A 537,069-nucleotide genomic window follows, 5' to 3' on the forward strand; every position below is an offset into this window, starting at 1 on the left:
TGCCATGGGTGCTCCAGCTTGCAGGGAGGATGGGTACTCCAGGCTGGAGGAGGTGGATTTGCCTCTCCACGTACCCAACTCGCACACAGCAGCCACAGAATCTCTCCCAAAATCTTCACGTGGGATAAATAACACACAACCTGTGGAGGGGAAGGCAGAAGGATGACACTCCCTCTCTTTTTACTTATCCAAAACATTCCCAGGCAGTCAGGGAAGGCAACAGCTGCAGTGATGCAAAGCAACACCACAACTGTCTCCTATAGCAGGAAACAGGACTTGGCTCAAAGCTTTTGTTAGGGAGAAGAGGGTCCTTTCATAATACAGCCCTTTGTTCTGCTGGAGGAATTCAAATGCTATAAATTCATCCCCCTGGTAAATGCAGCAGTTATCAGGCATTTTACCACAGGATTCCTGGTCTCCTAGTGAAGTTAAATGCAGTGCCATTACAGCAGCACTTTAACGTGTAAATATTACATTCCCGGTTCTTTAGGAGATGTTCATTTAGTGAAATAAAATCCTGCTAGTAAAACACCTGATCAAACCCTTCAGCTGAACTGGCCCAGTAATTGCTCTAGGACTGGAGGGAGTCCAATGACTGGTTGCAATTTATGACCACTTTAGGAAAAAAATCTACCTTGAAGCATCCGCTAAGGACTGAGTTGTAGATGAGATCATGGAGTACATTTACATCGAAGCTTTCTATAGCATTAAGTGGCCACTAATTCGTGCTGAATTCCTTTGCAATTCTGATGGAATCACATCTGACAATCACATAAATAGCAAAAAATTCCTCAGGAATAATGTTACTACAACAAGGAGTAAAAGGCAAAGGAATGATTCATCTTTCATGGTGAGACATGCCCTTTTCTATCATCTCTACTCACCCAAAATAATTTGCCCAGCCCAAATTTCACAGCCAGGGCTGACAGACACCGAGTTGTAAAGGGGTCACTCTCCTGAGCCACACAACTGAGCCACAGTTACAGTTTGAGGGAAATACAGTTAAAATCTGAAGCTGTGAGAAAGCTTAAAGACAATTAAGCAACAAGATGAGCTGCCTGAGGGAGGAGGCAGCAAAACCTTGATGAAGATTTTGCTGCAGGCAGGGGGCTGCACTAAATGACCATCACCTCCACTGCTGTTAAAAATCCAGGGGTCGTGGTAGGAGCTGGGCAGAGAGAAGGGATTCAAAACACAACCATTTTAACCCTTTCCATTCAGCAGAGAGAATCAGGGTTAGGAAAGGGTGGAACAAAAAAACCAGAATGCAGGAAAAAGCAGAGTCGTAAATGTAGCAGAAGACTGAGATCCAGCTGGAGAGCTGTAAAATGGCAGAGCAGAGTCAGAATCCTGTCAAAGACACAGAGGAGAGGGATCATTACAGATTTTAAGGAGTTTGGTGTTTTCTCCTTCCTACAGTGAGGGTAAATCCTCTCCATATTCCGGAACCAAGGAGAAAAGGAGGGTTGAGGCTTTCTGCACCCCCCAGCACCAGAAAGCAAACACTGGTTCTGCCCTGGAAGAGAAGTGATTTTATCACCCTCAATCCTTCTGCAAAAGGGCTGTGTTAGAAAAGCCACAATCCTTTGGCACTTGAATAACACTGAAATCAAAACACCAGCTCAACTCCTGCCTCCATGTCCTCCCTAGGAGAAAAAAACACCTGGGAAAACCATCAGGACATCTCTTCCTCCTGCTCCATGGACCTGAGAAACCTGGAGATGAACCAAAAAAAGGGATATTTTGACTGTCTCAATTAACCAAATAGCTAAAAACTTTGTTATTTGCCTGGCACCAGTAGAAGCAGGGTCCATATGCTGAACTAGAACTTGCTCGAGGAATTGCTGCCTGCACCATGAGATGCCAGAAGCCAGATGGGGGATTTATAATAGCACAAGGCTGGCTCAATGGGCAGGGGCTGCTCCAGCACAGTGTGTTCCTGGAAGAAAGCAACAATCACCAAAGTTAGGGGAAAGGGTTAAAAATAAAAGTGAGCAACTTTCTTATCATGCACTCCTTGCCTTCCACTGAATTAACATCAGAATCAGAAATCAGATGATGCTCCAGGCTGCCTGAAAATTGTTTTTACACTTTCAGTATGCCCATGGCCAAAACCTAGACAATATATGTTCATGTGAGGTGATTATTTAATGAATTAAGGGTGCAGATAGATTAGGAGGAGATGATGCTCCTCTGTGCTGTTCTCCTGCACAAAGACTTCAGGACCAGCTCCACAAAACAGCAACAGCATCCCTGGAAAGGTGACTGGCTGATGCTTCAACTCTTTTGGACAGCAAACACATTCCCCATCTCTTGTGGAAGGGCCTGGGTGTGATGTGAGGCAGAGGGATGCACAACATGAAGTTACAGTTTTAGCTTCCCATTGGGTGCAATAATTACAGGTAGGGAGTAACAGCAGCATCTCTCCATAAGGCTGTTAATAAAGTTCACCTTCACTAGCTAAACCCATTCCTCTTTCCTAAAGACTGGAAGAGATTTTATAGCAGATTCATCACCTCCACCCTTTAATTCTATTTTTGGAGTCTATTGAACTTTTGCATATGTTGAAATGAAAAGAGTCTATATTAACACAACCACTTTTTTGTTACTGTAATGAGAGCCTTGAAACCACCACAAAGAGAAACATGCCTTTTAGCAGCTGAAACAAATTATTACAGCAACTGAGTCTTAAAAGGAATTTCAAGTAAAAATATAGTATTGCATGAAGTTGTTATGGCAACTGATGTTGTAGAGTAACTGCACTGGGGCAAGTTTTCCTCCTTCATCCTGCTCAGCAAAGTCTGGGAAAAACTTTATGATAAAATTGTGCCTTAATTAGTCAAATAAGTCATAAATATAGCTTATCCCAAAATCCTTAACATTCCAGCCTCATGCAGTCTGTGTGCAGTTACTCTACTAATGAGAAAATATATCTACTAAAGCCCCACTTACCATTAAAAATCCTATCCAATATTTTTCTAATACAATTTATCAATTTAAACACATTGCACAATGTAATATTCCACAGCATTCCATTAAAATGATAAATAGCTATGGAAAAAAACAAGGGATTAAACATACTGTAATGTAATCTAACAGTATTTAAACATAAATAAAAAAAAAAAACTTAAATATGGATGGGAAATATACTGTACTTGTGAGCAAAAAGAGCCCAAGTCACTCCCTGGGTTGGAGTATTAATAGGCCAGAGGAAGCAGAGCAATGAGAAATGACAGTCAACTTCAGAGGATATAAAATGTCCATTAGGCTTTGTTATAAGATTACATCAAAGCAGTTCATATGTTTTAATCTGGGGAAAGAGAAAGCAGCTACTTGGGGTCTGTGCCTGGGGGCTGCCTCTGTGTACTGAACCAGACAGTTTGCATAATGAACAATTTTTATTCAATCAGGATTTCAGCACAGATAGTTCCCACTCAATGGGCTCTAGCACAAATGGGGTTGGATATTGATGCTATTCTTCAAGCTCCACCTGCTGGCTCTGGAAGAAGTGCTGGTGGCTTTCTGAAGGGCCAGTTTGTGGAGGGACATCAAGTTATTGGGATAAAAATCCAAGCCTAAGCTCCGTTCTCCTTGCCTTTCTCAGTTTCAAAAAACAAAACAAAACAAAACCAAAGAACAAAAACAATCAACCAAAAAAAATCACCCCAGAACCCTCCCCAAAAAATAAAATCAAAACAAAATAAAAAAAATCCTCCAGACTTCAGAGTTTTCCTTGGGTTGCACCAATGATTTGGCTGATTTGCTTAGGCAGATGTTGAGCTGCAGACAAGCTCCCGCAGCAAAAGTGCACAGGCTGCCAAAACCTGCCTGGCTGAACCCACCTGACTACCAAGGGAGTTGCCTTGTGCTCAGAGTGCAGCCAAAAGGGCAGAGCAGCCAGGGAAATCATTCCATTTAGCGTGTGCCTTCTGCACAATAATTACTTATTTAAATTTTACTCTGCTGCTCGAGCCATTAGAAAAACGCACTATAAACAAAGGTGATTTTATGCAGACAATAGCTGAGGCAGTCATTTTTTAAAGACAGGCACACCATGACTTATTTCCCAGGACGAGCAGCTCTTATGAGATAGCTGAAACAAGGTTTATAGCCTAAACCCTATTTCCAAGGGTTATTCCAGTGGCTGCACTGCTGGATCACCTTCAGCTTTAGCAGCACATGGAGCTCCCTCACCCCACAAAAGCAAGCCAGGGTCACCAACAGCTTTAAGGAGAGGAAGAGCCCAGGCAACACTTTGCTGCACAGAAGTGCTTGCTAAATCCTGGGATGATCATTTAAAGGTTTCACATATACAGCTGATAATTCAGAGTTAATTAGTGTGAGCATATTAGGGATGTATCCTGCCTGCACCTCTGGATTCTGCCTATTGATCAGCTGCTCCCAGCTCAGGCAGGAACTGTTGCAGTGAATTTTCCTTCCTGCCTCATTCGGGTAGGCTTTGCTTCTGACTGCCACCAAATCCCTTCTTCCTATTTCCAGAAGAAAAATAGCTCCCTTTTAATCTAGACCTTCCAAAGCTCCTGCCATGGCTGTGACGTCCTGAATGCAGAATTATGGCTTTCCCTGGTTTCTGCTCATTTGTCTGGAAGCCTGTAGGTTGTTGTATCTCACCCCCAGTACTTTTTTGGCTCTGTCCAGAAATACTCTTTTATCAATTCACCTGACAGTGATCCAGCAGGAAGGGTGTGTTGGAAGATGATGCTAATCCAGAGAGACCATTCTTCAGCTGGAGCATTCATGAAGTCTAATGAACTATTGGCAGGAAGGGACTTCTGTGGCGCAATTAAAACTCGCTTCTGCGAGACACAAAATATTGCAACTAAAAGTTAACAGTGCCAGGCAGGGGAGGTGGATTAGCTCAGGGAACATAAATTGGTGAGAAGAAGCCACTTCTTTCTCCCCCCCCCACCCATCCCCAAGCCTTATGCATTAGGCAAAGCTGAAATAATGAATATGTATTGCAAGGTGTTTGCTACAAGCCTACTTATAAAGTGCACAGCCAGGAACTCCTGGAAGGGGGGATTTATGGGAGCAGTCACACACAGCTGGCACACCGTGTTCTGCAGGCTTCAATTGGGATGAATGCCCCCCCTGTAAGCACTTAGCACCCACCACAATAAACTAAGGTGTATAAGCAGAGTCTAAAGTTTATTTCAGGAGCATCCCTTGAGGGGGAATGCTAAATCAACCACCTCAGGTTGGGTAAATTCAACAAGAAGCCTGAGCTGGGAGAGGGGACGTGGCTCATCTCCTGCTCTGAGATACCCAATGTCCTCAAAATGCTGAAGGAAGAGGAGGCAAAGCAGGGGAATAGGTTGCTGCTTGAGGAGTGGACCAGTCATTAACACCAGATGATATCTCATTAATCAGAGGAAATGACACTAACAGGACCATTACAGTGCTGTGATCTTTCACCAGCTTTGTTAACTGAGGGGGGAAAAAAACCAACCCATCAGACACTAAGTTTTAATTTCAAAAAGAAATTCACCTTCAAATTGATTTGTCTTTTTGCAATTGTTTCCAAGCACGGTAATTAAAATTTTATATCAAAATACAACTACTCTTTTCCTTCAATCTCACTCAGCAATGAGCACACTCTCCCAAAATCCGATACAAGGCCTGAGTATAATGAGAGCAAGTCAAGCAAAGCTTTCTACAAGGTGAAGGCAGCTCCTGGAGCTTTAGCATCAGCCAGGAGCTGTGGTGACACAGGCTCTGACTGCAAAGGCTGGCTTAAGGGCTGATGCTAAAGACCATGTCCACTGATAGGTGGGATATTAATGCCACTCCTTTCTTCAAACCCTCTGAGTCTGCACTGCTGCCTGGGAGAGGTTTGAAGACTAAAGATACATTTTTTTGAATTATTAATCTCTTTGCAGAAGCTATACACTTGGAGACAGCACGGAAAATAGGTTAAGGCTCACAATAAGCTGAATGAGTTAAATCAGAATCAGGCAAGTGTGCTGACAGCCAGCTCCTGTGACTCTTAAGCTTATGGGCCAAGGTATGAGTATGAAGGGAACAGCAGGATCAAGTCAGATAAAATTAACATGTTGGGTTTGACTAGTCTATAAGGAAGGGTCAAAGAGTGGCTTGCTGGTGGGACCTATAGCCAACATGGAATGACTGACTGAAGCAAAGAAGGACTGACATTACTTCTCCAAATTATAAATTCTGCTTCCCAATCTATCTGAATGGATTAACCTCAAAACACGAGATCCGGAATTTAAAGATTCAGAATTCAGAAGCTATTATGAGTCAAGAGCAGGAATTAGCATTTGAGTTATAAATATGCTCTAACAAACTGACAGGAGTCGGCTTGCTGTTCCTTCCCTTTTTGAAGATGGTGGCATCATACTCGCAATATTTAGAGACATAAACCTAGAAGTGATTTTCACATCCCAGCTGGATGTTAACAACGTGGCTTGTTGGGAGAACACTGCTCCTCATCTGAGCAGTGCTGCCATGCAGGAAGCTGTTACAACAAGGCAGGGTCTGGGTTTCCAGCACAGATGGGAGCTGTCCAAGGAAAAAGTGCTGTCCCAGGACACAAAGCTGTGCCATGGCAGCCTGATCTTCTACAGGTTCTATCTTACCTCAAAGGCTGTCAAGAGAGAGAGGCAGACACGAGCACACTCTGAATAAACAGGAGCCACTAATATCAGAGAAAGTCTCCAGGCAGTAAGTAATGAAGGCACTAAATAACTGTACCCGCTATTCGGATTTTCTGCCAAACATTAGCCAATTTAAAAGGCAGCAAGAGGCCTTTTACACAGGGAGAATTTCTTTGAGCACCGACTTAAAAGCTGAAGTTTGGCAGGGAAGTGTCTGAGAAGGATGGGGGAGAGGTAAAAGCCAATTTCACCTGGTAATCTGCTACACTATTTGTGTCCTACCCAGACCACACTTCATGCATTAAGAACACACTGCAGCTCTCCCCCGCGCTGGGGGAGCGGGGAGCTAATGGTTTCTATTACAGGCGTGTGTGGAGGGTGGCTGTGGCATGCACATCTGTCTGCAAAATAGATGTTAGCTCTGCAAAGTGCCTCAACACCTCCTTTCCCCAGCAGAAGTGAGGATTTTTGGGCTCCCTCCCGGCGTGAGAGGCGGGGGTGATTGACAGGGCTCGGAGCCCGAAGCCTGCACGTGCTCCCACTGTAAATAGTAAAGCTTAAAAGCCTCAGCCCTAACTGACTATTTCACACACTTCAACTCAGTTACTCTTAATGAGGATTTCCACACACATGCACAGAGGGGAAAAAAAAAAAAAAAAAAAAAAAAAGGAAAAAAAATGTCTACACGTTCTCGGTGCAAGGGGAAGGGAAAAAAAAAAAAGCAAAAAATCAACAAGCAAACAGCAAAATAAACAGCTGGTGAAGTGAAATACGAGGTTAGAGCCCTCTCTGATTCAAGAGAAGATTATTAAAACAGCTATAAAGATGGTGTTGGCATCTCTTGAAATGAGTTTGTTACATTCAGAAGAGGCAGTTACACATGACAAACCATTTTCTGTTTAATTAGAGGGCTCTGTGTGGAACACTTCCAGGCGGAGGAGGGGAGCAGATTGCCACCCAGCATCTCAATTATGGGACAGAGCCTTAACGAGTCGACATGCAAATGGTTTTGACTGACCACACAGGGACAAAAAAAAAGAGGGGATTTTAAAAAAAAATTTAAAAAGCTGTTCAGGAGGTTAAAGAACAAGAGTTTTGTCCTATCCTTCAGCAATCTGAGCTTTCTTGTCACACACATTAGTGCTTAAGGTTTCTTTCTGCCCAAAGAATGGCTTCTACTTGCTGGTTGGGAGGTAAAAAAAAAAATAAAATCTATAGGGAAAGCCACAGAGATACCTTCTGTCCAATCCTGGTTAAAAGATTTCTATTCTTCCAACCAGGTAAAATAATTCATGGTTGAGGAATAGAGCAGGACCTTGGTATTTGCACCAAAGCTCTGAAAGTAAGCAAGCAGAGAAAGGAAATTCTAGCTAATACAAGTTAAATATAGGTTATGTTAGCTGCATTTTACAAGCACTAAGAATGTTTTTGGAGAAAGCTGTCATTTTTAATGACAGCACAAGCTCCAATTACCACATAGCTGATACACTTGGGATTTGGAAGTTTTTTTTTAAATCACTTGAAATCTAAAAAAACCTTCATTATCAGCTTCTGAGCTGGATGTAAATAACTTCACCTGGTGCTAAGAAGTTTAACATTTCACAGGGGCACACGAACAACTTAAAGCCATTTATAAATGCAGCTTCAGCTTCCTGGCAATCTAAATGCAGTCTCTGGCAACTTGAGCAGCAGCAAAGAACACAAGGCTGGGCTGCAAGGGGAGAAGGAGAAAGGCTGAAGGAGATGTGTGAGCATCACCAAGCCCTGGCATCAGGCAAGAACACACCTCAGGCTGCAGATACCTGTCAGCTCAGGGGGAAGATTAATCTTGCTGCTAGGCTTAGGAAAGGCCACTTAAGCTGAGAGCAAAACCATGAAAAGCAGAGTGTTTGCCCCACAAGATGCTTTGAGAGCAAAAATGCAGCTATGCTGTCCAATGCAACCCTCCAAGCTGTCCCTTGGCTCCCTCCTCATCACTAACCAAGGTTAACAAACCCAAAAGCAAGTAAAAAAAAACCCCCCAAATTCGTTTACAAAAAAAGCAGGAAAAGTCTGCAAAACCCAGCACTGTGCACAGGGCAGCTCCAGCCCCAAAAACACAGGAGGCAGAGAAGCTGGAGGCTGAAAATTCTCCTTCCCCACAGCTAATGTGAAAGCCTTGCAGTCAGCAAGGAGAAGGGCAGCCTTCTAGCTTGTGGCAAGCACAAAGTGGGATTGAATCATTACTTGAAGAACGTGTTTCAGTGTCTATAAATAAAAACCTGCAAGGCTCCTTGCCAAAGAAGCCCAAGTCAATATTGCTTTTCTATATGCGCTGTCAAACTTTACTTTTAGACAGTATATTAATTACCCAGTCAATAATCGTGGGTTTCATTAGTGTATTAAATACCCCAATCAATAATATTTATCCTTTTCAGAGCTGGTCTTCACCAAAAACAAAGGCAGGAGTATTTTTTGATCCTGCAGTTCAAAAAGTCAGTGCAGCATAGCAGCAAGGCTTTAATGGAAAACATAAAACACTAGAAACAGACAAAAATCGGATTATTACTCTTATTTTTCAGCCTTTTGTACAATAAGCCATGAGGGAATTCCGAGAGCTAAACTGATGGCAAAAAAAATTAGATTTCTTCCTCTTAATTGCTCAGTGGTGATGTCAGAGTGGACATGACAAATGTTCACATCTTTCATTTCTCCATCAGATAAACTAGCAGCCAGCTCTGCCCTGCCAACTTTCCTGAGGATAAACTCTCACAGCAAAGAGCCCATTTCTGGTGCATCCTCTGCAGTGCAGCTTCCAAGTGCCTTTATCCCAGCCTGGGCAATCCCTGGGAATCACATCCCTATGAGAGGCAACATCCTCATATGGGACCCTAAAGAAAATTTCATCAGGCAACACAAAAGAAGCTCAGGAGAGTGATTTTTTCTTTTTCTTTTTTTTTTTTTTTTTTTTTTTTTTTTTTTTTTTTGGTTTTGTTGATTTTTTAATTTTGTGTTGTCATTGTTGTTTAAAATCCCCCTTTAAAGGGCAAAATGTTTGGGACAAATTAAAAAAAAAAAAAAAAAAGAAAAAAAAGCCTTTGCAAGTGTCCAGTCTACTTTAAATAACTTACAAGGATGGGATAAAAGAAAAGCACAACAAACAGCTGAGGAACACTCCCAAAGGCACGCTTTTGGCATGGCACAGAGGCTGAATTTAACAACAAATCAATGCAATATAAACAGGAAAAAAAACTAAAAACAAACAACACCCTACCCCCCAAACACAGACACCTAAATATCCAAATAAAATACACAGAAAAATGCATAACAGGCCTCATGAAAAATCCATCTGGCAATCCAAACTACTTTTTTTTTTTTTTTTTTAAATATGCATATGATTGAAATGCAAAAATGTAAACATGAAAAGCAGACTTTAAAAACTGCAAGAAGGTCTGTGGGCCTCTTGCATCCTCACAGATAATATATTAAAGAGAATTTCCACTCCCTCTAATAAGATTACTGATATTTACTGCACTACTCCAGTATTTATAATGCCTAATATGCTGCAGACCACTCCTTTCCATGAACACAGGCTTTGGAAGCAGGCAGCCCACTCCATTTCATGTTTTTTCTAAGCCTTTTATATCAAAGTGATGTGAATTTTCCCTTTTTTTTCCCATCTGAGCCTCCCTAGAGCTGCCTGAGGGCTGAAGGAGAAGCCCTGTGGGGTGACCACTCTTCTCCAAAGTGGTCACTTGTTCAAGGGCTGGAAAACAAGGAGGTTGAAGGAAAGATGGAAAAACAAAAAAGGACCCAAAAAGAAAGTTACTATTCCCTCCTCAAGATGTTATGGTGCCCCTTGGGCAGCTGTGCTGGTTTTGTATTAAAGTTACATGAAGAGAAGGGTATAAAGAGCACAGAAACACACACAGGGTTTTTTTTTTAATTTGCAAATTTTCCCAGGAAGATGTAAATTGTGGAAGTGTAGACACAAGAAAACTTTATTTTACTTTTGGAAAAGACCCTATAGGCAAAACAAGAAGAAATTTCTCTCTCTAAAGTGAACTGAAATAATTAAGTGAAAGGCTAACTGAAGTGTGTCTGTATGTTGTTGTTAAGAAATATGGAAGATGAGGGGAGGAGTGATCTGGAAATATTCTGAATTTCTTATTTTCTCTGTGTTATTAATAAATTTCTTCTTTATACCCTTTTAAGTTTTAGGCCTGCCTTGTTTATATTCCTAAATCCTATCTCAAAGAAAAATTGAGTATATGAAAATCAGCCAACTTAAATTAAACCAAGACAGCAGCAAATGTAAATATCACCAGGAATTAAGAATCAAAACATCAGACTCAGCAGATTCCACTGTCACACCCGTGGCACTAAAAGGACAATCCTGTGGTGCTGGAACACAGAGCCCACACACACAAACTCATCCCAGGCAGGGCACACACTGTCACTCCTGATCCATCTGAACCACCATTTATTCCTTACAACAGCTCTGACAATGGATTACTCCTCAAAGCTTCACAAACAAAAAACCCAAAAAAAAAAACAAACCACCTGATGCATCTTAAAAACTCGGTCTGGCTCTAACAGAATCTGCCCTCCAGGGACTAGTAAAGGGTCACTAACAGCTCATTTTGAATTCAAACTCAGTGAAAACACAGTTCAATCCCACCAGAGGGAATTCAGACAAACAGCAAACTACCTGAACATGGCCCTGCAGAGCACGCTCCAGATCTTCCCTGGCCATGCAGAACTTGATGTTCTTGTGTAATTGCCTTGGCACCTGCCTGATTCCAAACCAGCAGCCTCCCAATTTCACCTCTGCTGTGTACATTTAATTTAAAGCAGAACACGGGCAGCCACAGGAATCCTCACCTCGTGGAGATCTAGTCACGAACAATTCCAGAATTCTTTCAATTCAGCAAATATTCAAGTCCAGGTAGTGGCTGAAGCCATCCAGAATAACCTGGATGGCAGCAGGGGAGATTTATGATGAGTGGAAGGGAGGCACAGGTTAGTTTGCCAATAATCCAAATTAGCATTGTGAGTCCACTTAATTAGCACAGTGAGAGAGCCCAGAGCCTTTGTGAAGTTTTCCATGGCTTGTGCCAGTGGCTGCAGGGATCTACCAGGGTTTGGATGGCAATGGTCAGCTGGCAGTGAGCTGGGAGGAGAATGGAAACTCCTCCACAGTTGCCTTGCCCTCACTCCTCAGCTGGATACCTCACTTTCCTGGGATTAACAAACAATTTATTAACCAGTTACCTTCAGCAGTTCTAGCCTATGATCAGGAGAAGGAAGGCAGGATAGATAGAGGCATTTATCTTTTATATAAGTGGGAAATCATATGCCCCTCTCAGGATTCATTCTGCTATATTAGCTCTTCTAGGCCCCTCCTAAAAAAGATCCTCATTCTCCTACTCAGCAGTGTAGTCCTCCTCTGTACTCGCCCCAGCTGAGTTTCTTTTTTGCCTCTCCACATTGCAGGCCAGAGCTGTACATAGCATTCGAGATGAGATCTCACAGCAGAGGCTTATATAATGCTGTGGCACTTGTATAGCTACACTAGAAATACCTTGCCTCACATAGCTTGATGTTTTTATCATATACTAGCTGATTAAAGCATGATTAAAACCCTCCAACTCTTCAGTCACTAATGAGCATCCACTTTAGAGCAGAAGGTTGTTTTTTATTAGTCCTCAAATAAATGGCTTTTCACACAAACTGCTTTAAGTTGATTTTCTGTTCTAGTTCTCAAGGTCATTCAGCTGATCCTGTAAGATATCTTAATGCTCTTGAGTATTGATACCCTCCATCTCTAGTGCTCTGGCTGATGGCACAGTAAACCCAGCAATATGGATGTGCAGCAATTCCCCTCAGGAGAAGGAGCTGCCCCAACAGAGGCAGGTGTGCAACACCCAGAGCAGCAAACACCTGCCAAAAACAACACCCATAAAAACTTCCTGGTGTATATGGATGGGCCCAGGGATTGGAAACCAGCCTCAAGGAACATTGTGCACTACAACTTGCTCCCAGTTTCCTAAAATTGGGTAGGAGGGATAGGAAGGGAGCAGTACTAAAAAGACTGGTTAGCAGAGTGGAAAGATGGATTATCACCACTAACCTACCATTTGTCAATCCAGAACTGTGCTGAAGACTGTAATTTTCTAGTCAATGCTCTATAAGCAAGGTCAGAGGGAACAAATACTTCAATAAAAAAATGCAAGACATCAGCAGAAGAACCCAGTCATGATCCTCAGAATCCAAAAAAGAAGAGGTTGTGTTTGCAATTAATGGGCCCAGAATAATGTGCTTCATGTCCATCAATGGAAATGACATTTACAGCACTTAAACACCAAGACTTGAGATGACAAACAGGAAATCACAGGGAATAAAGGGCACCAACTGAATACATGAAGAAACTCTGCTCCACGGAGCAAAATAAATAAATAACTCTCACTTCTGCTACCAGAGACCCACTGCAGCACTGCCTGGATGCTTGGAGCTGTGCAGCAAATGCCAAGCTGTGAGCTGCAGCCAGGGAACACATAATTAATGTGATTAGGAGCACACAGAGCTAGCATGCTCTGCTGACTGAAAAGCCCAGTAGCATAATTACTGTTTTCTGTACTAGCTCTATGTCTGAACAAATCTCAAAGCCTGGTTAGTTTTAGACTGCTGTGTAAACGTCAATAAAAATCCCAGAAGTGCCAGCTCATCAGCATTCTCAGGCACAGAAATGGTGAAAATATCACTGCATTTCCATGCTGTTAACATCAGGAAAAGAAGTCTCCATTCTTCAGTCTAACCTTAGAGTTTGTAATAAGGTAACATCTCCCCCAAGTGAATGCTTATTATGAAAGCTAATTAATTGCTTTCCAGTAATGAGAAGTCTTTGGTGTTCAAAGAAAGCAAAATTCACTACACAGGAATTAAACAGTGTTTATTGAAACAAAGCTCCCCCCATTTAAAGACATATCTTTCTGATTAATATCATTACAAATAAAACCAAAGAAACTCAACATACAAACATACAAAACATGTATAGGCAGGAACTATGAGCCAAAAAAAGTCAGTCAGAAATCCATAGTACTAATTGAAGAGAAAACTAAAGCAATGCTTTGTAGTTGCCTGGATTTCCCTGGGGGATGGAGAGTCAATGCTTATCTGCCTTCCTCAGAAGAGACAATTTTGATTAATATCAGACCCATCTGACTCAGTCTATTAAACCCTGAAGGAAGGATATTCTTCAGATATAAGAGATATGTCTTTGATTAATAATTCTACCATATTGCCATTCCAAGCATTAACAACTGCATGGCACCTGTGGAAAGTGAAAGCCTTTGAATTCTATGGAAGGGAACTAACTTGTACTAATAGACCTGCTCTCTTTTGTCCAGATCTGAAAGCTCTATGACACTGTGCCTCCTAACCCTCTGCTGAACAAGTCAAAGTGTCAAGGTTGTCACTACTTCCTTGCAAAGAAGACAAAATGGTTCTATAATTCAGCTTTACATACAGGAAGAGAGCAAAGTTATTTCAGACATTCTGAGTGGTTTGTCTAAAGACCTTGGCAATCTGTCTAGAGTTTCCCCTTCAGCTCTGTCAGAGTTTAACAGACCACAACAGGCTAAAAGAGTGGCCATCAGAGTGCACTCTTACCTCCCAGGGCACATCTCCAGAGAAATGCATCAAATCTCTCAGCCCACTCTGCTGGGCTGCCATGCACGAATTGTCACACACAGGGTGGGAAAAAAGTCAATGTAACATTATCTATTGAGCTTTTCCTGGAAGTTCTAGGCTCAAGCAGGCAGCACTGGCCTCCTCACCCCAGCTGAGCATTTCTCCTGATGTTGGCAATCAACCTCTTGCTGTATTCTCTGTAGTTCACGGGTTTGACTTCCATTGCCGTGGCCTTAATACGAGATTCATCCTGCAAAAGAGAAATTTTAGTGTGTAAAAGAACATGAAACACTCCAGGCATTTGGTTCCAACCTCCTTCTGCCCCAGTAATTTACTGCTCATGGTATCTGGGTTAGCTGGGAGTGCCAACACGACTCCCAGAGCTGATATGTTGTTTTCATGTGAAATCAGCCACTCTTGATGAGCCTGAGAGGGAGCAGCAAGGATCCCTCCTTCAGTGCTCAAGATTGACAGTGTTTGTGTGATCTTTGGAATCTTCTGTTCTCTGTGAGCAAGGGAAACCTCTCCCCACAAACATAAGAGGAGGAAGTCACCTCCTACCGAGACAAGTTGAACTACAAAAGCCACAAGTTACATTATTTGCCTTCTGGGCAACACTTACGTTGTAAGTCTCCAGTTTCACCCGGATCCTGAACTCGTAGGTGTTGAAGTTTGCATTTTGGAACACTTCTTCAAAAGCCTGCTCGTTCTGAGGGAAGGACAAAGACAGGGATCAGCTGCAGACACTCCAGGCTCTCAGCAGTGCCATGAACTTTGAGAACAACTCAGCTTTTGGGGAGGTTGGCAAAACACTGGAACTACCTGAACCACACAGGCAGAGCCGAGTCTTCCATCATCATATTTTAGATGCCAAACCCATAACTCAAAAGTTTTAAAATTAAAAAGGTGATTACTTTTTAGCTGTTTAAACAAAGGAACATACAATTGCACTGAATCTGCAGCCAGGTACAAGGAACAAAAATACTACAAATCTCCAGGAGCTGCCAAACTGGCTAATTCTGATGTTGTGCTGTGATCACAAACACTGACAGAGTTAACTATTTCCTTATTAATTGCCTTATTAGGCATTCTGGTTTTCTGCTTATCCATCAAAGCTGCATGTATCTTTCCCATCCTGACACAGGCCTATTTAAGAGAATGTTCTATTAAAAAAAAGCAGATCCATGCTTTGAACGTGCTTTAATAACCATGAGAAGACTGTGTCATATTTATAACATAAGCAGCTTCTAATTACCATATGAACACTAAACATCATCATCATCATTTATAACAGACAATTTGTCAAAACAGTAGAAAAGGAGCAGGCAAGTCGTGGAGACTGTGAAAAAAAAAAAAGTTTATTTTTATAAAAATATGAGTCGTAAAAACCTTTGCTGACATTAAAAAAAAATCCTGCATCTCCCTGATGATACTGACAAGTAATTATTAATGCATTTATCTACCAGATGCACTTGACTTGATCAGTCACTCCAGCAGCAGACAGAGCATCTGATCTGGAATTGAATCCACCCCAGTTCCACTCACATTCCAAGTGTTACATCTGCTGTTTTTCACTGTGTGCAGCACTATTTTACACTACACAGTGATTCTCCTAGGGTTTAGAAAAGCACAACAAATGGAGGTGAACAGGAGCAGCTAGGTTCACAGATTACAGAATTTAGGCATATCCCTCCTGAATATTAAAACTCCTTCCTTTGGCCATCTTATGGATTAGAGGATAAGAAAACATGCTTAATAAAGCATTTAGCTCCTCTCTGCAGCTCTGTCACAAACTGTGCTAACCATTAGTGAGTTGAAAATGCCCTCAGCATAGCAGTCACTGCTACCCCACATTACCTCCTTTGGTATCTAACAAGCACAGGCAAGAGGCAGATGAAAAACCTTGCACATGTATCTCTGCTTAGCGTGGTCACAGGCTGTACATGAACTCCATCCATACTGTGAGCAGTGAAAAGACTCCCACCAGCTTCACAAGACACTGCATCAGCTCTATCAGAGAAAAACCACTAAGAAAAGCTTACTGCAAATGCATCGAGTACCATTTTTAAAGGCTCATAAAAGTGTCAAATCAAAACCAATTTCTCCTGGAACACAAAGCATTCCTGCTCAAGGGCTCACTCCATATTATGTTCCATTTTCTATCCTCAGCCATTTCCATTAGGCAGCTCTTCAAAAGACATTACATGTTTGTACTGGTACATAGGATCTGCTGTCTCTCCTTCCCCACCCAGCTCTCTTCAGCATTAAAAGCGACTAAGAAATTTTGTTTAAACTCTAGAAGAGATTAAGCATAGCTGAAGTAAGAAAATATTGACAAGTTAAGAATGGCTGAAAATGGAAATGCAAAAGTGCAAGCATGTCTAATTAAAATCCCCCCAGTTCTTCCTACAGAACAGAGGTTTCCAGCCTTTGTAATACCACAAAAACTCAGCATCCCAGACCACAACCTTTGTACCCTTCACCTCTGGCAGCCAGAGTGCAGAAAATTTCTAAAAATCATTCCATATTATAGAAAAAATAGCCTTGCTTTGCAGAAACAGAGGTCTACAACAGTGTCTCAAGACAACAGCCTCAACAATCCCTCCTGTTTCATTTTCTTTCCCCAGTCAAGCAATGGGTTAACCAACAACTGGGATATCTGTGGAGCCCTGGAATCAACCAGCCTTAGCCTGGGAGCACAGCAAGGCTCATATGCAATTCAAGAAGTTATCATGCATTCCACATCATCATTTAAAAACAAAACAAAGCCACACAGTTTTTATACAGTACACAAGTTAAAAAAAAAATCAGGAAAATATTATTTTGGTTGGAAGAAAGACAAATGCAGCAGAAAGGCAGAGTGACAAAGGGAAGATAATACTGCCTGTTAGTGTCTAATGACTTACAACCTTAAAAATGGTTCTAATCTGTCACAGAATGATCACTTCAGCATCTCTGCCAATGACCCGTTTCACGAATTGTGATTTTCACGAGACCCACAAAATTCTGATAATATTTAGAGGGGGAAAAAAGAGCCTTCAAAAGTAGGCTCACACACATTAGTTCAAAAAGCTTCCTGCCTACTTAACAAAGATACATACAAAGTGTTCTAGAACTTTTTGGTTTTGTAAACAAATTTTTGGAACACATTAGGGATAATGTTGTCAGCATTCGTTGCTAAATTAGTTGGGGGGTTTTTTTTGTTGTTTTTTTTGCAGATTCTTCCAATCTAGGTACAATGATAAAACAGGCTGTCTTTTCTACTGGAGGCAAGAGTCAGTGCCCCAAAGGCTGTGGCACAACCCTGGAGTGATCAGCTGCCTCTCCAGGCCCAGGTGATGAGGACAGGCTGATCTCCAGCTTTCAGCAGCCAAAAGAGCTCAGGGGTAGACAGACTGACTGTGGGAGCAAACTATGGGGGAAAGCAGCAAATCTCTGTTCTTCAGGCAGATGGCCTGTGGAAAATAATCCTGAGGAGAGTAAACAAGTCCCTGCCAAGAACTTTGGGCTAAGGAGAAGCAGTGATTTGTGAACTTGTAAAAGACACTGAAGGCCAACATCTGGAGGACAGCCTTGGGCTGGGCTGACCTGGCCTATCACCCAAAGAAAGGGCAAATCAAATCCTTGACAAATAAACAGAACATCCCTTTCATATGGCATTATTTTATGTATTTAAAATGCTGTTAATTCCCACAGCAAGTACATGAGCATTCCCCAATGCCTTTGCCACATTTGCTGTACATTCACACACAAATATGTCTCTGTTCCCTGGTGGATCAGCACTGATGTTCCATACAAACCTTACATCTTTGTCAGAACTGCCTTCAAAACATTACAAGAATATTTCCTTACCAGAAGGATCAAAAAAAATCCCCAAGAAATCTGAGGGAAGCCCAATACAAGATGAGTGAAACACAGTTCAACTTCAAGGCAAACAGTAAAAGTACAATAAGCTAATTGACTGACCTTTTCCTTCAGTTCTCCCAGGAAAGCTGCATTTTGCCCAAGAATGAATTCTGCTGAGTCTTGAAAACAAGTCACCCACTGATATTCCAGACAGTCTGCAATGGTCACCTAGAAGACAACAACAAAGCCCAAAAGGTTATTTCACCTGGTTGCCTTTTCCTCAAGAAAGACAGAAGACAACACAAAAGAAAAAAATATCTCAGAGCTAAAGAGAGTTTAAAATTTCCAGTAACTCTCAGAGCCTGACCTGTATGTCCTTTCAAACACTGAGGGTGGAAAGCAGTGACTTCCTACCTTTTATAAGCTTCACAGAATGTCCATAACTTAACACAAGTTAATATTGGCAGTAGATTGAAGCACAGGAAAAGGCCAGCAGGATCATAGCAGGACAACACTGATGGATGCTCAGCTGTGTCCTGCTGCCACTGATGAGATGTGAGCAGGAACAGGTATCCCAGAACAACAACTACCAAGGGGGACAGCAGCAACTCTGCAAACTGAATTTACTTTGCACATCCCTGAGTACTTGAACATAAATTCATGTTATGAGGAAACTATCAAAGGACCAGATAGTTAAAAGATCAATTTCCAGCCTCACATGCATTTCCTGGCTGCTTTGACAATTAGGAATGAGGAAATGGAAGTGCTTTGAAGGCCTTGAGTGTATCATCAGCATCCCCTTTATATTCTACAATATGCTATGTAAAGCAGTTCATGTGTTCCTAGAAGTTAGCTGATAAAAATTATTCAGCAGCAGTTTGTGTTCTAGAGAGGCTGCAGGGCTAGTTCCCTTCTCTCTGCATGCCCACCTGGCAGAGCACTTCTAAGGAGCAGATACAATTGCAATTTATAATGTAAAACAGAAGAAGGTTCAATGCCTATGGTGTAAGTGGGCATCACAATAATAATCCCCAGACAACTTTCTGAAGCAGGCTCCATTAAAGCACGAGGCAGAACAATACCTACCAAAAAAAACCTGTACTAAATATAGGTAGCAGCTGTAAAAGTGCAATTACTGCTCTCCAGAAATGCCATTTTACTTCAGTTTATCTTCACTACTGAAGAGGCGGAGGCCATCTGTACTCTGCACTGCATAGTACACTTGGAAACCAGAAATCAACTGAGCTAGCAGCAACTTTTTGGCAAAGAGAAAAGCTTTTAATTGGAGCACTAGGAAAACAAACTGCTAACCAGCTCAATGAAACATCCCTCACTCAGGTACAGCACACTAACCAGCTCAATAGCCTCTAACTCCCAGTCAGCACAAACTGCACCGACTCAAGAGTTCCTTCAACAGATTTTGTGTTGGGCTGTGCTGGGAAGGGGGCAGGAAACGCCCTGAAATCTGATCCAGGTACTCACCAGGAGCATCAGGCGGTATTTGAAGCGACTCAAGAGTTCCTTCAACAGATTTTGTGTTTTGGGCTGTGTTGGGAAAGTGGGAAACGCCCTGAAATCTGATCCGGGTACTCACCAGGAGCATCAGGCGGTATTTGAAGTTGGGGAATTCTCGGTCACACTTCTCACAGCGGTAAAGTCCATTTTGCTGGTCTATCACTTTCTTGTTGCAATCCTGGGAGGGACATGCCTGGTACATGCAGTTCTCTTTGCGCAGATGTACAATGGTGCCCACACAGCTAAAATAATCTGCCTGGGAGAGTGAGTGTGCAACATTAGCCTCAAAATACTCAATGTTTTCCCCATTCTGAATTAACTACAAAAGCAAGGCACCCATACTTGGATATTTAGGATTAGAAAGCTTAACAGCTATGGATTACTGGGAAGCTGTAAATCAACCCCTCAGTTGCAATAATTTTTAGGCTTCCATTATGTTAATAAAGCCCCTACAGCAAGATTATTTTGTGTTTCCATTGCAGGAAACTCCAATTGCTAGGTCTTCTTTAGATAAAGCATATTTGATTCTCCATTGTGTCTGTTCAAATCTGCACTTTTTCACAGGATTAAGATTCTGCACTTTCCTACGCTTCTTTTGGGAACCAATACAAAAAACAGAAAGCCTATTGTGTAGTGTTACAGATAAGCATTTGATTAAACTATAGCCTACAGAAGAAAATACCCACTCACCACACTAAAATAATCATCATAATGGCTTAAGACCACGGTCAAGTCTTTCAGGAGAAAAATAGAGGTTGCTTAAGAAGCATGGGCAAAAATTGTCACAGAAAATAGCTGAATTACAGGTGAAGTGAAAGTGTTCAGGGCCAGGTTGGATGAGACCCTGAGCAACCTTACCTAAGGGGTGACACCCCTGCCCATGATAAGGGGTTTGGAAAGAGGTGATCTTTAAGGTCCCCTCCAACCCAAACCATTCTATGATTTTAAAGGTTTTTTCCCATGGATAGAAGCTTTTGAATATCCCAAAAAGCTTAGCACTTAGGTCTGAGACAAAAAAAAATTAAAAAGAAAAAGCAGTATAAGCTTAGAGAGGTTTCTGGAATGAAAAGCCAAAGACTTGGGTTTATTACCAGCTTTTCTATTGACCAAGTGTGCACCCTTGAAAACCACTTCCTCCTAATGCACCTGTTTCTCCTGGAACACTTTGTGCTGCTTATTTGAACATCTTTGGGGTAAAAACATCTCCCCTTCACAGACACGAGGCTTAGAATTCTCTTGCAAACAAAGTATCACGTTGCAACATCAGCAACAAGCTTGGATTTATTTGAAAAACAATAATATTAATTAACAGCAGAAATTCCAAGACAGTAAACACATATTGCTCAACACTTGGACTACTTCAATAAGAAGAATACTTGCACAAAACCCTTGCTTTTTATTTTCTCCCCAATACACAAAGCTTGTACTGAGTGGCCATGCCTTACCTTATCTCCTTGTCCCAAGTTCTCAGATTTGGCTTCAAACAAAGTTTTCCAGTTGGTATTTGCTCCAGCTCCTGGCCCACCCCTCACATCAGAGATGGAGGTACATTCCAGAAGCTGCCCCTCGGAGTCAAACCTGCAACCACAGAGATGCACTTCTATTTTTGGAGAGCAGACCATACAGACTTATCAAAAGCTCTTGTTTATTTTCATGTGCTCGATACATGAGGGATTTTTTATCAATGATTGCAAAGGAAACAATTACAGTAATATGTGTATATTGCAAACAAAAATAGCATTTCAGAATAAGTTAATAGTCTGACTTAATTAGCACAGTATTTTATAAACCCACAAAAGGAGGACAGCTTTGTTCTATATAACTGCAATTTGTTTGCCAGCTAGTGGTCAAACCATGCACTGCACACTTCTTAGAGGCAGGCAGATAACAAGATTTAAGGGCATCAAGATATTTCCATAATTAAAATTAAATTACATGGTACCATTATCTTCGCAGTAGCTTCGATAGAAAAAGCAAATAGCATTGAAAAGATTATGCTTCCTCTGTTAAAATAAGAAAGCACAGCTCTTCAGCAAAAGGTTGCACTGCATTCCTGTTGTGATGGGCTTTATGATTTCACAAACACACCAACGAGCCTCAAAGATTGAGCTTAATTAAAGCGTGACAGTAATAGCTCAGACCCACAATCAATTTTATCTTCAACAAGCCTCTGAAGTATGGGAGAGCCACAGCTCAATGACAAATGGAGGATGCCATTTATTTCATCCACATTTGGGTGATGTAACTGGAATCTGAAGACTCGGGATTCACAAGTCTGATGCTGTTGGCACTTAACCCTCTTCACACACACACACCACATCTCACCACATTCATACTAACAACAGACAATTTAACAACTACTTACAGGAGAAGCAACAATGAAATCGCTTTGTTTTCCTGACAATACAAGAGTTATTTTGCTATCTGAAAAATATCTGGCAAGAACTAGACACTGAGAGATGTCAAACAGTCCCTCCACACTAACTGAGTGCATATCAGATTCCACACAATGGAAAAGCCTGTGGAAAAAAATACTGTTCTCTCAGATCAAGCCTCAGAAAGTAGAGCTGGTCAAGCCTGATTTCATGCTGCCTTCCAAGGCTTTGGGTCAGCATGCACTACCCCGATTTCAATTTTTCAAGGTCTGTCATGGAATTAAAAGTTTTTTGAATTGAACAACTTAAGAAGAACAGCCTTCCTGGCTCTAGGGCTTGCAAGCCAGAGAAGTTTCTACAGCCCTGGAAGCCATACCCTTTGCCACCTTCCCTACACACACAGCTCAAGTACAGAGAAAAAAAAAAATAAAACAAATACTCTGCAGGAGGTTGAAACAAAGCAACATAAACACACTCATACCATCCTCGGAGCTTGAAAGCCTCTGGGCTATCAGGGTTGATGACAACTGTGCTGGAGGACAGGACAGACAGGCTTCTGCCTCCAAAGTCAGAGACACGGGCTCCTTTGATGGCAACCACAGGTTGTCTGGAACCATCAAACTGTTCAGCCTGCATGTGTGAAAAACCAGAGAGCAGCAGCAGCACAGTTACAGGAAAGGTACTGAACTTGTGGTCATAATTCACAGGTCATGACAAGAGACCAAACTTGAATCAAACTGCCCCTCTGTATCTAAAAGGTAAGGTTTGAATGGTGTCATTAGGAGTTTAAGCAAAGGTAGGTGACAATTTTCTGTGCAATCCTAACACCCTGTTTCCTGGGGAACCAGAGAATCCTTAAGTCACACCATGGGTTTGTTAGAAAGAACTGCTCCCCTGTGTCAGCAGCTTTCCACCAGGATTTTAGGAAGGGAGATGTGTTATGGGAATGGAAACAAAATTAATTGTTCCTATCAGACTCCTCAGGAGATGAAACAACTCACTCAGCTTCACTGAGCCAATCATGTCCATCTTACTACCACTTACACAGAAGTGCTGCTATGCTGACCAAACATTTTTACTCAACTTCCCATCTTCTGTTTTTTATCTCATAAAGCTGCTCTAATGCTGTTCAACTGCCATCACCAGAGTAGTCTGACACTAACAAAGAACCTCATGGCATGAGAGAGGGTTTGAAAGGTATAGATTTTATGGACCCCAGAACTTTCAGCAAGCAAGGGGAGGATCATGTGCTTAAAGACAACAAATGAGCTGGAGTTGCACTAGCACTCACTGTATCCATAGATGCAAAAATAACAGAAAAAACACATCCCAGCAGTCATGACAGTGACTGTTGTAAAGGACATACAGATTCTAACCCTAATTGTGTCAGCTGCAAGCCATACACCACTCCCCCCAATGCTTATTTCTATAAGCAAGCAAACAGATATAACTTTGCAAAATGCACACCCTAAACTCTGTTGGAAGACTTATGTCAGGGATTGTATACCAGTAGTCTCTCCTATTATAACCTAGTTCAATCTTAAGGGTTTGAGATACTGAACTTCAGTTTCCCTCATTTGTATCAGCAGATGGTTAATGGTGTTTAGGCACCTACAGTATCAGTGCACTTGATCATTTAGCCATAAAGCATCACTGTCAAGCTGGCAGGATCACTCCCACTTTATAGACTGGCACATAAATCCCTAAGTATCTATAACAACAGTAGAAAACAAAGTAGCCTGTTAAAAAGATAAGGAAGCAGTTTACTGCAACTGTTCAAACTTTCACTTCCATGGCTCTGATGCTTTCAACTCCTAGTCTGAGACAGAGCCTCTCAACCTGCTCATTAGAGGTAACATGTATCCCACTCTACAAATAAAATTCATCTCATTTGAGACAGCCACAGCCACCAGGCTTTTCCATAATCAAACTGCAGTTCACACCCTCTCCTAAACCAGGAGCCTGTTACCCTCAGTATTTTGGCTTGAGACATAATGTCTGCAGTTGTTCAGAACACATTAGTCAGATCATGTCAGCAGTTTGTCAGGGAAAGGTTAAGAACATCACACCTGAATGCAACCAGACAGTCTTTCACCTCCTCTCGGCCCCGGGTCCTCGAACACCCAGGACTGTGTCAGTGCTGTGCCCATCTCAGGTGACAACAGCACCTCCTCACCCTACACCAAGGAAGCTCTGTTAGGAACAGGTAAGAGAGCACATACCTCATTTCCCCACAGTGTAGCTGTCACCAGTTTCCCTGATGTATCCATCAGATGCACGTTCCTCTTTGAAACCTCCCTATTGTTAGCTTTCACTGTAATTTTAGTGACATCTTCGTAGCTTTTGCAAATTCCAATTACATCTGAGAAACAGTTACAATTTAGTGTTACTCAAGGGTCACAATTGGGGAATACAAGATCACAAGAGAAGAATTCAAACCTACCTTGTATCCTAGCTCTCTATTGAAATGAAATCTGATATGGAAATTAAGTGTATTATGGTAGGAATGTTCCACTACAGAACTCTTCAGTGCTTTAATTTTGTTGACGCAGTCATTAAGATATTCATGAATGCAAGCCTCACCACATTAGAGAGATCAAGGCATTGTACTATCTTTCCCCATCACAATCTGTCAAAGGACTTCAGTCCTGATCATGTAACACACACTTGCTGTTAAAGCACAAGCAAGAGCCTTCAAAGTGACTGTAACACAATGAAACAACTGGCTCGTGCCTCCACATAACTCTGCAACCACAAGTTGTAACTTTAACAAGTCTGCATGTTCAGGTGGTTAAGAGCTAAAGCAATCCCCAAAAATACACCACTTTTAATATTACCCATCTACCTTTAAAATCCCCAGCTGAATGTCTCTGAATCACAGGCATCTTGTGCCTCTGAAACCTGAGAACCCTCGCCCCCACCCAAGCCTCTGATTTTTCCGGAGTACTCTGCCCAGCGAATTACAGAAAAACAAACCTCCAATACTTCACAAAGCAAGCCAAAACAGTCATGCAACTTGGACTTGGATGCAATGAATTATGCCAAAATCACTACAGAGATAATTAGATAGTGAAAGAAAGCAAGACCACAGAAGGTATGAAATGCACACGTGCTGAGCAAGGGCATTTTTTCCTTCAGCCTTTTTCTGTGGAAAACAGTGATCACAGTATAATAAACAACTATCACCTACTGTCTTTAGTTTGAAGCAGAAGTTGGAAGAATAATTGTTAGAAAACAGGGCAAAATCATCTTAACAGGAAAATTGCCTGAGGTATTTTTAATGGCAACCATCACTGGATAACTTCAATTAAGAGACCACAACATTCAAAGCATCCTATGCTCACTTCTGCCCAGAATTCAGGACACAAAAATCAAACTTCAAAGGTTTAGAATTTGCAATTTTTCTACTTTGAACTGACCAACAATTGAGTCTTTGGGCTTGTTCTCCAAGTCAGAGATGGATACAAAATCAAACTGAACAGATGGAAGATGCTGGGCATCATCACAGGGCACAACTGAAGTCTCATTAGTGAATGTAATCTCATAGTCATTCTTAACAGCTGTATATTGCTTGTTAGCAGTCTTCAAATTGCCTTTGGTAAAATAATATACCTACAGGAAAAAGCAATGAAACAGGGGATATTATCAGTAGTCAGGGAAAATAGATTGTGTTCACCTTTAAAAATCCTTGCTAGGCTCAAGTTCCTCTTTTCCAGCTCCTGTCAGTCTAAGAAAGCACAAAGCTACCATACCTTGTTCAATTCAATGAGTGGAAAAAACTTGTCTGCTTGATCGTTGAATGCAGTAGCTCTAATCTCACCCTGCAGGAAAATAGGGGAGCTGGTCAGAAGTGAAATTTAGCACGGGAAAAGATTAAAAAAAAAAAAGAAATCTTTGCAATGTTAAGTGGCAGCAGTCCTGCAGAGACAGTGGGGTCTGCCAGGGTAGCTCCAGGCGTGTGAGAAACAAACAACGTTCTCTTCACATCTGTAGTTAGAGCTAAAATGACATATTCTACACCTGACAATCAAACCACATATTCAAGTCTCATTAGTACATCTACAGCTTCAGAATAAAAAGCATAAGAACTACATCCATCATAGAGACACCTCTGGAAATGCCAGCAAAACTGGCAGTGATGAAATAAAATTCAAACAGACCCCGCAGCTCCACAAGTTAGCACACAGTATATTGTGATGGCTCCCACTCAGATATGTCTATAAGTAAGAATTAATAACAATTATATCCTCACTAGATATAAACACTGTTTTTTTTAAAAAAAAGAATATAGACATTATGCAGAGAAAACAAATGCCTGGTGACAACATGTTACATTATTAACCTTACATTTTACACTCAATATAATCTAGTAGAATCTTGTTTGTTTTCACGACACAAGGCTGTAATTTGATAAGAGGTTTGACAAACTGCAAGTTCAGTTAGATTAACCAGATACCATTCCCCAAACAAATCACAGAGGAAATTTCTCAGTGTTACAATAATTTGTACTCCAATTTCCTTATGAAAATTGAAAGCTTGTAACTTGGAGGTAATGCTCCTCTCACTCCCTGTTTTGTAAGGTGTAGCTCAGCCAGGAAGAGATGTCACTCTCAATCTACAGGAAACCACCACAACCCTCAGTATTAGGTTGTCAGTTTGCATAAACAACTCTATTTTGAAGCTGCAAAAATCCAGTCACACACTATAGACTTTGATGAAAAATAATCAGCAATGCTGCACATTTAAGACTTCATTCTGGATAAAAACTGGCACGTTGATGTGCAACTTAATGAATGCAGGGATACAAGTTTCAGTTGTAATAAAAAAAATCATTTCCGAAAAATGCACTTTATTTCCTCTATTCTGCCTTTATGAAGGGTTCATCAGCATCTGGCATACATTATCTTTGTCTCAACACATGACACTTACACTTTCATCAACCAGCTCTATGGAAAAGAGCTTTCCTTCACCACGGGAGTTGCTCCACGTGCGGATCTGACCTTTTTGGGTGACACGAGCACAAATGGTCCACCTGAAATCATGCAAGAAAAATCACTGTGCTGCATCTCTCTGCATCTTTTTAAAGAAGAGATTGACTTGACAAACCTTTGGAACTGGAATGTGACTATTTAAAAGCCAGAATCTTCCCACTGCACCTCGGCAACTCTTTCCACTGCTTTCTGTTTTAATGGCCTAGACCATTAAAGACAGAAAGTTGTAGAGAAGGCAACAAAGCAGCCATAAAGCATCCAGTATGATAATAATAGTGAACAATCCTTCTGCACAGAAGCAGGCCTCAAATCTTTTACTCTTCTAGGGTACATTTCTCACACAGCAGTTTGCCTGCTCTGAAAAGCCACGCCAGAACTCAAGAGCTCAATTATAGGATTCGCATTTAACTTGGGTAATCAAATCAGTTTGCATAACTTAAAAATGTCATTCACTAAATAATTACATCCTCATGCTTTTCAACAGCTCAGTAGCAGAAGTGAATAGCTTACTGAGCTGTTTTGTCATTAAGTTACCAAAAAGAAGGTTGCTTTAGGAAAAAAAAAAAGCCCAGACAAGTCAATCGATTTTCAACTAAAATATTAAAAACCTATCAAGCTCAGCAGGGCAGCTGCACCAAGACAATGGCAAGGCAAATCTCAGATTGTTAAAGAGTGTTGATGCAATTTAAAAAGATGAAAAGAAGAACAAAAGAGAACACCCTTTCCCACAGAACAAAAAAGCAAAAACCAAAACCCCAAACAAAAACTCAAACAACAAAACAAAACAACCCTCCCCCCAAAAAAAAAAAAAACCAACAAAAAACAAAGCCCATCAGTGTTTCTATGGAAGGTTTTTTGCTTGTTTCTCTGGGTGGTTTTGTGGTTGTTGTTGGGTTGGTTTGCTTGAACTTAACCAATGAAGTCCAAAGAACTCAATGAATTATTTGACAGAGACTCACACACAGAAAAACAAACCAAAGCTGTTGTTCCTTCATGCCTGTGACATGAACAAGGTCTGGCAAACCATGAGAACTCACTTGGACTGGTATGGATTCAAGCTGGCAATGGGCACCACCTTGGCCTGAGACCCCCCAGGTGTCTTCAGGGCACTGGGAGCACTGGCTTTTCCAAACTGGTTGGAGGGAGCGTGGTACTTGGGAGCAGCAGGACCTTCCAAAAACCACAACAGAGCAGAGATTTCAGCTTTGCACACAAAAATAAGGTTAAAATCAACTCAGGGTGCAGAACTTTCCCACCAAGCCATGGGGAGCCACACAGGCAAAGTTCCAGGGGACACTGGGGCTCCCTGTGCCATATGGGCACCACTTTGGGGGGGTTGAAGTTTGTTGCATTGTTTCTGCTCTTGGTCACAAGTGTTTTCTAGGCTGCAAAAGAGACACTTTCAGACCTTTTAGAGTGCTTGCACTGAAGTGGAGATGTGTCCAGAGTCAACCACTCGAACACAGTTTAAGTGGCAAACAACTGTTTAGCAGTAAATTCTCTAAAATGACAGAATCACAGGGTGGTTTGGGCTGGAAGGGACTCATTCCAACCCCCTGCCAAGGACAGGGACACCTTCCACAAACAACCTCACCCAGAACCCCTCCAACCCAGCCTTGAACATTTCCAGGGATGGGAAGTGTTAGATCAAGACACCACTCGGGGGAACAACTAAGGAAAAATATCCCACAAATAGTTTTTTGACAAAGTGATACTGTTAATTCTAAACTCAGTCTTGTCAATGTATATGCAAAAAACTCTTGTGATCAGCTTTGAGCAAAGAAGGAGAAGCTTGTTTTCTGCTGCAAGTTTCTAAGCAAATGTCAAAATTTTACTATTTAAAAATCCTTCCTAAACACAGGGGTAAAGAATGCAGACAAGTTAAAGCAGCACCAAGAATTAGGATTGACAACTTTTTAGCTCAAAAAAAAAAAAGTCTACAGGCTGACATTTAAGTTGACTGGATCTTTCAGTATCTCACTGAAATCTTGATCAAAAAAAACACGTTTCTAGATGTACTATCATATAATTTCAGTCTTGTACTGCCTAAAATGTTTGGCCTCTATCTCAGCATTGGTAACACACACATTTGGTGGCCAGCTCCAAACTGCAGCCTAATTTGGGTTTCCACAGAGCACTGATTCAAGAATGCAGTGTAAACTGAATAAAATTTGGTTTTTTGAGCTTTTTTTTTTCCCTTGGAGAAGAAAAAGGACAATTTTTCTCCTCCTGTATAATCAAATACAAAGTTCTCTTGAGAGAATTCACCTTGTCAAGCTATGGGTTACTCCTCAATGGAGAGTTTCTTGTGCAACACCACTAATAAAAGGATTTTATTTAAACTGAAGCAGTAACTTCTCACTGATCCCATATCAGAATTCCTGCCCAGGATGACTCTTACCTGCTCCAGACAAATTGCCATTTTGCTGCTGAGGTTTGCTGGGTGCTGGGTTTCCTGCTGGAGCTGCAGAACGTTGTCCTTGTCCTGGTAATTAAAATGGAGAGACCATAGAGTAGGGAGCACAGTAATTAGAAGTACCCTTTTAGGAAATAAAATTTCATACAAAAAAAACTGAAAAAAAAGCCCAAACTAAAACCACAGACGACATGCTAAAATCCAGGTATTTAAGACACTGGAGCAGCAAACTATCTGTTGAACATTACTATGAAGGAATTCCAGTCAGATTTTTTTCCTTAAGCAACTGCTTTCTACTTGGAAAGAACTCAGAGCTGATGGTGATTTAAAAGGACAGCCCTGAAGTAATCTTGACAACTTTTCAGTGTTTATCAGCTGCTATTGCTCTGACAGGTAGTTTCTGCTCCTACCTAACAGCTAAGATAAAAAAAACTGTAGAGAATTCTGTCTCATCACTCAAAAAGGGCCAAAAATCCACTGGGTAAAGTCAAATTTGAATTTAACCCAAGACAAAGAAAACACCTGCTGCATTTTATTTCTTAAATATGAAGATGTTTAATGTGGGGGTGATGGAGTCATCACTTCAGAATTCACCAGAGCCCTCTTGGCACACAGCAGTAAATTGCTTAGGGAGCAAGGTGATGCCACTCTAAGAATATAGTGCCCATTTTTTTAGATTTCAGGACTTTTTACTTGCTTAAAATTAATGATAAATTACCAGGGAAAGAGCAGACAGGCATATCTAAAGTAAAAGTCCATTAAAAGACTAATTTACCACTCAAAAATTTGAATTCCTTTACAATATAATTTACCTCTAGATGAGAAAATATCCAACATTTTTGTCCTTTTGGACACAACTAATCCTTAAGGTCTTGCTTTGCAGGGAGACCTAGGCCTGAGCAGGCAGATTTGGGATGTGAGGAGGAAGATGGTCAGAAAAAAGTGGAAAAGAAAGTCAGACCAAGATTGTAGAACACGACAAGGAACAAAAGCAGAGAATCCCAGGACAGAGGGATGACACCAAACTATGGGAAAGGAGCAGAAGCAACACAAAGAGAGCTCAGAGTGGTGTTGCCTGATGTGGTGAAGCCCCCAGAGGTAACCCTCTGGTTATTTTTAACCCAAATTCCAGGCCCTTGCACAAACCCCATCGTGCTCCTCTAAGTTGCCGCAGTAGAGTCACATCGGTGAACTGGTGACAGTCTCCCTGGCAACAGCCTGACGTCAAACAGCAAAATGTGCATTTACTGCAGGTTCCACTAGATGGAGGAGCCAGGTCTCCCCCTTGCTCAGTGGCCTCAGGTGCTCAGAGGGTCAGCACTCCACACCCAAATTCATTTTGTGCAAGGGAAAGTGGAAAAAAACCCAACAGGGCGCATTAAGAGAAAAATATGTTTGGTCAGGGGAGGAATATTCAAGAGGAACAGAATGTGGGTATGAAGCAGCAAGAGGTTTCCTCATTACTTTTGTTCCAAATATGTTTTTTTTCTGTAGGAATCTGTGATTAAAAAAAAAAACAAAAAACTCACTGCAAACCCAACCAAAGACCACCGCATCCATCGGAACACGTGTGCGTTATGAAACACAAATTCACATTTTAATGGCTGCCTACCCACAGCCGAGTGTTTCTCAACAGAGTAAGAATAAATTCACACATCTGTGCATGTGTTCAAATACAGAAGTAGCAGAAATATCTCTCCAATTTTCTTGCTTGGAGAGCCTAGGGACTCCTAAACTGTGATTTTTGGTGGCTGGTGGCCTACAGATCACTTAAAGTGCTCAGAAAACCGAGGAGGCTGCCTGGTTTTTGCTGTTAGTTTTTATTAGCAGGAGGTGAAAAAAAACCAACTGAAATACCTGCTCACATTTCTTTTGTATATGGTGGGTTAGCCAAACCTGAGACCTTTGCCTGCAGCTGCCCCACAGCCCACTCAAAGGCAGTAACTGCATAACAAGAACCCTCAGCCCCCAGTAATTTGTCACCAAGAGGTTTTGTCACAGTATCATGACACAAGACCTGCCCCAAAACTGAGCAGCAGGGAAGGGAGAGAAGGGAAAAAAAAATCCACACTTTAAAACACACCTAAATCACAGCAGTGGGAAGGGCAAGAATAAGGAGTTCAAGTGACTGTGTAAGTACATAAACATTTCAACATGGAAAGATTAATGACAGAAGTTAAACATAAGTAGCAAGTCATTGTCATAGTGAAAAGAAAGTCCAGCACCAGAGTAATTTGAATGAGATTAATGACAGTAATGACACAACCAGTCTTCAACAAGAACTAAACTGCTCAGTCTTAATTTTCAATACTATTATGAGAGGCTGCCTGAAAAGTTTTTATGATTTGTAATAAGAAGATTGTGTCTCCAGCTTCCTTGTTAGGCAGATTAACCACCTACTGCTCCCATGTAAAGTGGCCAAAAGCCAGCTTCTCACCCCCCTGGGTCCCACTGTGCTATTACAGTCTGAGAAAGAATATTCTTTAATCCTAGGTCTGGCAGTCTGAGATCTGTATTTCAAGAAAAAGCAAAAGTAGGGCTAAAAAATACATTTTTTAAAATACCAGAAGTTGGGTTTTTTTTTAATGGAAAACACAAAGTACATTTAAGATGCTCATTTTGCACTAGCTGAGTGTCCCTCAAAAATACAATTTCTTAATATATACATGAACTTAGAGAATATACAACTTGAAATAAACACTTCTGCCATTTCATCAAGGCCTTCATGACAAATCTTTCAGCCTGCAGAGCAGCAAGGCTGGGTTAAACTTACCTAATCTAAACTATTACCATCTTCTGTATCAAAAACCTTATTTAGCATCAAATGAAAGGGTATGAAGTTGTCAAAATAAGATCAGTGTTAAAATGAAATACACATCACATCCTATTTGGCATCTTTTATCTTGTGCAAGCCCACACATATGATGACCACAGACCTGTAACATCTCCAAAAGAGTTTAGATTTGAAACCTTCACCACAGAGTATTTTTGTAAGTCCAAATGAAGAACACAACTTTGATCAAAGTAATGGTAATTTTACCAGAATTTATAGTTTAAAGGTATATTTTCAGCTCAGTTCTGTCAGATACCACGTTCTCAGTGGTTTCTAAGCAACAACATAACTGAAAAACACTATAGTTCACAAGCTCTTGTATCACATAAGCAGGGAAATGGGAGAAAGGCACAAAACAGTCTGCTCAGTAGCTATTCTGAAAGTCTTGGTCTCTACAGCAACTGTGGGATTAAACCATAAAATCTGAGATGTCAACACATTTTTTAAACAGCAATTAGCTAAGTAACTATCAAAGGAACAAAGGATTCTTTAGGCTCATTTAACAAACGCCCCTCTTAATTCCCTTGGAAAAAGTTAATGAAGAAAGATGTCTTTGCCTTTGTAAGAGAATAGATTTTTAACCAGAAGAGCAATGTACCTACCACCACTGTTTGTCCAAACTATTCTACAGAAAACTCTTGCCACTAATGTGAGGTCCCTTAGTAATAAAAATACATTAGTTCACTTCTCTCAGGATAAAAAACAATCTTCAGGAAGAGCTGTTTGCTGTTAAATTCCAGCCATTATCTGTGTATACATCACTGACAGAGCTGTTCAAATATTTTCTTTAAGTGCTTATTATTCTCTCTCCTTTTTAAAAGACCAGAATTGGAAGAGCAGAACAGACTTTTGAACATTCTCAGAGGGAAAAATGTTTTAATTTAAAAGACTATTTGCATGAGAACTGCTAGCTCAGCACACAAAAGTGAAGAACACAGTTATTTATGCAACATAACAGTTCCAAAGAGATTCATGGCAGGTCAGATCAAGGTCCACCCAGTGCCTCAGTCTTTTTTCAGCTGGGCATGGTAGGAATGGGTGCTTAGGGAATTCTGTGCTCTCCTTATTTTCATACCAGTCTCTGTCTATGTACTTGGAACAATCTAAGTTTTAGTGCTTCCTGTACCTAACATTCATGCAGAGGATGTATTGTTATGTTTAACAGCCTTTAATGGATTTCTCTTTCACATCTAATTGCTTTTTGAACCTGTGCCAATTTTTGGCACCTACCTCCACAGGTTTCATAATTTAACTATGCAGTTTAGGGGTGTGGTGCAGCCTTTGTTTTACAACCACTGCCTGACAACATGAGAGCTAAAGAGCATCAAATGAACATAGAAAAGAGAGAGAGAGATTCATCATTCTTTATTCATCCCCTCCACGCCATCTTAGACTTTTACAGATCATTATTCCATCTTCCTCCTCCTGTTTTCTTTCCAGACAGGAGAAATTTACAACCTATTTGATTATTCATTATGAGGAGACATAAAATAGCTTCCGTTTACTTACTGGAACTCAAAGTAGAGACCACTCACTACAATAAAATCCTGTCAAGGTTATAAGGTAGGGGTGCTCCAAATACTATGGAGAGACTCAAGTTTCACCCATGGTGCAGAGTTTATTAAAATAGGAACAAACCCCAGTTTGTGTGACACAAACTAAAAGGATTTTCAAGATCTGCACATCACTATTCCAGGCTTAAAAAACCTGAATGTGTCTGACTGCTTTTTTCAAGTGGGAGAGAGAAGCTGAAAGGCTCTCTGAGCTGACAGAAAATTATTTGCTTACAGATACTCACCTTCATTGTATGGCTGGGGATTGCCAATAGGCCCACCAACCTGATCAGCAGTTTGCAGGACATTTACATCCATCAGGATAACCACTCTCCTACAACACAGAACAGACAGCAAATAAAGACTTTCACTCCCTCTGCAGCTCCCACCTGTGAATATCCTTTGCAGCAGGTGAGAAAACTAAGCATTAAGAGGCTGATTCTTTGGATGAAGGATCTGGGAGACAAAAACTCTCCACTGTCAACTAAGGCCTTTCTTGAAGGACAAGTAAGCTTGAAACAATATCACACTGCATCAAGGACAGGTGATGGCAGGCTGAACAGGCACCAAAATTAGCTTGGGAAACCACTGTGTTTTAAAAGTAGGAAAACCATACCAGGTTTTTATTCCCTGCCTCAGAAGTTGTTGTCTTCTCCCCAGAAAAAACACTGAATAAAAAGAATACAATCCTCAGTTCATATCCTGCATTACACATACATAGTTTTTCAGTAATAGTTTCATCTGGATCCCTTCTCATTTTGCAGTATCCCATCCCCTCAAATTTTCCTCCTATCCTATTTCCTCAAATTTTAATAAAAGACCAGATTCCACAACACCTAAGTAACAAGGTATCTTTATTGTTTCTTTTTAACAGCAGATTATTTTAAGGAAGTTTTCTACAAGTATTTGTAGTATTCCAGCTGGAGCTGGAGTACTTCAACTGGAAGCTTTATATTACTAAATCACTGTACCAGATACATCTGATCCCACTAAAGTAACATCCTGCAATTTATTTATTCTGTTACTGGTGCTGTGGACTTTCCCTCTCGCACCCTAAAGCCTGACTATTTTTAGATAATCCCAACCAAAAGCACTGGGCTTCTGCTTAGCCACAAAGCACAGAGCCCCCACTAGTGCAGCTGCCTTTCTGTAGGGCTGTACTTAAAGATTAACACCAATACCTTCCATCTTTCAGGCTGTTGACAATGAATCTGTTAACCTGGCAGACACACCAGGCTGACAAACGTTCCTCTTCCACCAGGGAGTTCAGCTGTGTTGCCAACATGAATGCTGCAGGAGCAGAAGGAAAATACTGAAACAACATTAAATTTAAAAATGGGCTGCCATGGCTAGCCACAGATTTTCCAGTCAGCCAAGTCTACAACTTGTCAAAGAAAACAGTGCAACTGCTAAGAAGTCACCAAAACCAGCTATAAACTATGCTGCATTTATTGCCCACACTTCAGAGTGCAGTGATACCTGGAATGATTGTGTATCAAAGAACTGAGAGGAAGATTTAGCTAAATAACTTTAAAATCAATGTTACATGTAGAGGTTTCTGTATTTTCATTAAATCTTTCAGCAAGTTGATTGCTTATATTTTACAAAGTTCCAAAAGTCAAAGATTTCACCTAAATGACAAAATGCAGTTGCACACTTCAGAGTCTGTAGCCCAGTGAAAAACCACACTCTCTTTTAATATTTACTTCAGCACTCTGCATCCAGTTGTCAGACCAGGAACTTTATCACCTTTAGCATCTCCACACTTAGAAAACCCTCACTGCAGCTTGTCTTACTCACAGGAAAGGGTGTTCACCCCATCACTCATCAGCACCCGGTAACGTGGGGGCCCCGTTCCTGTGGCAATAGCCCGTGTATTCTGCAGGGAAAAAAAAAACCAAAAACAAGCTATCAGTTGACATTTGTACAGAAATTTTTCCAAAGCAGAAAGTCGCATCAACAAGTGACTTATATATTCGGCTTTTTTGAATGCAATATCAACAGAAAAGGCCAAGTGATGTAAAACAAAATTAAAAGAGCTAAAAGTAGAGCAGCCTTGTTCAGCTTCTCTGCAGGGCTCACTCAGGAGCCCATATAGGGGCTGGCACAGGAGAAGAGGGACAATACTCACTATGACTTGCAGCACGGGCTTGGACACCTCCTCCCCTTGCATTATGGCCTGGAGAAATGAAAGAGACGCTCAGAAATGTGCCACCGCCTCGCTCGGGAGCCCCTAGCCACCCACAGTGACAGAACCACAGAATCAATGAGCGGGGACGCCTGAAACCATCGGGCCCGAGCTGTGAAGGGCTGTAGCCAAGGAGTGTGGGAGGATCTGCCGTGGAAGAGCCAAGGACGCGGGCGCGGCCTCACCGCCGGACCCGGGCACCGACCGGGACCAGGCCCCGCTCCGGGCCTGCTTCTCCCCTGGGGACCGGGCCGGACCCGGTGCCAAGGCCCCGATGTCACCTCCCGCTCTGACCAGGGGCAGGTGCATCCCAGCCCCGCCCCGAGCCGCTCACCGCGATGGCCCCCTCGCTCAGCCGCCCGCTCATGATGCCGCCTTCGCCGCTGCCGCCAAATCCTCCCGCCGCTGCCGCCAAATCCTCCCGCCGCCACGGCCGCCACCGCCTTCTTCCGGCGCCGCCTTACGTCACGCCGAGTGTCACCAGCCAGCACGGCGCTTCTATTGGCTGCCCGGCGCCGTACGGCGGAAGTGTCCGTGTGCTCCTCACAGGGACGCTGCTGGGCGCCGCCATAGCGGTGGTGGCGCTGCCGGCGGCGCGGTGATGGCGATGGCGCTGCCCGTGGCGGAGTGGCAGGGCCGCACCGTCCGGCTCTGGGCCGCGCTGGAGCCGGCGCTGAGGGAGCGGCTGGCGGCGGCTTCGCTTCACGACGCGGTGCGGTTGGGTTGCGAGCTGCTCCGGTGAGGCGCGGGCGGGGCACGGCACAGGGCGGTGAGGGGGAGTGGGGGACTGGAGCATCTCTTAATGCGTATCAATAAAAGGAGGTGTCAAAGGATGGACTGGGCTCTGCAATAGGACACGGGCAGAAAGTGATATCGGGGAGATTCCATCCGGATAAAATTCCACATTTCTACCTGACAGGGGATTGGAGGTGGGCCTCGTCTCCCAGGTTAGCGGCGATAGGATCAGAAGACATTAGGCTTAAACTTCACTTGGGAAGATTTAGGTTGACCACTAGTGAGAATTTGTTCCGAGAAAGGGTGATTAGACGCTGAGGGAGGTGGTGAAGTCGCTGAAGGTGTCTAAAGGAAAGATTGGATATGGCATTCAGTGCCGTGGTCTGGCTGACAAACTGGGATCTGCCACAGGCTGGACCCGATTACCTCAGAGATCTTTTCCAACTTAATTAATCCCGTGATTCTGTGAATATGAGGAAAAACTTCTTCCCTGTGCAGTGACCATGCACAGATTGAGATTGTGGAGTCTCCCTGACTGTGTCCAGAACCCTCCGGACACATTCCTGTGCCCCAGGGATCATTGCTGAGCAGGGAGGCTGCACCACACCATTCCAAACTGATTTTTGGGCGCTGACCCCGGGTCCCACAGGACTGAGGAGGAAGAGGAGGCAGCCCTGGTGCAGTTGTGCCTGCAGACACCCACGGACAAGAACCCAGAGGCTGCGAGCTGGTACCGGGAGCAGGGAAACCGGGAATTCAAACGGGGGCGGTACCAGGCTGCCCTGAGGCTCTACTCCAAGGTAGGTGTGGAAGGAGAGGATCCCAGGGAGGGATCCCACAGCACATCCCAGCGTCCTGCAGCCCCTCATGGCTGGAGGAGCAGCTCCCATGAGGGGATCCCCAAAGAGGAGATCCTGCAGGTGCTGCTGAGAGGCTCCTGTGAGGGATCCCCCGAGGCTGCAGCAGGTCTCTGCTCTCTGCAGGCAGCGTCCCACCAGCTCCCTGGCAGTCCCGAGGTGTCCGTGTGCTTTGCCAATCGCTCGGCTGCCCTCCTGCACCTGGGGCACTTTGAGGTGAGTGGAGCCAGGGCAGCACCCACCCCACAAGGTCCTGGCTGCCCCTGAGGTGTTTGATTGCTAGGACAAGAGACAGCAGATCAGATGTGCTTTCCAATCTGTGCTTGAAGCATCTATAATTCAACTTTCAGAAGGGCTTCTACTTTGTTTCCATGTCAGGATGCTTTGTTTGGAATTATTATTATTATTATTATTATGCACATAGAATTTGCTGATTAGCACACAGAATTCGTCCATGAAACTGTCATAGGTGGAATGAAAGAGCACAAGCTGGTTTTCAAGCCCACTTAAAAGACTTTGTCTTTGTTTCTAGGCTTGTTTGGAAGATATTGCCAGGGCTGAAAGGCATGGCTATCCAGACAGGCTGCTGCCCAAGGTCCTGCTGCGGAAAGCTGAGTGTCTGCTGTGCCTGGAGAGGTTGCAGGATGCACAGGATATCCTCAGAGTGCTGGAGAGTAAAATTGCTCTGGATGGGGTCATGACTGCACACCTGACACGGCTGAAAAAGTTAAGTCAGATGAAGGTTAAATTAGGTGAGAAAGAGAGGTGTCCAGAGCCTGCACTGGAAGCACGTGGTGGCATTCAAGAGGAGCCAGAGATCTGGGAAGAGAACAGCAGCATTTCAGGTGCATCTTCATCTCTGAGCTTGAGTTTTGATGCAGAGAGAGGACGTCACTTGGTGGCCTCCCAGGACATCGTGCCAGGACAGAGCCTGGTGAAAGAGGAGGCCTTTGTGAGTGTGCTGTGCCCTGGGGAGAGCCTTCCTCTGCAGGATGGTGGCACAGCATGGGACACTCGAGCCACCAACGCAGATCTTTACTGCCACCACTGTCTGAGGCAGCTCCTGGCCTCAGTGCCTTGCCAGGGCTGCAGTTATGCCAAGTACTGCAGCCAGGGCTGTGCAGACATGGCATGGCAGCAGTACCACAGGACAGAGTGTTCACTGGGAGCACTGCTCCTCACCCTGGGGGTCTTCTGCCATGTGGCCTTGAGGACTGTGCTGCTGGCAGGATTTGCAGAGGTCAGCAGGCTGGTGGCATGGTCCCACCATGAGGACAAGAACTTTCAGAGCCCTGAGGCAAGATCCAAACCTCTCAGTGAGGCAGCAGCTGCAGGAGCTGGTAGCAGGGATATCCCTGGGTGTGGCAGCAATGGTCAGTACCAGAGTTCTTACCAAGCTCTGTTCCACCTTTTGCCCCACACTGAGCAGCACAGCCCTGAGCACAAGTTCCTCTGCACACTCAGTGTGGTAGCTATATGCAAACAGCTGCAAGCAGCTGGCCTGGAGGCTGCTGTGTTGAATCAGGAATCACCTCAGCAGAGGTCCAAACCAAAGGCATGTGGAAAAACCTCAGATGAATTGTCCCCAGAGCTGAAGACTGTGGCAGAAGCAATGCTGAGGCACGTGTTGCAGCTGCAGTGTAATGCACAAGCAATCACTGTAATGCAGGAACTGGGTAAGATTAAAAAAAAATTTAAACCTTACTGTGTTGTCACAGAATGGTTGGGGTTGGAAGGGACCTCTGAAGATGATTCAGTCCAAATCCCCTGCCCAGGCAGGGTCACCTGGAGCAGGTGACACAGGAACATGTCCAGGTGGGTTTGGAATATCTCCAGACCTCCCTGGCCAACCTGTTCCAGTGCTCTGCCACCCTCAGAGGAAAGAAGTTTTTCCTCATGTTGAGATGGAACTTCTTGTTAAATTTGTGGTCGTTACTCCTCATCCTGGCACCACAGAAAAGAGTCCATCACCATTCTCTGACACCTGTATTTGTGTATGCATTGATGAGATCCCTTCTCAGTCTTCTCCAGATTAACCAAGCCCAGCTTCCTCAGTCTCTCCTCATAAGAGAGATGCTCCAGACCCCTCATCATCTCTGTGGCCTCCACTGGGCTCTCTCCAGTAGCTCCTCTTTCCTGTCCTGAGGGGCCCAGGCCTGTCCTCTCCTTGCCCATCTTTCTTGTGTGAAGTGAAGAGATTGAATTCTCAGCTGTAAAAAGCTACCACTGCAGATGGAAATTACTTGTTTAAAATGTAATGGCCTGTTCCATGCTGGCCTGTTCCTTGGTGCACATGCAGAGTGTGTTTAGCTATTATTTATTGCAGCAATATACCAGGAACCTTTCTGCCATTGGTCACGGTGCTCATTGCAGAAATTGTGTGGGTTTGTGAGCATTCAATCTCAACCTGCTTGATTTTCCTTTGTCTTCAGGGCCTGGAGATGGGGCTGTTGTAGATAAGAAGCCTGTGAGGCTGGCAACAGCCTTCTTCCCTGTCCTCAGCCTCCTGAACCACTCCTGCTGCCCCAATACCAGCGTGTCATTCTGTGGGACAGCTGCCACTGTCAGGGCATCACAGCCAATCTCAAGTGGCCAAGAGGTTTTGCATTGCTATGGTAAGCCCTGATTCTGTGTTTATCTCAAGGTACAGACATCTTTCACCTCTCCTCATCATGCTGATGCCTATTTATATCATAATTCTCATATAATTCTCATCTAATGTTGGCAGAGCCTTTGTTTAGCAGCCTTGATCAATATCTCATCTCTTAAGCCCACTGTTAGATTTTCAGTCTCCAGTTGTATCCTCCCCAAAATACACCTAATCTCAGTTGTAACAAAAATCCATTTACTCTGACATTGAGAGCTGTACCTTTGAGAGATCTCTACCCTTGCCATCCTTGCAGGGCCCCACTGGTGTAGGATGAGGGTTGCTGAGAGGCAGCAGCTTCTCAGTCAGTATTTCTTCGAGTGTCGCTGCAGGGTGTGCCTAGAGGAGTTAGAGTCTGGTGTCAAGAGTGTGGTGTCCATCAGAAATTCATTCTGCTGTCCCAAATGCCAGGCTCAAATGCAGGTAATTCTCCATAGTTATAACTGTGCAACTTACTGGGGTGTGTAAGGTTTGGGTCTGGGAAGGCCAAGAGGTGAAGACTTCACTTTGATCCCTGCTCAGAAGCCAAAAGCCCCTCTTGAGTCAAGACAACATCTCACTGTTTCTTATAAAATCAAATAAGATGATAACAATTTATTCAAAAATCACTTTGTTTAAGGAATACAACTGAGAAACAATTTAGCATCTCTATAACCCAGAGCTAATGCAGATGGAGAGTAAACTTTGAGCTGAATCTAAGCAGGAATAATCACAAGGATGATTTCCACAGGGGGAAGAAGACACACTTTGCTGTTCAAATGAAGCTTGTGCAACCTCAGCCAGCAGAAATCACCTGTCTGGCCGTTTACAGGACCTTCAGCAGCAAATCAAGAAATCTTTAGACCTGCTGAGAGTTGGGAAGGCTGGTAAGGCTCAGCTTTGTGCCCTGAGGTCAGGAGCTGAGGAGCCCAGGTTGGGACAGGAACCATGAGATGGCACTGTTGCTCCTGCCACTGAGGTGCTGTCACATGTGGCCTGGTGTCCCTGGGGACTTCAGCTTTAGATTTTTTATAACCCCTGATCTGGGTGTTAATCTAAGTCACATATTGTTCCATAGTAAAGTAATTAAATAAAAAGAAATCAGTGTAACATTGGAGTTGGGCATTTCCAGGCCTTGTTTTCCTGGAGGGAGTTGGGCCAAGGCTGGGGTAGAATTAGCAGAGGTGCAGATGAAGTCAGTGTTGAATCCTAACCAAACCCCAATCAGCTGTGTAACATGCAAAGATGAGATTGGATTGATTTTATTTCATGGATCATGGAAACCTAGAGGCTGGCCACAGGGTGAATTTTATAACTTTTTTTTTTTTTTTTTAATAGATCAGGCTATCAAAATGCTCCTGAAGTGTCAGATGGATGCTGGAACTCTCTTGTCTCCAGAGCATTTGCTGATGGGAGAGATGGAGGATCATCTGGCTCAGGTCTATGCTACTCTTGGTATGGCATTGTCCTCTCACTATCCCATGTTTCCTGAACTTTGAATTTAACATGACTAGCTTTTTCTTGGACTGGCCCTCTCATTTTTTCCCTAGTTTTGTCAGCAGGGCTCTCAGAAAGACCAAACCTGTGTTCCCTCTCTGCTCACATGTTCTTTTAGATTCCCTGTCCTGGTTCTGTGGACAGAGCTCACCACATTTTGATTAATTCTCTCAGATTCTTTGGGTGGCAGTAGCTCTAGGAAGTATTTATTCATTTCTCATTGTTTTGTTTTCCTTTGTTTTTCCATCAGGGAAGTGGCAGGAAGCAGCTAGACACTTGAAGAAGAGTATTGAGATTGTGGAAATGCACCATGGGCCATCAAGTGTAGAAACAGGCCATGAACTTTTCAAGCTGGCACAAATCCTCTTCAATGGGTGAGTTTGTTTTCATCCTCTGTCCCTGCCCTGCACCACTACTGTGTGTCTAACACAATATCAAGGCACCTTGAGAGTGTCTCACAGGACACAGGGCAGTCTAGCACTGGTGCTGTCTTAGGAATCTGTTCCTCTCCTTTGTGCCTGTCTATCTTTTTCTTTTCCCTGGTTCAGTTTATTCCCTGTCCAATTGTTTTATTCTGTCAACTCATCACACTTGGTGTTTATACTTCAGTTGTATAATGTTGCTGACATCTCCTCAAAGGAGGGAATGAAATCCTCTTGCTTTATTGGCAAGGAAATCCCCTGACTGCTTCTGAAAATCTCCTCACAACAACTCCCTTTAACCAAATTAATTTTAGCAGGAGCTGCAGTGATGAAGTAGTGGGTTCCTATATACTTAAAGATAATGTATTCAGGTTTTGTCCATCTCCTTACCTTTCTACCCCCCTCATCCTCCCTTTGCAGCTGAAGCAGACACAATTTTCCTGCTGCTGGAACACAGGGGAGGGTGGGATCTGTAGCCATGAACAGGTTTAAGTTTTTGTTAGGGAGGGCTTAAAGGTTGTGTAAGTCAAGAAGCTGAATGAAGTATTTTCTATGCTGTGTTCTTATTATCTTCCTATTTCAGATTTGCAGTTTCTGAAGCTCTGAGCACGATTCAAAGAGCAGAGGGGATTTTGTCAGTGCACTTTGGTCCTCAGAGTGCTCAGATCCAGGAACTACAAGAGATGAAGGCCTGCTTGTCACAGCTTCCCAGAAACATCCTTCAGAGGACTTAATTTCCCTGTCAAAGGAAGCTGCAATGTGATCTTTCATCAAAGCTAAGTGTCATGTGGTAAGCTAGTCATGTAGTACAAGCTGGAAAATCATGTGTAACAGCAACTTGAATGAAGTCTTGAAATGCTCTTTGGTGAGCCTGTTGTAAATAAAATGACCAATTCTAACGTGAGAGGTGTGTGTGTGGTATGGTGGGAACAGAGGCTGTTGTGTAAGTTCTGTGTGTGGGTTGGAAGCAAATGTTTGAGTTGCTTTTGTGTGAGATGTGACTCTCCCCTGTGTGGTGCCCTGAGCATTATGAACATACAGTCATCCAGAGCACGTTGCCTTCTATTTTTAATACTGTGAGGCACTTTCCTTCTTGCCAGTGTAAAGTGGAAGGGGTGAGGCAACAGCCTGAGAAGTGTAAACTTACAGTCTGTAAAAGGGGGTATTGCAGAACTTGGAGGGCTCCAGCACAGGTCTGTCAGTGATGAGGGATTCAGAATCAACAAGTGGTGTCAGGTTGGAAAACAGGATGGGGAACAATGCAGCATACACTAGATAATGTTTGCTTTCAGGACACAGAACTGCATTCCTCTGGGGAAGCTGGGAGTGTAGGCAGACAACCTTTCAAGGGAGAATACTTGGGCTTGCTGAGATTAATAGCAAAAGCTCTTTTATTGCAGCATGAAGGCATAAGATTTGCAAGTTGTGTCTTTGTGCAGCAGAGCAGGGAACCAGTATCCCTCCCAATATCACCCTTTCCATTTGGGCCCTACCATTGCAGATTATTGGGAAGGGATCTAAACACCCCTGGGATCCAGGATCTTGGCAATGAAGAGGAGGGTTCCTGTGGTATCATCCCTCAGTACAAGAAGGAAAGGTCTGTCCACGTGGTATTCTATGGGGAAGGTCAGGCGAGCAGCATTGGCCCCAGGGTTTGGTGTGGATCTTTCCCCATCCTCACTGAGCTCCAGCATTGCCTTGTGTTGCACATGAGATAATCTCAGAGGTTTGGCAGAAATCTTGGAGAAATCAGGTGATGTGAATAGTGATTGGAGCCCTGGAGAAAAAAAGAGAAAGTTCCATTAGCTGAAGGCATGGATTGCAGAAGGGGGAGCAGCACTAAGGTGTGATCCACGAGGGCAGGGAGCTGCTTGGGCAGAGGTTTTTGGGGGAACAATGAGAACAATCTCAGCAGCACTGTATGAGCTTGGTGGAGGGATGTGATAAAAAGCTGAGAAGTCCTGGATGAAGGTGATTTGGAAATCTCCACAACCATAACTAACAAGCCACCAGCTTCATATTCTGAGAGCAGGAAGCAACTTGACCAGTGCTTTGAGCCCTGGCAGCCTGCAAAGGGGGTGTGATGCACATACTTGTCTCCTTTAGTGTGTTGCCAAGTGCCTCTTCATGGTTCAGCTTTAGTTTGGGCAGGCTTAGCTCAGCATGGACTGTCTTCAGCTCCTTGTCCACATCGTGGACAAACTCAGAAGTGAGGCTTTCCTCAATCAGAGTCATATTCTGGGTCACCTTCGTGGGCAGGAAGAACATGGCACTGATTCCCTCTGTCAGGGGCAGCTGGGCAATCTTCAAGGCCAGAAATGAGAGAGATAAAAAAGGATCACATCAATAATCACAGTTTTACCATCCTGTTCCAGGCAGAGGCCTGATTCTCAGGTTGGAATCTCAGCCTTTTCAGTGAACATTTGATCTTTTTCCCTGTTTGCTTTTATCTGACACGATGCTTCCTGACACTTCTGGCTTTTTCCCCAGGCTTTCATCCACCCTTGCTGCTGTGGAAGTGCTCTCTCACCTGCTGAATCCTGCAGCATTGGTTTGGGGAATTCTCACTGGAACACCTTTGTGCTCATGCTCCAGGGAAAGATTGGTTGAAAGAGGTGGAGATGGAAAAGTTTTGAAAGGTGTGCCCTGCCCTTCTTGCCCAACTTTAAGCCAAGCAATACAGGCTGGTAGGACCTGAGCATAATTTAAATTTTTGATTGCTTGTGACATAGCCTGGGTAGAAGCTGGATATCCTAAGAGTCAACACACCACCTTTCAAAACAGGGATTGCAAAAGTAGCTGATGGGAGGAGCAAGGCTGGAATGGGTTAACAGGTAGGTGTAGCTGAACCTGCTTTTCAGTAGGTTTAGAAGATCTTAGGCAATATTTGCTGTCTGACCTTGCAGTTGAGTTCTGAGTCAAAACCATATCTCAGGATGGCTTTGGGGTCTGACATCATGGACACCTTCACAGTTCTGTCCTCATCCAGGTGGAAGTCATTCAGGGCAGTCTTCTTGGTGTCAAACTTGGTTTTCCATGTCCCTGTTTTTTAAGAGGGAAAATGGAGGATTTTCTGAAATAATAGCATATGAAACCAGACTTATGCCTGGGGCTGAATAATCTTGTGCTTTCATGTACAGTATTTGTACATTAAAGAGTTGAGGCATAACAGGGATAGAAATAGACTGATTGGAGCTACTGATTTACTGTCATCCTTGGCCCCTCCTTTTCATCTGAGAATTGGTTAAATGGCAAATAAATAATCAAGCCAGTGTGTGGGTGGAGTAGCCATTGGGAAGTTGATGTCTACTTATGTAATTACAAAACTATTTTAAAGGGTAACAGTTGTGTCAATGGATATAAAGTGCTTCTTTCCCCACCCTTTATTTTGCTCCTTGTCTCTAAGCAATAATTCACCAGGACACTGGCTTACAGAGAGTTGAAGAACAGCTCTCTAGTATCAAACTGTTCCTTTTACAGTGGTAAGAGGGCTCAGAACATTCTAAGCTGTTCCTTCCCTAAATGGTAATATCCCATCTCTGAATGGAATTTTGTGAGCTTAAACTTCCTTCTCTGATTCTTACTGCAAACAGGTCAAGATTCAGCTTCCCAAGAGTAATAATTCCTCCTTCAGGACTAGTTTTGTTAAGGTAGTGTGCTTTTTTTCTTCTTCTTCACTAAACATTCTCAAACACTTTCTTCTCACACTCTCACTTTGACAACCTGTTTGCTTTATTGGAAGTGAGAGCATTCCTTCATTTCTAACACATGCTTAATGGACTTTTTCTGTGTCCAAGCACACAGCATTCTTACCCTTGAAGAAAGCAGCTCCAGCAAGGAGAATGCTGACATCTGTGGGCATGTCCTTCATGAATCTCATAATCCTTCCCTTTGTCTGCTGTCTGACCCAGGTGTTGATTTCTTGGAGGTCCAGCTGGCTGTTGCCACTCAGTGCCCTCGGTCTCATCTTGTAGGACTTCTCGAGCTGGCTGTGGAATCCAGGCCTTGCCCTGAGTCCTGGGGAATAAAAACATGGATATTGCAGCTAGCTCCCTTATCCAAACAATCTCAAGGCAGCAGGTGGCAATCCAAAGCCCAGCAGCAGGTCTCTCATAAAATATCTGTGCCTGTTTGTCTACAGAAACCTGCTTTGAAGAGGAATATCTGAAAGCACATTAAGGAAACTGATCCAAATCCTACAGCCACCCATGCTGGAGCATGGGATAACTTTCTTCTGAAAACTGAAAAAAGGAGATAAGAACTGAAGGCTTGGACACAGCCATTCCTACATCAGCCTTTCTTCTTTCCCCAGCCTGCTTTCTGAGTACAGCTTACTCAACCTATTGGATTCTTGGAACCAGCAGGTTCCAAAAGATAGCTCTTAGCATTCTCAGCAGATGTTTATTGCATGCCAGGAGCAGACATTTCAAATAGCTCTGCAAGGAATTAAACAAAGGAATATGGCTGAGTGTTATCACAAATAGAAAATATGATCTGTGGTTCCTGGAAGCCAGCAACACCTGCCAGACAGCCTGGAGTGAAGGCAAAATTATCAGCAAGTTTCTTTTAGGTCTTCTGTGAGTTAACTGTTCTGTCCCCAATGTCTTTGTGTGCATGTCTGGTCCTTTATTTAAATGCACACAAACTTTCCAGGCTTTTTCTGGAGCAGTAGGAACATTCCATGCCCTGTCTGCATCCTGGCTCAGCAGTATGTCAGACCCAGAGTTGCTAGTGCTGTGTTACTCAGTATGTTTTTATGTATAAATATATTACACACACCCCAAAATAACTACTGCTGACAGCTTTTTAGGTAAAATTTTATAGAGGGGAAGAAAAACTTTTACTTTTCTCCAAGATGATCCTGGAGGCACTTTTCATGCTCTTCTCTGGCCCAGTCACACTGCTCAGCAGGTCCTTGTAGGTGTCGTGCACCTCAGCCTTGTTGAGCAGATCGTAGAAGAGAGCGCGAGAAATCACATTTTCAGTTCGTTCTCCAGCCCCTGCCAACGACCAGGAAAACATGAGGGGAGGGCTGCCAAGGCACAAGGGTGAGTGTGGAAATGGAGAAAAGAACTCACCAAGTGAGAGACCAGAAAGTGCAGTAGCCAGGCTGAAGGGAGACAGCAGCACGTTGGCCGTGGCTGTCCGGCTGGACTGCTGGCGGTACAGGTCGTAGCCAAAGTTGGAGACTGCAGCTGCCAGCTTGTTCACAGGGCTCTTGTAAAATGGATCTTCCTCTTCCTCACCAGCATTGCCTCCATCAGCTGTGGCAGAGTTCTGGCAGGTCCAGGGAGTGCTTTGGTTAGATTTGCAGGTGTGGTAAACACTTCGTAGGCAAACAGCTACAGATATTCTTCTATGATCTACAGAAATACTGACTTCATCTTATAGAGAGTGTAGGAACAGTTACTTTAATGCCAAAGGCAGCACTGAGTTTAAAATTCTGCCTCCTGGTCATCCCCTGATGTAACTACTGTGGTATTACCCAGGTAAAGCAGGAGTTAGTCTCATTATGTTGCTAAATAAAATCCCAGTAATTTAGGAAGGTAGTACTTAATCGTTCAGTAAGAAAGTCTAAAATTAAATTACCTGCTCCACACCTCTCCCCCTCACTCTGCTTATTGTCTTCTACTCACCTGCTCAGTAGCTGAGTTCTGGGTTCTGCTTGGGACAGCTAAGAGACCCAGGAAAAGGAGAACCACTGGGATCTGCATGCCTGGACCTACAGAGTGAGAATATGACAGAGAGAGTTTGAGCATTCAGGAAAATACATCTCTACCACATCTATTCACTGTACCTGGCTGTGACAGGAACTGCAGTGACAGATGCTGCTGCTTGTCCTTCCAGTTGTGAAAAACACACCTGATCTGAGCCAGATTTCCTTCTCTAGTTGGAAATATTCAGTCAGACTGGCCCCAGTGACTTTAAAATTGGGCAAGCACACGGTGTGGGTGTGCCTGAGCACAAAAGCAGATGTGTGTGGCCCCAACCACACTGCTGCTGGCAGTCACTGAGTGCCAAGGTCCAGAAAAGCACCAAATCACTATTTCTGAGTCTTAGGCTTTATTTATAAAAGATACCAAATCCATATTGTTAATGGGGCAGAAGGCAACACTGACTGGTTACTGCTTTGATATACAAATTACCTGCCTCAGGCAGTAGTTTGCTGTTTCTTGTGTCTACATGTACCTGTGTCCATCCTTTGCTTCTTATTTGCAATCTGATGAAGTAAAATAGAAGAGCTTTCTTAAAAGAAAATAAGGAAACCTAGAGAAGTGAAAGGCAGAGCTCGGCTTATTCTACACTTTTAATGGAGGTGGGAGTAAAGCACCAAACTCCCCAAAGCTGTTCTTTCTGTGGAATCCACTTTTCATCACTGCAGTAGTGGGATGAGAGGCTCTTCCAGACTGTCTGGTCCATAGGGCACTGAGTAACCCAGGGCTTTGCTGTGGGTAAACCAGAGCTGCTGCAGAGTCCTGCCCTCCAGAACAGACGCCACTGAGGCTGCTCTGAAGCAATGTTTAGATAGATTCCCAGAAATTAAAGGAAGAGGGTTGTATTTAACTAACCCATGTCATCCAGGCAACTAGAGAAATCAGAGGAAGAACATGTGTTTCAGATTAACTTCAGCTACAAAGAAAACATGCCTGCTGCTAGAAATACACATGGCAACAACAGCCCCAGCTCAAGACCCTGTTCAGGCACAGTGAGAGGCAGTTTGCTGTTTCCCTCCCCTGGAGGCAGCTCTCCCTTGGAGAAAAAAGCATCACAGGGGAGGTTTTAAGCTTTCATCTGTGTTCAGCCAGTATAACACAGAAGTGGTACCCTCTTTCCCCCTCTTTCCCCTATGAACTTGCATCCTGCAACCTGCTGCAGAATAGGTGAGGTTTCTGCTGCAGAAGATGTGCATCAAGAGGATTTACTATCTGGTGTGTCTGGTGGTGTGATAGTGGATATGATGCTGGGATTGCTCCTATCATTCCAGAGGTTTACAATGAACAGGCAGCACACTGGAAGAGAGATGCCAGAAGTCCTGCATGAGTCTAAGTCAGCCAGGCCTTAGCAAGGGCTCTGTGAGGATGCCTGTACCAAACTGCACTCCTGCATGCTGAGAGGAAGAGGTTTGGCCCAGTCTAGCTTAGAGCTGAAACTTTTCCATGGAGCATAACCTTTTCTCTGAAGAAAAAGAAAATAATCTCAATGCAACCTCTGCTTCCAGCTACACTGAGCTCCTGGGAGCATGGGAAGCAGAGATTGGTTTTGCAGATTGTATTGTTTTTGCCAGTACTGTCACCAGCTTCATATTTCTCAGACTTTGCCAAAAAGCAATTTCCATTTTAAAAAGACAAAGCCTTTTGAGTTTGAATTGGCCTGAACATCTGGATTCTATTTGTATTTCTCTTAGCACACAGCCAGAACTGCAGAGAAAAGAATTTGGTTGGATTGGAGGTGGGATGGTTTCAGGCATGATATTAAAATCTGTGGCTGCCTTGAAGGAGAAGAGAAGGAGCAACAGTGAGTGATGGCACAGTCAAAAGGTACAGGAAGAAAACCTTGAGAAATGAGCTGAGAAGGAACTTGTGTCTGGGACTTGTCGATTTGTGAAGGCCTGCAGGTGCAAAGGAAATATTTTACTTCCCACATACAGTGGTACAAATCTCTCACATCATTTATAAACACTTCTGACTTTAGAGGTGCTGTGAAACAAGACACATGGATTCAGACTGCTCCTTTTGCTTGTTCCACAGCACCAGCTCCTGGAGCATCCTGCAGCCACCAGCTCCAGAGGATTTGCCTGGCACACCATCACAGACAAAAACGTGTTCCCAGCTGCAAGGCAGATGTTTGAAAGGCAGAAACCCACCCCAGCTCCCGAGCACAGCTCAGCCCCGGGGGCAAAGCTGATGCTGGTGGCTCCAGATCCTAGGTGAGGTCTCTAGGTGGGAATCCCACCTGCAGGAGAACCATTCTCCCCATTTCCCAGGTGCTCTGAGAGCTGCCCAGCCTCAGCCCCTGCCCTGTGCTGCCCTGGCCCAGGTGAGCTGTCCCTTACCTGGGGCTCTCTCTGCCGCTGCTGTCCGGCTCCCAGCGGCTGCGAGGCGAGGGCAGTGTGGCTTTGGTGCAGCCACATCTGCTTTTTGCTGCTTCCCCCAGCCCAGCCTTCAGCAGGCTTCAGGTTACAGCTTCCCAGGGCTCTCTTAAAGTGCTCTGCTCCCATTTTCTGTTCTTGCCACCCCTGCCCTGAATTGCACTAATTTTTCAACTCTTTTTTTCCCCCCACCCCAAAACAAATCCCCGTGCTAAGGGCAGCCTGGTGGGCAAAGCACAGGTAGGAAAGGCAAACACTCCCTGCCTTGTTTGAGCAGGACTTTTATCCCAGCAGTTCTGCATGGGTCACATCAGGGAATTCCTTCTGTCTCAGAGGTATGGTTAATGCAATAGTGTTTAATGGATTTATAGATTTATGTCCAAGATTTAATGGAGAGACTGTGGAAACAAGATTCTGGTTTTGGAGGCAGTTAAGATCCTGGGAACTGCTTGTATCCAGTGATAGTTACTAGTTAACAAGAAATCATTAACTGACTTAAAGTTTTTGGCTGAAAAGAGAGAGGCTAGAAAGCCAAGGACTTGTTAAAAAAGAAGATGAATTAAGAGAATCTTGTAGAAGCTTTCAGAATTATAAATGTTATGGAGAAAGGAAAGGGACAGAGGAGTTCCATTATTACTTTCCACAGAAGGCTCAAGGGGAGCACCCACCTGTGCACATTTAAATCAAGGGAGTGTATTTTTAAACAAGTATTAAATTGTAAAACTAATGAGTTTTATCTATATGAGTTATTTCTATAGCTAGATCTTGCAGAAGATTAAAGATAAATAGATTTGAGGGTAAAAAACCCAAATCAAATTAGTGGAAGAAAGGTCTCCTGCAAGCTGCCAATGGCCAGCTGGGCAATACAGCCAGAGAACAGTGGGTTTTCCTTGTCCCTTGTCATTCTTTTTTTTTTTCCCTCAGCTATGGTTACTGGAAGGACCAGCACACTGGGCTAACTGGACACATAGCTAAGCAGATCCAGCTGTTTTTGTGTTTGGAAATACTGGAAAGGCAGTAATGTCAGGGCCCCCAGTCTGGGACATGGCTTTGGGCTCTCTGCCAGCAGGTAATGAGGAGCTCCTCCCCTGTGAGCACTGAGCTCATCCAGTCCCTCAGCAAAGGGGAAAGGATGGGCTCAGAAATGCATTAGCTGCTGGTTTTGTGAGCCAGGAAAGCAGATCAGGTGTGCCCTGTGATTAGTCAGTACTTCAAAGGCCACCCCTCCTCACAAGAGGGGTAGCAGCTCTGCTTTCAGCTGCTTCTCAGCTTGCTCTGTGCAAAATCATCTGCAGAGAAAAAAATTGTACTTGTTATTGTTCCATTCTCAGCCCAGGAATGGGGGTGTTGGCTGTGGAGATGTTTCCTGGTGGTTTTCATCTACTTTGTGGTACCTTCTTTGTGGTGTTAAAATGCCCTTTATGGAAGGACCACTGGAGAAGTTTTTATGTCTTGTCTCTCTCTTCAAATGAAAAGCCATCAGTTTAAATACAGGTTTGGTTTTAAAACCATTTAAATCAGAGTGGTAGTTTCATAGAATGTTATTACAGACCAAAACTGGCTTTATCCCTGTAGGTGAAGGGCATCCCTGAAATGGTGCATTAAAGTCATCTAACAAAATCAGTTTTGTTAAATCAATACAAACATTCCCCTGTTGTTCTGGTTTGGTTTCAGTATGCTCTCTGACAGGGTTCACCTCTACTGTGGAAGTAGTGGTGATTTGAATTTGCTCTAGGTAAAGAAAAAAAAAAATACATCTAATATTAAAGAAACTGGGACTTATTTGATATTCTGAGCCAGTGGTGCAGATGGATAGAGCAGACACCCTGTGCTAGTCATGTCTTTTCAGAATACAGCTCCGTCAAAATGAAAGCTTTAGCAATGCAAAGTGGAAACTCCTGAGCAGAAACATTAATATTACTTTGCATTTTACAAACTGCCTCTTCTGGAAAGTCAGTGGAGTGAAAAAGAGTCTTATGGTTGGTGTAACTGATAATTTGTTGAGCGAAGCACAGTCATGGAGGGCTGCTGTACTGTCAAATAAGATGAAATTAATAGTTTGACAAGAATAGCTTGGAGGAGGAGTGATGGCAGCAAGACAGAAAATAGGAAATAAGAACCAAGCTGTTCAGGAAACTAAGAACAAGGGAAAGAACTTTATAAAAGCAAGAGCTGGAGGGCAGAGGCGTGAAAAGGAAAACTTGAGCTTCAAATTTTGCAGCTGTTGCAGTGCAACAGGGTGGCATTCAGAGAGGTTACAGTAGCCAAAGACTTACCTAAGGCATGGAATGGTATTTCTGAATGCTAGGAATGAATCTGTATAAATAAATAGGCTAAAATGTTCCCTGTGGGCTAGAGCTGTGCCCTCTAGTAAGGAAGGCTGAATTCTTGTGGGTTTACTTGTTAAAATTGCAGGGCCCTGTAATTACAGCCTCTTTCTGAAGGGTTTGTGTCATTATGTTGGTTAGAGGGGTAGGCATTATCTTCAGCCATTCTTCTCCTTTTAGACTGGAAGAAATGTATAATTGGAGGTTAGAGCCAGGACTTTTTATTCCCCAAAGTCTCCTGCATCCCTGAAATTCATGGTTAGTGAGTCAGTCCTGCTCTTATGCCAGCAGATGGTGCAGACTATTCAGGGACGGAGGCTCCCAGAAGCATTCTGCTCCTTCCTTTGAGGGAAGGCAGCCTTCCCAAGTGAGGAAAACACTGCCAGAAGGGTGGCCCTTGGGCTCTCTAACTGCTGCTCTGCAAGAACAGAGCACCATCCTTTCCACCCAGCAGCTGAGGGGGTTTGGAAGCAGAAATTACTACAGAAAGGAGTTGTTCTGTACAGAAGCACTCATGAGTTATGCCTGTATTTTTAAGTGGTAGGATGGCTTGGTTGGGTGGAGGGACCCTGAAATTCCTTGATAGAATCATAAAATGGTTTAGTTTGGAAGGAACCTTAAAGATTATCTTGTTCCAACCCCCCTGCCGTGGGCAGGGACACTTTTCACTATCCCAGGTTGCTCCAAGCCTTGTCCAAGCTGTCCTTGCACATTTCCAGAGATGGGACAGCCACAGGTGCTCTGGACAATCTGTGCCACAGCCTCATGGGCTTTTAGGGCACTGCTGCACTGGAACAAGAACCCATCTCAGGGGCTGTGATGGGCTCTGCCCCCCTCAACCAAAGGGAACCTATAACAGGACATTGTCTTTTGCCAAAACAAAAGCAGTGACATTCAGCTACAGGTGTCAAAATCTTTCCTCCTTTCCCTGGAAGCTGTCCCAGCCATCCACAGCATGGATACTGTGGAGCCAGGAACCAGTGAAGAGCAAATCACAGCTAACAGATGCCAGATCAGCACCTTTGACCCTCTGAGCAGATCCCAGCATTTGTCAGGTTTTACCCAAGAGAAGGTTTAAGGGCTGCTACATCCTTGCTTATCCCTGCATTGCTGCTCAGAGGTCAAACACCCTCTGACCCTGTGCCACTGAGCTCCTGCCCTGATTCAGGGGATTCTGCCATCTCACATCTCTGACCCAGACAGCATCCATCCCCTGCACACTTGGCAGGGGAGATACCCAAAACTCAGTCCTTGGAGAGTCTTTACAGATTTGCCATTTCACCTCACAGCCCCTGATGTTCCCTGTGGCAAGGTGTAGCAAAAAGCACATCCTTTGCCAGAGCCCCTCTTTTCTTCTGTCATCCCCAGCTTTTTTTCCTCCCAATCTTTGCAATTACTACATTTCTGTGCCTTTTTCCTTTCTCTGTCGGGTCCTTCAACACAACACCTTCAGCAAATACATTCTGCTTTATTCTTTATTATTCTGCCAACATAAAAATTACTAAAAAATACTTTATAAAACATGCCTTGAAAAATCTACCAATACCCAGCCTCTAGAGGAAGGGCTGGAGGGAAGGATCCAAAGGGAGGGGTTTCCTACTGCAGAGCCTCCTACATCAGATCCAAATAGCCAAGGAGTGGGAAAAGGGAATCTTTGAAAAGAGCCCATGCCTGGAAGTGGCTGTGACTCATCCTAGAGAACTGGTTTCTGGTCCAGTTGCTCTGGAGGTCGTTGTCTAGGTGGGCACAGATGGTTTTCAGAGGAACACTGAGGGATTCGTGTTCCCAGGAACTGCGGAAGGAAGCGCCACGTTCCTACAGCCCTGGCTGATGTCCAAGCTGCCAGATGCTAATGATGATTCCAGGCTACAGGGGACTCTAATAAGATCTTAATGAAGACTCTAATAACAGTCTGGGGACAAGAAAGTCTCCCTTCCATGACTGAGAGCCCTGGAAGGGAAATCCAGGCAGAACAAGCTTGTCAGGTTCAACAGAGGGGAGCCTCAGCCTGGAAAAGCTCGTCAGGGCTGGAATGGGCTATCCCAGGACTGGTCTCTAGGGATCTGTAAAGGAAAACAGCAAGAAATTGCCCCCTGTGGCCTCAGAGGGGCAGGAGGCCTCTCTCAGCTGGTGCAGAGGGTCAGGCAGGAGTCCCAGAACACTCAGGCTCTGCCCTGTGTTATTTGGGCACACGGTGCTCGTTGGCAGCCGTGGCTTCACGTGAGTCCTGTGGCTCTCGGGTCTGGGGAGCAGCATCAGGGCTGGGGTTCTGGACACTGCCAATAAAGAGTGGGATCCCTGTTTCATCCTCAAAGATGATGAAGATAAAGGGCCTGTCGAGGCTGAAGGCAGAGAATGAGCGTGACAGCACCACACTGGTGGCAGCAGATGCTTCCACCCCATCTTCTTTAAGCTCCAGGGTGGCCTGGTGCTGTACACTGGACACAAAGAGAGGCTGCTCCATGATCTTCTGGAGATTTGGGCTCGTGAACAGCTCCTGGAGGCCTGCAGAGAAATGAGACCAAGTTGGTGCCATGAGTTCTGAGTTTTCTCAAAGCTGTCTGAAGAAAGCAGTTCCCTGATCTGTTGCTCCGTGTGCTGCCCATCATGAAGGACTGGAGAGCTGACAGCCAAGAGAAACCAAAATTCCACCTCTTTAAGAATAGTAGTGTAAGAACTTGAAATCATCCATAAAAAGCAGCAGCAAGTCTGAAGACTCTTTCTAGCTAGGCTGGAAGCACTTCTACAGAGATTATATTTTTCTTTGCAAAACAAAATGAACTCTTAAATTATTCTCATCTGGAAAGGCAGCACCCGATATTTTATTTCAGCTCCAGGTTTTGTGATCTGCATTTTCTCTGTTGGCAGTTTTCATGCCCTGGACACTGAATTAAATGACAAAGAGACTGAGATTGATGCACAGGGGAAGTTGGTCTTGGCTACAATAGGAAGAACTCGTAAAGACTGTGAGAAGCTGTGAGTGCTGCCTTCTCTGTAGTATCATCTTGGAGCAAAACATTTGGTGCCAGGCAAGCAAGGAGTAAGGAGGAGGAGAGGAAGAAGAGCTGGGAGAGTTTGGAGTTCTGGAGCAAGCTGTGAAGCACAGCTTTAGAAACAAGGGTGGCAGTGAACAGATTGATCAGCTCCTCTTGTTCTGTGCAAACCCTGCTAGAGGCCTTACCCATTTGGCTGAGAACCTGGTTGAGTTCCAGCTTGTAGTCCAACTTTATTTTGGGGATCCTCACTGTGGTGGGCACCTCTCTGGGGAAAAGCCTGCACAGCTGTTTGTAAGGGAAGTTCTCCAGCACGTGAGCAGTGTTCTGGGTGTTCTGGTTTGGTACAATGGCCACAAAGCTCACGTTACTCTTAAAGGGAAACTTGGCCACCTGGAAATAAAACCAACCAGAGAAGAATTTAGGGAATAGGAAGTCTAGAAAGTGATGCTTTTAATTTACTTTTTTTTTTTAATCGGTCTGCAGAGCCACTCTTGCTCTTGGATGAAAACAGCCTGGTGAAAATGAGGGATCTGATTTCTCCAGAGGAGAATTTGTTGGAATAACAGCTTTGGACTGTAGTTTAGCCACTGGCTGGTAAAGATTGAGCACATGGCAAAGTGAGAACCCACATGCACAAGCTTGTCCCACTCTGGATTCTGAAAATCTCCAACAGCACATAGTCCAAGGGAATTCCTTTCCATATTTCCTCATTTAATTCAGGGCTTTAAAACTCTATTAACTCCCTGTTAGAATATCTCTTTGTGTTTTTTCCTAGAGATTAAAAGTGAAGATTCAACATTCTTGCTGGAAGCAAGGACAAAGAATGATTATTAAATTTTTGTGTGCTATGCCTGTTTAAAAAAAAAATCTGGTTTATTTTGAGAGAATGCTTGCAGTTAGTAAAATACCACAGCAAGAGGAAATTCCAATGAAAATTTGCAGTGCTCCTGAGAGATCCTTACCTGAATATCCTGGGAGTCCAGTGTAAACCAGCTCAGGGGGTACTCATCAGCTTTCATCATCTCAACTGGGACCACAAACTTATTGTCAAGGTGGAATACATCTGGCCTAGTGAAGCTTGCATTAAACTTATTCCTCCAAAACCCTGTAAAAATAAAAGTTTTGAAAGTGATGAAGTTAAATTTGGATAAAAACTGCTGAGCAGACACTCCTCCTATCTTGAGTTCTCTAACAAGGCCAGTAGTGACCAGGGAAGTGAAAATACAGCAAAGAGAAGTCAGTACCAAGGCTGGAAGAGCCCTAACAGCAGGAAACTCTTATCATCCAGAGAGAAACTATGGAATAACAAAAAGAACACGGATGAATCCTCATGCCTCAGCGTGGGAGACTACTGAAGGCTATGGAGATAAAAGAAACTATGTTTGTGCTTTGAAAAATGGGGAGTATTGCCTCTGTGCTGCAGAGGGGAAACACTGCTCCAAGACCAAGGTAAAACATTTGTAGATTTACACTGGAAGTGTTTGGTCTGTGCACAGCCCTCAGGGAATTCAAAAAGGAAGATGTGGCCAACCACTGTGCTGCACTCAGAGAGAAATCCACAGAAGCTGCCTCTGAGCTCTGTGGTGGGTGTGCAGTGAGCTGCAAATGACCTGGCTCATCATTTAGGTTAGAAAAGACCTTTAAGATCACTGAGTACATGAGCAGGGATGTGCCACTGCCTGGGATCCTGAACCAGGAGTCAAAGATACTGCAGGTCTCACCTGCTGTGTCCTGGCTCTGCTGTCAAGTAACATTTTTAGCACATGTGAAGCAGTTTGGAATCATTACTGTAAAGAGATCTAAGCAAGAGGAACAGCAGATGCACAAGAACAAGCAGATTGCCTAGCAGGAAGCGAGGAGAGGAGATGCTGTTCAGCTTGCAGAAAACTGGAGCTCTGACTATTTCCTCTTGAAAAAATAAGGCAGGCCTGTGGAGCTCACCGTGGAAATAGATGGCATTGAGCAGGAGCATCACTGTGTCTTCAGGGAGCTGCTGGAGAAAGGAGGGGATTTGCCCATGAGTGGCTTCCTTTACCCAGTTGTTTATGGCCACCAGGTCATCCTGATTGATCCCAGAAAGGGTCATGGGCTTTGCTCCATAGAATTTCTCTGAATCCTCCAGGAACTTCTCCTTCACCTCCAAGCCTGGCAAAGGGGAGGAATGATGGGAAAGGTTTGCCCAGCGTGGTGTGACACTCCCCAAGAGGAGAAAATGGGGTAATGGATGTCTCCAGAGTGGTTCCATCACTCTCTGTGACTGGGAGGTTTATCCTAGAGCAGGCCAGCCCTCACCTTTCTGCAGGTACAGACGTGACCCCAGGCTCAGGGTGGACTCTGTGAGCCTCCTGCGAAGGGTGCCCAGCATCTGGTGGAGGCAGGGCACAGACTCCAGGTGCATCACCTCCAGCAAATGCTTCTCTGTCTCATTTGCTGCTCCTAAAAATCAAATTCCTGTTAGGTCTCATGCCCACAGAGTGGAAAACAGGGATGTTACTCTGGCTGCCTCTTGTTAGAAACACGCTGTGCCTCACAAAAGAGCCTGCAGAAATCTGAGAGTCGGAGCCTCAGAGGGCAGCTTCAATTGTAATCATGCCTAATTAAAGCTGCAGGAGCAGGGATAAGTGGAAGGAGCTGTATTTCATTTGCATCTGGCACACTGGCTGCTCATGCCTCTGGAGAAGAAACGGGGAAGGGCAGGGAATGGTGGTTTGGCCACTAAGAGTTACCCAGTGCCAGGTGAGACAAGGCCAGGGCGATGCTGAGCGGGGACAGGATCACGTTGGCTCTGTTGGACTCCAGCTGCACCTCTCTCAGGAGATCAATGCTGAATCTCATCAAGCCATCTGCCAGCCTCTGGCTGTTCTTCCAAGTCATCTTACAGCTTTTATCTCCAGCCTCTCCTTCCTCTTCAGAAGTGGCATTTTCCCCAGGTGATTTCTTCTCACGACAATCCCCAGCCATGGCTTCATCTTCTGAGTTCCAGTCATCACTCATGTCTGGCAGGGTGTTGGTGGATGCTGACACGGGTCCATTGTTCTCCTGGAAGCTGTCATAAGTAAATTCTACCAGCTTTCCCTTTGGCAGTGTTGGGATGGTTCCCAGCACATCTGACTGTGCAATTCCAACACTTTTCAGATCCTGGGGAGAAACAAGGATTAGCACTGGGAAAGCAAGAGCACAGTGACACCCTCATGGCTTTCATTGCACATCTAAATGGGCTGAGAAAACCTGACAGAGCTGGACTCCTCTGCTCTGGTGGTGGTTTGGCTTCAGTTTCCCTTTAACCCTGAGGATAATGATTTGAGGGAATGGCTTGGAAAAAGAGTTCTGAAAATGGACCCAGTGAGGCTCTGGCAGTGGTTCCTTCTACACTTGCTCTCAGGAAAGCTTGAGGGCAAGACCCACCACCAGCTCAGCATGTGTCCTGTGCCTTCAGCATTTACAGATCCTCAGCCTTGATTTCATCTCCCCTCAGCAGTGCTCACCTGCCTCTCACTGGTCAGCCCCTTCTGCTGCTGTCACAGCCCTGATCCAGTTTGGCTCAATTCCTCCTCCAGGCATCTGTGTTTTCTTGACCTGTGTGTTCTATTCCATCTTTTTTCTCTCTAAATTTCCTCATTTTGCACTCTTCTAAGCTTTAGCCTTTAGCACTGCCACTACTCTCCTCACATTTGCATGGTATTAAACATCCCAGGTTCTGTGGGTAGGATCAGCTCAGGGTCTTTCTCCCTGTCATCCTCACAGCTGGTGGTTTCCCTCACCTTTCCTTATCAATCAGAAATCAAATCATCCACCTGCCAGCCCCTCTACACACCAGCACTGATGTTAACTCCACACTCTGCTCAGTCATTTAGGATGAAGCTTACAGCTTGAAGGAGCACAGCACTGGCAGCAGCTGGGAGTAAAGGCTACAGAAGGATGGACTTTCTCATGGCACTGGAACTGCCTGGGCTCATCCTTTCTCAGGAAAAACTGTAAATTCCACAGCACAACTTCAGCCCCCTTGGGTGTAACCCTTCAGTGCTTACCCTCAGCTTCCCATCCTTGTCCAGGAAGAGACGCTGCTGGTCAATGGCATCTGCCAGCTGTGGGGGAAAAAATCAAGAAAGAAACAAAGTCAGGTCCCTCTGAATTTCCAGGGTTTGTCTTCCCTGCTCCCAGTGCAGTCCTGGCTGTCCCAGTCCCCACAAGGCAACAGCACAGGCAGGATTTTGGGCTGCAGAGCCAGGGCAGTGGGGTCAGACATGGGGAGGTGGAACTGAGAGCAGCTGGGAGACACTGCAAACACTGGGCTGGTTTAGGAAGGGGTCAGGCCAGTCTGGCACAAAATAACTTTTCAGAGTGAGCTGTGGGGTTTTGCAATCTCAGTTCTGACAGGAATCCAGATTTAAAAGTGAGGGGGGGAGGAAAAACCTGCTTTTCCAAAACCTCCTGAAGGTCATAGTCACTAAATACAGTTAAGGTCAAGTTCCAATAGAAAAGTTTCTACAGAAATATGAATAATAAGAATATCCACAACTATTTTAGCTGGATAAAAGATTAGAAAACTTGTTGGTAAACCCCCCAGCAGCGTCCTTCACCTGTCTGCCTTGCAGGGCTTCTCTGGGTGTTATTTTACCCCATGGTCTGGCTCAGGGAGCCACCACACTTCCCTTGCTCTTTGCTGGAATAGCAACTTACCCTTGGGAGGCTGTGCAGAGCAGCCAGGCAGAGCAGCCCCCAGAGGAATCCCATTTTCCTGGAACAGAAGGACCAGCCGAGAGAGGAGTTATTTCCAGCTGCAAGCTCAGCCTATTCAGCTCTACAGGGAGAAAATTATCAACCTGGCCAAACAGGTTGGCACAGGAGCTCGTGTAAAGCAATAGGGAGATGAACAATGCTGCAAAGAAACAACAGAGAGCTCCTGGGTCTGGTGCCAAGGCAGGGAAATCACAGAGGAGCAGGGGCCCACAGCAGAGCTGCAGCCACAGCCAGGCTCCATCCTGCCTGTCTGACCCTGCTGCCCCCGTTTCTCTGGATTGCAAATGGTATTCCCCTAATCAGTGCTGCACACACTGTGCCTCTGGAAGGAGACAAGAGCCTTTCTGCTCCTTTCCCATGGAAACCAGCAAGATACAGGCACAGCATCCTCAGCTGTGCCCCCAGCTCTTGGGAGAAGGGCTACTGACCTGCAGGTGCTCAGCCAGTGCTGTCCAGGAGGGGATTTGCAGGTAGAAGTGCAATATCAGAGCAGTTGCCCAACATTATGTCCTGGAAGGGGGAGACCTCCCCTTCCCAGCACTCATCTTCCCCCTTTGCTGGCAAACCCCGCCTCTCACCCCTCCGTGCCCCAGTTCCAGAGTGGGACAGTGGGAGCAGGGCTTCAGGGTCACAGGCACAGCCCCACCCATTCCCTGGCCAATGCTTCTCCCAGCCACTTTCCATTTTCAGACAGAAGAAAATATCTTCTCCTTCTCATAAAACCTCCATGCCAAAGCCCAGCCCCCTGCATGGCGTCCACACTGAATTCCTGGGGCTGCTTTCCACTCTCCAAGCAGTCCTTACTTCACCCAGAAATGCTGGGCTGAGATCCCAGTGGCAGAAGATATCTTGAGGCTATTTCACTGCTCCCCTTCCTTCACCCCAAATCCTGCAGTCACACACAACCCCAAATACCCCTTTTCTTCCCTGGTGGTGCCCATCCTCTAACCCTCTGCCAAATTCACCCCTCTCTCCTAAAGGGCCATTGAAGGAGCCCTCATTTCCATCAAATCCTTTGATTTGTCCCTTACCTGAGGCTGTTCATGTCCACGTTGGAGCTGGCACCTGCTTCAGCCTGTCCTGCAGCTCTGCATGGGGCACACACAGCCCTTGTCCAGCCCCCCTCCCAGCAGCGACCTTCAGCACCACCCCCTGTTTGAGAATTTGGCAGGCAAATATTGACCTACAGCATCCGGTTAAACATTTGTTTGGGGGAGAAGAGTGAATTTGTGGTGCATTTGGAAATGGGGATGCACTTCTGAGCTGCTGTACTTTCAAGACAACCTTAACACCGAGTTTACCAGATCCAAAATTGCCACCAGCAGAAGTAATTTGCAAGTGGCTCCATTTTGCATACACTCCCCACGCTAGGAATATTCTCTTTTATTCATAAACTTCAGTGAAAACACAGGACTCAGTGTTTATTGCCACAGGGCTCTCTGGTTTAGGAATTTTCTTTGCTGAAGCCCCCAGCTCTTCCCTCCTGGAGTCCCAGCTGCTGCTGCAGCAGGGGGCAGGTACCCAGGGCCCCTGGCTGCACACAGCAGGCTCTGGTGGCCAGGCTGGGCTGAACCAAGAGCAGCTGGTCCCTCCCCTGGGGCACAGCATGCTCCAGAGCTCTCCCAGGGCAGCTGGTCCCAGTGTCCAGGGCATGTACACACTGCTGGGGCAAGTCTTGGGGATGGCAGAACTCCAGCACACCTGCCCTGGGTGGATTTGTGCCAGAAGCAGAAGTGATGGTGATCCTTCCTGCCTCAGCCTATGTCCTCAGTGGGAGAGGAGTCATTGAGCACCAACAGCATCTTCTACTCATCCATTCTTTCCAGGAACTCTTGGTTCTCAAACTCACTTCAGACAGTGGGTGACAAATCTGAGCTCTGCAACCACATTTGGGATGTGCTGCTGCAACACAGGGAGCTACTTCCCCTTGCAAAGCAAATCCTGTGTAGCAGAGTCCCATCCTACATCCAGGGCTCCCCCAGAACACAAGAGGAGCCTGAAGGAAGAGGTGTCACTTGGGTGAGCAGGAGAGCTGCAGCCAGCACACCCAGCCCCTCCAGCACAGAGCTTCCACACACACATCCAGCTCTGCAGCTCTTTCAAAGAGTTTATTAGAAGTAAATATTTACATCTATTGCAAATGGTTAATAGGCAACACGGGACTGAGAGCTCCCCTTGGGTAGGGAAGGACAGCACTGGCCAACCACTCACCTCCCCAGCTGCAGGATGGAAGCCCTTTCCCCACCCAGGACAACCCACAGCTGGCTCCTCCTCTGCCCAAGGTAAGAGCTTCCTGCTCCCTGATACTGGCTCTGGCTAGACTGAAGGATGGGTGGGAAAAGGGCTGCAATAGAAGGGAAGAGACTGCTCCTACTGGTGGGGCAAAGAGCACTCTCTGTGCCTTTGGGGTGGGAATAGACAGTGCTGTCCCAAAGGAAAGGTCAAAGAGAGACCATGCTGGATTCTTGCCTCCTGCTTCTCACCCCACAAGGGCAGGAGGGCACAAAACTGAGCACCTTTTTACTGTCCTGTCTTCCCCAGGAGCCTGAGCAGCACGAAGGAGAGGATTAGAAGGATTTATTGAGGATCACTGCCAGTATAGCACACATGGCATTCCTCACCCCTTACATCATCATGGGATGCTGGGGCAGAAACCAACAACAGCCCTACCCCACTGCTCCAGAAGCCAAAATTCCCATGGAAGCATCTAGTTCTGGCCTCCTTAGAATCACATTTCCACCCCAATCTGCCCCTGTGCAGCAGCCCATTCCTACAGAACTGGCAGAGCAGATGGGGTTTGTGCCTTGGCTGGCTTCCATTCCAGTCTTTGCCCTGGAACCAGCATGGCAGCAGAAGGGCTCTGGTGAACCTTCTCCTCCTCCCATGCAGGCTTCAACTCAGCTGGCAGAACCTAAAGTTCACAGAGCACCTCCTCTGGGCTTTGAGCAGAGGCCAGAGGAGGAGGGGATGCAGCTCCAAAGGCAGCAGCTCCCAGGCCCAGCTCCTGCCATCCCAGTGGGGCTGTTCAGGAGTTCAGGAGAGGAAGGGGAAGTGCAGGTGGCAGTAGCTAAAGGGTTGTGATTTGTCAAGGGGCACCTCCCACCCCTTAACTGAAGGGGGGAGGGTACCTGTGGTCCCTGTGGTGTGGAGGGCAGCTCACAGTCCCCTGGGGATCAGGCACACACGGTAAGGAAAGCTCCAGGCCTCTCTGCAGGGGTGACAGTGACCTACAACGCCCAATATCTCTCCCAGCAGCAGTGGAGGTTTCTCAGTTATGGCTTTTTTCTTTTTCAAGATACAGAAAGAGGTTAGAGACGTAACAAGGACACGTGCCCCTGCATCCTCTGCTCAGGAACATCTGACTGCCTCCTCCAAAAGCCACACTGCTGGCTTCCAGCTCCAGCACAGCCTGTGGGACAGGCACAGGCTGCCAGGCTGGGCTCACTACGCCAGGAGCCGGATGATGCCGTTGTCCGAGCCCAGCAGGAGGTGGCACTTTGTGGGCAGCACTGCCAGGCTGGTCAGGGTACCCCGAAAGTTCTCTGAGCTCAGCTTGGTGGTGCTGGTGGGCAGGGCTGAGGACTCCAGCATGGAGTAGACCCCAATCTTGTTGGCCACAGTGCCAGTGACCACCTCGTTACCGTAGAGGTCGAAGGCATGGATGGGCTCGGAGGCAGATTTGTAGTGGTGCAAAGGTTTCTGCTCCAGCTCCTTCCAGACAGTCAGGGAATGATCTGAAGAGGAGCTGATCAGCACGTTGCCCTCTGCAGCCTGCAGGAGAGGTAAGGCCAGTGATCAGACATTTTGTAAAATCTCACAATCTGGTGCTGCACATGAGAGCAGCAGGTGGCTGCCAGGGATCCAGTGGTCACAGTGCAATCCCTCAGGACAGTCCGAGCCACTTCCAAGCAGCTGATGGTGCTGAGCATGATAGCAAGGCCTTGGGTGGACACTGCAAGCTAAAGGATGCTCTGGTAGCAATCTTGTCCAAGAGATGGGCTGGGCCTCTTCTCAACAACACCCTGACACCCAACACAACTCATTCCTGATCTGTTACCAGTGCAGTGAGCACAGGGATTACCATGCAGTCTCCCTCCCCACTAAATCACCTGCCAAACTATTTTCCTTCTCAGTAGAAGGAATTGGAAGGCTCTCTCAGTTGAAAATACTGCTGAGGGTAGGAGAAGCCTGGAGCTTGTTATTAGCAGAGCTAGTGAGAGGGTAAACAACCCACACTGCTGAACTTTGTTTAACCCACGTTTGGGTCGAGGACACTGGAGACCCTGCACTGCTCCCTGGGGTGGGTAAATATGGACAAGAGTTACTCATTAGAACAACACTCTCCCAGGGAAACTGAGAGCCCCGTGGAGAAAGCAGCACATTTACTCCTTCACAGGAGCCATGACTCCTCCCTGCCCCTGCTGCAGACCTGCCTGGCAGGGATTGAAACCCAGGAGGGCTGAACTCTGGCAGTACAAGCTGGACCAAGAACAGCTGGCAGCAGCACAAACCATGGGGCAGGAGAGCTTGGGCAGCCTCTTAGGGACACTGCAAGGATGGAGCTCACCAGCCCTGAAGGAAGGATGCTCCACACAGCCTCAGAGCATCACCGAGGCCCCTCCCTGACCCCAGCTGAGCCTCTCACCTTGATCTGCAGGATGTCTCCCTCATGGGCAGGCCAGCCCCGCATGATGAGCCCCGTCCTGGTGTCCAGCAGCACAATGAAGCCCGAGGAGAAGCCGGCCATGAGGCTGCGGCCGCTGGGGCTCACGGCCAGGCAGCGGATCAGCCCTGCGCTCACGCCACTGGCCAGGCGGAACTCGTGCTGCAAGACACACACTCCAGCTGGGCCAGGAAGATCAGGGCAGCTGCCATTTAAGGGACAAGCTGCTTTCCATGGAGCCATCACAGGGATTTGGGCTTTTAGCCAGCTGTGATCCCATCATCAAGCACAGGGCTGCAGGAAGGTGACCCACAGGGCACCACATCCCTACCTGTAGTCCCGGCTTCCTGTGGTCGATGAACCTCAGCACAGAGTCTGCACTGGCCACAGAGATGCTGTGATAGGGAGGTGGCATGGTGGTCACAGCTGTGATGGGGACTTTGCTGTCCAACTCATCAAAAGTCCGCAGAAGTTTGCCTGTGAAAAGGTGGCAGATATTATGGCGGGACGAGCCACACAGCAAATCTCCAGTTCTGTGCTGGTTTTTAACAGGAGCCATCCGAACTCAGCACAACCCCTGCCTGTAAGCGCTGCACCAGTTGACTCCAGCTCCTCACCCTTTCCCTTCTTACCCGTGAACTGGTCCCAGATGTGCACGGTGCCATCACAGCTCACCACGTGCTGCGGTGCCTCCAGCTGGCTCACGTAGAACACGGACTTCTTGTGCTGGGCGTAGGTGAAGCGCGGGGGCACCTCGCTGGTGCCGTCCCCGCGGTTGTACAGCGGCCAGAGCCGCACCGTCTTGTCCTTGCTGCCGCTCAGGAAGAAATCCTCGCTGCCCAGCGGCGCCACGCACTTGATGGCCCCGCAGTGCCCCGAGAAACTCTGCAGCTTGATCTGGTGGAAGTGGAAGCGGGGGTCGTGCTGGCTCACCCCGATCTCGTACTGCCAGTAGGCCAGCCAGTTCCCACACAGCATGTGGGAGCTGCGGGGCAGCTCCTGCTTCAGGGCGCTGTCCTCGCTGCAGGAGCTGGCAGAGAATCCATCGGTGCCAGCACTGAGGTGGAGCAAGCCCAGACCCTCCCGCTGCGTGTCCACGGGCACCTGGATGCGGTTCCCCACCAGGACACTGCCAAAAGTGCCCGAGTGAGTGTCCTCCTGGGGGCTGGAGAAGGGCTCTGCCCCTCGAGGGTCTTGGTCTGAGCTCGGTGTTTGTTCCAGGCCAACGACCTGCAGGTTCTGGGGGTTCACACTCTCCAGGTGGAGGCTGGCCAGCTTCTCAACCAGAGAGTGGTTGGGCACAACCGTCCGGATAACGTCACCTGAGGGGACAGAGACACTGTGGCTGCAAGGGAAGCAGTGTCCTCCCCATCATCAGCATCCCCCTCAATACACAGGCAGGTGAACACAGATCCCCCAGGTCAGCTACATCCACTCCCAGCTGAAGCAGCCTAAAGCCCAGTGGGCCCCCAACCCAAGAATCAGCCCAAGGCATGCTGTAGAAGCTTTCCCCCAGCAGCCCTGTGAGCTGTGATTGCCCTGCAGCTCAGGCTCAGCACGCATGCCCAGAGCACAGAGCTCCCTCACAGACCCCTGGAGCTGGTGGCCAAGGCATACCCAACAGGCAGGAGAAAGGGATGTAGGTGATGTAGGCCATCTCTGGGTTGAACACTTTCTGTAACTCCACCAGCACAGATGGATCCACAGACAGCAGCTTCCCATCTGAAAGGGGCACCTCCATCACTGGCACCTCACAGCTGCTCAGTGACTCTGCTGTCAACCCCTGGACAACAGAAACAAGGTCAGATAAACCCCAAGATCAGATATTCTTTACACACAAATACAGCCAGGTATGCCCACCACATTGCCACATCTGGGGAAGTGCAGGGGGACCTCTCCCACACCACTGACCTGGTCCTGCAGCTCCTGCAGCAGTGAGAATGCCCCAAAGAAGTTTCTCACTGTGTCACTCAGGTGCTGCTGCACCATCTCCTGCCCGATCCGCAGGCAGATCAAGGCAATGAGGCTGATTGTCTTCACACACAGGACAACACGGGCCTGGGCTCCACTGGGGAAACTGAAGAGGACATCCATGAGCAGCCTGCCCTCCACATATCCCTTTTTTCCATCCTCTGCCTCTTCTGTGTTATCAGTGCAAGAAGATGCTCATCAGAGCAGAAACACCCCCCAGCCTCCACAGAACCATTCCCCAATCCCTGATTTTGTGCCAATCCTGCAGCTTACCCAACAGCTGGTGAAGTGAGGAAGCCCAGCACTGGCAGCAGCACCTCCTGACTGATCTTGGGGAGGATGTCCATCAGTGTGGTGTCAGACAGACACACCACAATCTTCTGTGTCAGTGTCACAGCAGCCAGGAGCCCGGCCTCCTTCCGACTGTTCAGCCGGACACCGCCGGAGCCACCGCCGGGTGCAACCTGTGGAAGGGACTCAGTGCCAGGGCCACAGCCTGTGGAAGGGACTCCCTCAGTGCCAGGGTCCCCAGCAGGACACAGCAAAGGTGACCCCAAGGTCACCTGAGCCCAGCCTCAAACCCAGCAAGCACTGCTGGTCACAGCTCCTGGAAAAGGAACCCGAGTCTCAACAGCAAAATGTGCCTGGCACTCAAGGGATGAGTCCAAAAATTGACAGGCACCTATCAGCACAAGGGATCAGCCTGGAGAAAATGAGGAATGACATCCCTAAACTCACAGACTTCCTCTGCAGAGTACAACATCCCCACAAGTGGGAAGTTCAATAGCAACACCAACAACCCCACACTGGCCAAAACCACCCTGGACACCCCAGAACATCATTTGCCAGCACAGAGAGAGGGGAAACTTTTACATACATACAATTTAAAAGCAAAAATCATTGTCTTCATCCCACAGTCTGCAGAGGAACAATCCTTGCATGAAATATCCAAGCACAAATTATGGGCAAACCTGCTGCTGACTTCTAAAAAACCAGCTGCTAAACAATTTCATGAGGCAGAACTGCACATCCTTTTTCTGCTGACAATGTACTGCTGCTGTTATGGCAGTGCCAAAGAGTTAATAACATCAGCAGCAACACTAAAATATTTCTTTCTAGATTGTCCTATTTCCTAACTCCTAGACAAATCAAACACCCAAGAAAAGAGAGCCAGTAACAAAACCCACAGACAATTCCCAGTTCCTGCTATATTTCTTGTACACCTGCCATCTTCCAGCTCATCACAGAGGCTCTTCCTCTCACAAAATAGCCACCCTGCCAAATCCTGCAAGAAGGATTGACTTTATCCCATTTGTGACCTGCAAGTTCCATGGCTCCAGTATCAGGTTGCCAAATGCTGTTTCACAGGGGTATTAATCCCCTCTGTGCCCCCAAGCAATGAGCTTAGCAAAGCAAAGCAGAACAGCTGGAGCTATGATTGCAACTGGGTGGAGAATGATTTTTGCTGAAAAATGGGATTTTTTCCCCTGAAAAATATCCCCTTCAACACTGGAAAAACTGACAATGCCTTTTTGTTTTCTTTAAATGAACAGCTGTGGCCTCTTTTCCTCTATGTTTAAATTATCAGAAAGCTACTGAAGTTTTCCATTTAAACGAGAATCCATAACCAAAGTGTTTACAACCACTAAAAAGGGAGCAGTATGAAAAATAAGCCTGTTTAAAACATTCAAAACCTTTTTCTTTTTAATGAAAAATTAAGTTTTTCAACCAGCTGCATTATACATTTACTTCTTGCTATGAACTACAAGCTGAGAAGTTGGTGAGCCTTGCCAGTGTTTTTTATTCAGTTGAAAACCCGTTGGTCTTCACCCCTATCTACCCACACAGACCTCTGTGAACACTCACTCCAGCAATCTCACAGCAGCACAAGCTGCTCCTCCTGCCTGTTATCACAATCCCACCCTTGTGCCAGCTCTGTTTGGGCACAGAAAAGCAGAAGAAATGCTTTTTCTCTGCTTTCCCAAGGTCTGGCAGGGAAAGAGGGGTATGGACATGGCTCTGTGTGTTGCTGGGAGCAGTCTGGAGCCTGTGGCAGGAGGTAAAAGTGCCTCTCCTGCCCTTTTCAGCCAACACTGGCCCAGACAGAGCCCAGCCAAACTCAGTTTTTATACAAGAGGCTCCTGGTGAGGCTGGACTATTTTTTTTCCATCCTCCCTTTGTGCCTGGACACAGCTCTCGCTCCAACAGAGTGGAGAAAAAGGCAATACTGACCAGGTAGCTGATGTAGGGCAGGTACTGGTAGGTGAGGACAGGCTCTCCATACAAATATGCCACATGCACGAGGCAGGCCAGCACTGGCCTGGACACCTGATCTCCCAGCACCGGCCGCTTCTGGTAGATATTTCCTGCGCTCAGGGGACTGTTCTCATCACTGCTGGGTACAAACTGCTGCCTGGTCGGGCCTGCCCAGGGAACAACACATGTGAGCTGAAGCAGCAGCCACACCCAAGCCTGCAGCAGACAGACTGGGGGCACAGCCCACCCTGGGAGCCAGGGGAGGTGTTACCGATGTAGCAGGAGGTGAGCAGCCGGAGCAGGTTCCTGGCGATGAAACGGGATGTGACGGTCGGGCCCAGCTTGGCTGAGAGCCACCTCACCATCTTACAGGCTGTGTCTGCAAAATAACAGCAGTCACAAGGACAGCACCCTGCATGGCACAGATTAGCTACCAGCCCCTGCTGCCCCACCCTTGACTCTCAGAGCCACGGGCAGTTCTGGCCTCTTACCCTGTTTCATCACTGTCCCCAAGCTGGGATCACAAACACCCCCAAATCTGGGCCCGCTTCTCCCCTGCAGGGTCTTACCCAGCAGTATGGTCTGCTCTTTGTCATCAGAGTGATCTGGCAGCTCCTCTCCCTCCCCATCCTCTGGCTCGCTGCTGTCATCAGCCAGGGTGACATCCACCGAGGCCCCAGCAGCATCCACGACCACCGTCAGCTCCGCGTCGACCGCCGCGTCCTCGTGCTCCTCTTCCTCGTGCTCCTCTTCCTCCTCCTCTGACTCCTCGCTCTGCTTCAGGTCCTGGCTGCTGTCCATGGACTTCAAGCTGCTTTTGTCCTTCTGGGAGTCCCCATCTGCAGGTCTGTCCTCTCCCAGGGACACCTCGCTGGCGCTGCTCTTGTCACTCAGCCGGCCGAGGCTGAGCGATTCCTGCTCCTGGGGCTGCAGGGATTCCCCGACGTAGAGCCCACTCTGGAAATCCTCACCCTCAGGCAGGTAGGCCTGGTCGTGGAAGCTGACCCCAGAGGTGTAGTCCAGGAGGTCGAGTGCAGCAGAGCTGTGCTCCACATCCATCTTGATCTCCTCCCCAAACACACAGGACACCGGGCTCTCCCCTCCGCTCTCATCGTCCTCGGCGGTGCCCAGGAAGGATTTGCTCTCCTCCCGTGAGCTCTCGATGCCCACGAGGATCTGCAGGATGTGGGGCAGCAGGTTCAGGAGGAAGGGCTGCAGCCCCAGGCGCACGATCAGCTGGGCCACAAAGCAGTCTGTGTACAGGTAGAACCTGCCGTGGCGGGAGCAGGGCGTCTCGTAGGCTCCGATCAGGGGCTTCAGCAGGTATTTATTGGCATTCTTGGGCCCGAGGGATTTAGCTATGGGCTCAAAGAGGTACCACGCTGCGTAGACAGCGGTGTTCTCCTCGGACATCAGAGATAATATGAAAGGCAGAAGAATCTCCAGGCCCTCAGGAGTGATTTCAGAAAGGATCCCCTCCAGCTGCTGCCACAGCTGGAAAACAAGCTCCCGACCTTGCCCTTCATCCTCGATCTTCTTTGCCTGGTAGGTGAAAATGAACTTGTGCAGAGCTGGGAAATATGTGGGGAAGGGGACAATGGAGCTGAAGGGGCTGAGGAGCTGTGTGGGACAGGGTGGGGGCAGGCCCTGGGAGATGGGTTTGTATTCAAACAACTGCACTGCGCCCTTGCCCGGCCCGCTCTTCAGCAGCTTCTCCACGGGCACGCTCAGCTGCAGCAGGACGTGCAGCACGTGCTGCAGCGGGGCCGGGATCTCCTTGGGGTGGTAACGGCAGAGGTTCCTCACCATCAGGAACCGCTCCCACAGCGACGCGTCGGGCTTCGAAGGACGAAGCCTCGGTGCAAATATAATCTCAGCCACCAGGATGCCCAGAGCCTGCATGTCCCTCTGGAAGAGGTCTGAGAGACTCAAGGGTGGCTCTTCCCACGGCTGCTCCACCAGCTGCATCTCGCTGCTTAAGCCTTTAACCAAGAAATTGTCCAGTTTCTCCAGTTCCTCCAGGGCCTGGAGCGGATTGAAGCCCTCGGGGAGTGTGATCTTCATGTCCAGCTGATCCACAGCCCCTGCCTTGCTCCGACGGAGCGGTCGGGCCCCCGAGGATTTGCTGTCGGTGCCGTAAGCAGGGAGGGTGGAGGGCTGTGCTGGAGGCACAGTGGCACAGGGCTGCTCAGGAGCTCTCCCAGGAGCAGAAATGGAATCCAGGGCTTCCGTGCCTTGCTCCAAATCATCCTCACCAGCGATGGGTTTCTCCCCAGACCAGGTGGTTTCACTGGGAGTAGCCTCCAGCACCAGCCCGTTGACTGCATCTGTCACCTGGCCTTGGATGTCCTCCAAAACCACAGTCTCCCGGATGTTCTGGAGCAGGGGCCGGGCAATGGCTGGAGCTTCAGCAGGAGTGTAGGCAGGTCCCACCATGCGCCTGGGATGGGGCTGGTCGAAGAGCTGCACCACCCCGTAGGTCGTCAGGTGCGTGTGGTTGTCAACCAAGTGGAGGCAGACGTTCTTCTCCTTGACTGCATCCTTCCCCAGCAGCTTGTAGCCAAAGGTGAGGTCGATCCAGTGGTGCAGGTCCTGGGAGACCTCACGGCTCTCCAGCAGCATGCGGTGAACTTGGATGAACTCCTCGTAGGAGCTGCACCACGAGGGCACGTCCAGGTCGGGCATGTCGGGGTGGATGGAGCGGAAGATGGAGGGGTCAGTGTAAAACTCGGGGATGCACTCATCCGGCGTCCAGCTCTGCATGCGCTCCATGCTGGCTGGGTACTCGTTGGGCTCCCACTGGGACCTCACGTGGCAGCACAGCACTGCCTTGGGTGTCCTGCGGGCCGTGTACACGTAGTAGGTGATGTCTGAGAGCACGTCTGAGATGTGATGGGGGACGTGGAGCTGCTCCCCACTCGACCCCCCCGCAACAAACGCCTGCTTGGTCATCTCGTAGGTGAAGTCCAGCTGCTTGTCCCCCTTGTTGAGGCGGAACTTGGATTTCCTTAGGTCCCTGAACTTGCCGTTTTTGGTGGTGAAGTCCACCACCCATGGAAGAACTGGGTGGTAATTGGGGTCTCCCATTCTCCTCCCAGCCAAGCTGTTCAGACGCATCAGGTAGTCAAAGTTGCTGACCTGCCCATGCACCCACTGCAACACCAGGTCTCGGAGGTCCTTCTGGCAGGCACTGCATGTCACCTCCTGCCTTTGCACACAGCTTTGCTTGCTCTCTTGTTCCAGACCACCCTCCAGATTCTCCTCCTCCTCCTCCCCTGGTCCCTCGTACCCTCTGAAGTTCACACGCAGCTGGCTGCACAGCTTCTCATCCACAGCCACATCCCGAAGGGAGAAATCTCCACAAGCCAGACCCACCTGGTGACAAGCCTTCATGGCCTGCAGCACGTGGAAGAGGAGGAAGAGGATTTTGGCGTGGCTGTTGGTGAGCTTGGCCGGGCTGAAGGTCACAATGTCGTGCAGGCAGTACTGCACATAGGGATAGACGATGTACAGCATGTCGGCCGACTCCAGCAGCGCCTCAGCCTGCAGCACGTTGGGGCACGAGGGCACCCCTTTGGCCACGCTCTCCTTGGCAGGGGAGGTGCCAGGCACGTTCCTGCCCACCTGCAGGACGGGGCAGCCGTAGGCTCTGTGCAGGGCAGCCCTGAGCGCGTCCAGCGCCGGCACCGTGGGCGGCGCGTCCGGGCGCCGGTAGGGCCGGGCGTACAGCCGGTGAGCCCGGCCCCACAGGTTGTGGTAGTTCTGGGTGGCCACGCTCTGCATGAAGCCGTGCAGGGTGTCCCCGCTGCCGCCGCCGCGCTGCTCGGGGGGCTGTGCCCGCAGCGGGTAGCGCAGCCGGGCCTTCCGCAGCCCGTGGATCTCCACCCGTGTCCAGCCCGCCGGCAGCTTCTGCACCGAGTGCTGCAGGAACGTCCTGAGCTCCACCTCGCTCAGCCCCTCGGGCCGCGGGCAGGCTGCCGGCAGCACCCGGCGCTCCCGGAGGCTCTGCAGCCATTTCAGCGGCACCAAGGCGCTGACGTGCGTCCTCTCGGGGGCCAGCTGCCGGCGGTCGATGCTCAGGTCCTTCTCCACGCTCTGCAGGAAGCCTTCCATGCTGGATTCTGCCGGGAGAAAGGTGGCTCAGACAGGCTGTGAGCGAGCAGAGCAGTGCAGAACCACCCTGCCCTCCCCAGCGAGCCCCAAGTCTCACTTCCCCATTGGCACTAGGGGAAAAAAAAAAAGCTGGTTTGAGGAGCGTGGTCACTGTGCCTGTGTGTGGGGGGTGAGAAGGGACCAGCCCTGGCTGTGCAGCCAGGCAGGGTGACACGGTGGAGCTTCCACAACCTCTGGCAGGGGGACACGATGGGGATTTCCACATCCAAGTGCTGGGGGAAGGGACATGATAGAACCTCTGCAGGCCGAGGGTTGGAGGGGGGACACGCAATGGAACATCCACAGCCAGGGAGTGGGATGTGATGGCATCTCGTCAGCCCCAGGCTTGAGGGACACAGTGGGACATTCGCAGCCCCACGAACTCGAAAGGAACATGATGGGATGTGGAGGGGGACATCTGCAGCCCCAGGGTTGGTGGTGGGGACACAATGGCACCTCCGCAGGTGGACGGGGTACACGATGGGATCTCTGCAGGGGACACAAAGAAACCTCTGCAGTGCCAGGGCCCCGGAGAGGGGCACAGAGGATGCCCAGAGCAAGGCGCACGGACCCAGCACCGAGTCACGGCCCCGGCCGGTCAGGCGGCCCCGGCCCCTCAGGGCCCGCGCTACGGGCGGGGGGACGGCAGAGCCGGGCTGAGCCCCGCGGGCCCGAGGCCGCTCCGGGGAGCCCTCACCCCCCCGTGCGGTCCCTCAGCGCCCCGGCGGCCCCGCGTTACCTGGCGGCGGCGGCTCAGCCGCGGCGGGCGGCGGCGGGGGCGGCCCCGGCCATGTTGGTCAGGTGACGGCGGTCACATGCGGCCGCCGCGCCGCCATGTGCGCGGGGGGGCCGGGCCGCGCTGCCCGCCGGGCCCCGCGGGGCCGGGCCCGGGCTCCGTGCGGCGGCCGCGGGGCGGGGGGGCCGGGGCGGTGTGCGCGGGGCCGGGGCCGTGCATGGGCAGCGGCGGGGCGGGACGCGCCGGCGGGGCGGGACGTCACCGTGACGTCAGAGGCGCCCCGGGCTGTCAGCTGGAGCCGGGGGAGCCGCGCTGACGAGGCAGCCGGTCTTAAAGGGGTCCCCGCCCGCAGCGGGCGGACCCCACCGGCGGCAGGTGAGTGCCCGGGGGAGCCGGCGCGGGGCGGCGGGGCCAGTGCAGCCCCGCCACCCCGGGACCCTGCCGTCCTCTGCCCCGCGAGGCACCGCACGCTACGGGAGCTGTCTGGCCCCGGTGCTCGTAAACCGAGCCGGGTCCTCCCGCCGCCGCTCGGGCGGTGCCGGGCCTCCGGGACCGGCGGGTGCGGCGGTACCCACGGGGCACACGGTCACAACAGCCATGGGCGGCCCCTTTAAGGGTGCCGGGGGCTCCCGCCGGGCAGCGCCGCATGGCGCGGCGGCGCGTGGGAGTCACGTGGGTGGGACGTGGCGGCCGCCGATTGGCCCCGCGGCCCTGGCCCGCTGCAATCAGCTGTTACTGGGACGAAGGGCAGGAAACGGCCTTAAAGGGGCACCGCAGTTTCCCTTAAAGGGGCAGCGCTGGGAGTGTTGGCGGGGCAGTGGGTGAGCGCTTCTGGTCGGGCCGGGCCAGGCCGCCGCTGCCCTGCGCTCTGCCCCGCCGGCATCCGCGGCGGGCGCGGCCCCTTTAAAGAAGTTGTCCAGTCATCGCGCGGTGCTGCCAAGTCATCGGGGTCAGCCGAGTTCTCGCGGCCACGCCCCCCGCGCCTTGCCATTGGTGCCAGCGGCCAGTGCTCACTTGTGATTGGTCGAGGACTTAGAGCAACTTCTCGGAATCGGGGCCGTGTCACCAGCCCCAGCACAGGGAGGCACCGCCCGAGGGCGGGCGGGGGAGGCCGGGCCGTGCCCGCGGCAGCGCCACGCCCCGTCCGAGGCCCGCGGCAGGGTCGAGCCCTTTGGAGCCGCCCTGCCCCCGCCGCCCCTTCACCCGCTTGAAAATGCCAACTCACAGCACGCGGGGCACGCCGGGAGCGCCGCGCCGCACTACAACTCCCGGCGTGCCCCTCGGCGGGGTTCCCACGGCAACCGCCACCCGGCCGGGAGGGAGCCGAACTCTCCCCGGGCGGGGCGGGCGGGGCAGAGCGCTCGGCTCGCTTTCCCATTGGCTGAGCCGCTGGTCGCGCCGGGCCGCCATTGGCGGGAGCGGGCGGCAATCGCGGCGCTGGGGCGGGCGCGGCGCGCGCCGGCGGTGCCGGCCGGCGATTGGCTCGGGGGCGTGGCCGGGGGGCGTGGCCGGGGGGCGGCTGCGTCATGACTCCGCCAGCTGATCCGGGACGGAGCCGGCGCGCGGCGGGGGGAGGCGGCGGTACCGGCACCGGGCACGGCCGGGGCGGCACCGGCGGGGCGGCGGTGCCGGCGCGGGGCCGAGTCGGGCCCCGCCGAGCCGCGCAGGTGGGTCCGCCGGTTCCGCGCTGGGACGGGCGGTAAGGGTGGCGGAGCCCCGTAGGGCGCCCTCGGTGCTCCGGGGGTTAGGGGCCCCCGCCGTGCCCCGTTAGGGAAGGTCACCTTTCCCCGGGGCAGGGCGGCCATGGGGGTGCGGCGCGGCGCGTCCTTGGCCGGGCTCCGCGGCGTCGCCTGGGCCGGGCGGCCTCGCCCCCGGTGTCGGTGGGGCGGGGAAGGGGGGGCCGGGGCCGGGGCCCGTGCGCGGCTCCCGCGCCGGGGGGTCCCGGTGGGGCGGGCGGGGCTGCGGCCGCGGCCTCCCCGCCACGGGCGGTGGCCGCCCCGGGGGTGACCTTCACTCCGGGACCGGACTGGGCAGACTTTGACCCGCGGGCGCTCCCCGCCGTGGGCACGGAGCGGAGCATCCCAGGCAGCGGAGGGCCGGGAGGGCGGCGGGGTGTCCCGGGGGTCGTGGAGGGAGCGGCTTTGCCGTGGAGCGGCGGGGGGGGAGTGCTGCCTCCGTTAGGGGGGAGGAGGGAGTTGGTTTTACCGAGAGGAGAGACACTGGGGGAGGGGGGGTGACCCGGTTATACCGGGAGAGGGGTACCAGCTGGGGGCACAGCCTGTTTTATTAGCGGGGTGAGCTCCCACCGGGGCCCTTCCCAGAGCCGCTGGGGTCTGTCGGTGCTCAGAAGGGCTGGGTGGGAACCCTATTACCGGCACAGCCCCCCCGGTCGCCCCCCGGTGCTGGCGGGGCCCCCGGTGCCGGCGGGGCCGGTGGCTTCAGCGGCGGGTGCTGATTCACGGGCCGGCGGGGGTGGAGCAGGGCCGGGACCAGCTCGCTGGAATCCGGACCAGATGTACCCGGCACGCCAGGAATGCTCGGCATCCCCGCCGGGCCCCGCCGCCGCCGCTGCGCCCCGGCCGCCGGCCCCGCACCGAGCGCCCCGCAGCCCCCGCCGCAGCACCCACCGGCTCCGGCCTCCCCCGCTGCCCGCCCGGGCCTGCGGCCAGCCCGGCTCCCCGGTGCCTTTGGGGTGACGCTGGTGGGAGGATGCTGTGGTGACCCCCTCGGGGATTTCCCATGTTTCCTGTTGCCATCTGTCCCCCACCATGCCCGGTTTCCCGGGAGGTTCCCAAAACTTGATCTCCAGCAGGCAAAGCGCTGGGTGTTGTAGAAAAGGGATTTTTCCCGGGCCAAGGAGGAAGCACTGGGGTCCCACACCAGCGCTGGGGTTGGCGTTCTCACCCTCCAACAAAACCTTTCAGAAAGGGGCTGAGCTGCCCGAAATTCCCCTGCCGGTGTCTTGGCAGCAGCTGCCTGACAAAGTGTCTTTCCCGTCAGGAAGCAGCTGGCTCCCGTCCAGGTGGGACCTGCCAGCGCTGCTGGATGCCCGAGGTGAGCCCTGGGAACGCTGGAACCCCTACCTGCAGTGGCCTCCCTGCTGCAGCCACCCAGCCCTGCCCGAGCAGGTTGCCTTATCTCTTATTTTGCAGCAGAAATGGCCTTGGGTTTCCCTGCCTCTCGCTTGTGGTTTACAGCTTGCTGCAGGTGCTGGAGCTTGTTCACTACCTGCTTTAGGAGAGGGGAGGGATGGGGAGAGTTGGGGTTGAGGCTGTCTCTGGATTTCCTTCGATGGGGGATGTCCCTGGGGAGAGGACAGAGCGATAGATCAGTGTTGGGATGAGGGAGAGAAGCTGCTGTTGGTGACAGCTCAACTCGGCACAGTTCAATCCTGGCTCTGAAATGTGTGTTTCCTTTCCCAGGTAATGCTGTGCCACCCTGCTCCTGGCTAACCAGCACCAGTTCTTCAGTGGCAAGCTTTATGTCCTTCTCCAGTAGCTAAAGCTGCCAGTTGAAGAACTGTTGAATGTAGCCACTCTCTTCTCGTCACTGGGATCTTGGATGCCAGCCAGAGCCGTGCCCTGAGTGATGGGATGAGCCACTCCACAGCGTCCTGAGGATTGGAGGGATGAGGATGAGTCCAACCAGGATGAAGAAAGTCTTGAAGGCTCCAGACAGAGCCTTGGCTGGAGGATTGCCAGGCAGCTGTGCCAGCAGGGCTGTCAGACTGTGTCCCCCCCTTAGTGGGGTGGCACTGAGCTGGGAGGTCACTAGAGGAGACTGAGAGAAGCATTAAACGTTGTTTTGCTCAACTGCTCAGTTTTAGGAAGTTTGTTACCTGTGGGTTGCCTGGATCAGGTGGGAAGATGGTGGGAGCTGCATACCCTGGGGTGGCCACAGCACCAGAGCTGTGCCCCCAGCTGATGCCACTCTGGGGTCTGCCAGTGGAGGGTTGATCCTTTGGTTACTTTGGGCTTGTCCTGAGCCAAAGGCTGGGCGTAGCCCACAGGTCTGACCTGCTGCTGAGCTCAGGATTAATCCCACAACATGCCAGGCAGTGGGATGGAGCCTGGGGAGAGGGCTGGCTCCACACCCACGCTGCCCTGGTGCTGGGGCCGGGCTGACTCAGGGCCGAGTCACGCGCGGCTCTGGACGGCTGTTCCCGGAGCCTCTGTCCCTGGGAGGCCATGCAGCACTGCCAGGGCTCCAGGTATTTGGAGCCAGCAGCACTCAGAGGGACTGTGGTGAACTTTATTTGGTTCTTCCACAGTCCAGGCTCTGGCTCGTTGGTGAACAGAAGCAGAAGACTGCCCTGGAAGGAATGTGGAAGCTGCTCTCCAGGGCTGGAGAAGCCCCTGCCCTGCACTGAGCCCAGGGAGCCTCTGCACCCCAGGTTTCCCTCAGGACTGCTGAGCCCACCAGCTCCCAGCTGCCTGGTGAATGGGAACCAGGGGAGTGTCCAGGCATTGCTGCTCAGGGCCTGCCAGGAGGAGCACAGCTCATCCCAGCTCCGAGGGCGGGCAGGGAGGAACAGCCCTGTGCTGAAATGTCTGCACAATCTCAACTTAATCTGCCTACCCAGCCTCCAGCTGCCCAAGGCAGGGCTGCTCCTAAACTTTGGCACCCAGCAAAGCACAGAAAGTGGCCTGGTGTCCATTAAGTGGTAGAAGTAGAATAAGTCTGCTGTCCTTGGGTCTTTCCTTCTTACATAAAGCTGCTGTGCTTGGTGTGTTCTTGCTGCTGGTTACAAGAAGCTGAGTTTCTTTGGGGTGGTTGTCACCCAGAGGGAGTGGGACTGCTGAATGCCCTTGGATCAATTCCTCCAGCTTGAGGCAGAGCCTGTCTCTTCCACCACAGCTGCCCTGCTGCAAGTCCATGCAAAACAGCTGGCACCTGCTCAGTGCCCAACACATCCTGGAGTGCATCAAGGGGCAGAAAGCCATGGTGGGAGGGTGGAGTGTGCCAGAGGGCAGGGAGGAGCAGCTGCTGGGCCATGCTTCCCCTCTTCTGCAGCACAGATTGATCTGTATGAGAGCTGTGTGCTCTATGTGCCTCACAAATCCAAGTGTTCCCTGTCATGAAGGAGCAACCTGTGCTGCTGGCTTGGGTAAAATGTGGCTCTCTCTGAGCAAAGAGTTGCCCTGGACAGAAGTACCAAACCTATGGGGTCAGGAAATGCAAAACATTGGAGTTCAGGTCAAAGTCATGTGTGAGGTGCCAGATGCTAAGTTTGGGTGTTTAGCACCAAAGCAGCACTGCAGTATCTCACCTGCTGAGCAGAGGGCTCTGGCTATCCCACACTTCATGTCAAACCACAGGGGATTTGGGCTGTCAGTGAGTGTCCCTATGGGAACTTGCCCAGATCCTGGGACTTACCCTTCCTCCAGCACAGCCCCATGTGACTGGTGAGTAAGTGCAAGGTTTCCTGTAGAAAGCACAGCCTTGCTTGCTGTTGCCTTGCAAAAATCTAGTAACTCTTTCCTCTAGCATCTGGCCACCTCCTCCAAGCATCCAGCATGCAGGGACGCAGCAGGAAAGGCTGGATCTGGGATTTCTCTGCCAGAGGCTGGCTGCTGGCTGTGGCAGCTAATGCAATATTCAAGATAGCAGTGACACTGCCAGCAGGTGCTGCTGGCTCAGAGGTCAGGTGGCATCCCTCTGTCCTTAGGGGCAGGGTATTCTGTGCAAGTTCCTGCTCACAGCCCACCTCATTCCCTGCTGGGAGAGCAGCTTGTCTCGGTCACAGCTCCCCTTGCTGGGAAAATGTGTTTTTGCAAAGGAGAAGGTCAGCGTGACCGGTGTGCTAAATGAGAGCTCTCTGCCCACAGGGAAGGAACAGGAGGAGCTGGTGGATCTCTGGCTGGTGCATCTGTGCATTTGTGGTGGCTGCTGCCAGCTCAGACCCTCAGCTGAGCCCCAGGCCATGGGCATCCTCCTCTCATCCAGCACAGCAGAACACCAGCTCTGCTGAGCTTTGCCCAGCACAAGTGGACAGCACAGGGCTGTCTGCAAGCACAAAATGAAGGTGGTGGGTTCAGCTTTGCTGATGGTTTTATTGTTCCAGAGTGGGAGGATGTGGAGCTATTAACACTTGGTTGTGAACCCCTCACAAGGGGCACACACCAAGCTTAGCTTTGTGCCAGTGAGGGGATGTTACCAATGTCACAGGCCCTGGAAACAAGAGAGAGGTTGGGGATTTACAGTGACTCCTCTTGGTTTTGTGTCTCTCAGTGGGCTCTGCTGACATGGGGAACAGCTCAGACAGGATATCACTTACTCTGCTTCTTCTTTGGAGATTTGTTTCCCCAAGTACAAAACTTCTGCAATCAGAGACACCATGGGGTCGCAGTTCAGGCTGGCAGCTGCAGTCACATGGCCATCCCTGAAACAGAAAGAGGAACAGTGTGGATCTTCTCAGTGCACATAGCTCAGCACAGCAGCATCCCATGGCACAGTGGCCAGGGAGCAGCTGTATTTCAGAGGGCTCAGGGCAGGGTGGCAGATTGCCTGGCACTGCTGGGAGCTGGGCACTGAGCCTGGGAGCAGTGGGGCAGAGGGAGAGATGTGTCCCAGGCTCTCTGCCCAGCTGGTGTCATCATTTCAGTTCATTCTCTTCTTCCCTGCCCTGCTTTGCTTTTCTCTGGTTCAGCACCCAGCAGCTGCCTTTAGTGCCCAGCCAGGAGATGTGGAGCCTCTGTGGGATCTCTGCAGGCTGTAAGGAAAGGACTGTGCCCTGTTTCCAGGGCATGGACTGGCCATGGATTCACTTACCTGATGTAAAAGATCAGGAATTTCTGTTGCTCCAGGCTGCCCTTCAAAACTGTGTCCGTGTATCCCTTCCCACAGCCTGTGAGAGAGAACCTGCTCAGGGAGCCCTGGCACCCATCCCACCTCAGAGCCAGAGTGGGGAGGGACAGAGGGGACAGTGACTGGGGTTGGAACAGGGCTGGGAGCAGACATGAAGGCAGAACAAGCAGAACTGACTTTGAGCCTCTCCTTGCTTTGGAGAGGAAAGTTCTTCCTCTGTGACCTCTAAGCCACAGGAGATCAGCAAAGAACAAGAGCTTTGGGGTCACCTCCAGGCCAAACTCACCATGGCAGCCAGTCCAGAGCTTGAGCTGCTTCAGGTGAACTCTGCAACCATGGTGTGTTTACAAGCCCCAGACCCCACTGGTGGGAAGAATTTCTTCTGTTTCCCCCTCCCTGCCCCTTCCTACCTGCATAGCGGATGCTTTTCCCAAGCAATGTGGTCCAGAAGTAAGGAACAGTGTGCAACTCCTTCCCTCTCTTCAGCATGTTTAACGCAGCACAGTGACCTGTGATGGACCAACACAGAAAATATTTTTCTTGCAGATTGTTCCCTGTGTCCTGCTGTCCCTTCTGTCCCATTCCCATCCCTAAGGGAGCCTCACCGTGGGCCTCAGCCACTTGCTGGTGGCGGATGCTGGAGCTGTCCCCACCCAGCAGTGCCACCGGGAAGGTGACAACATCCCCCGCAGCAAAAACATTCGGGATGTTCGTTTGCATGTGCTAATGGGACAACAAAAGGCAATTAGTGCAGTGATGAGAGGGAAAGGATGGGGTGTGAGCTGGGATACTCAGCTGGCACTCACCAGATTCACCAGGATGGCACCTTTGTCATCTCTGGCAATGGAGGTGCCCTTCAGAAACACTGAATTAGGGGTTGATCCTGTGGGGAGAGGAGCAGGGATGAAATGCAGCAAAACTCTGGAGGGACAGGGAGGAAATTTGGCCTCACAGCTCCTGTTCCTGCTTGGAGCAGTGACCTGTGCTTGGGCTGGTGCTGAGCCAGTGCAGGGGCAATAAAACCAGGGCCCAGGACACAGCATGCTCTGGTAACACAGCAGGGACCTGTGGAGCTCAGCAAGAGCCAAAGGATCAGTGAGAGTGTAACCAGCTCCTTTTCTCCTGCCAAGTGTGTGCTCATGGGCTGCTGACTTTTCCAGGTGTTTGGGGCCAAGAGGAAGGGCTGGATGATAACAGAGTGAGAAAGAAACTGCAGGGAATGGTGTGCTGGAAATGACTGTGATGCCCTGGGCTTGCTGGATTTTGTCCCCATTCCCAAAGCTGTTTCCCTCTCCCACTGGGGTCTCTTACCTATTCCCACCACTACCACATCTGCAGGGAGACTCGCCCCGTTGGCAAGAACAGCCTCTGTGACCTAGGAAAGAAGGAAGGATCATTCATAAAGAGTTAAAACCTCTGCCCTAATTCCCACAGCCTCCCTGCTGCTTTGCTCTTTGTTGTTGTCTTTTTTTCTTCCCCAGGTTTGGATCACCTTGTCCAAATAATGTGTGTTGCTGGGAATGTAAAAGAAAATCATGCTGTTGTCCCTGGGATAGGAACACTTACTGGTGTCCTTTGAGCCCAGAGCAGTGCTCAGTGAAAAGGAAGGGAGGGTCTAGACATGAGAGAGGAAAGCCTGATGTAGGGCTGGGTTATATCTCAACTTAGGCTTTTTTCCCCTAAAATTAGCAGTTCAGGGATCACAAAGGCATGACTGACCTTTCCATCCTTTCCTTTCAGCTCACAGGGTTCTGTTTTCATGTGGAACTTCACCCCTTTATTTTGCAGCATCTGAAAAAGACTGGTTTGAGTATTCATTAGGAAATTCCAGGCTATAAAAACAGCTGTACCCAGCCAAAAACCAGGCAGGCAGCTCTGCTGCTGCTCCAGGCTGCAGGGAGGTTCCATTTGTGTCCCTGGCTGCTGCAGGCAGCTTGGCAGCCTGGTTTTTGTCTGCAATCCTGGTCAGGACTGGTGTGTGAGGTGGGTTTGGGATGAAGAATTGTAGGGGGGAAGACTGGGAGCAGCTGTGTGTGCAGAGCTCCTGGGTGAGGACAGAGGCTGGGCATGCAGAGTTATGACTCAGCACAGGGGTGAGGTTTCCTGGGCTGATTGTGGATCCCTGGACTGCTTGGATATCCTGTGCTCTCCATCCCAGAAATCAGCCCCAGGTTTTCCTAACCTTCATGGCAACACCTCCAACCTGAGGACCCAGGGCATGCTGGTAAGGGAACTCTTCTCTTTCCACCACTGAGATGGTTCCAGCCTTGTCTGAGAGGAAAGCAGCCACCTCCATTCCTGCAAGGAAGAGGCATGCCCAAGGTAAGCCTGCTGCAAGCATGAACCTGCACCCTTGGAGCCTTCTCCCCTTCCAGGAGAACAAATCTGATGTGCTGCCAGCGCTGAACTGCTTTGCTATGCATTTCTGGGCTCAGGTATTTAGCTCCCCCCGTTCTTTGTTCTTGTGCACACAGACCTAGATATTAGGAGATGCAAAGAATAGCTCCTGGTTATGTACAAAATAACTCCCTTGCTGTTCCTTAGCTCCTTGCTTTCCCAATGCTTCTGGGGAATCCAGCTCCTCTGGAGGACAGTGACCTTTTCAAAAGGCACATTTCCCTCTGCCCATGTGTAGCAATTGTTTATAGCTCTCAAAGTTTCTGGCTATCAGAGGAAAGAATGAGTGTGTGCTGTGTAATACACACCCCCAGCAGCTCCAGGGAGGATCCCAGCTGGGTAGGAAAGGAACATCCCTTCCCTGAGGGCCTCTGGTTAATGTGAACACGAAACAGAAAGGGGTTTGAAGGCTCTCACTGATGGTGTGACACCCACTCCAGCCTGGTACCTATGAATGAAGCTCCTACAATCACCAGATTCTTCCCAGTTGCCAACTCCAAGATCTTCCTGGACTCTTCTGGAGTTTGGAGTGTATATATGTTCTGCAGCTCTGCACCTGGGACTTTGAGGAAACCAGAGCTGAAAGAGAAAGAATCCAGATGCATTTCATGATATGAATTAAACAGAAAGAATGAGAAGGGAGCACAAACCCTGTGTGATTCCATTCTGCCCTTTCATCTCATCTCCTACCTCCACCTCTACATCCCAGTGCTGTCCTGACTAAAATCCTGTGTGTGACAAACACCTGGTGCACTCACTGGCTGCCTGTTGCAATGAGCAGCTGGTGGTACTTCTGAGAGGACCCATCCATGAAGTGAACCTTCTGCTTCTGGAAATCCACTGACACTGCCTGCAGGAGAGAGGGGACACAGATCAGACAGGTACCTCTGATCCACTCTCTGTGTCTCAAGGCCTGTGTGCCTTGTTTCTGGGCACTGAGGTGAGATGAGGGGTGCTGGGATCCTCTCTCCCCTTCCCACAGGTCCATCCATGGATGTTCAGAGCAGTGTTACACCCTCCCCATGGCAGGAACAGGATCACCCACTGAGGACTGAGCTCAGCTGCTCTGGTACCTCTTTCTCTGTCCAGAACTCTATGCCCCGAGCCTCAAGGAATTCAGGTTTCCTCAGGTAGATGTCCTCAGCTTTCAAATTCATCTCCTGGAAATACAACAAAAATATGAAATGAAGCAATTTAGAGGCAGCAATTCTCCTGAAGTGTTTCTTGTGGAGTCAGTTTGTAAGAGAGCTGAATTTTTCATTAGTGAATCACAGCTCCCCACACTGCCCCACCCCTATCACCTTGTACCCACCTCAGAAAAATCATCAAACTTTAGTGGGAAGAACTCAATAAAAGGAGATAAAAACATCAGTTTATGTTGACTCTGATCAAAGGGAGAAAAAAGATGTTTTCCTGGAAATAACAGCCCTATTCCTTTTGGATGCCTCAGCACTCCTGCTTTGCTCACTCCATTGCTCCTGGCCCTGAGTGTGGCACAGGGCACACGTGGTGCCCAGGCACAGTCCTGCCCTTGTCACACACAGACCTTGCTCAGTTTGGACTTGTCATAGGGAACGTGCTTCTCATTGGTGGCCATGATGATCCTGCCAGTGAATCCCTCCTGGCGAAGAGTCTCTGCACACACCAGGGCAGCCACACCTACAAGAGATGCTCATCTCAGCCCTCTGACACGGCACTGAGGAGGAGGAGGAGGAGGAGGAGCAGGTCAGTCCTCCCTGGAGAGGAGAGTGGCAGCTCCCAGCTGAGAGGGCAGAGCTCAGATCCCTTCACTGACCTCCCCCCAGCAGCAGCATCGTGTTCCTGTTGAGGAGGCACCTCCTGCTTGTGTCCTTCACCCTCAGACTGCTTTCCAGGTCCTGCAACAAAATGCAAAATGCTCAAGTCACACACAACCCAGGGCACTGCCTGTGCTCAGTGACAGCAGGTAAGGTCTGTACCTTCTTTTTTGCTGTGATAAACACCCTTCCATCTTCCACTGTTACCTGAAGGAGAGAAAGGAAATGTTTTTTAAATGCTGCATCCCTGAGACTGTGGTAGGAGCTCTCCTGGAAGATCCTGGTCCAGTGATCTGTCTCTGATCTCGGATATCACGTGGTGCTGAGGAGCTCATGAGCTTTTCTCCTCATCCTAAGAGCACTGAGGAAGAGCTGTAAATCCTCTTTTTCTTTCCAAAAGCACTTGTGCTGGCTCTGAGGAATACCAGGATCTATGGCATCACCTTTGATTAAAAGGAGCTTTAGGGCAGGGAGTTACATAATCCCAAAAAATCATCCCAAGAATCATCCCTTGTGCTGGAGCTCTGAGTGACAGAGCTGTGGTCAGGGCAGGGGGCTTGTGACAGAGAGTGAAAGTGAGAGGCAAATAGATGGGAGGACAAGAAGTCACCTTAAAGCAGGAGATACAGTCCAGAGCAGGGTATTCCTCAATGTCTCCAGTCCTGATGTTAAAGCAGGCCCCGTGCCAGGGGCAGCGCAGCCTCTCCCCTCTCAAAACCCCTGCAAGAGAACCCCCCAAGCTGGGCAGTGACAACCAACCTCCCCAAAATGGGCTTTTCCCCTTCCCCAAGCTGGGGTTACCTTTGCTCAGCGGGGCACCATAGTGGGGACATTTGCTGCCAAGAGCACGGAATTCCTTCCTGTTCCTCACCAGCAGCACTGGGTACCCGGCCACCATCACCTCCAGGAGCCTGGGGAGAGGGGCAGAGTTGGGCACAGAACCACCCAAATCCCCACCATCACCTCCAGGAGCCTGGGGAGAGGTGCAGAGGTGGAACAGAACCACCCAAATCCTCACCATCACCCCCAGGAGCCTGGGGAGAGGTGCAGAGGTGGAACAGAACCACCCAAATCCCCACCATCACCTCCAGGAGCCTGGGGAGAGGTGCAGAGGTGGAACAGAACCACCCAAATCCCCACCATCACCTCCAGGAGCCTGGGGAGAGGTGAGCACAGAACCACCCAAATCTCCACCATCACCCCCAGGAGCCTGGGGAGAGGTGCAGAGGTGGAAGAGAACCACCCAAATCTCCACCATCACCCCCAGGAGCCTGGGGAGAGGGGCAGAGTTGGGCACAGAACCACCCAAATCCCCACCATCACCTCCAGGAGCCTGGGGAGAGGTGAGCACAGAACCACCCAAATCCTCACCATCACCCCCAGGCACTCACTGTCCATCCCCAACGTCATCCTCCCTGCAGACCTCTTCAGTGATGGTGTCTTCACTGTCCATGCTGGGAGCTGATCAATGCCAGGCACTCAAAGGATCCCAAATTTTTGATGAAGCAGCAAAATGACCTTCAGCTGATGGAAAACACTCATTTTTTTAAGTTTGTGTCCAAACACAACACCCATTCCTCTGCCCTTTTCTCCTCTGAATGAACCCACTTCTCCTTTCCAGCCCTGTGTCCCACTGAACTCAGCTGCAGCTCAGGGTGAGTGAGTAGATGTGATTAGTGGCTCTTGTAAACAAATACAATTATTTATGGGGAGGTGCTGCTGCCACAGCCCATGTCTCCCTCAAATTGGGTCTAAAGAGATGCTTCAGCCTCTCCAAAGCCTCTCCAACATTTGTGCAGAGATGTTATTAGTGATAATTGCCCTGAAAGCACTAATCCCCACCCAAAATGCCTCCTGGGCTAGAAAACAGCCAACCCCCATGGTCCTTAGTCTCTTCCTGCCTTAGCAGTCATTGAGAGGCTGATTAGGAATCTCCCTCTCTATTTTGGAGGGGAAAAAGCAAGAAATGGAGCAGGGAAAGGCAGGTTTTGGTGCAGGGTGGTGACTTCTTCCTGCAAATCATCCTTGCACCACTTCCCCAATCCCAGGTTCTTTAGGAGAAGCATTGGTGGGTACTCACCTGGTCCTGCCAGGGGGGTTCAGGCACCTATCCTCCAGGTCAGAGAGCCACCACTGCTTCTGTCTGTGACTTTCTCCTGTGAGGTGACACCCTGGTGTCTCACCACAGGTGCCCTCCCTGCTGCCAGCCCACGGCTGGTGATGCTCTTCCCAAGTTGCACAACGTTCCCATCCATCAAGAGATGCAGCTCCTAGAAGCTGAGCCTGCCAGGGAGTTTTATCTGATTTCTGCAACTGACCTGGACCTAATTAATGGTATTTTGCTGGCGTTTAGGGTTGCAAAAGAATTGAGGGCACATAGGAATTATGGCACAGGTGTGGTGCCATATAGGTGTGCTGCGTTGCAGGCAGTGTGACCAGAAACTCAACAGGATTCAGTGATATCCCATGGTCCCTTCCCACTGCCCCTTTTCGTGGTGGAAAACCCTCCAGCTCAACACAAGGTATTTTTACAGCACTTTGGAATGACATTGCTACTTTTTATATATTTTAGCAATGCTCAAAATTCTTTAATTTGATTTTTTAGTAGGATTTTTCTCCATTGGTTTTAAGGAACATGAAGTTTTCAGCAGCTCTGCATGTGCCTCACATCCCAGCTCTGCCCCTGGTTCAGTCACTGATGTCCAGGCACATGATCTCATCATCCCTTGGCCCGTGAAGGATGCCATGGAGCATGGTGCTGCTTGCTGGGCTATTTTTACAACAAAGTGGGGGTTGCAAAAAACCGGGAGTAACACCTACACTGTTTGTGTCTCCTCTTGTTCTTATCGCTATTTCACAGTCAATATGTTTCACAACTTAAAATATGCTTCAAAAATTAAGGGGGGGGGAAAAGTTCCCAACAGCCTGCTTCCATCATCTCCCTTGCAGAACAGGAGATCAGCTCCCTGCCAGCAGCACATTCCCAAATCCAGCAGCAAGGGGGATAAAAATCCTCTGGTGGGTATCACCTGGAGAGGAAGGCACATGCAGAATGCTGGATGAGTACAGGTTGGATTATTTAGGAAGCAGTTCTATTCATGGGACCCCCCAAGGCATGAGCACCCCTTCCTTCAGAGCAGGACACTGCTGGGTCTGGACAATCCTGGCCCACGGGCTCTGCACACCCACGATGGGCACAGGAATGAGGGATTTTCTCACAGCACCAATGAGCAGCTTCTGGGCTCTGCCCTCCTGGCCAGGAGCCGGAATGTGAAGCAATTTGGCTGCCAAACGTCCGTATTTAAACTCTCTGTAATTATTCCCCAGAAGCGCGTTCCCACGTGGAGGAGCAGCAGCCCTCCCCGAGCGTTCTCTGACTCAGCAGAAATCGCTGGAAAATGTTTGCTCAGGGATGGAAACCTGCAGGGAGCAGGCAAAGGGGCAGGCACAGAGGTGTGCAGCTTTGGGATGAGGCAGGTGGAGCTTGATGCTGTGCAGGGACATTTGCAGTGCAGGGCTGAGCAGCAGATTCGGCTGATGGATGCTGGTGGAGGCAGCCGAGCACCCAGGAAAGGACAAAACAAAATGCCTGACAGAGGCAAAGACGATAGAATGGGTATTAAAAAGCTGATAGACAAAGGATACAAAGTGGGAAAGGACACTGGATGTCAGAGAGAAGATTGCTGCAGGGATGTCAGTGTGTGTCAGGAACACACAACGTGCCCTTGAGGGACTGGGATGGGATTAGAGGCATATTTTCAGGATGATGCTCTGTAAACATCTTCTGGCCCTTTTTAGGTAAACTAGAGGTGGTTAATCAGAGGGTTTTAGACCTTTGCTTGTAGCACAAATCAGGATTAAACATAGGGAGGAAGAGAGGAAAAGGAAGTGGTGCCCTCAACCACAAATGAGCCCAGGTGGGCATCAGACATCTCTGAGCAGATCTGCCACCCACGTTGGTGCTGACTCACACGAGCTGCTGAGCTGACCTTGGATTTTATTAGATACCTTCACTTCTGCTGTGTCTCCCCGGTGCTGCTGGCCCTCCAGAAAACTTGAGTTTAGAGGCAAGGATTTAAGGGATGTAACTTTCTTGCCTTCAAGTCCCTACCACCATCAGCTGGAGTAGCACATTTTTTCAAGCATGGTTATGTGGATTCATCTTTTTCCCACCTTTTTCTCAGCTCGCCCAGCTCAGGGCCCTTCCCTGCTCTACCAGACCCACTGATTTTAACAAGCAGCACCCACGGAGTCAAATCATAGGAAAACTGCTCAGCTGCAGGAAGAGGAAGTGAGGTGAAACCTGCAGCAGAGCTGAAGTGATTAATGGGGCACTGCTCTCAGAACAGCTTGGTTTGTGATATTAATAACGAGAGAATTCAGGAGGGAACCTAACCTGTTCCAAGCTGCAGAGCCAGCAGCAGCAGGAGATGCAGTGGGGAAGCTCCTGTGCTTGTATTTGTAAAACAAGAGGAATTGAGTGGGCTGAGAGGATGTGATGCTGAACTGGCTGTAGGGGATGGGATGTGCTTCCACCTTGGAGAATTCATTTTTAACCTGTCTGAAATGCAAAAAACCCCCATGTAGTCACAAATGCATCGTGATGTCAACATAAAGCACATGCATATTCATCCAAAATTACTTAAGCTTGAGACTGGTGAATTAAACAGGGAAAAAAAAAAAATGTTTATCCCACAAGGGAAGAAGACGAGGAAAAGGAAATATTTAGTGGGAATGAATTTGCTTACAGGGTAAGAATAATTATATGTGGCATTTCACATTTTCTTCCTAAGCATTCATGTCTGGTGATGGTGAGAGATGGGATGCAAGCCTGGCAGACACCTGGCACCACTTCACAGTGAACACTGGGAAAGGAAAGAAGGAACCTGAAACCTTACAAATAGCAGGACATCAACAGTTCAGAAAGTCAAAACATTTGGGGCATGGCAGCTGCTGAAAGCAGAGGAGACCTGCCCATGCTGCTGTGCTTGAAAGGGATTTGCCAGTCAATGGAATTTTTTTTATCCCATGGCTTACCTGTGCAGCTGGAGTGAGGAGAGAGCACATCCTTCATGCCACTGGTTTATGACAGATGGTCCAGCCCAAGCCCTGGAGCAACAGCTGACCCTGCAGCATCCTTAGGGACACTCTGCAGTCAACACAGGTTTTTCCAATAAATCTCTTGTGCCAAGTCCTGAGGGGAAAAAATATCCTTCCAGTCCTGGGAAAAAGGAAAAAGGCCAAAAGAAGAGCATCCAGATCAACCTGCCCCGAGGTCATTTATGATGTGGGCAAAGCAGGCTCTGCCTGGGTGGTTTGGGAACATTGCCACATGCCAGGCAGCTGCTGTGCCCAGTCTGCAACTGGTATCTGGCACCAAAACATGCTGGTTCTAGGAAGCTCCTAGGAGATACTGTATTCCAGGAATGATCTCAGGAAGGATGAGCAGCCTGGGCAGCAGAACACCTGCAGGGCTGGTCAAAACACTGTGGGGTGGAAGGAAAATCCCTCCCTCAGGAGTGAGAGCTTGCTGACCTGGCCAAGGTAAATGGGCAGGCTGTGGTGCAAGTGCATCTGGCTCATCCTCTGCCAGACAAGTTCAAGTTTTGAGGTCAGTGGTAAAGTGCTGCACGTTTTGGCTTTTCTTGCCTTAAATTCTGGAGCTGCTCACCACACTCACAGAGACTGAAATCCCTTTCTCCCCTGTCCACAGCAAGTTCTACCTGGAGAATATCCAGCTTCCACATCAGGAAGGTGTTCCTGGCTGGAAGGGGTGGATGTTCAAGTTTGAATTGATTTCAACTCTCTCCACAGCTGCCTCTGCAATGTCTGGGCATGCTTTGCCATGCAGAACCTGCATTTTGCACAGTAGATCCTTTCATAAGTGTGGAGTTCCAGACTTCCTGAATGGAGATGTGGATATATAAAGCATTCCTACATCATCTGACTTCTTATGGCCTAAGCAGACAGAGCGGTGACACAGTTTAGAGAAGGATGGAGACATCAGCTAATTAAAGTTTGGAAGCCAAGCTGCTTGATTTGTTTTGAGCCCTTGGACTCCTCAGATTACTTCAGGTGTGAGCCAGGTCTGGCATTAGGTGAGCAGATGGGTTTTATGACTCCCTGGATGCAAAGAGGCAGATTAAGGGAGGGAAGCTTTGCAAAAACAGGAGCATGACTTGTGCCTGGCTGCCACATCTGTTGGCTCCAGTGAATCCTCTGTGGCATTTGGGAGCAGAGTGGGCTCCTCCTTAAATAAGGGATGGTGAAAGTGAAAAAGCACACACAAACCCCCACCCAGGAGTAGTTGGGGAGCACCTGGAGGGGGACACAGTTCATCTGGCAGAATTCCTGTGATGGATAGCCAGATTTTTATTGTGGAAAATGGGTTATATCCCTCAGATCTGCTGCAGAGAAACTCCAGCCCGGGAAAGGGAGACAAAAACAATTGTCTAGCTATTGAATAATTCTGTACCCTCGATTTACACCCCGGCCGCTGCTGGAAAGTCCCCACTATGGGATTTGCTGTGGCATTATGGGATGGACCTGGGCATGTCCTTGCTCTGGTATCTGCAAGGAGTCCCCTGCCCTGCTGGGAGCAGGCACCGGCAGCCGCCCAGCACCAGGCTGAGCTGCCTCTCCGCAGAAAATGAGGTCGTTTTGGGACAGTCGGAAAACTTCTGGAAATCTGGGTGAAAAAGGCAGTATCTCCAAATAAGGTGGGAATGAGGAATCCCATCGGATCGCGCTTCCAGCTCTCCAGCGGGCGTGCAGGGACCTCTTGTGGCAGCAGCGCCCGAGAGCTCCTGTCCCCGCTCTTCCTTTCGGGTTCTTTTGGGACAAGCCTGGCCCCCGAGCCTGCGGCGTGTGGTTGAATATTTGGCCTGATCTGGTGTCAAGGGACTTGTTTGTAACTGGGCTTGGGAGTCTCCAGTTCCAAAATCGCCCCCGGTTAATGCCATTGCTGCAGAGGAAGGAAGACAAGGAGAAAAGGCTGGAATTAGGGTTTTAAGAAATTACGTCTCAATGGGAAGGCTTGGTTAAATTAAATGAAATCTGGGCTAAAATGACCCAAAAAGTAGTTTATATGTAACTGTTGGTAGTGCTGTAGCAATGGGATCAAAGTCCTTGAACCAGAGGCTCAATTAATCACGGCTTAAATTCCTCCCAGGCAGAAGTGGAAGGTAAAAGCTCTCCAGCCTCCAGAAATATTTTAACTATTCCTGTCCTCCAGCCTGGCTGAATGTTCATCTTTAGGATAAACACAAATGGAGGAGCCCCCGGGAAACTGGGCTGGACTTGCAGACATTCCACGGTCTGAGATTTTCCCTGCAGGCAGGTGAAGGGCAGAATTGTCACTAGGGAACGGGGTAGTCAAGATTTTTTGAGGCTAAAACACCACAGATGACTTCTCATTCGGAAACCGGCTCTGTGCAATTTTATACTCAATTAATTGTTAAATGATTTTTCTCCTCAGTGCCCTGAGCAGCCCAGCACGTCTCCAAGGCATGTCTCTCTTTCCTCAGCACATCTTATGCCGAACAAAAATGTCTTTGCATTTGGTCTTCTCAGTAACAGATTAGCCTGAGTGATCCTTTCAGTCCTAATACACGAGATTATTTTAAATCCCCTGAGCACTCAGGGCTGCCTATTACTTCAGGCAGTGTCTCCCTGCCACGTAACTGTTATGAAAGTACATTGTCTTGCCTGGCTTTTAAGCAAATTTGTGCAGCATGAACAGATGCTTTTTTACCAGTTGGGACTATCACAGAAACACAGAACCGTTTAGGTTGGAAAAGAACCTCGCCCATATCCCAATTTGATTTAATCGCTCGGCATCCCTTCCATCAGCGTGTATTTGATGTTTTTGTGTCCATCACCCCAAAGCCAGGACAGCAATTAACAGCTCAAGGCTCCACACGCCTCTGTTTCAGCGAAGAGGAAGTCGAAGATTTCATCCAAAATTAATACCTCAAAGGAGAGGTGGAGTTTGACATTAATCGGTGTGTACACGGTGACTCAGCCCGGCGGCAGAAGGGGAAGCGAGGGCTGTGCAGCAGCTTCTGCTGGAGACATCAAAAAGCAACAAGGGAGCGATCAAATTACGGGAAGCTGGAAAAGCAGCGTAGTTGAAGGGTAGAACTAAAATTGTGGCTACGGGGTTGTGAATTTCCACAACCTCCAGACAGCAGAACTGGGGTATCGCAGACATCGGGGAGCTTCTCTAGGGACCAGACACGGGACAGGGGGGTGAGGGATAACAGTGCTGTGGGCAGAGCAGTTTTAATGGAGGCAATCAGATGATTTTCCGTCCTTGAGTGGGATCAGCCCCGGTGGTGCGGTCTGGGGTGTCCTGACCCGGGGTGAGCGGCGGCTTGGAGAGCTCCTGCCCAAGGAAACAACTACGGTGACGGGCACCACCTGCCGGGGATGCTTTGGGGTGAAGGACCACCGGCCGCAGCACTGATGGGAGAGGCGTTCGGCCAGCCGGTGCCACCTCCGGGGAACGAGGGAAGCGCCCCAGTCCCGTCCCCGCTCCGTGCCGCGCTCTCAGCCGGCTGCGGGCTGGCGCCGCTTGTGCCGTGCGATGCCGGGGAGGGCGGATACATCCCCGGGGATCAATTCCCGGTCTCCCGCTCCCCGTGTCCCACGCCCCGACGCGGAGCGCTGCCGCTGCGTGTCCGCACCCCCTTGGCCCTTCCCCTCGGGGGTGATGCTCGCTGTGCCCCCGGCCGGGCGATGCGCCCCGCGGGCGGGGCAGGGCGGTGCCGGCGGGGCGGTGCCGGTGCCCGGGGCGGTGCCGGTGCCCAGGGCGGGCCCCGGGGTTGGGCGAGGCGGAGCCCGTCGGGTCCCATGGGAGCCCGGCGGGCCGGTGGATGCCCATGGCTTTCAGCCCGGGGCTGCTGGTGGTGGCCGGTTCCTTCGCCGCTTTCCGCCTGCTGAACCGGGGGCTGGAGCGGCTCGTGCCGCCGCCGCCCTCGGCCCGGCACAAGCGCTGGAAGTGGCGCAACATCTGGACATCGCTGGCGCACAGCGTGCTCAGCGGCGGCGGGGCGCTGGCCGGGTGAGCGGCACCGCGGGATGCAGCGGGGACCGGGACACTGGGAGGGAATGGGGACGTCGAGGGAACCCGACGGGAACGGGCAGCCAAGGGGGCGCTAAAGGAAATGGGGGTGTCGGGGACCCTGGGGAGTGTGAGGACCTGCAGACTGGGGGGCACTGAGAGAAGGAGGAAGGTCCGAGGGACAGGGAGGCACCAGGGGATGGGGAGACTCCAGGGAAAACAGGAGGAGAGGGGTGGCTGTAGGTGGAGCAGGGCAACAGGAGATCTTCGGGGAGGGTGGGCAGCACCAGGTGGGTACTGAGGACACCGGGAGGGAACTGGGGAACAGGAGGCACTGCCCGGCACTCACAGCCTCTCTCCCTGCAGGTTCTACCTCCACCCCGAGCTGTCACACGACCTGGTGAGCAAACACCCGCCCGGGGCGCACAGCCTGGTCGCCGTGTCTGTAGGTGAGGTGTGGCCATGGACTGTCCCCTGTTCTGTCCCCCGAGGGGTCTTCACGGGCTCGTCGGTGCCTGACACCGGCCCTCGAGCCATGTCGCGATGTCTCAGGCACCTCAAACAATCGCCCTATTCTTGGCAAAGGACAGTGGCTCCTTTCTGTCCCACGCACCCGCAGCCAGGAGGTACTGGGCACCGGGCTGCCCTCCACCGCCCTCGGGGGGAGCCGGGCCCGAGGAGTCCCAAAAGTGCCCACATGGGGCTGGTGCAGTTAATTGGTGCCTCTGCCTGGGAGCACGTCCTGCAGAGTGGTTGCAAAAGGGACCCAAACCACACCAATTTCCTTCTGCTGTATGTGACTCCCCACCCACACAGTTGTGACCATCACTTCCCTGGGGGGGCTGCCCAGCTCAGTCAGGTGCAGAGCCCACTGGGGCAGGGGGGATTCGTTGGCACAACCATTCCTGACCTTTTTGTTCATGGACTCCTCAATCCCAGGCTATTTCCTCGAAGACTTTGTGGATATGTTGTGCAATCAGAAACTTCATCAGTCCTGGGAGCTGCTCTTTCATCACTCTGTGGTGAGTGCACCAGCACTAGTACCACCAGGGAGGCTGGGGATGGGGGACACCAGTGGGGCTCCTGCTGTTGTTTGTGTGGGTGTTTGCTGCCTGCTACAAAGTCTGATTTTATTTCCTGGGGAGACAAGCACAGACAGCAGGGCCAGGAGCTCCTCTTGGTCCTGCAGGACTCTACTCTTAGAGGGTCTGCAGAAAGGCACCCAAAGATGAGGTAAGAAAAAAAACATGTACACAGAGTATGGGGGCAGAGGGCTGATCCACAACAGTGTCACTGTCAGCACTGACCCAGCTGTCCCCTCTGGCACGGTGAGCATCTCACCTCCTGTGGCTCTTGCCCTCTTGAGCACTTGCCAGGAAGGGCTGCACACCCCTCCCATCCACCTCCTGCTCCCCAGGTGCTTTCCTCTCACCTGGGGCTGGTGTGGCTGGAGCAGCTGTGGTGCAGGATCCCCACTCCAGTGCCTTTTGCCTGTCTTGCTGTGCCCTGTGTGGGTTTCTCTGACCTCCTCTGATGTCCAAGTGCTGGAGTGTTTTACCCAACCAAATCGATTTTGTAATGCTGAGACTGTGGGTGCTGCAGGGCAGGGGTGTGGCACAGTCTGAAGCTGACAGAGATGCTGCAGGGTTCAGGGGAGGCTCAGGGGTGTGCAGGGCCTGGGGAGGGGGACAGTGCTGGCACTCACCTGGGATGAGACAGGGTAGTCAGACCTGCTCTGTCAGTGAGCCCTGGGGCTCTGCTGGCTGCTGCTGGTGAGCCAAAAGTTCATCTCCACAATAGAGCTAATTCAAGCCAAGACAGTGACTTAACAAGCAGGGAGCAGATAATCTCATTACAGAGCCCATACAGAGAACAGTATTAATGGCATAAACCAAAGAAAGGACTGAGTGTGCTGAAGCGTGGGCAGGCAGAGCCTGTCCCCCTGCCTGGCAGGGAGGGTGTGGGGCAGGAACCCTGTCCCAAACAGCCCCATCCTCTGCTGCAGCAGCAGCCCCAGAGTGCTTCAGGGGGCTCTCTGATACACCAAAGCCACCTAATCCCTGCAGGGTGCCTGCTGGGGAGAATCCCTGAGCCAGCAGCAGCCGTAGCCCTGGGCTACAGTCTCCCTTCCTGTCCATTCACTGTGTGTGGAAAAACTTGCTGGGCCACAGCCGGCTGCATTCCCCAGGCCTCAGCAGCAGGGTTAGGTCAGGCTGCTTTGTCTCCTCAGCCAGAGAGTTGTTTCCTTCTCTTCCCACTGAACAAAAAAACCCACTCAGGTTTCATGCAATGGTGAGGAGGTGCCAGAGGCTGCAATGCTGCAGGGATGACCGGTGTTTTGGCACTGCTCTGATGATCCTTTCCACCTCTGCTCCATGCTGTGCCCAAGTGTGGAGGGTTTTAGCTCACAGCAGCTGAGAGCCCCTGGGCTCAGCCTCTCTTCTCCCTCCTTCCCAGGTGATCATCTGCTTTGGTATTGCTGTGCTGCTCCACCAGTACGTGGGCTTCGCCCTCGTGGCTTTACTGGTGGAGATCAATTCCATCTTCCTGCACCTGCGGCAGATCCTGCTCATGGCCAACCTGGTGCACACCACCTGCTACCGCCTCAACAGCCTCATCAACCTGGGCACCTACGTGGTGTTCCGCATGGCCACGCTGGCCTGGATGTCGCGCTGGCTCTTCCTCAATCGCCACAACGTGCCCCCCGCCGCCCACGCCGTGGGCACGCTGGGCATGGCAATCATGACCCCCATGAACATCGTCCTCCTCTACCGCCTGCTGCGGAGTGACTTCCTCAAATCCAGAGGGGACGTGCGGCGGGAGGAGGAATAGCTCCCTCCCCTGGGAGGGGGGTAGTTCCAAGCCCATGGAGCGAGTGGAGGGTGAACGTGGCTGTTTCAGTACCTTGCGAGGAGGGGCTGCACTAACAGAGCATCCAGGCTTTTCTTGTGGCTCAAGATCCTGGGCCCTGCACAGCAGAGGAGGTGCTCGTGGACCAGGCACTGTGGCTTTGCTCCCCAAACACTTTTGGATGATGTGGTTGGACGATTGGGAACTGCTCCCTGAGGCACCACTGAGATGAGAAGGGGGCAGAGCAGCACAGTTTCCCCACTGTTCTTCCAGATATCCCGACATCACGGGGTGTTTCCAGCCCCTTTGGTGCTGCAGCCCCCAGAGTCCCATCAGCCCCGGGACACTGAGTTCTCTGTGGCATCTCCTATGGGAACACCACCAGCAAGACAGCTCCAAGGCTTTGCCTTCGAGGTGATGGTCAGTAAAACCAAACCCTGCACTGATGAGCCCTGCCTGAGGAGATTGTCCCAGGCTGAGACCTGGCTGGGGGCAGCTGCCCACTGTGGGGTGCAGGTCAGGGGCAGCCCCAACCTCTCCTGACAACTGGAGCTTTTCCCGTGTTTTTTTTGTCCCCAGATCATTTAAGTGCCCATAAATGAGCGTGGGAGAGCACGAGTGGCTGGCAGGAGGATGCTGTGTGATGGTCACTTCCCACAGATGTGGGGTTTTCAGGCACCTTTTAGGATTCAGACACCTGCTAGGAAAGCCAGGTTGTGCTGCAGAGCCCAGTGTAATGCTCTCACCCAGCAGCAAAGGCTCTTACTAACACGAGCTTTTAATAAATGGCTGCAAATGAAGTGGCTTGAGGGGGAAGGACTGAGAGGGGACAAAAGGACTCAGCATCCCAGCCCACTCTGGGGGTGCCACTGCTTAGCACAGTCCTTACCCTGTGTCCCCTTGCCATGGAGTGAAAATACACTGCACACTGGCACACTGTTACCTCTCTTCTTGTTTTTTTTTTTCCTCACCCCTCTCCTTTCTGTGGAAGAAGATGGTTTATAAATGTTTTTCTACTCCACGTTTCCTTTTCCTCACTGATTCTCACACACTGGACTGTTTCCCAGCAGCCCAGCACTGTGTATGTAACAGGATCATCCCACTTGCAGTTACGTGACCCAGTCTGGAGAAATCCACTGGGTCAGTCACGTTCCCTTTGTGTGGCAAATACGCTTTAACACAAAATCTCTCCCTTAGTTTGACCAGCTCAGGGACAGGCTGGAGCAAGGCACTGCTCAGAGAGGGTAGCATGTGTTTTGTGGATGGAGACACATTTCTGCTGGGCAGGGAAAATTGAATGATGTGAGGCTGGAGACAATGTGTAGCCAAAGCTGCTTAGGTTTCTATTTGTGGAGAGCAGGGAAGCTTCCAGGTGCTGGGCACAACTACTCCAGGTTTGGGTATGTCACCTCAAGCAGTGTTCAAGTGCCTGTGTGCCCCTCACATCTCCCAGCTGGAGCAGAACTGTCACCCAGGGCTTTCTCTTTGGACTGATCTATGCATTCCAAATTTTGCAGGAGCTGCTCCACTGATCCTTGCCCTTAGCACAGCCTCTGCATCCTCCAAAAACGCTGCCTCTGCTCTGCAGCCTCTGCCCACAGCCGGGAGGTTGCTCAAGGCCTGGATTGTGTTCCCACATTCCTGCTGTCACGTGGATGTCCTGTACCCTGGGCACGTGGGGCTGGGGCCAGGGGAGCCTGGTTTGGGTGCCTCTTAATCTGCTGTGATTTTCCCACAGGGCTAAGGTGGGATAAGCTGTGGCTTTGCAGGTCACTGAGGTCGGAGGTGAGGATGCCCCGTGCTTGTCCATCCCAATGGAAAGTGCCACAGCCTTGGTATGAAAGGTTTTGGGAAGGACTCATCTCTCTATTCCCACCATATGAGGGACCACAGGGCTGGAAGGAGCATCTCCATCAGGGAATTAATTGCTGGGGAGCAATGCCCCAGCCTGCCACCCTATCACCCTCACTCCAGCCCCATCCAAAATCCCTCCAGAACAAACCCCTCTCCCCATGGGAGCCCCTACCCTGGCAAAACCCTAAGGCAAGAGCCTGCCTGGCTGCTGACAACACATTGAACTCACCTACAGCGAGCTGGACTTCACGTTTCCACAGATGCTGGGCAAGCACTGAGGGTTGGGGGGCACCTGTTGGAGTCAGTGAGTCAGGTCTAAGAACCCCACACGCACCTATGCTCCTGGAGAGAGGCAGGAAGGGGGCAATGAGGTGGGCGGCTACTTGCTGGAGGATTAGGGGCCACAGTGTGGGGCCATAGGGGGAGTGCTGAGGGTGAGGCATCACTGGGGAGCAGCATCCCCCTGCCAGCCTGGGGCACGGGATGAGATGGCTCAGCCCCACTGAGGGGATGCCCAGGCTCTGTGGGTGATGTCCCCGCTCTGCTCCACAGAGAGAGAGGGGACATCAGTGTGATGAGTCCGGGATAAGTCCATTATGTCCCCCTGAGGGGCCCCCCAGCCGTACCACCCTTCGGGACGGGGGGGGGGGGGACAACCGGCCCGGGGCGCCCCCTACAGCCGCGAGGAGTGAGCTGCGCCGGGCTCTGTCCAATCAGAGGCGGCGCCGCGCTGTCACCGCCGCCCTTCTCCGCCAATGGGAAGCAGCGGAGGGCGGGACCGGGGAAAGCGGGACACCACCCGGAAAGTGCACCAGACACAACTTCCTTCCCTCTTCCGCCCCCAGCACCTCCTCCGCACGGATAGGACGCGCCTGCTGTCTGTCAGATTGCTGAGAGCTGATTGGACAGCTCCTGCTGCCAGTCCCACCTACATCCGGGTCTCGCGGGCGCCGTAGCGGCAGCGCGCGGCCGCCATTGTGGTGGGGAGCGCGGGGGTCGCGGCTGCCGGTGAGGGCGAGCGGGGAGCGGCGGGTCCGGGGTGGGTGTGGGGCAGGCAGGAGTGACGGCGGAGCGACCGGCGGCGGCTTTGTCGTGGTGCCGTACCTCGCCCTGAGCCCCTCTCCATCCTCTCCGCAGCTGCGTCGCCATGGCCGCCGTGTTCCCGTACCGCGGCGGCTGCGCCCCGGTGCCCAACCCGCTGGCGCCGCTGCCCGACTACATGTCCGAAGAGAAGCTGCAGGAGAAAGGTGGGTACGGCCCCGGCACCCCGGATTCTCGGCGGGGAGCAAGGCCTGACCCGCCGCCTCTGTGTCCCCGCAGCCCGCAAGTGGCAGCAGCTGCAGGCCAAGCGCTATGCCGAGAAGAGGAAATTCGGCTTCGTGGACGCGCAGAAGGAGGACATGCCCCCCGAGCATGTCCGCAAAATCATCCGCGACCACGGTGACATGACCAATAGGAAGTTCCGACACGACAAGCGCGTCTACCTGGGGTAAGGGATCCCGGTGTGTGACAGACAGGAACCACAGGGCATCAGTTGCTTCTACCTTGATTATTGTTAAAGGGAGAGATTTTTCTCCAAAAACCTTTTTCTGTCTCTTATAGCTTGGTGAGGATGCCCTGAGGTATCAGTGCAGAGGAGGATCAGCAAAAGGAGTTGTTGCTTTGAATTTATGAGGAAAAACATTAGCCTGGATAATGCATCATTGAAGGGCTTTCAGTGTCAGTTGTAGCTCAGACTGTTGCTGTGAGGTGTCAGTGCAAAAGAGCATCAGCAAAGGGAATTGCTGCTTTGAATTTATGAGAAAAAACATTATCCATAATAGCATAGTGACTTAGAAGAAGTTGGGGAGAGAATGAAATGTTTTTTGAAAGCTTGGAAAGCATCCTGAATGTTTCTTAGCTGTTTGCGTGTGGAGAGCTGTCTAGTGCACGCCATGGTCTGCTGCAGTAACTTACCCTTACCCATAATAACTCCAGAAACTCACTTTAAAACTTCAGTTTTTTGTTTGCAGCATTCTTGAAAACCAAATTACTAAAAAACCTTCTGGTAGTACAGAGGTAGAGTGGGAATTAATGGATTTGCTTTTTGAATGGGTCAGATGAGCAGCTCACAGGAGGGAGGACTGGGAGGTTGTTGGGCTTGTGGCAGATGGTTGGCTGTCCTTGAGATGCACTCCAGCGTGGTTTTCTGTGGTTTTCTGTGGTTTGTGGTTGCAGAGCTCTGAAGTACATGCCCCATGCTGTGCTGAAGCTCCTGGAGAACATGCCCATGCCCTGGGAGCAGATCCGAGACGTTCCTGTCCTGTACCACATCACCGGCGCCATCTCCTTCGTCAACGAGATCCCCTGGGTCATTGAGCCTGTCTACATTGCCCAGTGGGGGTAGGTGCCTTCTGCTTCACCTTTCAGAAAGGCAAACCTTTCTGCATCCACAAAATCCCCCTGATTTTAACCTTGCCCTGATTTCCTGCAGCTCCATGTGGATTATGATGAGGCGGGAGAAGAGGGACAGGCGTCACTTCAAGAGGATGAGATTCCCCCCATTTGATGATGAAGAGCCCCCTCTGGATTATGCTGATAACATCCTGGATGTGGAGCCCCTGGAAGCCATTCAGCTGGAGCTGGACCCAGAGGAGGATGCCCCTGTGCTGGACTGGTTCTATGATCACCAGCCTCTGAAGGACAACAGGAAGTATGTGCCTGTGGTAGCACAATTCACTAGGAGAGGGGAAAAACAAACAATGCATTTCCTGTATGTCTGTGTAACCTTTGTGTGATGTTGGTGGGGAGAGAAGAACCTTCCTTCAAGATTGGGAGGGAAAACCTGAGTGTTGGAAAGCTGCATCTTTTGCTTGCAGGTTGCTCAGAGAAACTGAGGCTGCCCCATCCCTAGAAGTGATCAAAGCCAGGTTGGATGAGCTCTGAGCAACCTGGGATAGTGGAAGGTGGAAGGGTTGGAACAAGATGAGCTTTAAGGTTCCTTCCAACTCAAACCATTCTGGGATTGTGTGATTCAACATTCATCAAGGCCTCCCTATCCAGGAGGCCTGTTACCCACTTACCTGCTAAAGCTGATGTTTCTGACCATGCTGTAAAGCTGACAGCCTGCATTATCTAGCTGGAATTTGAAACTGATATTGGCTAAAGGTGCACAGATGTTCTGTGTCAGTTTGGACACAGAGAAGGAGAGGAACTGGAGAAGCCAGCATTTTTTGGGCAGGAGAAGTCCAGAGTGGTCTTTAACAGTGCTACAGCCTTTTCTTCAGCCTAGACCCATGTGTTACCAGTCCTTGATAAATGATGGGTGACAAAAGGTGTTTGGTTACTCTGGTGCTTTGTGTTCTGTGGCTCTGTCTGAGTGTCCATGCTCTGCTTTCCCAGGTATGTCAATGGCTCCACGTACCAGCGCTGGCAGTTCACCCTCCCCATGATGTCCACCCTGTACCGCCTGGCCAACCAGCTGCTCACTGACCTGGTGGATGACAACTACTTCTACCTGTTTGACCTGAAAGCATTCTTCACCTCCAAGGCACTGAACATGGCCATTCCTGGAGGTCCCAAGTTTGAGCCCCTTGTCAGAGACATCAATCTTCAGTAAGTGTTTGGTTTAGGAGAGAGATGAGTGGTTATGTAGGAAAAGGCTGATGGCTTGTTTCAGTCACAGATGTACTGAATGCCTGCATAACAACTTCTTGTCTGGTTTTAAGGGATGAAGACTGGAATGAATTTAATGACATCAACAAAATCATCATCAGGCAGCCCATCAGGACAGAGTACAAAATTGCTTTCCCGTACCTGTACAACAACCTGCCACACCATGTCCATCTCACCTGGTAAGTGCAGCAGCCCCCAGAGCCAGGAGAGGAAAGAAAGGCTGTTAGAGGCTCTAATGCACATTTTTTGTTGTAGGTATCATACTCCAAACGTTGTTTTCATTAAAACAGAAGATCCTGACCTCCCAGCTTTTTACTTTGATCCCTTGATCAATCCCATTTCACACAGACATTCTGTCAAGGTGAGTCACTGAATTTCCTGTGATAAACTCTTTGTGTGGAAGTAGGGAACTTTAGTATTTTGCTTCTGACAGAAGGACACAAACATAGATAGTTCAGGAGAAGGCACCAACCCTTTGACAAAAAAAGCCACAGTTGTTATTTTAGTTTTCTTCTACTTCTGGAGTTGCACAAAGTTGTCACCTTTGGATTCTGTAGGATAAAGCCCAATGTCTAATTATTAGTGTTGGAGTCTTCTGACAGTTTATTTATCTTTCTGGTTGCCCCTGGTGTATTCATGGAATTGACATCTCCCTGAAGTTACCTCCAAAACACCTAACTCAGGGTCTGATAGCTACAGTTTGCCTTGTTGAGTGCTTTTTGCTTCTCTCATGCTCAATACAGCCACATACTTTCCATGAGAGCAAAGAGGTGGATTTTTAACTTGCTTAACTCAGAAACTGAGCTGAGCAACCAGTAGTAAACACTTGTGCTGTGCTTCTGTATTTCAGAGCCAGGAACCACTGCCTGATGATGATGAAGAGTTTGAGTTGCCAGAGTTTGTAGAGCCTTTCCTGAAGGATACCCCTCTCTACACTGATAACACAGCCAATGGCATTGCCCTGCTGTGGGCCCCACGACCCTTCAACTTGAGGTCAGGCAGGACCCGGAGAGCTCTTGACATCCCACTGGTCAAGAACTGGTGAGTTCTGTCCTTGGGGAAGGGCTGATGCAGTAATAATGACTTGTTACAACAAAAATGAAATAAAGTCATTATGGTGACTGATGTATAGAGATTTTAGGAGAGTTTCTGGAGACTTTCCTCTAAGGAATGTGAGTTAGCTGAAGTGTGATTTATCCATAGGTACCGTGAGCACTGCCCAGCAGGACAGCCAGTCAAGGTGAGAGTCTCCTACCAGAAGCTCCTGAAATACTATGTCCTGAATGCACTCAAACACAGACCTCCCAAGGCCCAGAAGAAGAGGTGAGTGAGCTCTGTTCAGTGGGGAGCTGCTGATCTGTGTAGGGGATTGAGCTGATTGTGGTCTCTGCTCTCTCCAGGTACCTGTTCCGCTCCTTCAAGGCTACCAAGTTTTTCCAGTCGACCAAGCTGGACTGGGTGGAAGTTGGCCTGCAAGTGTGTCGCCAGGGCTACAACATGCTGAACTTGCTGATCCACAGAAAGAACCTGAATTACCTTCACTTGGATTACAACTTCAACCTGAAGCCTGTGAAGACCCTCACCACAAAGGTATCATCAGTCCATGTGCTGTTGTACACAAGAGCAGAATTTACATGTAGGCTGTTGTGTATCCAGTGGGGAAAGAGAGGCCACAGTGCCTCAGCTGCTCAGTTGTTGACCCAAATGGGAGTTGTATCACTCTTTGTGACATTGTTACATAAATTCTGAATATTTTGTCTTACCTAGGAAAGAAAAAAGTCCCGTTTTGGGAATGCTTTCCATCTGTGCCGAGAGGTCCTGCGGCTGACTAAGCTGGTGGTGGACAGCCACGTCCAGTACAGACTGGGAAATGTGGATGCATTTCAGGTAGGCTTTTGGTTTTTTGTTTTTAAATGTGTTGAGAGGAGAATTGGAATATTTTATATGGGAAATAGCCTCTATGGGATGCACAAAGTGGCTGGATGTTACAGTGTTACAGAGAAGAGAGGAAACAATGACAGCATTGTTTGAAATTCTGCTTTTATATTAATTTATAAAAATTGATCATTGTCTGAGCCAGCATTAGGAGCTTTATATGGCCTGATACACTCTGTCCAATAAACCTGGCTGCTGGAGGTGATGTCTGAAGTGTTGATTGTTATCCCTGACTGTGTTCCATGTCTCAGCTGGCAGATGGCCTGCAGTACATCTTTGCCCACGTGGGTCAGCTCACGGGGATGTACCGGTACAAGTACAAACTGATGAGGCAAATTCGGATGTGCAAGGACCTGAAACATCTCATCTACTACAGGTTTAACACAGTAAGTTCCACCTTTCCACATGATAATGACCCCATTTAAATGAGGAACAAGGGAGGGATTCAGGAATGCCAATAAATAACCTGCTCTTACCATGTCTCTGTTCTTCCAGGGGCCTGTGGGCAAAGGTCCTGGCTGTGGTTTCTGGGCTCCAGGCTGGAGAGTGTGGCTGTTCTTCATGAGGGGCATCACCCCCCTGCTGGAACGCTGGCTGGGGAATCTGCTGGCCAGGCAGTTTGAAGGTCAGCACCCTGTAAATGCTGCATGTGGGAGGAGTGTGTGGTAAAGATTAATATGTTTGCTTGCCAGCCAGTTTTCTGTTCAAACTGGTGGTCTTTATCTATGCTCCACTGACCAGTTGAGATCTCCTTCAAGATCTGCACCCCCAGAACAGATTCTAAACGAAAGTGGGATTTCCTGCTCCACAGCCACTTAATCATCTACTCCAGGCTGCTGGCAGTGTAATTTCTCCAGACATCCTGCACCTCCATGCAGTCCTGAATGAGGAGGGAGAACCACTGCCTGGTGGTGTCAGAATTCCTGAAGGATTTTGCTTTCTGCAGGCCGTCACTCGAAGGGCGTCGCAAAGACTGTCACCAAGCAGCGTGTGGAGTCTCACTTTGACCTGGAGCTCAGGGCAGCTGTGATGCATGACATCCTGGACATGATGCCAGAAGGGATCAAGCAGAACAAAGCCAGAACCATCCTGCAGCACCTGAGCGAGGCTTGGCGGTGCTGGAAGGCCAACATTCCCTGGAAGGTAAATCTCTGCCTTGGCCTTTGGGTTCAGTTCTGACATCACCCAAGTGCAGCTGCTCTTGGAAGGCTCCCACTCCTGCTTCCCTCAAGTTCCTGTCCCTCCCCAGGTGCCAGGGCTGCCAACTCCTATTGAGAACATGATCCTGAGGTATGTGAAGGCCAAAGCTGACTGGTGGACAAACACAGCTCACTACAACCGGGAGCGGATCCGCCGCGGAGCCACGGTCGACAAAACCGTGTGTAAGAAGAACCTGGGCAGGCTGACCAGACTCTACCTGAAAGCTGAGCAGGAACGGCAGCATAATTACCTGAAGGTACTTTTATCCTCCCTGAAATTGGCCAATTAATGCTGTTTTCATAGGGAAACTTTCACTGATTAATTGTGGTGTGGTTCTGCAGGATGGGCCGTACATCACTGCAGAAGAGGCTGTTGCTGTGTACACAACCACAGTGCACTGGCTGGAGAGCAGGAGGTTCTCCCCTATTCCCTTCCCCCCACTGTCCTACAAGCATGACACCAAGTTGCTGATCTTAGCCCTGGAGAGGCTGAAGGAAGCTTACAGGTAAACAGTGGGAAATAAATAATCTTGATCTAAAGGGACACTGGGAAAGGTTTCTGTTTTGTTATCCATTATTCCTGTGGTGAAGTATGGTGTAAAATTTACCCTGGTGGACTGATAAAGTTGTTGGTTTTGATACTGTCAATTTATCTGGGAGTTCTTAATGATTCTGTCACTTGGGCAAAACCATTTCCATGCTTTTTAAGTTCAGGGATGTGGTTGGTGAAGAGTTACAGATTGAACGTTATCATTCATTAGTTAATTGCAGTGGCCATTAGGCTGTTCTTGTGCAGGTGCTGAGCTGTTCTCCCTTGTTTTCAGTGTGAAATCACGTCTGAATCAGTCACAGAGAGAGGAGCTGGGCTTGATTGAGCAGGCTTATGATAATCCCCACGAAGCTCTGTCCAGAATCAAGCGACATCTGTTGACTCAGAGAGCCTTCAAAGAGGTGAGTGGAAGCCTGGTGCAAGCCCAGCCATGTTATGCTGCATTCAGAAGCTGAATAGCACATAAAATTTGTCTTTTCTCTCAACTATCAGCCTCAGTTTTCCCCCTCTTCTTTGTTTTTTTAAGGTGGGAATTGAGTTCATGGATCTCTACAGCCACTTGGTCCCTGTTTATGATGTTGAGCCCCTGGAGAAGATCACAGATGCTTATCTGGATCAGTACTTGTGGTATGAGGCTGATAAGCGAAGGCTCTTCCCTCCTTGGATCAAACCTGCTGACACTGAGCCACCCCCACTGCTGGTGTATAAGTGGTGCCAAGGTCAGTGGGCTCTTGGATTCCATGCAAAAATGAGGTTTCCTGTGGGAGAACTTGTGTCCTATGAGTCCCCTTAGGAGCTGAATTTTTGTTTTGCAATTTGCAGTCAATAATTACAATCAGAGGTGTATTTTGTAGGTTGTTACGTGTGTGTATACTGGAGGAGGACAACTTGCACAGCATTTATGGTTGATTACATAGCTTTCCTCCCATTTCTGCATAGACTGGAAGATCCAGAGTCTGAAAAATCAGGCATTGCAGGACTTATATTGAGTTCCTATGCCCAGTGACTGTCTCTATGCTCTGATGTGTCAGATAACACAACACTGTTTGTTCCCTCAGGCATTAATAACCTGCAGGATGTTTGGGAAACGAGTGAAGGGGAATGTAACGTGATGCTGGAGTCTCGCTTTGAGAAGATGTATGAGAAGATTGACCTGACCTTGCTCAACAGGCTGCTGCGTCTCATCGTTGATCACAACATTGCTGACTACATGACAGCCAAGAACAACGTGGTGATCAACTACAAGGTGATGGTTGTTGTCAGGAAAGGGGGTTTGTGGTAAAAGGAACCCACATAGGAGGAGGTTTTGAACCCCTGGCAAAGAAGGAACGTGAGACCTGTCAAAGAAAAGGGATGAGGGAGTAAAAAAAGCCATTCTGGGTCCTGCTGGAAAAGAGCTGCTCAGGTGAAAGGGTCTCATGTGTTGGGATGTGTTTTCTCACAATTCCCCTTCACCTCCTCAGGATATGAATCACACCAACTCCTATGGGATTATTCGTGGGCTGCAGTTTGCTTCCTTCATTGTCCAGTACTATGGGCTTGTGATGGACCTGCTGGTGCTGGGCCTGCACCGGGCCAGTGAGATGGCTGGGCCTCCCCAGATGCCAAATGACTTCCTCAGCTTCCAGGACATTGCCACAGAGGTGGCCCATCCCATTCGCCTCTTCTGCAGATACATTGACAGGATTCACATCTTCTTCAGGTGAGATCTCTGGGGTCCTGCTTTCCTCAGGTCAGCACAAAGGCAAGGGAGATTCAGTATGATCCTGCTCCTGGATTTTGTTCCCTTTGCTGTTGAAAATCAGGAATATTTGAACTGACAAATTTCCCTGGATAACTGGATGCTCACATCCTCTTGCTTTCTCATTTGCTTTTCTGCAGCTTCACTGAACCAATAGAAACACAACAATGTCAAGAAACACAAATGACCAATAGAAATGCAAAAATGCTCAATTGTTAGGGATTTGGTAAAAGAAGCCTTTTCTGTCTCTTCATGGAAAGATAACCCAAACCCTGAGTTGCTCTGTGCTAATGAAATTCCCCTATTCATTGGGAGGACACAAAACCAGGATAGTTAAGCTGACAAACAGCTTTTCCTAATAAAATCCATATACTTCTGGGCAGGCTGATGTTGATAAGTTAACCATGTAATTCCAGATCCTTTTCTGTGCATTTCCAGGTTTACAGCTGATGAGGCAAGAGACCTGATCCAGAGGTACCTGACAGAGCACCCAGACCCCAACAACGAGAACATTGTGGGCTACAACAACAAGAAGTGCTGGCCCCGGGACGCTCGCATGCGCCTCATGAAGCACGACGTGAACCTGTGAGTGGGAGAGAAGGGGTAGCAGGAAGGGGAAAAATAGTGATAAATAACTGTTGGACACTGATAGGTGCTCAGGATGAGATGTGAGAAGTGATGGGTCTGTGCTGAAATCCTGAAAAGTTAAAGCTCTGAGAAGTTTCCTCGTTGTTATTTGGGCAAATTACGGTGTGTCACTGTGCACGTGGTGTTTTGCAGTGGCCGTGCTGTGTTCTGGGACATCAAGAACCGTCTGCCCCGCTCGGTGACCACGGTGCAGTGGGAGAACAGCTTCGTGTCCGTGTACAGCAAGGACAACCCCAACCTGCTGTTCAACATGTGCGGCTTCGAGTGCCGCATCCTGCCCAAGTGCCGCACCAGCTACGAGGAGTTCACCCACAAGGATGGTGTCTGGAACCTGCAGAATGAGGTGGGCAGAGCAGTTCCTGGGTGGGATTTGTGTGTGTGGGAGAGCTGATTCCACGTGGAGGGAGCTGATGGGTGTGTGCTCTCTAGGTCACCAAGGAGCGCACGGCTCAGTGCTTCCTGCGGGTGGACGATGAGTCTATGCAGAGGTTTCACAACAGAGTGAGGCAGATCCTCATGGCCTCTGGCTCCACAACCTTCACTAAGGTAAGGGGAGAGGGAGATCTGTGACAGCTTTCTGCAGGTTCTTGAGGAATGAACTAGGACCTGATCCTTTCCTTTCCTTCCTAGATTGTCAATAAGTGGAACACAGCTCTGATTGGCTTGATGACCTATTTCCGAGAAGCTGTTGTAAATACTCAGGAGCTGCTTGATTTGCTGGTGAAGTGTGAGAACAAAATCCAGACTCGTATCAAGATCGGCCTGAATTCCAAAATGCCCAGCCGTTTTCCTCCTGTGGTGTTCTACACCCCTAAGGAGCTGGGGGGCCTGGGCATGCTCTCCATGGGCCACGTTCTCATCCCTCAGTCCGACCTGAGGTGGGTTGTGCTGTTCTAATTCCTGCATGACTTGAGTGTTCTTAGATGCTCTTCCCCCTAAAAATATTCCAAGCGTGCTAAACCATGCCTTGCTACAGAGCTCTGTTGTCTTTACAGTGTCTCATGGCAGTGGTCAGGGAAGTCCCAGTTCCTCCTCCCTCACTGTTGTCTCTTTGCTCCAGGTGGTCCAAGCAGACAGATGTTGGCATCACTCACTTCCGCTCGGGAATGAGTCACGAGGAGGACCAGCTCATCCCAAATCTGTATCGTTACATCCAGCCCTGGGAGAGTGAATTCATTGACTCTCAGAGGGTGTGGGCAGAGTATGCCCTGAAACGACAGGAGGCTATAGCCCAGAACAGGTGTGTGTCCTTGTGTGGGAGGACATGTGGGAAATTTTGTGCTGTCTGGGGATTTTGGAGACCTTGCTGGCCCTGTGCTACCTGCAGTGCTGTTTCCTTACCTCTGGAGGAGGTTTGGCATTTAATGTCCCCTGCAGAGCTCTGAGCTCTGTGTCATATCTGTGATCTCATCAGCTGAACTACTCATTAATGCATTGCTGTAAATGGAGAGGTAACAAAGTGTGGGGAATTTTTTTTTTCTTCAGGCGTCTGACACTGGAGGATCTGGAGGACTCGTGGGACAGGGGAATTCCTCGGATTAACACCCTTTTCCAGAAGGACCGGCATACTCTGGCTTATGATAAAGGATGGAGAGTCAGGACTGACTTCAAACAGTATCAGGTACTGACAGGGGATTTCTCTTCACCTGAAGTTCAGACACCTGCTCCACACAAAGTCCTTTTACCTTGCATTATTGCAGATACACTTCTGTCTCTCTGCTGCAGAAAGAATTTACAGCCTTCTGTTGGGACTGATAGAGGCTGTTTGGAGCCAAATGCTCCAGAATTTGTAGCTATTCCCTTTTGAAATATTTGGATGGATTGTAGTGTATTGGAGAAAACCACAATAAACACAACTACATATTACAGAATCATTTCTGGAGAGGAGAAAAATAATGATTCCAAAAGAAACATTCCAAAATATTAAGTATTAGTAACAATGAAACAATTTGCTATTTAAAGCTTTTAATGACAGCGTATCACCTGAGTTCCACCCAGTGTGAATTGTGCAGCAGCACTGACACAACTTGTAGATGAGCTTTGTCCTCCAGCACCAAGGCCATGAGGATTTTTACCTGACCATCATCATGATGCTGGTTCCACAGTCAGTGCAGCCAGGTGAGTGATCTGGGGTCTCACTGCTGTCTGCAGGTGCTGAAGCAGAACCCGTTCTGGTGGACGCACCAGCGGCACGACGGCAAACTCTGGAACCTGAACAATTACCGCACCGACATGATCCAGGCCCTGGGCGGGGTGGAGGGTATCCTGGAGCACACACTCTTCAAGGGCACCTACTTCCCCACGTGGGAGGGTCTCTTCTGGTAAGAGGAGCTTTGATCTGGGCTCAGGCTGTGCTGATTCTGTTGAGTTTCTGCTGGTTTTTAGTGGTTGCTTGAGAACATCGTGTAGTTCAGTTGTGAGAGCACCTGGGAGGGGGTTACAGCTGAACTTGTTGCAAATCCATGGAAATTTCTTGGTTGATCCCTGTCTCTGTTACAAGTGACACATGGCAGTAGAGGTGTGGAACATTTCATGCAATTGAATCTAATGCAGTTGATGGTCTGCCCTTTCTAGGGAGAAGGCCAGTGGCTTTGAGGAGTCCATGAAGTGGAAGAAGCTGACAAATGCCCAGAGATCGGGTTTGAACCAAATTCCAAACAGAAGATTCACTCTCTGGTGGTCTCCTACCATTAACAGAGCCAATGTAAGTACCTGGTGTTTGTCCCTCAGAGCAGACACCACTTTTCCACTGAAATGAGAGCACTTAATTGATCCAATTAATTCTCAGAACATCTCTTACAGAGCTACTAAACCTCCTTAACAGGAGATGCTCAGTATTAAAAATTTCAATTGTGTTGTTCTGTGTTCTCACAGCTGCTTTTCCTTTGCAGGTGTATGTTGGGTTCCAGGTGCAGCTGGATTTGACAGGGATCTTCATGCATGGCAAGATTCCCACGCTGAAGATTTCCCTCATCCAGATTTTCCGAGCTCACTTGTGGCAGAAGATCCACGAGAGCATTGTCATGGATTTGTGTCAGGTGAGCAGTGTTGACTTGGTTTGTTTCTGTGCCCTTTTGGAGCAGGACCAGTCTTCCTCCAGCAATTTGGCAGAGAAAGGGAAAAATGGAAAATGGGGTTTTCCTGACTGCCTTGGTGCTTAGGATAGATTCTTTATTTGAGTTGCTTGAGCACATCTGATCTTTGACTGCCTTTTCCCCAGGTGTTTGATCAAGAGCTGGATGCTCTGGAGATTGAGACAGTGCAGAAAGAGACAATCCATCCCAGGAAGTCCTACAAGATGAATTCCTCATGTGCAGATATCCTTCTCTTTGCTTCCTACAAGTGGAATGTGTCACGTCCGTCCTTGCTGGCAGATTCCAAGTGAGTTTCCCTTTTCCCTCTCCTCAGTCTCCCTGCAGAGCAGAGCTGCTGAACCTGTCATCCAGAGCCTCTGTGTCTCTTGGGCATGTGGGGACACTGGATACTGTGTCCAGCAAAGCACAGGGCTTTTGGATAGGTGGTTGCACCTCCTGGCACTGCCTTCTGCAGAACACCAGCACTGCCTTTGCTCTTCTTCTCTCCTCTGGGTGAACTTTGCCCTGAGCCGTTGGAGGTTCTGGAAACCCCAGAAAGCTGAGCTGGCCCAGGGCCAGAATCTGGAGTGAATTCTCTGAATCCTCACCAGACAGTCCCTGGGGGAGATGACCCTTGTGACTACACAGCAGTGGGCTCACTGCTGCTTTGTTTAAACCTTTCAGCAGCCTCTGCATTCACTGTTCTGCGATGAGAACAGCAGATCCCTTTCCAGGGTGGAATGTGGATACGAGCTGGCTGCAGTGTCCCTGCTGACAATTACTACAGGAGGATTTTGTGCAAGATGAACTTGTTGTGGGTTGTTTTCTCCTCAGGGATGTGATGGACAGCACCACCACCCAGAAGTACTGGATTGACATCCAGCTGCGCTGGGGCGACTACGACTCGCACGACATCGAGCGCTACGCAAGGGCCAAGTTCCTGGACTACACCACAGACAACATGAGCATCTACCCCTCTCCCACTGGGGTGCTCATTGCCATTGATCTGGCCTACAACTTGCACAGGTGAGAGCTGCACCTTCTGTGGTTTCAGTTCTACCCTTGGAGTTGGTAGTTTGTGGGTATTGCCTCAGTGCATCTCCACTCTGGGATGTATTCCAGGCAGGAGGATGAGGGGAGAAGGCAGAAGCTGGAGATGTGCAGTGAGTGGGATAAGGCATCTCAGGTTGCCCAGTCTTGCTCAATAGTGGTGCAGTTCCCCTAGTTCATTAATAATTTATTTCTTAGGATATTTCTATCAGATTGTTGTTAGAGCTAAAGGACAGGCCTTGTTTCAAAGCCCCTACAAGTGGGGATGGTTATTTCTCACTGGAAACTAGGGGGAAAGTCAGAAATCAGTTCTCCAGTGTATTTGTTTGCAGCTTTTTTTGGGACTCCTGCATGTGTGTGCTGTGGCTGCCCACTGAGGGGCTGTAGGTAAAAGCCTTAAGTGACCAACCAACTCCCAGGGACATTCCAGAAGTCACACTGCAGTACAAAGTTGAAAAGGGGCCTGGCTGCTGCATGGAAAGATTTGAGTGGGGCTGTTGCCTTTTCAGGTCTAATGGTAACAACTTCTGTTTGTTTCCTTCTTCAGTGCTTATGGGAACTGGTTCCCTGGGAGCAAACCTCTGATCCAGCAGGCCATGGCCAAAATCATGAAAGCAAACCCTGCCCTGTATGTGTTGAGGGAACGAATCCGCAAAGGGCTGCAGCTCTACTCCTCAGAGCCCACTGAGCCCTACCTGTCCTCCCAGAACTATGGGGAGCTCTTCTCCAACCAGATCATCTGGTTTGTGGATGACACCAATGTGTACAGAGTCACCATCCACAAGGTGAGGCCAGAGGGGTGTCTCAGGGAAAGGACTGGTTGGGGTGGAGGTTTCTATGCATGATGGAAAACTGGGAGTCACCACATGGACCCAGATTTTGCCAGTGTGCACAGAGCAGCTCCTGCTCAAAGCACACAGAGTTGGCTCTTGTGTAAAGATTTGAGTGAGCTCCATTTATCTCCCTGCACTTCTCACTCTCACTTGTTTCCTCAGACTTTTGAAGGGAATCTGACCACAAAACCCATCAATGGAGCCATTTTCATCTTCAATCCCAGAACTGGACAGCTCTTCCTGAAGATCATCCACACATCTGTGTGGGCAGGACAGAAACGTCTGGGACAGGTAAGGCCTGGCTGTGTCTTGGGGTGGGCTCTGACTGCTTGGGACACTCCCTTGAGCAGAAAACATCACAAAGATCTTCATCTTCCTGCCTCTTAATGAGTTTGGAGCTCCAAAGTCCAAGGTCAGGCAGGAGGATGGGATATTAAAGTGGAAGAATTCAGGCATTGCTGCTGTAAGGAATTTGAGGCTCTGAGGTGTAAAGACCTCACATCATCAAGCAGAGCTTGAATAACACTGCTGTGCTCCTTGTTCCACAAATCCCTCTGCACTTGGCTGTACATCCAGTGCAGTGAGAGTTCAGGTGGCAAATCCAGGGAGGTGGAGGAGCCAGCTGGTTTTTTGTGAGCCACTCAGGAGTAACTGAGCTCCAGGAATGGGAACTGCCCTCTGTGATCAGTAAGGAGGAAATTCTGGGCCTTGTCACTGATCTGGAACAAGCCAGAAATTCCAGTTGTATTTTTAGAATTTGGTTTGCATCTCCCTGGTTCCCAGAGAGGTGGAGACACTGCTGGGGAGCAGGGGATATTTCTCTAACCCTACTGTCTGTCTGTAGCTGGCCAAGTGGAAGACTGCTGAAGAGGTGGCAGCTTTGATCCGATCCCTCCCCGTGGAGGAGCAGCCAAAGCAGATCATAGTGACACGGAAGGGCATGCTGGACCCACTTGAGGTAAGGATGAGCTCTGTGAGGATGTGTAAAATCTGTGAGGTAGCAGGACAGTTCTGTGTCCTGTGATGTTTTCAGTAGCTGTGAGCTAATTCCTCTTGATACACTCCAGGTGCACTTGCTGGATTTCCCCAATATTGTGATCAAAGGCTCGGAGTTGCAGCTCCCCTTCCAGGCCTGTCTGAAAGTGGAGAAGTTTGGTGATCTCATCCTCAAGGCCACTGAACCCCAGATGGTTCTCTTCAATCTCTATGATGACTGGCTGAAAACCATCTCTTCCTACACAGTAAGCACAGATGTGTCTGCTTTGCATTTTGCTGCTGATAAATGAGGCAGGAACCAAGGCCTCAGATATCCCTGATGATTTATTTGGGAGCACTTGGCTCTGAATCTGCCTGGATTTTCCTTTAGATGGATTTCACTGGCAGTTCCCATGTGCTCTGTTTGAGCATTTGTACATTTAATTTTCTTCTTTCTAACTCCATCTTCTTTTCATCTCCAAGGCATTCTCCCGTCTGATCCTGATTCTCCGGGCACTGCACGTGAATAATGATCGAGCCAAAGTTATCCTGAAGCCAGACAAGACAACCATCACTGAGCCTCACCACATCTGGCCAACCCTGACAGATGAGGAGTGGATCAAGGTGGAGGTGCAGCTGAAGGATCTCATCCTTGCTGACTATGGCAAGAAGAACAAGTAAGCCACTGTGCAGCTGCCATGCTCCTGTCAGCCTTTCCTTCCTGCCCTAAAGGCTGTGGCCAAGGGCCTTTGCCAGTGCACTCTCAGCTTTGTAGGGAATCTGGTTATTATTAATAACTTTCTAGCAAGGCAGATAAAAATGTCTGCACCGAGTCTTTGATCTGAGCATCATGTGATCATGGCCCCTCTTTTGTTTAAAATTTAATTTTTCCATAGTGCCCAGAGTGGATGTTCAGAGCTTGTGCCTGAAGGTGAGAAGGCTCCAGAATGTATTTTGAAATGCTTGACTTGTGTGAACTTTCTCTTCCAGTGTGAACGTTGCATCCCTGACCCAGTCAGAGATCCGAGACATCATCCTGGGCATGGAGATCTCTGCCCCATCCCAGCAGAGGCAGCAGATTGCAGAAATTGAGAAGCAAACCAAGGAGCAGTCACAGCTGACAGCCACACAGACCCGCACGGTGAACAAACACGGGGATGAAATCATCACCTCCACCACCAGCAACTATGAAACACAGACCTTCTCCTCCAAGACCGAGTGGAGAGTCAGGTAGGAGGGCAGGCAGGGGTGGTGGGAAGGGTTGGAATGCTCAGTGAAGATGTGCCCCCTCTGATCATGGTCTCCTCCTCACAGAGCAATTTCTGCTGCCAACCTCCACCTGCGGACAAACCACATCTATGTCTCATCAGATGACATAAAGGAGACAGGTTACACCTACATTCTTCCCAAAAATGTGTTGAAGAAGTTCATCTGCATCTCAGACCTGCGGGCCCAGGTGAGTGCAGGGGGTTTGTTACAGCTGAGCCCCACTCAGACACACCAGGGGGGAACTCCTGGTGAAGGGCTGGAACCTGCTGTGGCTTGTCCATGTGAATCCCTCCAATGCTCTCCTCAGGAATTAAGGAGTTCCCACTTTCACAGTTACACAGAGATCTCTTCTGGCTTTCTAAGGCAGGTGTGTGTTTTAGATTGCAGGTTACCTGTATGGAGTGAGCCCTCCAGACAACCCCCAGGTGAAGGAGATCCGGTGCATTGTGATGGTGCCCCAGTGGGGGACACACCAGACCGTGCACCTGCCAGGGCAGCTGCCACAGCATGAGTATCTCAAGGTGAGATGGGTTCAGCTTTCAGGGTGGGTGGAAGGTTGGTAACAAGGCCCTAAGGTGATGGAGCAGCTTCCCTTGGTCTTCTGTAGTTGTAGGATTGAAAGGGCTCAGTCTGAAGCTAAATCTGATTGAGATCAAGTGAGGGGGAAGCCTGTGATCCATTTTTGCCAGGCTTGAAGTGGTCTCATTCTAAACCGTTTTGATTTTTCTCTAAATCACTCTCTTTTTGTAAGGAAATGGAACCTCTGGGATGGATTCACACCCAACCCAACGAGTCCCCTCAGCTGTCACCACAGGATGTCACCACCCATGCCAAGGTCATGGCTGACAACCCCTCTTGGGATGGGGAGAAGACCATCATCATCACCTGCAGGTGAGGGGCAGGGAGGCTTCTGGTACCCCTCTCAGGGGCTCAGTGTTGCTGCAGAGCTGGGGAACTCAAAGTAAAATTTTGAAATGTCTCATCTCTCCTTTCCAGTTTCACCCCTGGCTCCTGCACACTGACAGCCTACAAGCTGACCCCCAGTGGGTACGAGTGGGGCCGGCAGAACACGGACAAAGGCAACAATCCCAAGGGTTACCTCCCCTCCCACTACGAGAGGGTGCAGATGCTGCTGTCCGATCGCTTCCTCGGCTTCTTCATGGTCCCTGCACAGGGCTCCTGGAACTACAACTTCATGGGTGAGCTGCCCTGGGGAGGGCAGGGGAAAGGAGCTTGTGAGGAGCTTGGGGAGGAGGGAATAGCTGCTTACCCACTCCAAAACTTCTTCAGAGCAGCTGGCAAGGATACCAGCACTGTGCCCTGAACTTTCCTTGGTACCAGCACTGAGATGTCTGTTCAATGATGTTTTGGTGGCTAGAGAGGGAAAATAGATCCCATGTCTCCGTGGATTGTAGTGCATGATCTGTCACCGCTGAATAATTAATCCCTGTCAGGCAGAAGAGATAATGGAAAATGCAAGAGAGAAGCTGTTCCCAGTAGGGAGGTCCTGGTATCATGAACACCAGCTGGAGAAGGGGTCAGGAAATGAGAGTGCAGAACACTACTGGCATAAAAGGACTAAATCACGAAGAGGGGAGGAACCCAAAGAGGGATGGTTGTGTGGGTTTAGAGCTCTCTCTCCTGGCATGGAAATGGTCGTGGAAGGATGGAGGAGGCAGAAGGAGTGCTCAGGTGGGTGACGCTCCCTCTTTTCCAGGTGTTCGCCACGACCCCAACATGAAGTACGAGCTGCAGCTCGCCAACCCCAAGGAGTTTTACCACGAGGTCCATCGCCCCTCTCACTTCCTCAACTTCGCGCTGCTGCAGGAGGGGGAGGTTTACTCTGCCGACCGCGAGGATCTCTACGCCTAACCCTGCCCGCGCCCCTTTTAGTACTGTTGATATTCAACAGCGTGTTCGTGTTCCCCCCCTTCCATCTCTCCCGCTCGCCCCTCACCCCCCGCGTTGTTGTTTCTCCCCCACGGTTTACCGCTCAATAAATTTTGTACGAACGGGCTCGCGGTCGGTCGGTCGGTCCCGCCCCGGGGCGGCCCCGGACGGGGCGGAGCTGCGCGGGCACGGGCGCGGGGCGATGGCGGAGGCGCTGTGGCGAACGCCGCCGGGCCGGCTGGCCCCGCCGCACGTCTACCGCATGGCGGGCGCGCTGGGCGCCGAGCTGCGCCGCCTGTCCGCCCGCTACGGGCCCGACGCCGTGGCCGGGCTGGTGCCGCCCGTGGTGCGGCTGCTGGAGCTGCTCGAGGCGCTGGTGGCACCGGCGGCTGCCGAGGGGGAGGCGGCGGCGGCGCTCGGGCCGCAGGAGGCGGAGGTGAGCGGGGAGCGAGCGGGGACCTGCGCCGGTGACAGCAGGTCACGCGTGTCCCCGCCGGAGTGGCCCTGGGGACGGCGCCCAGCCACGCGTGTCCCCGCCGGAGTGGCCCTGGGGACGGCGCTGAGCCGCCTGTTGGCTTTTCCCCGGGGATTGTGCTGATGCGGGTGTCCTACATTTTGAGACGGCTCTTACCCGGCTGCTCCCGTTCCCCTTTGGGACAGCTGCGACCCCGCTGTTCCCTTTTCCCAGGGGATTGCTCTGACCCTCATCCCCTGGGACAGCTCTGATGTGGCTGTGCCGTTCTCCCGGGGGATGGCTGTCCTGTCCCTGCTGTCCCCCACCCCCTGGGATAGTTCGCACCTGTCTGGCCCAGCTGTCCCTCTTTCCGGGGTGGTGGCACTGACCCCGCTGTCCCCCATCCCTCGGGAACCTGTGCCCTGGCTGTCGCCGGCCCCTGGCGCAGCGCTGACCTGGCTGTCCCTGCCCCCGGGGTGGCTCTGACCCGGCTGTCCCCGTCCCCAGGACCCGGAGCAGCGGCTGTGGGAGGCGGAGCGCCGGGAGCGAGCCCTGCACGGCCGCCTGGCCTGCCTGGAGGAGCAGAACCGCCAGCTCCTGGGGCAGCTTGCAGAGAGCCAGTCCCAGGAAGGTGGGTGTCCCAGGGGGTGTCCCAGGGGGTTTGGGGTCCCCTGATGGCACAGGGTGTCCCTTTGGAATGACAGGCTGGGTGCAGGGCTGAACCTGTTCTGCTGGAGCCTGGAATGCTGCTCTCCTTTCCCTCACCTTGCAGACCTGTCCCAGCAGGGAGCATAAGGCATTACCTTGTTCTGCAAATCACAGGGATCCCAAACCTCCAGAGCGCCTCTGAAGCCCGCAGGAGGGTGGTGGAGGCAGGCACAGAGTATGGGCTGCTGTGCCAACACAAGCATGTGTCAGGAGTGCTGTAAAACTCTCAGTTCCCTTCTTCCCACCGTTCCCACTGTGGGATTACCAGGAACAAGTCAGTTTGCAGAAGCAGTGAGGAGCTCGGTGGCGCTGTGGGTTTGGGGAGCCGCTGGGGCCCCTCACTGGGCTGTGCTCTGCCCTCAGACAGCGCGGCTCGGAAGGAGCGGGAGGTGATGCTGCGGCTGAAGGAGGTGGTGGACAGGCAGAGGGACGAGCTGCGTGCCCAGGCCCACGAGATCGTCTGCAAGAGCCGCGACACGGAGGCGGTGAGGGCGGGAGCTCAGGGTGTGGCGTGCCCAGGGAGCTGCTTTAGTGTCACATCATCCCCTGGGGCAGCTGGCACCGATGTCCCCAGCTGGGGACACTGCCTCACCTTTGGCCCTCCAGCTGCAGGAACAGCTGCATCGCTTCATGGCCATGAACGAGGAGCTGCGGCACAAGGTGGCCGTGGTGCAGGCCCAGCTCAAGAGTGCTCTGGAGCACAAGTCAGACCTGGAGGCTGCCATGCTGCAGAGCCAGAGGGAGACGAGCAGGAGGAGCAGGACAGGCCTGGAGAGCCGGCGGCCACAGCCTGGCCTGGTGAGTCTGGGCATCACCAGCACTGACCCCCCACTCCAGCCTGGTGTGGGGCTTTTGGCACACCCTGACATGGCTACTGAAGGAAAACCCACGGCTGCAAACTGAGCAGTGTGGTGTCTGCAGTGCCAGCAGCACCTTCTCTGTGAAAGCTGCTGTGGGTGGAGCAAGATGAGGTGACAGGAGTTAGAAGTTGGATGAGGGGGGTTTGCCACATGTGGTGATGGCCTGAGATAGGGACATTCCTGGGACTTTTCCACATTTGCCTGCGTGTTCACCCAGCCTTTGAGAAGGGTTTTTGAAGTCTCTGCTTGCCTGCTGACTCTCCAGGAGGGAGCCCTGTCACCCTCAGAGGAGCCACAGCACCAGGATGGGGACAGGAGCCCTGCTCACTGCTGCTTCTCCAAAGAAGAGCTGCAGCAGATCCTGCAAGAGAGGAATGAGCTCAAGACCAACCTGTTCTTGGTGCAGGAGGAGCTGGCCTATTATCAGAGGTGAGTTCTGTCCCTGCAGCCACCCCTGGCCCAGCAGAAGCTGCTCCCACCACAGTCAGAATCTTCCCCAGGCTCTTGGTTAACCAGCTGGCTGCTTTTTGCCAGGGAGCTGCTGAACGAGGAGAGAATTCCCAGCTTCTTCTTGGATGCAATGAAGTCAAATATCAGAAAACAGAGGAAAAAAATCAGAGCCAAAATGCTGGGAACAACAGAGGAGTCAGCAAGCAGGTGAGTCAGGCTGGGTGCTGGGATCCTCCCGTGCAGGGTGGGTGCTGGCTCACCTGCTCCAGTATTTCCATCTCTGATGCCCTGGATTGGAGCTTCCTCAATCCCAGAGCTGCCTCCTCCCTCCAGAGATCAAAGGTTTGATGTCTGCAGTTGATGTGCTGCTCTGGCATAGCTGTGCCACAGGGGTTGGGCTTTGTGCTGTAACTCCTGTGTCCCTGTCACCAGTCAGGCCTGGCCTGGCCAAATGCCACTTGTCCCTGTGTGCGTGTGACAAAAGGGAGGTGAGGTGGTGGCACTGGGAGCTCTGGACTAACTCCAGAGTGGCTCCAGCACTTGCTGCTGTGGCTCAGTGCAGGTTTGGCCCCATTTCTTTGTGCTGCAGTGAAGAAGAGGAGGGCTCCTGGCTCCCAGATCATGGCACAGACTGTGTGGATGTTCAGCCTGCAGAATCCAAAATTAGGAGCTTGTAAGTTTTCTTCAGGGCTGGTAGGGATGGGAGGCTCTGCCAGGGGAGAGGTTTGGGGCTTGGCTGGGACCTGGCACTTGTAGATCTTGGATATGATGGGAGCAGAGTCAGTAGCTGGTGCAGGGCTGGCAGGGATGCTGCCAAAGCAGGGGCTGCTGCTTTAGTGGGACCTGCCCTGTCCCGAATGCCACGTGCTCCCAGGGCCTGCAGCCAGGCTGTGTCCTGCTGCCCCCACCACAGAGGGAGGTCGGGCAGAGGGAGGTTTTTCTCCCCAACAGCCCTTGTCTGCTCTCTCTGCAGTTTTGGGCTGTGGTATCAGGGCAGCAGCAAAGACCCCCCCACATCCAGCTGCTCCGGAACCTGGGAAATCATCGACTCACTGGACACACAGCTGGAGCCAGAGGGAGAGAGCAGGGCAGGCTCCAGCTCCCCTGACAGAGCCATGGCACCACTCTGACCCAACAGGAGCAGGAGCAGGATCTGTCCCTGCAGCAGAACTTCTGGATCCTCTTCCAGTGGCTTCAAGGGCTGCCCTGGCAGTTCCCCATGCCGTGGTGGTGGCAAAGCCACAGCGTGGGCAGATCCCTGCAAACCCACTGGGACACTTGGATGTGAGCTGCCAGCCTGGCATGGGACAGCTCAGCACCTCTGGGCATCTCTGCCCACCAGCCACCCTTTCACTGTGCCCACAGCTTAACTGCAGAGGGGTCCTCACAGTGTGCCCCCTCCCCACAGCCCCCTGCTTGCAGCTCAGCATGGTGGGGCTCTGCACCCTCTTCTGCCCCACACCCCAGAAGGGATCTTCCCATCCCCTCTTTGCAAACCCCTCTGCTCACAGCCCAGGGTTCCATTGCCCCATGCTGCTCTGTGGGGATGTTTTACCTCACCCCTTTCTGTCTGTAGCTCCCCAATCCCTGCAATGTGAAGGTCCAGTTGGGGTCACCACAGGGCTGGGAGGGGCTGAGCACACTGCACTGGGTGTCCAGGTGCTCCTGTGGCTGGGAGCAATCAGGATCAGCACCAGCAGGGCCACTCCTGCACTTCTCAGGCATGGGGTCAGTCAGTTTTGTACTGGGACCTCTTCCTGCCACCTCTGGGACCTGGCAGACTGAAACAATCCTTGTGTTCATGGGGATGGGTTGGTTTCCTCAGATCAGGTACTTTCTACCTTTAATTAGGAAATAAATCAGTCTCTTGTTTCTCCTCTAAGGTTCTGGCTGCAGCCTCTGCTCTCTGCTTGTGATGCTCCCAGGTTTCCCTCACCCTCCTCCTAATGCCTGTGTGCCCTGAGCCCCTTCTGGTGGGTCAGCTGTGATGGGGAGGGGGCTCCAGGGGGGTCATCCCACTGTGCTGGGCATGGAAGAGTTAATTCCTGCATGGCCAAGGGGAGCACTGTGCTTCCAACCCGGAGCCCCCCCGGCTGAGGCAGCCTTGGGTAGGAAAAAGGTGTTTCCTGTGCATCTGCTGACACAAAGCTCCTGGGGACACACGAGGTGGGACAGTGGCCAGCAGCCCTTCAAAGGCCAGCACAGGTCAGGCTGTGTTGCCATGGGGACATGGGGACCCCTCCTCTGAGCCCCTGCCCGGGGCTGGCAGTGCCATGGGGTGGCACATGGGGGTTGGGGCAGGGGGTGGCATTTGTTTGGGGTGGGGGGATGTTGGCTGAAGCAGCTTTGGAGGGTGGCCCGGGGGGAGTGGGGTGGCACAGGTGAGATGTTGAGGAGGTACCAGCCCCTGTGTGGCTGTGTTGAGCCCCTGGATGCCCCTTTCTGTGGTAGGGTGGCAGCCAGGGCCAAAAATAGCCCAGGCAGCAGCAGCAGCAGCATTCCCTGCTCCCTCTCTGCCGCACCCCTGACGTCTGGATCGGGCGCCTCCTCCCGCGTTTCCTCAGGAAGAAACCCAAGGCTGGAGGGAGGAAGAGGCTGCAGCACGGGCGGGACAGAGGGACAGAGGGACAGAGGGACACCAGCGTGGGGCTGGGGAGCCACCAGGACTGGGGCCCTGGTGCCCTGCTGGGATGGAGAGTGCCCGGCCCATCCTCTGCCTCCAGCTGTGGCTGTGGGTGCAGAGCTCTGCCCAGGAGCTCGACCCCGAGGGCAGGAACGTCTGCAGGTAGGTGCCACGGGGTCCCCACTTGTGCCACTCCATCTCCTGGGGCCTCTCAGCAGCCCCAGGGGTTGTTGTCCATCCCCTTTTCCATGGACAGGGGTGTGCAGCCTGGCACGGGGTGGGTGCAGAGATTGGGGTGATGCTGGGGAGTGTGGTTTGGGCATGTCTGGGCTTTTGGGGCATCAGATCCCTTCTCCAGGGTTTATTTCTCATTCACCCTCCAAGCACAAGGCAATGGGGCAATATGGGACCCTTGGCAAAACTCACAGTGGGGAAAGATCTGCGTGGCAAACTCCAATGAGATTTGGGAGCTGAATTTGTCACCACGATTCCTCTCCCGTTGTCTCCCATCAGCAGTGACACCTTTCACAGCTTCACTTCGGTGCCTCATTTCTGCCCTGCTGGTGAAGCTCTGAGCCTCTCCCGGGGCACGGGATACCCGGCAAGGCTCCATGGGGACATTCCCAGCACTTGGGGCAGCCCAGCCCCGCCGCCCACCCGGGCTGCAGCCTCCTAAATTTCCTTCTATTTTTCTGGTTTCCTTCCGGAGCGTTGCCCTGGGGGCCGCGCCGCCTTCTCAGCACTGGGGCAAGGATCGCTGTGCCTTGGCCGAGGCCATGAGGCCACCCTGGCCCCCCGGCCCTGGCTGACACCCCCCGGTCTGTCCCGCAGGTTCCCGGCCGGCCCCGGCTGCTGTCCCGGCTGGAAGCAGGACGGGAGGGCGTGCACGGTCGGTGAGTGATGGATGGGATGAATCCCAAAGCGTGGTCCCCAGGCTCATGCAGGGGATCCTGTGAGTGTTGGGGGAAGCCATGCAGCTCTGTTCCAGCGGGGTCCTGCTCCATGGGGACCCCCAACTCCTGCTGGTGCTGCAGCAGAGCCGGAGGGATGGAGCGGGAAAGCGGGATGGTGGTTCCCCTGGGAATGCTGTCCCGATGAGAGGGTGGCAGGTGTGGTGTGAGCCCAGTTTGGGGAGTGCAGAGGATGCTGAGTGCCTTTCCTACCACAACAGCCATATGCGAGGGGGAGGACGCCTGCAGGGAGGGCGAGGTGTGCGTGAAACCCGGGCTGTGCCGCTGCCCACCCGGCTTCTTCGGAGCGGACTGCAGCTCCCGTGAGTGCCTCAGCCCCGCCATCCCCCTTCAAAGCCGGCCTGATGCTCGGGGGGCTGCCGGCATTCTCCCCATCCTGTCCGTGTCCTTTCTCCTCGCAGGCTGTCCCGAGCAGTACTGGGGCCACGACTGCAAGCGGAGCTGCCCGTGCCACCCCAACGGGCGCTGCGACCCCGTGAGCGGCCACTGCACCTGCGACCCCAACCACTGGGGAGGGCTGTGCCAGTTCCCCTGCCAGTGCGGCCCCCACGGCCGCTGTGACCCCCAGACCGGCGCCTGCCACTGCGAGCCGGGCTGGTGGGCGCCCAGCTGCAGGAAACAGTGCCAGTGCAGCCCCTCCACCTCGCACTGCGACCCCCTGAGCGGGCTGTGCCGCTGCCTGCCCGGCTGGTGGGGCAGGAGGTGCAGCTTCAAGTGCTCCTGCAACGTCTCGCCCTGCGCGCAGGAGACGGGCAAGTGCGAGTGCCTGGCTGGCTACTGGGGACCGGCGTGCCAGCGGCGCTGCGACTGCGGGCGCGGCTCCTGCAGTCCCGTCACTGGCCACTGCACCTGCCAGCCGGGCTACCAGGGCAGGAGCTGCCGGGAGCCCTGTCCGGCGGGGAAATACGGATCTCAGTGCGTGCACAGGTGAGATAGGGAAGCAGGGGGGGTCCAGCAGTCAGCTTTTGGGGAAGGCACTGTGCCTGTGTCTGTCCCTTTGGCTGGGCAGGCAGACCCATCCTGGGGGTTTGAGCATCCCAGCTTGGATGCAGCATCAGTGTTGTTCCCAAAGAAACACCTTGTTAATGCCAGCAGAAAGTGTCACCCTAAAATGTGGTCCTTAGTCCCACTCCCTGATAAAGCAGCAGCTCTCAACTCAGAATATTCTACTTCTGCTTCCCTCTATAGAATAGAATAGAATAGAATAGAATAGAATAGAATAGAATAGAATAGAATAGAATAGAATAGAATAGAATAGAATAGAATAGAATAGAATAGAATAGAAGTAGAGTAGAAATCTTTCTCTCTGTATAATATCCTGATTCTGCTTCCCTCCCACCTTCTTGCTACCACAGACCATTAGGCATCCCTGTATTTCTCTCCTTGGTCCAAAATGATGCTTAATGATTTTCTGGGATGAAGCCTCCTTTTTTGTGGGGTGAAAGCTGCATTTTGTGGGGTGAAAGCTGCTTTTTAGGGGTACAAGGGTGGGCGCTGAGATCTCGGTGCCTCTCTGCCCACGCAGCTGTGGGAGCTGCAAGCGCAGCCAGCCCTGCTCGCCCGTGGATGGTTTCTGCCTGGCCTGCCAGCCTGGCTGGAACGGGACCCTCTGCAAGGATCCCTGTGCTCCTGGATTCCATGGTGAGGGCTGCCTGCAGCTGTGTCCCCGCTGCCAGCACGGGGAGCCCTGTGACCCCCAGACTGGGTTCTGCCAGCGCTGTGACCCCGGCTGGACGGGGCCCAGGTAAGGCCAGGGTGAGGCTGCTGCTCCCTGGGGTGTCCCTGCTCTGGGGTGCATTGCTGATGCTTTGCTCTCTTTTGGCAGCTGCAACAGCTCCTGCCCTGTGGGTACCTTTGGTGATGGCTGCCAGTTCCTCTGCCCTGAGTGTGTTTCAGGGAGTTGTGACCCCGTGACAGGAGTTTGTATCTGCCAGGCAGGCTTCTGGGGAAACAGGTAATGCCAGGAAATGCTGGGATAATGCTGGGAGTGGGGCTGGGCTGCAGCCTTGCTCTCTCTGGGGGCATTTCCCACCTTTCCTCTCTCTTCCAGCTGCAATGACACCTGTCCTGAGGGGTATTTTGGAGTGAATTGTTCCTCGCCCTGCCAGTGCTCCCGGGGGACCTGCGATCCTGTGCAGGGTGACTGTGTGCTGAGTAAGACTAACCTCACATTTACTCCTTGGCACTGGGAAAGGGACAGTCACATCTCACTGGGGAAGGTGCTGGAGGGCTGGGATGCATCCTGGTGCCTCCTGGCCCCACCAGGAGTTGTCAGCTCCTGCTCTCTTCATGCAGGGCTGTTCTGTAGGTGTCACAGCCCCAGGACATGCCAGACTCAACTCATCTCCTCACACAGGTTTGAAGGACCATGGAGCCCTTGCAGCTGCCATCCTTGTCCCTCTCCTGCTGCTGCTGCTCTGTGTTGCCTGCTGCTGCTGTGGTGCTGGCTCAGCAGATGCCAGAGACAGGTATTTTTTCACATTTTTCAACCTTTGACACAAAACCTCATCTCCCTTGTCCCTTGATGCCCACCTCTGCTCTGCAGGGCAGCTGTGCCTGACGATGATGTGGTGGCCAGGATGAAGCACCACGTGCAGGGTGTGCTGGCCAACCTCAGTGCTCTCGTGCCCTGCTTTAACCTGGGTGCCTCAAAACTTCCCAAAGTCACAGGTGAGCAAAGCAGAGCTGCTGACAGCACTTCCAGAGCTGCTGCAATCTCTGCACTTTGGGGGGAAGCCTGGAACCCCTCTCCTCTGAGCACCCTGGGGTGCTCGAGTTCAGCTGGGTGTCTTCTCCTCCCCAGTTTCTCATCACGACATGGAAATCCCCTACAACCCCAGCTTCATCGAGCCACCGTCTTCTGCGTGGGTTTCAGACAGCTCCTTCTCCTCCTTCGACACCGACAACGAGGGACCCGAGTACTCCGTCCCTCCCAGAGAAGGTGACGCCCATGGCTGCTCCTCCTCCTCCTCTCTGATCACCTCCGGCCCATCGGGGTCAATCCTGGCCGTCCCAGGGAGCTGTGCTTGGCACAGACGATGTTTATTTCCTTGCTTTCCTTGTTTTCCTGTCTGCAGGGCTGTGTTTGGCCGTGTGCGATGGGACGTGCCCAGTGGGGCAGCCCCATTTCACAACCTCCTCCCTGGGAAACGATCCCAGGGACAATCCTGTTGCATCAGCTCCTGGCCCAGTGTCCTCATTTATGTCCCCGGGCTGGGTGGCAGCTGTAACACGTGTCACCTTGTCCCACAGGCATCCCGCTGCTGGGCGGGGCTGAGCTGCAGGATGGAGCATCCCGCCCCGGCGAGGCGCTCCCGGACCCGTCCGCCTTCGACTCCGAGGATGTCTCGCAGCCCTTCGCCATCCCCCGCACCTCCAGCATCGCCAAGGCCAAGCGACCCTCCGTGTCCTTCGCCGAGGGGACAAAATTCGGGGCGGCCGAGACCCCCAGCCCCAGCAGGAAGCCCAAGGCGCCGTGGGGCCCGTCCAGGCTGACCCCACCGCCGGGGGATGCGGCGGGCGAGCCCCCCAGAGAGCGCCCGGCCAGCGATTGCTACGAGAACCCCGAGCCCCTCAGCAAAGGGGACGAAAGCCACCGGCCATCGCCTCGGGCCACCCCGGGGGGACGGCGCAGGGTGGTGTCCAGCACCAGGCATGTGGCCCAGAGAGTGGAGGCGCTGGAAGCAGCTGCGAAATCCGGCAGCTGGGAGGCGAAGGGGAAGGAACCCGATGTCACAACCATCTACATGGTGGTGGGAACGGCCGGGGAGGACACCAAGAGGGAGGGGACTGGCGAGGGACCGGTGCAGGCTGTGCTGAAGCGTCTGGGCAGCTTGCAGAAGGGCAAGTGGGCTGCGAAGGAGGAGCCCAAGGTGAGGAGGAGCATGGAGGCCATCCAGAAACCTCCTCGGAGGGCCCTGGCACAGCGCAGGGACTCGGAGAACAGCTGCAAGCAGAGGGAGAGTGTGCCCGGAGCTCCTGCCGAGCCAGCCCCTGGCAAGCCCCAGCATCCCGCTGCAAAGAGACTGTCCCTCCTCCTCGCGTCCCTCTCGTCAAAAAGCACCGGTGCCCAGGACGGGGCCAGCGAAACCGTAGGTGCCACAGAGAAGGGCAAAAGCTCGGAGTTAGTTGGTAGCCTCGAAAGGAAGGGACAGGCTGCGGTGGAGGAAGAGCCGAAATACGAGAACGTGGCCAGCGGCGGGGCTGATTCGCCCTCCGGCCCCGGCAAAGAGCTGCTGGCCACCCCTCCGGCCACCTGAGCCACCCCGGGCCGGGCCGGGCCGGGCAGCCCCGGGGCTGCTCCAGCCCCAGCCGGGGGAAGCGCGGCCAGCTCCGAGCTGGGACCTGGGGAAGCGCCGAGCCCTCCTGGGGACCCCCTCCCTTTCCTCCGAGCCCTGCGGCTGTTCTGGGGCCACAGCAGGGACAGCCTGTGGGGCTGTGGTGCTCGAGGGTTTTTTCCTGCTCCTCCCTGCCCTACCAGCCCCATTTGTGTCTGCACAGCCCAGGGGACAGCGATGCTCTGGACACTGTGGTGGCACTCTCGAGTCCCTGTCACCACTAGGGACATAGCCAATGCAGGGCTGCTGAGTGCTCAGCTGGGAAACGTGTGCACAAAATCCAGTCTCACCCCATCGTTTTTCACCTTTCCCTGTCCCAGTTCCAGTGATGCAGCCTGGAGCCTCTTGCTGTAAAAGTGCTTCTCGCTGAAGGGGATTATTTTGTGGAGCTGGGCTGAGATGATGGGCTGTCACAAGCAGCTTCAGAGAAAATTAATTTTAGCTGCTTATCTCAAAGGGTATCTGGGTCTGTGGGGATTTATCTGTGTGGCTCTGGCTTCTGTGGCAAGCCCTGGCTGCCTTTGCTTCCATGTGGAAAAGCTCATGGCAGGACACAGGGTGTAGTGAAAGCCTTTTAAACTCCACACAGTTCCAAGCTGCAGTTGTGCAAACGTGGCAGCTGGGCAGTGACCATCAACCTGTGTACCTGGCGCCGTGCTGATAAGGGTGGAAGTTGCCTGAAAATGGGATTTCCATGGGTGCCCTAAGCTCCTGGACCTCCCACACCTCACTCCTGCTGTAAAGGTGGTTGAGATGCCAAAGAGGATTTGCAGAGTGATCTGGGTTTAGATGTATCTACGTAGTAAAAGGTTTTTGTGTATTTTTTTCTGTTATTCCACGTGGTGTGAAATCCTTGGAATGATAATTAAATGCCCTTTAGGAGATGGGTTTCCCAGCCAGTCTTTGAGTCAAAGATACAACCAGAAATATTCTCCAGAGTGTGGAAACTGTCAGCAGCCTTAGGCTTTCTGTTTGGGTTTTTAAAAAATTTTCTGTCTCTGTTAAATTCTGAATTCTCACTCACTGAGCTGAGCCCTGTGCAGAGCCCAAGACTGGAGTGCAGGAGGAATGTGGGTGGGCTGTGAGTGTCCAGAGCCCCTCTGCTGCAGCCTGCACATCACACATCATGTGCAGAGCTCCACATGAATCCTTCTAATCTGGGATTCAGGGTTTGGGGTGTTTCAGAAAACACAGTGGGTTTTGCTTTTTCCCTTTTGCTTTTCACAAGTGCTTCTCCACAGCATAAGACTAAATCCCCACAGTCTGACGTGGCTGAAGGTTCCAGTTTTGCAGCCAGCACAAAGCACCCTTTCCTGCAGTGGAATCATCTGCTTCTGTGATTATAACACCCAATATTCTGGCATCCAAATAAAACTGCTCATCCTGGCAGGACTGGAGCAGCAGCCTGTTCTGCACAGGCTTGCTTTTGTTTTGACACCGTTTTATGACAGCAGCAGGGACAGTCCCACATTTGATTTATAAGCAGCCATTTTTTCCCTAATGGGATGGATATTTTGAGCCTGTGAGCTGAGCAGTGCAGTGCCAGAAGTGAACATCACATGAGCCGGTTCACTCTGGGTGCAGTATGTAAATAGCTGACAACAAGCTGACAGCCTTCGTTCTCCACTCAAACCAGCGCCTGGTTTGAGAAAACGCTGCTGCTGGGAGAACCTTCTGTGTCCATACAGCCAGGATGTTTCCCCTGCTTGAAGATGAAGCATCTTGGCCGTGTCTGGGCAGTGAAAGGGAAAGGAGCTGCAGATCTCCAGCGTGGCTGCCCATGCACACTCCTGCAGCGAGGCTGCGCTGGTGTCTGCTGGCTGGGATGTGCCGGGGTTTAGCTCTGGCTGTGGGAGGTCTGCAAGGCAGAGCTGGCGGGTGAGGGAGGGGCAATCTCTTCCCGTGCTGGATCTCTGACTTTCCAAAGCTGCTGCAGTGTTTGGAAGGCAGGCAGTGGGAAGGGATCCGTGTGCAGGTGCTGTCTGCAGGCAGAGGTGTCTGTGTGCTCGGCTGGGACAGGAACAGAGCCTGGAGCTGTTCCTGGGGTCTGTCCTGTGGTGGTCTGTCCTTCTCATCCTGTCAGCCTTGTCATCTCCTTTCCCAAACTGCCCAAACATTTGGAAAGCACCACGCTGTTTACCCCAGTGGCTGTGCCAGAGCAGGAGCTGTCACCTCTCTTCCAGCCTAAACTCATTCTTGGCCAGTTTCTAAAAACATGTCTCTGTGTCAGTGCTGTTCTTCGGCTTCACTTTATTTTTTTTCTCCCCATGCTGTTTACTCAATCCCTGGGGTATTTATAGCTGGCCATGGATGACCTGATAGCTGGTTTTCTCCTTCTAGGATAGGAAAACTGAGCCACTCTTGCTGTGGCAAAGGGTGCCTGTGACCCCAAACAGCCCCTGAACCTCCTCCTGCTCCTCCCTGTCACAGTTTGTGTTTCTTGGACCCAGCAGCCAGGTCTGGGTGCTGAGGTCTCCTGGGTCTTGTGCTGTCTCAGCCTTCCTCTCCCTCTGTTAAACACCTGGCTCTGATCCAAGCTGCCTTGTTTTCTTTGGGCTTTTTGTTTGTTTGTTTGCATTGGCTTGAATCCACCTTCCAGCTGTTGAAACGTTTGATCCCTGTGGCACAGCCAAGGCCGAGGAGTTTCCTCTTCCCGCCCGCCGCAAGGATGGAGTGGTGGGGACACGTCCGTTTGTCTGGGGCCCTCTGCTTCCTCTGGGGTGTTTACCTGCCACAAATGCTGTTCTCATCTCCTTTGGCTGAGCAAATATCCCCTATAAACATTCATGGCCATGTCTTCTGACGCAGGACCTCCCTAATGAGGGAGGATGGGATTCATGGAAGGTCTAGAAATACCTCAGAGGAATGCTCTGAAAAATAATTTAACAGAAAAAAGAGGGCAGAGCTCTGGTGCAGTCAGATGTGAAACTGGCTTTTAATTATATTACTTTTATTTCATGAAACTGGGCTGCATCCCCAGCAGTGTGATCACAGGTTTAGCGAGGGGATTTTCCCCCTTTACTCTGCTCACCTGAAACCCTACCTGGAGTACTGAGTCCAGCTGTGAGGATTCCAACATAAAAAGGACAGGGATGTGTTGGAGTCCAGAGGAAGCCACGATGATGATCAGAGGCTGGAGCAGCTCTGCTGTGGACAGGCTGAGAGATCCGGGGGTATTCAGCCTGGAGAAGGGTGAAGGAAGACTTGACAGCACTTCCAGTGTCTAAAAGGAATCCAAGAGAGCTGGAGAAGGACTTTGGACAAGGGATAGAGTGACAGCACAAGGGGGAATGGCTGACAGGGGGCAGGGTTAGATGGGATAATGGGGAGAAATTCTTCATGGTGGGGCCCTGGCACAGAGAAGCTGTGGCTGCCCCACACTGGGAAGTGTCCAAGGCCAGGTTGGATGGGGCTTGGAGCCACCTGAGCTGGTGGAAGGTGTCCCTGCCCATGGCAGGGGGTGGGATAAGATGATCTTTTAGGTTCCTTCCAACACAAACCTTTCTGTGACTCTTTGAATGAGCTGTGTCATGGGCTGGGATGTCTCCAGGGCTCATTGCCTCCGTCCAGCTGTGCCATGAGGGTGGTCAGCCCGGGGATACACTGGATGCCAGCTCCCAAAAAGCCTTTTAATGGTGCGGAGCAGCTTCTCTGCTGTCTCTCCTTGAGCGGGACAGGCAGATTCGCGGGACAGACCCGGTGCCCGTACCCACAGCAGGTGCGCAAAGCCGGGGCGCTGTTCCCGCACGGCTCACGGCGGTGCGGCTCCCGCGGCCGCCGCCCGGGGCCGGCGGAGAGCGGCGGAGAGCGGCAGCGAGCCCCGGGGCGTTCCGCGCCGTGCCGGGCGGGGGAGCCGCATCACCTCCTGCCGCCGGCCCCGGCTTTTGTCGCTTTTCCCTGGAAGGCGGCGAGCCCGAGCCGCGCTCGGGTGCCGCTGTGCCCGCAGAGGGTCCGTGTGCGTGTTTGTAGGTGTGTGTTTACCGCAGAATACCGGGGGAATCCCCGAGGAGAAAAATACCAGGGGATGGCTGGGCGTGGGAGGTACTTGTGGGAGATATCTGGGGATACCGGGGAGTAGATATCGGGGGTTACCGGGAGAAGATATCGGGGAGTAGCGGTGGGAGAAAGCGGGGGGTACCGTGGGATCCCAGGGGAAGATACCGGAGGGTCCTGTGGGGAGATATCGTGGGTCCCGTGAGGGGATCCCGTGGGAATATGGGGGGGTCCCCTGAGAAGGTCCCGGTGGGGTCCTGTAGGGATTTGAGGGAGTTCCGTGAAAGATTCCCGAGGGGATCCCATGGGGATTTGAGGGGGTCCCATGAGGGGATCCCGTGGGGATTTGAGGGGGTCCCGTGAGGGGATCCCGTGGGGATTTGAGGGGGTCCCGGTGGGATCCCGTAGGGATATGGGGAGGTCCCGGTGAGATCCCGTAGGGATATGGGGAGGTCCCGTGAGTGGGTTCCGGTGCGATCCTGTGGGGATTTGAGGGGGTCCCGGGGGGTCCCGTGAGGGGGGGGGGGGGGCGCGAACCGGCACGTGCCCCAGCGGCAGCGGCGCGCGCGGCCATTGGCTGAGGCAGCGACCAATCAGCGCGCGCGCCTGTTTTGCCTCGGAGGGCGGATAAAAAGCCCGGGTGGGACCGCGGCGGAGCGGAGCGGGCGGGGTACTGGCGGTGAGCGGGGCATGGCGGGGGGCGCCGAACCGGCATTGCGGGGGCTGGCGGAGCGCCGTGGGGTTTGCACGGCACGGGGACAATGCGGAGGGAGCGGGGACACCGGGGGATCCGCGCGTGGGAGTGGCAGGCGGCGGAGGGAGAGGGGATGGAGAGGGGCAGCGTGGGTGGGGGGCCGGATGGCGGGGAGGGAGGGGGATGCTGCGGGGATTTTGGGGGGTGGGATGCGGCGGGGGTGATGTGGGGAGCGGGGACAGCGGGCTGCAGCTCTTGTCGCAGAGTGGATCGCTGCCGGGGCTGGGGAGGGGGCTGCGGGCGCAGGGATGAGGAAGAGGAGGAGGAGGCGATGGAGGAAATGCGTTGTGGGCTGTGCTGGGGCAGCGGGCCTGCGCTGTGAGTGGAGGGTTTGGGGGGGCTGCAGGCTGGCTTGCGGGGCGGGGGGCTCTGAACCGGCTGCTGTGGCTGGAAGGGGGGCTCTGACCTCCCGGTATCACTGCAGGGAGCTGGGTGAGACCCCCTCCTGCCAAGGCACCCGTGCTGGGGTCCCTCCGAGAAGGGCACTGTCCTGTGTGGCCAGCACAGCCTGAGGGGTGCTGGGCTGGGAAAAGCCTCAGCTTGGCTCCAAGGGCTACCTGCCTTGTGACACCCCAGGGGTGCCTCTTGGACTGGTGTGTTCCCAAATTTGCTCGCTCCCGTGGGCCCCAGGGACTGGGATAAGTGGAGCTGGACACAGTTAATGCAGCTGCAGCATCTGGGGCAGCCTGGAGGTGCCACTGAGCTGCGGTGTCTCCTAGCTGGCTGTTCTCTCAGGCAGCAGAAAGTGCATTTGTAGAACCCTCATGCACCTTCCAGAGCAGGTCTGTGCTTTTGCATGGGGCAGAGCAGACCTGGTGGGTCACTGAATCCTCCTCTGGTTGTGTGGGGCTGTGTCCCCCATCCCAGCCCCTGCCTGATGGCACTGGGGACATCATAGTGCTGGCTACAGCCCCGTGCCCTGCCATTTATCCCCCAGTTCATCACCCCTGGATAGGGACAGGGGCAGTGGGCTCCAGGCTGTTTGCTGCATTTTCATACCTGTTGCTCAGGCAAGTGGAACAGAGTCCTTGAGCAGAGCCCTGTGTGTCACTCCGAGCACCCCAGGGGCTCTTCCAAGGGCACCTGTGCCTCTCCAATCCCTCCAGGTCACCTGGCAAGCCGGCACCTGCCACAACCAGTTCTGCACCTGGGAGATCTCAAACCACGGGGTTTTTTTTCATGCTTTTAGAGCAGCGTGTGCTGTGTGGACTGACTGTGTGTTTGTCCCTGCAGGCTGAGGCTCTGAAGGAGGCCACCCCCGCAGGCAGCCATGGCCCCCACGCTGGCCACAGCGCACCGGCGGCGCTGGTGGATGGCGTTCACCGCCATCATTGAGAACCTGCTCTTCTCCGCCGTGCTGCTGGGCTGGGGCTCCCTGCTCATCATGCTCAAGGCAGAAGGGTTCTACTCCTACCTGTGCTATGGATTAGGTAAGGATACTCCAGGCTCCTGTGTGGATAAGTTGCTGCTGAGGTTTGCTGGTGTGGTGTGCTCTGTTTGAGGTTGGAGGTCCCAGGAGAGAAGGAAGGGATTTGTGCTCCTTCCTAAAGTCAGTGTGCCTGTAGGTGCTGTTGCTTTGTTGGGTGATTGGAAAAAGGAGCTTTAATCATCATTAAAGATGAGCTTTTTCTGCTTGGCCATGAGTTCTTCCTCATCAAGGGAAGGCTGAATGGGTTCTGGAGGATGATGATTTTTGGGGAAGTGTGTCCTGAGTTTATAAGAAGACCTTTGTCCTTAGTGGTGAGAAAACAAGGAGCATGGATGGCAATAATATCAGAGCAGTCCAATGCTGCTGTTGAGAATTTGCAGAATTAAATACTACAGATCATTCCTTTCCTCCCTGAAGCACCCAGGATATGCTGAAACCAGGCTGTGTTTCTGTGGGGGTTTGAGATTTACCCTCTGCCCCAGCCAGAAGTGAATGTCCCTGTTGCAGGCACAGCCTGGAAAGGGGAGACAGAATTTTATGGTGTGGGAATGATAATCCTGGGAAAACAGCCTGGAGGTGGATGTGTATCCCCAGCCTGGGCATGGAGAGAACTGTGCATCCCACAGTGTGCTTGGGTGGTCAGTGGGGTTAAAAGGAACCCGTGGGTAAAGGTGTGGTGTGGGTTTGGAAAGCTGCTGTGGTGACTGAGGGTTTACATGTGCTCAGAGGAGGGAAGGGCAGAGTGAAGAGAGGCAGTTTGGGCTCTGTCCAGAGATGTGTGCTGGAGGCTGAGACTGGCTGGTGGAGGAAGCAGTTTGTGAAAAGAGTTGGAAATCAGTTCATGGACCCTCAGTGAGTAATGGCCGAGAACAGTAGGGGAACAAAGTCCAGACAAAGGTACCTGTGAATAGCAGTGATGATACTTTAGGTTTTGCTCATTCATCATCTGCTTATCTCCCCTGCTTTGTGTATCAGGGCTGGGGTTGATGCACCTGGCAAACTTGCACGTGTTTGAGTATTTTATCAGCTGCAGTTTGGCATCTCCATCTGTGCTCTGCTCGGGGCAGTGCTGGGTCACTCGGGTCCCCAGGAGCATTTCTGTGTGTGAGGGAGTCCCAGTGCCTGGGGACTTTGCAGGGCTCCTGTTCAGGGCTGCTGTGTTCTCTGCACATCCTGGAGACTTTGTCACCGGCCTGTGAGAGTGATCCCATTAAACCCATCAGGTGGAGACTTTCTGCCACCCAGATAAAGCACACAGGAGCTGATAAGCAAATGCTGACTGTCTCTGTGAGCAGGCATTTGCCTGTCTGCTTCCTGAGATGTGATCTGCTGACAACAACCTCACTTGGGGCCCACCTCTTTGTGCTCTTTGCCTTGGCTGCTTTCAGTTTGTCTGATTTCTTTCAGTTTGTCTAATTACTTTCAGTTTGTCTGATTGTTTCCAGTTTGTCCCAAATCAGTGAGGTTCACCTTGGTTTCTCACTCCTGTTCACCAATCTGTGGCTTTTCTGGCTCTGCCCATGGGAGTGCCCATGCCCACAGACCACAGGGAAGATCCAAATGTTTGGACTGCTGTGGAATTGCTGCCCTGGGGGCAGCTGCTCCCTCCCAGTGGCCAACATGTGCCCTGAGGCAAGAAGGCTTAAACCCTGAGAAGAAATTCGGGTAGTCAAATGTTCTCATTGTGCTCAAATATCTGGTCATCACTTCTGGACTTGCTGATGGCTTGTGATGAGCCTGGGGATGTTCAACCATGCTGACTCACTTTCCTTTCTCTGGTTTTGTCCTTGCTGTAAGAGTTTTGTGGGGAGGACTCCTGGCTCCAAGTGTGTGGAGACTCTCAGTGAACAGCCCCAAACTGAGTTTTTTTCCTTTGCTGGCATTAGGGTTGACCCAATGGTTGCCTTTTTCAGTGTAACCTATTGAATCCTGCAGCCAACTTGGCTGGAAGCTTGGTGCAAACAAATCATGACTAGTAGCCTTTGGGCACTTGTTGTTCCCTAATGCTGTTGTGGGTATGTAAGTATTGCAAAGGGAAAAAAAAAATAGAATTTTCCTAATGAGCCAAAGGTTCTTGGCAGGGCTTTCAGTTTGTCAGCAAAAGCTCTTGCACTTTGTGATGCTTTCCAATGAAAGGCAAAACTAGACCTTGTCCCTTCTGCAGCCTCTTCTCTGGAGGTAACAGCAGCTGCCCAGAAAGTGCTGCAGTTCATGAAGGACTCCTTGCCTCCCTGTTGAATCCCTCACTTTCCTTGCTTGCCCTTGGCTCCTCATTGTGGATTTTACTCAGCCATTGTGGGCTCCAATGGACTCTTAGCTCAAGAACATAAAGGTGGAGATGGACACTTAAGGGGGAAAAAAATCCAAAAGAACAAAATATTTTTTGAGCAGTTGTGCAACAGGGCTGGAGTGGGGGGTTGTACCCGTTGGGCCACCTCCTGAGAGGTATGTTTGAAATTCGCTGACAAGGAGCCTGGTAGTAGCACTTTGTTCCCATTTTAATTTTACTACACTACTACTTGGCCTTTAACCAACTGAAGCAGCATCTTTTATTCTGTGCAAGCGCTGACTCCACAGTCTTTATCATGGTTCTGGGCCTTATCAGCTCTTGGGGAATTTGATCAGTCCAGGGCCTTGCTTGGCTATGATGTTTCTGGGATTGGGAAGCTGAATGCTTGGGTCTGAAACATGGTTAAAAAAAAAAAAGTCCTGAACTTGATAATCTGCTTGCAGAGAACAGAGATAAGGGGCACAGAGGGCTTTCCTCTGAGACAGGGCTGCAGAGTACCAAAGGGATGATAAGCTAATTCACTTACAGCCAGTTAAGGAGCCCTGACTGGTCATAGGGGGAAGGTGCTGCCTTGCAGCTCTTTTCCCTTGTTTATCTGAGCTCTGGGGTGGGGAGTTTGCAGTCTGAAGGTCCCTGACAATCTGGGGAGGTGTGACGACAACGGTTTGTGGAAGGGCTGCACACGTGAGGCTGCAATATAATAAAGGTGGTAAATACTCATTTTGTGCAGGAAACACACTGTGCTGATCAGCAGCTGTTGTGGGAAGGTGCTGCCTGAGAACTGCAAAATGAAACCACAGCTGGGGAGAGAAGGGGAGTTTAACTCAGACTGTGCCTTGGTCATATGAAGCTTTCAAGCACTCAGAGAGGGGGTCCTGGATGTGCAAGTGGAAGGGCAGGGAAACCCGAATAAATTGCTTTTGCACTGGTACAAAGCAAGAACATCTCCTCCCAGTTCCCAGAAGTATGACACCATCCTGAAAAGAGAAAACATGTTCTTATGTGGGCAGACTGCAGAATCAGTTGTTTGCACATGCCTTCAGTGTGCTATTTTTTTTTTTAAACCAATACTCCTAGTTCGTTGCCCTTGATTTCTTTCTTTTCCCTCCTTTTTTTTTTTTTTTTTTTTTTAATTTATTTATTCTATAAAAAGGAGAGGAGTAAGATGAGGGTGTGCAGGCTGTGACAGAGCTATTGTCAGGGTGGCTGGGGGTGTCTTGCCTGTTTGACTCAGTCTGATCCATGAAATAAGATGAAAGGCAAGCTGCTCTCTGCCATCTGAGATGGCAGTCACTCCTGGAAAAGCCAGACTCGTTCCTCTGGTAATGTGTGTGTGTCTGGGATTTGAAGAGGTCAGTAAAGAGCAGTTAATGATTGACCCTTGCATGGAACCTGCAGCACTTAATTTGGGAGAAAGGATGGCTTTGAATGTTCCAGCCTGAACAAATCCCAGCGATGTTCTTGACATAAATGATTACCCAGGCAGCCTTCTCCTCACCTAAGCTGTCATTCTTTAAATAGTAACTTGAACTACTAATTGGGCAGTAGAAATCCTGCTGCTTGTGTGGGGAGTGCTGTAAAAATAGGCAGCAATGTTCTTGTAATTGCTGGTAAAGACTTGTAGCTTCTGCTGGCTCCTCAGTGGGAGCTGAGCACAGCTCTGTGCTGCTGCCCTGCCTGGGTGTCACACCTCTGTGTGCAGGTGGACTTGGCAAGAGGGTTTTGGGAGGGCACCTCAGCGGGCACAAAGCCAGAGCAGTTTTCCAGATGGAGCCAGGCACGTAGGAGATTTTCCTGGGAGAGTGGCATGCACTGATCTGGAATGGGATCTGAGCTGTGAGTGAGGGGAAGCTGCTGTTTGCTGTAACCAGGTGCTTTGGGTAGGTGAGTAGTTAGGCAGGTTCTCTGCCCATTAAACCCCTCCTAGCTGCATGTCCTGTGCTGCCACTCTCTGCCCTGTGCCAACGAGCTGCTGGCACCCAAATCCATGCTCACAGATGAGGTGGCTCTTGGCTGGACCTTGTGCCTGCTGCACACACCTGCAGCCCCTCCAAAATGTTCTATTTATGGAGGAGGCTCAAAGGATCAGGGGATGTCAGGGTGCCAAGGGCTGCTGGAATCATTTCCATTACGCCTCAGTGGATCTTCTCTTGTTGCTCAGGGGCTGCTTCTATTTTCACAAACAATTTGTATTTCCACATAGCTGCCTGGCCCCTCCTTGGAGCTGGCACAGAGCAGCTGTAAACAAGGTGGTTGGTACAGGCAGGGAGTGAAGCTTGGTGTCCCATTGCCAGCTTTGCAGTGTTCAGAGGGGCAGATTTCCTTGTATTTCCTTGCTGTGTCCTCCTGCACACTAATCATGGGAGGGCCAGCAGGTGTGAGCTCCTTGGGGACATGCAGCAGCTGAGCACATCAAAACATGGACAGGAATTTGTATTCTCCAGCTTTAAAGGCTGAGTATTTCTGTTTGGAGAGCTCTTTGTGGGGAGGGTTACTGAGGCTTTAACACGTGCAGCACAAGTTATAAGGTCAGTGCACTGTTTGTGTCCCTCCACCCTCCTTCCACTCATCAGCTGAGCTATCTCTGGAGAGTGCTGACACAGGGAAACTGCCACTACTTTGTCAATCCCCCCCCTCCTCTCCTTGTTTTCCCGAGTTTCACCTCTCACCCACATCTGTTTCCTATGAATTTATCTTTGTGGAGAGCCTAAAAGCCTTGATGCTGTGGGTGAAAATGGCAAAGAGCCTCCCAAAGTCTGTCCAGGACCGATTTCTAAGGGTGTGACTCAGGCTGCAGTGCTGCCCTCCCTGCAGAGGAGGTGCTGCTGGTGTCACTTGTGACATTTTGGGGATATTTGTTGCTTGTTCTGGCTATCCATGACTAACAGGACAAGAGAAGGGGCAGATTAAGTTATCAATTAGGAGCACGTGGTGGTGGAAAGGAACACAGGCAGTTTGAAACCATCTTAGCAAAGATATTGGTGGGAGCAATGTAAATGGGGAGAAACACCCCACCCCTGCTTTTCCTGGAGTGCTGGGAGGGACAGAGGCAGCTCCAAGGCCTTGGGTATCAGTGCCTGCATTCCTGCTGAGACCTGATGGCAGGAAGGTGGAGCAAGGTTTGTTTGCAGTGGACACAAAGCTGGGAGGGTGGTTTGGGGCAGCTGGGACAGACAGGGTGAAACCAGTAACTGTACAGGGGCTGAGGTGTGGGCAGGAGGGAGGGAAGTGCAAGGTGAGGCTGAGATAACACAGAGCAGCCATGGGGATCTCCCCCAGCAGCCACAGCAGGCAGTGAATGGGAAGCCACTTGCACATGAGGGATTCCTGCTAATTAACTAAAGCAACCAGGGCTCGCTGGGAATCTCCAGCCTCACTTCATGCTGCTGGTTATGTCGGTGACTTCTCTTTCTGTTCCTCCTTCAGTATTGAACTTTGTCAGATCAATTATTAAATAAGAAGGAGAGTGTTTTATATCACTGGCTTGAGCAGCAAGAGAGCAAGTGCTTTGTCATAGCAGCAAAGGCTCCAGATAAGTGTTGGGAGGAGGAGAGCTGGAGTGCACTGGAGCTGGCAGTTAATGGAAGTCTGAAGGCACACAGCTCACTCGAGGAGTTGTAAGCAGCCTTGGGGATAAGCATGTAACAGGAGAAGGGTTGACATGAGGCAGTAAAAGGGAACTTCTTTCCTTTCTTCTATTTTTTTTCTTTTTTTTTGAACTGTCCTGTTTCTGTCTCAGTTACACAACGTGGGCTCTGTTCAGCGTGGGAGTTTGCATGCAGAGTTCCTCATGTAAGGGCAAGAACAGAAAGCTGGGGATATAATTGATCTGTGTGACAAAACCCATTTTGAAAGAATAGAAAATGCTAATTATGGGGCAGGAGTTAAAGATGCATCAATCCTTTAAAAAAAACCAGAGAAAGCAGGTGAGCTGCCAGCCCCCCTGGGAACAGGGTAGTTAAATCCAGGAAGGATTTTTCAGAGCCAGGACGGTCAAAGCAGGGTGGATACTGCAAAGCCATTCTTCATCCTGATGCCTGCAGTGAGGGTAGGAAGCTTTTCATTTGAGCAGGCTGTTGCTCAGTGCCAGGTCTTGTCAGCCTGGTGTCTGGAACCAAAATAACTGATTTGGCTGTAGCTGTCGTTAGTTTTGTTAGGGAAAAGATCTCTGAGAACATGACAGCTGTAGATTAGGAGGACCTTATTTTTGTATCCCTTTGGATTTGGCTGGGTTTAGTCTCCTGTAATTGCCAGGCTCTTGCTGTATAGTTGTTTTAATGAGTTAATGAATCTCCATCCTTGGGTCTTTACCCTGCTGCTGCATGGGATACCTGTCTCCTGGGTGCTTTTTTCTGCTCAAAGCAGAGCTCGTCAGGTTTCCCTCATCCTTCTGCTGCTCTGCTTCTCCATTTCCCACTGATTAGAGTAAAATCTGGACTGTGGAGGGCAGATGCCCAGCAGGGCTCTTCCCCTCCCTCCTTCCTGCAGCACTTCAAGCCTCATCCTGACACACTGTCCTCTCTCCCCCATGCAGAGACCACCACCAACAGCTCTGAGCTGGACAACAGCACAGCTTCAGAGCACAAATGGCCTTCCTGCAACGCCCAGGACGAAATGCTGAACTTGGCCTTCACCATTGGCTCCTTCCTGCTCAGTGCCATCACGCTGCCCTTGGGAATTGTCATGGACAAGTACGGCCCACGCAAGCTGAGGCTGCTGGGCAGGTGGGTGCAGGCTCCAGGCTGGGCTCAGGCTGCTGGGCAGGTGGGTGCAGGCTCCAGGCTGGGCTCAGGCTGCTGGGCAGGTGGGTGCAGGGCCATAGGCTGGGCTCAGGCTGCTGGGCAGGTGGGTGCAGGCTCCAGGCTGGGCTCAGGCTGCTGGGCAGGTGGGTGCAGGCCCTAGGCTGGGCTCAGGCTGCTGGGCAGGTGGGTGCAGAGCCCTAGGCTGGGCTCAGGCTGCTGGGCAGGTGGGTGCAGAGCCCTAGGCTGGGCTCAGGCTGCTGGGCAGGTGGGTGCAGAGCCCTAGGCTGGGCTCAGGCTGCTGGGCAGGTGGGTGCAGGGCCCTAGGCTGGGCTCAGGCTGCTGGGCAGGTGGGTGCAGGGCCCTAGGCTGGGCTCAGGCTGCTGGGCTCAGGCTGCTGGGCAGGTGGGTGTGCAGGGCCCTAGGCTGGGCTCAGGCTGCTGGGCAGGTGGGTGCAGGCTCCAGGCTGGGCTCAGGCTGCTGGGCAGGTGGGTGCAGGGCCCTAGGCTGGGCTCAGGCTGCTGGGCAGGTGGGTGTGCAGGGCCCTAGGCTGGGCTCAGGCTGCTGGGCAGGTGGGTGTGCAGGGCCCTAGGCTGGGCTCAGGCTGCTGGGCAGGTGGGTGTGCAGGGCCCTAGGCTGGGCTCAGGCTGCTGGGCAGGGCCTTAGGCTGGGCTCAGGCTGCTGGGCAGGTGGGTGTGCAGGGCCCAGGCTGGGCTCAGGGCTCAGCTCCCACCCTGTCTGCCTTGGGAAGCATCTGAGGGATGGGGTTGGGATCTGCACAGGGCAGCAGAGCAGCTCTGGGGTGATTTCAGCCAGCACAGTGAATTGCTCCATAAGGGAAGGGCCTGGAACTCCATGTCCACACTTCAGCTCTTCAGTGCTCTCTGTGATCCCTGTCCAGATGGAGCCTGGAGGAAGAGCAGAGTCATTTGTGAGTCAGGGAGGGTAGCTTTCTCCTTGGGCTGGGAGCTGTGTCCTGAGAGGCACAAAACCAAGATGTTACATCATTGTTTGCAGGCTGGGGAGTTAACTCAGGGATAAACATGTCCTGTTGCCTTTCCCAGGGCCCTTCTCTTCCATGTGGCGTGTGTTGCTTTCTGCCTCAAACAGCGAGGTTGTCAACTGCTTCTGTCATGGCTCGTAGGGATTAGTGACTTTTGGGATCAGTGGGCCTCAGCACTGCTTTAACTGTCACAATTTTAATGCAGTGAACTTGATTAGAAACCAAACTGGCCTGTGGGCAGAGTGGGAAAAACAGGGCAAGTCTCTGAGTCAGACTTCACCACAGAGATGTTGAGTGCTGGGGCTCATGACAAAGGCTGCTGCTGCTGCCTTTGGTCACCCTGAGGTGAGGGCTGGGAAAGCTCAGTGCTGGAAAACCAGTGGGAATTTGGGTCCAGACAGAGCTGTGTCAGTGCTGGGAGGAAAGGTTCCTGCCCAGCCCTTGTGCAAGGCTTGCCTGTAATACTTGTTTGCCTGTGATATTTGGGTATTTCCCTGGATTTTTCTTTCCAAGCTGCCAGCTTCCCTCCCTCTTAGAGATTGCCCTGTGAGGTGCTGAGGAGGTGGAAGCAGCTGTAGTTTGCTGTGGTGAGGCTGTTTGTGAGAAACTCATGGCTCTGGTTCCCTTTCAGTGCCTGCTTTGCCGTGTCCTGCGTGCTGATCGCGTACGGTGCCAGTAACCCAGACTGTAAGTTGGCATCTTCCTGCTGGGCTGGGCTGTGGTTTGGGGCTTTTGGGGAAGCAAAGTTCATGCTGTCACCCCCCCAGTGCTGTACTGGGGTCTTGCTGGGGACACAAGGCCAGCAATGTGCCAGCCTGAGGGAGCTGAGTTGCTCTGGGAAGGGCTGGGGTTTCACAACACCGAGTGGAGAGTGTAGCAAGGGCCAAATGTCTGAGATACCCAGGTCTCTTAGTTTTGTGTTTGGGCAGGGCCAGATCCTGTTAAGGAGCAGTTCCAAATGAGTTCATGGCTTTTTTTAGGGTTGGGAAATGGGTGATAGCACACAATGTGTGATTGGCTTCTTTGCCAGAGGTAGACAGAGCTTGCTGCTCAAGAGCAGATAGTGAGATGACACTTTGGGTTGTTGGTTCAAGTACATCTTGCTTTTGCCACCCATCAGACAGGCTGCATCAGCAAGTCTGTGCATTAAAGAAAAGGAGCCTGTTCATCCCATCCTGAGCTCTGTCTTGGAGGAGAGCCCTGTCCCTCCCAGTCTGTGTGCTGGGAGATGTGTGCTGGCTCAGGAGCAGAGTGTCACGTCCTGAGGGTGTTGATCCACTGAGGCTTTCACATGTCAGACCAAAGCCCTCAGGGCTCTGTCTCCTTTCCCTCTGCACCCCAGTGGGAGCTGAGGGCAGGTTTTTTATTGTTGCAGCTCTGTCTGTGCTGATATTCATTGCCCTGGCCCTGAATGGCTTTGGTGGGATGTGCATGACCTTCACATCACTCACGGTAAGTGAAGAGTTACTACCTGGCTGCTGTATCCCTCACTGTGGCTGCAAGCTGGGCTGCCAGGCAGGAGCAAAGTGGATCTTCTGCCTGTGGCTTGAATAGCACGTGTTTGTGTTTGGTACAAAGGGTCAGTCACCCTTGGGAGTGAGTCCTTGCTTGTTATTCTAAAGCTTGTTTTCCCCAATCCCTTTTCTGTTTTTTTTTTTTTTTTCACCTGCCCTTTATATCTCAGGTGAAGGTGGGGAGAAAAAAAAGGAAGTGTTTTTGTCTAGGGCTCATAATGTGCTTGTACATGCAGTGCTCAGCTGCTTGGCACAGGCTGGATATGTGTTTGCACTGGATTTAGCATTGACATAGTGCAGGAAGAATCAGCAGGGCACAAACCTTTGCAGCTGGGTATGACCAGCTTTCTGCAAGCACAGTTTCTTCATCACAAAAGGTTTTGCTTTTCAGAAGGGTGAGGGTCCCTCACAGGCTTCCTTAGGAGTGCTGTGTTGTTGGGTGTGCACATCCCACTTGGATATGTCCAGGATTGTGTGGAAAGCTTTGGGTCAACAACTGTCAGCTGGATCTCTGCGTTTTGGGGTTCTTTCTGCCTGGAGGCACAAGCAGTATCATTCTCCAAATAACTGCTTTATTTTCTGCCTCATTACCCTGATTGTTGTCAGTGTGGCTCAAACAGGGCTGGGTGGAAAGTCGCCCAGAAAACAAGCCTGGGAAGCACCGAATTCTTTTTTTTTTTTTTTTCTTCCCCTGAACTGTGGTTGAAAACTTTCAGATTTGGACTGCACTATCTTGAACTTGCTGTTCAAGTAAAACTTCCTGTTAAGTTACCTTTAATTTAACAGGGCTTAGACACTGGCTGAAGTCCTGAGACCTCACTTTGGCAGAGTTTGGCTTTAGAGAGCACTCTGTGTACTGTGGTTTTGCTGCTGCTGTTTCAGATACTGAAAGCTTTCAGAACTCTGTGCAGATGTTGTTCTCTCCTTCATATGTGGTGTTCTTCACTGGAAACCTTGGCTGTGACCCCAAGGAAATGTGAGGCAAATGCCATGCTGTTTCAGACAAAAGCAAGGAAGAGAGGAGTGCTGTGGGAGAGGAGGGGATTCCCATCCTGCTGCTGCCAGCATTGATTATTGTCTCTCTGGGTGATTATTAAGGGGTCACAGATTATTTTAGAACCACTGGTGATGATAAGAGTGAGGGCAGGAATAGATTGGGTGTGTTGTGTGCTGTGGCTTTTAGCAGCAGGAGTAAGCAAAGCCACTTATTAGTGCCCTCATTAATGAGCCAGTTCTGCAGTGCCAAGGAGCAGCAGCAGCAGGAACAAGGTCAGACCTTCCAAGAGCAGCTCCAAGCCTGGAGGAGCTCTGAAGGAGGCAGGGATGCTGTGAGGTCACACAGATGCCTCAGGTGGAGCCTGTCCCCTCTGTGTGTTCTGCAGAGAGCTGGGGTGGCTTCAGGCCTCCTGCACAGGCAGGTGCAGCTGCACAGAGGCATTGGGGTACCTGGGGCGTGTGAATGTGATTAAAAATAGCCTGAATTGGGAAGGAAGCACCACTTCACCTGCACCACAGCCTAGCTGTGCTGCTGCCTGTTAGACACAGCTGTATTTTGGCTGCTGGCAGCTTACAGCTTTACCATTCTGCTTGCAAGCTGCACTTGGTGTGTCAAGAGCCATCTTCTGCTGTCACAGGGTGATGCCTGGTGCCTTCCTTCCAGCTGTGGCCCCTGGAGACAGGCAGGGGAGGGACACAGGGACAAGCCCGTGGCTTGTGGGCTCTGGGTGACGTGGCCTGAACACGCTGTGCTCTGCCTTGTGCCTGGCAATGCTGAAAGGGGACACTCAAAAGAGCTCTGGGACATTCAAAAGAGCTTTGTGAGGATGTTCATTAGTGAGGAGATGAGCTCTGCTGGTCCTGGGGAGCTCAGCCTGGTTGCCACAGGCACACACAGTGCACACAAGTCACAGCAAGGTGACTCCCTGTCCCTGCTGCTGCAGGTGACCCGAGGTGCTCCAGGAAATGGGTCACACCCTCTGCTGCAATGGCTCTTGGCCACCCCAGGCAGGTTTTGGTTGCTGCTTGGTGGCAGGGTGTCCCTAAAGCCCAGCTTGTGTGGCTTCAGGTGTTGGCACCTGCCAGGACATGGTGTGATCTGGTGGCAGGGACCCTGAGACAGGGATAAAGGGGATCTCTGAGGATTAGAGACTGGGACAGTGCTCCACAAAGCTTTGCCTCTTGAGTTTAAAGCCTTTTTTCAGCAACAAGTCCCCAGGGTATCATGAAAGCACATGGCAAGCTGTGGAGCCAAAACAAGCTGCTGTTCCTGGGTGCCTGGGCTGTGGCTTGGGGAGGAGGGGGCAGCCAGCAAACAGATCCCAGTTCTGGGAACAAGGTCAGGCTGTGCCTGTTGTTAAAATGCAGAGGGGAGATTTCTGCCTCGTGACTTGCTCCTGGCCAATATAAGTGAAGATTGGAAATGGAAACAGATCTGTGCTGGTGGCTCTGACAGCAACACAGGAATCTGGCACTGGTTCTGCTCTGAAGCTATTTCATGCAAAGAAATAAACATGTGTGATAAATTACCACAAAGAGCCTTTTATAGATTGTTCTCTGTCCTGTTTTCCTTTCAAAGAATTACAGCTGCTTTGCTCTGATTTTCTGCTGCAAACAGCCCCCTTTAATTGGGGGGGGTTATCTCTGTGTAGGGAATCTTTGCTTGGAAATATTAGGAAAACTTAGGGCTCTGTGAGGTTTTGTTTGTTGGAGAATGGGAACAGGAGTTTCCATATGCTTTGGGCAAAGGGGCAGTTTGAGGTTTTCCTGCAGAATGTATTTTTAGTGGCTGTGTAATTCCAAATACAGCCCCAATAGGGAAAACAAAGTTTAATTGAACAAAAATACCATTTTTCAGTAGTCTAGTTTTCAATGCCTTGATTTTCTTTATTTTTCCTACTGTTCTTTCAAACAGTCCTTGCAAGAGGAGGGAAACAGAGTTTGGTAGAAATGCTGTTCTATCTTCTGTATATGGAATGTCTCCAGGGAAAAGCTGGAAAACAATATAAATTATTATAAACTCACTGTAGGGCAGATGAGGAAAAAAATTTGCAAGAGGAAATGATTTATCAGTTTAGGATTACAGACCTGCAATAAAGGACTCCAGTAAAAAACAGTTACGTGTGGCAAGATTCACTGAGTGTCTTTGTGACAGGGCATAAAGTTAATGGTACATTGAGTATTAGTGACCTTTAAACAAAAGGCTTAAGAGTTTCTGTCGTCATAGGTCTTGCAGAATTGGAGCTGTCATACCAGAATGGGCAGAAGTTAGTGGAGGAGTCACTTCTGGCCTGAGGGGATGAGATCAGAATGAGGATTAGATCCTTTTTGGTGGCAGAAAAACAGAGCTCACTTGCTCCCTGGCTTGTGTTTTTTGTTGGGTGTTTTTTTTTCTTTTTCCTTATCCTCTCTGTGGTTCATTTTTTCCAATGCTTGCTACTATAAAGACAGCATGAAAAATGACTTGGTAAATATTGCATGTTATTTTTGTAGCTGGTCTTCAGATGAGACCTGCACTGCCACAGTCTGAGAGGTTTTCTGGCCTTGAAGGGACTTTTCCCCCTTCATCTCCCCTCTGCCCCTCCAGTTAGTCCCACATTTCTCTCCCTTCCAAGTGCTCAGTGTTTGCAGTTTCTGCTTTGATTGGGCTGGATAAGACATTAAATCTCTTCTGTCCAATTTTTTTTTTAATCTGGCTGCTTGGTTGGTGCCAAATTGGATTTTAGGAAGTCTTTAGCCTTTCTAGGACTTCTGTCCCCATCAAGGCAGAAGCAGCTTTGGGTTCTCCTGGTCGTGGCTGCCTCTTCTGTGTCTCCAGTAGCCCTCAGAGCAAGAGGAACCACCTGCAAGTTCCTTGCCTGCAGTATAAAAACAGCTTTTTGTGAACTCTGGATCTCTGGGGGAAAACAGCCCAAGCCAAGAAGCAGCTGTGTTTGTGCAGCTCTTGCCCTGCCCTGAGCTCCCCAGCAGGAACAGCAGTTTTGCTGGGATTTCTGCACATTATTTTAGGTTTGGGGTGTTGATGGAGCAAATCCCCATCCTGGTGACAGCACCCACCCTTTTTTTTGCAACCCTCAGATACTCCACTCTGCAGATGCTGCTTTCTGTGAGTGTGCAGATTGAGGCCAGTGCTTCCAGGAGGAGATTTTTCAGTGCCTGGTAACAGACCTTTGGATGCTGGAGCAGTTTCCTGCCTGCAGCTCCCAGGAGCAGCCTGCTGGCAGCTCTCCCACATGCAGGATGGGTGTGGGGATGCTCTGCAGAGCCTCCTCCTCCTCCTCCTCTGGGGCTCAGGGCAGCATCAGGCTCAGCACATCATTGCTGCTGCCCAGCCCGGGGTTATGTGAGGACCTGGAGGCTGCAGTGCATAGGAAGCTCTGCAGTGGGATGATAAACAGCCAGATGGGTCCTGCACAGGAATATTGCCTTGTAAACATGCTGTGACACAAGCCAGATTTGCTTGCCTTAGATGCTGCTCCTGGGAAAGATGGGTTTGTTTTTCAGTGCAAGGGGAGTGTGATGGCAGCACTTGCTTGTTTTCTGAATTGTTTTGTTCAGCAGGCTCTCTGCACAGAAGAAGGGCTGCTTGTGCTTGCAGTCCTAGAAGGCATCTGCAGTGTCCTGCTTTGAGGCCCTCTGAGGCTGACGTGGTAGTGATGCTCAAGTGAATTTGGGGAGTAAGTGACCCAAAAAGAAAAGGAGCTGGGAGGGAAATCTGCCAGCCTGCAGCAGAATCTCAGCCCATTGACCAGCTTCAGGAGGAATCAGCCCAGCTCTCCAGAGCCTGACAATCTCCCTGTAATTTCCAGCTTCCAGGCCAGCTTTAGTGAGGGATGGAAACTTGTGCATTCCTGGTTGCTTAGGAAAACAGGGAGCTCTTCCTTTCCCAGGAGAGTAAGAATGTCTCCCAGCTGTTTCTGTCTCTGGAGGGTCTGGTGAGCCACCCTGGCAGTGATTTTACTGTTCAGGAGGCAGAAGTGTTTGCTGTGAACTGCTGCTGGCTGTCCTTACTGGGAGCTTTGCTTTCCCAACAGATCCTTGCAGAACCAGCCTGGTCTGCTCTCAGCAGTGCCAGCACACCTGATGGAGCCCAGGCACTGAAGAGAAGTGGGTGGCAGGAGTAGCAGTGTCAGGTGCTGCTTGCTGCAGAGCTCAGTAGCTGTGCTGAGCAGTAAATCCTTGGATATCTGGTGTTTGTGATTCCTTCCCTGCACCTAGCTCTGGGATAGTGTGCTGAGGCATCTGAGCCATCCCAGTGATGCAGAAGTGATCAGCAGAGAGAGCCTGCTGCCACCGAAGGAGATGGCTAGAAATGGAAATGCAAACAGCAGTGCAGTTTGTGCCTGTCTCTCTTCCTTCTTGTTATAACAGGAACTTTCTGGTCTGCTGCAAAGGATTTGGGTGCTGACCCAAGGTGCATAAACAAAGCTGGCAGTTCAAGGTGTTGCAGGGAGTGTTAAAGATTTTAGTCAAGGGTTTTTAGACACAGGCTGCAAAGGTGATAAACAGAGAATTTGTGGGAGAGGAGAAGTGGTGGCTACAAGTTTGGGGTAAGGAACTCTTAAAGAAAGCAGGAGAGCATTTGCTAAAGGTGAATGATGCAAAATATGCTGTCAGTCTGGAAAGCAGCAGAGTCAGCAAGCACATAAATCTTGGATTGCAGACATTCCCTGTCTCTGGAGACACCAGTGCAGCCTGCAGAGTAATACCTTGAAGAGCTAAGTCATGCCTGAGTAAAACTGACTGCCTCACATTCTGGTATCCAGGAGAATTAATCCCAAATGCCAATATCTTCTGGAGAAAGCCTTGTTCCCTTGGCAGCAGCCTGGTTCAACTGATTTTTTTTCTCTCCCCAGCTGCCCAACATGTTTGGAGACCTTCGTTCCACGTTCATTGCTCTGATGATTGGCTCCTATGCTTCCTCTGCTGTGACTTTTCCAGGAATCAAGGTGAGGCTGTGGGATCAAGGCTTGTGACTGCTGGGTTTGTGCTGGTGTCTCACCTCATTTGGCAATAATGTGGCAAGAAAGAGGGACTTTTTGCTAAAGCACTTTTTTTAGGGATGTGCATTTGTAAGATTCAGTTCCTGTCTGTATTAGAGATTTCCCAAGTGGCTGCCTCAAGAATGCAGCAGATAAAAAATTGTAGAAGTGAAATACTAAAGATTTTTTTTAAAAAGGTTTCTTTGTTAATCTCAAGTTGTGTATATGTATATACATATAAATTTTTTCTTTAATGTACATATGTATATTTTATCTGTGTGATTGTCCCCAGTGGTTGGCTTTGAACATCATTTATTTCAGGCAAATAGCACTGAAGGGATATGGGGGGGTCACCTGGGCTGCCTGATAGATCACCTGGTTCTGAACCAGGCATGTTTCATTGCAGCAGGGAAATTCCTGCTGGTTTTGCAACAGGCTCCTTGTCACAAAATTGTGACAAGTGGTATTTTTTTTTTTTGTTACCACTTGAGTTTAACCCATTTTTAGTGGATCAAGATTTTTGTTTTTCCCCATTCCTCTCAGACTTCGTTCCAAGAATATTGAAGCATCTTTTTGCCCCTGTAGTCAAAACAATAATTCCCTTGTGATTTCCAGGTTATATATGACTTTGGGGTCTCCTTCATCCTTATTCTGCTTGTCTGGGCAAGCTGTGCAGGACTTGTTTTCCTCAACTGCTTCTTCAACTGGCCCCTGGAGCCTTTCCCAGGACCAGAAGACATGGACTACTCGTAAGTCTGCAGGGCTAATCCCATTCCTAATCCTGTAGGAAGAGCTGGCACAAAGGGTTTAGGGGAGTAGACAGGGAACCCCTTGCATGTTGTTTATTGCTGCCACCTCTCAGGATGAGGATTTCTGCCTGCCACTAGCATGTGAATACCTGTGGGAAGTAGAACTTTCCAAGCTGGGAATTATGAAGGAAAAATGGTCTGTTCCTGGTCGTAAGTGTTTTTATATTGATTTATGCCAAGTTGGCCCAGGGAAGGTATCTCAGTGTGTTCTGGGTTGAAACCATTGGTGGGTCTGTAATGGAAACCAGTGCCTTAAATCCACAACCAGCCTTTGACTCCTGCAGCATTGCTGCCTGACTCCTCACCCTGTGCTGCAGCTCTCACTCTTTGCACCCCAACAGGGTGAAGATAAAGTTCAGCTGGCTGGGATTTGACCACAAAATCACTGGGAAGCAGTTCTACAAGCAGGTGACGACCGTGGGGCGCCGCCTCAGTGTGGGCAGCTCCATGAAGGGCCCCAAGGAGCCTGCAGCTCTGCAGGAGAACAACAAGCTCTGCCTGTCTACAGTGGACCTGGAAGTGAAGTGCCAGCCTGACAGTGCAGGTGTGGTTCTGGGTGCTGTTGGCCTCCCTGCTCTGCTCCAGAGCTGTCTGGAAGGGAGCAATAGGTGATCCAGGTGTTGGCAGAGCTGGAACATCAGTTGAGTTATATAAAGAATCCTTGTGTCCTTTCCTGAACACAAATGGTGTAGCCAGTGGTGGGGACAGCACATGGGAGCTGGTGTGGCTGCAGGGGGACAGGGCAGATGGTCACTGCTGGCTCTTGGGTGGATTGTTGCCATCATGACCAAGCCTTTACTCAGGGGCATCATAGAATGGTTTGACCTGGAAGGGACTTTAAAGATCACTTCATTCCACCCCTTCCACCAGAACAGGTTGCTCAAAGCCCTGTCCAGCCTGGCCTTGATGGTGAAAACAAAAGGTTTGAGGCTTCTTTTTGTCCTAATCCACCAAATCAGGCAAACTTCTTTCCTGATCCCTTGCCCCAGCCACTGGTAGCCAAACTCCCAAGCATCTGCAGCTGTTGATTTTGGGAGTTTGTAAAGCATCAGGAACTCCTTGCAGCTGCCTCTGGCACTTCTAGCCAGGAGAGGACCTGTATATTGTATATTTGCCAGGATGTGCTGCCTCCTTCAGAGACTGTTATTCCTTCTGCAGCTGCTCCCTCCTTCATGAAGAGTGTCTTCAGTCCCATCCTCTTGCTCAGCCTCATCACCATGTGTGTCACCCAGCTGAGGCTCATCTTCTACATGGGAGCCATGAACACCATCCTTGAGTTTCTGTCTGGAGATGAAAGTCAAGGTAGGGGAACCTCTGCAGACCTTTACCTGCTCCCTTGGGGTTGGGAGCTGACCCAGGCTTGGTCAGGGGAGGCAGAGCAGCTGATTACTCAGCAGATACCCTGTGTAGGGCAATCCATGGTGTCCAAGTGCACTGACAGCTGCTGGAAGGGCTGGAAGCAGCCCAGCACAGAGGGGCAGTGAGGCAGACACTTGAATGTCAAGCTAATTTTAGCCCTGTGTCTGTCAAATACTGCCCCATGTTATTCCCCCACACAGGCTGTTGGAAGTAACCTCTGGGGGGTGAACTGTGATAATTTTTATTTTAACTGGAAAAGCTATTTCACCAGGTATTTGCTTAACTTATCCCAAGCAAGCAGGGAATGCAGAGCAGCTGACTCTCATGAGTAATGGTTGGACTCTGCCTCAGCCCAGCACCCAGGGGTGGGAGGAGTGAGCTCAGAGCTGGCTTTTTGTGCAGCTTGGTGGGTGCTGGGGAGGCTCAGGGATGCTCCCTGTGCATTTATAGTTCTGGTGAAGTTCATGGAGCAAACAGGAAAGAGTACATTAGTTTACTGTCAAAAATACCCAGGATTGCAAAACAGGACTTATCTTTTTTTTTGGTTTTGTTTTTGTCCTTTGTAGTAAGATCCAGTTTGAATCCAGTTAAATCTGGATTGCATGGAGCTGATAAATCAAGAGGCTCCTCTGAAAACAGGAGTGAGCTCTGGGGGAGGGAGGGAAACTCGGGAAACTCCAAGTGCCCTGGCATTCCCTGAATTGCTTTGTTTCTTGAGCCTCTGACATCCTGCAGCACTCAGCTCTTTATCTCCTGGCACAGGAGCCAGCTTAGACATTAAACAGCAAAACAGGACAAACTTCACACTCCCTACCTTTCCCAACACTGCTTCTTTTTCTGCTTACCTTGTAACTCTGACACTGCTCTTTTAAAAATTATTTATTTTTACCCTGGCTTGCTGTACTAATTTAATTATTTTTTTCTTCTCATCCCCTCCTTGGAATTTCAGAATCAATATTAACTTCATAAGCTGCCAATTCTCCTTAGCTCAAGCTCCTTGCTGAAACAGGGGTTGTGCCCCTTGAGTATGCTGCAATTTTTCTGTGCCACCTTTAAGATTTCTGCCTGTTCTTCCCTTCCTCCCCCTGAATGTAGCCTGGGCTCATTGCAGTGCAGTTGCTGTCTTGGTGTTTCCATGGCATCAGCAAAACAGTGGTATTGTCTGGTCTCAGCAGTGTCAGGCTCTGTGTAAGAGCAGTTCCAAGGCACGTGCAGCTCTCTAGAAATGTAATCTGTGTGAGCATCAGTTGAGGATGGGATGCTGCTCCCTCACATTCCTCCTTCTCCCTGCATTTCTTCCCTTGGGTGGGGTTTGCTCAGAGAGCTCCCTCCACCTGCAGCTGCCCTTGGGAGCACTGAGTGAAACCCTGCAAGTGTTGTGGTCAAGGAAAAGCTAAATATTCCTGGCATTGCAACAGGAGAGGAGGATGTGAGGGAAATCATGCTAATTGCAGTGAGGCATAGTGTCCTTGAAAGTTCTTTCTGTGCAGGTTATGGTGACTTAGACCTATCAGGAAATCAAAAGGTGGAGAGAGCAGTCAGCCTGTGGCTGCTTACCTGCTGAAACCCCCCAAAAGGATGAGGAAGAGGCTTAAGGGTTCATTCTGTAAATGACTATGTAAATGTGTTGTAGGAAGGCAGGGGAGAGTAGACCTGTTAATGCCTAAAACGTGAAAACTGTCTGTATCTTTCATAAATTGTCACCTTGCTCTCAAATGTGGTGATACTGAGGAACCTTGGGGAGACTCTCAGGGCTGGAGAACTCAGCTCTGTAAGGTGCTCCCTCAGTTTTGAGGGAAAAGCATCTGAAACAGGGAATGTAAAGGCTTGTGCCCATATTTGCTTCCTTTGCTAGGTATTCTTGCTTTCTCTCCTTGGAGAAGAATGTTTGTGAAGATGACAGATAAGCTGAGGGGTTCTTGTTTTGCAGCAGCTACTGTCTTTCCTCCCCTTCTCTTGCTGATCCCATAAATTTCACTCCCTAATTCAAGCTGGCCTCTGCCCTTGCTGCTTAGAGCCCAAGATTAAGTGTTCAGGGTAGCATAAAGAGTCAAAACATGAGACAGCATGGCTTGCTCCTTACCCTCTATTAAAAAATAACCAGACAACAGTAAATCAGCTCCTGCAGTGTTCATAGAGAGTGATGCCACCTGTTTCTCTTGGCTGCAGCAGTTGCTATAATGAGAGGGGATGTGGGGTCACTTCAGGGCTTGCCTTTGTGGGAGGAACGGGGCCATGAATGTGAGTTTGGAGGTTGGAAGTTCCTCTCAGCTCCTTTGCCAGCAGCTGGAGCCAGGAAAAGATCAGCAGGTGCCATGCTTGGGCACAGCAGAGCAGCCATGCTGGGGTTTGCTGCAGCTGTCTGGGACACAGAGCCTTGGTGGAAACTTTCTCTCCATTACCAAGTGGATTTTGGTGGAAATCCTGGCTGGACTGCTTTGGCCAGACTTAAAAATGAGAGGGATAAATTAAAATGTGAGCTGTTTTGCTTACAGGGCTGTAAGTTGTGCTCTGTGCTGAGCCAGGCAGTTTCAGAGCTACATCCTTATTTTGGAGCTGTGGCACACCATGACTCACCAGCCCTTCTGTGTGGTGCCTCAACCATCATGTGGGCTGCTGAGAGGGAAGTGGAAAAAAGCCTTGCAGGGTGGGGGAACTGCTCAGTAACAGGAGGGGACAATTTCTTCTGAGTCTGCTGGCTCAGCTTTCCCTTAGCAGGCCATGGAGACACTTCTCTCATTGTTAGCACGAAATTTTCATCACTTTGAGCTTTTTAACAATTGCTGGGAAATGCTGTGATTTTTTTTCATGTGGATCTTCTGTCCCCTTTCTTCCAAACTTGTCCATTCAGCACAAACTGGGTTAGTCCTCACCTTCCCAGCCTGATTGTCCTCACTGGAGCATCCCAGCTGGAGATGCTGTAGCTGCAGCTCCCAACAAGGCAGGAGGGGAGATAACTAAAGCAGGTCTGGCTGTGCAGCACACAAAGCTCATAAAAACCTGTCCTGCCCAGAATAAACCTCACTGGTGCTAAGTGGGTGCTGTGTCCCCATTTTTGGAGCCCTACCTGCTGCTGCCCAGAGAATTCCAGTGCAGGATCAGAATGACTGAAGGAAATGTGCCCATTCTGATGTTTGGAAGGTTGATGAGTGGCTGGGTTTTTAATAAGAGAGGTGATCAGTGGGAAGGTTTTTGTTATATTTATCGGTCCAAGCAATAGAAAAAAATTTTAATTTTATTTTTTCTCCCTGCAGTTGCTCTCTACACTTCCATTTTTGGGGTCCTGCAGCTGCTGTGCCTGCTGACAGCGCCTGTGATCGGCTGCATCATGGACTGGAGAATGAAAGAGTGTGATGATGGCTCAGAAGAGAATGAGGAGAGCAGCGCTGAGCAGTGCGTAGTGTGCCCCACACGGGACATGCAGCCACCTGGCAGGCCCCCCCTGCTCTGCCCAGTGTGCTGTGGGGTGAAAGACTGGAAACAATATTGGCTCTTCAGTATAGAAAAGAAAGCCTGAAGGAAGACTTGATAATTGCAGAGGAGAGGAGCAGACTATCTTCCATGTCCACTAAGATCAGTCAAGAAGAGCAAATTTAAGTTGTAGCAGGAGAGGCTCAGACTTCCCTCCTAGCCTGAGAGTAAGAGTAACAGCACTGAAATAATCACCCAGATGTTCCTCAGCTTCCACTGGTGGAGATCCCAGCACCTCCATAGGCAGATCTGTAGCCAAACTGGTGTAGATAGAGCTGGTGTGATGTGTGCAGAGTCTTGCTATGAGTTCCAGCAGCTGCTGGAATGTGTTTGTAACACAGGTTTTGCTGTCCTTCCAGAGGTGACAAGAAAAAGAAAAAGCGTGACCGTCAGATCCAGAAAATCACCAATGCCACCAACGCCTTTGTATTCACCAACTTCCTGCTGGTTGGATTTGGAATCACCTGTCTTATTCCTAACCTACCCTTACAGGTGAGGAGGTGAAATGGGTGGGGAGCTGGCAGAGTGGCAGAACAGTGCCAGGAGAACCTGCTGGTGGTGGGACTGGCACTGCTAGGAAACTTCCATCCTGCTTTGTAAGCCCCACTTTTAGAGCTGAAACAAAGAACACTGTGCAGTTTACATCTCTTGGGAAAACCTGAACAAGCAGCTGTAGTTAAAATGCCAGTCAATTCACAATTTATTTGCACTTAAAAGTTTCTGCAGCTGGCCTGTGTGACAACAAATTCTTGCCCACCAAGATCCTCTCAGCAGTGCCTGTACAACATTTAAACTGGGCTTGATTTAAGCTGCTGAAGGTTGGAAAAACTTACTGCAAGCAGCATAACATGGTGATGTGTACAGCAGGTGATTCCTGCGTCAAATGCTGTGCCCAATGGTACCTGTGGGATTATAAACCTATTAAAATATTTATTCTGTGGCACCACCTATTTTTGGCAGAGCAGTTTAGTGATTTTATGCTATACTTAAACACGCCTCGATGATGTAGGCAAGCAGCTGAACTTTGCTCATGGCTGCATGTTGTCTGCAATAACTTGTGAAAAGTTAACTAAATTGGTGGCCATGGAAAAGCATTGTGATTCTGGCCATGGGTTGCTGCTGTTGTAGGTCCTTGCAGCACCTACAAATGTGTGTGTGCAGAGTGAGGAAAAGCAGTGCCTGGAGACAAGTACAAATTTCATCCTTCATGCTGATGTTTCAGGTTTTGGGGCTGGATTTCCCAATCCTGCCTAAAAAGAGCTTTTAGGAATGGCTGGTGTTGGGGTCTGGCACACCTGAGTGGCTCTCTAGGATGTGACATTTTTCTGCTTCTTTTTTCAGATTCTGTCCTTCATTTTGCACACAATTGTGAGAGGATTCATCCACTCAGCTGTGGGAGGCCTCTATGCAGCTGTGTAAGTCTCTGGTTCTCTATAAAATGGATAAACAGGTTTGGCATGATGGGCTGTCCAGGAGAGAGGGAGATCAGGAATGAGGTCTTCATGGTCAGAGGGGAAAAAATGATGCAACTTGTTTCCTCAGTTACCTCTAGACATGACAATAGCTAGACTGAAATCCCAGTGTTTTCCTTGTTTAGCAATAGAGATAGGCACAGCTCTGTGTGGGCCTCACGTGAGACTAAACTATTGACACTCAGGTTATATAGTAAAAACTCAAGGCTTTTTTTTTGTCCTGCAGTGAGCAGGTGTTTGCATGTGCCCAGGTAAAACATTAACATGACTGAAAACACGGCTGCTGCTCTCCTCTGAAGTTGACATTGATAAAACAATTGCTCAAGATACCATTAGTGATGCCTCCTCCCTTTCCCAGGACAGATCACCCATCCTGTTGCCAACTTAGCAAGTTATCAATAGCTGCATCTAAATACTCTCTTCCTCATTAAGCAATGTTTTTGGCCTTGAAAACAGATCTGTCCATCAGTGCTGAGAGGTTGGACAGAGGAACAAAGAGGAGCTGTTCTCTGTCAGGCAATCAGAGACCTGTTGGGGTGGGAAGGGACCTCTCAAGACCAAGGTCAGCTAGTGCAGGTTGTCCAGGAGTGCAGATGATTGTGTTTTGAGTATCTCTGGCTAGAGACTCCACAGACCCTTTCTGTCAAAGGTTTAGATCCCTCTGTCTGGGGAATCCAGACTAGAAGCACATCCAAGACTCTGCTTCAGAAATGTATAAACTTTTGGTTCCCTGGCAGACAGAAGCAAAATATTTTTGTCTTGGGTAAGGTAAATAAATGCATGTTGCAGTATGTATCACCTTACTTTTAAACTAATCCTATTTGACCATTGCAACTCTGGAACTTCCTGCAGTTGAGGTATTTTTGCTTAGAATATAACTTTTTTGAATATTTGAAGGTTTTGATTTGCATCTTTCTTTCTAAGTTTAGTTTAACCTGACCCTTTTTAAAAACTGCCCAGTCATGGAAAGAGATGTTAGATGATTCCTGAAATTTATTTTTCCATTAATATTATCTGATACCACACTTGCCAGTCAACAGTGTTTAGTTTGACATAGGATCAGACTTGTCCTCCAAAAAGGAAAACACTAACCTGTTGTGCAGGTTTCACTCACTTCCAAAGGGAGCAAATTGTTATGACCAGATGATAATGATTGCTCAGACACATGTGTTGTCATCTGGATAAAGAGGCCCTGCTTTTAACTTGTAAATATCAATACACTGCTCCCTGTGCAATAGGAGCAGGAGCTGTATAAGCACTTCCACCTGCCCACAGAGCTGCAGAACAAAACAAGTGCTGGATCTGATATTAAAGTGCAGGAGGGAGTTCTGCACATTATGCCTGTCTTGGGATGGTGCTCTCACATTGGTCTGTGTTGTTACTGGGCTGGGAATGCAATCTGACCTGGATGATGTGAACAGTCAAGGTGACACATAATAATGCTGTTGCTTTCTTTGTTGACAGATACCCCTCAACTCAGTTTGGCAGCTTGACAGGGCTGCAGTCGTTGATCAGTGCCCTCTTTGCCCTTCTGCAGCAGCCTCTCTTCATGGCACTGACAGGACCTTTGAAAGGAGACCCCCTCTGGGCAAGTTCTTCTCAGTTTGATGTGAAAACTTGGGGGTTAAGATGATTTTTGGCTCATTTCTTGGGAACCAAAAAAAGACTCCTGTGCATGGACCAAGGTTAAAAACAGCTGTAATTTTGCATGTCCCTCAGTCTGCTGTTACCTTGGTGCTGTGCAGGAGACCTTTCCCTGTGTGAGTAATGACTCCCTGGGCAGGAAAGGCAGTAACCCTTTTGGTGAATGGAAAGGGAGGAAGGGAATGCTTTCCACTAACAGTTAATGTGGTGAGTCAGAATCTGTCAGGTTAAAATGGGTGAGTGTGAGCAAACCTCAAAATGCAGGAAAAACACTCTGACACTTAAGAGCTATGAGCTACAATTAGCAGTAAATTTTGGATTGCTGATTCTAATGTCCAAAAAGCCAAATGGCTGTTGAGGGCAGGGCTAATGTGCTGTCTTGCTGAGAGTCTGGGCAGCTCAATAAAACCATGACATAGGTGGTCTTGGGGAGAATTCTGGTCTATAGGCTACATGTGCCCACGCCTGTTGCTCTTCAAACTTGGTGTGAAACACCTGCAGCTCAAACAGCCCTGCCTGTTGTGTTGAACAAGACTCCCACTGCCATAATCCAGAGTGACAAACTCTTGCAGCATTTAGCTTGTACACACAAGCTGCTCTGGGCATGTAAATATGAAAACAGTGGAGGATGTTGCCAGCACACGGAGCAGGGCGTCTCCTGGTTTGCCCACAGCTGGGTGATGTGGGCTGGGCTCTGACACTGCTGCATGCATGACTGGGTTGTTGTCTTTTCCTAACCAGTCTAACTTTTGGTTTGCTTTCCTCCTGCAGGTGAATGTTGGTTTGCTTGGCCTGAGCCTCCTGGGTTTCTGCCTCCCAATCTACCTGGTCTGCTACAGGCGCAGGCTAGAGAGAGAAAAGAAGCAGAAGCTGGAAGATGCCAAACTTTTCTTCAAAATCAATGGCACTCCCACTGAGGAAGCCTTTGTTTAAACTGGTGCTTCATGTACAACCTCCCCTGTACAAGTTCCTACCACATCTGTGGGTTCTACCTGTGGTGTAAGCCAGGACTTTTCTCCCCTGGCTGTGCCAGTCTTTGCTCCTCACTGGAGTGAGGGCTGGACATCATGACTGAGATTTCCTCAGATATATGGCAGGAGGAGACTTCCCACTCCTTACTCCAAAACATGGGACACTTTTCCTTTTTATAAAGGCCACACAGATATTGTGTCTTAAATTATCCCCTGATCATACTCTCCAGCAGCAGAGAGTTTGCATAGGAATCTGGGGAGAGAAGGAATAGAGGGATGGGGGAAGAGGGAAGACAGACCATAATTTGAGTTTGCAAATGTCACACACACTGCAGTCTCTTCTTCCCCTCTTCCCCCAAACTTGGCTGACAGTCTCGGATGCAAGCTGCACTCTCCCTCCCCAAGGCTTCATAGTGGTCTCTGCTAGATGTGTACCTGGACCCAGTTTTACTGTCTCTCCAGATATATCCCTGTTTCTGAGGCAGGGAAGGGGTTTTTGTTCCTATGTGTATGAGCACAGCTTCAGTGTATTGCTAAATGTTGGCTGCTAGCACTGACAGCTCCCAAACCTTTTATTACTGCAAATGACACAGACTGTGAGCAATGGATCTGCCTTCCACACTGAAATGAAGAGCCTATAGTGGACTGCTGGTCCTAGACCAAGCCTTGTGGGGCCTGGAATTCCTCTTCTTCCCAGTTCACAAACTCACCTGTACGTGTTTTAAACTGTCTGCAGTCCTGGAGCCTCTGAGATAAGAACTGGATCTTCTTTACCGATGAAGTGCTTTGAGACTTGTTGCCTTTTGCCTCTTCCCCCCTGACATGACCCTGGAAGGGGAGCAGCAATGTGTGTTCAGTAAAGTGGAGAAGCTTCTTGAAGCTGAGTTCTGAGGCTTCAGCAACCTTGGTGTTCACATGCTGTGAGCTGAGCTGCTGGTGAAAAGAACCAAGAGTGCAGAACACTCCTTTGAGTCCAGTAACTGGATCCTGTGGATGTGTGGCAGGGTGATGTGATGTCATTTTTCCTTTAGCTTGTTTACCTTGCTATGATAATGGTCACCAAGCTGCTGAACACCAGGTTACTGTGACTGACCAAAATGCTGCCAGTTTGGCTGTTCTAGGAGCCTTCTACAATGTTGATGCTCTGTCTGGACAGAGCACCTGGTGATTGATTGTATGGTGAAGCTGACTGTCAGAGCAATACATGTGGGTAAAGGTGTCCCAGGCCTATTCATGCCAGGGAGGGAATACAAAGGGAATTTTTAACCTGCTTATTTTTATAGAGGTTTTCCTTGTGTCAAGCAGACTTTTCTGCCCTGAACCTTCTTGTTGAGGTCGGTAGCTCAGGCTCTGCAGCCCTGTGTTAAGCACTGCACTGAGTGGAGCTGGTGGGAGCAGGACTGTGCAGGGGTGAGGATGAGCACCCCTGGCTGGTGGCTGCGGGAAGGTTGGGGCAGAAATAAAACAATTACAGAGACCTAGTGGTGGTGTTTTACTGCAAAGCCTGGCAGGGGGCTCAGACATTCAGCTTGTCTATGGTTGGAAAACTACAAAGAACAACATTGCTGCAACCTTCCTGGGAGAAATGACCTGGCAGCTGGGGGTTGGCTCCTTCACTGGGGTTTGAAGGAGACAGAGCCTCAGCCTGGGCAGAGTTTCAGCTTTCCTGGAGAGCCCAGAGCCCTGCAGGCCCCTGGCTGGTGGCAGTGCCAGTGCTCTGTGGGGCAGCAGCGCCATCTCCAGTCACTGCTGTTCTCTCCGTGGTACCTTTCACTCTTTGGTCACTTGGTGCAGAAGGGCTCACCACATCGTGATTTTTTTTTTTTTTTTAAAATGTGTTGCCTTTATTAAATGTGTTTGTTTCAAGGCAGCCTTACTGCCTGCTGTCAACACTGTATTCTGGACGTTTTTGTCTTTTGGTGGTGATTTAGTGAGCTTTCCATCTTTTCTTTGAGCAATAATTAAGAAGGCAGAATTTTGATTAATTTTCATGGTTACCTGTCTTGTCTGAAGTACATGTTCAGAGACACACCAGCAGTGGTACAGCCTGCCTAGACTGCCAGAGGGCTTTGCAGATTTCTGCATTTTATATTACAATACTTAAAAATATTTTGAGAAGAGTCCTGCTCAGAGATCCTTGTGACATGACAATGACAGATTAAGTATGGGGTGTGTGAGCCTCCATCCATAGTCTCAGTGTCCTTGAGCAGAGTTTTGTGTGCTAGCCCAGTATTACTTCCACCTCAGTTTCAGAATTGAATGTGATTTCTTCCACTCTTATGTCACTTAAATGCCTGTTACAAATGTCTCAGCAAAGTAGTGGAATAGAGTGGCATATTTTTAATGAAGTCTTAGTGGAGATGCTGCTGCCTTGTTATTTAGCTGCACATGCTTCAAAGAACACACTTTTATTTCTGCCATCTACCTCCCTATCACAGTTCCCAGACCCTGCCCTTTATTAGGGATATCTTCAAATCCAGTTTCATCTGATAAACTGGTGAATGTGTGTATTTAATGTCTCTGCTGATGTGCCATGCTGGTCAGAAGCTGCTGGTCAGCTGTGAGGAGTAGAGCTCATGTCCTGGTGGGTACAGAGGGAGCTTTTAGCTGTTCAGGGTTGAACAGACAAATTGGATCATATTCTGGGGCCATGCAAAGTCAAACTGTGAAATTCTTTGCTGCAGAATCTTGTGGGGAACAGAAGAAGCATTTTTTTTAAAAAAGGCTGGTTAAACAATGGTCTGATGCATCCACTAACTCAGGGAGATTTTAAGTTGCTGTAAATAAGAAAGTTATGCCAAGGAAAGATACTTCTCTGCATGTTCTGTCTTGTAAGAATTGGTCAAAGCTGGAGGAAACACACTGGGCCAAAGTGAAACACTGGTCTGAACTAATGGGGTGGATTTTATTTTGACAGTCGTGAACCAAACTGATTTCAAGAGCAGGCTCAAATTTATCTATCAAAAACCTGCATCTGCATGCAAGATGTACAAACACTACTGATTGTGGCATAACTGCTTCAGAGCTGCACCTCCTGCAGCTGTGGGGTCAGTGGAGGGCAAGATTCTGCCTTCAGCTTCTTCTACACATTGTCTGGCACAGTGCAGAAACACAGCTGGGGTGGTTGAGCAGGGGCAGTTTGCCTTGTCCCTTGATGTTTGGGGAAATAGAATTATTGGTTAGAATACTTGCTTCCCAGCTGAGTGTTTCCAGGACCAAGAATATTCTTGATGCACTCTCTGTGTGCATGAGCCACCTTGTGGGTAAAAATAAATGGGCTACCCAAGACTAGAGCGTTACAGCAGTTAGCATCAAAAATGCATTTATCTGTATAACTCAAATATAGGTCAGTGTGTTTAACTGCTCTCATAGTTCCTGAATGATGAATTTGTAGGACTTGGGGGTTTTTATGTCTTTTGTACTTCCTTACCCTGATCCATATGGGAAGTGCAAGGAGGGTGGCCATGGGAAAGATCTCTGTGGAAGCAACCCCAGCTGAATGTAAGGAAGCAGAAACCTGACCTGTGAGTACCTGAGAGTCAAAGGTGTTGCTGTGCAAAGTGATTGCACCTTCTGGAGACACTGCTCCCAGCCTCTCACATGCATTTAATATGCATTTGTACTAAAAAAGAATGGAATTCACAGAGTGGGGAATGGAGGGTGACAGCTTTTTGCTTTCACTAATCTGTCAGAACCTAAGCCCTGTTGACACAGCCTTTGTAGCAATAATGCAGTGACACCATGTCAGAAGGAGCAGAGAAAATCTGTGCTGTTCTGCTGAGTAGGACACTTACACTCTGACAGTCACTGAGTAAAGCTATATCTGGATCCTTGAGATCAAACTGGACACAGATGTCTGGGAAGAAAAAAGAGGGTAAATCTTGCTGAGACACCAACTTAACTGCAATGCTGCCACAGCAACTGAAATGTTCAACTCCCACAGCAAAGCCTGGCCTCTCCATGCTCTGTCTGCAAAGGAAAATTGCAGGATAATGAGAGTTTAACTAAGTCTGTAAATCACTACAATGTTTTCAAGTAGGAGATTTCCCTTTTGTCAGGCTGATGAATTTGGAAAACATGCTACAAAATTTAAAGCAGATACTGTAGGGTAAAATGAATTATTTCTTTAAATTACACATACTTGCTACTCTTTTTTTTCCCCCCCTTTGATTTTTTCTGCATCTGCAGAGCTTTTTGGTATTCCCCTACACCCAGTTTAGAAATGCAAAGTGCTCATAATGGAAAATGGTATTATAGTAGGATTCCTGATGGGAACAGACTTGTTTGGGGTTTTGTTTTATTTTTTAAATTAAAAACAAAAAGGCCACTTCTGATTTATAATCCACAATGTTATGTTCTCTGGACTAGCTGAAACAATGATGTGTTATGTAGCTGCAGATGTTAATTATAAAGCCCACAGGTCCCTGTTTTCCTCCATGTGCTGCCAGCCTGTCTTTGCACAATCTGTTTTTACCAGGTGTCCTGTGCTCCACACTGTCATCCTACTGCTGTTTGTCACTTCCTTGTGCCTGACCCTCTGTCACCTGCTTTTTATTCTGGAGACAATCCCCTCTTTCAGAAAACTCTTTAACCTGCCAGCATAACCTCTCCCACCTTTTCCTGTCCACAGAATTTTTTGTAGTGTTTGTTTGAAGTGGAATTGTAAACTCCTCGGGGCAGGCCCGTGTCATCTTCTCTGTGTTTGTAAGGTGATGTGCACTCTTGCAGTACTATCTCAAAATAAAGTGATAATAAGTTAATAATTAGTTCTCCTTTTGAGGGTGAACATAATAAAAGCATTGGTTGCTTCCTAATGAGATTATGGAACCCTGAATGCTTTATAGGGTGGCATCTGCCAAAGGACAGGACCCAGGTTGAATATTTCCTTGACTCTTTTCTAGGTTAGGAGCTAATAGCCACTGGCAATTCATTTTTTTTTTCTCCACCTGAGTTTAATCTCAGAGAAAAAAAACCTCAAACCCTGTAGGTGGCAGGTTGAGAATGAGATTGAGCTCAGCTATGGTGTGAATTGCCGTCAAATAGTGAAAAATGAACAGTGTGGCTTTAGAAGGAAATGCAGGTGCCAACAGCAAAGCTGCACATCTCAGTTATCCACACCTTAGCGTGCTGATGCTGAACCTGTGGTGGTTCACTTTTCCAATCCAATAATGACAATCACTGAAAATGCCATAAATCGTGACCCAGTGGCAAGGTGAAGCCCATGACCTGAAGCCACTCACCCTGACTGTAGCACTGAGTTATCCCCTGGTTATTTGCTTTAATATCCTGGTCACTCTTCATTCCCCGTCCCCACCCTCCCAAAAGAGGGAGGCCACAAAGTTGACAAAAATACTGGTGCGTGTCCTATTGAGAGAGGCTGAGAAATTTGGGTCAGCTCAGCCTGTAGAAGAGAAGGTTTTGTGGAGAAAACAGCACCTACCAGAATCTGAAGGAGCTACAGGGCAGCCAGAAAGGGACTCTTCATCTGTCGCTGCAGTGATAGGTTAAGGAGTAACGGGCTCACGCTGGAAGAAGGGAAATTTAAGTTAAATATTGGGAAAAATTTCTTTTTTATGAGGTTGTGAGAGCCCTGGCATGGGTTGCTCAGAGAAGCTGTGGCTGCCCCATCCCTGAAGGTGTCCAAGGCCAGGCTGGACAGGGCCTGGAGCAAACCTGGGACAGTGGAAGGTGTCGCTGCCGATGGCAGGGGTGGGACAAGATGGTCCTTGGGGTCTCTCCCAAGCCAAACCCGCAGATTTAAGGAGAACCTGCTGGTGGCAGGAGGGAGACTTCTCGGGAGCCCCAGTCTCGGGCTGAAACAAGTAACAACCACGCAGTTTACACCTCTTGGGAGAACCTAAAGAAGCAGCTATCATTTGAAAGGAGTTGATCCAGAACAACCTGAGGGCTTGCCAGGAGACCCTGCCAGCGGAACTGCTGGGAAGACTGCGGCACTGCTCTGGCAAGCCCAGCCTTAAAGCTGAAACAGCACCGCGCGGTTTACACCCCATGAAAAAACCGAAAAAACAAAAAAAAACACCCCAAACGCAGCGATTTAGCTTAAAGCGTCAGCGCGCCGAGGGCGCGAGCCCGTGAGGGAGGCGCGCGCCCGCTGAGGGGGCGGGCACAGGCGCGGCCCCGCCCCGCCCGCGCGCGGCGCGGAGGTGACGCAGCCGTTGCCGCAGAGACGAACCGCCCCGGCCCCCGCCGGCCCGGCCCCCCGGTCCCGGTGCGGCGCGCTTCGGCTCCGCTCGGCTCCGCTCGGCTCCGCTCGGTCCATCCCGCGCAGCGACCCCGCGACGCGCCTCCTGTCACCTTCAGCGGCGCTGGCCCGGGCGGGAGGCGCGCGGCGGCGCCGCCATGGTGCTCATCAAGGAATAGTGAGTGCGGGCAGCTCCCTCATGCCGGCCCCCTTGAGCCCCTCGGTTCCGCGGCCTGGCGCGGTGACGGCGGCGGGTGGGCGGCCCGGCCTTGCCCCGCAGTGCGGGCGCGGGGAGGGGAGGGAGGGAGCGGGGAGCGCCGTGAGGGCCGCGGCGGCGGTGGGTTCGGCAGTGAAGGTCACGGCGGGGCGGGGGCCGCGGTGCCGGCGGGCAGCGGCTCCGCCGGGCCCCGCCGCTGCCCTCACGGCCCCGGCGGGTGTTGCCGGTGCCCGGGTGCCCAGCGAGCAGTCCCGGCGGCGTCTGTGGGAGGTCTGAGGGAGGCAGAAGCGTCTTGCCCCCTGCTCGTTGTAACAGAGCCAAGCCCGGTTTGGATCCCCTCCCGCCTCTGGCTGTGTAATCTCCAAGGAGGGATTCCCAAAATGAGTTAGCTCCAAAATGTTTTTTACGTGTGGAAACCTCACCTTGGAGTTCTTCACTGACCCTGAGGCTGCTGCGGTTGTCCTGCCCCGTGATGGGGATGAAGGGGTGGAAAACTGGCTGGGCATGAGGGTGTGTAGCTCTTAGTCACACGTTGCTTGTCACAGTCCTTGCTTCAGCAGCTTTGTGCTTGCTAATGTGGAATATACTCTTGCACCGGTGCACTTTGGCTGGGTGTCTTCAGAGCTGTACTCTGTACATTGTTCTTTCCTCAGTTGTTAAGGTTAACTCAAGTGCATTCCCAAGTTAAGTGCATCTCCCATCGTTTTAAACTTCTTTTGGCTGATGGAAGAGGTTTCTGTTTATTGTCTCTTTCTCCCCTTATAAAAGATACCTGTGATCCCAGTGATAAAGTGGGTTTTCAGGTCTTCTCTTAGACACATTTACCTACATGACTGTGTCCTCCTTACAGGAATTACTTTGTAAGATTATGAGCCATGGTGCAGATTTAAATATTAAAACCGTGTTGAGGGTTGTACTGATCCTTGTGATTGCCTTTAAACTTGATTAACTTTTTTTTTTTTTTTCCCCAGTTCTTAAACCCCTGCTATTTTTATCCAAACAATAGGAGTGTAGAATTCAGGAGCAGCTCTTTGTAACACAAAAACACCATTACCTTCTGTAGTGTTAAACTGGATAGCAGGCAGAAACCTGGGCTAAATGCTTAGTTTCAGGTGCATGAAAAGATAATTAACTCCTTATACAACATCTCTTTTGTTGGTATTTTCCTATGAATTTACTACTTTCCCTCTTTCAGCACCTTGGCTGAGTTATTGTCTATCTTTTTCATGCTTCTGCTCACAATCCCTTGCCCTGTACCACACTAAAATTCATTATCAGTGAGCTGTGCTGTAAGGGTGAAAACATACATATTTTAAATTTTCAGATTTCTGACAGTGTGAGCAGTTCATTTTCGTGACTGTCACTTCCAAAAGTTGTTTGACTCAACATTATTTACCTCACCATATCAGCATGCCTACTGGTCTTTCACACTGCCTGTTTCAGAAACAAGGTGTGAAGTGTAAACGTTAAGAGTAAAGGTTAAGAGATCAGAATTGCTGCATGGGTTTCCTTTTTCAGGTTTCTATTTGTATTTTCAAAAGGAACACTAAACCTTTTTAGTGTTGCCATTATACTGTTTCTTTTCTTCCCTTTGTTTTGCCCTTAGTAAGACACATGTGGCTCTGAAGGACAGTCAAGGTTGCTACTGGACTTCCCAAATGAACATTTATTTTTGATTTTTTGGGATTCCTAGCCACCTCTGACAGTTGCACATTCTGAGTTGTGTCGTTGTGTTGGCTCGGATTTAAATATTCTTGACGTTGTATGTTGTTGCCCAATTTACATCCCATTTGAGATGGCTTTTGATGAAATCTCATATTCCAGGAAGCAGCTGTTTGAGTCATGTTGAAACCACTTGTTTTGGTGTGATCTGGCTGTTTGAAATGCTTTGCTGTTACTTTTGTTAATTCTAGTTACATGCAGGTCATTGCTGCCTTCCTACTGGAGGTGGTAAAAATCTAAATCATCTGTGACTTCATCTCATCTGAGCAGATTATTCTTCCATCTCTGTGACCCCTTGTCACACTCTCCCTAGTAAATCAAGTGGGTTTTATTATGTGCCCTGTAAGTATTTTAGGAGCTGGTACAGAAATAGAGCAATATAACAAAAACCTGATGTCACATTTTATTATCAGACAAGTCTGCATCATCATTTCTCTACAGTTTCTTGTCCTGATGGTTATGCAGTGATGACTTGAACACTTTCATTTGAAGTCCTTTCAGACTAATCTTACATTTCTATCCATCCATGCTGCAGATAAACTGTATGGATTTCATTCATTTGTTTGCATTTTTTTGGTGTCAGGGTTTGTAAATGCTGGCTGGAGTCTTGCTTGCTGTCTTTATTTGGATTTTAAACTGCTTTGGAAGACCTTGAGGAGAATCAGAGTGTGGAGACTCACTTCCCTTTCCTGTGCAGTGATGATAATGCCACTGACCTTCCCTGCAGCTGTGCTTCCCTTTGCTGGCATTTCAGGCAGATTTTAATCTAACAGGGATCTTAAATGTTCCTCACAATTTGCAGGTCAACCACATCATAGGATTTCTCATAAATTGAGCAAGTTCTGTCCTAAAGTTTGTTCCCATTGCTGCTCCTGCAAAGCTTTTCCTCAAGATCCTCTTCCCTCCTCCTTTATCACTTGACTACCTGTAAGTGGTTTTTACTCCCACTTTCTTGGTTTGCTAGGCTGAACAAACTGTAAACCACTGATCTTGTTTGTGTTTCTGTTTCTCCCTTGAGCTCTAAGATAATAATGCAGATTAAGTGTCTTCCAGTTTCCTAAATGGAATTTCATTCACTTACAGCAATGTTTTACACACAGGTTTTTTGAAGAAAAATGTTTTAACTCCATTCCAAAGAAATTGTTTGTTCCCTGTTTCTTGGTCTTTCACTTTAATTTATCATCCTGCCCCTCTTTTTATTTTTACTGCACTTTTATCCAGTTAACTAACACACCATTCTTGATGGCAAAGTCTGCTTGTGAAAATTCCTTTCCTTTTTTCATCCTCCTTTACACCATACTGCTGTTGGTCCTCTTGCCTTTCAGCAGGAAACAATTTTCAGAAAACAATATGTAACAGTGTGTAAAACAATTATAGTTCTGTGTATCCTACCAGTAAGTGGCACATGGATTTCCATGAATTGATCAAATCCTGTTTAAAAATTGCTTTTACTTCCTATGTTTGGCAAGGAATGCCATGTCTTCAGTAGATGTGATGTAAAGAAGCACATGTGATTTAGGCTAAAATTTGTTGCCTAATGATTGTCCTGTTCTAAAACATTCTAAAACTCTTCCATATCTGAGTCTTTTAGCTGGTTTTTCTCCCAAGGTAAAAGGCCAAGTCTTAACTACTTTCTTCTCACACAGAAGCTTTTCCCATCTCCAGTCATCTTTTTAAAATTTTCTTCACTTGTTCTGTGTCCTCTTTGAGAAAAGGTGACCAGGACTATGTACAATATTCAAGATGTTGATACATGGCAGATTCTAGTGACATAATTGTCTTTTATGTGTGTGTGAGTCTGTGTGCTGTTCCAGTTTCTAATATTGGATTTACTTTTGAGCTGCCACTGAGCTGATTTTTCCTGCTGCTTTTCCATAAGGGCACAAGGTATTGGCAATAACTGACTTAGGGCTCATTAACCCCATGTGTTTGGTGAAAACAAGTGTCTATAGTGCATAATTCTTTTTTTTTTTTTTTTAATTGACACTGAACTTCATTTGCAGTTCTCAGTAGTTCTTTCTGCAGTACTTTGCAGTCAGCATAAAGTGTTGCTGTCACAAATAATCTTGCATAATCTGTAATCTTTTGCCCTTATTGCAGTTTGTTCTTCTGGTAAAGTGTAAAAAAAAAATCTGTTTTCACCACCATTGCTTTTTCAGAATCTGTTTATTAATACAGAGGGCTTTTTTTCTCTGGTTGTGTCCTAGTTTCTTTGAGACTAATTCCTAAAGAATTGGGAATTCTTCTGCCCATGGTAGCCATATCCATTTCCTGTCTGTCCCTTGTTCAGCATCACCCTTGCTGAAAGCAGAAGTCAAACACAAATCCAGTTTTGGAGAAGCCTTAACAAGCATGTATTTCTGTCAGCTTTAAATTGATTCTTTCCCAAAAAATCTGTGTGACTTCAGGCAGTTTTTGCTGTGTTGGCCAGTCAGTTGATTCTCAGAAGCATTCAGGAAACCACAATTTAAAAAAAAAAAAAGACTCATTTAAAGCAGTGGCAGCACCTTCCTTTGCTCTGAGCTCTGAGCCAACCTTTCCTCTGCTGTTCCTGCTTTGGGACATGTGAGCAAACTGTGCAGTGCCTTGTGGCTATTGCAGATCTCTGCAGAATTGCTGAGGCCCACAGGAACTCCCCAGCAGCTTGGTGAGGAATAAGGTGGAATTGCTGAAAGGATGGAGTCAGAGGGATCACCACTGTGCTGCTGCTGTGTAGGTTTGTAGGCCAGGGAGGTACCACCAGTTGAATTAGAGTTTTAGGAGAGGTTTGCAATTATTCTCTATCATGTATTGGTTCTTTATGAGATTGTTCTATAAATAGTCTTTGGCCTGAGGAGTGCTGGGTGGATGCTGCAATTTTTGGAGGGAGAGGAGAGCTGTGCAGCCATTGCTGTGAGGAATGTGGGAATTTTGGGGCTGCAGGGATATTTGCTAATTTCTGTCTCTGTGTTCCCTTCCAGCCGTGTTATCCTGCCCGTGTCTGTGGAGGAGGTGAGTTCTTTGCTTCTTTGCTTTAGGACTGTAAATAAACCTGTGATCAAAGCATGAACCAAAACTGGAAAATGCAAGCTGTCTTCAGGAGCCCCTGTGAGCTGTTACTAATTCACCATCATTTTGACCAAATAATTGTATTAAGTCTCAGAGTGCCAATCATCTCTTATAAAATACTTTCAGATATGCTGATTATAAATCTTGAGTTGTCAGGCTGTTTTCAAGTGCAGTTTCCTTTTGATTAGAACTATTGTTCTTTTATATTTTTTTAACATGAAGGGGAAGCTTTAGTACAATTTAAGTCACCTTTTAAACTGTGTTTTGCTGGAACTCTTTTGTTTTAAACTCTTAGGCAAAGATCAAGAATTACTTGTGACTTAGGAGGCTCATGTAGCAGAAGGACTTAAGACCTCTGCTATTTAGCTCTTACATACAGAATATTTTCTTTTTGTTAGGTAAAGCTGAATTGAGAGAAGAAATGTAGTTTCTATTGGACAGGGTGATTTTCATCACCAAACCAACCATGGAATAGCTGTGCAGACTCAGTGACTGTTTCCCTCCTGTTTCCTCTGATTTGCAGCTTGCCTTTCCTTCCTCCCTCCTGCACTGAACACCACTCTTGCAGAGACTCTAACTATATAAATGTTTTGAATTTTTTAATCTTTACCCTAACAAGGTGGAAATTGAAAGGACTGAGTCTATAGCACTTCCATAGCAGATGCCTTCTTCTGGATGTGCTTTATTTTCCCTTGTGATCCTTGGCTGTAAGCCTTGTGTTTGTGAACTCTGATCAAGGCCTTGTTCTGACTCTTAGGGAGAGCTGTGATAACATCACTCTTGCTCATTTTTCTTTCCTCTGAATATAGCAGCTACTGTGGCATAGACAGTGGTGGGCTGGCTCATGGCAGCACTTTTTAAAGCACATCCCTTTTATAACTCTCACCCTTTTGACAGAACACATTTTAGAACTTCATGTAGTGCACTCCTGCAGCCATCAGACTGGCTAAGAGGAGTTTCTTGTTCCTGTGGCTCAGTCTGCTGTGACAGGTATCAGATGCTGACAGAAAGCCCAGAGCTCTGATCAGAGAGGGGGTTTAGTTATGTGTTCTATGTTAGTGCAAGAACAGAGCTGTTAATGCCACCAGCTCTGGCTGTTGCTTGCTCCCTACCTGTAGCTTTTATGCTTTCTGCATGAATCTGTTTCAAGCAGTTTTGACAGAAGGCAGACTGAAGTATTGGAGTAGGGACGTTTGGATCTTTCATGGTGTCTGAGTGCCATGACAAGAGCAAGTGCTCAACAAAGGAAGGAGTAACATGATCACCTTTATCAAGTAAGCAAAGGATGCAAACTTGCAGGTTAGAGAAAGCTGTGGGTAAATAGCAACTGGAACTCAATGGACAGAAAGGACCTTCCTGAATGCCAAGAACCCTGCCCTGTAGGGATATGGCTCCTTGGTATGAAGCTGTGTAAAAGAAAGGCAAAGCATCAGCATAGAGATTGTTTCTTTGAGTGGGTTGGACTGGATGGAGCCCAACCCGGGCTTTTCCTGAGTTCTCTGATACTGGGATTAGCCTTCATCCAGTTAAAGTGAGTCCCTGGCTGTTCAGAGCCTTGTGTGCAAACTGCCTGTGTGAAAACTGAAGGTTTGGGCTGTGATTAATCTGTCAGTCTCTGGCACTCTCCTTGTGTGAGGGTGCCCTGGGATTATCTGTTTCAGGAAGTGTATGGCTCTACTCTGGGTCCAGTGCTTGCCTTGTGGAGAAACCCCCAACCTGACCAAATCGAATTTCTTCCCAGTCTTGCACATTTTCACCATGTCCCATGAGTGATGTCCCTTTCCAAGGTCTGCTGTTTTTCCTGTGATGGGGCAGATTTCAGGAGCCAGTTCCCTGAGCAGAGAGGGTTCTAAAGTTCACTTGGTTTTGCCTATGTAGCTGGGTGTGCTTCAGAAGAAAGGTTATTTCCAGTGTTGACTCAGAGGATGACTGCTGCTCTGTTTATTGCCTCATCCCCCTTCCTGTGTGCAAAGATGCTGACACATCTGTGCATCACTTGGGCACTGCACTGCTGTTCTACAAACCAGCTGTTAAACCTTCATTGCTTTCAAGGATTTCCTTGTGTACAAAACTCTTAAGTAGGGCTCTGGAGAGTTATTACTGCTCTTGACTGTGTAGCTGCTCATGAAGCATCTCTGGCTAGCAGGAGGACTTCTGATTTCATTTTTATATGGTTGCTTTTTGTTCAAAAGGCTTAAGAGTTCACACCTGCATGCAAATTGTAGGCAAAAGGCTGATTCCAGTGTGTAAGATAGGGAATGAAATGAATTGTAAATGAGACATCATGAAAGGGTTTAGGGAGTCTTCTGTGAGGTTCTGTGATGTGCTGGGGATTCTGTGTTCAATCTCCACCCTTGGCAAATGGATCTTAACCAATTGTATGGAATTCAAGAGAAAAACAGAGATCAGGAAGGCATTAGGGAGCTGTGACTTAACACATAGCTCAGTGTTGCTTAGTTAGCCAAGATGAGAACCAAACAGTTCAAGAGAAGCCCTGGTGATGACTAAAACTCCAAAGCTGGCATGTAGGAGTTAGACTGTAGCAGTCTGTCTTCTACATGGAAACCCTGCCAAAACCTGGTCCTGCTCAAGTACAGGCTGCAGGCTGCACTGCTGTGTTGGTTTGTCCCTTGTCCCACTGTGGGGAGCAAAGGGAATCTCCTTAGTGAGTGCTGGGTGCCAGGATTTGCTCCCATTCCCTGACCAGCATCAGGTGCCAGCTTGGGGAGCCTGGACTCGTGTGGGTGTCTCTGCCAGCTGCCACTGAAGTGCTGGTATGGACTGGAGCTGTGTGTACACATTCTGTGCTGCCTCTTTGTTCCTTTCACATGGCAAGGAGCTTGCCAAACACACAGGAATCTTATTAATTGCTTTCAAAGCAGCTTTCAGGAAAACAACTGCTCTTGAAGATGGTTGTGTTGAGATCAGGCCTGCTGGAGGAAATTTGGTGCAATGAAGATGTTCTCTCAGCTGTGTAAGAGGTGTTTGGCACAGAGCAAGAGGGATGACTTCTTGCAGAAAAGGAGAGGAGTTTTTTGGAGCTCTCGGGTCTGTCTGGAGTCCAGATTCATAGAGCCAAAATCTGTTTCTCTGTTTACCTTTGCTGGGAGAATGATGTGGGGTTTGCTCATTTGGACAGTTCTATTTGGGCCTTTTCCTCTCTTATCAGTGGGATTAAAGGCTCAGAAATAACAGGGAAGTTTAAATGGAGAAGATGTTAAACCAAAGGGTTTATCTTCTTAGTGTCTGAGCTTTGACCCAAGTATTTGAAAGGGAGAAGGAATGAATAAGAGGCTGTTACTAAGAGGAATTAGTTTGTGCTCCTGGAGCTCTGTCCTGGGACTTGCTGCAAAGCAGTCAAAGCCATTCAGTCCTCCCTTGTAATCCTGTAGTTACCAAACTCATAATAAACTCTGTTCTATGAGTATTTGTGTGGCTCTTACTCTGCTAAAGCACCTTTGCTTCTAAGGTTTCACAATCTCATGTTTTGCTCTTCTGAAGGGAGGTGAGTGTTCTGCTGTGTGGGTCATATGTAGGGAGTCATAAGGAAAGCAGTGTGGTGTCTGAAATGTCAGAAGTCAGAGACTTGTATTGCAGCCCAAAATCCAGACTGAAACTCAAGCTGCTGTGACAGTGCAGGAACTGTCCAGCCAAGAGAGGGCTGCTCATGGAACCTGGGCCAGGAGCTTCTGGACAGATCCAGCAGAGCTGCTGCTCTTAGCTTGAAAATGGGCTGATTTTTGTTCTGCCCCACATGAGCTGAGGCCAGACACCCAGCCTTGTTGCTCTGCTTTCCTTCTATTCTCCCAGCAGGAATAAATATTCCCTTGGCCTTTGTTGGCACCAGATGGCACAAAGTACCAGAGAGCTTTGGGTACTGTTGTTATTTTGGATGCTCTGACAACAAAATTTAACGAGTGTAGAAATCTTCCTTCATTGCAGAAGATGTTCCAGCCCAGTGAGGTATTTCTGGGTTCTCAGCTCTGAGCAGTATTCCACTTTTCCAGGCTGGCTTTCAGAAGTGTTATTCCTGTTTCTGATGCACAGCCTTATGCTGTGGAACTGAACAGTGTTGCATTGCTTTGTAGTTATGTTATGGAACTTTGGGGGGGTTCTGGTGGTTGGTTTTTGTTGTTTTTTTTTTAATCACTGCACTTCTGGTGCCAAACACTTTGTGGTTTACCCTTTCAGATTGTGTCCCTCTACTGTTGCCTTTGGCAACAGTTGCTGTTTTGCTCATTTAAGAGTTCTGGAGACTTAACTCTGCTAAGTTAGAACTCTTCCTTTTTATTCAGTTAAGTTTTATTAAGTTAAAGCTTAACTTCTTCATCCTCAAACTTTGCTCATCTAACTTTGCCTCAGAGACACTTGTGTGAATTTTCTTCATTTGATCATGTTTCTTTTGAGCTCTGCATCCTCTTTTTCAGCTTATTGTATTAATCTTTACATCTTCTGCAGAGGAGAATGTTCACTTTTGTTCATTTTCTTGATTTTTTTCCTCTGCTCTGCCCTGAGAAACATTTGTGAATGCCTCTTATGAAAGAAATTGTGTAGTATCAAATCAGTGATTTCTGAGAAATTATGCTGCCAAGTGAGTGTCTGTAAGAGTCTGAGAAGTGATTTTAGGGTAAGAATTTTACTGTATGTTGAAATTCTGTGCTCTCCCTGGTAATGGTTTAAGCTTGTGGCTAAGAGGAAGTGTGATACAGAGGAAAAACAACACAACCCAAACCAAAGATAATAGGAAAAATAATAGTGGGAGCAGTGACAACATAGATTTACTGGTCATTTGGGACACTGACTCAGTTATTGCATTAGATAAAGTTTTCAGAATAAAAATACCCTCTTTACTTCAGGCTTCATACTCTGTTATTTGAATTGCATATGGGGAATGCTCACCTTTGACCCTCAGAGCTCCTAAGCTGTGCACATTTAACAAGTTTGTCTTTTGGAGCACCTAAATCAGGTGGTGCAAGTGCCTTTATCTTCTGTCTCCCTTATGGAGATTTTCACTCCTTTCCCCTGCATTTTGTAAAAAAACCTTGATGTGAATTTCCTTGGGACTCTTCTGGATGCAGCAGGTGTTTATTGATTCAGGATTCTCAATTTTTTGGGAGACACCTGTGTGGAGGAAAAAAAAAAAAAAGAAACCAAGTGGATTTTGCTGTAGTCTGGCTGGGCTCATCTGTGTTTTCTTTCTTTCTGATGCTCCTTTAATCTTTTCTGCTTTTTCCTGGTTCTGTGTTGGTTTGGAGCTTGAGATTGAAGGGTTAAAGGTAACTCTTGTTGGTAGTGCTTTCCTCCTAACTACCACTCAATCTTTCTATCTCAAATGAAATTAAATGAGCTTCTTATCTGCCCGTACAAGTGGATGTCCTTTTCTCTGCCCTCTCCCCGGGTAATAAATTTGTCCTTGGCTTCTTCAGACTAAGTTATTACTTCAGCTAAATGATAGCCATGGTAATAATGTATCTTTCACTTCTCCAGTATCAAGTGGGCCAGCTGTATTCAGTGGCAGAAGCCAGTAAAAATGAAACTGGTGGAGGTGAAGGAGTGGAAGTCCTGGTGAACGAACCCTACGAGAGAGATGGGGAGCGTGGGCAGTACACACACAAGATCTACCACTTACAGAGGTATGGAGCCATTTCATTCCCAGGCTTGGGCAAGAAGAGCCAGAGGAAGATGCAATAGGGTTGTAGCAACTGTAAATCACAGATTATGTAAAGGCTGAAAGATGCAGAGGTGAGGCAGCAGTATAACAGCACCTGGCAGTGAGCATCACTGGGACACCCACCCACCCCTGGAAATGTGCCTGTTGTCCCAAGAAAATCTGGCTTTGAGCTTTTTCAAAGCAAGTCTGATCCTGCCACCCAGTATTTTCATATTTGAATTTGGCTAAAGAACAAAACACCTCCCGGATTTAAACTTTCCTTCAGTCTCTTTCATTGTTTTTCCCTTTTGTTTCAGCTTTCACTATGTAAAGAAGACTTTCATTAACATGTCTGATTTAGCATCTCTGGAAAACATCATAATGGGGTTGGGGAGAGGCCTAACAATTCCAGAACTGTGCAAATCTCTAGTGTTTGCATTCCAGTGGTGTCCTAGCTCATTCCATGTATTCCTTATCAATGCCTTTCTATTTCCAATCCTGCAGCAAAGTGCCAACATTTGTGAGAATGCTGGCCCCTGAAGGAGCTCTGAATATACATGAAAAAGCATGGAATGCCTATCCCTACTGCAGAACTGGTGAGTGCCTGAGGAAGGAATCTGGATTCTCCCTTTATGTTTTCTGGGGGCAGGGGGAAAAGATAGGAAGGGTATAAGGAAAGATGCAACCAGTAGAGAAGCTGTTTCAGCTCTTAAAGCTTGAATTTCTGTTCTCTAAGCCCTTTGTGTGGTCAGGAAAAGCAAAATACAGTGCTGAGGAGTTAAAAGAACTGCCCTTGCCTGATGTGCTGCTAATGAGGGACCTTCTATAAGAATAACTGTCATTCTTCCTGAAGGAATGGCTGTGTTACACTGATGGAATAGAAACATGAGGGGTGATTTGATGTGCTCAAGTGCAGCATAGCCAGGTGGGAACAAGTGGAAAATGCAAGAGGGGAACAGGGCAGATCTCAGCTGCCTCTTGCTCAGTGCAGGTGAAGGGAACAAGTGTTAAGTGATGGGTATTTGCTCACTTGCAGGATCTGAGGTCAGTGAGGGTTGGACAGAATGCTGCAGTTGAAGTGAACCCATCTGTAAAGGCAGGGCTGAGGCTCTGGGAGCTGTGTAAAGTGCTGAAATCATGTCAGACCTATTTTCTACAGGAGTGGTTAGTATTTACTTACTGAAGTTACCAGCCATGGTGTTTAACCACTACAGCTTCTCTGGTCTTCACTGCTGTAAACTGAACATTTGACTTTGCCTCCAAACTTATGTAGTGTTTTGGCAGCATTTTGTGCTGTTTGGATCTCTGAAAAATACGTTTTCTGCTGGTTGGTAATGGTACAGTTGCTATGGGAATGAGACACTTAAAAATTCCAACTGTTCTTGAAACTCAACATATAAAAAAACCCCTTTTTTGACAATTAAGTGAATTTTAAATGAAGGAAAAAGCTCTGCAGTGGGAGAGGATGGTGTTACTTCAGTCTGTGAAATTACAGTCTAGTGGAATATCAAATACAAAATTCAAATACTGCCATCAACTTTAGAATAAATTTTTAATGTCTCACGGAAGATATGGAAACAAAGTTGTTTGCAACCTTTCTAAGTTTTATGCAGTTTTCTTGCTGGATGTTACTTAAATTAGTTAGTAAATGTCTAGTTTATTTCCATGCCAAGCCCACTGAGCTGATTTAAATGCCTGGCTGTATCCTCCACCTCTTCTTTTCCTTCTCCACCAGTTTCTGAAACAAAGGTGTGGAGTTACTTATTTTGATATTCTTAAGTTGCTTATCCTTCAGTTACACACTAATAAAATTCTACTGAAGTGGAAAACGTGGAATACTAAAATCGACTACAAGACTTTTCAACACAATCAAAGAAATTTCTGGTTTTGATATGCTAGCAATGATAACAAAACCAAAAAAAAAAAAAAAAAAACCCTCAACTGTAATAAACAGCAACAAAATATGAGATAAAAAGTGCTTTGTTGTGGGGGTTGGAACAGAAGGCAGTTTTGATGCGGAGGCTGATAAATCTGTTTAGAGAATCTGCCAGCCTGACATGAAGCAAGAGGAGCTTGGAAAAGTTGCTGAAACCTTTCCTTGGCTGGGATTGGGCAGGAGGAGAGAGCACATGGATGTGAGATGGAGCCCTTGGATGTGTTGTGGGGCTGTGTTGGGTGTTAGGATTTTCCTTTGGATGCACTCAGGTGTTTTGGTTGGATGTGAGGAGATGTGGATGCCCTGCTGTGAATTTTGGGCTGCAGAAAATGCTGTGCTGGCTAAGAGCAGCCAGGCTTCCAGCCCTTCACTAGAATCTGGAATTTAAAATCCAGGGGCCCAGCAGGAACTAAACCTGAGTGTAGGAGTTGCTGGTGCTTCTGCCTGTGCCCTCCCTGAGGCACTGCTTGCTTGTACATCAGCTGTTCACAGAGCCTTCTAAACAGGAATAAAGCAGTGCTTTCACTTAATTGTGCCTCATGGTATTTTTTTTTTAATTATATGAGTTCATCCTTCTCACATTTCCCTAGATCTCCTCTGAGAAGCTCAATTTATATGCATATTATGGGCCATTATCAAAGTAGTACTAGGGATTGAGGGAATTTAAATGCCTAGCTTATAACTTTCTGCAGTTCTGCACACTTGTTTGTGCTGTAATATGTTGTTTTTATGTACTTGCAATGGAAGCCTTGCTTAGCTCCTTTGAGAGTATAAACTGTAAGTGAGGTTGTTGTTATTGTATGGTTTCACAACTTCTGCAGTAAAAATAAAGTGAGGATTGTCTGATAGTTGTACCTGTGGGCTGGTGCCAAGGGGAACAGTGTTCTCTGCAGTCTGACTTAAATATTAATGTTGCTTAAATGTTTTTAGAAAAGCAGTTTGATGTGTGTTCCACTCTGAGTGTAACCATGGCCTGTGGCCAAGTGTCAAGAAACTGAGAAGTCACAACTGCAGTTGAAACGTGTAGGAGTTGCTGCTGTAATGCCTCAAGAACCAAGTCTTAATTTGTAGCAAGCTGAGCATTGAAGTTTGAGTGGACATTTCTGAAGAGATTAATTTGTTTCTTTACAAATGAGGACTCTTCCCCACAGGGAAGAAGTTAAGGAGGTGAAGGAACCTGTTTTGAGGCAGCTGCATAGTCACAGCACACAGTCACAGCAAAGTGGGAAGGCCTTGGTTTATAATTATAATTATTGCTGGTTTATTCAATATTTTGTTGGGAAAGCAGGAAAAAGACCCCACTTCCTTCTTGCAGAAATAATGAAATGTTCTGAGATGAGAATAATGAGATGAAGTTCAGCCTTTGAAAAATTAGCCTCAGCTCTGCCTTCTTGTTCTCTCCCTCCAGCCCAACATGTCAGTCTAAATAATTGGCTTTCTGTAAAATTGCTGTAAAAAGCAATTTTCACATGCTAGGGCTTCAGAACAGTCCAAGCCCAGCAGTGGGTAATTAAGGCAGCTGGATGTGCTTGATAGGTGATTGGAATAGTAACTGTCTCCAGGATGCTGGCTTGGAAACTCAAAAATTGTTATAATACCATTAAAACCAAATTGCTCCTTAATCAAGCCCTGATGTTAGCCTTCAGAACAGACCAGACAACTTCACCTCCAGCTTCAGACTTCCTTCTGCTTGAGTAGAATTGCTCAGGTAGAGCAGATGCTGACTGTTACAGGATCTTTAATTGCTTTTCTGTGTTGAATAATTGAGCCTGGGTGTCCAGGGAGTTCAGTTACCAGGAGCAGCAGAGATGCAGAGGGTCTGGTTACTCCAGGCTGGGCTGCACTGGCCTGAAATCCAGCATGGGTTTCCTTTGGAAGCACAGAGAGCCTCCTTATCTGCAAGCTGAGAAAGGATTGGTAAAATGCTGTCAGCTGAACATACTTATTCCATCTTCTCATCCAGCTGGCTGCAGGCCAGGAGCACAAGTGGCAGTGCATAATTAATTGCTGCTCCTCTGGGTTTCTCCAACTCTGAGAATTTCCAGAGGAGAAGGGGGTGAAGTTAGCTGGGTTTTATCAACTTCCATGGGTTTTCCCTCAGAGGGACCTGGAAGCTGGAGCTGTCCCTGTTTGGCTGAGGGTGGGAGGAGGGTAGTGGCTCTGTACAGTCTTTGCTCACTAAAGTACTGTGTCTCTTTCTTTCCATGTGTTGATTTCTTGGAGCAGTTATTACAGTAAGTATTGCTTTTACTGATAATCTGTGGAGTGATATCTAAAATGAAGTGTTCTGGGTAGTAGAAGCTCTTTAACCTGAGCTAAATGCACTTTGGCTTTTATCATTGTCAGATCCCATAGATTACCTGCCCTTACCAGGTGTGGTGTGTCCATGGTCAGAGATCTGTCTGTGCTCAGCAAAGCTCAGCTTTACAAATGGGAACATGCCCTTGCCTGGGTAAACTGAGTAAAAGTCAGATAGCTCCTGCCATGCTGTCCCTTTGATTAATCCCTTCTGAATTTGATGTTTCCTTTCTACATGCTGAGTGTTTCACTGGCTTGTGCTTTTGTTTCTGCTCCCCTGAGGGAGGATAGGGTTACCTTTGGGAGTCCTTTGCTACTCACAGTAATAGTGAGAAATGGAAAGTTTTTTGCTTACTTGGCAGAACTGTGCTACTTGTCCCTTCCCTTTCAGTGTCAAAAGCTCTCAGCACATCAGTTTAATGTTGTTATTAATTTGAAGAGTTGCATCAAAATATGTACTCAGTGCTAGATCAATAATCTCTGTGGGAAGACAGTTTCTGCCTAGCTAACTTATGTTACCCCTTCTAAACTCTAAATAGAATGGCAGATATTGTCCTTTAAAGAAAAATCTGTTTATAAACTCCAAATGTTTCACTAAAACAATAGATCTTACGGTTTGGGTTTTTTTTTGTGAACAGCTTGTGGTTTATTTAATCTTAAGTAATTAATGATCAATCAATTTTGCTGAAAGCAATGAACTGGTTACAAATAATTCTGAAATTCCCTAAGTCAGACCCCAGTCAAATGGAGAGTCCATTCTTTGAATTATTCAGTTCTTTGAATTGACTCTGCTAATCTAATCCTAATTATCTGTGTAATAAGAAGACAAATTATATATCCTAGAATAACAAGAAGCTTTATTTTGATGACAGAATGAGTATATGAAGGATGACTTCCTGATCAAAATTGAAACCTGGCATAAATCAGATCTTGGAACACAAGAGAATGTGAGTACTTGTGTCATGTGTTTTACTCATCTCTTGAATGTCACAGTGCTGCTTTCTCTGCTGGGTTAGAGAAATGCTGTGTGGAGCTGTCTATTCACTGTGTTCCTGCATTTCAAATATTTGTCTCACTACCAAGGCAGACTCTCTTCTCTTGGCTTCTCACATAAAGTGAATAAAATTGACCCCCAAACACTTGTTCTGTGTGAACACCTTTGCTTCTTTAGAAACTCTCCCATTGTGTATTTACCACTCTGTAGGTGGGAAGGGGAGCACTGGATGTCTGCATTTCCATCTGGCTTTATATTTTTTTAGACAAGGAGTGTTCTGTCACTGAAGCAGCTCCTTGAGTGTTGTTGTTTCCCTGCAGGTCCATAAACTGGAGCCAGAGGTATGGAAGAATGTAGAAGCCATTTATATAGACATTGCTGATCGGAGCCAAGTACTCCCCAAGGTATGGGGGGTGGGTAACAGCTCCCTGGGGGTAGGCCTGTGCTGAAAGAGGGGATCATGGACTAACTATGCTTCCAGGGAGGGTCACAGGCAGCAGGACAAGTGAGGGGATGGACAGAGGAGGAAAGGAGTTTCTTAAAACTGCTCATGCGAGCCAGAGGAAAAACTCTTTTAAAAACTCTGTCAGCACTGCCTGTGTAATGTGGTGCCTGTGCATGTAACAGTGTATTTCTACACTGAAGTGCCTGAATAGCAGGAAGTGGCACTCCCCTTTCCATACAGCATCTCTCCTAGACTTCCCCCTTTTTATACTGACCCATGGCTTCATAAGTGTGTCTGGAAATGATGTAGCCAACACTTGGTTCTAAGAATCACTCCAGTTACTGTGGGAAAGAAAGGGGTGTTTCTTTACTGGGAAGAAAAATCAACTGTATAAAAATGGAATGTTGGTTGAGCTTCCTGACTTTCACAGAGTATTTGATACCATTCTCTTGGTATGAGAGTCTTGGTACTGTGAGTCTGACTGTACTTTTCTTCTGTAGAGCACCATGTGAGCATCACACTGATACAGTGCTGTGAAAAATCCTAGATAGCACAGCTGCTTTCTGTAACAGCAGTGTTGAGCTCCCAAAGAACAACAGGAAACATCCTACAGACTTTCTGATAGCCTTACAAAGGTCATATCAGTTTGTTACCACTTCTTCATAGGTCTAGGACACAGCACAGGAGGGAGAAATATTTCCTTGAAGAGTGTATGACCTAATGGTAAGGTCTGAACACAGTAGCTCTTGAGAAGGCAGAGGTTAGTCTTGGCCCAGGAAAGTAAATCCTTAGTGTGAAACAAAGCTGGATAACAGTAGGATAACTTGTGTTTGATCTTTGTGTCTGTCCAATAGGATTACAAGGCAGAAGAAGATCCAGCAAGGTTTAAATCTGTCAAGACTGGCCGTGGACCTCTGGGTCCCAACTGGAAGGTTTGTATTGATGAGTTCAGGAACTGTATCAGGACAGATATTGGAGTTTGGAGCCAAAGATACATCTGGAAAACACTGGAATCCCTTCTGCAGAAGGAATTGCAGAACTCAGCACTGAATCTGTTCTGATTTTAAAAGAAATGAAAGAGCTTGGTACAAAGAGAATGAGTTCCAGGAAATCTCCAGAGCTGTCTGGTGCTCAGCCCAAGGGTTCACCCAAGAGAATTCAAATATGAGACAGCTGAGTAATGACCAGCAGTGTTTAACCTTTTACTGAAATTCTTGGAATCTAAAGACATTAAAAGTGCAGATATAATACCAGTCCTTAAAAGGGATCCTGAGTGGGATTTGGGGAGCTACTGGTGTGCAGGTCTGATTTATAGCAGGCAAACTTGGCAGAAACTGAGGTTGATATGATTCACTTGGGAAGGGTGGTTATGGCTCCTGTGGTAGGGAATAGGAAGCCTTATGGAGTTTTCTTTATAATATAGAGGCTTTGTAATCATGTATAATGTATAATCAATGATCTAGTCAGATGATATAATCTAATCCCAAAATGTTTTAGATAAAGATTTTATCAGGAGACTTTTGAGAAAGCAAAGTAGCCGTGGTAGAACAGTGAAGATACTGAAAGACATAATTTTAATGGAAGAAAAAGTGGACAACAGAGGAGAGGAAGGAATAGTCTGTTCTCAGAATGGAGGGAAAGCCACCTGTGAAGGAAACCAGGGTCTAGTTTCATCATGCCTTGAAAAAGAGTGAGCAAAGGTGTGACAAAACTTGTCAATAAAGTATAAGAAAGGTGTAAAGATGCAAGAGGATTGTGGGGAATTGGGGGAAGATTTCATAGTTAGGACTGAAGGAACTGCTTTCCTGGAGACACTTGGCTAGAGGCTTAATGTGAATATCTTTGTGTCTTTGCAGAAGGACCTGGGGAAGCAGTCAGATTGTCCATACATGTGTGCTTACAAGCTGGTAACAGTCAAGTTCAAATGGTGGGGTCTGCAAAATAAAGTGGAGAACTTTATACAGAAGGTGAGTTCTGTAATGGAAGAGATGGGAATGGGGCATGTTTCATCAGCCACCTGCTGTCCAGGCAATGCCTCTGCCTGAAATTCTGCAGTCAGCTCAAGCTGGGTTCAATTTGCTGCTAATGCAAGGGCAGGGCTGGCTGATTGTTCTGTGAATTGGCTATTGAACGTTTTCACTCTAATGTGTGAAGGTGAACTGGCTGTTTGTGTTTAATAGATCAGGATTGCAGTGACTTGGTTGCTGGTTTGTAAGTGATGAGATGATGCATTTATACTGGAATTACATTGTGTAAGGGCAAAACGTTTTTGTGGGGAGATGGCTCCAGCTCTTTGATCCTGATCAGCTGAGGATCTTCCTGACAGGTCCTGGAGCTCCAGTCACATTTTCCTCTCCTAGTCTGCTGCTTGAAAAACCTGTGTTAAAAAATAAGCAGATGGTAGGAAACTTTTTAAACTTAAAACATAAATGGTATTTTATAAACAGCTTTTTTGTGGCAGAGTCTATAACCCATGAGCTGCAGCAGGATGCTACACCTGGGAATGGTTGTGTATGGTTTTCCAGGCAGTGCTGTGTTCATAAAACTCCTGTGCCTTCAGATCACAGAGAATTCTCAGTGGTTAATATTGAAAAACCACAGAGCTGCTTCTGCAAAAGCAATTCTCTGGTGATGCAATCTAAAGACAGCTCCAAGAGGGAATGACCATGGTGCTGCAGGATTTCAAATACCTCAACAAAAGCCCTGAATAAAGCAGTGTCTTCAGTCTCTTTTTATTTATGAATGTCTGCAGGATTGCATCCAAGTATTCAAGCTGCTTTTGATGAGATATGAAACCATAATTGGTAAAACTGAAGTGTCCTTCTTTAATGAGGTCTTTCCAAGAGGCATTATGTATCCCTGTCTAATATAATGATTTTGCCTAGCTTATCTCTTATACAAAGGAAATAAATTGCTCCAAACCTGGAGTAGCTTGGCACATTAGTCACCTCTGCTGAAGGGTTTTCAGCTGTGAAAAACAAGTTTAGGCATTTTTTTAGGTCACTACAAAAAAACAAGATAAGTGCATGTCAGCCCTTTACACTTCATAACTTCTAGTTTTTAGCAAGTTAAGGATTTTGAAAATACCTGTTTCTTCTTTTTTCTGTGCTTCCAGGGCAACTTTCATGCTCTAAGTAAACCAAACTTGGAGCACTTTATTCAGTCAGAACAATACTGTCAAATCAAAGGAAAATCACTAATTCTTTCAGTGCAGACTGCTGTCTAGGTTTGGGAGGAAAAAAAAAAAGGCATTACTCTGGGGATTGAAGGCTCTAGATTAGATATTCTGATAAAAGAATAAAAATTAGCTATCTCCAGTTTCCAATTGTGGCAGCTAGATGGAAAGGTGGGCGAGGGAGCTGATTCTTCAGTGTACACATCTCTGAAAATTGTTACAATGCTGTGGGCTCCGTGGTAATTGCCCTGTGACTAAGCTTGGATTGTGTTTTATTCCTCCTTTTGCAGCAAGAAAAGCGACTCTTCACAAATTTCCACCGGCAGCTCTTTTGCTGGCTTGATAAGTGGGTTGATCTGACTATGGAGGACATCCGTAGGATGGAGGAGGAGACCAAGAGACAGCTGGATGAGGTCAGTGGCAAAGCAGGGCAGGTGTGGGTTGTGGGAGAAGCTGCTGCTCTCCAGCACAGCAGAGGAAATGCTGCTGCACTGTCAGGCCATGGTGTGAATTGTGTTATTTAGGTCATGCTGTGTGTGTGCTTTGAATGATTGGCCATGAGTCCATCGTGCTGGCATCTCCTCCTAATCATTATGGAATTCTCCTTCTGTTTGCTGTTGAGCCAGTAAATGTATTGAACCACAGGTAATGAGGGGATGAGTGGCAATGATTCATTTACTGCCTCAATATCTTCTGTTTGCTTTTACTCAAAGCTGAATGGTCGATTTTTGTCCTCATTAGTTGCCAGAAACCTGTTGAGTAAAAGGTTTTTGAGCTCTAAGTACCATAAGCAGGTAGTGGGGATATATAACAGGATTCTTTCTCTGAGAAACACAAGTTTGGTAATAAAGAGAACCTTGTTTCATGGCTTGTGTCCTGCCCTGCACCCTTCTCTCCCTTCATGCCTCAGGATATTTCATTATAGTTGCATGTACACTCTTGTGCTTTGGATAATGGTTCCAAATCTGTTGCCAACCCACAGCTTAACCAGAAATGATGCCTGCATGTGCATTTCACAATCACTGATTTGAGGTGCTGAGATATAATCGATGCCTTACACCCAGGAGGTGTTCCATACTGATCAATTCTGAGATAACACACGTGAGAATCACTACTTGAACACTTGTTTCCTTTTTCAGATGAGAGAAAAAGATCCAGTGAAAGGAATGTCGGCTGCAGATGACTAATATGACTCCTTCCTTGTGCACTGTAGGTATCAAGAGATTTGACAAAGCTTTGTGTTGCTCTGTTTGGTTTAAAACCCCCAACATTTGTGTGAGAAATGATCCTGTTCATAGTTTCTGACAGGCAAATCTGTGCTATTGATTGTTTTTATAGTGAACTCGTTCCACTGACAGGTTGATGAGTGAGGTTTACTGCCTCATTTCAGAACTATTCTAAAGAGAAGTCTGAGTGAAAAGTGTAAGAAAAATGTGTTAGAATATTCTGTGGTTTTACTGCTATTCTTATTTCTGTGGTGCATATGTTACTTTCCATGACTTGCAGAGAAACTTTTGTCAGTCTCAAAAAAAGTTAGACATGCAAATGCTTAGAATACAGTTGGAAATTGAGCATTCCAAGCATATTTTTTCCATTGCTTGTTAGCAGTATTTACTAATGGGCCAAGGCTTGGAGTGACACCTGGGCATTGCAGGAGAAGCAGCAATGACAGTTTTAAAGCTTTTGACTTGTTTCCTTTCTATTCTGTTAAGTATGTCATAAGTTTGAGGGCTGGTTTTGCCAGATTTTTCTAAGATGCCACAAAAATGTGGTATGGTATTAGAAAAGCAAGAAGGTAAGGAGAAGGAAGGGATTGTCCATTTATGTTGGGAAGAACAGGTTATTAAGGCAGTAAAATGCCATCTTAGTTCTCCTTGGAAGGAACAGGGTGGGGCAGAGCCACATCCTCCTGTACTGACTGTTGACCTCTGCTTGTCCTCTGTTATCTGCTGGTTGCTTGGTTTAAGTGAGGAACACGAAGTGAGGAAGTATCTGAAGGGCTGTTTTTGATAGAAATAATTTAATTTTTGAATGCATCTTCAACCACTTGATTTTCTTGTGTCCCATTTCCTCTGGATCAGCGCTGCAGTGTGACCCTGCATTGTCTGCCTGGCGACAGCATGACTCACATTTACTCTCTCAAGGTTGTCTGACACTTCCCTTGGCACTCTGCTTTTCCAAAGTCATCGTGAAACGTTTCCCTGTTGTCTCTTTGTTTCAGTTTGAAGACAGTCGTCAGGAAGGCCCAGGGAATCCACACCCTTGACTGAAGGACCATCTCTGGATCAAGCCTTTCTCTGTCACAGCGGCAGGCGATTTTAAACCTCCCATAGCTAATTCTAGATGCCCCTTAATATTGTGAGCAAATAGACAGTCTGGTACTAAGCACTCCAATGTTAGCACGTGCACCCCCAGGTTTCCTCCTGGGGGCCGTGTGACTTAGAGATCGCTGTATTTATGACTCCTCCCTCCTCTTTTTTTCATTGTGTTCAGACCAATTTCCATGTGGCCCTGTTTGATTTCCAAGTGACATTTTTAGCTCAAATAGTCTTGTGATGTGGTGACTTAGAATTTTTTTTGTTTTGTTTTGGTTTTGGTTTTTTTTTGGTTTTTTTCCAAGTGGGATAAACTGCCACCTTTGTTTCTGCCCAGCCCTTCACTGTTCTTTGAATGTCTGTTTGGAGAGGGAAATTGTCCATATTTAAGTGTAAAACTCTTCCAGGAAATGTTCTGCTCTCACCCTTGCTCCTGGAGGGAGATATTTAATGGCAGGTAACCTGAGTACAAAATGAGGAGCAGCCAGAGAGTTCTTGGTTTGTGATGAGTTGTGATTTGTGGCTTCTGCAGGGCATGACTTTGTTGTGTCTTTACAAACATGGATTAAAGGCTGCCCAGAAGCTGCACTCAGGCCCTGTTCTGGGGCTTTCAGCACTTACCTGTTGAGTTTCTATTTTAGGGATCTCTCTGGCCCATGTAGCTCTGTTGTCCTCCAGCTGTGCACGTCAGTCTTGCAAAATCTTTCTTGACATATGTTGCAACTTCCTGGTTCTCTATTTATTAAGACTTCCCATAACTTACAAAGCTGGAATGTTTTTGACTAATAATAACAATGTGATTCTCCCTGGACAAATTGGGATGTTGCAAAGGCTGGTATGCAAGTGAGGTCTTGGCATCTGGTTACATCCAGGTGCCTGGAGTGATGGTTCTGCTCAGCAATAATATTTTTCCCATTGCAAGACTGACTAAAATATCTCCTTTTGTGCTGTAAGAAAAGCAACTTAAAGACCTGCAGTTTTCTAGGATATCTGTTGGTTATTATAAATCATAGAGGATACTGTTAATGTAAAGAGCTCTTGTTATTTAATGAACTCAGATATTTACTGTAACTATCCTTATGTTGATATCAGCTTTAGACAATCAACTCAGCAGAACAGAATCAAGGAAATGCTGCTTTCTTCAATACATATGAGAAAAAAAAATCCTACTTCTTTGCTTATCCCTAAGGCCCAATGTTTAATTTTTTTCCTCCCCTAGTAGTAATAACTTTATTTTCCACTTCTGTGTTTGGCAGCACTAACATGAAATCTTGTATGCCAAACAGTCGTGGGTGTATCTCCACTTTTGAGGAGTCTTTTTAGCATTCTGTACTACACTGACTCCTCCAGCCCTTCCCACTCCTGCAAGCAGGAGATCCTGAAATGATCCCATGCCCTGCTGAACAAGGCTGTGCTGGGATCAGAGCTGTTTTCAGTGTGAGGGAAGATGGGAATGCTCTGGAGGGAGAGGATGGCTTTTGGTTTCTGGGAAGGGGGGCAGTTTATCCCTTTATTTTTAGTTTATTTTGCCTTACTCATGTCTAAGTGCAATAAGCTCTGAATTGTACCAGTAACTCTGGCAGGCTCTTCTCAGTGACCTCAGACGGTTCTGTGGGGTTGGGGTGGGGTTTGAGGGGTTTTAGCAATCTCACCAGGAAGAAGTAAAACAAGTTTATTGTAAAATAGGTAAAGAAACTAAATTTTAATCTTTGAGGCTATTTGGGACCAGGATGTCTCATGACATGTTGTATAGCTGTTCCAGAAGTATTCTAGGAGTGTAGGCCCCAGTTAGAGATTTCAGTTTGAAGTATTTTTAACAGAGAATTTATGCACTGACTTCTGTTCGTGTTCGTTGGTTACGTTTTGAGGGATTCTTACACTCGAGGGCGACCTGAGAATACACACAGCACACTTGTTCTTTCAGTTTGTGTTATCCAAGAGGCTTTCCATCTGATGACACTAATCGCCGTGGAAGCAGATTGTAACATTCCACCATTGCAATCCTTTTTTGATCCTCTGATTTCAGAGTAAGAGCTTTTACACAAAGCTTTCCTGATTAGTGGAAAAACTTGGAGGGAGGGAGGGGGGGGGGTGAACTCCAGCCTGAATACTCCCCCCTCTGCTCTCCCAGCCCTTTGTTTTCTGTCCTTCCAACGGCATCCTGAGTGAAAGCATCCCTCAGCCTTTGGATAGAATCCTGTAAAGACCCTTCAGTCTCGACGCTTGGTTCCTGCTAGTGAGCATAGCAAAGATCACGCAGCGTTCCCGTGCCGTATCTTCCATCAGCTTTGGCGAGACCCCCGGAGCTGGCGGCTCCCGGCGGGATCGCTCCCTGCCGAGGGGCGGGATGCGCCGGCACCGCCGCTCCCACCCCAGCCCGGCTGCTTTGGGGTTCCCTCTATCCCGCAGCCCTCTGGGTTCGTCCCGCTGGAACCCGCCGCGTCCCCACGGGTTCTCCCCGTGCTCTCTTTCCTTTGGCGACACACACACTTTGTAGGATGGGTTAGATTATCTCGTCGTTTTCTTTCAATGTGAGTTTGTGCCTTTTTTGTCTCCTAAATCTTCCAATACAGGCATATTGGAAAAGAAATCTAATAAAATACTAGACAGAGCCTCTTGCTTTCGCCTCCTTTGTTTTGGGGTTTTTTGGGGGGTTTTTTTAGGGGGTTTGGAGTTTTTTGTGGGTTTTTAATGGGTTTTTTGGGTTTTTTCTTGGTGGTTTTTTGTGGGTTTTTGGGGGGTTTATTGGGGTTTTTTGGGGGGGTTTTGGGGTATTTTGGGGGAATTTGTGTGTGAGTGGGTTTTTTTGTTTGTTTTTGTTTTGGGGGTTTTTGTTTTTTTGGTTTTTTTTTTGTTTAGTTTTTTTTTTTTTTTGTGGGGTTGGCTTTTTTGTTTGTTTGTTTTTTGGGGTTTTCTGAGGTTTTTTTGGGGTGTTTTTTTGTGCTTCAGGGGTTTTTGGGGTTTTATTGCCGAGAGGGTTTCTCGGCGCCGTGCTGGGGGTGCTGTGGGTCCTCCCGGCCGCCAGGGGGCGCTGTAGCGCGGGGCCGTGCCGCCGCCGTCACGCGCGGCGCGGGGCGCTGAGGGCGGCGCGGAGGCCGCGGCCGGGCCGGGCCGAGTGAGGGCAGCGCGGGGGGTCCGCGGCCATTCCCGCCCCTCGGGCAGCGCTTCCTGCGGGAACCCGGGCATGGAGACCGCGGGCCTTCCCTCCAAGGACTTCAGGTGAGTGCTGGGCTGAGGGCGGCTCCGAAAAGTAGCCCCGAGCTGTTACGTAAATCGGCGAGAATTAGCGCAACTTGTGTGTGTGTGTGTGCTCATTAACAGGGTTACGCTAATTGGCGGCGTTGCGTAGTGATATGAAATACAGAGAAAAGCTGATTTTCTGGTTTGGAAGGCCCGTACTGGACGGGTTCTGGGAGCTTATGGGGTATTTCTGGGTGTTTGAGACTTCCCGGAGCTTTGATAATGTGTAATGAGGCCACGAGCATCTGAACTTTTTAATGGACCCGTGTCTCGAACCTGTCATTTTTTAGGAGGAAGAAGAAGCTTGAGTAAACACTGAGCTTCTGCTTTTACGGTGTTTTTACAATCTGTGTTCACTCTGTGTCTGTGTCCTGTCTGGGCTCGATTCCCTACAGAAACCCTGCTTAGATGGGATTTGTGTAACAGCCTGTGACGGGAAAATTAAAAAAAAAACCAAACCAACAAGCTGTCAAGAGCTCAAATATCTCAAAAATCCTCTGAAGGCTTTATTATGGGCACTGTGACCCTGAGAAATTCTCCGCTATTGAGTCATTTGAGGATTAGCAGCGGTGATGCTGAATAATGACTTGAGTAGGTTGCTTCTATTTAGGACAGGGTTCGTTTCCACCACTGAAGTCTCTGTTTTTATCAGTGCTGTGATCATTGGGCACCTTGAGAAATTGAATTTCTGTCAGTAATGACTGATGGTTTCAACATTATTGCAGTTTTGTTTAATCTGGTAATTGTCTTACAAAATTAGTAACTGGAGAGTGTTCCCAAGTGATACATCTGCCGTGGCAGAGTTAGATCTGCAGCCTACCTACATTTTTTTTCCCCTAGAAATTTGTTTGGAGTAACTTTTGGGTGACTTCAGTGTAGTCTTACAAAGATACACTATTAGTGAAGGAAATTATGGATCATTTAAATTTGTTGTTAAGGTAATTTTCCAGCTTTTCTACATACATTGTGTGTCACCTTGAACAGACAGTTAATTGTGGGATAAAAACGCAGCCTTAATAATGAGTGTATTGGTGGGATTGACTAATTATCGGTGTTAATAAGGATATTGTAGAATCCTGAGATGGGTGGAAATGTAACAAAACTGACAGTAAAGTGAATCTCCTTCTAGAAGCTCTGGTACTGAAGTTACCATTTTGTAAAGTTACAACAGATAAATGCTGTGATGTGAATGTTGAGAGGAACAGAGGCTTTGCCTGGTTCTGCTCAGAACTTTGAATGTTTGGGAGCTGGAGATTACATTTCTCCTTGCCTACAGACAGGCACATGATCGATTCAAATCAACAATAAATTCTTTTAAACCTTGAGCTCGTCGAATTAACCACATTAAACCTATTATGAAAAAACCAATTCACTGTGTGTGGCAGAACGTGATCGCAGCTTTTGTAACAACCAGCGGGAACGCCACATAGTTGGTTTTTTTTCCCCCCCCAGCATTGCTGCACCTGCATTTATCCTTTTGTGTCGGGAGCAATGCCGAATTCCACAATCTCTTGATTTTAATGGGCCAGTCCTTCAGGGCGTAGCAGCGATTCGGAGCGGATGGCATCGCCGGGCGGCGAGGATGCCTTTCAGCAGTGCCAGGGGCTGTCGCTGAGCGATGTGGAGAGCCTGGGCAGCCTGCGCAGCCGCTCGGCCAGCATCGGCAGCGCCGGCTCCAGCGGCCGCCTGCAGCTCCGGCACAGGGTGGCCCAGCTCATGGCCTGCGTGGAGGACATCAGCTCGGATGATGAGATCCACGAAGAAGTGTCTCGCACTCTGGATGAGGCTTTCCTCATCTGGGAGAAGAAGATGAGGGATAAGTGGCAGGAATTCAGGTTGTGCTCCGTCCGCTTGGTTGTTTTCGGGGCTGGCGAATGGATTTCTGATTGATGGAAAGTGATAGTTTTTGTGTGGGAATAAGAATGTTCTTAGAGTTGGTTGCCTGTTCTCATTTCAATTTTAGCATTGGTTTTGTGTGGTTTCTGTTTGCTTTCAGACTACACTTAGTTACCTGGAATGTGGGCACAGCTTCCCCCCCTCCTGATGTCTCGAGTTTGCTTCAGCTCAACTCGCTGGGCCCGACCACGGATATGTACATTATAGGGTGAGTGATATGGCAGAACTGCCTCTGGGAGTTCATTGCAAAGCTCCTGGGTCTCAGCATGGTCTGTTTTGGGAGCACTGTGATGTGAATCACTGCCTGGGTGATAGTTTTACACTCCCAGAGGGTGAACACTAACATAGTCTAACTAGCAGCAGACTAACTTAGAACAGAGATGATTTATAGCAGTTAGCTGCTGCTATGTAGTGACAGAATACAGAATATCTTTTTTCTAAACACACAAAATGTTTGGGCTGCTCTTTTCTTTGTTAGCATGTTTATTTTGTTATTGAAAATTCAGAATGTTTTAAGGGAATTCCTGCAAGTTTGTTGGACACAATCTGCCTCTGTATTTTCCAAACCATGCTGAAATTTTGAAGTCCTGACAGTCAGGTTGTTTGTTATAACACATATTGAGTCTGGCATTGTATCTTCAGGTGCAAATAACCTCCTCAAGTTTGTTTTCCTCAGTATCAGGTGTGTTAGATCTGTGTGTGGGTTAAAATGCTTGAATGAGAAACTAAATAACAAGAAATTTCTGGGGTCTGTGTTCTGCAAAGTTCTTATGAATTCTGTCCAAACCAACTGGTGCAATGTGAATAATTGTGATGTATTCAGCTTACAGGAGGTGAATTCAAGAATCCCAAATTTTCTGTCTGACTTGGCATTTGATGATCCATGGAGCATTTTTTTCATGACTGTCTTGTCTCCCTTGGGATATATGAAGGTAATTATTAAATCTCTCTTAAGTGTCACAGCACTGAAGGAAAATGGCTTAAATTTTTTTTCCTCAGACACCCATAAAAGATCAGTTGATGGTGTTTTTGCAGTTCTGTCACTTCCATAGGTACATAGATGTGATTCTTCATCACACCTGTGTTTTCCTGTTTTTATGAGATGTTAACTCATACTGAACAGCATAGTTCCTGTGCCCACAATATCTTTATCTCTCCCTTATTTGTGGAGAAGTTTTTTGCTCTGTGCAATATTGGGAAGCTGTACTGTGATACTTCTAATGTATCTTGCTCTATAAATATCCCAAGCAATGGCAGTGATTTTTGTTAAGATTGGTAAGACTCCTATATCTTGGGTTTTTTTCCAATTTGTTTGCAGGTGAAAATAAGTTGCATATGTGCAAAACAGGATTTTAGTGGATATATATATTTAAATGAGAACTTAATTTTTGGTTGAAGATCTATAATATTATATGGGAATTTAAATGATAAGATTTTGGAATAGTATCAGGGACATAAGATCAGCTAAAGTACTGACTGTTTTAATAAAGCAAACATTAAATGTAGGAAGATATCCTGAATTTCTCTAGTAAAGAGAAACTAAAAGCCTTTTGTAGTGATTTTCTAAACCAAGCACTATTTTAGGCTGATTTTGCTGAGGTAATTGCATTATGTGCATGCTAATCAGACTCAGTAGTTGTGCTGTTCTATTAATTGTAATTAAACAAAACAAAGGACCCATTGGGAATTACAAAAAGGAAAAAACCCACATTGTTCACTCTGGCCTAAGTCATTGCTGATAAAAATTCAAAATCTGGCCGTGGGCTGACATTCAGGCCCTGTATACAGAGAGTTAAAAGAATTCCTGCTGGTATGCCTGGCTGATTTTGAATTCTAATTTATAAGTGAGGCAGTTTGGAGCACACTAATGAATGGATGCTGCCACCTAATGGCTTTCAGCAGGACTTGATTAGCTCTGATAACAAGGGGGAGCTGTCAGGCCGGGTCAAAATCAAACCAGGCAGCAAGGAAAGGTTATCCCAGGACTTAGGCAGGAATTTGGCTGGGCAGGAGAGGAGCAGTTACCCCTTGGCTGACCTGTGATGAGATTGGGTGTGGAGGGAGAGGTGCCATCCTTGGGACATTCTGTCCCCTCAGTGACAGGATCTGTTTTCAGAGTGTTCAATTGGTCACAGTCAATTCTTTCACCATGCACAGGATCATGTTCCCTCTGTGCAAGGGCTTTGCTTGATTTGGCTCTGAGGACTGGTAAGACTGGTGCTGGTTCCAGCAGGGGAGGGGTCAGTGCTTGTGGTGTTCAGGACCTGTAGTTGATCTTGAGAAATGTCTGGGGACTGGCCACAGCAGAGTGAAATAAAGCAAACAAATAACAAAGGGACTGGAAGATCTTGGTACCTCATGAATGTAATTATGGAAAGGAGAATGCTGACTACTAAAATATTTATGCATCATTAGTGATTGCAGTTCATTGTTTCAGTATTCTCTGTAGTATTTTGTTGGGTTCAAGGACAATGAAAACATTAAAATATATTCTGAAGTCGTTTAATTGTATGGATATGGAGGTCAAGAAAGGAGGAATTCTGTTTTAAATTTTGGGCTGAATTCTTGTTCTTTTCCAGCAGCTGTATAGTCAATTGTATCCTAATGTAGTCTGTTTCTAAACGAATCCAGCATAAAACTGAACTGCACTTAATGTATTTATTTCAATGTCTGTATTTTAAATGGAATCATTATAATTAAAACAAACACAATGAATTTTGTGTTTCATTGCAGGAACATTGTGAAGTCCATAAATGTTCAGTGAAGGACATCTTTATTATACTATTTCCACACAAACAACAACAAAAAAAACCCCAAACCACAAAACCCCCATGTCTTATGTGCTCTCTAAGTGTTTGCTAAATCAGTTTTTACAGGCACTGCAGGCAGGAGTTTCTGCTGTTTGCAGCTCATTGTTCTTGCAGATGCCTGGAATTGACTGCTGTGCTTTTGAGGCATTTAATGGCTTTTTAAATATTTAATGATCTGCTCAAGGGTGCTTCAGTATGAAAAACTTGCTGCTGTTGGAGGACTTGTAGGTGTGAGTTGTAAAGCTTTTGGGTGAAAAGTGAAGGATTTCGTCCTTCATGAACAGGATTCTTAAAGACAGAAACAAGAGGCTGGTGAGGCAGAAGAGAAGTCTTTAAAGAGGTTTGGACAGGTGCATGTTTTGAGGTCGACATCAGATTGAAATACAATGTTAGAAGCTGAGGAATTGATCAGATGTGATTATAAGGAATGTGTTTTTCACAGCACTGCAATGAGTCTGCATTTACTGTGTCACAGTATTGAGGCCAGGCTTGGTGAGACAGTTCCATGCTTTCTACTGTGGCCTTCTTCACCTGAAGGCTCCTGTGAAGCAAACCCAGGAGCTCCTGAAATGACCATTCCTCCTTTGTGCCTCCTGCAGCTCTCGGCAGTTCGCATGCAGGGGCTGCTGCTCCTGATCTTTGTGAAGCACGTGCACCTTCCCTTCATCCGCGGCGTCCACACCCACTACACCCGCACCGGCCTCTACGGCTACTGGGTAAGGACTGTGCTCCCCTGCCTTGGCTGCCTCTCCCTGGCTCCACGCTGCCACTGAGCAGATGTGGTTTCATTAAAAATTAATAACCTGACAAGCAGAAAAATCTGCTTATTTGAACCTCGTGTGCGGCACAGACCGTAATTTCAGATTTCGGTTGATTTGCTGATACGCAACAAGTTGCGTAGGAAGACATTGTACTGATTTAAATCTTAATTGCAAGATTTAAAAAGTCCTAGGTGCTGTTAGTTCCATTTGCAGGCACTGAGTGCAGTTTCAGGGGTTGTTGTTCTCCTTCCATGCCAGGGGAACAAAGGAGGTGTCAGCATCCGCCTGTCCCTCTTTGGGCACACGCTCTGTTTCATCAACTGCCACTTGCCAGCTCACATAGAGAACACAGAGCAGCGCCTGGATGACTTTGAGAAAATTCTGGAAATGCAGTTTGAAGGAGAGGATATTCCAAGTCCCTTGGACCATGAGTGAGTTGTTCACACAGTTATGATATTTTTATCCATTATAGGATGAACTCTTGCACTGGAAAATGGATTTTTCATCCATCATTTTTATTTTAAATGCCTCTTCAGCCTTGACCCTGAACCCTGGGAGGAGAAAATAACTTGAAAGACAAATGTCTGTTTTACAAGGCTGTTTTCTTCCAGTCTCTAATTACATTCATTTGTTAGCATACAGACTGTACATGTCATACAGGAGAGCTTTAGAAGCTAAAGCCTGTTTATACAAAAAATCTTTAGGCTGCTTTTAAATGTTCAGAGATGTAAGACTCAGAAGTTAATATTGAGGCGGTAAAAAGCAAGCAGCAAGGGACTTAATTTACTGGTAATTTACTCAATTTACTGTTTCAATTACTTCAGGTTTTTTTTTTGTTGTTTTGTTTTGTAGCAGGTTTTCCCTGTGTACCTTATCTATAACACTTAGTGTTTGTGTTTAAGCTGTTTGCATTAGGTAATAAAAGTGATTAGAGCACCTAATTAGTGTAATGGCTAATATTCTGTCAAATTCTTCCCTTGAATTTATAGATTCATATAAATCTTCCTTGTTTGATATATTTTGGTTTGGTTTTAAGGGTTCTCTTCTGGTTTGGAGATCTAAACTTCCGGATAGCAGATTATGGGATACACTTTGTCAGAGAATCAATCAATAGCAAACGTTTCAGTCTGCTCTGGGAAAAGGACCAGGTAGGTTGGATCAGTTTCTTTGGGGGTTTGGTTTTGGTTTTAAAGCACACAAACACAACGTGGTAGTTAAATTACACCTTGAGCTTCTAATTGCTGTTAAAGAACACAAACTCAGAGCAGTGATGAGCTGGAACATGAGGTGGTCATAAGCCCCAGTTAATTGCAAACTTTTTCTGCTTTTGTGCAGTTTCTGACTCATTTACAGTGCTCATGTTTAAATGGAGAAGAACTTCATGTCTTGTCAGTTCCTTACCTTTATCTCTCCTCTTCTCCCAAGAATTCTTTTTAAAAGAACCTTATTCTGGATTTTGTTTTGAGTAGAATTGCCTCTAAACTTTTGAATGGGTCATGTCAAGAGTTCTGACTATAACAAAGAAGCCTTTCTGAATTTACCTTTCCAGTGTTGTACTGACTGCAATGTTGAATTCTTGAAAGATACTTTCCCAATCATCATTTAAGCTCTTGATTTTTTAAACATAATCTTTAAAAGTTACTTTTTATTTCTGCAGTTAAATATGGCAAAAAAGAAGGAAAAATTTCTGGAAGAATTCAAGGAGGGTCCTCTTCAGTTTAAGCCTACCTACAAGTTTGACCTTCACTCAGAGGTCTATGACACAAGGTAAAAGATAAAGTTAATTTAGACATGGAATATGAGAGTGAATGTGGTGCTTGGTTAAATACCGCTTCAGTAATCAGCAAACCTGAATTTCCTGAGTGTACTGGGGCTGCTGAGCTGTTCTCTTAGGCTTGGATTGATCAAATCTGAATAAATGAATATTTTTGGCTGAAGGAGCTGGGGTCTGCTGGCTGTATGAGGGAAGTAATGAAACAGCCCAGCTGCCTTTTTGCAAAGACCAGATTACCAAAAAATGAGCAGTTGTTTAAGCAGCTTTTGTTTTGTTCTTTCCTACCAGAAGTGCTCGTTGGTTGTCAAAAAGGAGCAAAAGAATAATTGTCTGTCATTTTTGCTTCCCTTCTCTGTTTAAGCATTTCATTTGATATGCTGGTATTTGAAAATTACTGTATATTTGTCTTTATTGGTTATTTTAAGTTGGATTATCTTAATTTTCTAAAGTTTTTCTGTGATATTAAAGTCTGTTTGTTAAGTATTAGTCTTATGTTTCCACAGAAGGATAAGTTCCTGTCCAAACAGGGCTTTGTACTGATCTTTTTCTTTACTTCCAGAGAACAGAAGTCCCTGTTTTGGTTTAAGTAAGAAGAGAACTTTCTGAATTTTGTAGTTTTTTAAATATTTCAGAATCAAAACAAGGCTTCATCTGAGCTTTTGCTTTGGTTTTTGTGAAATATTTGAAAATCAGATGACAGCTGATTTTCTTTAGGGATTTTCTTAACCTGTCTGAAAGCTCCAGTGTTATCTGCTCTGCTGTTGCACTTAATATTGGAATTTTATTCATGTGGTCCCAAATACAATTTGCTTCCTAACTGAATATAAAGAGATGCAATGAAACCAGCAGTAAATCCATCTAAAAAAAATAATTAAAATAATCCAAACCTGGACATTTCACAAACAATTCATAGCCTGGTTGTATTGGCTGATTTAGAGAACAAAAAGTGTGGCTGCACACTGTGAGTGCATCCTGCTGCTGTTCAAGGCTTTGCTCAGATGGGGGTGACCAGCAGACCTCAAGGCAGGCACCTTGCAAAAGTTGCTTTTGCTGAAAACCACAGGATTTTATTTTTGATACTCCTTCACTGTCCATTCTGAGGGTTTGTTTCCAATCCTTTTGGTATTTTCCTGCACAGCAGAGCAGGCATCTGGCATCTCCTAAAGATTTCTGTCTGTTTAGAGAATTGCTGCACTAAGTGGGGTAAAGGCCCTTGGTCATTTCAAATCTTTCCACCTTGTTAAAGGTGGGAAGGAGTAAAACAAAAGGATGTTGAGTACTGAACTAAATGGCCTTAGTTTTGATATTTAAAATTATTAAACTGGCAATTTTCCTTATACATCCTGCTTTTAACTTCCATAATCCAATCCAGTCCATTCTAATTCCTCTTCCATAGGGTATGATCTTTTCTCCATTTCAGTTTAAAGTGATCCACCCATCCAGAGAGTTGCTGTTAAGCCTTCCTCCCACTACAGAGAGAACCACAGAGGGCTCATGTCTTCTGGTGTAATTGATATGGTATAAAAGGAAACTCTGCATTGTGATAACAGTTTGATGTGTAGCACAGTTGCAGGCACAACTTCCTTGATTATGGAATTTTGAAAGCCTGTTGTTATGAGACAGCAGTAGCTTGCAAACCTGAAATGCAGGCTGGTACAATTTAGAGGAACTTCTAAATAAAGCATTGCTATGGCACCTGTGATTACCATAAGCTACCCAAGTTTGTCCTGTTTTTTGTTGTTAAAAGAAACTTGTAGCATTGAATTTTAATTTTGAATCATTTCAAATGTTATTCAGACTCTTCCTACATACATGTTCCTTATATTTATGGCCTTATTTCTCAGAATATCTGTATATTTGGAGCCTGGGGCAGTTGCTGTGTTATCTCAGTGTTCATGCATGTTTTTACAGGGTTTTAGGAGAAAGTATCATTTCCTGTATGAAGCCAACTAACCCACTGAAACATCCTTCTCCCCTTCATTTTACTCCTCTTTCAGAAAGCCATGAAACTGATCTGTGCTGAGTGGAGTTCAAATTAAGGAGACATTGGTTGTAAAACACATTACACAGAGCTGTAAAATGAAGCTTGGATATGATTGCCTCCTTTTATTAATATGTATCTCACAGTCTTTGAGCTCTGAGTAGATTTTACACAGCTTTCTTAGCTTTTGGCAACTTGTTTCTCTGCTCATTTCACTTTTTACTTTACATTTTTGCAGTGAGAAGAAGAGAAAGCCAGCGTGGACTGATAGAATTCTATGGAAAGTGAAAAATCTCAGTGAGATTGCATCAAAAGAAGGAGAACTCCCTGAAGAAAAGCTGATTTCTGTTACTCTGGAAGACTATGTCAGTCACATGAGCTATGGCATCAGTGATCACAAACCTGTCACAGGAACTTTCAAGCTTGAGGTGGTGCCCTAGTTATGTTATTAAGAAAAAGTTTGTTTTACTCAGTGTTGCCTTACAGCAGCTGATTTCCTAAACCATAATCTCTGTTTCATTCTGGTCATAGTGAAGGCAGAAAATTGCTTTCAGGTTATTTGCAGTGAGTTAGAGACCCACAAGTGGCAAAGAATAACTTGGAAAGAATAACTTTGACTGAATTTAAACTCTGTTTTTTGTGTAGATGAAGCCTATTATCTCAGATCCCTTGATTGTGCTGAATCCTGAGGGTGAGTGGAGTGCAGATCATGATGTTGTCATCTGCTACTCTGCAGTGCCTGAATTCCCCAGCAGTGCTTGGGACTGGATTGGGCTCTTCCAGGTAATGCTGCCTCTCCATGGCTCTTCAGCAGAGCTGGGGAATGTGACTGCAGGAGGTGCTGGAGAGTTTCAGACCACTGATTCTTGCTAGTGCAGGACTCTGGGAAGCAGTTGTGTCCTTGGTTGCCATTAGTTCTGTGTGCTGACAGTTTAGCTCTACAGCATGTGAGTTCTTCCACACACTTTAAATTCTTTGCTGAAATAATCTGGGTGTTTATTGGAGTAAATTGTTGCAGAAGCTATGGAAAGGGGTTTATACAACAATAAGAAAGAACAAAAAGTCAGTGGAAGAGTGAGAGAACAGAGCAGTCCCACCTTGTCAGAAACAAAAGATGTGTGCATGCTCCCAAAGTCTTTTGATCCCAAGAGTGTTTTAAATACTTCAGTGAAACAGTAAACATCTCTCACAGCTTTGTTTTTCATGTAGTATGTTTTTTGTTTCCATCAGGAAGCTGATGGTTTGTATCTTTCTGTGCAGGTGACTTTCAGGCATATGAAGGATTATGTTACTTATGCTTGGGTGGAAGATGATGAAATTTCTTCCACCAGTAACAGCAAACAAGTAAGTCAGTTGTATTTCTTTCTAATGTAGTTCCTTATAGAGTAGCATTGGAGGTTTGTTCCATATCTCCTTCCCCTCAGGGGTTCTGTATCCTCTTCCCAGTTGAAGCTAATTGGGAACAACATTATTGTTAAAAATCCCTCTTCCTAATTCTTCCTCTTGAATGTTTTGATCCCTCTTTAAAAAGCTACAAAGCTTTCTAGTAGTGATTACCTAAATGATTTAAACCTAACAAATAAAACTTCTTTTGATGCAAATGATAAATATCCAGAGATCCTTATCTGAACAAATATAAATTGAGAACCGTGGCTCCTTGGGACAGGAGCAAACCAAGCTTGTGGATTGCTCTGTTGTTGCCACCAGGAGGCAGCTCCATCCCTCTGCTGCTCTGTATCTTTGTCCCTTCCCTTCTCACTGAACCAAGCCAGCTTGCTGACATGGTAAAGGATATTCCTTCTCCTCCCTGATTTAATTTTCAGATGGTTTCCTGAGTTATTTCTGTCCCCATCCGTTTTAGCTTACATTTTAAAACGTGCTTATAAATAGCAGATACTGATTTTGGTGGTGTCCTGAATGGCTTTTTTGTTAATTTCTTTTTCTGTGGAAATTGCTCATTGCCTGTTCTTATTCTTGCCAGGTTTACATGAGTGCTTCAGAAATACCTAGGATGGGAGGAGAGTTTTTGCTTTGTTATTATAGCAATAACTTGCAGTCAATAGTTGGTGTCAGTGAACCTTTTCAGGTAATACATTAGGAAGCACTGATTAATGTTGATGTGATTTTTTTAAAAAATGTATTATTACTTTTTTTGTTTTAAGATGCACCTGAACACAGCTGTGTTAATCCTTGGGAAGGAATTTTAAAAAGGATATGTCCTGGCTAAAATGGAGTTGCTGATGTGCTGAAAGACTCTTAGTAACTGTAACAGGATCACACAGCAGTGAAACAAGACAGGTTTCTCTCCCTCACTGTTCACTTTTGGAACTTCAGGCTCCCTGTTAGGTCCCCCATTTCTGTAAAGGTGACAAATCACATGCTGCCAAAATTCTGGCTGATTTTAAGTGAGCTCTTTGTGTTTCATTCTGTGATTTGCACCCAAGTGTTTCCTGTAAATTGTCAATTGAATTTGGGAAGGATGAGACAGCTGGACTCAAGTTATTTGATTAACAGGATTTGTTTAATTTCTACAAGGATGACTTAACCTGCTCAAACAAGATGAACTGACCAAGCATTGCTGTTTCTACACAAGCACTGTTTATTTCCAGAATAATTTTGTTTGTGAATAATTTTCCATGCTGTCATAGCTGTGCTCATGTGCTGGGGAATCACTGAAATAGGAATTCTGCATTGTTGATGATGAGAATGAAGGGGTTGTAGAAGACTCTGAAACCTCAGTGCCTTAGGGGATAAAATAATGAAAGTTCCTGGGCTGGCTTGTATCTCATTCCTGTTTTATACTATTGTATCTTTTTTTAGGTATTCTATTGCTATTTTTCTCTGTATGGGTGAGGAGCATGGCAGAGTGTAGTATTTGTGTTTTCTCTGAGCTCAGTATCTATCAGAGATTCTGCAGGATTGTTGCCTTTCTTCTTGCATGACATTTCATGTTTTGGTATCACTGTAGTGAATTTTTACTGGATTTTTTAATCTTCTCAATTTTTAGCAAGCATGACAGACTTCTTTATATAATAGTATGAATAATACAGAGCAACTCTGTGCTTTTGAATTGTTAATTTGGTTTTTATCCTGTTTTTCTCCTAGATTCAGCCTAGCCAAGCAACAACAGACAAGGATCTGCCAGAAGAAAGCAGTTGGCAGCAGAAAACTGAAAATCCAGAACTTGGTGATTCTGAAAAAAGAAAGGGCACATAATGGTCCTGGTTCAGCAGTCAGATGACTCTTTATGTCTTAGTGATTATAAGCTTTTGCTCTTAGAAGATGGAGTAAGACAGGTAGGATTGTTCAGAATCTTTGGAAGCTCGTAGAGGATAATTTATTGTGGAAATGGATATTTTTATTCTGGGGAGAGTAACTCTCTTGCACTGGATGAGAAGTGTAAAATAGCATTTAAGGAATGCTGTGTGTTTTAAGGTGATAGAAATTTCTAATGCAATGATTTAACCTAAGGAAGTTGCAATGTTTAATAGATTTTTAGGCTTGTTCCTTTTTTGTAGAGGATATTTTATTTAAGATGCAATATTTACTATACTGTAACCATTTAATAATTGATTTCCAAATTTTGAGTTTAAATGAAGTTATTTAAAAATTATTTATTAGATACAGCTAGTTAGCTTGTTTTGAAATTTTATTTGACTTTCAAATGTAAGCTAATTACCTTTTGGGAAACACCAGTGACAACAGGTCACATGAAAAACAAAATCTTTGGAGTGTGTAAAGTCTCCTTTGGTAGATCCTTCTCTTCATGCCTTACTGAGAACCCTTTGTAGGATTTTCCATTTCTGATTCTTCCAGATTGAAATACATTTATCAAAATGCACTATTCCTGATTTTTTAAATTCTTCTTTTATAAAACAGCTAAGCAATTTGCTTATTGCCTTTCTCCCCCTCATTAAAAAATGTAAAATAAATCCATTTTTATAACAGTCCCTGGCTTGGAGTGAGCCAGGATCCCACAACTTCTGAGGGAAATTGCAGAGAAATGCTTTAGCATAGATGAGCAGCCCATGGTTGATGACTTGGCATAATCTTTGAAAATTGTAAATCTCTCCAATTTATAGCAATCAATGCAAACTTTCTGTTTTTCTAGAGGTGCTCAGACCTTTCTGTATCCTGTGCACTTGAGGGTGGAGATGGAACAAGAAATTTCCTGTACCTTTAGGAACCTGAAAGGTAGTTAGCTTCTGAAAGAGTCTTGTTTCTTGGTGAGGAAATAGAGATCTTTGGAAAGGACAGGAAAGGGCACCAACATTCCACAGAATCTCAGGCTGCAGTGCTGGGACAGAGCACTTTGAGTCTGCCATGCTCTGCATCCACAGCTCCCTCCCAGGTGTGGTGAGCAGAGCTACTCACTCCTGACTGGCACAGGAGTAGAAAACAGCAGATTTGGATCAAGTGGAAGAGCAAGGAGTGTTGGGATGTTCATGCTGGAATTCTGCTTCAGAATTGAGTGGATTCCTTTTTGGTCTTTTTCTCAAAGCCTTATTTTTTTTTCAGGGTTGTTTTGAGATAGAAAGTTAACAACTTGATAGGATGTTGGTTTTGCTTTTATCATTCACTGTATAAAATCTTTTGAGGTCCAGGTGTCTTTGTCTGTTGAAGCTCTGATATAGGTTTCTGGTTAGGTAGTTGCATTGGGCTTTAGGAACACTTGGCCTCTGTAGGTTTTAGTTGTATCTCAGCTTGATGCTTGGTGTTAGGAACTGTTCCCAGTTGTGAGTAGTGAGGGCAGGTTCAGAGGATACTGTGTTCATTGCATGGATTAACACTGCCTTGAGGTTTACAGTTTGTACATTCCTGTTACACTTTGGAACCATATTAGAAACAATTTTCCCATTTATACTGGTCCCCTAAGGATTTGTTTTGCACTGAATCTTTCAGATGTGTGACTTCTCATGCATCAGACAAATCCCTGCTTTGAATTGCAGTACCTTCTACAGCTCCTGACTTGTGCTCTGTCTCTGGTTTCACTTGTGTAACTCTGACCATTCTCCATGCAAGGAGAGCCCAAAGAGCAGTGGGCTTTGAATTCCAGACCACAGCTGGTGATTTACTGTGGACCAAGATCCAGTTTCTTCTAAGCAGGGTGCCATGCAGCCTCTTTGCAGGGGCCAGACACTCGAGATCCTTTGTGTTGGTGGGAGCTGAGAACCCTCTGTCACTGGACACAGAAGCTGCATTTTGTAAACTGATCCTTTGAACCACGGGACTTCCCGGAAAATGCCCCAGCAGCTGGGATTGGAACTGCTTGTGTGTGAGGAGGATGCTGCACACAACTCTGCACTTCTTTCTTCAGTATTATGCACACAGAGGCACTTTTGTTTACTACTGTTACCTATGGTAGCTTTTCAAACTATTCCATGACCTGTAATGATGCAATTTCTGATGAAATTTATCTTTTCTTAAAACACCTTTAATTGGATGTTATAATCACTGGAAATGTTTTTATACTCATGTGTTTTTCTTTTCATGTACCTCTAAAATAAATCCTGGCAGTGAAGTGTTGTGCATGGCCTCTGTTAATTTGAGAAGGAACAGACTGGTTTGGGTGGGGAGGATTAATTTGTAACCTTTCTCCAGGGAGCTTGGTTTGGTCATGTTTAATGCACAGATAAAAGTATTTTAGAAGGAAATCAGTAACAATCTATGGCAGGACTTCGGCTGCAAAAGAAGGGCAAAGACAAATGCTGGTTTTCCTTTGAACAAAGCAGATTAATCTTATTTTTTCCCTATTTCAATTAATCCAGTATTAAATGTTCTTGTTCTTTTGCATTTTCTGTCCCTCTTCCCCACTGAGGAGGTTTCGACATTTTCCTTGTAAAAATGCCCAGACCACTTGACATTGTTTCTTAACTTTTGAGAACGGGTTCTTCTGCTTTCACTTTTTCACAGTGAAATTTTTTATGCTGTGATTTGAGGTGTCTCTTTTGCCTTTATGAAATAACCTGCTAAATTACGCTTCATATTTTAAATTTAGTGTATTTTAATATAAATTTGCACTTGATTTCCATCTAAGGATAACTTTTCATAACTCTCTGCTGTTGGAGAATTAATTTTCAAATGGCAGCTATATATCCCAAGGAATGTTGTCCAGTCTAGCCCCATTGAGCTCCCATATATTTCTGATTGCTGGCTAACCTCAGGATGTGCAGTGTATCATTGCACACAGATAGTACAGCTCTGTGTAAACAGGAAATATTTCTAAGATGTCTTGTGTGTTTGTGAGACCCTAAAAATACCTTCTGATAAAGACCATTGTTTCTACTACCACTGCTTCCTTCTCTGCTCTTGGACACTGAGTGACACTCAGATGAACTTGTCTGAATTAATATACTGCAGTGGAAAGGCCAGCTGAACAAAGCTGGAATTAGTTTTTCCTTGAGAGAGGAAATAATACCTTTTTTGAGAGCTCTATGTTGCTAACAGGAAGTTTCCTGTGGCCCTTTCTGTCCCTGGATGTTTGAACATGATTGACATGAAGCAATTTCTATTTAATCCACAGTTACTCTGGAAAATTATCAGCACAGGAACTGCCCTGAACTTGTTTAATTGCTTCAATTTGAGGAACATCATGGATCTGTGTGATGTACAGGATTTGTACATCCCACCTCCCTCTGTTGCAGTGGAATTGTCACCTTCCACTTACAGGGTCTCTGCAAATGAAAAGGAACATTGTGCAGAAAAATCTGTGTGGGAACAGCTGAACACAGGTTGGGAGAATTACTGGAGGTAAACAGTGAAGTGTGAGATCTGGGGATGCAAACTGGCCAGAGGAAATGCAGAGGTGCAGGAAAAATTCAGAAAATATGAATATAGGGACCACAAAAGGATGGAAGATAGAATAGCAAACATTTTAACCTGCTAACCATGATTTGAAACTGGGAGCTCTCAAGGACAGGCACCAGCTCTGGTAGGGAATGTTTCAGCATCATTTGTCCAGTTCCAATTGCACTGTCACTGTGTGGTTTTGAGCTCAGGCTCAAAAGAGAGACCACACTATGCTCCTCTGTGCCTTTTTAAAATTTTATTTCTTTCACATTTTTTCCAGATTCTTTATGCTCTCTTTACCCTTTTTCCATCTTACCACTCACTTGTAGCCCATTTTCATGTAGCTCATTCTCAGAAGGTTTTTTTGCACATAATTCTGGTATCTGCATCACAGGAGCCATTCCACTAACACAGCTTTGGTGTTCTGACCTTTGGGAATTCTCTCCATAGAAAGGGGAGATAAATCAGACTGGGTATTACTCCTTATTACTGAGAGTAGGGTGGGTTTGTTTGGGGAAGTGACAGTGTTGGGTTTTTAAATGTGATAAAATCTATTTTTTATTTTTTTTTTAGTAGAACTCCATATTGGGAAGTAAGTGCTCAAGGAAACAAATGGTTGGACTGGAACAATCTTGTGTGTAACAGCTAAGGAAGCATAATAATAATAATTCCAGATATGAAACACAGAACAGTCACAAGCCCTTTCTTTGCAGTTTTTGAACAGAACTGTGTTACCTGTATCTGCTCTGGAGTGGACAGTGCTTGTTAATCTTATTAATTAGTCTTGTTAATGCTTTCTTGGCAAGCATTATTAACTGCAGTTGGTTTGTAGTGGAGTTGAAAATTCAAATTTGGCTCTTCCAAGGAGATAGAAGGAATTATCTCCTCAGCAAATCTTAAAATACCTGAAATTTATACTGATTTTTTTTCCCTCAGTCACAGACAGGATATCTGGTATCTTTTTTGGAGGGTGATAGGTCTGGCCACTCCATTTAATGCATGGCATGATCATTGTAAAGCTCTGTAATTGCACTTAAACCAGCATTCACCAGATTATTTTTCTGCTATTTTGTAGGAATTTTCATGCTGTAACGTGCCAATTAATTTCCTTTGCCATGATTAGTTAGCTACTCAAGGACTCAATTAATAATGATTCCGTTCTGCAGCAGTTTGCAGAACTTCCTGTAGTTACCATGGGAGCAATCAGGGTTTTCTATTGCTTGCTCTTGGAGGCAAAGATGAAGGATTTTTTTTTCTGCACAAAATCTCTTGGTAGGTTTTTGAAGTCCACCAAGGGATTGTTTCGTGCCAACACCTCTGAAACAGCATCCGCAGCGACCTGACTTTCCTGAGCCTGGTGGGACAGAAATGGAACAGCAGCAAAGTTGGAGGCAATAAACACAAACATAAATTTAGGTTTCTTGGAACTGTCGTGGCACGTTGGAATGAGTGGAAGCCAGTCTTGAACTTCATTGTTTCAGCTCCCACCTAGCACTTGGTATAAATACAGAGGTTCATCTTTTCCTCTCACAACAGGGCTCCGAGTCAAAGGCTGCTCTCAGTCAAGGTTGGCTGCTGCACACTGAAACCAGAACTATCCATAAAGAATAGAGGGATTTACTGACTTTCCTTGGGAGAATGGAGCTGCAGATTGAACGTGTTCCTACAGGAGAAATCATCCGCGTGGTGGGGCGCAAGGCAGAGCGCAGGACTGTAAGCCTGGCTTTTGTTCTTCTCTGTCCCCTCTGGTTACACAATAACCACCTTAGATCTGAACTGAACAACCCCGGGGCACGGATGGGAGGGTTTGCAGGGCTGCTTGTTGGTCATTGGAGTGGCTGGGGCTGTGTTGTGAACAGTTTTGTCTCTCTGGGATGGAATGAGTAGTGGTGAGTGGGAGTTTAGAAAATCGTTAAACTTTGTTTCCAGAAATACTGCAGCGAGCAGAAGTTGGTGTTTGGCCTGGCTGTTAGGAATTCTGGCAGAATTCTGGGAGCACTTTCAGACTGCAGGGGAGTGGAAAGAGCTTTGAAACAGTTATTTTGTTCCTCTTGTGCTGATTGTGCTGTCATGAGGTTCATGTTCTGACTGTTGCAGGAAGGTTCACATCTGGTAAATTTAGTGGTACAGGCACATATTAACAAACTTAGAAATATCTTAAGGAACTGACTATTCTGTTGACATGGGGCTTTACTGACTCGTGTTCAGGGTTTGTAGGTAAGCAAATGGAAATCCATGAGCTGATATTTTCTGGTTTGACACACACAGTTGAGAAAGATGGTACTTTTCTAAGAATAATTTCAGTTTTCTTGGAATGAATGGCTGTTCTGTGGGTTTTGCTTAAGAATATTTTCTTATCTGCATTTGTATAATTTTTAATTAAAGGAGTCTAAAGAAAAGAAACTGTAAAATTTAAAATATTTGCAAGTACCTAAATGCAACTGTGAATATCTCTGTCATGACTATTTAAAACCTGTTTAACAGATCTTCAGCTCTGGCAGAGCCATCTTGTGCTGAAGTGCACATCTGTGCATGTTGCTGCTGTTTCCTAGCATTGTCTTTCTAGTGACTAATCTAATCACAATCTGAATATGAGCTGAGACATTTACTGTGTGGTTGCACAATTGTCAGGTAGAGTCATTTTATTTCAGAAAAATAAATAACAGCTCCCCCTGCCTTGCTGGGAGAGGAGACAGTGGCAATTCAGGTGTTCTTTAGTTTGCAGGGGTGTTACTGACTTATTTGTGGTGATAGTAGGCAGGACTGAATTGTTGTTCCCAGGGGGAAATGTTCTTTAGCATGCGCTGGGGTCCTGGGGAAGATATCAAAGAGAGAAAAGGTGTTGGTTCAACTTTCTAAAAAGTTTTAAATATTCAATGAACTTGCTGCTTTGAAAAATGTGTGTCAAGCAGTGTTGGTGCTGCAGGAATGGCCGGAGAGGGGTGGTTTTAGAGAAACTGTAAGATACTTTAAACTGCTGCAGGAGTGGCAAGAGCAGAGCTTTACTGCTTCAGCTCAGAGTGGTTCAGGCTGTTGGAGTTCAATGTGCAGAATTTCCTGTGCATCCTGACGAGACTGCCTCGGGTATTTCACACCTGTGTGGGATGAAGCTGCTGCTCTCAGCGGATGCTTCCCCCAGCTCGCTGCAATCACCCCAGAGCTGAACACGCATCCTGATGACTCCCGCAGCCAGGAGGGGCCGGTAGAATCACCAGCAGCGCTCCAGCTTTATCTCTACAGGTGCGTCTGCCCTTCGAGGCAGCACCGGGCAGGATGCGGCTGCTGCTGCGGACAGCGTGAGCGGCGCGGGGGGCGAGGCGGGGTCCGTGCAGGTGAGGAGGAGCGGCGGGGGCCCGGTGGGGTCCGTGCAGGTGAGGAGGAGCGGAGGGGTCCCGGTGGGGTCCGTGCAGGTGAGGAGGAGCGGAGGGGTCCCGGTGGGGTCCGTGCAGGTGAGGAGGAGCGGAGGGGTCCCGGTGGGGTCCGTGCAGGTGAGGGCGGAGCGGCGCGGTCCCGTCGCGGTCCCTGCGGGCCGGTGCAGGTGAGGCGGAGCGGCGCGGTCCCGTCGCGGTCCCGGCGGGCCGGTGCAGGTGAGGGCGGAGCGCGGCCCTCATGCAGCCCGCATGCCCGGCGCTCGGACATGCTCACTAGCGGCGCGGCGCGGGCTGCCGCGGGCACTGAGCGCCGAGCCGCTGGCGGAGCCGCCGCAGGGCCCCGAGCCGCGCGTCCCGGGGCACCGAGCGCAGGTGAGCGGGGCCGGGGGAACCGAGCGAGCGAGCGAGCGATCGGTGTGCGCGGCCGCCTCCTGCCCGGCCGGCAGCGCCGGCGCTCCGGCACACGGCTGCGGGGTCCGCGGGGGCAGCGCCCCGGGCGGCGCGGCTCGGCCGTTCTCCCGCAGCCGCCGAGCTTGCCGGAAACTCGAAACATTCTGCACGGAAGGAACGAAGGAGCGGGGTAGAGCAGGCGGCGTGGCCGCGGCTGCCCGAGCGTTCATCGCTCGCTGCCCGGCTCCGGTAACGCCTCGGTGCGCGCAGCCCGCCCGCCCTGCCCGGAGCGGGGCCGGGCTGCTGGCGGGCACCGGGCAGGCTGTGCCGGGGCTCGGACGTGGCCGTGACACGGCCGGGGCTGCAGGCGGCTCGGCTCGGCTCGCCCTTGTCAAGACAGGCTTCCTGTACATCCCGAACTTGCGTTACAGCTCCGAGCGCTGCTGGGTGTGATCCGCCCTGCTCTGCACAGCGCTGACGTTCGCGTTGCAGGAATTCTTCCTTCTCTGCCCGTTCTTGCACAGGTGCCTGAAAACTCGGTGTATTCACAGCTGGAGATGGTCAAACTCCTTAACTTCTCCAGTTTACACCACTGAGACTCAGGGGTCCCTATCTGTAGTGCTGCTTTCCATGCCAGTTCTTCCCAGGAGTTAATTGCTTTAAGTGACAGTGACTCACGGGAGGAATCTGACTCTGCCTGAATGAGCAACTCATTCTAGTAACTTGACTTTTCCAAGTAAAATGGCTTGAGCTGCATTCTTGTCGTTGGGAGGATTACAGAGAGTGATTCTGAGATACAATACAGAGATTATTCTGGTATTTAATCTCTCTCTGACAGTTGCTTGGGGCAGAAGGCTCCTCCAGAACTACTTGTGGATGGCAGCTGCTTAGTTTTTAAAAGTGACAAATGAGAAGATTTGCTTGGTTGGTGGGACAAGCCATGAAAACAGAACCACATCTTAGAGTACTTGGGAAGGAAGGCATTTTTCTTTCATCCCCTTTTGGAGCAATAGACAATTGCCAGTTGTCAGCACCTTTTCAAAAGTTTTAAAAACTGCCTAAGGCTTGTGGAACTGATGAGTTCTTAATTTTCGCAGTAGCCCTGATATAGCAACCACTGTCATAACACTTCAGGGGTTTCAGTTTTGATAATGTGTTTTAGGGAGGGGCAGTGTAAATATAAATTTTGTGTTCTGCCTGGCACGGATCAATGGAGTGCTACACTGAACACATGTTGTCCTAATTTATCATGGTACAAAGGATAGATTTATTTTTAAAGTGAAAAAAAAAAAAAGGGTGTGAATCATAACACACTAAGGAGTGAGAGATCCCCTGTGAGTCAGGATCCACAGTGTGTAATTTCTGTTCTCTTCTTCATAATTAATAGTGAAGAAACTTGTGATTTACAGTAAATTGTCAGGATTTATAATAACTGTAAGAGAACTTACATAGATCCTGACAAAATGAGTCAAGCCATTTTAATTTTTTTTTTATGTGATCTAAGCTCACTGGAGGAAGACCAGTAAAAAACTGGGGGCTGAGAATGCTTTATAAAATTAAATATAGTGGGTTTTTTTTCTATGAATAAGCTCAAACTCTATGGATGCCTTTATGCAAAGCTAAGATAGTGTTAGTCCTGTTCAGATATTTGGGGTTTTTCTGTTTGTAGTGTCATGTTGCTTATTACTGCATTGAGAACCACATGCTTTCTAGGAACTGGACAGATTCCTCCACCCTTGTCCAAGAGAACAGGCTGCTCCCAATGCAGGAAAAACAAACTGCAGCAGCTGCCACAGTCCCAGGGTTTATAAAATCCAACTCCCACTGCCCCTTCCCTTGGCTCTTACCTGGCAGGTGTGAATGGTTCCAGCATGGAAAATATTGAGGAGCACTGGGCTGCAGCTCTTTGCCTCCCAGTTCAAAGGACTGATGAGTGAGCAGTGTTCTCAGATAACCAGCAGTGCCTTCTGGAGGACAAGTGTGTGTTTGGGAAAAGCTGATGTGTTGCAGGTGGAGGAACTCAAAGTGCAGCAGATTTTCCTAGGGCTGGTCTGTCCCACAGCCCTTTGTAAGAGATGTGAGTGTAACTCAATCACCTGTCCTTTCACACAGGCTGAGGAGCTGTTTATAAAGGCTGATTTGTGTGCTGCTGAAGTGTTACCCTGGGGAAAACCATCTGTGTTGTGCTTTGGGTTACCTCTATCAGTGGCAGCCAGAGGTGGTTAACTTGGGAGAACTGATCCAAATCAGAAGTGAGCAGAACAAACAAACTGGTGATTTGTGAGGAGCAGCTTCCTAGCCCAGCTCTGTGTGTGAGCACAGCAACATCTGCACGGAGGCAGGAAAGGCTGGGATCAGCTTTGTGCTGCCATAAAGTGATTGCAGTTATGGCATCTGTGTGTCTCCTGTCAGGGCTTTTCCTGTGTTAAATGCTGCTTTACTGCTGTGGCACCAGCTCCTGAGTGATGTGGTTGGATCTGCCTAGGATTGCTATCCCTGGCTTCTCCAGAAACCATCCATCCAACCTGCTGTCAGCTCCAGTGGGTGAGGTTTGCATGCCTTGTCTTCCTCTCAGATTGTAGCACAGTTCTTTTCCTGCCCGGAGGGAGCCACTTGTGCTGTGCCTTTCTGTGCCTGGATTCAGGGATCTCTCTGCTGGAAAATATCCTGCTCTGTGTTTTGTGCCCTCCTCTGCATATTTCTTGTTGATGTATCAGTGGGGTGGGTGGCCAGCTCTTCCCAGAAAACATTAATAAAGATGTAAGCAGGCAGCACAAGTCAACGTGAAAGTCTAACAAAGCTTGTTATGGCAGAAGTGGTTTGGAGTGGACAAATCTCAATTTGTTGCAACTGAGTCATGTTCTGTGGGGGTGGAAGTGTTCCTTACAGCCCAGCCCTGCCTTATTTAAATATTTAAACATTTAAATACAGCAAGGAGCAGCAGGGCCAGTACCTTTTCTGTTGCTCCAGTGTAGTCTGGTCTATATTAAATTCCTGTACTGCAAGGCAGTAAAGGTTAGTATTTAGAACTCCTGTGGCATTCATGCATGCCTGGATAACTCTCCCTGGCAGTTTTTTTTCTTTAGGAAAGCATTTGGTCAGGTGCCAATGTCCAGCTTTCCTGGGACACTCTCAGACCTTTACCCAGCGTGGTGACCTTGGGCCAGCCTGGGCACCGCCCTTCCTGTGATTCAGTTCAGCAGCTGGTAATAAATGGAGGTAGAATTTGACATTTTGGCAGTGCCTGTGCAGTGCTGCAGTGTTTGCCTTCTGGGCAGAGAGGTGCAGCAGGCTGCAGTCACTGAAAGCTTTGTCACTTTGAAGGGGCAGTGTCATTGCTGGGGTGACCAATGTCGTGTCAAAATGTGTTGTGGTAGTTGCCAGGAAATGGAGAGTCTGTGGATGACTAAAAAGTGCTCTGTGACACAGCTGTGATGGCACTCAGCCTGCAGGCTGGGCTCTATAAGATAGAGCTGTGCCTTCAAATTTACTTTGGTAATTTCTTTTGAAGGCATTTTTCTAGTAAAATTTCACCACGGTTTGCCACGGAGATGATGAAAGATCTAGAGGGGAAGTCCTATAAAGAGCAGATAAGGCCACTTGGTTTGTTCAGCCTGGAGAAGAAGAGACTGAGGTCAGATCCCACTGGGGGCTGCAGCTTCCTCAGGAGGGGCAGCACCAACCCCTGCTCTGTGAAGAAGAGCAGGAGCTGTGCCAGGGGAGGTTAAGTTGGATTTTAGGGAAAGGTTCTTCCCCAGAGGGTGCTGGGCACTGAACAGGCTCTCCAGGAGAAGCCCCAAGGCTGCCAGAGTTCCAGAATTTGGGCAATGCTCTCAGGATGCACAGGGTGGGATTGTTGGGGTGTCTGTGCAGGGCCAGCAGTTGGAATGGATGATCCTTGTGGGTCCCTTCCAGCTCAGGATATTCTGTGACATTCTCTATATTTCCTTTTAGTGTTCTGGGTCTGAGCAGAGCTTTCCCCCTTACAAAAGGCAACACAGAAATGTCCTAACCTGGGGCAGGAAAACAGCCTCTGGAGGGGCTTTGAGGCTGCAGGAACCCTTGGTGCCTTAGCAGCTGAGTTTCATTAGGCAGAGTGATCCTGGTGCCTTCTGCCAGCTGACAATCACCAGGTGTATTTGGCCATTTTGCTAATGAAGACCAGGATTATGGAGGGAGCAGTAATTCAACTAGGGAGCAGTGTTTGTCAAGAGGATTTTATTGAGCTTGCCATTGCATTTTTCTTCATTACCATATACTCAATATTTTATGGCTGTCTTTATGTCTGTTTTCATTGCCACCTGCTGCCTGGTCTAGATGGGATATTCCTATCCAGGAAAGAATCAGCTTCAGCATTATAATGACAAACTGAGAACAGAAAAAAGGGTAAACTCAGCTTTCACACTGCACATATTGTTCATGGCTGAAGGGTCCAGTTAAGTCAATGTCCAATTATATAATGAAGAGATAGTGATCTGTTTAGCTTTTTAGAAAATTAAATTCCACTGAAACAATATAACTGGGACTATAGAAGTAGGAGGGAAACTATTTTCCATTCTGAAGCAGGTCTTTGTATAGAGTTGGGTTTTTTTAAACTCACTAACAGTAACTAATAACTTGTACATTATACAGCCCACACTGAGTCATTGTTTACTCAGGGAAATGACTTTCAACAGCCAGACTTGTTTGTGAGGTTTAATAACTAAAATATGCAGTTCTGTGCTTTACAAGGCTGCACACTACAACCAGCATTTTGAGAAAACAAAACCTGGTGCATATTTTCAACACCACCCAGCACTGCATTACAAATGGTGCATTACTGGAGCTCAGTTTTTGATCTGCAGTAAAAACTGGTGAGGTTTGGAGGGAGGGAAGATTATTGCACAAATTAGAGCTGGGCTTTTCTAGAGTTTTATTGAACCTTCCAAATTAGATAACTCTCAAGGAACCCTTGTTCTGTGTCCACACATCTTGTTGTTTGAAATAACAGGTTGTCTTCTGCTCTTAGGACTTTTGGAGTCTGTTTGAACCTCTTGTGCTTCTTGGGAGGGAGTGCCACACCTTTGCACCAGGAAGCCAGGAATTCTCTCTCTGACAGAATTGGAACTCAGACAGCAAAACAGATGTTTCTTTTGCTTGAGTGAGCACTGGAATTCAGTTGTGAGTTTTTCTGCCTCTTCCTGATTCATTATTTGCTGTTCTGTGTTAGCATGGGGTCCTCTCAGATATTACAGGAAACTTCCCTCCCCATCCAATACACTGTAAAGGTTTTAACAACAGCCAGGGTTTGTGTCCCTGCTTGGTTTTGGGGTTCTGAATAAACATCCATGAGCACCCATCACATTTCTCAAATAAACAGAGTGCTTAATTTTAAATAGTGTATTCAAAAAGTTTATTTTTGGTTTTTTTTTTCCCAAATCCCAAACTTTTTGGACACAATTTTGTTGGAAATTAGAAAGGAAAGCTTAGTCTCATGTGAAAATGAAGGAGAGTACAAAATATGTGATTTGCAAAATCCTCATTTTATTTCTGCATGGATTTGTTTGCTCTTAAAAGTGGGAGAAGGGATCAAAAGCAAGTTCTGCAGAAAGTACAGAGTGAGTTTTTGTGTATGCCTGACCATAGCACTCTGTGGAAACACAGATTATATTTAATTTTGCTGATCTTCTGTCCAGAAATCTGGTGGGATAGGAACAGCAGTTTATGGAGCCATCAGTAAAGCTTAGAGCATCAACTTTTGCCATCCCAAAAATTCTCATGTTTTACTTTTATACTTCCCTTAAAACAACTGTGCAGTGCAGTGATAATCCCAGCAGGACTGGAATTACTGAGAGAGTCCCCAGGTTTCCTTGGGCATAAACCCAAGGTGTCAGAATGGGCATGGGTTATTTCTGGTCAGCTGGGGTATAGAAAAAGTGTGGGTGGATATATCAAGGTAAAAGGTGGTTGTTTGGAAAGGGAATTTTAAAAATTCATAACCTTCAGGCTGAAGGGATAGAATCTGAGAGAAAACCAGAGGCTGAAAGCCCAGAAGGAAGAGTGGAGGCTGAGAAAGGGTGGGAGACAAGTAAGAGAAGCAGGAACTGAAAAGGAGTGAGAGGCTAAATTGGTGTGGGAGGTCAGCAAGGAAAGTTGAGGCCAAAAAGTGGAGGTTGGAAAAGTTTGATAGAGATCAAGGTGTGTGGCAGGCAGAAAAGGTGGTGAGGCCAAAATAAGCCCATATCAGAGATCTGATCAATCTCATTTTGCTCTGTTGGCCTCCACATCCTCCCAAAAAAGGGGACTCAGAGATTGTTAAATTAAAGAAAAGAAAATTAAAGCTCAGCTTCATGGAATAACTTGGGGACAAATGCCCATTGTCTTGGCTCTTGTATTGCTTCAGTTAGAGCTTAGTTTCAGCAATTAAAAGTTTGGTTTCCAGCAGAAAGCAGCTCTGTAAATTAAATCTTTATTGTAAAAGTAGTGCAGGTGAGCTGTAGTGCTGTCAGTTAAATATCTTAAAGTATTGTTCTTTAAGATCACCAGAGAGGTGTCTCCTCAGAAGAAACAGCACTCTCATGACTGCTTTTGCAGGGATTTGAGAAAGCTGGGAGGAATTTGGGATAATTTATGTACATTCAAGAAATATTTCCAAACCAGGTGTGTTAAAGTCCCTTAGAACTTTTAAGAGAAACAACATAATGAGGAAGCACAGTGTCTTTTCTCTTTGCCTGATAAAATTAAAGAATACAAGGGCTGATGGTTGTGAGCCTTTTACATATTAGGGTAAAGCTTTCTGACATTATTTTACTTAAATATAAACTAATCTGATTTCGAGGTATTTGTGCCTTGATACAAGGAAGTAGCAGAAAAGAGAGTAAAAATAAAAAAATAAAAAAGATGAGCTGCACTTCCTGGAGAGAGTAGCAAGGCATGGCTGGTGCTGGCAGCCTGGCAGGTAGTGAGTGCTGGGAGGGAGTGAGGACTTCCCTGCTGCTCTGGCAGCCTGGTCATGAGGTCTCTATTTGAAGAGGAAATGTTGCAAGAGATGTAGTGTTTCTGTGCACAAAAAAAAAAAACAAAAAAAACAAACCAACCTTGTGCAGGAGGCTGTTTGATCTGTCCCTCTCTACTCAAACTGAAACCTGGGCTCTTGCCAAGTGTCTGCTCTGAAGTTTCCGGATCTAGGTGGGGACAGGGGAGTTCCAGCTGTAACCTGAATGTGTTCAACTGGCAGCTGCTGGTGTCCAGAGCTCCTGCACTGGGGGGAAAATTCCACCAAGTGTAGGATGGGAATGTGAGCAATGTCCAGGCTCAGGGCCATGCAGCTCACAAGCTGCACTCCTGGGGATGGTGGCTTTTTTCTGGAGGCTTCAGTGGAGTTGGCTGTTTGTCACTGAGTGCCTCTGCTGGAATGCTGCTTGCATGCCATCAGAACAGAGAGCACCTGTGAAAGGATTGTGCTGTCACCTGAGAGGAAGGAAATCAGTGCTGCTGCAGGGTGAGTGTGCACAGCTGGGAAGAAATCTTTGTATGAGCCAGTTACTGCCTTCCAAGGAAGAATCAGGTTGTCACAAAAAGTTGCTGTCCAGAAATCTGGTGGGATAGGAACAGCAGTTTATGGAGCCATCAGCAAAGCTTAGAGCATCAACTTTTGCCATCCCAAAAATGCTCATGTTTTACTTTTATGCTTCCATTAAAACAACTGTGCAGTGCAGTGATAATCCCAGCAGGACTGGAATTACTGAGAGAGTCCCCAGGTTTCCTTGGGCATAAACCCAAGGTGTCAGAATGGGCATGGGTTATTTCTGGTCAGCTGGGGTATAGAAAAAGTGTGGGTGGACATATCAAGGTGAAAGGTGGTTGTTTGGAAAGGGAATTTTTTAAATTTCATAACCTTCAGGGGGTTTGAATATTCTGTGCTGGTTGAAGGGATGGGATCTGAGAGAAAAACAGAGGCTGAAAACCCAGAAGGAAGAGTGGAGGCTGAAAAAGAATTTACCTTTGGAAAGGTAAATTCTGGTGTAAAGGTCTAAAAGTTATCAGCTTGGTACCTGGCTGCCTCTTCTGAGCACTGAATTTCTCTGTGCTGAGCTCCTGAAAGTGCTTTTCAGGCCACACTTCCACTGGTCTCAAATTATCTTAATTGCAAACCACTTATCTGAACTGATGAGTAGTTAACACAAATGTGACACAGTGCTCGTTAGAGCGGAAAATCAATCAGTGTTGAGTGTGGGCTGGATTGACATTTCTGGATTGATAGGGGATGGGGAGGTTCATTTGGGTCAATAAATGACTCAGTGATGAGTGTGTGTGTGAGCTGCTCCTCTCCTGTGTGCTGGCAACCAAAACCCACCAGCATCAGCCCTCATTTCTAAGGCCAAGAAGTGTCAGGTTTTGCAATTTTGGGGGCAGCAGAGCAGTGCTGGGTTGGGTCCCCACGTGTCAGGTTGGGTGGTTTATGATGCTGCTTCCTGCTCCTGGAGCCCTGCAGCCCTGGTGGCATTCCTGGGCTTGTCCTTGCATCACTTCTCCAGGACTTCACCCACAAAATGCCTTTCTTTTGTATTTCCCCCAGTGTCTAAGATAAGTTTCTCCTGATATCAGTTGTGTTTGGAATCACAGAATGGTCTGGGTTGGAAGGGATCTTAATGATCATTTTGTTCCACCTTTAAACTAAACCAATTTAACTTAGTTTCACTTCAGTTTTCCACTCTCTGCCTCACCTTGTACTTGCATCCATCTGACCCTTTGATTAACCCTTTGAAACAAAGTTGGGAGGGCAGTGATGAAGAAAACAGCATTTTATATTTGTTTATATTTGTTTAGCTCCCTGAACTGTCTGGTCAGAGCTGAATGGAGCCCCCAGTGCAGAGGGGGAGAGGGCCAGGACAGGCACAGCTGGGACAGAGGATGTGTGACAGCTGACAGCAGCCTGGGACTGCCCTCTGGCACCTCAGAGGACACTTTCTGTGCCCTTTTCACCTTGGACAAGGGTCTGTAATCTAATGATGTGGGAATGGTGGCTTGTGTGGCTGTTCTATTCTTGCACTGCTGTGTTTTGATCCTTGAAGTCAGTGCTAGTGAGAAGTTTGTTTGCTAGAAGGTTCTGCAGTCACACTGGGGGACTTTTGTGCTCTGATGTGTGGGCTGATTGGCACTAAAACCTCCCAGCATGTGGATGTGGAGCTAGGCCAGCTGTTTGCAACATAAATGGTAATCAGTTGTTTTCTAAATGTTGGCTTTATCAAGGTTTACAAACAGAACAGGCCAACTCCAGTCCACTGCTCACAATGAGATTCCCCAGCTCCTGAGCAGTGCAGGAGCACCTGCCCTGCTGTGCCCTTTAATGTGCTCTCACATCAGCAAGAGAGAGGCACTGATAAATCCTGCCAGGCTGCACACGCTTGGACACGATCCAGGAAAAGCTGGTGTCTGTTCTGCTCTTGCCAAAGCATCCTTGGAGTGGCTGGGATCCAAAATGGGGATCAGAGCCCAGGGCACAGGGCTCCAGCTGGGCACTGCAATATTCTGCTCTCTTCCCCTTCTCACAGCATTGTTTTCCATGGATGGAGTTTGGCCCTGAGGGTCAGGATGGGGAACACCTTACCCAGGGCATTCCCAGGGATTCCCACTCTTGCCCTGCTTTTCACCAGGTGTAAGGATCCAAGGAACCTTTGAGCCCTGTGGGACTCTAACAAGGCATTTGTGGTGGGTTGTAGGACAAGTTTTACCGTGTTGTGGTGTCTGAGCATGATGTGAGTGACACAGAAAGGGTAAGGGAGAAGGAATTAATTCTGCTGCCAAAACCTTCCGTGCGAGAGGTCGGACCTGGCTCTGTGCCCACTCCGGGCAGACGGGCAGGTTCCTGCAATTTGTTCTGTCACCACCAGCAGTGGCACACAAGGAAACAGAATTTAAGAATGGCATCCTGCAACAGAGGCCTCCAGAGGCTATTTCTAGATGGAATTGATGCTGTGTGTGATTCAGTGCACTGTAGCCTCATTGTGAGGGTAGAAAACAACCAAGAGTGGTTTGCTCTGGAATTCTCTATGCTGTAGTGGGCAGCTAGATTAAAATGTTTTAGAGCATTGCTCTTTGTCACACTGTGTGTGAAGAGGTTTCACAACCAACAGGTGAGCTGGAGTGGGTTAGCACTTGGAAAAGTGAATTTTGGGCTAGTTTATTCCGAATTTAAATAGGGGGTTTAGCCCTGCAGCTCCTGCCGGGACTGTCAGCTGTTGAGGAGTTTGTCAGCTCACCAGACAAGTGTGTGCTGCCTGTCACACACCCAGGAATTCTGAGAATGCGAGGGACTCTGCCACTCCATTCCTGTTAGTGCTTCCCCTCCCGCTGTAGGGGCCGGTGGGAGCAGGACAGGAGCAGGACAGGAGCAGGACAGGAGCAGGACAGGAGCAGGACAGGAGCAAAAGGGCTCCAAAGGCGGAGTTGAATCCGTGGATGGAGGGAGGTAACGCCGCTGGCTGCCCCAGCCCTTCATCCACGCACAGCGGCAGATTCTCCTCATTCCAGCCTGCTGACTTCAAGGAGGACTTGCTCTGACAAGCTGGAAATGAGGGCTGGCAGCTTCGTCTGCAGCTCAAAGGCTTTATCTCTCTTAGACACTCTTGCTAACATTTCCCACAAACGCTGCCCTGCTGGCAGGAGCTGCTGCACACACAGGATCCATCAGGCGCTTATGAATAAAGCCTCACCTTGTGTAACTCTGCTCAGAACAGGCAAGGAACACTCCACCAAGCCCTTGGCACCTGGCCATGGCAGAGCTGGCTCTCCTTGTGCTTCAGCCTCATTATCTGGGGAGCAGCACAAGAGTCAGCTCAGCCTTTGATTCTCCTGTCCCTCTACCAAGCACTGCTGTTCTTTCCTCCACAAAATCCCTGCAGTCCAGCCTCCTTCTCCCACCGGGACTGCTCCCATCAGCTGCAAGCTGGCAGCTTTCCATCATCCCCAGCTTCCACAGCATGTTCTGATGGTTCTGCAGCTCAGCTTCTCGTTCCTCTCTGAGCTCCTGCTTCACTCCTGCTCCATGATGAACTCTCAGACTTCCAGGATTGTTCTGGCTCCATTTCCCTGCTGCTGCCCCCCAGCCCCATGAGGGATGCCAGCTGTTTCCACCTGTCAGGGTTGTTTTGCATGTTGCCTTTAAGGCAGCTGCTTCTGCTGCATTTACAGCCTTGAACCTGGAATATTCATATTCCTGGCCTATCTCAATCAATTGATGAACTCAGCCTCCACTAAAAGCTTTCCCAGGGTGGAATCTATTTGAGATGTAATAATGGTTCTAGAGAACCTGTGCAAGGTGGCCAAGCTGTTCTTTGATTGCTGTTTCTGTTTCAAAATCAGTATTGAAACAAGGGTACTTTTACAATTCCATATTTAACATATGGGATGAGATAACCTTAAGCGTGATGCAGTAAGGTGTGCACCCTCATATAAAAATTTATCATAAGTCAAATTTGAGTCATCATCATGGTTGTGACATGATTTCTGCTTAAAAGGGCATCTTTGATGTCATCACTATATTGCTTCAGAAGCAGCTTGCTGGTGTTATTTCAGGTTGGGGAGGGTGTGTACGTGTCTGTAGCTTTTGAAAACCATAAAGTCAGTGTCAAATGTCTGCCCAGTGCTTCACACAGTGCACAAGTGGCTGCTAGCAGACAAAACTCTTTATATTTTTGGTCTGATCCTTGAGGGACGGCTGTTACCACAGGGCTTTGACTTGTGGCCATGTATTGACATTTAACCAGCCCAGCTGAGCAGAAGGGGATCCCAATGCTCTCTGCTCCAAATGCTCTCTCCTGACCATGGGACTGTGCTTCCTGCACATTGTGTGAAATGAGACTTGTGAAACAAAAGCTCTCATTTCCCTTTGTGAAGCTTGATACAGAGCACACAGCTCTGGAGCAGCAGGATATGAGAATTAGAATTGTGGTTGCAGTGAGGATTTTGAACAAGGAGCAGGCATGAAGTACCCAAAGCATTTAACCTCAGTGTTTTATTCATCCTGGAGCAAGTGTAATTTAAAGTGGCACCTCTATAATTGATGAAGTATCTTTTTACCACTTGTTTAATTACCAGTTTCAGTGTCTAGAAAGCAACAGATCAATAATTTACAGTGATGAACTTCCCTGTGTCTCTCTTTTTCTACTTCAGCCGTGCAAACAACAGCTCCTGAAACAAACCCTCAAATATTGATGCTTTCCTTTAGGTGACACAAAAGAGCTTAACCTTTTTTCCTGCCCCAGGTGCACTCCAGCACTGCTGAAGCTAAGGGCAGAGCACTGACCTTGGCAAGGCAGGGTTAATTCAGGGCTTGCCCTGTGTGTTGTATCAGCTCTCAGCTTTTTACTCCTCTCATTGTTGGAGTGATGAAGGCTGAGCTCCTGTTGTTGCTGTACCAGCAGATGCTGCTGCCCTGGCTTTTGAGAGTTGCTAAAAGAGAAAATGTAAGCTAAGCTGGTGCCTGTGGTTTGTGTGGATTTCTTACATGATGGGGTTTGGTAACAAATGCTGAGTTTTCTGTGTGCAATAGCTGTTCTGGAGACTCTTGGATCTTTCTGTCAGGTTTGAGCTCACATTCCCTCATGGTCCTTGATCTGTCCAGGAGGAGCTACAGGATCTGTGCCTGTCAAATCAGAGGGAAAAAGGTGTTTCCTTCCCAGTGGATGGGCCTTCAGACAGTTCCTGGCTGCCATGGACTGTGGGGTTTCCCCAAACAGATTCCATGAGATCCCCAAATCCATGCCCTTCTAGCAGGATGATGAACTCTGCTTTCACACTCCCAGTCTCATACCTGTGACTCTTCTCACTTTTTAGAGCCAACACAAATATCTCATTTCTCCTGGGCTTGACTTTGAGCAAACAACTCAGTGCCTGCATCCTTGGAGCTGGTATGAAAACAAACAGGAATGCATCCCTTTCCTGTCTCTGACTCTGCCAGTCCTCATCTCCTAATGGAGAACAAGATGCTGTGGGACATTTGGCATTTCTGTTAATGTCACAAGTGTCAGTTCCTCCAGGATCTCCCCTTCCAGAGCTCCCAGCCCAGAAGAGGGTTTTGTGTACAAAGGAGGTGTAAAGGGTTGTGAGGAAGATTCCTGGGCCTGTTGTGTCAGCCTCAGCAGGGTTTGTGCAGTTTTGCAACCATCAAATGCAGGATTAGGAGTAAATCAGACAGAGAAAGAAAAAGGGTTTGGACCTAATGAATGTTTCCATTCTCTGCATAGACCCTGTTTATCCAGATGTGCAACATCCATTCCTGAAAACCACAAAGGGATGGACTCCTTCATTGTTCTTTAGTGTCTCTGTTTCTGATTAAACTGATGCCTCTGATAATGTAGGAAGTTTTGAAAATGCAGAGAGCAGTGCTGTGTAGTTCTCCTTAGGAAGGAGTTGAAACTGCTTACAATCCTTACAATCCAAATTGCAGGCCAATAATTTATTTGTTTTTTAACATTAATGTCATCACTGCTTCTTTTATGTTTAAAAAAACAAAATCTTGATTTAAGGTGGTTTGATCCAGTAGGATCCAGTAGGAATATTCTGAGTGGTTTGAGTGCAAGCTGATGCAGCTGATGTGGGATATCCTAATGAAATGATGGCTCTATTTTCCAGGAACACTAATGGGAGCTCATCATTCCCTGTGGATATTAAGTGATGCTAAATCTATTTTGGGACAGAAAAGATTCCCCAGCCTGTTCAGCACAGGCTCCTTGGGGCAGTCAGAGATGACCTCACACCATCCCCTTCATCTGGTGGCTTTTGCCCTGGTTTGCAGCAGGGCAGGGCAGGCAGGGGAAAGGGAAAAGGGAAGCAGCTCAGACATCAGCTGCAATATCATCTGCTGAGCCCAGTGCCAGACCCAGCCTGGCTCACTGCCTGCCCCTCTCTGTCTGCTTTGCAAACTGCTCAGGCCCTTCCTTTGAGCACAATCTGCAATTCCTGCAGCTCAGCCACTGCTCTTATTTTGGGTTCATGATCTAGTTGTTGGAACTCTTTCCTTAAACTTTTCTTAGGGGGCTTGTGCCATTGCAATCAGTGTAAAGTGCTCTTTGTTCCTTTACAAAGAAGGGCTTGAAAGAAGTTCAGTCTTGTGTGTCACTAATAGTTTTATTAGAACTTATAAATAACTTTTCACTGCCCCAAAATAACTGCCTGCCTTAGGCCAACAGAGTCAGTTTGGAACAGAAAGGACAAAAAAAAAAAAAAAAAAAAAGAAGTGGTGGAAGTACAAAATCATATCTGTAAACTCTTAACTTATAAATCATCAAATTAAAAACTGCTCCACTTGTTGGAATGTCCAAAACATCCAAAATACTCACAGAACTTCACTTGGGGATTTGGAGTTTGGTGCAGAATTGCTGGGTTTGCTTTAAAAGAGGGTCACACCCAGAAGGAAAATAAGAATTTGTTACTCCCAGGTGTCACCCAACACTTGCAGTTGCTGATTTGGCTTTTTTTCCTGTGGATATGCCATGGGACAAACCTGTGGCAATTGTACATTGCAAAATGTACAACTTTGTACTATTGCAATTGTACCAATGCAAAATGTTGTTCATAGCAACATATCCCCATATTTTGGGTACAAATGATACTGAGATCCCAGATATTACCCTGATATAAACATCTTTATCCTACTATAAACTGTCCTTACAAAGGGATTTTGCTGTTCCAGTTACAGTAGAGAGAAGTAGGGTTAGTTATTTATTGGGGCATCCCTCATGTACAAACTATTTTATTAAAAAATCCAAATTTAAGCAAATATGTTCCATATGTGAGCCTCTCCACTCTGCTTTTCAGGAAATTTTTAGTCATTTGACCTTTATTCTTCTGAACTTTGGAAGCTTGAATATACTCATAAAAATCTAGATATTACCTGTACTCCAGTCTCCACATAACAGAAAAGTTCATGGCTTTGAAAACAAATTAGGAATTCCACAATAGCTTTATTCAAGCTTTATGAAAAAGAAAAACTCCATGCTGCCTTAAAAGAAACAGTTTCATTTGGCTTTTTGGAGGGAGGTATTTCCTTTTTAAACTGTTTCTCACAGTACCAGTGATCTGATTTTGGGTGTGGTTTGTTTTAATGTAAAGCTGCATTGGTGAAAGTTGTCAATTAAAAGAGAAAAGGACAGGAGAGGTCAGGGAGGTTCAGTTGTTTCCTATAAAGCAGTCTGATATAGAAGATAAATTTGGTATTTGGATTTCTGTATGTTGGCACAGTTAAGAAGGATTTCTTTCAGGTAGCCTTCCTGAGGTTTCAGATTTAACCTACTAAAGAAAATAAAGCAACTTAAACTTTCTGTTTTCGTCTGGCAGTTCTAAACAGACAATTCCTGTATTTAGAGAAGAATTTTGCAATCTTTGGGGACACAGGGGAAGTTTGGGATCCTGTCAATACAACATTACTAGGGGTGGATGAACTCCCAGTCTCATACCTGTGACTCTTCTCACTTTTTAGAGCCAACACAAATATCTTATTTCTCCTGGGCTTGACTTTGAGCAAACAACTCAGTGCCTGCATCCTTGGAGCTGGTATAAAAATAAACAGGGCATACAGCAGTGTAAGGGTCCAGCCTTACAGCTGAGCCTTTGTACTGACTCAAATCCACAGGGAGCTCCTTCCCAAAAATGTTTTTATCCACATTTAACTTTCAGATACCACTGACCACAAGCCATACCATCCTGCTGAATTGCTTTATAATTGTTATGGAGCAAGTATTACATGGGAAAAGAGGCATAAGAGCATTTAAAATAAGAACTTTTCTGTAGCTGTTTCTCTCTGAGTCACAACCACTTGTGTTTCCCAGCTCTGAAAAAACCTCCCTGTTGCCTGCACTCCTTTTCCCCATTGCTGTGCAGCCAAGGATGTGAAGTATTTAACAGGACAAAAATTAAAGGTCAGTCTAAAAATCCTCAGAAATCAATAAAGCCCAGCATGAAACATCCTCTTGGCACAGAGCTGCTGCATGCCCTGCAAGGCTTTGGGCTCACACCCTCTCTGGCCAGGTGCTGTCAGCAGCTGCTGAGATCCTGGTGACACTGGAGGAATCCTTGGAACAGTGCAGGGGATTGGGAATAACTGGGAATCTCAGCCATGGGGTCTGGGAAGTCCTGATGCTGTGATGTAGAGAGAGATTTGTTGTCAAAATCTAATCTCTCATTAATGGCTCTCACAGGGGTTGCCTGGGTTGGTTTTTTTTTTGGTTGGTTTTTTTTTTTGGTTAGAGCTTTTTTCTTAAGAGTTTTTTTTTTTAATTTGTTGTGGCAAACTGAGCCCTGCAGCTCAAGGAGGTCTCACCTGACAGGAAAATATTGGCTGGGATTTGGCCCTGTCCTCCCCTGGAAGCTGTGTCATTCTGCAGAGAAAAGACATAGGATGTGGCAGGGCTACAGATACAGAATTGTTTGTACATTCTGTCACAAACATCTCTTGCTGTCAGAGAGGAAAAAAAAAAAAACAAAACAACAAAACACCAAAACTCTGGGTGATAAATCTGTCAAGCAATTTATATTGTGCTCATTTCCTGGCATTCTGGGGCTGTGTTTGCTCAGCAAACTGCCCTGCACTGGGAGCTCCTGCCTTTATCCAAAGGCAAAGCAGGGATGGAAAGATTCCCCTGGATGGGAATCACAGGGAAACCTTCCAGTTCTGTCACTTCACCCAGATGAGGCCTCTGTGAGCAGAGTTGTAGGAACTCCCTTCTATTTGTATAAAAAGGAGGAAAATCCATCCTTTACCTGGGCTGGCAGGTTTGGTGTCTGCTGAGGGGATGGTGGAAGGTGTGGGCTGGAGCTGCAGCTCACCAGCAATGCCTCTGGTGCCTGTAGCTGCTCAAACCCTTGGCCTAGGAGACATTAATTCCTGCAATTTTGTGTAAAATTATTGCTGTGAAAATGATCTTAAATGGTGCCCAATGGCTTTGCTGTTTAAACCAAGGTGAGTAAGAGAAGTGTCCAGTTCATAAACCATTTGTGTTCTGTGGGTCTGCAGCCCAGGAAGGGCAGGAAGGGGAACTCTCAGCCTGCCCATGTTGTGCTTTAGGACATGGTTGTGTTTTTTTTTCCCTGCCCTTTCCCAATTACAGACATGCTCAGCTTTGCTTTACAAGTGTTATTTTGTAGATTTGAAAGTCTATTCTATCTTTTTCCTGCCACAGAGAAAAGCAAGGGCATCACAGAAGGACAGAGCAGCTCTAATTTGCCCATTGAGGTGCTGTTTTTGTCTGTAGGACAGGACCCTGCTCAGAAGAGGAGTCACAGTTAAACTCTGTCCCTCTGTGGAGGGGAGCCCTGGGTGTGTGAGCAGCCCCAAACCTCCTCAGGATTCCTGTCCATCCTTCTCCTCCAGACTGCAAACAGTTTAGTGCTGATCTGGCCTTATATAGTCATTTCCTATTATTAGAAACATTTCCTTGGGATCTTGCTCAGGGAGTAGCAGAGGGAAATCCTGTTTCCTTCATCTAACTTGCAGGCAGAGCACCAGTGCTCACTCTTTCCTTATCTCGTGTGGATGGAACACAAAGTTTTTGTTGTCATCTGCTTTCCAGCCTTCAGCCCTTTCTACCACTGAAGCTCTTTTCAGAGATGCAGGAAAAGCAATGTGAAGGAGTAGGAACTGTCAGTCAGCAGTGAGAGCTGTGAAGTTTTGTCTGCAGCCTGTACATTTTTCATCGTGTTTTCCTCACTCAAATTTAGTCCTTCCTTTTGAAAACCAGCTCTGTTCAGTGCTGGATTGTGTGAAAAGTGTGCTAGGATATTTCACCTGAGAGTGCTAGGGATGGGCAGACAGTCAATGGCTGGGTTAAAAAAGAGGAACAACTTTAAATTAAGGAAGGAGAAGTTTTTTAGAATGTGTTTTTAAAGGCGAGACTCGTCACTGGCAGCACGGAGATATGCACAGGCTTTGAACATTTAATTTTTCCTGTGAAAACATTTTTTCCCCTTAAAAGGAAGATGTAGGTCCTGCCACTGGGAGTGACTGTTTGGAAAGTCAGTGGGGAGGAATGCACATCAGCTGAACTGAGTCAGGCTGTTTGTGTTCCCAGCTCCCTCCAAACCCCCTCCTGCCCCAGCCATGGTGTCAGAGCAATCACAGGAATTAACTGCTGCATTTCAACCCTGCTGCTGCAGTCAGGGCAGCAACTGCTGTTGGGATCTGAGTGTGTTTGGAAAATCAGGGAAACCCTGACAGGGCCGTGAGCAGGAGCAGCCACGGGCATGAGACAAACTGGCATCACTTTAAGGGCATCTGGTAATTATAAAGTGGGACTTTGTTCTGCTGGCCACTGTCAAAGCCAGCCAGCCATTTCTGTTTCACTGCTCCAGCAGAAAGCAACAACAAGGAAAATTTATCTTAATTTGTTAGGTTAACCCAGTTTCTGTTTTTGCTCACGTCATAGACCCAGAATTATTGTGTGTGTGCAGGAGCCATAACTAAATACAAACCCATCATATGTGCTTTTTAATCCATCACCAGGAGCATCAAAACAGGGAGCAGCACTGGCAGAGAAAGTGCAGGAATCCAAGGACACGTGTGCATCTCCATTTTTTTGTTATATTCTTTTTTTTTCGTATTTATTTGTGAAAGACTGAGCTGGGAAGAAAAGAAGTTTGGTGTTCTCACTGATGAAACTTTCTTGGAACAAACAGAACCAGTATTGACAGTTTTAGGCATTACAAAGCATAAATTAGAATCCAAAATAATGATCTAAATATTCTTTGTGTTCTGGTTTTTGAAGCCTTTTGGCCACACCTCAATATTTTTAAGATTTTGTCTGTAACCCTGCAAACACCTTCACACAGAATGGGGGAATTCAGTCAGCTTTGTGATGTCATGAAGTTTGCAGTAAAATGAAGGAGCTTTCATCATCCTGAGGCACCTTTTGAGTGAGTATAATGAGCTTTTGGTTTAACCTTTCTAGGTGTGCAGTCTCATAACTGAGCAGGAATGTTCTGTCTCCAGGGACAGTGTCCTGTGCTCAAACCTCTGTTCCTCAATTCTTGTTTGGAGCACTCATGAGAGGGAAAGAGAAGATGCTTTAATCCAAAAACTGGATTAAAAGAGGCAATTCTTAGCAGAATTAATAATATAGGGAGGAGGTTTTGCCTTTTTATCAAGCCTGTTACAATATTTAGCATTGGCTCTTTGGCAGGGTGTTGATTTATCCTTATCCTGCAGTCAGATGTTCATCCTCTGTTGGATGTTTTTCCTGAGCAGTGGGACAAATGTCCCTCAGAACCTTCAGTTTCTGCTATAGGGTGTTTTAGGAATGTGAGGCATTTTAATCAGTTTTAGATCAGGATGATCTGGACAGCAGGACAATGTGACAGGTTAAAGACATTTCTATTTTTTGATTAAGATGTTCCTCTGACCTGTGAGAGGAAGGGCTCTCAAATTCCTGGCCTGTTTAGGGTGGTTTCTTTCCCATGGTATTTTTGCCAAGTGATTTCTAATTATGGAATGTATCTTATTCTGTAGTTCTTTTGCAAGGCAGAAATAACAAATTTTATAAAAATCCAGAAAGAACTCACTCACTGTGAGATGAACTTGACACCTTTTGGAATAACACAGGTGTGATCCACGTTGATTTTTGAGCAGCATCAACCCAAGGCAGCATCTCACACCTCCAGATTTATATTTTGCAGTGGAATCTGGTGGTGTTTTCACGGGGCCAAACTTTTATTTTTCCAGCAGAGCCACAGCCTGGGTGTAGCAGAGCAGGGCTGACAGGAAAGGTTTCCAGTCCCCTTGCTTTGAATGTGAAATTGTATGCAGGGAATCAGCTGCTTATCTGCAACCAGCAGAGCAATCCCAGTGCTCTAATCCAGGGTTTAAATGAGTCACTTCTAACTGGTGAGGCCTGGAAAACTTGATTCATCCCTTGGCCTGTAGTTGCCTGTTGGAGTGAGCCAGCCCTTGCCAGCCATCCTCAGCAGAAATCACAGACAAGGGCTGGGCTCTGCTGCTGGAAAGGAAGAGTCTGGTTTTATCACCTTCATAATCCAGGATCAAGATCTTACAAAGTAAAATTATCTCTGCTTTCCAACTTCTTTTTTTTTTTTTTTTTTTTTTTTCTTTTCCCCTCCTAATTTAGGCTAAACCACATGCAGGAGTGTTTTCCTCACCAGCAGTAGTTTGGCTGCAGACAAAAAGCATTTTGAGTAAAGGTCTTTCCAGTGAATAAATAAATAAAAGACTTCTGCATGAAAAAAAAAAAAAAAAAAAAAAAAACACCAAGTGAAATCTGTAAAAAATGTGCTTCTAAGTGTTGTATATATTTTTTTTTTTTTTTTTGCATTTTCAGTGATGAGAAGTGTTAGGAGGTGTAAATTGGGGGAAGGGGAGGTCTGCTAATGCTCAGAATTGTAACAGGAGTTTTCCTGGATATGTTTGGTGACAATTGGGCTGGTTTGAGCAGTGCTGGTGGAGCACTGATTCTCCTGAAGGATTAGAGCTGCCAGGCCACAGCTTTAATTGTGTTTGGAAAACTCCTGGCTCAGAAACAGAAGCACTGTTGAGTTTCAGTAACAGCTGATGTGGCCTCAGTTTGGGCAATGGAGTTTATATCACCTCTGATTTTCCTGGGCACAGGAGAGGGGCTTGGAGTCCTGTCCATTTCCTTCAGTACCAAAAGCTAAAAAAGCCCAAAGCTGAACCCTCCTGTGAGCCACATCCTGAAGCTGCTGCTGTTAAAAATTCACCAGGTGAGATAATCTTCAGAGCTCAGCTTTACCATTCCTGTAGGAGAATTTGTGAAGGATAAATTTTGATAAGAAGGGGAAAAACAAAATTAAAAAAAAACCTTTAAGCAGAGCTGAGTGCAGATAGTGCCAGTCATGAAACATCAGCAGCTGAGCTTGGGAATCATTCATGGCTCTGCATGTTCAGTGACTGGAGAATCTGCTTGACAGCTCACAAAATGAATTGCCTGAAACACCTATCTAACAGATTTATATCTTTATTTGCACTACCTATAACTCCTTTTAGGATAGATGCACAGCTTAGCCCACTGAGGAAAAAAAATAATTAATACAATCATAGAATAATTTTAAATTGGAAAAAAACTTGTGGAGATCTCTGGTCCAACCTCACTTCCAGGCAGGACCAATTTAGTTTGCTCAGACATTGTCTGGTTGAGTTTTAAATATCTCCAAGGATGGAGTTTCACAACTTTCTGGGACCCCTGTTCCAGTATTTGACAGCACTCAGTGGGAAAAAATTTCCCAATAACTCACTGGAATTTCCCTTCTTCCAGCTTGTGCTCATTATCTCTTATTCTCTGACTTTCCCCTCGTGCTGGGGAAGGCTGTGCAGTATTTTTGTCAGAATCCCCTTCTCTCAGGCAGGTGGGTGGGACACCAGGTGGGGTTTTCACACTCTGGGTGTAGCTGTGGTCATAAATAATTCTGTGTGATGAGCTCAGAGGCAGCAAAATGTGCAAGTTGTGTTTGCAGGGGCTGGGGACTGAGGGCAGCAGTGCCTTCCCTGTGTGCTCTGGAGGGCTCTTTCTTGGTGCTGCAGGTGATTTTGGAACTTGGGAGTGGGTGTTTGAGTGCAGGATGGTTCCAGAGGAATCTGGAATAAACTAGTGCTGAGCCAGCTTGGACAGGGCTTGGTGGAACTGGAAATAGGTGAAATTTAAGGTTCCTTCCAACCCAAACCATTCTGTGATTCTAAATCCTTGTGAAGGCAAAATTCATCCAACCCTGGGCTCTTTTTGGGTCTCTGATTTTCTCAGGGGGTGATTCCAAGTGAATGCCAGTCCCAGGGCTGGGGTTGTGTGTTTGGGAGCAGGTTTGGGGAGCCCTGTCCATTCCAGGACAATAACTCAGTGTCCCAGAGCTCATCTCTTCCTGTCTGGTGGCTGTGCTCTGTGTGCTGGGCTCAGCCCCAGATTTTCCAGCACTGGGATTACTTTTCTTTCCGTTTTTCCCTGTCATTGGGCAGCAGGAACTCTGCAGGCAGAGTGCAGCTGATTTCCCTGGGACTGCCTCTGCTGGGCTGCTCCTCCTTGGGAGGAGAACTCTCCTTCTCCTTGGAAAACGCCCTCTCCAGATGCTCCAGTAGGAGCTGGTGGGAGGGAGGGAGTTCTGACTGCACTGAAAATGCCATAAAAAAAATAAAAAAAAAAATAAGGCAACTGACAGAAGAGAGAAGCTGTCCTGAGATTGCTGCTTTTTGCAAGGGCTGCAGGAGGCAGAGATGAAGTTCAGAGGAGGGGTAAGGTTATTTAACTCCTTTATTTAACTCCTTTGGTGGCTCTGCAGCTTTCAGAGGCTGGGTGAGGTTTATTTAACTCCTTTATTTAACTCCTTTGGTGGCTCTGCAGCTTTCAGAGGCTGGGTGAGGTTTATTTGACTCCTTTATTTAACTCCTTTGGTGGCTCTGCAGCTTTCAGAGGCTGGGTGAGGTTTATTTAACTCCTTTATTTAACTCCTTTGGTGGCTCTGCAGCTTTCAGATGCGTGGCTGGTGTCAGAAGAAGAGAGCAGAAGCATTTTCAGAGTTTCAGCAGGAAAGGGAAATGCTTTGAGAAGGATCCCTTCATGGGAAAGTTATGTGAAATTGGTTAAAACCCCAGGGAATGCCTGTTTGGAGGAAAAGCCAAGGTGGGAGTTGGGAAAGAGGGAAGAGAGGAGGAAAGCTGAGCTCTGCTTTAGGAGGGGAGAAAGGTGGAGCTTTCACTTGGCACAGGGATGTGGAGGGACCATCCTGGAGCTGGGCTTTGCTCAGTCCTTCCCAGGCTTGTGTCCCATTCCTGCCATCCTGGGGAATGGCAGCAGGTCAAGGATCCATCTCCACTCTCTTCCTCCAGGCTGTTGTAGTTTAGGAAAACTTGGTCCATGTTTTAGCAGCTGGCCCTGAGCTTGGGGAAAGGAATTGGTGACAAAGGATTGAGAGGACTGGGATTATTACCTGGAAAAAGAGATGAGGAGGAGAGGTGGAAAAAAGCCCAGAGAACATAGAGCTGCTTTTTGTGTGTTGTAGCACAGGAATAGGGACACTGAGTTAAGCTAGAAGTTGCCAAAGAGATGCAAAAATTGTTTTCATACGATGAATAATTGGGCAACAGAATTCACTGAGTCTGGAAGATGCTGAGGTCAAGAATGATGAGGGACTGTTATTTTAAAAGTGTGTGGGCTTTTGCCTGGATAAGAATGCTCAAGGCTTTAACTGGTAAAGTGACCAGATTTAGGAAGAGAAGGATTAAAAAGTCACTTCTGTGGATTTGAGCAATTCTGTTAAAGAAGAGCATAGGGCTGGTGTATCCCATCCAGACCCTTGCCTGTTCTCCCAAATATTCTGGTGCTGACACTGAGAAGGTGATGAAGGGAAGGGGGCAGATGTTTGGAGGAGCTGTGGAGGTGGCAGGGCTGCCCTGGGTGTTTGTGCACAGCTGAGAAGGGCTGGCAGGGCACAGTGACAGCCTGGGTGTGCCTGGTGCTTTTGGAGGGAGCTGAGTGTGTGGGAGTGCCCTGGGAATGCTCTGGAGTCCTCTTTGGAAAGTTTGAGTCTCCAGAGCCAAGCTGGGGGCAGGGGGGTGAGGAATGCATGGGGCATTGCCAGTGTGCAGGGAGTGGGGCACAGGGGGTGCACAGGCTCTGCCTCTTGTCTGAGCTCCTGCCACCCCTCACCTGCTCAGCTGAGCTGGAAATCTGCAGCAAAGCTCACTGGAAGGGGCAGCAAGATGACATTTCACCTATTTGTAATGCTTTTTAAAAATCTGTCTGTCCTCTGAAGCTGCTGTGGGATGCCCAGAGCTGTGGGCACATCTCTGCACCAGCAGCACCTTGTGCCATCTGTTCAGGAGCAAAAATGTCAGCTCCCTAAATATAGAAATTCTGGGTGTTTACTTTTCCAGCCCTGGTTTGCCTTGTTCATTTTTCTTAGTGCCCTTTTATATTTAGCCTGTTGATTGAAATATCATTACCCCTCTTAAGGGTAAACATTTTTCCTGTCCTTCAAATCAGTTCTTACAGCTGCCTTTTCCTTTTCACTGCTAATTGCTTATTTCCTTACTCATCCTCCACAAAGTAAAATCTGGGAGGTATTATTGTGTTATAAATATTGAACAAATAATACAACAAATATTTCAATTTATCCCTAATCAAAGTGTGGAAAATTTCAAAATAATTACTTTTCAAGAATTAGTCAAGGATATAGCATTTCTGTCTCTTTAATATAATTTTTTTGATCAGTGTTCTGGAGTTCCATCCTTCATCTGTTTAGGAAGGGAAGTATCAGTTCTGAGTTCCCTGACTCCAGACATTCCATTGCTGCTGATGTATTGCTCTAAAAGAAGAAAGAATAAAAAAGTAATTATAAGAAATGGTCCTGGAGTGGCAGCTGCAAGTTCAAGTTTTTCCCTTTAATTCTGCTGGTCTGGGTCACCAGAGTTGTCACCTGGGTTGAATCCCAGTCCACCTGACAGCTCTGATTGTCCCAAATTATCTTTTGGGAAATCACTTAATTGACCTTACATAATTAAAAGCAAAATATCAAACATTTCCTTTTGTTATTTAATTTTTAAACTAAACAAGCCAAATACATGTCTTATCAATTATCATCTCAGCTCAGGTGGCTTCAGAAAGGGCACACAAATCCACGTGGTGGCTGCAGGGGATTTTTTTGGGAGCCTCTCAGGGACCTTCCTTTCCCACCCAGCTGTTGGCAAACAGAGAATTGTGTCCCAAATGATTCTCAGTGGGGCAGGAGGATCCTGGTGGCTGCACCTCAGTCTGTCAGGGCTTTGCTGGCAGAATCCCTGATTCTGCCCCACTTCCATCATCCTCATGATTTCTTTCCCCATGCAGAAGGAAAGAGGAGCTTTCCCACTCTGCAGTTGGGAATTGAGCCTTGGACCCAACAGCTGATTTTTGTCTGCTCTGCTGTCTGGCCCACGTTGTGTCCCAGCCCTTTCCCAGGCTGTAGAATGAAATAGAAATCAAAGGAATTTTTTTTTTCTTTCCTGCAGCTTTGTCATGACAGTGAAGAATGTCCAACTATCCACGAGACAAATGTTTTTTAGCTGCCACCCCCTAGGAAAAGTTTGTTCTTGGTTCAGGCTTGCATTGTCTTCCAGAATCTAATCTGAATTTCCCTTCCCACTCACATTTGCTCCTGGCCTGTTGTTCCGTTCCCGGCTGTGGAACTATTTCTGGAGCCTGCAGATCAATCATCTTGCCCTTGATACCCAGATAAAGGTGCCTGCCACTTCCTGGGGCTGCTCCATGAAGTGGATAAAACCCAATCTGCAAAAATACATTGCCAGGAAAAAATACTGCAAGATGCATTTTGAGGTGTTGGAACAGAAATTCTCTTTATGTTGTGAGTTTTCTTTCTGAGTCAGTTGTGGGGTTTCCCTGCTCCATGCAGGAACATTCACTTTGAGAATTCCAGGTGTTTTCTCATGGAAAGAAGTGGAAATTACTGGTACTGCCTGTTCCCTCAGAGTGTCTGGAATTGAGTTTTAAACCATTCCCTCTGGGAAAACCAAGCCTGCTCCACGTTGGGTGTCCTTCCCTTCTTCCAGCCCAAATCCCCCCAAAGTGCTCAGCCTGGCTGACTCAAATCCTTTGGATTTTGCTGTGCAGAGCAAAAGGTCCTGTTTTTCATTTCTGAGGTGTATTAGTTCTCCATGTCCTAAGCAGAGGAAAAACTTTATCAGGCTTTGGCACTAAGCAGAGTTTAAAGGAAAAATATGTGTTTACACCTTCACAATCCCATGTCAGCGATTTCCCAGTTCAGTTTAGGAAACTCCTTGGTACAATCTTGAGTGGTTTTGTGCTCCCAGGAGCTTGGAGGTATTTTCTGGTCTTGTTGACTCTTGCATGAGCACAAAGAAAAGCTGGAACCCCAGCCAATGTAAACCTGGCTCTGCAGGCTGCATTCAGCAACCAATTTACACCAGTGGAAAGCCTTTCCCAAAATTGAGTCCCAGGGCAGAAAAAGCCATGTGGAAGCAGTGCTGTGGTGCTGATTGCACTGGCCAGGTCCCCACCATTCCAGAGGGACATTTCCCCTCCTGGCCTTGAGCCACTGTTGTGCTGACAGCTCTGGAGAAGGCATTAAAAGCCAAGAGTGGGTTAAAAGTGTGGGGATGAAGCCCTGGGAGCTGCACTGTGGGGTGGCTTTGGGAAATGTGGTGGCAGGAGTGACTTTGGGCACTGTGGAGGGCAGGGACCCTCAGGACAGGGGTCAGCAGGGTGGAAGGGGACACTGGGGGAGGCACAGGCACCAGGGGCAGCTGGAGCTCTCTCAGCTCTGTGCCATTCCCTGTGTGCAGCCTGTGCTGGGTGTGCCACTGGTGCCTCCATCCTACAGAGGTCAGGATGCTCTGCCAGCCCTCCCTTCCATCCCTGTAGGGATCTGTGAGGTGGATGTGGAGCTGCCCTGACTCAGTGTGCTCCCTTTTCTCCTTTCCCTGCCTCTCACCCTCTCCCAGTGCCACAGGGAGGTGATTTAGCTCAAAACCTGGAGACAAACCTACCAGATTCTTTTTTCCTGCTCTCTGCTTTGCTGGTTGAGTTGCACTGGTTTAGTTTGGAGCCTGCAGGAGGGATTTGATGCTGAGCTTTAGGTTAAACCCCACCTGCCTCTTAGGTGGAAGTTTCCCAATCATTTTTGCTGAATCCTCCTGAGCTGCAGTGCTTCCCCATTCCCTGTCCCTGGCTGCACGTGGCACCAGTGTGGGAAAATGACCTGGATTAAAACAACCAAAGACTCTGAGTGTGTTCTAATCCCTGTCAGATTTCCAGCCTGTTTATTGCCCAAGTCCTGGGCCAGTGCAAACCTTTGGGTTTATGCTCTTTTATGTTCTGCAAGCACAGTAATGGCACAAGCCATTAGTAAAGCAGAAAATAAAATAAAAAAAATATTTTCAAAATAATTTTCCAAATATCTGCATCAACAATCAGACCATAACAACCACTATCAGCAGTTTACAGCTTAAATCAGTTTTAGCAACTGAACTGAATAAATAGTTCATCACACCCTTTTAGCATGTGTCCTTTTCAGGTTTTTATGAAAAGGATTAAATATTTAATATATATCCAAGGTAAAGGATATCTAAGGATATCCTGTCTATATTCTATAGATATCTAAAGGATATCTATATCTAATATATATCTAAGGTAAAGGAGCATGCCATACTTCTCAAAACAGCTGTATCTTCATTATTAAACAAATCTTTTTTTAGGGTGCAGCTGCATAGAGATCCTTCCTCAGTGTCACAGCAGCTTCCAGAAAAACTGATTTCCATGAGGAAGGCTCTGATCAAACCCTCACTGCCTGTGTTCTCCCAGTTTTCTGGAATATTCTCCCTGCCACAGGGCTTTCCAAGCTCATCTCTTACCTGGAGCAGAGGATGCTGTAAATGTGTATCAGAGGTGGATTAGCACAAAGAAATTCATCCCCTGCTAAGGCAACAAGGGAATCAGTGTTGTCCATAGACAAACTGCTTTAATGGTTAATTAGCACCACTGTACCACATTTAAACCCCCAGACTGGGTTTTTTAGCATTAATTTACAGCCACCAGATCTGGTGTCTGCCTGCTAATGGAAAATCACCAACATTTTGGTTATTGTAATTTATTCAGTGCCTTACTGCCACATTCATCATTCTGTAGGAACATATGGTCATCACTGTGATTATTTTTTCTTAAGTAGTGTTTTCCCTCCCCACTTCCTTCCTTCTGCATGACTGTTCTGTTTCCATTTTGCAGAAAGGGTTTATTTTCACCTCCTTTTGTGGCCCATCTGCTGGTGTCAGTGGCAGTGAAACAGTTAACCCTGTTTGGAGCTGGTGGTAGACTTGGACATATGCAATAAAGCAAAATGCTGGCATGGAGCTGTGCCCATTGCTCAGCTCTGGATATATTTACACTGAACTCAGGCTTGGGAGGGTAAAAGACAGAGTAAAGTTTATATTCTGGAGGATCTGACTGCATCACATCCCCTGGGCACATTAAATTATCTCCCAAAAGCTGCTCTCAGTCCCTTGGTTTGGCTTTTGTCTGGGTTCAGGCTGGCTGCAGATTGGAGGGGGTTGTTTTGTTCTCACGGCGAGAGGCTGGAGTTGAATGAGGAGACAAAATCTGGAGGAAACCGAAAGTTCTTGGCCTTAAATGCCTGTCCCAGAGGAGGCAGGAGTGGAATTTTCTGTGCTGGGATGGATTGGCTCTTCCCTGCATCACACAGCTGGGATCACTTTGTCCTGCCTGCAGGGAGGGGCTGATGAAAGAGCTGCTCAAGTGACGTTTTCTGTGAAAATCTTCAGGATTCTATAAACTGGGATTAACTGGGTGAGGGTGGAAGTTTCCCCTCAGTCCTTGTTGAGGCAGCTGTGTTGTAAATTTACCCATTTGAAAATGAGTTATTTTCTTTTGGTTTTTGCCTTTGTTCTCATCACCTTGGCCAAAACCTGCTCTGGGATTGCACTGCTCTGATAGAAGGATTCCAGTTTCTGGGCAGAGTTTATTTCTGTGTGATTTATCTCTGTTTTCCTTTCCTTATCTCACCACCTTCCTTCTCCAAGGGTTATCCCTTTTCTCCTCACCTTGGCAAAAAGGGTAGAGACAACTGAGCATTTTGCTGGAGCTATGAAGGACTTGGCTTGGAAAATTTTGGCTGTTTTAGAACCATTACTTCATGACAGTATCTGCAGAATTCCTCCCAGGCTGGGTCTTTCCAAGCTTAGAACTCAGGCCTTCCAGACCATGAGACTAATTGGAAAAAATAAAACAGGAAATCAAATGATGTTTCTTTGTGGTGTTTGAGCCATTAGAGTGGGTCTGGATTTGAGATTTCCAGAAGGAACTGATTTTCCTATCTGAAAACTGCTGGGTTCAGGCAATCACTTCTGCCCTGGCTTACAGGGAGGTAGCCAATTAGAACTTGCAGAAATAGGCAAAACTGCATTTACTAATCATTCACCCAATCAAAAAAAACATTTACCAAGAAACTGGTGAGTCAAAACTGCAGACTGAGGGGATTTGCACCTGTTGTGACCCAAATTGATACTTCAGTGACTCTTGTTTTTATCACCTGAAGTTCAACAGAATTTCAGGTAAATGTTCTTCCTGTCCAAGGCTGGGTTTATTTTTCTCCCTGCACATCATCAGTCCTGTGGTTTGACCACTTTTACATCTCAGGAAGGTGCAGAAAGGAGCTCAGTAAAAGTCATCTGCATCATTGTGCAGGTCTGGCATTCCCAGTTTGGGGTGGGTGTCTGGGATTGTTGGTGCACGAGCCTGCTTGAGGAACAGACCCCTCTGGTGTTTGTGCAACATCCCAAAATATCTCTTAGTGCTTTAGGGAAATGGTTTAGGAGAAGGGTGCTGCTGTGAGCATTTGGCAAGGTAAGAAGGGTTGAAGAAGACAAGGAAATGCAGGCAGGGCTGGGGCAGAGGGTTCCACACATTGTTCCTCTGGCTCCTCTCATCTTCTCCATCTCTGTCCCCTGAGTAGAGATTTCCCCAGCCAGCAGCCACTGAGTCACCCTGGATGCAGATTTCCCCTCCCTGCTTTGCAGTGAGGTCAGGAGTGCTTTCCACAATGCTGTGTCTCACCCACTGGGGCTGAAAATGTCACTTTTAACAGGGGCAGGGGTGGGAGTCTCTGTGTGCACCTCGGTGTCAGGTCTAAAGTCAGAAATGCCCTTTTCTCATTTCTTCTCAGTTTTCTCAGGATTTTCCCATTGGGTGCCTTGCTGAAGCTTTTAAGTTGGTCAGCAGTGTGAAGCTGTTTGCTTCTGAGATGAATCATCATTAGTCAGAAAAGATTCCTTACCTGGAAGCAGCTTCCCGTTGTGAAACCAGAGAGCAGAGAACACATTTCAGTGTCCCTGGGAAAGGAAATGCAAGTTTTATTCTCTTCACCAAATGTTTGTTTCTTTGATTGATTTGAAGTTATTGGGACTTCAGCAGTGATTTTTCCCCAATGCTGATTTATCTTCCCTCAAAGCAATTAGAGCAGTGCTGTAATCACCGTTTTCAACAGCAGCAGCGGGATTGTTTTAATATCCCCCTTCAATATCTCATTTTAATATGGTTATCCAAAGGTAACTGTGGTTCTTGTGGGCTCGGGGAGCTGCCTGCAGACCCTGAGCCATGGCCATTTCCCTGTGTTTTGTCTGCAGGGGCTGGGAGCCAACGGCATCAGGCTGAGCATGGAGAGCGCCCTGACCGCCCGCGACAGGGTGGGCGTGCAGGACTTTGTGCTGCTGGAGAACTTCACCAGCGAGGCTGCATTCATTGAAAACCTGAGGAAACGCTTCAAGGAGAACCTCATCTATGTGAGTAGCACAGGGACAGTCACCAGTGTCCCTCAGAGACTGGGCTGTGCCTGCTGCAGGGGCTTTGGGGTGCTGCTGGCAGCTCACAGCCTGTGGGTGCTGCTCACGGGTGGCTGTGGGACTCACTGTTAGGACAAAAATGTGATTTTTACTGGCTGAACCCAGATGGGGCAGAATTAAACCTGCAAAGCCCTGCATTCAAACCTGCTCAGTTCACTCTGCCTGTGGTCATGGAAGGGCCTCTGTGCCCTTAGATGTGAATTTTGGGGCTCTCTGGAAAATCTTGGGACTGTGGTTCTGGTTTGAGTGTGCAGTGAGTACAGGATGATGACAATGCTGGTGGGTAGCACAAAGCACTGAGCAGATGTGCTCTAATTCCACTTAAATCACAGTGCAGCTGATTATTTCTTAGGCTTTCTTTCTCACAGCCCGTGGGTGCTGTCACTGGTGGCTGTGGGACTCACTGCACTGCTCCTGTGGGGTCTGGTGGCACTGACAGCACTGAAAATCCACCTCCCACCACATTCTTCCATCTCCTGCACTCACTCACTTCCACCAGCACCAGGCTTGAACTGGATCCTAAATGTTCATAGGAATAACCAGCATTGTGTCTTGCTGGAAGCCCTAAAAGCATTTGGGAGGCTTTTTGCCCAGCAAGGATAACATGGCTGGCACAGCTCCAGCAGTGCCCCTCTCCCACAGCTGAGTTCTCTTCCCAGCACCCTTGCTCTTGCTTTGCAGCATCCCCAGCCCAGCAGGGCAGGTATCCACCCCCAGGCACACCTGAGCTCTGCCTCCACACCTCCTGAAACCTCCCTGCTTTTTTTGTGTGTGTTTTTCAGACCTACATAGGCTCAGTGCTGGTGTCTGTGAACCCCTACAAGGAGCTGGAGATCTACACCAAGCAGAACATGGAGCGTTACCGCGGTGTCAGCTTCTACGAGGTGTCCCCTCACCTGTGAGTGGCTTTGTCACTGCCACCCAGCTGGGACACCTGAAAAGAGACAAACAGGGCTTTTCCCTGTCCCAGCTGCAGCCCTGGGTGCTCTGGAGGGTGTGGTGTGAGGCTCTTTCTATTCCTGTTCCTCTCTCCAAAGAGGATGAGTTGCCTTTGCAAGGAGCAGTATTTGGAAAGGGAGTTGGTTCCTTCCTGGCTGCAGGAACTGAGTTGCTTACCCAGCCCTGGCAGGACAGGAGTTCATTGTTCCAGGGTTATTTGGGGTCTCTGTGTCCAGGGCTGAGTAGGGGAAAGAGTTTCTGGTGTGTGGGGGTTTCTTTCCTACCTCTGCTGTTCCTGCCTGACCAATATTTATCTGGTATTTCCCTTGTTGCTAAGATACCATCAGCCTGTTGGAACAAGGAATGTATTTATTTACATGGTCTGGCTTGGGGAGCTTTCCCAATTTCCCATTAAAAAAAAAAAAATAGTTTGAGGTTTAAAGTTATTTTTGAAAGCGTTTGGATTTTTTTTTTTTTTTGTCAGGCTGAAAGATAAAAAAAAAGAGACCTGAGGCCACATGGCTTCAAAATTATTTTTTTTTTTAGGACTAAGGGCCAAATTCTGAGCACCTCTTGGAGGGTTTTTTTATGTTGTGTTGTGTTTTGCTGGGCTTTTTTTTTTTAAGAGATCTTGGAAGAGTAAATGATATTATTTATGAGCAAACTATCTGGGTTGTTTCTTATTGCTGGCACATAGCCCAGGAGAGTAAACAAACCAGAATGTGCTGCAAGCACAGAGAGAGGGAGAAACACAATTACTTGGGAAAGTCTGAGCACTCGAATTTGGGTTAGTTAGGACAAAAATGTGATTTTTACTGGCTGAACCCAGATGGGGCAGAATTAAACCTGCAAAGCCCTGCATTCAAACCTGCTCAGTTCACTCTGCCTGTGGTCATAGAAGGGCCTCTGTGCCCTTAGATGTGAATTTTGGGGCTCTCTGGAAAATCCTTGGGACTGTGGCTCTGGTTTGAGTGTGCAGTGAGTACAGGATGATGACAATGCTGGTGGGTAGCACAAAGCACTGAGCAGATGTGCTCTAATTCCACTTAAATCACAGTGCAGCTGATTATTTCTTAGGCTTTCTTTCTCCTTTTACCAAGTCCCTTCAGGAGCTGTAAAATGTGCAGCTCATAAGTGACCCCTGGGGAACTGGCTACTGCTGCTCCCACTGGGAAAATAGAATTTTGTTAACTGTTTTTGCTGTTCCATTGCATTATTTGATTATTTTATTCCAATATTTGATTATATATGCATTTAAAAATCCTCTGAGGAGCATCAAAATGCTGCATCTGCAGTGTAGTGCTCTGGGCTTCTTCAGGTGGGTTTTTTTTTTCCTCTTTCTCCTCTTCTAAAGTGCCTCTAGAAAGCCAAAACACTTCAAGATCTCTGTTCCAGTGTCAGGTTGTTCAAGTGTAGGTCTGAGCACTGGGTTTTCTGGGAAGTGCATCACACAGGAAATTTATCCCTGTGGGCTTGGAACCCAGCATATTCCAGAGATCTGGCACATCCTGTCCTGTTTCTGGCCTGCAAATGGGACCACAAACATCTTTATTTACAGTGATTCTGTGCCTGCCTGGAGCTCTGGGGGCCATAAACCACCCCACAACTGGCCAGAGGCACTTCTTCAAATCCAAATTAAACTTGCATTTATTCAGCTGTTTTCCAAAAGACCCCAGAGGCAGGATCTGGATGGGAAGAGAGGGACATGATGTATTTTGTGGGGTGAGTTGTGTTGCCAAGGGAGCTCATTGGTGTTGCCTTAGCACCAAGTATTAATAGACTTGAGAAGGCCATGGATGTTATTTTGGTGTGATTACTTCTAATTAATAGCACAGCAGGAGAGTTTAAAAAAAAAATTAAAAAGCTGAGCTACTAAAAGGTTGTCAGGTGTATGAAGATAGGATATCTGCTTGCTGACTACCTGTGAGAGATGAAAATGTTCTTAGGGAGCTTGTCTGATGTGAGTTGTCCTTTTCCTCTCCCCTGAGCAGTTGTCACCATTGTCACTCTCTGGTGTTGCAGGAGTGTGTGTGACTCTGGCTGTGAGATCTTTTCAGCTCAGAAATGAAAGAAGGGAGGGAGCAGAAGGGCAGGGCAGCCTCTCTCTGTGCAGGCAGGGAAGTGCCTGGTGTTTGGGGCAGGATGCTCTTTCATCTCTGGTGGCTTTTCCAGCTCTTCCCACCATCAGGAGGAGCTCTGGAGCCACCCAGACAGCAAAATTCTGTTGTGACCTTCTGAACGTGTCACCACTTAGAAGATAAAGCAAGAAAAAAGCACCAGTGGAGAGCAGGGTGTTTCCTGAGTGCAAAACCTTTCTGTCCCATGGGACCAGCGTTGGCACTTCATCTATATTTAGAAAAGTTGATCTGCACAGTTTAGTCAGAAAAAAAAAGAACAGTGTCAAAGACTCCAAGAATTTGATGATTTGTCAGATAGAAGGTTAAGGTGTGAACTGAGGTGTCAGGGTTGTCACCAGGAGCTGTGATCTCACCCAGCCCATGGCCTGGGGCAGTTTGGGGTGTCTGTGCTGGTCTCTCCCAGCCATAACCCAGGGCAGTTTGGGGGTGTCTGTGCTGGTCTCTCCCAGCCATAACCCAGGGCAGTTTGGGGGTGTCTGTGCCCCTCTCTCCCAGCCCATTCCCGGGGCAGTTTTGGGGTGTCTGTGCCGGGTTCCCCAGGCTCTCTTCCAGCCCATTCCCGGGCAGTTTTGGGGTGTCTGTGCTGGTCTCTCTCAGCCCATAACCCGGGGCAGTTTGGGGTGTCTGTGCTGGTCTCTCCCAGCCCATTCCCGGGGCAGTTTTGGGGTGTCTGTGCCCCTCTCTCCCAGCCCATTCCCGGGGCAGTTTGGGGTGTCTGTGCTGGTCTCTCCCAGCCCATTCCCGGGCAGTTTGGGGGTGTCTGTGCCCCTCTCTCCCAGCCCATGGCCCGGGGCAGTTTGGGGTGTCTGTGCCGGGTTCCCCAGGCTCTCTCCCAGCCCATTCCCGGGCAGTTTGGGGTTCCCCAGGCACACCTTCCCCTGTCCCGCAGCTATGCCATCGCAGACAACTCGTACCGCTCTCTGCGCACCGAGAGGCGGGACCAGTGCATCCTCATCTCGGGGGAGAGCGGCGCCGGCAAAACCGAGGCCACCAAGAAGATCCTGCAGTACTACGCTGTCACCTGCCCTGCCAGCCAGCAGGTCGAGACCGTCAAGGACCGCCTGCTGCAGTCCAACCCTGTGCTGGAGGTGATGCATGGAGTCCTGCCTGCCTGTCCTGGCAGTGCTGTGTGGGCACCTCAGGAATCCTGCTCTGATTCCTGGCCAAAGCAATGCTGGCCCTTTCCAGCCCGACAGGGGCAGCTGTGGATGGATGGGGTGGAGGGGAAGAGGGGATTTGGGGTGGGAGGAGCTCTGGGTCGCTGCAGGGCTCTGCCATGGGCACCTCGCAGTGGGCAGCTCAGTCAGGCTGGGTTTGTTTTCTGGTGCTGTGGTGTCCTCTAGTGTCCAGCCCCAGCTGTGTGCAGTGCCCTGAGAGAGATATTCCTGTGTCCTGAGATAGCCCTGTGCCCTGGATCCCTGAATCCCTGTGTCCTGTATCCCTGGATCCCTGTTTCCTGTATTCCTGGATTCATGGATCCCTGTATCCCCATGCCCTGTATCCCTGTGTTCTGTATCTCTGTGTCCCTGTATCCCATATCCCCGTATCCCATATACCTGTATCCCTATGTCCTGTATCACATATCCCTGTATCCTGTGCCCTGTATCCCATATCCCTGTGTCCCTGTATCCCTATGTCCTGTATCCCATATACCTGTATCCCATATCCCTGTGTCCCTGTATCCCATATCCCTGTGTCCCTGTATCCCATATCCCTGTATCCCTATGCCCTGTATCCCATATCCCTGTATCCCATATCCCTGTATCCCATATCCCTGTATCCCATATCCCTGTGTCCCTGTATCCCATATCCCTGTATCCCATATCCCTGTATCCCTGTGTCCCTGTATCCCATATCCCTGTGTTCCTATGCCCTGTATCCCATATCCCTGTATCCCTGTGTCCCTGTATCCCATATCCCTGTATCCCATATCCCTGTATCCCTATGCCCTGTATCCCATATCCCTGTATCCCATATCCCTGTATCCCATATCCCTATGCCCTGTATCCCATATCCCTGTATCCCTATGCCCTGTATCCCATATCCCTGTATCCCTATGCCCTGTATCCTGTATCCCTGTATCCCATATCCCTGTATCCCATATCCCATATCCCTGTATGCCGTGCCCTGGGTCCCAGGAGAGGTGAGCTCCCAGCAGCAGCAGCAGCAGAGCCCCTGTGGCAGGGAGCTGTGGTGCCAGGGGAGCAGGGAGAGGCTGTCAGATGTGGCATGTGCAGTCAGCAGTGCAGTGGCATTCACTGAGCCTGCAGGGGATGGGAGTGTTTGCCCAGGATCTTCCATCTGCCCTGCCTGCACGGGTGTGAAAGCACTGTCAGGATTCAGGGAGCAATCTGGTTCCTTCTGGGTTTCCAGGAAGGAAAATCCTAGGCTGTAAATTAGTAACTGGCAGCTTCACCCAAGTGTTCATAAATAATCTGATTTGGTACTCTTTTATTTTTCCCTGATTGTTTTAATTTCAGGCCTTTGGAAATGCAAAAACCCTTCGGAATGACAACTCCAGTCGGTTTGGGAAGTACATGGATGTGCAGTTTGATTACAGGGTAACTTGGACTCTGTTCTATATTTCAGGGCTGGTCCCAGTTACAGGAATTCTCTGGGTGTTCTTGGTTTGTTGTGTGTGTGTAGTGAGTGCTTTGCATTTCTTTGGTGACAGCATAAGCAGAGCCTGTGGTAGCAAAGTTTGGGTCCAGAGGGTTTTATGGCACTCACTGTCCTTCCATTCCTCCCTTATTTCTCTCTATAAGGGGACACTGAGATCAGGCCCTTTTATTTCCAGAGTATTTTATTTCTAGTGCTCTGTGCCAGTGGATACCCCCCAAGTAAATCCACAGCTGAGAGATCTGAAGATGATCCCTGTCCTGGGTAGCTTTCCACAGTGTTTGTGTCCACTCTGATCCCAGCAAGGTGGGCACAGTGCAGGAGCTGGGGAGCTCAGCACTGCCATCCTTCCAGGCCTTTAGGGATCCTTTAATCCCTCCACACTCAGTTTTGGTGTTCTCCCTTCATGGTGAATTCCTGGAAGGAATTTTAGCTCACTCAAATCACCCCCGTGCTGGAGCTGACACAGAGCTTGTGGCACACAATGGCAGATCATTTTCTGTGGGCTTTTCCTTCAGATCTTGTCTTTGAACAGACAACCAAGAAGCAGAAACATTTTCCCCTGTGCTGATGAACTCTTTCCACGTGTCTGGTTTGGTTTAGGGGGCTCCTGTTGGGGGCCACATCTTGAACTACCTCCTGGAGAAATCCCGAGTTGTGCACCAGAACCACGGCGAGAGGAACTTCCACATCTTCTACCAGCTGCTGGAAGGAGGGGAGGAGGATCTGCTGAGGAGGCTGGGCCTTGAGAAGAACCCACAGCAGTATCACTATTTAGTAAAGGTGAACATTAACTAGAATTCTTAAAATATTATATTACAGGACCAGGGTATCTCCAATTGTCTTTGTAATTTCTTTCCCTCACTTCAGAAACAACTCTGAGGTGACTGCTATAAAAAGAAACACAATGCATTGAGCATGGATAATGTGTCTTTGATGATTATTTACTTGTTTATATCAAACTGTGTCTTTTTAGGGTCACTGTGCAAGAGTCAGTTCCATAAATGACAAAAATGAGTGGAAGATCATGAGGAGAGCCCTGTCTGTCATCGGCTTCAATGACAGTGAGGTGGAGGTGAGGTTTAGCAGCACAGATTTTCCTACTTTCAAGGATTTTTTTCTTCTTTGATTTAGGATTTCTGATTGAAATCAGTGAATCAATTCAGAGTGAACGTATTCCCTACAAAAATCCTGAAAGAGATACAGAATGCTCTTCAGAAAAGTGAATTAACACAAAAACATGTGTGTTCATTCCATCATCCTGATTTTTGCCTGTTGCTTCTGTGGCAGGATTTGCTGAGCATTGTGGCCAGTGTCCTGCACCTGGGGAATGTCCAGTTTGCTGCTGATGAGCAGGGGAATGCTCAGGTCACTACAGAGAATCAGATTAAATACCTGGCCAGGGTGAGTATCACCAGTGAGGGAGGTATTGCAGGGAAGGTGAATTGTAGATTCCTTACTTTGAGATGGATATCATTATATAATTTTAGTCTGTGATTTAGAAGTTCTCATACATTTCACTTTTATTTCACCTAAATAAAATGCAAATATTATCATCAAACCCATTTAATTGACAACTTCTGTATTTCCCACCTCACCCACCACTGCCTTGAGGTTTCCACCTTTGGAATAGACTATGGAAATTTTTTCCTTTTGGTCACTTCCTTTCAGCCAATTGATTTGTTATCTCATACCCCTGCCAGAAAGGAGGGGAGGGAGGGATTGATGCTGCAGAGTTGTTCAGTGTGAGGAGGAAATGAAGGGTTGTTTCACTGGGCTGGCATTTTAGGAAAATGGAATGAATTGAATCTCCTGCTTGCAGCTGCTGGCAGTGGATGGCTCTGTGCTCCGGGATTCACTGATCCACAAGAAGATCATAGCAAAAGGGGAGGAGGTGAGAACATCCCTGTGGGTTTGGGAGGCAGAAGGGATGGAGTGAATCAGCTCTGGAGCAGCTCCCTGTCACCTCTCACAGGAGGGTGTCCCTGCAGGGATCCCTCTGGTGACTGCTCACCACGAGCAGGACACTTTTCAGTGTCTGTTGAGTGATGATGAAGCAGGAGAAGGGGATCCCTTGTTTTTTGGGGCTGCTGAGTGGTGTTTGTGCTCCTGCCTGCAGCTGGTGAGCCCCCTGAACCTGGAGCAGGCAGCCTACGCCAGGGACGCGCTGGCCAAGGCCGTCTACGGCCGCACCTTCTCCTGGCTGGTCAACAAGGTCAACAAATCCCTGGCTTACAAGGCAAGTGGACCTCCTGTCTGCTCATTTCCAGCCTGATGGAAAAGCAATTCCCAAATCTTTCAGCTGCAAAGAGAGTTACATGCTTTCAGTCATGTCTAAATTGTTTTCCAAATTGTGCAGTGAACGCTGTGATTAGATTATGGAGATCCAGCAATGGATCATAGCTGTGAGTAAATACCTACATTTGTTTTCTGCTCTGTTGCAGGAAGAGAAGTTTCCAGGCTGGAGAAGTACAACAGTTCTAGGACTGCTGGACATCTATGGGTTTGAGGTTTTCCAGCACAATAGGTTAGTATTGATAAATTCTGGATTACATTATTCAGTTATGGTGTTTTCTCATTTTATTCCATTTCTTAGTAGAAGAGGTGGCATTTAAATGTCAGGACATCAGGTGAAAACCTGACAATCACAGGGCTTCTAACACTTAGAATGCTAATAATTAGCATTTACAGCTATTAATAGTCCTGGTATTTTAAATAAATTGGGGTTTTGGGTGTATTCATGCCTTACCTTGAGCTGTGCCTTTGTCCAGCTCTCTCTGCTGGCTGTTCTGGCATCTTCTCATGGTGCTGATGAGCCTGGGGATGGGACTGGCAGGGTCTGGAACCTCCCTGGCAGGCAGCACTGAACCAAGACTCTCAAATTTGCAGTGTTACTGGGCCTCCATGTTCTATTCTTCATGTCCATTTTCCCCTCCTTCTGGAATTCTTTGAGTTCCCTTAAATAATAAACTTACTAAATACATACAGTCATTAAATAAACACCTCACAAAAATCTGTTTATCTTGATTTACTGTATCCCTGCACTGTTTGTACCTCCTCCTGCACAAACAGTGACTATTTTTCTGATTTTTCTTTGCAGCTTTGAGCAGTTTTGTATTAATTACTGCAATGAGAAGTTGCAGCAGCTCTTCATAGAGCTCACCCTGAAGTCAGAGCAGGAGGAGTACGAGTCCGAGGGCATCGCGGTAAGAGCCCAGAAACCCTTCCCTCTTCTCCAGAGGTCCTGGCACCATCTCCCACTCAGGGAATTAAAGAACTTCCCCTTTTCCCTTCTTTTTGAAACCCTGGTAACTGTGTGAGACAGCTGGAAGTGAGTAATGCCATCCCAAGCTCTTACCCTGGTTTTAATAAAGGCAGCGTTAGGAAAACAAATGTGATGAGTGAAAAAGATTTGACAGAAAGATGAAGTCAGGTGCTCTCTGAAATGTTCTGAAATTTCTTTTCCAGTCTTGAGTTGTTTTCACCTAAGTGTGATTTCTTGTCTTTGCAGTGGGAACCAGTTCAGTATTTCAATAACAAAATAATTTGTGATTTGGTGGAAGAGAAATTCAAAGGCATCATTTCTATTTTGGTGAGTTAAAGACATCTTCTTGGATTAGAAATTCCAGGCAGCAGGGTAGTGGAAAACAAGGGGGGGATCATGGAAAAAACCAGTTTATGTTGGAAGTGTTTGAGTAGGTGGGAAGAGCAATAATACACTGAGTAGTGACACCATGAAAAGTCACTGCATCACCTCCATGGGCTCTGGGGAAAGCAGCTCCCAGTCCTGGCAGTCAGGAAAGAGGGAAATGTTTTCCTTTTCAGCTCTAGATTTCTTCATTTATTGAGCTCCCTGTGGAAAGGCCAAAGAGCCAAACTGGGGCAGAGTTTGTGAGGCAGAGCCCAGTCAGAAATCCCTGGAATTTGTGTGTTTGTAGGATGAGGAGTGTCTGAGACCTGGGGATGCCACAGACACGACATTCTTGGAGAAACTGGAGGAGACTGTGAAGAACCACCCTCATTTTCTCACGTGAGTGTTCACTCAGCTGAGGGATTCCAGTGTGTAAATAACATCTCACCATGCTGGGTCCCACACAGAAGATGATAAGTTTCTTTTACAAAGAGATTTGATTGATATTTAAGATAATATAAAATAGGTTGTCAATGCTTAAGTGCCTGACTGAGCTTCAGAATACAATAGGGGCAACAAAACTGTTACTGACTCACCTCTCACCTTGCAGATTAATCACTTCAGTTTTGGAGCTCCAGATGTCTGTTTATTCTGAATGTTTTGCTTTTATTCTGAATGCTCAGTTTAGGATGTTATGTGCACACAGAACCACTCTGCAAGGAACACTGAAACTCCCCTTTTAATTAAACATAAACACATTTAATGACAAATCTGTGACGTGCTGGTGGATAAATTTATTTACCTGAAAACCACCAAGTCCAGTTTACATTCCTTGCTCACCTTTGCACAGTCCTGCTCCAGGACTGAATGTCCTGGTGCTTTTTGAAGTGAATCCTGCAGGATTTTGTTTCTCCTGAAGGATTTTTGCTCCCTCCCCAGGCACAAACTCGCTGACCAAAAGACGCGCAAGTCGCTGGGGCGGGAGGAGTTCCGGCTCTCGCACTACGCCGGGGACGTCACCTACAGTGTGGCAGGTAACACAGGAAAAACAAAATGCATCCTCAAATACATCCCCACATCATGTGATCAACCAGGTTGATTTCAAATCTCAAATCCCTGCCTTGAAACTCCAGTGGAACAGCCTGAGTGGTTTGTTTTTCTTGCAGGTTTTCTAGATAAAAACAACGACCTTCTCTTCCGGAACCTGAAGGAGGTGAGTGTGGGGAGAGGTTTCCAGGAGAGTGAAGAGTTGGGTTTAAAATGACCTGAGGGAAAGGATTCTTCTGGACTCCACCTGGAGGCTGTGTCCCCACAGGGCTGCACTCTGGAAAGACTGATTGAGATCCCAGAGTTCATTTTGTTATTTTAAATAGTTTTGTCCTCAGGTTTCTCTGTTAGTTCTCTGTATTTCATCTCTGAAAACATCTCTCTCTGCAGACCATGTGCAACTCAGAGAACCCCATCATAAACCAGTGCTTTGATAGGACAGAGCTGACAGACAAAAAGAGACCTGAAACGGTGAGAACTCACAAGCTGGAGGGGGCTGTGGTTGTTCCCTCTCCTTGAAACATGAACTCTCTGACATGATCTGAATTCATATTCTGCTGGTTTGCAGCCAGCTCTAAGTCATCCCTTTATGTTTTCATAGTTTTCTTTTTTTTTTTCTCCTAGGCAGCAACTCAGTTCAAAAACAGCCTCGCCAAGCTCATGGAAATCCTGATGTCCAAAGAGCCCTCCTACATTCGCTGCATGAAACCCAACGATGCCAAACAGGCTGGTATGGCCCTGGGGACAGAGGCACAGCACTGGTCCCTGTCAGGGAGGCACAGAGAGGAGCCACATGAAGCCCTGCACGATTTTGGGTTCATTTTGGGTCTGTGCCTGAGCTACTGTAGGGAGGGGTGGCAGTGCTAGCAGCCAGGAATCGCAGTGGGAGCACTGCTCTTGGGTAGAGGAAGGGCATGGTTAAAGTCAGGAATTACTGACCTGTGTAAATTCATTGTAATGTCCTTATTCTCCCTCAGTTTTGGTTCCTCTATGCATAAAACATCCCAAAAGGGAAATTTCATTTTAGAGCCAAATATAGATAATTAAAAAGGGATGGGGGGAGGAGACACAAAGTTGTGTGGGACATGTGCTGTGAGGATTCACTGGAGGTTAAAGAGAATTGTGTGAGATCCAACAAGAGCTGAGCACTGCCCTTGTCTAGAGCAGGGGCAGCTGTGCCCTGACTGTGTTTGTCCCTTTCCTTGGCTGCCAGATCGATTTGATGAGGTGCTGATCCGACACCAGGTGAAGTACCTGGGGCTGATGGAGAACCTGCGGGTGCGCAGGGCCGGCTTCGCCTACCGCAGAAAATACGAGGTTTTCCTGCAGAGGTGAAGAGACTTTGGGATTCTTCCCTCTGCTGCTCCCTCTCCCTGAGCTTCCTCCCATTGCTGTTGAGGCTGGGAGCTGTTACAGCTCAGGGGCAGCTTTACCACCTTGAGGGATGAGAAGCTTGGCCTCTCTCCCTTCCTCTCCCTCCTTGGATTGCACTTCTCTCCCTAAGCTTTCTCTCCTGCCAATGCCCAGGTACAAATCCCTGTGTCCAGAGACGTGGCCCACATGGGATGGGCGGCCCTATGATGGGGTGGCTGTGCTGGTGAAGCATCTTGGCTACAAACCAGAAGAATACAAAATGGGACGGTCAGTTCTGTGTGCTCAATTTGAGGTTATGAATCACTGCATCTCCCTGTTGTCCCTTTGAAATAAAATAAAGCTTCTCTAGATAATGGGGGAAGGAAAGATTACAGAGCCCAAAGGGGATGCCAAAAGCAATGTAAAATGTAATTCTACATTTCTATTTTCAGAACAAAGATTTTTATCCGCTTTCCCAAGACCTTGTTTGCGACAGAAGATGCTCTGGAAGTGAGGAAGCAGAGTCTGGGTGAGGCACTCACACTTGCACTGGATTTCTATTGAAAAAGTTGAGTCTTTTTTACCAAAATGTGCTTGGTCACAGTTGCCAATTGCTGCTTTTCTTGCAATTCCAGCCACAAAAATGCAGGCGACGTGGAGAGGATTCTACCGCCGGAAGAAATTCCTGACCATGAAACACTCAGGTATGAGAGAAAGGGGGAGAGATGTTCCCCCAGCAGCTCCCACAGCAATTCCCATCCTTTTACTGACATTTACCCCATGTATCATATCATTAAAAACTCTCATTCTTGCCCCACGGAAAGCTGGTTATTTTCAGTGGGTTTTCCTGAGCATTTTTGGTGCCAGTTTTGTGTGTCAGTTTTGTGTGGAGTCAGTTTGGGGAGCAAGGAGCTCCCTTAATGCAAAATCTCTGTGTTGTTTTTAGCCATCAACATCCAGTCCTGGTGGAGGGGAACCCTGGGACGCCGAAAAGCTGCCAAGAGGAAATGGGCAGTGGAGACAATCAGGAGGTGTGTGAAGAGCAGCCCAAGCCCTCAAACATCACATTCCTTAACAATAAGATGCTAAAAATAAACTTTCTTGTCACTACAGTTTTTTTAAAAAATTAATTAAACTTATTAAATAAAGCCCAGGAAACAGAACCTTTAAACACCACTAATTTTGATGGCTTTTAAAAATTTCCTAACAATCTTTTCCACACTCACAGGTTCATTAAAGGCTTCATTTACCGGAACCACCCGCGGTGCCCAGAGAACGAGTATTTCCTGGATTACATCCGATTCTCCTTCCTCATGAACCTCAAGAGGAACTTACCAAAAAATGTCTTGGACAAATCGTGGCCAACTCCTCCCCCATCCCTGTGTGAGGTGGGAATGAGCCCTGGGATGTGGGAGGGGAGTCCAGGCCTAGAGGATTGCAGGTTCTTGGAGCATGGTGCTGTTACAACACCGTTTTCTCCTGGGTTTCTCATCCATTTCTGAAACTCCCTTTCATTTTTATCTTAACAAATTCAGTTCCTTCTGTTGAATTGGTTTATCTGGTCAAAATATTCCAGAAAATCCCAGTTACCTTATCCAAATAATTGTTTGGCTTGAAAGTACAGCTGGAAGGAAGAAAGGGCACAGCAGTGCAGAGAGGAGGGATCCTGGTGTTTATTCCCCCTTTTAAAGCAGCTGGAGAAGTCCCAGGGCAAACCCTCAGAGAGAAAGGCAAAAATAATACTTACTATTTAATTCCTGGTCAGGAAACAGCTTTTTAACCCAGCAGTGCATTTTCTGCAGTTGCTGCTGCTCTGTTGGGTTTGCCCCTGGTTCTGGGCTGTTGTTGGATGTGTCCCTGTGGGTGTGTCCCTGGTTCTGGGCTGTTGGGTGTGTCCCTGTGGGTGTGTCCCTGGTTCTGGGCTGTTGGATGTGTCCCTGTGGGTGTGTCCCTGTGGGTTTGTTTCTGGGCTGGTGGGTGTGTCCCTGTGGGTGTGTCTCTGTGGGTTTGTTTCTGGGCTGTTGGGTGTGTCCCTGTGGGTGTGTCCCTGTGGGTGTGTCCCTGTGGGTTTGTTTCTGGGCTGTTGGGTGTGTCCCTGTGGGTTTGTTTCTGGGCTGGTGGGTGTGTCCCTGTGGGTTTGTTTCTGGGCTGTTGGGTGTGTCCCTGTGGGTTTGTTTCTGGGCTGTTGGGTGTGTCCCTGTGGGTGTGTCCCTATGGGTTTGTTTCTGGGCTGGTGGGTGTGTCCCTGTGGGTGTGTCCCTGTGGGTTTGTTTCTGGGCTGGTGGGTGTGTCCCTGTGGGTTTGTTTCTGGGCTGGTGGGTGTGTCTCTGTGGGTTTGTTTCTGGGTTTGTTTCTGGGCTGGTGGGTGTGTCCCTGTGGGTTTGTTTCTGGGCTGGTGGGTGTGTCCCTGTGGGTTTGTTTCTGGGTTTGTTTCTGGGCTGGTGGGTGTGTCTCTGTGGGCCTGTCCCCAGCTCTGACCATCCCCTCTCCCCTGGGCTCCCCAGGCGTCGCAGCTGCTGCGCAGGCTCTGCATGCAGAACATGGTCTGGACCTACTGCAAGAGGATCAGCCCCGAGTGGAAGCAGCAGGTACAGGGCACCTCTGCAGGGTTTCCTGACAGAGAATGGGGGAGAGGAGCAGCTGGATGGACTCAGGGCATTCAGACTGTGAATTGCTGCTTTCTGGGGTCCCACAGGAGCAGTCACTGGTTTGGGTTTAGGTCAGACACAAAACACTAAAAGCCTGGAATGTGCATAGAAGAGACCCCATTCTGTACATATTTCAATAGGTACTATTTAAACAGGCTGTGGAGCCAAGCCCCCACATAATTTCTCTATTGAAAGGCCCTGCTACTCTGCCCATGGAAGCTAAAAATACAAGAAGCTGCATTATTCTGCCTGTACCATGTAAAGTAAAGAGTAAGAATCCTGCAGACACAAACCCAGTCATTTTCCAAACAGAGAAGTTATAGGAGCAGTTTCAGCTGCTCTGTTGTAACTAAAAATAATAAAAATTATACTGAGATTTGATTCATCTCATGGAAAGGAAGGGGGAGGGAGTTTTTGTATTAAAAAAAAGTTCAGTAAAGAGACATAATAGATGTTGGCTGTGACTGCCATGAAGGTTTTCCATTGCACAGTCTCTCACCTCCTGCAGTGCATGGACACCTGGAATGAAAGGCTGGGGCTGAGCCTGTGATTAAGGACATGGGATTAACTCAGCTCAGCAGCTGCTTTCCCCCAGCAAACCAGACTCACTGATAAGGAGGCTCTTTTATCCCCATTTTTCCCTGTAAATCATCCCAGGTGCCTTGTCCTGTATTACAGCCTTGGCCCCAGGTACAGCACTGGGGATTTCCCCCTTTGCCAGAGCCTGGTTTGTTCTTGGAGCCCAGGGCTCAGGTCACTCACAGGGGCTGGAGCTCTGCCACCTCCAGGGACTGAAAGTTTAGGGTGACCCCTCAGGAATTAAATGATGACTGCTAGTAAAACCACAAAGGGAACATCTAACAGAAATGTATCTTTCTAATGAGGTGGAGTTTTATACTAAACAAGAAAACTTCTTTTGTCCTTGCAGTTGGAACAAAAAGTAATTGCCAGTGAGATTTTCAAGGGTAAAAAAGACAATTATCCTCAGAGTGTTCCCAGGCTCTTCATCAACACTCGACTGGGTGAGTGAGGGGGTGCCAAGTTTAACAGAAGGAAGGAAGAGGGGGATTAATGAACTCTTTTCTTGCTGGAAATTCCTTTCTGACCCCCCTCTTTGTTTTTAATACAGGTAGAGAAGAAATAAATACTAAAATCCTTCAGGCATTAGAAAATGAAGCACTTAAGGTGAGAGATGTGTCCCAATATTTTTGTCAAGCTCCCAGTTATTAAGCAAAGGGGCAGATTAGATTTCTGGAGAAAGTATAGCAAGAATTTTACCTTGTATTAAGCTTGTAATACTTTTGAGGACAGTCTGGGAAGAGTTGATGGATTAGCAGGGGGAGATTTGGGCAGTTTAATGATGTTAGTTAAGAAGTGAATGGGTGACAACTGGAGGGGAAGGGGGAAACCCCCAGAGTGACACCAAACCTGGGTTTCCCAGGCAGTGCAGCCAGCAGGGTGTGTCCAGAGCTGCTCTGGGGCAGTGAGGAAGTTGTGGCACAGAGAATTTGCTGCATTCCCCGTTTGCCAAGGGCTGGCAGTGCCCCAGGGGGCTCCTGGCCCTGCTCACTCGTGTTTCAGTACGCAGTGCCCGTGGTCAAGTACGACAGGAAGGGCTACAAGGCGAGGCCACGGCAGCTGCTGCTGACACAGAGCTCGGCCATCGTGGTGGAGGAGGCCAAGATCAAGCAGCGCATCGACTACTCCAACCTGACAGGTGGGAATGGCACAGGGCTGGGCAGCCCCTGAGCCTGAGCCTCAGCTGCACTGCAGGATGTACCCTACAAACTCCAGTTGGGCTTTGTCCAGGACAACAATGGGATGAGCTGATCCTGGCAAGCATTTTAGTATCGTGAAATTGCATTTTTCTAAAATGAAGATCCATAAAATGTCACTGAAATGCCTCAATTCATCTCCCTCGACTCTCCCCCTGAGTGATTTGCCAGTTGCAGAGCCTGGCCCTGGGGGAGTTGCCCCATTCCTGCACAGCAGCTGCCTGGCCCACTGCTGCAGCTTCTGGCCCTTGGAATACCCGACAGGGATGGGATTCTTAGGGAGGGGGAACTGCCGAGCCTGCAGTGGGGTCACTGCAGCCTCCCCCTGAGCCCCTGCAGCCTCTCAGCTGTCTCTGTGGAACAGTTGCTGCATTCCTGGGAGGGGCTCTGAGCCCTCCCAGCTCGGGCAGTGCTGGTGACACTCCCATCTCTCCCCCAGGCATCTCTGTCAGCAGCCTGAGCGATAACTTGTTTGTGCTGCACGTGCACTGTGAGGACAACAAGCAGAAGGTACCTGGGGCTCAGCCCTCCCTCCTCCAGCCCCTCTGGAGAAAGGGTGAAAGGCACAGGGAGGAGGGGGTGGCTTTGTGCCAGTTCTTCCCTGTGCTCTCAGCTGGGGCTCAGCAGTGCCTGTTCATCCCCTCTGGTGCTGTCCCTGTCCCCTGTCCCTTACAGCAGGGTAGTTTTGGTACAGAGGCACCAAAGCCATGACCCTGAAGCATGGATTCTCCTCCTAGGGAGATGTTGTGCTGCAGAGTGACCACGTGATTGAGACACTGACAAAAACAGCCATTCTGGCCAACAAAATCAACAATGTCAACATCAACCAGGGCAGGTGAGTGACACCAGGGCCCTGCTTCTTCGGTACCCCATCCAAATGTACCCAGTCCAAGGCTCTGGTAACACCCAGCTCCTGCAGAGTCCCACACACTCACCAGGGCTGTTCTCACCCTTTGCTCTTCACAGCATAAAGTTCACAGTAGGACAAGGCAAAGAAGGGATCATTGACTTCATCTCGGGATCAGAACTGCTCATAGCCAAAGCCAAGAACGGGCATCTAACAGTGGTGAGTGTGGGCTGGGATCACTTACCCTGGATCCACCCCAGCATTCTGGCGTGGGACACATGCCCTGGGATGTTCCTGCCACTGGCAGTGCCCTGCTATCCCAGCCTTTCCCCCAGTTGGAGCCAGGCACAGGGCTCCTGCAGCCTCCTCAGCAAGGGATTCACTGCCCTAGCACTCACTTTGTATTTCCACCCCCTAAGATTCATTTACTCCATAGCAAATCAAATTTTAAATACATTCAAAAACTCCAAACAAAATCCTCTCCCCTTCTCAGCTTGGTTGTGGTGATCCTGGCAGTCAGATCAGCCCCAAGGCAGATTTATGCACTTATTCAGAAATCCAGAACAAATCCAGACTGCACTGACTCCCTTTGCAGCAGAGCTCAGAGCTCCCATTAGGACCAGAGGCTGCCCAGCCTCTGCATGCGCAGGAATTGAAACTTCAGTAGCATTTTGAACACTTTGTCCTCCTCCTGCAGGTTGCTCCTCGGTTGAATTCCCGATGATGACAAATTCCCTGCTCCAGGACCTTTCCTTCCATGAAATTGGCTCAACATTGCTCCCAGCAAACCCCCCTTCCTCGCTTTGCTCTGTTATTACCAAAGACCTGCACTTTCAGAACCACCACAGAATACATCCTTGCTCTCTTGTCTTACTCTCAGAGTCCCAAACAAAGGCCTTCTCCTCTCCTTACCTGACTGAACGTGGGGTCCAGCACAACATCCCTGCAACCACAGCTCGGGACCTTCAGCTGGGCTTTGAGAGAGTTTAAAAGCCCTGATGGAAATGACCAAAATTTGTGCTTATCATCACCAAAAAAAAAAAAAGCACAATCAGAAAACAAGTAACTCTGCTGCTTTCTCAGCCAAATCACTGAAATGCCAAACTTTGTATTCAGAATGTTTTATGAAGAATTTTGCTCAGAGATGTTTTAATGCTTTGTGTTACAAATATAGTGAAGCCATATTGTGTAAATGAGTAAAACCTGTAAATACTTTATAGCCAAGGATGAGATGCACTACGAGAGATGGAGTTGATGTGAAAACTTCTATGTTTTAGATTTGGAGTTTTTGTTGTTTTTAGTTTATGGTTACAAGGTATAAACTGAAAACCCATCATGTAATTTCTTCACTCATCAGGAGCCAGAGACTTTTAACTTTTTGAAGTCAGCTGTCCCATTTCTTGCTATTTTTATACCATAGGAATTTTTCATATCCACACAAACACAATGTAATACAAACTGCAGAGGTTACCACTGCTCTGGGCTGGCCATGGGATGAACATGACCTTCCTCCCCACCTTTCCTTCCCTGTCTGGGAGTCCCCACTGCTCCTTCCTCACACAGCTCCGCAGGCTCAGAGCAGCACCTTCAGGAAAAATGGCTTTTCCTCTTGTTCCTAGGTGTAACTGGAAGTCTGATTCTTACAGTATTTATACCAGTGCCTCAGTGCTGCCTTACCAGGGAGGGCTGGGCACTGCTGCTGCCCCACAGAGACACAGGGGTTGGGTGCTGGTGCAGCACACGTTCCTCCTCAGCACTTCTTTAACCCAAACAGCTGCAGGGTGCAGGGCTCCATGGGGAATTCTGCTGCATCCATGGCACAGCTGCCCAGCCTGTGCATCCTGCTCTACTTGCCTTAGACATCCTTCCCCTCCCTCCTGCTGCAGCCACAGCCAGCCCTGGATGACTCAGCCACTGCTGCCAATCACCCTCTTCTCTGGCTCCTGACACGATGCCATTGTCCAGCCCTGCTGTGGCCTGGAATGTGGGATACACTGCAGGCATCCCCAGCTGTGCTCAGTGTGTGCAGAGCACGCTGCAGATGTTGGTGCATAACCTCTGCCAGACTACACTGAATAAATTTTTACAAAAAATACCAACCCCCTTGTCTTTGGTGCAGTTTCCTTACATGGCTTAGGGGGAGGCTGACCCCAGCCTGTGTCCATTCCAAGGAGCAGGTTATTCCCAGCAGAGCACATAACCTGGGTCCCTTCTCTCCATCTGTGGAGCTGCCCTGGATGAGAAGTGCTGGAACAGCAGGGGAATTCACCAACCATTTCCCAGGGGTTGATACAGAAGACTACAGGATAAAAGGGCTGCTCCCAGCAGCACAACTCACGCTCAGACCAAATCTTCCTTAGCTCCTGTCTGAAGAACAAGGCTGTTCCTGCTGCTCTCTCCCCCTCCAACTGTTCCTAGTACAAGCAACAAAGCAAAGTTATTCTTCTAAAAGAAACTCATAATGATGGTTGGCATTTTTAATTTAGGTTTGTTTTATTTAAGTTTAATGTTAATTCCATGCTGTGTTTCAGTAAGAACAATACAGATTCTGTATCTGTGGCTCCAGTCAGATATCCAGTAGTACAAATTAGCTTCAAGTTACACATACTGAACAAAAGAGGTTGAGCGAGCGAAGGGAGATGGGGAGAGGGGAGGGAGAAAAGAAAAAATATTGAACACGCATGCAGGCTTATCAATGCCACCTTCAATGCTAACCTGCTTGGAGGGAAAGTAAAGAACAGGCAAGAATGAGCAGCCACGGATTGTTGAACTGTTACCAGCACCATGATTTTCAGCAACATTTCAGCAGTTTGGAAACTTTTTTTTTTTGTTTTTTATACAGTAAAACCACTACAATAAATGTCCCAAATGCAACCTCACAACTCCGAGCTAAACACCCAATTAAGTTGAAACATTGGTATAAAATTCAGTTTAAACAGTTATAAAAAAAAAGAAAGATGCCACCATATGAGCACTACCTGGCCAGGACCAATCTCTCCCTACACGGCCTTCAGGTGTCACATCCAGGTCTGATGGCAATGTCACCACAGCTGGCAGAGACAATACAGTAATGCTGAAAGAGCCTTTATGCAGTCCTGTTAGTGTCTTAAAGAACCTAAAAGCTGGCACCAGTAAAATCCACAGAAATTCACTCTTGCCTTTAAGAACTTTTAAACTGTGTAAAAAAAAATAAAAATAAAGAAACCCAACAGGGCAGGAACCTAAATTCTGAGACCCAATGTAAAAGTCAGATTTGGTGGTTCTCAGAGTGACACTGAGGGTTTTTGTGGGGAAGGGGGAGGGTGGTCAGAGATGGGTTCTCTTGTTGGCCTTTGTGTCTCACTGGTTTTCATCTTCCACATCCTGCAACGCTTCTTTATTCTGTTCTTCACCTGTGCAAGTGGGAAGAAGGAAGGAATTGTTAGCATTTCAAGCTGAGAGCTGCAGAATGGCTCTACAAGCACCCAGAGATTATTAATATTTTCATGCAGTACACGCTCACTCTCCCACTCCACACTGCCAGCTCGCAGTGAAGCGTTGCCATGGAGATAAAGCCTTGGAACCACCTGCACCCTCACACACAACAGCAGCCAGGCCATTAGAACAGTGAGGACAAACAACCCCAGCCCTGAAAACTGACACCACACAGGTGAGCACTCCTGGACAGCCCAGGCAGAAACCATGGCAACAGCTGTGGATCAACATCCTTGGATCAGGAAATCCTGATCCTTCCCCAAACCCTCATGTCTTTTTCTGCCCAAGCTCACCAAGCCTCAACAGCCAAGTACTTCAGGCAGTTTTATCCAGTTACACTGATAGGAGAATTACCAAAGGTATGAAAAACTCCAACCTGACATAAAACCCTGAAATTGAGGTTATTAAAGAAAAACATCTTGTGGAAATTAGTGTCTCTGTTCAACCAGGCTGTGCCATCCAGTGAAACAGGGTCTGTCCATGGGACTCCTGCAGTTTGGTTCCATTCCAGCTGCCCCATGGAGCCCCTGCAACACCTTCTGCAGGCTTTGCCAAAATTCTGCTGCAACTGGCCAAGTTCCAGGTACCTCAGCTGGTGCCATCACACATGCACAAGTCAACTAATAAGGGAGGCTAAAAAATGCTTATAATTATTTGTAACTACATAAGATGGGACTCTCTTAAGGGTAATAAATAGAAACCATAACTAAAAACTGAATTTGCAAAAAACCCCAAACAAATGAGACTGATAAGTTCCAGCATATAACCAGAATGTTTGCTCAGAGCACGTTCAAATTCAAGATGACCACCAGGTTCAACAGGAAGTAGATTTTGGAAGAGGGGGCTTAGGAACATAGAACATTCAACAGCAATAAAGTTTACAGACAGAATTCCATATCAGATCATTTAAGAGAGGAAAGCAGAGGCCCTAACCCAGATTAGGAGATCTGAGCATGCTCTAACCAACACACTCAGCAAATATTCCTCTACCAGGCCAATGTGAAGTACTCCCCATGCCCAAATACTCTTGTATCCATCCAGGTTTGCAGCTCAATTCCCAAACATGTGAGTTGCTCTGGATCTTAGTCAAGCACATCATCCCTGAGCAGGGGCAGGTGCCACAGGAGTGGCAGCAGGGACACAAGCGTTTGTCAGCAGCAGGTGACAGAGGCAGGCACTGTTAGTGACAGGAAAACTGACACTGAAAACTCCAGGGAGCCACAAGAGACTTACAAAGTAGAGTTTTTAGGAAATGAACAGTTGGATTTCCTTTAGGAATCTATACAGCAGGAAAGAAGGGGAGAAGAGGAATCATATGGAGATGACATTACAAGCGTGGAAATAAACTCAACACTTGTCTGGGCCACGGCAAAGCTACAGGGATTGGGATGGGAGAGCAGCTGGGTCATGCCTGGCTTTACATCCCTACACAGCTGAAATGGAAACAGGGAAAAGCTGAATGCCAAAGAAAAGCCCTGGCCAAGCCTCTCCCACCCCCTGGAAATGCTGATTGCGTCACTACTGACTTTTTGTTCAAAGGCTCTGCTCCTCTGGGAATATGGAGCTCTGGAAGCATCAGTTGGAAATGCACTCAGAGTGTTGGCAAAGCATGAGAAAACTTATCTTTGCACCTGTGACTAAGCATTCTACATAAACACTTTTTTTTCCTAGATCTGAAGAATTCCACCACGATTTTAAGCAGTCTTACAGGATTTTCAATTCTGGAATCATTCATTATCTTTCTGGCACCAGTAACCAGGATAATCTCAATTACTTCAGGAATCAAAATGTCTATTTTTCATGCTGTGGAGCAAGACATTTAGATCTTTGTTTCTTTTTCCAAAATCTAAAGACTCAGTAAATAATCCTGTGGAACTCCTACAATAGCCAAGATCCATGAGAGACATCAGCTATGGGCAAATCAGGAACTTTTGGAAGACCTTGTTTGGAAGATATTGCTACTACCCCACACTGACCCCACCTTGTCACTCCACTCAAATGAGTGGAGCACCATACCCACCAGGGTATTTGGCTCCAATATAAAAAAAGTAAAGGTTATACATAAACTGTGGGAATTTGAAACATTTCTCTTCTCCAATCCCTACCCATGGCAAGGAAGGCATTCAACACCTGCAGTGTTTACAGACCCATCCAAGGTCCTTGAAAAGGGAGCTGCAAGAGCCTTAAACACTGGGATGTGGAATAAACCAGGAGCCAAGACCCCACAGATTTACAGCATTCCCAGTCTCAGCATCCCAAAGGGCAGAGTGAAGTTATGAAGCAACAACACTTCAAAACAAATCCATATCCTACATAACAGGGAATTGGGAAAAGTTAAAAGATCCTGCATTTGCTTTCAAATGGACACACCACCAATGAAGTACCCCCAGGAATGCTATGTGCCTACAAGGAACAGCTTACCAAAAATTTAAGACACCCATACACTTATGTGAAGTTCAGCAGTGTTGTTTCTAAGCTGTGGGCATTTGCAGGTACCCAAAATAATCTGGACAAGACTTACTTCTTCCCAGCCAACTTAAAAGTAAAGAAAGTCAGCTCTTTTCACTTATCTCTCCAAGAGAGAAACCCTAAAATGAGTAGATTTATACTAAGCATTGTATGGGAAAGTTGAAATGTTGGCAAAGTCGATTAAGTGTACCAAAACCACTTCAGAAATCTGTACTATCCTTTGCTAGGGAACAGAAGCAATCCATGCCCCACCCTCTGGTACTGCCAAGGGACACATGTGGCATTTGCTCTGGCAGTGAGAACATGGAGTGACCTGGAATGAAGAGGAATAAAGCATTTGCAGTGCTTTCTCCTGCACTGGGGGGTTCACATCTGGCTGGAATGACACTCAGAGAAGGGCATGACAAGCAGAAATAAAAAAAAAAGATGAAATAAATTAAGTCACTGCTTTTACAGTAATCACAGCTGCCACGTGGGGAAGGAAAAACAACCAAGTATTGCTGATTCCACACCTCCTTCCTCCAAGTGAGAGCTGAGAGGCTGCTCAAAAATCCCAGTGCCACCCCCATCACCTGACCCAGAGTTAAGGTAGCACAGGAGGGTCATTATCAGGAGAGACTGAAATAAACCATCAAAGCCTCTCCACTTCCCTGCTCCCTGGGTCAGGAGGAGCTTTTGCAGCAGGACTCACTCACCATCACCCTGCATGTCTGAAGTCCATAGTGTCAGGTTATCACGTAACAACTGCATGATAAGTGTAGAGTCCTTATAGCTTTCTTCACTCAGTGTATCCAGTTCTGCAATAGCATCATCAAAAGCTGCTTTTGCCAACCTGCAACGACACAACAAAGATTTAACAAATGGTGCTGACACAATCCAGAAGCACAACTTAGCACCAGTCACTTTGTGTGCTTTAAGAAGCTTTTTACTCAAGAATACTGGTTTCATTAAATATTTCTACATCTTGATTAAAGGCTGCTAAAAACTTAGTGTGACCTGCAGCAACAGAAGATAAATGGTATTTGCTTCAATCACTGCCACTCTGAACATGTTCACAGAAATCAGTGCCACCATCTCTTCCAGCTTATGCAAGAGATGTGAAATCACCTCACACCTTGGGCAGTTTACAGAGATAACCTGGCAAGCTGCTGAACTGCCATTAGCTGATCAATTGAGGTTATCACTGTCCTGCTTCTCACACACATGGCTCTGGACTCCAAAGAAAATGGTGATGCTGAAAATCTTCCCAGTGAACTGACATCAACCAGACCAAACATCAGCAGGAAGCAAGCAGGAAAAGCAGTTACCATGGAGCACCACTTCTGGCTTGTGTGGTATTCCCAGCACATTCCCACAGTCCCAGTCTGGCAGCCAGCACCTACCTGCAGGCACGATCAGGAGAATTAAGAATTTCATAGTAGAATACAGAGAAGTTGAGTGCGAGTCCTAAGCGGATGGGATGTGTTGGTGGGAGTTCTGTCATTGCAATATCACTAGCAGCTTTGTAAGCCACCAAGCTGTTCTCTGCAGCCTCCTTCCTGTCATTTCCTGTGGCAAACTCAGCCAGATACCTATGGTAGTCCCCCTTCCTGAGAACAGAAACAGTACAAGTCAGTAATCCTTGTCTGCCCACCAGCCATTCAATTAAAAGCTGAAATTAGAGTGTGTTTAGATATTCACACACCAACACTCTGTTGCTCAGGTACTGTCTGCACAACAGTGTATATTAAGTTCTCATTACAGCTATTTAACTTCTGTCTCTATTTCAGGCCTTTTCTCTCAAGAAGGCACTTACATTTTGTAATAGAAAACCTTGGACTCGCCAGTGTTAGCTGCTGGAATGAGGTGTTTGTCCAGTACATCCAGAATGTCACAACAGATTAACTTCAGTTCAGTCTCAACCTAGTAAAAAAAAATAAAAATAAAACAAAAAATTAGAAGAGGGAGCAGAGTGAGCACTTAAGACTAAAAGCTGTTTCAGAAGTACCCAAATATCAAACAGGTAACATCATGAAATTCCAAAGAAGGGTAGAACAGAAGAAAAATGAATAAAATTCAGCTGCTCCACAAGTGCATTAAGCAAAACAATTCTGCACATTTAGCTGGCACACACAAGAGGCAGAGACTGATGGATGATGAAATGTGGAACTGAACAGTGGAACTGAAAATTCCTTGGAAGACAACTTGTAGGTCACTGCATTAAGTTTGTCTCAGGATGCAATTCCTTACTGCAAGGCTTGCACAACTCAATTCCTTCCATTTTTGATCCTGGAAGGCTGCCCTAAAAGTGGCAACAGCAAAGGGGACAATTTGAAGGTAATTAACACAAATCAGCTCAACTCCTTTATACCCCAGAGTTAAATGGCACCTTCATAACAGTTTCTAGTGAGTCCTTGGAGGCAAAGCTCTAAAAATAGAGCCCTTATGGCAAAAATCATGGAATATCAGAACAGACCCAAGATGTGTCACACAAAGGTCAGATACAAGATGAAAACAAGCTCCAGAAGCAGGTGAAAAAGACAAAGCACATCAACTCAGCAAAAAAGCAGAAACCATTAACACTGACAGTAAAATCTGTGGCAAAAAAAATAATAAAGCCTATAGATACTGGATTTGAATAGTCTAAACTGAAAACAATCACATGAACCTTCATTTTTAACAGTTCCAAACATAAAGCAAGGTCAGGGTTTACCACAGAGAGTTTCACACCTGCAAGCAGAGAGACTGAGCACACCCAGAAAGGCTGAAGCCCCTCCTGTGCCACCAGCACTGCCCAAAGCAGAATGGCTCTGAGCCCCCTGGGTCACTGCAGGAGTGGGTGGTTTAATGCACACAGTCACTCATGCACAGCTGCTTTTTCATGATTTCACAGGAACTCACACAGCTACAGCTCAAGAGAACTCTGGCTTAAGCTTATTTTATAGAAAGGAGAGATTTCAAGCAAAGGCATTAAAGGAAGTACCAGGAATTGCAGGTCTTGGATACAGGAGCAGCCCCACTCAGTCCATCATCCCCTCCTATCCTCCCACCCAAGCATTTGCTTTCCTTCTTTCTTCAAGCCTTTTCCTTGCCATGTAACCCTTTTATCACCACACAGCTCCCAAACTATCAGGTTTGTAACCACAGCAGTTATACCCTAAAGATGTTAAAATGACAGATCCAAAATAAACTATAAACTGGCACATACACACACATACTGACTTGCACAAAGTAACAGATTTGCAAAAGTTCCTTTAGAGAAATTAACTGGCAGCAAATTTCATGTACAAGTGTCAGAATGCCCTGACATTCACAGGAAGAGTAAGATGCTTTACTTAATTATGTGACAAATGCTTAAGAAAGGTGCTGAAATATGGTCACTTGAGAAGAATCTATTTGATATATTCTTGGGCTACAAGAGCTATAAAACCTTTGGCCAGCAGTCAGTTCCTGCAAACTTCTTTCCTCTTGATCCTCTTTTTCAATGACTTCTTTTGCAGAGAGATCTTCAGCAAAACTGCAAAGAATTAAATCAGTTTCTAATCCTCTTTAGTTAAATAACCACACATGTACAAACTTCTATTTCATTTCAGACAGACCTTTCCCAGCTTTGCTTAAAGGATCAGTCACAGTTATCAGAGATCAGCTCTCTCCAATGGAAATGTCCTGAGCAAGCTTAGTTTAAAAAGATTTAATATAAATCAAGGTGATTAAAAAAAATTAAAAAAAAAAAAAAAAAGAAAGAAAAAGAAAAAAAAACACAACAAAACTAAATGTTCTTGTACAAAAAGGATCTGTTCCAGACAGAGCAGCTCAGTGAGCACTTTCTAAGAAGGGAGGATGGAGGAGAGCCTGGCAGCTGTCCCAAAATACAGCCCAGGTTGGAAGTCAGAGCACTGGGAACACAAATTCCACGTGCCACATCTCCAGAGCAGAAGGGGAAGGTCAGTACCTGTGCTCTGGTGTGGGAATGGATTTGGTTTGTCTGCAAGGGGGGAACTGCACTGTGTGCAGCCACTTCAGCCTCTCCAGGATGCAGAGCACAAGGCTCAGTGTGCTCTCATCAGGGATGCAGCCAGATGAGAAATTCAGGGGCTTTTGTGTATCCAAATGGCCACAGGAGCCAGGAGAGCAGCCTGTCTACAAAGGAAACATTAAGTGGCATTTTCCCTTTTGGCTATGGATGTGTTTGGCTCCATTCAGCTGAAGTGATTTGGGAAGAGGCACAGTCTGATTTCTTTCACCTCTCACTTCAGACACAGCCAGCCTGGCCCTGCCCTCCCAACACCTCCATCCCTCGAGCTCTGCCCAAAGTCATGTTGGCCACTAGCTCAAAAAACTCCCAACACGAGCCAAGAGCTGAATTATAGTACATACTGACATACACCAAACCCAACAAAGAATTACTTTCACAGAAACTACTACAGAAAATTTCCATTTCTACTGCAGCAGCACTCTACACAAGGTCACAGCAGCTCCTGGTGGTAGGTGAGAGATGTGTCTTTAGAGATGCTGGCTGTCTCCAACCCCCCAGTGCTGTAAACTTGACCTTGCTGGCCTCCAGACACAGTTTGGGGGAGAAGGTTTGGTTGGCTGGGTTTCTTTTTTCCTTCTTCAAAGCCTTTCAAGTCTGAGAAAGGTTTACCCAACACTGAACTAACTCTGGAAAATGCCATAATAGGCAGAATTTGTTGACAAGGGAATCATAATGACCAAAATTCTGCTGGAAGCTGTTTCTTCAGGGAAATACTGAGCACAATAAGGCAACAGTGTTCCTGCTCAGCAGCAGCATCCAAACCTCTGCCATGCTCCTCAGGCCCTTCCTGCTCCCAGGCCATTCTGCCAAAGCCATTCACACACTCAGAGCAGATCCCAACCCATATTAAGTCTCCCAACAGCTACTAACAGGATCTGGATTTCAGCTGCAGATGATGCTCAGGAACCTCTGGTACAACTCCCTGTGGAGCTGGGCAGACACAGGCACCCCTCCTCCAGTATGGAGCAGTGACAGTGCCCAGTGCTGCTCCCTCTCAGGATTTACCAGCTGAACACCCTGTAGGCATGACACTGACTTCTTGTGGCCTCTCCATCTCTTCAGACACCTCAATCACTACAAACTCATACTTGTACTTCAGTCCATCCACAATGTTACATGTCCTTTATAAAGAGAAATGCAGAATAAAGGCTATTTCTAGAGTCCTTTCAAAAGCAGGAAAAAGTCTTTTCATCATTAAAGATCTTTGGCAGAAGATGATAACCACCCACAAGACCCTGGGCAAAAGAACCTGGAAGCACACAATGTAAAACAAATTTAATCACTGGATAGCTGTTGTCTTGTTTTCTATATTCTGTTAGGAGATTTCAGACACCCATCAAGAATAGGTTATTTGGGACTGTATGTAACTGGCAGAGTCTCATCCTATCAGCATGCCAGCATAAAATTAGAAACTCACAACTTTAACAATTCCATGGAGCAACAGAAACCCTGTGAGTCAACAGAAAGTAGTCCAGAGCCATTCCTGGGAGAAGATTTCCAAGCCAACATCATTTCCATTGCTGGTATATGAATCAGTGCCAGGTGATATAACAGACTCCACTGTTTCTCTGGAAGTGAAGATGTGAGCCATGTGGAGCCACTTGTCCTCAAATAATGGAGATGAAGTGTCTGCAGAAATGTGTGGGATTTAAATAGTATGGGAGCATGCCTGCTCTGTGCTAAACCATCATTTAGGGCAAGGGGAACATCAACTCACTAAGAGCTGGAGGTTTCATTATCCCTTACCAATGGAAGTCAGAGCTTGCTGCAAGTTCTCCATTTTAGGTAAAGCTGCACACACTGACTAAGTCAGCATGAAGTTATGTGGATCAATTTTTCCCTCTCCAGAGAGAGAAAACAGCAAGGCCCTGGAGGTTGCTGCACACTCAAATTTCACAGCTGGGATGACCATCACCTCCCCAGGAACAGAGTGACAAAAGACAAAGGAGCCAAGAAGAGCACTGAAGAGCCTCCCCAGGGCATTTCAAGTGTTAATGCTTTGAACTCTCCAGGACAAAGAACAGGAATCACAGAAAGTGTCACTGCATGACACAAAGCAACTTCTATGGGAAGTGGAAGCTTAACAGCCAAGCACCTCCTCTGAAAGGGTTAATTAAAAAAGAGAAGTTGCTTGGGGTCAGTCAGGTAGGAGGGGAAGGAATGAGACCTCCTGAGCAGGTGCAGTGCCAGTGCAGCTGAAATGCTGGGCAGAGCTGCTGATGCATGGAGGGAAAAGCCCTCCCCCTCCTGAGCCTGCTGAGTGTTTACACAGAAACACCCCAGCTCTCCCCTTCACCCAGAGATTGACTCTCCAGATAAGGAACAAGCTGCAGCCTTCCAAGGCTGCCACCCTACTGCAGGTCAGCACAGCACAGCCAACCTGGGCAGTTTATGGCAAGGGGATCAGAACTAAATGACACTCTGCTGTAATTCCAACTCCATCTTACCATTTGCCGATATTCCCGAATCATTTTTAATTTGTCTTCTCCACCTTTGTTTTCTTCTTTCTGTTCAATGCTGCTGATTATTCTCCAGGAAGCTCTCCTGGCTCCAATCACGTTTTTATATGCAACAGAAAGCAGGTTTCTTTCTTCCACTGTCAACTCCACATCCATTCCAGCCACTTTCTTCATTGATTCAACCATTTCTAGGAGGAAAAGGTCAGGCAATTATTCTCACACCTGAAGCATCTTTCAAATCATTCAGTACAAGATGTACATTAATGAGACCTTTGAAAATTAGGCTCCCTCCTCCTCTAATCCAGCCACTCCTCACTTTCACCCTGGAGAGTTCCAAACAAATCAATCAGCACACACACAAAAGAAGTACGTGATGTTCATCTGGTATTTTATAAGGGCTCCAAAAATTCTTTAAAGGTAGTTTAGTTTTTGGTTTTTGTTTGTTTGCTTTTTTTAACAGCCAGACAAAAAGGATGCAGCAGCAAGAGCATTCTCCCACAGTGGGTAACAGTTATGAGCACAATCCTACAGGAGTGTGTGTTCTCCAGAGCACTTTGGAGAAAGCAGAGAACAGAGAGAAAACATGAGCAAATGTGATCTGCCTCTTGGCACAGTCAGGATAAAATTGAGGAATTGCAGATGCTCCACTGATTTTTCAACTGGAACACAGTGTAATGTGGTAATTAACAAAATTATAAAATCCAGATTTGAATACATGTAGAGATGTATGAGTACTGTTACTAGGAAAGTGAGTCAAAGCTGCAAGATGAACCTCCAAAAGAAAAATTTGGTGCTTGGAGAGGTAACAAAAATGTCATCCCAGTGTACCCACAGCAACCATATACACTCATGCCAAGCAGCCATTTACACTGAAAAGTAACACACAAAATATGAATTAATGTATATTTTAAGCCTGTTGAAAAGTATTTCCAAGCCTGAGGTTAAAACAATCATTACCAAAAGCAGCTTTCCCACACTCCAGTGGAAGCAAAGACTGAACTGCTTAAGGAAGGTTATAACCCTTTCATTACCAACCCACACTGGGATTGCTCAGGACACGTTAGAAGAACAGTGTAAATATACAACTGAAGCTTACCCATCTTTTTTTTTCACTTCAGATGTCAAAATCACAACCTAAACAGCCACTGCAGCAGTGGAGACTGTAGACTCCCTGGCAGGAACAGTGTTATCAGTCTCCAACAGGTCTCCACATGTGGAGGACAAAATTTTATACTGGCTCTATTTTTATCAGCAGATTTTGCTTCTCCAAATCACAGAAAATAAAAGAGAGCCACTAAAGATTTGGTAAAACTTGCTGAAAACACTACCCTGCAATTGGATAATGGTAAGCTGCTTTTGCTGAAGAATCTGAGAGCCACCCTAGAGCACTCCATGTTCACACAATTAATATTAACATAACCAAAATTAAATAATTTAAGCCAGCTAATTTAAAAGCAATATAATATAGCTACAATTTGCTACTTAAATAAAGCAAGTACTGTGATTTATTTCCTGAAGGATGACCCTACCATTCCATTCATTAAAAGCTGTGAATTTTTAAAATTATGTAAATTGAGCCATCTCATATTTTTAAGTGTATTAAAACAGAGCTCACTCAAGATAAGATGCCTGACAGTTCTTGTGGACAAAAAAAGACAAAGAGGAATTGAGATTTGCAGTCTCCATGACCTGGATATCTTTGTCAAGCTCCAGCAAAAAATGCAGGTCTTGTTTTCAAGCCTAATATTTGATTGCCTTCAGAGAAGCAACTCACAGGTTACAAAAGATGTCTTTTTTTTTTAATCAGTTTCTATTATTGTGCTTTATCCACTTGGATTAAATACACAGCACTTCAGTCACACTCCTGGATGGACACAATGCTTTTATAGAAAACCTGCCTCCTAATGAAGACAACAGAAATCTGCTCACACTTATTTCACAGAACAATGGTATACATGGAATAATTAGTCCAGGAGTGTGGAGGTTGAGGAACATGAACAACAACAGCTTCCAAGATCATCTGCCCTGTATTGGGAAATTGCAACAACTGGGGCAAAAAGGGCATTTTTATCAACTGTTCTACAGACTTCCTTCACCATCTCTTCCCTAGAAGCACATTTGTCTAGTGTGAAAATTTAAAATAAAAAACTATACACAAGCTTGCTATTCCCTGTATTCCAGCTGTTTTCAGTGTACACTCAAATACATCCTTAACATTTTAATCAATTGTTTGGCTTTGCAGGATTTGATCTATTACCAGTGTGAAGATCTACAAGCCCTTGAAAGAGAGGTTTCAAGACCTCTGTGCACTGGGGGATAAACCCAATTTAGGTGAGCAGTAGCTGGTACCAAGCCAAACCCAAACCCCTGCCCTACAAGGAGCTCCTGTGTCAGTGTTTGAGCTCTGCTGCCAAAGCAGCTCATTGACCACCCTCCTGCAGAGCCACAACCACTGAAACCAGGGAGCCAAAGGAGAACAGGCACCTGCTCACTACTACTGCTATCAGCAAACAGCCCTTATCACCCTATTTTTATGACTGAATTGTTAGTAAGTTAAATAGAGTCCCTGACAAGTGCCAGCCCCTGGGAACAGGATGTTGGGGGATGGGGAAGCACCTCAGGTTTCCTCCTTTGTACTGAACACAAAACCCTCAGCACCCCTGACATGGGGCACACAACCTCCCAACAGGAACTGAAAAGTCTCCTCTACAAAATCTTAATCCTGTCACTAGGTAACCACACAACTACAGATTAGAATCCCACCCATAAACAACTGTCTTACCCAAAGAGAAAACATTTATCAGTCTTTATCAATCTATCCACAAAGCTGTTGGAGAAAAAGGTTTCTAGTTTAGTAAAGAGCCCAATTTTACTTACAAATACAAAAATCTGGGCTGGTATTCCAACAAGACAAATTATGGACATACCTTGGTCTTCCATGGTGAAGCCATAATCCTGAATAAATAAACCCTGAAAACTGAAGCCTGATAAAAAAATCTTAAGAACACAGGCAGCAAAAAAGCAAAGGGACAACACATCTGCATCTCCTCCAACAGAAAACAAAAATAAAGCCATCTATACCTGCCAATAGAACAAATACTTTTTATTCTAACTGCACTTTTACCTATCTGGAACTTTCCACAAGGAGGTAGAAAGCTCAGTCAGAGACCATTCAAGACAAAACACAAGTCTGAGATTACACTTTATTAAGAAGGATTACTGCAGTAATGACAACTCATTGCATACAAAATCCAGAGATGCTGGATTATGGAAAAAGCAGTGTTATGCAGATTCAGGGAGACACAGGCTGTATTTAAGTGGTTAAGTTCCAGCCTCTCAGCTGATTGTGGCTGTCACCTTATTATGCTGCTGTCAGATCATGCCACTAATTAGAGCAGGAAATCCCAAAAATCTAAATTGTAGAAGGAGAGGGGAATATTCTGGAGAATGGCATGCTTGCCCTAGATTTAGATCCTTCTCCAAGCACCTGCTCTTGGTTAAGAAATACCACAGCACACAGACACTGTCTGATCAGGTTTGTATATTCTTAAGGAAAAGGTGAGACCCCAAACAACTGCCTAAGATACTACCAATGTGTAATGATGCCCAGGTCATTTTTTAGGTTCCTATACTCTACTACTATGATTAAAATGCTGGCTCCCCATTGCAAACCCTGCTGAGTCACCTCCAGCCACCAGGAAGGACACACAGGCACAGCCTGGAAAGCACAAAGGGCTGGGACAGAGGTGGCCACCTACAAAAGGTTTGTGGAACAGCAAGGTGCATGGTGTGGGACTGGGGTTTAAAAAAAGACAAAGAATAAGCCTTACTCTAAGCTAAGAAGTCATGGGGAAGTGTTGAGAAACACTTGATAAGCATCCTTAGAGGCCAAGCCACAGAACAAAGGGCACAGCTGATAAGGCCACAAAATGACTGCCTCTTGATCAGAGAGAATGAGAAGCTAGATATTTGTTGCTTCTTCAACTCTACAAATCCAGAAAACTCAGGGGAACTGTAATATCCCTAGGTAAGGAAATAAGGAATGGGTGATGCACAGCAAATTTAGTGGGAAGACTAAAAACCTTCCCAATATAGGTTACAAAACAAGAAATAGCAGACCCTATCAAGACAATAGCCAGTACCTGGCAGTTCTGTCAAAATTTGTGTGTGAGAAACCACTCAGCCTAAACAAAGGTTGGTGCACTAAAAAAAACTTGTTAGGGGAAATCTACAGTGTTTGTAACTTCTAGCCCACTGCCTGAGTCTCACTAATCAGGATCAGATTTTTTTGTGACTTTAAACAATACACAGGATCTACTTCACCTTTAATGCTGCAGTAACTCCCCCTTGCCTCCACACACATGCATGAACTGTAAGAATTTTAATGTTACCACAGGAAAAAAAAAAGCTAGAAAAGCTAGAAAATAGTGGTGTGCCTTCCTTGCAAAAGAGGAACTACTTAAGAGAGAAAGCTTATTTTAATAAGAACAGAAAAAGAACTTGTTGAGTAAAGATGGGATGGAGATGATGTAATGGCCATCATACTCAAATCAAAATGAACCTTAAGAGAACCCAGACAGTTGAATTCTTATATATTATGTAATGAAGAGCAGCAGCACTGTCTTAACTCTCCTTTTAGTAGCAGAACATCAGCAAAAGGAAGTTGTGTTTTAAGTTTAATCTTCTCTATTGCCCTTATCTAAGGGCAATAAAGCAAACCAAGATCTTCGAGCTTGTAAGCTGCTACCCAGTACCTACTTTAATGTCCCAGGAGCTAAAAAACTGCAAATGAGCATCCTGTGAGCTGTGAGGAGATGGAGGACACAGCAGAAAAACCAAATCTTTCCTTGTGTCCATCACAGATGATCACACACCAGTAACAGTATTCAAAGACTCGGTACAAAGGTTAGTCTTGTACTTGTTCATCCTTGCAATGAACAAAAGATGATCAGGAACAAGTCACAGGAACTTGGAAGTATCTGACCCTAAATTGTGGTGTGTAACCTCTCAGTCAGGACTTTAATAGCAGCAGCAAACACAAACTGGTTTACTGTTCTTTTGAGAAGGGTTCCAACAGACACTTAAGGGGACCTACAAAACCATGAACCTAATACTCATTAGAGGTCAAGTTAATGGGAATTACATTTAAAAATCCCTGGAATGAGTGGGTATATGCATAAACATTATATTGTAGAGCATGGCCTTCCATTATGCCTCACAAATCTACTGGAATGCTTTGAACAAGTGAAGCATGTGGACAAGGAAGACATAATTGGAATAGTCTACCTGGATTTCCCAAAGGCATTTGACAAGGTCCCTCACCCAAGGTTCTTTAAGGAACTCAAGTGCCATGGGATAGGAAGTCCTCACATGGATAAACACTTGGCTGAAAGACAGGAAACAGGGTATGAATATGAGACTCAAGTGTTGGGAACAGAGAAAGCCCACCAGTGGAACCACAAGGGATCTGGGCTGGGAAGCAGGCTAACATTTCTGAGAGCCACAGAAACAGAAGCAATTAAGCAGCACTAACTTAGCAGCAGCAAACTCCTAAGAACAAACATGGGAAGAACTGAAGAAATAGGGAGCAGTGTATTTTCCTCAGTAAGAGATGAATGGAAGTGTGCAGATTAATGCCCAGACTGCCTTTCCCACACTATAGACATCCACCTGGCATCAGTGGGCACCACCCTACTCACCAAATTCAACCAAGTGGAAGCTCAGCTCCTCTTTCCATCCATCAGGAATTCCTCTAAACACACTATGACAGTGCCTGCATAAGGTTTTTCTGTTCTCTTAGGGAATGGCTGAACCCATCCTCACTGATTCCCTCCTGCCAGCTCAACACTCCTCTGATCTCTCAACTGGCTCATTCTGGTCACCAGCTCAGACAATTACTCACAGAGAAAAAAATTTATCTTGCTTCTAATTTAGAGAACTGAATTAGTTCCAAGGTCAGACCAAAGCACAAATGAGAAGCATCCCACACTGATCACAATGTACATGTTTTACACAAATGAGCATAAAAGAACCTAACAGGTGGATTCCCAGTTAAGACAAACAACAGGCAGAGGAGGAAAAAAAAACCCAATTAATAATATCCAACCTGCACAGTGGTTTAAGATGATTTCATGGACAAAGCAGAGGGTTATACTGCCATTCCCTGGGTAAGGTTTGTAACAGCTGGTGCAGCCAAAACCCTTCCAAACCTGACAGCATGACTCTGCAATAAACAGTCCTCTACCTTTACACACTTGGAGGAACACAGGTTAGGGCCAAGTTATCCAAGCAACACTGGGGTTTTCTGCATGACCAATTGTAAGGTCTACCCCAAGTCCTTCTTGCAACAAAAATAATTTTAATTGTTCCTGTAATTTCTTCAAGCTGTGGACATTTACTTTTCTATATCAAGAGGATTTCCCTATCAGGTCTAACAAACTTTTCAGTTTGAAAGCAAACATCACAAGCGTGGTTCTCATAAAAAATCTCTCCCTTTGACTGAGATCTGCTACTGAGCAATCCCCTAATACTGGACACCAGTTCAGCTTCTGGGCTCCTTGCAGAGGACATCACCATCCAAATGTACAATTCTGCCTCCTTTGTCTGCTCCTGGTACCTCAGGAAATTCAAGAAGGCCATTACAGACAAAGGCCCCCTCTCACACAACTCCTCATAATCACAAGCCAATTTATGTCCCAGTATGTACAACTCCCACTTAAAAAATGTACAGTCTTACTCCTTCAGCACTGTCTTGCCTGTATTTTAACTCTTGGATTCCTACAATTCTTAGGCATATGATGAGATTTTTCTGCCTTTTAGCTCAGAGACAGCAGCCACACCCCCACCACACCAGTAAGACCTTTAGCAAACAGGCTAAGTGGTAACCATAAATGGGGAGAGGAACCCAAAAAACTGAAGTGTGCTTGACATTTGCTTGAAAGAGACCGATCCTCTGCAAACCAAAATTAATATGCAACTTGAATTCTAATTTGTGACTTATTGATTCCTCATTAGGCTCTAAGCTGAAGACCTGTTACTAGGAGACAGTTCTTCCTAAAAAGGGTTCAAATCTTGAACTGAACCCACTGCTGCACACGTCCCTGCCTTGGTGATGAAGGCACATTTCCCTGACAGACAATTTCTAGAGACAAAGGGAGCAGCTGTTAGCCTGCTGTGCTGGGAGGGACAGACCTGTCATGGGTGGGCTGGCTGTTCTTACCTGTACCTTGACCTGTTCTCTGGTTTTGAGGGGGAAAACCCCAACTATTTCACCTCACCCAAGTAATGTATTTCAACAAAGCAGCTGTTGGAAGGATGTGCTCACAGTCTGCCTTGAGCCACAGTGTTCCTCATGTGAAACAAGGATGTGCCCAGCTTCCACAAAGAGGAATTGGTTTCAATATTCATCAGCAGACTACAGGAATTCTCTACATCCTCCTGATATAAAGAGCTCCACAATACCACTTACTCCAATTGTTTTCCAAAAAAGGAGTCCATTTAGTTATATATTACTCTACCAATAAGGAACAGCAGTGAGTGAGATTTCTCACCAAGCTTCCTGTACTGCCAGTAAGCTTCCTGGCATTTTGAGATTTGCCATAACTTGCCTAAGCAGATCTGTGAAGATAGTCAGACACCCAAATCTCTTAATATATCTCTGGAGATCAGGGTTTAAGTGCTACTTAGACTGCAAAAGTACCTAGAAAGTTGTCCTCTTAATCTGGGCCACCATCCTGAGGACAGTGCAGACACAGGACTAGATTCCCAACTGCTCACAAATGCAGCTCCCAAGACTTCAGAAATTCCCTAAGTGGGTCAGGTAAGTAACACCAAAGAAGCCACAGTTGGATGCCCACCATAAGTGCTGCTATAAATGCCATGAGCCATACATAAATAGCAACCCACCACTCTTCCAGTCTCCAGGAGAAAGATGGGACACAAGTTTAAAGTTATCCTAATGTTAAACACAAAAAAATTAACAAACTCATATTTGAGTTACCCAAGGGTCTTGTATTCCAGTGTATCTGTAGCCAGTACTTACCATCACTCCATTTTATATGTGCCAATTAATAACTGTGGCCTAATAATTGTGCACCTCAAAGATCAAACTGAGGAGCAAAACTGCAGTAGCTTACTCTCTCCTTATATTGCTTCTCAAATCACTTTGTTCACATAATTATTCAGCAGTCTCAGCTATCTTGGCAGAACTGCATTATTTCACATAAACAAGAACAAATTATGCCAATCATTTTTAATTGTTTCAGCTAAACAAGAACACAGAATTAAATGATAAAACAGTATCTACAGTACATTTTCTTCCAGGCCATGGACATGAGAGAAGTGAAGATGAATTTAGAGCAGCTGGCAGAATTAGAGGGTGCATCTTCAATTACATTCACCCAACTTGATTCCTAAAAATTCTGGAAGCCCAAAACCCACAGCACTGATTCAAACAGGAGAACTTTAGGTTCATTGCTCCCTCCTAAACTAACAAGTCTTGTGCCCATTCAGAAGCAATGCAGCACAAGTCTTCTACTTTTTCTCTGGGCTGCTCACAAACATTCATGGTACTGGGAGAACCAAAAGTCCACCCAGGGAAATGCTGCACCAAGGCAATAATCCTTCCCAATCAATTTTTATTAGTTGACAGGAAGTTTGCACTGCAGATCTGTGCCATGGGGTAGAGTCCTATTACCTTCTAACAAAATGATTTACTGCTGACTTCAGAAAAACCCAGAAAGACAGTCATGCCTCAAGAGCTCCCAAGGATGATGATTCCTCCAGGATGTTGGGTTTCCACTCCAATCAAAGCCAACACTTTCAGTGGCACTGACTCATCCATACCAGGTGGAGAACCCTTCCCTCCTCAGCAGAAGTTGCATCTTACTGTGGAATGTGGATGTGCCCCTCTACCCAAGGTAATTGTTGTACCCAAATACCTGATTTCTGGGGGGCATTTTCTTTCTCCAAGTCCTTCAGTTATTGTGCAGACTGCCTGACTGCTTTCCTTTAGTGGCACTATTAATTCTAAACTATTTTCCCCATCAGAACCCTAACTGAATGGAGTCTTATTTAAGCCTTCTTTTTTGTTTCTCTTTTCCTCCCCAAAACGTGCATTTTTCAGATGTGCTGCAATGGTGCAATCAGATGTTTTTTTAAACACAAGTCAGTAAAAATGTGTCATTTGGTGAGAACTTGGTCATGGCGTCTATAAAAATTTATGAACAGAAATTATGTGAAGTGTCTTCTTACCTCTTCAAAATGAAGTGTTACTGCATTCACACATTCTATATACATATATTTATTTCACTTCAAATGAATAATCACAGCTCTCGGGGCAAAGTAACAGTCTCAGAAGAGTCGAGAAAATTAAAGGCCCTTTCTATTATATGCAGGGGAACCATGTTTAAAAGGAACAGTTGCAAGACAGACATTTTTGGGGCAAGAGACACCACCCAGGGTTGCCAGTTCCTCCCCTTTACCACTTTTCCCCCAGATATTAAATCATCACGGATATTAAACGATCAGGGACAGAGCACAAACTTGAAGGGGAAAAAGGATGAAAAGAAGACGCTGGGAAAGTAAAACTACCTGTAATAATTTCTACCACATAATGAAAGCGTATGCGTTTTCTTTGGGCAGTGAATCATGTACTCGCTCCCTGCAGGGTGAGAACTCGCTCGCTCTGGCTTTGCCAGGGGCAGCAGGATCTCCAGTAGAAGGAGAGCGAGAAGCGCAGCCCGGTCCCCGGGGACCCCCGTGAGCACGGCGGGCGAGGGGCCGAGGCCGGGCCCCCCCTCGGGAGCGCTCGGATGGGCGTTGTCTGCGGCGAGCCGCCCTCGCCCCGCGCCGCCGGCCGGGGAGCGCGGAGCCGGGCCCGGCCGGAGCTCGCGGCGCCGTCAGGGGCGGCGGGGTCTCTTTGTGGGGCTCCCCGAGGCGGGGGCGGCTCCCCTGCCCCCCCTCCAGGACTCGCCCTTCGCGGCCGCCATTTTATTCCCGGCTCCAGCCGCCACCGCCCCCCGCCCCGGGCCCCGCCCCGGCCCGAGACACCCCCTCGCCCGGGCCCCCCATCCCCGCTTCCAGCGGCCCCTCAGGGCGCTCCCCGTCGCCATTTTGTGTGCGCCCCCTCCTCCGCCCCTGCCCCCCTCCCCCGCCCAGCCGCCATTTTGTGGCCGCTCCCTCCCTCCCTCCCTCTCCCCTTGGCCGTGCACGGCCTCCCGAGCCCGCGCGCTCACCATCGTAGCGCTCAGCCTGCTCAGCCAACTTGGCCTGATAGACGAGGTCCTCCCGATCGTCCATGTCCTACGGGCGGGGCGGCGGCGGGGACTGCGCGGGGCGGATGGCAGCCGATGGGTCCGGGGGGCTCGGCAGCTACCAGCTCGCTGCTCTCCGGGCAAATATGGCGGCAGCGCCTCCTCCCGCTGCATCCGGGCACTCCCGCGGGCGGGCGCATGCGCGCCGCCGCCTCCCATGGCAACGGCGGCTCCCTAGCAACGGGCGGGGGGCGGGGTGAGGCGGCCTGAGGGGTGTGAGGAGCAAAGAGGAGTGAGGCGGGATGAGGGATGGAGCGGTGTGAGGGGTGAGGCGGGATGGGGAAAACGCCGGTGAGGGAGGATGGATGAAGCAGTGAGAGGGGTGAGGCGTGAGGCAGGATGGAGGAAGCGGTGTGAGGGAGGATGGATGAAGTGGTGTGAGGGAGGATGGATGAAGCGGTGTGAGGGGTGAGGCAGGGTAGATGAAGCGCTCTGAGGGGGAATGGATGAAGCAGTGTGAGGGGTGAGGCAGGGTGGATGAAGCAGTGTGAGGGGGAATGGATGAAGCAGTGTGAAGGAGGGTGGATGAAGCAGTGAGAGGGGTGAGGCAGGGTGGGTGAAGCGCTGTGAGGGGCGAGGCGGGATTAGGAATAACGCGGGGTGAGGGATGAGGCAGCCCGGCAATGGCGGGGATGGATCCGCCGTCCCCCGGCCGTGTGCAAGCAAAGGGCAGCAGGTCCGGTGGCGTTTCCCTCAATGTGGCTCGTTCTCTCCTGCAGCCTCTCCAGGGTGTTTGCTCAAAGTATCACCTCCAGTATAGCACATGGTAATTTCACAGTTTCGAAAATCTAGAAAGTAAAATTGAATGTTTCACAAGTTCCTGACATGGTACTTCTGAAAAACAAAAGGAGCATTCACTTAAATAACTGAGATAATGCCTCGATTTCTGGAATCAGAGTGGGTTTAGAAAACTAAAAGGGATTATGCACAGCTGGCATGAACTTGATCTTCAAAGATCCCCATCCCTGAAGTGCTCAAGGCCCAGTTGGACGGGCTTGGTCTCATGGAAGGTGCCCCTGCCCATGGCAGAGGAATTGGAATGAGATGAGCTTTAAGTTCCTTCCAAGCCAAACCATTCTGTGATTTGCTCAGGGTAGCTGTAAATGAAATCCTGTCTCTTTTCCCAGTGTCTCCTTGGAAGTGCAGGCTACAGATGCTCAGCCCCTTCTGATGGGAGAATGCACAGAGACCTTTGTGAGTTTTGGCAGCAGAGCCAGAGCTGGCCCTGGCACCTCCTGGACACAAAGTCAGGTATCCCCATTTATTGTATTGTGCCACTGAAATGGGCTCCTGAGGGGTGACTGAGGGCACACACCTTGAACACCATTCAAAGCATGTATTTTCAATAGTTTCTTGATGGCTTTAGTTTTTTCAGTTGATGAATAAGAGTTTTAGTGTCTGCAAGATCAACATAACCTTATGGTTTTCTTACAGACAAATCTAAAAACTTGACAATTATTTTTATCTCACTTGCTCAGAAAATCAAATTTCAAGGCATATTTGGGCCCTCTTTCTCACAGATTGGGATCATCTAATCAGGATTTCTTAAACACAGACATCAGTGACTATTAGGTGCCAAGCCCAGAAAAATAATTTTCCTTTTTTTTTTTTTAATTTATTTGAAATAAGATGAGAAAATGCTGATTTTGCTGAAATTGGGAATAATTGTAAACCTTTACTTTTGAATTGCTGGTAAATACATGATACAAAGGCACTCAAAAGGTCCCAGTAGTGCACAGTCACTAGCTCTTTGGAAGTTTTTAAGACTTGCAAGTCACTTCTGCACTTTATTGACCATAAAAGTCTTATTTTTCAGCAGAGACTTGGGGAGCTGTGCACCATAAATTAGATTTGGGTCATTTTAAGATTTTTTCTGTGACCCTTGTGTTCAGCAGGCACTCAGGTTGCAGGGAGTTTGGTAATATCAATAAATCAGGACACTTCAAGCAGATTTAGTTGCCAGAAGTGAGGTGCATTCTTGGTACCATTGCTGAATAACAGCATATTGTCTAAATACTTTAAATTCTTTTGAATGCACTCATTACAGATGGCATTCAGATATTTGGAAATTGGTCAGGGATTTGGCAAAGCATGAGGAATAAACAGCCTAATCCAAGGAAATACAGCACAATTTGCTGATGCAATCCTTGCCTGCCCTTTGCCCCTTGAACTTTCACATGAATTCATACAACCACTGCTGCAGCCAAAACCCAGTTTGAAAGGAGAGGGAATGGAAAAGGAAAAGCAGTTTTCTGCATGAGCTCTGTGAACAGCAGGGCAAGGTGAAGCAGGAGGGGATGGCTGGCAGGGCCCTGGGGAAGGACAGGCACAGCCTCTTCCTTTTGGCTGCAGGGAGCTCTGAAATTCTCTTAGCTAATCTCATTAAAAGGCACCCTTGCATTGCAGCTCTGCACTGGTGAGCACTGGAGCAAAGACCTATGAAAAAAATTAGGTTTTTTTCAATCTGGAGCTGATAGAATAACCCCTATTGTAAGGAGACACATCAAGGTTCTTATCCTTGGGGCCTAAGGGCCACTGTCCCCTTGCAGTTTTTAAGGAATAGTGTGGCAAAAGCAGCTTTAATGCAGATTGATGTCACAAATGTTGCTCCCCATGGGATTCTGGTGCTGATTTTCTGTCCTTCAGCCCTTGACAGCACCTGCACACCTTGGCTTTCACAGAATTACTGCTCTCACATCACCACACATGGAAACAGCTCTTCTGACCCATTTGTAGATTCCTACAAGACATTCTTGCTGGTATTCATTTGTGTAACTTTGTTTTCACTGGTATTTCTAATATATAAACAGCTTTTTATCTTCCTGAACACCCCATCCAAACAATCCCCAATTTCCTGACACACTTGTGCAGGTAGAATTGAGAGCAAGAGCTACAAAATCTCATACTAACATTCCTCACAAGATTTTTTTAAATGAGAATATCTTCCCCAACCCCTTGAATCATTTAATTACAGAAAGTTACCTTCTTTCAAAAAAAGCCAAATGTTATTGTTTGATAAGTTAACTTAGTTACCTTGCTTTGTCCTATTTCTGTTGTATTATGTTTGATTATTTTCATACCAACATGGCAAATTAAAAATGGCCCCTCTATTTTTAATTATTAATTTCAAGTGCTCCAAGATCTGATTGAGAAGGACTCTGAGTCAAAGTTTTGGCTATACTTTTATTTACTTCACGTACTATGAACATATACATTACATGCTACAAAAAATAAAAAAGGACTTTTAACTGTCAAGAAAGTGGATAGTGTTATAATACAATGGCACATGTTCATATTTTTCTTCAAACAGGTTTGGTTAGAATCCTTCCCCAAAACCATTAACAAAAAGGAAGTGTTTTACTCTTAAAGATGATTAGAAATATTTGCATTATTAACAAATACAATTCAAACAGATTAACAAGATTTAACCAGGTCATATATTAGTAAAAAGGCTGGGGCTTACCAAAATGAAATATATATTAAAAAACCATAGCAGCCAGTTGTACTTTTTAGTGTGATATAACGTGTAAATGCACCAGAAGAACACAGTGTAATTGAGCATTCTGCTTTCATGGTGTATTTCTAGAAATGATTATTCTAGTTCTAACACCTGCCTATGCACAAGAGACCAAAACCACAGCCAAGGAAGAGACAAAAGATTGTGACCAACATTCTGAGCAATGATTTTTTTGCACGCATCGGGGAGAAGGGAGGGAACAAATAGAAGAGGATAAACAAAGGCCACAAAAGGATTTCATCTACATGTTCATGAACATAGGTTCTACCTATTTGCCTTGAAGAGCCTGACAAGTTGAAATGTCTATTTTGCCAAATTCACACTCCTTTCTATCATCTATGAAACAAAATCACATTTCAGCTTAGAACTGAAGAGTGGAAAACAATTGTATTAATGTATCAGTCAGCTAAAAAACTGCTTGACAAGAACTTGGGATTCTAGTGTAACAGCAGCTATTAAGACTCCTCTAGTTTCTTATTTTGCTCTTTCAAAGTGTACAAATATTCACAATTTATACAGTCTTAACAAAACCACATCTACAAAGTTTGCAAGGTATTTGCTAGTTAATTCAATTCATGTCCTTTGTATTAAAAAGGCAAGGTTTGCATAATAAAACTTCCAGAAAAATGTTCTTAACTCCTGATTGGAAAGGTACAAATATATGGGCTTTCATTAACTGCAGTTGGCAAAAAGACTTCAGAACAATGTCACTCTAAAGACATACAGTTTATTATGTTTTTTTTTCAATACCTGAAGAAAAATATAAGCATATATGGGCAACTGAAAAACTCAGTATTAAGTTTGTTATTTAGAGTGCAGCTATTGAACAAAACCCCCCAAACAGTTACAGTGAATGTCAAGATCAGAGGAAAAATACAAATCGGCCTTAAAAAACCTGATGAGTTACAGAACCTAGAGTTAGTTTCTTAATTTTTTTTCCCCTCAAAGTAGATTTTGTACTAGGCTAGAAGAGCTCCACAATCACTGGCACGTCACCCTAACCAGAATAGCAATCCAAGGTGGAACAGAGCTGCAATTCCTTATTTCCATTCTTACCCCACTGTCCCTGCTGTCAGTTTTTGACAATAATCCTCAGCAGTGCTCATGAGACTGGTGATGGACAAGTGTCATTAACATTAGTCCACAGAATTGATGAGTGCCCATAACCTGAACATTACTCAGACTCGGATTAGTTTTGAAGTAATACAACTAGTACTTAAATAGAACAGAAATATTATAATTTCCAGCATGTTACAGAGTTCTGAGGTAAAGTGTTACCAGTATTGTTGTAGGGTTGGTGCCTTGCAGCAAAGGCCTTTGCAGCACGTGCAACCCATGAGCCATTGGGGTCACACAGGTTTGAAGCAACCAAACCCAACAGTTTCACTTTGATACTATTTAGAAAAACCCTTCTGCATGGATTATACTGTAGTCAAAGTTACAAAATTTAGTTTGATCACCGAGTGCTGTGCTTGGAAAACAACCCAGGGTACAGACAAGGGAGAGTTACTTCAGTGTTTAATTTCAGTTTACAAAACTTACTAAATCCATTCTGATTTATATTAGAGAAAACCAGATAATTAGAAGAACAGACTAAAAAACAACGATCAAGCAGTGCATAATACTGCCTACTCAATGCACTGAATTTCATCATGAGCTAGGAAGCCATATTTACTCTATTATGCCTTTTGAGAATCAATCCAGAAGCACACAATTATTTTCCATTAGTTTATTAAAAATAAAATCCTCATGAATTCACTATCAAATATTTTACAGATGGGAATTAAACTAGAAGAGTCCCCAGAGTGTCTTTAAAATAAAACTAATATTTGGTTTGTCAGTTCACCGTGTTTGACACTGATTTTTACTGTAACAGTATTGTACAACATTGAAGAATTCTGGAAAAATTAAACTAGCCCTACACAATTTAATTTTATTGGAAAGCAGTGTCAATATTTTAGTATATTTAGTGAATCAAACACTGCTTTAAAGCTACGTATTAAAGTGCTACGCACGTATTTTTCAGCACTGATATGGAGGTTTGCACTTCCATAAGCCTTGTATTTGTGGATAAAAGGAGATACTGTGTGTTAATAAAAATCTTAAATTAAAATCAGCTGCTATGTTTGAAGCATCAACAGTACTGAAGAAATCAATCTAGTGTCCACAAGCTTCTAGAATTCTGAGGTTGATTGGATCTGTCATTTACCATGAAAATGGTAAGGATCTGTAAATCATAAGGCTGTCCCCAACGGCCCTTGCTCAGTCTGTGCTGTGCACAGCTAACTGGCCATGCAGAGCACTGCAGAGCCCTTCCAGGACAGAGAACCCAGGATGGAAAAAAACATGGAGAGAGCTCCAGGATAAATTTGTGAAATTTCTATCAAGGTATTGAATTGTCTACGGTTGACGTTCATTGCCTGAGGAAGAAGCAACGTAAGCAATGGGCCCGGAGAGAGCTATAAATGTTCTCTGAACATCTACAGCACTGCTTTCTCCAGCTGCTGCTGCTGGCAAGGTCCAGGCTGCCGTGCACATGGACATAAGCAGGCATTACAACCTATAATCATGGCCTAGTTCTGCCACTGGACACGAGTTATCTACTGTCGTACCCTGAATTCATGACCCTTGCTTAAGGAGTGGTGGTGTTGAGTCCCAGGGGTTTGCAGGTTATCAGAATGCTTATCCAAGCAATACTGCTTGCAGCGTCGGTCCCAGCTTAGCCTTGATGGCATCTGCAATAAAAACAAGTTGAGATTGTTCCCATCTGTAAGAGCAGCTGTTGAGCCACACTCAGCTGAAGTCCTCGTCAGGATTCTGTTGATCCAGCAGACGGACGTGTGTGAATGGAAAGTGACCACGTCTGCCATTACATTCTCCTTCCCACTGACCACTCATGTTAATCTTTGTGACCTTTACCAGCTCACCGACCTGTGGGGTAAGAAATGCACAGGTTACAACACAGAAACATGGGCAGGATGAGCTGCCCCCCCTCCCCTGGTGCACCAGATACACATCTATAAAAAGCAGCTTTAGTCATGACAGTGTCTGAGACACCAGCCTGCCCCCAGTGCCATTCACTCCAACAAAGTATATAAAGAAATGTACCTAGATGAGGTGAGAACTACCCGAACTGAAGAGCCAGCAATCCAAAACCAATCTTTCAAGTGCTCTTGGAACCTGCCATCAGGTGCTATCCTGAGAAATGTGCCTTGCTGGGCTGACAAAGGCCTGCACTCTGCTGGGACTCCATCCACAGCCTCATAAAGCAAGGAAGGCTTGCACCTGGACCAAGTGGACACTAATCTACAAGGTCAACTGCTCCTTAGCTTTGAAATTCCACTTTTCAAGTTCTGGAAAGTGGAGGATCTCTCTCTCTCTCTCTTCACAGATTTTAACAAGTGTATAAGAAGTGCCATAAAGCTGGTCTGTTCTTGCTCTGGGTGTCCACAGTCAGCCACTACCAAAGCATTTTAGTCTTTCCCAGCATGGATTTCTCAGAGAAATAAATCCCTCTAAACCACAGAACTGTTTAGGTTGGAAAAGATCTTTAGGATCATCTTTAGAGTCCAACCATCAACTCGGCACTGCCAAGCCCTGCACTCATGGGAACAGTAAAGATAACTGATGCCCTCTCCCTCTTGCCCAGGAACACATCTCCTGTTCTAATCTCCACCCTACCATAGCCAGCACCACCCCAAAGGCATCCCCTCTCATCCCCCTGTGGCACAGGGACAAACTGCACAGCAGGCAGTTCAAATCAGGACACAAGTCTAAATCTGATCAGTCCCCAACCCTGTTTCATATTTAAGGGTACTTCAATTAAGTGGCACTTGCACAACCCAAGAAGCACAATTTACATGGTAAAGACACTCACTGCAGAGTTAATGAATGCACCACTGAAAAGCTGACTACCCATTTCTACCCCTCTGGAGAATTTTATCAATAATCTGATTTATGAGCAACGTACAACGGTTTTTAGAATCCTTCCCACATCACAGATGGAGGATGCTTTTGGGATAGATACACTCTATTTTCTGTCACTAATACTGTAAATAAACTCTGAAGGTGTGGCCAAAGGCCTCGCTGCATTTCATCCAGAAATGCACTGAATATAGAGTTGTAGTTTACACAGATGCTCATCCCTGTGTTCCAAATCCATCCATCATTATTTGCACTTTGCAAGCAGCTAACAAAGAACAAGGAAAACAATTTCAGATGTTACCAATCTCCATTAACTTTACAGGTTTTAATCACTTGCAATCTTTTGCCAGAACAGCTTTTAACAGTTCATAAATTCAACCCCTTTTATGGACATTTAATTAAGATTCCCATACCTCTCATGATTACTTATCTGGTAATGAGAGGCCCATTGGGACTCTTGCTGCAGCTTTATTTTTGCCTTTTGTAGTCATTAGTAGAGACATTTTAATGAATCATATTTTGAAGAAAATCCTCTTATGTATTAGCTACAGGCAAAAAGGAATCCTTCCTTTGGTACTGAATGCAAGCTTCAGCTCTTCAAGAATTTAATCATGCAGTTTGTTTAATTTTGCTACTGCTAATAACCACTGGGGGGTTGTACCAACAAAAATACTCTGCTGACCAAAACAATACATCAGCTATAATTTAACAAGGATAAGATTCAATGTGACAATACTAGAAGTGGAAAATCTGATCTCCTAATCACAGCCATTACCAGAACAATGTCCCAGATAATTTTTAAACTGCTTCAGACCTGGATGGAATCTACAGATCAGAACAGTGCTTAACCTCCAACCCACTGAGAAGGGAAAAGCACGATTTGCAGTGAAGTTTGCTGTTTTAAGACTGTTGGTATTAGGTATTAAACCCTAATTAGGGTTTATTTTGGATGCCTTACAATAAACTCACCTGCAAAAGGTGGGTTCAACAGAGCAATGAGTTACAGTAGGGGATGCTTGTGGAACTCCCAGAGCATCCTGCAGCTGGGTTTTAGTTTCCAGGGGTGTTTCAGGGTCACTGCAGCCAAGGGACACTCAGTTATGGATCCCCCTTACTATACAGAGCTACACTTGAAAGCTGCATTTCAGTAATGGTTAAGTGAGGAGAGGCCTCTGAGATTATATATCCCTTTTTTGCCAGTAGAGTAATTTCATTTAGCAGACACACTGAAACAATTTTAATTCCCATGTCATTTACATATATATATATATATATATATATATATATATATATATATATGTTAAAAAAAAAAAAAAACTTCTCATCCATTCTTATATATACACACATCTGTCAAAGCAGGACTAACTAAGCAAGCATGGATTTCTTCACAAATGCTGCCTTAATAAAAAGCCTTCATTAATCCTGACTAACTGAAAGATCCTTCAAGGTCTCCTTAAACCTCTGCCTAGTAAACTACAGTTCAACCACTCTCCTGAACACAATACAGACAACCTTTCCAAAAATTACTTATTACCACTGCTGAAGTTTAAAAACCTTTAGGCTAGGAGTGGATGTTGTCTCTGAATTCTCCTCACTTTTAGCATTGATTTAAGGCAACATGAGTCCATGGACCATCATCCCACCAAGCACAGCAGCTCAGGAACAACACTGTACCCTGCTAGAAAGCCACGTTTGTCTCAGTCTTCATCAGGAGTTTTAAAACTAAATATACCCCATATGCTTCAAAGCAAAATTGAAGGTTCAAGTGAAGACTTCTGTATGCTGTGGTTTTATTCCAAGTACTCCTCTTTGGTGAGGTCAAGGTGGCAGAGTTCTGCTACTGTTACAAAGAAAAAAAATAAATCGATCGATCTCAGAGTCATTCACCATACAGATCTTCCCTTTTTCTCCTCTATTTTCTCTTAAAATAGACTAAAACTCCCTGAGCAGGTCCAGTTACATGCAAAATAAATGTCAACTTCTCCTGCTGCATCTTTTTTCCATAATAGAGCACAGACTTTATTAGAACATCACCTGCTCTGATCCTCCTTCCTTGAACTCTTCAAAAGCATGTCAGGCTTAAAATAACAGAGCAGCACAGATATTCTGTTTGCAGTTTGGGCAAAAACTGTTTGATGTTAAGAATCTATTTTTCTAAGAGAAACAGTGGGATCCACCACCTCCCCATGAATATTGCCAGATTTAAGGATAAGAATTTTCATTTGGAAAGAATCCCACTTGCTGTATTTATAAAGAGGTCTGGGCAAAAATGGCCTCAAAAGATTTACATAATGCTCTCTACTAAGTTATCTAAGAAAGAGATCTCTAAATAAACAGAGAAGGAACACCATGAAGTGAAAGGGAACGTGGAAAAAGGAGACAACGAGAAACAGCACTCTGATAGACAGGATGGAGAACTTGGGAGAAAATGAAGTGCATATTGCTTTTTTTCCTGTACAGACATTGAAAGCAACTCAGTAACATTGTGATTGGAAGTGATAAAAGCTGCAAAGCTTTGAAGGCCACTAGAAGCAGTGATAAATGGCTCATTTTTTTAAATTAAATGTTTGCAATATTACAGAATAAAGAACCACCACTGCTATTGCATTTCTTAAAGGGAGAGCAAGACAAGAAATAACAGCCTAACCAAGAGAGCTGAGGTGTCAACTGATAAATATTTAAGTGGTTTTAAGAGGCCTACAAAGGCCATTTCTGGCCACCAGAAATCTCCTGTGGTCACACAGCCAAGCTGAGCTGACACTTCTCAGCTGCTCCTCCCAAACTCTTCAGCTGCTCAGCCTTTCCCATCACTTAGTAAAAGACTCTAGAGGTGTAAGGTAGCTCAGAAAGGAGGTGTTACCCACAAAACTACTCTTCCCACACCACAGCACTCTTGCCAGATCATGTGAGTTTTGGTGAAGAGGATTGAAGTAACCTAAGATCAGCCCTGGCACTCACAAGCTGTTCTTCAGCGTGGAAAGCATTTCCTTTCACTCTAAGTTGCTTATGGCCTGGATTAGCAGCATTTCCTCACTCTCCCTATTTCACTCCATGCTCCCAAATCCTGCACTGGGCAGCAGTGGGGAGTTCTTCAGTGGAATAAAGGGTGAAGTTAAGGATTAACACAATGCAAAATTCAGACAGTATCCAGAGGCTCAAAACCAATCTAACATCTGCTAATTACAACAGCCTGCATTCAGGAATATTCCCAAGCTCTGGGAGACAACTGGGTGGAAATGGTGAGAAAAAGAGGGAAAGAGACAGCATTTTAGCCTTTATGAGAGTTTGAAGGGTAGAAATCCTCACATTTCCCCAAAATCTGATGAGTTTACATAAATCTCTATACCTGCTTCTCAACCCAAAAATATTCAGACCTATAACAGAATGTGTAGCAACTCAGAGTATAATTTCCAACCTACATGGGAAAGATTTCCCATCTGCCAGGCTGTACATCAATTATCCATGTGCAGCATGTGCTGCATCTCCCAGTTCTGTTCCAGACACACCCCTAGAGCTGCCAGATCACTGAAGTCCTGGAGTGCCTTTTGTGCTATGCCCCATTACACAAAGTATTTGAGAGTGGAGAGGAGATGCTCTGACTCAGCACAGAAACTGTTTTTTCCCAAGTACTTAAAATGTTATATAAACAGGAAGTCAATTAGGTATCAGGAAATTCCAGAGCCTCTAGCTCAAAGAAAGCCTAGATTAAAGGCTACAATTTACATATCCTAAGGCAAAGGTCTGCCACAGGGAATACCTGAGTCTCAATTTCCTCAAATGTAACTTGGGGGAGAACTATCTGATATGGAGAGATAGAGCACTCCAGTCACCTTTTTGACAGAAAAAAAGACAAATCAAAAAGGGCCTGTGCAATCACTTGATCCTGGCAGGAAGTGAATCAACCTGGGGAAAACTTTGCAAACCCTACTCCATCAATCACTGATTTATACCAGACCTAACAAATTGTGGTGTAAATTGTAAAATGCTCCTCCCTCAAACCTAAACCCAAAGTGATCTGCTTGAGGTGATGTTACAATTAAATTCTGTGTGTGATCATCATCTCAGTCCAGGTAATTTAAAGTGTATCAATGTTTCCACTGATTGCTTTAAAACTGCTGACACACTGGGGAGAAGAAAAATACCCAACACAACACAACACCAACAAACAACCCAGCACACCTCGTACAGATTGTGGTGAGGCACACAACAGCAAACACAGGTTCAGACACACAATTTATGAGCTGCTCCCTCTCCCTCCCTCCCCCCCAAAATAAACATTTCAGAACTGAAAACATGGATGGGGAAACACTTATGTTAGTGATGGTTGACAACAGACACGATACTGGTTCAGTAACCTAATAATAATCAACAATAATCTAATTTACAAGTGACTCAAGTCACTGATGTTATCCATAACTTATTAATCACAACATAAAACCAGTATTACAAAGCTTTTCCCTTTCTCATTCCTCCAAAACTACCACGTGAGCGAAAGGGAAATCCCTTGTACAGATCTCTTCCTTCTAAATTTTGCCCATTATGTACCTCCAAAGCCAAGGCTGTCTTGTCGTAGGCATTAGGGACTCGCTTCTGGATAACCCGGGCATAAATAGGGCCATTCTGAAGGTTAGGGAGCGGAGTGTTGATGCTGGGCTGGGCATAGGGCCCTGGCTCCGGCCCACCCAGTGGTTGTGGGTGGGAACTATCCTGGTTACCTCCAATCAGAGTGGGGACTGAAGCAGAGGAAGGTCTATACTTCTCGACGTAAGGAACGGGTATCATTCCCCTCTTCCCTTCGCTGTCTTCTGCGTTCCACCACTGCTCTTCAGGCTTATCCCGGATTCTCAGTATGTCTCCTTTCTTAAAGGGCAGATCTTCCTCATCATTGCCATTAAAGTCAAAGAGAGCCCGCACGTACTCGGCCTCCTCCTGCCTGAGGATCACCCCGCTGTTCTGCCTCGAGCGGGAAACCGGCTCTATCAAGGTCGTAGTGTCCAAATAGTGTATTTTGTAGAATTCCAGTAAAGATGGCAAAGAATCAAACTCTTGGTCACCTATTCGAAATCTGGTGGGATTCGACCCTGAAAAGAGAAAGCAACGTGTCAAAGAGAGCATTAAAACTAGAATTCAAACATCTGAAATATCAAAGTATTTCAACATCGAATTTGATCACCTTGACATCATATTCAGCTTTTCTGAGCATTTTCAATCAAAGGCAGCACTATCATGATCATGAGTACAGGTTTTTTTTTAAAGATTTTGTCAAGGAAGGAAAAGATAAATTCTTTGGCACCGTCAAACTTCCCGAATTAGGATAAAAATATCTTTGTTTCTTTCAATATTATATGGACCCAACAGATGAAAATGTTCAGTACATCAGGGTTTCTCAGGAGCCTGTGGAATTCTCCTGTTTTATACTCTAAATATAGGAAGTAAACTTTGGTACCATTTCAAGGAAATTATTTTTTAAAACTCTCTTCTGCTGTTCAGATCTATTTCTGAAGAACAACACTGCAATGATGGTCCTTTACCTTCTGTAACATCTTGGGTTAAAGGCATGGACACTACAGAAAATCCTTTGCACAGCAGCAAACAAGTGATGTCAATGAGCAAATAAGTTATTTTTCATTTTGATAAAAGGTACCAGTAAAGAAAATTATCTCCATTCTAAGCAATGCAAAGCAACAACATATATTTTCATAACAAGTATGACTCAGCCTTTTAATCTCAAGTCTTGCAGCTTCTTTGCCACATTTGTCAGATGGAGCCTAAGCTATAAACCCAAACCTCAAAGATATTGGAATACAGATGATGTTCACATCCAAGCCTTTACAAGCATCAAAGTGCAGAATATCCATTTCCAATCTGTGTGATCTGCTTTTCTTTCTTTTTTTTTTTTTTTCCCATTTTATGTTCTTCAAGCTCAGCTGGGGGAAAACACACACACATGATGTTCTATTTCCACCCTGCCCTGTGCCATCAATTATGGGAAAGAACTGGGGAAGGCTGGGGGAAGGGAGTGCAGATGAAAAGATTTCTACTTTAATGAGTAACTCTTTTAGCAAGAAAGAGATGCTTACTTTGCAAGACTGTTTTCTCTGCAGGGAATATCTAACAGTCCCAAGCCTTAACTCTGGAGTACAAAGCTAGCAGAATCCTTCAAGCTGTCACTGATCCAAAACTCCCTGCAAAGTAGCACTGTCAGCATGGAAAGCTAATGTTACAACAAGTTCTTTCAGGAGAGCAGAAAGGGGTTCTAACAGAGAAAAGGGCAGATTCAATAAGATCAACACAGACAAACACCCGAGAAATGAGTTCTGAAGGATCCTGAAGGAACTGCAGCATCAGTGGAGCTGGTTAAGGGAAATTCGAAGGAGCAGAACTAAGTCTTTGGAAAATGCACATTTGCATGCTTTAACAGCCCTGAAAGACCCTCAAAAGAAATGAATACAAACACAGTGAGCCAAAACCCAAGAGTAACAGCCTCAAAAAAAGTGCAAAAAACTCTGCAAACTGGCATCACCAAGAGATAAAGGAAGTTAATGGAATTATCAGTGACAAAGGCCAGCCCAGCATGGCAAGAGAATCAAGAGTCCATCATATTCTCCCAAAGTGTAGTGCTGGGAGGATGCAAAACCCCCTCAACTTTCATTGCTGAGATGTAACTTACAGCTCCAGACCTGGGATTTCATCCCAGTGGCACTGTCAGCTCTGTGGGCTCACAGGAGATGAATTCTGGCTGGACAGGCAGCATGTCTACAGCACTACAGAAAAGCTCAGTGTAAAACAGGATCTGGGAATGCTGCACCTCCATTACAGCTACAAGTGGGAAACACATCAAGTTTCAGACCTGAAAAAGCTGGTAACAGAAACATAAGCAAATATCTAGCACTATTTTAGCTGTGAACCTTTAAGGATCAAGGCTTGACATTTGAGTAAAAAGAAAAAGTCATGGGAAGTTTAAGAGCAGGGCAGCAAAGCTCTTTGCAGCCATATGGAGAAGACTGAATCTCAGGGAATTCACTGACATGGAACTTATTTCTGTGACAGAAATAGAGCCTGAAACACCAATTTACCTCAGTGAAACCTGCTACAAGCTGACTCAGCCAGGGGGCTGAGCTCTATCTCAGCAATGTAGGGATTCACAGAAAAATCTTCCCAGGTCACAGGGAATAAGCAGTTCATCAATAACATTCATCAGCCTGGTCAATCTTCAATCTTCATCAGGGTGAAGAAGGCATTTTGGAGTGTCTTTTTTTTTTTTTTTTTTTTTCCTTTGGAACAGGCTCACCCTCTTGAATTAATGCACAATAGCCTGAGGGACCTGCCAAGTGTACCTGAATACAAGTTGGACTTTAAGAAGAAAAGTCCTCTGGAACATTATGTACAGGGAAGGAGTGACAGAAAATCACTGTACTGTATCCAGGAAAATCAGGTCCTAGGAGGTGCCTTGCACAGCTGAACAACAGAGGACACAGACCCTCCAAATTCTGGAATCAGAAAGATCAATGCACTGCTTGAAAGGACAGAGATATTACTCTCACAAAGACCACACTGCCAGAAACCACATGCACTTCTGATGCTTTTCTTTAACAAAAATGTAAGGCAGCTACAGAAATCTAAAAATCTAGAACAAGAAATCTACCAATTTAATCGAAATTAATCATCAATTAATATAAAGGCAGTGACCTCATAATTGTCTGGAGAATTTAAATAGGAGACTCCTAAAATTTAGCTAGAATAGGCATAAAAAGGACAACATAGGACAAAGTCACAGTTTGTAAAATGCAGATTGGAAATAAAATACAATTCCACCTTCCCAAGGAAGTGGGAAACTTTCCATCAGTTTAAGTCTTGTTCAGCTACAATCAACTAAGTGATGTTCACATGCAGTGGAGAAATTATTCCACTCCCTACAGGCTCCCAGGTTTTGTCATTCCCTGGTATAATGAAGTTCAAAGATTAACAGGTTTCAGGCTCAGAGGAATTCTTCAGCCTCTCATTTGAACTGCAACACTGCTCGTATCTGCAGGCCAATGGAATAATTCAGGCAAGACCTAACACAAGAAAAAGTTACAGCAAAAAGGTGAGTGGGGTTTTTTTGGGGAATAAGAGCAGTTTTCCTTCATGATCCTGGGATTTCTCTTGAAGGCACAAGTCTGAGCAGAACAGTGTGCACATCTGAGTGCTCCCAGGAAGAGCACAAGCATGGAAAGGTGAGTCCAGTTCCTGGAGGAACTTTAGTCACTTCCTGTGAAAGTTGGGACACTTGAGAACTGCAAATTCTCTTTCTGCAGCCTGGCACAGCTGAAGAAGAGCTCAGGGAGTACATTCACCACCAGCACTGCTCAGCTGAGCAACATGAACTTTTTGTATGAGAAGCACAAAGGGCTGAGTGTCCTCCTTCCTTACTCCATCTCCACTAACCCAACTCCAGCTACCTCAGGATGCCACAAAACCCCTGCTCTCCAAAAGGTGAGGAAACTGTTAAAATCCAAAGGGTCCCAGAGCTGAGGAAAGTTTCAAACCTGGCTCATGATGCACATTCCCTCCTGTCACAGCCCTCTGACACTGTATCAGCCTGGGAAACAGTGCTGCTGTATGTTTTAAATATTGTACAGAAACTGGGAGATTAGGGCTATAAACCACCCAATATTTATTGATTGGGCAGGCAGTGAAACCACAGAGCAACTTCTCCCTTTCTCAGACATCTCAGGGGGTTTGCATTTCTCTCTTCTCTCCAGTTGTTTGTGTCAATAGGAAGCTCTCTTTATTCCCAATCTTTGGAAAACTTTTCCTTCACAGAGCTAAGGTCTTTACTTTTGCATCTAGTTTATTCTGCAAGGGTGCCTCCCTTTCCCAATTCAGAGTGTGCTCATGGCCAGAAAAGCAGTTCTTATCACACAGGGCAGCAGTGAGATACCCCAGTGATGTAAGCCACTTCCTCCTGGAGCATATGGGAGCTGGGCTCTGAAGGCACAACATTCCAGCCCTTGTGCTTCCCCCACCCCCACAGGGACACCTTCTTTCCTTGTTCTCAAGTACCTCCCTACTCATGCTGAGCTGAGCAAATAAATCCATGAATGAACACCCTATAAAAACATAAAACTCTGTTGAGTGCAAGAGCTCTGAGCACACCAGGAAAACATTCACTCAGGAGTTACAGACTCATTTCTGTAGATCATCAGTGGATAAGAACAGATGTCTAATACAGGCACTTTCTAAAATTACAATTAATTTGCATTTAAATATCTTTTGATCTCAATATAAAAATGAGAAAAAAAAACCAACCAAGTATCAGAGTTCAACCACTCTGCTCACCCATCCCTAAAACCACTTCATCCAGAGCTGAGTGTGGGTATCATTCTGTGAGGATTCTGTCATTCCAGGAAGTTCAGTCACAATTGCAACAATTTAGAAGCAGTGAATTCAGAAATATGTTCTTAAAACTCAAATTGTGTGAAGATCAATTTCTGCATTTTATCTGTCATATTTGCCTGCTTCAGACAGACATATTTAATAACATTATAAAGCTTCTGTCTTTAAAATGCTGCACTTTCAACAGAGAGCATTTCTATCTTTAGGCATTTCAGGCATTTTTTACTGCATATCACACATTTTTACCCCAAGTCCCCATGTCAAATTGCAAACACATGATATATTTCATATTTCCTCTGCTGTCCATCACCATGCTAATGCCTGCATGGAGCACTTTGTCTTGTTTGGCATTTCTTTAGCTATAAGTGTGATACTTCATCACAAATGATCCATTTCCACTGAAAACAGAATGTTTTTCTTTCCCATAATTCAGTGATTTATGCTATTTTTAACATCCTTAAAACATTCCAGGAAGACATAAATTCTGTTCAATTCTTTTTTCTTTGTTATGCTGAAAAAATCACCTGCAAGAAGTTAGAAACTGCAGCATCAGTCAAAAGGTCAATTTAACAAAGAGTTTGCAAGTTTTATACTTTATATATATACTTTAGAAATCAAAGAAAGCATCATGTTTTTGTGACATAGTGATTTTTAGGGAAGCCAAAGCTCCTTATCTCATTCATTCTGTGCATCTCATCCTCTTTTCCCTATCCCTGAGAGCAGCCAGGAATTTCACAGACACTGAGCCCAACAAAAATCAACCCAAGAACCCAACCTGGAATATTCAAATTTCCCACACAGATCTGAGAATCTGCCAAGCAACAAATTGCTAAAATAATTGTACCATACTGAAATATAGTGATTTTGTTTTTTCCTAATGTTTTAGCTTGGCCACAATAAACAAGCAGGGTAACTTGCAAACCTTTACCTCCCTTCACTGCATTAGCTTCTCTACCCAAACACAAAATCATCTTCAATCTTCTGCTAATGCTTTCACCTCCCTTCCACTGCAGAACAACCTCCCACTTATTTTTTTTCTGAAAGAGCACCTTAATTACACTTCAAGTATAATTTAATATACACCTCCCCAGCATCTTCTTTGGTTGGAGTGTGAAGACAGCAGTATCAGCATGGAGGCATGACTTAATTAAAATTACTAAAATCAGCGTGGGAGTGTCTGTAGGGATGCATCACCCCTCCCCAGAACATCCAGGGAATAAATAAAAAGGAGACCAACCAAAACATAATTATACTTTTTCAGATATATTAAGCCTACTGTGCCACCAGCTTACACAGCTCCTCTTTTAAAACACAAGAGAATTACAAGGTACTTCATGATTTTAACCAAAGCCAGCCCACAGAATGCCACAAAATGTTACTGAGCTTAGGATGTAACACAAAAAAAAAGTAAAAAGTCAGGATGGCTGTACTGATGTGATGCCACTGTTCTGCCAGAGATGAGCTGCTCCCCAAAAAACAACTGCCCAGAAGTGACAGACACTGATGGCCCAGTGTTTTTCACTGACTTTGAAATCCAATTAGGTTGGATTCACAACAAACCATCCTGACTGCTTACACCACCAGCCATCCTTGCCAGCAATTCCAGCACCAAACCTCTGTCTGCACACACATGAAACAGGGAACCCACCACATTCTGACCCCCCACAGCAGCATAACTTCCACTTCCAGCTGAATTCAGCCACCTTTCACTTCTACCTGTGGAGCTCTGAACCTGAGTGCACTGTGCAGCTGCAGGAGGTTCCTGGGATAAAAAGGATGAGTTTAGACTTTGCCCATTTTTCCAACCTGAAATGCTTCCCCTGTATGACAGTGCAAACCTACTGGTACTAATTCTGGTTTCTCTAACATTATCTCCTTAGCCAACCACTCTGTGCAGACACTGAAAAATAAAACAAGTCTTGTTACACCTTTCCAATACTGATCTCTTATTCCACCCACAGACCTACACCAGAGTCTCTGTCTACTTTCTGTTAAAGAAATCCACCAAATTTCTTATTACACAGGTTTACTATAATAGAAACTATCCAGTGGCTCCTTGCTGAGATGCCAACCACACATCTACATCATTTAGCAAGGATTAATATCCAAACTCGAGCAGTTCCAGCACCAACTTCACTAATTCCCACAGGAGGGACACCAGTGCCTTTGGACTGCACGTTCTGACACATCCAAGGGTTCTGCACTGCTGGGGTTTAGTTTGACTAAACAACAAAAATGCTGCTTCTCACAGAGCTTCTCCCTCTGGCACAAGCAGCACCTTCTGCTTTTGAAGTGTTACACTTCAACATGGTGTTTTCATTATTACATGTTCACTAATGAGAAATAATATTAAACTTCTCCTTTCAAGGGGGAAGAAACGCAACTTCATATCTGATTTAAAGAAACTATTGCCTTTACATCCCGAAGAGTTCCCACCACTCAAACTCCCCACTGGAACTCAGCCTTGTCGGATGTCACTCTTTGGGGATGACACTTCCACAGAACCATCTCGCGGCGGAGCTGACACGGGCAATCTCCGAATTATCGCTAAGGGCGTTATGAAAACAAAGAGGTGCGCGGCTGGAGCCGCAGGACGCCCAGCTGCAGGAGGCTGAGTTTCGTGTGGCACAGGGCGGCAGGTGCGGACAGACGGCCCCGCTCCGGAGCGCGGCTCAACTCCGGCACAAAGCGCCTGCAAACACCGCCCGGCGGAGCCGCCCCGCCGCCCTGCCCGGGGCTGCGGGCACCGCCGGCCCTGCGGGTCACTCACCCGGGGCCCCGGGGCCCTCGCTGCCGGCCCGCCGGGCTCCCGCCGGCCCCAGGCTGTTGACGATGTAGTGCGAGACGCGGGAGCTCTCGGACACGGACAGCACGAAGTCGCCGGGGATGGTGCCCGAGTCGCGCACCAGGAAGGTGCCGTGGCGCTGCCCGTGCAGCAGCGATACGGCCTCGGCGCGGCTCAGCCGCCCCCAGTACCAGCTCGCCCGGTCCTCGGAGTCGAACTGCCCGGCCATGGGGGCCGCGCTCCTCCCCCGCCCGCGGCCGACGCCGCCGCCGCCGCCCGCGGAGCCGCTCAAAATGGCGGCCCCGGCCTGACCTCACCTACCGGACGTGACCGCACGCGGGGATGCGTGACGTCATCTCTCCGCGCGGGGCGGGTGTGGGGATGGGCTGGCGGGGGGGCGGGGCCATCCCGGGCCGGGAGCAGCGCCGGGATCACCCGGCCCGGCCCAGAGCCCTGTTACCCACACCGGAGTGCCGCGTCCCCCGCTCCTCCAACACCACCAGGCACCGTGACAACACACACCCCTGGGCAGCCCCTTCCGATGTCTCATAACCTTTTCTGGGAAGAAATTCCTCCTGATGTCCAGCCTAAACCTCCCCTGACAAAGCTTGAAGCTGTTTCTCCTTGTGCTGTCCCTTGTTCCCTGGGAGCAGAGCCCGACCCCCACCTGGCTCCAGCCTCCTTTCCAGCAGTTGTGCAGAGCAGAATATCCTCCCTCCTTTTCTCCTGGCTCCCTCTGTCTCTCCTGGCGCTCCAGATCCTTCCCCAGCTCTGTTCCCTTCTCTGGTCGTGCTCCAGCCCCTTGTTGTCCTTCCTGAATTGAGGGAAGCACTTGAATGTGCCCAGCACAGGGGGACAGTCCCTTCCCTGGCCCTGCTGCCACACCGTTCCTTCCATGAGGAGGTGACAAAGATGGACAAGGGTCTGGAGAGAAAGGATTATGAGAATAGACTGAGGTAATTTGGTTTGTTCAGCCTGGAGAAGAGGAGATTGAGCTCAAATCTCATTGTGGCCTTCAACATCCTCCTGGGGGGCAGCACCAACCTCTGCCCTGACCAGGCACAGGACCTGAGAGAAGGGCAGGAGCTCTGCCAGGGAGGGTTAATCTGGATTTTAGGGAAAGGTTCTTCCCCAGAGGGTGCTGGGCACTGAACAGGCTCTCCAGGAGAAGCCCCAAGGCTGCCAGAGCTCCAGGAGAATTTGGACCACACTCTGAGGATGCACAGGGTGGGATTGTTGGGGTGTCTGTGCAGGGCCAGCAGTTGGAATGGATGATCCTTGTGGGTCCCTTCCAGTTCAGGATATTCTGTGATTCTTTACATTAAAGGCAGCAGCTCACTGTGTTTTCCTTCAAGGCTGTGCTAGCAGCTTCTGTCCTCGTCTTCCCTGCCAGCCACATCTTCCCAGCACAGCTGCTTTTCATGGGACTACACACTGCATTGGGCCAAGGAGCTGTTCTGGGTTAAAAATAGCCCTGTGAAATAGAAAGTTTCATTTTATTCAGGGCAGTTCACTGACTGAATTACCACAGAGGTCTGCAACAGGGAAGATCTTAAGTTCCACTGGTGCCACAGAGGAACAATGTCTGTGTGGGCATGCACAAATTAAGAATTATATCTCTAAGAAACAGAGCAATATTTACCACTTTTAGATCGTTCTCCAAGATCTCTTAAATCCCAGAGTAATATCTGTCAATGTATGTAGAATTCTGCTCCAGCTCTGCTCAGTTCTGTGAGCTTTTTTTCCAGAAAGGAATGTGTTTTTTCAACTGTGTGGTCACCCTGTGGCAGCACTTGCATAAATATTGTTAGAGCACAGCTGTGAGGTTGCTGTGTCCTCCCTGCCTCCCAATATCCTGCTTTTTTTAGGGTCTTGTAGCTCCTGGATGGGACCCTGGCATTGTGTCAGCTAACCAGGGTTGTAGTGACCTTCACAATACCCCAGTGAGAAAAATATTCTCTCTTACAGGTGGGGAGCCCTCATCAAATCCATAAGAAAACACCAGGTGCTTGATTTCAGCCTCACAAATGAACATCCTTCCTCTGCTGATGCTGTTCTCTCTCCAGATGGACTGGAGGTAGGAGTGAGCCCTAATCCATTTGGAAGGCAGTCCCAGTTTTCTTGGTGATGTGTGGGGTTTGCTGGCCAGCTGCAGGAATAGCACACACTCTTCCATGGGTTTTCCACAGGTTTGAAAAGCTGCAGATCCTTGTTGAGAACCCAGGATGGCAGGAAAGTTCAATCTGTTCAAAGACCTCAAACAAACAAATCAACCAAGACTTTGCTGAGGCAAAATTCACCATTTTTCTGACTACTTTTTTGAGGGCCTACTGACTGTTATTATTCCCCTCCCTTCCTGGTCTCCATCTGCTGCTTTCAGCCGATCCTGAAACTGCAGGAATTGGTGTTTTCCATCAGGTTTTGGTTTTGGTTTCCACTCAGTTTGGGAATTCTGCTGCACGAGCTTCCTCTGGTGGTCAAAGCAGGGAAACCAATAACACTCCTGCCCTAAATGGCTCCCGTGGGTGTTTTTATGCTGGAATGATTCCATAGCACCATGGAATAGTTTGGGTTGGAAGGGACCTCAAAGATCCTCCAGGTCCAGCCTGGATGTCCAGCTGTGGACAGGAACACCTTCCACTAGGGCAGGTTGTTGAGAGCTCCATCCAAGCTTCTCTTCTACAGCTTCTCTTCTACAGTCACTTTCTCACCTTCATTATTAGTAAAAGCCTTTCATTAGCATTTCTGATAATGACAAATTTCTGCATCCCTTAGGAGTTTATTACCCTTGTCCCATCCCTCCTGTAACAAGGCTGAGCCCTTCTGCCCAAATCTCCTTCCTACAACTTTGAAAACAATTAACATTTTAAGAGTTCAGGTCATCTTTCACAGGCAGAGGGATTGCAGAGAGAAATGTGAAAGAAAAACAAAGCTTTGGGACACAGTCTCAGAAGAATGGAACTAAATCAGCTTTAAATGCTGAAGAATTCACTCTTAATTAAAGATTCTGAAAGGAATTACAAAATATTGTGAAAACATTCTATTCATCCACCTGGGGGTAAAAAAGCCCCACTGGTACCCAGGTTTGGTTTCCCTCTCCTGATTTTATTGTCCCTACCAGTTGACCAGAGATTGTTTTTCCCTAAGAAGCTCTAAAATTTGGCAGTGTGTCTAAAGCCACAGTCAATCAGCAGAAAGTTTCTTGCTGAGTGCAACGAGTGAATCTTGAAAAGCTGCCAAGTGCTGTAGTACACCAATGTTCTGCCCGAGGTGACATCCAAGGGATGTTAAAACAAAATCAGGAAACACCTGGGTTAGCCCAAGGTTCATCTGCACTCTGCTGACAGCAGTGCAAGACCTGTCCCAACTGCTCCTTGAAGGGTTGGGCTTTGTTGAGCTGGTCTAGGTCACATGGCAATTAAAAAACTAGAATTAAAGAGAAGTTCCCTTTCTTGGTGTCTTTTCCCTGTGACCTGAGGAAACAGCATTTCTTCCACATAAATCTTTCCCCTTTGCAATTAGTTCAGACTCAGCTGCTTGCCTGGGTCCTTTTTTTTCCTTTTCTTCATCTCATGTGGCCTGGAACCTGGCTTCACACCTGCCTTAAAAGTGTCACCTGTATCAGAAGTTCCTGCCAGGTGCTGCTGTGGGATGTCAGCCCCTAATGCAGCATTTTTGGGGAACAGTGACATGAGTCATTGTGTAATGAGCTCTGCATGAAGGCTTGAGAATAAATAGCCTTGGAGTGAGTGATGGATAGAATGATCTCTTGATCCCACTGAATTTTGTGGAAAGGGAGGAGCCTTTATGCTGCCAGCTGGGAAATGTCTTTGTGACAAAGTCTAAATTTGAATTTTCCTGGGAAGAACCATCAGTTCAGAGGGAAAGTGAGGTGTCCAGGGGATGGACTGGAGATGGTTTATTAGTCACATGTGCAGAAGTGAGGCATGGAGCAGCCTGAGCTGGAGGGAAGGGTCCTGCAGCTGAAGTAACAGGAATTCTTAGTGGTGTGATAACACCACACAATGGCAATGGGATGTGGCTGTGTTGTCTGGCAGTTGTGAAATAATGATACCAAGACAAGAGCAGCTCCTCAGCTAGAACAGGGTTTGGTCTGCTGTGAGTGAGGGAATGGAGCTGATCAGTGCAATTAAGGGAATGAACAACTTGTCTCATGGGGACTGGTGAAAACATGTGGTTTATTTTGGCCAAGGAGCCAAGGCTGCTCTCCTGGAACAACCTGAACTCCTTGGGACAAGGGGACAAAGAGAATAACTGAGCCTCAGAGCAACGGGACACAACACTGCAGAGAACTGCAAGCTGAGAATCACTTTGATTTTAAGAGGTGTAACATTCCACTAGCACGGACGGGAAAATTGAACATTAGAGTTCGGATAGTTTAAAAAACCTTATTTTTTAGGAAGCACTTAAGTTCTGCGTTTGTCCACTCTCCCTGTGCCCTTCCCCGGGGCTGGGGGTACGCGGGGACAGGTGGGGCCTCCCTTTGCCCGGTCTCTGTGGCCGTTCTCCACCCCGGGCCCTGAACCGGCTCCGTCCTGCCCGGGGTGGGGTGCGCCGGGCTCGGGGTGCGTTGGATTCGCGTGGCCTTGGGCTCCGGGTGCATTGGGCTTGCGGGGGCACCGAGCTTGGGGTCCTCTGGGTGTCGGGATGCGTTGGAATCGGGCTCGGGGTGCGCTGGATTCGGGGTGCGCTGGATTCGGGGTGCGTTGCATTCGGGGTGTCCCGGGCTCGGGGCGCGTTGCGCTCCGGGTGTGCCGCGCTGGAGCTGCGCTGTGTCCCGGGCCGGGCTGGGCGCTCGGCCGGGCTGCGGGCGGCGCTCGGGGCCGCTGCGCTCCGCCCGCCCGGCGCTCCTGGCCGCTCTCCGCGCTCGGAGCCGCCCCGCCGCTCTGTGCCGCGCCGCGCTCGTCTCGCTGGCCGCGCTGGGCGGGCCTGGCGGAGCCATGGCGGCCGTGCGGGGCCTGCGGATCTCGGTGAAGGCGGAGGCGAGCACCACCGCGGCGGAGCCGCGCGGAGCCGAGCCCGAGCCCATGGAGGTGGAGGAGGGAGAGCTGGAGACCATCCCCGTGAGGCGCTCGCTGCGGGAGCTCATCCCGGTGAGGGCCGGGGCTGTGCGGCTGCCTCCGGCGGCCGGCGGTGCCCGGGCGCTCCGCGGGGCTTTGGGGGGATTCTCGGGAAAAGCGGGGATGAGAGGGAAACGAGTCCTAAGGAAGCGGGCGGGAGGCGCTTGGGAAGGGATGGAATAAAGCAGGCGGTGGAGAGCAGGATTCGGGGTGCTGGGTTGGGGTGTAGAGGAGGCTGTGGGTGGGAGAGTGTACAGGGAATGTTTGATTCCGGGAACACGGGGAATAACCTGGAGCAGGGGGATAGCAGAGCTGTGGGCTCTGATGAGCAGGCTTGAGGGTTTCCTTCTCCATGTTTTTCTGCCCTTTATCACTCTCGCTGATCGTTCCTGTACAAGTTTTAATAGGATTATGTTAAACAATTAAAAATGGGTCGCGCTTTTAAAATCCTAAGTAGTCTTTTGCTCTCCAAACTTGGATGAAAATTGTTTTGGAAGCTAATCTTTGATTAGCTGGTGTGCCAACGTGCTTGTAGCCAACATGTGGCCTGAGAGACAGCACCGAGCTGAACTTCCTTGTGCTCTGAGTCAACATCAGACACCGGGGGATTTCGGTAGGAAATGGAAAGAGAAACTTCCACAATACTGAAGGGTCTGATTTGCACTTTAAAGCTGTAAAAATCATGTTTATTTGGCTTTTCTTCTTCTAGTAACTCTGACCATTTGGCAGCATTAAAGGAACTTCGGTGCTGTTACTAAGAAAAGCAGTTGGGTTTTTGTTCTTTCTAAACTGAGACTAACCCACTTCTAGAAACGGTCCTTTAGCCAAAGTAATTATTGCAGCACAAGTGTAAAGAACACATTTACTCCAAAAAAAAAAAAAAAAAAAGCAAGAGATGTACTTCTAGCTCCAAACTTCTGCCAGCTGAGGGTATCAGAGTAAAGAGGTGCCATTTTACAGATGCAGACAATGGAGGGCACAGAACTGGGTCATTGGCTGTGGGGTTGAGTCCCTCTCTGAATTCAGCAGTCCTGACTCATGGACAGGAAACTTGCAATTTTTCCCCCTTTATTCTCCATTTTTTCCCTCTCTCAGTATCAAAACAGTAGTGTTTCACTGTAGTATTTGGAATTTGGGGTTGAAAATAATGATAGGAATAAAAAGTTATGTTGTTTCATTGTGGATGTAGCTTGGTGTTCTCACTTTCTGAGATTAAAAGCTGCAAACTGACATTTCAGTAGTCAGGTATCGCTGTTAAATCTTCTCATGTTTTGCAAGAAAATTATACCCAGACCCAGAATTGTGGAAGTCTTACTTGGGAAAGGTGTTTGATGACTTTCCCTGTATTGCTCAAAGAGTAAAAAGCTTGTCAGCAGCTGACATAGAAACTAAATTCAGTCAAAGGAAAGAATCCTTACAGTGAGGGAAGTTTGGTTCAGTTCATTTGTTTTTACTTTCACTGACATCAATGCCTCTCTGTCCAGGGATGTAGCTTGGATCAAGGAAAAATGGATCTATTTCTTGTAGAAATAATCAGGTGTTTCTTTCAGTGTAACAAGTGTGAGATTTCATCAGCATTTCATTTGTTTCAGGACACCAGTAGGAGGTATGAAAACAAAGCTGGAAGTTTCATCACTGGAATAGATGTAACCTCTAAGGTAATTTTTGTGCTATGGCTCTTTAACATTTTGAAGATCCAAAAACCTATGATGGTTCCCAATAAAATCTGGAGAAGAAGGAGCTTCTCAGCCAGGTCCCAAAACTTCACAGGTTCCAAACTTGTTGCTCATGAGCTACATAAGAGGAGCCTGAGATGCCAGTCTAAAAAATTCTCTGGAGCCAGCTACAGTGTTAAATTAATGCTCAGAGAAACAAATTCACACTTTTGTATATATATAAAAATCAGGGAGAAAAACTATAGTCTTCAAAGATGAAATTTGCCTGTGGTAGGCTTCCTTCAAAAGAGAGGTTTTATTTAATATTTGGTAGTAAGGACTAGGTAATGCTCCTATTCCATAATGGTTGTCCAAGACACCCTGATTCCCACTGTTGGACCTACACAAAAACTGTTCTGTGGCACAGAAATATTTTGGTGAACTGCTGCTACATTCTGAAACCTACAGATCTCTCCAGAATCAGCAGAATTATTAATATAAATCGTTGCTGTCTGGTAGATTTTAAGTATCCTCAGTGCAGTTTGTTGAGGGTGCTCCTGACTCCTGTTTGTTTTGCATTTTGCAGGAAGCAATTGAGAAGAAGGAGCAGAGAGCCAAACGTTTCCATTTTCGGGCTGAGGTGAATCTGGCCCAGAGGAACGTGGCCCTGGACCGGGACATGATGAAGAAAGGTTTGACCTCATCCAGCAGCCAAGAGAAAAGATCCCTTTAGTTACTTCCTCACAGTGTCTTGACTTGATTTATCCTGCAATATTTTCTACATTCTCAGAGGTTTTGCCAGATTACTGATGAAAGCAATCACTTTGGGGTTTTTCCACCTTTTCTTTTGCACATCATTATTTTTTAACCTATTTGACACTTGCCAGTTCACTCCTTGTTTCACCAACTCCAGCACAAAGACAACATTTTTTGTGTGCCTTATTTACTAGTGCTACTTGCCCAAGATTCTCCTTCTGCATCAGTGCTGCTTTAAGAATCTTTAAATGCTTTGTAAGAACCCTGGAGCACTGTGTGGGTACACGTGGAGGACTCTGTGTCCTGTGCACAGGGAGATCAGATTTGTGCTGTACACACAGTCAGGCTGCACTGATGGCAAGCTGGAACAGAAGCCAGGAGATGTGTGCACAACAGATTGGTGCTTTTGGCACCCAGTTAGTTCTCAAGGCTTTTTTTTCCAACTGGCAGCTTGGACCTGCTAAGCTGTGGCCTGGAACAGCTCCCCATCAGGTGATACAAGTGGAAATGCTTTGTGCAGGGCCTTGTTTTGTTCTGGCTCTTTAGTACTTAATGATAGCACTTTGGCAGTGCTCAGAGAGGAAAAAAATGTTTTTCAAGCTGTTTGGTTGCTGTGCAGTCTCTGTATCTAGCAGTGCTTGTAACCTCTTTTAATTTTCAATTTCTTGAAGTTTTGCATTGTGGAAGAATAAATTATGGTCCTATGTCATGCTTCACTTCAATTAGTTCCTCTTTAATTTATTTAAAGTATTTGCCTTATAAACCCATATGGTACTAATCTGAAAGCTTGGAATAAATACCAGTTTTGTGTCTTTTCCTCTTCATAGCAATTCCTAAAGTAAGGCTGGACACCATTTACATTTGTGGAGTGGATGAGATGAGTACCCAGGACATCTTTGCCTATTTCAAAGAGTATCCTCCAGCTCATATTGAGTGGCTGGATGACACCTCCTGTAAGTAAACAGAGTATTTGTGATTCTTACTCTTTTTTTTTAAAACATGGTCACAGCTGCATCTCTAAGGGGAAAAAGAAGAAGGTCTAAGATTATGTGCTGCTTCCATCTTGGCATAAATAATATATCTGAGAGAAGGTGATTGAACTGTGCAGTTGGGCAGGTTGGGATGGTTTTGTGTGGAGGAGGAGGAGATTTGTTGCCATATTTGTGTAGTGCATGCTCCAGGAGAAATGGGTGGGTGGAAGGAGGTGGCAGCTGGGTGTGATTTCCATAGATTGGAAAAGGAATGTGGGCACACATGGTAAGGGCTGTTTTGGGGAGTGAGATCTGCAAGATCAAAGGTGGTGGAGAGTTGTGCTTTTCTGGCACTGGGGAGTTTTTTGCTACATTTGAGTGCTGGATCATGGAAGTGGAATACTCTGAGATTGTCATGTGGCTACAAACCTCATGCCTGAAATAATAGAAAAAGGAGCCAGTGCAGGTTTTCCAAATAGCTGGAAACTTAGTGACAAGCATGGCTAAAACTGAGAATCAGTAACTTCATTCTCTGGAGTGACCTTGAAGAAATTCTGTTCCAGTGAAAGACAAAATAGATGGTGTTCTACAAAATACTGGTGACCTTGAAGTCACTGTGTGTGACAGCTTGAAGTACTGCCACAAGCTGATAGAAAATGTGAAACCCAATGAGCCCTGGGTGGATAATTGGAGTACAGAGCTGCTGGATGGATCTGTGCTGATGCATGAGCTTGGAAATGCACAGCTTAACTCTGTCTGAGGCTTCATTGCTAAGATTCTCTGTTTTCTTGAATGCTACATGAGTAAATTCATGTGAAAATTAATGCTTCAGGGTTGTAACAATACCCAGTTATAGTTACTACACATCTTTTTTAATGGTGAATTTTATGCTGTGTGTGAGTTACTATGTCAGCTACACTTGGTGAAAATACCAAGAAAAAGCTTTTTCTTTTCAGCACAGATCTGAATGATGGCTAAAACTTCAGTGTTCCCAATGGAATTACATCTTAAGGTGACTTAGTGCAAAGCTGGATTTAGTGTTCTGTGTCTCAAAATGATGAACTTCAAATGATGAAGGTTTTGGAAATTTGGAGATGGGAAGATGAGGCAGACTGAAAAAAAAATGGATTTATTAACCAATCATTGAAGTTAATGTCTGGGTGTTCTCACCTTGTAATTCTTGTCTGAGTAATTTAAGAGAGGTTCTCTTCTTTTGGGTCACTGTACAGTCTTCTTAATATCTGAATCCACTCTGCTTAACAGCAGAACAGAGACAGTTTTTGTTGTATTTGTAGCAAATGCAGAAAGCTTTTGTTCAAATCCTGTTTTTAAGCAGTTTTAGCTCTTTCAATTTCAACATCTATGAAATGCTTTTAATTGGCCTAATAAGTTATATTTTAGTACCATCTGCTGATACTTAAGGCACATCCTGAATGATACTGTGAGCCTGGGTACTCCATAATCTGTGCAAAGTGCTTGAACAGTCTCCTATTTCTCCCTATTTCCCTGCTTTTTGGAAAAGATTAACAGAATTCTGCAGTGAAGTCCAAGGTTCTGTTAAGTTGCCAAAGGGGAAAAATATCCAGGCTTCATTCCTGCCCCCTGCTGCTCCCTTAATCACATTTATGTGGGAACACATGGATCCACTGACCCCAATCCTGTGCCCTGATTTGCTGTTTTCAGGAAGCCTCTCAAACCCATGGTTGTGCCTTTCAGTGATTTTGGGGTTTTGATTAGCTCTTGTGTTTTGTAATAAGCTGAAAATTGTGTGTTAAAGAATCCAGCTTTCCCTGCAAGAGATCTGATGGCTTTTCTGCCAGTTCTGAATTTTTGTCATTAATTTCCTTCCAGCAAGGCAGGGGAGATGTGACTGCTTGATGACACCAATTGCATTTGGGTTTTGTGTTTCTGTTTGTCCCAGGTAATGTGGTCTGGCTTGATGAAGTGACAGCAACACGAGCTCTAATAAATATGAGTTCCCTCCCTGATCAGGAGAAAACAAAGAGCAGAGAAAACAACAAGGAGAAGACAGCTGAAAAAACCAAGAAAGGTAGATTGAGATATGCAAATACAGCCATCATCTCATTAAATCAATGAAACTTTAAACTTGTGCTGGGGTATTGCATAACCTAAATTACTGAAGGAGCTTCTATCATATAGTTGCAGGTAAATGTATTCTGCCACTTTAAAAAAGGCTTTCATCTTGGAAACCTTTTGAAGAAGCTGCTTCTTAAAAGGTGGGTTGGAGCTAGACCAAAAGCAGTAATTCAGTCATACAAAATGTGTTAGAGGAGGGTGAGAGCTGGTATTTATAGTGGGCCATGTGCACAGAAATAGCTCTGTGTGATGTGCCTACAAAGGCAGGCAAAGTGGGCAAAAAGCAGGTGTGAGGAATGAAATACCACAGCTAATTCCCTTTCTGATGCACCACCATCCTTCCAGTGTATCCCTCCCAGCAGTGACAGTGCATCACTTCAGCTCTAAATTTGGCTGTTATCCTTTTCAGAGAGAAGTTATGGGAAGGTTGGTTATAAAAGAGCAGAGCAGCAAAAGTGCATCTCAGTGTCGTGATCAGCCTTGGTTGTAAATTTATTTTCTTTTTTTTTGTGGGGAAGTTTAAAAGCAGCATTTTGCTGCCTGAGGACAGTCTTGCTCTTAGGCTGCTGTGGGTGCTGTGGTTGGAGGTGCTCTATCACATTATACAGAGGGGAAAAAAAAGTTAATAATTACAATTTTTCCACAAATTTTACTTTAAAATGTTGCATATTACCTAAATGCAAGTAGCCAATCACTCTGCTAGATATGTGCAGTGCTTCCAAAAGCCTTTCTGGGAAATTTGGTGTTTAAGGCTTTGTAAACTTCTGGATCCTTCTAATTCCCTCTTTCCCCCCTCTTTTCTTCACAAAACAGTGGCTCCTCAACCATCCACATGACTTTAATTTTGACCAAATGTTGATAAAGCTCCAAGTAAGACTTGTTATGAAATTTTTGGAGATTAGGGACATTGCTTAAATGGATCATAAACATATATATTTAATCCTGCTTGCTTTGAATTGCATATTATATTATCATTACACCCCTCTGAAAATAAGAACTGTCATCTGGATTACTACTGTTCCTCTGGAAAAGTGGGATATTAGAGAAAGTACAATCTGTTCAATTACATCTTAAGGTGTGAGATCCATACAGATACCCTGGAGTCATCTGGCTTGGTTACATTCCTTTTTTTAGATAGGAATTTCAGGGCTGTTTAGACATTTAGGGAAGCAAAAAATTGTTCTGTGCTATGAGAAACTTCTAATTTGTGAGGGAGAAAAATGCATGACTGCTCTCCCTGATGGAACTTAATTCTTCTGATTTGAATTTGGGTAATTTGTTTACTTAAGTTCTCTCTTTAGTTTCAGTTTGGTTAATTGTGTTTTGTTGTTTTCACTCAGAAATCTTTTCAACAGCTGCCACTCTGTATTTTAAATTTTTAAGTTTATTGTTGGATGAGATTTAAGATAAGGAACTCTGAAATATAAAAGAGAGGGTTTTTTAATCTTAGGCCTATGAAATACTTTGAGATGTTTGCAAATGATATTGGCCTATCACACTTCATGGCTTTCTCTAGTCATTACTTTTTTACAATATTTTATTTCTTGGGGACTTTGAAGAAAAAATCTGCATGAATTTTCTTACACTGAGCTAAAAAGAACTGAAAAATCAAAGCAGTTTACAGTTCTGGAAGCACTTCTTTTTTAGTTATTTCACAGCAAAATTAAGTCAATAGGGTTGTTTTTTCTCCTTTTTACTGCTCTTTCTCTCCAAGCTTTTGATTTATAACCTGTTTTACACTGTTAATATTGGATATTTGGAGGCATTTGAAAAGGAGATGGAAGGAAATGCTTTTATGTGCCTTTAGTGCCTTGGCCTTGCTGATCTCTGATTCTGAACACACTAAACCCTGACAGGCAGTGCAGTTTCATTGCTTTCAAAGAATTAAATGAATGATGCACATGTGCTGCTGCAGGCACAGGGCTCTGAATTTCTCTGTGCTCCACTTTTCCATAGGCATTCACTGCTTTGATTATTCCCTAGGCTGCTCAGGGGAAAGGAAAACACCTTCAGGCTGATCTCAGACAATGTAGGTAATCATAAATCAAATGAGCCTGACACACTAAAATGGAGCTTGGTTTTGTTTTGTTTTTCTTTTTCCCCCCAATTATTTTCCTTAGAAAAACAGGAGGAGAGCTCTGATGATGAGACAGAAGAAGGAGAGGTTGAGGATGACAATCCCAGTGATGTGGAGGTCAGTACAGAGGGGAAGTGGAAACTCTGCTGTGGAAGTTTTGCTCTGCCTGGTGTGAAGTTTTCCCAGCATTTTAGGCTTCTATTTGCAATTCACAATTTAATTATCAAAATAAATTAGGTGGGGAGCAAGAGGAAGTGTGCAGGTGGTGATAATCCCAATGGAAAGTGCTTTGTGAAAATAGGTTTTGGAGAGTTTGAGTGAGCCTGGCTTCTATTTTCTGCTGAGAGGAGGCAATGAAAGAACAATAATGGAAGGCAATGACCTTTCAGCAGGGAAAGTGTTAGAGCCCAATGGGATTAAGGCTGCCCATGGATCTGTGGGAATCAGCACACAGTGCTGTCCTGGCAGCAATTTAATCCTCACTGGCTGAGGGTGTAATAGGTGTGAATAGAATTTCCTTTAGGAATGGTTCAGTGAACACTCCTACATGATGGAAGTCTGAATTTGAGTTTCTATAAATGAGAATGATAGGTTTCTAATCATTGTATGAGGGCATGGGAACCTGTTAATAAAATAATTTAGATATGAAATGGGAAAAAAACCCCATTTTTTCAGTGTTGAAGTTGTGCTATTTGTGCATTTCAATCAGTAATATTGAGTCATTTGACAATTACTGGATTTAATAACCTGAGTTAATGTTATGGAGCAAAAGAAGGAAACATTTTAAATTTTCAAGGCAATTTACATTAAAAATTAACATCAGCTCGTCAAGAATACAAAGCAGATTTCATTTGAACATCATTTGAAAAATGACTTCCTTCATAATCACTCCATTGCTCCTCTGTAAGCAACCCATTTTTATTCACCACTCCTTTGATTTTTGAGTCCAAAATCCCTTTTGTGCCCCCAAAGTTGGATGCCCTGTCCCAAGTAGAAGAGGATTCTCTCCTGCGTAATGATCTCCGCCCTGCCAATAAACTGGCTAAAGGAAACAAGCTGTTCATGAGATTTGCTACTAAAGGTAAATGACCACCTTGACAAGCACCCCAATTCATTGCTTGTTGTAGTTTCATTTGTTGACTAATTAATGACTCCAAAGTGCCTACTATTTGTAAGCGTTATTTTTTTTATTTTTGCTAATGGTTAAGTGTTAAGGTTTTGCCATAAATCTCAATTTCTTGGGTCAGTTGTATCCAGTGCAAGTTGTATGAAAATTGTTGTAGCTGGAAATTGTATCTTAGGCTCAGGGTGTTCTTCCCAATTCTATGGAATAGGTTTTATGATGACTTTTTCCAGAAGTAAATTCCACATTTTATAAATATGGATATAATTAGAGATGCCAATGACAGATTAGTAATAATTATTGCTAAATACACATTTTATTTATGAATAAAATGAAATATATATAATTTCTGGACCATGCAGGAAGTAGCACATTCATTAAGAAAAGAAAGGTGATGAGGAAGGTGAGTGGAAACTCCAGCAGTGACAGGGGGTTGTAATACCCTGTTAAGCTGATCTGCAGAAACCCAGTCCTCCCCTGGAATTAAGTTTCTAGACACAAATAAAGTTGTGGTGGTAGGAGAAATTCCAGAGGTGCAAGCAAAATTGAATCCTTCATGGAGGAGGGTGAAGTAATTCTGATTTTAAGGCACATTCAGTCTCACTCTCTGTCTTTTAATGGTTATTTGTTTTTATGATATAAATTTTACTCTAAGAGGGAAAAATTCCTATAATCTATGTTTTTTGCAGATGACAAAAAGGAGCTGGGAGCTGCAAGGAGAAGCCAGTATTACATGAAATATGGCAATCCAAATTATGGAGGCATGAAAGGAATTCTTAGCAATTCTTGGTGAGTGTTGGACAGAGGAATTGGAACATTGCAGGTAATTGGACAAGCTAATGTAAAACTTTTAATTTGTGAATTTTCTATTTAGTTTATGTAGATGCTTCAACCTAATAATGTTTTTGCAATGTGAGAATTATAAGGAGAGAATTCTCCATGAAAATAAAGTTTGTATTCAAACCATTCAGTCCAGCTCTGACATAAACACGTGTCTGCTGTTAAAGCAGGTGATAATTGCATATCCTTCATCCAGGATCTGGGGTTTAATGAGGGAGCCATAATTGCTGTGGTAATTACATCCCAAGCCTCTGGTTCTGCAGGAAGAGGAGGTACCATTCCCGCCGGATCCACCGGGATGTGATCAAGAAGAGAACATTGATTGGGGACGACGTGGGCCTGACTCCTCCCTACAAACACCGGCACTCGGGTACTGGGGGCACTGGGGGGAACTGGGAGAGCCCTGGGGGGCACTGGGACAGCCTGGGGGGCACTGGGACAGACCATGGAGCACTGGGACAGTCCTGTGGGGGCACTGGGACAGCCCTGGGGGGCACTGGGACAGACCATGGAGCACTGGGAGAGCCCTGGGGGAGCACTGGGACAGACCATGGAGCATTGGGACAGCCCTGGGGGGGCACTGGGACAGCCTGGGGGGACACTGGGACAGACCATGGAGCACTGGGACAGACCATGGAGCACTGGGACAGTCCTGTGGGGACACTGGGACAGCCCTGTGGGGACACTGCCTCAGCAATCCCATGGCATGTCTGCAAGTTTTCTAAAAAAACAGCAATCTGAATCCCATTTTAAGAGTTTACAGAGATAGGAGCTTCCTTCTGCTCCTTGCTTCCCAAAATAGCTGCTGCTTTTTATGTGACATTTTTCTGTTACAAATTTAGGGCATGGGGACTGTGGCATCAAAGGCCAGAAAAAGGGCAGAATGACTTCTTCAGCCTCCTTGGCAATTTGTCACACTTGCTAAGTCAACTCTCCCACTCTCTAAATAGCAATCTCTAAATGTAGAACAATAGAGATGAGAAGATTCTGTTAATTAGGCTTGAATATCCTCATTTGCTGCCTAAGGTAGAAGAATAATGGGTGTAAAAATCTGACACGAGACAAGTACAGTGTGATTGGCCTGTTAAAAATACAGCCAGGGATGTGTCACATCTCATGGAAGATTTTCCATGTTGATCGTGTGGTGCTGTCTGAAGAGATGTCTGAGTGCTGGTGATGACTAAATTGAAATTGTCTCTATTTAAATCACTGTCTGTGATAGATTCATAATAATGACACTTGTGTTCTTTTTGGCATTGCTGCTTGCAGGATTTGAAAGGATTTTTGCAGAGCCAGCAGCTGGCACATTAAACCCTGTAGGATCCTGGGAATTGTGCTTAGCTCAGGAAGGAAGAACTGCACCTTCTACAAGAGGCAGTTGTACTTTAATTACTCTGTCCAGCCTTGTGCTTGGCCTCTGAGGGACTGAGCACCAGGGACATTTTGTCCTGTGGCAGTTTTAGTCCACTTATTGATTCCACTTAAAATATTTGGCAAAATATCCTCTCTTTAAGAAGAGAGAACTAAAGGAACCTACAGACCCATCTATAGGAGATCATTAATTCAGATCATTCAGCGAGGTGATTCCCCTGCTGGTTCGCTTTTCAGCTACTTTCTAGAGATGCCAAAACACTTGATCAGGATGAGTTTGTTTTGCTGCAGGCTTGGTGAACGTTCCTGAAGAGCCCATAGAGGAGGAAGAGGAGGAGGAGGAGGATCAGGACATGGATGAGGATGACAGGGTGGTGGTGGAGTACCGGGATGAGCTGCAGGCTTTCAAGCAGTCGCGGGAGCGCGGCGCCGCCCGGAGATCCAGCGGCTCCGACTCGGATGAGATGGACTATGACCTGGAACTGAAAATGATTTCCACCCCCTCGCCCAAAAAAAGCATGAAGATGACCATGTATGCAGATGAGGTGGAGTCACAGCTGAAAAATATTAGGTAAAAGTTTTTTAGTCTTTAAAAGCAGCAGTGAAGAGGCATTTCCCGGTTTTAGAGCTGTCGAAGCTTGAAGATGAACTTGAAGCTATTTTTCAGTTCTTGATATAATTTGGTAGCAGATATTCTAACAAGAAATACAGAAACTGGGCTTTAAATAGAATTAACATTTTTAACACAGCTTCTTATGCAGATCTCTCTGTCCTTGCTTATTCATAATAATGAAATTCAAAGTAGAATCAAGAGAAATTTATGCAATTAACGGGGAAAAGATAATTCCTCTTTCTGTTTTCTCTTTGCCCTTTCTTAATCTCAGAAAGAAAAATAAACCTCAATTGTTGATGACATAAAGGAATTTATGTTCATTATGGGCTTACTAATCAAAGTTGTAAATATTGTAGATGAATAAAATAACTTTAACGTGTTCTTTCAGTAAAGTAGTTATACTCATTATAGTAATACTCATATAATAATTATATATAATATAATGTCAATTTTGAGGCTGCCTTGAAGTGGATACTGAGGTATTAATGGAATTGTTGTTATATTTAGCATTCTGACTTGGACAGCTTCTAAGCATTGTTTTTGTTTCTTTTTCTCAGCAGAGAAATCCTTATTATTATTATTGATATTATTATTTTCTGTGATGTAATTTTCCATGTAAGAAGACCAAAGAACTATACTAGATTGCATTTTATTTAGAGGACATCAAATCTATGATTTTCTGTAGGAATTCCATGCGAGCAGACAGCATAGCCACCAGCAACATCAAAAACAGGATTGGCAGCAAAGGATCCTTGGAGAAAGTTGCAGATGTGAGGCTCCTGTTGGAAGAGAAACGTCAGAATAACTCTGGGCCACGGCAGCCACACAGCATTGTCAAATCAGGTAATTTGTCACTCATAGCTGGGCAGAATTGTCACTAAAATATATTTATTTCACACCTGTGCTCCACTGCAGATAACTCTGCATTCACACAGTTTGTCCTCACTAAGAGATTGAGTTGGGAATTGCTTTAGGGAAAAAATCAAACACACTTTAGTGAAAGTTTTTTAAGTGAAGTTGATTTCCATCCACTTTGTCCCTTTTGGGGCTCCCTCCTTGAGGCAGAGATTCTCTGCAGGTGAGAAACAGCACAAAGGGAAGGTCACAAAATCAAACCTGAAACACTGACTACACATTAAAAATGTGTATCACATGAATATAGGTGTTTTTGCATTTGGTAGGATTTATTTCTGAATTTAAGTAACTTATTTCTTTGACTTAAATGTGTAATTTCAGCTGCTTCTGACATATGTAATATTATCTGACTGATAAGTGAAAAATACTTTTTTGTATCAATGAAATGCCAAAATTATATTTGTTTATTTTATGCCTCCTGCTCATTTTGGGCTTCTGACAAGTTGACACATGATTCTAAAATTCCCTTTGCCTTCATATTTTTATCTGGACTGTAAGATTTGGAACATCCAGCTAAGCCAGGCAAACTTCAGAATACAAAATTCACATCAAGGGTTAGGTATCAATATCTTTAGGATTCTTTTTATTTTATTCTGCCAAATACCAACCACTAGTAGAATTCTAAATCAAGGTATTTGTTGCTATAAGAGTTGTTGGAAGCAGACCAGTTTTCATGGAATTTTACCTCCTGCTGGATATTTACACATCCTGCTGCTACCCCAGAAAAGCAACAGGCCATGGGATAACTTAATTTTTTATCTTTTGACCAGAGCACAACTTGAAACATTGAATTTCAAATTTATTGCCAAAACTGAAATGAAATCTGGATAAATTGTATGGCAGAAATTGCCAGGAAATCTTGAGTATGAAAGATAAAAACAGAGAATCTGTCTAGTTTCAACAGTGAATGATCATAAAGTGAGCTGGCAGAGGTAGACTAAATGCAACAGGATTTTTTTTCTTTTTTATCATTTTAATCACTGAAAATATCCCCAGATGTGAGACAGAGACTGGGGAAAAGGCCACACTCTCCAGAAATCAAAGCCCCAAGCAGTGCCTGTGCTCCTCGTCGAGAGCCCCTCTCAGATGTGCACAGCAGGCTGGGAATCCCCAAACAAGATGTGAAAGGCCTCTACTCTGACACCAGAGAGAAGAAATCAGGTCAGTTGTGTGCAGAAAATCTTCTGCTGCACTTCCTGTGGTTCTGGAGTCTAAGAGAAATTCCAGCAGAAAGCCATGAAGGGGTGGAGTTGAACGAAATACAGAATAAATTAGGAGATGTTTGTTCAGAACTTTGAAGTCTTAATGCATGTAGGGAGGAGCTGGGGGGTTTTTATGTGTTTTTATGGAGGTGTGCTGAAGATCAAGGGCTGCTTTCAAACTGTGGGCACCAAAACAAGTGCCAGGAATGCAGGGGCACTTCAGAATTAAACATCCTCTGCAAATGGGGAGCAATGAACAAGGCTGCCCTGAGCCCCCTGCAGTTTAATTTCAGTTACTCTTCAAATCATAATAAATTCCATGCCAAATACTAAGGTGTTGAAGAGTTGCAGAGAGTTTAAGAATTGGTTCCTTGACTTCTTCCTCTCAGTCCTGTCTGTTTTGTTTTTTTTTTTTTTAATTTTGTTTTTCATCTGCTTAGGTAATTTATGGACCAGATTGGGGTCTGCTCCCAAGACACAGGAAAAGACTCCAGAGAAAGCTGAAAACTCTGTGGCATCTCCAGAGGAAGATGACTCTGAGCTGCAGAGGGTTTGGGGTGCTCTCATTAAGGAAAAAGAACAGTCCAGGCAGAAAAAGAGTCGTTTGGATCATTTACCCTCCCTACAAATCGAGATCAGCAGGGAAAGCAGCTCTGGCTCAGACTCTGAATCATGACTGGTTTCACAGCCTGACCCTCCAGGGGGTCACTGGATCCCCTTTGCCCAAACCTGAACACTGGCAAAGACTCTGCAGTGAAGGTTCCAGAAGTGTCTCTGTTCCTTTTCTACAACAAGAGAGGCATAAACCACTTGAAACCTAAAGCAAAGACATTTGTCTGGAGTCTGGCTGGCCCTGTGCTCTCTAGGGCATTGTCATCTCTGTTTGTGACAGCAAACCTGTAGTGAATTGTAGCAAAACATTTTCTCCCCCGAGCTTTGAACTTAAAAGATGAGGCAGAAATGCTCTGTATTTTTAAGGAGACCTTTTCTGTTCTTGGTATTTTCATCATGGAGGCTTTTAACAAAATGTTTTACACACTTCATCCAAAGAACAGGGCATTTCATGATCCAGATCATTGCCTTGCCCTTCTGGCTCTTGCCAGCACCTTTCCTTTCCTCTTGAAGGAATAACAAGAAAGCTTCCTGGGTGGGCAGCCAGCAGGGATAAAGCATGAAGGGATTGATTATCACATTCCCTTCTTCCAACACACTGAATGTAAATCCAAGTTACATTTTCTTTTTTTTTTTTTTTTTTTTTTTTTTACAGTTGAATTCCATGTAGTTGTCCCAGTGGAATAATCCAAGGAATCCTGCTCATTTATTTTGGTGATGCCACATTCTGCTGTAGCAGGGATTGAGATGTTCAGGACTGCCAAGTTGGATGTTTGATAATTGTGTAAATCCCTGAGGTTTGGGGTTTGTATTTTTTTTTGCTGTTGTTCCATGAGGAGAGATTATATTCCTTTCATTCCACATGGATTATGTCCTGAAGCAATCCAAGAGCTGGAAAACTTTTTTCTATTTGTGAGAATCTTCCAAAAGCTCTAGTGGTGTGCTCCTCTGTGCTGTTCTCTGTCTATATAGAACTGAAAGAGAAAAGGAAAACTTTAGGATCACTGTCTCCTGTCAATATTTTGGATGTTCTTCCTGTGTAGTACACGTGGATGTGGACATGGGTGATTTGTTCCATTCAGCTTTTTTACCTGCACATTTTCACCCCTCCCTTGGTAAAACAAGGGTTTGATCAGTGTGCAACTGCTATTTGTTTTCATGTTGTCAGTAATTCTGAGTGAGGAATAATGGAGCACATCACATTCAGGTAAACAACAGGTAGCAAAACCATTTTAATAGTCTGAAATCTGTTTGCATTGTCCCTGTTCCTTGGTTCTGTCAGTCCAAAATACCTGTGAACTTCTCCTTTCTTTTGTTTTTTTTTCTTTTTTTTTTTTTGTCCTTCCCTAGTTTTGTACTAAGTTGAAGTAGGTTTGAGGTTTCAGCAAGGAATCTGCAAAATTAACTTTTCTTATGCTTTATGATGTGTGAGATAGCAGCATGTAAAATGAAAGGTCAAATGACAGGCACAGTGACTGCAGGGGCAATCTGGGGGCTGACCAGGCTTCAAGCCTTACTCTTTCCTTGTTTGGTGACACTCATCCTTGATTTTATATTTAATTATTGAATATATAAATGTCTCATAAAAGTACTGTTGAGAAAACGCCTGCAATGTCTGATCACTGTAATAACTCATTTTAAACCTGTGCTTTCACTGATATCCTCTCCCCAAGCTTTCCCAGGGAATCACATCCCTCCAGATCCTGATAAAATTTATTCCACTGGTGTTTTTTTGCCAGTAAACCTTTGTGTTGTGGCACTGCTTGGAATCCATTGGGACATTTTCCTTTTTCTGGAAGGAATCAACCACTTCATCCTCCTGGATTGTTGGGGTCCCTTGTGTGGTGTTTCCATGTCAATATTCCTAATTTAAACCTGAAGGATGACCCAGTGGGAATGGAGGATCTCTGGAGCTGATTTAAAAGGTGTGTGAAATCAATCCTGTTTTGGAAAAGGCACTCTTAGCTCAGCTCCTGCCTTCCAGGCTGTCAGAAATAGGCTTAAAAATTCCCCCACTGGTCAGGATTTCATGGGTTTTTTTTTGGGGGGGGTTGTGTGTGATACAAGAGCTCAGCTGCAAGAAAAATCAACGTTTGTTGTTTAAGTGACCCATAGAGAGAGTTTTGTAATTGAGTGTGTCCAGTTTTGCTTTTTTATGATGTATCAGGAATTCTTTCCAGCTTTGAGCTTCCTTAGTTACATAAGCAAGAGCTGCTGGATTTATCAGCTGAATTTTAAGTCAATGCTTTTCCCTCAACATTTTAACTTCCCATCTATTTGATTGAGAGATGGCAAAGAGAATTTTCCTCCAAGTCCCCTTCTCTTTGTGTTTAGTCCTCAGTTAATGTGTTCTTGATTTTTTTTTTTTACTGACCTCCCAGCTATCATCACAACAATAATTTGATGCAGAAATTGATGTTTGATAGGGAGACAGGGGACCTGTGTATTTCACTTAAACGTGTTTATGTTGAAAATTGGAAAAAAAACCCCAAAAAACCAAAAGGAGAATGTTGACTTTGGCTCTTGCTGGAGGATTTGTGCCTCGGAGGAAAAACTGAATTTTGGGTGAATTGTTAAAAACCACACTAGTCCTTCTTGTAGGAATATTTTGGCGTTTGGAAAAGGTGGATTTTTGATAAACAGTTCTTCAGGCTGACTGAGCACGTGGTGTTGAGGGTGAAATTTTAAAGCAAAGGTGGCTTTGTGTTTCTTTATAAAACGATAGCTGATGCATTTTAACAGGGAAAAAGAAACCAAAACACCCCTATTCTCAGTTCACGATGACACAATGTGAAAAGAATGGAACTTTTATTTAAAAACAGCTGTTCTGTTCTAAATAAAAGTGGCCTGAAATCACTCCGACCTCTCCAGTTTTCCTGGAAAACGCAGAACCGAGGGCGGGGCCGGTGCCCGGCCGGGGCTGACACCAGGGTCCATCTCCCTGCCTTGTGGTGCCAAACCTGGGGGATTTTTGGGGGTGGGATTTTTTGGGGTGGAATTTTTGGGTGGGATTTTGGGTTTTGCGCGTTCCCCGCGGCTCCGCTCGCCTCGTTCCCCCTGCCCCACACGGGAGGAAATGGGAGCCCCGCGCCCCCCCCGCCCGCGGAGCAATGGCACAGCCCGCCCCCGCCGCGGGGTGGTACAGCCCGAGCCTTTATAAGCGGCCGCCGCGCCCCATCGCGCCCTTTTCGTCCCGTGCCCCTGGAGCGGGTGAGGTGAGCGCGGGCAGAGCCGCGCTCGGCGCTGCCGGGCGGGCAGCGGGGAGGCGCAGGCCCGGCTTGCCCTCAAAGCGCCCGTACCACTGAGTGAGCAAGAGCGCTCGCTCCCCCAGCTCGGCAGTGGTAGCGGCCGCCGGGCCTGCCTGGGCCGCGCGGGCCGGGCCGCACCATTGGAAAGGCGGGGGGGGGCGCGGCCTCGCGGCGCATGGCGGCTCACGGGCCTTGTCCCCTCACGGCCCATGTCCCCTCAGGCCACCATGGAGGCGGCACCGGCACCGAGGAGACGTGCCCGGTGAGTCGGGAGGGGCTCGGCCCGGCCGGGGTGTGAGGGATCGCTGCTGTGGGGGGGATCGCACGCTGCGGCTCCACGAGGGCCGCGCAGGTAACGCTGCTGTGGGGAGGGCTCGGCATCCTCCGCCCTCCATCCGGTTTTGTGGTGCTACAGCCATCAAAATCAACAATTAGGTCCCTTTTTATTTTTTTTTTTAATGTGCTATGCCCTTTCTGTGTAATTAAAAATCACACCCACAGCACTGGAGCGTTTGCGATTTCAGTTCGAAAATTGGTAAATGCAGTTTTGCAAGCTGCATTCTTATACTACTACAAATTTACATAGTTCTATATTTCCTGATTAATAATTCTTTAGAAGGATTATTGACTACTAATAGCTGGCTGATACAAATATTTCAGTGATTCATGTCAGCATAAATGCAAGTGAAAATAGGAGTTGGTCATGAGGGTCTGGTTATTTCTTGTTTTTCCCTGTACTTTATACTGCTGAAGAGTATTTTAGTAACACTTCTCTTGCTTTTCCTCCCACAGCAGGAAGATGCCTTGAAGTAAAAGGTAAGTTAAAGGTTTTTTTCCTATATATGAAGGTGTGCAAAGTTGTTAAAAAGAGTTCTAGGCTTTACAAGTAAAAGATAACATGTAAAAATTACATCCCAAATAAAAACCTCCCTAAAACTAATTTTGTGTCCAGAAAAGTTTAGAGTGAATGCTTCATGCACAGAGGGGAGGTTGTAGAAGTGTTGGAGCTGAAAGCTAGTGTTTAATTAGAGGAGTTAATGAATGAAGAGCTGTTGATGATGATAACCCTGAATAGGAAGTGCCGTCAGATGCGAGAACTGACGATACCCTGATTCTGGTCTGAAAAGCAGCTGCACACAGGAGCTTCAACCTTGAAATTCATCCCCCAAAACCTTGCTGTCCATGGAAACATCTCACCTGTGTCCCTCTGTTCCTTCCTCTGCAGAGCCTGGGATGTGACACTGCAGGACTGGCAGCAGGTCAGAGCTGGCCCTGCTGGGAAGGTCAGAGGTGGGTGTCAGTGCACTCCGTGGAATCTATACCAGGTGGAATGTAAATTTAGAATGAGCTTTATAGGATATAAGGTGATTGAGATGTGTATTTTCACTTCCATCTGTGTGAATGAAGAATTTTAACTCTGATATTTCTTTCCTGATACATTTAGGGGGAGCCTGCAGGTCTCTGCTGGTTGTTGATGTCCCTCCCCTGATGTGAGAGCTCCTCACAAGTCCTGTGCAGGGCAGAGACAGCAGAGCAGGAGAATCTGCTGGTGAGTTTAATATTTATTGTGCTCTTAGCTGGATGTGGTGGCTTTTGCCTGCAGTCTCAAAAATCTCAGTTTCTGCTCTAAATGTATAATTAATTAAAAAATACTTGGTCTAAAAAACAGCAGTAAAGGTGAATTTTGGAATGCAGACAATGTATCTCTGTCAATCACTGTATCAATTCCCCCGATATCATGTGATGAAACTAACCCAAACTTGCTGGAATTACCGGCAGATTGACTGGTGGTGAGCAAAAGGTTTTCTGATGATATCTCCCTCATTAACAAATCCATTAATGATGATTGATGAGGCTGGTTACCTGACCCTGCTCCTGTGTTCCAGGTGGTGCTGCTGGGAACATCTCTGAGGCACAAGGACTCCAAAACACCTGAGCTTGAGGATTTTGTGCAAACACAACATTTCCCTGCCTGTTACTAAGTGCTAACAGTTAAAAGTGTTTCATTATGTGTATAATAAAATTATTTTTAAAACCACTGTGTTTTGTCATTTTACTGCATTAAAGAAGGACTTTGCATTCTGCAACACATTTTTAATAAACACACACATTGGGCACTCTGTACAATTTGCTGTAAAATAGAGAAGATTACCCAAATTGAAGAGTATTTACTGCAGACACTGCCTGCGGGGTTTAGTGTGGTAATTAAAGTTTTAACAAGACACCAAGAGTGTAATTAGTGCAGAGATCAGCCCTTAAATACTCTTGACAGCCAGAGCAGCAAATGCAGCTGCATCTGCAGCTTGTCTGCAGATTTCTCACTTTGATCTCAAACTTGAATTTAAAGTCTGCTGCAGAGGCAAAGTTCAGCAATTAGGGGGAAACTTGGAGATGCTTAAATGACTTAAACCCCAACATTTGAGGCTAAAACTCCCAGTATCATTTTTAATTCCAATTTTCTGCCTGAAAGGTGCTGAGAGTTGGTGCTGCTGGTGTGGCATCATAGGGCAGTGTCCAAAATCACAGGTGGCTGTGCTCTCTGAGCTGTAAATTGCATGAAATAACAATTCCAGGAATTTCTCTTAAACTTGGTATTCTGAAAAATAGGCTTAGTGTTTTTCAGGGAAGCCTGGTTCTAAAATGTGCAGGTAAATTAATCTGGATTTCTTTTTTCAGGCATCATTACTGTAATACATCCAGGGTTTAAAAACATTCATCCTGGGCATTGGAATAGGTAAAACATGTTTGGAATTAATTAGTTGCTCTTTGTAAGGATTTGAGCAGTATGAAGAACAGATTACTCCACTGTTTAATTAAAAGTTAAGGGTTACATTCTGTTCCCAGTGTTTGGAGAAACAAAACTATTTTTGCCTGGTTTTAAGAGTTTGTGTATTACAACATGTTGACATTCCTTACAACATGCACTGGGAATAAAAATGGGTTTAAAGCTCTCAAGAAGCACAAGGAATCCACATTTTAAATGTGAATCTGCAGAGCATGGAGGTAAAAGCAGCACATGCCCTCAGCAAACAAATAATCAGCAAATTGTTTAATGAGCTGTTTAATTTGCTCAAGGTTTGCTGCAACTTGTGTTGTAATTGGTGCTTTTTAGTTTTAGAATTCTCTCATTAAAACAGAGGAAAGTTGATCTGGGAGAACTTAGGTATTGAATTTATCTGGGTTTATTGAGGGTGGTATCTGTTGGAGATAAGTATTCATGAGTTTTAATTTAGCATCACTTGTTTATTGTTCTAATCAAAACCAAAGTTCCTCAGCAGGGATCTTACAACAGGCTGAGGTTTTGCTGAGATTAATGAATGGAAAAGTGTTATTTCTGTTAGAAAATGGTGCCTTTCAAACTAAACAAGTGTCCTCAGCATTTTACTGTGGTCTTCCAGGGGAGCACAGATAATTTCATGGTGCTTGAGGGGAGGGGGAATAAAACCATTCTGTTTTGATTACATTTGGAGCACTTAAAACTTAGTGTTGGGGAATAAACAGCAGACAAAAATCTGGTTTTAAAACACGATTATTTTGGGTTTTGTAAATGTTTAAAAAGAACAGTTGGCAGGAATCCCTTTGGCACTCAACAGCAGCCAACAACCCTGGATAAATCTAAAATAGATGAAAGATTAAAGCAGAAAGAAAGAAAATATGCAGCAAAGCAAAGAATGGCTGAGTGCCAGCTTTTAGCAATAAGAGAGATGGCAATGCCATGTCTGAAATCACTGTTTGAGGGAAAACATGGAGATTATCCCCAAAATCTGTGCTGAGGCTGTGCAGGTGATGGAGAGGGGCTGGGATTGAGGAGGAGGAGGAGAGGGATCACATTTCACATAAATGCTGGTTCCCATCCTTATTTCTTGATTAGTACTGCAAAGCAATCACATCTACATCAGCATGAGAACAATCACTCATGCAAAGCCATAAATTACTCTAATTAATGCATGCCAGCTATTAATGGCAATGGAAAGAGGAGCTCCCTCTTGGCTTGGTGGCTGCTGCTCCAGCTCAGGCAGTTTGAGCTGTACCTACCTAATTAGAAAGGAGGGAGGGATATCCTCTGTAGCTGAGCTTTTCAGAATGCAAGAAACTCTAAATATTGGCACTTCACTCCTTTTCCCCTCTGAGCAGGAGGAAGAGCCATTAATTTTCCAATTCTTCATTTCAGAGGAGTGAGGCACTTCTCTGCTGCTTTCCACCAAGGAATTACATTGGTGTCATGCTAGAAAAGTGTCACAGGTTTGTTTTCTCCCAGCTAAAGAGTGATAAATGCTTTGTTCTAACTCCTGAGATACCACAGGCAGCAACTCTTGAGCTGCTCAGAGCAAAATCCCAAAATAATCGGGGGGGTTTTTGGCCTTTCTCAGGCTCAGGATGTTTCTGACACCCCACTGACCTTGTGCTGCCAGAGCTTGAGCACATTTCACATGTTCCTGTAGAAAGGACAAGGTTAATGCATCATTTAATGCTCTGCTAGGACAAACATTCCCCTTCTTTGTCACTTCATGTGATTTAGTGCCTTCATTTTACGCTTGAAATCAGTTTCAGCCCAACTGTTATGAACCAATCCTGAAACTGCTGAAGGTGGTGAGGGTGGAACAGGTGGGGTTTGATTTGGGGTGTGCAAGGAGGGTTTATTTAAAGAACATGGAGCATTTTCTGCTCCTGTGCTCTAATTCAGAGTAACATCTGTCCTGCTTTACCTCCTGACACATGAGCCCACAAGATGGGGCAGTGACCAAGCTCAGAGCATTTGAAATAAAAGAGATTTTTGAAGCCTTGAAGATGCTGCTTTGGGGAAACTCAGCTTTACTGCTGGTTCCTTCCCTATTTCCAATAAGATTTGCAACTTTCATTACTAAGTAGAGAATCCCACACACAGAGTGAAAATGTCACTCTTTAATTAGCTGTTAATTAATGTTTCTCAGTGTTGGACCAGCAAAGACTCAGTTTTTGATGCTGTGCAAACTCCCAGTCATGGTCCCAGCCCCAAAATATTCCTGGTCTGAGTGTGATGAGGAGCTAAAGGAGTTAAAACTTATTTTTATTTAATAAAAATAAAGGAGAATTTGACCTTCATTACCTTTCCCTCCCATGCAGCTCAGGACCTGCCAGGCTGTGCCTGCTGCAGGTGGATTTTGAGTCAATAAACACCCCCAGCCCAGCACCTGTGTGGAGCTGAAATCTGAACAAAATGCAAATGAGAAAATCACTTAGTGGAGACTGATTTCAAATCCCTGCTGTTTCAATCAAATAGAGATGTTAGAAGTTTAATCTCCTATAATTAAGACTTTTGTTTGTCAGACTCCTGTTAGTTTTTGCAAGTCAATAATTTGATTTTTTTTCCCCATAGCATTTTTTTTTTTAATATTTGTAATGGTTTGTGGTAAAATCATTGCACAGCACAGCTGCAACATGAACTCTAAACAAATATTGATGTTTCTGAAGCTGCCCATGGTTTTCTGCTGGGCTCTCCTTGGTTTTCTTTATCATTTTGATTTATGTCCCAGATTTTTGAATTGCTTTCTTGCTTGTGCTTTCCCAGATCCTGTAAGATAGTTACTCTAGATTTGATTTTGGTTTTTTTGTGTATTCTGTGCACCTGCAAACTGCACCTAAAGATTTGTTAGTGTTGGCTTTGGGCATGCTGGGTGCTGTTATCACTGAACAATGGAATGAGATTTAACAGCACATTAAAGACAAACTCCCAGCTAAGACTGAGGTTATCAACCATAATAAAAAAAAAAAAAATTTCCTGGATAGCTGAAACTTTATTAATAAACACCTGAGCCAAGATAATAATGGTACCAATGGCAATTTGGTTATCAGCCCTTATCAGACAGCAAGTGCAGTGCTGGTGCTTGGGTGATCAGTGAGTGCTTGATGCAGCTCACAACAGCAGCAGCAGCTGAAATTCCCAATGTGAATGTTTTACATCTGTGCCTCCACCTGCTAATCCTGCAGCAGCCTGCAGGGCTGCACATCCCCTCATTACAGAGCAGGAGCTGGAGCTTGGAGCCGTGCTGGGAGCAGCCAGGGGATTTGGTCAGTCATTGGATGAAGCAATTTTCCTGAACTGTGTCAAATCAGGTATTTTATTCCTTTCAACCATGGCAGTAAATAATAAACTCTTTGTGCTGCCTGAAATCCAGGGGATACCTGCTGGGAAGATGATGGGAATTGTTTCAAAGCTGGGAGCTTTGAAATGCACAGTGATGGGAAACCCCTGCACCAAGGCACCCACACTTTGAATTTAATTTAATTTAATTTAATTTTATCTAGCCAGTCACCTCCCCACCAGCCTTTTTTTGTTTGTTTGTTGCTGTGCTTTGGAAGAGGTGAAATAGAGCAGGGCCAGGCTGTTTGGAAATGCAAAACAGGAGCTGCATCAAGGGCAAAGGATTTCAAAGGTGCTGCTTTTATGCTCCAAAAAGGTCTTTGGAGATGACAGCAACAATGTGGTGTCACTTGGCAACAGGTCAGAGGCTGAGGCTGAGCCAAAGGAAGGGATTCAGGGCTGAGGAATCAGCAACACCAGAATGGTTTGAAGAGTGGATGTGACACCAGGGTGAGGGGACAGCTCTGGGCTGTGGCTGCCCCTGTCCTGGCAGCTCAGCCCTTTTTGGGGCTCAGAAAAAGAATAATATTCACATTTCAGCCCCCAGCTCTGTGCCGGTGGTGGAGAGGAGCTCTGAGCCTGCAGGAAAGCACAGCTTGGGAAAATCCTGAGACTGGAATTCATAATTTCACAAGCAGGTGGGGACAGTGAGGATGAAACAACAACAAAAAAAAGGAATGGTGAAGTTCTCCTCTTGGAAAGTGATGTGTAAATGCACACAGCCCCAGGCAGGGGGCTTTTTATTTAGTATATTTGAAACCTGCCCACCTCTGGGATTTTCTGCCTGTTTCTCTCCATGCAGAATTCCCCAGCAGTGGAATCTCTTTAGCAGGATCAGGAGTCAGAGCCCTGGGCTGCAGGTACCAGAGAGTGATTGACTCTTTCCTGATTTATTTAATTTCTGGAAGAGCTGAAATTGCAGCTCTTACCTGGAGTGAGTTACAAGAGGAGCTGCCAAAGGGAAGCTCCTTCCTGTGCTGATGCAGATGTGCATTTTCCACATCTGTTGTAGCCCAATATCCCATAGATTTCCATCCATCCCTGAGTCTATTCCAGGAATCTGGGCCTGTACTAAGATGCCTTGAGGTTTTAATTACGTAGATTGTGTTTAGGATGGCTGTGAGTGCTGCTTGCAAAACCCTAAAAGCCTTTCCCTGACCCAGAGGAACCCTGGTTCTCCCTGGAGAAGGACAGAGCTGACAGGGAGAGCCAGGAACAAAGTGGTTTTACAGCACACACCTTGAAAATCCAGTGATAAATGCCCAGGCCAAACCTCCAGTGAGTTATATATCAATATTTCTCTCTATTGTAAACCCCAAATCTATTTGTCCTTCCAATAAGAGCTCCCTGAGAGCTGCCACGTGCACCAGGCTCACTGAAGGATGGGTTTGCTCATCCCAACCTGCTGCATGCAAACCACCTCAGATTGAGTTAATAAAGCAGCAAAGAAGAAAGATGGCTCAGAAGCCACAGGATCAATAAGCTATTAGGAGCCAAGAAAACTCAGCAAACTGCACACATAATTAAAGGCTGTGGTGAACAGGTTGCATCTTTTCTGACTCTATTAAGTCAGGTCTTCAGTTTTATGTAAAAACCATCAGCTGAGCTGAAGGTAAAACCAGCTGTGTCTCTGCATATTTACAGAGGGGGAGATAAAAAATGCACACCCAGAATTGCCAGAAGGGACTGAAAACAAAGCACCTCCAATTCCCCACCCCTCAGGGGAAATTGAGCCATGGATGGAGCTGTCACATTAAAAGATGGCACTTTATTCCTGAATACCTTTCCTGCAGTGGCAGCTTGGGATCCAGGATTCCTCCAGTGAGCAAAGCTCTGTGCTCCTCTTGAGAGCAAACCTCTGCTAACAATTTACAGAAACACAGACCCCAGAATGGTTTGGGTTGGAGGGAACCTTAAATCCCATTTCATTCCAACATTCTGCTGTGGGCTGGGACACCTCCCACTAATCCAGGTTGTTCCAAGCCCTGTCCAGCCTGGGGATACCCATCCATTTATTCATGATAATTAATTAATATTTGTGTTAATGTGCCTGGAGCTGGGCCCCCCCCATGGCTGGGGGCAGTCAGAGCACTGTGAGCACCTCTGTCCCTCAGAATTTCCTGTCACAGACATTCCATAGAGCTGGAAATCTCCTCTGCCTGTGCTCAGTGCAGCCTGCTGCTGGAAATCATCCCCCAGGCAGAGAAAAACTCCACTGCCCTTGCAGTGGGGGGAAAGTGGCATCCCAGGATGGCATCCTTGCTCCAGAGGGGCTGGCAGGAGGTTGAATCAGTTGCTCACAAGGAACATTTCACTGCAGAGGCTGGGCCAGTTGGTTTTTACCCCTTTCTCCCAAGCTTTGATACCAGAATTCTGCTAATAAGGCCAATTAGTTTCCTTGGCAATAGCAGATCCCAGCTAATGGAGCAGGGGAGTTTTTGTGTTTCCAGGACATGAGTGCTGCTGAGCATGAGCTCACAAACCTCTGCTGCTGAAACCAGGGCAGGTGAAGCACAGGGGAGCCCTGAAGGCTTTTCCCCTCTCCAAAGGCAATTTTAGTGGGATAACCCCCATGGTGTCCCCCCAGTCCTTTAGGTCACTTTTTGGCTCTTCCTCTGGGAAAGGTTTGGGTAATTTTGGGTTGACATTTGCTGACTTCTGTCCCTGAGCAGCAACAGTGCTTTTGGCCCAAGTATTTTGAGCTTCTGGACATCCCCAGCAGCGTTTTTGTCTCTCCCTCTGCTCTCCCACACACTCCCTGCTTGGGGCTGACTTTTCCCAGCCCTCTTTCCTGCTCCCAACCATCCTCTGAGAATGTAACCCTCATTTGGAATGGATAACCACCTTCAAAACACAGCCAGCCTTGGTGCAAACCTTTCCCAGATCAGCAGCTGGAAGGAGCTCTCTGGAGCGTGGCACCAGCCCCTTCATCCTCTCCATCCCTCTCTTTTCTCTCCATCCCTCTCCCATCCCTCTCCATCCCTCTCTCTTTTCTCTCCATCCCTCTCCATCCCTCTCCCATCCCTCTCCATCCCTCTCCCATCTCTCTCCATCCCTCCCCATCCCTCTCCATCCCTTTCCCATCCCTCTCCATCCCTCTCCATCCCTCTCCCATCCCTCTCCATTCCTCTCCCACCCCTCTCCCATCCCTCTCTCTTTTCTCTCCATCCCTCTCCCATCCCTCTCTCTTTTCTCTCCATCCCTCTTTTCTCTCCATCCCTCTCCCACCCCCTCAATCCCTCTCTCATCCCTCTCCATCCCTCTCCATCCCTCTCTCTTTTCTCTCCATCCCTCTCCATCCCTCTCCCATCCCTCTCCATCCCTCTCTCTTTTCTCTCCCTCTCCATCCCTCTCCCACCCCCTCAATCCCTCTCCATCCCTCTCCATCCCTCTCCCATCCCTCTCCATCTCTCTCTCTCATTCCCTGCCTGCTGTTTCCATTCCCCTCACTGTGGGCTCCTCAATCTGCACAGAATGATTTCCAATTACATTTTTGTTGCTGAGGGCATAAATCTCCTCCCCAGACTGTTTTTCTTCATGCCCAGGCAGAGCTGTGGTGCTGGTGGGGAGAGAACCAACCAAGCCAGGCTGAGGCATTTTATGCTTTATTTATTTTATGGTGGCCCTTTCCTCCTCTCCTTGACAAGAAATGACCTCATTCTGCTTTAATATTCTAACAGCAGCGATTTTCAGTCCTTGAATTCTTCATCTAAGGCCAGTTAAAAGCCTCTGACCCGAAGCAGCAGCCCAGTGTAGCCCGGGGAACATTGATTATATGTGGAGTGAGCCCTGAGCTTGTTTTGATGTTGATGAGCTGGGAAGGGAAAGGTCTCACTCTGATTTCTTAAAAAAAAAAAAAAAAAAACCAAGCAAGCCCCACTCTGTGCTGAGCCCACAGGATCATCATTATCCTGAAGTGCACTAAGTGGATAATTGAACTAATCCACACTGTGATGAGCCAAAGCTTTTATAACCAACTCTCTCTACAACAGCTCTGCTTTTTTATTTTTTTTTCCCTTTTTTTTTTTCCATGAAAGTAATTTGGTGCATCCTCCAGCATGCACGGATATATTGACAAAAAGCCCTTTCTAGCTCTTTCTCTGTCTCAGAAGGGTGAAATCCTCACAGGGATATTGTCAGTACCAGTGGAGCAGAGGTGGCTCGAGCAGTGCAACACCTGCACAGGGCTGTGGGATGTGGGATCTCCCTCTGGAGATGTTGAAATTATTTCTCCACGGCCTGATGTGTTTCCCAGCAGGTGGGAGCTGAGCTGGAGGGGGAATGTGGCAGGAGCAGCCCCCTGGGTGGTTTTTGTCACTCAGGGAATGGAGCAAAGCAGGAATAAAGGATGCAGAGCTCGCTCTAAATGCAAAGTGCCTCTGGTTTGTGAATTTGTGAACTGGGGGGTCCAAGCAGCTCCTCAGGCCTGTGCAAATACTTAGCAAGGAATACAAACCTTGCAGCAAAGAGATTTAAATAATTTAAGCAGGCAGAGGGGCTTGAGCTGTGCATGAGGAGGGGAGAGCCCATACTGAGGTAGAAAGCAGAAATTGCTGCTGTTTCTTTTTCTTTTTTTTTTCTGCAAAGAGAAATCTTGTTCTTGATTAAACCCCCCTATGTTCCCCCCAGCTCCCTGGCCCCCGTGGTTTGTTGCTGGGACAGAGTCCTTGCTGCAAATAAACAGCTTTTTTTCCTTCAGTGCATTAATATTGAAGATAAACACCCCGTGGAGCACTACCCCACTCTCTGCATTCCTTTCTCCCACATTATTTTACACACTGGCAAAATTTAAAATGTAAAAGATTCTTTTATGATGCTTCTGTGTCCACCTTGTGCCCCCCCTTGAAGAATCCAGCCCATAAACTGAGCTCTTTATTTCTCCAGCCCCCTGAAGAGCCCAGACCAGCAGCTCTCAGCACTGCCTTGTCCTCTGTTTTTTCAGCCTGGGCAGAGGAAAAATTCAGCCCTGGGTCTTTATTAAGCATTATCATTTATTTGTTTATGGATAGCTCCTTTATTTCAAACAGAAATATTCCATATTCACTGGAAAGTTTTTTTTTTGTTTTTTTTTTTTCATGCCTGTTGGAAAGAGTTAGAATTAAAAAAACCCAAAAACAATAAGGAAAAAAGGCTTGGATACATGCAAATCATACTGAGTGTTGCCAAATGTATTAAAAGTAGCAGAGATTTTTTCTAAGTTACCTTCTTGCAATGGAGAACAAACAACCACTGGAAGCCTGAAGCCCCTTTGGGACCAAAAGTCTGTTTGCACCCAGAGAAAGCCAAGCTGGAGTCACTGCTGGGAGCTGCTCAGGGGAAGAAAGGGGCTCAGCTCCTGGAACACCAAGGAGAGGAAGCTTCTCCCACTTCCCTGCCCTTCCCAGGGTTGGAATCCAATGAAATCCTGGTTCCTAAAAGCCAAAATGCACATTCCAGCACTGCTGCCCTGGGGTGATCCCGTGAAAAACACAGTAAACCCAAACCCCTGTCTTAGGAAAAAAAAAAAAAAAGGAACATTTTAGAAACAAAGCACTTCTGGTCCAGGGGGCAGCAGCCATGGCCAGGTGTCCCCAAGGCTTTCTGAGCTGTAAATCCCAGCTGGCTGTGTGAGAGGGGATGGACCCAGGGTTATTTTACCTTTTTTAACCCTTCAGTACTGTGGTCTCTTTTTGTCAGTGATGCTCCTGAGCCCTGACTCCAGGATTTGTGTGTCTCCCCCAGAATGGATCAGATGCTCCCAGTTTTTACAGCTGGTATGAAACTGGGTTTTCCTGGATAAATCCTGGGCAGGCACAGGTGCCAGCCTGGTTTTGGTAAGGCTGGAGGGTGAGGTGGTGACCAGGCTGGGATTTAACCCAGTCCCAGGAAACAAAGCTCTGCCTCTGGGCTGGGCTCACAATGCTGAGAACAACACCCCTGGTTGTGTTTGAGCAGGTCTTACACCCCTGGTTTCTATGTGAGCAGATTTCTGACGTCTCTTTTGTGTTTGAGCAGATTTTTGACCTCTATTTTGTGTGTGAGTAGGTTTTACACCCCTGGTTTGTGTATGAGCAGATTTTTGACCTCTATTTTGTGTGTGAGCAGATTTTACACCCCTGGTTGTGTGTGAGCAGATTTTACACCTCTGGTTTGTGTGTGAGCAGATTTTACACCCCTGGTTGTGTGTGAGCAGATTTTACACCCCTGGTTTGTGTGTGAGCAGATTTTACACCCCTGGTTGTATGTGAGGAGGTTTTACACCCCTGGTTTCTATGTGAGCAGATTTCTGACATCTCTTTTGTGTTTGAGCAGATTTTTGACCTCTGTTTTGTGTGTGAGCAGGTTTTAGACCCCTGGTTTGTGTGTGAGCAGATTTTAGATCCCTGGTTTGTGTATGAGCAGATTTTTGTTGTGTCTCAGCAGCCACACCTCTCAGCAGTGATTCCTGAAGCAGGAGTGGGAAGGATTGAAGGTTTATCCCAGGCAGGTCCCTTTGGGGTGGCTGCTGTCTGTCCATCCTGTGGGGAGCAGCTGAGACCCAGCTCTGAGCAAAGGGAGCCCTTCCCTGCACAGCCTGGGCACCCCCTGCTCCCTTTCTGAGGCCCTGCAGCCCCTTGGAGACACATTTCTGAGACAGCCAAAAGCACAGCACAGCACCCATGCTGCAAAACACCTTTTAGAGAATGCAAACACTCTATATCATCACTTTTAGGTGTTCTTTGAGAAGGGAATCGCTGACATTGCTGGCACAGGGGGGAGGCAGTGGCTGGGACTCGTGGAGCATCCAGGAGTGGGGACAGACCAGCTCTGAGGTTTGGAGTTATCCTTGCACAAGGGGCTGGGCATCAAGGTGCCCACCAGGGCTGGACATCATGTTTGTGTTGTGGTGGCTCTTTGCACAAAATATTCACCCAGGGCTGGACATCATGTTTGTGTTGTGGTGGTTCTTTGCACAAAGTATTCACCCAGGGCTGGACATCATGTTTGTGTTGTGGTGGCTCTTTGCACAAGGTAATCACCCAGGGCTGGACATCATGTTTGTGTTGTGGTGGCTCTTTGCACAAGGTATTCACCCAGGGCTGGCCACCGTGTCTGTGCTGTGGCTCTTTGCCACCATGGCTGTGGTGCCCAGGCCCAGGTTCCCGTCATGTCTGTGCTGTGGTGGCTCCTTGTACAGGGTGCTGGACATTAAGATGCCCACCCAGGGCTGGCTACCATGTCTGTGCTGTGGTGGCTCCTTTCTCAAGGTGCCCACCCAGGGCTGCCCATCGTGTCTGTGCTGTGGTGGCTTCTTGCTGAAGATACTCACTGAGGGCTGCCCACCATGTCCGTGCCGCGGCTCCCTGCCCATCGTGTCCGTGCCATGGCTGTGCCCATCGTGTCCGTGCCGTGCCTCTTCGCCATCACGTCTGTGCGGCGGCTCCGTGCTCCGGGCCCGCCTCGTCCGCCCTGCCCGCCCTCAGCTCCCGCGGGCCGCCCGCCATCCCCTCCTGCGCGTCCCCGTCGCCGCCCTGCCCCTCCCCGGACTCCATGATGGTGGGCAGGTTGCCCTGCTTGGGGCAGCGCCGCTTGAGGCCGAGCAGGAAGGGCTGCGGCAGCGAGAAGATGTCCACGTTGTTGCCCAGGTCGATCCAGGTGACGCTGGGGAAGCTGGCCGGGTCCTTGAGGCACTCGGTGAGCTGGCGCAGCACGGCGCGCGTCAGGCGGTTGCCGCTGAGCCCCAGCGTGGTGAGGCGCGGCAGGCCGCGCAGCGCGGGCAGCAGCTGCAGCAGCAGCTCGTCCGTCAGCTCCGTGAAGCACAGCTCCACCGCCCCGATGTGCTCCGAGCTCTGCTCCAGGTACGAGCGCAGCCGCTCCACCTCCCTGGCGCCCAGCGGGATGCCCGACAGGTCCACCGTGTTGTCCGGAGGTTTGCCCGTCAGCGCGGCCTTGAGGCTGGGCGGGAGGAGGGACGGGGTGAGGCACGGGCCGGGAGGACAGTGATGGGAAATCACTCACAGAATCACAGAATCACACACAGAATCACAGAATGACACAAGGACACAGTGACAGAATCACTCACACAGTCACAGAATCACACACAGAATCACAGAATGACACAAGGACACAGTGACAGAATCACTCACACAGTCACAGAATCACACAGTCACAGAATCACACAGTCACAGAATCACAGAATCACTCACACAATCATCAAAGAATCACACAATCAAAGAATCACTCACACAATCACAAAATCACTCACACAATCACAGAATGACACAAGGACACATTGACAGAATCACACACACCATCACAGAATCACACACACACAATCAAAGAATCACTCACAATCAAAGAATCACTCACACAATCACAAAATCACTCACACAATCACAAAATCATTCACACAATCACAGAATCACACACAAACACAGAATGACATAAGGACAGAATCACACACAGAATCACAGAATGACAGTCCAACCCAGCCCCAACACCTCAACTAACCCATGGCACTGAGTGCCACATCCCATCTCTTTTTTAAACACACCCAGGGATGGTGACTCCACCACCTCTCCAGGCAGACCATTCCAACACTTGATCACTCTTTCAATAAAAAACTTTTTCCTAACATCCAACCTAGCCACACCACTTTTTGGGACCAAGGTGATGCCTCAGTAGCAACCTTTACCCACCTTAAAAACCCCAAATTACTCTTGTCTTGCAGTCTTTGAGCACCAGAGCAGCATTTCAGTCCCAAATAAAGCACAGAGTGCCCCAGTGAATCAGTGCTAACCATTTAACAGAACCAGGGCTTGATCCTGGTTTTATCCATTTTTTTCCCTGTAATTTATTGTGGGATGTTTGGTGGCTTTAAATAAGCAAAATTAAAGAGATAATAAAGGGGGAATGGAGACAGCTTCAGGACAGCTTTTTTGGGGGGAGGTATTTTTGTGTTTTTTGTTTGTTTGTTTGTTTGTTTGTTTTCAGCTGCTCTCAGTATTGCTGCACTTTTATTTTTTTTTTTTCCCCTTGGAGCATGCAGCCAGGAAAAGGGGATTTTTCCCTGGGATTCTATCCTGCTCCCCTGAGAGGGATTTAGCTGACAGCCAGTGGAACAGATTGATTCTCTGGTACAAGCTGCCTTTTCACCCTGCTGATGAGTAAAAACATCTCCTGAATCCCTGGGTCAGAGTGACCCTGGGCTGGCTCTGGGGGAGGCTTTGCCCTCCTGTCCTGGGGAACCAACCAAACAAACCCCAAACAGGATTTCATCCTGTGGCTGTTCTGAGCCAGCCCTTGGAAATAAGGGGGGGATTTTCTGTGAACAAACAGCTGGAAAAACTCCCAGCCCTGCCATGAAATTTGGCCACAGAACAGCCCCAAACCTCAGGAGGAAAACTGTAACCATTAAACAAATCCCTCTGAGCTTTAGTGGGGGATCAGTTACACCACTTGGTTTCATCCTCACATTTTACAAGGCTGCTCCATTGGGAAAACACTGATTTTTTTTTTCCCCCCCAGCTGGGGTTTTGCCCAATATAACACCAGGATTTGGAACAGAGCCCTTCACTAAGCTCACACATTGGCAGGATGCTGATTTATCCACACTCACGCTGAGCTAAAAGCTCTCTCCCATGGAATCAGATCAGAAAATGTTGTCATAAACAGGAATATTGATGTTTAGATCAAAGGGAAGGAAAAGAAAGGGGTTTCCTCCTGCTTTAAATTCATGGCACTGCTCTCAAGCACTGCACAAATGGTGACATGTGTGGTGCTCTGAAGGGAAATTGGGATGCTGAAGGAAAATTGGGATGCTCAGCCCAATTCCTTACAGGGCAAGGGAACAGCTCAGGGAAAATGAAGAGGCAGCCCCAGAGAGTGAGGAATTACAGCCAGGAATTCACAGAGACACCTGGTGAGAAAACTGTTTACAAAAATGTCAGAGAAACGTTATTGGATGTAATGAATCACCCAAAAAAAAAAAAAAACCCCAAAAGGTAAAATCCTGAGATAAAAGATTTGTCCTGAAATAATGGTGGTAGCAAGGATTGGTATTAAAGTACTTTTTCAAAATCCCTGCTCCAAATGATGGCAGCCAAACACTGGAATGGAGATTTGGAAAAGGAAGGAATACAAAGAAATGCTGCAAAAACAGGGATAATTTTGAGTAAGGGACATTAATTTTGTTTTGTTTTTTTTTTTTTCAGTGTCCCATCCAGCAAAGGGACCCAATGGCTCTTCTCAAAGCCACAAGCTGCTCACAAAATTGATTTCTGTTCTCCTGAACTGATCAATATCTCCAATTAAGCAGCTCATTTGCAGCTCCAGCACTGGGATGGGGAGGGAAATGAAAAGTTCTTGCTCTGTTCCAGAACCATCATTTTTCCCCCCCCTCAATTTGTTTTTATTTCCTGCTAAACAAAATGCTAAAAATAAGCATTTGGGAGTCATTAAAATGCTTTGCTATAATTATAACTCTATTTAATTTAGTTGGGGAGTAAAAAAAAAAAAGTAAATTTCCTGCTGTTGGAGAGCTTCACTTTCCAACCCCATCCTCCCCAAAATAAAATGTATTTATATCATCTTCCCTACAATACCATTTGCTCCCAAACCTCTGTTTTTATACAGAAACTGTTGGAATTTTTCCAGCAAACTCTACTCCAGTGCAATAAGGAGCTGCAGCTGATAGAACCTGGATTTGCAGGAGAGGCAATTTGCACAAATGCCCAGAGAAAAACAATCAGAAATCCAAAGGAAAACAACATGTTGGGCTCGTTGCTTCTGAAAATGACTCCCTGGAAGAGAATTGGCCCCAAAATAAGGATTTGTGTTACAATAAATGAGAGTTTGCCATGAAACAAACAGCATTTTCTTCAAATTCTAACACAGGAGGGGAAAAACAAGAGCTGGAAAGGCTTTTGGAAAGGGATTTTTATGATTGGGGAATACAAAAATCATATTGGATTTACATGAGCAACTCCTCACTAGGGAGGGAGGAAGGAAAAGGACCTTTAAATCCATTTGCAGCCTTAAATGTCTGAAGGGAAGAGGCCACAGAAAAGAAATTCCCAATAATTTGCTCATAAAAACACACAACTGGCTGCCAACATGGTTTTAAAAAGTGAAAGAAGAGGAGGAAAAAGAAAAGGGAGAGGGATGGAGAACAGCAGTGCTGGCCAGGACTCCAGCACTTTTCTGGAAAAGCAGGATGGAGGTTTCCCTAAATCTGCAATTCCAGCCTTTCCCTTGGGTTTTATTGCTGCTTTGTTTGATTTTTGGAAGGAATGACCCCATTAACAGGCTGGATGTGACCCCAAAAATGAGGGGAGGGTGTGGCTGCTCCTGCTCTGTCTCCTCACCACAAACTGGGTTTTGCCACGTCGTGTCTATTTGCAGCTGGAAATTGGGGCTGGTGTTAATTATCTCTGTTAATTATCCCCATCCCATTCCAGAGCCCGAGGAGTTTTGGGATGGGGGAAACACCCAGGCTCGAGAAGCAACAGCTCCCATTCACCTCTGCCCACCAAAATCCTCTCCCAGCCCCTCAAATCTGCCCCTGGTGCTGCCAAACAATAAAAAAATCCAGGAAAAATCAGGGGAGAATTCCCTGAATCCAGCCCCTCGCTGAGGGTTTGAGGTTCACACTCAGCAGAGGCTGTTTGTGTTTCCTGTTCCTTGAAATCAGCTGAATTCCTTTCATACAAAGGGGAAAACCCCAGGGTTTTTTGGGGGTGGGGAGAGAAGTTTCAACTCTGCTCCTCCAGCCCAATTTTCTCATCAGAAACCAACCCAAAGAAACGAAGAAAGAAAAAAAAAAAACCAAAAAAAAAACCCAAAAAACTCCCCTCTCCCAACTCTTCCTGCAATTAGGGAGTGATCAGCTGCCAAAATGAGTGCCTGGGGCTTGGCTTTCCCCAAAATGTTTATTTTATTGGAGCACAGATCACATTTGGAAGAGTTTAGGGAGGCTGAGGTCCCCTCTTGCTCTGATGAGAGCCAGAGCACGAGAGGAGCTGCCAGCCCAGCTCCCAGGGTCCTGCCTGTCCCTCTCCCTCCCTGAAAAGAGATTTTTTTTCCCCCTATTTTTCCACCTAATCCTTGGCAGGTCCCTATTCCTGCCCTTCCCACCAAAATCCCAACATCTCTGGTGTCCAAAGTGAAGCCCACCAGGGATCCTGCCATGCTCAGGGATGGATCCAAGGGAAAATTCCAGCTCCTGATGGTGGGTACAGTTGATTTTTTGGGGGGACGGGGACCCCTGGGATGGATTTGTGATGTCCCATGTGGGGCTGGTGGACTCCAACCCCATCCAGGGGGTCAGAAAGCACAGAATATCCCAAAAAACATGCAGGGATTTGTGCTGGAGGAGCTGCACAGGCAGAGGAGGAGGAGATGGGCAGCCAAGAGCCTCTCACCTGATTTTTGGCCAGGTTTTAATCAGAATTTGCACATCCATGGAGCCACAAAAGCTTTGTTTCACCTGGTTTTCAACACAGCAGCAATCCCTGTCCCTGTGGCCATTCTCTTCCCCTGCAGGGGCAAAATTTGGGATGGGATGTCTGGGATTAGGGAGCCTCAGGATAAGGAGCTCTGAGCAGGGTGGGGCTGCTCCTGGTGCTGGAAATTCCAGCTCTGGGATGCATCTGCTTCACATTAACACCAAATTCTGGGTCCCCCTGAGCCCAGCAGAACAGAGCCACCATTGTACCCTCAGTGAGCAAGAACAGGATACAACCTGACCCACTGCTGCTTCCCTTCCCCAAAATGGGAATTTTGGGTGATTTTTTCATCTTCTCCAATGAGAGGGTTTCTCAGTGCCCCTCTCTGTAGCAGCAGCAGAGGTTGAAACTGAATTTTTGGCATCCTTTGGGTTGCTTTTCCTGCCAGGCACAGTTTTTGGTGCAGTTATTTCATTTTAAGGTGCCTTCCCTGAGCCCAGAGACAGCACAAAGAGGCTGCAGCCACTCCTGAAAAGCCAAACAAAGGGAAAAATCCAGGCCAGGAGGATCAGCTGGAGCTGCCCAAAGCAAACCCCCTGCTCCCCCAGCACTCCACTGCTCCTGGCAGGTTATTTCCCTGCTGCTGGGGGGATTCCAGCCTCCAGCTGCCCCAAAGATGAAAGCAGAGCAGGGAGCAGAGGTGGGGGATAACAGCAGGGATGTGATGCTCTGCTCTGAGCAGCCAAACACTGCCCAGCTCCTCCAAATTCTGCTGGACAAGCAGGAAAACCACAAAAACCTTCCCTGGATTTTCCCTGGCTTTGCTTCTCAGCTCCAAATGGAAACATTTTGCCTTTTTCTCTGCACCCACCCGTGATGAGGGTTTGTGTCACTGTGGGAAAGATCAGCCCAACAACAAATCTTCCCAAGTAATTTGTCCATATTATGTCAACACATACTTTTATTTTTTTTTTTCCCCTCCAAATCTCCAGCTTATCATATTTGGGATAATGAGCCCCATTTGAGAGGGCCCAGCTGATTAAAGCAGGGGGTGCAGCAGAGATCTGGCTCCAGATGGGCCAGGGGATAATCCTCATTCCCCAGAGCACAGGAGGGTGAATTCATCCCAAAAAAAACCCCCAGCTCCCCAATCTGGACAAAGGGAAAGCCAAACTCCTTCAAGAACACAATTGCAATTGCCACCCTGGGCTGGACAAAAGGAATCAGCCCTGGGGCTGCCTCCTTTGGCACTGGGATGTGTCAAAACACAGCCTGGCAAAGCCCAAAGGTGTCCAGGGATTTTGGGCCTTTTCCTGGAGGTGCAGAAAGCTCCTTTTGAGATGCAAAAGAACCTTCTGTGCTTTATGCTCCAGAATGGTTTATTAGTTTTTTTTTTTCCTCCATCCCATCTCCCAGGAGCTGGGGGGTGTGTGAGGATGAAGGGTCGGGGTGGAAGGGGCTGAGCTCAGTTTGTGTCACCCATGGGGGCTCTCAGGGGACATTCAAAACCCCTGGGGATGGCACAGCCCCTGCTGTCACTGTCCCCATCTGCAACATTAATTTAAAGCCAAATTTCCAACCAAAGAGAGGAGCAGCAGCAGCAGGAGGTGGGAACTGGGGAGTCCAAGTGATGGATGAGCTCACTGAACACCTTCACTCACTGCCTGAAGGGGCTGGAGAAATCAAATCCATGTAAAGAGAGCCAATCAAAGCTGCATCATCCAGCTTGATTGTCTTAATTGGGAAACACAGCCCGGGGTGACAGCCAGGCTGGGCTTAAATGGAGCAGTGATGCCTTTCCCCCATGCAGCAGCATCCAGGCACCAAATTGCCCCTCACCACCTAAAAAAAAAAGGAGTCAGTGGCTGTTTGAGACAAGACAAATCATCACAGAGTGTCTGGATGGTTTCCAAGCTGGTGAAATGAATTATTTTCCCAGCTGATTCCTCGTTTAATAACAATTTCTACCGGTTGGTTCCTGGCTCTGCAGCCTGAGTGGTGGGGATGGATTTAAATAATCCCCACCATGTGTCCATGGAAAATCTCATTTCCACTCTGCCCAGAAGCAGAAGAGTAATTATTATGAAAAAAAAAAAAATTACAACCCCACACTTTTCTATCAAAAGCCTTTTCTAATTAAGCACTGGACTAAAAGACATTTAAGGAGGCACAAGCACCCAAGTGCAAGGAGGTGGGAGGGGAGGAAAATCAACAATTCACTGATTCAGCTGCAGGAGAGAGGAAAGAGGAGGATGAGGGTGGCTTGAAATCCAGATTTGAAATCCCAGGTAGTGCCTTAAACCCCAAAATTTATAAGGCTGCAGTGAAAGTCAGTGGGGAGGGGTGTCCTGCTGCTCTGCATCACCTCATCCCAGCCTCAGGTTGGTTTTGATTTATTTTCCAGCATTTCTGACTGGCAGGAGCAGCAAAAGCAATGCAAGCCTTTGTCAGGGTCAGTGTCCATCAGTGTGGGGGATGGTGCTCTGCAGTTTGGGTCAATTGTTCTCAATTCTGGGGCAGCCCAGACAAGGAGCAGGGCAAGGGCTCATTTTACACCTGGCAAACCTGAAATCCTTCCCACGTGCCAGCCCTGTGCCACCAACCCGGGTGGCATTTCAGAGAAAATGAATTATTCACAGCTCAGCTCCAGCAGCTTCCAGTGCAGGTTTTGGGTAATGGGCAAGGTGTGCCAGGGATAACCTCTGCCCCAGCCAAACTCAGCTGGAAAAAGAATGAATTTCCACCCCAAACCTGCTGCTCTGGTGGCCAAAGAGCTCCCAGAGGCTAGGAGGGATTTCAGCACCTGCTTGGGGTGGTTTGCTCAGATCCTGCAGCTCCCACTCCAACCAGCACAGCAACAAAAACAGATTTCCCCAGAATATCATCAACAAAAACTCCCTGGAGTTATTTAGAGATACCTGGAGGCATTTAAAAGATTGGAGAGCTTGGCTGAGTGGTGGATTTGATCTCAGAAGGTTTTTCAAGCCTTGGTGACCCCAGGATGGTGGCAGCTCCTTTAACTGCCACAAGCCACACGTTGCAGAATGATTTCTCAACTCACAAATCTTCCCTCCCCCAGATTTGCAGCATTCCACCTTTCCTCCCATTCCATCTGCTCACAGTTTAGCCCCATTTCCATCATGCCAAAAGGCTCTGACTCTTTCACTTCAACAAGAAGCATCACAGCATTTTCCTTTTCAGCCTCTGGAGCCCGAGCTGTGGTGTTTGGTGGCCTCTCCTGAATTCTTTTGGGCCCTTCAGCATCAGCCAGCAGGGAGAACTGGGTGGAAAAGGAATTCCTTGGGTTTGTTTTCAGCCTCTGTTTTGCTGTGACATTGACACACTCAGGCTGCTGAGCTGGGAGCAGCTCAGGACATCCCTGTGCACTGGCAGGTCCATCCCTCCCTGCCTGACACCAATCCAGGGATAAAGTGCAACCCAGGATCACCCTGACCTGAATTTACACCCTGACACCCTGAATTTACACCCCACCAGCCTGAAAAGAGAATTTTTTAACACCAAAGCCCCTTATTGCTGTGCATTATCGACTTTAAAATGACACAGCTTTCTTTTTTTTTTTTTTTCCTTTTATTCCTCTCTCATTCAAGACATGCATCTCCAGCTGGATGGAATCCTTCCCTTCTTCCCACTCAGCCTGTGCTGGGTGATTCCTGGCCTTGTTCCTCCTCTCCCCTCCAACATCACACCCCATTCCCATCAGGACAAAGCATTTCACCACAGTTTTTGCTTTTTGCACAGTCACAAAACCCTGGGGCTGCCAGAGGGATATTTGCACATCCAACAGTATTTTTGGAGAAGAGATTCATTGGAATTTCTACATAACAAGGAGCTCCATCCCAGCTTCAGAGGGTTGGGATTTTGCCTTTTTTCTGGGAAGCAGCTTGGGCACATTTAACCCCAGGTTTAACCTGCCCACCCCACCCAACCCATCAACTGGGGTTCCACAAAAAATCCCAAATCCCAGCCAGGCACATGTAAAAGACCAGCCCAAGATATCTTGGAATATCTTGGAAAATGGATTTTCCACAGAGCAGAGGAGCAGTTTGTGAGTCACCCAGCCCATCAGAGAGCACAGCAGGGGCTGAGCCTGCAGCCAGGCAGGTGCCAGAGGGAATCAGCTCAAGGGACACAGCCCAGAGTGAGCAGGGAGCTGGGAACACAGAGACTGACAGGGCAAATCAGGGTTTGTTCCCAGCCCAGCATAAGGGAAAGAGAAAAGTCACATCTTGAGCAGCTATAAAAAACCCAAAGAGCCCCAGACTGGCAGATGGAGGAGATGCCCCATGGCCATGGAGGAGAGAGAGGACAGAGGTGATGGAAAGGGCATCCCTGGGATGGAATTACATCCAACTGCTTCTCCCAACTCCTTATTGGTACCTCAAAAAATTCATTTTTTTTTCCTCTTTGGGAACCCCAACAAATCTCCTCATTTGTAGGAAAAAGCCAAATCCCAGCAGCCCTGCTGGGACCAGCTTCCTCCTGCTCTTCAGCACCACAATTTCCCAAATATTCCTGCCAAAGCACAGAAAATATTCCCAATTTATTGAGCTGGCTGAGCCCTGTGTGAACCCCACCAAAACAAAGGTGTCTCCCAAAGGCTTTCCATTCTCTCTCCCCAAAAAAATCTTAATTTCTGTGTCACTCCAGGCCTTCCCATCACATTAAGACATTTATTAGAGAGAATTACTCAGTGCCTGTGGTTAACCCTGCCCATTCCCAGTTTCCCAAAGGGATTTCCCACTGCACCAAACATCTCTGCTGCCTGGGGACCCCCTCCAGCACAGCCAAGCTGGTGACAAGGACAGACACACCTTGCAGGATATTTTTGGTGGCTATTCAACATTTCTAGAGAAAAACCTCTGGCCAGGCTGGGATTTAAATGCTGAATTTCAGGAGTAAACAGAGATTAAATTTGAATTTCCAGCTCTCAATCACAAAAGTAGGGTAGGACGTGCTCAGAGGTGGCTCTTGGGGCAATTAACAGGAATAAGAGACTAATTAATCAAATCTTTCTGTGCTGCAGGAACAGAGGGGGAACAGTCCTTTAACACCCACAGACAGGAGCTGGAGTTCAGTGCCCATCCTGGGGATGAACTGAGCACCAAAGCAGGAATTTATCTCCTGAGGACAAGGATTTGAGTGACCACACTGAGCTTTGGCCAGCAAAACCCAGCAGATCCAGCCTGGTCAGGAGCAGCTCTGACCCTAAACCTGGGCTGACCCTAAACCTGGCACTGCTTCCCAACCTGCAGAACCACCAGAGCTCTCTCCACACCCACAGCCTCAGGCCATCCTGCAAAGAGCTGAGAATTTGGGAATCCCACTGCCAAAAGTGGGAAACTCCAGCATCACCCCAAATCTGTGAGTTCTGAGGATTTGTGGCACCCTGTGTCCTCTCTGCTGCTTGGGATGACACCCCATGGGCACAGGGGGAAGGGATCACCCACACACACACCCCACAGGCTCCAGCTCCCACATTCCTGCTCTCTGCACACTCACACACAGAAAAATGGGATTTCAGTGGCCAGGAAACCCTGCAGGTCCTGCTCCAGCCCCCTCCCACTCCTGGATTTGTGCTGGAGGCTCTCAAGGCTCCCTTTGTTGCAGGAGCTCCAACTTCTCTCTCTCACCCACCAGCTGCCACAGCAGAGGAGGATTCCCAGCCACAAACATTCCCTCTCTGTTTTCCAAAGGGCTTCTCCCACCACAAAAACTCATTTTTAAACTATTTTTCCCCCTCTGTAAAGCAATGCAAGCAGGCAGTGCCAACATGAAAGCCCAGTAGGCAGAATTCCATGTTTTGTGCCCCTGATGAAATCAGGAGTGGGGTGGGAAAAGATAATTGCTGCCATCAAAATGAGGCTGCTCAACCTCTGAAAATTCATCCCTAAATTCAAACACCTTCAGTTCTAACAGGTCTCTGCACCTGGAAGCCAAATGTCACATCCAACCCTCGGGTAACCAGGGGTTAAATCTGTCACAGCCTCACAGAGCCTCCACTTTTCCAAAACCTGCCCCAAATTCTTAATTTTCCTGCTATTTTCAAGGTTATTTCTGATGATTTCACATCAGAGGCTGGAAGGAGTTCAGGCTGAATCCCAGGTGTCATCAGCAGAAAGGACAAATGGCAGAGAAAAAAATGGGCAGGAGCTCAGGAAAACCAAAAGTGAGAAAAGAATCAGCTCCTGGCTCTTTTCCAGGTGCCAGCACTGGGGGATTTGCACAGGTGAGGGCTGGGAGCTGGCAAAAAAAAAAAAAAAAAAAAAAAAGAAAAAAAGAAAGGGGTTTAGAAAGTGCAGAAAGTGCCACACTGGCTCAGGCTTCATTTTGGGGATTTCTCTGCTTATTGCAGAGCAGCAGCAGAGTTTAAAAAACCCCACGAATTTAGGTGCTTTATGGCATTTAGACTTAGCAAAATACCAAGTTCACCTTCCAGCAAACCACAGCCACCTCCTAAAAGAGCATCCAAACAGAAATCCTGGAAAATCCTTCCCTCCAAAGCCTGGCTGGGGCAGAGGCAGCAGCCAGAGCCCAGTGCTGGCAGCCCTGAGATCACTTCAGCCAAAACCTCACCCCAAAACCTCACCCCAAAACCTCATCCCTGCCCCTATAACCCTGGGAAACCTCAGCTGTTTCCTGGCTGCAGATAAAACCTTTACACTGCTGCTCATCCCAGCCTGGGGATTAAGGACAGGGATTGGGAATTAAACACACAGGGAAACAAAGCAGGGCTCGTTTGGGTTTTGGTTTTGTTTCATTTTCAAGGATTTGGAGTGATTTTGGGGCTGTAAAAGGCTCCATGATGCAGCATCAGTGGGACTTGAACAATGCCCTGATGGGGTGACAAGGGGGGAGCATTTCCTTTTCTAATTAAGAGGAAATCCTGCCAGGGTAATTAGCTGCTGGTCATTACAGCCTGGGAGCTCCAACACTGCCCCAGTTTCTGCTGCTTTACTGCAAACTGCAAATTCCAGCCACCAATACACCTAAAAAACCACCAAAACCGTGGGTAATGCTGCTGATGAAATAATTTCTCCACGTTTTGGTCTCTCAGGACAGCACTTTGTAAGGGAGATGTGCTCCTAATCCTATTTGACCACTCAATCCTTTATTTCCTTGTGTTTTATTTTTCCTCCTGTGACCACGTTCCTCCCCTTTCCTTACACATCCCAGTTTTTTATTTATTGGGAATTAATTTTATTGAATTTTAAAAATTATTTTTAAAATTTTATTGGATTAATTCCCACTACAGCTCAACTGCAACCAAATCTCTCCTGGGACCACAAGCCAGCACCTGGACACAAATCCTGACTCTCCCAGATTGCAGTTCATTTCTCTTTCTCGCTTCTTTAAACAAAAATAATAAATTTATAATGCCCAACACAAGGTAAACAAGCAGAAAACAAGCAGCCCTTTCTATTCCCATCATCCACAGGTTTCTCAGCTCTGTGGATCCAGGGTGACACAGATGGGAAAGCTTTGCTGAGGAGCTGCATGAGGAGGGGATTTGGGTTATTTTTTCCCTATTTTTAACAACAAAATTCCTTCTGTGTAAACTGCAAGCCACGATGTGCATGGTGACAGTGCCTGTACATTAATTAGCAGCTAATTAGGAGCAGGGAGCAATTTGGGAGGTAAGGGATGTTTGGAGGATGGATGGCTCAGGTTTTCCAGAGCATTCCTCCTCCCTGGGCACTGAAGTTCTGCTCTCCTCTGCAGCAGGGGAAGGAAGGAAGGGGAAGGAAGACGAAAATAAAGGAAAACACCTCTGGGGGAGCAAAAGGAACCACAAATGGGGGAAATGCTGGTGAGACTGGAGAGGAGAGAGGACTCTGGAGTTTGGGACACCCCAGCTCCCTTCCCTCCATCCCAGTGGAAGATGCAGGGAGCAACAGGCAGCTCCCGGATTTCCCAGACGCACCATGGCAAACCCTCACTGTCCCCAGTGGTGTCACCCTGGGGGTGGCAAGGCCACCCTGGGGACAGTGACCCTGCAGGACTCACCAGGACTGAGGTTTCCTCTTGACCATGCCCTGGCGTCTCCACTGCGAGTGGGGGCTCAGGTGGTAGGTGAGCTGCCTGCAGAGCTTCTCCATGGCCCCCAGGGAGTCTCCTTCCTGCAAAAACACCAAAAACATCAGGGTGAGCCTCTGAGGGAGCTCCTTCCTGCAAAAACACCAAAAGCATCAGGGTGAGCCTCTGAGGGAGGCTCCTTCCTGCAAAAACACCAAAAGCATCAGGGTGGGGGCTCTGCAGTGCTGCCATCCCACCCAAAGGATGCTCTGAGCCTGGAGGCTCCAGCTGGGAGCTGGGAAGAACAAAGGGACCCAAAACTGTCTGGAAAGGGGAAAAAAACTCTCAGATTGCTGAGATTCTGCAGAACTAATTCTTATTCTTATTCTTATTCTTATTCTTATTCTTATTCTTATTCTTATTCTTATTCTTATTCTTATTCTTTCTTCTCCCTTCTTCTTCTTCTTCTTCTCCTTCTCATTCTTCTTCCTTTTTCTTCTTCTTTCTTCTTATTCATCTCCTTTCTTCTTCTTCTTCCTTCTTGTTCTTGTTCTTCTTCTTTTTCTTCCTCCTCTTGTTCTCCTTCCTTCTTCATCTTCTTTTTCTCTTTCCTTCTTATTGTTCTTGTTCTTAATAATAATAATAATAATAATTTGCTACTATCATTATCATTGTTATGATAATGATACCACTTGACACCACGCAACAGCTTTCAGCACTAAAATTTGGCAGAGATTAATTAAATTTGGTTAAATTACCCATTCATTACCACCAAAAAACTGTTCTGTGAGCTGATGGAGTCTTGGGAAGAGAAAATCTCACCAAAATCTCACTGCATTGAATTGTTAGGAGAAATAAAAACATGAAGAAACACAGTGTCTCCTTGATTTTGACTCAAATTTCCACCCCAAGGGATGCTGGCTTGGAAAACTTGAGCTCTGAAAGTTTCTAAGGATTTGTGTCTAGAAATTTTAGGTCCTAAAAATAAAATAAAACCCAATCCTCAGTGTCCAGACTGCTCACTCACGCTTCAGGATTTTCATACACACAATCTGCAAAAATTCAAATAATTCATTCAATAATTCACCCTCTCTGAAAGGTCACAGGCAGAGATGAACCTGACTGGAAGATCAATAATGATAAAAAACCCATCCAAGATGTGACAATTTGTGCTGCCTGCCTGGATTTCACCTGCTGCATCATTAGGAAGACACAGGAATTAGAGAAACATAGAGAAAATTAGATAAACAGCCTGAGCTGCTCAGGGATGGCTCAGGATTTTCTGGGGAAATTCAGGCAGGAATTCTGAGGAAAGTGCTGCATCTGCTCTGCCTGGACAGCCAATTATTGCTGCCTTCACACCCCCCTGAGAGCTCAGGTTTTGCAGCCTAATTTATGCAATTTATGCAATTTATTCAATTTATTCTCCCCCTCACCTCTGCATCAGTGGAGTGGGAACAGCCTTATAAAGACATCATAAATATTGAATTACCAGGGAGCAACTGGGATTTGGACAAATCACTTGGGGGTGTGCAGGGAAACAATTACAGCAGGTTTTCTTAGGATGAAAAAAAAAAACAAAAACCCAAAAAACACAACAACCACACAGCCAGGAGATCTCTGCAGGTGGCTGGGACAAAAATATCACTCAGGATTTGTGGGGTTTGACTCCACTCTAAGAATGAAGCACTGATATAAATTGACACACAAATCCAGGTGGTTCCCATTCATCACAAACTGATTTTCCAGGTGATTTTCCACTGATAATTCCAGGGTGGTTCTTGCCCAGCTCCATCTGCACTGAGGGCAGAGGATTTGGGTAAAAATTCCAGATTTAGGGCATGGAAAACCCTGGGATAGGAGCCACCTCCCACCTGTGATTCCCAGGAAATCTGGGTTTGTAGGAGCACATTTCAACCTTCATTTCCATCACCTCATTCACCACCATGCTGATCCCAAAATCAGGATTTTAATCCCACAAATTCCACTCCTCAGGCATCCCCACAGCTCCTCTCCCACTGCAGGCCCTGTGGCAAGAACCAGCCCTGTGCAATTAACACTGAGAAAATTAAGAATAATAAGATTTAACCTCGTGTTTCCCACTGGAAAAGCAACAATTCCTTAATCAGAACCTCAAAATAGTTTGGGAAGCAAAATATATTTTGGGAAGTTTTGCCAGCAGCACCTTCCTGGCTGTGGAAGCACCAACCCCAACGTGAGAAGAAAACACAAGAGATTTTGACACCTCCCTATATTTTTATTTTATTTATTTTTTACCCACAGTGAGCTGCCAGGTGCCAGCAGCTTTTTTGTCTTTATTTTTTATTTTTCAGCATTGCAGCAGCCTCCAAAATAACCCTGGAAGAGACAATTCAAGCTGTTCTCCAGCCTTATCCCAGCTGAGCTGCTGGGGAAGTGAAATGATTCACATGAGGAATGTGGAGAAGAAGCTGAGAAAGTAAAATAAAAATTAAAAATAAAATAAAAGCTGCTGGTTCAGATGTGCCATTTTGCCTTTTCAATGAGAGGTTTTTCTTTTCCTCAAGCAGCTCCCAGACCTGCAGATGGCCAAGGGAAGATCTGAACTTCCCATCCAATTCCTGAAGGATTCAGGCCAAAGGATAAATTCAGAATTCAGCCCATCCTTGGTGCAGAGGGATCCCAGGGAAGAGGCAGCAGCAGCACAAGGAATTTTTTCATCCTTTCTCCACATCCTCCCAGAGCCACCCCAACCCTTTCAACCCTTTTTCTTCACAAGCTCAACTCCCAAACAAACCCTGCAGGTCCTGGCACTTTTTTTTGGGGTGGTTTAATACATGATTTGGAGCACATGATTCAATCTTTAGATAAAAACCCCAGTGAGAAATAAAATTCCCATTTCAGAGCCCTCCTAAGGCACAGGATGGGCTCCTCCCTTCTGCACATCTCATTCCTGTGGGTGAAACACTAATTTTGTTCTTCAGGAACTCCCATTTTTTTAGGTTTTTACCCAAACCTCTGCAATTCCTCCCCAAAAACTCGTGTGCAGGAGAAGGGACTCTGCTGTGCCAAGGGCTCCAAACAAAATCTTTTCCCTGTTCCTGGTCCAAGTCTGTCAGGAAATAATTGGAGCTGACTGATCACACCCTGGTGGGAATGAGCCCAAGAGCTTGTTTGGAAAGGGAATCAGCTTCAAAATCAGATTAAAATCAGATTAAAATCCAGCCCAGCTCGTGCTGGTGAGGTTTGAACCTTGAGGAATGGGAGAAGGGATTGACCTGGAGGAGGGATGATGCCAAATATTCCTGTGGGATGCTCCCTTTGCCTTGGGAAAACATCCCTGCTCCAGCACCAGCAGCACCCTCAGGAATGAGAGAAAAAAAAAAGCCACAAACCCCCCTGGGCAGATCCTGCTGCTCCCAGGGGTGAAAGGCTTCCCACAACATCAAAATCAACACCAAAACTCTTCCTGCCACCATCACTCTGCATCACATCACTCATGGAAGGGCAATAAAAATCTGATTTTTGTGGTCAGAGTGCAGGGAAACCTCAACCTGCAGAATCCCACACAGTGCTGGGTTTGGGAATTCCCTTTCCATGGAGAAGATAACAACCAAGCAGAAAAATTGCATTTTCTCAGCACCAGAGCCCAATTCCAGCAGCAAACACTCCTGAAATAACACACAGGAAAGGCAGCACACAAGATCTAACATCACACAGGGGTGGGAATGTGCATTTTTTAATCTGGTTTTTTGAACTCTGGGAGGAAAACTGCTGGGACATGGGATAGCCCACACACACAGAGTGAGTTCAGCATTCCCAGGTGATGCTGCTGGCAGGAGGAGGGTTGGGATGAGCCCTTTTCCTGAGCACTGAGCTCCCCCATTTATCCAGCTGATAAATGCTGGGGAGGAGCCTCAGCTGAGCTCCTGCACATCCAGCAGCTCCACATCTGGAATCAAAAAATCCATCAAAAATCCATCACAAATCCATCAAAAGGGATGTTTGCTCCCACTGCACCTCCACAGCTCCTGCAGGGACACAATCCTGGGTCACACACAGCACAAATCCCATGGGCAGCACCTGCATTCATCCCTTTGGATTTTAGCTTTTATATTTTCATTTATTTGTAGCCCTGCAGTTCTTCAGTGGATCATTGTTGTTCCATTCTGGGCAGACACAACAATTCCTGTCAAGGACACCTCACTGCTTCAGACCCCAAGAAATGGAAACAAAAGTGAGTTGAGGGGAGTAAATTTGGGGTAAATGACTCCATCACCTGAAGCTGTAATTGGGAGATTAACCCTCAATATGCAAATGGACCAAACTTATAAAATGTAAAAACCCCATGACCTGTGGTCCATTTTGGGTGTAGGCCCTTGAGCAGGAGCTTCACCTGCCCTAAATGCACCTGAAGGCCCTTCAATAGTTATAAATAAACTGATTTTTTATTCCATTAATCCTTGTTTTTTGGTAGCCCAACAAGGCACCACAATGAGCTGCTGGCAGGAGCAGAAATGCTGCCCAGCTCCTCCTTCCCTCCATCCCTGCTGAGCAGCTCCAGGCTCAGCTCAGGGAGCTCCCAAAGCCCAGCTTTGCAAGGCCCAGCTCAGGGGAGCAGCTTTTAGGCAATGCTGGCAGAGCTCCAGCACAATTCCTGGTTTTTGGCTGGAGCAGAGCAGGGCTGGAGCAGAGATTTCCCTGCAAAGGGCCCCTTCCCCTGCTCTGCTCCAGCACAAGGGGAGGGCTGCAGGCTGAGCTGGAACCCCCTAAAATGGGAGCAGGTCCTGCTGCTCTGGGTGAAGAAATGGGAATTGGTCAAAGCCAGGGATAGATGGGAGCAGGCACAGTTTGGGATTTGTGTCCCAAACCCAAAGATAAATGGGAGCAGGCACAGTTTGGGATTTGTGTCCCAAACCCAAAGATAAATGGGAGCAGGCAGAGGATGAAATTAGGATTTGTGTCCCAAACTCAGGGATAAATGGGAGCAGGCACAGTTTGGGATTTGTGTCCCAAACACAGAGATAAATGGGAGCAGGCAGAGGATGAAATTAGGATTTGTGTCCCAAACTCAGGGATAAATGGGAGCAGGTTGGGATTGGGATTTGTGTCCCAAACCCAGAGACAAATGGGAGCAGGCACAGTTTCGGATTTGTGTCCCAAACCCAAAGATAAATGGGAGCAGGCACAGTTTGGGATTTGTGTCCCAAACCCAAAGATAAATGGGAGCAGGCAGAGGATGAAATTAGGATTTGTGTCCCAAACTCAGGGATAAATGGGAGCAGGCACAGTTTGGGATTTGTGTCCCAAACCCAAAGATAAATGGGAGCAGGCAGAGGATGAAATTAGGATTTGTGTCCCAAACTCAGGGATAAATGGGAGCAGGTTGGGATTGGGATTTGTGTCCCAAACTCAGGGATAAATGGGAGCAGGCACAGTTTGGGGATTTGTGTCCCAAACCCAAGGATAAATGGGAGCAGGCACAGTTTGGGATTTGTGTCCCAAACACAGAGATAAATGGGAGCAGACAGTGGCTGAAATTAGGATTTGTGTCCCAAACTCAGGGATAAATGGGAGCAGGTTGGGATTGGGATTTGTGTCCCAAACCCAGAGATAAATGGGAACAGGCACAGTTTGGGATTTGTGTCCCAATCCCGCATTTGCAGCTGAATTTGGTACAGAGCTCTTTCTCAGGTGAAAACAAAACATCAGTGAATGCTCTGAAAATCCTGGTAACACTCTCAGTGTGTCAGAAAATCAAATCAAAGCTAATTTCCTGGGAAAAAAAAAAAACAAAAAAAACCCCAAAAACCTGCCAAACCTGCAGGAACCCTGACCCCATGGCTGAGGCATCACCCAGCACCTGCTGCTTTCACCACCCCTGGTCCTGATTTTTCTGCTTTTCTGTCCTTGGAATCAGAGGGATTTCACCAGGAAAAACAACCCTGGGATGAGCAGGGCTGTGGTTCCACTGGGGATAAATAACCCTGCAGTCACTGCATCACCAGCTGGGCAAAATTTGGGTCCCCAAACTGGACCAAATTACATTTCAGGGCTGCTCCTAAATTCTGCAGAGCCTGCTGATAAAGATGTTATTGCAAATTAATTTGTTGTCATTAAAAAAATGAATCCCTGGGGATGGGCAGAGCCCTGGGGGGCTGCACCAGGGCCAAGCACTGTGGAAAAGAGGCCAAATTAATGATTAAAGAGCCTTGGTGGAGGATTCCTGCTGCAGCACAGCAGGGGAGTGACCCAAATTAGAACAATTAGCCATTGTCTGGGGGCTGCCAGGAAGCAACAGGAGTTTTACTTATTTATTTATTTTGGGGGCTTTATTACACAGTTCCCACATTGCTGTCACTCATAATCAATCTTAAAAAGAACAAAATAAGAAAAAAATAAGAAAAAACAAAGTGTTGTCCTGCAAATCTTAAATATGAGAACTCCCTGGCCTTCCCAAATCCCTTAAAAATTAATTTTTTTTTCCCCACTCCCTTTTTGTTGTTCTTTTAGAATTCTCACACTTGCCACATCCCTTTCTGATGCTGCAGGATTTGCAGCTGTGATGCACCAGAAGCTGTCCAGGCACAGACCACACTTATCCTGGGAACACCATTCCCTGCACAGCAAATATTTGGTTTGGAGACCCCTCAGCCAAGAATTCTGCTTTTCATGCAGCTCAGCAGACAATGAACCTTAAAACATGACCTATTTCACACCTGAAAAATAAAGAGAATGAGGGATTTCCTTCCAGATCCTCCTCCTTGGGGGTTGTTTTTGTCTTGGGTGATCAGCTAGGACAATAGAATAATAGTTTGGATTATTAAGCAAAAAAACCTCGAACAGTTGAAAGACAAAAACCCACCACGTTCACGATGATAAATGGAATTATTATCCAGTTAAACAAAGGCATAAAGCAGTGAGACATGCCCTGGGAACCCCAGGGGAGAAAATCCTCGATGGTTTAATGTGCATCCAAGCAATTATCCCAAATTAGCAGGAGGCAAATCCCCAGGGACAGACCCTGGGCTTTGCAAAGGGTGACAGCAAAACGGAGAGGAAAGGTGACAATGTCCCCAGGGGTGAGGGATACACACCCTGTGGGATCCCAGAGGGGGAATGGGGACCCCCAGAGGGGGAATGGGGACCCCAAACACTCCAGGGACCCCCAAAGGGAGAATGGGGACCCCAAACACTCCAGGGACCCCCCCCCCAAACGGGAAATGGGGACCCCAAACACTCCAGGGACCCCAAACACTCCAGGGACCCCAAAGGGAGAATGGGGACCCCAAACACTCCAGGGATCCCCCCAAAGGGAGAATGGGGACCCCAAACACTCCAGGGACCCCAAAGGGAGAATGGGGACCCCAAACACTCCAGGGATCCCCCCAAAGGGAGAATGGGGACCCCAAACACTCCAGGGACCCCAAAGGGAGAATGGGGACCCCAAACACTCCAGGGATCCCCCCAAAGGGAGAATGGGGACCCCAAACACTCCAGGGACCCCAAAGGGAGAATGGGGACCTCAAACACTCCAGGGATCCCCCCAAATGGGGAATGGGGACCCCAAACACTCCAGGGACCCCAAAGGGAGAATGGGGACCCCAAACACTCCAGGGATCCCCCCAAATGGGGAATGGGGACCCCAAAGGGGGAATGGGGACCCCAAACACTCCAGGGACCCCCAGGTCTCAGGAATCAGGGGGTGAAGCCCCAGTGCAGAGAAGATGAACCCCAAAAACCAGGACAGAGCTCTGCCCACCCCAACCCTGCAGCTGCAGCCCCAAAACAGCTTTTCCTGCTTTCCCTGCTCCCCCCATTTAATGGGATCCGAATTTAGGACTCTTCCCTTTGATGTTGTCACCAGGGGCTGAAGTCATCTGATGATTTTCTGCTTTGCTTCTTCCCTTTCTCCTCCTCTCTGTCCCTCCCCCTCTGCCCAGCCCATTGTTCCTGCTGACATCCCAGCCCCACTTTTCCCCCTGGGGTTTTTCTCCAGCAAATCCTGGGAGACCAAGAGGTAGGAAAAGATTAAAATCCATTAAATTCACCATTCCCCCAAAACATCCCACAGGCAGGAGGTGAACACAGGGGTTGGTGATTGTTCCTAAGGAGAAGAACCAATCTTCTCTCAATAAAAAGTTAGACTTTGAGAAAAGCTTGTTAGAAACCCCACTGAACTTCCCATCCAGCTCCCTTTGACACAGGAAGGAGCATTTTGGAGATGCTACTCAGAAAACTCACCCCATCACCTGAAAAACCCCAAAACCAGCTACAAAAAAACCACCCAGTGAATCCCAAAGCCAGGTCTGCAGAGAGATTGAAAATGGATTTGCATTTTCAGAATAATTCCAGGCTGTGGCTGCAATGAGCTGCAAGGCAGGGTGAGAACACAGACCCTGAGCAGCATTTGGGCTCTCAGCACCTTTTGGGGATGCTCTGGCAGCTGGAGGGGTCCTGCAGCAGATGGCAGGGGCTCAGTGCCAGGCCAAAATTAACATTTTGTGGAGTTCTGTTTGACAGCAGCACAAAACTCAATGAGGGGGAAAGGCAGCAACTGGTGCAAAATGGGAGAGGGACAGGCAGGGACACCAGAGGGGACCTGCCAGAAGGTGCCATGAGCCCCAAATTAACCCTACACTGAGCATGGCACTTGCTTTAATTTCAGGATTAAACAAAACAAAACAAAACAAAGCAACCCACCAAAATAAACAAATAAACCCCCACCAAAAAACCAACAAAGAAAACCCAACAAAAAACCCCAAACCAAAGCAAAACAAAACAAACAAAACCAACCAACCAACAACAACAAAAAAACCCAAAATAAAAGTAAACCAAATTCCCTAATTCCAGGCAAGTCTGCCAAAGCTGGACACCCCAGGGAAGTGTCACCTCCCCTGGGCACAGCCAGGTTCATTTCCAGCTCTCAGCAGAGGGTTTGTTCCTGCTCAGCTCTCACAAATCCCACCACAAACCCATGGGAATCCCACCAGCACCACAAACCAGGACCCAGCAATGAAACCCTGAACTACCCCCAATGAGGAGCTGATGAAACTGCAGCAGTGAAAGGCAAAAAGGAACAAAGGGAAGGAATGGAACCCACTTTTGCACATTTTCCCCCCAATTCTGCCAAAATGACAGCCCAGAATGAAAAGCAGTGAAAAGCAATGTACAGTGGGGTTTATCTGGGGATGAGCAGGATTGCAGCAGCTCAGGAAGTTGTTCCAAATGATCCTGGAGTAATATTGCACTTGGACTTCAGAGGAGCAATTAGAGAAAGCAATAAAATCTGAGGTGATAGACAGCCCTGAGGGGAGCATGGAAGAGAAAGGGAAATTAAAAAAAAAAAAAAAAAAAAAAAAAAAAAAAAAAAATATATATATATATATATATATATATATATATAAAACCAGCTCAGTTCATATGGAAAAGGAGTGGGAGCAGGGTGGGGATGGCAGGGAGGTTTTTGCATTTCCCAGCACTGTGAACCCTCAAAAACCCCCCTGGGATGTGGGGAGAGGCTTTGGGGCATCCCAAAAATCCTGCAATTCCTGCAGGGTACCCAGCAAAGAAGCTGAAATTTGGGGGGTTTTGAGGTTTTTTTTCAAGCCCACAGCACAGGGCAAAGGCAGGATCACTTCAAAATGTGCCCTGCCAGCCTTCAGGGCTGAAACACGGGCTGATTGCAGCCCCAAAACTGCTCAGAGTGGCTCATAATATTAAAAATATTTATTAGGTGAGCAGCCTGTGCTGCCTGGACCAGGTGAGATGTGGCCACAACCAATTCCTCACCCATCAGGAGAGAGGAGAAACCCCTCCAGGTTTCCTTATTGAACACTCATTTCTGCAAACTCACACTTCCAGCAGAACATTTTCCTGTTTGCCATTCCCACGGCTGGGCTAGAAACAGATCCCAAATCTCTGCCCTCCAGCCATCCCCCAGGCAGGTCCCACCACCCTCCTCAGGGGAATAATTCACCCTCCTGCCAGGGACAGGCAATCCAGACCCCCCTTCCTTTGAGAGAAATGATATTCTGATTAAAACCCAAATGAGCTGGACTCAAATGCCAATTACCAGCAGAAAACATCAATAAAATGTGTTGTTACTGTTTAATGAGGTGGCTGGTGCTTCATCTGTCACTTCCCTTGGGGACACTGGGTGAAGAAAGGCTGAAATTTAAACTGGGAAACTCCAGCCTCACTCACAGGTAACTGAAATATAAATATCTTTTCCAGTCCCTGGTTCATTTTTTAATCCTCTTTTTAATAATTTAATCATCCAACCCATGTGATGATGCCCATCACCCACAAGATGCTCCTGGGGAAGAAAGAAGGGAAGCTGAGCACTCCCCTTGCTGCATGATGTGGCACCTGACATTTGGGAAGCACTGCAAAAAATCCATCTCCAGGCTGATAAAAATCCACCCTGTGGCATTTCCAGGGCTTTGCAGATGGTTGGGAAAGGTTGTTCTGTTATTATGGGAGCTGAGCAAAAAGGGGGCCTGGCAATTCTGCCAGCTGGCACTGAGATTTGGGGCTAAAACAACCCAAAAAAGGATCAGGAAAATGAAATTTTGATAAAATGTCACCTTGGCCATGCTGGGCTGGTTAAGGGTGGGATTTGATCTGAAATCTTTTCCAGTCTAAATGATTTTTATGATCACAGTGTGATTAAATGGCCAGTGTGATTTTTGTGATCAGAGTGTGATTAAATGGTGACATTTCTGATTTCAGGTGGGAATGGGGATGCTGGGAGCACATTCCTCAGGCTGGGAGGGATCCAGGGGCTTCCTTACACCCCAAAGGGTTTGGATAAAGGAGGAGCAGGCAGGGCTCAGGTCCCAATTTACAAAAACCCAGTTAAGTTCCCAGTAGTGGCACCATCACAGCCCATCCAGCCCTTTTTTCCCATTATTCCCTTTTAGATTTCATGCTTAAAACCCCTGCAAAGTGCAATTTCCCCCATTTCCCAGGCACTCAGCTCAGCTTCAGCTCTCACACAAAAGCTCTGGGGAAGGAACATCTCTCTTTTTGCAGAGCAAACAACCAGAGCTGCCCTCAGTGGGGTCTGAGCTTTCCAGATTTTTTCCTTCTTCAGGACATCTTGCAGATGTCTTAAATACCCACAAAGAGGGATCTTCACACTTGAAGCAACACCAGAAAAAAGCAAAAAAGTACCCAGAAAGAGCCATTAATACAGAATTGAGTTAAATCCTCATAATCCACTCTGCTTTTGCATCATATTTTGGGGGTTTAGAGGGGTTTTGTTTATAGATCAGCTCCTTTTATGATGTTTCTTAAAGCAGAAAACAAATAATACTGAATGTTCTGAGAGCACTTTGGAATCTGAGAGGTGTGTGGGATTTTCCTTGCAGAGCAAAAGGAAAAAAGTAAAAATCTCACTGGGGTTGAAGAGATCAGCCTGTGCTGGAGTGTCCCTCAATGTGTCACTGCTTCATACCCACAACTTCACCTCATAAGGCTGAAAACCAAACCTGATGTCAGGACCTTGGAATGATAATTGGAATTCCAGCTCAAATAATAGCACAGGTGGCAGGGGAGCTGGAGTATGGGGATATTTATTGGGGATAAAATCCCTGAGCTGCTGGTTGTGGTGCCCTGATCATCCCCATCCTGCACAAACTGAGCTTATTAATCCAGTTTTAGCCTCATGGCACAGCACAGAGGGGTGGTAAATAAGGAGAAAAATGCTCATTTTAGCTCTGACAGAACACATTTTTAAAATGCAGGGCACAGAAACCTCAGTATCATTTGTAAGTCTTTATCCCACAAGCAGCACAAGGGCACCAGCCCTGCCCAAATCTCCACTTTCCCCTTTCCCCAGAGTTTATCCCAAATCCAACAAATCCCCAAGCCTGACTCACTCCCTATCACAGCCATCAGTCATCCACACACATGTGGCTTTGGGCTGTGGAAAAAAAGGAATTGCTTTAATTTTCCAATACTTCAGGGCCAGATATCCCTGCTGGCAGGACAGCTGTGAGTTTTTCAGGGGGGCCCTTTGCTCCTTGCACAAAATTTGTGTTTTCAGCTCCTTCCCTCTGCAAACCCAGCAGGGTCAGGGTACCCTGGCTGCTCCATCCCACAACATTTGGCTTTGCTGGGGTGTTTTGTCCCTTTTCCTGGCCATGGGGACAGGCACCAGCAGCACTGATTGCTGGCTCTGGATTTTGGGAGGTGGCTCTGCTCTCCAAGGAACCTTTTCCGTGAGGAGAGAGAGGCAGGAGGGTAAAAGACTGGAGAGAAAACACTTGTTCAGATGTCTTTGACTCAAAGCAAACACCTCCTTTCCTAGCTGGAAAATTTTCCTGCACAATCTGAGTTTCCTGAACAGCAAATCTGCCCCTTCCAAGGTTTTGGGAACCCCAAAGGTGACCAGAGCTGCACTCCAGCACCTGGCTGTGCTTGAACTGCATTACAGCATCTCTGAATAGGAGTGGAACCAAATCCAACCCCTTGGACTTCCAAATGATCTGGAAAACAGATTTTCCTTGTCTCCTTTTGCACCCCAGCCTCAGGCCAGGCTGGGATCTCAGCAGCACCTGGGAGATGCAATCCAGCCATGCACACCCACACAGAACTCACCCAACATTTCCACCTCCCAAATTCCTCCTGCACAGCACTCCAGTCACAGCTTTGGGTTGGATTTGCTGGAATCAGCACTCCCTGAACATCACACCACACTGCAGAGCCCAGGCCAACTTTTTCCTGGCCATGCAGACTCAGGCTGTGTTTACCCAGGGCTTGGAAAAATGATTCAACTTTTATTTTAGCTCAGAGGAGAGACCAAGGGGTCACCTTTAAGCTAGGGGAGGTATAAATAGAAATTGAGTGAAAAAAGCAATGTACAGTCAGGAAAACCTCTCCAGGAGGGAGGAGAGAAGCAGGACCCCATAACCCTGAGCAGGGATGTGTTTAAAAAAGAAGGTTAACAGGGCCCAGGTCAGCTCCATCCACCTCTGGATGGATAAGGACAAGCTCCCAGCTGCCTCACTATATATATTTATATATATTTGTGCCACAGGATGCAGGGCAAGAGCCAAAACTTCTGCAGCACTCCTGGCCCTGAGCATTCTCCTGCCAAGCCTCTGTCAAAGTGAAATAAGGCTGGGGGAGAGAGGCTGGAAGGTGGAAAATAACCCTAAAGCCTGCAACATTCTGGGGACTCAGCTGCCAAAAAAACCCCAAAAAACAAAAAACCAACCCAAATGGTTTAAAGGGGTGTGGCTCCACCTTGATGCCATGCTGTAGGACATGGGGCAGCCATTCCTGGTCTCTGGGGTGCAGATTGGGGTCCCTGGTGTCCCCTGCAGCCACCCCACCCTTCCCAACACCTTTCACTGAGTGCACAGGGTTTTATGGAACCCTTCAGAGTCACTCACACCACAGACAGCACCTCTGTGGCTTTGCCTCACAACATGAAAGAAATCTGTACGTGCTTCAAAAAAAAAAAAAAGCAATTTCCCTTCTTTTTAAACACTGGTGGAAGCTATAATTGAGTAATAATTGAGTAAAACATCCACAAGAAGAGGCAGTGATTGACTCCATCCCTTCAGACACTCTCACAGGAAATTAAAGACCTGTTATTAGCAGCAGATATGAGTGATGCCTGCAGGTCCATCCACCCATAGATGATCCCTTGCTCAGGAAGAGCCCAAAAACACCACACACAACTCAAAAGGAGCACCAGCATCAGCCAAATATCACAGGCTCAGCTGTAAAACCTGATTCTCTTAACCCACACCTCCCCAAAACTGAGGTGATTCCCCCTGGCACTCAGGAAGAAGCTCCACATTCCCAGTTTCTCACAGGTGAGAGGAGTCTGTGGCACCTACTGGTTTGGGGCAGTGGATGTATCTGGCCAGGCTGATGATGAGGTCGTGAGTGATGGGATCCACCAGGTTTCGGAAGCTGGCGTAGCGATAGAGGACATCATCCAGGGAGGTGGACTCCATCCCCAAATCCTGCAGGACAGGGCAAAGCAGCAGTGTTAGGTGGAAAAGCCAGGGGTTCTTACAGTCCTTGTTGGTGGAGATGATCCCCAGCTGCTCCCACTAAAAATGTTGGAGGGTTTTTGTTTTTGGTGATAAAGAGAAGGAAGGGATGTTGTCTTGGGGTGCAATACAGGATGTGGCCAGAAATGGGAATTCTGTCCCCATCTGGAGCTGGGTGGGGGAGTGACCCTGATCTGGCACATATTATCTGCTAATGGGCCAGCTTTAAACCAGCTGGGCAATCATCTTTATCTTTCCCACGACCCACCCTTCATCCAGGAGATATCTCCTGTTAATGGGCCATTGTTAAAAACTGGGTGTGGCAGCAATTCTTATCACTGTGGGAGATATCTCCTGTTAATGGGCCATTGTTAAAAACTGGGTGTGGCAGTGACTCTTATCACTGTGGGAGATATCTCCTGTTAATGAGCCGTTGATTAAAACTGGGTGTGGCAGGAATTCTTATCACTGTGGGAGATATCTCCTGCTAATGGGCCATTGTTAAAAACTGGGTGGGGCAGTGACCCTGATCTCCTGGCACACATTATCTGCTAATGGGCCATCTTTAAACCAGCTGGGGCAATCATCTTTACCTTTCCACAGCCCATCCTCCCTCCAGGAGATATCATCTGCTGCTGGCCCATTCAGTCCCACTGTGTGACTGATAAAATTCCATCATCCCACTGGGAGATGCTCCAGCCAGGGGAGCAGCCAAGCCTTTCCTACCCAGATAAAAACTGAGATTTTGGACACCAAGGTACCTTCTTTCCACTGGATTCCAGAGGAAAGCCAGACCTTTCCACATCATCCCTGCACCTTCAGAGGAAACTGCACCTTCTCCAGGAGCACTGCTCCAGCTGAACCACATCTGCCACTGCAGGAGGATGCAGCCACCATTGAATGGGACTGCTGCCACCACCCTGACTGACTGACGGGTGTCAGCTTGGATTCTGACTCTGGCAGGGTTTGGGATTGTTCTTTGTAATACTGTATTTCTATTTTAACTTCCCTAGTAAAGAACTGTTATTCCTAATTCCCATATCTTTGCCTGAGAGCCTCTTAATTTCAAAATTATAATAATTTGGAGGGAGGGGGGTTTACATTCTCCGTTTCAAAGAGAAGCTTCTGCCTTTATTGGCAGACACCTGTCCTCCAAACCAGGACAGACACCCTGTGTCACCCTGAGGGAAGCTGCACTCCTGGCCTTCACCTGCTCTGCAAAGAGGCTTTAGGGCTGCAGGATCAGCCTCCTAAACCTGCTGAGCTAACAACAGGAGAAAAGCCAAGATGACCCCAGAGAGCATCACACAAATGAGAATAAAGGCAGCACTGGGTGAGCTCTGCTCACAGGGAGGGAAGAACCAGCCCAAAACTGCAGCAGTGGGGACAGGAGGATGGACTGGGGTGAGGGAAGAGCAAAATGCTCCCAGTCCTGGGAAGGAGTGGAAGCTCTGCCTTGGAGACTGCACAAGGGGGAGTCAGGGGGAGTTCAGATGGAGCTGATCCTGCCCCAGGGATGGGCCAGACCTCTGAGATCCCCTCCAAGGCTGCTTTCTATGCTTTGGAATTCTTAGACTGAACAATTTGAGGAATTTTGGCATTCATTGTATGAAATACATCAGTGCAGAGGGATGAGGGGGGAAGGGTTATACACAATGCACTCCTTTTACCTCACATATATTTGTGTATATAATACCCCAACACTCTTTTTATTCCTTTTTGAACTTGATTTCCTTCCCATGGAGCTGGTGGCACCTAGCACCAAGAATTTCCTCTTGGCAAACACAAGCAGTAACACCTTGGCACCGTGCAATAAATTAAAGCTTGTCCTGAGCTCAGCCCCAAAAAACCCACAGGAAGGCAAACTGCTTGTAGGTGTGGATGTCCTGTGATTTCAGACAGGTTGAAAATAAACATCTACACTTAAAAAAAATAATCCACTTGCCTTCAGACCAGCAGCCTAAGGGATCTCACATTACAGCAATGTGACAAGTGTCCATCCCACGGGTTTCCTTGGCATTTTTAGGATCAGCCCCACAGCACTGCCTGAGTTAACATCAACTCCTTGACTGCTAACAAGTTATTTAGTGTAAAAAAGAGCTGAGGCAGCTGAAAAACACACAGGTGTGAGGCTGCTCTGCCTTGGGAGCACCAAAAAAACCTTGGAACAGCAAATCCAAGTGGCCACAAAACCCAACCCAGCACCTGCCTGCTGAGACCAATGTTCCCAATTGGGAAAATCAAGTGGTCAAAGTGATTCCTGGTTTGTCTCAGGGCTCCTGCCAAGTTGTACTTAAAAAAAAAAAAAAAAAAAGAATTAATCTCAGTGTAGAGAGCTTGGGCTCCTTTGCAAGAGGAAGAAGAAATAGGAATTGTGCAGGGATGTGCTCAAAGGAAACTCCTGCTCTTCCACAGTGTGGATTCACCTTGCCAGCCTGGCAAAGCTCAGCATCAGCACTGAGCAAACATTAGATAAAAGCTGAGTTTGGTCCATGATCTCTGGAAAACACCAGGCACTGCCAAAGAGCCAATCTGGGACTTGGGACCTCTCAGGATCAAACCAAACTCAGCACATTGCCCCTTCAAGCACCTCAGAACATTTCACCATTTCCTCCTCAGCTAAAATTAAAACATCCAGCTCATAAATCAGAGAATTTCTCCTCCTCTCTCCTGGGAGAACTTTACATTTTTCTCATGGAGTGTCCCCTCCTCCCTGCTGCTACACACATTTCTGTCTTTCTCAGCTGCTCCCCAAACTTCTCTGCCACTCCAGCATTGTCTCTTTTCCACCACACACAATATTTTGTGTATTTTCAAGCCTCTCAAGGCTGAAACTTATTGGAGGCCAAGTGATGAGCTCATCTGCAATTTAATAACTTAACACCAGTTCATGCTGTCAGCAGCAAATCACCCATCACTGCTCTGCTGAAAACACCCAGCATCTGCCTCCAGTCCTTTTTTTTTTTTTTTTTCCAGCATATTCCCTTTTCCCAGGGGATTTTACCTGCGTGGCAAATGGAGATTTTGAATAAATAAGAGATGGGATTTATGAGTCAGGCATGGTTTCCTCAGGATAGATTTGAGGGGTGTTCAGGATCCAAACCCCTGAACTCTGCTTTGTCCACCTGTGGCAGGAAAATGGGAATATCTCTAGTGACAGGAAAAAGAGGAATTTTCAAAGAGAAATCCCATTTGTTTCCAGTTTTTGGACACTGGATGCCAAACCATTAATCCATTCTTATCCAGTAGAAGGAAAACTTCCTGCCACCAACCAGCTGAGCTACACTGGAGGAGTCTTCTGCAAATCTGGCAGTGTAAAGCTATTTGATTAAAAAAAAATAAAAAAAAAACAAACACAAAAAAAAATCCAACTACCTACCCCACTTTGAGGGGCGAATTTGAAATTCATATCCAAAAATCCAGCAGAAAAAACATAATGTGTTCCTCCAGCAGCCTGCAATGGAAATTCTTCAGCCACAGCCATTAAAGGTATAAAAAAACCTCAATTACTTTGGAAAAGAAAGCCCCAAGCCCAATGAGAAGCACAAGGATGCTGTGCCCAAAAAAACCTCTTTTCCCCCAAAACTCAGAGCTCACCCTCCCCTCTCCAGGCCAACATCACCCAAGCAAAACATTTGGGAGCTGCACCCCCAACTCACCTTTCCCTCATGCCAGGTAAAATAATTCCTTCTTCCTTTCTGCTCTCAAAAATCTGCAGCTCCAGCCTTTGGGAGCCCCAGCACCCCCCAAGGCACACAGAGCCACAGCCAAGCCCATTTTTGCTTATTAAACCATTTATCACTGCAAATTGCATTGTAATGAGGGGGAAATGCAGCAGGTCCCTGAGAGGAGCCATTGACACAGCAGCTTCTGCTCTTGCTGTTTTCACTAGCACAGAGTTATTGCTGCCCAAATGAGGTTCCTGTGCAAATAAAAAAACTCACCCCAGCTGCTCACAAATACCCCAAGAGCTGCTGTTTTGGCTAGCACCTCCAAAATTCCTTTATCTTCACTAAACTCAGGGCAGCATCCTGAATTTTCAAGCAGAGAGGGTGGTAAGCAAGGGGAGGATTAATTCAGTGTTCCACCCTGCTCCAAGTTATCTGGGAAAAGTGATTCCAGCAGGTGGGATTAGTGGGGAGGAAGGTGAGCTCAGGGAGGGGTGGGATGTGACTCAAACCCACTTTTTTTGGATGTTGGACACATCCTACTGCCCAACCTGTGTCTGGTGAGGAAGATCCAGCCACTGCCTCCCACTCTGCCCCAAAAAGATGAAGGCAGGAATCCATTTCTGCTTGAGAGAAAAGCACCCCAAAGGTAACCATGACACAGCTTATTTTGGGACAAACCAGCCCTCAGCCACACAGAGATAATAAATTTTTCACTTTTGAGGAGGGCAGGCAGCATTTGGGAGCTCAGCTGCAATTGGAGTAAAATCAGAGTTTAAAGCTGTGGGGTATTGTGTGTTTCACAGAGTTAATTTTGGTGTGGGAGCCCTGAGAGAAGAAGCAAACATTTCCCTGGCAGCCTGGCTCCAGTAATAAATGGTGGCAGCTTGAACCCCCTGCAGGAGGCTGGAATTGGAGGAGCTCAGATGGATTAATGGGCAGAGATGTGATGCTGCCAGCCAGATAATAAACAACAGAGAAGAGGAGATCTGCAGAAAAATGCTCTTTGATTCCACACTGCCAGGCAAAGGCAACGACTCCAAGTGGAATTTGGCCAGCCAAATTAGGATTTCTTCAGGAGAGTGCCTGGGGATGAAACATCCACCAGCTCTCCTGATTTACAGAGCCACTGGATCCCAGGAAATGCTGGGAATGCTTTGGGTGAGGATTTGCTTTGCACAGCCCCAACACTCCCCATCCACCAGTTTAACCCAGCTCCTTGCCTTGAGCTCACCCAAAATTCCCTCATCCCCCCAAGGCAGCAGGAGCTGCTCACAGCCTGGGCTTCCATCCATGCAGAGCCTGCAGCAGATGGCTCCTGGTGGCTCCTGTCCCCTGTCCCTGCTCTCCCAGGGGGTGGGTGACAGCCAGACCCAGCCCAGAGGCTCTTTAAACCCTCCAAGGGGACTGATGCCACCAAGTTTTCCTCCTGCAAAGGGATGAGGCAGAAAAAGCTGCAGGTCTAAGGAGGGTTTGGGCAAAGCACAGCTGGGGGGCCACTCTGCCCATGGCATTCCCTGGATAAAACATAAAGAAAAAGGTTCCTGCATCACAGGACACCCACCCTGTTAACTCCAGTCTAGCTGCTGGGCTCCCCTTCACAGCTCTGCAGTGAACATTCAGTGAAAATAGAATCAGTTTAATCAAATCTGCCACCTCCAGCCTGCCCAAAGAGCTTCCTGGAGCATCCCAAGTGCTGCCTGGAGTACCAAAACCACAGGTCAGGAGCAGAACTCCATCAATTTATCATCCCTGAGGGAATTCCAGCACGGGGCTGACTCCCAGGATCTGTTCCAGCCTCCACCACACTGTGCAACCAGCTCCCAACTAAAAAAAAAAAAAAAAATAAAATACTCATTTTCACTTGCTAAAGCCTTCTAGATCTCTGCTGGGAAATGGACTTGGAGGACAGGCTGCCCATTATCTGCTGTCAGGGAAGGAGCCAGAGCTGCCACCTGAGCTCAGTGCTGTCAGCTGGGATGGGGAGGGTGATTCATCCTGCTCTGAGACAGCTGCACTGACTCAGCCCTGGATCAGCTGCTGTCTCTCAGTTACCTGCCAGGAAAAGCCCCTCTAATTAGCTGATCCTAGACACTCACTGTTGAGGCAACTGGAGCAGGAAAATCCCACTGGTGCTGCTCTGCCCTTTGTTTTCCAGCACGAGCTCTGTGTGGTTTTTGTGCCCACTCTCCCATCTGTTCTGCAGCTGACCACCCATCCACATCAGTTACATTTTTGTGATTTGCTTCAAGACTCCATGGTTTTTTTTGGAGGTGACCCGAGGCTCAGACAAGTCTTGTCCTTGGAAGGTGACAGGAGATGCCTGATGGCCACTCCAGATTTTTATTTGTGCTCTCATACCCTGCCCTCACAGGCAGTAAATCCACAAACAACTCTAAAATAAGTATTTACAGGAACAAAAAGAAAAGCAGAACTGGGATCCTTGAGGAAAGGGGAAGAGATTTACCAGCAGAGATGGGGAGGAATCACTCACCCTCATCATTTCCACTGTCCATGAGACACTGCCCTGGTGTCTGGGCTTGCAGCAAGTGAAGAGCTCCTGGTGCAGGAGCAGCATTGCAATCAAATTCCTGCTTGGAATCACAGACAGGCTCCCCACAGCCACTCCAGTGGGAGCTGCTGGACCCACACTGAGCCCACAGCACTGGGTGCACTCTGCTCCTCACCCACCTGCAGCCCCATAGCCAGACACCCCAGCCCTGCACATCCCTGCAGGGAAAAGAGCCCAAACCCCTCAGCCAGATGGCTCAGCCTCAGTGGTGAGTCAAACAGGCAAGGCTGCTGCTGCCTGTCCCTGCTGCCACCCCCTGTCCCTCCCCAGGGCACTCTGTGGCCACCACTCTCAGGCTCTTCATTCTCTAATGAATGAAGTTCAGGGGAATTGGAAAAGGAACAGATCCCAGCAGGGTTTGGCTGTGGAAGGCCCTGCATGGCAGAACAGATGCTGTGCAGCTGGGCCAGATGTGCCCCAGCTGCTGCCAGGGAACAGGACAGGACCTGATCCCCCAGAGCTGAGCTCTGCCTGACTGCTCTGACACAGCAAATGAGACCCTGGGACCCCTCACCTCTCCCTCCTCCCCCCCCAATCCAGCCACCTTCCCAAATCACCCTCCCCTCACAATTAACACAGCACTGCATGAGCTGCCAGGCTCTGCCATCAGTTCCAAACCAGCCTCTGCTTAGGAAGGAATTATTGATTTATTGTCTTGATGTACAGGGGTGAAAAACCCTCTCTGAGCCCACCCTGATCCCCTGTCCCCAGGAGCAGACAATCCCAGAACAGAAGGAATCACAAATCTCACTTGAAACAACACATTTCCTTTTTTATCCACTCCAAAAATGTTGGACCCCCCTTGCCCTCCTCAGCCAGCAGAGCTGTGACAACCCAATGATGGAAAAAAAAAAAAAAAAGTGGTAATTAAAGTTGATAATTTTGGGGGATTGCCCACAGCTCTCCAGGGGTTTTATTTTGATGGCCAGCCCTGGGAAACACCCCCACACCATCCCCCAGCACAAATAATGATGCTCCTGTCTCACCTGGAAGCCTCCTGGACCCAGCAGAAATCAATCCAGTCCTGCACACACAATGAGAGGCTGCAACCCAAGAACTGCTGGCAAAAAGCTGCTCCCACTCCCAGGCCCTGAGCTGATTATTATTGCATTAGCCAGGGAGGGATGCATTGTTAGCACTCAATGGATGCTAAACTCTGCTTCAAAAGGATGGAATTTCGGGGTGGGAGACTGGAGGAATGTTTTGGCATCCTTAAATAGGTGCTGGAATAAAAGCTCAGATATTTCTGATACAGAAAATGAGCATCAGTGATTCCTCATCACAGCTCTCTCCCAGAGTTATTCAAGGGAAGTAATTGAAGGCATCTTGGAGAGACACAAATATTCAATTAACTCTCCAAACTGGCTGCTGTGGAATAATGTGAGCATGACAAAAAGATAATTTAAGTGAACAAATTGCAGCTGACTCCCATAAAATCATGCCAAGTCTTTATTTTTTTGGGCCATTTACACCATTGCAGGAGTCTGGGTGGGAGGAGCACAGGGAAAAAATGGGTTTGGATCAACAGCAATACCTGCATGTACCAAAATCCAGGTATATCCCTGGTTTTTTACCAGGAAGGAGAGTGGAATTACTCAGCACAAAAATCTGAGTGTCACTGCAGGAATTAGGAGATTTTGCAAGGTGAAGATTTAGAAGGAACAAGACACAGACAGATTTTAGCTAAAAGCAAAAGAGGAGAGAGTTGAACAAAATATTGAAATAAAAGCTCCCTGACCCTCTTTTACATTAAAATTAATCCTCAGGAACAGCCTATTCCATGAAACCACTCAGTACCTTCCCAACTGTTCAAAGGGAATTCCAGCAAAGAAGGAAAAACCAATCCCACAGCACCAAACTCATTTTCTGAATTAAGACAAAGCAACAGGAGTGGAATAAAAATAAAGGTTTCCTCAAGGAATCCAGCATCACCCAAGTAATTAATATGGACAACATGAATTCCAATTCTTTCATTTGCAAATCCAGTTAATCTCAAGCATGGACAAAGTCCATTAATAAAGCAGATTCCTGTAATTGGATTCAAAGCAACAGCAAATCAATACATTAAAAAAAACCAAAACGTGTGTGGTTAAATAATCCACACTTGCATAATAACATCAGTGCTGTGATGCTGGGTGGATGTGTGGAGGCAAATTCCAGAGCAATCCCAGCCAGAAAATCAGATTGGGGTGGGAAAACCACCCTGCTCAGGGGCAAGGGAAAATCTTCCAGCCACTCCATGGAGCCCCACAAAGAGCTGGGAGTTCCCCAAGCAGCTTTTCAAATATTTTGAGGGAGGTGATTCCATTAAAATCCTTTCCCAGCCCCTCTGGTGTCACCCTGGGTGAGGTGCCAGTTCTGGAATCCAGCAGCCCCTGGCAGGACCTCTGCTGTGCCCTCCACTCCAGGTTTATTAGGTTATATTATATCAGGTTTATTTAGTGACAAACACTGATCCCAATTCATCCTGTTCCAAACCACAGCCTCTTTTGTCACCTCTGATGCCCCACAGCTCCCTGCAGAGTCTCCCCCTGAACAAAAGGAGAAACTGAGTCACAGAACGTTAAACCCAGCCCCCAAATTTCTGCTGCCCTCAACATCCCCATTTGCAAACACCTCCAGCTCTGCTCTCCTCCTCTGGGATATCTCCTCTCAGCCTTGCCAAGTCAGAAAACCACTTAAATACCTGATTAAATACAAGCACATGTTTAAATCCCACTGGAGCCAAAGGGGTTGGATCAGCAGAGCTCTTCACACAGGTTTTTGTCAAAACTTCTTTCCTCTAGCCAGGGAGGGACTGGGATGCCCCAGAGTGAGATGCAGTGAGAGAACCATTGTGCACAAAACCAGGGAATGAGATCCCAGGGGACACAGGCTGGGCTGGGGAGAGTGCTCTGCCTCCAGAGCCAGCAAACATTTCCAGTAAGTGCCATTAAAATCCTCTTGATTTCACCACACACCAGGCTCCAGAAGGGTGGTGGCTGCAGCTGCTGAGCCCCAGAGATGTGACAGATTAACCCAAAAGTGGCCTGAGAGCCTCTGTGCTGGGCTGGGAGGGAGCAGACACAGGGAATAACCAGCAGACACAGGGAATAACCAGCAGACACAGGGAATATCCAGCTTTTCTGCTGTGCCCTGGCTGGGAGGGAAAGGGGTGCTCCCTGCACCCCCAAACCCACAGGCAAGAAGCAGGAACATCCCTCCTGCTGGGACAGGCAGTGTCACAGCCTGTTCTCAGCAATAAAAGGCATCAACACCCCCCAAAATCCGAATATTTCAGCTTTGTTTGACAGTCACCCCATCCAGTTGCTGCTGGTGGTGTCCCATTCCCAGCAGAGATGCCAGAGGAGCTCGGCAGGATGAGACACAAAGCACAGGGAGCTGCTGCAGGAGCCTGGGATGGACCTGTGGCCCCAGGATGGGACAGAGCCACCAGCTGGCTGCTGAAAACCTGGAGCTCACTTTGGATCCATGGCAAAGCTGCTGCTCCTGCTGCTGAGTCACAGCTGCTGTGCAGGGTTCAGGGCAGGCTGTTCCTTCCCAGGCTATTTCTTCCCAGGCTTTTCCTTCCCAAGCTTTTCCTTCCCAGCTTTTCCCTCCCAGGCTTTTCCTTCCCAGGCTTTTCCCTCTCAGGCTTTTCCTTCCCAAGCTTTTCCCTCCCAAGCTTTTCCCTCCCAAGCTTTTCCCTCCCAGGCTTTTCCTTCTCAGGCTTTTCCCTCTCAGACTTTTCCTTCCCAAGCTTTTCCTTCCCAAACTTTTCTCTCCCAGGCTTTTCCCTCTCAGGCTTTCCCCTCTCACATTTTTCCTTCTCCCAGCTCCCAGCCTGGATGAGCAGTTTCCTCCCACCCAACCCTGACCATTGGGGTGGGACCCAAAGTCACCCAGGATTGAGGCAGGGATATCAGCAAGGCACCCATGTCTGCATGTCCTGGGATATTCCCTTCATTCCCTACCAGGTGACACCACCCCAGGCAGAAGCAGAGCTCTGGGATGCCGTGGGTAACAGAGCACCCTGCTAATCCCTCCTGCTTCCCCAGACAGGCTGAGCCCTCCTGGGAGCACTCATGGATCCCATGGAATGCTGTGTTACCACAGCTGACAGAACTAAGTCTGTGCCTTGCAGCTCCTACTCCCATAATATTGATTTTTCAACTCCAAAATAGCCAGAGCTGGTATATTTACACCTCCTGAAGTTAACAGCAGAGGAAGAAGAACCCCAGAAACTTTCAGGACACAGCAGCAAGTCCTTAATCTCATTTCCCAGATACAAGCACGGGGTTGAATAATCCCCAAACCCTGATGCAGGAGGATGAGCAGAGCAAGAGGAAAGCCAGGATGAGCTCATTGTGCTGAGCCTCCCCTTCCCTGCTCCTCTCCCAGAGACATCCACAGCCCTGGGCTGGAATTCCTCACACAGCCACAAGCAGCTGATTTCAATAGCATTAGAACATGACTAATCCAGGCTCTGAGCTGGTTTTAAAGTGGAGGAGCTGCTGGTGTGTGAGGCACACAGACCAGATGTGGGGGAGCCATGGGGTGACATTCAGCACCAAGGGACACCAACCCACCCTGGGACTTCTTCCTGTGCCAAGAAATGCCAGAAATTCAAGTCTGGAAGAAAGATTCCCTTTTGCTAGGCATGAGACAGGAAGGAAAAAACGCCGGTTTTCTCCTCCAAAATCACTCCTGACAAGTAAATAGGTTGGAAAAAGCTCGCCCTGAGAGCCAGGCTGACTCAATCTGTGTTATCTTTTCCCTTTTTGCTTTATCTTCCCTGATGTGCCTGCTCAGGAGCAGCTGCTCAGAGCCCCACTCTGGCCCTGCCACTTCTGTGCACTTCATCCTGTTCCTGGGAATTCCCTGCCTCCCTTCCCCTCTGCCAGAGGGATGCTCAGCCCTTCTGCTCCTCCATTCCCTCTGAAAAATGAGGAGAAGCTTTTCCCTGGTAATAAATCTGGAATTATTTTGGTTGGAAAACTCAAATCTAGCCACTAAACCGTGTCCCCACATCCCATAGACCCTCCAGGGATGGGGATTCCAGCATTTCCCTGGGATGGGGCAGGCAGAGCTGGGTCAGTGCTGGATTTTGCACAATTCCCACCCTCCTGCAGTCACTGGAATGAGCTCAGCTGTGGGAATGGCCCTGCATTCCTGCCTTTGGGAATTCTCCAGGCTCCTCTCTTTCTGCCCTCCTCCAAAGAGAGGGCACACAAGCAAACAGGAGGCCTTGGGGAAAATAAAGTTGATTTACACGATGCAGCAACACTAAAAGGTCTTTTTAAGAAGATATGTATTTCAGGAGAAGAGTTTGGCTGATTTATTTTCTTTCAGGAGAAGAGTTTGGTTGATTTATTTTCTTTCAGGAGAAGAGTTTGGCTGATTTGTTTTCTTTGTGTTGGTGGAGAACAGCAGCTGATGGGAAAGAGATGAAAGCACCCCAAGCAGAGATTCCTCACCACATTTCAGGGAGTTCATCTCATCTGAGAACAGTTTTACATCTAAAAAAAAGGACGGAGAAGTTTATCAGGGCCAAAACTTGCAGTGGTGCAAGGCTGACCCTGTCACCTGGTTCTCCATCCTCCTCTGGGGTGGGAAGGAAAGCAGAGGGAAAACAAACATGGAGAGCTCAGGAAAAGCACCAAAACCCTCCTGATGCACAGTTCAGCCTCCCCACTGCATGGCCAGTGCCATGGGCTGGGATCAGCTTTGGGACATTCTTCCCCTGCCAAGAAAAGCCAGGAATTCCTGCCTGGCAGTGGCACAGCTCCAGCAGCAGCTCCAGGTGGGAGCAGGGCTGTGCTGGATGTCACACACCCACAGCCCCTGCTGTCCCCAAAGCACCCAGGGCCTGCACAGGGATGCACACATCCCAAAATCCAGCAAAACAGGGAGTTCTGGCAGCTCCTGGGGCTGCTGGCACCTTTGTTCTAAAGCAGCAAGGCAAGAGAGAAGAATGCCAGGAAAGGACTGGGGTTTATCCTGGAAAAGGAGATGTCAGAGAGCAGATGTGCACATTCCCTAATCCACAAATCTGTGCAAAGACTGGTTTGGGTTGGAAGGGACCTTAAAGCTCATCTCATTCTACTTTGCCATGGGCAGGGACACATCCCATAAACCAGAGTGTTCCAGCCTTGGGCACTGCCAAGGATCCAGGGATTCACAGCTGCTCTGGAAAACCTGTGCCAGGGTCAACATCCCACCTAAACCTCCCCTCTGGCAGCCTCTGCATCACCCACTCTGAGTTTTTGGGGTGCCTGGTGAAGAGTTCTGAGTTTTTGGGGTGCCTGGTGAAGAGTTCCACCTCTCAGCCAGAGAGAGGAGGAAAAGCAGAGCCCCAAACTCAGCAGAGCAGCTCCACTGTGCTGGGCTGGGCAGTGCTCTGGGGTCTCTGAGCAGCACTCACACAGCCCAACATGGATTTTGGCTGCTGGAGGGGAGGGAACTCCAAAAAGGAGAATTTCCTCATGAAACAATGGAAAGGGAATGGATGAGACCATCAGCACAGGGAAATTATCCTCATTTTTTTGCAGGGGGGCTGAAAAGTTTCGCATTTCCCACCCTGAGAATCCATCAGTGCTGTGCTCTACACCACAGGGAACTGAAAACCTGATTTATACCAACAAAGAAAAGTCACTCTTGGGGATTAAGGGAAGAAATGAAGCCTTTCCTGTGTTTTAACATACTTGTGTGCTTTTATTTGCAGCATCAGAGTTTTAACCATCAGGGAGAGCAGGGCTGGGATTTGGTATTTGTGATTTGAAGGAGGTAAAATCTTCATTGAAAGGTTTCACAGCAGCTTCCCTGTCTGGCACCAGGGAATTTGGATGTTCCTTTGAGGATCCACCTTGGCATGAGCCTCCAAACTGGAGGAGGGATCCACCCAGCTGGCTCAGTGTCTCCAGAGAAACCCAAAAATAAAGGATTTGGGCTCATCAAAGTCACCAGGAAATGCCCAAACTTGCAAAGGAAGAATTCATGATTTGGGCCATTAAAATTAAATTCATGCTGCTCTATAAAATAGCTTTAAACATGAAATAAATTTGCTTTTAACCACCCAGATTTCAAACCAGCAATTTAATGTGACGCCAACCTCTGGTCAGGCTTTAATTTTAAAATTGAAAAGTTTATTTAATTTTAAATAGCTCCTGTTAGCCTAGGTAGGCAGGACATGGCAGCCAATGATTTTAGGGAAGTCACTGATAAAAACAACCAGAAAAAAATGAAGTGCAAACACAGCTTTGGGGAGAGTTTGGTTCTCTCACAAGGACAAAGAAAACATCTTAATTTCAGTTAATTCAAATGTCTGACTCCATGATCTTCATGGTCCTTCCCAACTTCAATTACTCTAATTCACTTAGTCCTGTTCAACACTTAATTTCAGTAAGTCAATGAAGAAGTCAGGAGTACAAAGCAGAAATGCACATTTTCCAATCTGCATGTAAAACCTCAACCTGAGAGACCAAGATCTGTAATTATGGTGGCCAGAAGTGGAATTAATGATGCACAATTAATACTCCACTTAATGAATCAACCAGTTTTAAATGCAAAATCTGCCTCCAGACATTGACTTTGTTCTTATCCAGCACATTTTTGAGTTTATTAACTGATCAGAAAACATTAAAAACCACTTTTCTGCTCTTTAAACTTGCTTTCATTTCCCTGTAACTCGAGTCAGAAATACAAAAGGATCAATCAATCAACCCTGTAAACCCCAAAATTCACCATTTCCCACCAGAATAAAAACACACAAAATTCCTCTCCCAGCTGCACAGCTGCCTAAATAAATGTCCCCAGATACACCAGGCTCCCTCCTTAAAAAAGGAAGTATCCAATTACACCAAGCAGAAGCAGCTTTTTACAACCAAACAGGAAAACATCCTCTTTCTTATAGAATCACCCCCCAAAAAATCTTAACCACCACAAAAAAAAACCAAACCAACAAACCCCAAAAAACAAAAAAAAACCCCAACAGTTTAGATTATTATTTAATTCAATTCTGCATGTAGATCATTCACAGACTCAAATTGTATCTCTGCAAACCCAGGAAACCCAAAGATTAATTTGGGAGCAAGATTTCCCCCAAAAAATCTTTTCTGGAGAGGGGATTTATCCAAATCAATGGATAAATGGAAATGAATGAGGGATTCGGGATGAGCCAAGGTTTTGGGGCTGGGTGAGCCTTTTTCTGCAGATTTGGGCTTCAGTGCCCTGATTTTGGGGAGCTCAGGAGTTGGGGTTTGTTCAGGGCTGGGGTGGAGGCTGTTGTAGCTTGGATTCCCCCTCCTGCAGAGATTTTTTTTATTTTTATTGAGCTCCAGTCCCCCCATCCCTATGTTCCACATCCCAGGGGAGGTGGGGATGCCCCAGATCCCAAAGCAGGAGCTGTGTGAGCAGGATGGGGACAGAGATATCCCAGGGAAAACCCTCAGCACATCCCAAAACAACATTTCCCACCATTCCTGCTCTCCTTCCTCAGCTTTGCTTTCCCTGCTGTGCCAAAATCCTGCCTGGGGAGGCTGGGGGTGAAGGACCAAGGCAGGAATTATCTGCTCTCCCAGCCCCAGAGTGGGCTCAGGGATCAGGATAAAACACTAACCTTAGAAAAATCAGGATTTTAGTTAAAAGTTAGTTATTTACCAGAATTAATTAAAAAAAAAAAAAAAAAAAAAAAAAAAAAAAAGGATAGATAGACCTTGCTGAAAAATAATTAAAAGTTAGAAGGAAAACCAGACTTGAGGTAGTTATCTGCAACTTAAAAAACTGATTGTCTGTCATTTTATGTTTGCTCAGCTGTGCTTGCAATGGGAAAAGATGAAACTAGTGAGTGAACCCAAAGAAACTGGGTGCCTCTGACTTTGAAAGACACAAAATCTGAAAGATGAAGAGTCTTGAAAAGATCTGAGGATGCTGGAAAGCTCCAAGCAGCAAGGTCAGAGCCAGGAGTAATTGGAGCTAAAACCTTCAGCCTGGAGAGGAATGGGAAGGACAATTTTCTTTTCCTTTCAGAGGCAAGATTAAATTTACCATGCAGTGATCTTCTCTCCAAAATTTGAAAGAGAAGGAGGCTGAGGCACACACACAGAAAGAGGAATGGAATCAGGCATTAAATCATATTAGGCATTTGGCCAGGACCTGAAGATGTTGAATACTAAAAAAAAAAAAAAATCCACATTGCTTGTAGGAGAATGAAATGAATGTTAATAAATAACCACCTCCCTTAGCTGAGAGAGGCACAAATCCCCCAACACACCCCACACTGAAGCTGCCAGGGACAGAGACATCCTCACAGAATGGAGCAAGATAAAAAGGAAAAGAGAGGAAAAAATTAAAAAACCCAAGGTGTGTGCCAGGCTGTCTGCAGGCTGGAGCCTGAGCTGCTGCATTTCACATCAGGTGTGAAAAAAGACACATTCCTGCTGATATAAACACAGCAAGTGTTGAGCAGTGGAACAAGAAGCTTTAACTTCTGCCAGCCTGGAGAGTCCTGTCTGCAGAGAGGACACAGTGATCCTCTGTTCCAGGTGACCCCAGCACCCCTGTTTTATATCACATCCCCCCAAAAATACATTTCCCCCAGGAGGAGCAGCAGCAGCCACCTTCCAGGGGCTCCATCAAATAACCATTAAATCATTAAATCACCATTAAATCCAATCCTGGCCCTGGACAAGCAGGGACAGCACACATCCACCTGCAAAATGGGAGATGGAAAAGGAGCAGAAGGATGGGAAGCAAAGATGCCTGAGAGGGAGCAGCTTCCAGCAGGGCAGGGCTGGGAGCACAGAGGGAACACCAGAAACCCTTTTTGGGGCAGGAAAAACTCCACCACTGTCAGAGACAGTTGTTGTCAATGCCTCCAGCAGCCTGAGGGTTAAAGAGAATTGTGGGGAGCACTGGTGGGGTTTCATCAGCAGCTTGAGGCAGAGGAAATGAGTGCTCACCCCAAAGCCAGAGCAGGGTTACCCAACTTCCACCCTGCATGCCAGGGCCAGCCCCAGCAGCTCCCACTTGAGGAAAATCTATCCCAAATCCTGCAAAATTCTTCATCCCTGTGCTCTGCTGGGTCAGCCCTGGTGCCTCAGCTGCCCTGAGCAGGCAGGAGAAAGGACCAGATTCAATCCAGCAGTGCTGAGCTCCTCCATGGGAATTCCATGGGAATTCCATGGGAATGCTGCTCCACCAGCAAGCACAGGGCCCAGCCACTCTTTTCAAGTCTTTTTAATTTTTTCTCTGCTCTTGTGTCTCAAGCAGGAAGTCACAAGAACCCAAACTGAGCTGTGTCCCTCAGTATCTTTAATTTATTTTGCTGTTTTACTACTCCCACCCATCAAGCCCCTCTTACAATAAAGATATTAATCATTAATTAATAAAACATCCCTGTGCCACACAATTCCCAGGCTGCTCAGGTCATGCTTTGTTCCCCCACAACCTCTGGCTGGAAAATCCAGCCTGGGATGGGGCAGGGGCACATCTGCACCCACAGCTGGAATATTTTGGGATAAACTCAGGGATCCCAGCCAGGAGGGGGTCTGCACGTTTGGGTGGGCACAGAGCACCTGCAGAAGGGATTTTTTGGTGGTGTTTTTGCCCATTTGGGGCCCCTCTGCCCTGCCCTGCCCACCCCAGGCTGGCACAGCAGGGAATCCACCCTGCCACACTCAGACCTTGGCTTTTGGCATTTATTGCCACACTTTGCTCTCTTCTCCCCCTTCCCCCATTTAGTTCCTGGAGCTGCTGCTCACCTGCCCTGTGCAGATGATGCTCAGGTCTGGATTCCTCCTCCTCCCCTCTCTCTGCAGCCTCCAGAGCAGCAGAAAAAGCTCCATAACCAATGGCAAATTCCTTGAGTGCCACGTAATGTGCTGGGAAGCTCTTCCCCATTTCGCTGGGGAAAAGTGATCCTTTTGGCAGCAGGGAAGAGGAAAACATGCTTTGTTTTACAAATCCTCTCCCCAGCAGGAGAGACACTCCCAGAATTTAATATTCTGACAGCGCCTGGCTGCCTTAACCACTGAAACTCGAGAGTGTGGGGGAGAAAATAAGGGGTAAAAATAAAAAGTGCCACACTAAAACATGAAATCCCAGCCTGCAACTGGTGGTACTGGGAGAGTGGAGGTGGAATTCTCCCACCTGGATGGAGTGAGGGGTCTGAGTGGATTTTCATATCCCAAGTGCTGGGCACTTGAATGGATTCATTTTTAAGCTCTCCCTGCAGCAGAGTTGGAAAAGCAGAGAATATGCTGCCAGGTGAACCCAGCAAGTCACCTCATGGCAGAAAAATTCCAAGTTATTCCATGCAGGAATTACTCCATGGAAGGCCAGCATCTCCCTCCAGGTCACCAGCAAGCCTCTGGCAACCCCAACCAGCAGCTTAAACCAAATGTTCATTATTTCAGTGTCTTTCCACTGCATTTATGCCAAAAGAACTGTGAAGGAAAACACCTCAGCCAAGGAGAGCAGCAAGCACTTGGTGGGATTTGAATTCTGCAGTGTGGGGTTTGGGCTCCAGAGCAGAAAGAAGGAAAAAGAAATGAGTATTCTGTGTGTCAGGAGCTCGATGTTAAATGAGTGTGGCTGTGCCAGAGGAGCACAAACCCTTTGGGATGGCTGCTGGCAGCAGGAGAAACAGGAGTGTTATTTTGGGGGCAGGCAGTGGGATCAAATTGCCTCCACACCAGAGACCACTGCTGACCTCTCTGAGCAAGCAAAGTCTGTCTGCTCTTCAAGCTCTTTGTATTTTAAACAATAACAAAAAAAAAAAAAATCACTTTGTATCTCAGTATTTTATGTCTGCAACCTGCAGGCATTCCCAGAAACACAAATTAATCCTTGCAGGAGCCTGTAAGGAAAACAGCATCACTCTCACATCAGGGGAGGGAGAAGGATGGATAAATTCTAAATAAATGGGTGGGATGCAAAGGCCACAGTGGACATTGGTGCCAGTGCAGGGCTGGAAGGGCAGAGCAGGTTTCAAATACAGGATTGCAGCCCTGCCCTGATTATCAAACACACCTTTTGTGGGAGCATAAAAAACCCCCAAACCTTGCCTTGCAGTGGGTGGGTAGGGCAGCACAGAGACCTGAAAAACAAAGATTTTCAGCTCTGGCCATGCAGTCATCCTGCTCCAAAAAAATAAAGAAAATTCTGGAGGCTGTCCAAAGGCAGGGATGCTGTCACCCACCTTTCACCAGCACGCTGGGCTGGTTTCAAAGCCTGCTGAAGTCAGTGGAAAGGCTCCCAGTGACCTAAATGCCTGGGATTTAAAAAAATCTCTGCTGAGAGCTGGGCACCAGGTCACTGGGTTTGCTGGGAAAAGCCCAGTTTTGCTGGAAAATGCCCAGTTTTACAGCAGCAGCATCACACAGCAGCAACTACAGGGAGCAGCCACCCTAAAAATGGCTCAGGGAAAAGTCTCTGCCCCTCCATGCTCATCCATCCACCCCTTTCCAAGGGGCATCCTCCCTTCCAGGCTGAGACACTCCAAGAGCTCAGCTCTGGAAGGTTCCTGCTGGAGTGGGAGCAGCCCAAGTGGTCCCTTGGAGCCACCAATGCCAAAACATCCCCTCCCAAAATCCAGCAGCTGGAAAACCCCAGAGCAGCCAGGATTTGTTCAGAGGGACATCCCACATTCCCTCCCTGGAGGCAGGGATTAATATCACCTCATTAAAAACCTGCTTGCAGTCTATTATAGTATCTAGGACAAAGTGTTCTCTATTTTGACACTCTGAGATATATTTTATCAGAGACACTCGCTGCCACAGATGCACCTGACTGTAACAGGTTCCTTGCTTCCCCCAGCAGTTTCAGATTAATTTTTAGCTTTTTCTTCCCAATCTGCAGTGAGATGAGAGGGTTCCCCCGTGGTCAGGTTTGTCATCAGGGCATCCACGGTGACACATCCCAGCTCCCTCCCTCTGCACTGAGAGTGAGGACAGACCTGAGCATCGCTGAGAAAAACCAGCCTGGAGCCAGGCAGAGCTTGAGAGTGATTCCTGGCACTTTGCAGGCCCCAAGGTTTATTTTTTTGGGGAGGTGTTTGAGATAAACACCCTCTAAAATTAGCACCTGCCCTTCTGCCAGCTCCAATGGGCTGCGACAGCGATAAGGACTCGGCGTGGCTGAGAGGGTGAAACATTTGGGCTCTGATCTGCTGCCCAGTCAACCCCCACAGCCACACAGATCCCAAATGGAGAGGTCACTGTCCCAAGGAATTCTACCCCCAGCCCCCAGAGAGGCAGCACAATCACATCAGGAAAAGTATTTTTTCCCTAAGTTGAAAGTGGGGGGAATTTTCCATAAAAACCAGAAATGATGTGAAAAGTTCAGATTTCTCAGCTGGGCTGCTCTAAAGATAATCAATCCTAAACCTGCAGGGCAGAGAGAAAAAGGGAATTGAGCTGAATTGGAACATGGACATTCCCCAAACAACACATCCATGGGCTGAAAGTTACCTGGAAAATGGAGAGGGGGGATGCTAACAGCAAAAAAAGGCTGACAGCAAAGAAATACTAACAGCAGACCCCAAACACAAAATCCCAAAGGAAAACCAGACTGGACCAGTCCCATGCACAGACTATGGTGCAAAAAATCAGCTCCCGTGGCCTGCAGAGATCCGAGTGACTTTTCCCCGGGTGGCAAAACTGGTCACACCGAGCAGCTGAGGGAGAAAACCCGAGGTGGAAGATGGATTTAGCTTTGCTTTAGGTTTGCACAGAAAACTCGCTGTTCCTCATAGCCCTGTGCACCCCAGAGCCTTGAAAACGCCCAGCACTCGGGCGTTTTTATCAGCACCTATCAGCAGGAAAGATTAAATGCTAATTTGCTTTTCTGTTTGCTCACAGCAACTTTCCGTCCTGTTGCTTCCCAGCTAATGCCCAGCTCAAACAGATTTTTTTCAAGGCAAAAGGTCTCGGGCTGTCTACAATAAACTCTCCACTCCCCCAGAGCCTCGATCAACACCAGCAAAACTCCACCAGGCGATTGTGCGTCAAAAAAAAAAAAAAAAAAAAAAAAAAAAGATAAAAAAGCAACACTGCCAGCTCTGGGTATTTCTGAGCCAGCAAGAAAAGAGCTGATTCTCCAAAGCTGCCAGCTCCAATTGCCTCGGCGCTTTCACGGAGCTGCTCGAAACGCCAAACTTTTTGGAAAGTTGAGTGGGAAGCACCTTGAGCAGGCTGCAAATCCCAGAGCCAGCAAGGAAGGGAAGGAGGAAAAATGCAGCCGGCAGCGTTTCCTCGCAAAGCACATCCCCGGGGGCATCTCCCCCTCTCTGACCACCCTGCAGCTCCTCAGCCACTTCCCCAAAATTACGCCCCAAAAGAGGAGCGCGGCCCCTCTTCTCCACCAAGATTTCGAAAGCAGCACGAGCGGCTCTTAAACTGTTTTTTCTCCTTTTCCCCTGGAGAAACCCGCCCATCCTCACCCTGATGCTCACCTGCCGCAGGTTCTTCAGCAGCTCGCTGGCCTCCTCCTGCCTGCCCTGCTTGAGCAGCAGCAGCATGTCCTGGATCATGCAGATCCGCCGGTGGTACGGGGGCGAGCCGGGGCCAGCGCCCCTCCCCAACTTCTCGCCGGACTTGGCCACCAGGGAAGCCAGGAAATCGCCCCTTTCCCTGGTGGCCACCTTCTTGCGGTGCTGGCCCGGGGGGCTCTCCGGCTGGCAGCCCTTGGTCTGCTTGGTGCCCATGGCCAGCGGCTCCCGCAGGGCTGCATGCGGGGGCTGGGGGCACCGGGGGCACAAAGGGGGGCACGGAGGGCTCCGGGAGGCTCCGAGGATGCGCTGGGGGGCACGGAGGGCTCCGGGAGGCTCCGAGGATGCCCGTGGGGTGCGGGATGGGGCTCAGCAGCGCCCGGCCAAGCGGCGGCTCCGCTCCCGCAGGCGGAGGATGGATGGGGCGGCAGCGCCCGGCCGGGAGGAGCCGCGGCTCGGCCCCTGCGCTGGGCTGCACGGCCGGGAGAGGCAGAACCGCCCGATCCGGGGAGATCCGAGCGGGTCTGAGCGGATCCGAGCAGCTCCGGGCAGATCCGAGCAGCTCCGGGCGCTGCCCCAGCCGAGCGGCGGCGGCTCCTCCGTGCCCCTCCTCCCGGTGTCGGGGGTCCCCCGGGGGTCCCCCCGGAGCCAGGGGAGCTGCCCGCGGTTCGGGGGCACCTGTTGCGCTCAGGGGGCTCCCCCGGAGGAGAGCGGGCCGGGCTGGGCTGGGCTGGGCTGGGCTGGGCTCGGGGCGCTCGGAGCGGGGAGAGCCGGGGGAGGGCCGGGGGCGGGCACCGTGCACCGAGGCAGGGCTTGCGGAGGAAGCCGCAGCAGGACGGGGCTCGTCCGTCCTTCCTTCCTCGGCCGCGGAGGGTGCGATGGGGCCGGGCGGGCAGCGCGGCATCCCCGCCGGGGTTCCCCGGGAGGAATTCCCGCTGGAGCCTCATGGCCCAGGGGATTGCAGGGATTCGGTTCTTCAGGGGTGTGCCCGAGGCGGGGGAGGTCCCCGCTGGCTGTCCCCTGCGGGTGATGCTGGCACTTCATCACCGAGCCTGGCTGCTCCTGCACCTGCTCACCTCCTGCACCGCCAGCCCTGCTGGAAGCCACAGCCTGTGCCCCATCCCCATCCCATCCTATCCCCATCCCATCCCATCCCATCCCATCCCATCCCATCCCATCCCATCCCATCCCATCCCATCCCATCCCATCCCATCCCATCCCATCCCAATCTCCATCCTCATCCCCATCCCATCCTATCCCCATCCCATCCCATCCCCATCTCCATCCCATCTCCATCCCATCCCCATCTCCATCCTCACCCCTATCCCCATCCCCATCTCCATCCCACCCCCATCCCAGCCCTGCCCAAGGAGGGGTTCTGCAGGGCAGCCACAGCCCTGAGCAAATAAATAAACAAACCCCAACCTTTGCCCTCCTGGCACTTCTACCAGCAGGGCAGAGAGTTCACCCACTGCTCCTGATCTTATTTACAGCACACAGGACAAAGCCATGGAGAAAAAAAAATAAATAAAGAGAAAAGAGCAGGAGTGTGTGGTGTGAATTTGTTGCCAGTGCAAAGCAAACACCCTGAGGAGGGGCTGGGTTTGCTCTCCCTGAGGGATGTGAAGGCACCAGGAGCATCCAGGGCAGCAGGGGAAGGAGCCCAGGCTCAGCACTGGTGGTGGAGGATGTGCAGATCCCTCTGGAATCTCCATCCCAAAACATTTTTCCCTTCTACACCTTCCCAAGGGTCTCCTCCAGCACAGCCCAATATTCCCTGCACACACAACATTTTCAAACATGCTCAGGACATCCCAACCCAGCTGGAAAATCCTCCTGTGTTGGAAGCAGGGCTGTCCCAGGGGCTCTGAGCACTGGAATGTTCTGCTGAGCTCCTCCAGGGCATTTCCCCTCAGTGCAGATGTGTGCCAGCTGCAAATTCAGGGGTTCATCTGAAGGGGTTTATTCTTTATTGTTCACCCTCATCGGGTTTTTTGGGATATCTGACATTGAGTTAGAAAAGTCCTTAAAGGGAAACAACTTCAGCTCGTGGGATCAGGAAACCCAGCAGCTTCTTCTCTCCCTCAAAATTCAGATTTAAGAATGTCCTCACTTCCACAACAAAAATAAATGGAAGCTTTTCAGTGCATTGTGCAGAAACCAGGGAACATTCCCAATAACCTGGTGGAATTCTGACAGCAAATCCCTGAAAACAGAGATTTCCCTCACTCCCAGGTGGGAGTACCCACCAAACCCCTTGGCACAGCTGAACTGGAAAATCCACTGTAGATGAGAATGATCCAATCTGGGATATTCCAGAGAGGATCTACCCTTGGAGCCCTCTCCAAGTGGGAATTTTATGAGGTTCCCATCACTTCTGGATTTGGGAGCTCCCACACTGCACCTGAGACACCCAAGCACAAAAACCCCTGGAATTCAGAGATTCCTCCTCACAGGTTTTGGGGGAAGTTTCTGGCAGCTGATTCAAACCAGAGACTGAACTGGGGCCAAGCTCTGCTTCTCATCAAACCCTCCTGCTTTGAAGGGCAGCCCAGGAATTCCCAATTTTTGTTGATAGGGAGGGAACAACTGGGATTAATTTTAAATATCATCATCAGATCCAAGCTGGTGCTGTTCCCTGTGTGAAAAAGACTAAGGGAAATATTACTTTCAGTATGGCATTTAAAGGAATCCCAGAATTAATGTGATTTTTCTCTCTTCCTCCAAAAAGAAATTTTAAAAATCAACCTTACTGTAAGACCCCAGGAGGAGGGCAGTGATCAGCAGTCTCTGGGGAAAGAGGCCAAATTGAAAAATGGGATTTTAAAAGGACAGAAAGCCATCCTCCTCCTAAGCTTGATTCAATTGGGCTCTGCCAGTGAGAAGGGTTGAAAAGCTGCAAGATGTAATTGCAGATGAACTAAACTCCAGATTAAAGGGGCAATAAAATGATGAGGAACATCACATGAGAGGTGTTTCAAAGGAGAAATGAGAGAATCTCAGGTGGAAGCATTAATGTTTCCTCCTGGCAGTGGATGAAATCTTCCTGTGTTCACCTTTGAATTAATTCCCTGCGTTTGGCCTCAGCTGCAAAAGGGAGAAGAGTTGAAAAAAATATCCCCAAAGCAAAGGGGAACCTGAGCAGCCAGAGAAATCTTGCTGCAATAGAGTCCTGAAATCTGCCCTGAGCTCTGGCATCTGATTTCAGCACGGCCCAGGGTCACAGAGGGGCCAGGGAGGAGGGAAATAAACTGTTCCTCACGTGGGGAAAAGGGGAAAGGTGACCACAGGCAAGGGGACAGAGCTGCCAAAATCCCCAAACCACCACCTGGGAAATTTCCTTCTTAATTATTAATTTGCTGCACCTCATCCCTTTCGTGGCATGAAACAGCTGCACCTGCACAAGCATTTTTAGAAATAAAGAATTAACATTTAAAGCAAATCCAACTTCCATTCCAAGCAATTCTGCTGCCACAGACAGAAATTGGGATTTTTCATGGCCAAACCATTGAATTCCTAAATTAAGAATTTACCCCTTTCTCCCACCAGCAGCTCCTGTTTCTCCACTGCCCTCAGCAGGCACAGGAGGGTCCCTCCAATGATCCCTCATGAAGATTTTCACTTTTAAAAATTTAAAATCCAGCAAAGATTTTACTGATTTCCCAGAGAATTCATGGGAGGAGTTTCTCGGTTTAGGTTTTGGAGCAGTGTTTGGTTGGGTTTGTTTGTTTGGGTTTTCTTTTTGGTTTTTTTTTTTTTTTGCCACTAAGGAGCTTTTAGTCATTTAATCCAATCAGAAGAGCAGAAAAATATTTGTTAGATTCCAGAAGTGCTCCCTCAATCCAAAGGGATGGGCGGTGGAGGGGTTTGCCTGTCCTGGGAAAGGGATCTGGGAAAGAATCCTGGAAAGGGATCTGGGAAAGGGATAATGGAAAAGGATCTGGGAAAGGGATCCTGGAAAAGGAATCATGGAAAAGTGATCCTGGAAAAGGGATCTGGGAAAGGGATAATGGAAAAGGGATCCTGGAAAAGAATCCCGGGAAAGGGATTCTGGAAAAGGGATCCTGGAAAAGGATTGTGGAAAAGGGATCATGAACAGAATCCTGGGAAAAGGATCCTGGAAAATGGATCCCTGTGGGAGGATGGATCCCAAAATCTTCATCCCAGCCGATCCCTCAGGATTGGGGGCAGTGAGGTCTCCCTACCCCTGGGTATCCAATCCACCAGGAACACTCCTAAACCTTCCCCAAACTCAGGTGCTTTCCCCTCTCTCCCCAAAATTTCCCGTAAGAAACGTTCCCAGCAGAGCCCAGCCCCTGAGCAGAGCCAGAATTCCCGGGCAGGATCCCTCCTCCCCCTGGGGCAGCTCCTGCCTGCGTGTTTATAAAACCCAAACTCTGTTTACACACTGGCCAAAACTTGTTTAGAACGAGGTTAAAGCTGCCAGGCTTTTCCCTGGATCTGTCTGGATTTTTTTTTTTTTTTTGTTTCCCTTCCAACAGGGCTGGAAATTCCTTGGGGGATTCACTTTGGGCTGCAGGGAAAAGGACAGGGAGGGTGTGGGGAGCTTGGGCAGGGTGGGTTTGGGAATCAGTGCTTTGGGAAGGATGTCCTTGGATTTTTCCTGGAGTTTTGTGCATCCTCTTCTGGGCTCCAGATCCAGGATGGGATCCCTGGGAAAGGGGATCCCCACCAGGACCAGCCCTGCTCTTGGGAAGAGCTTTGGCAGATCCCTCTGACAAAATCCCTTCCCAGATCCCTTTTCCAGAACCCCTTGGTCAAGATCCCTTTCCAGGATCCCTCTCCCAGGATCCATTTTCCAGGATCTCTTCACAGGATTCCTTTTCCACAGTTCCGGGATCCCTTTCCAGAATTCCTTTCTCCAGATCCCTCTCCCAGGATCCCTTTCCATGATCCCTTTCTCCAAATCCCTTTCCTGGGGTTGCACACTCTGGGTTTGTGTTCCCAAATTTCCCTTGGGGATTAACTCCCCTCTGGGGTGTCCTGAGGTGGCTTTGGGGACACAAGGACACAAGCCCAGCTCGCTGCTCCATGTCCTGCCTGCAGCATTCCCAGTTGGAATTGGTGCCTTCAAAAGCAGCACCAGCATCTCCAGCTGTGGCTCCTCCATCCCAATCCCTGCTCCACACCCTAATCCAGCCCAAATCCCAAATCCAACCCCAATCCAGCCCAAATCCAACCCCAATCCAGCCCTAACCCAGCCCCAGGGACCAAACTGCTGCTCCTGGGCAGCTCCAGACCCAGCAAATCCCAGAAAAAGCAGTGCCAGCCCAGATCCCTTCTCAAAGAGGCACCCAAATAACAAAAATGTCATTTTTGGAGGGAACAAAAGAACCAAATCACCTCTGCCCAGCCCAGGGCTGAGCACGAGGGGCTGAACTCCAGGATTATTGATCAGGAGCTGCTCCAAATCCTGTTTGTGCAAAGCTGCTTAAACCCTCCTGCTCAGCCTTACCCCTGAGCCTGGGGGGGAAATGAATTTAAAACTCGAGTTTTGAGTAGAATTGTCATTAAAACCTCAGTGATCATCCAGCCATGGCTCAGATCTTTGGCTTTGCAGAGGCTCCAAACCCTTTTTCAGAGCAGCATTTTAAGGGTCTCTCTCATCACCACAATGATGATCTCACAGCTTTCCCACATCCCAGAGCCTCTTTTAGCAGCTCCCCTCACTGAGAATCCCTCCCTGGCACAACCAGACACTCTGGGATTATTTTTTTTTTCCCAGCACAAATTAACCCAAAGCCACAAAAAGATTCAGCAAAGAGAAGAGAAAGCTCATCAAGCAGCAGCTGGTGCCAGTCCTGAGCAACTCAGAGGCCTCTTCCCTGCTTGGTTTTAGCCTTAATCTAGATAAAAGCCCTCTTTTCTGCAGCTAAGAGCTTATTTTGCACAGTAAGGAGATGAGGGTGTTAAAACATGCAGAGCAGGGGCACTGCTGCTATTTTGAGATAGGGATGAGACTCCTCAAGACCCAACTGATTCATTTATTGCACTGAATATTCCCAATTTCAACCTCCTTTTCACCTGGGATAACTCATGGCCCCTTGGGAAAGAAGAGCCAATTCTCCTCAAAGTAATTTCATTTGGTTGTGGCCCCTCCTAACAGCTCTGGGAATTTGGGATGAGGAGCTGGCTGGACATGGGAAGGTTTTCCTTTTCCAGGAATGCCACAGGTTGCAGCTTTTCTGGCAGCTCTCTGAACCCCCCCAGGCTCGAGGCTGATTTTGGGAAAATGAGCAGATGGAGGCCCAGAGCACCCTCCCCCTGCAGGGAGAGATGATTCCCAAAAATCTCTTGGCAGCAAGGTCACATCTGGATTTGCAATTGATGGTAAAATTATCAGCAAGGCTGTGCCAAAGGGAATGAGGCTGGGAGGAGAAGGAGGAGGAGGAGGAGAAGGGAAGAGAAGGAAGGAGAAAGAAGGAAGAGGAAGGAGAAAGAAGGAGCATTACTGAAAGCCCCAGAGGACACAGCCCAGCAGAGAAATTTCTCCATCAGGAACTCGCTGCCTCTCCTGGGCTGTCCCAGCCAGCTCTAGAAGCTTCCAACAACATCAACATCTGCAAGCTGCTCTCAGGAAAATCCTGCCAAAAATAGCAGAGATGTGCTGTCCTCGAGAGCCACAAACTTCTGACCCCACTGAGGTCACAGCGTGGAGAGCTCTCAGAGCATCACACACCTCCTGCTCAAAGCAGGGTAAAACCACAAAAAGAGTGATTCAGCCCAGCCAGGAATGTTGGTTTCTGTGAGTTTGAGCTCAAACCCTGACCCTGTTCAAAAGCTCACCCCCCTCAGCAGAGCCTCACCCTGCCTGTCCCCATCCCTGCCAGCCCCCAAAGGACAGCTCCCCACCCCTTTAATCTGTGATTAAAACATCCCCAGAGCAGCAGAGCTCCAGCAGGACTCGGGACAGCTGGGGGAGGTGGCAGCAGCAGGACAGGCCAGCAGCCCCTGGGGACAGCGCTGCCACCCCCCTGCACTGCTCAGGCAGCACTGCCACATGCTGTGCATCCCATGGATCCCATGGATCCCATCCCATCCCATGGATCCCGTCCCATCCCATCCCATGAATCCCATCCCATCCCATCCCATGGATCCCGTCCCATCCCATCCCATGAATCCCATCCCATCCCATCCCATGGATCCCGTCCCATCCCATCCCATGGATCCCGTCCCATCCCACCCCATGGATCCCGTCCCATCAGGAACGGGACCCGGGGTTTCATTTCGGGGCAGCTCTAGAGTTCAGCTCCCATTTCGCTCATCCTGCAGCTGCAGTGAAATGACTCGGGGCTGTGGATGCTGTGGGTGCTGTGGGTGCTGTGGATGCTGTGGGTGCCGTGGGTGCTGTGGATGCTGTGGATGCTGTGGATGCTGTGGATGCTCCCTCCACCCCAGGGTCATTCTGCTCTCTCAGCCCTCCTGTTTCCCACAGCTGTGCCCAGATCCCGGCTCCCAGCCGCGTGGGATTGTTTCCCGAAGGATCCCGGCGTTGTCACGGCCGGTTCCATTGTGCGACCCCCGGGCGAACAGAAGCGGGCGGGTCCCGGCCGGCGGAGTTCCAGGATACCGGCGGGACCCTCCCGCTGTCACCGGCACTGTCACCCGGGTCCTGCGGCTGTGCCAGGCTGGGAGGGGATGCCGGGCACCGCAGTTTGCTCCACACCCCTCAAATCCTCCCTGGCAGTGCCCCAGGGGAGGGATTTTCCTCTGTGACGATCCGCATCCCCTGTGCACACGGATGGTGTCACCCTGGTGATGGCAGAGCATCCCTGTGGCAGCGGCTTTCCCTGCTGGGAGCTCTCCGCGATTCAGGAAAGATTCCTGCAAAGCGTTTTATCCACGCGCGATGGAGCGCCATCAATAATTCCAGGAGTTTTCCTCGCTCCCTGTCAGCGGCAGCTTTGTTCAAGGCCAAGGGAGGAAGGAGAGGAGTTCCCGCATCCATCAGGGCAGGGAAACGCGGGGATCGTGGCTCTAAATAAAGGAATAGGGGTGGGGAAGCTCAAATATCCCAAAGAACAATTAATTCCAGCTGCCTTCGGGGCAAAGTCAGGCAACGGATCTGGGTCATGAAATGGTGAAGTCTTTTCACCCCAAATATTTCTGTTGGTGTAATTCCGAATTAAGGCAGAGCCTGTGCTTGCTAACCAGTGTCAGACCTCGGGCTTTTGTCACGACAGAGAAAAGCAAACCCTCTGGAATTCCTCCTTTAATCGATAGCAGGAAAAGGAAAAGGAAAAGGTTTGATTGCTTTGACCTCTGCGCTCACCAGGCTGGCTCCCATTGTGGGGGGGGATCCACAAACCCAATTCATTCCTTACAAGTTTCCTGCTCCTCCCTTTCCCTGCCTGGAAACAAGACCTGGGGAAAAAACCTCCCACTCCAGACTTTCCCCAGGCAGCTGCTGCTGTGGAATATTCGTAATTTAGAGTTCGTGCGTGGCCTGGGATGCTGCTCAGGGGATCCCTCGTGCCTGCTCTGGAGTGCTACGGCGGGGTTTGTTTATTGGGAATGCAGATGGGATGAGAGGACAATAAATTTTGGCAGGGAGGTGTTTTGGTCTCCTGTGCTTGGGGACACGGTGGGAGCAGGAATTCAGGAGGAGCAGCAGCCTGAGCCCGTGCTGGGAGCACCGCTGCCCCCGGGACATCCCCCGGCTCTCCCGTCCCCACCGCGGCTCGGCTGCCATCAGGGAAAATCCCGGTTCCCACTCCCACCCTGCCCTCGGTGCGACCACCGGGCACTGCCGAACGCGGGCACCGCCCGGGAGAGACCCTCGGGAACACCGGGATGGGGGAACACCGGGATGGGGGAACACCGGGATGGGGGAACACCGGGATGCAGGAAGGCTCCGCTCCAGTTTTCCATCCCTTCCCAAAGGAACCCGGCCCCGCTCGCAGGAAAGGACGGGATCGTGCCGCCACCCAGCGGTGCCCGGCGGGCACACCGGGACAGGGACACCGGGACAGGGACACCGGGACAGGGACACCGGCACAGGGACACCGGGACGGGGACACCGGGACGGGGACACCGGGACAGGGACACCGGGACAGGGACACCGGCACAGGGACACCGAGACAGGGACACCGGGACAGGGACACCGGGACGGGGACACCGGGACGGGGACACAAGGACAGGGACACCGGGACAGGGACACCGAGACAGGGACACCGGGACGGGGACACCGGCACAGGGAACGCGTCTCCGTGCGGGAACACGCGGTTACAGACCGCCCTCCATCCTTTGTCCGCCAGGATCCCTCTCCAGCCCCTGCATCCTCAGGGCTCCCCCCTCCCCCTGCTCAGAGATCCCCGCCCCGGGATTTCCCCTCCAGACCCTCATTCCCAAGGGATTCCCTCTCAGGGATCCCCCACAGCCCCTCTGTCCGCAGGGATCCCCTGCTGCAGGATCCCGTTTCAGGGATTTTTCCTCCATCCCTTGGGATTTTTCCTCCACCCCTTGGGATTTCTTCTCCATCCCCCCGAGTCCCCCCAGGGCACAGCTCCCCTTCCCCACTGACATTCCCATTTTCCTCAGTTCTGTCAATCCTTTCCCTGCAGGAATTCCAAGCTTCCCTCCCTGACCCACGTTTGGTTTCTCCTCATTTCCAGGCACTTTCAGGTCACCTGAGGGTTTCCTTTTGGCATTTTTAAGCTGCTTTCCCTCATTCCCTGTGTTGAAGAACACAGGCAGGCTTTCAGGAGGGTGGGCTCACATTTGGGGCACATCCAGTGCTCTGAGCCCCGCAGTGAGCCCTTATCCCCAGGAATGGGGCTGCAGCAGATCCTTGCTCTGCTTGCTGAGCTGTTCCCAGCCTGGAATCACAGACACCTCAAGGTCAGGCCTCAGACTGCACCCAAAAAATTGCCAAAAGCTGAGAGAAAAGGCAACAATGGATCCTTTGTGTGTGCAGCTCCTGAGGATCCTCCAGGACACTGCTGGGACTCAGGAATCCAAATTTTGGTGACAGTCCCAGGAGTTAAACAGAAACAGGGGCTGCTCCCTTCAGCCACAGATTGATTTTCTCCTTGCCAGGCAATTCATCATCAGGAAAAGCTTTGATGAGTGCTGGAGGGGAAAAAGAGAATTTACAACCCAAATTCAATTTCATTTTATTGCAGATTTTTTCCTGATTTCCTCCTGTGCTCCACGTAATTTTGGTTGATTTATGAAAGCTCTGCAGCCACCAGGCCGTGGAAATAAAGACAACAATGATAAACTTCATAGTTTTTATTCTGCAAAGCAATATGCACATCTTACAAACACAAAAATTAATCTAGGAGAGAAATGTCATTTCCAAATCAGCTATTAACCATCATGCAACAAGACAAGTGAAATGTAAGAACAAAACAAAACAAAAACAAAACAAAACAGCCATCTGGAACCCTACAATCACCTGCAGAGGGTTGAAACCAAGGCTCAGATTTTCTATGTAATGCCAAAGAAAATGAAAAAAAAAAAAAAAGAAAAAAAAAAAAAAGAAAATGGCAGCTTTCTAAGAACAAGAAAACACGTACAAATAGAATCAAAACTGATTCAAGTCATAGTTAAAAAGAAAAAAAGAAAACAAAAAAAGGAAAGATCAATATGATCTGAACTTTAATATTAAGTTTTAACTCTTCTGTTTGGCTGCATTTAACTTTGTACATTGCCTGGGAACATTCCAATATTCCTCAGAATTCCAGAATTTTGGCCTGCTGGGCCACCCTGCAGCTCCTGCAATACAGGGGGCAAGAGGATGGACTAAGGCCAAAAAAAATATCCAACTCTCCAATGTTTTCCCTTTTGCACTGTGGGTCACAATCTCTAATATTCCTGGGGGTGCAGAAAGTGGGGGAGAAGCTGTTAACAGGCTCCTTTCATTCCCAAATGGTTTCCCCCCACTGCCCAAATTCCAGCTGGGATGTTTGGAGCTGGAATTTGGTGAAGGAGAAAGGATTTGCTTTGCTTTGCTGAAGGAGTCAGGTGATGCTGGGTGGGTTTTTGGGCATTTCCAGGATTTGCATCACCTCTCTCCCAACCCATCTCCTACTCCTGCCTTTGGTGCCCAGATCAAGCCACTCTTGGAGTGAGGATTGACAGGGAAGGCTGGGCTTGTGTGATTTAGGAACAGCTCAGGAGAAGCTCTTGGCCTGTTTCACCCCCCTGCCTCATCCCAGGGAAGCAGCATCAGCCCACAGCAGCATCAGGAGAAAACTGGGAGCTTGTTTTGCATCCCTAAACTTCAAACCAGGCCATCCATAAAGCTTTGCCTTAACATTCCCTAGAGGAAAACATGTCAGGTAATCCCACTAAAGGAACTGAAATTGTAGGAGGAAACTGTTCTGAAGGAAACTGTGACTGCTCAAACACCCTGAAGTCCCAACACACACAGACCAGGAGTGCTGTCTGGAGGGAAGAAACTGGGAATTTTATCCAGCATCACTGAGACTATGAGATTCTCACTTGGCTTTTTAATTCTGTGGAGGTTGGAGCAAAAGGAGGAGGAAAAAAAAAGGAATGGATGAGTGAATGAGTAAATGAATCAAAGAATGAATGAATGAAGTCTGGAGAAAAGATGAAAAGTCAATTAAGGCAACCAGTGAGATTTAAAAGCAGTGGTGGAAATGTCTGCAGGAAAAGCCTGACCCCTGAAATTAAGGAAACTGCTCAAGGAGCCAGGAGGAAAAACCAGCAAAAGGCAGAATGGGGAAGGGAGAAATGCACAGAATCAAATCTCTGAGTGAAGAAAGCACACAGAGAACAGCAGGGGTTTCACTGGGTGGTTCCTTTGACTTTCCTCACAAGACCCCACTTTTGTGGCCATTTTGCTCTGGGTGACAGCAGTAAATGACAATTTAATGAATTTACTGGGCCAGAGCTCAGCAGTGCCATTGAGCTGCCCCTCAGAGCTGCAGGCACAGCCCCAGAGTGAAGCTCTGTAACCAACTCTGGGATTTCTTTTCCTTTCACTCTTTGCACTTGCCCAAGGCTGTGCAGAGCCCCAGCAGGCTGCTAACACAATACATCTTTTTATTAAGTTTCACTTTCTAGAAAGAAAAGAAAAAAAAAGGGGGGGAGGAAAAAAAGTTTAGAGAAAGCTGCTCTGCAGCAGAGACACACAATCCTGGCTGGAGGGCTGGGGATGGGAGGCCAAGTGGAGAAGTTTTCCAGATAGTCTCTGTGCTGAATGGTTCTCTGGCATTCAGCAAGCCAAATGAAATATCAAAAAAAAAAAAATACCCAAACCAAAATAACAAACCAAAACAAAAAGAATCAAACAGTTCTTTTCAGTAAGTAACAGTTTAAAATGGGACTTCACTTCTTATTTTTTTAACTATGAATAAAAGCACAAGTTTGTCCTAAATACAGCACTATTAAAATGTGAATATGTATCTTGTTTTTTTTTTTTCTTCCAAAAGAGAGAAAAAAAAAATCTAAAATGTTGATATCTTTTCTTGCAAGCAAGGAGCAAATGGAATAAAGTATTAGGCCACACAAACACACATTGAATTCATGGTGTAGATTGGTGGCTTTGGAAATGCAGGATTATATCAAAGGTGCATACTTGGTTCAAACACACTGTACAGATTGGGCAAAAAACCAAACATCTCTTGGTTGGTTTGAGACACTTGCAAAGGCATCTTCACCTGCCCAGGTGCAGCTAGACAAAAATTCTGCCTCTGTGGAGCTTTTTTGGAGTTATCTACACCAACATGGGGCTGTGCCCAGGAAAGGGTCAGAGGATCCCAACCCCCCATGGGACAAGCACATCTCCTCAGAATTCCTCTGGATCTTCTGCTTTTATAAATATGTACAAATCAATTACAGGCACTTTGAAATGTCTTTGGTTGGAATAAACCAACATTGCAAGGTAATGGATTCACAGAGTGTTAAGACCCAGGCTGGGTTCAGCAGGCAATGGTTTCAGGAGAGGGAGGGAGGGTTTTATGCTTCTGACAAAGCAACCTGGAAAAAAAAATAGAAAACACAAAGGAAGAGAAAATATTTAATTAATAGCAAATTCTTAATCCTGTAACAGTGATATGATTTATCTCTGTGAGCTGGCAGAGCTGCCCTTGACTTTTCAAAGCAAGCTTGGAAAGTCTGACTTGGAAAGGAAATCAAAGCCAGTCTGAAGGTGTTTTGTACTTTGCAAAAATCAATAGAATGAAAGTCCCAAACCACCCAAAACTCAAAAAAAAAAACCAAAAAAAACCACAAAAAACCACCCCAAACTACAAAATATCATTAAGATCAAAAGGTGTCAACACTGGCTCCCTACTTCTCAATTAAATATATTCATATTCAATCCTTCAGGCAAACTGCAAATCCCCAAGGTAATACTGAACAATGACTCTTTCAACAGCTTTTTACTGTTTTTAACTTAATTCTGATTAACAACCAGTGACTCTCTCAACAGCCTTGTTTTTAACTTAATTCTGATGAACAACCCTTAGGATTATGTATCATGTTATAAGTTTTATGTATCATGTTTTAAAACTTCTCAAAGTTTTCAGTCTGTTGTGGTAAAAGATAATGAATAAATAAAGGTTTAAAGCCACCTATTCATTGCTTCACACAGAACAGTTCAAGCAGCACCAGAATTGTGGCAGAAGAGTCACTTCAGCACCTCCTGAGCTGCAAGAATCCATTTCTGGAGGACAGAAATCTCATTTTGAGGCTCTCCAAAACACTTGTGTGGATTTTATAACCCTCACCTGCACTGTCCACAATGAAACACCCAGATCTCTCTGAAAGGCAACTAAATCCCCATCTCCAGAACAAGAAAAACCAGTTTGTCCTCTGGCCAACAGGAGCTTTTCTCTGTTTTCTCATCAGTCTCTGTTCCCACACACTCACCTTTTCAGAGCAGAATTCTGTGTTGCTTTGCCTCAGTTTGCTTGGTCTGCCTTTAATGACTGCATAGCAGAACATTGTAATCACCATCACAAAGAGGAAGTAACTGGTGTGCATGAGGTGCAGGTTTATTAGAGAACGATCATCCTGCACACAGAAAAGCAAATTAAAACCAGTTCCTGACTTAGCATTTGATATTAAAGCAATAATTAGCAGATCAACCCAGAAATTACTTCAATAATCAACTTCCTCATCTTTACAGAGCAATGGAAATGATTCCTAATTGTGGCACAAAATGTTTCTTGTGTTATAAATCTGTGTTGTGGCAAAGGCTTTTGTGAAATGATTTCAAATTATAAATGGTGCTTATTAAGAGCTGTGAGGCACGTGGATAAAGATCCATTAGGGTGGAGCATCCCACCCTTTGCACCACACAACAAACCAGCAGCAAAAATGACAATTTTTAGGAAACATTTTCAGTGAAACCACATAATACACCAGCAGCAAAAATGGCAATTTTAGGAACCATACTGAATAAAACCAGAGCTAAGCATTTAGTGAAAACAGCAGAGGAAGAGCCCAGCACTTACATCAGGAACTATAACAGTTAGTTTGGGATTTAAAGCATGGTAGACCTTCCCAATGGCTCCCTTGTAACACCAGAAGGGGTTGTAATCCTGGGCATATTTTGTGTTTGAGTCCCTGGCCGTGGTGAAGATCTTGTACCACACAGTGGCATTGCTGTAGGTTTCAGGAACACAATGTGGTGGCTGACTGCAATAAAACACAAATAATCAGTACCCTGAAATGGATTTTCCATGTTCAACCAGGATAACTTTTCTTCTCCAAACATGGTTTTAGTTTGGGCTTTCCAAAGCAACAACAAAACCCCAAAGTTTAAGTTAAAAAACCCCAAAAGCCACATGATTGCTGTGTTAAAATTAGAATTGAACTGCATGTTGTTGCACTAAGCCAACATCCCACAGCTTAATTGGAAAAATACTGGTTTTCCTAAAGCTCCCACAGCCTGTGGTTCCCCAGGTTGGATGGAACAGTGTCAGGGAATCCAGAGGAGACAAAGGGAAGAGATTTTGGTGAAGGCAAAGCAGCCTTTGCCTTGTGCTGATCTCTCAGCAGGGGAGAAGGTAAGAACCTCAGTGTCAAACCTCATCTCTGAAACTCAATTATGGGGTAAAACCCTTACATTTCCACGGATTCTCCTGCTCCCAGGGAAGTTTGAAAGGCAGGCAGGGGCCAAAAACCCTCAAGGACAGCAGAGCTTTTGAGACAAATGTTTCAGCGCGGGGGAAGGAGTGCAAGGACGTAATTCCCATGATCAGCAGGAATTTTCAGGAGGAACAAACAACTCAGAGGAATGAGGGAGGCAGGGCAGAGCCCCTGGGGGAGGGCTGCACTCACACTGTGACTGGGAAGACAGTGCTGGCTGCTGTCACTGTCATGCAGGAGGTGAACACCACCTGCTCGCAGTGGCCGTGCAGGACGCAGTCGTCAGAGTTCCAGGCTGCTGGCAGGGTGAAGGTGATGTTGATTTCCTCGTGGGATTCTCTGCCTGTGGGAAAGACACAAGGAAAGCTGGGGGTTGGTTCATAAAAGTATCTCAGCAACAGTGGCTGGGGTAAGAACACAAATGATTAAGCATCAGCCTTTGGAGTCATCCCGGATCTTTGCAGGCAACAGGGAGCAAAAAGAGAAGTTAAAACCCAAAACAAACACAAAATCCCCCAGCTGCTCTTTCTAATCTCTCCCACTTCAGAACTGGGGTCATCAGGCTGCTTTCAGAAATTAAAAACTCTTTGTAAGTGAATTCATGCATGTTCACAGACCTTTATTAGAAAAGCCTTTCTCCTCCTAAGAACTTTGTTCCACATCTGTTTTTTTTGATGTTCACTTTTCAAACTGGAGATATTTGTGTAGACAAAAAGGTGTCAGCACACACTGAACTGCACATTAAGTCATGTATGATAACACCACGTGGAGAAATTCAGAAAATAAATCCAGGCTGCTGCAAATGGAACTTGCATTTGGCAGCTCTCAAAGCAGCAACAAAACAACAACAGAAAATACAGTAATGCACATTTGCAACTATGGGCAATATCTCTCCACAGGTTCAAGACCTTCAACATTATTCTAAAATGCAATTCTGGCTGAAAGCTAAAATACAGTGAGGTTCTATTATCAATTTCTATTAATTTTCTATGAATTCCTGACAAAACTTCCTGGCAGGCAGCCAGAGAGCAGATTGGTCTCTGCACACCACAGAAACCATAATCATCTTATCTGGGGCTGTTTGTGATATTAAAGCTGATTCACTTCTGCGTTTTAGATAAACTAGAATTTTTTTAGACAACACAATACTCCCTACTGCATCTATGCCACATTTGAAATGTCAGTTGAGGACTTGATGGATCAAGACAAAACTGAAGAGAGTCACTGTCTGGAATTTTGCTGGCTTAAAAATGACCTTCCATTGTCATTAGGTTTAATAATTTCAAACAGCCAAGCCTGATCTTGGCACACCTGCAGTTTCTTTTCCATTCTGAATGCAGGGAAAAGTTTCTCTAACAAACAAGTGAAGGGCTCCCTACATGAATAAACTCACAATAAACCTGGGAACATATCTGTGTTCTGTGCATAAGGCTTATCTCACCCATAATAAGCTGGTGAATTTTTATATGATTATATAGTTATTTAAATTATAGAAGTATTTAGAATCATGGAATGATTTGGGTTGGAGAGTGTCTTGTTTCAGTCCCCTGCCATGGGCAGGGACACCTCCCACTATCCCAGCTTGCTCCAAGCCCTGTCCAATGTGGCCTTGGATGGGGCATCCACAGCTTCTCTGAGTACTCACCACCCTCACAACAAAGATTTTCTTCCCAACATTTAATCTAAATCCAATTTAATAAATTTGAAGCCAATCCCCCCCCGTGAAAGATTAGAAAAAAACCTTTAAAGCCAACCATAACCTGAACTTTTAAACAATCCAGCCTTGCCTACCTGAAAGTCCAATTTGGTGCCCAAAAATGGTGGAGCTGAGGTGAGTGACATTGCGAGAGTATCCCCCAAAAGGTCTCAGGGGGTCCAGGGTCAGGGTGATGGTGACAGAGATGTTGATGGGGCCAGAGTCCTCCAGGGTCTGTGGGGACTGTGTGGAGGACCTGGCCTGGCCACTGGTCACTGTGCTCTCAGGGGTGGTGGTGTCATTCAGCAGGTGCTTCAGGGTTTCATTCTCAGATATGCAGAAGTCCAAATCATTAAACCTCAGGAGGAAAGTGTTCCAGTCCTTCAAGCAAAGGGGGAGATTTCAAGGGAGCTCACGCTGGTTCCAGGTCATTACCCAGAAATCACACAGCTGGCAGAGCAGCACAAACACACCAGGGCTGCCTCAACCACAGCAAAGCTGTTTGGAGGAGTCACCTGGGCTCAGTCCCAGCCCCCTCCCCTCAGCTAGAAAGGAAACTTGGTCAGTTCTCACCACACAGGGTGAGCAGTTTCTGCCCAGCTTTCCCTCCTTACAGGACAGTGCTGAGGGAAGAAGTCCCTCAAACTAAATTACCATAACCAAATAACTGAACAACACATAAACATAATAACAACTAAATTCCCCAGCTAAATAACAAACTGCAAACACAGCAGGGAACATCCATGACAGATTATTTGGCCACATCTTTGTTATAAAACAAAACTCACAAACATTCACCCCAACATCCCTTCTGAAAGGCAAATGCAGACAATCCCCCACACAACTCCGTGCTCTCTAGGGGGGGAAAAATTAACTTCAGGCATGTTTTCCAACTGAACATCATTTCTGCAGTACCTCTGTCATTTCAGGTGATTTGATCTCCTTGATTTTGAAGAAGTAGCCCAGGGTGAGGAAGGCGATGGCCATGGCGCTCACGCTGATCATGAACACCACGAGCGGAGGGCGGCTGCTGATGTAAACCTTCAGGTTCTCCAACAGGTTTATGTAGAACATTATTCTGATTGTTCACCTGAGGGCAAAGAATGTTGCCACAGAGTCACTGGACTGTGTGTTAGAGGTGGGTGCATCACAGTCTGACACAGAGAGATGGGATGTGCACAAAGCTGAGATTCAATTCCGTGGCTGTGCTGCTCGCTGAGCACAGAGCGTGTGCCTGAACTGGAGGCATCAGAACAGGCTCAGATCACCTTCCCAGGGCCTCAAACTGCCAGCTGGGACCAGACTTTAAGGAATGAAGGCTTCCAGCACAGCCCAGCATCACTGATAAATAATAAACCCAGTTCTTGCCTTTCCCCAGGCAGGGCAGCACTGCCACATTTTAACGCCAGTGATGTCTGAATGCACCAAGCTACAATTCAAACTTTGCACATCCTTTAAAAACTGAGGCTGGAGCCTTAAGGATCCCTTTTTAGCCCATCCCAAATGACTCTATTTTCAAAGCAGGGTCTAAAAAGCAGTCCTACATTATTTGAGGTTTTTGCATCAAGAATCCTATGGGCAGAAACACCCAAAAAACTGCATTAAGGTGGAGGCTGGAAGACTCCTGGTCTTTACTTAATTCTTGCAGAATCTGGAACTTCTTGTCCTCTCTGTAAGCAAAGCCAGGACCTTACAGGCTGAGGAAATGTCCTGAGCTATTAATTTTTGCCCCAAATAAAATATGTTGTCTGATTCCCCTCCTGAATTTTTTATCTGCAGAGCAAAAAGACCCAAACTTTTGTCTCAGCTTCCCCACCTCCAGTCCCAGGAACAGCAAACAGCCTGGTGTTAAAGGGCAGCCTTGTGACATCTCCTTCAGAAGCTCTGCAGGAGGAACTCGAGCCAACCTTTATCTTTGTCCTACCTAAACCCTGCCTGAAAAAGCTTTTAACCCCAACTAAACCACCAAGGCAAGAGCTGTTCCTAACGTGCTGCTGATCTCCAAAATTCTGAGAGAAAGGCAGAAAGGATTCTGTACTGCAAGGGTTAAAGTTGGAGCATCCACAGAGATCTGATAACATTTAATTAAGGCTCCTGCAGGTCAGGGTGATTGCCACTGACTCCTATCATTGTCATTTACAATCCAGGTGTAGCAGGGCTGAAAAGTGGCAGCTCTGAGGATGAGAGAGGCACAGGGCAAGGCAGGGAGGGATCTGTGATCCCATCTATTGATGCAAGAGAAAACAAAAGAAGGGCAAAGGACAAGCACTCAGACAAAGCCCCTTTCAGAGCCCACAGTGTACAATGATCCCAACTTCCTTGTGTATACTCAGGATTTTACTGGCAGGATTGCTTCAGTTCCTGTTAACAGAAGAAATATTGACAGAACCTGCAAAAGTGCCCGAGAGAGGGGAAAATCCAGCTGAGGGAGAAGAGACAGGTGCAGTGCCAATAACACAGCCCTGGGCTGTGCTGCTGACTCCCCACTCACTCTCCTGGCTCAAACCTGCTGAGCCAGAGCTCAAGATCACATCCTGGCTTTATTATTCTGCACCATCAACCCCTTTCCATCCACCCCAGCAAGTTTTGCTGAGTGAGAAGCGAGGGTGCTGAGAACATCTCCACAAACCCAGAGTGAAAGCAGAGGGGAAGAAAAGGTGATGAGAAATGTGCACCTTACCAGAAGTCTGTCCCAGAGCAGCTGTGGCAGAGCCAGGCAGGGCAGGGAGGTGGCAGGAGCAGCAGGGGCAGGGCAGGGAGAGCTGGGGCTGGCACTGATCCACCCTCCTGCAGCTCTGCCTATCTCATCCCTGGCAGCAAATTCCTTACAAGAGCCCGAGGGAAAAACCCCAAAGGCTCCATCCAGCAGCAAAATGCCAAACACTCCTTCTGGAAACATGGGACACACATGTGGAGATGGGAAATCAAAACCTAAAGCAAAAGCAGAGTTGTAGGCAGCATTCCCTCCTGAATTTCCTTTAGGAAATAACACTGATGCAGTTTATTGTAGCTTTTAATCAGGGCTGAGTGTCACCCACAGCACTTCCAGGGATGAGATTCCTTTTTTTAAAGGGTTTTCCAACAGCTCCATTAGAATTTGTTTACCACAGGGGTCTAAAGTCAGCCCTAAAAATCCGGGATGTGCTGAAAATCCTATACAGAGAAATATTCAGACTAATATTTTTATGTAAGAGATCACCAGCTTTTAAGTGCCAGTTGTTTAATATGCTGCCATAACTCACTGGCTTTGAAAGCAATTAGAAAATGCCATAAGCTGCAATTTCCGAGGAGTAATGTGCCTTTGGAACATTTGGAAGGGAAAAGGGAACAACTGTGGATTTCAGTACTGGAGCTGACATGAAAATAGCAATGGATGAATGTTCCCATGCTGCTGCCTGAAGAATTACTGATTTTTTTTATCAAGGTACTTAAATAACTTTAATTATCACGGAATTTGTGATCCAGATTAGTGCAGTACATCAAAAATGTCTATGGATTTTCAGGGTTCCTTAAACTCCTCTCTGCTAGAATCAGAATCCATCACAACTCTGCTGCCAGCTCTTGTAACTCACTTCCTCCTCTGTGTAAATGAATAACTTCAAAAATATCATTTAACCTTCTATTTCTTGTTCACGGAGTTAAAAAAAAATACAACAAAACAAACCAAACCAAACAATGCTTTTACCTCCTGGCAGGTCAGGCAAGCACGATCAGGTTTCACTTTTTAGCCAAATAAATAATTTAGTGAGTGGCTCTAATGACTGCTGCTGCCTCTCTCCACTCCAGCAAAGCCTTTTAATACTTGGTGCAATAAAAATCTCCCCAGTCAGACTAAACAAGGAGCTCAAGAATGAAAACTGCCAGGCTGGAACATTGGCCAGCAGCTCCAAGGTAATTGCTGGGTAGTGAGGGATGTTCAGCAGGAGTTACAGCTGCAGGAAAGCCTGGAGATGTTGTGCTCTTAAATCAGCATCTACAAACCCAGGCAGGCAAAAAGATTAAAATGGTAAAGGGTGGAAATACAACAGTTTAATCTGTCAGAGTGCCAGAGAAACCCTGAATTGAGCAGCCAACTAAAAAGCAAGAAAATGTTCTATAATTTGGGGAGTTTTCCTCCCAAACAGCAACATTAAATGAGTTACATTGTGAATTCCTCTTGATTTGTGTATGAAGGAATGTGGAAAAGGAAGCTGCTGGAATAGACTGATGAGTTTTTTCAAGGCTGAATTACAAACAAAAAGGAAAATCTTGAAGTCTATTGCAAAGACCAAAAAGTCAATGCAATGAGTCACAGCTGAAGTATTAAATTCCCGTTTTGAGGCTTAATATCAAAGGAGCTGAATTCCTAAGAACAATAAAAAACCCATATGCTGTACTAAAGCAGGTATTGAAAGCAAAATTGCAGTTACCAAAGTGAAAAAACCCCAAACATGAATTTTAGAGAGATCAAAGTCATTTGACATTTTTGTCAATAATGTCAACTACCACCTGCCACTAGAAGGTTTAAAATGATGGAATTTCCTCACAGATATTTCCCCTTTTGGTTGTGCAGGTAAGGTTATCTCTAGAGGAGGGATTGAAATGTGAAATCACCACAAAAATATCCTAAGGAGGAAAACTGGAGGGAACACTTCTCCTTTAGGATCTCACAAGTTTTTTCTCAATATCTCATTGCATAGAAGAGGGTTTAAATGGAGCTGTGCAGCTCAAAAAAATAAATCAATTATATTTTCAAAGGTGCTCCACTACAGGAGTGCAAAGGGGTTAGGAAAAGGGTTAAGTGCTTTGAATGAAAATTATGTTGTGTGCCAGAGGAATATTTACAAACACAAATCAAGCAAACTATGGGAAAGCAGCCATAAATAAATGCAAACAAAGCAGTGGTGTTCATCTCCAAGTGCCTCTTCTTTAACAATAAAGAGCAGAAAGCACCAAAATCACCTTTCATTTGGTTTTCTTCTCTTCAGATTTGACAGGTAAGAGTGAAAATAAAGCAAAATAAAAATCAGAGTTGTGTGAGCTGGAGCTGGTGCTGTTCAGCATCTTTGGGGGTGACAGGGACAAGCTTGGCAGGGACACCAAGTGTGGGAAGGGATCTGCACAAGTGGAAGGAAGAATAACTTCCCCATCCCGATATTTGGGGGAAATAGAGATGCTGGGATCTGCAGCAGCTTCAGAGCATCTTTTTTAGGAAGTGTGGAACCCTGTGGGATGAAACTGCACAGCCCAAAACCTGTCCCAGCAGCAGGGCAGGCAGGAAGGAGGAATTCAGCCTGGAGGAATCCCCCAGGGCACAGCCCTGCCTCTGTCCAGCTCTGCCTCCTCCCCTCCTCCTGCCCTTCAGCAGGAACAAAATAACCCAAATCAACAACCCCCAGCAGATTTCTCCACAGCACAAAGCAATCAGGGCATGGGGAGGAGGAAACTTCACAAAAATATCACCTTGGATCCTTGAATCCAGCCAAATCCAACCCCAAGATCAGCAGCCAGATGTGCACAAACACATCTGCTCCAGTGGGAGATAACAGAATGGGCTCAGGCTGACAGTGGCTTATCAGTTTGCTGAGTTATTTTATCCACAAATGTGTGAACTGATCAACAACTCCAGGTTTTCCTGGAGCCTGGAAGCTGAAAATGGCAGGAGAATGGCTTTGCAGAGAGGACACTGCACAGGGAGAGAGGAGAGCAACACCTGGAAATGTGGAAAAGGACATTCCTCCCTCCTGGTATCCTGATAAAGGATCAGGATGCAGAACATGAACAAAAAAACAGGGACTTGCAGGACTAGAAAGAAGAAAATGCTTCATACTTGCATTAAATGTTTCTTTCCACCTCTCAAAATACTTTTTAAAGCTTAATTAATAATTTCAACACCCCCAAGAGGGGCATGAACAGCGAATATTTCAGGTCTGCACTGAAACAAAGCCAAGGAAGGGAAGTAATTTGGTGAGTGATAGAAAATTTTAAAGATCAGACTGAGACTAATTTCAAACACCCAAATTCCTGATTTCAATCCTCTATAAAGACAGAAAACTTTAAATAAAAGGTCAATGATGTAAAAAATAAAAAGGAAAACAAGCATTACTCAATCTGTGTGTGACAGTCCTTCCCAACAGACTGGTGCTGTTCAAAAAATCTGCTGGGTTCACCACAAGCACCTGAACCTTGTGCCAGCTGATACTCTGGGGACAGCAAAGCTGATTTCTATTTCCCACTGGAAGAAAAATTCATGCAGAAACAGAGATCCAAACAAGTTCCAAGTATTTTTAATATGCTCTGAGTTCATAAAATTGATGAATGAGAAAAGGGAAGGAAAGTTTAGTCAAGAAGCAGAAAGAAAGTGAAGAAGCTTTTTTGCCCTGGTTCAATGAACTCTGGATTCTGACTTTTGTTAGAAGTGAAAAACATAATTTAAAACATACCCAGCTGTAAAATCAAAATGAACTCAACCTTTGGTTGGAAATCAGACATTTTGGTGCCAAACTTGAAGCAGGCATCTCTGTCTGCCAAGAGCCTGTGCCATGGGAATGAATCCACTTCCATCTAAAAGAGCTCATGGGCATTTTTAAACCTTCCAGCTTTTCCAAGTCATGACTTCCAAACGTGAGTTACCATAACCCAAACCAGCCAGACTGCAATGAAACACACAGTAACAGATGAAGGACTTTGAATTTGTATTCAAAATGCAATTCTGGTTACTGCTGCTTAGCATGAGAACCTGGGAGAGGAAAGGGAAAGTAAAATTATTCCATTTTACAGGATCTTTAAAGATCCATGAGAAATCAAATTCTGTGTACACGGGACTGACAGCAGCCAAAACTACAGGATGACTTTAAACAAGAAGTGTGAAAATTCTCAGTAACTGTTCTAAAATCAGAAACTGTTTGAGTGACCAGCTCAAGGTTAATTGTTGACTCCATTAAAGCCACTCATTAAGGAATGTGGGACCCAATTTAGCAGTGAAAGTGCAGAGAAATGCCAGGAAAAGGCTCTTCAGTCTGTAATGAGAACTGTGAGGAGACAGGGATGCAGACAGATACACAGCTTGAATCACAAACAGAAAAATGACTGACAAGCTGAGGAAATGGCAAATTCAGAGTTTGGATGTGGAAAGAAGGGAGAGAAACAGCAAATCAGCCAATGGCCACTGATGGGAATAGGAACAGCAGCAAAACTGAAATGAGGGAGCTGAGATATCACAGCTATGCTGCAATATTATCATGTCTGTGTGCTTCACACCTGCTCAAAGGAAACAGAACCTCAACTTGCTCAGCCCCAGCTGGCTGAGTTCACTCCCCATTTTACAGATTCACAACCCCACAAATGCCAGGACTCACACAACTTTTCATCCCAAACCAAAGCTGGGAGTTCTGAGGCCTGGGAACCAGCTTTATTCACAGGTCAGGATAGTTAAAAAGAAAATTAATTCCCACCCAGCCACGCTTTGGGTGAAGGGAGGTTTGGGAAAAGCAAAATTCTGACACCAGCGAGTTTCATTAATAATTTAGGGCTCAATTAATAAAACAGCTTCATTTCTCCAAAACCTGTGATGTTATTTAATAAAAAAAGAAGATTATCCCAGCTGCCAGATCGTCAGGGTGAGCTCCAGGAGGGCTGCTGGATGTGCCTGCCCTGTCCCTGCTGTCCCCAGCTCACCAAGGACACCGAGCCCTGCTTGTCCCCTGCCCTCAGCCGGCCACTCTCAGAGCACAGGGACTATTTTGTTTGATCAGCTGCTTGTCTTTCAAGTGGAAAAGAAGAATCACATTCCAGCAGAGCCACTCCTCAAATCACGGCAGGTAACAAAGGCTTCGTCCTGTCTGCTGGGGGAGGTTTTGAGCCCAAATTCGGAACAATCGGCGCCGGGGCAGCCCCGGGAGCCGCCTGTGTGCCGGGCACACCTGCTGGTGTTATTCCCAGAGCCCGGCAAAGACAGCAGCAAAAACTCCGCCGGTGAAACCCGAGCCTGCCCCGAGGCAGCGGCACGGATTGCGGAGAGGTTCCTGTAATTCGGGATAAACGCCGGCAGAATTTACACACCAGCCCGGCCCTGGATTTTTTTTTTCCCCACCGCGTTCCTGCCGCGGCCAAACTTGGGGGAAGTTCGAGGATGTGGGGAGCGAACCTAAATAAATCCTTATCTAACCTCCAGGGCTGTCCACCGGGATTCACCCGGATAATTCCATTGCAAATTAATTTCCCCAAAAGAGTAAGCAAAGAGAAAAGCGGGAAATAATTCCCAGCAGTGCTGAAATATATATATTTTTTCCCCGAGGTGACTCCGATGCACGGTTTGGATGTGGCGGCTGCGATGGAGCAGCCATGTTCTAGGCATGATGCACCAGCAATTGTATTATTAAAACCACCAGGAGATCATAAATCAAACTTAAACCCCCCGAAAAGTGAAAGAGGATGAAACACTGGCGTACGGAAAATTGGGGGAAAAATCCCAAAAAAACCGCTCACACAAAAAAAAACCAACGCAGGAATCACCGCTCAGAGACTATTTTGAAACACAACTATTTTTAGCGCTACAGAAATTATCATTATTCACTGCTTTTTCTTTTTTTTTTCCCGCTACGACGCCACGCATACAAACTTCAAGCTGACGACCTTTCCCCATATAATTTTTTAATGTAAATAAGAAGAATAACCCCCCGCAGAGCCAAAGCACCCGGAGCCCAGCCGGGAGCGAGGGCTCGGCGAGCAGCTCCCGGAGCTCCCCCGGCTCCCCCCAGCCCCGAGCGGCCTCAGAGCCGCCCCCGTCCCCTCCTTACCGGCGTCCGCGGCGGGGCTCGGGCCGCCGGGCCGGGCCGGGCGGGGCTCAGAGGCGGCGGCGCTGCCGTGCGGGCGGGCTCTGCACCATGGTCCTGCCCTGCCGGGGCTGCGGGCACGGGCGGCGGGGCGAGAGGCCGCTCCCCGGGCAGCCCCGGGCCGGACACACGGACAGGCCCCGGCACCGGGCCCCGCCTCCGCCAGCGCTTCCGGGCCGCAGCCCTGACCCCGCACCCGCCGACGGTGGCGCGGGGGGGACAAGATTGAGGCGGTGCCGGCAGCGCGGGAGGGGCCGGGAGCGGCACCGGGAATGGAACAGGGAATGGAACCGGGAACAGCAGAGGAGGAAGCACCGGGGATGGAACCAGGAATAGGCCCGGGAACGGAACCGGGAATAGCACCGGGAATGGGCCCGAGAATAGCACAGGGAGAGGCACCGGAACGGAACCGGGAATGGTCCCGGGCGCTCCCCGCGTTCCCTCCCGGCCCGAGCACTCCAGCCCCTCTCAGGATGCTCCATCTCCCCTTTTCCTCTAAAAACTATCGCCAAATACATATTTTTTTATATTTACTAAAAGTGCCCAATGCCTAAAAGAGTTCAGGGTTCAATCCTTAAAGCAAACAAACCTTCATTTACATTGTTCGTGATAAGAATAATAGCATTGTTATATATTGCGTTATTATATATTATTGTCTGCCGTTAGTAATTAGTATTATTAATGGGAATAAGATGATGCTGATGATGTTTTCACGGGGATAATGTGAATTCTGGTGGAGCTGTTCACAAGCTGGGAGAAAACCTTCCCTAAATATTGGATGAAAAATATTCCCTAAAAATGCTTTGGGAAGGTAAAACTCCAGCAGTCCCATGTGGATCAGGAAGGGCAGAAATCCCCGTGGCTTCCACAATGACAGCAATGGATTAATGAGTGATAGTTACCATTATTAACTCCAGCATTTCCTCTAAAATATCGAAAATAAACGCAGGAGCTCACATGAAAAGAAGTATTTTGCAATAAAAGATCCAATCCTTGGAGCTGCAGTCTTTGCTTTCTGTGATACTGAGCTAAAAGAGGGGAAAAATAAAGCCGATAATAAAATAAAAAATAATAAAAAAAAAGCCTTAAAATAAAGCTGCTGTGACTGTGGGCACAGCACGCAGTTGTTTTCAGCCACTTTAAGGGATGATATTTGGATTAAAGTCTCGGGGTCGCTGTTTTTTACAGCGCTGGGGTCTCACCCAAACTTCGGGAGCGCCCCTGTGCTCCAACCCCGCTCAGGGATTACTCCAGCCAGGGCTGTGAAAATAAATCCGCATTTCCTGATTAATTCACTCAAAGCATCCCCCACTTTAGCTGATTAATTATAAACTGGCACACGAAAAAGAGATACTTTAGTTCTAAGATCGTTCTGAATCATCCCAATGACTTTGCTACAAAGAAAATAAAAATAAACAATTCTTACCCAGCCCAGCACTGGAGAATTGTTGTCTGCCGAGCCGGAGAATGCAGGAGCAGCGGCGATTATCTCGCCATGAATCATTAATAGAATAACAAAAGGTGAGGAAGGCTTTAGGGACTCATTAACGAGAGCAGAACGGCCACGTTTTTATTTAAACACGCTCATTTACACAATAGCTGCTTCCCCCACCCCTCCTCGGAACACACCTGTGCACCTGGAAATCAGAATTAACACCTAAATAAACAAAATATTATTTAACGAAGCGATTTGGGCGTGGTGACACACGGAATAACTTGTTTCTTTTTTTTTATTTTTTTGTTGTTGTGAGCATCCCAGCGCTGCAGCTGCTTCTCTGGAACACCAGGGGTGGTGCATAGTTCATAAAAAGGCTAAAAACTGCCAGAAAAGGGATAAATCACAGTCGCGGTCTGGAGTTATTGCAGTGCAAATTTAATTGGGAGCAGTGCTTTAATGAAGTGGCAATGAAACAAGAGGTAGGTGCTTTCCTCCTGGATGGCAAGAATTAAAAACTTTGCTTAAAAGCAGCTCCAGCTTGGTGTGTGAGATCTCAGGAGCACGAAGGAGTCAGGGCTGGCTGCAGCTGGAAGAGATTCCAAAAGAGACACAAAAAGTTGCAAAGTTTTGTTGTGAGAGGTTGTTTTTTTTGGGATGAGCTCTTTCTTCCACCCCGATCTGAATTTCAGTGACACAAAAGTTGTTTTTAGCTTGCTGTTCAAGGTGCTGAAGGGGGTCACTGAAGAGCAGAAGGTTGTTGGTTTGTGGAAATAAATAAAGTGCATTTTTCTGCTCCTGCTCCTTCAAAAATGCAACCTCGAGTTATATGGATTTATTTATTTCCCAGGATTGTCAAAAAAAAAAAAAAAAATCAACCAAAATTTATTCCACTGATGGAAGAGACCAGGAGAGACAATTTTGGAGCAACTCTTCCATGGTCTCTTTCCTCACCCCCTTTTGTGTTCCACATGATGCAGTTTTAATACAAATATTTCTTCCTATTCCTGAAATATTTTCCATTTCTGACCCCATATTCCCTTCCAAAGCAGTAAAATCAGCACTTCTGTGCACCACTCAAGGCTACCAGGTGTTCTGACAGAGCATTTAAATGAAGAAATGACATCTTATAAATATTTTTTTTAAACAAAGCTGAATAAGATGATTTTTCAAGTTTGCAAATGACTCCAACAACATCCCCTGTCATTCCTCACTTTTCTCCTCCAGGTTATCCAAACTCCAACAGTGTTTTTGTCTTTTTCCTGCAACATGATGGAACTGAAAGTGCTAAAATGAATATATCAAGATAATTTTCATCCACACACGAGCTCATGCAGAGTTGGGGACATTAGATTTGAAATCTATTTACAATTTTACATATTTTACAATATATAGTTCATCTTTACAGCTACAGAATAAGTTGAGACTAACATTGGTACCTTTTTTTTTTTCTGCTGGAGCTTGGCTTCAAGTTAAACTGATTATTAAAAACAATTAATAGTGCATGCTTAGAAGGAAGCTTTCAGGAGAGATGGCAATGGACTAGTGTTGTTCAAAAATTACACCAGTTTGTGTAGAAAATCGAAATTCAGTTCAAAAAACCCACCAAAGCCTAATAGAAATCTACTGGACTAAAATAAATACAATTCATTACACTTAACCAAAAAAAAAAAAAAAAAAAACAAAAACACCCAAAACAAAACAAAAAACCCAAAGCAAACCCCCCCCAAAAGTACCTTTAAAAATGTACTGATTTAAGCTTTTTTTTTTTTTTTTAGCTTTAAATTTCTTTCCCTTCCCAATTAGCTGAGGATAATTATCCTGCATAAACCTGAGGCTGCAGTGGTGGGGGCAGCTTGTCATTCTCCACATTTTCAGAGTCAATGGCTGCTAAGGCTTGACTTTTTGGTTTGATCTCTAAGGGATATTTCTCCACAATATCTTCCACCTCCTTGGTGATGCCATCAGTCCAATCAATCAGGTCCTTCTCCAGCTTCTTGGCTTCACTGACAATTCTTTCCTGTCTCTCATTCAACTGAGAGAGGAGGTCTAAGCTTTTGCACATTTGCTTCACCCCCAGGCAGACATCAGGGGAGAAACTGTCAGATTCCTGCTTTTTTGGGGAGGTCTGGCCAGTCATGAAACGATCAAAATCTTCCTGGCTCAGATTTAAAGACTGAGCATCCAGTTTTTCAATGAAGGCCACAGCACAGCACTGCAAACAAACCAGAGAGAGCATCACTGCAAGACCTGAGTCACCACAGACTGCAATACACCCATTTTCTATTCCTTACGCTCCTCTGATTTTTTAATTTTTTTTTTTTTTGCCCTAAATGAGCTTTTCCAGAAGTTCATGTCATCAGACACTTCATACAACTCTTTCCTCTTTCCAAAAGTTTGAAGAAATAAAAAAATTGAGCTGCTGAGGTACATTCCAGACCTCAGGGTCTCTGTGTTTGGGAGGTGAGGGAACAGCAGGAACATGCCAAGGAGACAGGAGCAGTGTATTAATATTTAATTATCTGATCAGCAGAGATCTGCTATGCAGATTAATCAATTAATTAATTTCCTGAAGGAAGGAATGCCAAAGCCCAGCTTACAGGGTGGATGCTCTGCCCCTACTGACATGAACTTTTAACATTCCAAGTGTTTCATTCAAGTCTGTTAATTTCCCTCTAGGATTCTTTATGATAAAATGCAGAGCACATCAAGAAATGCCTCTTGGAGAAGCTGTAAAAAACCTGTTTTTACTCTAATTCTGCAGTGCCTTCAGGAAACTCTCCTGGGCTCAAAGAGGGGACTTTGCATCTGGAACATCTGCACAGCCCAAACTCAGGGTTTGAGGAACAGAAAGGCCTGATATTGCAGGATAAAAATACACCCAATTTTTAGCATCAATAAATAAAGGGTTTAAAGTTATAAAGTAAGAAATCCAAGCTCTGGTTTGGACAGCAGAGAAGGAAGAGAGAGAAAATAAAACTGGCAGTGCCCTAAGTAACCTCAACCACTGTCTGAAGATTAATTTTAATTTCTGTTTCCCTTTGCTGGCAACTCCTACCTCCAGATAAAAGCCAAACCTTGCTGTCCAAGCCCAGCTCTCCTCCTGCACTCACCAGGTTGGTGAAATAATATCCATCCTCCCCAGTCATCAGCCTGCTGGGGTTGCAGAAGCGAGTGATGTACTGGATGTTGGACTGCAGGCGTGGGGGGTTCCCCTTGAGCACAATGTAAATCAGGGTGGGCAGGAAATCATCAGCAGAGGCTGGCTCATTTTTGGTGATTTTGATGGCATTGAAGATGTGCTTGCTGCATTTGGTGATGCAGGCCAGTTTATCCCGAGGGACACGCTTGGAGTCCATCTCAATGATATCTGGGAGGGGAAAACCAGAAGAAAAAAAAATCTAAATTGTATTATTTAGGTAATATTTGCTAGGTAATATTGAGAGTGCATCATTTCTGTCTGTGGGGAAGTGTTTCATGTAGATCAGCTAAGCCTGAACACTTCAGTGTGGAAAATTCTCCCTGCTCCACAGGTGAAATTCCAAACACACAAAGATTCCTGCACATTTAACAGCCTGGACCCCCCTTGTGATGACAGCAAAAATCATCTCAATAAGAAAGAGAGAGAAAATTTAAAGCTGGAAATAGAGAATTCATCCTCACAAACCTGTAATTGCCTTTACAACCATGTCAGAGACTTCTGGGATTTCCTCACTGACAGGAACACACAGCATCTGGGGAGTCACCCAGTGCAAAGCCCTGGGACAGGAAACAAAGGGTTAACTCTTCAGTGCCACTGACATCCAGGTGTTGGAAAGCAGCTGAACTCAGGGCACAAGGAATGCTTTATGGCAATGAGGCATTATTCCAACCATAAACCACTTTATTCCACTGAAGTAATTTATTTTCAGAGAAAATATTTCCTTTTTCTTTTTCATTTTTTTGGCTGTAATTTAACAAAAGCAAATTTTCCCAGTGTAGTGGTTGTCATTATCCCACCTATTAACTCTTTCTGTATTTTAAAGAAAATGGTCTGAACCCTTAACAAGCCATTTTCTGTGCACAGCACAAGGTTTTCAACATGGTTGATTCAGAGCTCATTCAGAGAATTAGGGATTACTCAATTATTTTTCCTTTTAAGCCTTACCTGATCCTTTTCTGCACAGCAAGGTCTTTCTTCTCATCATCAGTTGTCTCAGGGCAAAAAACATATTTATACTGTCGAGTCATGATGTATTTCTCAACCTCATCCATTGCCTTCTCCACTTTTTCAGGGGGCACTGAAAGGGACAAATCCCTCAAATGAAACATTCCAGGGCTCTTTTTGGAAGGTTTAATCCCAATATCATCAAATTAATATTACTCATTCAAGCCAACCTGAGTTCATAAATAGATATCATGGGAAGTAAAAATAAAATGGGTAGAATTCCACTGAGAATTTAAAAGAAAGCTGTAAAAACAAATATTTAGACAGCAAAACTTCCTGGAGGGAACAATTCTAACTCTGGTACCAGACCCTGCTCCCAGCATTTCTGAGAGCTGGGAATGCTTTGCTTTAACTGCAAATTCAGGAGGTTTTAGTTTTACATCCCTGCCTTTGGAACAGGAAGATGAAAAGGAAGAACTTGGTACCTTTCCAACGTGTCTGCAGCCTGTCTGCTACATTTTGGTAGAAGTCCTGGGCACACTCAGATTGTTCCTCAATGCTTAAATCCTGCAGGAGAACAAGGATTAAGTGTGAAGAGCTGGCAGCAACAGCTCATGGTTTGCTTTGGTTTAAGGCAAGTGTCCAGCTGCTGTAACAGTCTGGGAATGCAGAGGTGTCAGAGGTGTTTATGGTGGCTCAATTTTACTTAAAAATAGGAGAAGCCAACACTGGCTCTTAAATGTGTGAAAGATTTGTATTTATTTGCTGCATAAATGGATATTAGCACAGGTGCAATGGCTTTTTTCCCCCCGAGGAGAACTGACAAAACTCAGACTAAGCAAAATGTTTGTCCCTATTTAACCTCTGATTTTTAAAAGACAATTTGTAGTCTAGAAAACCCCCAAGAACATCAATTATTTGAAGGGTATCTCTACAGCAGACACTTCTGATGTTAATGTGAAATATATTCACAGTGGTATTTGTGAAACAACACTGGATCTTGCTAACTGAGCTCCTGAAGAACGTAACAGAGTTTGAAGGTTTAAAATTTAATTAATTAAGACAATTTGCATCATTAAATGAAACATACATTACAAAAAAGTGGGGGGAGAATTTGATTTCTGAATTCTCCAAGGCAAAAAACTGAACATTTTCCTGAACACAAGTCTCAGCTCTTGTTGAGACTGGACTTTAGGCCTGGTTTATGTGTAGTAAAAAAATTCTCTGTTTTGAGAAGGCTGAAGTAGGAAATGAGAACACCTTCAGTGCCTGAAGCCAAAAATAAAACCACACTGTTCTCACAAACTCTGTGCTCAGAATGAACAGATATAAAGGCAAAGAAATCAAGATTCAAGAAGATTTCAAAGCAGAGGGAATGTAAGATTCCATAAGAACTTGTGAGGAGATAATTTGTGGAACTAAATAAGAAAGGGGGAAAAAAAGTTGTGCTGAATTCTGACTCATTCCAACCATAGGTGGCACCACAGACTCATTAATATTTCAAGAACATTGATTTCTTTTTTAATGGAATATGAAGATGTAACACTTATTTCATATTAAAAAAAAAAAAACAGCACAGACAAATTCCTCTTCCTCATGAAAGGAGAGGGTGCTGAAATATCTTTAGAAGTTTTTAGGCTTAAGTTGTGTCATCTCTGGAAGTGTCCAAGGTCAGGCTGGGTGGGGTTTGGAGAAACCTGGGACTGTGCCCATGGAACCAGATCATCTTTAATTCCTTTCCAACCCAAACCACTCTGTGATATCTAAAAACTCACCAGGTGATATATTATATAATTTCCACAAGTCATATGAATGTAGAATATTGCTGAACAGACTCATTTATGTGGGATTTACTCAGGACTGATTTATCTGGGATGCTCTGGGGTTAGAAGGATCCTTTGGTCCCACACTATTAAAAAAAGGCACCCAGATCTTAATTTGATTAATCCAATCATCTGAAGGCTCCTGCCACACTCCAAAAAATCCACACTGCTGGAACAAGAGCAGCATTTCCTCCTTCTCTCTCCCCAATTCCCCAATTTTACTGGGACAAGAGGAAATCAGAGCTCACCCTTTTATGACTCATGGTGTCCAGAAAGAGTTTGCATTGCTTGTAGATATCCTGGCCAGGCTTCTGGTAAGTCCTGATGAATTCTATGAACTCCTTGGACACTCTGTCTGTCTCAATGCTGGCCTGCCTGTGGATGGCAGGGCTGGGAGCTTTGGCCTCCTGGATCTCTGCTGGCAAAATTCACAGCAGTTCTTTTATACTGATGGATCATTTTAGAAAGATTTTAGCATTTTGACCAGTTGTTTGGTTTTTGGTTTTTTTTCAGCTGTGCAGACAATTGGTCATTTATTTCTCAAGCTTTGCCAGGGAAATGCTGGATATTATTCAACACAGCAATAATTCTTAAACACAAATCCAGGAAAAGTGAGTATCCCACTGTACCCCCATTCACACTAATGGCCTTTTTATATGAGAAGTGACTGCAACATAGGGTTGCTTTTGGATTTTATAGTCACTCCAAGGTCAGACATCTCTATTTAAGGTTTCCAGCTGGGATTCTACAGATTCCTAAAGATAATGGGGTGGTTTTCCCACTCCCCCTAACCCCCACAAGCAGATCCCAAGCAGCTCAGGGCACTTCTCCTCAAGGAACACACACTGCAAGGTGACAGAGCTGCATCCATGGGGGTTTTTCCCACAAAAAACCATTTGATTTTCCAAGTTCCAAGTTCATTGTGCTGCTCCAATACCTTCACCCACCTTTCAGCTTGCCAGCCAACGCTGTTGGAAATGGAGGGATTGAATAGAGGTGGTGGAAATGAACGTGGTGAGAGGCAAGCAGCAGAGAGACAGAAAACATGAAAATATTCGTGGTCAGCATGAGACAAACATGGCTTTCAACCTGAAAACACTTCACATGCACAGAAATCCTGCTGTCAACAAGCATGCAGAACTCCAAAGGAGAAAGAAAGAAATGGGATTCATATGTTTAAGCTTATTTAATTTGGATTGGAGGGAGCTTAGTGGGGGTTTTTTTGCTTGTTATTTGTTTTTGAAGGGATCAAGCACTACAGAAAACCCAAATCTGTGTCACTCAGTGAGCACCAAATTCTGCTCCTCTGACCAAAGCTCCACACTGCAGCACAGGAAAAACTTGGTCAGGCACCATCAGAGCACCTCTGGAATTTCAGTGCCCAGAACACAAAAGGTTTTGCAAATATTTAGATTCCAACTGCAGTAATTGAGATGGAGAGTGCAACAACTCCTTTCTACTTACTCAGGGACACTTTCCCAGAGGGGATTTCCTTCCATGGCCTTTACACCTAAGATTCATTGCATGAATCCCAAATCCTACACAGGATTCCAGCTGAAGGGTGGCCATTAATTCAAATTGTCACATTTAACATTAGAGAAGCAGAAAGTTTATTTGGAAATAATTAACAGAGAAAAGGGCAGAGTTATCAGACATTTCTTCTGTGATTAATCACTGATCTCATTTCACACTATAGCTGAAGGTTTATTTACTTACTCCAACAATGAGTTCACTCTTTTACAAAAATAATGAGCCTCATTTTACTGTTTGACTTTAAAGATTTTGATTATTTTTTCAGTCACAAATTCAAACTAGATTGTTGTTTAGTTACTAGAGAGATGCAGTCAACTGAGGCAGATTAATATTAAGTATAAAAGAATGAATGCTTATTAGAATGAACTGTCTTTTAATGAGTTACACCATGAATTACTTCTAGTTGCAACTTCATTAATCTCCAAGCTGAAATCCTGATTTAAGGAAAATTAATCTGTACTGATTACCAAAAGGCTGCAGGAGCAAATGACCTTCCAGCAATAAATATCCTCAAGTTTGCCCTGTGCTCTCAGAGAATTCAGTCTAACTAAAAAGAAGCTGATTGCAGCCAAGAAATTCCAACAAGTTCAAGGCAGCCCAGCAGAGGAAAATGCCAAAATGCCAGGAGTGAGCATGGGAAGAGTTAAGGAAGGATCAGCTTCACAAAGAGAATGAATATTTAAATCTTTCTACAGGAAAGCCACTTGTCACAGCAGAACAGGAGCACTCCAGGGGTTCACTATGGTTGTGCCATGGCCACAGAGCCCAGTCCAAGCATGGGTGTCACACAGGGGTTGTCACCAGCTCTGTTACACACACAGCCCTTCAGCACCTTCCTGTCATTTCAAACATCTGCACATCTCTTTAGCCAGAGCAGGTCAGGATTGCAAACAAATAATGGAGGATGGGCTCTTAAAGCTGTTTGTATCAAGGGGTTTGGTGTTCTTTTGGTTTAAATGAAACCAGTGTCTCCTCTTGATGGGAGATTTTCTTCTTGTTTTGTATAATAAACACCTGGAGATGCTTTGACAAAGTTCTTGAAGTGCCAAATTCTCTATTTTCAACTCGTAATAATCAGATTTGTAACAGGAACCTGGTATTCTATTTTTTAACTAAAAACACAAAGCAGCACAAGATCCAGTTAACTCTTAGAAAATTCTTATTTTTTTGATCCTAATCATAAAGTGGAGCTCAAAGAAGCTTCAGCTTTACTCCTATGACTCCCTACTAAAAAACAAAGGATTGGTTTAGAGATTCAACATCACCTCAGGATGCTGGACTTGCTTTTTTCACCATCTTCATGTTGAAGAGCAGGAGTTACAATTGGCACAACCCTAGTTTGTGTTTAGCAAAGCCCAACTAAGAGCCAAGCTTACTAAAACCAGGCAGACAGCTTGCCCAGGCTGTGCTGCATTACCTTCAGAAGGGGAAGCCAGTTCCCAGGAGGGAGTAAAAATCTCCTTCAAATCCCTGAGAATGTTATCAGCATTTCTCTCCCTCCCAAGCTGTCCTTGCTTAGGGGTTTTCTCTTGAGCTGCTGAAATAAAAAGGCCAAAGCAAGCAGGGCACCAAGAGCAGGAGCGTGGCAGGATGAGTGGTGAAGGGATAAGGAAAGAGATGGAAAGTGAGAAGAATGAACATTAAAAAATAAATTTAAAAAAATGGTTTAACACAGGTGAATGAATGCCTCGTAGCCAGCTGCTGCCATGCACCAGGACAATTCTAATAAGAAAAATGCTGAATTTCAAATTAAGGAAATGCATCTTCTCTAAGGTTAAGACAGATTAATGCTGCTTTTCCTTCTGGAATTCCTCCTCCACAGCCCAGCATTTCCCAGTTCTGGCCTGTGAGAGCTATTGCTATGCAAAGCCAGCAGTGCCATTCATCATTCCTGCTTGTAACACATTCTGTAGAACAAACACCCAACCCAGCCAGCCACCAACTTGATATTCCCAGCCCACACAAACACTGCAGCCTCACATTTCTGTGCAGCTCAAGGCTCCCTGCTCACACATGCCATTTTTCCTGTCAAAGTGAGGCACTCTGGCAGCACCAGCTGATATTTTCTCTCAGGGTTTCTGAGACTGACAGCCAGCACCTTCTCTGCTGCTCTCTCCAGGAGGAATTCCCCTTCCAGCCCTAAATCCTGCTGTGACACCAGGAATGACTCAGGAATTTCACAGGAATGTGTGCCAGAGGAAGAGGAACTGCTCCTCAGCAGTGCAGTGCCACCACCAGGAACACATTTATGCTGTTTAGTGGAAGAACTGCTGTGTCATCACATTTAAACACAGGTTTAGCAGTGCACTGCTCCATTTCACAGATTGTTTGGCATCACTCACATTTTTCTGTGTTTTCAGTAACAATCACTCTCCAGAAGAATCACTATTCCAACTTTTGAAAGTCAAAGCACAGAGCATTAATCTGCCTTTTAGAACAACACATCTGCCAGAATTTTTCTAATTTTAAGAAGCATGAAAAGCAGGGTTACCCTTCTTAGCTCCTGCTCTGGAAGAAGCAGTGAAGAACTTCTTTACAGTAGTGACTTTTCTTGTTTTCTCATTGGTTTTCTTCTCCTCAAACTTTGAAAAAGTCAGGGATTGTGCTCCTTGGGTGCTCTGGCTGCTGGCATAGGCTTCTTCCTCCTCACGCTGGAGCCTGGAATTACAAACATCCAGGGCTGATTTAAGGGCTGATTTCCTGTACAATCATTGGAATTGGAAAAATCCAGGTCTGTGCAGTCATTAATTACTCATCTGACATGCTAATTCTTCTCTCTGCCTATCTCCCTTCACTACAGGACACCCACCCTTTCCATGCTGCAGTGGTGAAAGTCACCTTCCCCCTCATGTCACACTGAATTCTCTAAAGGCACAGGGGAGATTCACTGCCTGCCTCACACTGAGCTCCCAACCTGTTACCTCAGGCTGTCCTTTCCCACCTTACAAAAGCAAAATAGCCTGTCCCAGTCTCAGGAATAAATCATTGTTGTCATAATCTGCTTTGGTAATAAATATCTGCTTGAATGCATCAGGCAAACTTTGAAAGACCAAGTTTTTAATCTCAAGTAGAGGAGGGCAAACTCACCAATCCTTTTTTCCTCCTATGCAGGAGGACTCTAACAGGTTACATTTTATCACCCTCCAAGATGCTGGGAGGCTGAGCAATTGTCTTTAAACATCCCCCCAGCTCAGGATGTACCATAAACAGTCTGGGATCTGCAATCTCTCAAGGCAGGAATTGTATTTTATCAATGCTGAGAAGCCTGTCTGTTCACTGCAACAATCACAGCTGATCTGTGCCTTTAGCATCTCCCAGCTACTCATTAAGGAATTCCTTAAATACCCCACTTTGTTTCAGAGATGATCCAAGACTGGCAGCACAACTATCTGCCCTAATAAAGATTTTATTAACTGCTTAAAGTATTTATGACACGACCTCTGTGCTGCTACCTCTGAAAACACATTTTCCATTTTCAGGCTCAAACATTTAGCACACGAGAAAAACTAGAGTGGATTGCAGAAAATAAGTGATTAGACAATTACCTAAAGTAGCAAATCTAAGGCCTTGATGTTCTTGGGCTTAAGCCCAAGTTTAAAAGTTGAAAAGAATGCAGTTCAAAACAATGACCACAGACAAGACTAAAACCAGTTTTTAATCTGCAGCTGGTGCTGCCTATACCCAAGAAAATAATTGTCATCTCCAGAGGGTATTTTAATCAAAATTTTCCATTTAACCCTTCTAACTGCTAGATAGAAACACAGATTTGCATCTGCAAATCAGGTCAAAGTATTCATTGGGAGGTTGGGCTCTGTTTCCATTTGTTTCTTCCCACATTTTCTTTTCAAATCTCTTACACTAAATGCCATAAACATCCATCTTTGCATCAAAAGGAAGGTTTGAATTCCTGCTGGGAAGGTCAAATTGGGGAATTTGTGATGAACCTGAGCCAGAGCAAACAGCTGACAGGAAGCAGGAGGCAGGAACAGAATTTGGAGGAGTCACCCTGGAGGAAGGAAGGAAGAAGGTTCTTTACCTCTCTGCCAGCTCCCAGTCCTCCTGAATCTGCTTCTGCCTGGCCTTGTGGTACTCCTCCCTCCAGCACTTGGAGCAGAAGCCCTGCCAGGCAGGATTGCCATAGTAACCACAGCCCTTCTTGCACAGCAGCTCCGACTGATCCACGTGGATCCCCCTGCGCTCCGACTTCAGGTTCATTTTCCTCCTGCTGGAAGAGGAGAAGGGTTAAAAACACCAAGGTGGCAGCAGCCTGCTGGGAATCCTTGCTGAGGGTTTGCCTTTGGAAAGGAGTCACCTGCTTCAATTATTTAACAGCTCCATAGCAACCAAATGAATGCCAGGGAGGAAGGGCACAGTTACATAACCAGGAGCCCCAAAGGCAGGGGCAGCAGGAGCAGATCTCTGCAGGGCTGTGACTCTCACACAGCTCCAGGGAGTGTCCCAGGGCAGCAGTGACAGTCCCACACCAGGGGACACACTGCCAAGGCACATCTCTGCAGGGCTGTGACACTCACACAGCTCCAGAAAGAGCCCCAGGGCAGCAGTGACAGTCCCACACCAGGGGACACACTGACAAGGCACATCTCTGCAGGGCTGTGACTCTCACACAGCTCCAGAAAGAGCCCCAGGGCAGCAGTGACAGTCCCACACCAGGGGACACACTGCCAAGGCACATCTCTGCAGGGCTGTGACTCTCACACAGCTCCAGAAAGAGCCCCAGGGCAGCAGTGACAGTCCCACACCAGGGGACACACTGCCAAGGCACATCTCTGCAGGGCTGTGACACTCACACAGCTCCAGAGAGTGTCCAGGGAACCAGTGACAGTCCCACACCAAGGGACAAAAGCCCAAGGTTCATCTTTGCAGGGCTGTGACACTCACACAGCCCCAGAGAGTGTCCAGGGAACCAGTGACAGTCCCACACCAGGGGACAAAAGCCCAAGGTTCATCTTTGCAGGGCTGTGACACTCACACAGCTCCAGGGAGTGTCCCAGAGAACTAGTGACAGTCCCACACCAAGGGACACACTGACAAGGCACATCTCTGCAGGGCTGTGACACTCACACAGCTCCAGAAAGAGCCCCAGGGCAGCAGTGACAGTCCCACACCAGGGGACACACTGCCAAGGCACATCTCTGCAGGGCTGTGACACTCACACAGCTCCAGGGAGTGTCCAGGGAACCAGTGACAGTCCCACAGCCAGGGGACAAAAGCCCAAGGCTCTGCTCTCACCTTGCTCTGACAGCCAGAGGCACAAAGCAATGGGGGGAAAACAAGAACTAAAGTTCCAAAAACCAGCTGAGGGAGCACATAGGATATCCTGTGTTGAGACAGAACACAGAACCACTCTGGTGAGGCTTCAGGGATCTCTGGCCTCCAAAAGTCTCTTCAGAACCCACTGAGGAATCCCAGCTGGGCACATCCCCATTTCCTGCAGGTTCTGCCAGAGTTAAACCTCCTGCACACAGCACAGCTCTGGGGTTTATATTTAGTGCCTGCAACAAAAAGATTCTCCTGCCCACACCAGCACTGCCAAGGCTGTCTTGGAGCATGCAGTGAGCATCCAGCCTCCCTTCCTCTCCTGGCAGGAACCATCCCACATCCCAGTCCCTGCTTCCCTTGGGAAATGCTGGAGCCACTTCAGAGCAGCAGCACAGGATCATGTGCACCAGCAAGGTTAAGGTGTGCATATTAAAATATTGACATTTGGATTGTAATATTGACAAACTGACAGCAGAGATAGCACAGCAAGGCTCTGCCCAGTCAATCCAGCCCCTTTTCCTTCCTGCCATTCCAGAGGTTATGGAAAGTGAGAGGAAAAGGGATTTTCTCAAACTGAAGAACAGCAGAAACTGAGCCAGAGTTCTCTTCTTTTCCCTGAAATTCCACCCCAAACTCTGCTCTGCATCATCCAGCAGAAGATGGAATATGCAGAAATGTCACTGAGAGTTTTCTGCTACAGGAAGTTCCAGCTCTTCTATTCCAAGCTCATTTATCCATTTTAAAAGACTGATAATGTTTAATATTTCCCATTAATCTAATTCAGTTATTTTAGGCAAAGTAACAGGAAACACACAGTTTTTCTCTGAGGGGGGAACAAATTCAATATTCCATCTTATCTACGTAAGCATTAAGATTTCTTCCACTTTTCTATTTTTGAAAGAAATAATGAGTTTCTAAAAATAAGCTAAAAATAGTTTCATTGTAGAGACATGCATATTAAGGGAATCAATCAATTTCTTAATGACATAATTTATATCTATGTGTTCTCATTTTTATTGATGGGAGAACAGCTGAATACTTTTTTTTCTTTCCCACATTATTATGCTGCTGCAGAGCAAAAAACAAAACAAACAAAAAAAAGATATTTTAAATATTTAAGAGCTTCACTTCATTCCCATTTACAGAAATAACTGAGAAAGATAAATATGTTGCTTTCACAAAAAAATTTTTGCTTTCATTTCCTGACTTCTCAAGGAAGGTCTGTGTGGGAGCTCCTGGCTGCCAACACCTCCAGGCTCAGAAATTAAACTTTCAGTGTGTGTCAGCTGCACAGCCTGGGCAGGAATTGCATTCTGGCAGGATTTGCACACTCAGGCCATCCCCAGAGCATCACTCATGTCCTTGAGCAACAATTCTGAAAAAAAGGGGAAGCAAAAGCCTGAAACTCTTCACTGATTCAGTTTCAAGAACACTTCCTAAAAGCAGAAGCTGCAGCAGCATCTTGGTCAGAGACCTCTATTGCAGGTGCCTGAATTAGAAAAAAATGTTATAAATATGCATGAAATGTTTAATTGCCATTAATGTGAAGCTGATCAGTCAATGTTTTCACTGTAAACCACAGAGACACAATAAATAAAAATATTCTCATGTCATAAACCTCCCAGAAATTTTACAGGGACTTCTGTCACCCACCAGAACAGAGCTACAACTCTGGAACTGCAATAATTCCAAGGATTCAGGTGTGTGCTCTTATTCAAAAGCACCATATTCCAGAGTCTCATTTGAAAATTAAAGGAATTCAATAAAATACCTGCCCCTGCTTCTCTCCCAGCCAACACCTGAAACCACAGTGTGGTTTCTCTGCCACTTGGGCACTTTCACCCCTCCAGAGAGGCACAAAAATCATCTTTGTGCCCACAGAGCTTCACCCCCCCCAGTGCCAGCATTCCCTGTGTGTAAATGAAACTAAAAATAAAGTTTCTGTTCAGCCTCCAAACTCAGCAGCTGCAAAGTCAGGAGCTCTCCCCTCCCTGGGAGTGTTTCAGTGCCACCAGCTCAGGTGTGGGGACACAGGAGTCACCCTGACCCTCAGCAAGGTGTCACATGCTGCACACTGAGCTGAGACCTGCACAAAAAAAAAAAAAAAAAAAAATTCCCAGCTGATTTCTGCAGGTCAGCATTAATAATTTAATGAAGAAAACAAGCTGGGTGTTGATAAAATGGATGTGAAAAAACCCTCTCAAATTAATTTTTAGTAAGTAAATCACTGCTTGTGTTATAAACTTACATAATCAAAATGTTTTGTTGGAACTGTTGAGTATCCAAAATGCTTTTTCCCCCTTTTCTCTGTTCCCTTCTCTCCCTTGCACTTCAGCTAAAGGTGATTATTCCTTATCCAACAATCACCTACTCAGTGTTTGCACAGCCACACCACACATTTTGCACAGTCAGATCTCTTATTTTCACTCCTGCCCTGGATAATGGCCTGATCAAAGCTCACTTCTAAGATAATTTAAAAAAAACCAACAGATTTGTTGTTTTTCTGGAGTTGGAGAGCAGGCAACTCCAAACACCTTTACAACACTGCCCACTGAGAAGCCAGAAAAACACAAGGAAGGTAACAAACTTCCATATTTAAAAAAAAAAATCTCTAATTCAGAAGTACAATAAAGTACTAGAAGATCATAAATAACATTAACTCCTAATTTAGGGAGGTGCTTTGCACCAAACATCTCCTTGCATCTCCTGCATCCCAGTTAAAGAACTTCAAGAAATGCCACATCTCACTCCCAGGAGCAAAAATTCAATGTAATTTAAAATTGATTCATCCTCTGCTTTGCTTAGTGAGTGTTTCCAAAAGCTCTGCAGGGAGGGCAAGAGTGACACCCCACAAACACCATGGGGCAGAAACTTCTTTTGAGCAATTCTGTGCCAGGACCAGACCTCATCACACCTTAAGATTTGTGTTAATATTTGTATTCAACTCCTTTGAAGAGTTTAGAAAAAAGAATGAGCTCTAAAGACTTGGTTATTAATTTATAAAATGCCTTTACTTAATGTTACTTATTTGCAAGTAAAACTTCTGGTGTCCTGCTCTCCACTGAAATGGGAAAATGGAAATCATCCAACTATGATTTTCTAAATTTTCTCTTTTCTATGATTTTTTTAGGTTCACCTCACACCCCAGGGGTGGCTCCTGAGGGATTTTTTTGGGATAATCACAGCCTGGAAAGGTTGTGCTTTGCAAAATGCTCCCTGTCTTAATGCCACAAGAATTCCCAGTTTAAGCCTCCATGCCCAGCTTTATTTTCCCAAATCCTACTGAAATCAAAAGGAAATGAGGGCTATGATTCTTATCAAACCAGATCTATCTGCACATCAAAGGTCTCTAATGACAGATCAGATCTGCCCCAGCTTTTCTAGAGCATCTCACAGTGGTTTTGTTATGATGGAAAAAAACACCAAATCACTGTGGTTTAATTCAAAACCAGCTTTCTATTGGCTTTAATGCAATTTATTCTGAAGCTCTCAAATACATCTTCCTATCAACTGATTTTTCTTGCTGTACCCACGCTTGCATAATTTTTTTTCTTTTTATTCACCCTTTTAGGGCAATACCAACTCAGAGACACTTCTCATCCTTGTTCACACCCCTCAATTTTTTCCTGTTGAGTTTTTCATCCAAGAACCCCCAATAAATCACAGCTCTCCCTTCAGAACATGGGGACTCAGGATATTTTTCAGGAAGGACAAAGCAGCTGCCTGTAAAGCTGAAACTGAGAACATGTGCAAACACTGCAGGAACCCAAACCAGTAAAAACAACTTTCCTTTCTCACTTCCCTTTCCCTGTCACACGCTTTGAACCAACACAGAGTTCAGACACAGGAAACACCAATTTGGTTCCAAGCCCATAAATCCCAATATTTTTACCAGAATTAACTGAAGGAGCAGCAATCATCCCTTCAGGACTTTGAACCTTTTGTAGCACAGTAACAGCAAAATACTAAATTTGAATTTTCACACAGAGCAAGCTATGAAATAACAAAAAAAAATTCATATTAAACCTATTAAATCAGGTGCCAGTCACATCGAAGAGCAGATGCATCCTCACTTTTTATGTGGTAGGAAAAAAAAAGGCTCCTCAAACCCAAATTGGATTTATCACCCAGGGCTGATTTAATGCACACATGAAAGACCAAACTTATGTAACAGCTTTTTTTCAGCCAGAAATATGAGAAATTCTCACACACAGCTTTGGCTTGGGGAAAGGACTGGGTGAAAGATGCTTTAGGAGCAGCAAGGATTTACCACAAGCTCCAACACCCCCAGCTTGTTTTTCTGGTTATTTTCCACCCTCCTGCCTGGCAAAATTATCTGTACCTTTATTATGAGTGCACATTGTGAGGAGGGATCAGCTGGGTCATAAACTATTTATTAGTCCAGGATTGCTGAGGTCACCTTTGAGAGCTGCCTGGAAAAGCTCACTTTCAAAGCTGAACAGAAAGGGTTTTGCTTAATCAATCAATAAACACCTTCAGTGAGAGTTAATTGCAATCAATTTATAATTATTACAAGCTGGCAAGAACAGTTTTTGAGTAACTCCACAAGCTAAAATTTAGAAGAGTTTTAACTCTATAATTGAAGTTCTATAAATGAGATTCAGTATTGGTAACAACTTAATTAAAGCAAAACATAGGCTGGGAACAGGTAGGTTTGGTTTGTGGGTATGTTTTGATTTCTTTTTGTTATTGGTTTGGTTATTTTTTTTTCTTCCCTCCCTAAAATCAATTTTCTCAAAAAAAAAAAAAATTTAAATCTTGGCACAAACATTAACAACAACCTACAGCAGTCTTTTCACTGGGCTGAAGCAAATGTGATTGAGCTCTTCAAAAGTCACTCCAGCACTTAATGAACAACTTGAATTCTAATTCAAAAACATCAAAGTGCCCCAAAGTTCATGGTGAACTCATTGCACAATGACCATTGCCAGAAAGTGGCATTTGAAAGGAGAAAAAAATAAAAAGAAAACCAGGGAAGCCTCCAAACACACAATTCTTATATTAACTACTGTTGGTTCACATTTTAACTGAATGCTCCATCGTAATTCACAACAAGAGAGCAGCCAACAACTTTAATCACTAAAAACAGATTTATAAGGCAGGTTAGAAAATGCATCAAAGCTGAGTTGAGGAAGGATGGATTCAAAGTGTATTTTGCATTTTCCCAAAGAAAAAAGTGTCCTTAAAATGTATTTATTCCAAAAACCAGTGACACAAACACCCCAAAACTCTGAAGAGCAGCAGCCTACGTGTGGAAAGAGTCGTGATTCAGGTGCAACCCCAAACACTCAGACATGTAATTAGCAGCAGGGTAATTAACCATGAGCTAATTTCCTCCCAAGGAAAGGGTGGGGCAAGATGAGCTCAGGCTCCAGAACAGAAAATACAAAAGCCATTAGACAAGTGGGGAATTAACAAGAAACCCGACTGTGATCTCTGCAGTGCTCGAACTTTGAATGTGCATCTTGCTCACCATTACAGGATTTCACTTCAGCAGCTGTAGGATAAACAGGGCAGGCTGCTCAAAAATAGTCCCAAGAAAAGAAACAGTCACTGCTCTGATGAGCAACCAAACCACAGAGCCGGGTCCTGGTGTTCACAGGGGAAATTGCAGCCACTGCTTCAAACTTCCAAACTCCTGATGGCCACAAGGCTCCAGATCTCAATTCCCTCAGCTTGGAGTTGTGTTTTTCCTTCAAATGTCAGCCCAGGCCTGGGGCTACAGCCTTGGTTTGCCCTTTGAAATGGCCAGGCTGTGTCTCACCATCTCCATGTGACCCACAGCTGTGCTTCAAATGAAATCACAGGAAACTTCTGAAAACTCTTTGTGCTGCTTGATTGGGAATTCAGGTCAGAATAAAGGAAAGAGCAGCTTAAACTGCTAAAATCTCCTCAGAAACAGCAGCAACAGGCTCCTACACACTATTTCCTGCCAACCACACTCACCTGGACACAGATGGAAATTAAGTTGCCCAAAACCTCAGAGAAAAACTTCAAAATGTTTTATACACTTTGTACCTGACTCGTTACAGGCATTTTAACAGGATTTCACAAGCAACACTTCTAGGTCTAGATCACAAGTAGTTAATCATCAGGGAAAAAAAAAAAGTCTCAAGCATAATTGGGGATTACACAACAAGGAAAGAAGGAGCTGAGAAAGCTAGGACAGCCTTAAATAACACCACAAAACAAAATTAAATACCAGAATCATGGACTACCTTCAAGCTCACAATCAGTTTGTTGTGCAAACAGTCTTAGGAATTGTTATAGTTGGTTTTCTATCCTATTCTCCTGTTCTATTGTGTGTTGTTTTGGGTTTTCTTCTTGGTCAGCAAAACATTCCACTGAGCTACAATTCACTTCCTAATCCTCCCTGCTGCAAAAAACACTTGTGTAACCGTGTCCAGAAGGCCAGCACATCCAATTCCTGAGCAAAGCACTGTTCCTGGAAAACACCTCATCCTTCTACACTGTCTGGTCATTAGTACAAAAATAAAAAAGAGTTGGGCAACTGGAAAACCAGAATCAGCTCAGTTCAGTTCCCAAAGTCCTGGTGTGAGGAATTTCACCCTTCAAAAGTAGTTTTGAACAAGCACAAATAAAAGTATGGCAGGTCATTTAAATCACGTGGATTTAAATCACAACCTCCACAATGCCACTTTTTTATCCCCCCAAACCGTTCAGTGCTGCTAATTCCCAGAAAAAAAAAAAAAAAAAATTGCCTGTAAAATCTTTTCAGTGAAACCACAGAGCAGGAGGATTTCAGCCAGCACCGAGCCACCCCTTCAGAGAATTTCTTTGGTAATTCGAGCACATCATTCATCTCTCAGCACCTCACACCCTCTGTCAGCCCCTCCCTGCTGCAGCCCCAACTCCCCAGGGCTAAAGCAGCGACGGACACCCACAAAAGCCTCCAAAACGCGCTGCTCAGCATCTTAAATGTGCTCTGAACTTCACCTGGCTTCACTTTAAAGGATTGTGATCCGCAGCTGTGCGGTGAGAAGCCGGGCAAGGACAATAATCACAGGGAAAAAGCAAAAAACTCATTGATCCGTAAGGAATTCGTCAGGAAAACAGGTTGGGGGTGATTGGTAAAGCTATCAGTGACACCTGCACTGTATTAACCACAAGCACCCGTGGAATTAACTAAAATACACAGATAATAAAAATGAGCTTTAGGAGCTGCACATGGAGGAGGGCGAACACCCACAAAAAGCATTCAAAAAAACCACCGCTAATATCTTAAAAATTCTCCAAACTTCCCCCGGCTTGAGCTTAAAGGACTTGAATCCTCAGCCGGGCAGCGGCGATACTTACAAAAAAAGAGCCAAAAATTCCTTGACCCACAGGGAACTCATGAGGAAAACAGGCTGAGGGGACATAGTGGCAAAGCTGTCATGCCACCGGCACAGACCCATCGAATGGAAATACACATATACATGGAATAAAAATTGGCTGTGGGAGCTGCACACGGGGAGGAAGGCGGCTTGCCAAGTTCCCGCATATCCCGGTGTTTATCCCGCTCAGGGACCCTCGCCCAGGCCCGAGGGGCGGCGGGGCCGGTCTGAAGCCCCTCAGGGGGCGGGCACCGACCCGCGACCCTCAGGACGGGCTATAACCGGGGGGACGCGGCCGCCCCCGCTGCCCCCGGGCGCTCACCCCCAGCTCTCACCGGTGTCCCGGGCGGCGGGGCCGGCCCGCCCGCTGCGCTGCTGCTGCTGCTGCCGCCGCGGCCCCTCACAGCCCCTCACGGCCCCGGCGCTGCCCGCGCCCGCCCTCCGTCCCTCCCTCGGCTCCGGCGGAAGGGCGGGCGGCACCTCCGGGGCGGGACCGAGCCCGGAAGGAAGCGGGGCCCGGCGGGGCTGGGCGGAGCGGCAGCGGCGGGCGGTGTGAGGGGCCGAGGGGAGCCGGGCGCTGTCAGGGAGCCCCGGGCGGTGTGAGGGCCAGTAAGGCCGAGGGGTGCCGGGCGCTGTCAGGGCCGGCGGGGCCGCAGGAGCCCCGGGCGGTGTGAGGGAGCCCCGGGCGCTGTCCGGGCCGGCGGGGCCGCAGGATCGCCGGGCAGTGTGAGGGGCCGAGGGGAGCCGGGCGCTGTCAGGGCCGGCACACGGCCGTGCTGAGCTGTGAGCACATCCACAGCCCCTCTCCTCAGCTTGTTGTTACCTACCCCTCCCAGCGGAGCGCATTCCCGCACTGCAGCCTCCATTCCTTCTCCCTTCCCTCCCCAGACCCCTCACGGGCTGCAATGCCCGGCCCTGGCCCACACAAACACCCCAGAGCTGCCTTTGGGAAATGTAAAAATACCCGCTGCTGTTTCAAACTCCTCTTTCCGTGCTCAGTTACAGAGTGTTGTTTGCTGATTTCCATCCTTTTTTTAACCCTTCTTTATTTATTTTTCCTCAGCAAGTGAGACAGGGAGCACTTCACAGATGGACAGCAAGGGATTGACTTCAGAACAAGGGGAAATTCTTCTGCCCACAGGCAAAAGGTGATTTTTGAGCACAGCAGAACGTGGGGCAGCACAGGGACTGTCCCTGGGCTGTGTCACAGGATGGGTGGCACGGAGGGGAGGATGGAGTCAGGGACACTGGAATGACCCCGAGCACAAGTGCCCTCTGCTCAGGAAATGATCATAAATGACTAAATGCCATTAAAACATCCCAGGACAGGATTCCTGTCCTAATTTTCATTTGCACTCAGGCAGAGCACACTCAAATCCAGGGAAGGTGAGTAAAAGCACTGCAGTGGCTGCAGATCAGATGAGCCAGAATTCCAACAGTTGTCAGTATCATAATCTTTTATTGCACAACACAACCTTTATATCCACATTTTCTTCTATGTGTTTTAAATAAAAAACATACAGAATTTATATTACCTGAACTGAAAAGTCAAAAGTATTAAGAAATAATACCACTGCAGTACTCACAGTATTAAACATCACACATCAACATAATTATTAACAAAACACATTTGGAGATAATTCCAAACCCTGATCATTAGCATCCAGGCTGGATTTTTCAAAGGCATTACGGGTTACAATGCATAGACACATACAATTTATAATTCAGCAAAACAAAATCCATTTATAAAAGTCACAGTGAAAGTGGAGGTAAACTTATACTAAGCCTGTGTAAGTAAAATGACTATGAACTGCTGTTCTGGAAAGTGATTTCCAGTTAGAGAATTATATACAGGAGATAATAACAGAACAGAATTCTCCTCTGAAATCAGCTTATTTGCAGAAAGAATGAAAGACTGGAGAGTTTTTGGGTTTTTTTATAGCCCAAAACTTAGAACTATCCTGGGTTCTGTGTGTTGTGTGTGAAAAACCTAAAAACATCTTGAGGGCTCAGTAATGCCAACCACAACTTTAAGCCAGTGGGGTTTATAAATTGTCCAGGGTGAATTAAAAGAAGTGAAAGAAATCAGCTCTGCAATGGGAACAGGCAGCTCTGACAGAATTTTTCCATCATCCCCACATTATGTCCCCTGTCATCTCTGAATAATGAGGATAAACCTGGGAATGAGGGCTCCCAGGGCTTGCAAATGCCAAATGAAGCTACAGAACCTTTAATTATATCAGTAATTAGCTTTTTAGGAATAAAAAAACAAATCAGGGATCATGCAGCTCAGCTCCCAAAATAGAGTTCTGAGGCTGAATACATATTCCTATGTAAGCCCTTAAAAAAAGTAAGAATTTATATTTCTTAACAGTCATTAGGAAAAAAAGATAAAGCAGAAGAGTGAAATTAAAGTGATTGTTTTCTCAGTTAGTTTAATCCATTTATTCAGGTATTTTTGAGAGTAATGAGATTTTATAAATAAGGTTCTTTAGCAACTAACAGTCACCACACTGTGATATTAAATTATTAGTTTAATAATGAGTTTAAAACAGGCTGAGTAATCACCTGGCAAACAAATCTGAGGGTGCAGCAGAGAAGAGAGAAATTTCCTGCAGGTGGAATTGCAGCTGTGAAAGGGAAGAAGAGGCTGAGGGGATCCAGTTGGAGTCATTAACTGGGAATCATCTGACAAATGGGGGATTGGGATCTCAAAGTTTCCTTTAGAGGTAGTGAGGATTGTCCCTGGGGAATAAATTCACTCCCTTATTTCCAAAAACCAGTGCTCAGGACACTGGAAATCAGCTCACTGGGAAAACTCAGATACCCCAAAAACTCAAATTAAAGCTCTGTGTCACAAAACATCCATTGCTCCAACTCAGGGCAGGGTTTAACAAAGAGCAGTTTAAAATCCACATCAGGGTTTAACAAAGCTCTCAGAGCAGTTTAAAATCCACACCAGGGTTTAACAGAGCTCTCAGAGCAGTTTAAAATCCCCAGACCAGGGTTTAACAGAGCTCTCAGAGCAGTTTAAAATCCCCAGACCAGGGTTTAACAGAGCTCTCAGAGCAGTTTAAAATCCACACCAGGGTTTAACAAAGCTCTCAGAGCAGTTTAAAATCCCCAGACCAGGGTTTAACAGAGCTCTCAGAGCAGTTTAAAATCCCCAGACCAGGGTTTAACAGAGCTCTCAGAGCAGTTTAAAATCCCCACATCCTGCAGGTTGCTGGAATTGTTGAGCTGCTCCCCAGTCAGCTCACTGCTCAAGACAAGTGTCTGAGTTTTGCCTTCAGGGCTGTGAGCACCGTGTCCCAGGATGGAGCCTGGAGTGGGGAAGGAGCCTGATCCTCCTCAGCCTCACTGTGGCAGATTTCCTGGTTTTTACAGACTTTGGGATGGGGGATTTTCCAAATGAGAGCAGCAGATACCTGAGCCATGAGCTGGCTGATCACAAAACCAATGTTTAACTCAACCCTTATCACTCTTGCCACATTCAGGGAAGAATATTACACAACTAATGACAAAATTTCAAAAATACTCACATTAACAAATTCAGGTATTTGCATATATATTACATCATGAGGTGTCTCCCAAGCAGAATTACTAAAACTTAAAAATTCCCTCAAAAAGGGGGGTGATGCAGAAATTCCTGCAATAATTCACTGCTTTTGTTTAAGGTAACTCAACCTGAAGTGCTTAAAAAAAAATAAATAAAGAACTCACACTCTCATAGATGCAGAACTGATCCCTCATTATAGGTTAAAATAAAAATTAAAAATCCAGCACAAGGACCCCAGAGGATCTGTTTATGGCACAAAGGCTCCCCAGATCAAAGCTGGCAGCACCTTCCTCTGAGGAGGATGGAAATTCAGCAAGGTACAGATTTCAGATTCCTGTGCAGAATATTGGCTATTCAAGTTAAAAGTCTACACCAAGTCTAAAAGTTATTTTTAGATTTTTTTTAAGCCTTGAGCTCAGCAGCATAAACACCTTTTCATGTCATTTTTTGAGTCCTTCGTAAGAGTTATTTTCCTTTTTTAATTTTCTTATTATTATTTTCCTATTTTTATTTTCTTTTTTCCCCCTTCCTATTTCACAAGCATAACACAGAAACATTTCATGTGCTGTGAAATTGGCCACCCAATTTCACATGTGACCTCCCTTTGTTCCCTGTTAAGAACCACTCCACAGTGGACATAAAGGGAATGTTAAAAAAAAATTGGTCTTGTCATGTTTTTCTTCACAGCAATGTAAAAAATAGTCAACAATTCTAATCTTAAATAAATATCCCTCAACTGTCCCCCATTCCTCCAATATTCAGATGGACAGGAGGCAATTTACTGCTCACAAACACAGGGATTTGGGGGTGTGAGAGTGGAAAAGTGGCTCTGTAGATGATAAAGTGGCAAAAAAAAGCACAGAGCATAGAGAAATATGTATGAGCAAAACTCTGGCCTGCCCAGATATAAAGCAAATATAAAGCAATATCCAAAAGGAAAAAAAAAAAAAAAAAAAAAAAGCAGTATTCCATAGTTTAATGATACAATTCTACACAAAAATCCTCAGTCCTCTCAAACATGGGTTTAGTAGATCAGCCACTCCCATTTTTTGTGCAAATGTAGAATTTCTGAAGCTACAGAAAAGAGAATCAGTCACGTTACATAACCCAGATTTTAGATCACACTCTCCTGCCATCCACCTGCACAATTATTCTGCTTTTCCCAAAAAATGAGCCCAGGTTGGGCAAGAGCAGCTAAATCCTTGTAAACAAAGACTGGGACAATTAAAATATTGTTAACCTGGACAAATCACAAATCCCAGCATTAATTAAAGCTTGTGGGCTTCAATTCATGCCTTCATTTCCAGTATTGCACTTAATGACTTCAGGAGGATGAGAATTTGGATTTACACACCAAGATTTTCATTTTCTCTTTTTGGTTGGGTTGCCTTCCTTAATTAATTAAACAATGAATAGGAAAAAGTTACAGAATCCCAGTGTGTGCATATTAAGGAGTGACAAAAATGACTGAAACAGGAATTTTGTCATCACAGCTTCACAACAATAGCAGGGAAATTCTTAAAGCCAAACCAGAAAACACACTCTGAAAATCAACTTGTGATCCATTTCTGCAAGGAGTGCTGGAATTCCAACCAGAGTTCTGTAAATATATTTATGGAAAGTGGTAAAAAAATCCCTCTGAAAATTCCAGTAAAACTGCAATTCTCATTGTAATCTGAATATTGTAAATATCTGGAATTCTAAACATCTGAAAATCCTGAACTTAAATATCTGAAGTCTTTAAGTTCTTTGAGTTATTCTAAAAATTGCCTCAGAAACCTGAGAATTTTCATCATTGTCATTAATGTTTCTTAAGAATTTTGGTCAGAAGTTTAATTAAGCAATATTCTTGGATTAATTAATCCAATGGAATGCAATATGCAAATATTTACTTTGTCTCTTTTTTTAAGATTATTTTGAAGCCTCTTCAAGCAGGTTGGAGTTTTCTGTACCTCACAAAACAATAAGATTTTCAGAGTTTTCTCCCTTCAGTTTTGGGCTGAATTTGAAAATTTGGGCTGAATTTGAAGTTGAAATCTGGGATGTGGTTGCTCATGGCAGAAGTACAAAAATTACTTTCTGGAGAAATTATAATTCTGCAGTGGTTGCCTCTTCCAGCATGGAAAGAAATTTCCTACTGCTTTGGAGTGGAGAAGTATCTGAATATGAAATCTGAATTTTGTTTCTCCTTCTATGACACCAAGAAGGGTCAACAAGAAGGATAAAATGAAGATTTAATTGTCTGGAAAAGGTGAGGTGAAGGAAGCACTTGTTTAATATCATCTGAATTTAAATCTAAAATAAAGTTTAATATCACAGAATGTAAAAAGAGTCAGTAATAAAATAATATACATTAAATATTCCTCTTACTACTGCTAATAGGAACATACAGACAGGGTTTTCTCATTTACCAAAAGCCTTTGTAAATGACCTGGTTCTAAAGAGCTTTTTTTTTTTGTAGATATTGTAAACATTTAAAATTTCTAAGGCTAAAAACAGGCACAAGTCTTCCATGAACAGATATTATTCCTAAAAGCATTAAGGAATATATTCCAGATCTGCTATTCCTTTTGATAACAACAGAAATAACTGAAGTATAACATTATAATTCACAACATAGATCCTTAATTAAAAAAGAAATACAGCTTAACCCTGACAACAATGAACTATATATAGGGAGTACTCCTTTTTTTTTTTTTTAATTATCTAGTACATCAAAATGCCATTTCCAGAATCTTTGTGCTGGGTGTGACTCCAATTTTATAAAGTTGAAGGAGGAACTAAAACATTTCTAAGAGGGTAAAGCTTTAGTAGCACCCCAGATTCCCAAAAATGCAGGAAAAATCTGCAATTCCATCCCAAAGCCACGTGGTTGGTGGCACCTTTCAGCAGATGTTCAGCCACTCCCCTCCATCCTCTCCATGAGGTGAATTTGTTTTGTGCCTCGTTAAGGTACCTGAGCCAACAGTCTGATTTCAGGCTGGTTTTTCAAGTTTCCAGAGGTTTTCCCAACCTCTGCCAGCAGGCTGATCCCAAGGAATGTGAGCAGATGCCCCTGCCAAGAACATCTGTCCTCTAGGAATCCTCTCACCCTTCTCTGTGCCACCACAACTCACCACCAGGAGATCCTGAAAGAACATCTGTCCTTCAGAACTCACCACCAGGAGATCCTGAAAGAACATCTGTCCTTCAGAACTCACCACCAGGTGATTTTGCAGGAGCATTTGTCCTCTAGGAATCCTCTGTGCCACCACAACTCACCACCAGGAGATCCTGAAAGAACATTTGTCCTCTAGGAGTCCTTTCACACTCACCATCAAAAAATCCTAAAAAAACATTTGTCCTCTAGGAATCCTTTCACACTCACCACCAGATGAATATGAAAGAACATTTGTCCTCTAGGAGTTTTTTCATACCACCAGGTGATTTTTGAAAGAACATTTATCCTCTAGGAATCCTCTGTGCCACCACAACTCACCACCAGGCAATCTTAAAAGAACATTTGTCTTCTAGAAGTCCTTTCACACTCATCACCAGATAATTTTGAAAGAATATTTGTCCTCCAGAGTCCTCTCATTCCTCTCTGTGCCGCCACAACTCACCACCAGGTGCTATTTTACAGGACATTTGTCTTCTAGGAGTCCTTCCACACTCATCATCAGGTGCTTTTTTACAGGACATTTGTCCTCTAGAAGTCCTTTCACCCCTTGCTGTGCCACCACAACTCCACCAGGAGATCCTGAAAGAACATTTCAAGGTGTTTCATTTCTAAAAATCCTCTGTGCCACCACAACTCACCACCAGGTGATCCTGAAAGAACATCTGTCCTCTGGGAGTCCTTTCACACTCACCACCAGGTGCATTTTTACAGGACATCTGTCCTCTGGGAGTCCTTTCACACTCACCACCAGGTGCATTTTTACAGGACATCTGTCCTCTGGGAGTCCTTGCACCCCTCTCTGTGCCACCACAACTCACCACAGACGATCCTGAAAGAACCTTTGTCCTCTGGAGTCCCGTGTGAGCCCAGCTCACCACCAGGTGATCTTGAACTCGTAGATGGGGCGCTTGCAGTAGTAGTGGTTGATGAGGTGCTTGTCACACACCCCAATGCACTGGTGGTCCACAGTGATGCCCCTGGCAGACAGGTCAGTGACAATGCAGTGCAGCAGGTCGTAGACATCGGCCACGGCCTCCCAGGGCCCGAAGGACACGTCCACCTCGCAGTGGTGCTCGAAGAGCTTGGGCTCGCTCTCACTGCGCTCGAAGCGCAGCGAGTTGAAGTGGGGGCACTCGTAGGGGGTGATGGGCATCTCCTCCTTGAACACACACACCTTCAGCTTGGCAAACCTGGCCTTCCTCTGCATGGCCCGCAGCTTGGCGATCTCGATGATCCGCTCCAAGTGCTCTGAACGGACAGACACGGGTGGGATCCAGTGAATCGCCAAGGAAAAGAGATCATGGGAAACATTTCACTGCAGGTTTCTCAGCAAAATGCAGAATGATCAGTCTCAGTTATCTGGTGAACTTGGTGGCTTTGTTATATGCCCAAGTTATCTGGCCTCACCACAAGGCCAAGTTTATTCAGTTGCAAGAACAAACGCAGACAAAACCCTCTCATTTAATAACATTATAGCCTAATCTTGCTCCCTTTTTAGCACAGAAATCCACACCCTGGGATGCAGCAGGATGTGGAGACCTCAAAGATCTAAACAGCATAAAAAACACAGAATAAACTTCCCAGCTGCAATGGGATCAGTCTGGGAGCTGAGTGCAGACTGAATGGATGTAGAGACTTTAAAGATCCAAACAGTATTAAAAATACAGAATAAAGTTCCCAGCTGCAATGGGATCAGTCTGGGAGCTGAGTGCAGACTGAATGGATGTAGAGACCTCAAAGATCCAAACAACATGAAAAATACAGAATAAAGTTCCCAGCTGCAATGGGATCAGTTTGGGAGCTGAGAGCAGACTGAAAGCATGAGGTTTAACACTGGAATCCCACTAGAAGAAACAGTCAGTGCTACTTTGTTTATTTACCTTTGTAATATGGCATTAGGCCCAGGAAAGCTTGTCTAACTTTTTCTCCTTTAAGAGGCTGGATATCCTCTAGATTGTCTAGCAAGGGTCCTATGGAATAATACTGAGCCTCCTTGTACACTGACCTCACTCGCTCTCGGGGGGGCAGGTCACCAGATCGTAGGAAGTTTAGTATGTCTCTATCAAAAAAAAGAGCAAAAAAATACCATTAACAAACACATTTCTGCCTAAACTGCTGCAGGTGGGGAAGAGAGGAAATGCTGGATAGTCATTGTTTGCTCTATTGAGACAGTAACTGAAATAAATGAGCCCTATTCCCAACATTTGTTTGTAAAACCTTTTGCCACATTCAGGTTTCCAAGCCATCATTTCACATTTTGCCTCAGTTGATGTCAAAACTCATTTGAAAAAATATCAGTGGATTTTAAACCAAACATTCAGTGTGGAGGAAACCATTTATAACACAGAAGAGGCCAGAGTGTTTCATGGGAAAGAGATTGTGGTCACTGCATTTCAAATTTAGGTCTGGGACAAAATAAACTTTTGTGTTTTCCCAGAGAATCGTATTTATGAACATTCTATTCCACACAGCTGAATGGATGGGACATCTGCAAAGGAGGTTTCTCTTCACAGATTATTTTTACAGAATAATAACCAGAATTTTTTAAAAAGAGAGAGAAGATTTCCTTGTAGTTCTAAAACACTGTTCAGCAGCAGGATCTCTTGATAAGGAAAGAAATCACTTTATAAGTATTAGCCAACAAAACCCTTATCAAATAAATAAAAAAAATCACTTTGTAAGTGTTAACCAAGAAAACCTTATCAAATAAAAGAAGCATTATTGCAATCTTAGAATGACAACAAATACAGCACATGCTAACCTGGCTCTCTGTCCCAGCTCTGTTTTCAGTTGAGGTTGATAACATCACAAATTAATTGATTTTTCAACAATTGCCTCATGCAAAAACACAATTATTTTAGTATTAACACAGTGGGTTAATCTATCTCTGACCCAGATTATGGTACAACCCAAAAGTGTTTGAAAATAATTCAATGCTCCTCTGTTGAAGACAATAAGGAAATGTCTACAAAGGAACAACAAGAAATTTGGGATAAATTGCAATGTGCATTTTGGGCAAAGACCTCAACTCATGAACATTGATCACCTTTTTTAGCAATTTCACCCCAATTCAAGCATTAGTAATCATGGTCAGTTTAATTAAAATATAATTAAAATAAAATAAAAGCTGAGCACTTAGGAAGGAATCCAGGTGGTGAAGGAATATTGCACTACCAACAAAAATAATTTAGAAAAACAAATTCTTTGAAGGCTTGGGCTTTCTTTTAGCAGTTATATCCTGTTGAAAGATTGAAAACACCATATTTTCAACTGTGTAATAATCCTAGATCCATTCCTTCCATTCCCTCTTCCTTACAGATACTGAATATCAATTAAAACCCAGCCTTGTGCAAAGGACTTTCCTATGTAAAGCAATACCAAACATTTCTTTAAACCACCAAAACAACTTGATACCTTGAAAGGAGACACTCTAGGGAAGACAATGCACAAATTCAAAGCATTTCTTGTTTTTCCTTTTTCCCACTGCACAACCAACAAGGATTTTTTAACTGCAGTTACTCCTGTGATGCTTTGAAGGCGTGTAACGCTGAACGCCGCACAAATACAATTTAAGGAAAAAAAGCTGATAAAAACAAGTTTAAAAATAAGTTTAAAAGTAAGTTTCCAGTAAGAACTTGGAAAGCTTGGCCTGAGGATGTGTACATACCCAAAGTAGGTGCCATCCCTGTCGATGAAGTACCTGCCCTCGGCGTCGGTGGGGATGTAGTGCCTGCCACTGAACATGGCTGCCAGCATGGTGTCCTCGTACCTGCGCAGCGTCGACAGTCTGGTGGTGAAAAACATCCCCCCCACGTTCAGTGGGACAACTTCTGGGAACTGCAAAAGCAACCAGGGCATCAGAAAGGAGCCTCCTGTCCTCTGCAGGTGACAAAGGGCACAGCTCCCAAAAGGCAGTTTGCCTATGGGATAAATGCATGGTTCCTGCCCCACAGAGCAGGGAGCTTTGAGGGGTAAAAATTTGGATGCTTTTGTTGCTGGGAGGAATCAGGGTGTGGTTTAATTGTAGCTGTGAATCTGAAACAGCAGAAATCATTCAACTGGAAGAGTAGATATTTGAGATATTAATGCCTCCTCTTGGCTTTTTTGGGGAAAGAACAAAATAAAACCCCTTCCCCAGCCTTACACAAAAAAAAAAAAAAAAAAAAAAAAACCAAAAAAAAAAAAAACCAGGGAAAAAATCTCAGGTCAACCTTGGGATTGCACCCTGCCGGTTCCTGTACACAATCAGACTACACTATACACTGAAAAAAATTATGTATTTGTTTACATCAGGCCTAAAATCTTACTATGCCTTAAGTACCAGAATAAGCACTTAATTACATGTCCCAAGTCCAGATCTGGATGGAACTTGTAAGTAAAGCTGCTGAGCTACTCAAATAAATCCAAGAGACTTCGTTTTCCTCGAACATGTTAAGTGAGCTGGAATTGTCCATGCCCATCTCAGGTGAGCTCTTACCTGCTGAGGCAGCAGAGGTAGCGCCTGTCCTGCCTGGCTGGCGGTGGGAGTGGCCGGCTCTTGGAAATCATCCTCCGCATCCGAGCTCGACATGGCATCATCCGGGGTGGCACTCGCTTTGCTCTGCCCCGTGACTACCACCATCCCTCTGGCTCTGGGGAGCAGCTCTGCTGGGTAGGAGGCCGTGGCAGTGCTGGAGGGAGAGCCCAATGAACCCCCCGAAGCGCCCCAGGCTGCGGGGCGCGGCCGCGTCCCCCCGCGCGCCGCCAGGGCCGCGGTGTCCCGGGAAGGGCGCGCGGGACGGGGCAGCCCGGGACAGCGGGAAGCGCCGGCAGCCGCCGCAAGGCCCGGCAGCGCCGAGCCCGGGCCGGGCGGGGAGAGCCCGGCGGGCATTGGCTGCACGGTGCACCGAGCGATTGGCCCGGCGCGCCTCGGCAGCTCCATGTCATTTGCTGGCAGAATTTGGGTGGCCGCTGTCCCAGCCCGTCCCTCGCCAGGGGCGGGATGCAGGAAGGCGGCCCTGCCACATCGGCGACACCCGGCCCCGGCTGTCACCTTCAGCAGGGGGCCGGGCACGGCTGCGCTCCGGGATTCCCTGGGAAATGGCAAATCCGGGATTCTCTCACCGTCGCATCGCAATGTTAACTCTCCTGATCACGCTGCTAATCATCAGTTTGAATTTAACACCCACAAGGATTCTCAGTCCATCCTCAGTAGGAGAATGGGATGCACGGACAAACCACAGGGTAAAAATAATATTTGAAAGAGAAACCTCGCTGCTCTCCTTATGTAAAATCCCTGTTCCCAGGGTGTCTCCAGCAGCATCACAACTCCCTAAGAGACATTCCACTACCAGAGGCTTTATCTACCTCCAAACCTTCTCTCAAATCACTATAAAATATAGAAAGTGGAGGATTATTTGCAGAAGCATATCTGGCACATTCATTTATTAATTCAAGGATGCTTCACCTCAAAATCAGTGAGAAAAAAATGACATAACATTTAAAAAATCTGCCTTAATAATTCTGCTAACAGTCATTGTGCACAATGTTAGAGCTCAGGTCCTAAAGGAAATACTGAGTTCAGAGTGAACCCAGACAGACCTGGGATGCTCCTGAGCAAAACAGAGACCTGACCAGACCAAAATCTCCACATTCTGTGGGAGTGCCCACAGCCTTCTTTCCCCAAAATTTGGGGATGAATTCTAGATCCTGTTTAACACTCTTATAAACACAGATAAATAACTACTGTGAAGTTCCAAACATCTCTAAGCTGCAGCTCATTAAGAGGGTAGGCTCAGCTCAGAGAGGGATTTAATTTCTCTTCTCCACAGCTTATAATACTTTTTCCAACCTCAACCTAATGTACAGGCAGATAAATCAGAATGAAAGTGCTTCTGAAGGGCCACACCCTATCAACAATTTTAATATTTGTCCTAAAACAATGTTTATTCTGATATCATCAACTATCCAAACAACTCAGCCATGCCTCACAGATAAAGAACAGCCACAATATAAATGAAAGATTATTTTGCTAGGGATTCCTTTAAGGAGGTAAACAAATTATCAGCCAGAGGGAGCTTGCAGAACAGCATTTATAAGATGCACAGTCAAAAAATGAGAGTGAGCTTGTATGTACTGTGACTGTATTATTTATAAAGCTGCCACTTGACACCAGTGCTTTGGCTGCTATTTCTGGTTCTCTTTAGAGTACTCAAAAGAACACAAAATTGACAAAAATGTGTTCTTTGTCTGCATTTTTCAAGGATGTAGATTTCACTTAAATGGAGTGTAATGTGAATAAACAACATTCACTCCATTAAATATATCAGAACTATTAACCACAGAATGGGTTTTTGGGGTAAGTTCATCCATTTGGCACTGCACAAAAAAGGGTCTCTTTCCTCACAGAGCTTGAGGCCTGAGAAAAAGGCATTTTTCTCCCTTTCATAATGTCCTTCAATAAGACACTAAGGTTGGAGAAAAAAAAAAGCCATGAGACAGCAATAATTGCATTCTGCTCAGGAGTGCCAACCTGCTCAGCCACTGGAACATGCAACAAAACAATCCCTCAATAATGAGGTTTAGCAGATCATCATGAGACCAGGATTTTGAGAACAAGCTTAGTGGCAATAAAAAGATTAATGACAAGTTGAACCTGTTTTTTGGTGTTCATTAAAAGGTGAGTGAAGTCCCTCTCAGGGCTGGCTTCACCTGTTCAGGGAGCAGTGAAACAGCTGGGCTGGCAGGAGCTGAGTCCTCCTGAAAGAAAACCAGAAGTTAATCACTGCATTTCATGGGGAAAACACATCCTGAATCCCAGAAGAGTCTGGGTTGAACTGGATCTTAAAGATTATCCAGTTCTATTCTCCTGCCATGTCCACAGACCAGGCTGCTCCAAGCCCCATCCAAACCTGGGCACTTGCAATAATTATTTTTAACTATGTGCAGAAATATTCCTTTGTTAAATCTTTCATTAAATATACATAATTTATTTATTTATTTCACTTGCAAATACATCTAGGTCTAGATCAACAGATCTAGAAAACACCACCAATAAATAAAATCATCATTTAATCAAATATTTGATTGAAGCACACATCAGCAGCATCCATCTCTACCAGAATTGCCTCCTTCCAATCCTTCCAGCTGTCATTTAACAGCAGGGATTGCTTCCTGGAGCTTTGCTGGGGAAACTCAGATATTTGACACAGACAGCAAAGGAAGCTCAGTAAATGAACTGGCCCTGCCAGTTTGGCTTCATTCCCCAGGGAATGACAGCCCTTGAATTGGGCTGGATGCTAAGATTTATAAAAGCTCCTCAAGGTTCTGCTGTTCCCTCAGCTTCTCCATATTGGTTTAAACAGCTTTTTCTTAAATATCTTCTGAGGCTGCACCAGTGTTGGCAAAGTTAAAACACAGAAAAAAAGTTAAATACCAACAAAAAATGACATAATGGAGAATCTGTTTTTTTCAGCCAGGTTCTGATGTAGGAACCCATCACAGGAGCTCCACACAAACTCCTGTTCAATGATAACTCTTTGGGATGTGCTTTTTTTGGGGAGGATTGTTAGAAGGCTCCTCCTTTTTAAAGAGAAACTGGGGTGGAATGAGACCTGATTTAGCAGTGTCTGCATCACCAACTTCAAGAGACACAGATTATTGCGAGGTGATCACAGAGGGAAAAGACACAACATCCAGAAAATTCCAATGAATCTGTGTCAGAACAGCAAAGAAACATCCTGGTAGAGGGGCTGGGATGTCTGAGCTGCAATAAACTGTGTTCTACACTGGCCTGGAGAATCCCGGACTGTAAAATCCCAGCACAGGGTATGATGAAAGGGCAGTGTAACAAAACTGCTGCAGCTGAGAGCAAAGAGGGTGTGGGAGGGTAGAGGGACTCTGTCACAGGGACCCTGCAGGACAGGACAGCAGGGACACCTGGCAGCAGGGACACGGACACAGCCCCACAGCTTTGAGAGCTGGGGGCGCTGCGAGGAGCGCAGGCACCACCACAGCGGCTGCATGGGGCACGCAAATAACCACTAATTCATTAATAACTGATTAATAATTAACTCGGTGGCTGCCTGGGGTGACAGCCTGCCTGGTACCGCCGCTCGTGAGGGGGCGGCGGGGCTGGAGGGGGTCGGGCAGCGTGAGGGGAGCGGAGGGGCCGCGGCCGGGGGGGATGAGGGGGCGGGTGAGGGGATGTGTGAGGGGAAGGGTGAGGGGGTGGATGAAGGGATGTGTGAGGGGAAGGATGAGGGGAAGGATGAAGGGATGTGTGAGGGGAAGGATGAAGGGATGTGTGAGGGGATGAGGGCAGCGGGCCCGGCTGTCCCTGCCCGCGCTCACCTGGTGCCCGCCCGCGGCTCCGGCTCCGGCTGCGGCTGCGGCTCCGGCTGCGGCTGCGGCTCCGGCCCGGGGGAGCGGCCGCGCCCCGCGTCACGTAGGGGCCCATCCGGGTCCCGGCGGGCGGAGCCGCGGCGGCGGCAGCGGGAACGCACCGGGAACACCCCGGGAACGGTACCGGGGCTATGGGTTATTTATCCCGCAGTGCAGCAGCCCGAATGAGCCCGGTTACTGAGCGGCTCGGGAGCGGCGGGGCCGCGCTGCCCTCGGCCGGCAGCAGGGGAGGCCCCGGCACCGCTGTGGGAAGAGCGGGGAATCCTCCTCCCTTCGGCACTGCCGAATCAGTTATCATCATCACCATCAACATCATCATTATCATCATCATCACCACCATCATCATCATTGTCATCACCACAAACACTCCGAGGGAACACAAATATTTTGCAACAACTCCAGTCAAAACCAGTGGGGAAGGCTAAGCCGCCTTCAGCACCCTGAAGCCACCGAGGGGAGCAGAAATTGAGACACAACCACCCCAAAAATCCTGTTCCGCATCGTGTCCTAAAAATCGAAACTTCAGCACTCAACTCCCAGCAGATGTTTCCCCAGCAGAGCATCTCTGAACGAAACTGCTTTTGAGGAACGAATTCAAGAGTCCAAAAGTGACCAAATTCTTCCTGCAATAAACAAATCTCAAGTTATACTCCCAGTGGGACAATCAAATTCACCATTTCATCACCACCCAGCTCTAAGCATTAAATTGCAAACCTTAAAATAAGATCCAAACCTGGGATCATATCTTCCCTCATATCAATACCTTAAATTATAACTAAAACATCAATATCTTGAATTATTTAAATCTTAAGTTGGAAGCAAAACCATTCACTAAGAAATAAATAAACAAAAAATTCACATTTAAAGCATTTATTTTGAAAAATAAAATACAAAAGATCATTGAATTGTAATTGTACATGTAATTTATCAACTTTTTTTTTCTTTTTTTAAATAGAAGATATTTAACATTTTCCACATATGAATAAAACAAACAAGTGTTTCACCAAAAATCTTTCAGGACAAGCATAGACCACTCTTGAAAGCTTTGTACATTTAAAACCAAACTGCTACAAGAAACAAAAAAAAATTCTTTCAAAAATGGAGCCCTGTAATTAAAACAGAGGAGCAATTTCAGGCATTGCTTTTGCATTTTTTAAAACCTTAAAAAAATAGTTGTGCGAATGTAATGCAGTTCTACATTAACATCAGTGATGGTTTTTTTTTTGTTTTTTAACAGGTTTACATGCATTCACAACAGCAAAATTTGGAACAAAAGCAGGATGAAAGAAACAGGAGAACATTCAGAAGAGAGCAGGCCATGAGCAGCTCATCTCTGATCCCAGGCCTGAGGGATCATTCCATGGAAAAGGCAGCAGCTGATCTGCTAAAGAGAAAAAAAAATAAAATTATATTGGAGCTTTCCTGGTAATATTCAGCTTTTTATTCTGGACAGCATTTTAGAATTATAAATAATGCAGAATTCAGAGTAGCAGGTGGAAAGTCACTGCCAAGATAAATCCCATTCCTGTAAGGAATGTGGCTGTGTCCATCCTTTATCTAGTATTAGAGAGACTGCTTGGAACATAGTGCAAAAAAAAAAAATAAAAATTGATTTTCCACTTCCATCCCAAACCCTTGTGACCTAGTGGAAAGTTATGCTGGGAAATTCCCAGTTTGGTTTCTCAGAAACTGGGCAGCAGTTTTAGACAAATCTTGCAGGTTGAAATCCATTTTTCAGAGCTAAGTGCCAAAATGAGGTTGATGCTTCAGTAATTTTAAATTGACTGTGTGAAAAGATGATGGTTTTTCTATTGATTTCACAGGGAAAGCTTCTAATTCATCTCTGGGAAGTTTTTAGATCCATATTTCTACACAGAGAAGTGCTTTTGGCTATATTTAGGGTGTTTATATTTATGGCCACATAAGGATCTATTTTGGGGGTATTTGTAGGGCATCTTGCTTTGGGCTATTTTTAAACTGGATTTAAATTGTGCAATCTTTTGTTGTCAGGCCAGAACATCTGACAGCAGGACTGAGAAGTAAAAATCCTGCATTAAACACAGGAAATCTTGCATCACTTATTCCTTAACTGGTCTGGAACTTACTCAGCTCCCTGCAAAATTTTGTCACTGTTTATTCAGTGACTAAAATGCAGCTTTTTGAAAATACTGGCTATGAGATGTTAAGTCAAATATTATAAATCAGCTAATCTTTTAGCAGTTTCCTTTAAAGAAATATCTTCATGTTTATCTTACCCATGAAGTTACAGAAGTTAAGCAAAAACCAAATTAACTGCAATAAATGAGCAGAACTGCAATGCTCTTTTATTACCTTCTGTGCAAGAAATCTCCATTTTCTCTTCTATTCCATAGGTTCAGTCTGTCAGAAAAATAATTAAAATTAAATTAGCTATTTTACATTAGAAAACAAAAATATCATTATCAATGTCTGTTCTCCAAACCTTTGAGCTGTTTAGTTAAAGGAGAACACTATCAACATCAATTTGATCAAATTTAAGGAATATTCTTTTACTCCTCCATAGTGCTTATTTTTTGTCCTTTCGATGGTCTTTCTTTGCTATGGATAAATCTGCTCAGATTTTTGGTAAATATTGTATTTAAACCAAGCTAATTGTATAAATCCACTTCCTGGAATTTAGCAGGAACCTCCCTATCCTATGGAGTGAAAAAGGAATTTATCAGTCAGGTTCTTTTGGATATCCCAGGATAATGAAAACCACAAACAGCATAATTTAACTGACAGTGTATGCAAACAAGGATTGAAAGGATTGAACCCATTTATCCCAAACCAAGGCTTTTTTTTGCTCTGCATTTTCCATCTACCCTTCTCAGCAATATTGCTATTTAGCTGTGGCTGCTGTGCAATGCCAGCAGCAATCCCAGGAGTGACCCCAGCACACACATGGAGCAGACACTCAGTGACAGGGACAGCAGCAACAGGGCTGGGATGGTTCTCCAGAGCTGAGCAAAGCAGGAGCACTCAGTGATCCAAGCAGGCAAACAGGCAGCAAACAGCCAAGCCCACGTTAGAGATCACACAAAGGCTGCTCAGGAAGATTTGGGGGCCACAGCAGGGTTATTTTCTGAAAACATGAGACACACACTACAGCTATGGCACTTTACTGATCCATGGTCATTTTATCTTGCCACGAGACTTCCTTTCTACTGTCTTCTTTGGCTGGAACAAAAGAAATCAGTTTTCCCTTTTAATCAAATCATTTTTAGTTGAACAAATGGAGAAGTCAAAATGCTTTTATTTTGGTAGATTCCTGAGTATTTTTAACCTGTCCCATTCCTGGTAGTGTCCAAGTCCAGGGAGAGTGGAAGGTGTCCTTGCCCATGGCAGAGGTGGAAAAAAAATGGTTTTTAAGGTCCCTTCAACCCAAACCATTCTGGGATTTTATAATTCTGTGATATCCACAAGATCCAACAGTTTGAGAGCTTCACAATAAGGGTTTTTCTTTTCATTTTTCTGCAAGTACCCCCTAAGGAGCTGATGACAATGAACATTTGGGGGGTACCAAATTCTGAATTTTCAGCAAAACCTGAAGTTCCATAGGACACCTGACTATTAAATCAACACCACCCCTAACCATGGCTGGGTTTGTTCACTTTGGTAATATCTCTGTTTACTTTTAAAATCAGTACTTAGAACTCTGCTCTCTGAACTAGACTTGCTTTAAAAGATGAAGCTCCTCTACAAGAAACAAACTTTGAGTTTGGTCCAGGAAAGAGGCTGAATTTTTCCTTCCATTTCACAGCAACATTCAGGCAGCTCAGGGTGACAAACACCACTCAACTCTGGAATTACACATGGATTCAGGAGAGGTTTGGGATGCTGAGCTCAAGATTGCACCTCATGGATAATCAGCAAATCTTCATCAATCAGAAAATCAAGCTCATGAGTGTTTATAAAGGTTGTTGGATATCATTTGTTGCTACACCCACAAAAAGGAAATTAATTCAATACCTGTGGCACTTCTTTGAGGAAGTCAGGAAGCTGAAATTCACCTTTATAGACCTGGAAAAACAAAAAATTATAATACTCAAAAGCTTCATTCACTATTGTTTGAAATGCTGAAGAGCTTGTTAAGGGAAATTTAAAAAAAAAAAAAAAGCAGCTTTTTTGTGTTGTTAGCATCCATTAACATTAATGCTACAACATAAAATATTTTGGCAACATATTGCCTTCTCTCTAGAGGATAATTTTTAAAAGCTCCTTCCTTCAGAGAATAAACATCCCAAAGGACAGAAAAATGTATTCTACTCTTTTTTTCTCTCTAAAACAGAAGTGTACTCGAGGAGCTTTACCATTCTGAAGTATAAAGACTGATCATTTCAATATCATGACTGTGGTCTTGTGTAATCATTAAAAAAAAAAATTAAAAGGGCACAAACCTATTTGGAAAAATTCCCTGAAACCATAAAATGGAAATGGGGCTCCTCCAAAGCCACTCAGAAAAATTCCCTGAAACCATGAAATGGAAATGGGGCTCCTCCAAACACATTCAGAAAAATTCCCTGAAACCATGAAATGGAAATGGGGCTCCTCCAAACACATTCAGAAAAATTCCCTGAAACCATGAAATGGAAATGGGGCTCCTCCAAAGCCTCTCTCTGAGCTGCACTCCCTGGTTTGTGTCAAAGGAAGGAGCTCCAGGAAATCAGGGGTATTTATTTCAATTTTCTCTGCTCCCCATGTGCACATGACCAGAACACAAAGCCATGCCCAGCTTGTCAATATTCTGCAGCTCTGAATTTCCTGCCCAGCAGATTTTGGTTTGGGATTGGATTCCCATCCAAACCAGCAGGTTTCACTGAGAGAGGAATCACTCCCCACACACATTGTGGCACTCTGATATTCCATGGCTTAGATAAAATAGGAACAGCTCTCATCTGTTATTCCCATGGGAACATTAAGGAAAGTCACCCTGGGCAGAAATTCAATGTGTGGCTATTGGAGCCTTGCTTCACTGTAAATATTTATAAACCAAGCAGAGGATTTCTCATTTTCTGTTATCCAAGCTCTTAAAATGCAGGCTGTGTCCTAGAGAATAGGAATGGAAGTTACAAAACAACATTGTCACAGCAAAAATGTCACAGAATAGCCTCAGCAAGGGTCACAAGAAAAAACAGGAGTTTTTTGGTGGTGCTGATGTTGGAACAGACAGGAATCTTCACTTTTTCTGGGAATTCTTAAAAACAAATAATCCTGATGGTGACAGCACTTCATGACTCATTCAGAACCAGGATCAAACCCAAAGCTGTCTCTCCAGCATCCTCTGCAATCATGACTCAGTCTCATTTTTTTATTACACACTTAAATTTGTGTCTGCTCTAAAAGCTTCACCTTTGCAGGAACAGCATTTACCCCTAATAAATATCTAACAGCAGATAGCCAAGATCAGCAATATTAAGAAGAATAATGTCACTGGGAAACAAAAGTTTTGAGGGTATTTCATATTATATTCACATGAAAATATCAGCATTTTACACAGCACCATTTACCAAAGCAACTCTTAAGCAGTGGCAGGCCCAAAATTAGGTTTAAGACACAAATTTTGGTTCAGAACTGACATTACCTAAGGGCTGGTTTTGTCAGGAGGAGACTGCATAAAAACTGGTTTAAAGGAGTTCCAAAAACATAAATGGTCCCTTTTGAATCAAAACCCAGGGATCAACAGCAATGCAGAAATTCTAAAAAACAATGACTCCATCTGCAGCCAAAGAAATTAAAGAAGCTTCAGATTCCAAATTCTTTTCTGAGCAATTTGTAAGTGTAAAACACATCACTCACAGTGGCATTAGAGAGACAGAAGCAGGATATTGGAATTATTTCCAGTCTAAGCAAGAATTGAGTAAAATTGAGAAGAAATAGGGTTTACCATTTCTAAGGGAATTATTTTGCAAGAATAATAATTCCAAATGGAATTCCAGAAGAGGAGGATCTGAAGCCTGTGTCAGTTTGTTGTTCAGTGTTGGCAGTATTCAAGTTGTTCTATTAAAAAACCCAAACACATTCTTATAGGCAAACTGAATGGATATTATTCTCAAAAAGAGATTAGAAAATAAGTTTCACCATCCAGTTGCCTGAGAAAACCCCTTTAAACACACAGGGAGAACTTCAGAACAGAAGTGTAACCTATAATTCTTTTTTATAGAAGATTAAAGCATTTCTTTTCACCCCCTTTCCTGTCTGTTTTGGAAACAGTCCCATTATACTTGGTCAGTTCCAGTACATAAAAATAATGGGATTTTTGTGTAAATTCACCCTTGAACAAAGTGTGCTTGCTAAACTTTAAAACATCCAAGTTGCAGACTATAAGGCTGCTGATGTTTAATTGCAAAAGAAAAAAAAAAAAATGAAATAAAGAACACTGGCAAAACCAGAGCTGAGCCCTTTACTAGAACCACCCCATAGCACATGGAAGTGTCCTCATCTTTCAGATTCTCCTGAACTTTTAAGGCAGATTTAAAGGTTTACACAATTCTTCACCTCTGCTGGAGCTGCCAAGATGTAAATATTTACCCAAGAGGGACAAGACAGAGAGCAGGATCTTACACAGCCCAGCAATGCCTGTCAAAAGGAGCCTGCAAACACACTTTTTTTTTTTGTTGTTTGCATTTTGGTTGGTAATAACTCTCTTTATGCATTATTAATCAGATTTATGCAGAGTTAAGGGGTTTGGGGTTTTGTTTTTGTTGTAAAAATGAGATAGCAGCACCTCTGGAGAGAAACTATACAGCTGGGAATTCACAGATTGGAAGAAACACCCAGCAAAGGGAATATTACACAAATTTACAGGACACTGAGGAAGTCTGTGCTGTTGTGGTCACAAGAAGAAGGGAATTTTTGTTTTTGTTTTAAATATCAGAGAAAACACCCACAAAGCCAAATGCCTTTATAATCAGATTAATCAGTGAAAATGGAGATGCAGGGCAGCTGGGCACTCAAACACCTCTGACAGCACAATTATCCTCATCCCTTAGAATAAATACACTTTTACCTTTATCAGAGATTGCTCCTGCCCTTAAAATCTCAAAGCCAAACTCCTGAAATCCTGCTTGCCATGGATGTTTTGACTCTGAACAGGAGATGTTTCCTCACAATTCAAACCAGGCATCAGACTGGAGTGAGAAAACTCTGTTTTTATCTCTACATGCTGCCTCATCTGAATTGAACCCAGAGATGAAGAGCTTTGGGCTCTCAGCAGAAGAATCACTGTATTTGAACAGTCCTGGTGAAAAGCACAGCTCTTTCCCTGGAATTCTGTAACCTCCAGCTCTGCATCTCTCCAGGACAGGGAGCACAACTCCATGAAGAAGTTAAAAGAACTTCCTGCAGTGTGTACTCCAAGCACACAGATTTATTTAGTGGGAAGGACGTGCCAAAGAAAATCTGATGTAATTCATTACAGATGGGAGAGGAAATCCCTGTGCCAACCATAACACAACAATGCAGCTTCTCCTGGGCAGCAGGCAGGGCTCTGCAGCTGGCTTCTAGAAAACTGCAGAAATTCATTTTGCACAATCTCACAGTTCTGATAAGGACATAGCACACATTGTTCTAATGAGGAGTGAAGCACTTTTGTATTTCACCCCATAGCAGCTCACACACAGCTTAATTATTTGCATTTTCTGCATAACTTGCAGATGAAAACCTCTTTTACTTCAGGATGTTGATTTCCTTTCTGCTCAGGATGTAGAACAGTTAAAACCCTAGGGGGGAACAACAAGTAATTATGTATCTATAAGGAAGGAACCCTTGCAGGGATAAATTAACAGATCAACAACAGAATTATAAGAAACCCACAACAAATGCAGAGAAGGCAAAATGCCCCTCCTTGGAGAGGTCACATGCAGAGATCTGCTGAGCAGCACAAGCCTGGCCAGACCTTGCTCTGTGCTCTGCATTCCTTAACTGAGACAAGAGAAACTGTCAGAAAAGAAAATATTGTCAGGCTGAACAGCAAACAGACAAACAAACAGTTATTGCCTTTGGTAGGGAAAACATCAGAAAAATCTGTTGAACTCGCCCAGTGCAGATCCTGCCAGAGATGTTTAATTTCCTTTATTTTCAACACAACAAGAGATGAAGTTCCCTTCATGCTCTGTTAGATCCTCAAACAAAAGCAGAGATGTCAAACTACAAACCCAGGTTGTTTCTTGCTATTTTTGTCCTATGCTGCAGGAGCACAGAAACCAAACCTCAGCATTTTGATGTCCTACACAGGTAACAGGCAAGTGAAAAATCCAAATTTAGCAGAGAGCATTGCTTCCTTTGCATTATCTACAAGGAGAGAGCATTTCTAATTTAAGCACTGTCCTTTAGCTGGAGAAAAATCATCATTTTGTCTCCAAATATATATATGTATTTATGGAAATTTATGGTAAGCTGTACATATGGAAGTGACCAGCAGGGGACAGAAAAGGAGAAAAGCACTTGAGTGTTCAGAAAGCTTAGAAAACCTGGTATTTTGCACCACACCAACCATCTCTTTCCATTTTTCTCCAGTACCAGCCCTTGTTTTAGGAATTTTTACACTGCTGGTTCTCACTTTCATGATTATGAGCAGCAGCTTTAAATTGCTGAGCATTATTTTCACTGTTCAGTGCAATTTGTGGACAGATTTCACCCAGCTGTAAAAGTCTAAACTTTATCTGTTTTCAATGAATACAATTCAAAGTTTTGTGTTCCCTTTAAAGTCTTGGAGACCACAAATATAAATATAAATATAAGAGAGCTGCTTCCAAACACAAAATGATCCAATAAATAGCTGCAAACAAGATCCAGATATTCTTGCTATGAACTGAAAAGCAATTTTGGAAAGATTTTCTTTGGCCAACTTCTTAATATTCCAGATATCCAGTACAAAACTCTGTGAAAGGCTATCCCAGGTGAAGAAATTTAAAGAAAGCAAGAGCAAAAGGAGTTATTTACAAATTCACCAGCTCAGAGTACACAGGAACAGAGTTAACTTGCCAAGGGCCAGCTCCAAAAGGCTGGGAAAACCCAGATTTATTTATTTTATCCATTTCAATAAATGCTTTCTTCTCCAGGATACAGCAGCAAGGAATAAATCAGCACAGGTTCCTGCAGGAAAAAGGAAATCCCACAAGAGCTGCCCCTGATGGGCCAAACTCACACACAGGAGTCTGAAACAGTTTGAAATCTTTGTGTTGCTCTATTTTTAAAGGAATATTCTAAGTTTTGAAGATGAACTCTCTTGCTTTTAGCATTCATTCAGAACACCTTCCTCATTTTATCTGTACAAACCACAGATACAAATGGAATTTTGGAAAAGTGACTAGAAAAATATATGATGGGTACTACAAAAAACAAAGCAAAATTAAAATGCTGTCTGGGGCTGTAAGTAAAGCTATTAAATTAAAATAGCAGCCAAAATATTAATGAGTGTTCCATATGTCTGCAATATTTAGATCAGCTTCAGTTTTTAACAGCTGCTCTTAGCATCAGTAAACAAATTATCCTTCAAAGCAAACTTGGAAAAAGCCTCAGTAAACCCTCAACCTTTGAAATCAGGTTTTCATTTCTTTACAGAGATGCCCCTGGCTTTGTTTATTACCTGAATCCCTCTCCTGTATTTTGAAATCAAATCCATTTCAAGAAGAGACAGAAATCCAGGCAATTTTTACAGCTTGGCCTGAGCTTGCCCCACACAGGTGGAGGCCTTAGAAAGGTCAGCAAGTTGTAGAAACTTGTGGCAATTTTCTCAGTGAGACACAACCAATATCATTTGCCATTTCTAGTATTGAGCATTTCTTTTAACTGAGTGCAGAAAAAGTTCATTTTTTGTGAGCCTTTTAAAACAGGGAACTTATAAATTGTAACTAAAAAGGGTGAGCTACTTTTTCCATGCTGAGTTATCAGCTATGAATGACAACAATCAACCTGCCAGTCTTTAATAAACTGATTAATGATTAATGACTTTTGTCCTAAAAAGAAATAATACAGAAGTGTTTAGAGACTTCACAAACCCCAAATCCTTTTTCACTCCTATCTATCCCATCAGTATTCCAAGCAATTGTTTCAGGAGCAGAAGGCTGGTGGAAGACAATCCTTTTCAATTGTTTAATTCAATTTTTTTTCCCTGATTACTCTTCTGCTGCAGCAGCAGCAAAAGTCACCTTCTTTTAATAAACTATACATGGCAAACAGAACAGAAGCAGAGTTATTAATTCTATTTCCAACAATGGTAATGAGTTTTTCAATGGATACCTCCAGGGATAAACAGCTCTATAGTCCAACTCCAATTCCAACATTAAATTCAGATTCAAATCCTTAAGTTTAGATTAATCAGCACCAGACCTTTCTCCATCTTTGGGTTGTTCTACAAAGAATTGGAAAATCATGATGGGCTGTTTTCTGTGGGTCATTTTTCAAACTCCACCAAGTATTTGGGGTGCAGTTTTGTGACACAACCCTCATATATAAAAACTGAGCTCGTCCATCAGGTTTGAAATCCAGACAAGAAAGATTTTTCCACTGTTAACCAATTCCCCAACTTTCTGGGCAGCTCTCAAGAGGTTCAGCTCCACACACTAAGCAGCACAGCTCAAGGCCCCAAAAAATTCTTTCATTTTCCCCCCAAAAAAACACATTGTGAAGTAGCAAAGAATATCAGAACCAGCAAATCCTCAGGCCAAACACAAAGCTCCTGCTCTGGAGCTCAAAGCCCTTCAGGCAATAACCAAACACACAAAGCCTCACCCTCCTTGTGTTCTCCACCACTTTCTGATCTGGCTTCCCATAGTTGGGGGGGTTGGCATAGGGGTCATAGCCCAGTTTGGCCAGCATGGGGGCAATCACTGGCATGTCCTGCAGGACATCAGCTGGGATCTTCCCAACCCACTTGGACAGGGCTTCCACATTCACTGGCTTGATCACTTGGTCAGTGGATCTTTCAACCCTGGGGAAAGAGAAAAAAAAATTATTTTCCATTCCAACCAATTATTCTTCAATAGCATTAAGATCTTTAGCTTGTTCTTTAGCTTCTTCTTTGCCTTTCAAAATTTCTTGTTTTCTACAGAGCTGATGGAAAGTGAAGTTTTAATGAGAATAATTTGTACAATATTTGCAGATGCTGCCTGGTTTAGGGTCTCACACTGTGCTGAAACAACTTCTTTATTCCATAAAAGCAGCAGAGAAAGTCCAAGAGCTGTTAAGTGAAAAGTAAAAATCCAAACAGAAAAAAAATTGATTATATGGCAGTGATTCCAACTCCAGGAAGAGTCTCAGCTTTGGGAGCAGTTGGAAGCACACAGGACTAACCCCAAATAATTCTGCATCTGTACCAGAATCAAATGAGAGCTATGTACTAAATATAGTAAATTCTGAAGTAATTCTGCCTGGACAGCTATTTCTATAATAAACCTAATAAAATTGCTCTAGAGGACTTGACATTTCTTTACATCAGTGGTCAGCACAGCTGCCTGCACTGAGGCAAATGCCAGAGCTCAATTAACAATCCTGATTAGAGATGGAGTCCATTGTGCATTCCTTCCACAGCCACACTGGCAGAGACTTCAAACCACAGCAAATTCACACTCCTACAAATCCTGCACTGCACATCCCTCCAGCCTTGCAGTGCTCCTGCACAAAAATCCAAATAAGGGGTGAGAAATAAATTCTAAACATTTATTAGCAGGTAATAGTAGTGTTATAAAAGATATTTTAGTGATGCTGTCATCTCTTTCTCAAAATGTTTTAAAATACCTCAGGATGATAAAAAACTTGTCAGATTTATTTTCAAAAAATATCTTCAACAATTAAAACACCTCCAGGCATCTTAGGCTGGACCTGAGGCAGCAGAATGAATGTGAAGGCTGAGCCTGTCTGCAGGATCTGGAGGTTTTAAGATCATTTTAAAGCAGGGGGCTCTGCTTGTTTCCAGAAGTTTTTACAGTATCACAGCTGGGAATGCCAAACCTTGCAGGTTTGAACTGGAACAAGAGCATCAGACTGGGAAATCTTAAGCTCTCCTTGCACAATTTCAACTGGAATACTATAAACACACAACGGAGGCATTTTTAAGGTTTTGATATTCACAGGGTTTTCTGCAGCCCTTGAAAAGCTGAGTCACTGAAATCATTATCAAATCCTGCAACTGAAAACCAAATTTCACCACCTCCTGCAAGGGGATTTGATTAGATAAACCCACCCCAGACATAACAGCCATTTCTCAGTCTGTTTCCACCATTGCCAGAGCCTCCTGAAATCAGAAACTGCTTCCCCAGATCCTCTCATGAGAGATAATAAAAGATTAAAGAACTCTGAGACCAAACTGAATTGAGAGTCACAAGAACATGCCCACACCAGTTTGTCTTAAATGTGAAGGTTTTACAAAAAAAAAAACCAAAAAAAACCCACATGAGGCCACATTTGACTTAGAACAATCCATTTCCTTAATTCTTAGAAACAAATATTCTCAACTCCTCACACCCCATTCCACCAGATTCAATAAGAAATATTAGCAAGAATTCAGCAAGGTTATTGAGTTTTCCAGTATAAAGGTCCATTAATTTTTAAAAACACCAATCTGGGAGCTGTAAGGCAGCAATATTTTACTAGAAATGGGATTATACACAGTGATTTTTTACAAGACACTTAAAGCTTGGCAGCCAGCCATTTATCTCAGTAAAAATAAGTTACCCCCACTCAGGTGCTGCTGAAACAGGAATAAACTCCAGGAATTAGGGGAAAAAAAAATTCCCACATGGATCAGCTTGCAGGGAGGTATCACAGTGCTCTGCTTCAGGTTAACATTTCCACATTTTCAATGCCAAAAGCAGGGATGAGATCCCTTCCTGATAACCCTGGAGCTGTTTTTTCAGAGGGAATGGAGATGTGAAACCTCCACAGTGCCAACATCTCATTGTTTACCTGAGTCTCCAGTTCTCTTTGTAATCACTGATAATCATTTTATATTTGCTTTAAATCAAATGCCCTTATAATATATTAGAAAATCTACAGTTGTGTTGCTAGGCATTAAATAAAGGAAATATATCCATTTTGATTTCTCAGAACTGGAGTTTAAATAAATAGAATTACTCTGTAACAAGCTGTGCAAGGTGCCTCTCACTCAGAAGCACTTGGCCAGTGTTGAATATTCCAAATCCAGGAGCTGAGTAATTTAACTGGGCAAGCCTTGCTGCTGGAATAGAGCTTCTTATCCAGTATTTTAAAAATTATTCTGGTGGATTCAAAAATAGGAGGACTGTCAAAAAAGATTGCCATTTTTCTCTCTCAGTACAAAGATGAAACAGCTTCTGTATTTCACAGAATAGATCAATTTCACAGAATGTATCCAGCTGTGAACAGTGGCAAAGAAACCTGGGTAGTTTAACCAGAGAATAAATCAGATTTTCTTTTAACACCCATCTAGTTTTTCTAAGCAGAGCTGAATTTTGGATCCTAAAAGCAGCTGAATCAGGTGCACAGATGGCCCAACAGAACAGTGAAAGATTTGCTTACAACAAGGTTAATTTTCATCAAAATGCTTGTCCTTTTGGGAGCACATGCCAGGAGAAAAGCTGCCAACTCTGCTTTCTATTCTCTTGGAGCAGTTTCTCCAGTTTCCTGGAAGAGGATGTTCTTGGCAAACTCAACTCCAAGGCCATTCTTGCAGTGACACCAATATTGTTGCTGAAATCAAATGGGTGATCTGGCTGGGATGGCTAACACCAGTCTAGATAAAACAGCTCAGGCTTATTTTGAGGCACAGAGCAAAGCAAAACTGATATCAGATATTCAAATTCAAGTTAACCTTGTTGTTGACATTGCACACATAACCAATCTGAGACTGCAAATCATTAATTAGCAATGACTTATTTTAGAGATGCATCATCAATCAGCTGCCCAAGGGAGATGTGATGTGAGATACACATGTGAGATGTGATTTTTAGACATGTGTTGGGTTGATGTGCCCATCAATGTGTATTCTGTCCCCATCTGGAGCTGGGTGGGGCAGTGGCCCTGATCTCCTGGCACATATTATCTGCTAATGGGCCAGCTTTAAACCAGCTGGGCAATCACCTTGATCTTTCCCATGACCCACCCTTCATCCAGGAGATATCTCCTGTTAATGGGCCATTGTTAAAAACTGGGTGGGGCAGTGACCCTGATCTCCTGGCACATATTATCTGCTAATGGGCCATCTTTAAACCAGCTGGGCAATCATCTTTATCTTTCCACAGCCCATCCTCCCTCCAGGAGATATCATTGCTGCTGGCCCATTCAGTCCCACTGTGTGACTGATAAAATTCCATCATCCCACTGGGAGATGCTCCAGCCAGGGGAGCAGCCAAGCCTTTCCTACCCAGAGAAAAACTCAGATTTGGGACACCAAGGTACTTTCTTTCCACTGGATTCCAAAGGAAAGCCAGACCTTTCCACATCATCCCTGCACCTTCAGAGGAAACTGCACCTTCTCCAGGAGCACTGCTCCAGCTGAACCACATCTGCCACTGCAGGAGGATGCAGCACCATGGAATGGGACTGCTGCCACCACCCTGACTGACTGACGGGTGTCAGCTTGGATTCTGACTCTGGCAGGGTTTGGGATTGTTCTTTGTAATACTGCATTTCTATTTTAATTTTCCTAGTAAAGAACTGTTATTCCTAATTCCCATATCTTTGCCTGAGAGCCCCTTAATTTCAAAATTATAATAATTTGGTGGGAGAGGGTTTACATTCTCCATTCTAAAGTGAAGCTTCCACCTTTATTGGCAGACACCTGTCCTCCAAACCAGGACAATACAAAATGTACTATTTTAGAACAGCACAACGTGAAGGATGAAGGCTCATACTCACTTGGAAAGAGAAACCCCCCCTGCTTTTCCAATCATCTCCTCGTGGTGCAGCACTGCCTGGTTCCATGGGATGTGCAGGAACTTGAGCAGAGTCCTCATCCACCTCTCAGGGTGCAGCACCAGCTGTTCATAGTGCACCAGCATGCACCTCTGGAAGCCCACCTCCATGCACTGGTTGTACATGGTTTCTATGGCCCGGTTCCACTTGGTCAGGCAGTCCCTGTAGCTGTTCAGGTCAAAGCCAGCAATGGTGACTTTCCTGGAGATCATGGAATGCACAGAGGCACGGCCATCCCGCACCATCAGCAGGAATTTGGCATTGGGGAAGATCCTGGCGAGGTAAGTTAAGGATTTCAAAGCGAAGGGATCCTTGTTACACAAATAGGGCGCGGGCTCGCCGTGCTTGACGATGATCTCCAAGAGAAAGGCCTGCATGGCTGAATCCAGCACCTCATCCGTCACCCCGGCCTCGTCCAGGCGGATTTTCTCCTTGCTGGACCTGGCCCACATCTGTTTGACAGCCAGGATCCTGGGGATCACCCTGGTCTCCTCCCCGCAGCGGATGTCGGGGTGCGCGTCCAGCATGGCGCGCATCAGCGTGGTGCCGCTGCGGGGCACGCCGCCGATGAAGATCAGGGGCATGTCCTTGCTGTAGGGCAGGCTCCTGTTGCCACTGGGGGCTGTCCCCAGCGTGGTGGCCCTGCCGCTGTCCCCTCGGGGGGGCAGGCTGCGCTCCTCCATGCGGTGGTGGCACTCCATGGCGTGCTGGCCCAGGTAGAACACGGTCACCGAGCTGATGGCCAGGCACGCCAGCAGCAGGTTCTGCTTCAGCTTCCCCACCATCTTGGGCAGCACAGAGACACCTCCTACTCCAAATGATCCTCTAGCTCACGTGCCATGGGAATACTAAGCCCAAATTAATTAAGGTCTGGCAAGAGGAGAAAAAAATTTAAATAAAATTAGAATTTTTTACAATAAATCAACACTTTCGCAAGAGATGAGACTTTATCTTAAGTCTGAAACCCTTTCTTTCCCCATTATTTCTTCCTTTCCCCATTCCTTCCTTCCTTTCCCCACTCCTTCCTTCCCTCTTCCATTCATTTTTCAGTTCAACCTCATAAAATTGCACTGTTCAAAAGTAATTTTCATTGCTGCAGATGAATTTTTTTTTAAAAATTAGATGATTGCTAGACATGCGTAAGAGCTTGAACCAATTTTTGATAGAAAATAGTTTCAAAATCTGCCTGTTGAATTCCATTCCCAAGGAGTAAGGACATGTCATGTTTTATAGAGAATATCAGAGGATTATATCAAACATTGTTTTAGATAAATCTTCATTCTGCTGCTGGATGACTCCACCTGTATCTTTATTTTTCCCATTTCTAACAGTTAATACAGAAACAAACATTTACCAGTGTTCTATAGTTCACCTGCTTTGGGTTTGCAGATCAGGTGGGCTGAAAACTGACTCTGCTTCCCAAAACTGACCCTCCTTCCCAAAATTCCAATGAAATGAATACTGTATTGGAATTTTGAAGGAAGAGCTGCCTGTTCAGGGCTGAAATAGCTCACTGAGCATTGGAATCACAGATGCTTTTAATTGGGAGGAGCTCCAAGCACAGAGGTACAGCCAGCATTTCCAGTGATGGGCTCCCTGCAGGCTTTTCCATCTCTGTCACATCCCTGAGTGGACAAGATCCTTCTGCCTGCTCCCTGCTCCTCTCCAAAGCATTATCCACTTAACCTGCTCCTCCTCAACTCCAGTTAACTCAGAAATTGCTGATTTTTGGGAGGCTCTGCAGCCCTGTGCCTGTTTTCTGCAGAGGACAGAATTCCCAGGCAGCAGTGGGGAGAAGGGAATTCCTGCTGCAGGAATGTCACAGCAGGGCTTTTCTCTGGCAGGGCATCCAAGAGAAGGTTTTGCCCTTCACATTAACAAAGCTTATTCCAATCAACAGCTGTCACAATACTCCAGTCAAAGTTCAGCTTTTAGCCTCTGTTACCAAAACGAAACTCAAATATAACTCAAAGATTAATTCCCTTTTCCTGTGAAGTGGCCAACACTCTCTGGCCAGAACACCACTTACAGGAACAATTCATCCTCTGTGGCAAATTTCTTTCTACTCATGTACCTTTACTTACTTTAACTGGATCTGAACATTTAAAAAAACCACCTCAAATTCCCAGAAATTTAAGTGGAGGTCATGCGAACAGTGCTCAGAAAGAAATCTTGAGATTCATATTTCTCAAGCATCAAAAATCAAAGTTTCTCTTCTGAAAGATTCAGCATCCAGACCTAACTTGAAATTAGGGAAGGGGATATTGTTCTGCTTAAAACTAACATAATACAGATAATACAGAATCTTTTAAAATTGTTTAGATACAGCACTGAGGAGTAGAGTTAACACAAGTGAAAGAGCATTTCAGCACAGAGCACACAAGCCCTACAAATATTTACACTTCCTACAATCCCTACCATTACTCAGTTTGAGTAAATTCCACAAAACTAATTTCCTCAGGAAGGGAAAAAAAAAATCCTCCACAAAAACCTTCATCTTCCAAACTAAAACCTACTCCTTGAAGATTCCCCAAATGCAAAAGTTAGGTAGGTGACAGTGGAGAAAAGCATATCAAAATCAAATTTAAGATTTATATTAGAATGTCACTTCAACCAAAATAAAATAAAGCCAGCTTTAACAACAAAGCTGAGGAACTCTAAGTGTTGGAGGAAAGGTGGTGATGGAAGGCTGAAATCTTTAATTCACAGGTTGGGTGAAGCAAGTGATGACTCTGTCTGGGCACAACTCCAGCTGTGAATTCCAATTAATGCTGCAGACTGTGAGGAGCTTTCCTAAATTTCTGTGAGTACTGACTCACCTACATCCCCAAAACTCCACCCATGTGACAAAAACCCCACATCAGTCACCCACACACACTTTCATTTGATGCAGTAACTTCTTTTGGGAAGTTCAAGGTTGCCAAAAGCTGCAGGATCATAAAGAATGAGGATTTAACTGTCCTGGTTTTTTACCTGGAACATGCACTGCCATAAAGACCAGAAAAGCCAAAGAGGAGCAGTCAGAACCAGCTCCTCTCACAAAATTAATTTCTTCTCCAAGCCAGCAAACTCCCTCCTGTGCCTGAAATTTCAAGGCAAAGCTCTTTGGGATAAGGATGACATATGGAAGTTGCTGCCCTTCTGCAAACAAACCCCACCTTCCCCTCCTCCCCATGAGTAAGTGCTCTGGAGCACATCTGTCAGCCTGAAGGATTATAAAAGTTAAGTTATTATTGCTCTGCTGTGAACAGGAATTAAACTGACAGCATTTCAAAATCACAGCAGGGCAATCAGCAAGTCCTCAGAGCTTTGAAATGTTGGGGGTTTTTTACCTGAGAAGAGCAAAGTGTCACTCACAAGCACAGACAGTTTTTATTAAAAATATCCCAAAACATGAGCTGAGGAAGTTGTAGAAGACTACAGTGGTAGAGAAGCCTTTGGCAGTAAGTTTCAAGTGCCAGGATAAAAATAATTCCCTGAAAAACTTATGAAGAGCTCAAAAAAAAAAAAAAAAAAAATTGGTATCTACAAGTTTCATCACGAGACAGTGCAGCCAAGCAGAATTGTCTGTAAGTGAAATTTCTGCCCAGAAAAGCCAGGCCTATGAGTCAGCCCCAGATGATGTGAGCACAGCAAAACTCACTCACTGCTTTGTTCCCTTCCCCTGCACACACTTCATTCTCCTGCCCTCCCCCTCCATGCTGCAGGTCAAGACCTTTTCCCTCAAGTTCATCCAAAAAAATGTTGAAAATTTTTAGCTTAGTCAAGAGGCAAGTCATCCTTTTTATGCTCAAACAGTTTGGGGTTTGTTGGTGTTTCAGACATTCCCTGCCAGAGGAATAAGGAGATGCTGCACTCCCAGGCAGTAACAAGGAATCCTCTGGAGTTCCTGAGCTCAGCCTTTCACCTCCTCCTGTTCTACCAGAGCTTCCCCAGGGCTAAATTGAGAGGGTAGTGACAGTGGCATCATCCATCCCAAAATAAAACACAACCCCAAATATACAGAAAGAATTTTTCAGTGATTAATTTGTCCTCTGCTTCCATAGCCTGAACTCCTGGCTCAGATTCTGATCAGATCTCCTACTAGGAAGAGCACAGCTTAGATTTTATTGTTTTGTTCCTGATTTTGTTCCTAATTTGTTCCAAGTGCAGTGAACAACTTCCCCTTACAGTTCCCACTGCAGGAACTACAGAAATGTTTTCACACATTTGCATTCTCTTGAACTTAGGCTTTTCTGATGGGTTGGTTTAAATCTAAAGCTCAGAATAATGTAAAGGGCCAGAGTTTGAGCTCAACTTTTCTGGAGAACTTTGCTGGGAGGAAAGGTCACACTCAGCTCTGTGTCAACAGGGCATGAGGCTCCTAAAAACAAAAAGGAAATAAAAAAAGGAGTTTTTTGTGCCAAAAAGTAGGAGCAAGAGAGAAGTAGGGGAAGATTCCATACCCTTGGAAAGTTGTCTCTACTCTCATGTTTTTCTACCAGGTTCTTATGATTCCTTTTCCTCTTCAGATCTACTCAATTCCTGCTTCTTTGGGGCTATGAAAACATCCCTTCCCCTCTCAAGGCTTTATGGAGCAGACACAGAAGATTCTGATGCACAGCCTGACTGCTGCACCCAAAACTACAAAGGAAATTTATTTTACAGTGGTTAAATGGAATGGAAAAATATCCCAAATTGCTGTTATCCATTGTCATTCTCCTGGAGAAGGAGAAATGAAAATGCTGTTAGGAATATAAAAAGTTAATGTCAACTCTATCAGTTTCTTCCCTGCCTCTTCCTGCACCTTTTGCTTTTTCTCTCTTAAAATAAATACTGGAAAGGCAGCAGATACTGGGAATACTCAAGAATCACCCTCAAAACAATACACACTTAGAAACTGAAGAGGTATTTCCCAGAGGAATTTCTATCCTAAGCTCTTTCAGCATCCCTAAATGAGAGTTTAAGGGAGGAATCCCATCAAAGTTTTCCTTCAAGGAGCTGTTTGACTGTGGTTGTTTGTGTGTGTTCAGCACAGATGATTGCACATGATAATGGCAGAGAACAACACCAGGGAACAGCACTGAAATATCCACACAGCACCACTGGCAGATGCAGCCAAACCACCACAGCCTCATCTAGCACACTGCTCCCAACAGAACCTGACAATCCAGGAAACATTTTTATTCCTCTGCTCAATCACCTTAATGATTCCCCCAAAATTGGATCTGTGGTACCACAATTCACAAGGTAGAATCGGCACAAAGAAGCAAATCCCAAGCAAAAAAAACCTCACAGCTAAAAATAAAAATCAAGAAGTCTTGAGTTGCAAGTCCATCTTTAGCTATTTAAGCCCTCATGGCCTTCAAGCCCTGCAGCTCTTTGCCCCAGATTTCTCCTCCTATTAATCCTAGAGTAAAAACAAAAAAAGGATGATAAAATAGAAGGAGTCATTTTTATTCACCTCCACAAAGAAACAAGGAGTCCACAAACAAATAAGGAGTAAATCACCTGGCATGAAAACATCTGGAATGAAAGACAGCCAACTCCTAGAATGACAGAACAAAGTTGGACAAGATTAATATCAGGGACTGCAGATGTGAGAACAACTCTCCCCTACAGCTCACACAGCAAGAACCATAGAAATGTTGGTCACACATCTGTATTCCTTGAACCTACTTTTTTTTGGCTGTTTTTTTTTTTTAATCTAAAGCCTTGAAGAATTTAAAACACCAGTTTAACTTTCATTGGCACAGACTGCTGAATCTGAAGTTCCCGTATCAGGGAATACAACACACAACTATGTAATAATTTCATTATTTCTATTACAACCATGCTATAAAAAAAATATATACTTCTGCATTTCCATTTTGTTACTCAAACAGTAAAAATCCAACACTTTTAAGTTTTTCAACATTTAAGGCCTCTAAGATTACTTTAAAAACCACGTAATGAAAAAGTTCTGCTTCAAATTAAAGGATATATCTTTATCCATTCTGCTTTACTTACATCTATAATATATACAGCAAATTATCAGGATTTGCATAGAGAATGGTCAAAAAAGTGTTACCAACACGCTCCTGGTTATGCAAGAACAAACAGTATTTGTCAAGTTCTGCAGTTCCTGCTGAAGAACAATTCAACAAAAGGAATTTTACTGGCGACACACAGAGGCTTCGAGCTCTCTAAAGTTATACATAAGAGAAGAAAAAAGGGAAAAGAGAGAGGAAAAATGTCACACTGAGAGCATTTCTGTGTGCGCTCCTCAGAGCGATTTCAGCACTGAGCTCCGGAGAATGGAACCCCTAAAACACAGCAAAACCACCCAGAACATCCGCACGGCTCATGCACAGAAACAAATAACGACGGCAGCGAACCCACTTCAGCTAACGGCACATCCAACCCACTGCTGTAAAGCTGTAAAATTGGAAACTGTAAAATTGATGGGGCTTGGAACAACCTGGTTTAGGGAAGGAGATGGAAGGAGATGTTAGGATGGCTTCCCAGCCGAGCCGTTCCATAGCTGCAGGTACGAACCCACCGACACCGAACAAAGGCACCGGAGCGCTCCGGCCGCGGTTTCTCCCGCTCGCAGAGAAACTTTGGGAATGCCCGGGCTGGGCTCGGCATCCCCGGCGGGACCGCCCGGCACAGCACGGCCCGGCCCGGCACGGCCAGAGCCGCTCCCAACGCCGCCCCAGGCCGCGGCCCCCCCGGCCCGAGCACGGCCGGGCCCGCGCGGGCACCGAGAGCGGCGGATCCGCGCCGGGCCCGCCTCAGGTGCGCGGCGGGCGCGGCCCCTCACCTGCACTGCTGCTGCTGCCGCCCTGCCCGGCTGGAGCCGCGCAGCAGCGGCACTGCCGCCCCTCCGCCGCCGCGGCTCCGGCCGGGCACCATCGCAGTGGGCAGGAGCGGGGTGAGGAGCGGGGTGAGGAGCGGCAGCGGCACCGCGAACGGGACGGGCGATAGGAGCGGCACCGGGAGCGGCCGCGCCGCCGCCGCCTCCCCTCAGCCGCGCGGCTGCGGCTGCCATGGAAATCACAACCACGCCCTGATTGGTCGCGGGCCTCGATGTGTCGCGAGCCGTCATTGGGTCGTCGCGGATGATTGACAGCGCGAGGGGGGCGCGGTAACGGCGGTGTCCCCGCCCCCCCGCACAGCTGGCGCGCACATCTGGGCGGCGGCGCCGCGCGAGCGTCTGCAGCGGGGACCGCACGTGCGCCAGCGTCTGGCCAGATGTGCCAGGCAGATGTTGGAGCCCAACCCCCTTTGCTGACCTAAAATTATTCCTGAATATTTGACAGGCCAAACTGCCCGAATTCCGCCCCCGGGCTCGGCTTTCAGCGGTGAAAGCACCCAAGCACAGAGCCCAGCTGGACTGGGTGCGGCGCTCCAGCTGTGCCGTGAATTGAGAGGAGCTGCGGAGGCTTTGAGAGGCTGGCGGTGCTGACAGCCCGGCTCAGCGCTCAGGTGTCCCCGGGGGCCGCACACCTGCTCCGCAGCAGACGGGAAGCGCCAGCCATGTGCCCACCACGTGTGCAACCGGGAAAACATCTGGAACAGCGGCAGGCTGGAGCACGAGCCGGAGGCTGCGCCAGCTGCTGGCACAAATCCCAATCCTCTGACCCACAGCTGGGCGAAGCGGCCAGGAAAGGAGTGAGGGTGACTCTGCCCCTGGAGGTGCAGATTTATAAGGAAATTCGCATCTCCAGATTAAACCACCTCCTAAAAAGCGTGGCCTGAAGCCATCCTGACCCCTCCATCCCCAGTGCTCTGGGAAAAAACAGGTTTAGCTCCTCAAGAGCAGGAAAACACGTGGAGCTGGACTTGCTAAGGTTAACACAGGGAAATGCAAAAGCTGAATCCAACTGAAAACACTTTTGTACTTCACAAACAGAAGGCAGATGCAGACAAAGTGCCTGCAGAGATGTCAGTGCTGCTGCAGGGTCACAGCAAAGGGAACAATCCCGCAGGATGTTCCCCAAGATTGTGTTCCCTGCCAAGTGGTGGAGGAAAAATCAGCCAAAGGGATTCAACATCCCAAAATTCAGTCTGGGAAAACCACAGTGAGAGTGCAGAAGCGTTTCTCTCCAGAGGTAAATGTGGCTCAGCTCAGGTGTGTTTTATTTGCCAAGAAAATCAATATTTGCCGTGCAAGTGGATACCTGTGTCCATGTCAAGGACAATTATCTTCATTTTCTGAAAGGTTTTGCCCCGGAAGGACTGAATTTCCAGAACACCCAGCACTTGAAAGGCTTTTAAATGTTCTCAGAGAGCTGCTGGGAGCCCAGAGAAACCCACAACTCCTTTCAAAGGTGGCAAAATCCCTTTCAAATCTCTTTTCCCTGACAGCTATTGATGAGGAATAAATGTCCTTTGCTCCCAAATGCAGACGGATTTGAAGCAACGATTTCAAGATGAAACAATCTGTCTCCTGTTTCCAGTAAGTTTGCCTCGATCCATTAAACAGCACTTTTCAGATGGTTTTATTGGTTTTTCTTTTATGGCTTCAACTGTGACTCACACAGATTGTCCCTTTTAAAGCCTTCCAATCAAACGGTGCCTCCGGGGCGGGGGAAACGCTGCTCTGCAAGGGAAAAGGGGGAAAACAGCGCTGCTGGATGGAGCAGATGGAAATCCAGGATGCAGAGGGTGCCCCACGCTGGGCTGTGCTTTAATCAATGCTCAGCCTGCAGCCACAGATCAAATAACCCAGCAAATGGTGCACAAACACTGCACTGGGTGAGGCTGGGTGCACATGAGCACCCCGAGGAGGGGCAGTGGGAGAGGCTCAGCTCACACATCTGCTCTGGTTCTGTTCTGTTCAGGAACTGGGAGGGATTCCCCTCACTGGGATGAAGGGACAAAGGTGCAGCTGAGGGGGAGCAGGATGGTGCTGCAGTCACAGTCTGGGGTTTGCTGGGCTCTGAGAGGAACAGGAGTGGCTGCTGGTGGCTGTTTTTCCCTATTTTTCCCTGGTTTTCCTCATCACTGTCATGGCCTGTGATTGTTGCCATGCTCCCAGTTCCAGCTGTGTCTGGGATTGCTGGTGGGAGGAGAATGGAGCATCCCTGACTTCTGGTGCTATTCAGAAGCTTCAACTCCACTTTTTTCTCCATCTCATTTCCAGATGTGAGCCACAGCACCAACCAGAGCTTCCCCAGATGGCAGAGCCCAGCTGGACATCACTGCCTGGAGCCAGGCACAGCCTGGGGCAGCTCAGCCTGACCCAGCCCCAGCAGCAGGGACAGATTTTGCTGCCTGGCACCACCCCAGGGCTCCTGGGGAGCAGCATCTCTGCTGCCACATCACCCCAGCTGCTGGGCCAGCAAAGCCCTGACCTCTGCTAGATGGAGTCTGGCACACTCACAGGCCAAAATGAGGCTTTTTCCCCCGCCTCCCTGGATTCCCAATCCAAAGCTTTTCCTGCTATCAGCTCCACTCCAAAAGTATTCCCAAATTCAAGTCCAGTGTGATATTTAAAATCTTGCTACTCCAGAGAGGTTGGCCCTCATCCAGGAGCATTTTACCTTAATTCCACCTCCCAATCTCAAGAATGCAAAGAATTTCCCCCTGGCTCTGTCCAGCTCATTCCAGCAGCCCAGAGCAGGGTGAGCTGCTCTTGCCAGAACTGTTAAATAGGGTTCCTTTTCCTCAAATACCTCAGCAGCAATGGCACAACCCCATTTTCTGTCTCACATGAGAAGGATCTCTGATTTCTCCTTCATGCAGAAGCAGCTGGAGGAGGTTCAGTGCTTGTGGTTTTCATATCTGAAGTCACTAGAGGGAATTTGGAAAGGCAGGGAGGGGTGAGGGGCTCAAAAAAAATCTCTTGTTACCTCTGTTGTAGAAGTTTGGAGCCTTCACAGAAGGAACTGAAGGGAAGGATTTGGAGAATATAATAAAGCACACACAAAGCAGCTGGGTTGGATCTCAGCTTGTCCTGTGGAAATTCATTTGGCTTTTGGGTAAAATTCCAGAATCTCAAACCCTGTGTGCCCTGTGCTGGGCATCCTTCCCTCTCCCTGCAGCCCTAAGAGCTTCCTTGGCTGTGTCAGGGGTGTGCTGAGTCAATCCTGCTATCTGGGCATTTATGGATGGGAACAAAACCATGGGAAAAATGATGGGATTGGCACCTTCCTGCCAGTGATTCCACCAGCACAGCCCTCAAGCCCCCAGTGGTGCCTTGGAGGATCCCAGGGCAGGATTCCTCTCCACATCCCAGCTCTGAGATGCCCTTGGGCTGAGGGTGATCCCAGAGCCCTGAAACAGGGACAGGGAATGGGAATCACCCACTGCTGGCTGCAGGCTGGGGGCAGCTGGCACCCAGCACCACTGCCAGACCCCAGCAGTGTCTGCAAGGCCAGGCTGAGCCAAAAAAAAACCAACCTGGACATTCAGGGAAGACTTAAAATTCCCAGAGGAGGAGAAAATCCAAGGGCTGTGTGCATAAGCCTCTGAGTTTAGGGAAAACAGACCCCACGAGACATGAAGCTGATGACATTTTGCTGCATCCCAGGAGAATCAGATGCTCCTACACCCAGATCTCACCTTCAGCCTCACAGAGATGATTTTAGGAGCAGAGCAAGCCTGTCAGGCACACACCCAGCCAGGACACTGGTTAACTGGGAAGGATGTTCATGTCTGGCTCAGCTGTTCCCAGAGGAACACTCATTTTTATTGCTTTTCCCTGCTACTGAGATTTTTCTGGCCCTTGTGTAGTGATGGCAGTGCCTGTGCAGAGCCTGCCCTTGCCAGGGCAAGGTTTGTCCAAATCCACCCAAACCAAACCACGGGAATCCCTGTGGGAGCAGAAATGCCATTCCCAGTGTTTGCCTAAAAAAAAAAATCCCAAACCCCTCAGCTGCCAGCAGAGATCCCCCAAAACAACAGGCACAGCAAACCTGACAGCATCTCCATCCACCTGCAGCTCTTCCCTGGATTCCCTGGCAGGGATCCCTGGCTCCTGCAGGGTTTTCCTGCTGCAATCCTCACTTCAGGAGGATTTCAACTGAGGTTATCAAGTCAGGAGAACATGGACTTCATTTTTACAACCTGACCTTCACCTGCTTGTGGCTCAGAGAAGATCAAGGTGATTTTTGTTCCAATCCCAAAAAAAGCAGCACTTTCTGATAAACAGCTGCATATCCCCCACCTCTGCCTGATCCCTGCTGGTTTCTAGATGGGACAGCTATGAACTGACCTTGCCACATGTCTGGAGAAATAATTATGGGGGTAGGAACCTCTCCACACCTCCCTCACCACAGGCGAGGCATTTCAGGCATCACACAGATTTAATTCACAGGAAGACTTTTTCCCCCAGCTGCAGGAGCCCCTGGAGGTGCAGATCTTTGGGATTTTCCAGCTGGTAGGAAGCCCAATGAATACAGAAGGAGTTGTTTTTCCAGCCATAGGCATCTCCCCATGTCCTTGGCTTGCAGACAGCTGCTGATGTGGCACGAGGATGTGTGCGGGAGGAGAGCTCATCTCCGGCACGAGGACATCCCAGAATAACCCATTGCCTAATTCCTTCCTCTTCTTTAGGTTTTCCTGGAAAAAAAAAACCCTCTAAAAAACTCCCAAATCAGTATCACAGAGACTGGCTAAGCTGGAGTTTTTATAAAGTCTCAATTGAAGGTTTTGGGTGATGTGTGATGCTCTCAGTTGACCCTTAATAGAAAATGGATTTCGTATTTCTTATTTCTTGTCCCATGAGACATTTTCATGGCTGAAAATTCCAAGTGGCTGGCAAGATCAAGGCCAAAAAATAATCTGTTGAAGCTCTGCCCCTCTATGCAAAGAAAGAAATATTTTTTTCCCTTAAGAACCCCCAAACTGCTCCAGCAGAGGCAAATAATGAATTTACCCACCTGAAATAACCCTTTTAAATCAAGAAAAGACAGCAGCCAACAATACAGCAATTTTTCAGAGGAAAGAAAAAGCACAGAAATGGCAAAATCAGGAACTACTCAGTCCATACTGGTTCTAACACTTCCTCCATCATTCCCAAATATTCCCCCCAAACAAATTTTTAGTTTGACCCATTCCCATGGCATCCTGGCTGGATTTGGTTCATGTATTCCCTATTATTAAATTCTGCCCTTTCTCTTGCATTCAGCCCTTACAGGAATATTCTATTTCTTGTTTTCCTAAGGAAGAAAACCAGACTTTCCCTGCCAGAACTGGCCCACAAAGGGCAGAACTCCCCAGCCAACACTGCTGGTGCTTGTAAAGCCACATTAAAACCTTTCTGCACTCCTGCAGCCAGCAAGAAGCTTTTGCCCTTAGATCAGGGTTTTGGATTCCAAAAACTTCTTTTCCTTCAGGCAGAAATCCTTGCCTGGCCCTTCAGGCAGCCTCTGGCTAACCTGGGATGGATGGAAAGCAGCTGGATTTAGTGTTTTAGGGATTTTCTTGAGGATGCATCCAGCAAGGAACTCACCACCAACACATGGGGGATCTGGATCTGCCACCCCAAATCAGCCCTGTCCTGTTTACCTGTGCAAGGGCAGCAGAGACTCATCCTGCTTCACCTAAAATACATTTTTATATCCATAACAGACATATAAAATGCTCTGGAAGATGTTCCCAGGGAAGGGAGCTCAGAGTTCAAGGGGCATCTGGATTCTACTGCTCCTTTAACTTTAGGTAGGGATGAAGAGCAGGGAATCCTTAGGGATCCCTTGAAACTCCATCTATCCTATGGTTCTATATCCTATTCTATAAACACCCACAACCACAAATAAATCAATTAAATACAAATATAATAAAAAAATCTGCCCCAGCTTGTGGTTGATGCCCATCCAGTCTCTCACTGCCCTTCTCAACAGGACAGCAAGGAAGAGAAACTGAAAATAAAGCTCAGGAGTCACCCCAGAGCCACCCAACCTGGCTGGTTTAGTGTCCCTCCACTACCTGCCCTGCAATTAAACCTCAAAATTGTCCCAACAGCATCTTTTGGAGCCTCAGCCAGGACACAGCTGCTGCAGGGACTGAGAAAATGTGACTGTGGGATCAATTCTCCTGAATGCATTTGGGGAACCCTGCCAGTGCCTGCATCTGATTTCTTGCCTCAGCTCCAGCCAGCTTTAATGCAACATCAGCTTGGAAGCTGTAAAACATCAGACAAACAATGTAAACCAAGGCAAGCAGCAAGATTTAACAGGAAACAGGCTGTGCTCTTCGTTTTCTGGATGGGACAGCAGCTGGCTGGGGCAGGGGTGATCCCATCCAAAACTCCTCACACCCATTTGCTGATTTGCAAGGAAAACAAAGGGGGCTGAAGGCTGATTTCATGGGGGACTTGGTGTAATCATGTGTTTGTGGCTTCAAATGGGACAAAAGGCAGAAGAGTTACAAAAAGAGACAGATAAAATATGATTCAACTAAAAGCCTGGAGAGAAAAAAAAGAGCAGCAGGAGGAATGTGATGCCTGGAGATGTTGGGATTTCCTGCTTCTGGAAGGATTGGCAGTGGCATCACAGGAGGAATAAATGTCTGTGCCCTGGAGCTGGAAATAGCTGCACTTAACACCTCTTTGGGAGATTTGAAGGCTGGCAGAAAGATACAGAATTTTCTCCTGCCAGCCCTGACCAGTGCTGAACTCATCATGGATCCTGGGAGGCTCCAAACAACAGCAGGATAAAGCCAAAATCTGCTGGGAGCCAAGGATGAGTGTGCAGGACAGGACCTGAGATGGTCATCGGGGTCAGCCCAGCTATCTAATCCCTAAATCCATGAAAATCCATTCCCACCCCTTTCCTCACCTCCCTGTTCCTGCTGCAAAGCCCTGAGAGCAGTGCCTGCTCCACACATCACTGGGTAACTGCTCAACACCCTCACAGCTCCCAAAATCCAGCCTCGTGGGCTTCCACTTCTATGGATCCCACCCAGCTCCTGGAACAGCATCCCAACCCCTCCCAGAACCCAACCCCAACTCACAGCACTGCTGGATTTCATCTTTTTAGGCTCCAGGAGGTGATTCTGGGCAGAGCCACTGACCCCACAGGGATCAGCAGTGCTGGGAGAAGGGCCCAGCCTGATTTCCAGCAGTTCAGGACATGCATTTTGGGGATCTCTTCCCACCAGCTGCTTTTCCTTCCATGGATCCCACCCAGCTCCTGGAAGAGCATCCTGCTCCCCACCCCAAAACCCAACCCCAACTCACTGCACTGCTGGATTTCATCCTTTTAGGCTCCACCAGGTGATTCTGGGCAGGTCCTGTCCTTCCCAGCACATCCACTGACCCCACAGGTGCTGGGAGAAGGGCCCAGCCTGATTTCCAGCAGCTCAGGAGGATCTCTGCCCAAGCACAGGCAGCTCAGGACACACTTTGGGATTTTGGGGATCTCTTGCCACCAGCTGCTTTTCCTTCCCCACCCACTTTTATAGGAGCCTGCTGCCTCCCATTGGCTCAGGACACCCTTTTTATGGCAATCACTCTGCCCCATTTCTATTGCCTTCAATAATTGCTCAGCTCATTGTCCTGCAGAGATTAGTTACACATAAGCATATTTGAATGATTAACTCCTGGGCTCTGCTGAGGCCCCAGCAGAAAATGCTGAATCCAAAGGCTCCCCCTGACTCTCCCTGCCCCACCACTGCTCCCAAAATACTGTGGTTTTCCTTGGAGCCTCTGCTCCTGGCCTGCTCCAACCAGCTCAGCTGGCACTGGAAGGAAGATTTCAGCTCCAGAGCAGTGGAAAGGCAGGGAAAATATCCAAAACCCAAAGATGAAGAAGCACTGTTTGGAGAGTCAGTGCCAGGTTTGGGGTGAAAACCTGCACATCCCATCTCATCCCACTAAACCTGGAGGGCTCCAAGGCAAGCCCTGCCAGCCTGTCCCCTTCCCTCTGTCCCCAGCCCAGAAATGAAGGATTTGCACTGTGCCAGACTCAGGCTCCCACCTGCCAAGGGGCCAGGCAGGGATGAAAAGGGGGACAGGGAGAAAATCCCAGATTTCTGCATGCCAGCCCTTCATGAGATGGAAACTCTGAATCCATGGCTGGAAGAAGGGAAAGCACTGACAGAAAGGATGGTCACAGAGTCCAACCCCCAGATCCAGCAGGGTCAAGCAGATCTTCCCCCTCCAACCATCAACTGGGAAAAACAAATTCCCAAAGGGGTGGAGAGCACAGTATGGATTAATCAGCTGTGACCCATTTCAGTGCTGTTTGAAGTCAATCTGCTTCCAAAAAACCCCCAAGCTCCAAATTCTGTGGGTTTGCTCTTCCTGCCTCAGGCTGCTCACCTTCAGCTAATGAACACCCACACAAACATAAATTAATTTTGCTCCCTGCTTGTCCCATTGTGCACTCAGTGCTGGGCACAGCCTCACACACAGCCCTGAGCTCCACCAGAGCTGCTCAGCTCAGCAGGAAGGATTTCCTGGATCTTCCTCAAAATTCCCTGTGCACATCTGGTTCCAGCAGATCCATTCCCCTTGCCCAGCAGCAGAGCACAGCCAGGTAGGAGCAGCAGCTCCTTCTCCTCCTGTAAACAAAGCTTCTCCTAATAAAACTTTATCCTCAAGAAATCTGAATTTATGGCAAGAGAAAGCTCAGGTGTTTTGAAGTATCAGATCAGGAATTCTGGCAGCTCGTTCCCTTTTCTCAGCACAAGTGAGCCAAACACACAACAGAGAAAAAAAGGGAGGGGGAAATAAGTAATGAGAAAATTAAAAATAATATCCACTTCTTAAATATTCAGGAAGTGCTGAGTGCTCAGTTTCTCCTCAGAACACATATTTACCTTTCTTGCACCTCCAGAGCCACTCAGTGCCACCTTCTCTGTTCCAAGAATTAGGAGAGTCCATCTCCTGTGGCAGGAAATGGTTAATTAAGGAAATAATTAGGGGAATAAAAAGAAATGTTGGAGACTGGCAGATCTCCTGTGTGATACTCAGGACACTGGGGAATGGTGTCACAGCAGCAAGGTGGTATCTGCTCCCCATAAACTTGATCTGGGGGCTCTGACACAGAAAAGATCCAACAGCACAACTCAAACCTGTCCTCAGAGTAAATCCCACCTGAATTTACAGGTTTAAAACTCATTTCTTGATGTTGTGCACATGCCACGAGCCCAGAGCCTTTCAAATGTTGTTCACCTCTGGATTTTGGGGGAATTATTGTTTACAAACCATTCATGCATCTGCAGAGGGCTAACAGCTGTTAACATCTGGAACTGATCCTGACAGAAAGGTTCACTCCAACAAGTGAGGGAGTTCCTGCATCCTGCACAGAACCCCACAACCACACAGCTGCTGGCAAAAATCCAGCCCAGCAACAAATCAATTCCCAAGATGGAGCATCCAGCTTCAGGGATCTGTTGAGTTCTCCTTGTTGGCTGAAGATATTTACAGTCTGCTCCCAGCTGCTTTTGATATGTTCAGAACAAATTTCAATAACTTCATTTTTAGCAAAGGGCAGATCAAAATGTAAACACCACAGCCCAAGGCTGCAGCCTGTCAAACATCATCAGTGGCTGCTGTGAATAAAAATGTAAATTTTAAAATTAATTACGTGTCTTTCCATGCTATGATCCACTTATCTCTCATTTTCTTTCCCTTTTGGAGAGAAAAATATAAATTGATGTATCACAAACCCATCAAGGACTTTCCCTCTCCAACACTAAACAAACCCACTCTAAATGCACCTTTAGTCTCCAGCCTTAGAAGGCATTTAATGTATGATAAATTATCTTTAAGAGGCAACAAATACACTTTCCCAATAATTTTCTTTCCTCTCCAGACATCAAAGAAGCTTAAATACCATGGAAACAAATATGACAAATCCTCCAGCCACTGGAATTTATCAGTCCCTTTCATACACTGCACAACTGAAGCTCAAAAAGCAGAAATTCTTTGCATAAAAGCACAAAATAAACCCATGACAGAGCTGAGGGGGGGAAAAAAGTCAGATATTGTGATTTGATCTCATCTGTAAGTCACAAAATTCCCAGGATATACTTAAAATTTTATTTCTATTTCCAGTACATCATAATAATTATAGAAGAATGGTCTGCAGCCACAATTTAAACCAGTGGCTGACTTTGTGTGGATATTCACACACAAATGATTTATTATAATCACAAAGGCTTTCAACATGAAATACTTGATCCTAAAATCCTTCATTAGACAATAAAGCTCAGGAAATTCTGCTTCATCCAAGCCTGACTCTCATTTTTCCAAACCAGATCAAGAGCTTAGTGTTGCCTCATTTATTCCTCCATCACAGGAGTGTTTTTCTGTGTGTAAATATTGGAATCAATGTTCAGAAGGCAAAGAGACACCTCAGTATTCTGCTGTTTGGGCACTCACAGCTTTGATTTCACAGCTTCACCCCCCCCCCAGCCCCCTGGTTTCAGTGCAATTTGCTCAATCTGGATTTCTTTTATTTAGAAGGGACTGTCAGACATCCTGGAGTTGCCAGCCTTGAGTTGATCCTCTCAATTCCATGGTGCCAAGATTTGGGAGTGCCTGGCCAGACCCCAAGGAGCTCCTGTACATCCCTGCTCTGCAGAAAGCCCCAAAATTGGCTTTGCATTGCTCTGGAAGCCACCTGGGCAACTCCAAAGCTTCTGAAAGGAATTCTCATTGCAGCCCTGCTGTGCTGATTCTGTGGGGAATGGAAAAATCCCAAAAGATGCTGAGCCCCAGCACTCCTCAGGCTGCTCCACTCTGGCACTGCCACCCCTGTTTGTGACAAAACACCCAAACAATAGAGTCCTTCTCCCTGCTTGCTTGTGAACAATTGGTTCCCTCATCACCTCCAAATCATCAACATTTGAATATATTTTACAGTTATGCCCAACACAGGATGGAACTGGTATCAAACCCAGTCTAACAGCAGCTGGCTCTCTTCTGGAAGTGCTGCCTCCTATGCCTGGTCACCTTTGTCCTCTGTGGCCATTGCTGAGTCTCTGTGCTGCTGCTCTGGGTCCCCTGGCAGGATGCTGGTCACTGTCTGCAGGAGGGACTCGATCTGCTCCTCTGTCAGCCTCTCCTCGCTTTCTTCCACCATCTGCAGGTCAAAAAAAATCCCACTGGCATCATTAAATCCACACTTCCTCCCTCAGAGACAAGGACTCAGCTCAGCAGGGAAGACTTTTTGTCAAGACACAGCCTGAGCTCATCACAAAAGCATTTTACACAGCAGAACTCTTGGAATATTTGGAAAAAACAAGAAAGAAGTCCATTGTTCACCACAACAATTGGCACTGTGTAATGAGATCCTGCTTTCCTTACAGCAAGGAAAACACCACCCTGGGAATAGCTGGTTTATCCTAAAGCCTCTCTCAACCTCCACATCCATGTCCTGAGCCAGGCTTTTCCTTTAGCTCACCTTTTTAGTCCCACCTTCTTCCCAAATTTCTGTGTTTTCATGGGATATCCTAAAAGGGATTCCCTGGACCTTGGTATCTCATCCAGTACCTACACAAAATCAACAGCCCATAAAAGAAACCACCTGGGATTTGCTTGGATTGGGAGATTCCTGGATATAAAGACATTTAAAAGCTCTGAGCAACATCAAAAACACTGTCATGAATCAACTCCACAATTCCATCACATTAATTAGGGACCTACTCCCACTGTGGAGCTGTGGCAGCTTTTATATCATTGCTACCAGTAAAACAACTGCCCTAATTTATAGGCAGCTGTTAAAAGGAAAAAAAGCTTGTCAGAGGACTGGAAAATCAAGTCAGAAGAACTCTTCAAACACAAATGAAACCAATTAGGATTGTGGGCTTTGAGTTTTCTTCTTTTACACCAAGTCCTTGAAAATGGCCTTTGAAGAGGAGTGATTTATAGTAATGCTGGCTCCAAGTCCAGGCAGGTTTAATCAGCTCTAGCTGTAAATTGCAGCTCTTCAGATGCCTTCTGAAAAGTAGAGGGGGAAGTTAAATTCATTTTTGTTTTTCTTCAGAGTCCTCTGAGCCCTCTCTGCACAATCTGATCATTTCATCAGCATCACCCACAGATCTGCACACCCACAGAATCCACTCCTCAGCAAAGGCACAGAGTGAGGTTCCATTTGTAAATGGCTTTCTGGGGACCATCCCCACCAAAGGATGGCAATCCCTGGGGAGTGGCTGTTAGCTCTGCAGCTACTGTAGGACACTGCCCTGAACAGCAGCCCTGGCTCTGCTCCCCAGCAGCTGCTCCACTGCTCACCCTGTGCTCAAACCCACCCCAAACCCTCCTCCCCTGCCTGGGAGAAGCCCTGGCAGCTGATTCCTGCCAGGCAATTCCCACAGGGACTCATCTTGCACACCTTGCAGCATGAAGTGTGGAACTGAAAGATGTCCCTGGAACTGAATGTTCTTTTAGGTCTCTCCCAGCCCAAACTATTCTGGGATTGTGATTCCATGATCAAATCTGTTCCACCCACTCCTTGGTGCCAATGCTGCTGATAATTCACTCCTCTCCACATGACCTTTGCTATTAAATTTCACAGGGGATTATCAGCCTGGCTTTCAGGCTGCATTATGGGGTTATTCATCACTGGGACACTGAATTTTCATGGTGCTGCAGGAGCAGGAGCTGCACAAAGAACCAACCCAGGTGCTCTGCACACCTGGCTCACTCCAGGTACGATGACTGAACCAAGGTCTCCCAGATTTGTCACCATCCCTCAGAAAATCAGCACTTGGTCTTGTTTAGATTTGATTTATTACATTACATAAAGTCCAACACTCTTCCCAAATTTTTTCCATAACTGTATCTCCTCTACTTTTTTTTTCCCCTCCACATTCTCCTTTAGGTGCTTGCTCTGATGAAATCAGAACTCAAATAAAAACCAAGAATTTCTGAGCAGCACCAGCTCATAGCAACTCCTGATTTTAAAACAGAACATGTGAATTCTAATCCCTGTTTTCTTCCCTGCTTCCCAGTGACTCCAGATGAGTAATGCCCCAACTCCCAGTATGAACAACCCCACTGATGTCATTTTTACTGGCACAGCACAAGCACAAACTGCAGGGACAGACACAGCAGCTCTGGCAGCCCCAGAAATGCCAGAAATGAAAGAAAATCATCTCTGGTGTTTCACATGCTCTGCTGCTCTAAGTGATGTCTCATTAAAATGTTGTGAAAAGCATTTTTAGAGATGCCAGGCCCTGCACTGAGGAGGGGATGGAGCTTCCAAATTCCCTTCTGCTGACAGATCCAGAGAGAAGTAGGAATTCCTTCAACTGCTGCAGCAAATTCACCTCTTGGTGCCTCTCCAGCAGCTCCCAGGAATCACCAAGAGACACAAATCAACATTTAGCAGGATGGACTGACAGCTTCTTAGCCAAGTTGATGCTTCAGCCTTATTTTGTTGTGATACTATTTGAGATTTCAAAAGATCAGAAGCACAAACTGTAAAAAATCAATTTTTTCACTCTTTCAAGAAGTGAAAAAACATCCTGAGCCTGATTTATGAAAACATAAGCAGTGAGGAAGCAGCAAAGCAACAAGCCAGAAGGAAAAATTCAAAGATTAAGCACAGACAGCACATAGATAGAGACAAATGAAACTGTCCTAAAAGAAAACAGATCTCAGGGGGAACAGGAGGTCACTCAGAGGCTCATTCTACATTCAGCAGATGTTCTCACAGCCTCCTGATTTACAACTGCAAGGAAAAACACCTCTGATGCTGAGAGCACCAAGAAATCTGGTGCTGAGAAGAGAAAAGAGGTGCAAGAAGCAGCCTAAGAGGCAAAAAACCCAACTGGATTCAGGTACCTCCTTTTCCAGCAGCAAAACAAAAAATAAAAAAATTCTCCAGCAAAAAGCCCTGCACAGGCTGAAAGTGTTCCAGAGCCAGACTGAGCCCATAAGCAGGCAGGAATGCAGAGTTTATAGGAAGGAAAACAAAAATGCAAATGTTTGGAGGGAGGGGATGAGCTCAGATGTTGATGTTGGCAGTGCCACCCAGCCCAAATGGGAACATTTCCCCTCTCAGATGATGCCACGTGAAAAGTTTGGGGTATTTCTGACCAAAGTGCAATGTCTGGAGATTTGGGTGAGGAGGAGAAGTGGGCAGTGGGACAGAAATATAACTGATGCATAAAAAGCCTCCTGATGTCATAAATAATTCTCATTGCTGCTTTTCAGCATTCAAGGCTGTGCTGCCACAAAAGAACTCCAGGGGTTTAGGAAGAATTGCTGCCAAACATCAATGTCACTCATAAACACACCCAGAGAGTGTTACCTGTGAAATGTCATCATTCACTCAGATCAGGCCTCACTAATAATTTCTATTTCACCCAAATTTGTTATTCAATTTCCACTGCAATATATTCATAAAATCAATGTTCCCATTTAGTTTCCACAGTGCTCTATATATAATCAAAGAAGGAATCAGGAAAACTTTATAAATTAATGGGCATAAAATTCTCCCAGCTCAAACTCAAAGCAGCACATTCCCCCTGCAGCTCAAATTTAATTCTCAGCCATTCACAGCCAGCCCATGAAGATAATCCCAGGGATTAAAGTATTTATTCATAAATTAAGGTGCAAATCTATGTTCAGAGTGCCATGGACAAATGGAAGCACAGAAATCACTCAGGACTGTCTAAATTCTTTTTTTTACTCACAAACATCCTTAATTCAAACCATACCTATCTTTTTGTGATTACCCAAATAAAAGCAGAATTTAAGAGAATTCATCCTCCTCCCTGTGCTGCTTTCAATGTTAATGTTTATTTGGTTTAGTCTTCTGAGACATAACAATAAATCAAGAATGAAGAATAAATAAAGTCACACTGAAGAGCCCCAAGGAGTCCTGAAAGAACTGAAAAATTCTCTCAGGATTTGCTGAACAAACCTCAGCATCACAGAACAACCTGTGGGTTAAAAGCTATTGTTTGTTAGAATAATAAACTAATAAATAGATTTTTAAATAATCAGTAAAGTGCAGTAATAAAGGAAATAGGGGCTCTGATCATTTCCAAAGCAATCAAGCACATAATTTAACTCCACTGGAGGAGGGAGATGTTTGATGAGAAAATCACTGTTATTTCCTCCTTTGAGCAGTGATTTGAAATTGCTCAGCACCACCACAGTAATAGGAAAAAAGCACATTCAAGAAAATAAATAAAGTAAAAGACTGAATGATTGAATTTATGTCCTTTAGACATAATTAACCAAGAGCAATGCAAAATACACTGTTGAGAAAATAAAATGTTCAAACCCTCTTAAGATCTTTCCTTTTCCAAAATACTTTTCATTATTATTTTCCAGCATAAAAGACAAAGTGCCAGCCTGGTTATGCACATAATATGAAATTCTCCAAAGCAGAAATACATATTTAAAAAGCACAAAATTAAAATCTGCTTTTCCACTCAGAGAAAAAAAAAGGTGGAATAATTAGTTCCTTAAAAAAGATGATGTTTCATCTTCAGCATTAAGTAAAGCTGAGCCACTCTCATGGTGAGCTGAACATCTCTGACTTTTGATTTCCTCCTTTTGGGAATCACTGAGCCAGGCCCAACATATGTTAAAGATTAAAACAGGTCAAGATAGCTGCAGTGTGTACAGTGTTTTACTCTGTGGGGTAAGAATTTGAATTTCATGCTCCTTTTGTTGCTGTTGTTCTTGGAAAATAAATCCTGGCACAGAGGCTGGAAAAGGCCAAGATGGACAAAGGCAGCAATTTCTGCTTTAAGGTTTATAAAAGATCAAAAGATCACAACAGAAATTTGCTTTTTAGCTGCAAAATAATTTTATCAAAATGGATTTATTGTTTGCATACAGCTAAAAAGAAGGAATTTTGTAGAGGGAGAGTAAAAAAATGAAAAAGCTGGAAAGGCCAAAAGCAGCAATAATTAGAAAATTATAATTAAAATAAATTAAATATTATTATTTTAGTTATAATTATCCTCTCCCATGAGCCTGCCAGGTAAACCAGACTCCATTCCATGGTCAGGCTGCACTGAGTAAAAGTTTGAGACATTAGAACTGAGCAAGTGAGAGCCAGTTTGGACTTGGCTGGCAGCATTTTGTTTAAAGCTTTCTGAAAAATAAGATTGATGTGCCCCCACTGCAGGAACTGCTCAGAAATTCTCCCCAGCATTTATTTCTGATTCAGGGGCAAGCTCTCAGTGCAGTGAGGAGAGGATCAAGGCCATTTCAGAGCCAGAATTCCCTTCTCAGCAGGTTGTGTCTCATCCATCAGAGCAGGGAATGGACTTTCCTGCAGAGAATCTCTGCATGGTCACCTCTGTGTTATTCCATACCCAGAAAAAGCAGAATTTGTGTGTTCAGTGACTGCTGCAACCTCTGCCCTCATCAAAAACAGGATCCAAACCAGCACTTGAACAGGAAAATCATCTCCTTGCCTCTCCCAGCTCTGGATTTTCAGTGCTGCCCAGCAGCCCCTGACTCCAGAGGCTTTGAGTGAAGCACTGCAGCTCTGGGAGGGTCCACCTGACACAGGGTTAACAATCCAGGACACTCACACCCCTGCAGCTCTGATTTTGGGGAAATGAGCCCTGGGAATTACAGGGGAATTACAATGGGACAGGAGCAAATGAATCCCCAGTACTTCCATGAAGATCCAAATTCAGGCTAACCCCCAAATATACAGATATTCAACTTGTGGAAAGTTGATTCTGATCATTAGAGAAGGGGTTGGATCAATAATGAAATCTTGTGTCTGTTCTCTAAGTTTCAACAAGTTTATTTAATTTTAACACTACAAAACTTGAAGTATCTAAACCATGGCAATCTACAGAGAGCTGACTTCTAACAGAAAGGCCCAAAATTCTTATTTTCTTCAAACATGACACAGAAGCAAACTGTTTTCAATATTTTATGTGTAGGTAGGATAACAATGGAGCAGCTGGGACAGGAGGGAAGAGACAGACAAAGCCATGCAGTCACCTGAGAGCCCCAAAAGAAGATTGCATTTAAAGAAAGGAAGAAAAGCCAATAAAATAAATCTGTCTAAGCATATGAAGCTAACAAAGGGATGAGACAGACTTCAAATTGTGGCTTCTGACTAAACTTAAAGCCTGATCTCAGGCACAGAACACAGCATTGATTCCTCAGCTGGAATCATTCTGCTGAGATGCCTTCAGCATTCTCATCTCTGCTCCTTGGTGGCAGAAGAAAAATTGTCCTACTGGTCCCTCTTGAATCCTTCCCTTTTTTTGCAGCAAAATATGATCCTGTTCCTCCTCAGCCTGGGTCCAGGGGAAGATTGCAAACAGATGTTCTTAATGCAAGAGATCTTTACTGAAATAATATCCTGATTATAACAATCTCTTTATTACCACAGGGGTTTGTATTCCTGAGGAGATGCTTGAGAAATCAGAAGCATCTATTTCTATTTAGTGACAATCCCTCTTTACAGCTGAATTATTCTTGAACTGACAATGGCTGCTTTCCATATACTCATTTCTCATCCTGCATTACTGCTCATTTCTTTATAAAATTTTTTATTTTAGTGTAAAAACAACCAGGGAAGATGTCAAGAAGTGAAGTGCTCCATCACAGAGCATTTATATTTAAAAAATACATTATTTTCAATACTTTCATAAATCACCTTTAATGACTGCATTGGGCATTTTCCACCAACAGAGGTGCAGAATCTGCCTGAGAGGCTCTGAGAGGAAGCTGAGTGCATCTGAACCTGGGGATGTCAAATGTGCATAAAGGGATACATTCAATCACTGGCCCATGAGAAAGCAATTATTCAATTGATCTGCAAGGTTCAAGCTGCTTCCAGTTAAGCTTTGAACAGGCCCAGGCATTGTTACTCACCAGCTGGATTTCCACTGCAGTCACAGGCCTGTGGTTCAGCAGCTGCAGTTTTTCTGCCCTGGTAAAAGCAGAGTGGAAGAAAATTCACATTACTGAGTGGTTTGAGGATCCCCTCAATGCCTGCAGTGATGCAAACACATTCCTGATCACTTAGGGAGGAAATGTCACTGCCAGGAATAACCCTGGCTGGGTTTGCAGTGTGCCTGAAGGGACAGCATTTGGGTATTTGAATAATTTGGGGATTTTTCTGGGTTCAGCCACGCTGCTGTTGGCACCTCTAGCCCAAGGTGGGAAGCAGAGACCCTCAGGTCATTATTGTTCAAGCATTAATTAACTGTTGCTTTGTTAAAACTGGGCAGAAATGTTAAACAACCCACCAGAGATCAAACACTTCTGCTGTGACACAACCACAAGAACAATTTTCATACCTAAGGAGTTACAATCCCATCAAATGGCAGCAAATTATTTATCCTTTTAACTCATTGCAAATACAAAGTTCCAGCAGGGAACTACAATTTGAAAAAACCTAAATCTTGGCATCTATTACAATTTATAGGGCATCTTTAAAGCATATTTAAATGGATTCTGGAGGATTTAAAGCACATTTAAACTGATTCTGGAGGGTTTTCTCCTGGGGGTTTTTTAGAAAAGAAAACTCTCAGCTTTTAAGAGAACACAGATTGCTCCATGTTTACAACCAACAATTTCTGTGTGTCTGGAGATACCTCAGAGATATAATTTCATTTCAAATGGCCTCTGCCACTGGCTGCTGGCTGATCCAGCAAAAATGTCCATTTTAATCATCACTTTCAGCTTCAGGAGAAAAGCTTGTACATTTTCAATGCAGCATTTGTGAGATATTAACAATTCCTAACAGAAAGCTCTAGGAAATCCCCCTATTTATTTATTCATTCAGTTAGTTAGTTATTATTAGTTTGCTTTGCTTTTGGAGAGCCAAAATAAGTTTCCACTGATGATGATGATGATGTTTTCCCTTATTAATCACCCAAATCTATTTGCTGTTTCCAACAGGAGGCTATGGAGAGCATGGCTGGATTTACTCTGAACTCAGAGCACTTTATTGGCAGAAAGATCAGCTGTTTATGATTGCTGCCATCTCCCAGTGTCATAAAAACCAGGAATAAAACCCAATAATGACAGAAGATGAACACTCAAATCCCTCACATGGAAAGCAGTGATTTAAGGAATCAATGAGAGCTGAAACTCACTCGTGTAAAAGCCAAGCTAAAGGCAGCACTGCCATGCAGAGCTGGGGATAAAACATTAAATAATATCTTTACTGTATAAAAATCTGGCCAATTCAGCTGGATTTTGGAAAGGTTTTTCCTCCAGAGCTGGGAATCCCTGCTTTGGTGCCTGATGGAGGCACAGAGCTGCTCTCTGCTCTGCTCCCTGCCAAGCAAGGGTTGGTGCCTCAGTTTCCAGAGCTTTCCAACAGCTCCTCTGAGGAAACTCCTTGTAAAAACCTCCCTCCTCCTCCTCCCCCAGCCCTACTTACAGGGACAGACTGTGATGAATTCATATTTTACCCACATTTTTTCTCTCACATGCCACTTCTGAGATCAGAGCTTTCTCAAACAACTCTTTCTTCTCTTTTGCACAAGGCACATCCCAATCCTGCAGCTCCACCACCCCTCCACACAAAGCACATCATTTAACTTTTATTCAATAAATTTCCTCATCTTCTTCTTTTCAAAGTAATATCCTTGAAATTCCTTGCCAGCAAAACTCCAGAGACAAATAAAGAGCATCAAACAGCAAAAGCCATTTTCTGCCTGAGCTGAAGAATGCAAATCTGATTTATTCAGAGCTATTTTTCAAGCAGGTAGAGCTGTGTTTATCACAGGAAGATTAGTGGCACAGCAGCAAGCAGAAATAAATTAACAGCAATTACACACAGTGACTAAAACAATCAATTAGTGCAACTGCTCATGTTTCCTGAAGAAATAGAGGGCACAACTAAAAAAGGTCACCTCCCCAAGACTTTTTGCTTATAAGCCATGAACATCACTCCAGCTCATTAAGGATAGACAGAAATTTTTCAGTCAGGACAAGCAGATCCTAAACCCATCATTTCAGTGTATTTGCAGTTTTTAAGAATGTGTACAGAAGAATGAGAGAGAACTTACAAGTGATTTACACATTCAGATGTGCAATCTGAAGGATTTCATGGCTGGTTTTGATCAGCAAAGCTCCCTACTGGAAAATGATGCAGAGTAACACAAAGAAATGAGCAGCAGGGTGCAAAAAAATCCCAAAAGCTGCATAAATGCCATATTTCATCTAAAGCTGCTAGTGCAGCATGAGCATGAATTAACACCCAGACATAAGGATCTTTAGACATGGTAATATGTAATTATGAGGTAAGCAATGAAAAAATGTCCCAAAATGTCTCTAAATTTGATTTACTAGAAAATTGGATTGCTCAGCCCTCAGCAGCACAAGGCAGAGGTTTGAGTACCCACTGCACCTTTTTAAAACTGATCCCAAAAACTGACTGCTGCGACCAGGCTCTGTGTGTGATCCCAAAAATTCACTGCTAGGATCAGGCTCTGTGTGTGATCCCAAAAATTCACTGCTAGGATCAGGCTCTGGGTGTGATCCCAAAAATTCACTGCTAGGATCAGGCTCTGTGTGTGATCCCAAAAATTCACTGCTAGGATCAGGCTCCCTGTGTGTGATCCCAAAAATTCACTGCTAGGATCAGGCTTTCTGTGCACCTGGAATTTCCTGTCAGCACACACACAAATTAAAACCTGAATAACCACAATTTTATCAGAGATTAGCTTTAAGCAAGGCAACCATGCATTAGGACCAGCCCTGATTGCAAGGTCTGGCTTGGGCACAGACCTAAGCCTGAATTTAGTTCATGCTCCATTAAATCTAAAAAGTAAAATTAACTTTTTCCAGCTCCCATGAATTCATCTTTACACTTCCTACAGCATGTATGGTATGCTGATGCTCATTAAATAAAAAGGGGAACTGTCCCATTCACCCAAAGAGAAGGTGAAGAACATTTTCAGCTTCACTGCCCCCAAACTTCAGCATCTGCATTTTTCCTGCCCTGCCTGGATTTTAGTAACAGTTTGGAACATGAAAGCTGCTCATTCAGGAGGAGAATCCATACAAAAGATGAGTGACAGTTGAAAGCAATTTTCTCACATAAAAGCAAGATTCCACTAATCAGAGTTAATGGGCTGTGCTGCAGACTTGCACAGGACCTGTGTGCTGAGAAATCCCAAAATGGCAATTCCTGCTGTGGGGCTGAGCCTCAGCTCACATCCTGCAGCTCTGGGACTCAGCTGCAGCCTGGCTTTGGGGACACACACACAGCTCAAAAACACACATAAAAACCTGGGCAGTTATGGGGAGGAAAATGGGTCTCAGCTCTCTATGAGGGGAGAGTGTTGGAGGAGGTGAAGATTTTAGTTCCATCCTAAAAATCCTAAAAAAGCATTTCCACAAGACAAAAATCACCTCTGGGTCATGTTCAAGATCACAGACAGAACACACAGCACATTCCTACATTGATATAACCATTCTAAAAAATAATACAAATGCTTCCATGCTCTTATGAAAATTCAGATAAAATGCACCATTTCAGTCAGCACTAAGCAAACTTTTGCAGTTTGTATTTAAACCAAAATCTCCTGTGTGTGTTGGTATTGCCCTTTTTTAAATCTGCTGAACTCCCAGAGTGTTTTTCCAGCAAGAGGTCTGGGTAAGGAGAGAACAGTGCCAAGATCCAGCACAGAGAGCTAAAAAAACCCTTCAAACATCTGTGCCTGAGCAGAAGCAAATTTATCCTCAGGAATGGATGTTTGAGAGTTGCTAGGAAAACCATGAAGTAACAGCTGGACACACAACCAGGGGTTTTATTCCTGCTGGAAATATAAATCCCATGGTCCATGGCAACTTTTAATACCTGAATCCTGAGCACAGGGTCTGGCTGAGGGAGGATTTTCCCAAAATGGGAAATCACAGCCCCAGTGGGTGCTGTGATCCTCCACAGGGATTCCCAATGCAAAAGCTGAGAATAATCTTTTAAAAATCTCTTAAATGATGCTGTTGTTCAATCAGCACAATCCTGACTTGCTGTTCAATATTCATTTTGAAAACTCTGGAGGAGACAAAAATTACAAAGCAAATCCTTCAGCCTTTAATATTGCAGAGGTTTGTATCTGTTGTAGTTTTTGGCAGTCATGAGGGAAAATACTTTCTAAAAGTACTGAAGATTTGCAGCTCAACACTTCCTGAACTGTGTTGATTTAAACACAAAAAGGGCAATGTTTCTGACCTTTTTTTTTTTTTAATTATAACAATATGCAGTGATTGGAAATTTGGTTATCCCAAAACTAGATCTAAGATAGGCTATCAGTAATAACAGGAAGGAGCACAAGTAGAGCCAGATTTCAATGAATCATAATTACAGAGCTCCAGCTCAATAAATGTTCTTTTCATGCAATGTAATTCTCTATACCTTACAAATATGAAGCCATTCCAGCACTAAAACTGGAAAATTAGCTGCTAGTGGCAAATTCTATTTCCAAGTACAACATGGCTCACTGAGCTGGAGCTTCAGCCAAAGCTTGAGGCCTCAGCAAGGTAATAATAAAATTCATTATGTGGGTTCAGAGCTTTAGTTTTTAACAAAAAAGATCTCAGTTCTCCAGTTTGAATTTTACCAAAGTAATGATTAAAAAGTATGGGGGAAATTGTTTTACTTCACATTAACTATATCAGTGAAATATCTGAGTTTGCTACATTTAGCAAGGCAGCTTTCTGAAGTTACTCTGGAATATTTGTTTGCATATGTTGGTGTTGAGTTTTAAAATCTGCCTTTTAGGAAGCTTTTTTTTGTGTCTGTAACACTAATGAGACAAATCCATCACAAAATGTTGACCTGTTAACCTGGTATTTTGAGTGGCAAAAATCATGGTAACAGAAGGATTTGAGTCATTTTCCAGGAACTGCAGAATTTGCCAGAATTGTGTTATCAGTTCTCTCACTGGACACATGCAGCCTGACATCCTGCAGGGTTGTGGAAGGAAAAATGAGAATTCCTGAGAATTCCCTTGATTGAAAGCTCTGCTGTGCTCAGCTCCTGGTGTTTCCCTGGCTGCTCTCTGCTCCCAGCTGGGGATTCTCCCATCCACGAGCACAGCCTAGTGCTCAGGGCAGGGAATGGCACAGCCCAAGGCATGGCTGCAAATCCTGATCTGCAAAGTCCTTGCACCAGGAAATAGGCTGAGCCTAATTAAGAGCATGAACAGGCTGCTTAATTGTTTCCCCTCTGACTAAGGTGGAGCCACAACAGGAATTAAAAGGGCAGGGAAGCAGTCTGGGGTGATGGGATGCTGCTGACCCTTTAACCAGACTGAATTGTCTGAGGACAGACCCCAATTAACACAAATAAATCTAATCAGCCACTGCAGAGTGCTGCTGCCAGCACAGTGTCTGACCAGCTAAGGCAGCACATTTTGGGGTGCCTTACCCAGAAGGGAAGCAGCAAAGAGAGCCTGGAGCTCATTACTCTTGTGGGAGGAAAGGTCATTACAGGGATCATGCAGGCAAGGTCCTGGAAGAGCAAACAGTGCAGCTCTTGCCTCTTCAAGGGAAGGAAGCTCTCTGGCAGACAGCTGGGATGGAATCCCTGAACACCACCTCCATCCCACAGAGTGGAAACCATCAAAGCTTTTTGTTTAACAAGAGAAGCAGTGTTGAAATGACCTGGGTTAGGCACCAAAGGGCAGCTCCAAATTGCCTTGGAGGTGTGGCTGGTTGCAGTGGTTGAACCCAAAGTGCCTTCAAGAGCAATTGAACCCCTGTGCTCCCTGTGCTTGGGGTGAAGGGGCTGCCAGATGGGCCCTGACACTTCTGGCTTCAGTAAAAAGAACTGCCAGGATCACACAAAACAATTGTGGGTTTTATTCTGTAAAGCACGTGGCAGAGTTGGGAAGTTCCGTACCAGGTAAAAGAGGGATTAAAAACTAAAAGTTGTACAGGATGCTCACAGAACAAATCTGAATGCTGACTGAGGAAATTTGTCACCTACACCACTGGCTGGCTCTTCACTCTCATCCTGCTGCCACCATGCACAAGATATTATTTGGGAATGGTTCCCTTGCTTCACTGCCTCAGGAAAAGGAACACAGGATGATACCCAACCCCAAAGGCACCTTGGAGCACCCATGAAATATTTAACAGCCCCAAAGCTCATTTAAAGCTTGTAACTATTCCAACCTTTCCAGCTCACTGAACAAGCAGGTGTGGGAAGCTGAGTATTTGGGTAGATCTTCTACAAAAATGCTCAGGCAGAGAATCTGTAGCTGGAAGTTTCTCTGTTATAATTTAAATTGTTTAGTATTTCATTCTTGGAGATCCCATCCAGGGGAGCAGTTGCAGTCAAGGTAAATGGGGTCAAAGTGATAACAGTAAGAGTTAACCCTCAGGTCCTGGTCAAATTCTACCTGAAAGAAGTTTAGAAATGAGCTTTAAATAAAAATTAACACTTTGATTTTTAATGAGAGTTTTACACCAACTTAGTTGAGTTCTTTTACTCTGAAAAATCCTACACTGCCTTTTTCTGCTGATTCCTCCCAATTTGCTGCCCTGCACAGACAGCAAAGCTGATTTCTCTTCAAAAAGGGCTGTTTTACATTTCCACAAGGGAAGGATGCTCACTACTAAACAAATCTGTTTGCTCCAATTTTAAGACACTCTCAGTGCTATATTACCACCTATTTACACCTCTACTACTTTATTGTAGAGTATTTTCTTTTCTCCATGCTTCAATACATCCAGAAAATAATTAAGACACATAAATGAGTATCCTGCTGTGTAAATGAGCTACAGGAGTGTTAAATACTGACCCCTGACCTGGCAAAGGAAACACTCCAAGCACAATTCCAGGACAAAATTCCCAAGGAGCAGCAGCCCTTTGTGCAGAGCTGCTGTGCTGGATGTGCCTGTCTGTAGAGAGGGGGCACTGAAACTCTAACAAAAAGCTGATAATCTGCTTTATCTGCTCTGGACAGGCTAAAAAACTGCCCTGAACTCTCACTGTGCAGTTTGTGGCACAGCCAAATGAATTGAAAAACCTCTTTCCCAAAGGATGAACTCCTTGGGAACAAAAGGGAATAAAAACACACTCAGTCTACCCAGCATAAACTCCTCCTCTGAAGTGAAGGAGGAGTCATTTAGGAGCAGCTAAATATTGGTTTTTTTCTGCTTTAGAAGTCAGAGGAGTGATCAGAGCTATCCATACAAGCTGATTCCATTTCTATTCACATCAGGATTCACTCCCTCTCTGCAGAGCTCCAAGAGGATTTTGTGCCTCAAGACCAGGCACTCACAGCACTGCCAAAGAAGTGAAACTGCAAAGGAAATTTTTATTTTCCAGGCAGAACTTGCCAAAGTAACATCTGGATGTTCAGCTTCACTGGGGGAGGAGGGAAGGTTGGTGGATACAATTTTTAAATAACTGAAATCTAGATCTCAGGGATCCTGGACAATCAGCACATAAAGAGGAGATGGAAATGTCCATGAGTGAAGGAAAAGATGTTTAGCTGAGCATTTAAATAATGGCAGAAAATACTTGAAATCCATTAACCAGTTCATCACACAGGGATCAGTTTTTCAGCATTAAGTGAGTTTTTACTCCTGTTGAAATGCACAGCTCCACTTACTTGGTTAATTTATGGTCTTTCATTGCTACCAGGAACTCCCTGACAATCTCAGGACTCTGGTACCTGCAGGGTGTTTTTGAAATGTATTTCAGTGTCTGCAAGGGACAGAAAGAAAACAATTATTATTTCACACTTATTACTTGTTTCACCAGTTGTGTATGGAACAAGCACTCAGTACAAGGACTCTGCAAAGTCTCCTCAATCCCAAGGAAAATTAGAAAATCAATTCAGGTTTGGAAATCAACTTTATCTGAGCTGTTTAAAGCCCAAAATTGCAAATTAAAGAGTACAGGAAAGGACTGAGTTTTAGCTCTGCCTGATAAAAAGCCCCTCTTGTTGTTTGTGACAAACATTTGCTCTCTTGGTTTGCTCCTTGTTTGGTTTTTGTCTTTTAAAAGCACAAAAGAAAGTTGAATTCATCCTTAAACCCCAGTTTTCATGTGCTCAGTGCCAGGAATATTCTCACAGCCAGCCCAGAAATCCCTCTTTAAGATCTCTAATCTATCCTTGTTTTTATTCTTCATCTGCATTTTTGCCAATTTAAAGTTGATAGAAGCAGATTAACTGGCTTGTTATGAAATCCACAAGGACATTTTGCTATTAAAAATTAATTGAGACAATTAAACTTTTAATCAATTTCTTTCATGTAACAGCCACCAATCTCAACTGACTTTGACAGCAGATGATTCATTTATTTGCTTTATTTAAAATAACAACATTGAGCACGTGGATAATGGAATTACACTGCACAAAGTAATCTGACCTGAGTAAAAAATCAATTTGCTGATAAAATAACCCACAAAAAAACCCAGTTCACAGCTGACTTTTCACTGGAAGTGACTTAACATCTTCCTAAATATTTATTGTTGCTTGAATTAAACCCCAAAATGAAGAGTTGGAAATAATTATAATTTATTATTCCTTTCTTTCAGCTCTGTCTGAACTTTCCAGATAAAATGAAGCTGTTATTCACCACCAATGATTGAAATGAAATTATTATATTATCATGTAATGTAATAATTTTATTGGAGTAATTTCTCTTCCAGATTCATATCTTTTTGGCAATTTCAAATCAATGAAAAAGCCAAACAGAAAAACAAAGCTCCTTTCATGGAGTTACTTCAGTGCCAATGGATCCAAGTCTGCAGGGAGCTTGTGAAAAAATCAAAAACAATCCTGTAAATATCAAATTCTGCTTTTCTTTCAGTCAAACATAAAATTGACACCCAGAATTGACACCAGCTACACCCCAAGCATCCTACAGGCATTTAATATATAAAAATAACAAAGCAATTCAAGATTTCAGGTGCATCCTGATAAAATTGACTTACAGGATCTTCCTCAGCTGTTTCCCAGAGGTGCAGGAAGAGACTGTCAGTCTCCATAAAGATTTAATTCCCATTTTTGGTAAGCCCCTATTTTGTTGAATGCAAGGCTTAGGAATTACAACCTCTGTACCTTTTTCAAACAAAGCCAGAACTAAAACAAAACCAAAGCCTGGGCCAGATCTTATCCACATGAGGGCTCAACAGAATTACTCATGCAAGCAAAGGCAAAGTCATGGTGCTGCTCATGCAATTCTCCAGCACACACACAATGGCTCTCACTGCAAGGCTCTGGGAAGTTGCTAATTTATTTTAAATGTTGGTATTTGTGTTATAGTATTTTAGAATTCCTTCCCAGCAAGAGATGAAATGTTTATTCCCCACCTGGCATCCAAGTGATGTTATCTGTACTGTGGTTTGGCTTTTCTTTGGATCAAAAATCAATTTAAATTATTTGTTTTGGCTGGGAATTATTAATTTAATTCTGTTAATAAAAAAATACCATGTAATCTGTGCCTCAGCTTTGAAATCATCATCTCATGATGATATCACATGAGGTGATATCATAAATTCATCAGATGATAGTGAGCTCTGCCCTGTTAAAAGGATGGAATACTTAGAATTTTAAAAAATCCTAACTAAACTAAACAGTTGAAAACCAAGGGGTTTGAAATTCTGAACTCCTTTTATAAATTTCAAAACCAGCAGCTGCCTAAATCTGCTCTGACAACACAGTTACTCTACAACCTGACCACAGAAAAGTGGCAGATAAAACATTTTATTATGGTTTGAATTAGGGGAAATTTGATACCAAATGATTAATACACAACCCTAAGGATGTGAATTACTGCAATTTAATTGGTAAATGGATTTTCCCAGTGCTGCTCACCTCATACATGATTGTGTTCAGATTCTGCTGCCCAGAGCTCTGCTTGGTTTTGCCACTCTCCTTCCTCTGCTGCTTGAGATCAGTAAGTAACTGGTACACCTAAAGGTAAAAAATAAAAATAAAAAATAAAGCTTTAGAGCATCTGAGAGCACTGAACCTAAAAATATTCCAGCAGGTAATCATACATGAGCAGGAAATTCCTATCAGACAAAAAACAATAAATGTGTGGCTGTTTTGGTGGATGGACCAGCAATTAATAAAAATGTTTTGGATGTAAGGATGTAAATTGTTTTTTAAAAGCTGTGATTATTTTAAACAGATGAATGGAACTTTATTAAATCTTTTGCTTCAGGGTTTGCAGTAATCCAGTGTCAATACCCAGAGCAAAGCAACAGAGCATTCTCACTGTTCCTCCCCTCATTTTTACCTGGCTTCACTCAAGATCCAGCCCAGGGAATTATCACTGACAAGAGCAGAGAAACAACAAACCAAGAATTGCTAAACAGTGAGAAACATGAACACCATCAGCTACAAACCCTCCATTACTTCACACTTCCATGGAAAAGGAACACCTGGCAGTGCTGAAACCTCCAACTCAGCCTGGGAACTTTGACAACAAACACAGAAGGACAAGAAGCTCCCAGAAGTTCAGGGATGGGTGTGCAAAGCCTCACCTGGATTTACAGAACATTGGCCCTGCCAGTGGAACTGCAATGGGAAGTGGAGCAGGTGGAGAGGTGGCAGCAGTTGGAGGGGAATCTCTGCTTTGAAAAGCCATATTTGCTATTTTTTCCACATGTTTTTAACAGCCAGGCACTGAGCACCATCTAGGTATCATTTATTTCTCAGAGGAAATTTTAGAGAGCTCTTTCCAGATGCCTCATTAACACTCACCAGATGCCTGCTCTGCTGCTTGCAGACAGATGCAGCTCAGGACAAAAGATTCAAGATTAATTTCAGGATAGAATGAAACAGCTGCAATAAAAAGCAGCTTCAGCAATACAATAACACAGACACCACCACTTGGGTTATAAAAACTGTTCCAAAATTTCTATTAATCAGCAAAGAAAAATATTTCCATTACCTGGTTTAAATTAAACCAACAAGGACAAGATATTTCTTTCTACCCTCCCTTAAAATGAGAAAAACACCCACTTTGAAATAATCTCAAGACCAAATAAACACTACTACACTACTCATTACTAGCAAAACCATTTCCAAAGCTTCTTTTAAAAGCTTTTTTTCCTTGAAAACAAACCAAATGCAAGGAAGAGTAAATCCCCTGCAGGTTCTGCTGTTTGCCACTGCCAGGTTTCAGCTTCCAAAGATTATATAAGGGACTGATGACAGCTTGAAATTGCTGATTTAAAAGCAGAATGAAGACAAACTTACCTCAAAGTTACTCAGCAATGCAGCATTTGCATCTTTTCTAAAAGGAAAAATGGAAACGATTAATTATGCTCCAAATGAAACTGTTTGCAGCTTTTCTTTGCCCATTCACAGACACAAAAAGTTTAAAAAAAAAAAAAAAAAAGCCCCAAGGTATCTTATTTTGGTGATTCCACAACTGTCATATCTGGAAAAGATTTTTCATTCTGTCAGTAAAATGATGACATAAATATTGAGTATATTTTGCAGAGTTTGTCCCATAAATCACCCATAAATCATAATACACTTGTACAACACACTCCTTTCACTCACACACCCTATTTTACTCACCCAGTTTCACACACTCAAACCAAATTGCTTTGCTTCTTCCTTAGAAAAAATGTCTGATTTTATTCAAAAAGGACTGATGGGAAAGATAATTCAGATTACAAGTACTATTTTCTTTGTCAAGAGCACCCTGAGTATTTTAGTACCATGGACACATGTGTCTGTAGAGACACAAATGGAGCTTTAATTTTATGTGTTGTACTGAGTGAAAAAACACCAATTTATTGCAATTCTTCTTTATTTCTTTTTCCCATCTTGATGTGCTTGTTCCTATATTAGAGGGGCAAGGTTGAATTTCCCATTTCCCACTTCCTCAGTCCCCACTAAGCAAAAATCCTTATCCAAGGCTGGCAGGGTGACTGCAGAGCCAAGCACACCGTGCTTTTATTCCTCCTGGATATTGTAAATTTATATATTTAAAGTTAAAAAAAGAGGGAGAAAAACTGCCCCAGACCATCCTCTATTCCCTGAACACCACATTCTGCTGAGCAGTCAGTAGCCACAACAACAGAAAGTTTCCATACAAAAGGAAAAAAAGGCTTTTCTCAGGTCTGCGCGGCAGCTTAGGAAAAAGAGAAAAAACAACAAAAAAGGTACAATGTGTTGTTAAGCACCGCCAACGGCCTGAATAGAACTGTCACGTTCATCACTTTCAAATGGTAAATGCATCCACAAACTTCCACAGGTTCTAGCATTGTTTTTAAATGAAAAGGACCTTCTAAAATACGCTGAGATGAACTTCAACTTCCATTTCGCTGACCCGAGTGAAACTTCAGCAAGTGAGCTCAGGCACGCATTAGTTTTTCATTCATGTTTTACAAACCATATATAGCTTTTGTTGGGAGGTAAATGCAAGTCTTCAGAATGTTTGCATTCAGCCGGGCCCTACAGAAATCCCCGCGGATCAAAGACATTCTATAGGGAGAATTACGTATGGAATTCTTCGGCTGAAAAGAGTGTGGAATAAACCCACGGCCATGCAAATGAGGCTAGGGGATCAAAGGTTAAGAATGAAATTATTGAAGACAATTTCCTTTTTTTTTTTTTTTTTTTCATTCCAATCCGCTTTGCCATTTAGAAAAATTAATTTTTTTCCCCCCCTCCTCACTTCGAGTCAGTCTGAAATTTTCGACAGCTTTGTTGTGCTGAAATATCAAAATTATCAACTGATCAACGTTTGGCAATAAAAATAAAATTTCCTTCAGTCCTGACTCACAGCTACCAATTTTACAGTCAGGAAACAAGGAATTCTGAATGATGGATTCTAATGTCTATTTTTAAGCAGTCAGCTCAACATTTCGCTTAATTTTTATGTGATTAAGACTTAAGAAGAAAGGTCAAAATTGTCATGGTAACATCAGAAAGATAAACACTTTTTAGAGTATTTAAACAGCTAATATTTGCCCAAATTTTAGTCTAAACCAAAATACTCTTGAGTAGGGCTGCATATATTAAAAAATATCTTATTACAGGGCCTCACACCTTTAGAAATATCAATGACACTTTGTATTTTTAAGCCTGTTGCTTCACATGTGTTGTATATTTAAACACACAGTTTTCTGAGAATTCTTTTCTCTAATAACAGATAATTCTGGTAAGAAATACAGAATAATTCTGGTAAGAAAAATCCACAGTAAGAACTTAGAGAGTTGCAAAGCTTTCTTTCCAAATCAGGCAGGAGGGAAAAGAAGATTAATAAAAACTCACTAGATGTATAAGAAGCATCACACTTTTTAATTCATATCATAAAAAGCCTCTTTCTCAGTGTACAACAGCCAGAACAGCTCGTTTCTCTGCAGGCTGTTACTTATATTAACACTGTCATACAAACCTGTACTTCAGCAGATGTTTCATATTTTTTATCAACTTTTGATTTCCACGTTCATAGCAGAAATTTAATGATAATAAAGCATCCCTGGATGGCTGCAGGAGCTCAGGGACTTTGGGGGATACATCCCACGAGTGCCCCTACTTATTAGAGAAATTAAAATTAAATGGAAACTAGAAATTTAATCTACCCCACAGAATTCATGAAATTTTTAAGACTTAAATAGGTCAAATCCTATAGTTTTGTGTCTGAAACATTAGGTAAAAAGACCTGGTGTAACAGCCTTAAAATAGCCAAAATTCTGATTCTATTCTTGTGTTTGCAACCGCTGGCACAAACCCCTCAGTTTTTTTCCTTCCCCAGCATTTCCAGCTCCCACACAAAGCTCAGGGGAATAAAGAAAAATTCGCATTTTGCCTTTTCCAGGGCAGAGGGAGCGGGAGGCGACAGGAGGCGACAGGAGGGGACAGGAGGGGACCAAGAGGGGACGAGAACGGGATCGACATCGCCTTTCCCCCCAACAGCTTATCCAGTAGAATTTTATATAAAATAAACCCCTCAGACATTAACCAGCAGGCCTGAACACAGTGCTGGGGAGCAGAAACCTCTCCGCGAATTATTGTACCCGCACACCCCTCACGCACAGCCCGCCATGATGTACCCCCCCACACACACACACCCTACATACAGATGTACCACAGAGCTGTACCCACACACCCCATAGAGTTACACCCCAAAAAAACCCCACTGAGATGCCCCGCAGCACCACGGCGAGGTGGCTCCAGGCCCGCCCCTGCCCTGTGCTCCCCCCTCAGGCCTTTCCTTACACCTCCATCTTGTCCTGCTCGGCGCGGCCTCCCCGAGGATCCTCCCGCTACCCCCGGGCAGCGGCGGGACACGGCGGGGGAGAGAACAGCGGGGCGAGCAATGGTGCGGCTGAAGGAGGATGTGGCGGCCGCGACGGAAGCGGAAAAGGAAGGAGAAATAAAGAACTCAAAAAAAAAAAAAAATGAAGAAGGAGACGAAAAAAAGCCGACTGCATTGGCCGGGAATCGAACCCGGGCCTCCCGCGTGGCAGGCGAGAATTCTACCACTGAACCACCAATGCCAGTGCTGAGGAAAGGTTTCCCGCCGCAGCTTTTGCCCGCGTGTCAGACAAAAAATTGTGTCATTTTTGTCCGACATTAGTTCAAAATTACATAATTTTTGGTGTCATTGGTTAATTTTCCCATTCGCTAATTTTCCTGTTAACTTGACAAAGGTAAAACAGCATAGCGAAAGTACTTTCAAATCAAATCCTTGACCATGTGCGGGGTATTGCGAGGCTGAAGAAGCTGTGTGATTTATTCTATTATTTCTCTCTTTAGTTCTTTTAAAGCAGCCGTACATGCATCCATCAAATTCATCAGCATCCTGTCTTTCCCAAATCTCACCGTGACTCTTTCCCATCTAAACCTGTTAAATTTTCCCAGAGCCCTTTTTTTTTCATCCCAAATAAAACCCAATAAAATGGGTGCAAACAGCTGAAAATCCTAATGCAACAGCAAGGAGAATTACCTGGCCAGGGAAATATTAATTTGTTAATTTTGACAATATCTCTCAGGGAAAATTGTATATGCAGATACAGCAGCTCTAACTCTCTAAGGAGTGTCATACAGATATATTTACTTGTTTACAGCTGGGATTTAAGAACCTTTTAGGGATTTAGGGAATGAATTTAGGATCAGCCTTGTGCCTCCAATCTCTGCCTTGTAATTTCAGCACAAAACCCACCAGCCACTTTTTTCTCCACAACCAAACCAGACAAAATGAAGGTTTTTCTTCTCATTGGGGTGTTTCAAATCTTAAATAAATTCAGAGTAACACAAGCAAACTGCAGTGCTTTAGGAATGGTCTCCAGTACCAGGATGGGCAAGGAGAAGCTCCCAGTTTTCCAGGAACTTTCATCACCAGATACAGAAGTGCTGGGAAAAATTTAAAATTTTTTAAAAAGTAAAGGCTTTTCATCACTTTTAATCTGAAAAATTAAATTAAATTTTAAAAAGTCTCGGTAGGCACGTGCACCCACATCACACACGGATTGTAGTGCAGATAGAAATTTATTTATACTTCAGAATCATTTATTGTGGAATAAAAAAAAAATTAAAAATAAAAATAAAAATAAAAAAACAGGAGAGAGGTGTCCAAAGTGAGAGCTGCTGGTGTGGCTCAGGGCACAGGATGTGATGGATGCTGCCCTTTTTCATGTCAGGATTAACTAACCTTGTAAATTGGCCAAAACTGGCACAGCAAAAACTCTGTGACTGCTCTGCCATGTCCCAAAATCTCCACATGCAGCTGAAAGAAGGAAAAGGATGTCAGGTTGGATGTGAAAATAGCATATTTCCAAACAAGCAAATTTTGGGGTTTCATTCCAGAAATCTGTTAAATCTGTCTGCCTCTCACTCTCTTCAGGTAAGGATCCTGAACCTTCAGCACAGTAATCTGAATTTTCCTTTATATCTTTATATCTCTCCCCCAGCAGCAAATTATTATATTCATTTCCACCCATTCCCCAAATTTTCTGACATGTTTTTTCCAGCCTTTCCCCAAAATTTCACTTTCCTGACACATTTTTCCACCCTTCCCCAAATTTTCCTTTCCCTCACACCTTTTTCCCACCATTTCCCCAAATTTCATTTTCCTGACACATTTTTCCACCCCTTCCCCAAAATTTCACCTTCCTGACTGACACTTTTTTCCCCAAATTTTCATTCCAGACACATTTTTGCCATGCTTTCCCCAAAATTTCATTTTCCTGACACATTTTCCCGCCATTTCCCCAAAATTTCATTTTCCTGACAGGTTTTTTCCCAAAATTTCACTTTCCTGATACATTTTTCCCACCCTTCCCCAAAATGTCCTTTTCCTCACACCTTTTTCCCACCATTCCCCCACAATTTCACTTTCCTGAGAGGTTTTTTTTTTTTCCAAAATTTTCACTTTCCTGACACATTTTTTCTACCATTTCCCCAAAATTTCACTTCCCTGACACATTTTCCCACCCTTGCCCAAAATTTCCTTTTCCTCACACCTTTTTCCCACCATTTCCCCAAATTTCACTTTCCTGACTGGTTTTTCCCCACCATTCCCCCATAATTTCAGTTTCCTGACAGATTTTTTTCCCCAAATTTTCACTTTCCTGACACATTTTTTCCACCATTTCCCCAAAATTTAATTTTCCTGACAGTTTTTTTTCCCAAAATTTCACTTTCCTGATACATTTTTCCCACCCTGCCCCAAAATTTGATTTTCCTTACAGGTCTTTCCCACCATTTCCCCATAATTTCACTTTCCTGACGGGTTTTTTTTTCCCAAAATTTCACTTTCCAGACACATCTTTTTCCACCATTTCCCCAAAATTTCACTTTCCTGACACCTTTTTCCAACCAGTGCTGCTTTCACAACCCACGATGAAGACGCAGCAGGCGATGAAGGACACAAACACCTCTTCCATCACCTTTATTCCTTAACAGAGATCCTCCCAAAGATTTCCCAGTGCAGACAGCAAGCCTGGCAGTCTGTAAATACAAATATGGGTCAGCTCAGCTGCAGTGCCACCACGGAAAGGAATATCAAGATAAAACCAACTGGGCGGGGGGGTGAGGTGAGAAGGTCACTTTGCCTTTCACTGCTGCTCTTTAGGTGTTAGACAGTGATGCTACACCATCCATAGGGAATGCAGACATGGGTTTTTCCAAATGTGCTTAGCATGTCAACATTTTAACATTGTGATTGTTACCAGCAAGGCTTGGGGAGAGAGGGGCCTCAGTATTAACTATTGAAAGCAGGGGGCCTAGGACTTGCTATTGACAGCAGATCTGCAGGGTATTTGTGTTCTTTGTCATGAAAGATGTTTATTGTGTTCAGCATTTCCTATGGTGTCTATTTTTTTTTTTTTTTTTTGCCTTTTACAGTCAAAAATTTGTTAAAAACAAAGTTGAGGGGTTTTTTTTTTTGGAACAAAAAAATGTCAGCACTGCTCCGTGCCAGCCGAGCTGACAGAGCGTTTGCATGGCACGTTCAGCCCATGGAGCTCTTTTCTTTCCCCAAAGTGAAAAACAGCTTAAAAAAGATGTTTTTAAAAAACAAGGTGTACTGTAGCTGTTTGTGCCATCCTTATCCTTCACAGTCCTCTTGTGAAAAGTGGATTTCCAGAGCCACCAAAGCTCCTTTGGAGCTGCACTCCCTCAGCATTGCACTCTACCAGCAAAAAAAAAAAATGAAATGGTAGAGAGAGGTTCTGATTACAAAAGTGAAAATAAAGTTCATATCTTTAGGAAGATTCAAATGGTTTAATCAAAATTCTCTGTGCTGCAGAATTGGCAATATACTCTCTAGTACTTCTTTTCACATTGAGAAGGGTGGAGCTGGGAATATTGATGTAAGAATAATTTGCCATCCCCTGTGCCAGAAAGGAAAATAAGAAAGAGACTCTTCCTTCAGAACTTTCTTGGTATTAACTGTGGGATGAGGATTTTAAGCTTAATCTTTCTATTTCAAATAAAACACTGAAAAACTATGATGGGAAGTGGAGAGAATCCAAACCAGAAGAAATGGAGAAGATAGCAATGAGAATGCACTTCAGTTTGCATTACAAAGTATATTTTGCTTTGCTATTTTACTGTTTTCCCCTCAAAAAAGTTCAACTCTCCAGCTCCAAACATCTTTAAGAAATCCTATTTCTTCAATGTTCATCTCTAAGTTGAGAAATTCTGTTGTATTTTGTTTTATTTCCACTCTCATTCTAAAAATATTAATCTGCATTTTTTTATTATACAGAAAATGTAGTTATTGACTGTTTGATCTAAAAATGAAGAGAGAATTCATCATTTCCTAGATACACACTGGGACAGGAGCTGAGCAGAGCACTCCAAGCCAACTAATCCCTGGGAAGTTTGCTAAATCCACAGTGGCTTTGCTGACAGATCCCATGTGGGTGGAATATCCCTTGTCACATGTAATATCAGACATGGGTTAGCAAAATCTTATTTACACCCATTCACTCTAGCTAGAAACCCAGTGTTTAATGTTTTCACAACACACTGGAAATCCCCTGTCAAAGCCCAGAATAAGGACAAGGACACTTTGAAAAGGTGAAGAAGAGAAGAAATGTGGTAAAAATGAGAGATTTCACAAGAGGAAGGAATAGGACTGCAAAAGGATCAAGAACTGATTCTGTTTCCCAGTAGGAAAAGGAAAAGGGGATAAGCTGTAGAACTGAGAGAATGGTAGAAAAAGAACTGTTTAAGGGAGGAAAAAGCCCTGTTTAAGGTCAGTTTAAGGGAGGAAAATCCAACAAAAAATGTGATGAGAAAGCTGGAATATGTTTAATGAGCTCTGTGAAAGGTTTGGACAATACACATAGAAAAATGTTACACTGCAGGAGCTCACTTGGAGGAAGCAGCAAATATTCAGCTTTCTGTGGAAGGGCTGCAGAAAATGCTCTGAGGAGTTAATTCGTGCTGAGCCACAGCCTTGCTGCTCTAAAAGCTCTTTTGTGCTTTACATCAGTCACTTAATTCCATGATATTTAGGGTGTGATGAGTTTAAGACAGAGGTTATTGCCATAAGTGTAACTCCAAGCCCCACAGTCGCTGCCTGAGGCTCTCAGGTGACCCCAGAACCCGGGGACAGCAGGGGAGCCCCAAATCTGGGGCTGCAGCATCTTTCCGGATGGGGTGAACATTTTCATAATTCAGAGATGGGGAAGAACAAGAGGCTCCCATCTATAGTTTGTGTTTGCTGGGGTAGCAATGGGGATAGAGCAATATTTATATTAAAGATTGCTCGTGGTATGTTTATACGGAAGATTGCTCATGAGAGCGGTGTGACACTCACACAGTGATGGGACATTCCTAGCAAAGCATTCCAAGGACATTCCTGACCTGCACACAGCGCAGCAGCTACGCCGGGTAAGAAGCATCACTCGAGCATCCCTCCCAAGCCTCCCTCTCCAAAGAGTCCCCAGTCCCCGAGCCGCAGCGCAGGGGTGGGAAGGGACACGGGGGACACGGGGGGGACCCAAGCGGGGCTGGCCCCGGGCACACCCCGCCCCGGCGGGGCGGGCCGAGCCGCCAGCCCCGAGCCGAGGGCTGTAAAAGCGGGGCGGCGGGGACGGGGAGCAGCGAGCCACAGAGCGGCCGGGGCTGCGTGCGGAGCAGGTGAGCGGTGCCCGGGGAACCGGGAGCGCACCGGGACAGGGAGCGATGCCCCAGGAACCGGGAGCGCACCGGGAGTGGTGCTTGGGGAATTGGGAGCGCTCCGGGACAGGGAGCGATGCCCCAGGAACCGGGAGCGCACCGGGAGCGGTGCCTGGGGAATTGGGAGCGCTCCGGGACAGGGAGCGATGCCCCAGGAACCGGGAGCGCACCGGGAGTGGTGCCCGGGGAATTGGGAGCGCTCCGGGAGCAGGCAGTGATGCCCCAGGAACCGGGAGCGCACCGGGACAGGGAGCGATGCCCCAGGAACCGGGAGCGCACCGGGAGCGGTGCCTGGGGGATTGGGAGCGCACCGGGAGCAGGCAGTGATGCCCCAGGAACCGGGAGCGCACCGGGAATGGGGAAGGGATTGATGCCCGGGAAATTGGGAGCGGGCAGGGAGTGATTCCTGGGGAATTGGGAGCGCACCGGGAGTGGTACCCGAATAACCGGGAGTGGTGCCGGGGTAACCGAGAGCTCACCGGGAGTTATACTCGAGGGACCGAGAGTGCACCGGGAGTGGGGCAGGGAGCGATACCCGAGGAACCGGGAGGGACCGGGAGTGGTGCCCGGGTAACCGCGAGCTCACCGGGAGTGATGCCCGGGGAACCGGGAGCAGGCACCGCAGCAGCTGAGTGAGCATCTCCGCGCTGTCCCGCAGGTTGCACCAGGTGCCAGGATCGCTGCAGAAACGAGCAAAACGTCGTCCGAAATGGCAGCCGAGGTGAGGGGGAGCTTGGCTTTGCTCCGTTTGGAGCGGGTGGGATCAGTATCCCTGGGAGGGCTCAGGAAAGGTGTCCGGGTGGTCCTGAGGGACGTGGGTTAGGGATGGTCCTGGCAGTGTTGAACTCGCTGATCTTGGGAGTCTTTTCCGAGTTTAATGATTCTCTGGGTGGTTTTCCGGGGCTTTCAATGGACAAGGGGACAGCAATAATCCACAATCCCTGGCAGCGAAGAGGTACCTGGACACCTCTTCCCATCCCAGCCCTTCCCTCCCAGCAGCACCATTCCCTCCCTGTCCCCTCTGCCCATCCAAGGGTGTCCAGCGAAGAGCTGCAAAACTTTTGTTTTCGCCCCATTTTCACCCCCGCGGCAGCTCCTGCGGACAAACCCGCTGGACACGCAGAGCTCCCGCACTCGGAGCCCTGGTCCTGTCCCCCAGGCTCCCTCCTGCTGTCCCCGCTCCAGTCCCTCGGTAAAGCGCTGCTGCGGTCCCTGCCCGCTGTCCATGGTAGCTCGGCCGCCCGCCCGGCTCCGAGCACCTGCCGAGCCCTTCTGGGGCTGCTTTGGGCTTTCCTCTTCCCTTCCCATCTCATCCCAACGTTTGTAACACTGAAAGACACCCCGGCCTCCCTTTCTGCAACCTGCACCTTTGCCGGTTTTATCCTAATTTTGCGCGACAACGTCGTGAGCTCTGGAGCTGCTTCGGACGGTGACTTCAGACAGTTATAGGAATGTTTCAGAGCGTGTGGCTTGTGCTGGCCCTCAGCTCCTTGTCAGCTGAATATTTTCTTCTAGTCTCTCTAAAAGCATGGTATTTTTTAATATTTCAAGGATCAGAGAACAGCTTTCACTATATACCTGACTCCTTTACCTTTTAATTTTTTTTTCCTTTTTTTTTTCTTTTTTTGTCAGGAGTCCATGAAAGGGTGTCAGAGACCAGCAGCTGCCTTAAAAGAGAGTTCCATGCTGGTCTTGCACTACATGGCCTGATGTTTATTTTCAGGGAGTCCTGCAGAAGTCAAATATCTTGGAGGATCCCCAAGCCAGACCTGTAACCTCAAGGGCTAAATTCTAGTGACAGTGACATGCTCTGAGTCCAGGGTTTTGCTGATATAGACTGAATAAAAACATTCCTGAGCTGGTTCTCAACTTTACATTGATAAGGATTGAGATATACATGAAGTGATTTTTAAAGGATATATCCATAAACCTGTGTCTCTTCCCTTCATGACTTGCAGGGGGACAAAATGATGGCAGGAAGGTTTGTGGGGAGCACAGATCCCATCATGGAGATGCTCAGTGCTTCCATCACTATTGATCAGAGACTGTCTGAAGTTGACATCCAGGGGAGTATGGCTTATGCCAAAGCCTTGGAGAAGGCTGGAATCCTGTCCAAAACTGAGCTGGAGAAGATCCTGAGTGGCCTGGAAAAGGTATTTCTTCCCTTCATGACCTCTCATGTGTGCTGGAATGAATCTTTCCTTACCTGACAGCATCTTGCTGTTTTAAAGAGCTCCTTTAAATATCATCTTCAGTCTGAGCAGTCACTAGGAATCATTTCAGTGTGAAGTAAGAACAGCTTTTTCCTGTTGGCATGTGGAATTTTGAGTCTGGCAGGAGGCAATGCATAGCAGGTGTAGGAGGGAAGAGGAGGCAGCAGAGAAATGCTTTTATAAAATATCCATTATTGTTGGATACCTGGACAATGGTGAGTCTGTGCAATGTTTTGTAGGACAAGCTTTGTGGGTGATGCTAAAGAAACCACTGACATTTAGGCTCAATTTTTTCCTTGCAATGTTTAAATCCCCCATAACACTGCAGGATAATCATGGATAGAGAGGTGAATCCCACCAACATTATGGAATATCAGGATGCAACCAGCAGCCTGAATGCCAGTTTGCACAAGACTTCTGGGAATGGCAGGAGCTGGGATTTGCTGGGGACACTCACAGCCCCAGGCACAGCAGGGTAAGTGGTGTTTCTGCTGTTTGCAGATCTCTGAGGAATGGTCCAAGGGAGTCTTTGGTGTGATCCCGACTGATGAGGATATCCACACTGCCAACGAGCGCAGACTGAAGGTTTGGCTGCTCTGACCTCTTGTTCCTGATGCTCTGCCTGATGTTAAGGGTGTCCCTCTGTTCTTCTGTGAAATCCCTTTAGAGCTGCTGGCACTGAACCCCCTGGGGCACAGCCAAGGGTCTCCACTCCCCTTTTGGGGCTGTACAAGCACAGAACCCAAAGCTGCCCTTCCCCAGAGCACATCCCATGGTCACTCACAGGGTCCTGGAGCTGAGTCCCTTCTAGGCAGGGAGATCTGCTTGTGTGGATTGTGCTGTTTGGAGCACAGAGATCCTGACAGAAATGCTGCTCTTGTCCTCAGGAGCTGATTGGAGACGTAGCTGGGAAGTTGCACACTGGCAGAAGCAGGAATGATCAGGTATGGACAGAATCCTTTTTTCTCCTTTTGTATTCCTCCTCTACCTCACTTCAGGACATATCAGTCTAGAGAGGCCTCTGGAACTCTTCCTGGAGAGCAAGAAATGGTAATACATCACATAAACATGACCAGATGATGAGAAGATGCATGTTCCCATCACACAGGACAAGGAGGGGCTTCCCTTGCTGTCCCTGCACATGTGACATTCTTTGTGATCTGACTTGGCCAATCTCCCCCAGGTTGTGACTGACCTGAAGCTGTTCATGAAGAATTCTCTCTCCATCATCTCCACGCACCTCCTGCAGCTCATTAAGACCCTGGTGGAACGTGCTGCCATGTGAGTCCTTTCCCACATTCCCTCTTTTCCATAACTTTGGCCTTTTTGGGGCAGAAGACTGCTTGGTTGGTCCTTTGTCTGACCCCACTGGGGTCAGCAGCAAGGTCTCCTGTGCAGGGAATTACAGCCAGGCACTTTGGTGTAGCCCAGTGGACACAACAGCCCCTATTTTTCCAGAGTCCACTTCACAGAAACTTTCCTCATTCCTCAGATCATCCCTCCCTTCATGCCTGGCAAAAGAGTTGAGGTTGGAAGTCCACGCAAGATTTTAGAAGGCACCAAACTCATTTGAAGGAGTGGGGAAAATGTTTCAGGTTTTTCTGTATGAGAAGAAACCTCAGCTGTGTTACCTCTCTGTCTAGCTCTGCTCCTCACACTCCACACCTGGGGTGGGTTGGGGAATCCTTACCTGCCACAGAGGGATTCCTGCTCCAGGCAACTTTCCAGGGAGTCCCAGGGCAGATTCACCACTCTGGAACAGCCAAATCTGGTGTGTTTGGCTTGAAAGCTGACAGGAGATGGAGCAGCACATGTCACCAGGAGCTTTGCTGTATCCCTGTCCCTGCCCTCCTGTCTCTGCTGCTCACCTCTGTCCTTTCCCTCCCAGAGAAATCGATGTGATCCTGCCTGGCTACACCCACCTGCAGAAAGCTCAGCCCATCAGATGGAGCCAGTTCTTGCTCAGGTGAGCACCTGCCACCCTCCCCACCCTCAGGCCCTGCTGAGGGGACAGCCAGGGGTGGTGACAAAGCAGAGAGAACCCTGCAAACTGGAACAAGAACTCCCCGTGTCCCCTGGCTCTGTCCAGGCTCCACTCCAAGCTCATGTTTGAGGGGGGAACCCAGGCTCCAGGCATGGCAGGATAATGACTGGAAAGGAAAGAGGCATTCCCTGGCTTCATGTCCTTTCCTCCTCCTTGTCCTTCCCCAGCCATGCTGTTGCTCTGACCCGTGATTCTGAGCGCCTGGGAGAGATAAAAAAGAGGATCAATGTCTTGCCTTTGGGAAGGTAAGATCTACTGTTTATGTAATCACTGGGCCTTGTTTTGCTCTGCAAAATCTTCAGGGATGCCTTCCCTGCTTTGCAGAGCTCAGCTTTGGATGGATGTGAAAGAAGGATTGCATGATTTCTGTTTCTTTCTTTCCTGGCAGTGGAGCTCTGGCTGGAAACCCACTGGAAATCGATAGAGAGCTGCTGCGCAGTGGTAAACGTGTCCCTGGGCCTGAGGGGCATGGGGGTACCTGTCACACCTGGGAGGGAGGGAAAGGCACCATAATGCCCCATCCTGGAGCCAGAGCCACTCATTTTCTGGGATTTTTGCTGCAGAGAGACAGGCAGTGCCAGTGAGGCGGGAGGAGGAAGAGCCACTCCTGCTGCACTTTACCTGTCTGGGATCACAACAAAAATCCCACTAAACGTGTTTGTGCTCCTGGGACTGCTCAAGGGCTCAAAGTCACCTCCTCTGGGGCAGCCTGGTGCACTCAGGCTCTGTCAGGGCCAGTGTGACCTCCTGTGTCCATCCCCTTCCTTGCAGAGCTGGACTTTGCTTCCATCAGCCTGAACAGCATGGATGCCGTCAGCGAGAGGGACTTTGTGGGTGAGCACAGCCAAACCTTCCCAGCACTGTGGGAAGCAGCTCCTGACACCTTTCCAGTTCATTCAGTAAAGGGGCTGAAATCCATCATTAGCAACTAAAGCCCCAGTCAGGGTTCCCTGGGCTGTCCAAGCACCTTTTCCCCCTCCTGATTCCCTGCCTTCCCTGCAGTGGAACTCCTCTCAGCTGCCACCCTGCTGATGATCCACCTCAGCAAGATGGCTGAGGATCTCATCATCTACAGCACCAGCGAGTTTGGCTTCCTCACCCTCTCTGATACCTACTGGTAGGTTTTTGGTCTCTGATGAGGAATTCTCCTCAGCTCTCCCACCCTGGAGGGTAGGCAGTGGTTTGGGGTCTGTCTGTACATGAGGCTGACCCAGCATCAAGGGCTTGGCACAAAGGCACCCTCAGGGGGAATATTCCTCAGCAGTGGTCACTTATTTGTCATTCTGGTAACTTAACCAAGTCTATGTTCAGCCCAGCAATTCCTGTCCAGGAGCTGCTGGCAGAGAGAACTTCCTGCTGTGCTGGGAATGCTGCCAGAGCCCTTCCTTGCCTGGCTGGGTTTGCAATCCCAACAGACTCCTTGTCTGCAGGGTGGCACAACCACAGCCCTCCCTCCCTGGGACCACTTAGTGTGGCCTGCTGATACTACCTCTATAGTGGCTTTTCCTTTCTCTGTGAGAGGTGGGACAGTGGGAACTCCAGACAAGGTGCAAAACCAAAGGCTTTGCTGTGGGAAACATGAGAAACTCAGCACAGTCAGTTCACTGCCTTCTACACCCTAAACAGGAGTACAAGGAAAGGGGATTTAGAGATACCTTTTCAGAGGGTTGGACCAGTGATTTCAGCCAGAGGGTTTTGCTCACCAATGCACTCGCACACTTGCCCTGCAGCTCTGGCAGCAGCCTGATGCCTCAGAAGAAGAATCCCGACAGTCTGGAGCTGATCCGCAGCAAAGCCGGGCGAGTGTTCGGACGGGTGAGCCCCAAAAAGGAGCAAGAGGGAGAGGAAACTGCTCCTGCTGGGGCTGCAGAATCCTCTTTTTCTTGCCCTTATTTTGTAAAGAGCTGTGGGTTCTGGAGGTGCCCTGGGGCTGTGCTTTGCTCTGTACCTCACTCTGCCTGTCCTGTTTCCCTCTGCAGTTGGCTGCAATTCTCATGGTGCTCAAAGGACTCCCGAGCACCTACAACAAGGACCTGCAGGTAGAGCCCTTGTTCCTCTCCACACCATCTCCTACTCTTGAGCTGTCCCAGCACCCCACAGCCCCTGGCTGTGTGCTGGGAAAGGAGCTGAGGGAGGGGATGCTGCAGGTGACAGCCTGAGTGCCATGGCAGGAGCCTCTGGGCTCACACCCCTGCTCTGCTGCCCAGGCTGCTCAGCCTGTTGTGCTGTATCAGGCTGGCTCAGAGCCACTTCCATTGCTGTTCCAACACAGGAGGACAAGGAGGCTGTCTTTGATGTTGTAGACACCCTGAATGCTGTGCTCCAGGTTGCCACTGGAGTGATTTCCACCCTCCAGGTAAGGATTCATCCTCTCACTATGGAACATGGAGCAGACGCTGTGAGTAACTCAGGGGACAGGGGTCCACACTGGTCCTGAAGTAAGAACTCTTCAGAGCCTCACCCACACTGCTCATTTTGGTCCCTCTTAGAGCTAATGTGCCCTGAGGAGGAGTTGATGATAAATAACATCTCCCTCTGCCCCTCCTTTCTGCAGATCAACAAGGAGAGCATGGAGAAGGCACTGAGCCCTGAGATCCTGTCATCTGACCTGGCTCTCTACCTGGTTCATAAAGGAGTAAGTGCCAGAGGGAGAGCTGGAGCTGGGATTTCTCTGGATGCAGAGAACTGCTCAGTGAGGAGCTGGGATGAGGCCCCTCTGTTCTGTCCCAGACAACAACCATGAAAGCTGAGAACACATCCTTTACATACACCTCAAGCAGTGCTACCTGGGGGACTTCATAGTAATTTACACCCAAATTACTTGATCATAATTATTGTTAAATCCTCCCTTTTCCCCCCCCAGCACTGCCAGATTCAGCTTGCATTGCCCTAAGGGAAAACAGCCAAAACAAGTAGCACATCCCTTTTCCTCCTGGAAGAGCAGCTCAGCTGCCTGGTCACTGAGTGGCACCTCTCTTCCCCCTGCAGATGCCCTTCAGACAAGCCCACATTGCTGCTGGCAAGGCCGTCCACCTCGCCGAGACCAAAGGCATCACCATCAACAATCTCAGCCTGGAGGACCTGAAGAGCATCAGGTTTGTACCTCTGTTATTTCACAGAGGGCTGAGCCTCCCTGATCAGCTTTCCCCAAAGTGCCTGGGCTGCTCTCAGCATCCTCAATATCAGGCTGTTCCTGCTGGGGCTGAAAACACTGGAGGGGATGATAACACCTCCATTGCACTCCAGCTCCAGCAGGGCATGGGCAGGGCTGTTGGGAGGGGCTGGGAGACACTTCTGCCCTAAGCAGGAAGCCCCCAGAGGGGTCTGGCTCTGATGTCAGACTGCAGAATTGCAGGAGCGTTTCCCCCGAGGAGAAAACTCCATCCTCACTCCCTCAGCCTCTCCACAGCCACTGGGCACATGAGGCAGCCCAGAGCCCCCTGACAGCCCCCCTGTGCCCCCAGCCCCCTGTTTGGCAGCGATGTGGCGCAGGTGTTCAGCGTGGTGAGCAGCGTGGAGCAGTACACGGCCGCGGGCGGCACCGCCAAGAGCAGCGTGTCCGCCCAGATCGAGCAGCTGCGGGAGCTGCTCAAGAGGCTCAAGGAACAGGCTTAGAGTGTGGGGAGAGATCCCGTGCCTGCAGCGGTGTGCCTGTGCCACTGATCTGGAGTTAATAAACACTGGGGTGTCTGTAGTTCACTGAAATTTTGCTCTTCTGTCTTGATTTTTCGGGGTGAGGAAGAGCTGGGCTCAGCCCAGGTTTGAAAGGGTTGGGCTGTTCCTCCCTTGCAGCTGGGGATGTGTCTTGCAGGGGAGGGTGACAGACTGAGGTCGTCCCTTTTTACTCAGCAAAATTCCTGTCCCACCCAGCCTTGCAGAGCTGGAGTTTTCTGCCCGTGCTGAGGCAGCAGCGCGTTGTTGACTCAGAGCTGCAGGTCTAGGACACTCACAGGGAACAGAAATAACGAAGGTGTTGCCTCACCAAGGGCTGCAGCACAGGCGGGACAAACTGCCAGCAGCTAAATCTCCAACCAAAGTTCCCCAGGAGACAGAGTGCTTGCACCTTTGGAGCATTTTAGCATGTGGAGGAAGGATCAGCAACAGCAAAATTCCCTTTTTCCAACTTCTCACCACTCTCAATCTCTCCTTGTTCTGGTCTTAAAACAAAACCATTCTCTTGGCATTTAAGCAGCACATTTCAATTACCTTTCCACAAACCTCCTTTGTGTTTGCTCCTTTCCTTCCTGCTGTGTTCCTGCTTTGGCTCCCATCTCACTCTCCACACTGGTCACCTGTGGCCAGGAAATCATTTTTGCACACTCAGCTGCCAGGCTAAAGGAACAAGAAAGCCACAGGTAACACCAATACCTGCAGAGTCAGAAGAACAGAGACCTCTTCATCTCCCCTTAAGGTTCTTTTTCCTCCCATAAACTGTCTTGATCCATGCCACTCCTCTTATTTTTCCTGTTTGTGTCTTCTGAAGAGATTTTCTCTTGCTCCCAGCAGCAAGTCTGGCATTGTCCCTCATGGCCAGTTCTGGGTGACACAGAGCCAGAATGAAAGGAAAAGGGAAGCAGCAGATTGCCACATTGTAGTCTCTTACTTAAATAACTAGTTTACAGTCACTGGTACTTCCCACCTATCCACCCTTTTCTTTAAATTGTGAAATATTTTAGATTGGAGTGGCCTGTGGAGCTCCACAAACATTACAGAGTGTGGTCACAGTGTCTTCAATGTCTCCTCTGACTCATTGGGATTTGGGTTTTGGTCTCAAACCCCTGCTCATTACAGACCAGAGGAACAGGAAAGCACTTGAAGCAGGAATTCACTTAGACTAATTATCAGCTGGGTCATTCTGGATGTAAATCTCATGCTCACCATTCTTCCCAGCCCTCAGCAACCTCCTGTCAAGGCCTGGAGTATCCATCCATAAAAGATGAACATGAAAAAAATGCAGTATTAAAAATGAGGGACTCCAAAACAGCAACAAAATGGTTCAAAGAGTTTTCCTCTGTGTAGACAGTGTGATGGTCTGTCCATCTTCAAGCTTGGAAGTCTGAAAAAGAAATAATCATGAGTGGAAATGTTTGAGAAGCAGTGAATGAATTGGTGGCTACAAACAGAGCCTGAGCCTTGTTCCGGATGGATGCTGAGGGCACTACACTGAAATCCAGCTGTGAAAGGACCTTGTGGGGCCGCCAGAGGCAGAAGGATGTCACTGGCAGTGTCTGCTGCTCCAGACAAGCACCCAAGGACCCGGGCCAAGATCCTTCCCAGCTGGATCATGACACCGGGGCTGCTTAAAGGACAGCAAACCCCGAAAGGGAACAAGAAAACGGGGATGTCGGTTCTGTAAGGAACAGGGACAAGCAGCGGCACTGCACAGCAGGAGAAGGAGAGGGGCTGGCCCGGGGACTCCCCGCCCCGGCGGGCGGGACGAGCTGCGGGAGCGCCGGGAGCGCGGCCAGCGTGAGCTGGGACCGGGACTGGGCTGGGACCGGCACCGGGAGTGAGCTGGGACCGGGACTGGGCTGGGACCGGCACCGGGAGTGAGCTGGGACCGGGACTGGGCTGGGACCGGCACCGGGAGTGAGCTGGGACCGGGACTGGGCTGGGACCGGCACCGGGAGTGAGCTGGGACCGGGACTGGGCTGGGACCGGCACCGGGAGTGAGCTGGGACCGGGACTGGGCTGGGACCGGGACTGAGAGTGAGCTGGGACCGGGACTGGGCTGGGACCGGGACTGGGAGTGAGCTGGGACCGGGACTGGGCTGGGACCGGGACTGAGAGTGAGCTCGGACCGGGACTGGAGCTGGGATAGGGATTGGAGCTGGGATCGGAACCGGAGCTGGGATAGGAACCGTGAGTGGAGCTGGGGTCGGGACCGGCTCTGGGATCGGCACCGGAGCTGGGATTGGGACCGGATCTGGGACCGCCACAGGAGCTGGGATTGTGACTACGACCAGGATCGGGATCGCTGGGACTGGGGCAGGGAGAGGAGCTGGGATCGGAACCGGGAGTGGATCTGGGACCGGGACCAGGACCTTGCCCGGAGCCGCCCGCAGTGTCCTGCCCGCAGTGTCCGGCCCGCACCCGGAGCCAGCCCGGCCGCGATGGCAGCAGCCGAGGTGAGCGCGATCTTTGCTTCCCCGGGGTGCTCAGCCGGGCGAAGCTGGCCCGCAGCCTCCGCCTTCTTGCCTCTGTCTCCCTGGAAAGGCCGACTCGTGCCTGCGACTCGTGCTCAGGCCCTTCCCAGCAGCTTGTGTAAACACTGCTCGGCACAAAAGCTGCATTTTCTGTTTCCTTCCCTGGCCAGACGTGGCCGGGCATCCTGGCCAGTTCACTTTCCGCTCTCCAAATCGCTGCTCTGTGTTCCTGTCACTGCCAAGGCTGCACAGCCGCTGCTCCAAAAAGTCCTGGAGATGCCTAAAATGAATCGTTCAGCTTTGATTTCCCCATTGTAAATGTGTATGTTGCAATGCTGCTGCTGACACACTTCTTGCTTTCATGGGAAGCTTTAAATGCTGAAGTTATACCTGGATATTCCTGGTCTCCAGTTAAGTGCTGAGTCTCTGGAATAGCCTTTAATTTAGCATTAATTTTGCTCCTGGGGGCACCAAATGAGTGCTGAGGAGCTCTAACACTTCTTTTTCAATTCTGATTCTCCTCTCTGCCTTCCCTCATCTTTCTAACAAAGCTGCCTTTTACACATGGCTGCACCCTCACCTCTGCAGGCTCTCCTGTTGTCCTTTCAGGCACAGGGACATGGAAACAGTCACCAGGGAAAACATTTTTAAGGTTACTCAACAGTGTTTTGTCTGGCTGCTAAAGCCCTGCTATAGATCAGCTTCCAGCTGTCCTACCAGCTCCTTGCTGTCCATGGTAGTTACAGTGACCAGCATGAGAAGAAACTTGCCAGTGGTGTTTAAAAAAATCAAGTAGATTAGTAATTATCCACTGTGCAATTCAGAATTTAATCCCTTCCTTCAGGTGTCCTCCATTTCTTTTTTGTTCCTTGTAGCACTGAAGAATTGTTTTTGAAATCTTGGGTAAAATTGTCTCTGCCCAAATAAAATTCTTACCCACTTCAGTGCAAGCCTGGCAGAACTAAAACTTGTTGGCTTGTCTTACCTGGGCAAGCAAAAAGCTTCTGAGCAGGTGACACAGCTCAGGTGATTCACTGCTAGAGAAGCTCCCACACAACACACACCCTGCTGTGGGGCACAGCTGGAACCCTGCACAAGCCTTTGGTCACTGGCTGAAGTGGGTGACACATTCCAGGGGCTGAGGTCACCAGGAATCCTGCTTTGGATGGGAAAACCCTACTTTTGTTTCTGTGCTGGCCCATAGCTCTTTGTCTGTCAGAGGAGAATCTGTTAGGTAAACAGCACAAAAAGGATTTGAGGATATTAATTTCACTCTAATCCTAATGACTGCTAAGTTTTTCCTCCTTTTACAAGGCCTCAAAACAGAAATTTCTGCTGGTCTTGCATCTTTTACTGATATTCATTTCAAGGACTCCCAGCAGAGTCCTGCAGAGGCAAAATATCTTGGAGGGTTCCTGGGCCAGACCTTGGAGCTCAGGGGTAAATAACTCTGTCAGTGATGTGTTCTCCAGCTCTTCAACCACTTGCCAGAGATCCTGAAGTCCAGGGGAATTTCTGGCCAGTGCTGTCACACTGAAGGGAGCTGAGCATGGCCCCTCTAGCAGATAAATGGATCATTGGATGTTGTTTACTGCACAGGATTTATCTGAAGTTATTAGTCCTCTTTAATTAGCTATTTTCTCTCTCAGGGGAATAAACTTTGGGGTGGAAGATTCAGTGGAAGCACAGATCCCATCATGGAGATGCTCAATGCCTCCATCAGCTATGACCAGAGGCTGTCTGAGGTGGACATCCAGGGGAGCAGGGCTTATGCCAAAGCCTTGGAGAAGTCTGGGATCCTGTCCAAAACTGAGCTGGAGAAGATCTTGGGTGGCCTGGAAAAGGTATTTCTTTCCTTCAAAAACTGTCAGTGGCTGACCTGAGAGCAGCCTCCCTGGATTTAATCACTCCTGTGACTGACTGGTGTTTCTGCTGTTTGCAGATCTCTGAGGAATGGTCCAAGGGAGTTTTTGTGCTGAAACAAACTGATGAGGATATCCACACTGCCAACGAGCGCAGACTGAAGGTTTGGCTGCTCTAACCTCTTGTTCCTGATGCTCTGCCTGATGTTAAGGGTGTCCCTCTGCCCTTCTGTGAAATCCCTTTAGAGCTGCTGGCACTGAACCCCCTGGGGCACAGCCAAGGGTCTCCACTCCCCTTTTGGGGCTGTACAAGCACAGAACCCAAAGCTGCCCTTCCCCAGAGCACATCCCATGGTCACTCACAGGGTCCTGGAGCTGAGTCCCTTCCAGGCAGGGAGATCTGCTTGTGTGGATTGTGCTGTTTGGAGCACAGAGATCCTGACAGAAATGCTGCTCTTGTCCTCAGGAGCTGATTGGAGACGTAGCTGGGAAGTTGCACACTGGCAGAAGCAGGAATGATCAGGTATGGACAGAATCCTTTTTTCTCCTTTTGTATTTCTCCATCTCAGTTCTTTAACTGAATATTTTTATGCCATCTCCTTCATTCCCTGACACAGCCTGTATTCCCTTTAATTTAATGATGGCTTTAAACTAATTATGCTGCAGTGACTCATTCACCCAGGGGAGTGGGATCTGCAGGGATGCATCCTGGTACTAAAAGGCCACAAAATTCCACTGACATCTCTGAAAACCTGCAGAACCTCTGACTCTGCTGGCTGGGTGCAGACATCCTTCAGGATCAATCCTCCTCAGGATGTGTTGGTTGGGAATTTTCTGCTTTAAATTTGACAATATGTGAAAATAATGGATTTTGGTTCTATCCATGGAAAGCAACAGCAGCTTTCACAAATCAGTGGCCAGGGATGCTTCCCATATAAGGAAGATTTCCCTCCCCATCAGCCAGAACCAGGAGGGGATAGCAGTGCCAGGGGGTTCTGCTGAGCAATATTTGGTCACTAACTTTGGCCAATCTCCCCCAGGTTGTGACTGACCTGAAGCTGTTCATGAGGAATTCTCTCTCCATCATCTCCACACACCTCCTGAGGCTCATTGAGACCCTGGTGGAACGTGCTGCCATGTGAGTCCTTTCCCACAGTTTTCCATAACTTTGTCATTTTTGGGGCAGGAGACTCCTAGGTTTGTTGTGTGACTGTGCAGCTGCAGGATCTCCTGTGCAGGGAGTTACAGACCTGTCCCTGCCCTCCTGTCTCTGCTGCTCACCTCTGTCCTTTCCCTCCCAGAGAAATCGATGTGATCCTGCCTGGCTACACCCACCTGCAGAAAGCTCAGCCCATCAGATGGAGCCAGTTCTTGCTCAGGTGAGCACCTGCCACCCTCCCCACCCTCAGGCCCTGCTGAGGGGACAGCCAGGGGTGGTGACAAAGCAGAGAGAACCCTGCAAACTGGAACAGGAATTCCCTGTGTGGCTCTGACCAGCTGAGAATCCAAGCAAGGAATGGGCAGCTCCCTGTTCTCCATCCTTTGGTCATTCTCACCTCCTGGAGTGGGATATTTTCCAGCTTCATCTCCATGTTCTCCATCCTTTGGTCATTCTCACCTCCTGGAGTGGGATATTTTCCAGCTTCATCTCCATGTTCTCCATCCTTTGGTCATTCTCACCTCCTGGAATGGGATATTTTCCAGCTTCATCTCCCTGTTTCATCTCTCCTGTCCTTCCCCAGCCATGCTGTTGCTCTGACCCGGGATTCTGAGCGCCTGGGAGAGGTAAAGAGGAGGATCAATGTCTTGCCTTTGGGAAGGTAAAGTTATTTTTTGTTGTGATCCTCACCCCTCACTTTGCTCTGAGATAAAAACAAGTAGCAGATCTGTCCATCTCCTGAGCCACTGGGGCTTTTATTCCATAGATACTGCAGCCCAGCTTCCCTCTCCAAAGACTCTCACCACAGAAATATTTTTATATTCCTTCTTGATAATCAAGGATTACAAGGCTTTCATTGAGCAGCTCTTGTTTGGGAGAGAAATTCTGGTTTAGTCCAGAGTTCAGAGTGTGATGAGCCTCAGACCACACTGTGACATCAAAGAGAATTGGGGGAAGGAAATCTTCAGAGAGGTGTCATCACTAGAGCCTGAGCTTTTGTCTGATATCAGTTTGGGTACCATGTGTGACTTCTGGTTCTTTTTCCCCTGGCAGTGGAGCTCTGGCTGGAAATCCCCTAGGAATTGATAGAGAGCTGCTGTGCAGTGGTAAATGTTTCCCTGGGCCTGAGGAATGGGAGTACTCATAAGATCTGGGCTTTCTGGGAAGCATGAGGGGATTGTCCTGATGTTATTTTGGAGGTGTTGCAGCACTTTAACAAGGGGATGGAGGGTAATGAATAGATAAAAGTCACCTTCTCTGGGGCAGCCTGGTGCACTCAGGCTCTGTCAGGGCCAGTGTGACCTCCTGTGTCCATCCCCTTCTTGCAGAGCTGGACTTTGCTTCCATCAGTCTGAACAGCATGGATGCCGTCAGCGAGAGGGACTTTGTGGGTGAGCACAGCCAAACCTTCCCAGCACTGTGGGAAGCAGCTCCTGACACCTTTCCAGTTCATTCAGTAAAGGGGCTGAAATCCATCATTAGCAACTAAAGCCCCAGTCAGGGTTCCCTGGGCTGTCCAAGCACCTTTTCCCCTCCTGATTTCCTGCCTTCCCTGCAGTGGAATTCCTCTCAGCTGCCACCCTGCTGATGATCCACCTCAGCAAGATGGCTGAGGATCTCATCATCTACAGCACCAGCGAGTTTGGCTTCCTCACCCTCTCTGATGCCTACAGGTGGGTGTCAGTTCTCAGAGCTCCTCCCTCAGCCTCTCCTCCTCAGCTCTCCCACCCTGGAGGGTAGGCAGTGGTTTGGGCTCTGTCTGTGCATGAGGCTGACCCAGCATCAAAGGCACCCTCAGGGGGAATATTCCTCAGCAGTGGTCACTTATTTGTCATTCTGGTAACTTAACCAAGTCTATGTTCAGCCCAGCAATTCCTGTCCAGGAGCTGCTGGCAGAGAGAACTTCCTGCTGTGCTGGGAATGCTGCCAGAGCCCTTCCTTGCCTGGCTGGGTTTGCAATCCCAACAGACTCCTTGTCTGCAGGGTGGCACAACCACAGCCCTCCCTCCAGGAAGTCACACTAACACACTATTCATACCAGCCTAGGGGAGCCTGGAGGGGAAGCCCTCTTTTAAGTTTCTCTGTGAGAGGTGGGACTGTGAGGCAGCTCCAGACAAGTTCCAAAATCAAAGATCAGCTCAGTCAGTTCACTGATTTCCTACACCCTAAACATGAGTACAGTGAAGAGGGCCCTACTCGTTTCTTTTAGCGGGCTGGGTCAGTGCTGATGTGTGTGGATGGATGAGGGTTTTGCTCACCAGTGCACTCCACTCATCTCCCACCCAGCACTGGCAGCAGCCTGATGCCTCAGAAGAAGAATCCCGACAGTCTGGAGCTGATCCGCAGCAAAGCCGGGCGAGTGTTCGGACGGGTGAGCCCCAAAAAGGAGCAAGAGGGAGAGGAAACTGCTCCTGCTGGGGCTGCAAAATCTCCTTTTTCTTGCCCCCTTTTGTCCTTTTCTTGTAAAGAGCTGTGGGTTCTGGATACCTGACTCCCTGCCTCTCCTGTTTCCCTCTGCAGTTGGCTGCAATTCTCATGGTGCTCAAAGGACTCCCGAGCACCTACAACAAGGACCTGCAGGTAGAGCCCTTGTTCCTCTCCACACCATCTCTCCTGCTGGCTGGAGGAGTCAGGAGACCTGGGCTGCTCAGCCTAGGGGGGTTTGGGCTGCACCAGGTTGGCTCAGAGCCACTTCCATTGCTGTTCCAACACAGGAGGACAAGGAGGCTGTCTTTGATGTCGTAGACACCCTGAATGCTGTGCTCCAGGTTGCCACTGGAGTGATTTCCACCCTCCAGGTAAAGATTCTTCTCATCCTCTCACTATTCAACATCATCATGGTGCATATTCTGTGATTAACACAGAAAGCAGAGCTCCAGATTATTCCCAAATAAAAACTCCTTAGTGCCTCACCCACTTCTCATTTTGGTCCCCTCTGCCAGCTGCTCAGGGGCTCAGAGCATTCCTTTAGAGCTCCAGATGAATTCCTCTCACCCTGAGCACTAACCTGCCCCAAGGAGGAGCTGATGGTAACGTGTCCCTGGGATCCTCTTCCTGCAGATCAACAAGGAGAGCATGGAGAGGGCACTGAGCCCAGAGATGTTGGCTACTGACCTGGCTCTCTATCTGGTTCGGAAGGGAGTAAGTGCCAGAGGGAGAGCTGGAGCTGGGATTTCTCTGGATGCAGAGGAACTGAGCTGAGTCCCCTCTGCTCTGTCCCCTTCCCCTTGCAGATGCCCTTCAGACAAGCCCACATGGCCTCTGGCAAGGCCGTCCAGCTGGCCGAGACCAAAGGCATCACCATCAACCACCTCAGCCTGGACGAACTGCAGAACATCAGGTTTGTACCTCTGTTACTTCAACTCCCCAAAACCCCTGTTTGGCAGCCCTGACAGCCCCCTGTGCCCCCAGCCCCCTGTTTGGCAGCGATGTGGCGCAGGTGTTCAGCGTGGTGAGCAGCGTGGAGCAGTACACGGCCGCGGGCGGCACCGCCAAGAGCAGCGTGTCCGCCCAGATCGAGCAGCTGCGGGAGCTGCTCAAGAGGCTCAAGGAACAGGCTTAGAGTGTGGGGAGAGATCCCGTGCCACTGATCTGGAGTTAATAAACACTGGGGTGCCTGTAGTTCATTGAAATCCTGCTGAAATTCCAGTAACTTTTAACCTTTGCACTCCCGCAAGTGACTCTGGAAAGAAATAGAAGTAAGCAAGCAGGCAATGAAGAAATAACCAAAAGGAAGCAAGCAATAATAATAAACCTAAGCTGTGCTGAAGGAGGTGTTTAGGTTGGACATCAGGAGGGATTCCATCACTGTGATCAGGGAGGTGGAATCACCATTCCTGGAGGGGTTTAAGGGAAACTGGATGTGGCTGTGGGTGACAGGATGGTGTTGGGTCACAGGCTGGACTCGGTGACATCGGAGGTCTTTTCCAACGTAAATGATTCTGTGATAAGCAAATAAATAATTGTGTAAATAAGTAAGCAAATGAATAAATAAGTAGGTGATAAACATAGGAGAGGAGAGGAGAGGAGGAGAGGAGAGGGAGAGGAGAGGAGAGGAGAGGAGAGGAGAGGAGAGGAGAGGAGAGGAGAGGAGAGGAGAGGAGAGGAGAGGAGAGGAGAGGAGAGGAGAGGAGAGGAGAGGAGAGGAGAGGAGAGGAGAGGAGAGGAGAGGAGAGGAGAGGAGAGGAGAGGAGAGGAGAGGAGAGGAGAGGAGAGAGGAGAGGAGAGGAGAGGAGAGGAGAGGAGAGGAGAGGACTCGCCGTTCGATGAAATCCAGCGGTCCAGGACAGAGCCTGGAGGCTCCTGTAGGCGCCTTTTCGCCGGGACACTCGTGGCTTTGTCCGGAGGCCACCGTGGGACAGGACCCGGTCCCTGTCGGGCTGTGCCGTCGCTCATCCCTCTGGAGCGGGATCGGGACCGTGACCAGGATCAGGATCGGGACAGTGACAGGGATCGTGACCAGGACTGAGATCAGGATCGGGACCAAGATCGGGATCGTGACAGGGATCGGGACCGGGCCCGGACCCCGACCCCGTCCCTCTCCCTCAGCTCGACCACGCCCCTCCCTCAACTCAACCACGCCCCTCCCTCAGCCGGCCCCGCCCCTCAGCGCGGGCCCCGCCCACAGCGAAGATGGCGCTGGCCGCCTCACGCGGTGCCGGTGCCGGGCTGTGCTCCATGCCGGTGCTGCCGCTGTTGTTGCTGCTCCTCCCGGGGCTGGCGGCCGGTCTCGCCGGGATGCTGCAGCCCCGGGACACCCCTTCCCGCGAGCGCAAGGAGCTCAGCGGCCTCTGGAGCTTCCGCGCCGATCTGTCTCCGGGCAGGGACGCGGGGTTCGCGCAGCGCTGGTACCGGCGGCCGCTCCGGCAGGTAGCGGGGAGCGGAGGGCACGGGCTGAGCTCCTTCCCCTCCCAGCCGGGCTCCGCTTCTTTCTTCCACTTCTTTCTTCCCCTGTTCCTCTTTCCCTGCCTTCTTCCCCACCCCAGCCGCTGCCGTGCGCCCTGCCCGGGTTTTTCTTGAGGCAGTTCCTAATTAGCAGCCCCTAATGATGGCCCTGGTGCTGCTCCGGAGCTTCCAGCAGCACAGGATCGGCAAAAAGTGCCTGGAAAGGGCACCGGGAATTGTTCATTCTAAAATTTCAGAGTGCTGGTGGACACGTTTTGAGATGTCCTTGGAAATTATCTGCATTACCTGACAGAAAAGAGTTATGGATTTTATGCATAAAGTGGATAAGTCGTTCATTATTTCTGTTTTTAGCCTTTTGGCCGGTTTTGTTGCCGGATTGTGGAAGGAGAGAAGAGCTGAAGGGCGCTGTGCTGCTGGAAGTTCTGCCAGAAAAGAGTATTCCTGAAATATGCCCCCTCCAAAGGAGGCTTAGATGAGTGCACTCAATGTGTTTTAGACCTCAGAGAACCTCCCTGAAGGACACACAGGTTCTGGCAGCACAGGCAAGGCTTCTCCTGCAGAGATCCTAGAAAATCCTCTTCCCCATCCAAGGATTTTCCCAGTAGGAATTTTTGATGAGGGCACTGGGCTGAGTCAGCCATGCACATGGAGCCCACCCTGGGTGTCCAGTCCTTCCTCTTTCCATTTCCTGAGGCTTCCCCAGGAAAGGAGAAGCTGCAGAACTTCTTTGTGCAACATGCTGATTGCAGAAATTGCTAAAAATGAACAGCTCTGGCAACAGCATTTGGATTCCTCAATATTCAATGTACTGTGACACTGCCTCCCTCTAATCTTCATATTGGAATAAGTAACTGAATGGATTCTGTTGTAATCCCAAGGAATCTCTGTTGCTCTCAGTGAGAAAAGCTCATCCCAAACAGTCTCCCATGGGAGAAAAATATCCCAAAATATCCATTGCTGCCCACAATATCTGTTATTTTGTTACCCTTTTACTACAGCTCTTAGCTGACAAACAGCACCACAACCCCCACATTGCTTTGCAGGAGAAAATTCCCACTGAAACAACAACCTTGGGCTTTTTCCCCCTCACCTCTGTGATTCCATGGTGCCAGAGCCATTAATGAAAACATGTCATTGTACAGCAGGAGGGGAAGAGAAAGGAGCAGCTGCTTCCTGTAGGAACAGGCAGGTTCCTGTGCCTGGTGCTAACTGGGGTTTATGCAGGAGCTGTGAGACATCTCAGCAGTTTTTAAACAGCTTTTCCCAAGTATTTCCCCTTGGTAAAGGCATTGTAAGAGGACACCTCCAGTAGTAAAATTCCTCTTTTTAAACGCTCTGTTCTTTCCTTTTCCATGCAATTCCTGCCAGAGCGGCCCTGTGATTGATATGCCAGTGCCTTCCAGCTTCAACGACATCACGCAGGACCCCAGGCTGGAGAATTACATCGGCTGGGTGTGGTACGAGAAGGAGGTGCTGCTCCCGCTGCGCTGGCTGCAGGGCGATCCCGCCCCCAGGGTGGTGCTGCGCTTTGGCAGTGCCCATTACTACTCCATCGTGGTGAGTGCCTCGGGGGGTGGCCCTGTGCTTCCTAAATTAGGCTGGACCAAGAGCAGTTTTGTGGTTTGTTCAGTAAATGAGTCCCTGCCTCGATTTTGCATCCCCTTCTGAACTCGTGACTGTTTTCCCCCAGCAAGAATGAATTCCAGTTTCTCTGATCCTTCAGTTTTGGGATTGGTAACTAACATTTTCTGATTAATGGATCTGCCTCCAACTGTGTCCCTCAGTGACAGTTGCCATGACTCAGATCTAGCTCCCAGTAAAGGGAGATACCTCAAAAATCCTTTGAGGATCAAGAGCCCGGGTGTTCCTTGTAACTGGGCTTCCCTCTCTGCACTCTGCTTGCCTCAATACCCCAATAACCCATTTTTTGGGGTCTTTCCTTGCAGTGGGTGAACGGGGTGCAGGTGGTGGAGCACGAAGGGGGGCACCTGCCCTTTGAGGCTGACATCAGCAGCGTGGTGCAGGGCAGCCCAGACCCCCTGTGCCGCATCACTGTCGCCCTCAACAACACCCTGACCCCCCACACGCTGCCCCCAGGCTCCATCCAGTACATGGCTGACAAATCAAGGTGAGTTCCTGGCCTCTTTCACTGCTGGGATCATCCCAGGGCTGTAGGAAATGGGGAATTTATTCATAAATCCCTCCATGGGGTTGTCTTTATGGTGAGTTTGTTGGTGGAGCAGTGAGGAGTTAAAGTTGTGCTGTTGTGAGGAATCACAGGGAGTTATTGCATCTGTTCTGTGCACAGGGGGCTCAGATTGGATGATTTGTCAAGCTGAATCAAGGGAAGGTTTGAGAAGCTTGGATTCAGCTGGAAGCTGCAAGTACCAGCTCTCCTGAAGGATCAAGATCTTCATTAACTTCTTTGTTAACTGCAAAATCCTTCAGTGTAGCAGCTGAAAGACAGATCCAGCCTGACATAAAGATATTTTAATGTTTATTTTGCACTGCCAGCATCCACATGCTGCCTCCAGCTGTGTAATGAAGTGTAATACAGCCAGTTCTCCTGTCTTGCTCACTCAGGTACCCCAAGAACTATTTTGTGCAGGACACCAAGTTTGATTTCTTTAATTATGCTGGAATCCACCGCCCAGTTGTGCTTTACACCACTCCTGCTGCCTACATTGATGACATCACTGTGACAACCACCTCATCAGACAGTGTTGGTAGGTCCAGAGCAATCAGCAGCTCCCTCAGCATCCCTCCACATGGAGGTGACAAGGGCAGCAGGGAAAATACCCTGCATGAGTCTGGTTGAATTTCTTTCCTAGTGGCTTTTTCCTGAGGCTGAGCTGTCCTCTTGCAGTCTCTGATTGTTTTGTGTTTCCTCTGAGCCAGCCAGGGTGCAGTACCAGGTGTCAGTGGTTGGCAGCACAGCCAATTCCTTGTCCCTGAGTTTACGTGACCAAGAGGGGAAGGTGGTTGCTACAGGTGATGGTGCAGTGGGAGAGCTCAAAGTCCTCAACCCAAACCTCTGGTGGCCTTACCTGATGCATGAGAACCCTGGATACCTGTACTCCTTGGAGGTAAAGTGGCATTTCCTCCTCTGTGTGTGTGTTTAATAGGGTTAAGGCACTGCCATATGGCCCATCCTCTGTGCTCTCCTCTCATGGGCCCTGTGCGTGCGACCAGGGTGGCTCTGCTAATTAGGAGTAATCAAATCAAGCTTTGGCAGCTTCTGAAGGGTCTGGCAGAGAGCAGGGTGTTCCTGGAGTGTGCACTGAGGTCCAGTCCATCCCCTCTGGGGAGATGATGAGTTCAGTGGCTCGAGCTCTGTGGGAGTTCAGGATCAGTGGTGATGTTCAGGTGCAGAAATCGGGGAAGGGAGGGTGAGCTGCTCTGGGTTTGCAGCAGGTGATGTGCCAGTCATTGCCTGGCACCAAGGTGCAGGGCACAGAAACGACCTGGGGGGATGCCATGGGGAAAAGACACTGATGTTTTTGGGATGAGCAAGTGCCAGAAGGGTCTTACAGGGGCTGATTCTTCATCCTTCAGCTTCCACAGCTGTCTCCCACCTGAGCAGCAGTGAGAACGGGCTGTGTGCTGAGGCAGGGCTGGGGAGGGATGTGGGCCCAAAATCTCTCTGACAGACAGAGGAGGGAGCACTGGGCATCCCTGTGAGGATCCCTGCCTTTGCTCCCTGGCCATGCAGGTGAAGATGCAGGCCCAGGTGGGCGAGGTGCTGCTGGAGGACGTGTACACGCTCCCGCTCGGCATCCGCACCGTGCACGTCACCAGCACCCAGTTCCTCATCAATGGCAGGCCCTTCTACTTCCACGGGGTCAACAAGCATGAGGATGCAGATGTGAGTGTGACACCCAGGGACCCCTCAGCTCACCCTGATGAGGTGGTACCTGCATTGCTTCCCCTCTCCTGCCCTCTCTTCTCCAAGGATCAGTTTCCTCACACTCTCCTCCCAGGCTACACCCTGCCTGGTCCTGCCATCCCTCAGGGCACGTGGGTGTGCTGGTGGAGACACTGGAGCATCTCCCAGCCACAGTTTTCAGTCAGACATGCTGTGAGGGTGGGGAGGCCCTGGCACAGATTGCCTAGAGAAGCTGTGGCTGTCCCATCCTTGTTCCAGGCCAGTTGGACAGGGCTTGGAGCACCCTGGCTAGTGGAAGATGTCTCTGCCCATGGATGGTGGAATGATAACGAGACCCAAACTCCTCTGGCTGTGGCTGTCGAGTTCCCCATCCTGGGCAGCACCAGTCACAAGCAGCTCCAGGGCTGGGGCTGGATCAAGCAGAGGAGCTGTGTTCACAAGGGCTGGTTCCTCTCTGCCCCCAGATCCGTGGCAAAGGCCTGGACTGGCCCCTGATAGTGAAGGACTTCAACCTGCTGCGCTGGCTGGGGGCCAACTCGTTCCGCACCAGCCACTACCCGTACGCGGAGGAGATCATGGACCTGTGCGACGCCTACGGCATCGCCGTCATCGACGAGAGCCCGGGGGTGGGCATCAAACTGCCGTAAGAGCCGCCAGCAGCCCCGCCCTCGCTGCTCTGCCCCCTCTCAGCTCTTTCCAAGTGTCCCATTACCCTTTTGACACTTTTGTCCCACCCGTTGTGCTGATAATGACAGTACTTTGCTCTGTGTGGAAATCTCCCGTTGCAACACCGGTGCCTCCTGATGTTGGGCAACCAGAGGGCGTGCTGCCACATTGTGCCACATGGCTCCATTAACAAACCCAAACCATGGCCCTGAACTGTGCAGCAATCTTTGGGGAAATGGGGCAGAAGCCATCCTCAGCCATCCTCAGCATCAAGGCTCTGCTGTGCCCCGGGGGATGAGTTTTCACAGAGGGGAATGGATTTTTCAGCCTCACCTCCTTGTGTCTTGCAGTGAGAGCTTTGGGAACAAGTCCCTGCAGCATCACCTGGCTGTGATGGAGGAGCTGGTGCGCAGGGATAAGAACAGACCCTCAGTGGTGATGTGGTCAGTGGCCAACGAGCCGGCCTCAGAGCTGCCCCCAGCTGCTCACTACTTCAAGTAAGTGCCTCTGCTCCTCATCTCCTGGCAGGTGCTGCTTCTTCTTCCTTTGGGATGGCACAAAGAGGTAGGAAAGGGAGGGCAGGCATTTTTTGGGAGCCCTGGAACTGAACCTACACATACAGCAGCTCCATTTCAGTTTGTATGTGTTGAGCTGGTGCTCAGAACTGTCCCAACATGTTGGTTCTGAATCACCAAGGCTCCACAAAATTACCAGGAGTCCACTTGGTTGGAGCAGCTCTTCTTGAGCTGAGGGTTAAGTAAAATCAGACCTGGTGAGAATGGAATATTCCTTGTTAGCACTGGAAGATGAGTGTTGAATCCTTTGAGAATTACAGCAATGCTGTAAAATAACTGGCCTTTCATTCTGAACACAAGGTTCTGCAGTTAGTGCTGCTTATTTGTTCTGTGGCTCCTCACTTCAAAGCCACTGTTGAAGTCCCTGCAGGCCCCTTGGTGTTATCTCTAAAGAGATTTAAGCTTTGGATTAGCCCAGAGGCAGGTCTGTAATGGGCAGCAGAGTGTCCCTGGGAGCTGTAGGTACATTCAGAGAGAGCTCTGAAGTTTCATTCTTCAGAATGTTCTACCACCCTCCTGCAATGCCAGGGCAGCAGCAGAGCTTGACTGTCCCATTCTGTGCCCTCTCCCTCACTCAGGGCTTCCTCAAAAGCATCCACCCTCTGCCTGCTGTGGCACAGGGCCTCAAGAACACATCCCAGGAGTTGTTCAGAAACTTCCCCTTGCCCTTTGTACAGTTTTGTCCTCAAACTCAACTGTCCCTTCAACTTTTAAGCTGCTGGCACCACCCCATGTGCCTGTGCTTGGTGTGCTTCCACTCTGCTCTTTTTCAGCAGTCACTTGGTGACAGATATTCTCTTGATTTCATTACAACACTGCCTGCTAAATCAAAAGCATCTCAGTGTGGTGGGTGGAAGGACAGAGAGAGCCTGGGGAGAAGGGGCTGTGCTGCTCCATGCTGTTGTTGAACTCTTGCTTTACTGTTTGCAAACAGGACAGTGATAGCTCACACTAAAGCTCTCGACCCCTCCAGACCAGTCACCTTTGTGACAGATGCTAATTACGCTCTTGATCATGGTGTAAGTTTGCTTTATTTTCTAGCTTCTTTTTTTTTTTTTTTCTTTTAATTCATACATGGAATTTCCTCCTCTTGGCACTTGTTTTGTAGTCCTTTCCCCTCATCCTCCCCAGATTTACTGGAGATATTTAGCAGGGAAAGGCTAAAGAAAAATTACATTTTTGTTTCTAGTAGAAATCACCTTACCCTGTAGTTGTAGTCCAATAGAAAAAAAAAAAAAAGAGAGATCTGTAAGAGAGAACAATTCTTTGTGTGCAGGATTATGCCCCTGGATTCCATTAATAGTGTCATGCTTTGCTATGCCATTGATTGTGTTTACTAATACTCAGGATTTTCACTTGCAATTAAGCCAAAGCTTAAACCTCTTTAAAATGCTCACAACCCTTGTGGAAGTCTAAAGGAAGGAAGCTTTGCTTTAATTCCTGCTTTCAACTGCTCTAGATCTTTGGCAGATGTCTGTTTGTGTTGAATAATCTAAAAGCTCCTTCAGCTCCACAATTAAAGCCCTAGAGCTAGATAAATAACCAAAAGGCACTTTCCTTGGATTTTTTTGGATTTTCAACACCTCTATTTGTTTCCAGGCTACATCCTTGTACAATAATCACTTCTAGCAGGTGAGTTGGTGCTGCCACATCCCTGCTCCAGGTTACACTTTGGATTTCTTCTAAAATGTCCTCTAATTAGTAGGAATGGCTGCAACTCTGAGGTTTTTCCTCCCCACCCCAGAAAGAAAAAAACCTCTGATGGGTTTAAATTTGAAGGAGCCCAGCAGGAATCTGCTTTTGGATATCCCATTCATTCCCACCCTGCCCAACTGGAGGAGCTCAGGCAAACAAACCCAAAGAACAGATCTCTCATACACTGATGTGATATTAGAACTTTTTTTTTTTTCTTTTATTACAAAACATGTTAAGAGAACATTGAACAAGTTACATACAACATCACTTTATCTTGAGGGGGCTTTGTGCCCTTTTATCACACTGTCCATGTGGTAGAAATGGCAAATAACTTGCAGAATGCTTTAGTCTTAGTATTGCACCATTGATGCACAAAATTTAGTTGCTAGTCAAAATATTTGACCACTCACTTGATAATCACATTCCAATACTCAAAAAGAAAAAGTACATCTAAATGTACCAGCAAGCCAGAGACATCTTGGAAACAAAAAAACTTCTAACAAACCTGAGAATGAAACGTGTTGATCTTGTCTAACTCTTTGCTGTGACTTCCTAATCTGTAAGAAAAATGCCATATTAATGCTGTTAGCTTATTAAATTTATACTTTTTTTTTTTTTTTTCTGGGAAAGAGATGATGTTTGGAGGGCCTGAGTGATGGGGGAAACACTTCATTCTACATTTAATAAACCTGGATTTCATTAAATGAACCCAAAGGAGGATTAAGTTTACAAGAGAAGGTTGAAATCTGTGCCAAAACACTCTCACCTTGTTTTTTGCAGGCTCCCTATGTGGATGTGATTTGTGTGAACAGCTACTTCTCCTGGTACCATGACCCAGGCCACCTGGAAGTGATCCCACTCCAACTCACAGCCCAGTTTGACAACTGGTATAAAACCTACCAAAAACCCATTATCCAGAGTGAATATGGAGCAGACTCAGTGCCTGGGCTGCACAGTGTGAGTGTTGTGGTGTTTGCCAGGTGCAAACAGCTCTTAGAGGGCAGCAGAATGTAACTGGGAGAGGGTGGCACCACTGGGCTGGCTTTGCTGGGAGGATTGGGATCCTGCTCCACCCACTTTGTCTGCCTAAAGAGGACTCCAAAATCTGTCCTTGGTGGTAGAAAATGCTTCAATGAAAGCAAAGCCTGGAGGATGGAGGTTTGTGGTGCTGTCCCATGCAGGGGGTGGCACTCTTGCCCCTGTCATGACAAAGGCCACCAGGGGAATTCTCCCTGGCAATACCTGGAGTTCTGTTTGCTAATGGTCCTGTTAATGCAGAGCAGGCAGCCCCAGAGTCTGTGCTGAGGAACAGTTGCTCAGCCAGTGGGAATGGCTTTGCTGGGCTCATTTGTCCCCTGTCCCTTTCCCTGGCTGCAGGACCCCCCCATGATGTTCACTGAGGAGTACCAGCAGGCCATGCTCAGGGAGTACCACTCTGTCCTGGACAAAAAGAGGAAGGAGTTTGTGGTTGGGGAGCTCATCTGGAATTTTGCTGATTTCATGACCAATCAAGGTGAGCTTGTATTTATATTCTAAACACCTCCCCATCCTCCCTGGGAGTTCAGGGATTGATGCCACACAAATTCTGTGCTGAAGGGTAGGACAGAAGGTCCTCTGTTCACCAGGACAGAGCACAGCTGGTTTTGTCACAAAATCCAGCATGACCAGAGCCAAGAGGAAAGGTTCTGCCTGTCCTTTCTCCTGCACAGATGCTCCCAGAAACATGACACAATGCACAGGGGAAGATTGTGAGGGACCCAGACTGCTCCTGGTTCTTGGCCACCTTCAATTCAGAGCTTCAGGGACATCTCACTTGCTCCCAGTGTCACCTACAGCTGTCCTGGGAACTGAGCACCTTAAATAATCATCATCAACTTGGTAGAGGAGCAGATGCTACACTGGCACACAGCTGTCTCACATGACACTCCACCCATTATTAACAGACAAGTGCAGTCACAAAGGAAGGGAAATTCCTTAATTTACAGTGCAGTCCCACAGAATAATTAAACAATCACAATTCAGATCTAGTAATTTCTGCTTCTGCCACCTGCAGTGGGTTGAGGTGGTGAGCAGTCAGTGAGAGGGAGGAACAGCACTAAAATACCCTGCAGAGCACCAGGACAGGCATTGGAAAGCTCAGTGATGGCAGTGGCCAGAAAAGCAGCATCAAAAAGGACTGAGAAAATGCAGACAAGGTCACACACAGATGCAGTTCCAGTCTCTCCATGTGTTGCAATCCTTATCTCTAATTTCCTGTGAAAATTCAAACAGGCAGAAAGGATCCAGATACTACAGAGTCATCACCATTTCCTCCATCTAATCTGAAGGTGGAGCCAATCTACTGTAGATAGAACACTAATCAATGGGCACACAGCTGTAAAAACAAGGAATTGCAGCTGGATTGCTCTGCCACATCCCTGGATCCTGCCACGCTTCCCTCTCCTGACTGTGCAGAAGAAAGTGCAGAGGTCTCTTCCACCTGGCCTGATTTAGTACCTACATTGTAACAGCTCACAGCAGGGCCTGGAAGAGTTTGATTTCTGTATTTATTTTACAATTTCTCTGCAGGGACCACACGAGTTTTGGGGAACAAGAAAGGAATCTTCACCCGCCAGCGCCAGCCCAAAGCAGCTGCATTTGTTCTTAGAGACAGGTACTGGAAGATTGCAAATGAATCAAGCTGTCTTCCTCCTGTAATCACATCACATTCCTTCTACCTAAAATGAAAATAAAGGGTTTGGTGGCTGGGGATTATGTTGAGCTTGTTATTAAGTTTCTGTTTAAATAAGTTTTATGCCTGATTCAAGTCTTGCAAGTCCAATGCGATTTCTAGTCCACCTGAAGTAGTTACTGTGATGCAAAGCAGATCAGAAACTTTTGTTTCCTCTGCTCAGCAGTGTCTGGAGGCTCCCTGTTCCCAGGCAGGAAAACAAATATTCACTTTCAAGGAGCTGAAGTTAAGAAATCCTGACTGAGGTATCTGTTTATGGCAAAAAAAAACCAAACCAAAAAACAAATATTACATGATACAACTCAATGCTGAACTTAAAAACAAAACCTAAGTTACTCTAAATGAACATCACATCCCTCTAAAGCAAATGAGGTTTTCCAGTTCAACTCCCCTAAGACTTAACACTGCTGAGATCACAGCAGGCTGCCCACAGGATTGCAGAGGAGCAGTTTGTGCAGCTGCTCTGGCCTGACAGGATGTGTGAGAAATCCTGAGCATTCCCAGCAGTCAGGAAGGGTGTGAAGCACCCAACAGACTCCAGCAGAGAGTTTGGAATTCCTGTTCCAGCAGCAAGGTGGAATGTTAGAGAGGGAGGGACTACATCAACTCAGCTTTAAATGTATTTATTTTACAGTACCAAAACTGCCACTCTTAGACATGAACTGTGCCTAACAATTTTCCTTCATGTTCAATGTCACCACAGGAAGAGCAGCCCAGAGGGAAATTCTGTTCCCAACCTTTGTGAGAGTGGCCTGGAGCCCTCTGGGGCAGGGCCAGGTGTAAATCCCTGTGCTGCTTCAGTGCTGTCCTAGGATCACAGCAGCATCACAGAAAAACTCCCAACATTTAACCTGCAAACTCTCAGCATCACAAAGGGCAGAACAACAAAGCCAGAGGCTGCCCAATGCATTGGGGAGGTTACAAATCTGGATTTAATTACTGCAATTCACAAATTCTGGGTGAAACTGGTGCCATGACTCCCTGTTCTCAGAGTGGCTCAGGGAAGTGATCAAATCTCACCATATTTGTTGTGTGGTGGTCAAATTCTGTCCCTTCAGAGGTGGTACACAAAGAACCAAGAGCACCTTCCACCCTGCCCCAGCAGAATAAGAACACAGATGTTCACTGCAGACTCCACAACAATCTTGTGGTTTTAAGGGAAAAGGAACAACACTACAGCATTCCTCACACTGTGCTAGGTCTAGATTTTCTCTAGAACTAACCCCCCAGAATATAAAACTCTATGCACAAGCAAAAGACATTTTGTTCAAACACACCATGGTATGAGCAATTCCCATATTTCAGCCCACTAGCAGTGTTTGAAAATCATTTCAACTTCTCCACCTTAGCCATCATCCTTTAAAAATTCATTTTCTTCCCCAATTTCAACAGACCTGACCAAAACACAGATAAACATTTGACATTGGTCACTCCTTACAAATCAGGGCTCAGCTCAGCCCCCCCAAAATCTGAGCACACATTTGAGGGTTAATTCCTGCTTGTCTCTAAACCCAACCCTGCCCAGCAGCTCCTTCCCCAAATCCAGGGACACATCCAGCAGTTTCCAGGGATTTTGTGGCTGTGGGAACAGCTTTGAGCAGCCCCAATAAAGCAGAAAGTGATAAAAATCACAATGTTGGGGTTTTTTTTTTTGCTTAAAGAAGTGTAAACATTGAAAGCCTCAAGTCAATGCTGCTCAGCCTTGACACACAATGCTCAGCCAGACACAAAGCTGAAGGAACTCTACTGGGAAAACTGGGATCTGAGGGGAATCAAGTGCTTTAAACCTTCTACTGCTAAACACACACAAGGTCTTGGAAAAAAAAAAAAACAACCAAAAAACCACACTACTTGGTACAATTTCTAGAAACAGAATTACAGTACTGACATTAAAAACAGTTTCTAAGGCTCAGACTGAGTCCAAAAAGGCCTCTGGTTGGGTTCATTCAAGCTCTTATGTTTGGACTGCATGAATGCAGCATAAGAATGATTGCAGCAAGACATCCACAGGTAATTTCTACATTTATTTTTGTTGGGTTTTTTTCTTTTTTTTATACCAAAAAAGTTATGTGCAACAAATAGAATTCGTACATATTTACATGGGTTTTTTTTTTACCTGTTAGCAAAATTGTATCCTAAACCTCCAGTAGAGAATCTCTCAGTCTATATTGAGAAAAGGAGCATCTGCCCAATGACTCCATTTTAAATGGGTACTGGATTTGGAGTTGAAAGCACTGGGAATAAATAGTAGATGGAACATACTATACAGAACAAACACTTAATATTTAGGCCATGCTTAACACAGTTTTGTGGTAACAGAATACTTCATCTCTTTTCTGGAGCAACATTGGCAGAACCAAAGCCAATCTCTGACTTCAGCCCATAAAAAATTAGGAGCAGAACTGCCTGAAACACCTCACCAACCTCCTGGAAAATAAGATTCTACAGCAGCACAAAAATGCAAATTACAGCATCCAGAAACCTGTGTTCACTTCAGATCTCAAAAGGTGCTCAGGAATGTTTCATTTGCCTCAGTGTCACAAATGTTTCACAGGAAAAAACTTCCAAGAATATTCAATTCCTCCACAAGACTTGAATGCTTTGTTTGCCTTAAAGAGTAGCAAGTACCTTACACACTAAGAGGATTTCAAGGATGTTTAATTCCTAAGCAGGTTTTGGGATGAGGTTGTTTTTTTTTTTTTTGCCTTTCCAATCCTCCCCTTGCTGTGGAACTTCCAACTCAGAATATTCCATGATCCCAAAGGAATTCTGGGATTCTGAGAGAGCCAAAGAAAGGCAGGAAGAGCCCAAATTCAGAACCTCTGGATACTGTGAATTTTATCCCTTCCTTTCTCCTGAGTGATCTCTGTAACATCCCTCTGTCCCTTGCCAGCCCAAATATCATTCACCTGCCTTTATCCTGCATCCTTGAGCATTTCTAGGATTTGCCTTTGGATCTGTAAGGGTAAAACCAGTTTTGCCAGCATGTTTTGGCTGGGGCAGGCAGGGGGACACAGCTGAACTCCTGATTTCCATCACAACCCATTTTCCTGGAAGGAAGATGCTGTTTCTATCACTGGGAAGAGCAAGGAAAGAGTCAAAAGAACTGGAAGCAGAAAGGTCCAAATTTCTCCTGAGATTATTCTACCTTTTATCCAGGCCAACTGCATTTCTAAAGCATGAGAGAGAAAGAGAAGAAATCAGGGCCCTTTCTAGCAAATCACTTCCAGTAGAAATTAACTGCAAGGGAAGCACACAAGACCAGAGAGTTCACAATTCAGGATCAGATTTGCAAAGGTCGTGCACCAAGTGTGGCTGCAAATTCTCCCAGAGCCCAAACTCCAGCTCCTGTGAGCACACAAACAAGGACTGCAGACACCACTGCTGAAAATCTGGCCCTAAACATTTTTACTAAACAAACTGAATCAACAGACTATGCCCACACAAACAAGCACAAGACAGTGAAGTTAACACCAATACTTTCAGCTGATGGGGATTTTTTCCTTTTTTGTTTTTTTTTCTTCCAGAAATTGGACCAA

The 537,069-nt window shown here is 46.6% G+C and overlaps 27 protein-coding genes and 1 long non-coding RNA gene across 63 annotated transcripts; 15 read left to right on the forward strand and 13 right to left on the reverse strand.

The window, feature by feature from the left end:
* Positions 1-13,545: 13,545 nt before the first annotated feature.
* RPA1 (replication protein A1) lies at positions 13,546-36,491 on the reverse strand. Its single transcript, XM_079324826.1, has 17 exons — positions 36,358-36,491; positions 35,967-36,014; positions 35,636-35,714; positions 35,017-35,125; positions 34,081-34,169; positions 29,435-29,518; positions 28,071-28,203; positions 26,972-27,074; positions 25,795-25,863; positions 25,462-25,654; positions 24,265-24,404; positions 22,524-22,672; positions 21,113-21,245; positions 19,747-19,923; positions 18,273-18,380; positions 14,929-15,015; positions 13,546-14,556 (listed from the first exon to the last, which is right to left on the reverse strand). Exons 1-17 carry the CDS (start codon positions 36,388-36,390, stop codon positions 14,449-14,451), a joined length of 1,842 nt encoding a protein of 613 aa, XP_079180952.1. The 5' UTR covers positions 36,391-36,491; the 3' UTR covers positions 13,546-14,448.
* Positions 36,492-36,520: 29 nt separating this feature from the next.
* Positions 36,521-49,690, forward strand: SMYD4 (SET and MYND domain containing 4). 3 transcript variants are annotated; one of them, XR_013776641.1, is made up of 11 exons: positions 36,550-36,761; positions 37,408-37,558; positions 37,742-37,831; positions 38,148-39,291; positions 40,048-40,230; positions 40,519-40,685; positions 40,993-41,128; positions 41,580-41,696; positions 41,989-42,112; positions 42,744-42,950; positions 49,566-49,690. XR_013776641.1 is itself a non-coding variant. In XM_079324822.1 (10 exons), the coding sequence occupies exons 1-10, from the start codon at positions 36,625-36,627 to the stop codon at positions 42,892-42,894; spliced, it is 2,400 nt and encodes a 799-aa protein (XP_079180948.1). In that variant the 5' UTR covers positions 36,521-36,624; the 3' UTR covers positions 42,895-43,064. The 3 variants fall into 3 exon arrangements, 1 of the variants encoding a protein (XP_079180948.1); XR_013776642.1 differs by lacking the exon at positions 49,566-49,690 and adding an exon at positions 44,651-45,048; XM_079324822.1 differs by lacking the exon at positions 49,566-49,690 and having other exon boundaries at positions 36,521-36,761; positions 42,744-43,064.
* On the reverse strand, positions 43,529-48,046 carry SERPINF1 (serpin family F member 1). The gene is made up of 8 exons (XM_079324831.1): positions 48,023-48,046; positions 47,797-47,882; positions 47,239-47,437; positions 47,005-47,160; positions 45,974-46,177; positions 45,060-45,202; positions 44,254-44,464; positions 43,529-43,937 (listed from the first exon to the last, which is right to left on the reverse strand). Exons 2-8 carry the CDS (start codon positions 47,872-47,874, stop codon positions 43,678-43,680), a joined length of 1,251 nt encoding a protein of 416 aa, XP_079180957.1. The 5' UTR covers positions 47,875-47,882; positions 48,023-48,046; the 3' UTR covers positions 43,529-43,677.
* Positions 49,691-54,028: 4,338 nt separating the features above from the next.
* SERPINF2 (serpin family F member 2) lies at positions 54,029-61,462 on the reverse strand. 2 transcript variants are annotated; one of them, XM_079324828.1, is made up of 9 exons: positions 61,344-61,462; positions 60,253-60,310; positions 59,601-59,657; positions 58,299-58,710; positions 57,865-58,008; positions 57,514-57,717; positions 56,535-56,677; positions 55,758-55,962; positions 54,029-55,081 (listed from the first exon to the last, which is right to left on the reverse strand). In XM_079324828.1, the coding sequence occupies exons 1-9, from the start codon at positions 61,355-61,357 to the stop codon at positions 54,756-54,758; spliced, it is 1,563 nt and encodes a 520-aa protein (XP_079180954.1). In that variant the 5' UTR covers positions 61,358-61,462; the 3' UTR covers positions 54,029-54,755. The 2 variants fall into 2 exon arrangements, with proteins under 2 accessions (XP_079180954.1, XP_079180955.1); XM_079324829.1 differs by lacking the exon at positions 61,344-61,462 and adding an exon at positions 60,741-60,860.
* A 939-nt stretch (positions 61,463-62,401) lies between these two features.
* On the reverse strand, positions 62,402-74,446 carry WDR81 (WD repeat domain 81). Its single transcript, XM_079324816.1, has 11 exons — positions 74,094-74,446; positions 69,772-73,323; positions 69,474-69,581; positions 69,179-69,369; positions 67,220-67,410; positions 66,887-67,052; positions 66,593-66,758; positions 65,608-66,297; positions 65,307-65,452; positions 64,958-65,137; positions 62,402-64,083 (listed from the first exon to the last, which is right to left on the reverse strand). The coding sequence occupies exons 2-11, from the start codon at positions 73,313-73,315 to the stop codon at positions 63,757-63,759; spliced, it is 5,709 nt and encodes a 1,902-aa protein (XP_079180942.1). The 5' UTR covers positions 73,316-73,323; positions 74,094-74,446; the 3' UTR covers positions 62,402-63,756.
* A 45-nt stretch (positions 74,447-74,491) lies between these two features.
* LOC306811290 lies at positions 74,492-77,902 on the forward strand. Of its 2 annotated transcripts, none has more exons than XR_013776643.1 (3): positions 74,492-75,757; positions 77,091-77,218; positions 77,513-77,902. It is a non-coding gene; the product is annotated as an uncharacterized lncRNA (long non-coding RNA). The 2 variants fall into 2 exon arrangements; XR_013776644.1 differs by having other exon boundaries at positions 74,506-75,757; positions 77,091-77,144.
* Positions 77,903-78,321: 419 nt separating this feature from the next.
* On the reverse strand, positions 78,322-96,604 carry LOC306811314 (apoptosis-inducing factor 3-like). Of its 2 annotated transcripts, XM_079324888.1 has the most exons (20): positions 95,587-96,604; positions 87,171-93,476; positions 86,482-86,614; positions 85,892-86,001; positions 85,701-85,810; positions 85,253-85,297; positions 85,090-85,171; positions 84,841-84,953; positions 84,368-84,454; positions 84,053-84,144; positions 83,743-83,873; positions 83,080-83,195; positions 82,617-82,688; positions 82,209-82,272; positions 81,704-81,780; positions 81,503-81,620; positions 81,308-81,406; positions 80,862-80,937; positions 80,368-80,472; positions 78,322-80,261 (listed from the first exon to the last, which is right to left on the reverse strand). In XM_079324888.1, the coding sequence occupies exons 3-20, from the start codon at positions 86,541-86,543 to the stop codon at positions 80,219-80,221; spliced, it is 1,602 nt and encodes a 533-aa protein (XP_079181014.1). In that variant the 5' UTR covers positions 86,544-86,614; positions 87,171-93,476; positions 95,587-96,604; the 3' UTR covers positions 78,322-80,218. The 2 variants fall into 2 exon arrangements, with proteins under 2 accessions (XP_079181014.1, XP_079181013.1); XM_079324887.1 differs by lacking the exon at positions 95,587-96,604 and having other exon boundaries at positions 85,701-86,001; positions 86,482-87,175.
* On the forward strand, positions 93,876-97,965 carry TLCD2 (TLC domain containing 2). The gene is made up of 4 exons (XM_079324889.1): positions 93,876-94,154; positions 94,521-94,603; positions 95,094-95,176; positions 96,612-97,965. The coding sequence occupies exons 1-4, from the start codon at positions 93,967-93,969 to the stop codon at positions 96,984-96,986; spliced, it is 729 nt and encodes a 242-aa protein (XP_079181015.1). The 5' UTR covers positions 93,876-93,966; the 3' UTR covers positions 96,987-97,965.
* Positions 97,966-99,721: 1,756 nt separating this feature from the next.
* PRPF8 (pre-mRNA processing factor 8) lies at positions 99,722-117,802 on the forward strand. Its single transcript, XM_079324962.1, has 43 exons — positions 99,722-99,866; positions 99,996-100,105; positions 100,179-100,347; positions 101,076-101,240; positions 101,332-101,550; positions 102,240-102,452; positions 102,566-102,691; positions 102,768-102,873; positions 103,363-103,553; positions 103,716-103,835; positions 103,913-104,102; positions 104,280-104,399; positions 104,699-104,833; positions 104,943-105,072; positions 105,394-105,590; positions 105,697-105,903; positions 105,989-106,152; positions 106,471-106,597; positions 106,723-106,915; positions 107,255-107,442; positions 107,660-107,898; positions 108,376-108,522; positions 108,718-108,928; positions 109,015-109,131; positions 109,216-109,463; positions 109,646-109,825; positions 110,071-110,206; positions 110,737-110,906; positions 111,160-111,289; positions 111,477-111,623; positions 111,806-111,966; positions 112,494-112,685; positions 113,257-113,494; positions 113,705-113,833; positions 114,387-114,500; positions 114,610-114,783; positions 115,001-115,194; positions 115,508-115,747; positions 115,832-115,973; positions 116,167-116,307; positions 116,538-116,677; positions 116,783-116,985; positions 117,504-117,802. Exons 2-43 carry the CDS (start codon positions 100,006-100,008, stop codon positions 117,656-117,658), a joined length of 7,008 nt encoding a protein of 2,335 aa, XP_079181088.1. The 5' UTR covers positions 99,722-99,866; positions 99,996-100,005; the 3' UTR covers positions 117,659-117,802.
* A 29-nt stretch (positions 117,803-117,831) lies between these two features.
* RILP (Rab interacting lysosomal protein) lies at positions 117,832-121,339 on the forward strand. Of its 2 annotated transcripts, none has more exons than XM_079325008.1 (8): positions 117,832-118,112; positions 118,638-118,761; positions 119,202-119,323; positions 119,451-119,636; positions 119,964-120,127; positions 120,233-120,355; positions 120,738-120,821; positions 121,122-121,339. In XM_079325008.1, exons 1-8 carry the CDS (start codon positions 117,879-117,881, stop codon positions 121,276-121,278), a joined length of 1,194 nt encoding a protein of 397 aa, XP_079181134.1. In that variant the 5' UTR covers positions 117,832-117,878; the 3' UTR covers positions 121,279-121,339. The 2 variants fall into 2 exon arrangements, with proteins under 2 accessions (XP_079181134.1, XP_079181133.1); XM_079325007.1 differs by having other exon boundaries at positions 117,833-118,112; positions 119,445-119,636.
* A 1,176-nt stretch (positions 121,340-122,515) lies between these two features.
* On the forward strand, positions 122,516-129,425 carry SCARF1 (scavenger receptor class F member 1). Its single transcript, XM_079324977.1, has 11 exons — positions 122,516-122,933; positions 123,603-123,664; positions 123,943-124,044; positions 124,144-124,669; positions 125,268-125,486; positions 125,568-125,696; positions 125,793-125,896; positions 126,099-126,210; positions 126,288-126,412; positions 126,546-126,683; positions 126,995-129,425. The coding sequence occupies exons 1-11, from the start codon at positions 122,839-122,841 to the stop codon at positions 127,999-128,001; spliced, it is 2,619 nt and encodes an 872-aa protein (XP_079181103.1). The 5' UTR covers positions 122,516-122,838; the 3' UTR covers positions 128,002-129,425.
* Positions 129,426-132,629: 3,204 nt separating this feature from the next.
* SLC43A2 (solute carrier family 43 member 2) lies at positions 132,630-163,807 on the forward strand. Its single transcript, XM_079324999.1, has 14 exons — positions 132,630-132,751; positions 134,060-134,256; positions 141,080-141,269; positions 142,919-142,974; positions 143,663-143,739; positions 149,654-149,746; positions 150,395-150,528; positions 150,930-151,132; positions 151,747-151,890; positions 155,202-155,340; positions 155,778-155,910; positions 156,760-156,833; positions 158,355-158,478; positions 159,306-163,807. Exons 2-14 carry the CDS (start codon positions 134,097-134,099, stop codon positions 159,465-159,467), a joined length of 1,689 nt encoding a protein of 562 aa, XP_079181125.1. The 5' UTR covers positions 132,630-132,751; positions 134,060-134,096; the 3' UTR covers positions 159,468-163,807.
* A 1,908-nt stretch (positions 163,808-165,715) lies between these two features.
* PITPNA (phosphatidylinositol transfer protein alpha) lies at positions 165,716-188,946 on the forward strand. The gene is made up of 12 exons (XM_079325113.1): positions 165,716-165,885; positions 170,607-170,637; positions 176,182-176,327; positions 176,849-176,940; positions 180,507-180,514; positions 181,451-181,525; positions 181,893-181,976; positions 182,872-182,949; positions 183,874-183,984; positions 185,483-185,605; positions 186,332-186,401; positions 187,414-188,946. Exons 1-11 carry the CDS (start codon positions 165,866-165,868, stop codon positions 186,377-186,379), a joined length of 816 nt encoding a protein of 271 aa, XP_079181239.1. The 5' UTR covers positions 165,716-165,865; the 3' UTR covers positions 186,380-186,401; positions 187,414-188,946.
* Positions 188,947-190,580: 1,634 nt separating this feature from the next.
* Positions 190,581-205,490, forward strand: INPP5K (inositol polyphosphate-5-phosphatase K). Of its 5 annotated transcripts, none has more exons than XM_079325000.1 (13): positions 190,581-190,726; positions 192,744-192,851; positions 193,467-193,575; positions 196,053-196,169; positions 196,416-196,645; positions 197,251-197,362; positions 197,872-197,981; positions 198,548-198,574; positions 200,208-200,397; positions 200,615-200,752; positions 201,230-201,313; positions 201,951-202,055; positions 203,075-205,490. In XM_079325000.1, the coding sequence occupies exons 1-13, from the start codon at positions 190,692-190,694 to the stop codon at positions 203,183-203,185; spliced, it is 1,476 nt and encodes a 491-aa protein (XP_079181126.1). In that variant the 5' UTR covers positions 190,581-190,691; the 3' UTR covers positions 203,186-205,490. The 5 variants fall into 5 exon arrangements, with proteins under 5 accessions (XP_079181126.1, XP_079181127.1, XP_079181129.1 ...); XM_079325001.1 differs by having other exon boundaries at positions 196,428-196,645; XM_079325003.1 differs by having other exon boundaries at positions 196,473-196,645.
* Positions 192,258-192,718, forward strand: LOC306811386 (uncharacterized protein). Its single transcript, XM_079325056.1, has one exon. It carries the CDS (start codon positions 192,308-192,310, stop codon positions 192,635-192,637), a length of 330 nt encoding a protein of 109 aa, XP_079181182.1. The 5' UTR covers positions 192,258-192,307; the 3' UTR covers positions 192,638-192,718.
* A 4,875-nt stretch (positions 205,491-210,365) lies between the features above and the next one.
* Positions 210,366-259,970, forward strand: MYO1C (myosin IC). Of its 6 annotated transcripts, XM_079324967.1 has the most exons (34): positions 210,423-210,501; positions 212,932-213,063; positions 215,528-215,679; positions 240,659-240,814; positions 241,657-241,772; positions 244,841-245,039; positions 246,432-246,512; positions 247,174-247,353; positions 247,547-247,645; positions 247,861-247,974; positions 248,393-248,464; positions 248,690-248,809; positions 249,015-249,097; positions 249,671-249,776; positions 250,082-250,162; positions 250,509-250,600; positions 251,141-251,235; positions 251,368-251,414; positions 251,639-251,719; positions 251,873-251,978; positions 252,462-252,579; positions 252,776-252,889; positions 253,054-253,130; positions 253,237-253,305; positions 253,548-253,632; positions 253,830-253,989; positions 255,106-255,189; positions 256,178-256,271; positions 256,379-256,434; positions 256,831-256,966; positions 257,464-257,534; positions 257,762-257,859; positions 257,991-258,090; positions 258,569-259,970. In XM_079324967.1, exons 4-34 carry the CDS (start codon positions 240,689-240,691, stop codon positions 258,593-258,595), a joined length of 3,087 nt encoding a protein of 1,028 aa, XP_079181093.1. In that variant the 5' UTR covers positions 210,423-210,501; positions 212,932-213,063; positions 215,528-215,679; positions 240,659-240,688; the 3' UTR covers positions 258,596-259,970. The 6 variants fall into 6 exon arrangements, with proteins under 6 accessions (XP_079181089.1, XP_079181090.1, XP_079181093.1 ...); XM_079324968.1 differs by lacking the exon at positions 215,528-215,679 and having other exon boundaries at positions 210,429-210,501; XM_079324963.1 differs by lacking the exons at positions 212,932-213,063; positions 215,528-215,679 and having other exon boundaries at positions 210,366-210,501; positions 248,690-248,813; positions 249,019-249,097.
* Positions 259,971-260,339: 369 nt separating this feature from the next.
* Positions 260,340-280,727, reverse strand: YWHAE (tyrosine 3-monooxygenase/tryptophan 5-monooxygenase activation protein epsilon). 2 transcript variants are annotated; one of them, XM_079325047.1, is made up of 7 exons: positions 280,524-280,727; positions 270,277-270,476; positions 265,610-265,716; positions 265,197-265,403; positions 264,510-264,646; positions 262,579-262,624; positions 260,340-261,263 (listed from the first exon to the last, which is right to left on the reverse strand). In XM_079325047.1, exons 1-6 carry the CDS (start codon positions 280,585-280,587, stop codon positions 262,617-262,619), a joined length of 723 nt encoding a protein of 240 aa, XP_079181173.1. In that variant the 5' UTR covers positions 280,588-280,727; the 3' UTR covers positions 260,340-261,263; positions 262,579-262,616. The 2 variants fall into 2 exon arrangements, with proteins under 2 accessions (XP_079181173.1, XP_079181172.1); XM_079325046.1 differs by lacking the exon at positions 262,579-262,624 and having other exon boundaries at positions 280,524-280,726.
* A 3,037-nt stretch (positions 280,728-283,764) lies between these two features.
* Positions 283,765-300,547, reverse strand: CRK (CRK proto-oncogene, adaptor protein). Of its 4 annotated transcripts, none has more exons than XR_013776660.1 (4): positions 300,191-300,546; positions 292,588-293,123; positions 289,717-289,882; positions 283,765-287,049 (listed from the first exon to the last, which is right to left on the reverse strand). XR_013776660.1 is itself a non-coding variant. In XM_079325044.1 (3 exons), the coding sequence occupies exons 1-3, from the start codon at positions 300,432-300,434 to the stop codon at positions 287,042-287,044; spliced, it is 618 nt and encodes a 205-aa protein (XP_079181170.1). In that variant the 5' UTR covers positions 300,435-300,546; the 3' UTR covers positions 283,765-287,041. The 4 variants fall into 4 exon arrangements, 2 of the variants coding, with proteins under 2 accessions (XP_079181170.1, XP_079181169.1); XR_013776661.1 differs by having other exon boundaries at positions 286,927-287,049; positions 292,758-293,123; positions 300,191-300,547; XM_079325044.1 differs by lacking the exon at positions 289,717-289,882 and having other exon boundaries at positions 292,758-293,123.
* A 4,479-nt stretch (positions 300,548-305,026) lies between these two features.
* Positions 305,027-322,375, forward strand: NCBP3 (nuclear cap binding subunit 3). Its single transcript, XM_079324738.1, has 13 exons — positions 305,027-305,319; positions 306,879-306,944; positions 307,528-307,633; positions 308,525-308,650; positions 310,590-310,718; positions 312,886-312,959; positions 313,815-313,923; positions 314,655-314,754; positions 315,069-315,175; positions 316,468-316,747; positions 317,475-317,632; positions 318,701-318,865; positions 319,347-322,375. Exons 1-13 carry the CDS (start codon positions 305,167-305,169, stop codon positions 319,580-319,582), a joined length of 1,809 nt encoding a protein of 602 aa, XP_079180864.1. The 5' UTR covers positions 305,027-305,166; the 3' UTR covers positions 319,583-322,375.
* A 13,894-nt stretch (positions 322,376-336,269) lies between these two features.
* LRRC75A (leucine rich repeat containing 75A) lies at positions 336,270-384,299 on the reverse strand (the record flags this gene model as incomplete). Its single annotated transcript, XM_079325086.1, has 4 exons — positions 383,991-384,299; positions 363,161-363,289; positions 349,317-349,429; positions 336,270-336,801 (listed from the first exon to the last, which is right to left on the reverse strand). The coding sequence occupies exons 1-4, from the start codon at positions 384,240-384,242 to the stop codon at positions 336,270-336,272; spliced, it is 1,026 nt and encodes a 341-aa protein (XP_079181212.1). The 5' UTR covers positions 384,243-384,299.
* A 9,966-nt stretch (positions 384,300-394,265) lies between these two features.
* On the reverse strand, positions 394,266-409,754 carry TMEM248 (transmembrane protein 248). Its single transcript, XM_079325205.1, has 7 exons — positions 409,590-409,754; positions 401,728-401,902; positions 400,908-401,193; positions 399,309-399,459; positions 398,480-398,663; positions 397,893-398,036; positions 394,266-396,998 (listed from the first exon to the last, which is right to left on the reverse strand). The coding sequence occupies exons 2-7, from the start codon at positions 401,884-401,886 to the stop codon at positions 396,978-396,980; spliced, it is 945 nt and encodes a 314-aa protein (XP_079181331.1). The 5' UTR covers positions 401,887-401,902; positions 409,590-409,754; the 3' UTR covers positions 394,266-396,977.
* Positions 409,755-411,169: 1,415 nt separating this feature from the next.
* Positions 411,170-431,504, reverse strand: RABGEF1 (RAB guanine nucleotide exchange factor 1). Of its 8 annotated transcripts, XM_079325207.1 has the most exons (11): positions 422,600-422,785; positions 421,055-421,221; positions 419,981-420,100; positions 417,978-418,001; positions 417,279-417,448; positions 415,693-415,774; positions 415,208-415,340; positions 414,728-414,819; positions 414,174-414,430; positions 412,892-413,275; positions 411,170-411,649 (listed from the first exon to the last, which is right to left on the reverse strand). In XM_079325207.1, exons 1-11 carry the CDS (start codon positions 422,776-422,778, stop codon positions 411,617-411,619), a joined length of 1,641 nt encoding a protein of 546 aa, XP_079181333.1. In that variant the 5' UTR covers positions 422,779-422,785; the 3' UTR covers positions 411,170-411,616. The 8 variants fall into 8 exon arrangements, with proteins under 8 accessions (XP_079181333.1, XP_079181336.1, XP_079181335.1 ...); XM_079325210.1 differs by lacking the exon at positions 411,170-411,649 and having other exon boundaries at positions 412,409-413,275; positions 417,279-417,445; positions 417,978-417,998; XM_079325209.1 differs by lacking the exon at positions 411,170-411,649 and having other exon boundaries at positions 412,409-413,275; positions 417,978-417,998.
* Positions 431,505-436,872: 5,368 nt separating this feature from the next.
* Positions 436,873-446,338, reverse strand: KCTD7 (potassium channel tetramerization domain containing 7). 3 transcript variants are annotated; one of them, XR_013776695.1, is made up of 7 exons: positions 446,252-446,338; positions 444,555-444,658; positions 442,398-442,590; positions 441,588-441,757; positions 439,801-439,979; positions 438,714-439,168; positions 436,873-438,537 (listed from the first exon to the last, which is right to left on the reverse strand). XR_013776695.1 is itself a non-coding variant. In XM_079325426.1 (6 exons), exons 3-6 carry the CDS (start codon positions 442,539-442,541, stop codon positions 438,792-438,794), a joined length of 870 nt encoding a protein of 289 aa, XP_079181552.1. In that variant the 5' UTR covers positions 442,542-442,590; positions 444,555-444,658; positions 446,252-446,338; the 3' UTR covers positions 437,049-438,791. The 3 variants fall into 3 exon arrangements, 2 of the variants coding, with proteins under 2 accessions (XP_079181552.1, XP_079181553.1); XM_079325426.1 differs by having other exon boundaries at positions 437,049-439,168; XM_079325427.1 differs by lacking the exon at positions 446,252-446,338 and adding an exon at positions 445,812-445,829 and having other exon boundaries at positions 437,049-439,168.
* An 818-nt stretch (positions 446,339-447,156) lies between these two features.
* Positions 447,157-469,670, reverse strand: TPST1 (tyrosylprotein sulfotransferase 1). Of its 8 annotated transcripts, none has more exons than XM_079325013.1 (7): positions 467,997-469,670; positions 461,156-462,082; positions 457,055-457,253; positions 450,293-450,343; positions 449,446-449,500; positions 448,634-448,681; positions 447,157-447,683 (listed from the first exon to the last, which is right to left on the reverse strand). In XM_079325013.1, exons 2-5 carry the CDS (start codon positions 461,995-461,997, stop codon positions 449,456-449,458), a joined length of 1,137 nt encoding a protein of 378 aa, XP_079181139.1. In that variant the 5' UTR covers positions 461,998-462,082; positions 467,997-469,670; the 3' UTR covers positions 447,157-447,683; positions 448,634-448,681; positions 449,446-449,455. The 8 variants fall into 8 exon arrangements, with proteins under 8 accessions (XP_079181139.1, XP_079181138.1, XP_079181135.1 ...); XM_079325012.1 differs by having other exon boundaries at positions 447,157-447,686; XM_079325009.1 differs by having other exon boundaries at positions 449,427-449,500.
* Positions 469,671-477,842: 8,172 nt separating this feature from the next.
* CRCP (CGRP receptor component) lies at positions 477,843-500,393 on the reverse strand. The gene is made up of 6 exons (XM_079325053.1): positions 500,234-500,393; positions 497,255-497,291; positions 495,863-495,961; positions 493,649-493,743; positions 485,940-485,997; positions 477,843-479,211 (listed from the first exon to the last, which is right to left on the reverse strand). The coding sequence occupies exons 1-6, from the start codon at positions 500,239-500,241 to the stop codon at positions 479,068-479,070; spliced, it is 441 nt and encodes a 146-aa protein (XP_079181179.1). The 5' UTR covers positions 500,242-500,393; the 3' UTR covers positions 477,843-479,067.
* Positions 500,394-506,859: 6,466 nt separating this feature from the next.
* Positions 506,860-513,599, forward strand: LOC306811372 (argininosuccinate lyase). Its single transcript, XM_079325006.1, has 15 exons — positions 506,860-507,801; positions 508,363-508,446; positions 508,749-508,805; positions 509,045-509,142; positions 509,750-509,827; positions 510,073-510,150; positions 510,294-510,346; positions 510,677-510,739; positions 510,908-511,022; positions 511,636-511,720; positions 511,885-511,944; positions 512,178-512,261; positions 512,460-512,540; positions 512,894-513,000; positions 513,370-513,599. The coding sequence occupies exons 1-15, from the start codon at positions 507,616-507,618 to the stop codon at positions 513,518-513,520; spliced, it is 1,380 nt and encodes a 459-aa protein (XP_079181132.1). The 5' UTR covers positions 506,860-507,615; the 3' UTR covers positions 513,521-513,599.
* Positions 513,600-515,983: 2,384 nt separating this feature from the next.
* On the forward strand, positions 515,984-522,694 carry LOC306811371 (argininosuccinate lyase). The gene is made up of 16 exons (XM_079325005.1): positions 515,984-516,033; positions 517,701-517,895; positions 517,994-518,077; positions 518,380-518,436; positions 518,954-519,051; positions 519,215-519,292; positions 519,656-519,733; positions 520,126-520,178; positions 520,401-520,463; positions 520,631-520,745; positions 521,359-521,443; positions 521,593-521,652; positions 521,787-521,870; positions 522,133-522,213; positions 522,306-522,412; positions 522,484-522,694. Exons 1-16 carry the CDS (start codon positions 516,019-516,021, stop codon positions 522,632-522,634), a joined length of 1,404 nt encoding a protein of 467 aa, XP_079181131.1. The 5' UTR covers positions 515,984-516,018; the 3' UTR covers positions 522,635-522,694.
* Positions 522,695-523,678: 984 nt separating this feature from the next.
* Positions 523,679-534,555, forward strand: GUSB (glucuronidase beta). The gene is made up of 12 exons (XM_079324996.1): positions 523,679-523,941; positions 525,346-525,534; positions 525,924-526,105; positions 526,561-526,703; positions 526,876-527,063; positions 527,690-527,842; positions 528,328-528,506; positions 528,880-529,026; positions 530,039-530,123; positions 531,580-531,756; positions 532,177-532,312; positions 533,368-534,555. The coding sequence occupies exons 1-12, from the start codon at positions 523,705-523,707 to the stop codon at positions 533,523-533,525; spliced, it is 1,974 nt and encodes a 657-aa protein (XP_079181122.1). The 5' UTR covers positions 523,679-523,704; the 3' UTR covers positions 533,526-534,555.
* Positions 534,556-537,069: the final 2,514 nt, after the last annotated feature.

Source organism: Erithacus rubecula (genome assembly GCF_903797595.1).
Source record: "Erithacus rubecula genome assembly, chromosome: 22".
In the NCBI taxonomy this organism is placed as follows: Eukaryota; Metazoa; Chordata; class Aves; order Passeriformes; family Muscicapidae; genus Erithacus; species Erithacus rubecula.

Coding starts and splice junctions, on each gene's coding strand:
- RPA1 (XM_079324826.1), bottom strand. CDS start 36,390: ATGAGCGGGCGGCTGAGCGAGGGGGCCATCGCG. Junction 25,655..25,794: donor CACTCATTGAATTGAACAAG/GTATGGTAGCTT, acceptor TTTTTCCTGTAG/GTATATTATTTTACCAAAGG. Junction 21,246..22,523: donor GCTTTCAAGCTCCGAGGATG/GTATGAGTGTGT, acceptor CTGTGGTTGCAG/GTTTGACTCCGAGGGGCAGC.
- SMYD4 (XM_079324822.1), top strand. CDS start 36,625: ATGGCGATGGCGCTGCCCGTGGCGGAGTGGCAGGGCCGCACCGTCCGG. Junction 36,762..37,407: donor TTGGGTTGCGAGCTGCTCCG/GTGAGGCGCGGG, acceptor CGGGTCCCACAG/GACTGAGGAGGAAGAGGAGG. Junction 42,113..42,743: donor GCACAAATCCTCTTCAATGG/GTGAGTTTGTTT, acceptor TTCCTATTTCAG/ATTTGCAGTTTCTGAAGCTC.
- SERPINF1 (XM_079324831.1), bottom strand. CDS start 47,874: ATGCAGATCCCAGTGGTTCTCCTTTTCCTGGGTCTCTTAGCTGTCCCA. Junction 47,161..47,238: donor ACTTTCTGGTCTCTCACTTG/GTGAGTTCTTTT, acceptor GGTCGTTGGCAG/GGGCTGGAGAACGAACTGAA. Junction 46,178..47,004: donor CAGGATCATCTTGGAGAAAA/GTAAAAGTTTTT, acceptor TTTATTCCCCAG/GACTCAGGGCAAGGCCTGGA.
- SERPINF2 (XM_079324828.1), bottom strand. Junction 58,711..59,600: donor ACAAGGATGGGAAGCTGAGG/GTAAGCACTGAA, acceptor GTTTCTCCCCAG/GATCTGAAAAGTGTTGGAAT. Junction 58,009..58,298: donor CTTGTCTCACCTGGCACTGG/GTAACTCTTAGT, acceptor TTTGATTTTTAG/GAGCAGCAAATGAGACAGAG.
- WDR81 (XM_079324816.1), bottom strand. CDS start 73,315: ATGGAAGGCTTCCTGCAGAGCGTGGAGAAGGACCTGAGCATCGACCGC. Junction 69,582..69,771: donor AGAGCAGACCATACTGCTGG/GTAAGACCCTGC, acceptor GTTATTTTGCAG/ACACAGCCTGTAAGATGGTG. Junction 66,298..66,592: donor CCCTTTCTCCTGCCTGTTGG/GTATGCCTTGGC, acceptor CTGTCCCCTCAG/GTGACGTTATCCGGACGGTT.
- LOC306811314 (XM_079324887.1), bottom strand. CDS start 86,543: ATGGACAGTGAAGACACCATCACTGAAGAGGTCTGCAGGGAGGATGAC. Junction 84,954..85,089: donor GATGCTGCTGCTGGGGGGAG/GTCAGTGAAGGG, acceptor CATCTCTTGTAG/GTGTGGCTGCCCTGGTGTGT. Junction 81,781..82,208: donor TGTGGTAGTGGTGGGAATAG/GTAAGAGACCCC, acceptor CTCTCCCCACAG/GATCAACCCCTAATTCAGTG.
- TLCD2 (XM_079324889.1), top strand. CDS start 93,967: ATGCCCATGGCTTTCAGCCCGGGGCTGCTGGTGGTGGCCGGTTCCTTC. Junction 94,604..95,093: donor CCTGGTCGCCGTGTCTGTAG/GTGAGGTGTGGC, acceptor CCTCAATCCCAG/GCTATTTCCTCGAAGACTTT. Junction 95,177..96,611: donor TGCTCTTTCATCACTCTGTG/GTGAGTGCACCA, acceptor CCTCCTTCCCAG/GTGATCATCTGCTTTGGTAT.
- PRPF8 (XM_079324962.1), top strand. CDS start 100,006: ATGGCCGCCGTGTTCCCGTACCGCGGCGGCTGCGCCCCGGTGCCCAAC. Junction 100,106..100,178: donor AGAGAAGCTGCAGGAGAAAG/GTGGGTACGGCC, acceptor GTGTCCCCGCAG/CCCGCAAGTGGCAGCAGCTG. Junction 104,834..104,942: donor TCTACTACAGGTTTAACACA/GTAAGTTCCACC, acceptor CTGTTCTTCCAG/GGGCCTGTGGGCAAAGGTCC.
- RILP (XM_079325007.1), top strand. CDS start 117,879: ATGGCGGAGGCGCTGTGGCGAACGCCGCCGGGCCGGCTGGCCCCGCCG. Junction 119,324..119,444: donor AGAGCCGCGACACGGAGGCG/GTGAGGGCGGGA, acceptor TTGGCCCTCCAG/CTGCAGGAACAGCTGCATCG. Junction 119,637..119,963: donor GGCGGCCACAGCCTGGCCTG/GTGAGTCTGGGC, acceptor CTGACTCTCCAG/GAGGGAGCCCTGTCACCCTC.
- SCARF1 (XM_079324977.1), top strand. CDS start 122,839: ATGGAGAGTGCCCGGCCCATCCTCTGCCTCCAGCTGTGGCTGTGGGTG. Junction 123,665..123,942: donor CGGGAGGGCGTGCACGGTCG/GTGAGTGATGGA, acceptor CTACCACAACAG/CCATATGCGAGGGGGAGGAC. Junction 125,897..126,098: donor GCAGGGTGACTGTGTGCTGA/GTAAGACTAACC, acceptor CTCCTCACACAG/GTTTGAAGGACCATGGAGCC.
- SLC43A2 (XM_079324999.1), top strand. CDS start 134,097: ATGGCCCCCACGCTGGCCACAGCGCACCGGCGGCGCTGGTGGATGGCG. Junction 149,747..150,394: donor TGACTTTTCCAGGAATCAAG/GTGAGGCTGTGG, acceptor TGTGATTTCCAG/GTTATATATGACTTTGGGGT. Junction 155,911..156,759: donor TTCCTAACCTACCCTTACAG/GTGAGGAGGTGA, acceptor TTCTTTTTTCAG/ATTCTGTCCTTCATTTTGCA.
- PITPNA (XM_079325113.1), top strand. CDS start 165,866: ATGGTGCTCATCAAGGAATA. Junction 176,328..176,848: donor AAGATCTACCACTTACAGAG/GTATGGAGCCAT, acceptor CCAATCCTGCAG/CAAAGTGCCAACATTTGTGA. Junction 182,950..183,873: donor CTCTGGGTCCCAACTGGAAG/GTTTGTATTGAT, acceptor GTGTCTTTGCAG/AAGGACCTGGGGAAGCAGTC.
- INPP5K (XM_079325000.1), top strand. CDS start 190,692: ATGGAGACCGCGGGCCTTCCCTCCAAGGACTTCAG. Junction 192,852..193,466: donor ACGGATATGTACATTATAGG/GTGAGTGATATG, acceptor TGATGTATTCAG/CTTACAGGAGGTGAATTCAA. Junction 201,314..201,950: donor CCACCAGTAACAGCAAACAA/GTAAGTCAGTTG, acceptor TATTCTTGCCAG/GTTTACATGAGTGCTTCAGA.
- LOC306811386 (XM_079325056.1), top strand. CDS start 192,308: ATGGCATCGCCGGGCGGCGAGGATGCCTTTCAGCAGTGCCAGGGGCTG.
- MYO1C (XM_079324963.1), top strand. CDS start 210,379: ATGCCCGGCGCTCGGACATGCTCACTAGCGGCGCGGCGCGGGCTGCCG. Junction 247,975..248,392: donor AGATTAAATACCTGGCCAGG/GTGAGTATCACC, acceptor TCCTGCTTGCAG/CTGCTGGCAGTGGATGGCTC. Junction 253,990..255,105: donor CTCCCCCATCCCTGTGTGAG/GTGGGAATGAGC, acceptor TGGGCTCCCCAG/GCGTCGCAGCTGCTGCGCAG.
- YWHAE (XM_079325046.1), bottom strand. CDS start 280,587: ATGGACGATCGGGAGGACCTCGTCTATCAGGCCAAGTTGGCTGAGCAG. Junction 265,717..270,276: donor TTCGGGAATATCGGCAAATG/GTAAGATGGAGT, acceptor TTTTTTTACTAG/GTTGAGACTGAACTGAAGTT. Junction 265,404..265,609: donor AAGGTTTTCTATTACAAAAT/GTAAGTGCCTTC, acceptor TTCTGTTCTCAG/GAAGGGGGACTACCATAGGT.
- CRK (XM_079325043.1), bottom strand. CDS start 300,434: ATGGCCGGGCAGTTCGACTCCGAGGACCGGGCGAGCTGGTACTGGGGG. Junction 293,124..300,190: donor CGAGGGCCCCGGGGCCCCGG/GTGAGTGACCCG, acceptor TTCTCTTTTCAG/GGTCGAATCCCACCAGATTT. Junction 287,050..292,587: donor AGACAGCCTTGGCTTTGGAG/GTACATAATGGG, acceptor CTTACCCCACAG/GTCGGTGAGCTGGTAAAGGT.
- NCBP3 (XM_079324738.1), top strand. CDS start 305,167: ATGGCGGCCGTGCGGGGCCTGCGGATCTCGGTGAAGGCGGAGGCGAGC. Junction 306,945..307,527: donor GAATAGATGTAACCTCTAAG/GTAATTTTTGTG, acceptor TGCATTTTGCAG/GAAGCAATTGAGAAGAAGGA. Junction 307,634..308,524: donor CCGGGACATGATGAAGAAAG/GTTTGACCTCAT, acceptor TCCTCTTCATAG/CAATTCCTAAAGTAAGGCTG.
- TMEM248 (XM_079325205.1), bottom strand. CDS start 401,886: ATGTTCTACATAAACCTGTTGGAGAACCTGAAGGTTTACATCAGCAGC. Junction 399,460..400,907: donor GCACCAAATTGGACTTTCAG/GTAGGCAAGGCT, acceptor TCTTTCCCACAG/GCAGAGAATCCCACGAGGAA. Junction 398,664..399,308: donor ACTGTCTTCCCAGTCACAGT/GTGAGTGCAGCC, acceptor GTTTTATTGCAG/TCAGCCACCACATTGTGTTC.
- RABGEF1 (XM_079325207.1), bottom strand. CDS start 422,778: ATGAACCTGAAGTCGGAGCGCAGGGGGATCCACGTGGATCAGTCGGAG. Junction 413,276..414,173: donor GATATTATTTCACCAACCTG/GTGAGTGCAGGA, acceptor GTTTGTTTGCAG/TGCTGTGCTGTGGCCTTCAT. Junction 411,650..412,891: donor CCCCACCACTGCAGCCTCAG/GTTTATGCAGGA, acceptor AATCTCTTCCAG/CTGCAGCCAGCCCTGACTCC.
- KCTD7 (XM_079325426.1), bottom strand. CDS start 442,541: ATGGTGGTAGTCACGGGGCAGAGCAAAGCGAGTGCCACCCCGGATGAT. Junction 439,980..441,587: donor AGGGATGGCACCTACTTTGG/GTATGTACACAT, acceptor TTTTTTTGATAG/AGACATACTAAACTTCCTAC. Junction 439,169..439,800: donor CCTAATGCCATATTACAAAG/GTAAATAAACAA, acceptor CTGTCCGTTCAG/AGCACTTGGAGCGGATCATC.
- TPST1 (XM_079325013.1), bottom strand. CDS start 461,997: ATGGTGGGGAAGCTGAAGCAGAACCTGCTGCTGGCGTGCCTGGCCATC. Junction 457,254..461,155: donor GGGGGGGTTTCTCTTTCCAA/GTGAGTATGAGC, acceptor CTCTTTCCCCAG/GGTTGAAAGATCCACTGACC. Junction 449,501..450,292: donor TCCTCAAAGAAGTGCCACAG/GTATTGAATTAA, acceptor CTTTTGTTCCAG/CCAAAGAAGACAGTAGAAAG.
- CRCP (XM_079325053.1), bottom strand. Junction 495,962..497,254: donor CATTGCTGAGTAACTTTGAG/GTAAGTTTGTCT, acceptor TTTTACCTTTAG/GTGTACCAGTTACTTACTGA. Junction 493,744..495,862: donor TGAACACAATCATGTATGAG/GTGAGCAGCACT, acceptor TGTCCCTTGCAG/ACACTGAAATACATTTCAAA.
- LOC306811372 (XM_079325006.1), top strand. CDS start 507,616: ATGATGGCAGGAAGGTTTGTGGGGAGCACAGATCCCATCATGGAGATG. Junction 512,541..512,893: donor TCTACCTGGTTCATAAAGGA/GTAAGTGCCAGA, acceptor TTCCCCCTGCAG/ATGCCCTTCAGACAAGCCCA. Junction 513,001..513,369: donor GAGGACCTGAAGAGCATCAG/GTTTGTACCTCT, acceptor CTGTGCCCCCAG/CCCCCTGTTTGGCAGCGATG.
- LOC306811371 (XM_079325005.1), top strand. Junction 518,078..518,379: donor CCAACGAGCGCAGACTGAAG/GTTTGGCTGCTC, acceptor TCTTGTCCTCAG/GAGCTGATTGGAGACGTAGC. Junction 519,734..520,125: donor AATGTCTTGCCTTTGGGAAG/GTAAAGTTATTT, acceptor TTCCCCTGGCAG/TGGAGCTCTGGCTGGAAATC.
- GUSB (XM_079324996.1), top strand. CDS start 523,705: ATGGCGCTGGCCGCCTCACGCGGTGCCGGTGCCGGGCTGTGCTCCATG. Junction 527,064..527,689: donor GATACCTGTACTCCTTGGAG/GTAAAGTGGCAT, acceptor CTGGCCATGCAG/GTGAAGATGCAGGCCCAGGT. Junction 527,843..528,327: donor ACAAGCATGAGGATGCAGAT/GTGAGTGTGACA, acceptor CTCTGCCCCCAG/ATCCGTGGCAAAGGCCTGGA.